Source organism: Diorhabda sublineata, chromosome 9 (assembly GCF_026230105.1).
Source record: "Diorhabda sublineata isolate icDioSubl1.1 chromosome 9, icDioSubl1.1, whole genome shotgun sequence".
Taxonomy (NCBI): Eukaryota; Metazoa; Arthropoda; class Insecta; order Coleoptera; family Chrysomelidae; genus Diorhabda; species Diorhabda sublineata.
The window spans coordinates 22,242,126-22,818,841 of record NC_079482.1 but is presented as its reverse complement, the minus strand read 5'-3'; the positions used below and the strand labels follow the sequence as shown (position 1 = coordinate 22,818,841).

The window sequence follows — 576,716 nt, the reverse complement described above, 5'->3', positions numbered from 1 at the left end:
ATAATTTTTGCATTTATTTGTTGTATAATAACATCGAGTAAATATAATATTTTTTCATCAACTCACCGGTCGGCATAGCAATTCCAAATGATCTTGAATCCAAGTATCCTCCCACTTGCTTAAGCTCGCAGTTTCTGTGAATTTCATACTCGATTTGAGTGGATTCCATCAAAAAGGCATATAAACCGTTCTGAGATTCTAATACTCTTTGTGTACCTATGAAGAGGGATGAGAAATTACGATATAAACAGTATAAAATGACTAACAATACATAGTGGTTCTAATAATTTGGATGATAACGAGGCTTACCAGATATTCTTTTCTATAAGCATTATCATACCTCCTTTTTTTCGAATCAACAGAATCTCACGATAACATGAATAAAACTACTTCATGATTGGTTATGTTAATAATAATCAGACTAAAATAAATAGGGTTGTGTTTAAATTTCAAACTTAACTGGAAATAACATATCATATATGTAATACTCCTATATGGACAGTTGGTACGGTAAAAAACGTCCCTACGTTACGGTACCGACAATATTCATTTTCCTTCTCGTTCGAGACACTTCATCTATACTGCGCATGATTTGGAATGCCCAGAACAGAGCTGGAACTTCGGAGGATAGAGAAATCGTTGCTGTTCTGTCTTCCTTAGTTGGAACAGGTCTGGTTGAAAATGCGTTTTCACCCTATTTTGGCATTTATAAGGAAGAAGAAGTTTTTATACGTATATATATTATGATTATGAAAGTTTCCTGACTTCATTTTTTATTAAAATAAAAAGATAAGTGACAAAGCACATGCCATAGAACTGCCAATAATTACAATGATTTTTCAAATAAACTGTCGTGTTTTTTTTTCACACTAAAGGATTATTGAATTATATTAAAATCATTTGGGTAATAGTAATAAAGATAATAACAAACGGATTTTAGTAACTTAAAAAATAATACTAGCATTTTTTCCAAAAATCTTGCGTTCACAAGGTTGCTATACTGGAAGGGATCTGAGGGCTTAACTGACATGGTCCCCAGACCTAAAGTAACAGCTTTTCTGTAAGCAACTCACCTGCTGAAGCTACATCATCTATTGTATTATTATCTAAATCATGAATTAAACCCTTTTCAAAGTTAATAAAGAGCACATCAGACACAACTTTGTGATTTTTATCTATTGTGAGCTTAGAAAAAATTGGTCCTCATGTGGCTTGGATACAAGGCATTATAGAAACCATATTATGAGCAACATACAGTTAGTAAAGAATCCAGACTTAGTAGGTTCATATAGAACACAAAAATAACGTGTAAAAAATTGGAAACATTTATTTTCAGAGTAGTAAATATCAGCATTTTTTCCACTTTTTCAGTTAAATTGAAATCTTGTTCGTCACCAAGCTGTCGCAGTTCTATAAATAGCCGACTTTTTGCAATTCTAGACAGTTCATAAATACTTTACTATCTTTGGGATATGCTTTGAGTTTCAAGATAGAGCAAAACTAAAAGCAATCTTTGTTCGCGTAGAATATTTCTTCAGTACTTATCATTGCATACATACACGGTTCAAAACATCAAAATATAGCTACAAACATTCTTTCTATGCTCTCATTCATTTCTTATCCTGGCCTGCCAATCCTGAACTTCCCTCTTCATTAAATCTTCTTATCCCTTCGCATACCATCTTTTTTTGGTTCATCATACCTAACTAGTGCAAGTTATAAAGCACAAAGCATCAGCCATGAGCAAAAAACTCCAGTCTATTGCATGTATCGTACAGCAAAATCGCTGTAAAACACTTAATAGTTCAAAAGTATAGCTTTCAACACTAATACAAGGCAAAAACTGTGATACTCAGAATATTTAAATGAAATTAACTAACAAAACTATGTCAATTTTATAATATTGTCGTTAATTATCCCAGTGATAGAAGCGAACTGCTTAGAAAGAAAAAAATGAATTTCCTCATTCGTTTTGTACAAAACTTCTTGTTAAATATAATTTTTTCATACCTTCTTGGTTGTTGGCTGCAAAAAGACTCGGTGACTGTTCAAGTGTTGTCCACATTTTTTGATATATTGTGGAGTTTGCAGATTCCAAAAAGTTTGCTGTTGCCCCGTTCTCAACACAACCATATTTAATCTTCGTCTGCGTAGCTAGATCTTCAACGGATTGTATAGTTTCTTCCAAATTAGCTTGATTTACCATTAGCGCCAGATTAGCGACGTAGCTGCATGATATAAATAAGCAAAACATCCACCATACGCTGATGGCTAATCGTGCGGATCCACCTCTGAGCATGGAAAGTAAAAATGAATTATAAATTTAATACAAAACTTTACTACGTTTACAATAACTTGGTCCGCGATATACAGGGTGCGGCAGCATAACTTCCTTTTTTCAAAAGTTAATAAAACTTATTGTATGAATCAGAAAATTTTTATTCGTTTTTTATAATGCAGGCACATACATAAAGTTTTGTTTTACTGAGTTTTGAAGATCAAATCAGTTAGGTGACGTCCCCCATTCTCCATACACTGAGTAAACCGATTTCTGGCGTTTGTCATGACTCTTGCCAGCATAGCAGGCGTTATGTTGGCAATTTCTTCCTGGATGTTCGTCTTCAAATCTTGTAGGGTCCTTGGACGGTTCACATACACACGGGATTTCAAAAAACCCCATAGGAAATAATCACAAGGGGTCAAATCGGGAGAGCGGGCTGGCCACTCCAAATCGCCCCTAATTGAGATAAGGCGCTCTGGGAAGTGTTCCCTCAAAACAGCCATCGATGTTCTTGAAGTGTGTGCCGTTGCTCCGTCTTGTTGGAACCAAGTGTCCCCTAAGTCCAACTCATCTAGCCGTGGGAAAAAAAATTCCTGTAACATGTTTACATACCGGTGCGAATTCACTGTCACTGTGACTTCATTTTCCTCAAAGAACCAGGGACCAATAATTCCACGTGAGTAAATTGCACACCACACTGTGACTTTAGGTGAATGCAAAGGCCGTTGATGCAATTGTCGAGGATTGGTATCAGCCCAGTAGCGCATGTTTTGTTTGTTTACGGATCCACACAAATGAAAATGGGCTTCATCACTAAAAAAAACAATAGCGTCCTCAGGAACGACTTCCAGAAAAACCTCACACGCGTTCCTCCGAGAATTGAAGTCACGTTCAGAAAGTTCCTGCACAATTGCCATCTTGTATGGATGAAAATGAAGATCATCATGAAGTATTCTCCTCACAGAACGATCGGAAAGTCCAAGGGCAGACGCATGTTTGCGCGCAGAACGCCGTGGTGATCGCAACACTGAAGTTCTAACTAACTCAATGTTCTCCGGTGATCTAATGGGCCGAGGGACTCCAGTTCTTCGTCTTGTCACACTTGCAGTTTGTCTGAACGTAGTGACCCAGGTAACAATTGATTTCCGGTCCGGGACAGGGGCCAAGGGGGCTAAATTAAAGCGATTCCGAAAGGCGCGCTGGGTTGCGATCACAGAACATCCGCTCGAAAAGTAAACCTCAACGGCAAACGCACGCTCCTCACTGTTCCAACGCATGATGGCGACTGAACTGTGCCGGGACAAAACTTTATAGTCCCCCCTCTCGAACGAGACCACTAGCACTCCGTTACGACATCTACCGACTAAATGGCGAACTTTTTAAAAAAGGAAGTTATGCTGCCGCACCCTGTATAGTTGTGACTCCTAGTCATTTGTTTGTGATAGTTTCAATTTATGATGATTGGGGTGATAAATTTAGAGTTTCACGAAAATCTTTCAGCAGATTTTTGTTATGAAGTTTTTCACAGTAGTTTTATCGGCTAAATCCACGAGGTTTTGGAAGTTTTGGATAGAATGAATGTTTAATAGCCATACGGAGGCACTTATTTTGTACCACCTGCAGGAAGTGGAAATTGTATTTGGTTTCTGTGTGACATGTGTGATGTTAAAATTTGTCTTATGATTTGTTTGTATAGTAGAAGTTTGTTTTGCGTGGAAGGTTTACTGTTTACTGAGCGATATGAAGAGATGTGAAGCTGCAATTGCAATGAGCTGCTTGTCCTAGCTATACATCTGAGTTTTTGATATCGATTCATAGATAGATTTTCGCTCCAGTCTATTATCCATGTCTTAACTATAATTTGATACATATATAGTAGAATGAAGCATAGTCTTATATCAACTAAAGTAAGAATAAAATTAAAAAAGAAAAATGAGAAACTGTCTAGTTTCGACTTACTAATTTTCATAATATTGATATCTGATAAATAACTTCAAGTAATAATCCTAGCATTCTTTTTTTTTAATGAGAAACCCTACCTTTTTTGAAGCGTGGATTTGCAAGTAGAAAAGTATAGTATACACATCCGATCAGAAGTTTCGATGTTAATATCGATGCAGATAGTTATTTCTACTACAATTTCCAACTGTATTGGTATCTCCAAGATAATATTCATATAATGAGTGTAATAATTTGGAAATAAAACTGGGTGAGAGTGAATTGAAACGTTTCATTCTGACAGTTTTTTATTCATTTACCTTAAGCCATCAGTATTGAAAGTTGATTTAGAGCATATCATTACTTTGAACTAATATTTTGATATACTTTTATTTATTAAGAATAAAATTAAAAAAAAAACAAATAATTAATTTTTCTACATATTCTAATTGTCTCTATTCTTCTACAGGGTCTCTCATAAGTATGCCAAATTCAAATTTCAAATTAGATTGCAAACAGTACCATTGGTATTTCAAAATTCAGTTACCATAGTTAATAGCAGACCGTACTTTTTGTGTGCTTGAATTTTACCGAACTATTCCAGTGTTCTATCAAATAAGAACTGGGCTCATAAGTTCGACGAAACCGGTACTACATTAAATAATAAACGACCAAGCAGATCACGAAGACAACATCGATGTTGTAGAAGAGTTCTTAAGAATCCTATCCAGTCTATTCATAGACATAGAATTCAGTCAGTACAGCAATTTAAAGATACAGACACTACGAGTATTATAAATTTTGTGAATGAATAACATTCACTTAGTTTAACATCGTGTTATTATCTTATGAGGTTCAGGTCCACATTGACGTCCATATCAATACGAAAATTATCGCTACTGAAGTAGTAGACACCCACAACGCCAACATCAAGAATCTTAACGTAGCCCTAAAGACACAGTTCAAGTGTCCCAATCTCTGTTGAAATTTTTTTTACACGAGAATTGCAAACTTTCCCAGATTGAATATCCGGAACTGGCTTTGGATTTGGGTTTAATAGACTTTTTCTTATAGGGTTATTTCAAGACTTGAAACTATGAAACAAACCTGCAGTCAATTTATGGACCACCGTGATAGAGCTCACTCTCCTCGCAGTTATATTCATTTAGTGACTTTTTATACTCATGGGAAATGATAATATCAGCAGACAATCAGTTTTTCTCGACTGTGGAAGAAAATTCAGTTAGTGACTTCTATCTCTAATCGGATGAAATATACGGGATGTAGAGTTTTGAGTAACAATATATACTTTTAGTGGATATGTACACATTTCTGAGATGCTTTTACAAAAAGTTCACGTCACTTAATGACTTTACTGCATGCTGTATTTCTAAAAAAATCACATGATTTAAAAAAATTGACTATAGAGTAAGACCTTCGAAAACATAATGGTGTTTTGGTACAAGCTTAATATTTTATTCTTATCTCAAAACTTTATGTAGTCGGAATACAAATAGGTTGACTCATATGTTTGAAATAGAGTTAATTTAGAAGCTCTCGACCCTAATGTTATGGCAACTGTTTCAGGAGTACATTAGAGGTTCCGTTTAGGCCTTTTACTTATTAATTTATATACAAATGACATGTCTACCTGCTCCCATTTAGCTAAGTTTATTACAAACAACCTATTAGAGATAATAATCATTCTCGATCGAAATTGAGACAATAATTTTAACCAGTGGTTGTTTTATGAACAAATTTCTGAATGTAGAATCTTCTACTTTCTCTATGTCCTCGCCAATGGCTGGGACTGAAGCAATGCGACGGTAGTTGTCGGGGAGCGTCTCCTTTTTTGGTATGGGTTATACCCAAGCGAATTTCAAATCTGCAGGGAAAAGACCTGTTTTAAATGCAAAAGAAAAGGGCGGACTTCTTAGTTCAATAAAATTTGTGGTATTTCATCGGTGCAAGAACCAAGTTTTGATGTAATAATAATTGAAGGTAATTCTTGATAGGTTGATAGGATGAACGTTCAATAAGTAACAAATTATTACCACCAAAGGGTCGTTAGTTGATTTACAACTAGTCGTCAAGGGCAATCAATACCTTTCTAATAATTGTAACTTACGTTCTTCAAAATAATGTCAAAAATATGTTGTTCACAATATAAGGAGTAGACAAATGTAATTTTCCACTCACTTCGGTAAGACATCATTGCTTTGAGCTGTCAATCCTTTGAAGGCGACGGTTAGACAGGTTTTCAAATTCCAATAATTCTTCATGGTGTCATTCGTTTCATCGCATGGGTATTTAACTTCCCAATCATCAGGAGACAATCTAAATAGAAATCAAAATTTATTATAACTTAATTCGATATGAAAACATCTGCAAATTAAATCAATGATAATTTATTATAGCTGCAAGATTGTTGGAAAATCCGGAAATATATGTTAGTTGTTCAAGTTATTAGTATAATAATTGTATGATGGAAAAATTGAAGGATCACGTCAGTAAATATTGTAAGGGTAGAATTAAATGAACACGTCAAACTTAAGAGTTATTTGTAGAACAAAAGTGATTAGAAGATCTTTAATATACAAGTTTATTGTATAACAAGAAATGGAATATTTCACACGAGTTTGCATAATTGAGCAGAATTGATTGTAGTTAGTATTAATTTTTCTCATTGAAGTTATTACAGTTTTGGAAATAAATTGATGTTTACAGACGGTTATTGACCATTTTATGTACCTCAGTTGACTCAAAATTTTGAATTTCTTGTGAATCAGACTGAAAATTATTTTCTAGCGCTGAAAGTATAGTTTCACCAAATGGCGGCGGTTGGTTTGGGGAAGATAAATGAGAGCTTCCAAAATATGTTTAGAGATTCTCATCGTACAGATAACCTTCAGCATTTACGCTGGATTGCCATCCACCATGTCATTTCACAGCGAGAAGATCATCAGTAATATTGGCCACAATTACTGCTGATATCCTTCTCTACGAAAGCCATGTGTTAGTTTCTTGGTTCTTTGTGCATTTTCCTTTTTTATAGTTGACTTGACAAAAAATCTTTCTGTCGGTCATTCCTTTAGATTAATATATTTTTTGCAAATCATATAAAAAATGTTAGTAATAACAAATTTTCGATGTCTTTGGTTTTGTTGTTGTTGATGTCTAAAATATCTTGTGATGAGCCTTAGTTCTTCTGGAAAAGACAACTTTTTGGGGTTGTATTAACTTTTTAAGTATGCCTTCTCTTCAGGAGTTACAGAAAGAGAAATAACATAGAGTTCACAAACGACTATTTGTGCAAAATCGCGTTGGTACATTCCGATAAAAAGAACCCTTTATTAACATGGTTTTTTCTTGGTTAATCTACAGTTTTGAATTTCATTACACTATCATACTGAGTTAGCTGAAATCAGGTTGTAACCATCTTTATAGATCGTTCCACAGCTTATGATCACTTCGACCTATGAAATTTTCTCACTATGCTATTCAACATTGGTTTAACTATTTTATCTACCAATTTGTTAATGTCATACCGGATAGAAAGTTAATAATTATGGTAGAAATTGAAGCAACTTCTGGTGTGCCCCGGGGTTCCCTTCTCGAGCCGTTATTATTATAAATATTTATAAATGGCATCGTTTTTGGATCAAATTCAAATGCTGTCGATTTGAGAGATATATAATTGCATATTGGTGACTGTAACATTATTCAATCTGGTGTATAAACAATTTGTGGATTGGGTAATCAAACTGCTCTTAATTTCAACATTTCAAAATGGTATACCATATCTTTCACTAGGAAACTTCCATTTATTTTAGTTATTATTAATACTATGCTCCAAAGGTCTGCAAAATTCAAACATCTTGTTCTATTTAAGTAAAAGAAATTTTGTTGGGCATACTAATATTATCTTTATTTGAACCTTCAGAAACCTTCTGAGAAATTTTAGGTAGTCTACTGAAGCCAAGACCATATCTTTATTTTTTAACGCATTCGTTCTTCCAGAACTAGAATATCACTCTCTGATATGGAATTCAAGCTACCAAACTCTTATCAACAATAATATAGTACGTCAAATATATGTGGTTTAAATTTGATAAGATTTTTACAAGTCTATATCACCTGTCGTAAAGCTTTAACTTGGTATTCCTTCAAAAAATAGTGGCGAAAATTACTAGAATTACTACTGATATTCTCAAGTTATACAATATGACTGTAATATGCAGAGCCCTTTGGATATTCTCTGCAGTGCTATTTCTAAGATAAATTTTTTTTTATCGTTCTACACCTTCCTCATTATTCGTATTTGGCAGAATCAAAATGGAATTCTAGAACTGTCAAGTTTCTTTCTGTATATAATATTTACAGCAGTCGCCATGTGTAGAAGTGCGTCTGAGCTGCTAGACGATGGTCCTGCAGAGTCTTGAAAAGTCGTGTAAGTATCGAACGGATTATCATTTTATTGAGGGAATTTGTTCGGAGAAAAGTCTACCTGCATCAAGTATTCTCAAATGTAAGATCACATGGCGTGGTAGCCACATAATCCTCTTTACAGTGATGAAAATAACGGTCAAGTTCTTGTTGCTGGTACTGTATACAAACAGAATTACGTGACTTTACCATTGGATGGGCGGTTCGGAGAAATTCCCACCTTTTAAATGTGGGGTTGTGTAACTGAATAAATATTTTTCCTAACATAATTCTTGTATATTTTGAAAAATTATATTACAAAGATACTTCATACCTGAGAATAATATATAGAACTAATGATATGCAAATGTATGCGTATACAATCGACATCCACACAGAATGAGAAAATGGATTGAGTACAGCAAATGTTTCCGTTTCTCCATAATTTGGTGTCCTATATAATACACTTATTCCTATAACCAATAAAAATGTTAGTTCAGCGGTTGAAATTGGGCAAATCACTTATTTACCTAACGTCATGAAGGGAAAGCTGAAGTCTACAACCTCCTCCCGCTCCTGGGTTATTGTTAAATCAGCAATTGCTAAGTGGGCTTTCTACAACAAAAGGACGTTATGAAAAAATGCCTCAACGGTAGAAGATGATTGAAATTTTTGTTACTAGTGTATCGAACACTTATAGAAAACTCACTCCAAATTATACGAAATGTAGTCATATGAAACTGTGATAATCTTGTTAATTCAAGGTATACATTAGTGAAAAATAAATTGAAGATCGGTATTTAACACAAATCGAAAATGACACCCTGGTTTCTTCAAACCAAAAGTGGCTCAATAATAAATTGATGATTATTGATACAAAATAAACGCAATCATAATTGAGATGCAAGTAAATCATAAATAGAAAATGTTGTGAAAATTCGACTCAGAACTTAACATCCAAAAACCTTGAATGCAGTTGGACATATTTTTATTTCCAATCTATTTGAAATAGGAGAGAATGACGAAATTTAGTTTGTGATCAATAACTAGTTTTGAAATTATAAAATAATCACTACATTTAAAACATACCTTCGATAATATGTCTCCTATAAGTCCAGTCCATTTCTCCTCTTCTTCGTTATAACTTCCATACATACCGTCTTCAACTAAGCTAATCTCAAATTCAAATCCTACTATTTTTGCAATACCAGCTATGAGGTCCAATGAGAATCCTTCATATCTGGCGTTTCCAGTTAGTTCTGATCCATCTTCCGGTTCCCTCAACATTAAAAAAGGCTTACCAAGCCTAAATGAATTATAAGAAGAAATTATGAATTAATTTTCATCATAATTCCGTCTTGAAAAAAAAATGTAGAAACGAAATTGAAGTAAGCAGATAGCTTACAAGTAACAAAAAGTGGTTTAAAATATGGAGAGTTCCATGGATACGCATGTTTATGAGTATCAATTAAAATTGAATGACGAATTTCTACAAGAATATTTCAAATAACTTGATAATCACGCTAAGAAAGAAAAAAAAAATTAACTCAAAGTTTTAAAACTTATTCCAAAATTCTACATACTTGCTTTCTGAATATCTTGTAGAGGCATATTTGTAAATGAGTATCAACATTCAACAAGACACAAATATTCGTAAGAATTTCTCATTTAAGAGCGTTTATTTATGATCAATGACGATAATGATATGTATAAATTAATTGCCAAGTTTTAATACTGTCTGTATACCTTGTAGAGATACATTTGTGTATGTCATGCTATTTTCAATTATACATATATTGATTTACCTGGAGGCTACGGTAATTTTAGTATTCTGCAAATTTGTAACGACAGCCACAGTTTCCTCGGTTAGTGAATGAACGGTTAAACTTTGATTAGTTTCATACCACGTTGCTATACATTTATCATGTAACACATCAATCACATAAATATTGAAGTCTATTCGATTGCCTTTGTCATCGAATTGGATGGGTCCAGTGAGTCCGGAAGTAGGAAGTCTCTAAAGAATTATAAGATATAAAAACGTTAACCAACGAAACAGCCATGATATTAACTCACATTTTTCATAGATAAAGATAATTCCATACCTCTTCTAAACTTTTGAGTACCATTACAACTAATTGGGGTTGTGAATATTGATACACCCATCAATTTTATTGTGTCGTGGAGATACCATAAAGCATCGTAGAACAAAGCTGTTTCAGTCTGAAAAGTACACAGTATAAACAATCGTAGGAAGTTATGAAGAAATTATCAAGAAATGTTTATGTGTAGAAAAATGGGATTCCAAAAAAGCTCATTCATAACTGTAGTAAATTTAGAAATAATCAAACTAAAATCAAGGATAACAACTAAATTGATACGTTCTACAAAAAAATAATTTCACATTAAAAGTATCTACACTCTATATCGTCCTGTTAAGAAAGATTTCGGGATGAAAAAGTACTGTAACATGCTAAAAAGTTATAAAAACTTTCTTACAAAGTTGTGTTTAGATGAAAAAAATGTTTACCAATGAAGAGGTAGAAAAAAACCATGAAAATTTTGATTATAAAATAAAAAAATTCATTTTTTCATTTGACTGTGAATTATTTAATACTTAAGCAGAATTTCCTACAACATTTGATCTAGGAGGAAAGTCCCAGAAATACCTGGATACATTGGTCAGGACATATTATTCATGTCAGCAATGCAGCCTTAATGCATAAGTTTTATGTTCTTAGTTATTCACTCTCAAAAAAAAAATAAATTCTGCTCCATAATTCTTAATGAACCATCAATACTTCCAATTAATAAAAGACACAACACAGAATATCATCTTAAAAATAATACTAATAAAAAAAGGATATTCTCAACTAAAAAATTATCGATGAGACCTGAAAATGAATTAACAGCTAGTTTCATGGTCATAACAAAACACTTGGCTATTTATTTGCAAATTTTAGTCTTCTAAAATGGATCATCTCTGTTCTCGTCCACTTTACTTACCAGATTCAGCATCACTGCTCTTTCAGGAAATAAAAAATGTGATGAAATGGAAATGTTAAGACTATTGGACATTGGGACACTACTATTGAGCAGATGGAAGCCTTCTAGAAATGATTTCAGCCATGGATTCAATGTTGAGATAAGTGCATTGCCAGTTAAGGAAAGTACTTTGAAGAAGATTAATCCTAGTTTTATATCATTTTAGTTGTTTCGTCAAAATTTTATTCACCTTAATCCTTGGAGATAACACATAGTATTCAAATTTGATAAAATTCAGGTAGGATCAAGACTATGTCCTATATATTACTGTGAACATTCTGCCGAGAACTATTCAACTTTCAACTATTCCATTCAATAATCTACTGAAAACTTCTTATCATACCTTCAATTTCCTATAATGGATCAATTCTGCCAATCCCGTTTTTCTCACAGATTGTTTAAAATATTCATCATTATCGTTAAATAATCTTATAGTTGTTATATTTGCAGTGCTGTTCAAATCCGTATAATCCAACGTATGAGCATCCTAAAAATAGAAATAATAAAACCAGTATTTGTTATCATCTATTTTCATATTTTGTTTCTAAATACTACACAAAAATCTTGACCTCAAATTATGCTAGGAAAGACCCACAACTAAGATGATTTACCGAGAAAAATAAATATGTAAAGAGAAGATTAAATCATCAAGTTAAATGTTTGTAACATCGAAGACCACGTTCGTCGATGCATTTGATGAATTCAGCAAGAGGAATTACTGGATTTTGGCTGACTTTAATACTTCACCACATTCCCGTCCTTCTACAAGTTTTTGATGATTATGATGTTAATTTCTTCATTGAGTCATTTACTCTCCTCAGAGTAGAGAAATATTGGATTGATCTAAAATGAGAATATGTATGTCTATAAGTGGATGATAGACATCCACTTATAGTGTTTGCATAGACAAATCTCAGAGTGATCCAGGTTAATCTGTTTATCAGTTACCTTGATACCTTCAAATCTTATTAAAATCTGGTATAGTGGTCACAACTGATTGTATACTTTGTCTTGCTTCCATTAATTCCAACCCCTAGGTGTCACCATTATTTGTACGCTTTTGTTGAAATTCACCAGAATCTTCAACTGCATACAGCATACAAGCAAGTAAGTCTTCTTGTCTCAACCAAAGGGTGGACCTAAACTTTTGCCTTGCTATCTTATGCAACAGCATATGCCCTACAGTTTTACTAAGTGTATTGAATTCGTCAAAATTCTAAAACTCTTATTGCTAGATAAACGTTCTCGTGAAAAACTTTGCTACATACTGTCCTGGAATCAATAAAGAGCAAATATCTTTGGACATTGGATCGGTTCATTGCTTGTACTCTTGTCCTACAATAATCTTTTGTAAGTATTTGTTACTTTGTTTTGATGTTTAATGTTTGCTCGTTCATAATTGATTTGAGCTTAAGTCTAGCTGATCTAGCTTAGGAGTTTGGAGCTATACAACAATATGGTTATATGAACTGTTACTTGGCTATCTAAAAGAAAATGGACTGGTGAATAGTTTGAAGTATGTCGGATCAGAAATAAAAGAAGATGGAAGAATCAAGAATAAAATGGTGTAAAGAACAGGAGTAGCAGGAAGACAAAAATTCGTTTCTCTTAAAGAAAGATGTACCGAAGATGAAACAAACCTACAGATACTAAAAGCGCAAAAGCGGTTGGGACATATTACAAAAATAGATAAAACAAAGACCAAGAAAAGCGGCAAAAGAAGAAACTTTGAGATTAAACAGAAAGTAATAGATGAAGAAGAAACAATACTTTCTAGGAGTGATACCACATCGTAACTCAACTCCAGACACAGCTAATACCCTTGGAATTAAGTAAATGAGTATGGAGGCTTACCAAGTTCGTAAGAAAATAACTATCATATACATTGAGCATGTTGGCTTCCTTAGCTTGTTCCAGTATATTCAGTATCAAATCAACTTGGCAATCAAGGATGATATTTGTAGTACCCAATGTTTGAATTTTTTCAAATGTAGATCTGGAAATCAGACATTTTATGAAAATATGAACAAAATCCAATCTTTCAGCATATCACTCACGTGTAGTTTGGACCAGGCCCAAGTTTCTCGAAGTTTATCTTATTCTTCTTATTATGCTCACTGTACTTTTGAAATTTCATGATATCTTTGAGTTTAAGTAGAGCGTCATCCGTTTCATAGACAACTACGAAGCTCCTCCATCCAAAACTTTGAATTATTTGACTTAATGCCTTAGCGAAGTAATCCGTTTCAGGAAAGAAGTTCATGAAAAACCCGTAATCTTTTACTGGTATTGGCCGAAACGAAGTTGATATATATGGAATTGCATATTCGAGACATATTGATTCAAGAATTGTTGTTGCTGGGGTGTATTTTGGACCGAAAATTGCAGCGACACCTAATCCGGAACGTAAAACGTTACATACTGAAATAAAAAGGAAAAATTTGAAAAAATTTCCAAATTGCCAAAGTGAATTCTAAATGGGCAATTTAGAGAAAGATATGGATGTTCCAGGTTATTGATAACTCAAAAAAGCAGCTGAAAGATAACTGCCCAAAATTGATCTCTAGAAATTGAAAAAAAAGTTAATTCCAAAAGCTTTGAAATTGGTTTTGAAGAATTTTCTTTTCATAATATTGTCTGTCTTGATATACAAATTTATAATAAGGTTGCTTGCAAAAGATTGATGTTTTAAACAATAAGTTACATACTGAAATGAAAGGGGAATCTGGAAATTTTTATACAATTTATAGAATATCAGGAACAAATATTCAATTCTGAATCCCAAATTTGGGATAGGAGATTATACATTATGAAAAAGTAAGGATTTAAAGGAATACAAATGTAAGGTTGTGAAATTTTACCTTTGTCGAGTATCGCAAAATACTCTTAGCTACTGAAACACATGGGAAAACACTCAAAAAATTAGTATACTCACATGTTAGACTTGCACCATAGCTATCTATTACTGAAACATGCTGCACGTTTGCAGAAAATGCTAATTCTCCTTTGGAATATTTTCGAGAAATTGTATTATTTAAAAATCGTTGTTCTTGCGAAGGATAATCACCTAGAAGTACACCTAAAACAAATATTATCAAGTTCTAGTCAACCAAATTCAATTATATACACTAAATGATCCTGAATAATTAAGATGTTGAATATAAGAATTTGATGATAACCATCATCGTCAAGTACCTTTAAAACTATTTGACGCATGCTTCTTTTACTTGGTGAAAAATTAGAGAACTCTAAATCCTTCTGTATATAAAAGTTTATAGTTGCAACCGAAGAATTACGAAAGGAATAGGTTGATCTTGAAATAATTCATGTCAAGTGTCAATCTGTATATTGTTTTCTGAATCTAATGAATTTGATAATTTTATTTGAAGGAAGAAATTTCGTGACACGAAAATTTTCGTTGAACTGAAGCAGCGTGGGCAAGGTAAACCTTACAAACCCCATGAATACAGGTCAAATATCACTAATGAGCCTGGGGCTGGTACTCTTCGGGGTCTAGCCAGAAAAGCGAGTAGTAAGTATCAACACAGTGGCTATCTCGATCCTTATATACCTTTTAGAGGTACTAAAATATGCAGATGTCGAGGAACTTGACAGATTGACGCCTAAAATACTTATAAACTTCAACATGTACTTAACATCTCAGTTCAGAGGCGGAAAGGCTTTGCTTTTGAACAACAAAATAGCGCAGAGGACTGGTCAACATGTTCAAGCTTTGCTGTAATTTCAAAAATGCTGGATTCGATCAAGAAAGACGATAACATACTGATCTTACAGTCACATACAGGAAAAAGTCCTGTATGGCAAATAATATCTTTCAGACGTACGGAAATATTCAACTGATGAAAAGGGTGTGGCTGATGAAAGGTTGGTGCTTTCATGAATCTAAGGGGTACAGAATATCTATTCAGGGTGAATTTATTCGTGCCAGAAAATATGAAAGGGTCATTTTTGAATAGGACATAAACGATTTATGATGGAACCTTGAGAAACTATATCGCAGCCGAGTGTTCTACTCTTACTGAAAATGCTTACTTGTCCCAGCATAACCAAAAGGGCTGCCTCATTACAAACGCTAACAGTAGTTTTGGAATTGGTATTCAATGAAATATGAAAATGAATGAAAATTGGAAATCGCATTTGAACGTATTTGGTACCCAGAAAAAGTGGAAAATATACCGATTTAGACAAATAAATACTTAAAGCCAAACATCAGTCGACTGGTCTCTACGGTTCACCTGAAGAAGGCGATACAAAAAAACTGCAGTTCTTCAAACGTGCCATTTGACGAGGAATTTCTTAAATGATGTGGAATGAGCTGAATTTCTGTCGCATTTGCAGAAAATATATTAGGAAATCAGTGAAATTGAAACATAATAATAATGATAAAAGATAAATCTCTATTCAGAGCCCGAAGGCTTCTGTTGGCTATCTAGGATCAAGTTATTAACATGGATAACTACAAGAAAAATGTTATCAATGATCCGAATACCCAATCCGACAAATGTAGAAATTTTTAATAAACACCAGAGACACTTTAGCATATAACATCTGCTTGTTTCGGTCTTCTCCAGCCGCGGAAAGTGCTCGAAAATGACAATTTTAGACTCTACTACTATAGGTCCATTATCATCGATAACCAAGTGACGAATAACAGACCTGACATCGTGGTGGTTGATAGAAGAGTAAATTCAGTTCTTTTCGTCTATGTAGCCATACCGAACACTCATAATGTTCTCAACAAACACTAGGAGAAACTGGCCAAATACGCGGATCTCGCAATTGCGATTGAATAGATATGGCATAGCGAAAATGTGGAAATAGTGTCAGTTATTATCTCAGCAACTGGCATCGTGCCTAAGACGATAGCATCGCCAAGCTGGGATTATCAAAAAACATCATCTTCGACATCCAGAAGACTGTAATGTTGATCATTTGCTACCCAGTGCCCAAGTTTATTACGTGAGCCGATTCGTTGATACTTTGTATTCGGGATAAATTAATAATACTGAGTCTATACTGAGTAGTGGTGTGAAAGTTTTCCGTAAAATAATAATTATGATAATATTGATAATATAGCAAATATGTTATTATCAAAAAAGATGACAATAAACAAATAAAAAAGAGAGATAAGTTGTTGCAAATCTTATAATCCATATTTATACATTATGTATATTACAAAATTTCTCGTTAAAAACTTCAATGCAAAATGAAAAAAAAATTAAAAAGAAGTTGATACTCGGTTAGAGCTCGAATTGAGACACCATATTACATTGGTTATACTTATTCAATTCGAAACGAGCGATAACATCTCGAATGACTTTAATATGTTTTGAAAACCGCAATTTTCTCAATTTGACCATCTCTCGCGATTTTTCATATAACAATGACATCCATTCCAATTTAATCTACTTCTATTACAGTGAAGTATCTTATCGAAATTTAACTTACCCACACTAAGACCCTCAGCAAAATGTATCAGATAAATTAAAGCAAAGATACAACCCGATATTCCAATAATATTTGACATCACAACCATTGCTTTGGAATTACATAAATAATGTACTCACAAGTGCCGAAACGATCTCGATGGTATTAAAAGTACTACTAAATTCATTCGGTGAATAATCCTACCGTAATAATAGAATTTGTAATAATAATAATTATTCTAATTAACAATGTAAATACAAATTGAAGTTAATTATTAATTAGGCTAAATATTTGTCATAGTACATACACTTTTTCATATTGCAGCTATTTAAAGCCCAATAATATAATCCACATCCAAAACAGCATAATTATGTTAATTGCAATAATGCTCAAGGTAAATAGTTAACTAACTGTAATAACTGAATATTTGCTGTTCAAATATAATACCGTACTAATACTATTTACTTGCAAGCTTATATTTTCTAATTATTCTATGAAATTAATGTATACCAATATTATAATATTTTACAACTAGTTAATTGGAAATTTGATTCGAAACTTGATATTTGTTTTGGAAATTTCTGAATCAACAGAGTGCATCTTTGAATTTCAAACGATATTCATAATATTCTGGACAATGCACAAATTAGTTTTAGTTTCAGTAAGTTGGACTTGAAAATTATGAACTTCTCCATTGCGGTTCGTAGAGTTTACCAAAATTTCTCCTGAGAAGTTTTGTTGTATTTGTGGAGGATTTATAGTAAGGTCACAAACTAAACCATTTTTTAAAAATATGATAAAAGCTCTTATCATGTATTTCGATAATTCAATCGGATATTGAAGTAAACAGTGGGCTTCTCATATGTGCAATGTCAACTGTAACCGTGTCATTAGAAGTATGCTTTTTGCAGTTTTAATGATATGGGGAGAACCCATTAGCAATTTCAATGATTGCTATTTTTGTACGACAAAGAATGAAAATTATTCCAAAAAAAAAGAGAAACGTGAGATTGAATAATCAAACTTGCAATCATAATCCATATTTATTAATAGCGACGGTCCCTCTAGATCGGCAAGATATTGTTCTGTCTCTAGTTTTTGTGAGCCACATTTGATGGTTCAATTAGTATAAGATTTATTACTTGATTTGATATTTTTCAAGCAACGGTCAGAACTTCTTGGTTCTCGTCTTGAAGAGTGTAATTTACTTGGCATGGCAACTAAACTTACATCTTTCAGAACAAAAACTTATTTCACTACCACTGGCAAATATGTAGTGGTAAGAAAGTTAAGGATGAGTAGGGAAAGAATAATAAGAAGATATTCAACACCGGAACAAGAATCTGAATCAGAGGAGATCCAAGGAAGACCTGGATGGACAAAATTAACAAAGCTACGCGGTTTATACCAAAAGCAAGGTATCCAATAAGATACAACCTTGAGAGAAGATGATAAGCTAAATCAACAACAGGGCCATACTGGTGGTTCTCAAACTCTCAAGTACATCCATCCGCAGTTCGCTATGTCGCTTAGTTTAAGATGCGATTGTCCAGAAGATCAACAGTGAGCTGCTCAAATATTGGAGGGTCAGTTGTTACTTTCCGTGAATTTGTTGAACGAATTTCTGAAGCTTCACATGGATCAATTCAAGAAGCTGCAACAAAAATATTTGGGTATCGTGATGTGACTGCTCATTGGATCTCTCAGATGCTAACTGACAGACAGAAAAGTGGCGCCTAGGCTGTGCTAACAAGTTTCTTTAACAATGTGAGGGATTAGGCCATAAAGGGTGAAAGAGTGAAAGATGGTCACAGGAAACAGTGAAATAGTGAAATAGTTCCCAAAACAAACAACAATCTCATTAGTTGCGTCACTTTAGACTTTAGTTCACTGCCACAAAAAAAGACAAACAAACTCATAGGGTAGGAAATATTATGGCGAATGTATTTTGAAATCGTAATGGGATACTTCTCACCTATTTCCTGCAAACTAGGATGACAATAAACTCAAATAGATATTGTAAAATATTTACCAAACTCTAGTGCTTTTTCACGACAACGTTCGTCTCCACGTCGCTTGTCAAACACAGAGATTTTGATGAAATTTGGGTAGACTGTTATGCCCTACTCCCCGTACAGCCAGATTTAGCCCCCAGCGATTATCATTTCTTCTCGAGGCTAAGGTAAAACTTGAGTGGCAAACGCGAGAATGAAGTCCGAATAGTTGTCACACGAATCCTGAATGGATTGGCAGGAGACTTCATTGTAAATTGAATATATTCATAATATTAAGTTTTATATTTGTATAAACATGGAAACCTTACTTTTTCTACGACCCTCTTATTGAGAATGGAAAGATGAATCTACACGTGGTGCTTCCACATTCCACATTCCACATTGTATTCTATTTTTTTTTTTTCTATTTCTATTCTATTTATGATGGTCTGTGATGCTACTTTTCTTGTGCTTGGTAATTGATTCTACTTTTCACTTTTACATAAAACCTCCTTTGTAGAATATCTTAATCTTCTATCATTCATGTATTGATTCAATACAAATACACATTGAAACAAAAATGAAACCTACCGGTTCTATTTCATTTTCATTATCTACTAATAAGGCTCATTATTATATATTTGGATTAACTTTTATATTTTGGTTTGATTTAGTTCACTTATCACTGAAAATTTTTATAAAAGGACATCGATGACGATGTCCAGATTTGCGAAACATCACTGTGTCCTTATTTCATATGCTGAAGATATGCCGAGATGTCGGATGATTAATAATAACGCGGTTATGATGTGATTTTTAGTAAGTAATATAAATTACAGACCATCTTTGAATATTCTAATAATGAGATTGGTTGAAAATATAACAATAAAGTAAAAAAATATAACTGAGTTTCCTTTAATTAATGGTCCCATTTTACATATTAAACCGAAGTTTGGAGCGCGTTAATCTGTTTTTTTTTTCGTATTTTTCGCTTGTAACTTCATTACGAAATAACTCATTTACTAAAATTATACAAACCATCTCACACCGAAAATCTCCACTATAATTCAATGAGTGAATAGAGATATAAAAACTTGCGGCTATAAATTAGGAAGAATTTAAATTAGTAAACTGTACAACGTCAGATATAAAAGAGATTAAAAACATGGTTCCGGAGGCGCAAGCGACTCAGAAAATAACTACCATAGTTTTGGTGGTTGGTCTAGATTGCTTATTAAAAAGTTTTCAAGGGTTTAGACTGTTTTATTGCAACAATAAATGTTCGTAAACTTCTTGGGACGGCTGCGAATCTTTGAATAATAGCTAACGAGTCAAAAATTGAGGCTAATGGCTTAAAGATACAAATTGGCGCAATTCAAATGGCAATCTTTTATTCTGTAGAGAATTTCCAGCAAATTTATGTGATTTGGCATTGGAAATGTTGCTTCTCAGATTTCTCACTCTTCTCATTTTGTAATAAGAAAAACAATTTCTGGAATACTTTCATGAACGAGACAAAGATTAGAAATGATCAAAAATCACACTAGCTGCTACACCCCAGTAGATAAATGCTTTTCATTTGCGCAATAGTTAATAAGAGAGGTAGTTTTCTTTGTTTTTTTGATGCGAAACTATACAGTAGAGCGTCGATTATCCGTCTATAACAGAAGCTATAATTATTTTTTACAAACTGCTTCGTTACCTATCTGTATCCAGTTCATAAGTCTGTGACTGTTCAATGAAATTAGACGTTGGTTTACTTAGAACTGTATATCTAATTTTTTCATTGCATTTGTTTCTTTGAAACCCTTTCTGTTCATTTGACTGATTCTGGATAGTTTTCTTTCGGTTTAAAATCGTGGTTTTTTTCATCAAAATTGAGTTCGGTATTGGTAAATCAATAATAATAGGAACGAAAAAGTAGCTTACATTTTATTGACAGTCAATACATAAATCAGAATTATCAATAGACAAATTTTTCAACCAGTTCAGTTCACAGTAGTGGATGCTCATTATAATTTTTCATTCATTCGCTGGTATATTAAACTTCATTTTCTCCGTTTCATCTTCAATTCTTTGATTATTATTTAGTGCTTTTCTATCAACCAATCGTGCTGATCAACACCTGCCATATGATTTACTGTATCAAAGTTGTAAGCTACTGACACATATATATTATCATTCCCCTTCAAAATGAGTACCTAGTTTTTAGTATCATTCTTTTAAAGTTTCAATGGGACACTTAAGAGTTCTGTTCTCTCGAATAGTTCCAGTTGATCGGAAACCTATTTGGTTCAGTTTTAAACATAACCAGTGACTGAAGAAGTTGTCGAAATAGACAGTGTGAATTTCGGAGTTTCTACAACGGATATCATCTTAGAAACGACCCTAGTTCTTACAAGGGCACATAGCCCAAAGTTTGTAGCCAAATCTTATGGATTTGGTTTGTAAGTTGCTTCAACAATCATTTCATCTATTGTTAAATCACGATGGAGAATCCCCCACAAAATTTACATTCACATTTTCTAGGAGTGGACGAATTCTGAAACTTCTGTCTGTTTTGTATCCGCAGTTTTTTTATCTTGGACATGAGGCACCGGTTTCAATTCAAGATAAGTATTTCTACTAAAAATTTTGCGTACTATAAGTATAGTATGATATCCGGTGGAAAAAAGAAATCTAATAAATATGTTTAGATCTCTTTTAAGGGAAAAATTGTGCTTATTTTCCTCAGCGGTTGGGTAGCGAACTGTTTCTTCAATGATAATGTTGTCAGTGTTGTCAAAAGTTTCTTCAAAAATTTGAACTGAAGATAAGTTGGCAAGTTTCGTTTTCACAATTTTCTAAATTTTCCCTACACTTATTTATTACCGGACTAGGACTTTTGTAGACGAAATTATTTTTCTTTTCTTTGCACTTGGCGAGGAAGTTTCGATGTCGAGTCAAAATGATGTAGCATGTCCAATTCCAAATGCCCAGCGATATCAACGATATTGAGAACTCGCCATCATAGACCTCCTCTTCGTCGGTGAGATTGTCTACCTCGGGAAGTAAAGCGATATGTCGGCCTCGATATATTCCAACTATAAATAATACACGGCTTCTTCAACGTCTTGAAAGGTGTTGAAGACATTTTACTGTCAAAAATTTATCAATTGAAAAGGAGCCGAAAGGTCGAAAAAAATTGTTAGAAAACTGCCCTCAAAAGACGTCGCTGAGCGCTGATGGGCTAATGTATGTGTTGTCAATTTTGTCAATGTCTTGGTTAGAAAAAAGGAAAACCAGAGGTCTGTTTATATTATATCCTTCTCATCTGGGTAAGAGTAATAATTTCACCCCCGTATTCCTCAGTATTAGTGAGCTACATCTACGAATCCTTTTTCTAATTTCAACTAATTCTATGAAACCCATGATACTCATTATACAAGCATTTTTTTTCATTTTACTACCAATTATACCTCTGGAATATATTTAGACCTTTGAACAAATATCCTTCCTAACATTTTTGCTTTTTTACTATTGTTATCGCATCTAATACATTTTTTGTAATTAAAATTTTCGTATTTCACATTTTTTCTTTTGAAACATGAAAATATTCATCAAACTTATTCATTTCATTGGAATGATTATGAATTTCGTTTCCATTTTTCCATATTCCAGTAACCCGGTTAACAATTATTGAGTTCATCTAATTAAGATAAAAATAACGAACGTTGTCTCTTCTCTATTGAAAAGGAATCAAAAGCCGATACTGTTCACAGTATTATAGGTGAATATAAATTGGAGTCGATAATTAGTGATTAACACAGAAAATACAACAGCAATATCTCAACAGCAAACCTGACTTGGAAGTGGAATCCTTCAACAAAAGAGTAGAAAGATAATGGCGTCACAAAACTACCTTCGATTGTTGTACGTTCTATCCAATTAGCAATGCTTTGGTGTAACTCTAGCGTTAACTAATTAAACGGCCTTTCTGTTTTCCAATTATTACGTTATGCATCATAAAATTAATTGTTGATTAACATTTATTTGTTCTGATTTGCTCAGACGTGTCTGCGTTGTGTTTTGCTTTTGATATTGCTTTGCAAGGTTCTAAAATGGAAGGATAAAACAATAAAAACTAGTTGGATGGTTAAGAAAGTGAACAGATCCTTTATAAAGTTCATAGAACTGTGGTATAGAAATACACAAAATATGACGATATTACCGGAGATAAACACATAAATAATATTTTGACCAACATCAACGTTAATATTTGATAAAATAGGGCACTGTTCTAATTGAAAACAACAAAATATGGCGAAAATTACACGGTTTGGATCTAACAGTATAAACGGGAGCCATGGGAACATCGTATAGGATGAAGATCCTCAACGAATTGTAAGCAGAAGCAACTGGCCATGAAACAATCTGAATGCTTGTCAATAATAACGGTTTGACATCACAACAGAGAACCATGAATGAGGGAATCTTAGCTCAAAATACCAAATAATGGAACCACGTGGTACAAGGATAGCTTCAGGATAAACGGCTTTATTGGAGCGGACTCTCCAAAATAAGCGAATTTTTCTTGCTTACGGAATATGGTACCAAACCAAATTCTTCGCTGTTATAGAATGTGATCGGATCATTCTTAATCGATGCTTTAGAAACACATTTCAATCTGTGGAGTCAGCAGAGTAGCCATAAATACCAGAACGGCTGAAACGGTGTCTTCTAGGCTTCTGAATGAGTCTTAAAAAGTTACATAAGAACTGGTGAGTGATGGCTCCCAAGCTTTTGTACGCGAAAATTCACGAAACTGGGAATGCCACATAGCTGAGTCATTCGCCAGATCAGGTAAACCATCTATCAGCCAAGAACCCATATCTTTGAGTAGTCTGCTACAAAGCATAAGACAAGACACAGATGGTTCTCCCTTATTTCATTCTTCGAGGGAATGTCGCTAGAGGTTTCGTCCTCTGAGCAAGAGAATCTGTAGGCTGCATTATCTGTGTTTTCAAATATCCATCGTTCTTCTTACTTACTTCTTACTATACATTCAGCAGATCTTCTCTGGTTATGGTTTCTCAGGAAAATCTTTGCCTGTGTCAGCTCTTGTAAAGTGTTCCACTAACTATACTTAGACTCCTTAGTATTAGTATAAATTCTACCCCAGATCTAAACTTTTTGTATTTCATCTTTAGTATGTCCCAGGTTTAGTAATTATTTGAGGACGATCTTTTCTTGGTGATTCCGTTTCTGAACACCGGTTTCTGGACACCATCCAGACTTTTGTGGCTTTAGGTTTATTTCTTTTTCATGTTTGTTACCAAAAAAGTTCACAATCTAGTGTGACTCCCAGATATTAACTCTCTATTTGCCACTCAATCACTTGTCCGTTGAGCTTGATGGGCTTGAGACTGAGTTTTTTCCTAGTGAAGATAATTAGGTGGATTTTATACTTGTTGACATCTATTTCCTAGAAATTGGAGTAAGTTGGATATTCAATTTTTGCTTATTTCTATAATATTCATATTAATTCATATCAGAGGTTTCCAAAATATTTTCTTATAGACTTTTACTGGTTTCGATGGAGTTCCTACTGCTACATTACCACTCTAAATTAGATTAGAAAGGTGAGGATCACATAAAACCAGGTTAATGTGCTTAGATCCCTGTTGTCGAGCCTCCAATGTACGGCTGGGGTAAGGGGCAACACTGATTTATATTGAATGTTAATTTCAACTGTATATTTATATTATTACAACGTCTTTGAGTGCTAGATTATCAGAAACTATGAAATTTGGAACGTCGAAATACATAACTGGAAATTGTAAATCATTTTAATTGTTTTTATATATATTTTCATATTGTACTTCACCATAATTTCAGTCCCATACAATGAATACATGAGTATTCGAAAGCTCGGAAATATATTAGAGTTAGTACACTTTGGTGTTCAATTCTGCCACATTTCCACTATGAACACTTATAGGAATATATATTATAATTAGAAAATAATTTTCCACGTTCAGGAATTTGAGAAAGAACGACGATTAGGGTTGAAAAAAAATCTCAATATAATCTTATTCGGTGATTGAATCACTGGACATAAAAACAAGTGTATGAATTATATAAGCTTCATTCACGCCCTTTATCAAGACCAAAACTAATTGGGTAGCGGTGACTAGTTTATTCAAAGAATGACATTTATGAGAATAAATATATTTATTTCAAACTCAACATTAGATTTGAAAATGCTTTCTTGGTGTATTATCCAAGTTAGTTACATATTTAGCATTCGTCAATAAATTCCCGCTCTCTAACAAATAACCCATTCGCCGAGGTTCAACTACAATAAAACTAAGATATAAGCATCCCAGTGAAAGGACGAAGTAATAGACGATAATAGTCTAAGAGGGATATAAATGTAGGGAGATTCAAAAGAAAGAGAAGTCAGAGGTCAGCCATAAAGAAAGGGCAAAATCCTTCGGATAACGAGAAGAAAGAAGGATATCTGTGCTTAGGAAAGAAATGACGTGTCAAATACTGTTTTTGCTCAAAAAAGGTAACTTCTCGTTAAGTAAGCAATTTATCTGATTCTATTCTCAGAAGGTATATAAATTATCGTCCAATTTGGATGATGTTTGTAACGAAAGATCAATTTTTCAATCCTTCAGAATCCAAATCGAATTTGATCATAATCAAGTGCTGGTCTCAAAGAAACAAGTACGTTAAAAATATTTGTTACACATGTTAAACTCAGATTAGTACTGGCACCGAGACTCTCGTTTCATGTTTCTTCTCGAGCTCAGATATTTTTTTCAAATAAAACTTTCATACGAGAGTGAATTGAACAGTTAAGGCGTTATTCATATTTTTCTCATGTAGTAGATTTGGCAAAAGAGTATCGTTTCATTGATTTTAAGGTTGATGTTATGTAAGGAGGTTCCACAGAAATGGAATATTGTCGCAATTTTTTCACTGACAGTGGCGGGATTTGTAAAAGAGACTCTTTCAGCATTTTTTCTTTTTGTGCCTGTTTCTGGAAATAATTTTTTGCTTATTTTATCCGATGCAGCATCGTAGATGAAAAAAGTAGAAAAACATTTTTAATGCTTAAACTTAAAACATGTAACATGCTTTGAAATAGATCGTAAATAATACAATTTCTGATATGAAAAAAATTCTTGAAACGCCTATGAGAAATCAGTTCTGTGGAGAAAAATTACCTCTTCCACCCCAACTTATTATTACAAGATGCCGCACTTCAATGGAAGCCTCTTTTTATTGTGAAAATTTTTGTCAATCAAAAGATTCAATTTCAGAATCTTCCCAATTATTTACCGATGCTAAGCAATTATTCAAAAACACAAAAATAGATATTAAAACAAAATTCAATTATATCTTTGTTTTTAGAACAATGAATCTAACAGAAAAATCTAATTTGCCATTAACCTGAAGTGAAAAACTGATAAAATAATCTGAGGCAGCTTTTTTAAACGTCACAGGCAAAACGGAAAGCAAAATTTTCCAATAATTCAAAAATTTCATTGAAACAAATTATAGAATTCAATCTCTTAGCTAAGTAGCTAATATTTGAGATGAAGACGTTACTGAATCCGATTGATTTTGATCCTGAATAATAAGCAATTTCAAAAAGTTTTTCAATCAAGAACTTCAAATAACATTTAGTTGTTCATTGTGATTCATTTATTTCAAAGTGAATCAATGATCAATCAAATTGATACATGAGAATGTTTTTTACCTATTTTGAACATTTCCGTGAATATTTTGATTTGATTATTTTGACTTTCTTTTCAACACCCCCATATTTCTCTAGAAATAGGGTTATTAAGTTATGAAGGGTATTCTCTTCAAATACGTGAGTTGAAATGTAGAATTATCCAGTTATAATGGGTATATGAGAGTGCCCAGTTACCCCAACTATTAAATATAGTTGTTATGACTCAGAATTATATAAAGCTTGAAGGGAAAACTTCAATTCCTCAAGAGTACGATAACATTTTTATAAAAATAATTAAATAAATTAGAGATTGTAAAAATGGAAGAAGAGTATTTTCATATATAACAAATTAATACTAATTTTAATCTTTCCATTCGTTATTTTCTCAAAAGCTTCAAATTACCAACTACTGTAGTTATAAATTTTCTGGAACGTTAGTTATTTGTGAGTATTTTAATCGGTCGACGTAGCCTGTCGAGTTAAATGCTATAAACTTGTAACACCAAACAAAACATACTTTTACCATTAAACCAAAGTGGTTCTTCCGATTCTCCTCAAGCGGAAATTACGTTGTTATGAAAACACTCAATTTAATGGAAGCACATTGCTAAACGCCTACTGTAGATATCGTCTCCACTCGATAAATCGAGTATTTAACTTTTCTGACGAAGACAATGTGGAAATTTCAATGAATAATGCACTACATCTGACAATTGCGTCTATTTGATTTGGCATGAAATCATTTTGAGGATTGAAAATATGCATGACTACAATAATAAGTGGTAAACTCACCAAGTGTGTTTGATTATATCAAAATTTGTACTGATAAATAAATGATAATATACTTATTGTACAATTGTCGTAGTGTGGAACAAGTTTTTGTAGTTCCTTCTTTATCGTCATCATCGTTGGAGTGTTTATTAAGGAAAGATTCTACCTAGAAAAAAGATGAAAGTCGCTATGAGGATGATCAAACAAATACTATTCAAATTTTTGTGTTTTTTTTTTGTCATTTTCGTAGTGTGAAGTCTTGCAGTGAACGTGCACATTAATTATTGTTGTTAGACCTCGTGGTAACAAATCAATACCTTCTTTGTCTAAAAAAAAGGTGACATAAGTTTTCTAGATGCAAAGATTTTCTAACTTGAAGACGAAGTATGCTTTAATTCAATTGATTGCCGTTCAATTTCTAGTTTAATCCCCCGTGACTTGTAACGTGCGTAAAAACTGTGCACTGACCTAACCTGAAACCTAACCATCCGTTGTTTTTATGTTCAATAAGAATGTTACAGCAAGTGCAATAATTATAAACGTTTGATCAAGCCCCTTATCGAACTGTCTGATATTTATATGTCTGTGAACAACTCAGATAAAATTCACTGTCTCTGCATTTAGCAAACTAATCATAGATTTGAGTTAAAATTTGGCGACATTTTTAATTAAGGCTAGCACCATGAGAGGCACTACGAAAAACACGTCGGCAGCAGCGAACAGAAATAAAACTTGCATTATGAAAACACCTCGTAATATGGATTTTTTCAACTGTCGAATTCCCAAACATTCTCTGTGCGTTTTTCTTTACAAGAGCGGGAGCTTGATAGAGTTGAGATAGATATAATCAAAATATATCACCAAAGGTACCAAAGGTCCATAAGATAAGAGTTAGAGATATGAAAAAAGCTTCTGCTTTATACTTACCATAGAATTATACATGTGCGAGGTATTCGACAGTTTGATGTCGCTCACATTGGACTAAAAATCCATTCGAATCAACATTTTCCAGGCTTATGTTTATGCCAAATGAAACCTAGATCCCCCACCGCAATCTTGAAACGAATAAAACGGTCACGACAGTGGATTGCAAATGATTAACTATTCCGAAGTAGAAAACAATGATGGTTAGGTTACGTTCCATCAGCGAAAAAAGTTATGGGAACGTTTTTTCGGAATTGTTTCCATTGACTTTCTTTAAAAAGGTGGAGGAATATTACGCATCATTGTTTGATAGTATAAAGAGATAAATTGAAAGAAAACCACCGAATTTAAAGTGCTTTTCCATCAGGGTATCTTACTGTCTCACCTCGGTGATAGCAATGGCTAATCTACACAATTGCACTTTGAATTTGATTCTGATCTGATTCTCAATGATTTTTTCCTGTTTCCTCACCTTTAAGTTTCATAAGATTTTCATTAGACCAGGATGTTATCGTTCACGTAAACGCCCATTTTAAATAGAAAGACGACAACTGTTCTTTAAAGGGTTGAAAAGGTTGAAGCAGTTATAGAATAGGTGTATAAGAGGAAACTACGTGAAAAATAAAAAATATTGGAATGAATGAGATGGAAGAAAACTGTTTTGTTTCTTAGTTAGACTGGAAACTATCCAGACGAACTTGATAGGAAGTATTATTAAGGTATTATGTTGATAGTCGTTTTGGAATAACTGTGCACACTGTATATTTCTGATCTTGATTGATTGATTCTTCAACACTTTTAGGTGAATCTAACAGAAAGTGGAATAGCAGCAAGCAAACATGAATATCGTTATTGTCGAAAAACATCAGTTTGTGAATTATTTATTGAAGAAAAAAGTCCAAAATAAAATTTTGGTATTAGCTACATATCTCAGAAGTTAAAGTTTCTATCAGCACCATTTACATTAAGAAAAATTTAAATCCACGATTGTTGAAGTATTTGAATAAGGCCTATGAAGATATGATAAATAAATGCTGAAAGTTGGTTTAAAAAGTTTGGGTTATAAATTAAAAAGGTATGGATGGGAAGTGAAGATAAAAACTTGTTTGAGTTACTCGGCCGTAGAAAGTTTTCCCCTCATTTCATTTCGACTTCACACACTTTTCGTGTGCGTAATGTTCACAAACAACATTATCGTCGAACAGAATGAAACTTTCGTAACCGCTAGCCACGAGGTAACTTTTTTTATTTCATTTTTTGTATAAGCGAAATTTGATGTACGCATAAAAGATATTTCTGTAACAACGAAGCCGCATATTTTTCTGAAATGTATATTTTATATCTATTCATGTGTAATAATTATAACAATGAACAATTTATTTTATATTTTCCAATTATTTTCTGTGATCTCTTTAACCACGTGATGTTGATTTTACTAAAATGAATAATTAATTTGAGAACGCCAATTGATTTATTCAATGTTCAGAGAAGGAATGAATTTGTGGTATCATACCCTTACATTTATCAGAAGTAGTATATATTTTGTTACTCAACATATTCTCCTCTTAATTGGATACATTTATTACAGCGAACCTGCAAAGTCTCTAGACCTGTTTCTTCTTGCAAACCAGACCTCAACAGCTTTTATTACCTCCTCGTTGGAAGAAAATTTAAGACCTTTTAAAGTTTTTTTCAGTTAAGGAAAGAGATGATAGTCGGACGGAACCAAATCTGGTGAATAAGGGGGTGTTTTAGTAATTCAAATCCTAATTTGTGTACAGAGGCGTTGTCCTGCAAAAACAAAATACCTTTGGATAGCTTTCCGCGTCTTTTTTCCTCATTTTTTTCCCGTAAAGTGGTCAGTAATGTCGAATAGTAATCTCCAGTTATTGTTCTACCCTTATTCAAAAAATCAATCATGATTAGTCCGTGGCAATCCCAAAAATCTGAAGCAAGAACTTTTCCAGCAGATTTTTGGACACGAAACTTCTTTCTGGAGAACCAGAGTGTCGCCATTCCATCGATTGTTGTTCTGTTTCTGGATCGTAGAATCGTACCCAAGTCTCATCCATAGTAACAATTCGGTTTAAGAAGTCTACGTCATTTTCAAATCGAACACAGATCGAACGCGATGCTTCTAACATTACACGCTTTAGGTCAACATTTAAACTTTTGTATGTACATCCTCGTATTTTCAGTACTATAGACCATTAAGACACACTACTGAGTTTTCTTTTCTTATCAGCCTTCAACTGATTTTATATTTTTTCTCCACTGGTTACTATTCTGTACTTTTGAGCTCTAACATCCTTAAAAACTGCATCCAACCATCCGTACTCTGGTCTTCCCTTTCTTTTTGTTCCTCTTTTTCCATCATCAATGACAATGATACTTGTGCAAATCCTTTAGCTCTTCGTTAGTTGTTTTTCGCCAAAGTCCTCCATTTGTTTCTATATCTCCAAAAATTTCCTCATATAATCAGTTTTGTTGTTCAAACAAGAAACTCATTTTAAATGAGTATTTACTACAAGTATATTTGATTGGCTTTTAAATAAACAAAAAATTCTCCGCGCTGTAATTTCTTGGTGTTATTTAAAGCAATCTCCAACAGACACAGCCATTAACGGAGAATTTAGTGCACCGATGACCATTGCAACGCATTAACCATTCAGTTGTTAATGCAAATTACACGCTAGCTCTTGTGGTGAGACGTATTTTTCAGTAAGTCCCACAGCAGTAGCCACCGACATTCGGTTGACAGACTCATGAAACTGGGCTGTCATAAACAGTGAGAATGGTGCCATTAACAGTCTATTGAGTTAATTGCTCGGAAACCGTTCGTCCTCTCAATAAAATCATGGCCGTAGGAAAGCAATTAGATGTCCGAGCAAATGCGTATAGCACTTTCCGATATTGCTATCAATTAAATAATCTTATTTAAATTCATTAAAAACATTATCAGTAATATAAATGGAAGAGGTTGTCGAAGTACCTTATAGTATAGTCAAAATAAACATTCATATAAAGCTTATCAAGTTTTAATAGTTTATTGAGTGAATATGCTTTCGTAACTATAATATTAAATCATCGGAAGTTCCAAGGATCAAGAGAAGACTTGAATTTGAAAATGATCTTATATATATTGAAGGAAGAAATTCTAGGTTACTGACATCAACGACTTTGAATTATTGAAATGTCGAATTTGTTATAAAAACTATTATCACATTATTATCAGGGAGTCATCGGCTCACTTTCTGACTTTCCAATTTTCTCGATTAACTCAAGCTAGTGGGGCTCTGAAGCCTTTTAACTTGAGCAGCCAAATTGCTGTAACTTAATGATCCCTCTGGCTACTAACCACAATATATTTTCAAGTTTAAGGTATAGAATGGTTTGTGGTAACTAATATTTGCTTGGCTTGAATTACATATTACCTTAAGACTGAAAACATTTCATAAGTTGTGACATTTTAGTCAATATTTTCTACTGGCAAATGAATTAAAAAAGTTCCTTACAGCAACGAGGTTCCAATTGAATCGAAAGTATTATACTAGAAAGCTATAGCGCTTTTCTGATATTGCAAACCTAAAAAGATTTTATTAACTTACTATGAAACTCCTCCAAAATCTAGCACACCCAAATCTGCTTTAATTTATGTTTGATCAGTTTGCTGCCTCATGAATTCATTTATACTTTCGTATGAGATGTTATATCTAAACATTTTATGTAAAAAAGAAGTCAAAAATTTATTTCCGATCTCTCATTTCTTGCGTTTTCTTCTACGAATTTTAGTCATTTTATAGGGATATTGTTTGGATGATCTTTGGACTCATTAGGAAGATTTTTCCCCATCTTTATATGGAAAAATTATTGGCATTTCTGTCTCGGCAGTAGTATAGTAAACAACTATAGAGATTATATGTTTCGAGTTCGATTTTCATCTCAACTTCCACCATTTTAATAATAATCATACTGAGAAGGAATAACCAGGATTCAGTGGACTCTACAGGTGTTTCAAAAAAGATGATACCTTCTGTAGGATAGATAGAAAACTGAAAAATATTTTGGGTTTGGGTTTGGTCTCATTTACGCGACAGAAAATTTTCAATTCTAATAACAGTTACTAACGAATGCTAATAATAATTAATAACTTCACATTACCAGCATCGATTATTTCTTCAAAATTTTCAAATCAAAATATTTCGAAAACGGTACATAGTATCGAGTTTTATCAAGACTACCTTTTTGGTGTAAAATTAAATGATGCTTGAGTTCACTTAAAATTTTGCATAGTAAATCTAATATTGAAAAAGTTATGTTGGTAAGAACAATGTAACTAGTGCCCCCTATGAGAGTCCGACATAAAAACAAATTCATTGGATGTATCAGCTTCCAAAATATATTCGCATGAAATTGTTGTGGCAAAATTGTGGAAAATGTGTATGAAATGGAAATTTTTTACAAAGCAAACCCCAAATCAGTTTTATATGTATCCTAGATACGGGATTACCATCTTAAGAAACACCCTGTATATGGAATTTTGATCATGTATTAAAAATAATCATACCAATCAATAATTGATGAACATCTTGTGGTTCCAAAATCGTTTTTTAGAAAATAATAGGAAAACTCCGAACATAATTTCCATTATTCAGTTTTCTTTTGTTCATGTATTCAGTTTATGATTTCCCTCAATTTGGTTTGCTGGATCTATTATAGTGTTCATTGCTTTTTGTTTGAATTGACCATTCACAAAGTATCAATAAATCCAGATCGTATTTTACCACTATTCACAAACCAATTGAATAGCATCGCCTCTGATTGTAGACAGCAAAATCGAATTGTTTAATTACTAGAAATTCACAATGACTATTTTACTGCATGAAGAGGTCTATTATCACGATCAAACGCGTTAGGAATAATTAAAATGGAGAACTACGGAAATACAAAGGAAAGTTGTTTTGTTCAAGACAATTCATGTAGTAGGATAATGACTACTTGTTTTTCCCTGTTAATTCCAATTGCTTGTACTACAATGTTAGCATTTGGTAATAAAAAGAGCTCAATCGTTTGAACTTAAACTGTTTCTTCGAAAATAACACCCTAATTTTTATAAGCAACACATTTACTGACACCTAGGACTTTGGGAAGCAATTGCATCTTTTATTTTAGTTTATTTTTAAGTTGAACACGATGCGTTTAAATAAACACTGAAGGGATAATTTTGAGAATCTTGGGTTAATAAATTCATCTTATTCATTGGAGTGTACCTAATTGTTATCAAAATTACATCCAAAAACGTTTTGGTGTTTTGTATATAGTCTCTTGTTATTTTGACACGGAAAAAATTTGATTTAAGAAATTGGGATTCTCCTTTTGTGAACAAAAATGTTCTTTTTCGGGGATGTAGACCGCTCTAAACATGTTCAGCTTCTATAATGACAATATTCAACAGGAGCTCCAATCAGTGAGGTCTATTGGGTATTCAAAGAATAGATCAAACTGTTAGGATTTTCCAGTCGAAGTAATAACTTTTGTAAAAAGTTTTTTAAGAATGAAAACCAACACTGGACAATATTATAATCGAAACTAACAACGATAATCAAATACTGAAACTATTTTAATGTGGTTATAGATTAGGTAGTTTTTGGAATTATTTATTGGGGGTAAATGAAAGTTGGCACCCTCTTTCCCTCTTTGGGTACATTAGCACAACAAATACAGTTTATAGATTTGATGTTAGGTAACACCAGAGGCTATGGTGTCCAGCCAATCACAGAACAACATTGACATAATATGGTGGATGCCTCTCAACTACAACTTGTTTTGTTATCAGACCACCAGAACGTAAGGATGGATAACCCGGGCCGGTTTTATGGGTAACATAACAGGAAATTTGAGAATATGAAAATAATCTAGCCCTCTGTGTTTAAAATAAGATAACAGAGGTTTGGGGTTAGCAAAAGTTGCGGTATCAGGTAAATGAAGGTAACTGTACTTTAAATCAGTCGTGCAATCAATCTTGTACTATTAATCATTTATTCCTTCTGGATTCTTGAAGTTTAAAAGCAACTTATGGAAGTTGTTAATGATATTGACTATGAATAGGAGCTCTTCTTGTCAATCATATATTTAACTCATCATTTGACAGCGCCTCGCTTAAGTACACTATGACTCTTTCATCACAATCTTAAACTTGCAATAAAATTCCTCCTAATGTTCCTAACTTCAGTGTATATTATGTTATCAAACGCTTTCTGGTATTTTTTCTACCCACTGAAAAGTTTGGTTCTCAGTTAACCGATAAAATGGTGTCTAACCACATTAGCAGGTGTTGCGCTCCCAATACTGTGAACTTCGTGTTTATTTTTCATTGTTAGCCAGAACATAACGTCTTGGAATTTCTCTTGATATCATCATCAATGCACATACCACACGTTCAAGGTATTTGAATTCTTTTTCTTAAATAGATTTATTCGGGCAAAGTTCACACTCACAGAAGAGAGTCTCTCCAGGACGTCTCAAATATCCTTTAAATGTTCGATGAAGGTCCTGCAGAAGATTATGACAGACAGTTATCAGTTGTGAAGGTGACCTTCTCTTTGTCTTTGAGATATATTCTATAATGTGAGCATTAAAACTTAATGACAAGAGCTGAAAATCATCGTGCGTCTGAATGACATCCTATGACAGTATGATAGGAAGTGCCAACGGACAATTCGATTTGCTGGATCTTGTTTGGTACACGGAATTTATCTTAGTACCTATTTCATTGATAAATTATTTCCAGTAACTATCTAGTATTGTCTATTTGAAGATTCCACAATACCTCTTGTTTCCATAAGAGATATTCCAGATACTTTACCAAAAGTCTTCATTGAAGTTATTCATAATCGATAATTGGAATTGAAAATTCCGAGAGTTTGTTAATAGCCAGAAGTATTCAGACATAGATAATTATTTCTAATGAAGCCTCTTGAATAAAATAATAATGTCAGATTATGTATATATTCATGCAAATTTGAAGAGAAAGTTATAGAGCGTTACGTTTTCAATGTTCTCAAAAAATTAAATTTGGGCCGGCCAACCTAAATTCTATTAATTTCCAAACCCTATTACTGGTTAACAAACATTGACAAACACTGTGCATAAACGGACCGCCATTTGTAATCACCAATATCAGGTAACTTCGGATGGACCTTCTCAGTTGCATGTAACATTTACGATATTAGAATGTAAATCAGCGTTTGCTGCGCATACAGAATAATATTCGGAGACTCTATTCACCACAGCAAATTATTAATTTCCGGGCTTCTCCAGCAAATAGATAGTGTATAAGATAAGTTTATTCAGCTCCTTTGTACCTGTCCGAATGGATGGCCCACGGCTACTCCCTGTTTCATCTAAATTAACAGCTATTTATCCGTTAATATTAAACTCTGTGTTGAAAGGTTTCAAAATGCTTACGGTCTTATATTAATACAGATGAAAATGTGTATATACGTGAGTTAATGACACGTGAAAAAGATTTTTGTTATCAAATTTTCCAAAACTTTTTTGTTCTAATAAAAAGTTTATTTAAAAATGAGAATTTTCGAGTATTTCGCCATTTAGCTTCCGTTTTATTTTATTTTAGTAAATTTTCTTAGTGAATCGAGTTAGTTATAAACTATAACTACCTTATATATAAAAGGTTTTACTTGAACATTTTTTCATACGCTATAGTTATATTTATAAATTAATTCGTACAGGCCCTTTTTTTAATTCATTGCTATCAAATATTGGAAACTTAGTTTTTCCTAGCTAATACAAAAATAAAAACAGTTAGTCAGTGAATTTTCGTCATATATAGTTGAAAAACTAAGACACAACCCTCATATATCGAAATTTAGCTGTCGTATATGAGGTTTATCAAAAAATATGATTTCTGCTGAAGAACTTTTTATAATAGATACTAGTAAACATAAGACATAACAAAATTTCTAACCATATGTAGGGAAACCAAAACAAGTGAAAAAGTAGTCGCACTAGGTTTTTGCGAACTAGATTATCATCGTTTCCGTAGAGAGATTGTGGCAAAGCTTTCGGAGACGATGAATACATAAGCATTCGAAAGCTTGGGAATATATGAGAGTTCGTACACTTTGGTATTCAATTTACCTCAATCACACTAGCAACTACTTCAATTTATTTTTGAGAAATAACAACTGAAAAAAATATTATTGTGGTTGAAAGTTGTCTACATCAAGTAAAACTTTGATAAAGATCACAACAGGTCGAAACGTCAAATTTTCACCTGTCCTTAAAAAACGCATTTTTTCCCAATAATGCCCAAAACTTCTTTTGTTTTGACACATCTACAGCTATACAGCCTCCTGTGAGGAGATCTTGCTGCTGCAGCCGGATGGGCTGACAAAACGCGAGTAATTTTACAGATCTTTCAACTGTAAAACACTATGAGGGATGAAAATTCAGCAATATTGTTATTCTCTATACGATAAATTTATGGTTCGTGAAATGAAAATGTCAAAAAATGTAGTAGAATTGATTTAACACCTAGCGATACTAGAACTTGCTGCGGAAACTCAGCACCTTTCTTCATAAACTCCGACCTCGGCAAATATTTCAATTAAAGAAACGACCTATCCGGAATTACTTTCCAAAAAATAAATAATACATGTCAATCATTGAAAGGACTAAGTTGATATATTTAATATCTTATTAAGTAGATAATGTCATCAATTTTACTTACGGCCAAGATATATTTTTATAGAAATTGTTGGGTTTGAGCAGGAATTGAAAATTCCAATGGTTTTGGGGCATAATTTTCCAAGCTTGTTCCAAAATAAGCATAATATTTCATTAAACAACAACACTGAACGAATCTAGGTGGCATAAATTATTGTAACTTCGGATAGTTCAATTTTTAACAGTCACAAATTTTTTTTTTTTGAAAATTGAGGATTATTTCAAGGAAAAAATGAATATTCTCCCAAATTGATGTTTTATTTCATTCATCGTATATATCGAACTGCAGCCATTGAGGTTTCAAATGCTTTCTGTCGAATTTCAACTCAAAAACTCAGAATTACCTCACCATTTGCTTAGTATAATCAAATCAACGCGGTATTGGTACAATACGTGATATTTGGTCTGAGCAAATTCACATGCCGCTTCTACGTGATATTTGACTAAACCTTCGAAGAGAATCGGCATAAACGACTTGTACTTGTAGTCCAGGCAAAGATTTATTTTGATAAGAGGCTTCTAATCGCAAAAATTGTGAATAAACGGAAAACAATTAGAAAACAACATATTTCGGCAGTTAACTCTAAAATCTCATCAATATACATACAAAATTTATATCAATGGAATATAAACTAAATGTTTTTCCTAATAACGGGTTGAATAAGTAGACATTTTGCAATTCAAAAATTGAAATACTGCTGCACTTTTTGAAGATTTGACCTATTTATATACGATATATTGGAGATTATTACAACTCATCGTCCTGAATTTCAACTCCAACATTCTGGGAAGGATTTTCAATTGCAAATATTCCTGAAAACATAGCCGAAATACAGTTTTTTCCAATAAGTTCAGCAACTTTACGTTTGATGTACTTAAAAAAAGCCTTTGTACATGCTTTTAGGTGATATATTAGTCTTGATTCATAAAACTTTCATTCGTAAATTGTTTTGATCTCCACCTATATCTATTTGGCAAAGATTTAAAATTAGTTAATAAAACATATTTTGCTTTATGTCGCTTAAAACATGTCTGGAATACTGTTCTCAATAAGTTCACACTCACACTCCACAGTTGAGTGTCAAGGATACTTTCATTTGTACAAATTTTCAAGCAAAGCTTTTGTTTTCTTTCTAACTCTTTCAATTTGAAAATTGTCCCGCACAGCACTTTCAAGTTTTATGGAAGGATTCTCAATCAATCCAAACAACAAACTTTGCTGTATGTTGCTGAAAATATTTCTGAAATACAGTTTTCCCCAACAGTTGCTGAATCTAAAAAGGATTCCTCTGCATACAAGTTTCAAGGTAATATTAGTTTGAATTTCTATTAATTCTGTTCGAAAATTGTCCTGAACATCACTTCCATCTATCTGGTAAAAATTTACAATTAATTGTTAGCACATACTTTGTTTTGTCGTTCGAAACATGTCAAATTTCTAGAAATGATTTTCAATTAATCCAAACAACCTGCTTTTCTATATGTTGCTGAGGACATATCTAGAATAAAGTTTTCCAGCAGAAACTTTACAGTTGATGAATCTGAAAAGGACTTCTCTTCGTACGAGTAATATATCAGTTCCAATTTATAATACTCCCATCGGAAAATTGTCCTGACCTTTACCTTCATCTACCAGGATAATATTTTATGATGATTCTTAATTTAAAAATTGTCGCATCTTCATCTTTCTGGAAAAATCTACAATACTAACTAGATCCAACGGTTAACAATTGATGAATCTGGAAAGCTTCTAAGCATTTTTTGGACATTAAAATGACCAATAGATCCAAATGCAAATTTCTGTACAGTCTATGCAGTTTGAACTATGATTTATCTTTTCACAAAACCCCGTATTTTCTAATCGAAATAGTTGAATTAATGTCATAGATCGCTCTATAAAACTCTATTTGAGCCGTTCAGACCCACATTATTATTTTAAGCAATAAAATAACATTGTCATGTGTAGTTTGTTTTCAATTCATATTATTATTTTCAGACTCTATGTACACGAATTGTAATCACATCATTTATTTATTTTGATGTTTTTGCCTTCACGTTCCGTATTTTCGAACGTATGAGTTACGTTCATAAACTTCATAACTGATTTTACAAAATAAACATGTTATCAGTGATTACAATGTTAGTAACGATCATATTAAATCGAAACCGTGTGCATTATTTTCATCAGCGTCCCTATTTATCAATTAACTAATTGCTATTATTAAGAATTTTCCAAAAATATTATCAGATCTCAAAATTTTTATACGTTTTTATATTTATTTGGGTCTCGGTCAACGAGAGAGTTAATAATAGAGTGTTCTAATTAAATGATTATTTTTATAATTGCTACATCATATTTAGTGCGATAAGGAAAGTAGGAAGTGAGTAATTTTTATTGTGTTCACTCGTACAAGGTGTCTCTTTATCGAATATATGAATTAGATACATATTTCACCAAGTACTACTTTCTATTCCTTTGATTTATAGTGTGATTCTAAAGTGATTCATAGTGAAAAATTGATAAAAGTACCGGTATAATTTACACTGTTCCGTACTTACTCGACACAACCATCTACGAGGCAGCTCACTTTGCAAAACTTAGGGTCTTCCACTTGTTGTTGTTTATTTCTCAATACTATTCAAATTCTCAACAAATTAACTGGGAAATATGGATGGAAAATGACATAAGAAGTAATGTAGTCCATGACTCACGCTGATGAAGTGATCTATAACCATCACAACAAGTAGAAATGTCATTCTTCTTCTGTGGGACCACATTCTGCTGCAGACCTTCACCTAAATTTTCTCACAAATCGTTTTTTGCAGCTCTGCTTTCTTCCAATAGCGTATCTTTAGAAGACAGGTTGCGTCCTTGGCTAATTCTTCTTGTCGCATTTTCCGATGTCTTCCAATTAGCCTACTACTTTCAAAGTTTGATTGATTAATTGATGAATAGCCTACTCATCTCAATCTCTATACTCTGACTTATTTTGCTATCTATAGTTACATATATATTATAACATTTCGTTAATATCTTATTTTGAAAAGTACCTATTCATGTTATGGTAGGACTGCTAGTCCTACCTCCTCAGCTTTATCGTTCAGCTCTATATAATCGTGTGATAATCATAATATTTTCATTAAAAAATTGTAGTGCTACGGTTTCAGAAGAACACCTCGCGCATAGTTTAAGTCAATAAAACGTGGAGTGCTTCAAGGCTCAGTACTGGGCCATATTTTGTTTCTCCTGTTTATCAACGATTTTGCAGAAGATACTAGTTTCTCTTGGAGTAACCCTGATTTGAAGGCACTTCATAGTATCATATCAAGTGAACTAATAACTATCCTAGAATTCTTAGAGTTTGCTGTAGACAATTCTTTGAAATGGAAACTGCCAGTTTCCAAAGAAGTAAAATTGTTCATCTCTATAACAGTAGTTTATTATTTCTTTATTGAGACGCACCTCCGACATGCAATTCCCTTCTGTGTGGTGCAACTCAATTTTAGTTAATCTCCAAACTACAAAAAAGAGCTGTTAAGATATTCACCCAGAGTAAACAGCAAGGCTCACTACCGGAACTTCTTCAAAATATTCAAAATATTAACCCGTCCTTCTTTATTCATCTTCTGTTTGCCTAATTCGTACGCACGCTTGTCCAGTTTTATAAAGATCAAACTGCAGAGCTATCTACTTAGAAACGCGAAGCATGACCTTCATCTACCTTCCTCACGTTCAGAATTAATAAAGGGCTCAATACTTTACAATGAAAAAAATGCACAATCATTTGCAAATTGATATTAAATCTTTAATATTTCGCAATAACTTGATAAATATACTACGCACTGGTTTAATATATTTAACAAATAGTTTATTTCTGTTAATGAAATCATAGGCCTCGACGAAATCCACGAATATTTGGTTCTCACGCCTGTCTCAAATTTCCTTTGGTCGATAGTTGATCCACCAGTTCTTTTTTATATGAAATGAATCTTCTACTTAAGATATATTCGGTGCATACAAGACATATACCACAATAACTTGTGCTGTTGATGCCGCTCTCCCAATCTTGTGAGGTTGCTCTTTCTACCAGATGTCGTTGAGTCCGTTGAGGTGTTCGGTGAGTTATGTATTCACGCAAACAGCTAGTAGCTTGTACCACAATTGAGTAGATTATAAAAATGATTGGATTATTATAAGATCCACTACCTTTGTCGCCTTTCATTGGAAAATTTTGTTTGTTAGCACTGAAGTGATGGACATTCCAGCACGTGAAATATCTCTATACTTTTTCATATTCCAAGTGTTTTTTTGTAGCTATTCAAAATTTTGATTATTGATAAGAGGAACTTCCACCCAGCTTATTCACTATCAACTCTATTGAGGTCATCTAACGATTGATAGGTTTATCATTCATGAGATGTTGTGTGTAAATTATTGGAGAAACCTCCATAACATTTTCCACTATTCCAAATGTTTTTTTCACCTATATTTTTCCTTTGAATTAGTCATGAATTTCAATGCCTAGAACTTAAAATTAATGCTACGGAGACTTCAATTTTGTATTTGTGGTAATGTACTTGATCAATTTTTTCGAAAAGTACACTACAACATTTGAATAATAATAAATTGGTTCGCAATAACCTGGATTTATAATTAAATTGATACATACGGCTCGTATGAAACACTAATTAATAATTCTGCCAAAGGCAAGTGATTATTTTGACAATAGAAACGTTGTCCATACAGAGTTTTGATCAGATCAATCCCTATAATTCAATTTAAATGTTATGAACTATTGAACGCCGATAGAACTAAACATCGAGATCGATAAAATCCTCTACGTACATAACTGGAGCCCTTGCGATAATGTAAATATTCGCTGATATTCCAATTTGATGTTGACAAAAGAAAAGTAACATGGAAATAATTGAAATAGTTTCAAAATGTTTTCGAATACATTTTATTCGTTCGGACGTCATTTCAAGCAGCATCAGCTGATAATATGAAGAGCTCATATTTTAGATTCAATCGGTTTCCTATATATATATATATATATATATATATATATATATATATATATATATATATATATATATATATATATATATATATATATATATATAGAAGCTATCTTAATATGTGATATTTCATTTTAAATACATGTAGACCAATGTCGATAATTTTTTAAATTGAGAACGGGGAAAATATGGAAAAAATGTAAGGAAAAATAATTTACGGGCGATCTGACGTGGGTTAGCCCGTGAGTTTTTTATAGTAAAAAACAGTTTATCTCGACTTTAGACAAATCTACCAACTGATAAAGTTATAGGTAATATAAAGTTCTACAGCTTTTGTATTTTCTCACACAACCTCAACATGTTAAAAATTCACAAAATAAGTTTTTGGTTTCTCATTTTGATCTTTTTTTGAGCCTTCTATCCTGGTCTAATAATTGAAAATGAGAATAAAAACAAGTTTCATGAATTAGTTAAACGTTTTGTGATCATAAATTGTTTATGACTTCTTGGTGTTCAATAATGAAAATTAAGCCGAAACCAATTCCAAGTGACTGTAAAAGTCACGTTTCCTTGAAGAAAAAAAAAACAGAATAATTTGTATTCAATCCTCATGATCAATAATACGGATCGGATCGGATTGTAAAAATAGATATAAAAGATGAAATCCAAGACGATAAGATCAGGCCTTATTTGGTATGAATTGTACTGGAGTGAAATATTTTAGGAAAAGATTATTTTGTACCAAACTGAATTCGTTGTAGTTTGTTGCCAGAGAAACCACAGAGATTAAAAATCTGATTCATGCTGTTATACATTATGAAAGGTCTGAAGGATTTTGTACCTAAAGGAATATTTCAAAAATTAATGTCGATCTTGATAAAACTAGCTTTGTCGAATTTGGATTCACATTTTTTTCTCTGTTTTATTCTTTTTGATAAGTTGATCTCATTTGTTACTATATAACTGTAATCTTTAGATTTGTTGCTTCAATATTCATCCTGCCGAATCTCTCTCTATTCTAGGTGAAATTTTCTTTTGAGGGAAAACAGCCCAGCTACCAAGGGTAAGGTAGGTACGGGCAAAGCAAAAACCTCATCAAGGAACCAGAGAGCACCTCGACTAGGCGTCTGTAAGCCCTGGCGAACCATTGCGTTTTCTTAGGAGTAACTCTCTAACGATTCCACTTCTGCTCAGGCCAACGGACCTCTATACAGGTCCAATTATCCCAATATTGTCAAATTTTCAAGAAAACTTAATAAGTTCAATAAAAATCGTCATTGATTTTTGTCGATAAATTATTAGTTACATTGGATATCCTTAGTAATCACGATAATATGTTAACTATAAGTAATAATCAGATGAATCTGATTTTTGTGAAGATTGAACTTATCTCATGATGATAAATAATAGAACCATTATACGAAAATCGATGATTTGTGCAAAATAGTGCATCGAAAACCTACACATTACAAGTTGATACAGCATATACGATATCTGCAATGGGACATTATGTAAATCGGATATAACCTATAATTGTGATATGTGGTTCTCTCTGAATCCTTAATTGCCATTTACCGTATATTACACGCGTGATTCGATAAACCTATTAGGATTTAGCAACATTGATAAATGATTAAAACACTGAATAGTCCACATTACTTATAATAAGTTATTGATTGTTTGGTTTTTCGTCATCTATTTGGTCCAGTCCACGGTAAAGGAATGTTGGATATTATTGGAATAGCCAGTGCTAGAAAAAAAGTCACTATCATATGGAACAAATAGCTTATAGAGAAGTTATAGATCTTATATATTCAAAAAATTGATGATTTCCATTCCGAGTCTGTTCAGGCGTTCTACCCAACCGATTTGCTTAATTTTTTTTTTCTATGAAAGGTATTAATGCACAGATCAGCCGTCAACCATTGAATTTCATCTAATTTTCACCATTCTCAAGTTATACTCAAATGCGATTTCCCCCTGTACATTACTTATGGGAGTTTTTCACATACACACGTTCTATCCTCAATATCTCAAGTTCTATTCAAGATAGAAACTTCGTTTTGGTTTAAGAACACTCGCTAAAACACCTTATTTCTTTTGAGTTTTTGAACACTTAAATCGGTTGAGTTGGAGAGGAGCTAGGCGCGGACATTCAATGTGGAGTTATGGATTTTTGTAGGTTTTTGGCAATTTTTCTACATTTAAAGATCTATATCTCAGGTTCTAATATAGCTACAGAGTTCGTTCTTTTCTATTATAATGATTTCTGATACTTATTTAATGGATTCGATGCGAGCGAAGCCGCGGGTAAAAGCTAATCATAATTGAAAATAATTCTGTAAATGGTGAGTGCAATCTTATTTCATCAAGTTTAAATCAGGAGATTCTGACACGTTTTTAGAGATTCGAAAATATTCCGTGAAAAGTGATTAGAAACAGAAGGAATATGAATTTGAATCTTCTTTCTGAAATAGTCCCATAGATAACCTGTCTAGCCACATGGGGACGAGGATTTTATTACAAAAATTAAGCGGATTAAACGGAACAAAAGGCATTACATGTGCGAAAATAATGTTGTCTAAGTGATATTGGGCATTCATACACTTAGTACGTATAGGGACCCATTCTCTATGATCATCGAAGAAATTTCTTGTCCAAAACATTTTGGAGCCACCACCAAAAGGCACTCTAGGAGATATATTATAGCTAGCAAACATTTCTCCTTGCTTTTGCCAGATATGATCACGTCTACGTGGAGCTTTAAGGCTAACTCTAGTTTCATCGGACAACAGAACCCGTTTCCAATCATTTATGGTCCAAATGTGATGTAGTCTTACAAAATTTCATCTCGAAGCTTTGTGTTCTCTGGTAAGTAAGAGTTTTTTGCCTAGTCTTCTGTTGCTTAACCCTACTTTATGTGAAGTCTTCTAATTTTCTGCTGGAATGTTGTCTTTCTAGCAAACCAGCAATATGTCGCATTGAATACCCTCCATTCAGGAAAGTCGATGCTCGAACTGCCTCCTCCATTGACAAATTTCTTTGGCGGTTAATTTTTCACTTGATATACTCCCAAATGAACTTCCAAAGATGCAGGTAATGAAACTAATTCCAATCAACAACTTGATTCTCCTAGAAGCTTTGCTTAATCTGCACTTCATATATATATTTATATATCACAAAAGAATTCTAGAAGTTCTGGAAAATAGAGGAACAAAACAAATAAATAAATATACTCCCCTAGAAATTATTCAAAATAAACTGCTTGATATAAAAAGTTATATAAAAACAAACATCAAATTAATTCCGGGTATTCCAACAAAGGCGGTGCCTTCGCTGTGTTTTGGAATTCTACTATTTTCAAGCAGGACCGGCTCCAGAGCGGAGATGATTTCGTAAAAATACGAATTACTGTGAAAACAAGATAATGTGACGATGTAGTTAACTAAAATAAAAACGGTCACTGTCAAATAAGGATTTTATAAACGTAATAATTTCCCTCTTCTCCTGAGATAAGAAAAACGAACGATATAGCAAAACTAATATATAAAAACAAAAACCTTGACAACAATTCTTAGTTATTTCATCTCGATCGAGATTTTGATAAAAAACTTTACCGATTAGAGTCCAACGAAACTTGTTAACAACTGATAAAGGGAACATGTTGTTTTCATGATAAAACATATTGCCTAAATGTCCGGCTATATCGTTCGACATTGGGAGATTTCAATTTTAGATCTGTTGGTCTAATGGTTCTATTATTCGATGGATATCTGTCATATAATTCTTTCAATAAAAATGGATGGAACAGCTGTTAAACGTATTTTTATAAGGTCAAAAATGTCCGATAGGAGAACAGCAGTTACTTCGAGATAAGACTTGAAATACCGTTCGTAAAAAGTATTAGAGTAATTCACAGTGAATTGGAGACAATTCTCTGGATTACCGTGGACAAATTGTTTTCTCTCAATTTAGTCTTACTGAAATTATCGTTAGTTCTTGATATTTGAGGAAGGAAATGTGATTATTAAATTAGGTAACAGGATGAAAATAATACAGAGGAGACGTATTGGATTTAAGAGGGAATATATTTGGTTGAAATTAATAAAAACCGTAATTTTGGGTAAAAGGATGCTTAAAATAGCAGAAGAACTTCAGCACGGTAATCAAAGGAAATAAATATCTATCGTATTAATTACTACACTGTTTCTTTTTCAAGTAAGATGTCTTAAAATGATGTGTTAAAAGCGGCCATGGAAGGTGTGAAAGATGCCCTCGATGCACCTACACCTGTAAGCTGAATTTTCGGCTCAAATTTGACACTACTCACGCATGACGTTAAGCTGGAGCCAGAATGTTTCCATGGCAATTAAGATTAGATTGGGGTTGAACGTATTCAAAAAAATAAAACTAAATGACTTCAATATTCAATTTCAAATCGATCGATTCAGTTCCGAATCCAAGAAGTTATAGCATTGAAATGCTTTGATGTTGTGATTTTTTCGTATTTACTACAAACATAATGGAAAATTAATGATGACATAATTTGGTTCATTTGCTGAGCATGTGGTATCATTTGTTTTTTTTCTGAATAATGTCAAATCTCACGAGCTTTATTGTCGTGTTTGTTACAATTTGTAGACAAGAGCTTGTACAAACAAAAAAAAACATAAAAATGAATAAATTAAGGTACTAGTACAATACACTTTGAATATACAGGAGGATTCCACAATGAGTAACAAAATTATAGGTAATAGTAATAGGTAATAATTGGAATATAGTCTAAATTAAAACAGCATGCAGGAATAGGAAACTAACTAACTAAATTGGTGTTTTCATGCAAAACTGCGGAAAAAATTGTAAATTAATTCATTAAGTGGTGACAAATGATAACTATAAGAGATTATGCGGTTCATGAGATTATACAAAACAAAAAAAATGACTAGTATTAGGGTGGTCAAATTATTCGTACTTCATCAAAATATGTACTTTACATTCTATTCTAATGCCTCTACTGTTTTTTTTTAAATTCTTGGCTTGCTAAGAAGCAATTGAGTTTTTATTTTATCTCTCTATAATAAGTGAAAATTTCAGTACCAAAAAATGTTCATATGATTACAAAAAATTTTTCATTCGGGAATGTAGCGTATTTTGGACGAATTGAAACAAATTATACTATATTGGTCAAATATTATATCTCAACCATCGATTGAATAAAAACAACTATCTTCATCTTGAATGCGGCGTTCAAATATATTGGAAAGCAGACGAAAGATAGGTGACATTGATTCATTTATTTTTGTGTATGTGAAGTTTTCTAGAGTCGATATTCGAATAAAAAAAATAGAGTACCTGGAAGGATGACAACAAGTTACTTCAGTTTCTATTGATCCAATGTTCTCTTTCAAAAAGTTAAAACATGGAATCAAAAAAACTTCACGATTGGATTATTGATGTTGTCGAACAGAACTGTTGTTTACTTGTTCAAAATAAATATTTCTAGGTGTAGTTTTGATAAGAGTTAGGTGGAATAAGTTTTTTAATGAGTATCTTAACTGCAGGATTCAATATATGTTCAATATGTATTCAATACATTTAAATAACCAAATTACCAAATCACTTTTTTGATTGTTTCGCTATTAAATCTTAATTAATCATTTTCATCGACTAAATTTGAAACTGTTAGGAAGTCAAGTCATGTATCGAAGAATTTTCCATTCCATAAAAACGAGCAGTAAATTTTTTAATGGAGAGCTGAATAAGTAGCTGAAATGCATAAAAACTTTCATTATACAATGTACATTAATCCGCTCCAAATGCATTTTGGTTATAACTTTTAACGAGCGATAAAAAAACACATTGTTTGGCTGTCGGCCTATCTGGCAAATCGGCCAGATTCTCATTTCAGATCTGGCATCGCGAGACGAGATTCAGGCTTTAACGTTGATTTGAATCTACGAATTTGATGAGATTTATTTATCAGATCTTTTATGTACGTTCCGGCGAAATCGTGGTCGACTAGTCTGGGATAATTTCACAAAATGGAGAGGGAAATTAAGAATACCAATTACGTTAGTGCATATTATAGAGGGTACGCTGATAATAGAAATGCCGGTTTCTTTAAAACTCTCCTGTCTTTTTTCATTGAATGTGAAAATTGCGCGACACCAATCTTTGGACATTTTATCCGATTCCAACGGAGTAATTGAACGCTATACGAGGGTTGCCTTAGGAAGTACCGATATATGAAGCAACTTAGAAATAATAATAGGTAATAGGTTTAATAAGAATACAAAGAAATAAAAACAATATCAATTATCTAGCAAACTACAAGAAAAAAATGAAGTAAATGTATTATGGGGCACCTAAATGGTAATGTGGGTGAACATAACGAAGAATTAGAAGGATACGTTGGTACGTGAGGTGAGGAAATGAAAAATAATAGTAAAAGTTGTAATAGTTGCAAGAACAGCAAAATAAATGTTATTCGAAAGACCAAACTAACTACAAAGCAATACTAAACAATAACTAACTAAATGAAATGGGGGATATTGAAAAATATGATTTTGAAAGCTGCCACATGTGGGTGGGGTATCAAAAATATCTAACAAAACCATAAAGAGGACAAAGAGGTGAACAAATTGGATAAGATAATTGGGTAAAGTTAACGCAAAATGACAAAGAAATATGGATGTAAAATCTTGATCTATGAGCAAAATAATTATCAATTGAAGTGGAAGAAACTAACGGAAAATCATAAATAAATTTTGGACACAAAATAACAGAAGACTATGGGGACAATCTAAAATTATTCTATAAAATACTGGAACAAAAATAATCATGGCGAGGGGGAAATTTATAGATAAAGATTAACAGCAACATAGACTGTAAATTTCGAAATACGGAACTGAGGCAAAAGTGATAAAATAGAAGAGAATAAGTGATCAAACAGAATATAGAGAGGGATGGAAGGAAAACTATATGTAATAACCTAAATTGAAACCACAAAGTGATTGAATAAAAATATTTTTTAGGTATATTATACTTTCGAACCAAAACATTAACTTGTGCAAATATTCCAATTAACAATAATCGTTTCTGTAAAATAGGCGTTTACTTTTGTTTCCCTCCTATACACTGGGTGTCATTTCTGGACAATGCAGTGCGTGATCACTCGAATGCGTGCATCGAGCGCGGGTGAGTCGAGCGCACGGCGATTCGAGCGCACAGATTATATAGGAGGGTGCATCGAGCGCACATTTTCAGGTTTAAAGACGGTATCTTCAATTCTTGAATTCAGCTTGTAATGTTTAATACCGTAAATAAAAGGAAAAAATATTAAAACAGTTAACAGCAGAGTAGCAAATAGTTAATACTTGCTCATCAATGCGATTATAGTCATAGTCTTCTAGCGTAACCTAGCCTAACCTAACCTCACCTAACCTCATCTAATCTAACCTAACCTAACCTCACCTAATCTAACCTAAACTAACTCTAAATCAAAAGACTTTTTTGTGTAAAATTCAAAATATTAGTATTAGTTAATAATATTAACTAATAACTAATTTTAATATTAGTTGTTTTGAACCTAATATCAAAAATTCACTCATTCTTAGAAAAAATTATTTTTTCTATCAATTTTTGTTCAATATTTTATATAATATTGAACTCATTTTGCAAAATCTCAGATGTTGCTGATGGTTATTCGTTTTGTGTTAATGATAATAATTATTGAAAAATTGGTTTGTTTGCCCATCTCTAGGACTCACTTCGGCAGATCCAATTTTCTTGTTCAAAGCAATTATGATATATTAATTGATCATCCGTACCAAAACATGTTTTATTTAATTATAAATAATCGTTCTCTGAACACCAACAACAAGTTTTCGTGGAGTTTATCATTCTATTAATATTATCTTCATTCTGTTAACAAAAGCGGATCGAAACAATCAAATACACGCAGGAATCAAAATAATAAATGAATCAATGTATTCAACATTGATGGTATACGTTTCCTTTACATCGGCGTTAACGAGCAATGAGTGTGGAAATGACGTCAGCTGTTCCAGGGTGTAAAGTATTTTTATCGTTATAACAGACTATAAACTGTGCATGGACTTTGGCGACAAAATAAATTTCATATTGAATTGGCATTCATAAAGGTAGGTTACTATCTACAGCCAATATACGAAGCCGTTACAGTATACTCATAAACAAAACGGAAATAAAGGACTGGTTTAGCTATAGTTTCAGTTTTAAAGCCTTCAGTAGTATCCACGTTATGGATTTTCAAATATACTCAAATTTATATAATGTTCAAGAATTAATAAACAGTAATATTTTCTTTTATTAGCAGTTTTGACGCAGGTTTAGTACAGGAGATGCTTCTTGAATAAATGCAGCTCTTTTCAATGGGAACATTGTGCTACGTTTTTCTTCAAATATTTTAATATTCCTTAGTTCACTTATTTAGGCACAGTAGTCACTTCTGATTTATTGATGCTAGAGTCTTTCAAGTAATTAATTTGTTATCGACCTCTCACTCCATTCGAATTCTATACTATCTATCTAAAATCTACAACTGTTTTTTGTTTAAAATCAAAACAAATCTAAAATATTTTTTGTGATCCTATTCCTAATATTAGCTGGTAACTTCTTACCTTTTAAACTTTTGTTTTTATATAAAGTTCTCACACATCCTTTTTTCTTTCGAGAGTCGCACGGAGTTAGTACCAGTGAATGATGAAAGTCTAAATGCTGACGGGTACATAGCCAATATCCTAGAACCCCATTTAGTGCTCTATATACCTCATATTGGTGACAACTCTGTGCTACTGCACGATAATGCTCGTCCACACGCTGCTAGGGTGGTTCGGCAGTGGCCTGCACGTAGCCCGGACCTTAACTCAATAGAGCATGTCTGGGACCATCTAGGATGCCAAATTCAGCAACATCCGGCACTAATAAGAACAACAGATGATCTTCAAAATGTTCTTAACTTCTGAGAAAACATGCAGCAAGGATACGTCCAGAACCTGTTTAGAAGCCTTCCAAGATGATTGGAAGCTGTAATTGTAGCGAGAGGTGGCAACATACGCTATTAGAAATTCATTGGCTGGTTTTAGTTTAAGCACCGTTAATTTTTTTGTACAATTTGTTTGATATTTCCTTTGTTTTGTTGAATCAAACTTATTATCCTCTGTAGATTAAACTGATATGAAATAAATGTTACAAAAGGCGTATCTATTGGTGTTTTAATTCGTGATAATAATAATGAAATTCGAAAAACTCATTTAAAATATTTAAAAAATAATGAGTGAAACGATAATTTTTGTGGGGTGTTATGTTTATCCATCCATTTCATTACTTATTATAGTTTTCATACATTGTAGTTTGAACTTTTAGAAAAAAATTATTTTCAGCAGTAGAACGTTTTTACCATTGAAAAGATCTATTACCGATTTATTTTCCGCACACATTGCGCCCTTTGGAATCGATGGCTGAGTAATCACCGGATATAATTCAGTGCATCGTGCAATTGTATATGTCGCAAGGGAGGCACTCGTCACCCACCAACGTTAATTTACGCTGCTGCGGCAACGTTAACCTGTGTTGTGGGAGTAACTTGTGGACTTTTCAAGGGTTGCGGCTTCACGTTTACGATTTACCGATTCACATACTGGTTTCAGTCCGCTAATGTTGTACCTTATGTAGGTATATGAGAGAAATGTTCAAACTTTGTAGAGATAAAATAGTTAGTCATTTGGATGGAGAGATTTCTAAGTAAAAACATTATCATGTTGTAGCTGTATTCACAATAGGCATGAGATTTTATCCTGTAGGATGTTCATGTTTAAGACTCTGAGACATATATACAGAGTTGTGCGGAAGTTCAGACTAAAATTATTACAACCCATTTAATAATTTAGAAAACCAAAGTGTGAGTTGATTCTAGATAAGACTTATTTATGGTCAATATTTATGATCAACATATTAGATTTCAACTTCAATCGTACCAACTTAATGATGTGATTTTCATATTATAATCTAAACAAACTCATACCAACACGATTTATGATGTTACAGAATTCTAATTACTTGAGAAAATTATAAAATAGAAGTGAATCGAAACATGTAAAGTTAAATCGTAAATCAAGATGTCAGTATTGAATGTCACAATAAGGGCCACCAACAAACTCCACAAACAGCCGTAGAGTCGGCTATTTTGCATAACTGAAACTGTTTCAAAGTAGACTCAAATTTTCTCATGGAACATGAAGTTGTATGGGCTTTACAGCTAGCATCTCTTTCATAAAGAGTCGTCTAAGAGTTAATAAAGGCTGGTTTACCTTGATGTTGCCATTACTTTGGATAATATCAAGCACAAGAAACAGGAACTTCTCTTGCAACAATCTCAAATTGAGAGCGCAGTTGTCTCATAAGCTTGTTGCAGCTACTAACCCATTATAAACGTACGGCAAAATAATAATATAACCAGCATCAGTATGTGAAATACACACAAGTATTTTTGCGACTATGCTGGATAGGTTAGGTTAGGTTAATCTTGACCTTTTGGTTAGAATTATAGATTCATGAGTTTAAGGTTCAAAGTCTTATTACAGGAGCGTAGAGTCTACTTAAGACCAAATAAAGTTTCAGTCGGCAAAACGTCTTGTTCCATCTGCATACGCCTCAGGTTGCTTCATGAAACATGAATCATAGTATAAGAATCACTCAAGACATCAAACTGTATCAAAACCATCCTCTCAACAGCTGCAATTGACAATATTGTATTGACAACAGTGATCGAATCACTTCCAGCCGAGCATATTCAGTGCTGAGTCGTCGCGCACAACCTTTTATAACCAGTTTTTAATGATACTTAACAATACTACCGTCAAGATTACACTTGACTCTCTTTCCCGGGGTAAGTTCAGTCAATTCCTGTGCATCGTTTTTGTACATAAATTTGATCTAAGTATCCATTGCGATTCGCTACTCTCTACTATCTTCTGACTGGATAACTTCATCAAATGTCTTCGGCTCAGCTTCTGTTAGAAGAACTGCAAAGTGTGAAGTCATATGGTCTTTCAGTAAAGCAGGAGCTTTTCTCTCCCGAAGCGCCGATCTCGGTGATTTGAGCGAGCCTTTGGCGTTAGTGAATACGTCTAAGTCGTTACTTGACTCATCACTAGAATTATCTGATTTTGGGTCCAAAGGGCCAGGATCTTCAACATCCATATCACTCTTATCCTTTTCATTTTTAATAGTACCGTTTTCCTTATTAGACGAGTCTAATTTTTATCACAATTATCAACTTTCTCATCGAATATAACGTAACGTGTGACAACGACATCTTCTCTTTTCGGAAACATAAATTCGAGATCGTTCATTTCCAACAATCGCCTTTGCACCTCTTCTGTGCAAGAAGATGGACGTAGCATTTGGAACTCACAATATTTGATCAAACCAGAGTACCAATCACGATTTGTCGGAAACTGGCGATTTTCCCACTTGGTTCAGTACATTACCAGTGGTACAAACTTGTTGCGTTCAGATAGCTGCGGCAAATTTAATGTCAGAATTTGCATACTTCATAATGGTTTTGGCCATTTCTACGATATTTCTATTCTCACTTTTTGACTTATGTTATCTTTAGACTTTTCGTCTTCACCTTTTAGTTTGTATCTATTGGAATCATGAGTTTGATTCGACATCTATTTTTATCTAGGTGCCCTCTTAGACATCTTCATAAATATAAACACGACAACTATAATTTGGAGGGGGTTATTAGGGTCAAATATTTCATCTTCAGGAAACTCTCAAGACAACCCTCGCTTCGAGTTTTATTCCAAATTCCAAAAATATTTGAGGATATTTGAGTTTGTGGAAGCTTTTTAACAAGATCTATTGTAAAATGTTTTATATGACAATAACATTAACCCTGGAACTTTCCAAGTATGCGATATTTCTTATGTATTGATCTCCACAAATCATTCAGATTCATGTAGTTTCATTTTGATATAATTTTATATATAATATCAAAACTCAAGGTTTAAATATCTCATTTTCCATAAGTCAACATAAACTTGTGGTGTATGAATACGTTTTTCGCCATTTTGTTGTAAGCTATCAATCGCAACCAACTTCATTTCCTCAACTTCCTTTTCAGATTTATGTTGACCACTTTTCGAGGACGGGTGGAGATTTGGACAAATATATAACATGCAAAAAATGCGAGTTAATAGTCGAGATTGTAGAATGTGGAAACGCATTGCGACAATAACTTTCGAAAGATATGTCGACTTTAGTGTTGAATCTGCCAACATTGGGATAATAAAAATACAACGAAACAAATTACAACTAACATAAATGGCTTTTTCATGTTTTATTCCAACCAATAATTTTAAAATTCACTACAAAAAAAATTAATTGAGGAATGGAATTTGAACTGTATTATTGTCTGGAATTTCGTTACTGTACATAAAGAATCAAAGACAGAAAAATGCGAAAAGCGAGATCAGTAGTGTATTTACGAGGGCTGATTCCTATTATCGACCTATATAATAAGAAATAGGTAAACACATTATATTTATTTTTTGATATACTCTTGATAAGATTGCATTGAAAGGCGTCTGTGTATGCGTTTTCGAGATAATTTGTGTGTAAACATTCATGTTTCCCAAGTAAAGTTTGATTAGTATTATCCTTTATTTCCCAAAATTTAAGAAATCGTCATTATCCAATTGTTTCACATGTTTAGCTCATTTCTAGATTAGAGTTTGACACTTTTCTCATTTTCTCTTGTGTACATTGGACCGAATCGTGCATATCGTGCAATAATTTCGTTTTCAGTATACATCCTTATATTTTGCATATCCAAGTCAATTTTGCAATTCAACAGTACTAGCAATCTCATTAGCTCACTAACTTTAGAGTTTTTTTTCACTTCGTAAAGTCGACGTATCCAACAGAGGTTCACTTTAGTCTCACAATTCCGATTGATTAGTACCACTTTAGATTGTGGTACCTATCATGCAGACAATTTTCTCACGTTCAGTTACTATCTTCTACTATTGCTCTTATAGTTGCACATCAACTTTGCAGCATAAGATCGTGGAGTTTTCCAATATTTTTGTGTTTAGTGGTAGTTGTGGATACCTCAGTAAAATTTTCGTCTCTACACGGCACCTTACTACAATTCAAACTACATCATTTGATACAGCAGATTGGAAAACGAGTAGGATAAGAGTGGATGTAGAAAGGGATAATGAGAGAGCTGGAAATGATTGATAAGAGGGCTGCTACTTAAGTTTTCAGTAGATAAATAAAAACCAATATTCATAATTGGATATGGATTCATTGTTTTCCGAAATATTTTCAACTAAAATCAATGAAAAATGAGTTTGAACCAATAGTCTTCAAACCATGTGATTTGAATGCATCAGCAGCTTCTTCGGGTGTAAAGAGACGTTGACCTCGTCATCTATTGTTGATATGCGTAAAAAAGAATAAATAATTGAGTGCTATGATGGAGACACATTAATCCGATGTGTCGACTGTTGAAAAACTTTTTTTATACTTGTATAAAATTTCAATGCAATGTTGTTAATAGTTGCTGCAAAATGTGTATATGGCATTTACCAAGCAAACCCCAAATGTTTTTCAGTTTTCTATCTATCTTAGAGACGGGATCACCTTTTTTTTAACTCCTGTATGTTTTATTGATAGTTTCGTTTGAAAATAACTGGTTAGTGTGAATGGTGAATGAGAGATAGCTAGCGTGACCAGAGACCAGAGAAGTCGTTTTCACCACAAGTAAACAACTCAGATATTTGACTGAAGAAGCTGCATTGAATTGGTATCACCAATCATCTAAATCACAAGAATGACAATAAGAATATAATAATCTGATTAATTTCTAAGAAAGAGAAAAGTTATTTAATATGTTTGTAAATATAAAATGTTAGTTTTAAGTGAAAATAATAGCAGATTATTGCTAATTGAAGCGAAAATCAGTCACATGAACCAGTTCCGTTCGCCAATTTTCGACCAACCCATTTCTTAATTAACTTGTCACATAAATCATACTTTCACAGATGAATTGAGCAAAAGGCGAACCTAACAAACATCAATAGAAAACCAATTAACGAGGAGATTTGCTGTGCTAGTAAAAATATTAGTTAACCCTTAGAAGCAAGAATTGACCTCAAGCGGCTATAAATTATGCTAACAAACGATCTGCACTGCTTGCAATGGCTTTCACCTTATCGCTCGAAACGACCTGCTTGGCACAAGAGTGTTCCTTTCCATTTTCCGAGTTTGGAGTCTTTTGTAGAATTCTCAGGATTTCTGGTTCGTGCTTAATTAATGGAAAATCGATTTGAAGAGCTTCTTACATTTTTTAAAAATTAACGGTTAAGTTTTTCTCTATCTATTTCAATATTTCTGTGAGCATAGTCTAAGCTTTCTAAATACAAAAGTGCCGTGAAATGTTATTTTTTATTTATGTACATAACTATGGAAAACTTATGATGATTTGAATGAAGTTTAATATCTACATAATATATGGTATGATCTGAACATGTCACACAGTTCTCAAATTTTCACAGATTCAGTATAAGAAACATAAATTTTTGTATTACTATTGACGTTTTTCTTCATTAGTTAACGTTAATTTTTTATTTATTAGACCTCTTTTATATGGATTTGTTGATCAATTATCTTGATTTTAGGCCTCTATCAATAAGAATTTCGATTAAAAGCATATAATATCGACGTTTTGACTACTTTCAGTCTACATCAAAAAATGATTTGGCACTGGCAATTTCCCTATTTATATTAATCAATAGATCACCTACAATATGAATTGAGCTGAAATTTCCGTTGCTGATATTCATACTGAACACACTGTATACACTACCGCTACACCAACACACACAATTACATTGCTTGACGCGCGTTTCGATAACCAAGTTATCGTCTTGGTAAACAGTTTAACTTCAACCTCTGAAGACGACAACTTCGTTAGATTAATATAAATACGCAAATTATAAGTGTCAATATCATATTTTGATGAAGACTTAAAGAAAAATCGAAACGTCAATATTATATGCTTTTAAACGAAATTCTAATTGTTAGAAACATAAAATCAAGATAATTTATGAACAAAACCAAATAAAAGTGGTCTGAGAAATAAGAAAATGAGGAAATTAACGTTTTGTTTGGTATCTCAACTGTATAATTCCAAGCTGGACATATGTTATTTCTATTGCAAATAATTATTTCAAACTAATTTTTGAGAGATAGCAGATGGTGCGATTTAAGGAATTAGTTTACTAAATCGCACTCTATGTTAAGGCGATACATATTTTAAATCAAAAAGTATACCACTCATAAACTATGAAAAGTGAACAAAAATTTATAGAACAAAATATGGAAATAGATCTTATACTCTTAAATGGGTAGATATAGATAGTTTGAGATAATAAAACGAATCAAGGACAAAAATCAAGAATAAAATTTTTTTTGGATGTGCTGTGGTCACATCCTACATACATTTCATGTCCCAATTGATTTCACACAAGATATCGTATCGTACTATATCTTCAAAATTTGCTTCGTTACCAAGAAAGCAAAACCATTCTTCGTTATCAAATGAAACGTAAACATTTTTAGTTTCTGTTAATATTTTCGACTTCCTAGTCTTCACTTTACTGGGGTCCTGCCTGCCCTAACATCCCAGCATTTTTTTGTGCTTCATCTCATTCATTATTGTTGTCTTCACATTCTTGCTAATTTCTCCTGTTTCCATTCTTCCACTTCTTTTTTGTAGTGGCTGGAAGTCAATTTCTTTGCTTCCTGAACTCCCCAGTCTTTGGCTGGTCTTATTTTCTTGTTACCTTCGGTAATGGGCTTAATTTATCAATAGGAACTTGCACTTGGAGAAACTGTTATTGAAAACAGTACCAGACACGTCTGAATCATTTAAAGACACTTGTTTGGGCGTCCCAAACAGTGCTTAGGGTTGCTACCATCGTATCAGTATTAGTATAAGGTGTTTCAGTGTTGTTTTTGTTGATGTCTTTACCACTGTTATTCTTATTTGAACCGTTATTTTCTGCATCCTCTTTTTCAGCTTCAAGGGGAGAGTTTGAAGGATTTAAATTTTCACTTACTATGAAGTTAGCTCAAAAACCACTGCTCAAAGTTGCAGCTTCCTTATAAACTTCAGATAGTAGTCCTGTGTAACCTGTCGTCTTCAATTACAGCGCATGCATGGTTTAAAGATGACGATATCCAGAGGTTGAAGCCTATGACTGGTATGGATAGGTAGTTGAAGCATAAGTACCCCATTTTCATTTGCGGAATTGATGGAAGTTTTTATAATAGGTCGTGTGATCGTCAAAAACTTTAGAATCTTCACTTGGTTTCACGTATTATATAAAGTGTTTTTTCAGTGTATCCCGACATTGTGTAAATATTTTTGTTAATAATATGCATTGACGTGTTTGATAATTTCTGGTAACATAATATCAACAACAGGAACACGTTTTATTGTTGCGACTGATTAAATGAAAAGTTTGTTTCACTATTTTGGCGTCTGTCTTAGAATCTGTCTAACTTCCAAGAAATCTGAGTAAGCGATAGTTGTTCAATAAGGAGTGCTACGACTGTAATTCTCTGTTCGTACACATAGTAAATGAAATCCTTCGAGACGTGAATCGATTATCATAAATACATTAAATACAGAAGCATTACAAAACTGATTGAATTCTAGATAAAGCTGTAAACCCTATCCAATATGTCAAATTCAATACTTCGACTTGTCATATGACTTTCTTTAGCTGTAAAATCTTTTGATTCTGCGTTTTTTATTCTTACATAGTTACTCATCCATTCATAACTCCTTCTTACAATTTCTTCAAGCTCTTAATTATGTTTCTTCTTTTCTGACTATTCCATGAATTTGTTTTTCATTATAATCTCGAAATCTTTTTGCGAAACGATAAATTCTATGGGAATGTTTTTCTTTCGACACATTTCTATCTTTTGCTTCATGAAGTTGATGTGATATTTCTTTTCCAATGACACATTGTGATTTATACGACTCTTAATTTGTTAGATTTCTAGTCTATCGTTCAGTGTTTGTTCACATAGTGTTTTATAGAACAATTTTTGATTTCCATATCGGTTCTTCTCCATATTCACATCTTTTGTGCTTTCCGTGACTTCGCAGATTGGTATTTGTTATTTAAATAGTTTTGCTTAAGATTTGTTTTCATGCAGTTTATTCTCATTGGGTTCAGTTCTATTTTTATAGACCTACATGCCACGTTAAATGCAGTAGTTTCATGAAATGTCTAATTGGTTTCTTGCAATTTATTCAAAATATATTTCATTGTTAACTCCTTACCATGTTAGCCATCGTGTTGTAGTATTTTCATTTTCTTTATATTCTTTCCAACAAATTGTGTTTGTTTATTATGAGTCTAAGACTTCTAAAATATTTTGTGAAATCTTTTCAGCCTCCGTCCGTAAGGTGGTACCATTAGAGTCCATGCCAAAATATTAAATGGTTGCTAGACTTTACAGCGAATTTTTGGGATAGATTGAATATTTTTTCTTTCACACTTTCCATTTGGGGGTTCTGACCAACTGCTTCATCTATTATTAATTCACTATTGTGATTGGCGTCGTCCTATTATCCAATATAGCTCAATAAGTACCAATCCCAATTGTTTATGCTTCGTGAATACGTTTGTTCTCAAGCTAAGTTTGAGATCCTGACGTATCCCTATGTATTTAAAGTACTTTTATTGACAGAAATGCCTGTTGAATATGACACTTGCCCTTTCTTTGTGTGATGGACTTATCTTCATGCAGTTTAATGCGCCATTATTTATGTCCAACGGAGATGGCATCAAGGTTAATTTGCACTGCCCGAAGTGCTGTAGCTGTGATTGGTGAGAAGATAGGATAGCAGATACAATAGATACAGATTTTTGAGATGAGTATTTAGTGACGTATGTAAACTGCTATTGACTTTATTCATGATAACATAATCTATAATAGAAATTTCGTTCCTAATAATGAATTCTTCCCTGTAAGTTTTATTACAAGGTTGTTTATTTGTTGTTGTTGTTCATGATAATAAGACTTATTCTGTTGGATTTTTCTATATTTTCTCCATTTTTTCACCTCTCTTTTCCTCTTGTTAGTGTTTCCAGATTCATTAATAACGTTTATATTTAAAATAAAAAGGAATCCAACCAGCATGATTCATTTGAATGATCGAATAACCGAGAAAGAAAAAATAATGAACTAATTTATATTCTAACTAAATTTCCGAGTCGTTGGCATGTAAATAATCTTCAAAAGAACGAAATATGTTTTTTAATTATAAAAGTAATCATCGAGATCATGTTAATTATGAAATTTGCTTCAAACGCTACTGTAAAAGTGCATACAGATTCACTTATAATTCATTGTACTTTTCTGTTTCCCACGTCATTTTTTTAGTATGATACAACTTTATTCGCACAAATCGATGTATAAATCATAAGATTTTTTTGGAAACTATCAACTGTTATTCTACATACTATGTGCATATAGTATGGAGCAGCTAAATGGAATAATTTCGTTAATAAATGAATTAGGACATGTTGGGAAATCGCTCGGATACGTCCATTTCCTTTTTTGAATCGCATTTTCTTCCAAGAATAATTATAAAGGTTACGTCGTGTGACTCTGCCCGATACTAACTTTTTTATATCAAATGCAACGCCCTGTATATTATTCGCTTCAATGTCCTATACTCATCTTCAATTGTTTCGGAAGTTCTTGACTACTTGACCAAGATCGCGAATCTGTTTTTCTGTTTTGCCTTGGGAATGTTTCGTCAAATTATCGAGTTATATCCATAACCAATCATTTGTAATATGAACATTTTATGAATTTTTGTTGAATGAACCATTTTCCTGATATTATTCTTAACGAAATTCAAACTACAATAGCCCTGACACCGATCATTTCTGCCATACAGGCAGACAAAAATTGTCTAAGACTAAGGAAACCAAAATAAACAAAAAGTTTTTGAATTTTTGAATTCATATCAGTAAAAAGTGACACTAGAATGGATTTTGCTTACTTATTTCAATATCAAGAGCTAATTTGTATTAATTTTTGACCCGTTTTTAAACGTGTATGTGTGATTTTTATACTAGTGAGGCAAATATCCTATTTTTTCGTGGAGAATAAATCCGCAATATTTTCACCTATTTATTGTCGTTTTCAGAATCTTTAGAATAAAAAACGTGAGAGACTTGCTATTAAGAGATATAGAATGCAGTCAGAGATTTTATACATCATGTGTAAGATTTCTAGCTGCAATCAATATCATAATATTGCGTTGAACGCTATGTTACGGTGTAGTGCAGAAAGTTTGGAAAGATTCAATTTTGTTTTTACCTCAAAAATGTAGCTTCTGCTAGTAGGACAAATAAGGTTGATAAATTTTATGATCCAACATTAAAATCAATACGAAAAATAGCCTACGAATTAACAGCACTGACTAACGTTATTCACTTATTCATCAACAAAATTTTTTGGCATGGGCCCAATTTTAGAATTCCAGTAGATATTTTCTTCAAAAAACGTACATAAACAGTACAAATTTCCTCCAAGTTCAACTTATAATATGGATGAAAGTGAAATTTGCACAGTCCTTAATAATATTAACACTAAAGGGAAAAATTAGTGGAAAAATATCTCCTGCAAAGCGTAATCAGCTAGTCATCGATTTATATCCAATGAGTGCCTCTGACTATAGTTTTTTGTGAGTTCCCGTAAAGGACCTTATCAAGTAATATAGCTCAAAATAACCTAACAAGAACCTAATGAGGATGTAGCCCACATACCTAATGAGGTCCTGATCAGGTTAACCTCATATATTCCTGGATTGAATGATCCCGATCAGGATTGCCGCATGAGATCAGGATTACCATATATGATTCTGATCAGGATTACTTCACATGGTCCTGACCAGGATTACCTTGTACGGATCTAATCACAATTATCATACATATTACTGATTAGATTATTCTTATATATGCAGGGTCTCATTATAGTTTCTATTTATAAGGATTCTTTAATGATCATAAAAACTCATCAAGTCATCCTGAGAGACTACTCGTAATCAGGAAAACCTGGTGAAAAATTAATGTGTTGGAAATAGGGCTATCCTCATAATATTTTATTGTATACCTCGCCAGGATATCCTAATTAGAAATATTATTTTTTTCAGTGAGGTGATTCTGAGAAGTTCTTCGTTTGGGGGTGATCAGGAAAACCTAATTAAAAATCAATTCATTTTAGATAGGGTTATCCTGATACAATCCCAGCGTGAACCTCTTTAGAATTGCCCTAATAAGCTTAGCTTTGTTTCAAACTGATAAGATCCTTTTGCAAGGTCGTTGTCTCAACCATTATTTTCTCCCGGAAACGGAAGAAAAGGGAGTTGATGGATGGCTCCAAGGGTCCTTCAATGTGCTCTGATTCAGGTTTAACAAGTTCGAGCAAATAAGATAAGTATTGACAGTGTTACCAATATTGGAGTGCGTGAGATTATAACAAATCAAGTAACTCCAGAAAAACATTAATCTGATGAAAACTCACCTGAAAGCAATTGATTTATTACTTCTATATTTGACTATCCTGAAGTCAAGATACTTAGTCCAAAAAATATTCTACCGTTTGCTATAAGGTCGGAAGACTAGAATTCGAAAAGACAAGGTCAAAAATCAGAAATTCGTTCCGAGCACTTCATTCAAATGCTGAAATGGATCATGAATTGTTCGAATCGAAGGAGCAAATCAAGAAAAAATATTGATAATATCTTTCAGGATAATGATTCTAAAACATTAAATGAATACAAAGATGTAAAGAACCAAATACTAGAAAAAATGAAGAAATCATTACCTGTCTTGCTTGTGAGGAGGAAAGCATAGATCCACTAATACAAGACGCAATTCTTCGTGGTGCAATGTTTAGCTTATGAAAATGAAGGGGATGAAAGTCGCGGTGTTTATTTGCTCCACTAGAGGTAAAATTCCATACTACTTCACTTCAAAGTTTCGGTTCCTCTTGTTATGGATTTCGAGGAATGAATTTTGAGCAAGCAAGTATCTTTTTATTGCTACAAATACTTGCTTTTGTATTTATAGAATGAGTGTGCTCATCATTTGTATTTAAGTTCTAGCTTCGTATTTCAGCATTAAGCTATTATAAAATTCCGAAATTTAAGAATATTCTAGGAAGAAAAATATTTCAATTTAGCTCTTTATAATCAATTATAAACAATACAATCACTCAGGATAATAGTAATTCCAAATGTATCCTATTTCGTCAGAATCTGCGTTTAAATAAACTTCCAGTACGATGTAAATATTACAAAATAAACAATATCTCATCTCATTTAAAATTGAATCACGAATTTCTCGTTTCCAACAGCGAGATACAATTTCTCACAGCACTTCCAAGGATTCCCAGACAGTAAACATTTATCCAGAAAAAACAACAATTTTCCACTGTGTACATTTACTAAGATCCGACACAAACTCATGGAGGGATGGTAACATTATTACTCCGTGAAATTGTTAATTTTATATCGTGATTTAAGACGCTTAATAGGAATTTGCCCGATACCCTTCCAAGACTACACACAAAACTAATTATCCTTATCGCCCTCTAAGTACATAATAACGTCGGCAGGCATGCATAATGGGATGGCCTCTGCGTCTTTGTCTTTCTAATATCCTGTCTGCGACTTCTCCGCTACCTCTTTACTGACTCCTGGGGTTCTGCCAAAATCTATTATTCGAAATTGAATAACATGGCAATGCTTTATAACAAACTATCTCATAGTTTGGTTACTTCGTCAAATTTGTTATACAAATAACCATATTTAAACTTGCATACGAACTTTGAATATTTAGAGTGGAATTTATCAACAAGCAGTTGCATAGAAGCAAATTCTGGAACATTTAATACTATCTCCGTTCATTTTGCTCAAAATATGGAGTTTCTTCTTTCATATCTTAATGTTGTTCGAATGTATCTGTTTTCCAAATACATAGATTAGGACTTGCAACGTACTTAAAAGATATGTGGGATTCTAAGGAATTATTTGAATAATAGATACTGATGATGAGAAACTATATTTTAAACATAAAGGTACATAAGTGTATAGGAATATTTTCACATAGGTACTATTACTTCTCAATGTTTGTAATGTGTCAAAAAATTGTTAAAAAGTGAATTAAGATAGTAATACCACTAATACCAAAGTTGAAACGTCAATACTATTAAACTTTACTCAACAGAGGAATGTTCAGCTAATTATTAGATTAGTAATTGTTCCTACATGACCAATTTTTTGCTAAGTATTGATCGTTTTTGATTATTTTTATGAAGATGTTGAATAATCTTGTAATAAACTTTTCGTACAACCAACTCACGGCCGGTGACAATTTCAGCGTAATGAATTAAAGAACGTGCAGTCAGGTTTAAGACACTGAATAACGCGGTTTCAATTTATCATTCGCCTTTGTCATGTCATATCACTTGAAACATTGAAATTTTCGAAGACCAAAATTAATCAAGTCTTTAGACGGAAACAAGTTGCAAAGTGGGAATCTCTTGAGACCTGTACCATTCAATGACTTCTCAAAATGATATATTAGACTTAAAATAAAATAGTTCCACTGCAAAAGCATGGTAGATATGAATATTTTGGAAAAATTATATGTATTTGTATCATTTCGAGAAAAAAAATGATAATTTTGAGAACAATATTTAAAATGAGAATCAAGTCACAAATAATATTTGTATATAGCTACATTATTATGCTGCTCTCTTCTCTAGAATTTCTAATTCGACTGTTCGTTCCATTCTCATCCATATTTTCTCTTGTATACGAAGTTGGTTGAAATATACTAAACTTGAATTTTGTCATAAGAAATTTTAGCAACAAGTAACAGAGCTGGAGCTTTCGAATGCCTTTTTCGTAAAAATCCCTTGGCGTAACCATTCGCGCATGAAGGATTCTACTTGCTTTCCAATAGCAATACGCCAAGTCCTTTTTTCAATGGACCAAATAAATAATAGTCACATGGGGACAAATCGGGAATCTAAGAAACTTGTTTCGGTTTTTCCCAGCCCAATTGTTGTAGCAATATCAAACTACGGTTTGGAATATCGCGTCGTTTTGATTTGTAGACAGGTTACAACGTATAACACTGTTTGCTTACAGTTCCTTTAACTGGCGCGTGTTAACTTTCCGGAATATAGTGATTTACCCAAGTCTCGTCTGTGGTGAATATTGTTCACAATAAATTTTCTCCTTCCTATTCATACCACTGCGAAGGACAAGTGCAATCTTCGCAGCATGTGAATTTATGCTTAAAATTCAGAAGTCTTTGCACCCATCTGGTTGACATGTTGTGGTAACTAAGCCGTTCAATGATTATCTGCTCAATAAAACTTTCGCGAATACCCAAATTCTCAGCCATATCTGTACAATATTGTTTTCAAAAATGAGTTTTTCTATAGCGCTGACGCTCTCATCGGTAACATTTGTAGTAACATCATTCATATACTTCCTGGAGTGGTACTCATCTTAGAATTTCCAGAGTAATTTCCGCGGATTTTAAATTATCTTTGATCAAAAAACTAATGTTGCGTTGCGTAACAAATACTGCTACATCTTTCTCGCTCAAGGCTATAAGTACACTAAGAAACAAGTACCGGAAATTAGCAATTTGGGCTCTAATAAGAACCAGGATGAACTAAAATTGTATAAATAAAACTTGTGGGTTCATCTTTTTTAGATTGTATACTTTAATCGCTTCTCAGCTTAGCCTGTCTCCATATCATTTTTCTTTTTTTTCTCTAGTTAGTTTGTTATTTCCGTACTCCACCTCCTTCTGGGTCTGTCCCTTCTCTTCTTTTTGTTTATTCTAATATTCTATATCACCTAAACTGATCTGTCCTATTCAATTCTTCACTCTATAAATCCAAACTAACTCAACTGTTGTTGTTCCATTTTTTAGACCGCACTCACTACGCTTCTTCTTAGAACTCCTTCCAAAACTCAGCATCAGCTTTTATTAGGTTATTTACTTTGTACGTTCCATCATCTTCATAATTTATATTAATAAGTTACCTCCCTTTCTCTTACTTACATATATATTCCTTCATTCCATCAATGTGCAGGTTTGTTGTTCAGCAAACCTAACTTGATACAATTCCAATTATAGTTTTGAACGCATTCAAGAACTTTTCAAGATCCATTCCATGAAGTTTATTATCTGATTCTCCTTATTCATACATAAATCTTTTGTCTTCTTCAGTGTGCTTCTTTTAACCACGCAAAGATTAATAATAGATTTTTCGTTTCCACTGATCCCCTCGACTATATATTTATGAATGTCTTCATGCTTATCGTTGTTGTATTCTCTCTTGTTTGGACCATATAGTATCAATATTGTCTGCCTTTATTAATTTCTAGCTTTATCAGTTTCCCGAATTGCCTCTTCAATTTGTTTTTTCGTTTTAATTATTGTTTATTGATACTGTATGCTTCTACTGCATTTTACTGCACTTTACTTATAATTTAGATATTCTATTTCCAGTCCCGTGTTTCCTTCAATTTTCTTTTTCGTTGCGGCGAGCAATTTCTGTTTCCTTTCTGCTTATTTCTTTCGAATTTAGTTTAACCAAGTGGAAGGTTTTACTTCTTATCTTTTCGTATGTTATCTTATTTTTGTTTCTAGTTACTATTTTCCCTTCTATTTGTTTTCGTTATCTTTTTCTGCTTTCATTTCGATACTTGTATTATTTTTTCCCATGGCCATCGTCTTCATCCTTATTCTCCAATCTCTTCACCACTTGTTTGGATAATTTTGTCTTTAGTTTTATGGCCTGTCATCAGTAGATACCATTCCAAATGCTTCTTATAGAGAAAATTCTACAAAAAAAGTCACAGTTACGGTGGTCTGGAACAGTGTCATAACTCATACATCCAAATTTTGAAACGTTATTTATCTAACTACATATTGATAAAATGGTATTTGGGTACGAACCAATATCTTAGTTGTACTTACTGAAAATCTAGGCTCCATCGAACTTTATATAGAAAAAAATATTAGCAAAAATAAAACCATGGTATTGATGCAATATGAAACAAAGAAATAATTTGATGACTAAAATTAGACGTGCTTAATCATTTGTAAATAATCTTCAGCGCCATCTATGAAAATAATGCTGGAGTCATGAAATATTCTACTTTAGTTTAATACCATATGGTTAAGATACACGGTTAAGTGTTCAGTAAACAACAATATTCCATTTTCTAAATAATCTTATGAGCATTAACGTAATGTTTGTTAAAAATATGAACAAATTTAATTTTATTCGTTAAAGTCTTGTTATAAAGCGGCAGGACAACCAAGAAATCTTGAATTGAGAAATTTTCTATCACAACTTAATGAAAAAATACAGACATGTCTTAAGCTCAGTGAGCTCGAAGGAAACCAAAAGGAGTGGTAATGAGATAATTAACGGATGTCTCGAGTATCATCACCCTCAACACCACCAAGAGATGAATAATGCTAAGCTTCACCGGAAAGTAGATGATAAAAGTTTCCGGAAAAATTAAAATTTCTTCTTGGCAACTTAGCATGGACATCCGCAATGGCTTAAGTATCCAGATTTATTAGGTAGACTTTTTTTGTCTTATATCCTACCGGTTAACTGTAAGTTTGGAAAGTTTAATGAGTTTGGAACAGGGAAAATTTCCTTTAAAAATGTACTTAATATACAGGATAACTCGATAGTGGTTAATGTTTTTGATAAAAATATAATATAACAAATGAAGTATATAAATATATGGGTAACAGTTTATTTCGAGGTAGTAGGTAGAGATCTTTTTTCATTTCTATTGACTTCTTGTTTCAGGAAAAATATTAATTTAAAGAATATGATATCTTTATTCTCCTCAACACTGAGGACTTATCATAGCATGTTTTATCTACTAAAAATATACCAGGATCACATTGAAAATGCCATATTCTTTTTTTCAACTCTTTCAACTTTGATTTCCCAGAAAGATCTTTTGATATATAATTGAATGAGCCCAAAACTATGTATTTTTGAGATTCATGACAATCAGATATTTGTCACTTGGCTTACGGACAAACAGAGCAATGAAAAATAGCTAATTCGTCATAAATAATACCAATAATCATCAAGTATGACCTACTCAATTATTCACTTGTCGTTTACAGAAGTTTTACAAATTTATTGATAAGTTTAGTGGAAAAAACTATCACATAACATGAGAGAAAATTTGCATAGGATATCCAACTATTCACGGAAGAAAGCACATTTCCTGTAAATACGAGGGTGGTTATTTAAGTTTTGAGATATGGTACTGCTGACGGATATCTGTCATTACCATGGTAAACGTACTCATAAGGTAATGTCATACGAGTGCTACTTGAGTCAGATACTTGAAACGTTCATGCTGATCAAAAATGCAATTAAATCGCGAACCTTTTGGTGATAAAGCACCGCTAAACTCAATAACAATCGACGCACGAAGTACTTCGAAGGAAATGGTCTCCTGTATTTTCAGAATAACTGGACGTTTTGCCACCGTTCCACTAGAGCAAAGTAAAATGTTTAATCTCCACCACAACATCGATAATCCGAGATATCATACATCAGTTTCAGCAAAAATGTTTCTGAAAAGCCAAAACAGCGAATTGCTGATTCATCCGCCATACAGTCCGTTAACGTTTTTCTACACATAAAGAAGCAGTTAAAATTACATGATTTGGAGGCACCTCAATGAGAATGGAAAAATTCTTCGATGATTGGTTCAAACGCATGCAAAATGGTATTGATATTAGTGGAGAATATTTTGAAAAACAATAAAGCCATATTCAATTATTCCAATTATAAATATCTGGTTTCATTTGTGTATCTCAGCCCTCGGAACTATTTCACTTCAAAATAACGCTTAGCACGTTACCAAAGTTTAAGAATTGACTTGGAGCTTCAAGAAAGATTTTGAGCACTATTCACTTTCAGAAAAATGATCAAAGAGTGGAGAAAATATTGAAAATTTCTTTAGAGAGAAATTTACATAGACTTCAGGTATACCTGTATTATATACACCCTCAAGACTATCAAAAACAACTACTACGATAAGAAAGTACGTATATCCTCCATAAACCAAAAACATCAATCACTGTTTGATAGACTTATATCTAAAAGTATCAAATTACCTATTGAAAATTATGATATGGAGATTTAACTTATCTACGAGAAAAAAAAAGCACCATTCAGCAAACTTGCACGCTGTAAATTTGGAGTAACCCTTCCTCGAGGCGCAGTAATATAGAAGCGTCGGAGTGGGATCGGCGTCGGTGGTGAAACGTCGAGTAATGAGAATGAATACGTCACGTCAGAACATGAACCAAAAGCAGTAAATAGCGTCTCCCAACTTGCTTGAATACAGCACATCAGCAGAGTCGTTGCTTAGGGTTTGTTGGTTTTTCTTCGAACTTGATATGAACTAAAAAGTGGGAACATCACAATGTTTATAGAAGTTACTACTACTACTAGATACATGGAAGATAGTATGTAACAGAAGTTTTCGGAAAAAATTTGTAGTGGAATTTTGAAACAAGAAGTAATGTTAACAATTTATTTATCCGGCACTTTTCAGTTAACAAGAAATTTAATTCAAATTATAAATATAGTAATTTTTGCTTAACTCATTTCATTATGTGCTGGACAATGTGATTTTCAATGTCGCTAAGTATTCTACATCAGATTTCTTGCTTATTTTTTATTTCCCAACTCTTATCATGAAATTTTCCATGCAATATCGCCCAAAACTCACCGATAGGGCGAGCCTAGAGAATATCTTCTTTCGGTACAAATGGTTTGTCGTAAACTTCCAACCAATCTCTGATAATTCTGGTATAGTGACAAGTGACAAAATGTTTCGTTATTGAAATGATATGTTTTAATAATATCAACTCTCTCTATTATTGATAAGATCATGAGGGCCGTAAGGACGTAAAATGCTTGCTTCGAATATGGCACACCAGACCAAAACTTCATCTTCAAATTTCTTTTTGGATTTACATTATTTGTCATTGGGATCATTTTCTATGTCATACGTATGAAATCCAACATTGTCACATGACTGATGGTCATATGAAAAACTCGAAATCGTCGAGTTAACCTTCGAGTTGATGTTCCTAATTTGTCTTTTGCACACTCCACCAATCTATTTATCTGGGAATTAGTCAGAACTTTAGGTAGTCCACTTTTTGAGAGGTTCAAACATGGTATTACTTGTCGTCAAAGTGCAATATTTTGCTCTGTAAATATGTTCACAAATTCAGTTTTCGAAAACCGTCCAACTAAACTGTATATATTTTTTGGATATCTTGCTTGTACGCGATAACTATCTAAAAATTTGCAACATTTCCTAGGTCTACTAGATTCTTAGTTATTTGGAATTGAAGGCAACAAATTTTTCATTAAAATTTTTCTACATACATCATTATAAATCAGTAGAATGTTTAAATCATTATTATACATGTCATTACTGGACTGAGTTCCGTAAAATCTGCTGAATTCACACAATATATCTTTTGACTTTGAATCTACAAATATAAATATTTCAAAACACACAAACTATACTTTTAGAATTCTATTGAAACCTTGAAAGCTTTTTATTTTTTTTATATATTCCATTTCTTGTTAGAAGGTACCTTGTAAATAATTTTATGATGATGATACTTTATCATTACTCTAAGATCTATACAAAATTTTTTTGAAAACAGAAAGCTATAACAGAAGAGCTTCCAGGATTGCAAATAGAGCTACTGCGAATGAATCTGAGTAGAAATATTTTCGATATTCCTTTGCACCAATATATACGATACTCTCTCTGTATATTATAGGATTCCAAGAAAATAGAGCTATTGGAGATTTCAAAATTTGAAAACCACCATTCTCTAAGTACGAACACAAGCAACTATATTTCAATGGTATCGTAAATTTAAAAGAGAACACGTATGATCGAAGAAGAGCTAGCGCACTGATGGTTATTCTTTAAATCACGGATGAGATATATGAATAAATTTCAGAAGATGATTTTGTGTTGTGGAAACATCGGTTCTAAAATTGTATCGATAACTTTGATCATAAATAAAATCATTTTCTTGGAAATACTAAACTAAACAAACTATACTTAGGTGTCCAAATAATATAAATATCATTTTTATGATTACTGAAATGGTTTATTTGTTTTAATAGAGTTTTATCTTCAAAAATTGCTTCTCCATCCAATTTTTCTTCAATGTATTATTTTGAACCACTCAATTTCTACCAGGATCTTTATTATGTTGACCTTGTTGGTGGTAAGTAACCAATTATTGAACTAAATTTGTGCCGCTACTGACTGCAAGGTATTCAGGAACGGAGAGAAAATATATTGCTACAGATTGTCGGGTAAATTACATTGCACCTTTTGCTGAAACTCTAGTTAATTCGTCTAACTTTATCAACTTTTTACCCAACTTGTTAATGGATTATCCTCAGCTAGGGTAAGGAACTTGTAGGTTGATTATTGAGACCGAGTAAGATTTCGTTTACATTCATTCAATATTATCGTTTTGAATTCAGTTTGATTCCCAAAATATTGTAAGCAGTTTTTTTAAAGAGATAACCATCATAACTTCCAAATGATTGGATTCTAAATAAGTTTCTACTCATTGGAAAATATGTAAGAATAAAAAAGTGGAAAATAGAAGTAGAAAACACGAAAATATGTCAGAAGATTCATGAGAAATCACATACATGTGTTTTGTGTGAGTTCATTAACAATAAAACTGTTAAAATATTGTAAATTGTCAATAAGACTAAGACGCTTTACTTTGGTGAGAATCTACTAGCTGCTTCGTTATGGTTTTCTTGGTTCATTGAATATAAAGCGGAGCTCACTTGAATTTGGATAATTTTCATGAGGCCTAAGAACAGTCCGACAGAAGTAACCGACAGCTTATAAACTCTTCCGAAGATCAATATTATAATCAATCGCAGACTAATAACAAAAATGGTTTGAATTAATCAAAATATCTCGAAGAACATCTAAGCTGAACCAAACACTGCCAACAAGAAAGAATACTTGAAGAATATTGTGAAGACACACTAAGAACAAGAAGAACGAAGTTAAAGATCTCCAGGACTCTAATTAGACCTATTGCAACTTATGTACATTGAATGTTGGGTGATGACACAAAAAGACAGAAACAGATAAAGAATATTCAACGGAAAAATTATCAGAAGTATTTATGGGAAAATAAGAATCAACGCTCATAATGGAAAATCTGAAATAACATAGAAATCGATGAAGTTCTAGTTATTGAAAACATCGCCCAGAGATGGTTTGGTTACATTTAAAGAAAGGAGGATTGGCAGATGATGAATTCCAAAATATAGAGATATAGAAAAAGATACGGACCCCGATTAGGTTAGGTTAGGTTAGGTTAGAACAGACCAGACTAATTCACTGATAAAAACCGAGAAGCCGGTCCTGTTCTGATATGCTAACCCAATACAAAGATTAACGGATCTCGTATACACTGCAAACCAAAGAATTTATTGTGTCCCCCTTTTTCGCTGCGTGAACGAGAACCACTGACTAGTTTCGAGGTTGTTGCGTATCTTCAGAATGGCGTAACGACGTTCGCCGTTGAAAGTGAAGATATATATTGAGGAATGTTTAACTACATTAGTGGTTTCGAACGAGCGGTCGTTACGACCATTCTGAAGAGACGCAACAACGTTGAAACTAGTCAGTGGTTACGAACCTCTACTTGTAATTGCGAGCCATTATGGATGCATGTTTCCGTAGATTGTCGATGATATCACGTTCTTCGTAGGATATGTAATTCAAAATTCTTCCCGGTATTAGCCTGAAAAGTAGTTGTTTTCTCCTTTGAAGAACGGCATGCCAACATTTGAAATCATGAAATTCGGAATAATATGTGTAAATATATATATTATACGCAAATTTTGTTGCACAGAGGCCGAAACCTCTTTCCAACCAAGCTCCAGAGCACTACACCTGGAAGCATAGGCAAGAAGGAAGACGAAGAATGCAACTACAATATCGCAGCAATAAAGAACACAATAGATCGTTTGAATTGAGTGTATATGATACCCCAATATCCACATTCATACATAAACCTGCTGGATTGCGCGGCCTTTGTTAATTAGTTCATGTGGGACTTGTTTCACTTGAGAACTAGCATAGGACACACCAATTATGATCTGATCGGATTCGAATTATTGTGGTATCGATTCAGTATAGCCTATTACAGCTATAATTCAGGCCAGGAAGACGATAAGAAAGATCTTTTCATCATAGAATGTCTCCTGTTTCGACCAAGTTATTACTTCTGTAGCAATTTGTGATCCAAATATCTATATTATTCACTATAGCGATCTATTCACTGACATCTATCAGTAATATATGTTATATGAAAATTCGAGAATAAATAACTATATCTATTGTTAATGTTTATAATGATAAGAAGGATAAATATCCTACCCTTGATATAAATGATGGCTTAAGCCTAGGGAAAAGGTTGTTTGTAGGTAGTTAATTATGAACCCATTGAAATTCTAAGAGTAGAAAATCCAAATTGAATCACAGTATCTCATTCACCCATATCATTTACATGTGAACTTGATATAATTTAGTAACATAATTTTAGCAGGAGATTAATTTCAAGCAGACGTATTCCAAAGTAAATCTTTATACACAAAGTCAACATTGAATTCATCCAAATGATCCACATAATACATTCCTGACAATCTTGCTGCTTAAAACTGAACATGAATCACTGTTCTAGTTTCAAAACAATAGCCACAAAGAGATCTTCAGTTCGTATACACCGCAAGACGTTTGAATGTTCCGTACCGAGAGAACTTTGGATGAATAATATCGTCTTGTTAATATTTACACGATGAAATTTGTGAAGTGGCTAGAAGGGGGTTGTTTTGTCTGTTCGTAGCATCAATATGTAATTATTCAAGTAGCGTCGGCCTCCGGTTTAGATACGAACATGTCCGATACATACGTGACTAATTTCAATGGGTTGATGGAATATATCGATTAGAATCTATTGAAAATCATAAAGTTACGTTTTTTTAAATATTTTCTCAGAACAAAACTACAAAAATAAGTATGGGGTATATCATGATTCATTCGTATTCATCTCTAACGAAAACGAAATTTTTCTGCAATGGATACGATATTTTTCGATATCAAACTTTTTTTCTGAATATTGGATCAAAATTTAGCCCAAGAAATATCGAAACACGGTGGATATGACTAAAAAAACTTATGATATGCAAATAGGAAAATGCCCGTATATCAATATGTTCATTAACTTGGAAATTAACAGGCATTTCAAATTGGTTTGAATATATAAGCCTCAAGTTTTGCCTGTGATATTGAAAAACAGCCTCAGATTGTTTTATCAGTTCAAGCCTTCGAGTTATTGGTATAATCAATCCAGTAGAACATTCTCTCGGCATTGTTTCCGTTTCCCATACTTTTTCTATGATCTTGAATATTTTGTACCCTAGATTATATCCCCTATATTTTATATATATTAAATCAACTAATAGAAAAAGGTGGAAACAAAATAGTTCTACGTGATTGGATTGATTGGAAACATTTCAACATGCAGAAAGGAAAAATGGAATTCAAAATGATTCCACGTCCACAGTATTGTCAGGATCTGAAAAATATGGAATTAAGAGAAGGTAATCTTTAGAAAATTTGTCTGAAAATATTGTTTTTGGTGTATCAGAATCGTGACTTATTGATTCATGTTTATCTATGTTTTTATCGAGTTTTGTCAGATACTTTATTGAATTTTCCCTGTAAAATGTGTCAGTATCGAATTTTAGGTCATGGAAAACTAAGAGAAAATTTATTATATGTTGATAATTGAGCCGAAAACAAGAAAACATATTACTATAGCAATAAATCGGATGAGACACTCTAACAGGCCTTCCCGATAAATCTATTTTCTGAAAATAAAATGAAGACGTGTAAAATATTGGATTGGATCCTCAAGTAGAGGACAATAGATCGTCAAACGCAAACGGTTTTCGACAATTGCCTTATTCCTCGACATATTGAGAATCACAGACAAAGGTACGCTTTCAATTTCATAGTTCCAATTCGGAATTTGATTTGATTTGTTGGCAATCGAATCCGCTCCAATTGCCTGATTTTTTATTTCCACTCATCTCGCAACTTCTCATTTCCGATAACGGTCTCATATCTCTTTTCCTTATTTTTGGTAAAACCAGATGTGGAAAGACGTACCGAGATTAAAAATATATATTCTCTTGACTCTGGCGTCGAATAAATCAATTGGAAAAGCGACGTTTTGTTTTCCCAATTTTCAGATCTTTTGATAGGAGGTAAATAGAAAAATGACTTGATATTAAATCCGAGGAAGGTACAGAATTATTTGTATGAATGTTTTGATAACAGCTCCTGAAACTCAACAAACAAAACGGGGTCGAATGAATGTTATATACAAGGTATATTTGAGAATTCGTCAAGAGCCGACGATTGAGAACTTGGATATGAGAGAAGGTACAAAACCTGTACAGCTACATTTTACTAAGTGTCAGGTACGAGGGCTGTTTCTCAAGGTTTGAGATAACTATTCTTTAGTATTCCGAAAAAATAAACGCGACCATTTGCTTTTGTTGGATTTGGCTCGTCGATGATTGTTATGTAGTGATGGACTCTACATAAAATCATCATTCGTTGCTTGTCACGATTTTAAAGACGCCTTCTGAAGTACTGGGATTAAATTGTTTCAGTATTTTTCTTCACTAATCGATACGAGATTTTTCTAGCAATTTATGAGTTATGCGGTATCCAACGCGAAAAAATCTTTTGGACAGTCAAGTGTTCAATCAATATTGAATATACGCATGCGGAACTATGCTCAAACATAGCTCCATCTCAAGGTATGTGAGTTTATGCTCAGTATCAATGTTTTATAGAACAACAGCCGATTTTGGACGATCATTAGCCACTGCTGTTGATTTAATCCACATCGAAATTCATGGAAAATAATCTCTCGAAAATGTTCGCGATTGTGAGAATTTGGTAAAAATGAAAAAAGCTGGCCTACGTGCACTATTATTTACGATGGTAACATTTTGAGCAGCTGAATTTAACCGTGGCCGTATCTGTTTGACAGAGGACGGCCAAATACTGCGGCAATCAGCAATATCATTAGAAAAGTTCACAAAATGGTACTAGATAACCGTGGACAAAAAATTCATTCTAATGATCATTTTCCATGTCTTATTGACGCGGTATGAGCAAAATAAGTTGGATTTTAACATCGACTAAACTGTTTTTTTGGTCGGTGTGTCTTTATAAAAATTTCACAATTATTTAATGTTGTATCAAATATGGTTTGCTTCTAGATCTTCAAAAGTGTGTAATATCTTATATCACTATCTGTTCAATTTGTATGTTTCTGTATTGATCTATCTATGTATCATACACATCTACTTTAAATATTTCTATCAAATGGAGTTTCCTGAATGTCCTGGTTGGTTATCATGAGTTTCAAGCGACTTATGGAGATTTATATATCTTGACTTGACTTGAGGGTAATGAAGTTTTGTGTAACCTTTTCAGATGCTGTTGGCCCCTTCTTCTGGAAGTTATCGATAAGAAATACTTCCCTGGAACCAAATATTGATATTTTTACACGTTGGCTGCATCAGAACTGATCAAAAAAATTTCATGCTTAATCAGAATATGCCGTAGAGAGTTCATTGGCGATTTTGGGCTACTACGACATCTGTGAATCTTCAGCATTACAACTTGAAATACGTAAATTGTTTCTGATAACCTGAAATTGTATTAAAGGACATTACATCGTTTGATGAAATCATAAAAAGCGGTCATGAGTATGAATGAATATAGTTCAGTAAAATTTATATTTTCAAAATTTCTCTATAACGAGTTATAAAAAAAGTATAGTCTCTTACTTTTCGCTTCATCTTCGAGGCAAACATTAAACTGAATAATGAAACATTGCTAGAATTCATAAGGAAATATTATGGAATATATGTCCTAAGTAGGTAAGGCAGTTAAATTGAAAAAAAAACTGTCATATCGTCCAAACAAATAAAATTGTGAACACTGCAATTTAACATCCTCTCTAAGTCATTGGAGTGAAATTTACAAATTCTGTTTAAATGTTTCAGTCATTTTAAACAAAAATTCGTATTTCGTTTCGTCCAAAGTTACTAAATTGGTGAAGTTGCCTGAGAATTCACCATTATTTCAACAAAATAAATCGTTATATTACATCACTCAATAAATCGTGTGACTGACTCACAGATGGCGCTGCCATTGTCAAATCCATATGACGTTTAAGAAGTACCAAATTTAAGTCATAAAAAAGTGACAGCCGCTTAAGTCAAGCTATCTTGTTATTTTCAAAACAACAAAAATTTCATGTGTTAATTTATTATTGCTTCTTGATGAAAAAAATACTGTACTAGCTCGGCAATGGCTTCAAAAGTATTATCCGAACTATGCTCCATCTATTTAAACGTGGTCGTTGAGACACCGATGTCGGTGAACGTTCTGGTCGTACATTTGAGATAATTATTCCAGAAAATATTAAAAAAGTCCACAAATTGATTATATCTAATATTGAAATGAGATATCTGAGGCCGTGAAGATATTAGAAGGCAGTGTGGTCATCTATATCTGTGAACATCAGAACGAGTTATCTTGTACAATACACAGAAGTGTTTCACGGCAATGTATTCGACTTTCTGCATTGTGAATAGTACGCAGACAGTCTTCTGGAGCGCGAAAACCCTTTGTACTCTGTTGGAGTTGCTCCATAGAGAGATACCATTAGCCAGATGACTGTGTAAAGTAAATCGTGCAAGTAACACGATTACTGCGCATTGTCTCATTAAAAAAGCTGTTTTGTTTTGATTTTGTCCCAACAACTTCACAAATTCTTCTCCAATACCTCATTTTGCAGAGCTAAATGTTATTTTTTCAGATTCTATTTCGTTTAGTCTTGAGTTGGAATCCAACCAAGATTTAGCAGCGTTCATATTCAGGATGCCGACGTTTTCATCCCCTTTCGTGAGCAATGAAGCAACGAATAAAACACATGATATTCATAATTAAATTTTCCCATATTCGACATGAGATCAACTAACCTTTGAAATATATCTCAATACAGTTTTTATATGTAGAGGAACTCAGTGGATAACTTATGTCAACATTTTTTCCCGTAATAATTTACATGACCTCGGAGTGATCTCTTAAAAAATCTAGAAGATAAAACAGACGTAACTGAAAGGAGGCACAAACTGTGTAAAACACTTTCTCAAACTACGAAAGAACGCCTCGAGCGGATGGAATCTTTGTGTTTTATGACTCCGTCCACTCACAACCTTATAGGATTGCATTTGACTTGAGTCATAACTACCAAGGGAATGATTACCGGGATTTTATAGCCCACGGCAACTCAACACGAGAACTATATGAAATGGGAGAACTGGAAACGGATTAGGGTATGAAAATGATAGGCTGTAATCATTTTAATGGGGTTACAAAACGTATAAGGTAAAAACTACGGACACGAGGATTGCTAATAAAGTTCTTCTATGAATTTGGAATTTTTAAGATCATCTGAACCTCGTTATAATTCAAGATGATGTTATTTTATATATTAAATTTGTATAATAACTTTTTGCTTAATTATTATTAATTATAATTAATTTCCCTCGTTAGATACGTCATTATTCATAACAGTATGTTATTCAATTAACAAATTTAAATTAACAGAAGCAGAATATTCTATTTTATCGACGACTAAAATAATAGCAATATAACTTCATTCATAAATTAGGAAATTTCAGTTATTATCACTGATATGGTTTCAACAATAGGCAAATTTCATGGATCTAGCATCAAAGATAAATACCAAATATATTTCCAACAAGAAATTTCCCAAACGATAAGTTTGAAATCGTTGCTAGTAAGATTTCGAGCTACCACCGACTATGACCCAACGTATTCTTGGTATTAGGATCAGTACCAGAAAAGTTGCAAGACATACAGGTATCCAGTCAATGCGGTATTCCTAGGATTCTTAGGAAGAACAAATATTATCCAAATATTCTTCAGCTGCGTTAGTATTTATGAGGTGATGACTTTAACCACAGAATAGCCCTTGATAATGACACAGAGAAAGCATATTTATTACTGTTATGTTGAAATATAACACGAAATGTTCAAATGAACAACAGATATCTTTGGATGCATAATTATACGGGAAAGACGTGAGAGATGTGGTTGAATTTATTAGATGTCAATCAACAATCTCACAATGTATCCAATCTAATTAAAACGGCCCGATCTATCGACAATTGGCGTACCTATTATCTTTGCAAAAGAAATCCGAATGAATTGGTTCGAATTCATCCGAAGAACAACCACTCAGTACAATATTATCAAACATATCAAAAGCATGGAAAGCATTTATGGACTCTTGGGCAATGATAGACATTATCAATTTGATGGAAATCGCACAGTGGAAGAATTGGCGTTGATTTTTAAGAATTGTGCTGTGAATATAAGAAAAAGTGATGGTACAAAGTTCAAAGAAACCACGGTCAAAACCATATATCCACATCAACATATTATTCCTAAGAATAAATCATCACTGGAAATCCGAAAATGATCATAGGTATGATAATGTACCCAAAACGATCCAGAATTGGTCAAAATCGTCTGTCGCAGCGATTTGCTTGAATACCAAAGAAAAAAATTACTAATCACTCCAATAGATCGACCACGATTGGACGATTTGCCAAGATTAGTGTACAAGAGCAAGAGCTTACAAAAATTGAGGGTGACAACAATGCCAACTCAATAAAAATCTACTTGAACATTGACGAAAAACATCAAAATGAAATTATTAACAGCATGTGTATTGGAAATAGCATGCGTATTGGAAATTCATCTTCATGAGTTCTGAACCTTCACTTAACGTTTCTAAGTGTTATTACTACTGATAATTTGCGTACTCAGAAATCTTCTTGGGAACAACTCGTTGCCACATGCCAAAACAACTTTGCTAAATATCATGACCTGATCAAATGCATAGCTCACGATTCTATGAATGACATACAGAGAAACATTCTTTTATATGTATATATAAAATTGTATGAAACATGTTTCTAGCAAAAAATGGGTACAAATAACTGACACGAACAAGCTTGCGAAATGGGTCTTTTGGCCGGTTCTGTCCAGCTATAATGGAATTTAAAAATTCGGCGAATTTCACGCAGCGACTTTTATCAGTTTTTTAAATGCTCTTTGAAGTTTCCGTTAAGAAGAATTTTAGAAGGCCGTTTTTCGAATAATTTCAAGTCTATTTATTTATTTTCTTTCTAAAACTTTGTAGAATTTCATTTAGATACATAAAAGATTTGTTTAAACGCGATGTGTGATATTTATGAGTAAATTATTTTAAATTGAGTGTATTTTAGGTATAGTGTGTAAATAAATTGAGAACGGAAGAGACAGTGTTTATAAATTCACCCCACGATTAGAAAGAGTGTAAATAAATAGGAAAAACAATACAATAACATCCAACTATCAGATCCATTAGTTACCAATTGCATAAATAAAATTTACAGTTGAGTAGAATCGAGTGCAATTTTTTTGTCTGACAAGATCTCTCAAGATTTCATTTCCTTATATTGAGTCTAGAGTGTCTTAATTTTTTCTCTCAATAATTGGAGAACTATTTATGAAATGAGCTTAGCAAACTGATACTTTAGCAACGAATTCTTATACCAAATTTCTTCATTGACTCGCTTCCTTTATGAACTTTTTGAACCATTTACTCATTATTCCAAGTGAATATACAAACATAATCATTTTAATTTACCGTATTCTCTGTAAGCGAATGCGAAAATTAGGCTACAGTACTATATGTAGCGTCATTATGATTCCCAGGGTTCCTTTCATAAGTATTCTGTGAGTTTGTTATGAAACTAAGTAATTTCATAGCTTTTTGTTTGAAGAGAGACAGACAACAAGTTAATTAACTTTGTCTTGTTTTGTATACGATCGTTAGACGGTTTTCTTCTGCGGTGCTGAAATATTTTTTTTATTTAATTAACAAAACAATCGCAAAATGTTCAACAATACCTCCGCAATTAATATGAAGGATATAATTTATATTAAAATACGAAGGAGCTCTCGACGAGATTTCAATATATTTTTATCTAACAACGTAAATTGATTATTTGGAGTGAGATACATATTTTATGTTCGATATGGAATTAGATAATACATTACAACGGACGAAAATTAAACTTTCATCCCCTGTAGTCTATACGATTTTCCCTCATAGCCGGTCAATAGTACTTGTTAATTCCACTATTCCAAATGTTGATAAGCATGTTTTTGAATGCCTCCCCTGACAAAAGAAATGACATCAGTTAAACATTTGTGTTTTCTCCCGCGTGTACTTCTTATTGGGAGAAAATGTTGAACTTTCGTGCTTGCTACTAAGGACGCAAGTACGAACTATCTTCCTAGGTATGAAGAAAAATATAATACATTCTACTTATCTCAAAACACCTCATTTCTATCTTTTGATTCAAGATTTAAATGCGGAATTACCATAACAGCGCGAGAAAAATTTTTTTTAAACTTCTAAATCGAAATTATTAGAAAAATATAAAAATAAAAATTATGTGTGTCAGCTCCGACGCACGACTGGAGTTTACTCCTTAAGTTCGATAGTCTAATCAGACTCAAAAAGAGTTTATTTAACTTAAAAAAGATTGGTTGATTGCCAGAATATTTTGGGCTTCCTTCATTTATTTTTTTTTAATCTGTAAGCTCGCTGTCTCTCGGCAGGAGTTTTTGGAAGTTTAGATTTTTTCCTAGTCAAAAAATATAAAAAAAAAAAATAGAAAATTCATAAATGCATAAATTTTAACCGACTTTAAGAATATTGATAAAAAAAGGTTTTTATAAACATTTTTTTAAATTATTATAATTAATTTTTTATTTAAAATATAATATTATCTTAATAATTAACAAAAATGGTTATAAAAAGATAATTATGTCTCTAAATCTTTTACATACAATAATAAATAGTACATGAAAATTATTTAAATAAGCTAAAAAATAACTTTTCCAAAGAAAATTATATAAAAACATTATTATAATGAAAAAATATTGTCGATTTTTCTGATAATATTATCGAATTATTGACTACAGTTGTTAATATTTAAAAATTATTTATAAAATAAATCATAATAACGTGGAAGAATTTATAGACATCGACAAAAAAATTAATTTTTGATTAGGCTAGAAATTTTCTATTTTATGTGGATGCGCTCGATAATTCATATTGGTTTGATTATCTAATTTTATGTGTTGGCTTCAAATATATATTTATATGAACTTCATCGATAATTATTAAAATATTTAATAAATACAAATTGCACATGCTCATACATATAATACATGAATTATAACGTACCTTGCAACCACGTGTTTGTTAGATGTTCCCGCAATATCATCTACACCTCTTTATGTCATAGTTATTTGAAAATACTTTCAGTTCACTTTAGCGGAACACAATGATAAAAATTAAAACTTCACAATAACAATATTAATTATTTATATTTATAATAAAAACAGCACTATAAGTAAGTTGACACTGACAAATTAGAAAGTTGCGCATCATAGGGTGCGCACCAAAAAGTAACGAGGTCATTCATCGATAGATTTTACTCCTCACATTTTTCTCATACCGGGCCCCTTATATATGCAAATCGATTCTTAAGGACTAAACTCCGGTTCGTAGATATTTTGATTTTCCTTATGGAATTTTGCGAGTGAGAAGGTCTAAACTATTTTTCTTTATATAGTTTCTCTTGTATATCCTTCGTCCACGTCGGAAGAGCACAATCCTCTGTGTATTGTCAGAGTGAGCTAATCAGCAGCAACCAACATGGTTGCCGGAGAACATTTAAGCTCATGTTCGGTATATTTGTGATTTTTCTGTTCCAGGTATTAGGAGTGATACCTACGATTTAGATTTGTAACAAATAATCTTCTATTGTTCATCACTGAATAGAAGTATGTGATAGTTATCCGTAAGGTGGGTGCCACGATTGCTTAATGCTGGGCAAGAGTCGAAATAAAAGCCTTTATCCGAAAAACTTACTGTCAAACATACCTCCATGAGAATAAAAACCGTGAGAAAAAGTGAAAGCGACAATTCATCAGGATAATATGCCAGGGCGTTTGTCTACTACATTAGTCGAACTTATTTGGGATTAATTGTTCATCTTATCTGGGCCCCGATTACTTTCTGTTATTATTTTAAAGATGATTGGCAACTAGGTACACTAAGAAGTTCATAGATTGTGAAGGATGTTGAAGAATAACAAATTTTTCACTGTTTTTTTATTCGAATCTGCCTTTTTGAGAAAAAGAAAGTAGGAAGTATACATGAAAATCGTGAAAATCGCGACATAGAGGTAAAAGAAAGGTCAAGATTATAAATGAATGAACTTGAAATAGAGATAAGAATCGAAAAACGTAGATAGTTTGAAACTGCATAGAAAAACAAACTAAGGTAGAGGAACTTCAAAGAGGAACTTAAATATATGTGCAAAGAACAAATAAAGAGACAGAAGGTGATAGGAGGAGAGTAATTAGGAAACATCATGAGCAGCGTACCAAAATATTAGAAAATAATTTTGAAGCTAATGGAATTTTGGAATTAGAACTTGAAGAAATACAGATATTCTCAAACATTACAAATAACTACAGAAAAGAATTGAATGTAGAGTTACCAAGAAGAAAATATATAAAAAAAATGCCAGATGAACTTATAAATAAATGTTAAGGACAAGTTGATGAAAAGATACAGAACCCTACAATACACCTAAATATATTTGATCCACTGACGGGATGATAAGTATATGCGTGCGAAGAACTGTTAAAATCGTTTAGCTTACAGAGAACTGAGACCGAACTAAAATTCTTATAAATACTCAAACTGGAGTATTCACTCTTTGAGATTGGCAACATAAACAGTGGTTGAATTATTGCAAGGCACATTTAGATATAGTTTTAACATAATGTTAGGAAGTTACACACTTTCACAATCCTTGTAGCCGCCTCTGTCTAACAGAACACTATGGAATGTTTAAATTTTGGCGACTGCGCGAAGTTTATGAGAAATTTCAACATTCCACTGTGCTTTGAGAGACAGGGGAAAATTACTAAAATGGTGATTTCGCGATGAAATGGAAATTTGAAACATTTGACCAATTTTTTAGAGCTCTTTAAGACAAGGCTATTATAGCCCATATACATTTTTATAATACATCTTTTTCTTTCACAGATAAAAGGTTAAATATACCACAGGTTCACTATTACCAGTTACGTTTTTGCAAATTAAAAGTATAAAACTAAAGAATCGAATGTTAGGCGGTACGAAGTCAGAGAGTCAGAGAGTTATTAATAACGTTGAAAACAAAAATGGTATCTCCAGATAAATATCACGATTCATTCCTGTTTTTTTATTTTTTGTTGAAGCTATTGACGTGTATATGAGCAACGTGATTTATTTTTTGATAACTCCGCAATTCTGCTACACATACAACAAAAAAAGTAGGCTAATGTAGCAGAGCGTGAACGTAATAAGCTATTCTGCATTCTATACCATTATGAACACAACTATGCGAGCATTTTGATCGATTTCACAACAAAGAACTACTACCACAAAAGAAAAGGCAATATTACCTATTCAAAAGAGCTTTGCTGTCGTCATTTGCTCCTAACAAGGGAGTTTAACAATGAAAACATATTTTTCGCTTCAACGTTAGCTCATTATATGTTTTATGAATGGAATTATGTCGACTCATCGGCCGTACATAAATTTAAATATTGTTAAGAGATTTTCCATCAATACAGTTACTTTCATATATGTTTGAGGAAAACAGTTTTTTAAAAAATACTTATCAAATTGCCAACAAATCATGTGTAAGGAAGTTAATATACGTTCCTTTGTACCAAAAAATCGATTCCGCGATATTTTTCGGCAAAAATTCACACTAATCACTACGTGAAGCTATTTCGCACTTGTTAGGTATCATTAGAATTAGAAAAGTTTTTCGATTCAATCTATCACTACAACGATTGAAAAAAAAATCAGTTACTATGGAATATCGAACGGTTTGTTGAGGTCAAAATGCGGTTCACGAGCCTTAGTGTCGTCGCGAAATCTCAACGACTTACTGATTAAAATATTCCACAAGTGATTTAAAGGAAATTAAAGGAACTAGGGAACCGCATAGAGAAAATAGGAAAGATTGAGACAACGAGGTATAGGACCTTGTTCAAGCGGGCAAAGAGAGAAAGAACATCAGTATATCACTATATTTCTCATTCTACTCTAATCTAATCGAAATTACGTCGAAGTTAAAGTAGTAGGAATGGCAAAATCTTTGCTTCCTCTCTCGTCCAATAATACAATTTCAATTATATGCCTCTACCTCTATCTTATATTTTCTCTATGTGAAATCATCACTAATATACACTCACATTTATATCACGAAGATTTTAGAACAAAAAGATCGATTAGAATTAGTTGAGGCTGTGTCCGAAGTTATTAAGAATGTAAAATGTTGCTGTGAAGATATTTTCAACGAAATATTTCAAAGACAAATGCATAAATCGTAACCAAAATCGATTAAAATAAAATTTACACAATCTGGTGGAACATAAAATATAACACAAAACAAAATCGTTATTTTTAGATGTACTTTTTGGAACGAATGAGAAAACAAAATCAAATATAACCTCAAAAATTCTGTCGTAACGCAAAGCTATCACGATATTTTAAAAGATCGTGCGCCAAACGTTGCAAGACCCATTTCAATTCAATTTACATATTCTGCTGGAGCTAGAGAAATCAGACTAAAGATCGCTATTTCTAGGTTTGCTTCGTGGAACGACCAAAAGACAAAAGTAAGTAAGAAGAGATAGGGTCAATTGGGCCAGATGCTCAAAGGTCGTGGTTGGATCGTTATCACGTCTAATCGCAGACTTGCGGTAACTTGTGCTATGATTGATATTATACAATGCCGAAAAAAACAATTTCAAGTATTAAAATTGAATATTACTGATAAAAAAGTTTAATATCTATGCAAAACTTAAATTATGATGATAATCATCTATAACGCGAGGTATTTTTCACTTTTTCAAGGAAACAACCAAATTTTCTATTCTCTTCGTAGTCCTCAACTAAAATATTTCTGTCCAATTATATTATATCCGTTGGAAAACTCTACCAACTAACAATTAATTTTTTTTTTGGGAGGAAATAATATACTTTTTCCATTCTCACTACTTGAGATATCTCAAATCTTAGATTAGTGTAATATCAGGTCTACTGATAAGGTTAGGTTAGGTTGTGTTAGGTTTTGTTAACATATTGTTATTTTATTCCAATTACTGTTGAAGAAATTCCAAATTCACAGGCTCGCTTACTGGATAGTTGCACTACTAGTTTGGATACTCTTAAATGGAGATTTGTCTCTGCTCTCGTTGCTTTTGGAGGTACAAGAATTGATAAATTCATGGATTTTCCATCAGTCAATTCTACATAAGGGATCGGGTCTTAGAAGGAAAGTACTCCAGTGTATCCGGGAACACATTTGAGAGTAACTTTAATCTTCTTACCCAATTCATTCAACTTGTCCAGTTGGCTAGCTTGGATCTTATGTTATACTGGATACATACTAGGTACTGGGCGTACCGGAGACATCAGTGAATCAATTGATGGAATATCTATTTATTTCTAAAGAGAACTTTAAATTTGAAATTTATTCTTGACATGGCAACAAATAGAAATTTCAAACTTTGAATTGTTCATGTGGGGACAAAATTGTAATTGTACTTGGTTTAGAGGATAAAATACTGTCTTATTTAGTTCCCCAGAATTAAATACAATGGAATATTTTTTTGGGGATAACTTAGAAGCTTGGTACATGCCACTTGGTTAATTACAAGGAACGAAATGATCGGTAGAATAAACTTCCATTGTGATGCTATACGGCAGAATCTTGGAAAATCCTTCCAAGTTCAAAGAAATATACTCCGTAGACTCAGCAAATGTTTAGAAGTGCAAGGTGCCCACTTCGAACATTTATTATAGTATTTATTTGATGAGTTGTAGGCTAACCAATTGAATTTTCCTACATTCTAATTTCTTTCTTATGTAAATAACACTATGTTCGACAGTGTGCAATTCAATTAGAAATGTTTGATTGTGACTCAAAATCTTCCGTAAGTATTTCAATTTATGATAATTTTATTCAGAATGTCTCTTTATGGCGAACTACATATCTCGTAAGCCATAAATTTTATCGATTTAAACATATAGGTAGTACCTTTTGTCAATAAAATTAATTGATAAATAAATTTTTGCTATCTTCAGATTGTACACGTTGTCCCTGTAAAAGTTACGGATATTTAACCATTGGGAATATGTAGCCCCTAGCCTTTAAATAGTAGTCTAGAATTATTTATCCATTCACTTCTGAATTTTATAATCCAGAATACCGTTTTATTGACACCATTACTAAATTAGTATATTTTTTGCTATTTCTATTTTTTTATAATTACTTAACTAACATTCATCCAAAAGTCTAGCAAATAGATTGTAGCAGTTCATTGTATGATTGTGTTTGTTCAGTATAAACACTAAAATGAACCGAAAGGCATTATCTCCAGGCCACAGGCAGTATAATACCGTATGGTACATATATCAGGGGATGTCAATTGTTTCGTTTCAAACTGACATACCCACATCGATATTTGTCTCTGTGGATTTCAGAATATACATTTGATGGAGTCTGCCTCTCGATAATGCACTGTATTGTCTCTCTTATACAGGAACGTAATTTTCAACGTTTGCGGAACTTTATATTCTGGTTTAATTAGTTAAGTCATCACAATGAATTTCTATTAATCAAAAATGGATTATTATCTAGGGTTTCCTATAATATTTTTTATCTTAAATATAATATTCTTTCTCGTGTCAAATATTTCAATTGTTTAGTTAGGTTAGGTTAATAGGTTAATAGGTAATAATTATACTTGATAATTAAAGTGAGGCTATCATTGTTTGCTAATGAACGAAAAATTTTTTTTCTACGTTTGTTTTCATGAACTTAATGACACGAATGTTAAGAAAACATCTGGATTTAACATCGATGTTTCACTGTTGGTGATTATAATCACCAAATTTTGTCTATAGCTGGTCATTCTTCTTAGCTATTGAAAAAAAAAACAAACAAGAGGTTCGTAGTTGGTAATGATGATTTATAGCCCGGTTTCTTACAAAAGTTTTCTATTCCGTTTTTACCATTTTGGTTCCAACCAACCGATTCGACCCCACATTTTTCATTTGGAATTTCTCAAGTATGAGAACTATTGTTTAAAAGTAGGGGTATAACTACGTGGATTTGTAAGCTTTTTTTCGTGCAAAAATAACATACATTTTCTTTGAGAAAGCCGCCTCAAAACTAGTCTGGTGCCAAAGTCGTCGCGCTAAACAGGGTGTGTCAAAATAGCTTTACCACAAAAATAACAGGGTGAATATAGTCTATTTCTATTGACGAGAGAGTAATAAAACCCAGTTTCTAATCGAATACTCAGTACGATATTTTTAAATATCATAACAGAATAATCTAAATAGTTAATTACTAGAATTTTTATAAACTGGTACCTAAGTTAATACAAGTTTTAGGTTTTTATTGGTCTTTCATAATCTTTATATAGAATAATAGAAAAAAATTTAAGACTGGTCAAAAGCCCTGTGTAGACCATACACCATACCTTACTTCATAGATTTTGTGGATATATATCAAGATTTCTTAGGAATTCTAGAATTGATTCAATTATTTCATCAGTTTTATAGTTAGAATTTGGCACAGAATTGGAAGGAATAAAATAATTGGCAACTGAAGTTATTTGGTCGATATGTGAAATGTCCAGAGTGGAGTCTACCATATCGAAAAATGAAACTTTAATTTTGTTATGAGATTAATAAGTATTTTGAAACATAGGATGTACTTTCGAAAGATTCGAATCTTACTATTCGATTTTTGTCATAGTAATTCAATGGTTACTTATATATCTATATTTTATTGATTTGAGGTTGATACAGTCCTGTTTGAGAAAATGTTATCATTGGAAAGTGTCAGGCTAAAAGAGTTGACCTTGTTATGTGAATTCAATTACTTTACTATACCATGTGATATCATAATAGCAAATTGACACGCCATATCATGCTATCTGTAAACTTGTTTGCTCTAGAAGCAGACTGTTAATTGAACGTTTCTCTCGTTGAATGTCGTTCGGAAAAATAAACCACTTCTGGGAAATTTCATATCATAAAAAAAGGAAATGAGATTGGGGTTAAAGACTGAAATATGTCGTTCGTCGTTTTCGCAGATATCGTTAGGAAAATACACAGGATCGGATTTCATCCCTCGAAGCTTCCATAATCAGATATTTTCTTCCATTTATTTTTGTATTTAGTGAAATATTGAGTTAGTATCGTATTCGATTTCGCAGTAGAGCCAATAAAAATTGAATTATTGTTTGGATACAACGAAAAAAACATTCAAGATTATATTCCACTCAAAAATATTATCAATGGGGAGTAATATTTCACTTATATTTCTAATTGTAAGTTAACAAGATTTACTAAAAAAATTTGGAACGTAAATTCCATTTATAAATGTAATTTATATATTTTAACAAATAATAACCATTTTGAACAAAGAAGGTAGAAAAGTTTTAACACGAATTTAAAATTTAGGATATATTCTGACGTATTTAGCTTCTGGATAATCCTTTGTTTTCTGTTGAGGTTTAAATTACTCAAATGAATAAAATCTGTAATGAAATAGGCCTAGAACTAGAAATTTTCTAAATTATCCCGTGTTTGGTGAACCAAAAGGATTTACTTAAGAAACTTGTGTTTTACCTATATAAGAAAAGATTGTGAAACCTTTCTGATGTGTATCCATTAATAGTCCTCTGCGATTGCTCTGGTCACGACTTAGGTCAGGAGATATACGAAAGATGTATTGATAGTTTAAGACATTCTCCATGACCTTGGCAACGGCTGGAACTGAAGCCATCGGACTGTAGTTGTTGGGAACCGTCTCTTTCATATTTTTTGATATGGGCTGAGCCCAAGCAAGTTTTCAATCTGCAGAGAAGACACCTCCTTTGTATGATAGAGTAAAGAGTTTGCATAGCGCACTTTTGGTGGTATTCCATCGGAGCCAGTTGCTTCATTGATGTCGATGTCATTGTGAAAAACTTTTACAACATCGTCATAATTTTACCAACCCACTTTAGGTAGGTAAAATTTGTCACATATGTAGTTACTTATATATATTATATAAAAAAATATCATACGGGGTGCAATATTCAATACGAAGCCCTAATTTCATTTTTCCAGAATCGATCCTGGAATATCTACGAGTAGTTAAGACCAGTTCAATAATTGATAGTAGTATACTGCATCATGTAGAAATTGTAAATGTAAATTGATAAAGAAAAAGAGTTGACACTTTAAAGTGGCACAGATGGACTCTACACATGGTAGAAGTATGTAAAGTTCCAAATCACTCACGTGTATTGAATTTCCAATACGATATTATGAGTCAAAAATATATTTTGCAAAATATTCATTCTCACGTCTTTTGTAATAAGAATATTAGGAGCAGAAAATACATCGATTTCAAGTACATGTTTGAACTTCGAAAAGAATATTGAGGTTTCTAAAAATCAAAATTGCGTCGGGAGATTTAAGATTCATTCACAAACCAACAAACAACGAAGCAAAGTTAATGAAAGAATGTAATAATAATCACTAATATTTTTTTGTCCTTTCGAATTACGTGTGGACACAAAAACGTAGCTGTTTTAATTCGAAAGTCGTCAGTCACATGAACAGTTATTAGAACAAACATCCAGATGAGAAATATCTACTACAATCGAAATGGTTTGACGAGTTCCAATATTTCATTGACATGCCACTAGCTCTAGTAGAGCCCTATTGGAATGTCCCAAATGACACATTAAACATTCATTTGCGAATGGCGCACGAAACATGGTATTTAGTTTGCTTCAAGTGCGTGCTTATTAGATGAATTAACATAAATTTAATATATGTTAGCTTATTCATTATAATACTATCAAAAGTAATAAATAAATAGTTGCTTTTTAATTACCATCATAAATAATAAGCGTTAATTGTAATTCAAAGTTTACCTAAAGCCAGATAAGGCTACAAATATACCATTCACATGGTTAACATGCATTTTTCAAAACGCAAATATACAAGTTGTAGTCAAAAAATACGCATAATGAATTTTTATTAGTCACAATGCAACTATTTTATTGATAAATGGACACATTTATGCATGAGTAAGTCAAGTCCGTTTATTTATCCCAGAATTTCAAAAACAGAATCATATTTTTGAGAAAAGTTATTTCAAAAAAACACAAAATACACAAAAATTTTCTGCAAATCAAAATATAATATACCAGGTGAATATTCTCAGAAAAGATGAAATTGTTAAACTCAAAATTTCAATAGTTCCTTGTTCCATAGCTTCGTATTGGAAGCGGTTCCATCTATTGGGTGATCATTCAACTATTTTTCTAGATGTTTCGAGAAGAAGCTGTAACTAAGCAACATTTTTATAAATCGAAAAACTTATTTCAACATCTACCAAGGTAACTGGAGGATATTTGAAGTGCGTTTAATGTGAAAATTCTATACCCACAACAATTTTTAAATGTCCGTCCAAAATTTTGTGTATTTTCTTTAGGATTATGAAACTGCTCTTATTTTTTAATGTCAAAACATTTTTCATTCTGTGGTTTCAACCAAGAGGTAAAAGTACTTTGGGCAATCTTTCCCTGTAGAGCTGAGTCCGCGAAGGACTTTTGACGAATATTTTTTGGATGAATTATTTTAAGTTGAAAATTAGTAAGACCCACTTTTGGCATGCTATTAAATAATAATAAATGTATAGATTTTCTATCTGTTTTTTTTAGACTATCAATTCCTAAAGTTGTTGCAGCATTTGAGAAAGAAGACTGTCCGGTTCAAAGATTATTTAAGAATGGACTGTAAACCTTGCGGCCATGGTAATGGACCAGCTTGTCTCAATGCTGTACCTTTTCAAACCGATATTAATCATGATAGAACTTTTGACCCAGAAATCATTAATGACATAGAGAAGAATGTCGTTGAAAACGGTAATGAAGGGGAACTTGAAATTCTGAACAAAAGGGACGATGATGAAGAAGGAGAAGGAGGAAAAGACGAAGAAGAAGAGGATCGAAATTAGAACATGTTCTCGAGATTTTTATTAATTCTGACAATAATAAATATATAAAATTGAACGTTTATTTCTTCTTTATTGGTCTTTAAGTCATTGGTATAAATTAGATTAGAATTAAAATACAATTTAGTTATTTCACAATTTCTTAATTACATCAGCAGGTAAGTGAATTGACAATTAAAAATAGATAACTAACAAAAAAAATGAATTTGAGAAATTAAAGAGAAAATAATAATCATGTTTTTACAAATAAATTAAAACCTAAATATTAAGAGTTTTTGATGAAAACTACCAGTTGACCTCAGATAATTCACTGACGCTTTCTATCTCGAAAACAGTACAAGGTATAAGGTACAAAAAAGTTGTGAAGAATTCTCTACAATATTGATAATAAATATAATTAGCGGAAAACCCATAGAAAACGAGATATTTGCAAAAAAGGTGAGAAAAATCGATTTTTGGGACCTCTGACTCCTGACTTTAAAACTTTCTACCCTCCTATTATATATTAATTTCGATAATAGTTTTAGGATGCCAAGATACAAGTTTTTACGTGGTAATATACTGGGTTTGTTTATTTTCCATGATATTTTCCTAATTTTGCCCAATATTTTGACGTGTTAGTTGACATAATCACAAAATATTTTTAGTAATTGTATATTTCATTTGCATGGTAAAAGAAAATTTTTATCTCTACAGCTTTCAAAATAACCTTAACTTGTTATTATGTTATCATAATATAAATTCATATATAATATATGATAAAATATTTTATTATATGATTTCAACTTCGAGAGATTCAACATGTCTTTGATTCCTTCTCTCTCTTCTTATCACTAAAAGTCGATATAGTACAACTACAAGATAAATCTCAAGCCTTATCAACTATTATACGATTGTGAATTCCACCAACCTTATCTTTTACAACCACATTCAGCACGAATTTTTTTTATACCATTGCTAAAAATATAGTTCAGGAAATAAATTTTCTAGCTTCGTCGGAATATTATTAACTTGATCACTATCATTATGATTAATTTGACCGACCAACTTTCTTTGAAAAAGCACTTTGAATAGAGTGCGAAATGTAGAATCAACAACTCAAGTCTTTTATCTGAATTTTTTCCTGATTAGGATAATTCAAATTATGTTTTTGTGTGACAATAACGGTAAATTTACTAGTGCAATTGAACAGAGCATTGGAAAATGCTTGCAATAAAAGCTTTCGTCTTTATTTTGGCACATCAACTGTAAAATTCAGGCATTGAGTTATTCAGAAGTTGTTTCAGTGAAATTTTGTTCTGTTTCAAATTGGTCGGCAGTTAATTTGATGTGGATGTCGTGAAAATAGTTGTGATATAATTTGTAAAGTTTTTATGTTTTCCTCTATAAAATAAATATTTAATGAGCTGCATGCTACTTAACTATATAACGGAGAATTTCCCTTCCTCTCGGGAGCAATTAACAGATAATAGTAAAAACACGTTCACCGTATTTTTAATCGTTTTTTTTTTGTTAAATGCTTAATTGTTAAGGAAAAACATGCAATTGTGGACAGGAATATATACTTCCAGTTATGAATTGATGTCGAGTTTTCATAGTTGCTGATCACGCACTTTAGACATCCACATAACACATTAAACTGATGGAAGTGATAATCCTATTGGTTATTCTAAATGAAAATGATAATTTGATTGGGCTTGGTCTAGCTGGGTATTATGGTGTGGTTAGTATACAACGTTTATAAAATATGGGCTATAATGTATAAATGATACCCATAATTTTTGCTACTAACCTGCTCATATGTTTTCTGCATATTTACTTCATGAAAACGAGAAATATATCAAAATTATATTAGTTATATGATTCAGATAATATGTGTGTCTTGACTACGAAAGAATTATAGTCTATTCTTATTAATAAGAGAGTAATAAACTTATGAAGTATTTGACATTCATAGGCGTATCACTTCTTTCAATAGACAGTTGAAATATTTTATCGAAGACATCAATCATCATGAAATGATAATAGACCTGACTCAACTTTAAAGGATTTTTACTCGATAAGATCTGACAAAAGTAGACGCCACTTGTCCTGAATATACATGAATTGATGTGAATCGACCTCAACCAATGCCAATAAACATCAAAAGTCATCAATCATGTTGATTGATGACGATGTCGATGACCACAAACTGCTTCAACGGATTATTAATCAAAGTAGACCATAATTGACCTAAAATGACATGTGTTGACGTGAATCGACGTCAATAGACATCAGCAGACATCAATCAACATGAAGTGACATTCGACGTCAATCGGCTTCAATGGATTGTTAATCGACAAGATCTGACAAAAGTAGACGCCACTTGTCCTGAATATACATGAATTGATGTGAATCGACCTCAATCAATGCCAATAAACATCAAAAGTCATCAATCAACATGTGGGACAATCGACCACAAACTGCTTCAACGGATTTTTAATCAAAGTAGACTATAATTGACCTAAAATGACATGTATTGACGTGAATCGACCCATGGAGCCATATTAACCAACATTTGTATCAAACGGCAATAGTAAGTAGTAGAAGATGGCCATATAATTTTTTCGTCTTTTTCCCTTCTCCTTTCCCCTTACTTCGACATTCCTTGTCTTCATTCTTTTCCTGTACCTTTTTTTCAAATATTTTCAAACGGAGTACAATTTTCATGAATCCATATAAGATAGTGAGTACACTGAATCCAATCTTAAATTTTTTCAGTTTTATAATCATTCAGTTGATAACCGGTTTGATCCATATTAAATATCCTAGAGGCCGAGGGAAAAATCCGTGATCTTCCAAAATGGTCTCCAAAAGGTTCAAATATGATTCTACATCATTCCGATCCATACTTTTTAAAAGAGCAATAGATATTCCCTCCAATTTACCAATTTCAATATTTTTATTTTTTCCTAAAAACCCTGTCACAAAATTATATCCAGTTTCCTGCTTTTCTGTATAGAAATTATCTTTTAAATTCAACTATTGTGCAAATTTGAATACGAGTGTCCGCAGATCGCTCCTGGTTAAGGAAAATCATTTTCTGTATACGACGTCAGAGGCTCCTTTCATTTTCAAAGCCGAATGTTATACCTGAGCCCAAATTTCCATTTATATTTATGATTATTTTCCTTCAACCGCTGTTCCAAAGTTTTCCTTGGAATTTTAAAAGTTATTGCAGTCCTAAAGACTGACATGTTCTCGTTTTTAATAGCTTACTGTATTTCATAGCTGTTATTGTGTCCACTGCTCGATATTCTTATGCTTTTTTGCATCTGCAAAGGAAAAATAAATTGGCTAACAAATAAAAATATTGTGGTCATACATATAAGCCTATGAAAATAGAGCCATGTAAATCATACCTTTAGTATAAATTAGCCATACAAACCAAAGTAATGAAACAGTAAAATGATTTTGACGATTTTGAAACAAACAACAAAACTCCAAGATAAATGTGAAATTAATAGAAAGTCGATTTTAAAATCACGTCCACAACGTAGAAATGAACATGTGATAACTATTTTTTAGGTTCAACATAAAACCTTTTGCCTTTTTACTTTTTTACGGCACAACAAATCCCATTCATCTCCAACCGTTACAAGAGCTTTGTCGACTGTCTTTTCTAAAGAAAAACGCATGTACTTTCCTTCGAAGTCCGATATTTCGATATTTACGGGGCTCTTTGAAATTTTCTATAATCACACTAGGAACCACAATGGTTTGCACACTGCACCCTGCAAGTTGGTGTCAAACTAAACTGTTTGTCGGGAAGAGACTCTTGGACTTCAAATAAAAAAAATTTCCAATTACTAGGTACTTATAGATTTGATGTCATCTTGAGTACACTGTGCTTTTGACCATCTCAAACATTCTCCTATTGTTTTCCATAGCTTATGGTTATATTAGGTCAATATTTTTCAATCAATCAAACGTCTAGCTTATGCGTAGTTTTTCAATAACGAAGTCGACATTTATGATGAATTCAACATGATAGTTAAGGTGAAACGAACAATATAAAGATAAGTGTCTAGAAAGTCTATTAGAGAATATATTGAACGAAGGAACACCAAATATCCATACGAAGAAATTTCTCTTGAATTTGACGAAGATGCGAACTGTGAATGGACAAATGGAAATAGTTAACCAATCATTCAAGTAGCATCTTCATTCTACAGCCGAGTATCTCAAACCAATAGTTATTTTACCCAAAATATCTCTGGGGATTCAAAAGTATAAATGAAAACTACCTATTGTCATGAGATATTTTGGTTTTGTTCACATGCATTCCCACATTTTTAATACGTCGAAATTCATGCTGAATTATGCTGTAATTAACGCACATATCGACAGATTGTTTCCGAAACAACATATCGAGAAAAATTCCGATAATTTTCTTGAGAAGCTTTGTCGGCGACAGGCAAACACTAAGCGGCTTATCTTCAACTGTAGGTGGAAGCGACCGGGAGGCGGCTTTCAGAAATGCAACCGTCCCTCAAATCCGACATTGGCAGGGATTATTAGTCTCTTGTTCTTCTCGTGTAATCTCGAAACAATGATCTGCTTGCCTACTTTTACTGGATCATCTCGGAAGCCCGTTAAGTCTTATTGAAATCACGTCTACTGTAAATTTTCTCCCTCTCTGTTTTATGTTTCTCTTTAGGTTTCATGTTAATTATGGAAACAAATGAAGGAGAACGACTAGAGCGAATGTATATTTGTCTTGTGTTATAGGGAAATCGTCAAAGATTTGATTCTCATTCGAAACATCGGTTGTGTTTTGGAGAGGACTATAATCACAAGACATGATTACAGATTTAAGTGATAGTCCAATATTGCAAATCACACAATGACGAATTCATGAAATAGTGGTAAATCTGACACATGAATTAGTTGTAATTCTCGTATAAATAGGAAGCATTATTTAAAAAAATGCGTAACAATTTGAGAATCCGAGGAGAAATTACGGAGATATCTTGGAATTGCACCGGTCCATGAATTGATTTAGGATAAGAAGAACCACAAAAAGCTAGTTGATGAAATTTCTTCCCTAAAAGATCTCTGGATATTTCATTAAAAATCCTTTCATATTCATGAGTTTTTCATCAGGATTTGAAAGCTGCTAGCGACAAGCAGAGCGAAATGTTCTAGCAAGATATCAGTATTCGCTACCAAGGTAGTTTTCTGGCCATTTTCGTATTTAGATAGGTTCAATCCAGCTATCACAGATATTATTAATAATTATAAGTACTCAGAAAATTATCTCTTCTCAAACAACTTCACGCATCTTCACTTCAGAGCTGCAAACAATGTTTCAAAGACCGATTGCCAAGGTAAAAGCTGTGTTCACGGTCTGATTCTGAATCAGTTTAGGGACCGATCACTTGCGCACTTCCAGAATTGTCGATTTAACGACTATGAATTTATTTGTGTTCGAACAACAATATTATAAAAAATGAAACGCTTTGAAGCGTCAATAGGCAGACAACCCCCGTAAGTATGTTGAGAATATCGTTTTTTACACTTTCTAGTACCTGGTCACTGAAGAGCAATTTCAATAGAAGCATGTTTTATTCAAATTACAACGATATTGACCGATCAAATTTCAATAACGTTTAAATAAAATACTTAACCGGATATTTAAATATATCTGTTAACAAATCCCGGTTTTTTCATTCCATATATCTACTCATTAGTGATATACAGATGTTTACAATCATCGAGACGGAAAACTAATTAGAAAATGTCGAAATAATTGGAACGGATCCGGAACATCTGATTGGTTATTTATTCTGTCCTTGCCAATGTCTGGAACTGAGCAGACTCAGATATACTGTAGAGTAGTAATTACCTCGCGAGACCGTATTAATTAGAGTCAGTGACTGAAATTCTACCCTACATGTATTGAGGTGAATTTCACGCCCCACTTACACGTTGTCATGCACAAAACACGAAGAAATATTATTAAAAACTCTTTGTGTACGTAAACAAGACGTGAACAATGAAAAATTATGGGACTTCGTTTAACGAGAAAATATGAGTTCCTGCAGATTATTTTCAAGCAATAAAGCTCAGCAAACTTCTCGATTATTATCTTGATAGATGTTTCAATTTACTGTTTGTAATAATTTCATCGTTGCTTATACAGAATGTTTCATGTGTCATTGCAATTGTTCCACAAAATCATAAAATATGTCATATTGAATCTATTTAGGCAGTTTCACATTAATTTTTTACTATGATGGTACTCCGATGATATTTTCGCTCTCTAAAGAAACTAATCAACATCTTTGAACAAGAACATATATAAGAGTGATATTTTGGGATCTATCTGGTCAAATTATGAGTCCAAATATACTAATCCTGTTATCTAGAAATACAGAATCTCTTACTAGTCAACTGTCATGAAAAATAATTTGCTGCGTTCTTTCTAGAATTCATACACGTATTGAACTAGTACAGAGGTCATTTTATACAAACTTTTGGCCATTATAAGTAATTTTTTAGAAAATTGGGCCTTCAAATAACCCCTACTCACAGATTCAAAGAAAGTGTAGTCGTTTCCGTGAAATGCTGGTTTTTTAATGGGAAAAATTGAGTATCATGCTGTCTATTTTCGAAAGACAATACAATTCAAAAAGGAGCTAGACACTGTTTATGCAATTTTGCACAAGCATTTACGTTCGTAGAATTTTTGGCAACTTGATTCAAACGTGGTTGTGTTAGCTCTACTGACGACGAGCGTTTGAGTTAGCCAAAAATTGTGAGTCATGGAAGAGGCTATCAGCATATCAAAAAAGTACATTTACCATATACTGACAGATGAATTATGCATGTGCAAAGTATCTGTACGTTGAGTGCCGCTTTTCTGTCGATTAATAGCTGTAGATAAAACCTGGATCCACCACAAGATTCCTAATATGAAAAAATAATAATAAGGTAAATAGGAGAAAGTGAGAAAAGCGACTGCATTTCCAAAAAAGTGCTTTTCTATCAGGAGAACGCATCTTCTAACTTCTCTCTTCGCTGTTTGTCATAGCTTGAACTTACCCTTATTTCCAAACCTTTCAGCTCCACTTGTAGGAGAGATATTATTATACTTAATTATATAAAATAGAAATAATCATGGGAAAAAATGTCTCGTTTCTTAGTTAGGTCGGATTCTTTTCAAACAACCGTCGTAGCCATTTTCCGATGAAACCCTCGAAAAATCACATTAACAATTTTATTTAAATAATAATCCCAAACACAACATGTGTTTTGTGAAGAATGACAAAATATTTATCTGAAAATATAAGGTTTCATACAGAGGTGACTGGGTCTAATTAGATTAAAAATAATATCCTGAAAGATTTAGCTCGACCCACAAATCACAGTATATAATCTAATATAATAGATCCGAAATATCGGAATTCAAATGTTGATCATAAACTGAACAACTAATTTCACGTGTCACGAATATATGTATACAAAATGGATTTGATAATATGTTTTTTTTTCAAGTTATCATTTTTGATAATTATTATCAGTATTTATTCATCATCAATTATTCTTTATTTGATATTTGACACTTTTTTTAACATAAACTCATGTTTAGCATAAATTATTTTATTCTTTTAGTTTCTTCGACACATTTTAATAAATTTACGGTCTCAATATTTACCTGATCTCAGTTTTAGTAGAAAACATGATTGTTGATAAAATGATAATTACGTTTGAATTGAACTCATGGCGAGTAAAAATCACTACTGTTGAAATAGCATTTGAAATGTTTTTTGAGGGCTGGAATATCTTCGAAATGAAGAAAGTTAGAGTCGATAAACGCATCGTTTTTTGAGGTGATTGTGAAACATACAAAACAATTAATAAAAGTTACATCTAACTCACCCAAAATATAATTCGTCAATCATTCACTTGCTTTTAAATTTGCAATATACATTGAAGATTTACGCTTTTGGTGAGTCAGATTTTTATTCTTTCTTTTGTATGTTTCACAATATAATTACTTCTAGTTTTAAAAGAGGTCTGAAGAAAATAACGAAACGTGATTGAAAGATCTAAATAACCATTTTAACATAATACGAATCGACTTATACCCAAGAAAGGACTCAATAAAAACATACAATAAGTCAAAGAAATTGGAAACCCATAAAGAAAATACTCGAAGTATTATTATATGAGTCTTCTTTAAAAATACAGGGTTTTGTGATCTCTTATTTGGAAACTAGAATGTGAAAAATAAATTTAACCAACACTAGTCGTTTCCTGATAGCTAGAAATGTAATGGTGGAACAAGCAATTTTAGATTAAATTCATGTACACCTGGACACAAGCATTAGTAAAATTGCCCAATCTCTAAATATCAGCCATTCATCTATGTGGCGAGTTTTAAAAGAGAAGTAGTTATATTTTGACCACATCTATTTGTTTCAAGCTACTCTGCCTAGAAATTTTCCTCAACGAGTTAGATTTTGACAATGGTTAACGCAAGAAATGCGAAAAAACCCTCAATTGTCCACAAACGAAGCACATTTTTCAAAAGTATTTATCATCAATTTTCACAATACTAACGTAGGGGCAGACGAGATTCCCCATGACATTATAGAGAACCATTTTCAATGTTTTTTCAGTGGCTTGGTTTTGTAGAGGATAACTTAATTTCACCACATTTTCTACCTCAGCCATTAAATGGTATTCATTACACCCGTTTTCTCTAAAATGATTAATTGAAGAGATCGCAATCAATATCAGACAAAACATGTGTTTAATGCGCGTTGGTAATCCAGTACACTCCAGTTGGACTCTTAGGTAACATTTAAATTGTTCGAGGAAGGCCTCAACCTTGGCCTCCTCGATCTCCAGAGGTATTACTTTAAAACATTAGTCTAGACTACACCCATAGTTGAAATCAACGTTGTGGAGAATCGCTTAAAACACCATAAGAAATCCACCTCAAATCCTTGAAAGTGTACGGCAATCGATGACACGGCGGCTACGTTCATTTATTTTGGCTAGAGGTGGCATTTATTATGAATCGTATCACATTTTACATCTTCACTGTTTTCCACTCAATTTATTATAAAAATTATAAATTATGGTGTTTATTATTTTTTCTGCATCTATTGGTTTTGGAAAAAAAATTTAACAATAAAAAATATTTTCAAATGAAACAAGGATTAAACATCATGTTGGACAAATGTTTTGATTTGAAGTGAGTAAGGGCTGGTGATTTCACCCCCGTATAATGTAACAAAAGTATTGGAACATATTCTTGTTAGTCCTTTGCGAAAGAACGAGAATTACAGAATATCAAGTTTATACTGATTTCGAGAAAAAAAAATGAAAATTTAATTTTAGTCACTACATTTTAAAAGTGATATTTCAGGAAGGGGTGGGCTGAGAAAATTTTATTATGAGAAATACCTATCTCAATTAATTACGAGCCATCACCTGCTAGATTTTGTCGCATTAATTGAGAAACATTCTATATTTCGGATCAAGTATATTTCCAAAATGAAAAGAGCGAATATGAGGTACTATTTTCTAAGTATATTCTGAAAATGTAGTGGAAAGTCCATTTTTCAATATTCTATTATATGAAATATGGTAGATCCATCTCTTAAGACCAAGTTGAACATTAAATAACTTTTCATAAAGAGGAATCAGATATGCTTAATTCCAAATCGCAAAAACTTGCTTGATCATTCCCTATTTTTGCCGTGATAACTTGACTTAAATATTTAAGCTTTGAAATTGATCCTCTGATAACTTTTAGTTCATTCTAACCAGTATGTAGACATTAGTATACGGTTCTATCACACTAATACTCTAATCACACGTATCACACGATGAAAGGTGTAATGTCTTAGTTCCTTCCAATCCTCATACAGTTTGTGATGGACTATTAACTAATTTAGATTTCAGGCACTCCTGGTAATCTCTTAATACACTATTTTTACTACCATACACCAACAGTCACAATTACACTGTTTGATGCGCGTTTCGATAACTAAATTATCGTCCTCAGATACTGAGGATGAATTAACTGACTTCATCAAACAGTATAATTGTGAGTGTTGGTGTACTGGTATTGCAAACAGTGTGTCCAGATTGTCATGTATATGTAATTTGGCTTTGCTCACCAGCAATTTTTTCTATTTTTTTTTTCACAACTTTGTATACAGAATGTAAAACAAGCTTAATTTGAGCTTCTCATACAAATGACGTCCGAAAATTATTGCGAGGTAACAACCTACTTTTAGCTTTGGTGGCTGTACTATAAGGTCAAAGCATTATGTAACAATAGATGGGTCGTCTCCAACTTTCGGTCTTAGATGACCCCAGGTTTTGGCCTCAAACACTATTACGATGTCGTCAATATATATCACACACCCTATACTGATACAAATAATTCATTCAGTGCATATGATGGATATGAAGTTCATCAACGCAAAGTGTAAATGATTAGATTGTATCACGAAAATATGAATCAAATAAAATGTTAATTTACCGAAATCCGTTCAACCAAAAGAGTAAATAGAAATGACGTAGATACATCATCTAAATTCGATTACTAGTAAGCAAATTCTCTCGTAGCTAATTATTGGAGAGAGCTAACCTTTCATCTCCGCATGCCAACAGTCTTAAAAGAGTTAATTCAGTTAGATGTTGTCGAAAAGTGCCACAAAATGTGAGTAATTCACTTAAAAACTTCATAGACGTGTTGTAAGCTGAGTAATTATTTCGTTACGAGTTTGATTGACAGAAAATTAAGCAACACAGAAATTTAATAATCAAGGATAATGTTGGTACAGGATACCGAAAATTTCCAGTATGGCAGAAGCGAAAAAAATTGAGGACGACATTACAATGTCGCGTTAAATTATATCTTTATCACAGCAGAGAATATTATTTCTATAAGAAGTAATAGGAGGATAATGACAATATTTTTTGCAGCACGTGATTAACAAACGTATTAAAAAATCTAGATATCAAAAAAGGGATATCCAAAGAAGTAGAGAATTTATTCGGCGGATTTCTAAATGTTACTTTCGATTTGTCTTAAATTTTTCTAATAGAATATGTATTAAACAGTTCTAATTTGCCAAGAAATGGAACTAGCAACTAATGTGATTTGATCGGTATGAACAAGCAACAATATCTATTATTGAACTTTTTGTGCCTCATCATTAGTAATCATATGATAATTCTCACAAATCGCAATATCAAAAAGTCATTTACATGAAACTAAATATATTGAATAAACAATAATGAAACCCGTTGACGTGAAATTATGTGAGAGATATCAACAAAACTTTGAACAGTTTCAAAGGCTCCAAAAATATCGGCAAATTAAAAAAATCTGATTTGCAACAAATTGATTCTCCAACATGGATTATGCAGCCAATGTTAGTGGATTTGTGTGATACATCGAATATGCAATATAATGAAGAATTAGTAGGATTGTTCAATGATTAGTAATTTAAAATTTTATCTGATATATGACTTTGTGCGGAAACATAAATCAAATACTCATATTTAATCAAATGTGCAAGTAGTATTGGTACCGTTCCCATTTCTATATTTGGTAAATTTGGCATTTTGAATTAATTGCTTGTGAAAAATGATATCATCTGTCTTATGTAAGTAAGCGTCACACACAAGGATCTCAATATTAAATTATTCCAGAAAAACCTTTCTTGAAATCATCCGGAATTGGAATTTAAGTTTGCATTACATGTTTTGGAAATTTACATACTGTTTTTCCTACAGTAATTCTTTTCTAAAATCATTGAATAATTTCAGTTCCTTTCCAATAATATCAATTTTTATTATCATTTACTAATAAGCTATTTCCCACGTCCACTAAAGTAATTTTGACTAATATTACTAACAATACTTGGCAACAATATACTAAGAGCAGAAGTGGAAGCAAATTTATGTCTAGCAATATAGAAATTATCAAACACCCTATTCACAGATTGGAAAAATAGTCTGTTAGAACACACCACAAGGTGCAGTTTTGCTTCAAAGGCACCAATCAGGCCCCTTTTTTGATCGCTTGATCACTAGTGAAGAGAAATGGGTCGTATATGATAATCCAAAACTAGGAGGTGGTGGTTCTCTTCGAAGAAGTCCTGCGATTCCTGGTACCCATCCCAACATGGTATGTTTGATGCCATATACGCGGAATTGTCTATTTTGAAGTATTGAAACCTTGAAAAACTTTTGATGCAGATCTTTATTATGACAATTGGATAGTGTAACTGATTTTTAATAGAAAAGTACTGCAAGTACTACTTTTTCATCCACCATAGTCACTCGGTATCGCACGAATGTTTCTCATTTATTCCAATTGCCACAATATTTTCTTGGTTCAGAAAATTTGTCATCTCAAGATATTTTGTACAGAAACCATCCAATTTTTTAGGTCCGGCGTCATAAATTTGATTATTAATTAAAAGTAATTCGATGGAATTTAATTTAAGAAAGCGATATTACCTTTCCACTTTAAAAGTCCGTTTCCCGGAATTGTCAAATACCATTTCATCGTTTACGTTTAAATTGTTTTCATTATTGTCAAGTAATTTTTTAATCCACTACTCTTCATTGGTATTTATAGAATCCAATACCAGTATAGAATAATTTTCTTTAGATCTCGATTTTTATCGCAAGTAATCCAATTCAAACACCATATATTTATTACAATCATCAATTATTTTATTTTATTGCTTTAGTTTGTCACTTACTGTCAACTATTTTCGTAAAAATAGCATACATCAAGAGAAAAAAGCCAAAAAAATATCTATGAGTGATTTACAACACATAAAAACGTCACCTCTTTCCATCAATAATATATTCGACTAACACACACACAACAGACGTGGAGGTAAAATGTGACAATAGCTGCCTAATGGATAACATCATTAAGACCAAAAATGTTCGTGACTAACTGAGGCGTTGACGCGATCAGAACTCTACGTCGAAATTAGAAAACATTCTCATGAGTCATAAAAATGCAAATGATATTAATAGAAGAAGATAAAAAATGAGAAACTTGATTAGAAGTAACCTTCGATGTCGATGTAAACGAAACTTATCTTCTATTTTCTCATAGTTTTTATTGTAATACCTTATTGAATGAAGGATAGAGTGATAGTTAACCCCAATCCTTATCACTCATTCAATTATGTTTCACCTTAATTATAATTAAGGATAAACGAGTTTGAAGTACAGAGCTGGAATCCTGGAACATGTAATTTTACTTACCCAGCAGGAGACTATTCCTCAGGAAGTAGTTTTCTCAGTTAAAGTATATAAATAACTAGTACTAGGATAGGCTGAACAATTGATTTTAACCACCACCAGCTTTCTAAGGAACGACGTTATAAGTGAATAAAAAATGTGGAGAAACTGGAAATACTTCGCAGATGAAATTATGAAAATATTTTAATAAAGACTGGAAGTAATCAAAACGTCAAAATTTTTATCTATCTTTTTTATCTTTTTATAATAGAAGAGACCTGAAATCTATGGAAATACGGGATGGCTGGAGACCTCAATTGGTTGGAGTGGTATTTGATGGTTTGTTGTGGTGAATCATTTGTCGAACTCCCAACCAGGCAGCTGTAGAACAACGAATATAGAGAATAATGTCACCACAAACTTTGATTCTAGCTCGTTTAAACTTCAAATAGGTAGAGGATGATTTAGAATATAATCCGAGGTATCATTGAATGGAGTGAATGGTCGATAACAAATCAATTTCTAGCTCGAATGTTGATATAAATAAATCAGAAGAGACATATTTCATCAAAATTATTCCGCTCTTCGATGGTAACTATTTCCAAACGTTTCCAAAGGTGATAGAAATTTTGAAATCTGCCAAATATTATTTAGGATTCTCCAATAAACAAACATGAATCCATAAAATTTTTCTCCTTATAATATTCTTATAGATACAGAAATTGAAATAGGTCTACAGAGAGCCGAAGAAATTTTAATGAAAAAGGACGTACGAATTAATAATGAGAAGCCAGCAAAAGTTTTATAAGATTCTTTCTAAAAATTGAAAACGTAACAAGAACACAGATGCTGTAAAAATTTTTCTAATTCATAATTACCCACAAACAATTACTCGGTATTCTTAGATCCATCTCTGGTTTCTATAACTTGACGAATGACAAGTTTTGTTCTAGAGTATACTGTTGTAGTGTCAGGGTAAAATTCAATACTATACATCTGGCTACATGGGGAAATGACACATGTGTGTATGCGTAATGGAATAGGGGTAACTTTCAGTTTAATTGCACGTTCAAATTCGTTTCGAGCGTTCAACGGTCTGATACTGGCGTGATATTTGATTTTTATTAGTTGGTAGAAAATCGGGGGTCTTTAATAGTGTAGGATGTCCCTATTAGAATTAATCCCGCCAGATCAGTTAAACAATGATCGTACAGTTGTCATGTAGGGACCGTGTGAATATTTTTGACTCATTTTTTGAAATTGTTGTATATATTATTCCCATTTTTCAATTTAAGGATAATATTAACAAAAAAATATATATAAATATATCATTCGCACTCGATTGGTTAGTGTTGCCTCACCCTTTCAATATACCGGCTGAGAGCTAAAAGCCATTGAGACTGTCCGACTTTTGAGGCTACATCTCTCTGTAGATTCTATTTCAAGATCCACAAAGACTCATAGTCCGTCGTTTTAGAGTCTTCTAGAATAGCAGACACTTATCAACATACAAATAGATTATGTAGAAAAATTAACGTAAAAAATAAATGGGATCCTACCGTGAAGATAGGAGAAAGATTAGCCAAAGCGGTAGGACGTCTTGCAAAACTCAAAAAAATCTTTGAAGTCGTGATCTCAACCTTGATCTAAGTATAAAAATGGGTCGAAGTTATGTTTTTCCTTTGCTTTTGAATGGCGAAAAAGCATGGACTATCACAGAAAATCTGCATTTTAGACGAGGGTTTATCTTAAAGATGAATTACAATAGATAGAGTTACAAACACTAAGGTTGCTGAGCGCATGTACAAAATGCTATAAATAGTTAACACTATAAAGAGACGTAATTAAAAATAATTTGGTCCTATGATGCGCAACTAAAATACGATCTTCTTCACTTACTTTTATGAGATGATATTTGACGTCTAGTTATAATAATTCTCATAATCCAATTTGCTTCTACTAAAATGGAATCACCAATCAATAAATTGACTAATATAGTTCTTGAAATTACTTGTTAAAATTGTGATTAAAAATACAATGGTAAGTCTAAGGGACTACTCCCTAATCAGAATATCTCTCACAAAAGTGAGAGCAAATTACCTGACCAAATTACCAAACCCTGACAGATATTCGTTTCCAAACACGTTTTCTATAAAGGTAATTCTATGGATTTTAATTTTGCAAAGTCTTGACAATTGAAAATAACTACAGAAGTCGCATGGTTCTAGTAACACCATATATTATTGGAAATAATGATTTTATTAATAAAAAAATGGATTCAAATTACCTTAGTGTAAGCTGCTTATCAAAAGATTTCGAAAAATCTAATTCTATAAAATTTTAATAATATTCGTAACGACATAACCTATGAAAGTCATTTGATACGACCTAAATTGTCAATTGGATGGATTCCAAAGCTTTTTTGAACAAAATAACTTCAAAATTTTAAGAGAAATGTATTTTACCGCAATTTCTGTTCAATCAATGTAAGTAATTTTGAATCACGACCATACTTTCAGTCCCTAATGATGAATACATAGTTTTACATTCCGTAGCTTCGGAATTAAATATGAAAAAGTACATTCTAGGGATTGATTGCCACAGTCCCATAACAAAATTATGAATATCAAGTCATATTTTGATGAAGACCGAAATAGATCGGAACGTCAGATCCAAAATTGAAACTTTTTGTCAAGGTAAACATATGAAAAGATCTTGTGTGTATAAAAGAAGCTGAAGAAGCTTAATATTAGTTGTAGATGTAGTCATTTAGTTAAACATTCACTTAACTCACACTACTTCTACTCAGACATTAGATATACAGTATAACTATAAACATACTTGAGCTACAGTTAAGTTTCAACTAATTGAACGCTCAACTACTTGGAACTCACCGCATACACATTAGTAGGACTGAATAATATCCAAGAGGTACACACCTCTCGTGGTAGCCAATTATAATAATAAATGACAAGAGTTACAGCGCAATCGACCTCCCAACAAGTGTTGCTAAAATATTGACATCAATGACTTTGTTAATAATTGATATCCTTCCAAAGAGATGTTTGCATGCAGATAGAAAGTGAATTAATTATAGATATATTAGCGAGTTCTGACTGCCTGACTGAGGGATCTACAAATAAACAGGGATGTCTTAAGGGTTATATGAGTAATTCCTGATTGAAAGGAGGAAATATTATTACCGATTAACAAGCCTTTTCGTTAAGTGTATATGTATAATAATAACCCTCTTGTAAATCTCGGAGTTTCTAGTTGCTCTCATCATACCTCATTTCAAAATTCATCTCAACTAAACATTTGCAATGAACTCCGGATCTGCATGGAAGCGATCTTTCAATTCTTGTACTTGTACAACGGTTGCGTAATGATTAAGTAATGAGTTTCCTAGAGAAAAAGAAGAGGAGGAATGATATTAAGCAATTAATAAACATTATAGAATATAGAATACAATAGAAACAATGATTTTACGAAAAATAGATTCTATTCATCGATTTAATCTCATTCAGAAGCAATACAATCATCCCAACGCTTTTCTAATATCTCGATGCCGTGCTTTTAGAAGGATTTGACTTTTACCTCAAAATAGGCTTCAGATTCAGCAATTGCCTCTCCATTTCAGCACAATTTCTTATCGGAGAGCATTCTTTTTGAGATAGTAGTCTCTGGGGATCAGATCTGGACTATACGGTGGATGAGCAAACAGTTCGGAATGAAATTCGTTCAATTTAACCATCTTTGGCATAGACTTGTGAATCGGTCCATTGTTTTGGTGAAACATTGGTCTTCTTCGACATATGCGACAATAACTATTCGTATTATTCGCTATTGAGTCTCTTCCTTTTGGAAGTAGTCTATGAATAATATTCCATGCGTATCCCAAAATAATGAAGCTATAATGTTCCCAGTTGCCTATTGTACCTTTGGACCCTTCGGACGTGGTTCGTCGGCTGCAATCCATTCAGATGATGATCGTTTTGACTTCGGAATGAAGTGATGCATTCATGCTTGATCCATTGTCACATATCGACGTGAAAAATCTGATTTATTAAGTGTAAAAATGACCAAACATTGCATAATTGTAAACACACTGCCTCCCGATATCTTTGTAGTCTCAGTTGTCTCACGCAATTCCAATTTACGATAAGATATAAGGAGTAACCACTTGAATTGGACGACCAGCTCGTTCACTATCATCCTTGCCTGTATTACCCTGTTTAAATTCAGCAAACCAATAACAAATGGTTCTTTTCGATGGAGCAGAGTCCGTATAGCACTTTTGAAGCCATTGCTGAGCTTAAACATTTTATTCATCCAGAAACAAAGATAAATCAACAAACGAAATTCTCCTGAATCCTTTGTTTTGACAAATGACAAATGACAAAAGTAGCTTCACTTAAATAGCTGTCACTTTTGAAAGCTGGCACTCCATAAATGTCATATGGATTTGGAAATGGCTGCGCCATCTGTGTGTCAGTCACACGACTTATTCAGTGATGTTAAGTACCAGGATAGGTTTGAACTATATTATGAACTTTCTTTAAGCTAGTTGTTGCACCATACTTATTTACCGAAAATGTTCATGGTACGGTTGATACAAATATATATCTCATCATCTCACTACCACATTCGAAAAGAGATGGATCGGAAGAAGGGGTTCAGCTGCTTGGAAACTCGCTTTCCGAATTTAACAAAAGTTGAAAAGTACACACTTTCAAGTGAGTGAATCTTTACTTCACGCACTAGTGCCTGAAGAAACATACTTTAAATACTAGTGCGTAGAAAGAGTTATCATTAAGGTCTCCGTAGCGTAGTGGCTAGAGTACGAGGCTCATAAAACTGCAACGAATTGATGACACGGTTTGTAGTCATTTAGACAAATTGAATAGTATTTTTTGCACCAGCATGTGACCACGAATGAATCTTGTATCTACCACTACATTCCCAGATCAAAACGGCTATTATTTAAGATTATCCGATAAGAGGCGTCCAAAGCGAACAAAAACACAAAAGTCAGCTAGGAATGTTAAGACCTCTGTAAAAAGTGACAAGCAATCGATAATAACTACTAATAACGACTGAAGACAAAAACAGACTACATATGCAGAAGAAACATCATTATAGTCCACCAAAACAACAATTGTGTGAAAAATCGATAAAAACAATGATCAAAAGCATTGAACTGAATTTCAACTAAATCAGAAAATTCATTTTCGACACTTAACCTCATTTTCAGTCTAAACGAAAACAGTTGGATGAAAATGTGATAGAAAGTTTGGAGAAACAACGATTGGAGAGTCCTGATAAATAGAATGAAGTTTTCGTGAGAAACTTTTCATTAGTTAGATCGTAAACTTAAGTATTGATTGACGTGTCAAGATATGCTATACAGTTAGATCGATTGATATATTCTGACAGCGTCATCACCAATTAAACAGTTGAACTGGCAGCTGGTAGTGGCACGTGGACAATTTGTGTCAAGGATAACGTCAAACACAATACCCTAATTAGGCACCACTGTCGGATAACTAGTTTGATTGGAATCATGGGATTGTGTTGAGCTTGAAGTCAAGAACACGTACATAAAATATGGTTGAATCAATTCCCTCACTATCCTTCGATGTATTTAAAACTGAATAAATGGAAATATTACTTCTTCATTCAACATAAAGTTAAGTTGTGGACGTTTTTATAAAGGTCTGAAGTCACCAATTTCCAGGAGGTAGCAGATGTTTCTATCTGAAAAATGTAGCGAAACAGACACAGACATGTAGACATGTTGATGTATCGGCGTGGTAGGGAAATTTATTACTCAGCTAGGGCATGTGTCTTTTACGGAACTAAAGAGTATTGGATTGTTTTAAGTTTACAAATTAAAAGTTTTCTCGATTTTCTCCTAGTACTTGAATAATGTTGATAAATGGATAATCAATAAATTTTTAAAATTAATTTATGTTGTGTTCTGGACTGCTTTTAACTTGGAAAATTATGAAAGTCCGAGCTGACCAAATTTAAATTAAAATATAAGGGATAATTGGAACGTGTTTGGTATAAACGGTGAACTCAACATACGTCTGCAGTCCCATTATTATTTACAACAAGAAGTCAATGATAATTAGATGAAAGGAGAAGATATATAAGACGGAATTAGAAGAATCAAATATAAAAGTAGGTCAAAAACTTCAAATACCCTCGAAACTAACGAAAGATGGAAGGATGGAACAAAAGATAACCTAGAGAACCGGAGCAGATGACAAATTCTTCAATGCAACGAAGACACACTTTTTAGCCAAAAAAGAACAGAAGTATAGGGAAAAGCAGCTATACCCATATTAACATTTGGATATGTTGGAACCCACATGAAATTTCTGAATAAAATGGAATATCAAGATACGCAAAAAAATAAAGAATAACACTATAAGTGAAAATTTGAATTTGAGACCAATGTAAAACAAAATAGAAGAGAGACAATTGAGATGGTTTGTCAATGTTATGAGAATGGGGGAGGAAAAATTTATACGGAGGATATATGAAGCACGAACTTGCAAAAAAAAGAAAGGAAGACCGAGAAGGACATAAGAAATAGATATAGCAGGGGAAAATAGACGAATAAGATAGAAGGAAGTTATACAAAAGACACAAGATAAGAAAGAATCAGAAAAAGGAGTCCACGTAATGACGCAACTCCAACATGCCTTTCAGCAGAAAAGGCAGAAAGTCCGCAGGATTAAGTAGGTATTAATACCTAGAGTGTTTCTCGGGGCTACTTTTCTCATAAAATTAGAGATGTTAGAGGAAAATTACGGCTAGTTGAGAATCTCGGGCCTCTCTATTCATTATAACTTATTAACTTTCTTAGTTACCAAGCCGTAAATGACAAAGAAGAAAAGTTTCATTAAAGATGCTTAATTTGAATAGTTATTTGTGTGCCAAGGACCGCAAGTGCTTGTTGGACGAGTCCAACAAAGTAGTATTTCAGCCGTGGCGTACACAACATTTTTTAGACAACGCATAAGATCCAAAACTTTTTCAACTACACTGAGAAAAGAAAATGAATAATAGAGAATTATAAACATTTTTTTCTATTAAACAGTATAATGTACTTAATAACATTTGCAATGTCGATATTAATTTATTAATTATTTGCAAAAAGTAGTGTGGATTGTACCTCCAGGACAATTATTAATATTTACTGGATTGGATGCAGATGGAATACGTATATCTCTACTAGATGTTGATGGAATTTCTGTTTATGTGATTTCGATACAATTTGTAGATGTGTTTGTGTCATCGAAGTGAAACTGTCAACTGTCACATTTAATGAAGTTAAAGTTGTCTACTCCAGAGCGTTCCTAAAGTGTTTTGCAGTACGGACCTGTCACTTTCACTACATGGAACACTCAAATCGCAACTTTCGTATGTAAATGAATACAGAACGAACAACTTTTAGATGGCGTCATCTAAAAAATAGATCGTTATATATGTTACACATTACAGGAAAGTTAATTGGGGTCGTGTAATATTTTATATAGAACCCAGAGTTTCTACTCGAGACAAATTTGAAAATGTAGCAAAGATACTCATATACTCCATTATGGATTTATATTGACCAAGATGAATATTTAAGTATCTGTAAACCACTCAAAAAACATTCGTTTGACAACACGTTCTGAGTATATGTCAGATTTGACATATTCACACCAGTGTTGCCACATCTCAAAACTCAAGTAGCTAGACAACTTCTATTGAAATTTAGGATTTGTGAAACGAATAATGTTTGAATTGCCAAAAAACCATTCCAATCCAAACCTTTTCGATGTTGTTTCTGATGAAATAAGAGAGGTGGTTATTTATTTTTTCATGAAAAGTCAGTGCACTAAATCAAAATACAGTCAGCCGTATTTTAAAAAATTATCTTGAGAAGAATTATCACTCAGAATAGGCGGTTTTAAAACATCAAAACTTCAAGGTCTCCCAAAATCAATGGTTTAGGATGAAAAATAAAACAAAACAAAAAGAACCTCATGAAATATCAGCACTAGAAATAACCGAAATCGTGAGTCCTACAGAATAGTTCACAAAAGTGGAGTTTTAAAAATTACTTACCAAATAAGAGATAACAACCTTTGAAGAATTGTGAATATTTTCTCCTTAGATTATAAAGTTTACGGATTGGTTTCAGTGGAGGTTTCCAACTATTCTCAGGTCCTCACTTTTAATTCCTTTCTAAATAACTTCATAATTTTTCCATGTTTCATTCGATCGATTTTTTGGAAGGACCTAGGCATGTATTATCTCCTCCCAATCGATATAGACATTTTAACCCGCCACAGGTCTCTGGAAATAGTACCGAAATAGATCTATCCTTCATAAATAAACTTAAAAATTTCAATGAACATTAGGAACCAATTTATCATCTTGATAATTGTTTCTGTAGGTCTAGTTTAATGAAAAAAAAATGTTTTTTATAGCAACGTCGGACCTCTCATTTATGTGTTATAATTGACTTGATATCGAAAAAACCTGCAAAAATAAATTGGAATATGTAATTTCGTAACCGAATGTGTTTCACCGGCACGGTGTTGGGAGACAAAACCGTAATGTATTTTTTCGCTCGGATGACGTTTTTCACAATTTGTGTTTGGAACATTCTCCATTATAGTATGGAAATACAACTGGACGTTGTAGAATGCACGTGTATGGACTCGACTCATTTTATTAATATGTAAAGTAGTAGGCAAACAAAAATGGCGTCATTATCGTAGCCAGTGGAACGTACAGTAACATTATTTTTGATAGGATATTGATTGCTATAATTTCCAACAAACAACATGAATTTTAGAGCCAAACTGTGATTTGGAGTTGCATCTCGAATCGTTTTGATCATTTTCAGCCCAAACATCATAGAACAACAAATATTTGAATGAAACTAGAGCTGGAATTGAGTCCAGTTTTATGAAGGATGTAAATTATCATCAAGTGTATTTATAAATCTACGAAATATACCAATATTTGGATTTCTATCAAAAATTGATCAATAACAATTTATGATACAAGTGTATTTCATTTTTCATGGAATGGCTCAACCAGTTTTACTCTTTTCGAAAACTTGTTGACTCAAAAACGAAATTTTCGTTGAATACAGATATTGATAACAGTAACAGTTACAAACAAACCATATTGATTACCATTTACACTTTTTCAGAGTTTTTGCTGGTGGAGATTGTTAAGTGAATGTCCAAATTTTCTCTTTTAGTGGGGTAACTACGAATAGGTCTCTCAGTTAAGTTGTGAAAGTGTTTGCGAACCAACAGATTCCAAAATGAAAGCGGAAAAAGTTAAAATTTCGTATTTTTCAAATAGAAATCGCAATTCGTTCACCTACTTAAGTCAAAAATGTGACGAATAGCATTTTTTGTAATTTTAAGATAGATTAGAAGGCCCCCAAAAAGGTAAACTACAGCGAAGATGCGATTCGAACAACGAGTAAGTTGTTAAAGAAGTAAAAGAATATAGATGCTTAGACAAAACAAGTTGTCTACATGTATAAACCATTTTGAAAGTCACGGTCAATATGTAGACCAAGAAAGTTGATCGAATTTGAGGATCTATTAAGTCATTGTTAAGTTTTAGAGTCTGTGAAACTCCTTTGTAAGATAAAAATAAAATTTCATTATCAGCACAATCTAAGGTGGTAGCGAAATCACAAAAAAGCCGAAACCGTATGAAATTTATTATTAAGTAAAGTGAAAATTTCATTAAGAAGAGAAAACATCATTGATGCATGTATTAGGTAGACGCGCCCAGTTTTGCCCGGGATGTTCACGTGATGATCATACATTGTTTTGGTTCACTATTTTCCTTCGATTAATAGACTTCAGTTTATTGAATATGGTAGTTATTTATCGTACAGTTGTTAATATTCCCTCTTGCGAATTCAAAATTCATTTGTTATTTGTCTAATTTCTGGTGCCGTTAAAGAAAAGTCACTTTCATTTTTTATATCCATTTTTATTTGATGCTTCAGCATGATTTGATATAAAATATTAAGGCACTGAAAAATCTAAACATACTATAATGTTGACAGGTTTGAGTCAAATTTATATGGTTTCATATACATTAAATGTCTCTGATAGTGTTAATGCTTCGTGCATTAAAACTGCATGTCCCGGGTTCGAAATTGGTTTAGCAAAATTTACTTTTTTTAATTTTTTCATGTATACAGACTTATGTACACTTTTATCACTGTTGACATTACGAGTGGTACTTTTAGAGTTATATAAAAATTGTTGTTTTATATAAGAGCCCACAGACTTATTCATATGCCCTCGTATATAAACTATGTTGCCTTGTGAGAATTAAAATAAAACGAGAAACCTATTATTTAATACAAAATATTCAATTCAAATGTATTCTTTAATGGATCATAAAATTTCTAATTATACTGTATGAATTGAAAAGAAATTCCTTTGATATTCTTGGGGTAACCAAATTGTCAGAAACTCTGCGAGTGGACGGGCTGCTTTTTGACTTTGTTGTGTCCAGAAAATACTAAATGGGGTGTAAGAAAAGCTCTCTTGAATGGTCGCTGGCTAGCATTGTGACTTGTACCACCTGTAGTAAGGGTCGGAAAACGACGGAACTGCGCGCGCATATGCGGGGCGTGTGGAAAATCCAAAGGGTCGATCACAGATTCTAGTCAGTCTTAGCGCAATGTTACTCTCGCGTATATAACCGCACGATTGCGGTTGCCGATCGCATTGTATCGCCCCCATCGCGTCATTCAAAGACGATAAAGATCGTGCTAAAAGTTCAACAGGTTAAGACGCCGATACTCGAAATCATCAATCAAACTTATCTTTCGTTTGAAAAAATTGATAAGGTTATAATTAGTCGATGCAAGAACGTGATAATGCGTTGAAAACAATAGAGGAAATAAAACTGTTTCAATTAATCTCGCTTCGAATGATAAAACCTTTGTCAGCACGAATTTCTCCCAGTTTATCTCTTCCTTTTTCGCGTCATTCTAACTCAAAACATTATGTGTGAAACTTATCTGTGTGGCTCTATTTAACGCAACAAGTAACTGTTTTTTGTATAAATGCACTGCTGTTAATTGCAGAAAAATGTTTTGAATTGAATTTTCGACATGGATTATGTTAGCACCGTATGCTGTATTTTGGCGTTTCTGCTTTATTACAACACTTTGGATGCTGGATTTGTTTACGACGACCGGTGAGTTTTTTAATTATGAAACTCGTTATATTTTCTCTATCAACATATCGCGAAATTGTGTGAAACTTATGGAGAAGTATGCATCGGATATAATTCTTTCCGGGAACAAATATTCAAATTTCATATGAATCAACTGCGTTTCTGAAATTATGAGCTCCCTCACGTATTGAATTGATAATGAATTTTTTTTAAATGGATTGTTCGTTTCATAATATTGAATTTGTTGCTATTTTTATATTATTTTCTACACCTTACCTACGTTGTTTGTTTATTTGTGAGTGAATCCGTAATCTCGCGACACAATTTTGATTGATTTCAATCCTTTCCAAACTCAAAACATTCATTTACAATGTGTTTTGGTTCCTAATATTCCATTTGGATTGAAAACCTCAATTCAATTTATTATAATCTTTTCACAAAGAAAAACCTAGCCTAAAATTTGTATACATAAATTGTTTTGATTTCTTATAAACATTATAAAAAGAACTGTTTGATTGAAATATTAACATGAAGAAAAAATGTAATAATTTATAGCTCGGGTAATAACAATATGAATGTTCATTCAACAAAATCATTGTTACTTACTACGAGATAATTTCGAAATTTTTATTTAATATAAATATTAATTCGCTCGGGAATTGACCATATGGATCATATTATCTTAAAGAAATGGAAGAATACATATATTCATGTACGACTAGATTATTTTGAAATGTCGATTCAAATATTTATGAAAAATCTTCTAGTTTGGAGTAGAAATAATCATTCGATTCCATATATCTATATAACACCGCTTTTGTTATGTTCAGAGATAAAAATAAAAATTTTCTATGCCCTATCTTCAAAGTACCTTATATTTCACAGGTTTGTAGCATTTAAAGCGGTTGTTTATGATTTTTAAAGCGCCATAACTCTATTCAGAGGCGGCGTAAGGCGTGGGCGGTGTGGGCCACCACACTCGGCCTCGTGGTGCTAAGGGCCTCGCGCCTCACAGCCGAAAATAAATTAAAAAAAGTATGGAAAATCTAAAAGTACATGTCACAAGGTTTTTCTTATTCTAGAGTATCTTGTGTGTCGTCATTAGAAAATATTTGGATCCCAATATCTCTGTAAGTACTGTATATTATGCGTTCATATTTTACAGGTAATCAATATCGAAAATAAGCTTTCGATTGACCGAAAAAAAATTCAATGCAGTATTAGCAAAGATGCTAATTACTATCTTAAGGATTTCAGTAAAATCAAAAGTAGAAAATTTATGCTTCTTTTATTATTTTTTTTCATTTTTGTTTAATGTTCCAAGTTTTGTCTTTAATGAATAATAAACTGTTCAATTTCAAGTGATTCGTTATTTTATATTCCCACTTTCTTGCACCATCTGAGGACCTCGCGAAATGTATCATGTCCCCATTAAATTTAAGTCTTGTACCGCCACTAACTCTCATCATCTCATCACGAATCCAAATTCAAAAAACCAACAAGTCGACGTCTTACAGATATTGAAGAAACTATTTCAAACATGAATTTAACACATATATGTAGAAAATATGTTAATCTGAGATCAAAAAACGCAACCACTTCTTCTTATCATATAGGAATTCAGAATGTACAGAACAAGTTATTGGTATAAATAGTTTTTCGAAAATTCCATCATTAATTGCGCAATATTTATGTTTACTGCATCCAGAAGAATATACAGGTCGACGTACTTCTGCATCGTTTCTAGTTTATTCGGGTGGAGATACTCTTCAGTTAAAACAACATGAAGGATCAAGATCCACTGATATTTTGCTTAACGAATTCTACTGAGAAGTAATAACAGCAATTTTTTAAACCAACCTTCCAAATCATATGAGAATTGATAGACCAATTTGACTGTTCCAAATATTCACCATTTAATGAAGCTTCATCGGGTGATAAAACAGACACAAGCGTGACTGGATCGAAAATTCACATAAGTAAAATCAAAATTGTATTTTCAATGTTTACATTATGAACTGAAACAAAAGAATATCATTTAGATCTTAGTTTTTCTTAATATCGTTGTCTACAATTACCTTTCAATTCAATAAATATGAGTTCGTTCTTAATTCTAATTTATTGAAGGAGGTAAATTGAGATATTTGAAATTTCTATTTGTCTTTTATTTTTTTATACGTCTGTGAAAAAAATAATGTATGCAACATGTGCCTTGAGTGTCTTTTTTTGCACTATTGCTGAGAAATTGGGCCCACTTGGTGTTCAAGTTAAACACGAGCTAAGCGAGCAAGCAAGCAAGCTAAGCGAGTAGTTGTTAGACAGCGAGAAGAAGATATTAGGCAACTAACCTCACCTTGAGCCAAACAGGCCAGCAACTGGCCCCAAATTAACCCTAGTCCACCGAGTAGACCTCTAAGATTTGCCAGAGAACACGTTTTTGGATTGCCGAACAATGGGGATCCGTTCCCTTCGTGTACCTGCATGGTAGCTTTAGAAAATGACGAGTCTACAGGAAACCTGGAAAAAGGTTCGAGTGGTGTTGCAAAAAAGAAAACGTGGCTTTTGGAAAAGGTTCTTGAATGTTTTGAACGAGCATTTCATTAGAAGCAAAAACCGAGTTGGTTCTTATTGAAACTAACTTAACCTAACCTAACCGATACATAGAAGACATTTTAAGTTATCACGTCATTCCCTCTGGTAATTTCATCCTAATTGAAGACAATGCCGACATACTGTAGGTTCCATACTGTAGTATTTACAGGATATCAGTATTGCCGCAACGAATTGGCCAGCACATAGCCCGGACTTAAATCGTATCGAGAATTTAAAAATTAACATAAGAAAAAAGTTCAGGCTACAAATTCTGCACCAGCCAAGCAAAAAATTTCCTCAAAACGACGCTCACTGAAGAATGGGATAGCATCGAACAAAATCGAGTGAAAAAAACTTTGAAATTTGTTATTAGGGCCAAAGAACAATAAATATTGATTGGTTAATCTCAAATAAATGATTATTTTGACGAATTCATGTTTATATTTTTTGTATTGTCTATTATAACCCTTTTTCATTGATTAAGATTTCTTTTAGTTTCATATTTATTCTTTACTAAAAAAATAATTCAACAAAACATACTCCACTCACTATAAAGCTAAAAGTTATGGCTTTGAGATGTTAAAATCTTGAAGATAAAAGAAACTACAAATTTTTTGCTGAAGCTTTTGACCGCAAACTTGCGAATTGATTCGATTTTCTTATTTGTGATTGTACATTCCACCAAAACTACAACAACTTCTCTTCTTCTGAACGTGCGATCAATAGTTTCGAATATCAAAATACTATACTGTCAAATTTTTGGGAATATATTGATTTTCTTCCAAAATTTTCAAATCAAATAAATGTTCTATCTCAATTTGAATTAGTGTAATAATATCTCTAATTCACCAATGAAATTTTTCGCTGAAAGAATAAATTTCAAGCCCACTTGCAGAGCTGATTCCAAAGTTTATCAATTTATACGTACCCCTGAGGTCGAAGGGGTCATTTCATTAATGCCTCTTTATTAATTGCCACAACTTTGGACCCGTTTTCGATGATACACTTGCTACGCGCAATCGTCCCACGATTGATGTTTGTCTCGTCGCATCTATTTATTCGTTTCTGCAATACGTGATAAATTAGTTATCAAACACAATCATTTATCATCCACCATTTTCCGACTTATACTCTGTAACATATGATTACAAAAATTATGAAGTGAAATTAGAATTTCTGCGCTGTAAATTGAACAAATAGTCCAGTCAACAATGGAAATATGATATTAACTCGCAGTTTTTCGGACAATATCGATTTGTATGAAGATTTGGAATTAATTTTGTCTCACCCTCTTCATCTTATTGATGTAGGATGTGCTTCCTGTTCTTTAGGGCTAAAAACCACTCCCTCTAATAAAAACGAAGGAATTAACATTTCGTTAGCTAAATATTGCTTGATTAAATAAATTAATATTAAATAGTACACGTTGATTGATATATACATATATATAAGTGGACCCAAAAATTGAAATGGTACACTTCTTTGATTTTTAATAGTTCTTTTTCCGAAACTTTTTTCCAATACCCAACTAATGAACACCCATTACTTTTAACTTTTCTTACGTTTTCATACCATCTAATTTAGCTTCAACCATTAGAAAATTAAGGTGTAAGGAGAATCAAATTACTAAATGTGTTATTAATTCCTTTAGTAAAACTGGAAAATCAACTTGAGGATTGTACCGTTTTTTTTGGACATCTCTTTGATCTTAATTTGACTGACGACACTTGAATACTGATAGAAAGTTATTCAATAAAACCTCTATGATCACTTCCATACTAGCTTTCTATATTGCGGGTCTTGCATTGTAATGTTGGTAAGTCTAGTGCCGCGTTGCAAAATCAAATACAAAGTTTCCTCTGCCTAAAAGTCTAAAATCGCATCGGATGACTCAGAGAACCGCATGCGGCTTTCGACCAGGATATGTCCACCCCTGATTTGTATATGCAAGCGCAAATCCGTTACCTTGGAATACGACATCTTTCGATTTGATAAATTTCAATTGCGACGTCATCAGATCATTTTGCGACGCCGCCGTTGCAGCGTTATTTAAGATAATGATGGTATGCCCTAAGGTAACGCTGGAACACACACTTTTTGTGATCGGGTTCAAACAAAGGTTAAATGTAAGGAGCCATTTGCGATAACACAAAAACAGTGTACGACGCACAGAAAACGCGTCAAATTAATAGTCAAAAGTATGCTCCAAGGTAACACTGGAGTAGATACTTTTTGTGATCGGGTTAAAGTAAAAGTTAAATGACTTAATATTTTTTATCTTTATACAGGTTGGATATGTTAGTTTAGGTTTACCGAGTGGTACTAACTCTTGATCTAGTCGCATTCTGTCGTGAAATGTTTTTCCTTTTACCTTTGAATCCGTCTGCCCCAGCGTGACCTTGGAGTAACCTTGAGTAACCCTGCAACGTTGGTGTCGCCAAAGGATTGCAATTAAAATTTTGGATATCGGAAGATGTCGCTCTACAAGGTAGCGCTGTGTAAGTGGACATAGAAGCCGAGCACGTTAAAGATAAAGGAAATAAAAAAATATCTCATACATAATTCCTCAAATTTGCTCTTGAACTATAAAATATTCAGCTGCGGCATGTAGAGCTTCTAATGCTCATTAAATAATTCTACTAAAACTATGTGCTGATGAAAATGGATGCTACATTACATCCGATGAATGCGTGGATATATGGACTATATTTTCCAATATTCACATGTTAGATAAACATTGTTTTCTGTCGGTTTGTCACAAAAAAATATTTTATCGAACAATTTATTTTACTATATCCTAAACAAATATTAAAAATTTTCAAACGAATAGTCTATGCCGCCTTTTGGTGTATCGATTTGTAATATATAATGTAGATAAAGTGTTACGAAGAAGCTTGGATTTTTTGGTAAAAGAAGTTATGAAAATATCATAGATATTTTTCAAACAATTCGTTTCTGATTCAGAAAATTTTTGATTAGGAATATTATAAAAAAATCTAAAAAATAGATCATCGAAAGTGGTTTCCTAGAAATTCAGATATAATTTATTCATTTTACTTATACTGTATATCACAGTATTAACACTACCACTTCATTTATATTTACACTATCTGACGCGCGTTTCGATAAACAAGTTCTCGTCTTCAGAGTCTGAAAGTAAACTAAAATCTGTTAACTTTCCCATTAAACCCTCATTGTGGTAGTGTTGTAGTCAAAATTGATGAAAACATTTAAGGAATAATAAATTGTTTGATGCATTTGAAAGTATTGAAATAGTTAAATATAAGAACTGCTTAAATAGAGATCATTTAATTTATCCTCAATGAAATAGGGACCAATTCTTCTGCCGCCTATTATTCCAGCTCATACATTGAATTTGTCGGGATGTTGGGTGTGGGATTCACGCTTTTAACGAGGATTGTTACGTGATCAGTATTTACAATAATAGCGATTTACGTTTCCATCACTACAACTACTACTGACCGCATCGCAAAACATAACACTACTTACATAACAAGTTCCCTAGATATTTGTACAGTACTCAAGTGTAAATCGTCTTCTAACAGGGTACAAATATCTAAAGTTTTCAGTTGAAGCAATCTTCCCCTGAACATTTCGTCAAATTTTTTTACTAATTATGTATGTAGATCTTGTTATGGTATTTCGGTTAGGATATAAATTATTAAGGTTACTACACGTTTCTTTTTGACCTAATTTAATTAAAATATCAATTCGTTCTTCAAATTCAACAACAATAATTGATTGAAAGTATTTCTTAAGGTTTTCGAACAGCGAAAAATATACTGAAAACGGAAAGATCTGACAAGCCGTTTCTGAGAAAATTGAGAAGTTCCATACATGAAACTCACTCTGTATTCAGGACTCATTTGAGGTCACTAGTTCATCGACCTTACCTATATAAAATCGAAGCGTTTCTTTTCTATTCGCATCATAATAAAAATACTTCCGTTTATATTACTGTCGTCATGAAACTCAACCACTAGATATTATACTCCCGGTATACAATGCGAAGGGATATAAATCACATTTGATCTCAACCAAAGACCGGAAGTTATTCAAATCAAACCAATTTGTCTCAATTTAACCGTAATCGCTTCACCATCGTCATATTACAATCAATAATATGTTGGAGATTATATCACTGTATGTTTTAGGCTATTTTTTATGATATGATCAATTTTTGTAATTTTTTCGGTTATAAAATAATAAAATAAATAAAAAAAATAAAATAATTATATTGGTACAAATGAGAATTATTTCAGTAATTTAATATCTAGTATTCTAAATTTGAAATCCACATGAATAAATCAAATTTCTTTATTAATACGAACCTTAATGAAATGATATAGATTTGTAGAATTATGAAATATGATCCTTTTTTCGAGGGTTCCTCAGGGATATCGCTACAAATCTCTAGAGGTGGATAAATCTAATCGGTTTTAACTGATTCATAACGAATCAATAATTTTGGTTAGGTTAGATGATAAAAAACGTGCATATCTCATAAAATGTTTTGAATAAAATACTCAAAGGGTATTAACAAAGAAATTTGTGTCAAAAAGCTGGAACATAATGTACTACTTCAATAATCAAATCATAAGTGGGGATTCCAGAACAAGATCTTTAACAAAAAAAATTCAGTGGAAGCACTTTTGGTATTTGATTATGATGGGCACATTTTTTAAATCAGGCCTTCTGATTTTCAAATTTATGTATTCAAATATTTCACACCGTTATATATTTCAAAAATTCACACCAATCGTTTATTTAAACTCATGCTGAAAAATTTAGTCATTGGGTTATAAAAATTTTATTCTACTGATCAACATAAATATGTTTAAGACGTGGCAAGGTACGAAACATATTGTTGTCTTAATAAACAGAGTATGAGTCGTAATTCTTCATTTGAGGAATTATCAATTATAGGAATCCCTCATTGTATGTGAAAATATATTTCCCAAATTATATTGATAAGTACTGACATCTATAGATTGAGCTCCGAAACTTTTCAGACAACTCTCATAGTGGGATGAATTAGTTCCATTTATTGAGTTTAGGCTTTTAATATTCGATTCAACAGGACGTAAAGGGCATTAATAAATACCTCATTACATACTTATACCATTATTAACTCTTTTTCCGAAGAATTATTTTTTATCATTCCCAGTTGAGCTTTTTAATTTCTATTTCAATTATCTATGGTTGTAGTTCGGTACCGACAGCTTATTCCAGCTCGTCATTATTCATTCCTATTTTATGAGGCTTCTCTTTGTATTTTATATGATATTGTTTTATATTATTGAGCTTTTTTTTCAAGTTTTCAAATCAATGATTCGACTTGAACTCAAATATTGCCACCGTCCATTTAAAAAATGATTAGTGGCTGGATTCCTATTTTATGTTTTGTTAAGTTTACTGTATAAGTTGAAGATGTCACCAGGTAACAAATCGATGAATACCACTAACAAATTGTGACTAAACAATGAGTTTTTTTAAGAATTTTCACCAGAAAATGCTACTGACTACATTACCGATGAAGACTCTGGGGTCGAGAACGAAATTTTAGTGATTATTTTACTTGAAAGCCACCTGCTTGCGAAAGTTGAGGATCTGGATAGTGTGGACATGTATGAACTGTCTCAAAAGAATTTATTCAGTCTGATGGAAGAGGGAATGTACAGTGATATTCTACCAGAAGCAAGTAGGAGCCGAAGTACAAGCAATGGATCTAATATTGATAACGTTTAAAATGACGGATTATTTTCTGTTCCCAAACTTGAAAAATGTCTCGGTGGTCAAAGATTTTCCAACAATGAAAATGTCGGCAGTTAATGGTTATTTTGAGGAGTTTGACGATTCTTATTATAAAAAGGGTATAGAATTTATTGCACATCTCTTAGAGAAGTTTATGGAGATGACGTTGAAAAAGAAATATATATTTTTTCTTCAATTTTTTTTTCATTTCTTATTGGGCCAAGAACTTCCGGGACCATTCTCGTGAGGGGCAAAAAATGATATTTTCCTCTAATTTTCCAATGTTTGAGTATAGCTGTTCACAAATCTTGGCAATTGTATCGAATTGGAAGTGGATTAAAAGATTAGTTTGAGACAATCTATAGCGAGTGCGTTTTGGATCCATATGAAAAATAACAAAAAGAGTTCTGAGTACGCAAATAGACCAATATAGAAACAATTATTTTGTAACCATTGGGAATTAGAATTGCATCTCTAAAGTTGTTTTATCAATTTCCACATCAGGGAATGAGAAAAATTAACCTTTGTGATAAATGTAGTTCTATCTTTCCTCTAAGCATTCACTTTTGATGTACTTCACATTGTACCGTACTGGGTTTTGTCACCGATTTTTCAAAAAGACATAATGTTTTTCATACCCAACATTATCAATAAATTAATTCTTTACATTCCTGATGATTTTTAATACAAAAAAATATATTTCTATTGTTTTTTATTTATCATTTTACGTTTTCTAACCTTGTGCACGTCATTTATTACTGCCTCAATTTGTCATGTGACTAACGAAATAAGTAGAATTTTTATTACTCTCTCATATAATACTTCTAAATTCTTTACTTTTAGAAGACCCCTCGTATTCCATTGACTTTTGAAAGTAGTTATACACAGTGTGTTTTCTTGTTGAAGCCATATGGAAAACTTTTATATTAATGGTTTTATGAAAAAAGTTATAGCTGATAAAAAAATTCTGCATGGTCCAAAATTTGAAATGCAACCATCAGATATAATTTTTTCAAAGCAGTATACGAGGTTTGTCAAAAAAATTGAATTTTGTGCAAGAGTAAATTATTTTTTTCAATTGTTGTTTTGAATTAAAAGTTATATTGAATTATTTAATTACAGCCATTTATTATGAAAATTCGGGTTTTGTGATTATTCATTAATCATTCCGTATAATTATTCTGGCGGAATAAATTTAACGCAATCTACGATGCCCTGACATGAAGTATGTGACAATGAATGTCTGTGTGAGTTGTTGTTTATAACATTACAATAAAAATGACAAATTCACTAAATCGTGAAGAAAAAATTGGAGACTTGGAGACAATAACAAAATACATAGAGAGGCCGGAAATATTTTTAATAATAAACATCCGCATGTAATTATTAGGCATTCAACAAAAATTTTAAATAAATTTAGAGCTAGGGGAAGTATAGAAAATAAATTTAAAAATAAACGTCGAAAACGTGTTGCGAATGAAGACACTGAATTTGAAGTGATACAAAAAACGTCATTAAGAAAAAGGTCCTTTACAATCCAAACTACTTCAGTAAGTAAAGTTACACTGGCAAATATTTTGAAAGGTAATAAATATCAAGCATACAAACCGCAATTTGTATACACGTTACTACCAAGGGATTACCATATTCGTTTTGAACTCTGCCCTCCCATCCAGGGAAAGTTGGGTGAAGACCCGTTTTTTACAAAAACTATAATATTTTCCGATGAGGCAATATTTTCTTCAAACGGACCCGTATCATCACAAAATTGTCGCTGGTGGTCTAACAGTAATAAAAACTCGGAACAAATATTCTTTTAAAACGAACGTAAGGTGTGGTGTGTACAAAAATAAATTCCTTAAATGCCGCAGTGATTTTTTGCACGACCTACCGTTACGAGAACGTTTGACAATTGGGTTCCAACAAAACTGTACTTCCATCCATAGTACATTAAACGTTAGAGTACTCCTTGAAAATATTTTTGATAGGAAGGTGATTTACAGGTATTAAGATATTTTTTGGCATCATAGGGCTGCTGATTCGACTCCCATTGACTTTTTTATGGGGTTACTTATAGATTTATCAGCGAGGAACATTTGATGATGTAGACCATTTGGAGAGAATTATTTCTGAAGAATGCCAAAATAATAATCCATAGGAATAATATTTATTAAACAGAAACAAATACAATTAAATTTTAATTCAATGTCCTACAGCTTCGACATATTCACCTTCTCTTTGTAAACATTCAATTGTTTATTATACAATATTTCTACAATAAATTATTATTACACATTCATTACGTATGTAACTTGCAAGGTTGTTCAAAAACAGTAATAAATAGGTCATCGTATTTTTAACAGGCAAGAGATAGAAATTGTATCCAGGCGGAATATATAATAAGGAATGATTAATAAATAATCTCAAAACCTGAAATTTCATAATTTATGGCTGTAATTGCATATTTGAATATAACTTTTAATTCAAAACAACTCTAAAACATTTTTTTGAAATTTATTGACAAACCTCGTATACTGCTTTAAAAAATTGATTTCTGATGATTGCATTCTAATTTTCGGACCATGGAGATTTTTTTATCAAGAATAACTTTTTTTTATAAAACCATTAATAAAAAGTTTTCCATAAGGTTTGAGTATTTAGCATTATGATGTTTCACATTCATCCGTCAAATGGGTTACAATAATTTTTTTTGTGTTGTTTATGTATAACATAAAACAAGTATTAAATTCCATTCACCAACTCCAAAGTTGCCTGTTACTTTACAATTATTTATGATAAGTGAATGCCGGTCATTCCAGTTAATAGTCCATTTATTTTTGTTGCGTGGTAAACTCCTATTATTATATCAATATTTTTATTGTTCATAAACAGAGTAGCCTTCGAAATTATTATGGTATTTTTATTTTTCCTCATTTATTATCAATGGAACTAGAAGCTGAAAGCAAACAAACATGAAGAGTTAAACGTCGACTGAATGTTTATTCTATCGTTTTATTGTTGAGAATTTATGAAGATATTACCAGCGAATGGTTGAATTCTAAATTGTAATAAATGTTATAGTGACACTCAAAAGAAATAATTTCTTCACTTTCAAGTTTGGGAATCATCATAAGCATATTTAATTATCAAACTTCCTTTCTTCCCTTTTTTTTTGGTGAATAAACCTGTTTACCAAAACTTTATATCACAAATAATTTTAGTCTACTTGCTAACACTAATAACAATATGACCTTTTGGTAATATTTCAAACAGTATTGAATATTTTGAACAATTAGTTTGCCATGTTAGAAATTTCCAAGTATTTGAAGCAGTTGAATGTAAGGTTTTGCTAAGATCCTTACTGTTGTATCACCCTATATTATATCTTATGAATCTAAAAGTGGGAAGTAAGCAAATTCAGCTGTTTAAATATGAACCCCTTTGAACAAAACAGATTAGTTTTTTACGCATCAATTATTTTTTTATTTCCGATCTATCCATTTGTTGATCTATGATGAAATACGAAACAATTTACCGTTGTTCTTGAAAGTAGAATTGGCGATACATTTCAAAAACAAATTCTTTTTACGACCTGCTACTTAGAATATACATCAAGACATTTTTCCACGCGCATTTCGTGAAAGATAAATGGTTTAGAGGAAATGTTTAGAAATGTATGTTGATTTCAGAAAGTCGGAAAATTTATGCCGATAGTCTGACATTTTATTTGAAAGTCGTTGTATAAATGTTTTTAACGACCTACATTGAGAAATATAGAGGCAATAATTGGGTGGAAGAATTTGATCCACTTCGCACAACTTCATATTTGTTGTTATTTCATTTGACATATCGTTAGATAAAGTCTCTTCTTATCATCACACCAATATGGTGTTTTAGGCATATTTTCATTCTATTCCACATGCCTAATATATAGCTGACTGAAACGTATTTATCTTAGGCAATATATCATTGTTGACGCTTGTGCAAAATTTGAATAGGAAAACCCGAATCGTGTTTTGAAAGTTTGTCAATTTTATACGGGAGCATGTCATGCCGGTGTAATTGATCGATCTATAGAAGTGTAGATTATCATTATCAGTTTCTGTATTGGCAGGGATCAATTATTGTACAGACGGGGAAATAAAACAGCTTAGGATTTGATAAATTGCATATTCCTGACAAAAATCATTTTGTAATTTATGAGACTGGAATTGAAAACAATTCCAGATGGATATCAATTGCAATGAGATATTAATACAGGTTAATTGTACATGAAAAGTTTCACTTTTCAATTATACACGTTTATTCCATGGGTTGAGAATATATGATTGATAGGAAGAGATATTCCAGATTGCGAAATTTCCAGATCAGTTATGTAGGGTGTTAATTTGATATATAGTCCAGGAAATCTAGGCAACCATCATCCATTTTTTCCCAGAAGGAATATTATTTCCGCAATCGAAAACATATCGACCCACGGTCATTATACGAGGGCTACTACTTAAGTTTCGAAATATTCAAATAAAACATATGTTTTTATTGTTTCTCAAATTATTCTTCATGGGGATCAATACATTATTGTATGCGTTTAAAACAATTGTAGATTTTCTCCGTACCTTCAGGTGTAGAAAAACGTTGATATTGCAATTAATTTTTGATCTGCGGTAATAAGAAGTCCTTGGGTGCCAAACGAGGATGGATAACTCGTCAATTCGAATTTTGATTAATCAAAAATGTTTTCTCTGCTTTTTGCGGAGACTTCTCGTAAACAAATGCTGATATACGATTCAGAATTGACTGTTCTACGCGCTGCTTTAGTTGGACCATTTGGCGGTTATTCAACACAGCTGTTTTCACCAGTTCGCTTTGAGTAATGTCTTGATATATTTAGATCTCCTATTTTTTGAGGGACAGTCTTCTACAAGTTCAGACGTTTCTCGAAATGTTTTGCAAATGCATTTTTACTACGTTGGAATAAAGCGGTTCTCCTGCCACAGCCAGGGAAAGCATTCGAGAACAGAGTATGTTGTTTTCATTTTAGTAAAACTGTTTACACTACTCAGAAGTGTAAACTGTTCGTGGTATTTTGATTCTGGCTGGTTTTCGAAAATACATTTTGTTGCTTTACTTTCCCGGCCTATTTTCCTTTGGTGACCATTTGCTTCAAAGTATTTTGTGCGCGAAAAATTTTTGTTGAATTTGACACGTCTTGAAACACCTATGCAATTATTCATGTTCAGGAGTCTATCACGATTTTATAGACGTCTTTTGAAGAGTTTCGATTGAATTTTGTCTGCATTTGTCTGTTTTTTTTTGAGTCAAATTATGCGGCATCTATGCGGAAAAATCTTTTTGATCGCCAATTGCTCATGCAATATTGTGTGCGGGTAAAATTAATTCCCAAGTATGACTCACGGTCTTACAATATCACGTAGAGCATCGATGTTCTTTGGCACAACAGCCGATTTTGGACGATCTTCATAAAATTCATCCTGTAGCGAAGCGCTACCACGATTGAATCAGTGAAGCACGATTGCTCCAGATGGTAATTCATCACCAAAAATCGAAGCTGGTTAATCGACAGAATGCTGTTGGTTTAATCCATGTCGAAAGTTATAATAAAAAATCAGTTCACTGGAATGGAGTGGAAAAAATCGTATTTTGGATCAATAAGCACCAATAGACCACCACCACCACAAATACTATCAACAATTAATTTAGAACTTAAGAGAAATATTGGGATTATTTTGTTTTCATTATATCCTTCACATTAATTCACAAATCCTGTATGGAATTGAAATTATACTGAACATTTAAAAGGTATGCCTACATGTGTATGGTGAATTTATTTGTTATAATTTTATTAAAATGACTTCATGAACTTCATTTTATTGTTTTTTGTAAAAACAGTTTCATGGAGCACAAAATAGAATATATGAAATTTCGGTAATATCCATTCACATTCATTTATAAGTATAGACGAAATGGGATTCCAAATAACTAGAATTACTAAAAAATAAATTTTCAATTTAAATTTTTGCACAAAACAATGTTATTCCGTTTAAAATATTGTTCATTACGAGGATATATTGCAAAATTCTTAGCCTATTATAGAATTAAACAAAATTTCAATATCAAAATATTTTATTACACAACATATTCTCCTCTTAATTGGATATATTTATTACAACGAACCTGCAACGTTTCTAGGCCTGTTTCTTCTTGCAAACCAGACCTCAACAGCTTTTATTACCTCCTCATTGGAAAAAAATTACGACCTCTTGAACTTTTTTTCAGTTGAGGATAGAGATGATAATCGGACGTAACCAAATCTGATGAATAAGGGGGGTATTCTAGTAATTCAAACCACGAATTTTATGCCTGGCGACATGAGATTTGTATGCAGGGGCGTTGTCCTGCAAAAACAAAACAATGGATAGCTTTCCACGTCTTTTTTCTTTAATTTTCTCCCGTAGAGTGGTCAGTAATGTCGAATAGTAATCTCCAATTATTGTTCTACCTTTATTCAAAAAATCAGTCATGATTACACCATGGCAATCCCAAAAAAACTAAAGCAAGAACTTTTCCAGCAGATTTTTGAACATGAAACTTGTAAGGTCTTTGAGAGCTGAAGTGTCGTCATTCCATCGATTTTTGCTTTGTTTCTGGATCGTAGAAAAGTACCCAAGTCTCATCTATAGTAACAATTCAGTTTAAGAAGTCTACATCGTTCTCTAATCGAGCACAGATCGAACGCGATGCTTCTACCCTTGCACGCTTTTGGTTAACATTCAAACATTTGGGGATTCATTTTGCAGAAGTTTTTCTCATGTCCAAATTGACATGAACTATATGATGAACGCGTTCATATGAAATGTTCAATGCTTCACATATCCGATTTGGCCCAATTGGACGCTGTGATAAAATCATGTCTTGAACTGCATCGAGAACTGAATCAGAAACTGGCCTTACCGATGGATCATCATCGTCAACGGAAAATTTACCTCTTTTGAAGCTTGCAGTCCAATTTTTCACGGTCGCATATGAAGGACATTGATCACCAAGGGTATTAAGCATATCTTCGTAAATCTGCTTACCTCTTAACCTTTTTAAATACAGGTACTTGATGATGGCTCGATACTCCAATTTTTCTATGTTCACAATTTGGGTGGACATATTTTTTCTTTTAATTCATTACGTAACTCTAGTTTACTTTTTTGACCTCAAACTTTACACTGACACTTCTAATAATTTATTGTTCGTTGCTATGGTAACGCAATATTTTGTTTATGCATGGAACTGGTCTAGGCTAACTGGATATCAATACATCCTCGTATAATTAATACTTTTGTCGATGTTTAAGATGACCAGATTTTTCTACTCATCTATAGAAATATTTTTAAAAGAACAAGTCACATGTTTATATCATGTTAAGTCCTTTCAATTGTCAATTGGATCGTTTGAAACAAAAAAAACATTGCTATACCACCCCGCATTAGATTAGCTGACCCGTTGTATTTTGAATCACATTCTATTGATATCCTGTTAGCTGCAGGGATATTTTATGATTGAAATTGTAACATTCTAACCAAATACATTCATATTATCAAAAATTATTGCTTGTCAAATAATCCTTCATTGGTTCCAAGCGTAGAGTCTCTGGTAATGGATTGGAAATGTAATAACATAACATTCTACTATGAATATACTCACGCAATTTAGTTGATTGTGATAGAGTTACGCAAATATTTGCTCAAACCTCCAAATGTTTAGCTTGGCGATAGAATTTTTAGCTTGTCATTTTCTCTACAGTTCAACTGTATATTAGAAATTATTTCGATGAAATTACGAAAATACAAACTCATGATAATCTTTAACGAAGTTCACAAAAAGAAAAAAAAACAGCAAATATATTTATGAATCGATAGAAAGCAAAATCAAGGCAATAGAAATAGCATAGATATTAAATAGATTATGAAGAGTCTTCTATCAGAAATATGGAAATCCTTGAAAGAAACGGTGACACTAACAAGATTATCAAAAATATTGAAATTTAAAATGAATACAGATGTGTGAAAAAAAAAAGAAAAAGCTTAAGCATGTACAGTAGTTAGAAGAGAAAGTGTATTAAAGATTTTAAAATCGATCAGACTCATTAAGCTGTTAAGTGTTGAATTATTGAAGCTGAGTTATACGTTTAAATTGACACCTTGTATAGCGTAGAACGGATTGATGGAAGAGTGGTTTATGAATAAATTATATCACTATGAATAACTCTTTCAGCTCAATTTTTAGAAACAAACTATATATAAACAATTTTCCTCCTCAATTGTTTGTTTACGAAATAGGCGAAGGGATTCGAGTCAAAGGAATAAAGTGGAAAAGGCAAGCAATCTTAATGCAGTCTCAATCAAAAGTTTATCAGTAATATCCAGTGAAAAATACAGAAAATGCAGTTAAGGAAATTTCAATCTTCATCAACTTAACTTAATTATTTCCTAACCTGCATTCACTATTTATTATAAACTGAACTAAACTGTGCTACATAAAATCGTTATATATAAAAAAATGATTCTCCGAAGATCTGAAAAAATAGAGGAATAAAACAAATAAATAAATAGCCCTTCCTAAAAATTAATCAGAAGAAACAAATGTAAATAAACCGACTGTTATAGAAACTTATGTAAAAATAAAGATCGAACGAATTTCGGGTATTTCATAGAATGTAGCGCCTTCACCAAATTTGAGAATTCCACTATATCTAAGCAGGACAGGCTCCAGGGCGGAGATGAGTTCGTAACAATATTATACAAACATAGCTTGGTACCACTTTGGACTTTTTTCTTGAATCAAAATGCTGCATAAAGGGTAATGGTTTAATGACAAAGATAGGGCTGGAAATTATTGTAACGAGCTGGGAAGTGACGACGTATTTTCAATAAACTACTTTGTAGGTTATCAATAACAGCATAATATGAATACGGAAATATATATTTGGGCGTTTGGAACAAATATTGTATAACAATCAACATTTTAAGTGCTTTTTGTTACTCAATAAATTGACATTTAGTCAAATTCCAACTTTTAGGGATCATTATTGTTATATAAACTCAACTAGTTGTTACATCAGCAACCAAATTTCATAGCTGCATTTATCCATCAGTAGGAGATAATGGCTACCATTATTTTAGCAGTTAAATCAATTTCAGTCCAGAATTATACAACAGAAGCGATTAGATAAAATAATGTGCCGTAATTTGATCCGGAATATTTAATTAAATTCCGAATCGGAGTGTGTTTATATTCCCAGTATAATCCCATAAATTCAATTATGATTCACTCCAGACGAATTGCCATTAAGAAAATTATTGAATCTTCTTTGTTAATATTCATTCTATCTTCGGGAGCGACAGGAATTGATAATATGGAATTATTTTCCTTCTACTCATTATGAATGAAGTTTTGGGAAATATTGTTCAAAAATATAATGAGGTATATTCACAGATTCTCATCACAATTTATTGTTTTTCTGAAAGAACACAGTGGTAGCTCATATTTTCATTAATTTACGGCGGATTATATCAACCGACTCAATTTTATAAATATTAGACGGCTGGAGAATCGTACAGGTTAGAATTCAAACAAATGCGGAAAACTAAAACTTGAATCGCTAATGAAGGAAATGGATTAATAGTATAAGCAACAATATAATTGTAAGATACGGCAGTATATTGGAAGTGTCCGTAATTGATCTGTAGTACAATTTGGGTATTTCGTCCTTTTCCGATGTCCTTCTCTCCTTTTTATCAGTCCTCGACCTGATAGTCACGTGGAAGACTCGAAATAGGCAATTCATCCTTCGAGTTTATGTTCCTGTCAAACTTCCATTGCGCATCAGTCAAAGTTTTATACTGCCTGATTTTTTTGGAACTAAGATAAAATTAGACAAAAATTGTAATGACATATGGAACTTGAAAGCTTATAAAATCTGTGTTCTCTATAGTAACTAACTTCTAAATTATCTAGTATTGAATTGAAGGTAACTAACTTTTTTGGAAAACTTTTGATACATACGTTTCAAGATCCCTTCTATAATTGAGTTATATCAATTTAGAACAACAGTATACAATCAGATTTTGCTTCAGTTTTGAGAACAGTGCAACAGAACCTTCTGCAATATAACATTCCTACGAAAAAAAGTATTTTTACAAAAGCCCAGGTGTTCCGTTGACATTGTCGAAATGACCAAAGTCGATGTAAGGTAAACCACGTAATGAAAGGACTACAGAATCGATGGAAATGTTTACAGAATCCGTAAATTTGATCATTAAGACAATAAAATTAATCGAGGATAGTTGAATTTGAGTAGAAGTCAGATTTTTAATAATGAATTGTAGGTGAGAAATATCAATAAACGAGTTTTGGGCAAATAAAAACTTTCCTGTGATTCCATAAACTCCTAACTCACCTGACTTTAGTGATGCAGACTTTTATTCTTCTTATATTGACAACTTATCTAATTGGAAGTCATTTTGGGTTATTAGAAAACATTCTGACGGTTGTAATCGATCAGCTGAAAGTTATCCGAGCTTCGCTTTCATTGCTACCTGGCTTATCAAAAGAACTTTTCAGAAAACAAACTAAGTAAATAGTTCATTTTCACTTGTGAGGAAACATCGAGTCGTTATATTTGTCTAAATTTTATTTCAGTTTTTATATTCCCTTATATTTTTCATGTATTTAGACTCAAAAAGAATTTATGAAAAATACTGATTCTATTATCCTATATTTGATCAAAGAGTTGATTATTTATTCATATAATAATTCTATTGATCCTTCGCTTTTGTTCGTTTTTTTCTCTCTGGAATATATCGAATTTCCAATGGTTGCCATGGACTTCTCAATTATTCATAAATTAGTAGATGTTTTTACTTTAGCTTTAGATCCTTGAGAACTTAGGTTCAATATTCTTTTTTCTCTTGACTGACTTTAATATAATTCGGGCCAAATCGTTCGTCTCTTTTCAATTCCACGAGTCTTTGAGAACTACCAAACTGTTTTTTTTTTTATAAAAGACAACTGAGATTAATTGATTGAGGAATGAAAATGTCAATAAAATATTCATTAATCATGCTTGGAGTCAAAGTAATAGAGCATTTAAATTTAAATAAAAGTTCCAATAGAAGTATAGAATTGTATATTATCTCGGCATAGCTGGATGTAGGTCAGATGTACTTTTCAAATTATGCAATTTGGGTGTAGGAATCAAAACATTGTGAGAATATCTCAATACCATTCAGTGTTCAAAGAGAATTTCTTTCATTTATTCTTTGAAATTGCAATTAATGATCATTCATAATGCTTCCGATATAGCTAAAGAATATATAACATGACTTAACGACTTTGTTAATATCATATCTCACAAATAACATAATTAGTTGAAAAATTAAAACTTAATTATATTAATCTCAAAACTCAATGTGGAGCACGAGAATTGACATTTATTTCAGTTTCCTCCTTTCGTCGCACTTTCTTAAGATCTAAAGGGTAATAAATTAGTATGTAAATTAAAAACAGTTTGTTTAAGAAAACCTTTTAGGTTGTCTAACGGTTTAACTGTCCCAAGAAAGCCGATTTTCGTGCTATCGCTTACAAAAAAGACCCCTATTAGAATCAGCCCTCCTAAAAGAGGGCCCCCTTGAATATCAAATAACTAATCAATACTAACGAGTTTAAGTTGGGGTTTATGGAAAGAACATCGAACTCGGATCATATCCGGTATAATAGGTAATGCCAATTTAATGGTGGATGATTTATCAGCACATTTTTCTCATTATACTCTTCTACGTCTTTGACTTTCCATTGATTTTATTTACGGGTTTTTGTTTATGCTGTTTTCATTCTCCAAACTACAGAGCTTGCCTTTCAACTTAATTATTTTTTTCTTTATAACTAACTTCGAAAAATATTTTGATTGGATTCTTGTTAAATATAACTCAAAACTCATCTATAGAAAAAGTCTATGAAAAGATTTGAATCGGAATGCTAGGAATAAAAAGTTTGTAAGTCTTTCAGTTTGACAGATATTCTCTTAATCTTAATAGTTATTTTCAGAGTCCTCTTCTCTTGTTTTATCAGCGGGACTAATGTCTAGATCAGCAGATTCTCTAATAGCTCCTCACTGTCTTATTCATCATCAGTGTTGTCATCTTCTGCAGTTCCAGCAGAAATTTTATTTTTTGTTTTATCCTCAACATATGCCATTTTCTGTGCATTAGCAAGTGGGAAGATCCGCATCTGCCATTTTTTTGCCGTAGAATTCCCAGAATTTGCCATTAATTACATTAAATAATAATGGGAGGACCTGCTAACTTGATTCCGAGGCAAAACGGAAAAAATCATTTCTACGTATGAATTCCGAAATAATTAAATAGAGTGAAATAGCTTTTCCCCGTTTTACCCCAGATAACAAGGAGTCCCGTGGTCGGAAATGATATTTTCATCAACCGTAATCTACGTGCTTCATTATATTTGTTGTTTGGAGAAATATAATATTCTAGGGGGTGGCTAGCGACATTGATAGTTAATTTATCTAGCCACTGAATATTGCTTCCATATTGTACGTTTATTCAGACTGAAATCATAGATAGTTGTCTCTTCAATTGCCATTCAAGAAAATACAAACCTCATTCTCAGAGAACGCTGACATATTGGGAGAAACGAGAGAAGCCTTAAGGGTTCTTTTTAAGGAATTGGGTTTGATTATTAATGATTTATTTATTTCTCTCGAATATCCATGGACATGAACTTTGAGAAACACTCCTGTTAATGCTATCCACAATCAACTATTCGTCAATGATCTAAAAATAACTTCCACTAGGAAAAAAATTGCCATTTCCATATCGCTTTTTTGCTATTAATTATTTTTCAGAAAAAAAGTGATATCAAAAAGGATATTTTCAATCTAGATCTAATCTAGAAGGAAGTTTCTTTGGTAAATAGCTGCTTGATGTTTTACATTCCGAAATTCCTTTGCTGCAATGTAGCTCTGGTCAAACACACCTTCAATGCCTTCAAAATAACCCTAACGCCTTTTTCCATTCCTCCCTATATGCTAGAGGGCCGCGATATCAGGGTTCGTATTTTATTAAATGGCAATTGAATTGATACATAGAGAAATAGGGAATGGTCAGCTAACTTAACTATCAATGTAGCCAGCCACCACCGCAATATTTTTCCCCCTAAACAATAAACTGTAAAACGCAAAGAAGACATTTTCTAATATCAAATCCAACCTTCATCATACGTAGAAATGGCTTTCTCTCGTTTTGCGCAGGATGCCGATGTGCCCCGATTCCGGAAATTTTCACCTATTGTAAAAAGGGAAACAATATTCGAGGGGGTAACCGGCCATCTTGATACTCAAGTTAAGGGTTCACCCCATTATTCCTCAAAATAATTAACGACAATTCGGGTAATTCTATGGCATAAATGGGCCGTTTTTGAGCTTGGCTCTCTAATTTGGCAGACCTTCGTACTATAAATAAATTTCTTTTTTTTCAGCTGCAGGTAAAATTACTAATTAGTGCATTTATATCTTCTTGATTTTAGGTATATTTTGATAAAGACTTAAAGAAAAGTAGAAACGTCAAATTTTATCTTCCAAAAATTATTAAAAAAATTTATTTTAGAACAGAAAAGGCATAAAATCAAAAACATTTAGATGCATTAATATATGAAAAAGTCTAAGAAATCAGAAATTAAGGAAATTACTAATTAGTGTATTTAAATGTATTAGTAGTCAGCAAATGTTGAAGATTATAATGTTACGTTCTAGCGCCAAAAAAAATTTTATGTTCGTTTATTTAAGCAAATTTGGTGGAATTAACCATTACGACGAAAGAAAAACCAATTAACGTCAAGACTATAACTTGGGAATGAAAGAAGACAAAACCTTTATGCCATAATCATCATAATCAATTAATATTTCAAAAAGTTTGCACTTGCATCTCTCCGAGTAACATGAACAATCAAAATGTATTCTGATTAAAATAAAATAAACAATAATTGATGGTTTGTGATTAAATGTTGTGTGCGGTTGGGTCGTTTAATTGAAATGACATTTGTTATTAGTTATAACACGCAGAGACACGCAGTGAAATATGCATTGCCATTCTATCGGCACGCTATGGTAATTTTGTAATGTAAAATGTAGACTCGCTAGTAGGTATCGATCAGTTTTATTCGAGATATTATCGGTTAAATTAATTAAGCGACAACTAAATTATCCTCGTAACTCACAAGAGACGACTAGATGCGAGCAAAAGTGTTGACGCTGTTTAAGACGGTACAGATTTTTAATAACTTAATTCAAAACTACGTTTATAAATGGAGTGACTGACTCTGTAAAGTTCAACCATTTAAAATGCTTGTGAAAATTTTGTTTCCCAAATTTCTGATACTCACTTTTTATAATAATGCAAATCAGTTGGATGGACCTTGTGGGGAATTTTATGCTTCCTAAAATGGTACAGGTCCATAGGTTCAGCACGGTCGTCCAGGCTTTTATCACATCAACCTAGCCTGGACCAAACTTCAACTAAACTTCTTTCTTGTCCATATTATGTTTCTAGGTTCACAAACACATACGAGTGAGCAGTTCCGTCCCCGGATATAACAGCGGATGAATGCGAAGAAGAGGCTGCTCAAAACTTGCGTTACTTTTGTTGTTATAAACATTATACTATATAAAACTACCAAATTCTTTTTGTAAAGAATGTACATGCCTCCTGGTTGTTTGGTGTTCGTGGTTAGTTCATTTCTTTCTGTATTCTTCGAGCACCTGTAGTTAGCCGGATGCTCTACTCCACAGCTTTTGCATTTTGGCTTCTCTGTTCTGCTAAGGGTGCAATTCGCCACGCAACTTACACAACACACGTCCATACTGCACGTGCTTTGCATGTGGTGAAAACCTTGGTATCTGTAATATTGTACAGGTCCTTCGTGTTTTTCTCTTCAACCGCATTTATTTTTGTGTGGCATAGGTTTCTCAGTTTTTTGTAGGACCGCTCCTCTGCAGTTTCTATCACTACCACGGATATTCATACCAATTTTATCATCCTATAAATTATTTTAGAGGACTGAATATCTTTATTAGATGACTGGAAAATTCAATATGTTCAGCATATAAATTAGTTATATTATAGTGAAATGGATGTGTGTAATTCCATACTGCCAAAAAAGATTGATTACAAATGAATAAGGAAAATAAAACATCAAAATATTTCCAATACATTACTTTCAAATTATATTTTCGCTTCTGATGAAGACAAAAAGTCATAAAGGCCGGAATATAATTAGCCATTAATTCTCCCAACAATTGGTTGCTCAATTAATGTTGTTTAGTTTATCTGGGGGATAATTTATAAAACCGGAGGGGTCAACTCAACAGTCATGAGTCAACGATCGACGGAATGGAACTGCTGGGTAACATTTGGGCTCTAATTCAGACGAATATAAAGGATGTAGTAATAACACGACAAAAAAAAACATGAAGTAAAGACGAACCCGCATGTAAATATTAACATAACCAGACAAGATAAAAAGGTTGCCGCTAACGTAATTCTGTTGGGGTCAAGGGTGAAAATTTCGTATATAGAAGAAGTTGATGTTCCGAATAAAAAAATTACAATGCCTTTTTCGAGTTAAATAAATTGGTATAGAAGGAACACAGAAAAATCAGAATTCTAAACACGTATACATACACATATATAGGGTGTTTCTAGATTCATGAGACGAAATTCAGGGAGAATAAGCATTGACTTAGCCTTGAGTAAGTTTCGTTTAGTTGATGCAAAGTCTTCGCGCCATGATTTTTGAATGAGGTTTTTGAAGTTTTTTTTTGATAAGACAATGATCTTTTGAGGTATTCTGAAATTACCTCAAAAACAAGTTTGATGCTTATTTTGGGGAAGTCGCATCCTCCTTAGGAGGTTATAAGTTTCTACATAAGTGGTGTGCACGTTGCGACCTACAAAATATCGCAGGAGCAATTTAAATTGAAGTTCCTAGCCCTTTTTATGGGCCTAATTCAATAATTCTGTAGTTCAATAAGCGAACAAAGTAGTTTATATATCAACGATTTTCCTAATTAAGATATTTTTTGTTACAGACGTGCTATACTGAGTAACCCAGACTTGCTCTCCAAGACGCCATGGTCTCGTCTTCTGGAAAACGATTTCTGGGGAACTCCTTTGAGTGACAGTGGCTCTCATGGTTCCTACCGCCCTTTGTGTGTACTAACCTTCCGCATCAACTACGCTCTGGGAGGCTTTCAACCATGGGGTTACCATTTGGTGAACGTTCTTCTCCACTGTTTGGCAACCGTGCTCCTCATCCGCGTAGCAAGAATAATTCTTCCTAAACCGAAATCAAAAATCGGATCGATGGTAACGGGTCTCGTGTTCGCGACGCATCCTATTCATACAGAAGCCGTAGCCGGTGTTGTGGGAAGAGCAGACTTGGCTGCCTGTAATTTTTATTTTTTGTCGTTGTTAGCTTACGTTGCACACGTAAGATATAGAGATACTCAATATTGTCACAGATTCTGTAGAAAAAGTTCTATAATCAAGTCAGATTCCAAACAGTATCAAAAAATTGTTTACGCCTTACAAAAAAATGTCACTAGTTGTAATTGGCCTAAAAGGCATTTAAGAGATATTGAACATACTGAACTATCTTCCGTGAGTGTTTTTATGAAAAAAAAGGATAATCAAAGTTTGTGTTGCTGGAAAAACAATTTGAAATTATGGATTTATTTGGTTCTTTGTTTGTTGCTAGCAGTGGCTGCTATGTTGAGCAAAGAAACGGGAATTACGGTACTAGGAATTTGTTTCATATACGATTGGGTGTACTGCATATCAACTAATAAGGTAAGTTATCGCATCTGTTCAGGAAATTATTTTTTTCTGCATCCAATCGTCTACAGTAGGGTTAATTACGAAAAAGAGTAATCTAGCAATAGTTATTGAGATGGTAGTCACACATTTGCACCTGCGCACTCTGTAAGGTAACTTTTCTGCTATTTTCCGGAACAATTAAATTTGAAATTAACATCTCTCAAAGTGTTATCGAGCTGTTAATGTCGGAATTTACGTATAAATAGACTCTAATCCATAGATGTAATCTTTTCGCGGATTTAATACAATTCTTTGTTGGTTTCAACTCAATTCCAAGCCGGAAGTAGCCAAGCGAGTGTTATAGGTTTCAAAGAATAAATTATAAACCTAATCTTTCTAATCAAAGCTTCAGCAATTTCTTTTTGAGGCGATTGTGAATATATATCATGACTCCCCAATTCTCCGCTATTATTATTCTGACCTTCCTCTATGAATATCTTAGATTCCGACTGAATTATTACCGAAAAGCATATGAAAAACATCGAGTCTAATTACAATAGTCGAATATCATCATAAAACTTTTATATATCCTATTTTCGGTGACAGCTATCGCATGATGAAAAGTTAAACAATGTTTTGAGTGTTTTTTGTAAAGAGCGGATTGGGCTCCAGACTTTAATTAAATTTAATAACCCTATAACATGCCAAGTATTTACAAAAGACGAATTAGCACAGAAATTCATTCAGCTTAAGCGGAGAATTATTTGTTTGTTAATCCTGGGGTTGCTATATTTGTGTTGACAGAAAAAACTTTCACCCCGTAAGGTTAAAAAAAATATGGAAAAATATCTTCTTCTTCTTATTGATTCTTAAGATCTCATAATCTGTTAGTTTTCCAGGTTCCTCTGTTTCAGTTCCTGAGAAGTGGACTACCAGCTGTCCATCCATCTCTTAGGTAGTATCTTTTTCTTTGTCTCCCCCATCTTACGATGTCTTGCACCCCACATTGTTCCTTGATGAAAAAATATGATGATGATGATGATGATGATAAAATCGCACAACGTCCCTCATGGCACTTGATCGCTCTTGAGACGTTTGTGTAGCCCCTTTCAGAGGAAGTCCAGTTCCCATCTTTTTACACCTTTAGCTTTTTTACTATTAATCTCCATTTCTGCTTATCTGTAGCCATTTGTTTCTAGTTTCTTATCTCTATTCTTTCCAAATCCAGCTCCATCCCATCTCGACCTTTGTCTTCCACGTTTTCTCCCACTTGTATCTAATCGTCAATGATTCTTATCCCTGCTTCATGTTCAAGCTTCCAAATATGTTCTAGCCATCTTACTCTTGCTCTTAATCACATTCTTTCCACTTAGCACTTATATTTATTTATTTGCTCTTATTTCGTATACATTTTGTAGTACCATAATAACAAACTCAATTTTTCTATACATTTCATCACTATTTTAGCAAATTTCTTGCAGCACAAGACATCATGAGTCTTTGTTGATGTAATTCGCTTGTTAGCTAGGAATCAAGCCCAGATCTATTGGTAAGAGCTTGAAACTTTACCAGTTGAGCTATTCTAGAAACTAGAGAGCTATTTCGAGCTGGTTTAGAAAACGGGGAAAGAAAAAAATCAAGGAACGAGGAATATTACTGAGTATATCATTTTCAGTGTACAAAAAAGTCATTATTCGGACCAGAAAACAGACTCAGATCTATTGGTTGCAAAATGCAAAGTTATTTTAAAAATTTCATGGGAAGCACCACGGTTTTATAATAGTGACATTGATCGACTAATTTGATTGTTATGGTAAAAATTATTTCCATTTTCTCACATTATAGTTTCATATTTTGCTACGATAGCTATATCACTTGACACCCTCTATTTCTCATTGCTTTCTTTCTATCGATATTTTTTGTTGCATACTCTAAAGCCAAGATAATGTTGCTGATAGTCTATGTCTTGCCCCAGCCCTTCGTTATTATTTATTCATTATAACTGTTAAGTTTTATATGGTCATTTTCTAGACTTGAGTGAGATTCTCATATATTTTGAAGCTTTTCTACGCTTTTTTCTGTGAATTATGTCGAAAGCCCGTTCGAAGTCCTTAAATAAAATTATTTTATCTATGTTGTGTACCTGAATCACTTCTGTCTCCTTATGATAACTGAAATTATGGATTATTTGATACATTTTTCAATAGTTTTAATCGAAACAAATAATTTAAATCATAGAATAATAAGAATTGAATATGTAGTAATGGATCTATTATACCCAGCTTGGCTTGAGACAACTTTGTGAGTATTTTACCAACTAACATCACTTTTCAACGTCACATTAATTAACTACGGTTGATTCAGCAATAATTATATATATTAATTAATTGAGCAGGCATGGTATCAACATCGCGTGAAATTACCAATATTTCAAATGGGTAAATCATCTACGGAGAAAATAATGAATTTTTAAAATTGAATAGATTTCTACAATAGTGAACAATTAAACTATACAATGAAACAAATTTACGAGACCGAAGGAGTTGTTACGGATAGTCTACGGATAATAAACATGAAAATAACTGAATCCAAGAATGATACGATGATAATTAACACAAGGGAGAAGACAAATAAGACAAAAATAGAAGAGGTGGAAGGCAAAAGTCTCAAATACCTTGGCATGATCTTAACACAAAATGGAAGACTTGAACAAGGTTTAAACTATTATAGACTGAAAGAAATGGGATGTCTAAGAAAAATAGGGAATAAAGCAGGATAAATCAAAGTTAGACACGGTTTTAGGAAAATTTGAATTGAAAATGAAACTAAGGAAAGACTACTTAGATGGTATGGCGGCGTATACAAAATAGAAGAAGAGTTATTAATACAAAGATGAATGAATCAAGGAAGGAATATCGAGGAAAAGCTTGTTGAAATTAATAGATGGTGAAGGAAAAACGAGGAATAAGATGACGGAAATACAATAAAAGATACAGGATAAGAAAAAATGGGAACAACTGTGAAAAAACCCACGTAATGACTCAACTCTAACAAGCCTTACATCTGAAAAGGTAGGGATTTATCGGAACTAGGTATATTGACCAATGGAGAAATATTTATACCGATAATTTTATCATCTACAATTTTTGCTTAATTGAATATTTCGATAAAATTCAACGTTTTGCAGAAACATACAAAAATTTAAATGAAAAAATGTCTATTTACGAAATCGATTAAAACTTTTAAGCATTCATTTGAAATGTACGAAGTTTTATAGTTTCTCTTGTATATTTAGGACAAATTTGACCGTACTACATGCTGAAACCGAATTCTCCTCCTATTTTTGGGTCGTATTCATCAATAAATATACAGTTATTAATATTATAGACAGTTGGTATTTTCTTTTGATACTCTTGTTGCCACATGGAAAATATTATCATATTTTTCACTTATGACTATATGTCAAAATACAGCAGCTCCAAGCTTGTTTTAAATGCAAATATTTGTTCGTGTTTCTGTCTTGTCTAAATAATCCAAATCCTAATTCGGAAACGAAAATAATCTGAAGATATGAGGATTAAAATTTAATAACTTAGCAGGTCGTGCAAGAAACTGTTTTATTTTTTGATTTTATAAACATCAGTTATGAAAAACAATTCTATTTTATGAAAAAAGCAAGTTATTCATTCGAATTTCTTCAACTTCTCACTACTCAGACCTTTCTATATGATTTTTTTAGAAAATCGTCTCAATTTAAGGCCTGTTGTTGATAGAAAATAATTTTCAAAATACAGCTTAGAATAGACGTTTGGACCTATTTTGAAAGAGACTAGGATGGCTTGTTGTCGGGGTGTTTTGCAAATTTATTAGACCTTTTAATATGTATATGTTTCTGAATAGTCTTGATTTCACGTTTCTTCTGTTTTAAAATTAGTTTTTTCCCAATAGCAGATGAAAATTTGACGTTTCGATTTGTTACGGTCTGTACAAGAATAAAAAAAACTAATTTTAAATTTTGGAAACGCCAGCATAGTTAAATGAAAAAATTTTGTTCCACCCTGCACTACGATTTATTGTAGCATCCACCATATTCACCTGATCTATGACTAACAAACGCATATTTTATGCGGCTTCTAAATAATTTTAATTTAATAATTTTATTTGCTAAGATCAAAACATTTGTTTGCACTTTTACATTGAAAAGCTGATCATCCGGCAACTTTGTAGCAACTATGTGAGAGATAAATAGAAATACTTTCGATCTGCCTATTAAAGAAGTAACAAATTACAGAGCTTCTGTTTATAATACTACCACTCTGACAAAGCTCACTAAACTAGTATCCCAACAACTTCCAGTTGTCATGAGTGTCGTGGTAATTGAAAATTTAAAAATACGATGATTGCTACTTAAGTTTGAGATAGACTATAGACTTTTGAATGCATTTGAACCAATCGTCGAAGCATTTTTTCCATTGCGATTGATGTACCTTCAAAACATGTTAATTGAATGCATCAGTCGGTGTAGAAAAAGAATTTGGCTGGTCTTGAAAAAACCATACAGTCGATGGTTGTTTAGTTTTGGGTTCATATGTATAGATTAATGATTCGTTGCCTGTCACGATCTTATAGACGTCTTTTGCACCAATCGACACGAGCTTTTTTTGACCGATTGTCAAATTACGAAGTACTCAACCCAATCAATTTTTTACTGTCAAATGTTCATGAAATATTGAATTTACACGAGTGTAACTAATGTCCAAGTATACCTCATTCACTTGGTACACACATCAAGATCTTCCAATATCAGTTTAAGCACAGCATCGATGTTTTCTGGAACAACAGCCAATTTTGGATAACCTGCACGAAATTCAGAGCCAGCGAAACAAGCTCGAGATGTTGCTCCATGATCAAAAGTCGGAGCAAGTTGATCAGCATGCTGCTGTTGTTTCAATCCACGTCGAAAGTCAAAGCTTCAATTCCATTTAAATCCAAATGTGAACAACTCAAATAGCACTCGTATAACAAGTTCTAAGTATGTTCACCATTGAAAATGTCAAATGGCAATGTCGCATTTGATATATTTACATCAATGTTTCCATATCCTACAACTTAAGTCAAAATTGTGAAGTTTCATTTTAAGCTATAATCACAGTTTAGTTTATTGAAGAAAATCGTAATTTTCATAATTATTGTTCGACTCAGATGTGAAGTAAAATTTAGAATATGAATTCTGATTATGAAAATGTAATTTTTCAGGTTCTATATTTCTAAATTGAACAGGCAGAATAGCTGATCAATTAGAAGATTGAAATGTATGCCAATAACTTGAAGTTTAAGAAGTATTGAAAAGTTTAACTTATTTTCAAAGTAAAACCGCTGAAAGTTTAGAATAGCCAGGAAGGAAACCGGAGGTGCTTGGCACTAAACTTCAATTTAAAACCAATCTATTTTCATTGGATCCGAAACTCTATTTTTTCCTCTCTACTTCAAAGAAGTGTATCATTTAATTTTTTTACTATAAATTGATATTTTATGTAGAAGTTATATTTGAAGTTGACGTAAGACACAGTTTGTTTTTAAAAGTTTTATCAAAGTTTTAACGTTAAAGTTGTAGCTGGGAGTTTTCAAATTGACTGATTGATTGATTCAGTTGATGCGCTTTGGCTTTATTTTTCTTTCTGCTTCGCTGCGCAAATTGAGTTTGAAAATGATGCGTAACTTATCTTTTTGACAATATGCTTGTCGATTTATCTAGAAATAAAAGAATCATGCAATTTTTCATCCGAGAATGCACAATTTTTGGATAATATTTAGAATGTGATGGAAAAATACAATATTTGCCAATATGCTTAGAATTGAGTGGTAATAATCCCCTATATAGACTGATTATTCAACTATAAATTGTGCGGCATTGTATTAAAAACGATTTTTCACTCATAAAATTCGAGTTTTGATTTGATTTTTTATAGAGATATTCATATTTTTTCGTCTTGTCTAATTAGTCGAGACTCTATACACTTTAAAATTTGAATAAATTATTATGAACCACTACAATCGACTAGCTTGATATCATAATATTCTTCCTATCTACTTAAACAGTTTGTAAACGGTATCTTACTTACTTATGAAATTTATTCATGAACTTACACTGAATACACTGAACTATTTACTAACACTAAACATACTAATTTATTCAAATATATCGCGGAGTTCACTTTTCTCTATCACTATGAATTCACTATCCCATAAAATTGTTTACCGGCTGACTACGGCTGTTTGAGACTCTCTAATATACACTATCTCATGTTCCAGATTGTAATAATTTTTCATATAAACAGGTTATAAAAGTAAAACGAAGAAATTGCCACCATATAGGTAATAGAAGCATTCACCAAACACAAAAAGATGGTTAGATGATTAATGTGACAGTAAAATGCAACAAAAAAGAAAACTTAGACAAAAATGTTGCAGAATAGAATAGAAAATCATCAGTGAATGTGAAAATCAACGAAAAAAAAAAGGAAAAAAACAAGAAAGGATAGAAAAAAGGGAGTTTTACAAAGATGTTGAACACATGTAAAACAAAATAAGAGTACTATCACGTATATAAGAGACAAAAAAGAAAAACTTGCAGAAAAAATTAGAAGATGGAAAGTATATTTCGAAGAAATCTTTAATGTCAAAAATGACAAAACCAAGAAGAGATAGGAAACCTTGAAACTCAACTTACGGATTTACCGAACGGAAAAGAAGCTCAAGAAGTGATAAATGAGATGAAAAACAACAAAAGTCCCGGAGATAATGGAGTAGCACAAGTTAATTCAAATATTATGAGAATAAGGAATTCCAAACAAACCATTTCAACTAGTAAAGATGACATTGGAGGACACAACCAATACAGTAAAAATCGATAACAAGAAAAGTGAACCTTACAAAACACGGATTGAGACAAAGCGACCCCTTATCAAAGTCATCAATGCTTAGCTTATGCTGATGAAACAGAAGAAAGCTTGAAGAAATCACAAAACAACTAATAACAGCAACAGAAGAGATTGGTCTACAATTCAATAATGACAAAACAAAATTTATTGAAATAAAGGATAAATGTTAAAGTAACACAAGAAACAATTTCATGGTGGGACGTTAATAGAACTCGAGGAAGTAGAAAATTTGATGTATTTGAGTGTACTACTAGTAATACTAGAGAAAATCACTAAGATGACTTTTTGGAGGAAAGCAGACAGTTAGGATAGTAGAGAAGATGAAAATGAAATGGCTGGGTTACTTGGAACGAATGGACGAGGAAAGACAGAAAGATGTAGACCAAAAAAACGGTGAAGGGAAGTAGTGGAAGAAGACTTTAGAGAGCTGGAGAGAAAAAGCAAGGGATCGAAAGAAGTGGAGAGAAATTACAAGGCTATGGATCTAAATTATCTGCATATAAGCTTATTGCGGAATAAATAATTTTGTAGTTGTATTATGCGTTTTAATAAAAAAGGTTCTGGAAAACATCGAGGTTTGACTAGGTTCGGTAATCGCATTCATTTATAATGAAAATATCAAAAAATGGAAAAAAGCCTCATATTGTAACGTACATCAACGCCGCTGCAAATTTGTTAATAGTTTTTAATACAGATCAATTTCTTCATGGAACAATTAATCCACTTCTTCTTCTGAATCTGAAAATGTTTCTTCTTCAGAAATATTCCATTTCCGTTAAATTATAATAAAATTATTTTGAAAGGCCTTATAATAGATAAATTTTGTTGATTCTCATCATATTAATTATGAAACGAGTTAGTTTTTCTCATTAGAAATAAAAATCAATATAATATGTAATATCTAGAAATGTATCACTCCAATGAATTCACAAATTACGAAATGCTTCTACGAGACATATTAAATTCCCTATTCTGCAAAACATGAAATACATTTAAACCTATACCGTAGGTTTTTCGCTTGGATGGTTTCAATCGTACAAGTTATAGTTATCAAAGGAAAAACTAGGCACAGAAATCGCTACGCTTCTATGTTATTACGGATTTGGAAGAAAATTACTTTCCGAAACGTTATATAAAATGATATGAATACGATTTTTCAATAGGATTATTTTTAGATAGAGAAAATTTTATACAATTTTCCTGGTAGTGGTATCTTGAAATAATTCCTGTTTATTTTCGAGAACATTTTTTCCCTCGTTTCAATGATTTCCTCTCTAAAACACGGAAAATCTTGTCATTTTAAATTAAATATATCAAAAATGATATTAATGTGATAATCTTTCTAAAAGATCCTCGACGGTGATTTGATAAGTATTAATCTCACAGAAGAACAAAAATTTTGCAAAAGTAATGCACAATTTTTGAATACATTTTCATATTATTTCTATTCACTTAACGCAGCGATGCTCTGACTTCTTTAGCCCGTCTGAAAAATACGTTCCCTCGGGGTCTGCGAGGGGTCTGATGACCTCCTCAGTCGACTCAAATTTCTGTCCGGCACGTGACTTTTCAAGTTTCAAAACCAAGGAGATGGCACATGGTCAAATCCGGAGAATATAATTGATCAAACAACAATTTATGGTCCAAACCGTGACAAATACAAAGACGTTATTCCAGTGAAATAGCCAACAAATGAGGCCTTTTTTTCTACAATTAGACATACAGTAGGCCAAAAGTTGATGTACTTGCCTCCTGTTCGTCCGATCAAACAGTTGTCGCCTTCTTTGAAGCACGTTCACCGAGTAATTCCACGGTTTTCAATATTCCTTCAACTTTGGTGGATTGCGCTTAAACAGAGTCGAACTCTACTGTGAAATGGTCTTACCGTTGCGGTAGTACTTCGGATTGAGACGCATGGTGCGAAAATTTCATGCGGAATATGATCCACATGAGCTTCTTCAAAGACTATTGTCTCAACTCTCTCGAAGTTATACTTTACGATATCCTTTATCGAGGCACCTGAAAAAATCTCATCAATAACGGACGTTCAACCACATTGAATAGTAGGGAGGTCCACGTCAATATTGTTTGTTTACCACAACAGGGTACCAAATATTAATAGCTACTGCTGTAACTGAGATTCAATACCACACCCTGAGGTGCTTTGAAGCTACTTAATCTATCTGAGGATACTGTCGGCGAAGACCTCCTGGCCGACCTTCCAAGAGATGGCACGAAAGTTGGATATCTACTTCTCAAGATGAAGGGTTATCAGAATTCCCGGAAGATGAACTTTGGTGAGATGTATAATCAGGATATAATTATGCAAAAAACTATTACCAAAGCTGCTCCCTATCCTATAGAGGGAAGAAATTAAAGAAAATTTCCATGGTATAAGACAAAATTAATATCTACTTATTACGCCAAACAAACAAATGAAGCCTTTTTATCTAAAATGTTGTCACATTTCATTTCTATGAAGAAAGTTATTTGATACATGTGAGAATATGAAAAGAGGATGAAGATTATCCATTAAGAAACGAAGAAGCTCATTAGTGAAACCGCGAGTGTATTGAAGATGTTACTGTACAAAGATATGAAACTATTCATATCAAAAGTGCAAACGAGTGGCAAATATAACAACGCGATGTGAAGTAAAAAATTGATTCTTGATAGCATGATAGATAATTACCAAAATGGTAGTTGCAACCGAAAAATATTCCTTATCATTTGCTGTCTCCACTGTCCCATTTGCTATTTCTTTGGCTTCATCCATGTTCAACATATTCCTGAACTCTTTATTGAGACTATTAGTTGCTTTTATTGATAAATTATCATCAAATTTTAATACTATGATAATAAAAAAACTGAAAAATAGTTATGATAGCGTGGAAGTTAGTGAATAATATTTATAAATGTATTTGATATTCTTAGTGAATATTTTATGGACAGATTATATTCTAAGAAGACTAAGGATAGCAGGCGAAGATCAGTATCTACACCAGCGAGGAAATTCAACGAATTGAGATTCATATCAAAACTCAAAACAGTATATTCAAGTTTCGAAGCGTTTCGAGAGTATTATCCATAGATCCCACGTATTTAGTTCGTGAATGGAAAAGGATTATAAGGGACTAATAAGTTTGTAATAATGTGAGAAGTTGTTATGAAATATATGAATATATCTACCCCATTCGTGAGTTTCCTTAGATATATATATATATATATATATATATATATATATATATATATATATATATATATATATATATATATATATATATATATATATATCTACCTTATTCATTGATTAATTTGGGCGTTTACTTGAAAATTGATCCTGGATACGTATGTTAAGCAAATATTCATTGTATAGGTAAGTTTATGTGTATAATATTTGACATTATTTTACGCTACACAAAAGGTTGTGATCGCCGTGTCCCAACGATGTTAACTAGCACACGCTGAATGAGTGGAACGTTGGAGTTTGTTAGTCGTTATAATACTGACAAATAGCATTCTCTAAAATCCAAGTGAAGAAATATATTCTGTAGGATACGCCCAAAACGAAACGATAATCACAACAATGGATGCACACAAATTCTCCAACGAAATCAACAAAATTCATATAAACTTTCATCAGCCGGAAGATTATGGCTAATGTTTGTTTGACAAAAAGGTGTATTGCTTGTGAAGATGATGCTGCCTTGGACATAAATTAATGCGGATTCTGTGCATAATATTTAACATTAGTTTACGCTACAGAAAAGGTTGTGATCGCTGCGTCCCAACGATGTTAACTAGCACACAAAACTCGCTGAATGAGTGGAACTTTCGGGTTTATTGGCCGTTATAATACTGACAAATAGCATTCTCTAAAATCCAAGTGAAGAAATATATTCTGTAGGATACGCCCAAAACGAAACGACAATCACAACAATGGATGCACACAAATTCTCCAACGAAATCAACAAAATTCATATAAACTTTCATCAGCCGGAAGATTATGGCTAATGTTTGTTTGACAAAAAGGTGTATTGCTTGTGAAGATGATGCTGCCTTGGACATAAATTAATGCGAATTCTGTGCATAATATTTAACATTAGTTTACGCTACAGAAAAGGTTGTGATCGCTGCGTCCGAACGATGTTAACTAGCACATAAAACTCGCTGAATGAGTGGAACGTTGGAGTTTGTTGGACGTTACGATACGGATAGATAACATTCTCTAAAATCCAGGTGAAGAGATAGATTCTGTAGGATATGCCCAAAATTAAACGACAATCACAACAATGGATGCACACAAATTCTCCAACGAAATCAACAAAATTCATATGAACTTTCAACAGCCGTAAGATTGTGGCAAATGTTTTTTTGAAGTGTGTTGCTTGTGAAGATGATACAACCTGGGGCAACATCTATGCAGATACCTATTGTGAATTATTGCGGCGTTTACGGAGAGGTATTCAAAACAAAAGAAGGTCATGCTGACTACTGTAATTGTTCTGATGAACAAAATTTCCCGTCCCAACTATTCCTTCAGCATTTTCAATGGGACATTCTCAAACACTCACTATATAGTAGGAGTTGGTATTTTACTCCTGTAATAAAATCTTATTCGTTTTTCCACCAGTTTTTTCTTCGCGTTGGAAAAAAAGCAATCATCTTAATTATAAACAATGCTAATTATTTTCTCTTTTCTTTTCCCATCTTCCAACGGTAGACTAGAAAATTGCTACAAATACTTCTAAATCTTCATTAAATTTATCAAAAATTACCCTGGAAATTACTTTTATTTCTACAACCACGAAACCACATTCATTCCCTTTTTCGCATTCAAATTCTAAATTTAATATGCCAGCATCACATTGAACATATAGAAGTTGAATTTCGGCCGTGAATAATTGAATACTGTGTCACACAGAAAGTAGGAGGAAAGTAGGTATATCTTATAGAAATGGAATTCATGGAGAAGAAATAAGGAGAGACAAATGGATTGATATGAGATACAAAACATTATTAAAAACATGTGAGTTTGGGCATAATATGAATAAACAGATCAATATTGTTCACTGTCGGGGAAAATTTAATTTTTCAAATATAATCTGCTTTCAATTCTACACAATTATTCCAAAAATTTTCTACTTCTTCTACTAATCTTTTGCCTTTCACCTTGGTTATTTTATCACGAACAGGAAATAGTCGAAGGCAACCATGTCAGGTGACTTTGGTGGATGTGTTAATAGATCGTAACGCTCAGTTCAATTTTTCTGCAACAATAGTTGACAAGGTTCACTGCGGTGATAAAACACAGCTATTTTCTCAAATATGCTGTATTTTTTTCGTAAGGTTGATATAGAAACGTATCAGAAAATCAGTTTAAACTTTTTTTTTAAATAATCAATACAGTTTGACTTACTGTGACATATCGAAGAAACAATTTAGTTGCATCACATTTGAAGATGAATTTTTAACGCTATCGAGCTTCTGATTAACATTTAGTACCGTATATTTTCGGCGTAGAGAATTTATTTTCTTGAAAAACGAATTTATTTAATTGTAAGTAGAAAGTTCAATACAAACTAGGGTTTCGATTCTAAAACGATTCCCTTGATATTTTATATGATATACTAGTAATTATAAATAAAAAACTATATATTCTGCATAATGAGCGTCCTTTAAAAAATAAGCTTTTGACTGCAGATCGTAACAATTTAGAAAGAGAGAGAAATACTTTATTGTCAAAAAATTGTTACGATTTGTAAACAAAAGCTTGTAAAAATCCATAGCAAAAATTAACCCAGTATGCAGCTTGTCCGGAATTAAATATTATTATTAGAATAAAAGTCGTTTACAGAGAAAAGGCTTTCCAGTAAATATTTGATTTGATTTCAATTGCCAAGTGATTGTGCATTTTTTTGAATTGTAAAATATTGAGCCCTCAACTAACTCCGAATGTGAGTAGGTGAGTAAAGATCGTGTTCCGCGTTCCTAAGTGGATAGTCGTACAAAAATCTTTCTTATTATGTATGTATGGAGTGAATTTAATGAACTACGCATTAAATGGATGTAATTAAATAATTGTGAATAATAATTAAGTATACGGTTTTTCCATATGTAAATCTTTCTTCAATAGCTATCTAACTCACTGTTCTGTAGTAGGACTATCCCTAAGTACAACGGCATAGATTTTATTAACCATTTCTGTTACAATAAATGGATAGACTACTCCAGAAATACTATTTGCGTGAATTTTCCTCAATTTCTACAATACATTTTCCACATGGGAAAGAGATGTGTAATTGGCAATCTTGTCTCCATTTTTTCCAACAACGAAAACAGTTTTCTTCATATGAGTATTATAACTAAAGTATCTTCAATATTAATGTAAAAACCTCTTCCGCTAAACCTCAAATATTGAAGTAGTTTCTCGGGAACCGTTGCGAATATTTATCCTAAATACACTATTATTTATTATTTCTTGGATATTCGCAAAAATGGCGTTCAGCGTCATCATTATCATCATACAAAGACTTTTGGAAACACATAAACACTTACCAATCATTCTATAGAATGGACCACTTCCAAAATGATCTTCAAGTAACTCCTCAGTTTCTCCCATACGTTTCCCAAGTGAAAAATAATTTTTAGTTGGCATTCGAAATTCCACCATATTTATCCGACAACGTAAATAGATTCTTTTTAATGGGTATTGAAACCCATCACCGTAACGAAAGCACCAACAACGTCTTCCATTAAACCACTTTTCAAATAATGAAACATTTGTGTTTGGATTATTCTGATTTTCTTTTCGATAACCAGAGTCCTTCATCAGATAGCATTTGTGAGTGTTGGTGAAGTAAATAGTATATTCAGTATAGATGCAGTTATTTGCAGAAATTATAAATAATTTCACTAGATGAACTCGGAAAACCGCGCGTTAATATTTAACAACATTCCAGTCAATCAGTTTTCGTATGTTAGTTTCACTATGAATGAAATTTTAATTGTGGAAATACTGTATAAAAATACGGAACAGACTAACTTTGGAAGTTTGGAATTCAGCAATTCAAGAAAATGAATTTTACATTATTATATGGACAACTATATTTCTATAGAGAGTACACAACACAACGGTTTATAGTTGCTGATAGTTTCATTTGGAACCTTATCTAATATTGAAATACAGGATGTTCCAGGATTTGTTGTGAAAAATTCGGTGTGTGATGGAATAAATAATTGTACACTATTATCTGAGTCCGGAACTTTTACAGGGACATTCTATACAATCTAAAAATATTAAAAATGAGTTTTCAATCGATTGTTCAACAAAAAGATACTCTTTGTTTAACTTAATAAAATTAATGCTTCAGGAGGTTTTTAGATCGTTGTACGTGCCAAGGAAACCGTTCGCCATAAAGAAACATTCTGACGAAAATTATCATAAATTGTAATTATTCATCGAAAACACTTACAGAAGGTATTAAAACACAATCAAACATTTCCAATTGAACTGCATACTCGTATTGTCGAACATCGTGTTATAATGTGAAATAATGTAATGTAATAATTTTCGAAATCATTACAATTCAACGTATCAAGACAACTATTCATAGGATTCTCCAGGAACAACTTCTTTACCCCTTTCACATCGATAAGTAGAGGATTATCCATCAATACTGGCCTACGCTCGTTGGTTTCTAGATAAACAACGCGTTGAAAAAGTACTTTACTACTGATGAAGAATGCAACCATAGAATCAACATTGAAAGCAGGAATAGTGGGTAATGATTAAGTAGAGCCATATTTTTGGATAATAACCTCAATAGTCAGCGACACTGAGACATTTTCCAAAATGATTTCCCATCCTTGTTATGTGATATTCCTCAAAACATTCGAAGATATATGTGCATCTTAACAAAATTTTTTTTGAAAGGTGGATTCATCGAGGAAGTCCATTTGCATTCCCACCACGTTCCACTGAATTAAGCAAAATAGCTCAATTTTTTTGGGACCTGCAGCACCGGTAAATACAAGGAACTAAATGATCTACAGAATTAGTTTTCATCGTGATGCTTTAAGGCAGAATCTTGGAATGCTCATCCAAGTTAAAGAAAACCTTAGTACAATCCAGAAAAATGTAGGAGTGGAAGGTACCCACTTCGAACATCCTTAACACGTAACACGATGTTCGACACTACGTATAATTTAGAGTTCTGATTTCTTTAAAGGTCTATAACTCATAAACGAGGAGTAGTATTCCATTCACTCCCGAATTTTCTCATCCCGGAACACCCTGTATAATACCAAATTTTCCACAATGAATTTCCTTCGTTATATTCTATTGACATTTCAATATCTGGGAAAAAGTTGATATTTATACGAAAACAGATACACATACTTTATTTTGATTCCAATACCTTGAGGACTAATCCTTTCCCAAAATATTAGACTCTTCTGGAGATCCTTTGGGAATGTTAATGTACTGAATTCTGAATATTAATTAATACCAACCGGTGTCACAAACACAATCTGAGGACCATATTTCGTAAGTTACATATCGTGTTACTACCTAAAGGTATTAGTCACAAAATAACAAGTTAATTTTCTTACTTGAGGTGCAGAGTTTCAAGTTATTGGATCACATCATGCGGGTGAAATTCTTATCTATGATGAAACTCAAGTATGGAGTCAAGTTTGGTTTAATGACGAAATTTGTTTGAATATTTCTGAAGTATTTCCACTCCGTACTGTTCGAATTGGGAAGCAGGGAATAGAATGGAATCGATCTGTTGAATTTTCATCACAAACTCGAGATAGATACTCTGCTTATCTTCATCAGATTTTCATTAAGATTACTCGCTAAATCCATATCAATACCTGTTGGGCACTTAAGCTGCCTTTGACGTTTATTTTGTGGAATGAACGGTTTGTTGATACTTATTTTCGAATTTACAACAAAAACGACATATTCATCCACTGAATACTATTAAATGGAAGGAGAATATCAAACATCGGAAAAAGGGAATAAATAATTCTAAATGTGATAATGTTTAAATGAAACGGTTTTTTAAACAATAAAACAATTAACCCCAAATTTGATGTAATGAACCTATCGTCGTTGTTCTATCAGAAGTCACAAGTCCAAAAAGACACTTTTGCATTAAAACAGTTTGAAAGTTTAGAGTAAATTAAAAAATCGGAAAGCGGACTTTTGATAGCTTGGAACCCAATATTTATTGGTTATATTTATTATGTTTTTTCTGCTTCCCTAATATCAAACCTAAAATACATTAGTAATAATCAATACAGAAAAATATTTGATTTGTTTCTGGGTCTTCCTCACTCTCAGAGTGTGAGGGAGCTCTCTGACCAGATGGATGGTTCTAGATTTGAGTCATGCGTCACGAGTGTTTGATGAAAGTGAAGGATCGAGGTATCCAAGGAACTCTTCAGTACTGGTTCCTGTACTGGTTGATTTCATTAACTCTTAATATGTTTTAAACTTAATCCAAACTTTTTTATTTATGCTTTTACGGGGACGTCCCTTTACATTAGCATTTATCGTAATAGTTGAGTAGTTGCTGTCATGCTTGTATTTATATTCTGTTTTTATGTTTATGAAACCTTAAAGTTTGAGTTCTAAACCAATTTAGTATATCACCATTACCATCAGTCTTTTTCTATTTCAGAATGTTTTGGAAAAGCTATTAATAATTAAGGAAAATAAGGAAAATTATTGTTTCGTTTCGATCTAATCATTTTAAAGATGTGATCCAATCTTGTTTTTGTTCTACGAGGATGGTCCAAGAAGTACCTGGTCTGACCTAGAGATGTTGGTAGTTGCTGTATTAGAAAATACACAATATATACAGCTTATATTTCAAGTTTGAAGACACCACGTTGTTTAGTATTTGGGTATATCTTTATGTGATATATTACTTTGATTTGAAAGGCTTTAGCTGTACCAATATAAAAGTGGAGCTGGATTCTACTCTGGGTGAGACCGCTTCTTCGCTATCAACAGTGACTCCAGCAATGTTGAAGAAAATACGCAGTGCAGTACGGGATGATCTTCTACTGAACGTGCGTGAGCTAGCAGACAGAGTAGGCATTATAAAATGTGCCGAACATCGCTTATTAACTGAAAATTTGGACATTAGAAAGCTGTGCGCAAGATGCTGAGTTTACTTACAATGGAACAAAAACAGCGTGTTTCACAGAAATAAAGTCAAATTTTCGTGATGTTTCTTATCCATTAAAACTTGGATCCATAACTGCACACAAGAAACAAAAGAACAATCAAAATAATGGACTAAAATTGCAAAGATCGTTCCGTCTGCAGACAAGGTAATGGCATCGGTTTTTTGGGATGCCCATGGAATAATTTTCATTGACTATTTTGAAAAAACTTATGCGAACTTATTGCACTGTTTGAGCGAAGAAATCAAGCCAAAACTTCCTATTTGGCATTTATTCAATTCAAAATGTGCAGGACATCGCATATTAACTGAAAAATTTGGACATGAGAAAGCTGTGGGCAAGATGGGTGCTGAGATTACCCACAATGGATCAAAAACAGCGTGTTTCACAGAAATAAAGTCAAATTTTGGCGATATTTCTTATCCATTAAAAGTTGGATCCATAACTCCACTCAAGAAACAAAAGAACAATTAAAATAATGGACTAAAATTGCAAAGATCGTTCCTTCTGCAGGCAAGGTCATGGCATCGGTTTTTTGGGATGCCCGAGGGAAAATTTTCATTGATTATTTGAAAAAGAATTATGCGAACTTATCGCACTGTTTGAGCGAAGAAATCAAGCAAAAACTTCCTATTTGGCATTTATTCCATCAATAAAATGCACTAGCTCCCCCATCCGTTGCTGCAATTGCAAAAATTAATGAATTGCTACTTCATGCACTCTATTAACCAAATTTAGCCCCTTCGGATTATTTTCTATTCCAAGACTTGAAAAAATGGTTCAATTGACAAAGATTTTCCAACAATCAAGAGGTGATGTCGGCAGTCAATGGCTATTTTGTGGAGCATGACGATTTTTATTATAAAAAAAGTGTGGATCCAAAATTTCTGTGTTTTTTTCGTTGGGCCGGGTACTTCTGGGACCATTGTGGTAAGCAGAAATGGCTAGTTGATTGAATATTTTTTTGACATTGAAAATGATGGAATTTTTTTGATGGGTATTGTTCAGTAGATGTTTAAGTTTTTTCTTCCAGTAAGGCAACTATGAATGGGTCTCCTCAGTTAAGTTGTGAAAATGAAGTGTTTGCAAACCAAACGGATTCTGAAATGAAAATAATGTGTAGATTCGTTGATTAGAAAACATGAAACTAATAACCTATCAATACCGCAGGAAATCTTGTTTTGTATGCTGAGTATGGTTTGCACTCAAATCTATCTACAGGAAGGAAGAGACTGTTACTGATTCTTTTAGAAGGAACAAGGGAAAAAAGATCATCGCGATTTGGAGATATTTAAGAGCTTATATTCTTACTAAAGTTCACAAAATAATTGTTAATTTCGTTTGTCTCGAGGTCAATAGTTTTTGATAAACGCGTTTTTTTCTCAAATCATTGATAACAGTACAAGTTTCTTTCAATAGTAAGTCATAATATACAACACATAACAATCCAAATTAATGATTTGCAAACAAAAAAAAAATGTGCAATGCACTTTTAAATTCAACTGCTCATACTGATTTTAAGTTAGTTAGGTTACTAGAAATTTTGTAATTACACTTGCATTGAATTACGATAATTCATTAAGTAGAGAAACAGAGGAAATTCGATTTGTGGCATTATCAGATACCGACCGGTAAAATACGATTCCATTCCTATTTAAATCGTCTTCGGAGGCACAAGTCGACTCCGATTTGATATTAACTTGGAGCAGGTCAACATGCGAAATCAATTTCTTGGTCGGGGACGGTGTTCCGATTACGTCTTGAACATTATCGAGGGTGGTAGAGCTGATGGAATCGATATACTTGAGATTCTAGATCTAGTTGATCGACGAGTAGGTAGCGCAGGTTATCTCACAAATATGTCATCTATGGTTGATCAAATTTTCATACAAATTATCGAGATTAATCTCAGTATTATAATATTCATAAAAACGACAACTTAAAACTAAAAGGGCCTTCGAATATAAGAGTACATTCATTACTTTGAAATTATATCTTGGTGGATAGAAATATTATATTTAGAAAAATTAATTTATTGATAATTTATGTGTGATTTCATTGTAGTATTCGCTAGATGTGTGTTTATACAACTTCTTTGATTAATTTAATTTTTTCTGGAAGCTATAAGTGGATCCTTCACAAGTTCATTAATTCTAACGGAGAAATGGATTTGTAATTTTTTGACATAACAGATAATGTTCTCAGAAGTATGTTTGGGTAATTTGAGTACTACAGTAGTTATAGAGTAAATACTATTATACAGAACAAAGTCAGTGATAATGTATTATTATATCTAGTAATACTCGATACAGTACAGTTAACTCGATCAGAACTCGTTAACGACCATCTCTACAGTTGCATCTTACCATTATATGGTTGTTTTTTATAAGAAGATGCGGAGTACAAGTAACGGATTCACCAGGAGATCTGATTGATATGTCATCTCCGTCATCTCCGTCCAACCCGGAATTATAGTGATATTACTTCTAGTTGGGGATCAGTCCGTTTGTTCGTTCCTTCATCTGATATCATTAGTCCACACTGCCATTATTTTACCTTAGAATTCTATCTGTGTAAGTGGCAACCAGTTGTCACCATTCTACCTTGATTAGCATCACCTGGACGATATTATCAGGGTTCATACTGCCGACACTATCTAGATGGAAGACAATTCTACCCATATCACAATAGATAACATGTTAAGAATTTTGACGTCTTCGAAGTTGAGGATCTCAGTAAAATTTAACTCAAGTTGAGGAATTTGCATGATAAAGAACATTCGATTTATCATTTATATTAAATTCTAGATAATTTCCAATCTAACAGGGTTTGGAGTCAAAAACACCTCAACAACACCTATGGAATTGTGTTTAAATTAAGATGAAGTTTCTCTATTAGTTTTTTCCTTCAACACGTTGACTGTCAACGCAATTTTCACCATTTTATTTAACCGTATCAAATCAATAAATATATTAATTTAAATACAAACTCACTGGAAGATGTAGAAAATGTAGGTATATTGAAAAAATTTCTATTTCTTAAAAATATCTCATCGGTGGGTAAATTATCATTTATTTCGTAATTGGCAGTGTTAACGTGTTAATTTCAGAGGCGACAATGAAATTTATCCGTAAGAAATTTCATCTAAAGAGATTCTGTTGATATTTCCCGCATATCAATAATAAGTATTTATTCGTTCCATGAATTTTCAATTAACTAACACTGTATGCTTCCACTTTCCATTGCTCAGTACAAGCACCTAATTATCACGAATATATTTCGAGCGTGATACGCGGATGGAAAATATATTTGAGTCGAAAATTTTACATGCTACAATTTTGGGATCGATACCATTCCGAGACTGTACTTTTAACCCATTTGAATACAAAGAGTCTAATTTAGAAAATTATTCATGTAAAAATTCAATTATGAATATCTTATAGTGAAATCCAGAATATCTACTACTTGTTCTGAGAAACTACAAAACTACAAAAAATTGACTTTTGCTATGCTAATTTTTCATTTAACACGTTGACGGACAATTGCGGCTATAGCCGTCAAAGCGAAGTTCACAATGTGGCATGACTGCTATAGCCGTCCAAAACGAAACGGTCGTTTTTAGACACTATGGCTATAGCAGCACAAATGTGCACTTACTGGCGTATACGTAGAAGCATAGTGTCGTGTTTTGAAAACATCTTTTTAGGTTGAAGTTCATATTTCACCTGTTATACGAGTTGCAGATTCAGTATGCACGTGGTTGTGAAGGGAGTAGTGCGATCGTGTTTTCTATTGAATTTATAGTTCTTATTGATACGTTTAACGATATTTATTATTATTTATATAACTATACTGGTATGTATTTGTTTATTATTCATTTTATACTTTAAACAGAAATAAAAAAACAAAATTTAGCATTTTAGGTTAGGTTAACGATACTATAGGTTATACTGTTTACTTTTTTATTTTTTTGGTTTTACATTTGAAATATAAATAAATAATGATAATGTAAATGATAAATATATATTATATACAATAAATAATAATACAAAATAAAATGTTTTATTCAATATTTACAGAAAATGGACAGTTGGGAAAAAGATCAGGCTAGGCTGCTGAAGATTGTTGAGGAAATGAATAGTGGATCAAGCAACAGTGAGTCTGAATCTGATGCTGACAGTGCTGAAAATAACAATTCGGATAGTGAAGATGATGAATCAACTACAGATGAGGAATATGAAGCACCAGAAGAACCAGAAAATGATGAGACATGGCATACCAATACAACATCTATAAGAAACTTTTCTTTTGATGCAGATGCCGCTGGGATTCTTTTGGATATAGAAGAAAATGTTTCTCCAATTCAGGTTTTTGAAAAAATATGGGATGACCAAGTAATGGAAATGATTATAAAATCTACGAATGATTACGGCATAAAACTTTGCAATAAAGCACGGCCACATACAAGGCATAGTAGAAAGGCAAATTTCAAAAATACTGATATGACCGAAATGAGAAAGTTTTTAGGTTTGTGTTTGCTTCAGTCCCAGCTAAAATTCTCCAGCATTAGAAAACTCTTTTCCATTGATGCATTACATTACCACCCAGCATTTCCGTCACAAATGTCTGGAAGGAGGTTTGAGCAAATATTGAGGTGTTTTTGTGTTGAGGAAGAAAATTCAAACGACCCTTTGAGGAAAATAAAAATATTTCTTGATTTGCTCATACAAAAGTTTGCGAATGCATATGCACCAAATGAAGCATTATCATTAGATGAATCGTTGTTATTATTTCGAGGAAGGCTTTATTTTCGCACGTACATGAAAGGCAAAAAGGCAAAATACGGAATTAAATTCTATGAACTTTGTTCAGCCCAAGGTTACGTTTTGAATATAGAAGTATACAAAGGCCATCGAGAAAACGATGAAAACATGACAACTATTGAAAGTCTTGTGATGCGATTGATGCAGTCATACTTAAACAAAGGCCATCATTTGTTCATGGATAATTATTACAACAGTCTACCATTGTCTAACAAATTACTTAGCAAAAAGACACATGTGACAGGAACTCTTCGTGTAAATAGGAAGGGTCTGCCACAAGAAATAACACGTCGTAAGCTTAGAAAAGGAGAACATGTATGGCGACGCCAAAATCAGACTTATGTGTCCAAATGGAAAGATAAACGGGATGTGCTATGTCTAACAACAGCTTACCACCCAAGCATGATAAACACAGCTAACCGGCAACAACAGGAAAAGAGAAAACCAATTGAAATAGTGAATTATAATCAGAATATGTCAGGTGTAGACAGAGCAGATCAGATGATGTCCTATTATTCCTGTCCACGGAAGACAATTAGATGGTATAAAAAGGTAATCTTTCATCTACTGGATGTAGCAGTATGGAATTCTTTCTACATCTTTAAAGAAAAGACAGGTTCTCAAATGAAGTATATAGAGTACAGGGAAGCAATCATACGATAACTGGTATAGATAATAAACGGGATGGAAGAACTTTGGTTCAATTTAAACGTGCACAAATCCAAACCAATGAAATCAACAACAATGGAACACAGCATTTTCCTGAGAAAATTTCACCTCCTGAAAATTATCAACGAAAAACATATTTTCAGCGTTGTACCATGCTTTGAAACATGGCATACCGAAAATAATGTATAATAATTATAAAATTATAATAAATTTTTTTGTCATTTATTTATTTTTGTTTGATTAAGAACTAACATTTCGTGTAAAACTCCCAAAAATACTTTGTTGCATACAAAAATTGCTTGTTTGAACCATTAAACCTGTCATTTACGTTTTTAAATTTTTGCTGTTATAGCCGCCATCGTCCTATCACTTAGTGTATAGAGTCCGCTGGCGCCATGACGGTTATAGGCGCAACCTAATTAAAGGTACTAAATTAATCAAAATTAAGTTTATTTAAGCAGAAAGAGTAAAACTATACTTCTAACATTCTAAAAATCACAAAAACATATAGTGTCAATTTTCGAACTTCGCTTGTTCCTACTGTCCGTCAACGTGTTAATATTGTCACTCTCCAAGCCATATGCGTATTGCTTTTTATTTTTATTATTGCGAGGAATTTTATGTTAACCAAACGTTTTTATATTGAGAGACAATCAGAGCAAAGTCACAAATTGTACCCTTGTTTAATCTGCTTTCATTATTTGCCAAAAGTCCAATCGGTAGAAGATTTTTTCTGAAACTGCGAGAACGAAAGATGGAAATTGGCATATACGGAGTTTTGATTGTTGTGAATATGAAAAAAAATTATCTGTTTAGTCGTGGAAACTACCCTTTCACTTTCAAATAAATTTTTATGAGTTGAGGAGTAGTTTTTTCTAAGAAATGACTATGCTAAATGAAAGAGCGAAAACTTTTGCATGAGAAATGATATCATTGATTTTCAAAATTCCTTTTCTAAGATGCCCGACTTTTCACGTGAAAGCGTGAAACGTGGAAGGTTATTTTAAATTTTAGCCGTCTTTTTCTGTCATGCTTATTCAATGAATAGTTAATTGGTCACTAAAAATGATACAGAATTCTAAGGAACCGCCTAAAATTCTCATTTTTCTCCGCAGTGTAATCCCTTGTGATAGATTCTTCAATTTTCGGTTTTGGGGTGTAAATCACCAACACTATGCAGAATTTCAGGTCCCTTCCTCGATTTCTAGCGTCTAGACTAAACTTAGCCATTCTTTTTGCCGTTCTGCTTCGTGGAAATTTCCATTCATCAGTTAGTGGGGTTCCTTGTTTTATTTCTATTTATTACGCAAGATTTATCATGATTGCGCCAAAAGGACACCCGAGGAACAGCACATTACTTTGAAATTTTTTCCAAATTCAGCAAATGTGGCAACTCCAACCTGGATTGAACTCCGAGTAGCATAAATTTAACCATTTGTTTGGTACATTCATGATAGCTCTTTCGTCACAATAATAGATTCGGTTTGGAGATAAATGACATTTAGAGTAGACATTTTCCAATTAAAAAAAAAACACATCATCAATTGGTGCTATTGCCTTCCGGCTGCCAAAGACTAATTTTCGATTTCTTTTAATAAAAAGATACATCCAGACTTTACCAGCCAACTTTTTTTCAGATTTAAAATTGATATTATTTTTCACTGAAGAATCATAAACAATTTATCTAAAGACCGAAGAAGTAACAACAAGATTTGTTAATTTTATGATGTGCCAATGACAGACTTTTGCCAAAACTGCAACCTAATGATTCCTTTTTCATTTGCCAAGCTTTTGGAATTGATTATTAATATCTTCAATTGCTCATTTAATTGTATTAGGTGTGAATAGTTGTGAAATCCGACTTATGACCAAAATTTCCACCGGACACGGTGATCTAAGATACCATCTCCACACCACGGACGATCCGGTGTCGCTGATGTATGAAGGAGGATGTAACTGCAAACCACGTGTGAGTGCCCAGCGCGGTTCGTGGTGTATGACGGTTTAATGTACTAATTAGAGTTTTAACGGAAAAATATTCAGGTTCAATTAGTCAAAAGCTGGTTGTGTCAAACCAAGACAATGGTAAATCCCCTTCTACAAAATTTACGCGGACTGAGATGAATGAAGTTGATACGGATCTAGCACGGTGGCTGAACTTTGAATATGAAAGCTCTCTTTTCATATGATTATTTAATAAACATTGGAAAGCGACGTTATTCATGAGACGCCTCACATATTTTCAATCAATTTCGCAGTAGCCACGAGATTTATCAAAACTTATCAACGTTACTTGGAAATTCAATTAATTATCCATAGCTTTATACATTTATAAATACCGTTTAGTCTGGAAAATTGTGGACGTAACCAAAAGATTACTCAAACTTCAGTGATTGTTTAATGATAATCACTTTGAAAAAGTCAGTTGTTGTTAAATATAATGTTTTTGAGTTATTACGCATCTCCGCTCCATTTAACTTTCCTTCATTATTATGTATTCATGAATTTATTTCCAAACATAATTGATCTGCTTTATGTTTATATTGACTGAGGAAATGGACGATCAACTATGAAATTGTATTGAATAGCAACTTCCAACCAAATAGAGGTAAATGAATATTGATGAGACGAGCGGAATTTGTTGGACTAATCATACGGCAAGTGGAATAATCATATCAATATTTATGTTGAATGTTGGTTTAAGTATCATCCAAGATTACTACATCGGTTAAACTTATTCTCTAATCACTTATTGTTTCCAATACTTTTAAGTCGTCGATGTGCCTTCAAAATCCGCAATGTGCAAGTTTTGACCAAAATCAAATTTGTGTTTCTATATAAAATTTCAATCAAACTCCGTTGATTAAAAATCGGTTTAATGTGAAAATACTAAGCAATATCTTACAGAAAAACCCTACCCTAGATACGCTACGTAAAGAAAATAATCATTTCCTGTACTATATTTGACTATTAATAAGTAACATAGAAAAATTTCGTATTTCTTTTGTGAGGTCACAAATGTGAAAAAAAATATTCACACAAACAAAAAAACATCTCCGTTCTCTCCTCGAAAAAGTGTTAAAAGTCACAAGGAACCAATAAATAATAATCTCCATAATTTAAACCTGAATATTGAATTAAGACATTTTCAGATTTTTTTGTAAATAGTAACTAAGGGGTCACATTGGTTTGGTAAAACTTTTGAGAAAAGTACTATAAAGGAAATGTTAAAGTCTTTACAGAGTTGAAAGTAGTGAACGACCATCTTTCCAAAAGTACCTAGCCTGACCTAGAAATGGCCGTAGGTGCTTGAAAAAGTACACAATCTATACAGCAAATGTTTCAAATTTGTAGAGACCACGTTCCCTTGAGGGTTTCACAGAAATAAAGCTGATTTTTTGGAACGTTTCATAATCATGGACGAAACGCGAGTCCTTCACTTAACACCCGAAACAAAATAACAAATAAAACAATGGACTGAAAAGGGAGAGCCGGCTCCAAAGAAGGCAAAGACCGTTCCATTTGCAGACAAGGTGACGGCGTCGGGTTTTTGTGTTGCGCGTGCGATAATTTTCATTGACTATCTTAAAAAAGAAATAACTTATCGCAACGTTTGAGTGAAGAAGAAAGTGTTGTTTCATTGAGATAATGCACCAGCTTACACATCCGTTATTGCAATGGCCAAAATTAATGAATTGAAGTTTGAATTGCTATCTCTATTTGCCAGATTTAGCCCCCTCGGATTATTTTCTGTAACCAAAAATGAATAAGGCGTCGGTAGTTAATGTCTATTTTGAGCATCTTGACGATTTTTATTATTATTCAACAAATTCTGAGAAACTAGAAATTTAAATTGTTTTATTTGGAAATTTGTTAATTGATTACTTTGAAGCAATGGCGTAACCTGTATACTTTCCATGAACATATACGTATGACCCAACAAACTATCATTCGACATTTTTTTTTTTTTTGAATTTCATAGAAACCGAAATATTAACTATTTTATCTACACATTTTAAAATTCACTCCATATAACAACTACAGAGAATAAATAAATGCTTTCCATTTCATCAAACTTAATCATACTAACTCTGGTAAAGAAGAGAAGTGTTGATAGTATTAACAACCTCATTGAAACTTTCCCATAAATACTGTCTTTCCACCCAATCGCTCTAATGTGCCCATTCGTTATATTCACCAACACACGTTTCATAGTCAATTTCAAGAACTTCATTCAAATAGAAATAGTACGCGTATATCTAACCAACATCTGATAACAGCACAAATCGAATTTTCTCCCCTCTTTACTTAATGAATTATTGTAATTTGATTCTAACATAAATATGAAGTTGCTCTACACACCCTTTACCAAAGGCGTACGCAAAAGCGTTCAAAAAGAAATTAGAAACACTATACACAATTTCATATATATTCGAGATCAATGTTTTTGTTGCGGGATTGTGGCAAAACATATATCAATTATCAACTCGGAACAGACTACGAGATTTCGTACTTAGAAATAATATTTTTGGATATTTTTAAGTTATGTACAGAATCAATGAAGTTTTCTCTGATGAATTCAAAAGTTTTAAATAACAAAATATGACACATAACTATCACATAAACTCGAAATTCAATTTAGAGATTGACGAATATACGATAAGATCAAATTTAGTAATTTCAAACTCAAAATAAGTTGTTTCAATTCAGAAAAGCATCTCAAAACATAATTCGTTATTAGGAAATAATCGATGTATTTCAATTCAGTTCTCTTTAAGGTCGGGACAAAAATTTTATGTGTATGGGACACAATTAGAAGCGTCTCTAGGACCCCAACAGCTTTGCCAAAACCAGTACTTGTTTTTCTTTTTGGATATAATATCTTGTACTTATTTTTATATTAACAAAGTTTGACTACCTTCTTTATCGTTTTATATTCCTTAATCAGCTTTTTCATTATTATCTTATATTTCCAAGGATTTATTACTGTTTATAGTCGTTATTCCTCTCTAGTTAAAGTTAGTAACTCAGTTCATGATCTGTTGTTATTTTCATATTTGTTTGTACAATTATTCTGTAGTGTTGCAGAAACGAAATAAATTTTTTTCTTCTACATTCTTCCATCCATCTCTCATTTGACTTGTTTGGAAGCTTTTCATGTCTAAACAAATTACAACCTATTTACATGTTTTCAATCTACGTGTTAATCTCTTTCTGCAATAATTTGTTCCTTCCTGAATTTCAATGTTTTTTTCTTACAATAACCAAACCAGTGTATGTAGTAGATTGAGTATTACTGTTAAATATATATTTTTAATCATTTACTAAAATAAACAACATGTTTTTCTTCAAATTCTATATTTGGTAAACATATGATGAGAAAAAAATATAGATGATAAAATAAAAGAAGCAGTCACAGAAGAAAGAATCGGTAGAATAAATTACACCAGCTGGATAAGAGATTTTTTATCGTTTAACCTGGCTTCTCATCATCTGATACTACTAACTTGAATCTAGTACTACTTCATGTATGCTTTCCTTTGAACTCTTTCAAATTTGTACCAAACTTCTCCATATCAATGTTGTTTATGTTCTCCCTAGTTTAATTGAGATTCTTCAACAAATTCCTGATTCGAACTACTTATGATTTAGTTGCAAAATTCATATTAGTCAAAAAATGGAATTAAACCGCAAACATTTCCGTGTGATGATTTTCCATGACTTTCGGAGTGGATTAAACCAACAGCAATGTATCGATCAACTCGTTTTTTGGTGATGAAACACCATCTGGAACCACCGTGTTTAGCCGGTTTTACGAATCGTGGTCCCACTTTGCTATAGAATGAATTCGTGAAGATAACATAGATGCTGTGGGTAAACTAATATTGTAGGATCGTCAGATGACATACCGTGGGATTGTAGCATACTTGGGCATTAGTTCCACTCGCATACATTCAATAATGCACGAAAATTTGTATGTATGAAAAGATGTATTCGCGTTGGACACCACATAATTTCACAATCGGTCCAAAAAAAAGCTCGTATCAATTGGTGCAAAGGAAAGGGCTTCAAGAGACGTCTATAACAACAACAAGAATTAATTATATGGATCTTTCAAGACGAGATAAACCCACCATTTGCTTAGAAGCACTTCGAAGCAAATGGTCGCCTGTTTTTGCGGAATAACTGGACATGTCGTCGTTGAAGACGAATCATTCTCCAGCAATATAATGCGAGCTTCCACACATCAGTTCAAACACAAACGATTTTGAACAGTCAAAGCATCGGATTGATTGGTGATCCGCCTTGCAATCCTTGTTTAGCACTCAATGATTTCTTTTTTTGTCCGCAGTCAAAATAAAATTGCGAGATCAACGTTTTTCTTCATCTGAAGAAGTGGTTGAAGCGTTCAAATCACATATTTTGTAGGTATACGAAAATGGTACGAAAATTGGTTCAAACACATGCAAAAGTATTCAGATATCAATTTTAGAAATTTTTGAAATCAATAAATGCATATACAACTGTAAATATTAGTTTTACAAGAGTAAGGTTTAGTCTCCATATCTTTCATGGTTTCTACGTACTCGTGATTTATCCCAAATATTTTTATTTTGTCCAATTATTCAATTATTAATTTACATACGGTGGAAGTATCCCTTATTCCGTCCCTAACGTGGGACCTAGTTTTCATACTCGCTTGTATTTACATGTTTATCAGACCGGTCGGCGCTGGCTGATCAATTTATTTGGTCCGTTCGTGGGAGAGTAATGGTGCGAATAACCGGATACGAAATCGAAAACGACTTGCAGACTTTATCGTTTATAGCTGTGCAGCAGGATATCTTTAAAGAGGGTTAACAACACTATGGAATAGTTTCGGTAATTCGGTGAGCAGCGTATGTCGGTGTATCAGATAAATTTGCATGTATATTGTGGTGGATTTGTTTATATTACATTATTTTTCGGCATTAAATTATATGCGATGTAATAGGAAATTGAGACTTATAGAAAAATGGGAAATTCCCATCAGGCGACGAAACTTATTTCTTTGAAAGTGGATAATTTCGCATGCAAAATCATGGATTTACTATTTATAGGGGACAGTTCCTCAAAATAAATATGGGAAAGAAAGAAATACATACAAATCTAATACCCCTTTCTCATCCTTGAAATAATTGTAAACTCTAATAAAACAGTAGACTCAATAGAAATTTGAGGTGCTGAGCGTTTGATACGTAGGGTAGTGCAGTAGATAACAATATCGAAGCCATTGCTGAGTGTGTATAGTATTTTTTTCATCAAGAACAACGATAAATTAACAGAAGAAATTGTTTTGAATCCATTGTTCTGAAAAGAACAAAAGGAGCTTCACTTAAATGGGTGTCACTTATTTCTGACTAATCGAAACGTCATCAACTTTTACACATAGTCTTTTGAAAGCAACCAGAAGACTTATTGAGTGATTTGATAGTCGGAGTATTTCCACAAATAGTGTTCTATCCATATATTGGAGAAGCTTTATTCAGGTTATGATATTTGGTTGTGAGGGCTGACTACAATCAGATTTTCTGACTATATAGTCATATTCTCAGGTTTATCGAGGCACAGCAGGAAATAGGTTATGTAAAAGAAGCAGAAAAAAGTAAATTTTCTTGTGATAATACAGTCGTACAAAGGTGGAGCTCGAGCTTTCAAGATTGGCGGCTATATTAGTTACAATATACCTGAAAAAAAAATTATGCCAAAATTAAATGTCGTATAGAAATATCACTCTATTGAAAATGGGCATATATACAGATTGAAGAGCGTATTATAAAATACTGATCAAATAGCCATTACCAGATTTGAGAAACTCGGTGGCCTGTGAATGCAACTAGCTTGTGACAGACGTCTCGTCAATGCCAAATTATTCACCAACAGAAATCGTTATAAATGCAATCGTGATAATCACTAGCAGCAACATCAGAGATGTAGAGTGGATGATCAAACATCTCCCATAAAAATTCCGTCAAAAAAGTTGTTGAGCGTTGTACATTGGAAAAGCACAGTACACAGAAAAACCATTTCACGCCTTTTGTTTTAGATAACGCGCTTTTATTTTTTTTTTCTAAATGGAAAACAAAGATTTTCTGAATTAGCCTCGTAATGGCTAGAACCAGGAGAATACGAAAAGGTACATTAAGTTCTATAATCACGATAATGTCAATCTCACTAAAACTGAAAACAAATTTCTTTTATTTTTTCTTTTTATTTATAATTAACATCTTAGTTTTAACCATATTAGGTATAGTTTTGATTTATTCAAAATCTCAAGCCTTTAAAAATTATATGTTGTATTTTCGTATCGAACCGTTGCTACAATTTTGATCCCATAAAATTATTTTCTTAAAGAAATTTTCGATCTACCTATAAAAATCCAATTATTTTTATTCATTTCATGCTCTCAATTCTAGATATTTTTTCGATTAAAATTGTTGCCTTCGACAAATTAAATTTGTTATTTAAATTCCGATACGGCATTCTGATACCCTTTTAATCAACGAACACACTCTAAAAATAATTCTGGAATTGATTGCAAAAGACCACCCGAGGGTACAAAGTCCTTCTAATGGGATGCTGCTTGATTTGACTATCGAACGTAAAAGCAGAGATCCTTGTGGCATGTCAAACATTCCCAAAGATTCAGGATTCGGTTAGGATAACGAGCTTTTTTGCGCAGCATTTTGCGATTCTGCATGCGCCTAATGCTTTGAGGACGATGGAAGAGACCTTTCTATATAGGGAGAGAACGTCCTTTGTGCATACGAAAAACATCCGACAAATTATTTATACCCTATTTCTTTGTGACCATATCAAATTTGAATGGAGAAAAATAAATTAGGTTATGAATAGGATTGATGTGGAGTTCGGCTGAATGAAATCTGTAGGAAGATAACGAATCGCTCTGTTCTCCGAAATAAATTGGTATAATTTATTTTATTTCTGGAACCGTGTAGTTAGTTTTTATCACCGGTTATAAATAACTAGCATGAAAAATATAAACAGTCCTTATTATGGTCAAAACAACATTTTTTATTAAATATTTGATGAACCCTACTGTTGAGTTCTATATATACTAACAAATAAATGTGAAGTTGATTTATTAAGAAAATTTCTCAAGTAGATATTCCTAATTATACCCGTGAAACATAAAATATTCATCTGTCTTTCAAAAACTATAAAAAAAAACTAATTTGGAATCAGAAGAGACTCAAGATTAAGACAATTTAAAAAAATAAACATATCAAGAGGTCTATGAGATGAAAAATTGAAAATTGGAGCTGAGTAACTGGTAATTACTCAGCGGCTTAATGAAAAACAAACTTCAACCAAACAATATACATTTTAATCCTAAAAATTTTATCATCACACCTCATACAGATTGAAAATATTATCTTTCGCGCTGAAACAACAGATGGACGAATGGAGTACCCATGATATCTTATAAAATTAAAAACAAAATTGATGTTCTTCATAATTATAAAATTTTTTCATGAAACTCTACTACTAGTAAGTTTTACTCTAATTTTTGTAGTCTTGATTATGAAATTCTATTCCTCAACCGATATTTTTGAACTATTCTGCCTGTTTGATGTTGTAAACTCTTTTTTGTTATTGACAATACCATAGGTTCCCAAGGTAATTTTAGTGTAGTTGCAATGAAACAAAAAGATTTATTTAAAACATTAAGTTTTTTCTAGGGCACAATGTACTGCTTTGCTGATCATGTCCTATAAGTCGATAATTCTCAGTAATTTTATTAGTTGTTCGGGCACAACACAAAGTTCTCTGAAACTTCCAGGTGATTACTGTGCGGATTATCAAATAAAAGAAAAAAATTCAAATAAGAATCACATCTAAATGTTAATGACAAAATTGATAACTTCAAAAGTTTTGTAAAAGGCAAATTTCCAAGCTTCTTTTGTTGTATGGAACACTATGAGCTCTACGGATACCCCATCCTCTATTGCCATATCCACCAAACTAAAAATTTATTTGTGGAATACAAAAGACAAAATAACATATTCTCTCTCAGAGATCTAATCTTTACATTTATCAGAAGTTAACAAATTTTGGTTAATATGAGAATACTGAATACACTGTTCACACTACCACTACACCAACACTCACAATCACACTAAACAGTTTACCTTCAGTCTCTGAAGACGATAACTTGGTTATCGAAACGTGCGTCAGACAGTGTAAGTATGAGTTGTAGTGTAAACAGTGTAAACAGCTAGCTACTATGTTTTGAGCTGTCCTAAGTTTCTGGTCAACGCTTATAAGTCGAATTGCTCTTGTTTGGAATGAGTCGAGGATCATGAGGGTATGCTTGAGAGCCAAGATTCAAATGTGATAGTAATACTTCAATCAATTGGAAACCACTCCTTAGCAATATATTGCAAAAATTATTAATTGGATTGTGTCTACAGCTAACACAGTTCATATTTTATACTGAGACTGTACACTTTGTAATAACTCTAACAAATCGATGCCGCGTAAAGTTCAAAATCAATACAAGACTTATGCCGTGACATATGTGCAGACCACAAAATTATATTCGAAAACAAGAATCAACTCTTTGTCTCACAATTGAGATTGAAACATGACGTCCTTTCAAAACTTCACTACCATTCTTTATCAATTTTATCATATTTCTGTCAATCGTTCTCTCATATCACAGTACTGAAAGCAAAGCACTGTAATTATCAATTGACTAGAAAACAACCAATAAAATGAGAGTGAAAAATGCTGAAAACTTATTGAGGAAAAATGCTGAAAACTTATCAAGAATTGTTCTTCTATGAAACTTATTTTATTATATTTAAGAAGTATATTGAAGAGATGTGAATAATACTGCAAACGTCATTTCATATTCTCCCGTCTGCATCTTGAAATATCCGTCAAACCGGGATCTAGTAACTTCAAGTAAATATTGCTTCACCATGTTTTGGAAAATACGAGTATAGCCTTCATAAAGAGGAAGTGCAAATATCTACATATCAAGACGTATTCTGCAACTAGGAATTCATTTCCTTTCAATAGGTACGAAATTCATACACAACCGAACAATTTACGAGAATGATACTAAGAGATTTGAAAAATACGAAACGCTGTAAGCAGTGGCGTCCATGAAATCAGTCAGCTAATGCATAGAGAAACGTCTAATTGTAAAATAGATCAATCAATCGACATTCAGAATATAACAATAATAATAATTTCGTCGAAAGCGAAGATTTCGAAGCTACAGACCCACAATATGTCATTTGATTTTGCCGGACACATATGTATGTTGTGAAACGTGTGTTGGACACTGGAATCAGTTTTTTGAAAATTTGAAGAGAGAAAGTATCGGTGTCAGCTACGGGTATATATTTTTGACATTGTAATGAAGTACCTACTCGAATAAATGAACTGGTTGAATGGGAAGGAGGAAATAATAGCTGCTATTACTATATTTTTTTGCCAACGTAGGCAAGAATTTGGTGAATTTAAGTTCTGTGGCTCGAGATCCACACTGATGACTAAATGTGTACCCTGTATATAAGGATAATCGCGATGAAATTTAACGTACTTTATAATTCGTTAGAAAGGAAATTAAAGAAGCAAAACACATATTTCAGAGAAGCAGCATCATCAGCAGGAATGACTTTCACTAATTAAGGTTATAACAAAATGAAATACTCTATTCTTTGGAAAAACAACAAAAATTATTGAATTTAATCACTAAACGTTGCTAAAATAATATTAAAAATATAAAATAAATGTTGCCAATATAATTTCCAATTCAGTTCAGTTTGTAGTTTGGTAGAAACGGCATGTATTATTTGCGGAATGTATTTATACCCTTATACTTAACTCAATAAATCATGTAAACAGCTTATAAAAACAATACAAAGGAATGCCGCTTAGGAAATGTACCCGATGCATCCAAGTCGTTTTCCTTGATCGCGACAATCTTTATTGGGAAAATTCGTCTTCCGGCAATTGGTCGCTTCTCGATTTTCTACTATTTCGCACCGGAATATAAGAACTAACGCAAAAACACGAGTTGTGACGTGTTTAAGCGTATTTTCGGAATCTGATGACACATTACGTATACAATATATGTATATTTCGGATATTAGTCCGCTAATAAGTAAGACACAAGATGTTAAATTGAAAACAGAAGGATTCTTGTGATTCTTCGACTGTTCTGTGAGGTGATAGCTGGAAAATTGGATACGTATTAGTCGCAATGAGAATAAATAAGAACCGTAGTAACTACAAATCAATTATTAATCAACAGTTTACAACAAACCTTCATAATTCGGAATTCCCAACCAATTCTATAAAGTTTACGCCCTAACAAAAAACAAGCGGTCTTGTAGCATACTTATCCTTTCTTTCGATACAGTCTCCTTTCAGTTCAAAGATCCTTTTTAATCCTTTCAAATAATAGTTACCGTGCTTCTCATTGATATAGTTCTCTACCTATGCGATAACGCATAGGTCTGATGAAAAACTATCTTGCAAGTGAGACTTTATTTTACTTCAAATGTGGTCCCCTTTTGCTTGATATTCCTCTGTCATTATTCTACTTTTTTGAGGATAGTTGATAAACACAATCCTACGTCTATTCCAAAAAACGATAGCCTTTACTTTTCCGGCCGATGAAACCGTCTTTGCCTTTTTTAGAGCAGGGTCGCCATTTTGCAATTTCTGTTTGTTTTTCCAGTGCGGGAGTGTAGTGGTGAATCCAGGTAACATATACAGATGTAAATCAAGTTGAAATTTGACTAATTATGTTTAAACCGCATCAATAATTTGCAGCGATTCGCATACATCGTGGTTGGTGGATCGATCCTGAAATTCGTTTTTGGTGATCAGATAGAAGGTCTACCATGAATTGTGCTTGAATCTCAGTATCGTCCCGGGGTCTAAATACGTTTAAACTGCAATAATGAGTCCTGGGAAATGTTTATTACCCAACGCGTGATCGGTTTACGCATGCATAATTATTTGGTCAGAATATGACAAATGCTTTCTATTAACATACTGTCAAGTACCGTTAAGTCCAACTCCTCTATCCTTTACGTAGGCATATTGCTTTTTAAAAAACAGACATTTAATGACAACCCAACTCACTAATACGAGTGTCAAACGGAAACTAAGCGTCCAAAAGTCTATTGAAAAACTCTCAAAACATAGACATTTCCATTATTTATACGGTTTTATTCCTGAAATACATTTTCTTGAGGCAGACTATGAATTAAGGCAAAGAAACTGTTTCATCATTCAACTAATTTCGTAGTTCGGATTTTGAAAAGGGCCTTCCAACAATAACATAAATGAGTATAGGAAGCACATATCTCAAGACATTTTAGTGTGATTTAGTAATATATTTTCATGTTTAGACTATCATTTGAAAATATTACTATTTCTACTGACTCTTATACTGTCAATATATCGCTTGAACTTTGTGAACGTGGATTAAGTATTGTTGTTTTTATGCATTTCCGTATAGCGCTTCCATGAATTTATTACTGCTTGATAATGAACCGTAATCATGATTTACTCCGGTACATCATTAAATAAGTCAGTCGTCAAGCAAGTGTAATATCTTGATTGTAATTATTTCCAAAAAAATATGAGCGAGTTGAATGTACATATATATCCACCGAAATATAGTCGTCGATGATACTTGAGGTCTTGAAACGTATTCATTGATATTCAAATCGATCGTCATTATTTTTCACTCTACACTTTCATGTATATACGCTCTGTGTTTATTATCTTATCAACATCTATTTCTGGCAACAATTAAATATATCTAAATACCATAAAATCAATGTGAATTATGTAAAAATATGAATTTTCGTAGCTTCCGAGTTTTAGGTCAAATGGACTAAAAATGATGAAATATTCAGACAAGCCATCCAAACCGAAAAGTTTTGAAATAGAGACGTGTGAACTATATTGTCTTTGAACTTTGGAAGTTCCTACATATCATTTGCCTTTAAGATTTCCTGAAAGCAGAATATGTAAGACACTTCAATTCAGTGTGCTCTACTTCTTATACTTTTGCAGGCGCTTCAAGATTTTACATGATTTTATCATTTCTCATGGAACTTTGACGGGTATTCCGTAGAATTATTCACAAGTCTATTTTTCACAAAATAAAATGTGTCGAATATCTGTTGGGAGGAACTGATAGTTATACTACAAATCATCGAAATAAAAAGAGAAAAACATTCGCACATTAAAGAGATTTGAAAATAACATCAAAGTTTGTTTTAATTTGATATATTCATCATTCAAAAGTTAAAAAAATGATATCATTTCGTTTGAGGTGTTTAAAATAACGAGACATTGGTATCAAACCCAGTTTATACAGAAAAATATTCGAAACTAGGGTAGAATAAAATATAAGCGATAGACGATATTAAAGAGGATACTCAATAATAAATCCAGTGCGCTTGTTGGAGAGAAAATATAATTCGCCGGCAGCAGATATTATGTATGTGGATAGAATTACATAAAATTTAAGTAAACAATATATACGGATACTCCTTTGTTGTTGTACGTTGATTTTATGTTTGTATGCACATACAACGAAAATATTTATGACAAAGCGTTTTTGTTTACCTCGGTGATTGTTTACGGTTGATTTCATTAGTTTATCCATAAAACTCATGATTCCATCCACTTTATAACATTCCAAAGAATAAAATATGGTCATTATTGTTTTTATTGAAAACGATATTTCATTATATTTTGAATTGAATATTTCGAAAATTGGTTCGATTTATGAATTCAACGCTAGCCCAAATAATCATAGTTCATTTTTTGGACAGCTGTTCAAAAAATTTTCGACACAGTCCCCTTTTAGTTCATCGATGTTCCAACATTCTTAAGCCTTTCACTGGTCATCATAATTCGCCATTCAAAATTAAATCCAGCCAAAACGTTATTCGAGCTTAAAAAACGAAGTACAGCTATAAAGAAAATTCTAGCTGCAAGCGATGACAGTGACCAATAATATGAGCCGATCTCTTAAGATGAAAATCTATCTGAAACTGAAAATTCGCAAAATCAACATTGGCAAAACGGGAATTATTGTCTTGACTATATTCGAACTTTATATAGCGAAGGGCACAACTTACATGTAGATAACGGGTTTATAAGCCCTAACCTATTTAATGTTTTGTAAAAAGTGAAAACCGACGCCTGTGTAACTGTTGAAATGCATCGTAAAAATGCAAAAAATTATTACCAAACTGTCAAGTGAATATCCTCTAGCTATATGCTTTGAAATATTATTTCAATTTGTGCTAATACTGCTCCAGATAAGTAAACCGCGTGCTGAAAACAATTCCTTGAAATGGGAGTTATATATTGCTGCCTTATCTAAAAAATTAAGTTCTTCCTGTTTTGCGCTGAGATCAGTTTCCAAAAAAATGAACTTATACATTTCCTTAACAGTCTATTATGTCCTTATCGAGTCGCATCTCCGATTTGCCCTTTGAGCAAATCTTCAAACTACAAAAGAGAGCTGGAGGATATGTACTCGGACTAAACAGCAGGGCTCACTGCAGGGATTTATTTGAAATATTAAAGATTATAATTCTTCCTCTCTTATTCATATTTGAATCTGTTTGCCTAATTCGTAAGCAAGCTTCTCCAATTTCAGAAAGATCGTTGCCCGGGTATCCACGTAGGAACGCGGAGCACCACCTTTATCTACGTACTACACTTTAAGAATTAGTTAAGGGCTCAATATTTTACGATGCAAAAAAATGTACAATCACTTGCCAGTTCAAATCAAATCGAATGCCTTCTACTCTGTAAACGACTTCTATTCTATGTTCGTTTTTTAGGTTTTACAAGATTTTCTCTACACATTGTGACAATTTTTTGAAAATAAAGCATTTCTCTTTCTCTCTATGCGAAGTAAAAGGGTTATCCCTTCCAAATGGTATTTGCTGATATTCGCTCCAATAATTTCACAAATTTTTTTCCTTTAATGTATACTTCTATCGTTTGCAGTATAGTTTCATCGAATGTATATTTTGATTTGAAAAATATTGTGAAATAATAAATACACTCGTGTTAAAAATAACGCACCACCCCGATTTCTGAAAATATTTTTTTGTTTAATAAATTTAAATTAATATTGCTAGTGTTCAACTTCTGTTCAATCATTTTGACGCAATAATAAGAAATGTGTAGTAATTTTGAGTGATTTTTAATGAGTAAAAAAATAAGAATAAAAACATTACAATAAAATCAAATTTTCCTAAAAATAAAACTTGCGTTCTAAACAATAATGTTCCTTCTTTTTAAAACGCTAGTAGCGTGTATTTCCACCTCTTAATTTAATTGTTGATAACATTCTTCAAGGCATGATTTGAATTAGTTGTTGTATCACTTCTTGAAGTATGTTCTCCTATTCCTCTAATGCCGTTTGCTCAAGCTCATTCAAATTTTGTGGAAAGGGATTTCGAAGACGAATGCAGCGTTTTAAAATGCCCCAGACATGCTCGATAGGATTCATATCTGGACTTCTTGGTGGCCAGTCCAGGGTATGGATTCCTACTTCGTTTAGGTAATTCAGAATATCTGCCGCAAAGTGTGGACTAACATTATCATGCTTTAAACAAAAAATAATCACCAATAAATGGCCCAAACGGAACGACGTGATTTTCAAGAATGTCAGTTATATATCTTGCTGCGTTAAGGGCGGTTCTAGGAAGAGCCACTAATTCCGTGCGGGTATCAAAACAAATTCCTCCCCGAAACATGACAGACCCTCCTTGGAACGGCTCCCTAGGAATGATACAAGTCTGCGCATATCTTTCTCCTCGCTGTCTTCGAATTTGATTTCGTCCACCTGGACGTAATTTCTAAATTCCATTTTAAATGTTGCCTAGCAGCACGATGCTGCCTGGTTAGAAAAGGTGCCTGGAGAGCAGCATTCTGAAGGTGTCGTCTTATTGATCTATCAGAGATATTCACATTTCGGACTTCTCGTAAGAGGCTGTGGAACCCAACACTTGTCATTGACTGATTTCTTAATGAATTTGAAAAAATTGAAAAAAACTGAGGGGTGTCCTTGTCGAGGCCTTCTAGAATGTGAATCGGTCATTCAAAATCTTTGCATCAATTTGCCAATGATAACTTTTTCCCTGGCCAACTAAGTCGGTTATTCTTTTAACTTCGCGTTCACTCAAATGCCTAACTCTATTCATTTTTTGTTAGACTAGTCTCGATTTTAACACACCTTGATTGACTTAAATTACTGCTGTCCACAAGTTGGTACAATATAATGAAAGAACCATTGAAATATGAATAGAATTAAAATTTTAAAAAACCACAAAAACAGTGTCTTGCTGATAAAAAATTTTGCTACATTCAAAATACTTTAACTTTGAGATAGAAAAAAAAAGAAACCCAAAGATTAATATTTTAGGTTTTGATATTGAAATAGAGGATGGTGTGTTATTTATGGCCAGGAGTTTATGTAATTTTTCCACCATACTATAAATGTAATAGTCCTGGGTCACAAACCGGAAGATAATGATAAGGAAACATTCTATGGCAAGGTAAAAGATAATTATTTCTTTTACTTCAAATGTTGTGTATGTTGTTATGTTGTGTATGTTGTTATGTTGTGTATTTATAAAATTTATAGAAAAACTAGAGCAAATCTTAAAACATTATTGGTAAATTCATGACTTGTTATCATAAATATGTCCAATATTAATCTTCGATTGCATCGTTTGTAAAAAAACAACTATAGCCTAAATTGTTGTATAATAAAGAAAGTAAATTGCTTCATCACGATTACAATAACTTACTTTTAATATACAAAGAATTATTAAATGAGAAAATCCTCAGAAGTTTTCCCTTGTTTCTTTTTCATTAAAAAAAAATACCGCGGAACGAACTACAAAAAGTCCACAAACAATATCACACAAATTGAACACATAAATTTAATCTCGTCTTCATTCAGGGCTGCTACGCTGAATGAACAACTGTACAATGAATTATTGAAGCTTAGTAATTGCAAAAGTTCGCTGGAACGGAATACACTTGTAAAAATTGTGGCCGGAAGGGAATATCGGATCACAATAATTGTTGCTTCCAAATTGCAATCTTTCAGTTTCATTCAGAATCATATACATTCTGCAATCCACATAATGAAAAATTTGAAATAGAACGAAATGGAAAATTTTTACGAGGCAATTCTAGCTGAAATGATGTTTATCCGATATCGAGCAGTTATTTGAAACGCATATATGAAAAATTAAGTATTCAATTTCTATGAGTTACTGTTTTTGGTGATAGTCACATAATTAATATTTTTGTGATAACTACCTTATTCAAATGACGGTATTTGTCTGGTTTAGTCTCGGAATAGTTTTGTAATCATTAATTTTTCTATTCTCTTTCCCTTATTGATTTCAGATCACTCTTATTTTCAGTATATTTATTGAGAGTGAATAAGACTTTCTTCTTGGTGAATATAAAATCCAAGTCACGAGGTGAGTCAAGGGAAAATAATCCGTCAACAACTATGACAGTTAAGAATGATAATACTTTGAAAACCTCGCCGATTTATTGGAAAAGAAACATCCACAAGCAATGTTTTGTAGCTTTGATAACCTATGGGGTGAAAACTTTCCCTGACAAAACTAATTGTGGAAAAAGTGACAGTGGCTACGGAGAATATAATAATTAGGATTACGCCGAGAAATACAATTTCGAATGGAATAAAAAAAAGAAGCAAGCTTAATGAAACCTAAAAATCATGAAAAAAAAAAGGAAATGGGCAAAGCAGACTACATTTCAAAATAATCACTAAAAAGATCGACAAGTTCTTTTCGAAAAAATCTGTCACCAATCAAATCAAAAGGATATTGACGTTGTTTATATTTTCGTTGTTTAGAAAATCTTCAATTCTGATAAAAGGTGTAAGCTGCAGCTACAGTAGATCTAGAATATCCCATTGAAATTGTTAGAGGAACCATTTGGTCGCATTAGCATTTTATTAGCAACATTCCAGAAGTCAGCATCTCACTTTGTTTGCTTAGCAGCCTGTTTACGTCACGGTAGCAAAAGCTAGGCCAAGCCTGTTTAGCTCGATTTATCGATAAAAGATAATACAAGCAAAATGTAATTAATATTCAGATTTGCTACGAGGCGATTACTGGGAAACCATCCACAAAGATAAAGACTGATGGAGTACACTAGATAATCTTGCAGTGAAACAAAGCGGTTGATGAAGTATGATGATGAAATAACGATCTGTAAATTGGGTGATTAGAAGATATGTTAACGTGATTTAAAATTAGATCTATTGAGTTTCGTATGTCTTCTGGAGTTAATTCAATTTGAGTTTTGGATTGGTTTCTATAGTCTTTCAATTTTATTATTTCATTGTATATTTCCATGACTCTATTTTCGATCAATTTTTTTCTAATAATCGATCATCTGTGAAATTAGACAGATCATATTTCCATTAATAAGCGCTTATAGCATGAATTGTTGATAAAGGGTGAACAAAAATAATATCGGAATTAAGATCTAGGAAAAGGTTGAGGAACGTGGATAGAAATCATCAAGGATAAAACGCGATAAATTCCAATGAAGGTCATTTCTGCCATCCGTCAAATAAGTATTCCGTTCCTATAAAAATGGCAACATTGTTTACAGAATTTTTTTATTGTTACACTACTAGAAACTAATAGAAAATGAGGAAAGAGAAATATCGATGAATTCAATTTTCAGGAAAAAAATTTTAAAGAAATATTAATTGGATTTTGTTTTTTATTAGTTTTTGTTTGGCAGAGATCGAGAAGACACCGGTTGTGATTTATGGAGCATTTTTAAATTGATATTGAATATGGAAGAGCGTTAATGAGAAACCTAAATTAGGATTAAATTGCTGCAATAATCGAATGCAGTAAGAAGTTCATAATCAATATATTGGAAATTTATCAGCCAACTGTGGGTAGCGAGACATTTAGAGACTGGACGATATGATAAAAAGCCAGTGCAGGATCGTCTCTAGACAAATATACCTGCAAATAATAATAGATTTTTGAAACTGCATGTAACGGCAATATAGCGTCAACAAGAGTTAGCTGAAGCCGAAAAGTTAATTCACGAGCCGTCAAAAATGTTTAAAGATATGCTGGAGTAGCTGATACTGCTCCTCAACTAACCACGGAACACGGTGCGGTCAGTTTCGGATTCGTTATTATTTTAAAACACGAAAAAGTACCGAATTATTTCACTAAAAACTTCCGCGTATGTTAAACGTTCAAAGAAAATCGCAGTAAAGTTATTATAAAACCGATTTTTGAAAATTCAATCGGATGCCATCGAATGCACATTCATGCTAATAATACCTTAAAAGCTAATTAGCCTGGATATCCCAGCCTTGGCCATTCGTTGACAACCCAAGCTTGGACCAAGTTTGGACTAATCCTGGTTAACCCAGCTTTGGCCTTTCAATGGGGACTGAAGCTTCGGTTGTTCGGTCAAATACGGCATGATTCGAGTTTCGACATTCGACATTCTTTCACCTATTTGGAGAGAACGAGTCTAAATTTTATAGACAACTTACACGTATTTGACTGACTAAAACAGAGAGACTACCACGGAGGATGATCTTATACCACAGTTACTGTTATGACAAAAAGTTTTTGATTGTTAACAAAAATTATATTAAAAAAAATTCTGTTAAACTAATTCGATGCATATATGCTTATATTGGGTATAACTAATTCACAACGGCAGACCTGCTGCTTTTGTGTATATGCCAAAAACTTCTTGGCTGTTCCAAACTAATTAGAAACTTATACTCCAAGGAACCAATTTAAAACTGCCTCGAAACACATCAGACTTTAATTACACTGTATCATTCTTACCAACTTCTCTACTTGGAACAATGCAACCAATTCTTTGGAAATTAACGCGATTGCGGATTAGAAAATTTCAAGAATGTCGAGATACTCGATAGGATTTATTTCAAATGAAGGTTTGAATATAATATTACAGAATATGTAACGAATATTTTCAGATTCTGAAAATAGATGGTAGTATAGAAAATAAGCAGCCTGATTGAGCCAACTTGAGGCACAAGAAATTGAGGTTAAATGTTTATGAAGAGAATGAAAAAAAAAAAAACAAAATTGACCGAGACATATCGTAAACTATAACATTAGTTTCAGATATATCAGCTGAGTGCGTATATTTACCTAGAATTATGGACCGTAGAGGTGAGGAGAACCATCTCGGTGTATCGAAAAGTGTCTGTTGAAAGGGGGCAAATTAAGGTGGCGCTATAGTAGCAAGTGGGAGAATTTTAAAAAGAGCGCCACAAACTATTAGAGTAGGATAGTGAATTGAATAAGTCGTAACTATTTCAAAGAAACTATAAACATATAAATTTTTGGTAATAATTCAAAATTTAAATTATGATTTGAGTATAATTTTGATTTGAGTTAATTCTTTCATGACACTGACTAAGTTGTATAAAATATGATTGTATTGAAAAGTTATCAACGATCTAACCATTCACACAGATTTTGCACTAAAGTTTAATACTAATTAGCTATTTTTATGCTAAATTCCGAAAATTATTCGAACCGTGAACCTCAGTAATCTATTAATAACGCTGCTCATTAGGATCAATAGTAGCCAGCCAAGTTGAAAAAACTTTAAGCAAATGATCAGTTTCAATAACAATGAGCGTGATTTGGGTTAGTTTCCATACATTCAGATCATGATGTTTTAACTCGATTACATTTCTCGAAAAATCCTTGAATAAAATAGAATGTAGTTGAATTGACTTTTATAGCTACCTTGTACAGATTATTTGGTATAGTTCTCATCTCAATTTCTCTTCTTCACCATTTTTAACATCCAAATTCAATAGTTTCCTTATAATTAAGTATACGTCATTTAATTTTATATTTCAAAAGTAATCTAGTGTTGAACTAACCTGTATATTAACATTATTTCTCGAAAAGAAAAATATAATTTACCAACACAAAACAATCATATAGGAAGTCATTGCATACAATGTTGAAATGAAACAAAACAATCTAGAGATCCAATATCTGCTGACTCTCCATTATAAAAATATCAATTTCCAAAAAGAGAAGCTATATATTTCCAATGAGATAAAAATTTCATCCCAATGGATTTCTGACATGGGAATCAAACGAGTTATTTGTATGAGTTTGTAAAAAGTAATTTCCCGATGCTTTGGTGTCTTTCGATCTTAGAGAGACATTTGAACGACCGAAATAAAGTACGGAAGCAATTTGGACAATTCAGAGCGGTCCGGAATTTATTTCCACCAACTGATGCTTTTCTAGAAAATGAGCACATACGGTCTTCATATATTATTTACAAAAAATATTTTAATACGAATGCAGTTTATCGGAAAGTGATTTTGCAATAATGAAGTTCCTCTAAAAGATATTTTCTTTTTTAAAATAGTTTTATTCTCAACTGATTTCACAACTTTTGATCATTTTAACATTGAATAAGTACTTTGAGGTATTATAACATAACGTAATTTTTTATTTGATCAGCTTCAAGCAAAAATATTCAACCATACAAGATACACCAAAGAATGTGGATCGTTTATAAATGATATTTCATACTTTAGGATGTAAATGTAGGGATAATTTCAATTTTAACGACGGAAACCGGTTCATGGGTGATTATAATAAACAAAAAAGAAACATGGTGTTGATGGTAAAAATGTTAAATATTGTAGCACGTCGTAGTTATATTTGTCTAACCATGCAACCTTTATTTTTATGTCTGAATTGGTTAAACTTTCTCATTGAAACATTCTAGATTCATAAATCGATATTTTGATTAATAGAAATTCAGTTGTAAAGTTTTTGCCAACCCTATAGTTTGCGTGATACACAATAAATGAAAACAATACGATAGATTTTGATATCTAAATCTTGAAGATATTATTTTAATTCGTATTTTTGGCATTATTTTGTATTCCAAGTTTCTAATACTCCTTGCATAGCTTGGAGGAATGCTTGTGATCGTTGTCATGCTGGAAGATAAATTTTCTGACAATCAGACACTAACCAAAACGTACTAAATTCTTCCTTGTTATTTTTTATAGTCTCAATACTTTAAATTCCCTTCAATTTTTACCAGATTTCCAGTCGCTCTTCCCCCAAAACCAGCTTTCTTTTCATTGTAGAAGTACTAAAAGACAGATCCCTTTATTCATTGATCTGAGCTTACTATCTCTAGTCCTATGATTTATAGCTACAGCTCAATTTTACTGATCAATACAATACGTTCATACCCATCGGTTGTGGTTTCTCATAGCCACCCTGAACGTATTCTATCCTGGTGGATATTTTTTCACGCTACATTACACCCTAAACTATGAAATGAAAACATAAGGTCAAAGTACTAGGTTCAACAATGGTTTTACTCAGTATGAAACTGAATTGCGAGAGCTCCACGAAAGTATAAATTACAGCACGTTGTTGCATCTTACAGAGCTAACTGTGACTAAACTACAATCATAAACACCAACGAAATAATTCACAGTCATAGAACAATAAACAAATCAGTGGTTACTTGCAAGTTGTAACTTGTTGCACTCATCGACGAAATATAAACATGCGCTCGTATAAAATGAACAAATAATGAAAACAATTATTTTGGTGTGTAACATAATGTTTCGACCTTCACTTAACAATATGAACAAGAAAATTGTTGAAGTGTTTGTTGACTAACTTTTTCTAAATTCGTCACGTAATCAGTAACCTTTATGTCCAATTAATCGTTTTCCTCAATTTTATTGATATTCTTTCCAGACTTCAATTCATTAGCATCCATTATAATTGATTTTTTGGTTGTTTTTATGTTCATTAAATGTTTTAAATTGGCAATTACATAATTTTATTTTGTGAAAAGAATGTAATTTAATTGATTTCAATTACATCAAAGTATTTAATTTTTTTTACGAAGTTCAAATCTCCACTCTGGGCTCCAAATTACATGGAATGTATCGTTAAATTGAAAATTTTCTGCTAGTGCAGTCTACTTCTATGGAGGTATTGAAGAAAACAACCCTTTGACTCAAATTAACTACTTCACTGAATCATTTTCAAAACAATTCCCATGTTTTATGTATTAATTTACATGATATTTCACCAGAATTAGTGAAAACATGTTATATCGTATTTTTTTTGTTCGATAGACAAAAGATTGAAAGTGACCTCGTTCATCTTATCGAAACATTTCGCAACGACTCAATAGAGCGGCTTAAATAGGAAATAATTGAAATTTCAGTTATCAGAAGAATAAAAACAATTTAATAAAAGAACGAAAAGTAATAAACATCCATAAATCTTTGTTCCGTAGTATGTTTCTCGAGTTTCTTGGTGAATTATATCTTTCGTGAACGAGACGAAAGAAATAACAAAAAAACGTAATACTCCAGAGAATCTAAAGCAATACGGATTTATAACTGATTATAAAGCAACGTTTACAATATAAAATATAAAAATATGTGTTCATGATTTTAGAGAACGACGAAATGATGGATCGAATTTCATTTAAACAGTACCAATTTATCTATTCGATTTTTTTCCAAGAAAGAAAATTTATTTTCAAATCAAGCTTTGTGAAACAATTATAGTTCTTTATATCAATTGCAGATTATAAAAAATCTTGCCGACAATTTTGTTTGATCTACCATAGGCGTAGATACCTCACTTTATAAATTTATTATTTTTACAAATCATTTTAAATTAAAGGGAATTATACGCAGTTATTTAGACGGATGCACTCAATTGTAATCCTACTAGGAACTTAGAAACAAATCATTATTATACCTCGTTAACTTGCTACAATTTAATATTAAATTATAAAACGTAAATAGACGAGTAAAATGTACCTACATGTATGGGAGTTTGGTTTAAACAGGGTAACAGGCGTGAACTGAACCCTTTCTGTACTCCATTCGTTCAGAATATTATGATAAAGACTTAAAGAAAAGTCGAAACTTCAATTCAATATATCTTTCAAAAATTATTAAACAAAAACCAATTTGGAAACAGAAGAGACTTGAAATCAAGAAGATTTAGAAACATAAACATATCAAAAGGTCCAAGAAATAAGAAATTAAAGAAATGATTGTTCAATCGAGAGCTCTTTGACATGTGACAAGTCCATCCACGTTCTAAATCATTTTTTTGGCTTCTTTCGCTATTTTTGTCCATTTTTTCCTGTCATGGTTATTACTCCACTTTACATACACTGACTCCTATCTTGTTCAGATCATTTGTTATTTGATTTTCCCATTGGCTTTTTCTTGGCCGATTTCCCACGGGTCCCATTCTGTTATTCTTTCAACTTCATTATTGTTTTTCATTCGTTTTATATGCCCTAGACTTTCTAATCACTGCGATTTTGTAAATCTGGTGATAGTTTCTTCATTTAAGGCTTCTTCAATTTCAGGGTTCATAAGGATTTTAATCCAACTATTTTAGTCCAGATATCTTCATATCATTTTCGAAAGTGTTGAGTTTTTCTTTATCAGCTTTTGTTAAATTCGTCGATTCTTCTCCTTTGGTTACGGTTGACCTTATAGCTTATTAAGTTTGGAGCCATCACGTGATATGGTTTCAATATACATAGAGCAAGAGAATTCGATTCGCAGAACAAAACTGGAAATGGATTCTTGTTGATCTCTATATCCAAGAACCAATCACTAATAATGGACTAAAAAAGTCTGACAATACTTTCATCAATGTTATTAACCGCCACAAATATAGGTAGATGATCAATTTAACATTGGAATTGAATTTACACTTCGCGTGCAAATTTAAATCAACAGCAATAAACCGAAAGTCTGTTAAAATTCTTCTACAATAGTTCGTAATATTTTTCTGCAGCAGCCAAAGTTGCAAATTTCCGAAGTTACTCAAAACACGAATCTAACTGAAATTCGAAGGCGTAAATTATCTCCAACTTTAATTCAATCGTAAAAAAGTTTGAAAAGAGGGTTAGAGTTCCAGCAAACATTATACCCTTCAAACTTTACCAATCAGCATAAAAACACCGCCGTTTGCTTAATAGATTTGAATTTAACTATAACGTTAAAGTTAGACTTTCGAATGATCGTCTTCCCACTACAAAGGGGGTTGAGTGGCTTGTAGGCGTTTGTATGGTTTTATTGTAGCAATAAAGAGAACAAATTTCTAGAATCTTGATAATAAGCTTCGTTGTTTTGCTTGTTGGCCTAAAAAACCGATAAAAATGTAAATGATTGAAACATAAAAACATCTTGAGTTGTTAAAAATAATGTATTTTTAACAGATTTTTGATAAATGAACGGTGTATTATATAAATTTACGAGTCTCTCTTTGTTAATAAATATTTTCAAATGAAATTTCTCACACATTTTCACATAATTCACACTGCAATTCAACTAACAGGAATCATTTTTATTATTTACATCAAAATATTGCATCTGATTATACGGAACGTATACTTTAAACTTTAGTTCTATACTGGAAAATTTATTGATTTAACAAAAGCATTATCATCATCACTAGTTCTATAACCTTACAAAGGGTATGGAGTTTCTCTTGCAAAGACCAATCAGTTTGCTGCATCAATCTTTGTAACATCTTCAAAGACCCCGTATCTCCATCTTAACCTTCACCGAAAATTTTTCTCAGTGTCTTTTTCTCGAATGTCGATAGTAAAGTTTCGTCCGTTTTGTTAGGGTCCAGGTTTCCAATCAACGTCATATAAATGTCATAGTAACACACGACCTCAGTGTCTGTAGCATTTTTTTCTCAAACTATTCTTAAAGCCTCTGACAGGTGCAATATGATTCGTAACCTGAATGGACACAATCCATCTGAGAGATCAAGTACATTTCTTATTATGGTTTCCTTAACCGAAAAAGAGAGGATAGAAGTTTTAATGGAGGTAGGTTACTTGAAGTATAAGTTTGATTTAACGAGACCAGGAATAAGCGACGATGCAAATTTTTATATTTTGCTGTCAATAGAAGACAACGCAACAGAAATTGCCTTGCAATAAAATATTAGTGGTTTGTGGAGTAGTAAAGTTTTTTTAGAAATAAAAACTGTACCCATACCAAGTGGTACAGTAAATCTACAAAATTCCCCCTATTGGGTTTTGGAAAACCCTTTCTGGATTCGATTAAAACACATCCAGCGCCCCGAAAAAATTATATTTGGGTAGGGAAATTTATTGGTCCATATTTCTTTTATGGAAATTTAACAACTGAGCGATATATGGAACAACTGTGTATGGCAGTGCTTCTAATTGCGTCATTTCCAGATCCAAATAATAGAAAATTGTACCTAATTATTCAGAAATGATTGGACCATATGGTGGACTGCCAATTGTTCTTTAGTTTTCTGGTGTTAATATTATTATATCGAGTGTACGTCAGTGTTTCACTCGATATCTAACCTCTCAGTTCTTCCAAGAATTGCCGACCACTCCTAAGTACCTCAGCTAACTTAGTACCTTATCCACATAGAGTAGTCCGACAAATTCCTTGAATTCAGCCACTTATGTAGGTTTTACGTCTGTAACTCTTAGAAAGCGATTGGGGAGATAGCTGGAAGGTCGACTCTCTATTATGAAACACAGAAACTTGGTAGACCAAAATATATTCTACTCATTTTATAGATTAAATGCGCCCGACGAAAGGTTAATATTTTACGCTTGTAAAAAATCTTAGCATCCCAAAAAAGTTTTACGGTAGCAGTTTCCGGCCCTCAGAATGCGTCAAAACGTTCATTCGTCAAAATCACCTCAGAATCTCCACAACCTGATGTCGAAGATAACAAACTGCAAATAGATATTTTTACCAAGTCTACAAAAAAAGAACTTAGTGAAATAATTTCGTGAGATTCACTTTCTATTTTACAATTTATAAAGTAGTATATTGTAACTATGATTATTCAGTTTTTTTCAGATATTTAATCAACGATTTTGCCCAGAAAATATCGTCTGTTAAGTTTCCTTTTTATGAAAATTTCGTGTTAATCTGTGGAGACCTCCTCTAGATTAAATGCCCCATCAGAATATGTCAGTGCTATACTAAAATTTACAATTGTAACACTCTATATATGGAGCGGTTTCTTACTGGGAACCTGGCAATGAAACACCAAAGTGGACTAACTTTAATATATTTTCCGAGCTTTCTAATACTTATGTATTCATCGTCTGGGAGTGAAATTATGGTAAAATACAATATAAGAAATATGTATGAAAATAATGAAATTTCTACTCACAATAATTAATTGAGATTGTCGGATATTTTGAATCGTATTAGTTATTGTAAATTTTTTTAATTTATAAGTTTAAAAATTAAATATTCAAATTGACGTTGATCGAAATATTGATTCTGGTAAGAATTTTATTAATTTTTAATTGGTTAGATTATGACTGACGTTGAATTTTTTTATGTTAGATAAGGATAAGCTGTAGTGAATTATGTTCAATATTGATTTGTTAATTTAGGGATAACATTAAATTTCAATATACTAGGTTGTTATGAATATAGCTGAATATTCATTGGTTAGAATATATATGACAATAAATTCTATGGGTTAGGTCGTTATAAGGTGAATTTGAAATTTATAGGTTAAGTGAGGTTAGTTAGTTGTTTATGATGTGGAATGTTTGTAAAATTTTTTAAAATCTAAAATATATGAATAAATTATACTAAGGTTATTTAAATCAGTTTTCTTATTAATGCATTGATCATTTTGGGCAATATATATTGTTTCTAAAAATCTACCTTTCACGTAGTTTTATTCAGTTATCAAATTTTATTATGTTTATATATATTTTTTATATTTTATTTGATGAAAGGTTAATATGTTACGCTTGTAAAAAATCTTAGCATCCCAAAAAAGTTTTACGGTAGCAGTTTCCGGCTCTCAGAATGCGTCAAAACATTAATTCGTCAAAATCACCACACAATCTCCACAATCTGATGTCGAAGTTAACAAACTGCAAATAGATCCTTCTATGAAGTGACCCGGAACAGTCTACAAAATAGAAGATGCAGCTTATACTTCAGCGTTTATATAACCCATAAAACAGGCTATCGCCGAACATGACCCTACTTTTGGTTTATGGATGCTTCAACCCCATAAGTGAAATTAAAAATAACACCACAGTTTTTACCTTCTTAATACTAATGCCCACGAAAATTTACATATATTTTAAAGACAAATCCATAAAAACTATCTCAAAAATCCAATTAGTAACTTGTCGCAATCTCCTTCTGGCGAACTACCAGATCCACTAGGATGTGATATGTATGATTTAGAAGAGGTTTCAAAATCCATCTGAGACTATAGTTTAAATTAATTTATGTACGAAAGATTATTTGTAGACCTCAATGAGGCGATTGACCCACACGGTCGATGCGTATTATCAAGAAAAAATTCATAACTACCAATTAGATGATAATACCAATAGAGTGCGGGTTTTATGGGGTATCAGTGCCCATCAAACATGTGTGTGCTCTTTCTAGATGAACAATAAAGATATATATTTTCCAAATAGAAACACAAAAGCGGAAAACATCTTCGTAATATTTGTGTTGACTGTGTGTTGACATAGAGATCACGTAGATCTCTGACACATTATTGTAAACAGACCCTACAGCGATGTTATTCCAAGTTTAGCAACGGTTCGCTCTTTGGCAATAAGAGAAATGATACAAGGAATGATTGTAGTTTACTGAACAAACAAAACAATAGAAAGACATGAATGACCGTATCGAGTATTATTGCGTCGTGACTTCAGCATACTGAGATGGAATCGGTATTGCATTCAGAAGAACGAATATTTTTCAATTAAATGTTTCATGCAATATATGGTAGGGGAGCTAACGAACGTCATAGAGACCTATAGAGCCGCAAAGCTCGCATAATAATAATAATAAGAATAAATGTCATATTATTTATTTTTATTCATGTACATATGATAATTAATCTGATCGTTCGCATGATGCGAGTGGTCATACGTAAGGGTTGACAATTATTATAATTTTCAAAAAAGATTCGTCATTTTAAAATACCAAGCGCCTCAGATTGAGATATATATGGTTCATTTTCATAACTTAGACCTGCTGTCTCATAATCCGACGATTACTTAAAGGGATTCTGCTAATCTGACAAAAAAATTCAAAAAAATGGACAAAAGCAGGACATGATCTCATTGGGTAACTTGGCACCACCCCAATTTAAAAAATACAAAAACATGTAGTTCTCGTCAATATGCAACATTGTAAACATTCGGTTATATGAACTTTTCAAACATAAAATCTGATATTTTTGGTTTACATTTTCCAAATTTTTAGAATGATAATTCTTAGTTTTCTAGTAAAAATTATGATTATAGAATTGAAAACTCGCAAAAATATGCAAGGACTGATTCCTTCGAATTAATTAATCAAAAGTTTCACTAGCAATCATCAATTGCATCATCTCATCTTTTGAAATAATTTGACGTCTTTACTTTCCAGATATTCAATTTTAATAATGTTCGGGAAACGGAAAAATCATTTTTTGGTATTGATCAACTAATTCCACATTTCAAATCGCTCAAACTGCTTATCAATAGTCTTCAATGAATCAGAGTTCAATCGATTCGGAAGATTGCCCATGCGGACTTTTATCTCCGTCTATAATACGCTAAATATTCTTAGTTTTCTGGTAAAAATTATGATTATAAGATTTAAAACTTCCAAAAATATGCAAAGACCGATTCCTTTGAATTAATTCATCAAAAGTTTCACTAGCAATCATCAATTGCATCATCGCATCTTTTGAAATAATTCGACTTCTTTCCTTTCCGGATTTTGATCTGTATTCATGTTCGGAAGATGGCAAAATCGTTTTTTGGTATTAATCAACTAATTCCACATTTTAAGTCGCTCATACCGCTTATCAATATTACTAGATCACCATCATAGATCAATTTCAACATTTTCTGAACTTTTTGGAAATTTTTTTGACTTTGAATTATAAGCATATTATTCGAATTGAATATTCTACGACATTACCGCAAATATTTTTAACTACATAGTAGAAAGAAAACAGGACAATCTGTTTATTTGAATTAGAGTATGAGACATAACAGTTGAAATAGATGCAGCGTAAGTAATTGCTGCTATAGAAATTCATTGACCTCGTTCATCCTCCAGCAGTGGAAATTATTGAATATTCATTAGTTAATATGAATTTCTCCCTTCATTTTGTATTCCGTTGCGATTATTTATATTTTCACATTAATTTTAGCATACTTTCTACAGTTTTTTTTCTGTTTGTTTCAGAAACAGATCCGGAGTTTATTAATTCTCGCTTCAGCGCTTTCACTCATCCTTGCCGCCAGACTACAATCACGTACACCTCATTTTTCTAGTGCGGACAATCCAACAGCTAGAGAAACAGAATTTTTCACCAGATTCTTCACATTCTTCTATTTACCGATTTTCAATTTTTGGTTGCTAATTTTTCCCAATACTCTCAGCTTCGATTGGGGCATGGAGGCAATACCCAGAATAACAACGATAAAAGATATCAGAAACATTGTTAGTTTGGTGTTTTATTACGGTATTGCCGTAATTTTGAAAAAATGTATGCTGAAAATTAGGAAAAAAGTGAAGAGAGAAGAAAGGCCCAAAGAGGACAATAAATCATGTACTGTATGTCACATGAACTGCTCAGATATACACTCTTCTTCCTGTAGAACAACCAACAACAATAATACGACCAATTTCTCTTCTTCTTTTTGTGTATGTTACAGCTATTGCAGACCTTTAATCATTCATCGACCAGAGAAACGACAGCACAATTCCAACGCCGCCATTGTGCTTTCTTTCGCCTTTTTAGCTCTTCCTTTTCTTCCAGCAACTAATATGTTGTTCTACGTTGGATTTGTAGTTGCTGAAAGAGTTTTGTATCTTCCAAGTGCCGGATTATGTTTGTTATTGGGATTGGCTAGTGGAACATTGTGGGATAGTTACAAACGACACAGACCAGTTTTAGTGTGCGGGTTAGTGTTAGTATTAGTGGCGTTTAGTGCAAAGACTGTTATCAGGAATAAAGACTGGTATAACGAAGAGGCCTTATATAGGTCCGCCATCCCGATCAACCCACCAAAAGGTAAGTTTCATAGATGATAATAATGATATCACTAGCTAAAGACTTGTAGAGCTCATTAGAGTGTGGAAATTAAGTAGTTTCTATTACTCATGTATATAGAAATAGGTTATAGTACATAGTACAAAGGCATTAATGCGAGGAAGTTCAATCACCTATACTAATTCAAAAATCAAAGTAATAATTAACACACGCCAATGTGCATATTTTGAAAGACATACGGGCAATCAAACATTTATTTACAAAAACAGAATTTACCAAGATATTCACATATATTAAGATTGGATAAAATCATTTCGATTCTGCTTTTAGTTTGATAAACTGATAGATATGAGCATTTACAAAATCAAACAATACTGTAATCACTTGAACCACTTGTCCATTTATTTCAGCTTATGGAAATCTGGGCAGTGTTCTCAGTAGTCAAGGGAGAGTGGACGAAGCTGAAATGGCATTCAGGAAAGCCCTTCACTATAGACCCAACATGGCGGACGTGCATTATAATCTGTGAGTAGTCTTTTGTTATTTAGCAACGCAAATTTCATTATAATTACGGCTGGTTGCTGTACACTACGTTTTATCCGACAAGAGATTAATGGAGACAATTAAAAATATATTACGAACCGCAATGCCACTTGTGCGGGCTTTGAGAAATCTCTATTATTAGCGCGAACGCTATTTATGAAACGTTGGTTGGCCTCGCGAGCTGGTCTTCTCTTCAAATAGGAAAATGATCAATAACATAGGATGACTGAGACAAACTTGTTCAAATTAAGAAAATTGCTTGAAACATAAATGTACTCTAGAATAAATTCAATCAAGACATACTCTTATAACTATCATTTTCGAAACGATTGAAATCACTTAAAATAATGAAGTGAATTGAAGTGAAGCGCTAGGTTCAATTGACCCCTAGCAGATAGTTCAAAAATCTCAGAGAAGTTTCTTTAACTTCCTCAAGTGACATGGATTAGTTTTAGTTTTAATGGTAAATGAAACACAATTAAATATCCCTAAATCACAGATATTCTGCGAAATTTCTAAATGAAAAACCATAAGATATATTGGAGGATTGGACGTTCGTTATGATTCATCTTGGACGGCACTGAATGTGAAGAAAATAAAGTGGAAATAATTTTAATAATTTCTGTTGAACTGAAAATTTTGCAGAAGATTTGTAAAATATCACGAAAGCGCAGCTTGTGACAAAATTGTCACAAGAACTCCAATATCGATACCTTCGTTGTTAACTACTTGTCGTCAATGTTTTCTATTCCTAATTCATAGTTTTCTCATAAACTATTTATTAAGTACGTTGTACAGTGGATTGAGGCAGTATTAAATAGTATTGCTCCGTCTCTTGTAGATTTATTATTTTTGATTCATTAATGGACTTGCTGATGTTGAAAATATAAGGTTTACTAAGCTACTAGTGTCAATATGTCAAAAATAGTGGCAGCTATCTAGTGACTGAAGAGGATCTATCAAATTTATGATTACATGAAATAACTGCCAATAATTCTTGAATTCAAGGATTACTGAATACAATATTCCCTTCAAATATCTGAATTTACTCACCCAAATAAGTTTCCGGGAAGTTGACCTTAAATGTTGTTCGTAAACTTCAGTATATTACATTATTTGATACATCCTCTTTGTTTATGCTCCGGGATATGCATTTTAGTCCATATAATCAGAAGCTATCTAAAGTTATACAATCACCTAACGGGGTGCAAAACTTTGAATTTCTACAGTTTCTCGTATAATAAAACTGTGGCTAGATGATCTGCATACATATCAGCTGGAGTTTGGAAACTTAAAATTGTTTTCTGTATGGAAAATTAAATTTCCCAAACTTCTCAAGGTTTGGATTTCGTGAAATTTCGAGTGTTACCATAAGTGGTATTGTTTCGCTCACTTATTTCTAAATCTATTTATAAGGTACTTTGCCCTTTTTAATACATTCATTAACCGTTTCAATTTTACAAGTTTGGATTTGCATAGTGATTTCATTTGAAAAAAAAATGACTTATATTAATGTTGAATTCAGATTTGAATCAAAAATTTTATAGAAAAACCGTGTTAACCTTATAATAAAAACTGATAGATAGAATTTTTTCCTAAAATGAAATTTCTCCTTATTGATTCGTCAAATATTACGCCAAGTAATGGAAGTTCCTACTCACTTTCAATGGAGCGATTGACCGATTATGTTTAATAGGAATAATCATTCTTTCGAAACAGTTGTTTGTCTCTATCGAGTACATTATCACCTTCACCTTCTTCAATATTTATAAGATTCAACATGGAAACTAAATCTTCAGTTTGTTCAATGTTTGCGACAAATCCTGAAAAATATGCTTATGCCACGGTAATGTATAATTTTTGTAATTCTATTCTACCACATAGGGGCTTGGTCAATAAACAAAACTAATATTAGTGATTCTCTGTAAATCCCCAATGAGAACAATAAAGACTACAGCACTTTCTCATAGTAACGGCAAATGTTTCAATGGACACTTAGGGTTACCTCTGATCAACACAAGAATATGAATTTTGTCGGATACATATTACAATGGAGTCCCAGTGATCAAACCCCCAGAAACAGGGGACGACCCCCGGACGCGAAATTGATGTCTTCCAAAAGGACACAAGATTCCTAAGACCGTTCAAAATGGTTTAGATTGGAAGAGACTTATGTCCAACGGTGGACGAGACATGTGCTAAATGATGGTGATGATATTCCGCGTCACATACTGGGGCGCATTTATGCATTTGGTGGACATAGAACTAGGACGAAATTTCGACATTCCCCATATTTCTAAGTTAAGCTTCAGTTCCTTTCATAATTGTTTATAGTTTGTTTTTTATTAATTAAAAATTCCCACTTAAGATATCTTATTAAAGCGATGATGATGAATTATTAATGAATCATCTTTATTACGCCGATTTAACTTTATTATCATGAGTTCATGCAGATGAAATATGAGAAAATTTAAAACATTCATAACTATAATCGTTCAAAATTGCTCAGAAATCCATCTCCACAGAAATTAACTATTAGGTTTATAGTTTACTTTCCATTAATAATTATCTGCGGGTCCGTGTCGGTCTCTTTAATGTTTGTTTATACTTCATAAACTTTTTATTGTCTTTAATCCTCACGAATTTTAAAAACAAGAAAATGAATGAAGATAGAAAATTCAGTATGAACAAAAATCGTGACGTTTTCAATTTTTTAGAACAAAATAAGATTATATTCGAGCATATGGACAATGGATTCATGATCTTGGACTAAAAAAAGGAGTTGTTTGTTCGCGAAAAATTTATTATGAATGAAAAAATATGGAAGTTTACGTTTAATTTTTTTTTGTACGGTCAACAGACAGGTCAATGATTTGTTGTAGCACTTAAAGGTGACGATTGGTTCTAGCTTGACCTGACATCACTTCGCTCGAGCCAGCTATATATTCAGCTTGTTCATAATGATATAAATTATTTTTTATAGATAAGTATTCTTGAAGTTGAATCTTTATTTATTTCTCAATTTTGGAATATTATACACCAAAATCTAAAAAGTTATGCATATCATTTTAAACTGCCAGTAGTACCAGATCTAGCACTAATACTATAAGTTGTCGAGCCTTGTATAAGAACTTTACTTCATTCCATCGCAAGAATTATATATCGAACGGTTGTATATTCGTATTTAGAATAAGGAATCTGCAATCATATTTTACATAGAAAACTTTTTTAAAAAGCACTAGACCAGAGGTCTCAAACTGAATTTTGCAGAGAGCCATATAATAAATTTTGAATTCGTAGGCGGGCTAGATTGAAAATAGAAAAAATAAAATGAATTATAATTACATTTATTGAATTTAATAATTATATATGGTTGTTAAAAATCATATAAAAGATGGTACGTAATCATGTTGGGCTCGAGGATTCAGATAGCTGACTTGTCTTTTTTTGACAAGCTCATTGATGTCAGGTATAATATTCGTTGTAGTTATTTTGGGAATTTATTGGAGAGGTTCATTCGCAAGTCTTGTGCGATGTTTGTTCTTATTTATTTTCATGACGAAAAATATCTGCTCACATAAATAAGTGCTACCAAACATGAGAATGTGTCCTGCATGCTTTTTTGATTCCAAGTAATTATCCAAACTCTTGAAATATTGTGTATAAAATGTTATGATGAGCGTTAAGATCATTAAATTTTTCTTTCAAAATACTGTCCGATTGAAGATCTATCAACTCCATTTGCAAATGAAGGATTGTTGAAAATGGTGAATTCCATTTCATTCATTTTGTGAAAGTCTTCAAAACGATTGTTGAATTCCGTAATCAAATTTTGCAGAAGCTGAGAATATTCATTTTTGGTTCACTGTGCCAAATGATTTTAAAAACGGAAATGGTTTGATTTTTTACCTGATTTTAAAGCAAAAGAGAAACAAACTCAAGATAATTTAGCAACAAAAACATATAAAATGGTCTAAGAAATAGAAAATGTATTCGAAATATTCAAGAAACGACCAATCTACAAACACCACGCCCCAATATGAATGACGCCATAACGATAGGAAGAGGGAAACACAAATCCGAACAATTTAATTCAATTCTCTTCTCGTTTCAGCTATATTGTGTAGATAATGAAGCCGCAACAGGGTTTGATAGGACAGACGGTAAAGTTTCTGTGGTCGACGAAACCCACAGTATCAAATTTTCATTTCAAATTCCTTCCATTTGTTCAAGCAGCTGAGATTTGATGCGGGAGAACTGAGCAAAACGTTTTATGTTAATTCTATTACTGTACTAAATTTTTAATTCAACAATTCCTTATTTATAAAAGCTTGAAGTTGAGTGAATATCCAAAACAAAAAACTCTAGTTTGGAAATTAGGAAATTTTCCAAATGATATACTATTATAAGTTCATACTTTGGAATGTTCTTTCAAGTTCAGAGAATTATCTTTCCGAAGAATGTAGTAGTACAAGGTTTTTGTTTTTTCACAATTCAATCAATAATTTTTGATTGTGTTCCAATACCTCTTGTAAGTATTTTCAATATATAATTACAATTTATGATAATTTTCTTCAGAATGTTTCTTTACGGCGAACGGTCGGAACGGTAAAAATCTACATATCTCGTAAACCATAAACTTTATCGAGTTAAACAAAGACTACCTTAAAAAATCGATTGAAAAATTCATTTTTCATTTACTACTATTAGATTGTACAGATTGTCCCTATAATAGTTACGTATTGTTAACCTTTAGGTATGAGCCACCTTTGGTCTTCGAATGTATAATTTAGAAAATATACTTAAAGGTCGTATGAGAAAATTTGTTGGTGACAGCATTATTTTCACGTCATCTACTCACTCTCGAATTTTTTGCAAACACATTCGAAGAAAAGTTATTATATAAAACCCCATAGAAAAACATTTATTTTATGTCACTATAAACAGTATTTTTTGCCTGAAAAATCCAAAAACAAATAAGAATCTTGGCGCGACATATGGAGTAAGACTGCGATAGCACTACATATTCCATTTATCTCCTCTTCCTCTTTCCATTATCCTCCAAATGATGAAGTGACCCAATTTATATTCAATTCAACATTTGTTTCCAAGCTTGCAATCTTTTCAGTAAGATGCAGTCTCATATTTACTAAGAGTTTTGTTTGGTCCACCCAGCTAGTCGGGGATCTGCTTCTTGGGCGTTTGTCTTCTACTTTCCCTTCTATAATTAATCGTTCAATTGTTCCTGATCTTCTAGCTGTATGTCCCAGGTACTTCAGATACATGCGATTGATGCTGGTTAGCAGCATACATGCTCTGTCCATGATACTCGAAAGAGTAGTCTATAAACCCACATTTCGAGAGCCTCTATTCGATTTCTATCTGCTTTGTTTAAAGTCTATGTTTCCGCTGCGTAAATTGCAATGAAGTTGATAAGGGAATCATCCATCTGCACCTAAATTTATTTATTTATAATGTTTATATGAAATTATCTATTGAAATTGATTTTGTAATTATTCTGTACCGTTCATATTTTTCTCTTGATTTGTTTCTTTCCACAATTTATGAATTTAATGTTGCTTTAGATGAATTTGCATCAATGACAATTGATTTTATGCAATTGCGTTGGAAAAATCTAAACAAAATGTCAATATTTCATCTTTTCTCAACTCGGATTATCGTCAACCACGATAAAGCGTCAAATGGTTTTAATCGATTTTTTTTTCTGTATATTGGACTTTACATATTGATCTGTTGTATTATTTCAACCAATTTTATAATATCAACACACTCTTTATTAGAATAAAAACCAAAATTGTCCTTCCCTTTAATGTATTCAAAGTCAAAATCGTATTCCACTTAGTCCAGATGCATTCTTATCAACCTGCAGGATATTTAGTGAGTACATGTAAACGATTTTGTAAGAGTTTTAAATGTAAACCTTGTTTCATTTACGTATCTCTTGAAATATTTTATACCCCAGTGGATTGCAACGATATTAACGTCAAAAAATCGTCGATTTCTGACACCAAATTTTAACCCAGTTCCAGATGACATATGCAGTTCAAATTGGGTACGTAGATAGGTAATTAGGTGAATAAAAATCATTTTATTATAATTTTTCAGTTAATTGATTCTATTAAGAACACTTAATTTGTACTGTAACTTCAATACCACCCTCAATTTTATTTTAATCCAAATATTTCTGTTTTAATATTTATTCAAGGGTCGTTTTTTTAATAGACTAGAAATAAAATACAAGTTCATATGAAACTATAATTTATTACCAAAAGATCAGTACACTTACGGATACTTTTCGACATAATTACAAATAATTTATCAAACTCTTTTCTATTGCCACTATTATTCCAAAAAACAGGGAATTAGATTTATATAATTGTGTTTTTTTTTAACTAAAGAAAGTAGTCTGAAATCAGAGATTCCTAATTCCGGTCCTGATAGCGATAATCAAATTTTCTATGCGATTAAATAATTCAGATCGCTGCTGCAGGCATTGAAATCGTACTAATAAATTTCGTTCCTCGGTTATTATATTCAATATGTTTTTGATCCTAGAATTTGGAACAGCACAGCTCTCGACTATTCATAAGCATTTGATTGTACTAAAAATGGAAATGAATGCTACAATCCAAATGGAAGATATTTAAAATGAAAATTTTATATTCGGATTCGACAAAAATTATTCAAGAAATTTTGTGTAGTTCGAAAGCTGGACAATACTTACTTCTTAAGTGTATATGGTAATAAAAACAATTCTTGCACAAAGGAATGTTGCACTATTTGCAAAGATATTTTTGATATGTTTCCCTTCTACATCTTACACATCTTCTTCTGGTTTGTCCTCTAACAAGAAGATTTGAAAGAGTAGCTCCATATAGTTTTCTTTTTTTCGGAATAGTGCCATTTTGGGCGTCAGTGAAGAAGTACTTGTTATGCCTTTGGTGATGAGGTCTTCAACAAGATTTAGCAGACAGAAAAGGATTCTGTTTGTTTCGACGTCTTAAGTCATTATACAAAATCCACGCTTTTACATACTGAGATATATTTTTTTGGTTGATTTTATATCGTCGTCAAATAGCTCAATAATTTGATAAGCTCTATCAACTCCCTCCATTTATTGCTTAGAAAAAGCAATAGTTTCTGGAAAATCAATGACTTCTTGCTGTTAGGTATATCCGATATGAGATATAAGGCATGAGGAAATATTTTCTGCAAAACATCTATTGCACTTATTGTTAGATTTTTATTTATACCTTTGCCAAGTAAAGTAGAGGTTTCTGATCTGTTTCACACTCATTTTCTCAATTTAAATCGGGAACTCTTGCAATAATAGAAATGAATGGTCGAGGCTCACTTTCTTCAGCGTTACTAGGCACATAGTTATAGCTAGATCCCGAAGAAAACGACTTCGACATATCACTTGCAATTTTCTGTTATCCCTTTTCAGATAAGTCTAGGCATCTAATTTTGTTACGAAAATCAATATAAAATAAATTACAATGATTAGAATACTCCTGAATAGATCTGATAATACAATACGCTGAAATCTGCTGGTAAATATGTACCGTCAGAGAATCGATTGGTGTCACAACAAAAAAAAAGACTTAACATGTGATTTGAAAATAAAAAAATGTGATTTTGCATCACATAACACAAAAAACGTTTAACACGTTGAGTCCCAATCAAACTTGATAAACTTTTCTCTAGGCGCAATAATTTTTTTCTATTCTTACACTCCATACGTTGTGTGGATTAAAAAAATGAAAAAGATGAAAAAATTATTCGAATTAAAATGTGAGAAAAAATGATGGCGTGTTCTGGGCCCGAAGTAAAGTTTACCGCTAAAACTTTCCACAGGGCTCAGAACGAGAGGTGTTGATGCTTTCTAAAAAGCATTCTGATGAGACAGTAAGGATGGACCCAAGATTAGTAGTGGTTGTAAAGCCTCAAAGGCGATACATCTATCTGACCAAATGGCAAGTAACACAAACAACAATTTTTTGAAAAGGACGTTGATGTGGTATAAAAAAATTGCTATTGAGCTGTTATTTGTTATAGAAATGATAAATGTCCATATTTTTTAAAAAAGTGTAGCAAATAAGTTACTGAAGAAAGAAACTATTCATGTTGGTGTTGAAACGACGGCAAAACCAAAAAACCATTGTCTAGTGAAAAAAGAAGGTTTAAGTCAAAAGGTGTAGGATGTAGTGAATAAAATTATTGTAAAATTAAAAGTAAAAAAAAAATTCAGATTGTAATAACAATTTTTCAATTTTATATTTATATTATAATAAATTTTTCGTCATGTTTTTTATACTAAATTAAGAATTATGTCGAAGAAAACAAAAAATATGAAAACTAAAACAAAATCAAATGAACCAAGTGTAGGATAATGTTTCAAAGACCCAGGACGGTCCAACCTTACTGTGGAATATATTGAAATACTGTTCCTTCGCCGTGAAATAAAATATGTCGTGCGGTTCATAGGACCACTTTAGTTTGTGGGGAAAGTTCAGTTGCGGGCCTGTGGATCGCATCAGAGCTCAACGTGTTAAACATACAGAAATCGTTTTTAATATCTAACTAAACATGTAGTTAGAACGTGGAATAGGAGCTCCAGGCGTTTAAGAAAATCGCTGGTACATGTACGGGTTAAATCCAAATTGTCACATTTCCATGACGTCTTTTTTTTCCTGTAGTTAATTATAAATATTATCAATATTTTATTGGTTGAAGAATCATCATATTCTTTATAAGACATTATCTTTTCTGTTTAATTGATTTCTTCTAATTTCATTTTAATTTCAAACATCTCGTCGTCCATTTAAATTTTGTTTATAAACTTGTAAAATCAAAGTTGTAGCACTTTTAATAAAAGTAATGATGATACAATTATTCTGCTGTAGGGTCTCTGTAGGGTTAAAAGTATGGGACATCTTCAGCCATGCCATAGGTCTCTCGTTCTGGCATCATCTAAAACAAATTTTTGTGCTATGATTTGATTGATTGAAATGAAAAAATGGGAAAATTAAGCACACAACACGACGTTTTTTAATATGGTGTCATTTTCAGCAATCGATATTCTAATAATTTCCAATCCCATGATTTACTGATGGACCCAGTCAAAATGATAGATTTACTTAACGCCAAAGTCACTTAATATTAAAAGGGGTTTGTCTCAGATGAATTTTCAAATCATGTTACAATTATCAGTAAAAAGTTTTTGACACTACAGATTGCCGTAATCCTTTTCAAGACTTTAATGAGCCAACTTCTCCTCCAAAAATTCTCAACACGACATTACTTATTGGATTTCTTGGTGATTAGGGTCAAAGTTTGAAAGTTACTGCTTGGATATTGGCCTTTGCCGTTGAAAGTACAGCATAAAATTATTGGAAAAGAGTAGATACAGAAGCGAAGTGAATAGTGGATTAGATTTAGCTTTGATCTAGAATTAATTTCAGATCCTCTCACTGTTTAATAATTCATTATGTTTGCTATGGAGGATTACTTGCCAAAAATATGAAATTTATTAAATTTCAACTGTATCAATCTGGCGTTCGCACACAAACTTTCAATCGCTAGATATCTTGAATATCTGGAATGAAAAATATACATGGCGTCTCATAAATATTGTCGGTTTTTAATTTTCACTTTGTTTATTGAATAATTATACAAAAGAAACGGCTGGATATTCAATGTATAGCCTATAGTATTTTATAGTTTTAAACCAACTCCCATCAAGTAGTTTGAGACTTGTAAATCCAGTTTTTTGGGTTAAATGTAGCACTGCATTTTCAGCATTTGATTTTGATGCATTGTATGATTTCAAATCGCGATGTATCTTTAGAAGTTTCACGGCAGTTGGAGAACCGACGAGTGCTGGTACTTGGTTGAGTTTCTACTGTTTCTCTTGTAACCCCGATATCACATGGAGTTGGATGACCTGAGAACAACGACAACAAGCGTCGAATCTCCAATAATAAGATGAAATAACCAACCCTGCTTCGTACGGCCATTAACTGTGTCTTCAATTTTATTTTCACACCTCTTTCCATGCTGTTACGACTGCTTCAAACTATTATTTCATAAAAAGAAAGCAATTGTACTCCACAGAATTAGAAACTACCCTTAACTTATCTTCTCAATCTTAAGTTGCGATATGTTTAAATAAAGGATTATTGACATAAGAAAATCAATCATTTGGTCAGGAAATTTCAGTTTTGATTTAGCTCTGATTGGATCTATATCTTCATCTTCAAGCATTTACTTGTCACCAAGTGCAGCAATCTATTTTGAACATGTAATGACGGATTATCTGTATCATATATTTAAACCATTGTTAAACTGGCGAGATTATTTGTGAAAGTGTTTCAAAAGCTCCCCTTGGAACATCGAAAAATCTTTTTTGGATTTCGATATCGAGGTTATGTAATCTGTAGAATGTGATTGATGGCGAATCGAAATTTCCCGTCAGTAAATAGTTTCGATAACTTGAATGAGCTGGTTTTCATAACTTGCAACGACAATTAAACAAGTTTCAACTATTATTTTCGTTTTTTCATTTGTTTAATTTAGATTTAAAAAGTCCTCATATACTAATAGCTCCCGTACTATCAAAAAAATTCAAATTAAAATACAAAAAGTCATGTTTAAATTATCAATATAAATTTATGAGGTTTCAAAGAGTAGGATGATAAAAGAACGGAATCTAGTTGCCACTTCCAAATTTATATGGAAATAAGCGTTGTAGCACAGAAGCTATAAAATGGAATTTATCGGAAACTGAATAATATTTTCTCCGGAGTTGATGTATTTTCGAAATTATTGTTGACAAAATCTTTATATGATAATGATTTTTTGTGAGATATAATTTTTTCATAACAAACTGTTACCTAATAATCATAAAACAATTTTCTATCTAGTGGAGTCTATGTGGAATAACGCCGTCTATGGGTTCTTAGCGTAAGAGAAAGGTCATAAATAGAAAACCATTTGATTATTTCTCAATATATTCTCCCTTTATTTCCACACACTTTTCAAAACGTCCAACGAAAGATTTTTACTTACTAATCCGTAACTTCTTTTACCATAGGTGGAGAGATAATATTTCTTTACCATTTAATTCTTCTTTTCGCTTCCTGTTTAGCCCGTCTCCAATTCAGTCCTCTTCCCATTCCCATTTTTTTTGCTATTCCTCAACTTCATTTCCTTCTGGGTCTACCTCTTCTCTCTGTATGTTTCAGTTTCCCATATAACCTTAACTGTACTGTCTTTGTTTCTCAACCATCTCACCCTAAAAGGAATTGAGATAATACCTTAGAGTCTAAAAATTATAATAAGGTTTTTTTTGGCGCGTTTAGTGACCTCTCCTTTTTTAACACAAGATCTCTTTTCCACTATTCTACCATTCCATAGAATTTCTTTTGAAAGTCGGATCCTCGCGGCAAAGCTCTAAAAATCGCTAAAATTCTTAGAACACTTGATTCGGAAATGCCGGTTCTTCTGTTTTTAAACACCGGTTACTTGAAACAATTTCTTCTACCTTCTATTGGAACTATTATTATTGTCAGAAGTTGTCTGAATGTGACATATTGTTGATGATGGATTGAATGAAAATGAATTCAAATCCTTCGAACTAAGTGATTAGTTATTCTATTTGAAAATGTCCTAAGAAGTGAGAACTGTCGAGGAAGCAGATAGTAGATTAAAATTTTTAACTGAAACTGCTAAAGTAGCTTTTAAATAGAAAAATTGGGCAGAAAATACATTAAGTAACTTGACATGTCCGAAAAACAGAGGTGGTATCTCGATTTCCGATGAATTTGATAAGGAAGATGTAAAAATTGAAGACATAGTACTATGAGAAAAATATGAAATGTCCTGGTGAAATTGTCTGTTCATATCCAAATTGGGGAGTGAGATAGGTGACAAGATGCATCCCTAGGGATAACCTCAAACCTTTCTGAGGTAGAGAAAACTTCTAAGACAACCGATAAGTGAGGACGCCAAACCGTACGATCTTAATTTATTTAAAAGATTGTTTTGCCAAACTTTGTCAAAAGCCTCCGATATGTGAAGTGCGATCGCCCAATATTTCTTTATAACTTCAATCCATACGTTAGTGACATAAGCCAGGAGGCCCCCCGTTGATCCATATTTATGGAAGCCGCATAGATGGTCGCTAATGATGTTAGCAGACTTAAGATATCTCAAGTTTTGATGGTTTGACGACTAGCCCCATGTCTTGACAATGGCTGGGACTAAAGCAATCGGATGGTAGTTATGGGGTATGGGTTGAACCCGATCAACTTTCCAATCTAGCTACCGAAATTCATTAGACTTATATTTCTGAATAAAAAATGAAAACTGATTGTGAAGCATATTTTTTCATCTGAAAATATTAGTATATTAGGAAAATATCGGAATTATAGATATTTTAGTATAATCCTTGAAAATTTCTCTCCAATAGCTACCTAAAAATTTATTTTTCAATTTATAATACAAACATTTTTAATTTAAAAATTTCTGTATTTGACTTTGACGGATGATTTTTTTATTTATTATCACTTTCCAGGATTATATTTCAATAAGTATTGTCTTCAATATAATTTGCATATTCACAAATAATAGATTCTGCTATTACTCTAATTCTACAGGGTGACTGATTAGTGTGATAGACTTCAAGGCATCCTTTGTCCTTAAAGGAATCAATTCGCAAATTTGGGGATTATAGCCATTAAAAGTCGTTCAATTTACAATATTTCAGGGTGTTCCAGAGCTGTGCCATTTCAAAGTTACGTTTTTTTAATCGAAACGTCTTATATTTTATTGCATATTTGCAATCAGCTTAACTTATTACAATAATATGGGGTTTTGATATGTTTTAAAGGGTATTCAAGTCCATCCATCCATCCATCCATCCGGGTGAAACAAAATATAAAATCATAAGTTATTGAGATATTTCAATTTTTCTGTACTAAACAATAATAATTACGTACCTACATCTAATCATTCAACATTTAACTATGAGTTGGTTTCCACATTAATTAATCACCCTGTATATTAATAATTTTTATATAAAAATCGTTATGATATTTTTCAGTTATTCTGGACTGACGACTTGAATAGTCTTTTGGAATATTATCTATGGAATTCCATTTTGAAACGGCATCCAACTCAATCGAACATTCACAAGTTATGTAAATTATTTTGATATGACTGTGAAAATAATATGCGTCTAATTGAATTTAATTATTTAAACGTGACAAGCACAATCAATTTTATAATGCATTTTCCTTTAAAATTAATTAAATCCTAAAAGTATTTTTCATTCCCAGAGATACGATTACTTTTCTAAATCCCGTAAATTCCTGTTTTCAGTCTCTTCAATCCTAAAAGTCATTACCACATTTTCTTTTTAATTTTATTTGTCACCGAATCTTTTATTTTGTGGCTAGATTCACTCGACTTAGAGTGTTGGTGCTGACTGGAACGCGTAGATAGATGCGTTGTTTTAATAGTAATTCAATTTAATGTTTAATTGCTACTTTGGAAATTTATGCAGTACTCGATCAAACTTATATTTCTTCGAAAGATATATACTGCTATAAGATTATTTGATTTCAAAAATTCCATGCAGAATTCTACATTGAATACTTTAATATTTTATTGCAAATAAACAACTGAAATTATGGGACAATCTCAATGCTAATTGACATTGATCCGCAATAATGTGGTAGGGTAATTAGAGAACAGATGCGCCAAAAAGTGATATGGCGCAATGGTTTTAAAACGCAACCGTTAATGCCACAGACAAGTAACGACACAGTTAATGTTGTGCTAGCCGCCAAATCGTCTGTGTTCACAAGAGACAAGCCTATATCCCTGATGTAGTTCACGATAAACAAAATCCTGCTAGTTGTTTTGAGAAAGGTGATGATGATCTACAACCTTCTTGTAGTTTTCAGACTGTTGGTCTAACTATACCAGAAAAATGAAATGGACAACCCGCGCTTTTAGGAATCCAGCTTCACTAAAATATACCCCTAGAAAAATACTAGAAATCATCCGGTAAATATCAGTTATTTTGGCTGAAATATTCCAAACCAAAGTTCACTCTATTCATAGAGGAAATCCTAAATATTTCCAAATGTTATAAACTTGGAGCATTTCGATAAAGAAGAAAAGACGGATATAAATATGAATAAATTCCAGTTCGAAGCCCCAGATGATATTTACTTAATGATGAAAGTTGTGATGATAATAGGAGTTGCTTTCACTTTTAATACTAACTCTCAAACCAGGATAAAATGTTTGCGCCCCTAATTGACTGAGTTTTGTTGGGCCTTCAATATTTACCTTTGGATGGTTTAGTTTGAGCAGTTGAAGTGATGTTTTTGTAAATTAGAATAGGGATATTCAATTAATTCACCGCATCTAATAACTATGATAATTTACTATTTTCGAAAGGTTTATATCAACTGAGTACTCAAGTACCTAACATTATTTGAGAAAAGCTGCATTTTGGAACTAGCAAATAACTCAAAAACAGATTCCTTCGAAATGTGTGAACAGTATATCAGGTTATTTCCGCAATTTTTGAATAGATGCTTGAAAAATTTAGTGTATTAGAATTTGCTGCACTGGATGTTAGACTTGTCTGTTACTAATTGTAGAGAACAGCTGGAACCACTTAACCTCGATTTTTAGTGTACGTATACCCATGATGTATCAATGTCTGTTGCAAAACGCATCATTATTCGTTTCTTAATCAAAGATAATGTACAATTTTCGGAAATTTATCGAAAATCAGTCATGCAATTCAAGGATAAATGCCTCTTCAAGACTCCATTGTATGAATGGTGTCTTGAAGAGATGCAGCGCCACAGTGATACCAATGAGATCATGAACTCATTTTGGCGACCAATTTGGTTGAAGAAATTGGTATAAGCGTAGGGTGTATTGAGCAAATAATTCACAGTTCGGTTACCGGAAAATTTCAGCAAGATTGGTGCCAAGACATTTGAATTTGTAGCAGAAATTGAAGCGCTGGGAGGTTTACAAGCGTCATCTGCAGCGCTATAAAGAGGAAGAAAAAGAATAGTTACTACTGAAGAGACTTGGGTACACCACAATATTCCGAAGAGTAAACGCGCGTGTGGCCTGTACTGTAGTATTTTTTCATTCTTCTGAGGACTCTATAGAGCCAAATTTCCAATACTTCAATATCTTCGTTCAAGGTTTAGGACTCAACTCCGTAAAACAGAATAGAAGAATGTAAAATCTCAGCAAGAGGTTGTGACTTGAATCACTATAGTTCATTTAAAGTAAACTAGACATATAGTAATTTGAAGAAATTATATTAGAATTTATACTTATAAACTATGAATAGAACGGAATTGGAAAAATTGCATAAGGATAGTTGAATTATGAAACGTAGAAATGGGATTTTTGACTTTTGATGAATTATTATCAAAATGCATGATACTAATTTTCCAATTTCGCAAACTGTTCGTAAGAAAAATGATTCTATTCTACCAATTTGTACGTTTATTTCATGTGGAATTGCTGCATTATCGGAAACAGTCAGCGAATAAGGGCATGACAAAAATTTTAAAGAAGCAGCTTGCAATGCAATATTTGTTGTATATTATGAACTAATGTGATTTTTATACACTTATATACCATTCTATGGATCCTTTAATGATTCGTTTGTTCCCAAATATAGAATGAAATTCATGACATATGTTATTTGAGAGAAATATTTTTTGAAGCTACGTTTGAGAAATTGAATGAATTTATAAAAATAATGTTTTCAATATATCTGTATTTTTAAGTATATCCAGAATATTCCCAAACGATAAAGCGATTGATTATATCCAAAAAAAATCCATAATTACGAAACACTTCTCTACAAAAACCTTGAACGCTGAATCAGTAGAATTCACAAATTTTAAAGTAATGATATTTCAATCAATCTTCTCAGAAACTTTTATTCCCGGTTTTCAGTCTATATGTCAGTTATTTTAAAGTTCTGATACTAAAAAAATAACTTGATAACCTTGAGGAAAGATTATCTAGTAGATGTAATGCAAATTATTACGTGAGAGAAAATCAAGTCCAGATTTTCTATTATTTTGTAGCTCAAATCGAAGACAGAACTTTTCTTAAAAATCTCTAACTTTCCCCAAGTATCTACAAATGATAGTGCCCAAAGCATTCAGTATACCGTATGACATAAAAAAGAACTAAAAGCACTTTTAAGTGATTCTCTCGAAATCATATGATTTATTATGAGTCATTGTTAAGCATTTCCAAAAGTTCTTTGCGAACTTTTCGCAAAGAATCGCTAAGACGAGTATATGTCTCAACAACTGAAATTGTGCGAATTCTCTTAATAGACCCTCACGGCATCTAATGGGACAGAACCGAGAGGATTGCTGACCCGTTATCGCTGCTCTACGGCTTTAATGGGCTTCTGGGTTTGTTCCATCCCCCGTATACTATAAACTGCGTCAGAGTAATTTCGCAAAAGCGAATTTTCACTTCGGAATCCCTGTCTAATCCGTCGACGCTGGGAGATCCACTTGGACAATGGAAAATGTAGAATTTATTCTGATAGAAATTTATTTCCATCAAGAACGTATTTATATGCATATGGGGTTTGTATTGTATACAAATTATTTGGCGTAGAAAATGTGAATAAAATTACAAGGAATTGTAATGAATCCTATGATATTGTAATTTTCAGCTTGATAATTGATTTATAAAATGTGGTTTATGTTTGAATCACTTTCTAAATCAATATATTCTCATCGTATCCACCTGCATTTCGATTTATTTATTTATTTATTTTTTTTTCCACTAATAAAGTAGTTTTACTGCTTGGTTTGAAAAAGTCATTTCGTATTTTGTGTGTCTACAATTTTAAAGAAATTCTTTTATAACTATTTTAGTCATAATGAAAAAAGTACCAAAATCGCACATATTCTAATATAAATGGTTAACAAATATTTAATTTAATCTCTGTAACTAAACTTATATCAAATTTTAAATGCATTAACGCTACCAAACAATAATATGTGAATGAAAAAAATAATTGACTTGTCAATTTTCCTTGTGACATCAGAACATATATTTATATAAAAATCTGCTACGTTTTGAGATATAATTACTTAAAATAAGATGATTACTCATTATTTTCATATATACGAGGTCTGGCTATTAAATAAATAATATAAATATCTTTTCTATGCACGTCCCAAAACACTTTTCCGTCAATATTATAGTATTTGTGCAGTTGAACCGACTGAGTGCTATGAATTGGTCTATGGGGACAATCCTTCATCTTGTGCGCGTTTTTTTGAGTGTTGTAAGATCTTTAGTGAGTGCCGAGACAGACAACTCGTGGATTTTGCACCAGGACAACGCACCTGACCATAACGCGCTATCTGTGAAGTAGTATTTGGCCAGAAGTGTACTCCAGTGCTTTAACACCCACCGTACTCACCAGATTTGACACACTCAGATTTTATTTTGCTTCCGCAGATAGAATCTGCCTTGAAAAGGATTTGAGTCAATGGAAGTGGTAAAACAAAAAATGGTAAAGCTCCTAAAGGCACTCACCAAAGAAGACTTCCAGTACTGCTTCCATCAATGGTAAAAACGTATGGAAAGGTGTGTGACGAGATGAGTAAATTGAAGGGGAGCATACGAATGTAGAATAATTTTTATAATTAAACCCTTTTTCGTTAAACAGTATCGTTATTTAATAACCAGACCTCATATTTCGCTTTTGCTATCATTTTTCTGGACTCCATTTCCCTTGATAGTATTTTCAAGGACATATTGCACCTTAAAGCTTTATATGACATTATAAGAGCACTCATCAGGTTTTTGTAATTTTCCGATTTATGATTTTCTAGAAAATATCGGACGTTCAAAAACATTTCCAGAAGTGTTACTGAACATATAGTATTTTTAAAGTTTCTATCTTATATCAGTTGAATTATAAATATTACTCTATAATTTTGCCCCGCTGAGTTTGGGTTTGTCTTTCTGATATATAAATCCACAGCCAACTTCAGTTATAGCTTTAAAAAAAAAATTAATAACCCCTAGCAACTGCGGTATGATTGGAATGTCACTAGAGCGAATGATTTACGCTTGGGCTTTGTATAGTGACTTTTCTGTCTTTTAACCAAGCTGCAGTACAAACAAAAGTGCAATGACCCCAATATTTCCAACCGTGATTACTGTATTTAATTTTTTCAAGAAGGAATCTCATATTTTCGTCTATTTAGTATCAGAACCATGAGCAACCGGCAGTGAGGTTATGAAAGAGAAGAAAGATTCGTCGGAAAGGGAAATTTTGCTGGAGTTTGCCCTGATAAAGGAGTTGCTTCTCTGCAGAGCTGGGGTTGTGCTGATCTAGCTAAAAGGTTGTGCTGTTCTAGCTAAAAGAGAAAAAGCCGGAAGAGAACGAAAAGAGAACTTTAGAGAGTAAAGCTTTTTTGTTTATTTTTATTTTACTTTTTGCTACCATCAGGGTACCATCATGAATATATTCGATACACTTTGTTGTTATTGTGTGGTATAAACGGTAAATAGTGAAATAACAATAGATGTAATGGTGTAATCAGCAATTAGACATATCGAATATGAATGGGATGGTAATTATGTCAAATATGACACTTTTGTAACCACAGGGTACTCGTGTCAAAAAAAGTATGAGGTTATGCTGCAACAATACTTTAATATAATTTTGGAATCAATGAACAATCGCCAGTGATTTCGATCATAATCAAAATTTAAGAAATTCGTCAAAACAGGAGGGTTATTTCAATAGACAAAAGTTTTATTTTATTGTCACGATGTCAAATATAAGAAATTTTCGTATCAGGAGAAAGTGCATTTCAGTCGTTTAATTTAAACCCTACAATCTCACCCTGCGTTTACCAGTGTATTCATTAAAATTATTTAACCTTAAAAAATTTGGTCAATCAATATACACGTATGTTGTGTAATAGTTTTGTAAAGTATCAGTAATTTAGTTCATAATGGCTGGTGATAAAATTAAACGGTAGAACCGTTTTTCTTCATCAAATTGTATATCACCGGTTGGTAATAACTTTAGTATAGCAAGCATTAGATTTGAATTAATGTACGTTAAAACCGACAAAATATACCTGTTTCGTGCCATATATCGCAGTTTAAAACATAATGCGACAGTCGAAACACACCCTTGGTCAATTTACTTCAATCCTCACAGAAATTTTATGTCGTTTTGCGGTCAGAAAGCAATTTTCCCTCACGGAGTTAACAGAGGGGACAGAAAATCAACTGCAAATTAATCCTAGCTCAGAGAATCACGATTTGAGTTTACTTTCTGGAGGTTCATTATCCCCGACTCTTAATCCTTTCTTAAGTTCCTCTCGATCTTGAGGATTAAACTTTTGTCTGAAAACAAATTTATAAGTTAAATGTGAAAGTATTATTTCCACTAATAAAGCTTCAAATATTTAGCCAAACTTCACTTAACACTGGTTCGTTGATTGAAAAAATATTTCAATTCTAATTGAAAATTCCTTTTGAAAATTTCAAATTTGATAATTTGACATATTTCAGTCTCTATCAATTTATGACTTGATAACAAAAACTTGCACAAGTCACCAATGTCAAGTCATATTTTGATACAGATCAAAATAGTGGACCTGTTTCGAACGTGGAAACTCAAGAAGATTTAGAAACAAAATTTATAAGATGTAAGAAATTGAGGAAATTTTTATATATTTATAGATCTATAATCACTAAAATATTTGTGTTGAAATGAATTTTGTCTACTTTTGATGAATCTATTAACAACAATACTACTATTTTTATATTCTAACTTTCGAGTTTTTGAAGAAATTAATTTGTTATCGACCTTCCACTCAATTCGAAAAATTCAATAGAACCTCGGAATGTATGCTAAATCGTCCTCTACCTATCTACACTTCAAGCAATAGTAAATTATAATACATTTGTGGTGATGTGATTCTTCATATTCGCTGGTAAGTTTTTCTTTACTTTCTTTATTGTGCTCACAAAAATTTCAGTCATCTTTCTGGCTTTTCTTTTGTTTTAAGCAAATTTTGTATGATAGTTTTCATATGAATTCGAATTTTCTATTTATTTGGGAACAGAACGAATATAATAGATTCCTGTTTGGTTATATTCTAAAAAATATACATTCAGTTTTTTTTATATGTTAGATCATAAGCTCCTTTTGTTCAAATCTGTTCTTTCTACTAGTTCCTTCTTCCGTAATTTCCATCTGTGTTCCCGTTTCCTTTCTCATTATATTTCTGTCACACTGTTCTACAGCTGCCAGGTTGGGTGTTTCGACATCAATCACCAGACTACACAACCTCAACTCTAACATCTGGGAATCCAGTTGAGAGCTGCAACTGTAGTTTGTTACTTAGATATTTTTCTTATATATTTTGGTTAGTTCTTGTATCATCTAGTTCCATAATATTATTATTTTTTAAAACTAATGATATACCATGAAATATATCCTCAGTAATATTTATCTTTCCATTACATATTACCATAGACTTGTGAAAAATTTACTCGAGGTAATTTCATTCACCGTTTTGTGAATATTTCCTTTCCAAGGTAATTTCAATATTTAATATAATTCTCGAAACCTACAAAACTGATAACCGCGAAACCACGTAGCTGCTTCAACATGGTTCGAAACCTTCATTTACTGAACGGTTGATCACAGTTTACTGTGTGTTGTTGCTTTGTTGAACTTGTCGGACTCGCTCTTTGTCTCTAGTTCGACTTATCCGAAATAAACAGAACAAATCAAATAGAACCGTTTAATTGGTCGAATTTTACCAAGTGCCAAATACTCAATTACACCGAAATCTGGTTGGGATTTCAGTAGTTTCAGAAACTAGGATGTTCAAAACTATTTATTGATCTCCTTAATCATAGCGAGACTCTAAAGCTCAATGCGGAATAGTTTGGTATAGGTTTAATAAAAATGTGATTAATTATTTTGTATTAATTAATAGCATATCATGCCTCAGTGTATAATGGAGATTATTATTCGCGAGCCCTAGCGAGAGCAATAAACTATCCAGTGAATAAAACCTCATTACACGCGACTAGTATACTATACTTTATCCATGACTATTAAATATTTTTGTTTTTATTACATTATTAGAAATATTATTATTTTATTCTATGAAATTTGTCATTCAATGTATTATTGTTCATTTAAACATCCATTCCAAGTTGATTTTCAACACAATTTTTCACAAAGTATCCAAACAATAAGAAATCTATATACGAAAAACAATAATGTTGACAAGTTTGAGTATAATTTGATTTGGTTCAAAAAGACTGCGATTCGAAACCGATGCACAATCGCTGATGTCTTGAGATCGTCAAACATTGATCTCGACTTAGACGATCTTAACAGTTATTTCGTCAAAGCTAGTAAGAATATTAGCTCTAAAATATCTCCAAGTCATGAGCTCTTTCTCTTGTCGTTCCTTCTAAAAGTATCACTGACAGTCTCTTCCTTAGACCTGAAGCTTGATTTTTGATATCTATTAATGATGCTACAGATTTACGAATTAATGGTAAATTTACTTAATTTTCGAGTGATACCAGTGTAACCTAGAATAGTCTAGATATACAAGCTTTACATTCTACCACGGACAAAGATGTCATTACTATTAAATCCTGATCTGGCGCGGACGAGCTTTGTTCAAAAACCGAGAAAACTCAACAACGAAAAATTCGATCAAGTTTCTTAGTCTACATAATAAAGGCGCCTTTCAACGCTCTGTATATGAAGAAGCTTTGGCATAAAAATTGTCCTCTGCTTATTTTGCCATTAAATTTATGTATAATCAGCTCGATTCTCATATTGCTTTAACAACTTCTTCGTTGTGCTAAGCTTGCATAAAATAATTGATATAATTCAAATGATTAATTGGAGTATGATTTATTACTTTGGTTAATTTTGGAAATTAGTATCAGTCTTCGATTAATCACATATTCATCAGAAGATAAATCAAACAATAAAGTAACAAAGTCGAGGTTTAATCAAGATTCAGCACAACTTCTTTAAGTCTTTTTTATTGCATCTATTTTTGTGTTATCTCTGTGTTTAATCATCTCGTATATATATAAAAACCATTCCATAGAAGAAATTGCGTGTAAATTGACATCGCCTCCGGTTCTTAAAAATAGAATTCTATTTTATCCTAGTTAGGTATTCAGATTACAAACACGTGTTTTGAAAGTAACAAGATCGACATTCGGTATTCCAAAGACACAAATTAGGATGCATTTCAAGTGTTCACTTTATTAAATGTTGTGTACGGCGTGAGTCACAAGCGTAGGGTGAGATACGGTGATGAATGATAAGAAGACACTCTGCATACCACAGCGACTCCCTTATTACGTTTGTTCCTCTTTGGTATGTGACGAAGCTGCCATTCTATAAGTCATTATTGGACTTTATTACTTTCTGTTCTCGGAGCGTTTCATCAAAAATCTATTGATCAATGATAATTTTATATTCAAATTGAGATGGGAGTGGAATAACTTTGTAGTTTTTGATAAAAAACTTTCGTTTGAAAATTCATTTAAAAACTAGTTATATTTAGATGGAATCAGGTATCATTGTTAAATTGAAAAATTCCTATTGGAAAACCTCCTTTTTAGATCATGTTTCTACTTCTTCGAACTGTATTGGAAACGAATGGAATATTTGGATGATAAATATAATTGATATCATAAAAAGTGTCACTTTATTATTTAGAAAATACAACAAAAATATATTTGATGAAATAACCCCTGCGATATGACTTCGACTAATATCTAGTGACATCGAAAGACACCGAGTTATAAATATTTATCTATTCGTAACTTATTTATTGAATAATCATCATCATATATGTTAGTCTGTTTAGAATGACTTTATAATTCAATTCCTCAAACTTTAAATCAACTTTTTGAATAGAAATATGATATAATAGGTGATTCGATGATATCATTGGTTTAAAATTTGATAAAACCGGGTGAATTCATTAATTTAATGTTTAAATCAAACAGATTCTTCTATTTTGCATCTTTGTCAATCTATAATAGTATTTTCATTTCTACTACCTTCAATAATTCATAAAGATTTTCTGCGAAATAAATTATTTCTCTATGCCTTCACTAAAATGAAATTTCAAATGTAAACTATCTTACATACCATATATACCAGTATATAGGCACGATCAGGTTAATTTTTGTGAAACTGAAAGCTTTGGTGGTGGCTCTATCATATTTTGGGGAGGAATTTTTTTCAAAAGTCGCACAGAGTTAGTACCAGTGAATGATGGAAGACTAAATGCTGACAGGTACATAACCAATATCCTAGAACCCCATGTAGTGCCGTATATGCCTCATATCGGTAACAACTCTGTGCTAATGCAGGCAGTGGCCTGCACGTAACCCGAACCTTAACCCAATAGAGCATGTCTGGGACCACTAAGGATGTCGACTTCAGCAACATCCGGCACCAACAAGAACACTAGATGATCTTCAAAATGTTCTTTTCAACTTGTCGGAAAACATGCCGCAAGGATACGTCCAGAACTTGTTTAGAAGCCTTCCAAGATGAATGGAAGCAACACAAGCTATTGGAAATGAATTGGCTGGTTTCAGTTTAAGCACCGTTCATTTTTTGTACAATTTTTTTGATATTTTCTATGTTTTGGTGAATCAAACTTTTTGTCCTTTGTAGATTGAATTGATATAAAATAAATGTTGCAAAAGGCGTATCTATCGGTGTTTTAATTTTTAATAATAATATGATTCGAAAAATAGGTAACACATTTAAAATTTTCAGAAAATAATGATTGATACGATAATTTTTGTGAGTTGTATATATATACTAATTTTAGTAAATAATTTATTCGATCAATTATGATTTCATTTTAGTTGAAGCTATTATTTGAAATCATTTAGGAAAATAACATTTGAATGAAGTGTGAAACTTGTTTTATTCACGCTTTCAGAATAATTCAAATATTTTACAAAATAGAACAAACAAAAAAAAAACTAGATTTAATCACATTAGACTAAGAAATATATTTGTTCAACTCATAAACTTCATAAAGAACTCCGACAGAAACTTGTGCACGGTTTTCAGTAAAGTACAAAAGGTCCTTGATCTCTTAATGGTGACTTCAAGTTGAATATTTGTGTATTTCGGAAGTACACGTACGTATCTAAGTATAATCCAGTTGCGCTATACTACTTATTCTGTATCGATCCGTAGAGAGAAACGTTGAAATGGTTATAGTCTGGTTCCTCGACATCGCGACTCACAATTTATTTCAGTCAAATTGAATATATGATGTTCTTATGACATCATTTTTCAAGTTGCAGTGATTAGGATTAGAATAAACAGTGGGTAACTTTATTCATTTCCGTTTTAGGAATATGAAGCAAATAATTGATTGTCAATTTCACTTTATACTGCGATCTCAAGGTCTAGTTTATCCCTTAAGCAGATATACTTTCATCAAGTATTGCTTTCTCATAGCACGTTATCCAGTTTCAAAGTATTCGAACTCTGATATTTCTCATGGATTCTCAATATTCCTATAAATCTTCGTTCAACTAGAAGATCCGCAGTTTTGTATTCACCCTAATATAAACTGCACTCGCCGATTTTGTGTAAAGGTGTGAGAATCTCCACTGAACAAGATTAGCATGTTCATAAATCTTCGCACTTTATACAGGGGTCTCCTGTTCATACCACCAATACACCAACACTCAGAGTTACACTGTCTAGTGCGCGTTTCTATAACTAAGTTGTCCTCTTCAGACAGCGAGTGTAAAGTGTATAGTTTCACTAGGTGCAAGTACAAAATTATTATTGCAGGGAAATACACTATCCAAGGTTTTTTCTCAGATGTTTTAGTTCTAGGAGAGAAATTTTAAACCCAGAAGTTTCGTATTCTGAATAAATTGACGTGCTCTTGGTCTAAAGTGACCAGTGTATCTTCGATTCGCTGTTGTTGAATTAACGATAGTCCACGCAGAATCTTGTAGCAACGTCCTTTCTGTTGAAAAGCACTAGTGAAGACAGCAATGGACTAGTGGAAGTTTCTATTACCTTCTATTCTTCCATCTCACGATTTATTCTTCCAGCTTTCCGTTTCTTCGCTCTTGGTAGTCTGTGAGATGATTGTCTGATTGGTTTGGATTACCAGTATTGATTTTGTGTGTGACGGTTGATGTTCTACCAGTCTCTTCTCCTTTTGGTACGAATAAGGGTAGAAATTGTGGAGAAATTTCCTCATTCTAATTTTCTTAGCTTATTAAGGTCTGTGTCACTAACTAAGCCATTGGTCGGGACTATTTACAAAAAATTTTAGTAATAACATGAACCGATTAAGTTTTCAAATCAAGAAAACCAAGGATATAGGAAAAGAAGCTTTACTGTGTCCTTGCAAATATTCACATGACTAATTGCAACAATTTCTAATCAAATTCGTTGTTTTTTCCATAAACTTCGTATATTCACAACCAACGAGAAATAATTACTTAATTATTAAAAGCAGTTTGTTGTTAAAAATGATGTTATTGCATATATTATATCCATTAAATTCGATGTCTAGATTTTATATATTTTATCCGCTGTTACTTCTTGTTCGCCATTTGGAGTAGAATTTAATTTTGTAATCTTCGCACCCATTGGACTATCATATTATCAGAGTTGATTGCAGATATCAAAAATAGAATGTACGGTAGTTCGCGAATCGTAAACATAAAAATTTCTCGGTTATTCGGTTAGATTGCATGTGTTAAAGCTCGTTTTACTCGCCGGATAGTGGTCTCTTTCTCTTTTATATCGTCTTTAAAGTAGAATAAAAACCCTCAGCTGTTATCACAACTTCAGTCTTCAATGGTTTTTGGTTCAGACAAGTAACATTTGAATTTTAGAGTTGTTACATTGAATATAATGTATAACTGAATGCCACGGAAATTCTGCTGCCATTTTTGTCATTATATAAACATATTTATACGTTTTCATTCGTATAGATAATCAAGTTATTGCATCAAACCAAACAGAAGTGGATAATGAGATAGAATATGATTATAAGCAAAATTTCTCAGTCATATCTTCCCTTTTCTAAAATCCTTTTGACGTACTTCGGTACATATTGTCTAACAAGCACTTGTTATAGTTTTCCTCTTGACAATATTGTTGCTTTATATTTATCCTACTACAAATATTTTTTGTTCCTGCTTTTTATATATACTTGCATTGTTTCTTTTTCTCTGATAGTTTGTTCTACCAAAACAGCCGTATTGATTCTCAAAGTTCTCAAAACTTCTAGAAATGTTTTATTCTACTTGAAGAAATCTTATCCTTTATCTGTTACCGACGAGTGATAGGTTCTTTCTTTTAATTCCTGATATTTTCCTGGTTAGGAATAAGAACTTGGTTATGAAAAATCTATGAGAAATAGAGTATCAAATAGGGCGCAAATGGAAATTACTCAAAATGAACCTAAGATAATAGTAATGGAGGAAATTGGGCTAATAACAATATTGAATTACCATCGAAATTATGGAATATATAGAGAAATGCTTTATTGTCAAAATAAATCAATAACAAAATTATAGCTAATAATTAGTATATGAGTCCATAGCAAAAATTAAACCAGTATGCAGTGTTAAATATAATCATAAGAATAATCTTTCACAGAGTAGTAAGGCACTTTCCAGTAAATATGCCTTCAAATTATTGCGGAATTCGGGAAAAGATGATATCGATTTGATTTCAATTGGCAAGTGATTGTGCATTTTTTTGCATTGTAAAATATTGAGCCCTCAACTAATTCTGAACGTGGAGACAAAGAAGATTAGAATCGAACCATGATTTAAGGGTGATTAAGTCATTAGATATGGTAGTGACATCTGGGTTCCTCCAATAGAAACTGGTATGGTCTACAAATAGACATATTTTACCACTGATGTCTAGCTGTCTTTTATGAACATAAACAAAATAGGGCCTAGTACTGAGCCTTGGGGCACTCCATATTCTATTAGCTTGCAAGAAGACATCGTTGTATCAACTCTTACAAGTTGACTTCTGTTGGAAAGGTATGACTTAGACCATGAGAGAGTTGTTTCTCTGAAACCGTAGTACTGCAATTTGTTAATTAAAATATGATTCACACAATCGAAAGCCTTGCTACCGTGATGGCTGTTTTGGCTAGAGTACACATTATTAAAGAGTGAAAATAAAGCATCTTTTGTGTATTTGTTACTCAAAAACCCAAATTGATGAGTAGAAAGCAAAATACTAGAAGTAAGACCGAATAGAAATTAGGATATAGACAATAATAGAAAAAAAAATGGTATGGCCAACTTAGTCGAAAAGAGATTGAAAGACAGATTATGAAAGTTTGTGAATCAAGGAGACATGATAAAAAGCTCAAAGGAAGATCACCAACCACAAGTGAAAAATTCTGACAGATGTGAGATAAAATATCCATGAGACAAAGAATTTAATGACTTTTACCTTACATACATAGATTCATGAATTATTTCATATATGAGTGTACTTTTTATCTCATTCTATTTATATTAAGTCGATGATTTTTCATCTGGTTACTTCGGAAACTAGATAATTCCAGTCATTTTATTACTCAAAATGTATAATTATATATTCAATATTTATTTATATGTATAGTATTTATTTCTTGTCTCTTTAAATTTCAATTGATCATATAATACGACGAAACTGTATATTCTAAGAACGAAGATGATTTGAGAAATCTGAATGCTAGGAAATATACACGGTGTGACATTCAAAAAAACGTATCACAGTTTTATTTCCCAATCACAAATCATCTGAAGATATACATAAAGGTATTGTCTGCTGGTGACCCAGCGATCCTTGGATGATTTGTGAGATGTACTGGAGGCTCCTGGCTTTGCAAGGCATTATACAGAAATCTAAAGTACAATTATTTTATTCCCGGTATATAGATGTGGCTTCTAGAAACTTTCGGCTGAGTTATTCCTGAAAAGCAGCTGAAAAACAGAGTTTCAAAAATCAATCGAGATTGTGAGAAGGTTGGCGTTGATTATATTGTGTGTGGGAGTTAATTAATATTGGATTTGGAATTTTTCAACCCGACTAGGTGATTAGCGAATCATGCAGAAGCCTACACCCACTGTGGTGGACATCTCCTGCGCGATTGCCGTCGTTGAGTTTATCACGAAGATATTTTGGCAGACAATAATTATTTGTTGAGACTCTTATTATAAAGTCTTTAACAGTGGTTCTGTCTGTACCATTGGCAAGGAATGGAAATTGTGTTTGGTTAGGTAGGAGTAATTTCTGTTGAGTGAAAAGTTAATTGTGGCTGAAAATTATAAAGTAAATTCTGCTCATTGCAGTATTGTTTGGAAAGATTGTATTCTTGCTTTGCCACGTATCGTCGCTTTACATGATGTGCATAATAAGTTATCGACAGTTGTTATACTAAAAACTCACCCGGTTTATACTGGGGTTGTCTAAAAAGTTTCGACATAACGAAAAACAATTCATTTTTTCAATAATCTATTCCATTTTTTACACTAGTCAATTTTTAATTCTATACATTCAGTCCAGCGATGGTCTAAACCTTCTATGTTATTAAAATATCTCTCCTGTGAAACTCCAAAACATCGTTAGTTTCACCGACAGCTATAAATCGATGCAGAAATGTAAATCATTTTTTTAATACCGCGTCAATAGGACAAGCGTTGGATACGCCATAATAATGGTGCAAAGTTACCGTACAATTTTCAATGAAAGATGCATTCTCAACGTTTCCATTTCCAGAAAAATCTTCAGAAACGTCCAAAATGACTGGATTGTAGTAAGAATCTCTCCGCGCATATTGAGGTTGAGGTCGGATAGTTTTGCTACAATTTTCGTATGTTTATAAACTTTTTGAACCATTAAAGGTCAGTATTTTCTCGTCTTTAGTGATTTCTCCTTAATTTGTTCAATCCTAACTAACATATATCTTTATTTCGAATATCTATAAATATAAGAAGTACGCGTAAATATATTTTCTTAGAAATTTGTATCAAGGCTTTGCTGTGTATATTTGTAAATGTAGTCTTACAGAAGATTACATACTTTAAGAAAATTTATGTTCACCTTGGTTGAAATAGAGCTTTTGTAAAATACCGTAAAAGTAGTAGCCGTATTCATAAAGCTCAAGCGCCTCCACCTTCTACATTGTAGAGTTATGTGTTAAACTATAAATAACAGAGTAGTAACGTATTTGTTAAAATACTTTAACGGGGTAGATTTTTTTCCTTTTGAATTTTATCTCCTCAAAAAATGAAGTTTTAGTAAAAACAGCTGCGAACTAATAATATAAAATGATATTTTCCAATTTTGTTGTTTTTAACTTGAAAGTTATTGTTCTGGTGTTAACTTTTTTTAAACCTTAACTACCGTGGATAAAATTTATTTATACTGTAGCGGGGTTAAATTCCACCATATACTTTTTTAACAGCTTCTGATGTTTTCTCACAGTTATTTTCATTAGGATTACATTTGGGCATCTCCTATTGTTAAAATTCTAAAATCCTAATTGTTAAAATAGTGAATCTTCTGTTTAGGAATTTAACAAAAAAATATCATGTTTTGTTTGTAAGTTTCCTAGTAAACCTGAGGCTTTGTAGTTTTGGTAAAAAACTCACAGGCATGTTTTAGACATTGCCTATGAATGTATGTTTGTATACTTTTTTGTATAGATTTATTACAATGAATTACTCGCATATATGTAATACTTCTACAAGGTGTTTCTACCACCGTAGACCAACCCGCTCTTGGCATGATTAGTTAAATATATAATTCGCAGCGTGTAGCGTCATATATGACCCGGCCGTGGTAGCTAAAGAGGTTAAATTCAATGTTAATAGTCTTTTATTCCAAATTTAAAGTCTGATTTCCATTTGTGAATATGGAATATTTCATAACATGGTCTATGAGCGAAATATATTTTTCCGTGGCCGTTTTTTTCTTCAATTCAAAAATAATGAACGTTTATGCATTTATAAAAATCAGCATATTACTTCTTTAGTTTCAAGTTCTAAAGAGACTCTTCTAACCCTCAGTCTGTTTGAATTCATAACTAATAATAATGAAATATTATAGCGAATAAATAGGTACAGTGGTTTCTAGTATATTAAATTGATCTTTCGGTCTAATGTATTTTATTATCGAACAGGATTCACCTCTAGAGCATACTGCCTTAAATTAATCAGTTTCTCATCTCCTGTGGCATTATCACTACCGAATTTCAGCTGCTAATTACTAAGAACTTTTCAGCTCCAGGCCTTGTCGTCGACTTATGAAGAAAGGCGTTGCTAGATGTTTAATTTCCTTGTTACAATCCATCGCGATAAGGTTTTTAGGTAGTATCAATAATGATATCACATTAATATACAATGAGGTCTTCGTTAAATGTTACTCAGTGACAAAATATTTATTGGAAGATGTAGTGTGATGTAGTAATGTAGTGAAATATTAGGTACTAAGTAACTTTGAAAACCATTGATTTTTGGTCATACTCATTCCTAAAATATGGTTGCTAGTTTGGGATTTTGAATGAATGAAATATCAGCAGCAAAGTATAAAGTAATGTCTATTTCAATTTCAGTCGAAGTAGTTAGCTTGAATCACCAAAATGGAGTAATTTATACTTCACAGTTCAACAATAATAAGGTCTTTAATTGAAACAGTGTTCTGCTTGATTAGTTTTGGTACATTTGAGATCCAATTCAGATATTTTTCTTACCGGTTCCTAATACCTTCTTTTTGGTCCTTACTCAAATCTGCATATTATTATTTGAGTGTATAAAACCTACTAGATATCAATTGATTCAATTTTATTGCTTTATATTATGAGGAAATATCAATAAAAGTATATTATTCCATTTGTTAGTTTTTCAGAAAAAGCTTTCAAGGAATGATTCACTTTGATATAGCTCCATCGATTACATCACAATGAAAACAATATGATTCTCAACAAACACAACGAACACTTTTTTATTTTAAACACAAAAGACAAACGTAACAATCGCGATGAAATTGTTTGTAATGATAGAAAACTAACATTCGACTTTATTGAAGCGAAGGATATATCTGAGAAAAATGTCAAAAGACAAATGAGCATTCGGATGGCAATTGTCTTCTAAAACAATATAAAGATTGTTAGTTTTTTTTCATAAATATAGTTTTCTTGTATAAATATATTTCAAAAATGAAAATTCGTCAATTCATTTACAGTAGCGTATTGAAGCCGCTTAATTTCATAATCTAAAGTATATACCGGCCTTTAAGACCCATGACTTATTTTTCTTTTCTCATCTGTCTTTAACCGATTCTTCTCTACAGATTGCGATTCTGAACTTTCGCACTACAATTCGGTTCTTCCTCTCTAGTATCCTTCAAAACTTCTCCAAATTATCTAATTTGTTTCTTTTCCCAAAAATTTTCCTCAACACTCTCCTTTTCCATTTTGTTCAATCGGCCTTTGTTACAACTCATGTTTCACTTCCGTATGTAACTGTTGCATCGTATTATTCTTCGGAATATCCTAATTTGGGTTGCTGCAGATAACTTTGATCCTATAAACTTACTTAATGATCCCAAGGTTATTATTTCATTTATTTCTGTTGGCTCTTCAAAAAATTTTTCTCTCTTATACCTTTTATTTCTTCCCGATTTTATCTCTATGTTTTCCTTTCAACCAAATATATTCTGTCTTAGCACCATAAACCTTGTTTTTATTGGTTGTTTCTCAATCTAAAGTTTTGTGCAGCCTCTTCTAGTTCAGAGAATGCTTTCTCCATTTCCTTATTTGTGCAAACCTCTCTTTCATATTTTCTTGAATTACACATATTTTCCTTCATTTTGAACGCTTTTGTGTCTATATGACAAGACAACAACTTTTATTATTTATACGATACCAGTATTCAGTTACAACCTTAAACAAGAGATACGTTCAAGTGTGAAATTACTTCCAGTTTAGTCCCAACTAATGACACAATGTATCACTGATCACTGGACTCTACCAACAATAGGCAGAATGACTTTGAAATGTGAGTAATTAACGGCTCTAATGGAAGTGCTTAAATTGAGTGCTGGCTTGTTACTAAGACGCGTGTTTGCAACGTAGCTTGATGTATAGAAGTTGTTAACTGAAACTTACAGTTATTTGCTAACTTAATTTGATCAAACAAAATTGCATGTGTTACTTCAGATATATCGTACTTGGTTTTATGATCTCTATCTACGTTTAAAACTGAAATTAAACATTGGAAAATCCATAAAAATTCTTATAAAACATTAAAATAACACCATAGTAAGGTGGGTTTTTGAAAATACTACAAATAGAATCAAAATTCAAGCAATCTTACCTGAAATATCAGGTAATTAGTAAGCAATTCCATTTATGTAGCGTATTCAACATACAAATTATCAGTCTGCTTGGTATCTATATTCTTTTCTGAATAAAATTAATCGAATCTATTGGTGGTAAAGAAATGTGTATTTGGGCGAAAGAATATTCATTCTTACGTGGAAAGTACAGTGCTTAATTTAATTCATTATTGTAGCTAGAGTGAGATTCGTCATTAGAATATAATATAAAGAATGGATAATGGATTCATTTCATGGTTTCTGGGTTTTAAAATGATTTATCAGCTCTAAGTACTTACAATTCTGTTCATCGAAATACCATACAAATCTTAGGACAGATTTTGTAATTTTTCATCTGTATAAATTTACTTTGTTACCATGTTCACCAATATTAATTGATCAGGTAAGTATTCACAACAAAATACTCATTATACCATAATCATTAATCCTTACCATTCAAACCCATTTGTTGAAATTTACATCTGAAGACCACTAAAGCGTCCATCACTCACTTATACTGAAGAATATCTTTTTGCTTTTTTACTCCATCTTTCTGAATTGTCCTAGAAGAGCTTGAGTTGATATGGACCAGGTCCATAACTGTGTTCCTTGGGAATTGTGATCTACGACGAAACACAGAAGGTAAGAGGATAAAGTCGTCTGATGTTATTATCAAACAGAGCTAAAGAATGGAAACAAATCGTATTGGTTCATACTAGAGCAGCGAATTCGGTTGTTTTCCATTCTTATTTCAGTAAAGACCCCGGCAATTATTTGACGCATAGATCCATTTCAAGTACTGGAAGGATTTGTTAGTAATTAATTACAGCTTCACTCTTTCCAATCAATTTTTCATCTTGGCATTAACTCCGACAAATGCTTCCATTTGAATTAAGGTCTTTCAATGCTGTTTTCATAGCTCTTCTTGATTTTTGGAAAGGAAATTCCTCTTGTAAACTTTTTTCACCAATCACCCCCATTAATTTTTAATGAGATTCATATCAGGACCATTTGCCGGCTATGGTAAAGTCTCAATATTGTTTTGTCGAAACCATAATTGAATTATGCGAGAGGTGTGGACGGGACAATTATCATTTTGGTACATAAAACCGTTTTCATCCTAAGTTTGATTTACCGATGGGAATATAATGTTGTCTAGAATATTGACTCTTGCACCAATTCTTTAAAAAACAACAGGCCCATTGAAACTAATCCAAGCCCAAACATTTACTGGAAATTTGCTCCTCAAATCTTGAAATTGCTATAAACGGGAATACGTTTGTTATTGCACGACTTAAATTTTTTCCATCTGTGACGACAATTTCATTCTCTAAAGTTTAGATCACGATAAATGCAAACAAAACTCTGGATTGCTTGGACTCATTTGAAAGCAATGTTTTCCTAGCAATTGCATATTTTTCCGAATCCGAAGCTTTAATTAGTCTCCAGATTCAGCCTCTTCTTCAGTTTGGCTACGTTAGTTGCATTAAGACATTGATGAGTTGGCAGTTTCCCGAAACACTAGAAATATTCCAATTTGGCGATAATGGCAGCTTCCTGAATTTCAGTTTACTGATGAAGCACTTCTATTTCAACTGATCTAAAATTAATTATTGTCACTAACAATGATAGCGATATTAGGTGGGAGTTCTGATGTACGCAGACAAAATGTATGTAAATGCTTTATCAGAATTGTGTACCAAAATTTTGGACTCACTCACAAACAAACAAACGGAAAACGGAACTAAGTGAAAGCACTAAGGAATGAATATAAAAATAGAAATTTTTCCAAAGTCATTAAATCATTTTTCTTAATGTCTATTCCAAAGGGAGGGATTTTTTTAAACAGATTATAGAAGTTTAAATCATTACTTCTGTTTCTGAAATGTTTATATTAATTTCTTTGTTACAGAACTAAATTTTTAGTTACTACTCCCCAGAAAATTCGGTCAGTGAAAAAAGAAAGTTGGGATTTCGCATGCCGACTCTGTTAATATTTGACATTAAAGGTTATAAGCTTTTTGTTAATAAAAATCCATATTTATAATAACATAAACAAGGAAACCCTCACAAATTTGTTTCCCATTTCTATCAGTAACAGCCGGGGCCAAATAAAAAGGAGAAAGAAGCACAGTAACGAACTGGAACAACATCTCAAATTCAGTTTTGTTTTCCATTAATTGATAGATCTGTATATGCGGACATTGGTAACTCACACTGAATCTAGATCAACGGTTTATCATTCGAAAATTAAATAGAAGAGATGCAATGGATATATCTCTTTCTGTAAGACCTTTTGATATTAGATTCTATAGATATTTGAACTCTACCTCTCATGCCTTTGCCTTGGCCCTTTTGTAGATATTTTCCATTATTACAATCTTATTTTGAATCTAGAACAAGCAATAACTATTATTAATATTTGTTGTTTTTTAATAAGACAAGGATCTATTTCATCTTTTGGTTGAACAGTATGAATTTTTTTGTTTCGAAATATGAATTTATCTTCCTATTCCTTTCCTTCTGTTTTCTTACTTACTCACAGCAACAGTGCGTTCGTTTCCCTACAACACGTTGGTCTTAACAACTTCTTCATCGCTCCATTTTTTCCTCTATATTATCATTTGTATTAATATTAATTGGGCGTTTATATCTTTATTTTCTTTTGTTCCTTTAATAATTCATGCAAGTATTTGTTATTTTCCTCTGTTTCTATTTTTACAGAGGAACGCTCCGAAGCAACTCATATTTCTCATTATCGTAATTATCTGCTACTGTACTTTGTAGAATGCAATCAAATTCCTTTGTAGATCTAATAATTGCTTTTATATTCTATATCTTTCATTTTCTATTGTAAGATATATTGATTATAAGATATATTTGAAACAACATTATTAGAGTGGGTGTCCTACTTTCTAATTTCATACTATTTTCACCATAACCTACTATTTGATTTATATCTTCGTTAATTTTCTGATTAATATGCCTTATAACATTTTGTTCATCTCCGCTTTTATCTTCTTCACATCACTATGTGATATAAAGGTACATTCAAGCAGTTTTTGCTGATTCAATATCATTGTACTTGTCATGAACTTGATTTTTATTCTATGTGTACATAAGTTTCATTGTTTGATGTCTGTATTTCCCAGTTTTTTTTGGTATACTAGATCTTAAATGACTATCCAGTATTTATTAATTTTTCTCGCAGCTTTTGACATTATCTGTTGCTAGGGTACCTTCGTTTCATCTTTCCAACTAAGTATGTTTACATCTAATTATTTCTCCTCCGTGCAAATGTGTATCTCAAGATTTCTGTCTTGAGTTTCTTCATTCCGTTTGTTGCCTCAATTTCGAAAATATACGTACAATTTTTTTGTTTTCATTTGTGGTGATACTAGTTTTCTCGTCAGTTTTCGTTATTACATGAATGCACTATGATTTTCAAATGAAATCCAAGTCCGTTACTGTAAGAAAAAATAAGACGATATTCTGGAGAAGCGAGAGAGCTATCAAAATTACTCACCTGGCGGGTTATCCACCGACAGGGGTCGCTGGCTGCTTCTCTAAGGCGTGATTATTCACCCACCATTGTTCCTTAAAGTTGATGAAAATCCGGAAGGCAGAATCGGCTATTATCTGGCGAGCTTACAAATCACCCCCGTATCGAGAAGTCAATATCGTTTAACTATTAGGATCCGGGCTGGCAGTGGTGGTTGTAATGATTTAGTGTTGCCGCTTTTCATGGACATTCGGGAATTTATTGCGCGCGTTACTGAACGTCCGCTGAGAACAGTTTGTTAGGGAAGAGAACGTGAAGGGGGATATTTTATTATAGACGCCTTGGATAATCATTACACCATTACACAATTATGACATATATTATTGTACTGAATTTTGATCTTTCATTTCAATTTATTAAGGATGATATGAAAGATCAATTCTTGTCAAGTTTTCATAGTCACATTCAGATTAAAATAATATAAATTATTCTTCAAAATAGCTCCGGATTTTGAAATGTGCCGTAGGTAAATTGAAAAAAGGGAAAGTTGCAGTACATAATTTGTAATAAAAAGCTCTTCATTTGAATTATGAATACACATTAGGGTGGGTCTCATAGTACATGAAATATTTAGAGAGTTTGACACTTTGTGGACGCAATCATCAAAGATAAAAAATTACGACAACAATAAACATTACCACAACTGGAAGCCTTCATAATTGTACAAGAGGAGTCTGGTTCTGTGAAGCGTAGTTTGGTAGTAGTCATGAAATTGAAAACAGTCATAAGATAAAGATTCAACAACAAATTGGAGACAGCTATACCAGGTAAGAAGATATAAAAAAGCAGATAACTACATACCATTTCATTGCTTTATTTACAATATTTAAGCTAGCCTAGTTACCGGCGCAAAAGAAAAGGCAGCCGGAAATGCCAAACAAGCTAATGTCGGGCGAAATCTTTCTGCGTCGTTACAAAAAACAACTTAAGCCACATCAAATGGGTCGATAATCCAACGCAATACATTGGTGGGAGGAAGGACGGGTTCAATATTAACGCAGTTAATATTGAAATAATCGCTAAAATGTACGACAAAACTGGTAATTGAGAATAGAAAACGGTCTAAACTATTGTCAGTCTGTATAACAGAACATTGTAAGGTCAAAACAATGAAGAGTGTTTGCATATACTCTGTCAATCGGACTAAAAAACTGCTGAGTACATTAATCAAGAACAATTCACGGTATTTTGAACTTCATCACTAGCTTAATACGGAAAGCTTAATACGGAACTTTGATGATAAGTTTATTGATTGATTACTGTAATCATCTAGAATTATATGAAAATCATATGAATAATTGTGGTATAATGCAAGTTGGTAATCATATTCTACCAGACCTCATTCAAAACTGGCTCCATTTCGTCAAAAAATGGGAAGATTAAACGATGGACATTTGCACTAAACTCATCACGTCCCCCATTAACTTCTTGATGTTCACTAGGATATTAATCTCCTCGAGACTATCGTTGATAAAATTTAGTATTTGCTGAAAAATGACCTTGATACTTTTCCCTCTTCTTATATTTTTTTCCACAGTATCTTATTTTTAGTTATTATTCTAATTACGTTCACTAGTTAAATCCATGTAAGTATTTGTTATGTATCTTGCGTCTTTATTTATTAACACCTCAATACCCATCCTCTGCTTAAACGTCTATTCAGATTAACATTTTCCAGTTTTTTTTTTTCGTATTTTTGCTTACTGTACTTTCTCTATTTTGTGTTCTATAGACTTAATTTATTACCATTTTAGTTTGCCTTGCGAAGCGAAAAAAATAAGAAAAATAAGGTATTCAACTGAAACAATGCCTAATAAAAATGATAAACACCAAGAAGAAGCTTGTTATCTTATTTTCATGGTCAAATCCATGGTTTTCCACGTCCTCCAACGTTTCCAGATGAGACATTTGGATTATCCTAAGAATCGGACATACTTACATCAAAATTAACTTTAATACCGGATTTATGTCTAAGTGGAATAAATACCTTTCCCAATTATTCAATAATTGTTCTCCAAATAATTTCTTCATAATAACTGGATAAAAAACATGGACACTATTCACTAATAGACTTATTATTATTCAGTACAAGGAAGACTATAATGATTTATTTGTCTCTCGGATAATCATCACATATTAAGTTTGATCTGTAACGGAAAATTCTCCAAATACTCTGCTCTCATTTGATAATTTTCGAGTATTATAAAGTTCATTCACAGCTTCTGCTGTTCTGAAATACAACCCCTGCTTCAATGTATCTCATTTGAGTAATAATATCAATATTTTTCATATTGAACATGATGGACTTTTGGTTTTACTTCTCTTATTAACTAACATTTAGTCCCACGTATGGTTTGATAAATATTTATTAACTCAATTGAAAAACATAATTTTGGTGTTAATACTAAAAACAATTGGAAATTACTAACTTTTGCTCTGCTTTTTAAAGCTATTTGAATCAATTTCTCTTATAATAGACCGGCAGTAATCCCCTAACAAGTTTTAATTCCACAATCTTTTATGTCGTTCTTCGAAAACCTTTAAACCTTGGTGAAAACATTTTTCTTGTACGTCACTCAGTTTTTAGGGAAAAAACTCAGACGTGAATGCAGAAAATGAATCTTTAATGACATGTTTACTTCCATCTTATGAAAATTTTCCCATAAATTGGTAATAATTCCTTTGTTATTTTCCAAAAAAACTTCCACAGCCATTTTGGATTTATGTATTTGTGGGTCAACAAATGTCTTTTTGAGTTTTCCCTCTGTAATGCTCGAAAATATTCTCTGTAAATACTTGTCAAGTGTCTTCACAGAATTTTTCATGATCCCCAATTTAATGTGTAAGTGGATGATGTGATATTAGTGGGATCTATCATCAGCTCACTTTAGCCAGAATATACTCAACCCGAATAATCCATTCTTTTCTTACATAATGATGTTGTTTCGCCCTACTGTTCCACAAATAAAGGAAACAACAATATTTTGTATAACTAACTTGCAATCCCAATAATATACCGATGACCAAGAAGCTCTACCATAGATCTTGATAACTGTATATCGCTTATAAAATCATTCAAATCGGTTTGGTTAATCAAATGTGGAGTATTTTCTTGAAGTGGAAACATGTCAGAATCACTAGAAATCGATTTGAATGTGGTAGATCTTTCGAATGTACCTATGGGCACCGAAGAATAAGGTTCCCTTAGTTTATCTTGATTTGCAACAACAAAATTATAAAAATATGCACTTTCCAACGAATCTACAATGTATCTTCTCTCTTTTGAAAATATAACCTGTCCACAAACATAACAAAAAAGAGCAAAACTTTGCTTACACTTTCTACTCGACGTTTTAAATCAATATGAAACAAGATAATTGTCGTTTGAAGCGAACGAAAGAACAATAAATTGTCGTCACCACGTTAGTTCACTCTTACTTTTGAAATCTTCCATTATTCTCAACCTGTATTCTCTATGTTTGTAGCTCATAATAGCGAAGTTGTTAGGCTTAGTTTCTGGAGTTCTTGTGAGTTTTGTAGCGAGAAACTCTACACTTTTATCCTAAATCTATTCGTTTATATCCTTTATAAATTCTACTATACAATAAATATAATCATATCAAGAAAAACTTTAGTTATTTTCCTAATATCTGTATTTGTGATCTTCCCCATTTATTACAAATATATTGCTATCTATTTGTGCTCATTATAAGAATATTTTTAGAATAAAAAAAGTGGAATTAATCATATTAACACCTAGGAATAATGTTACCAAATAATGTTTCCGCATACATATTCTCACTTGATCTGTTTATAGTGAAATAAGTCGATATATTAGCAACTAAAAATAAAAAAAAAACCAAACCACGCACGTCAAAGATAATGGATGTTCTTTGAGAACCACAAATGATTTATGCACTGACTTTTCCACAACACACCAATCTCTCATAAAATCCACACCGTTTAGATATTAGTATCATCTTTTCGCATTCTCCACCTACATTTATCAGCATCGGAAGGCGAAGACGTATGAATTTACTACTCCCGAGAGACGTGAAACCCTCATAAATAATCAATAGAAAGATCCCGAATGTCTGTAGTGGTAGCATAGTCAACTAAATCATTATTACTAACACCAAATACAGGCCGACCGTGTCTCATTCTCTAAGGACACACAAAATGGGGAAATATAGTAAGCTTGCGGCTTTTGGTGGAGCGAATGAAAAATAATGTGCAGGGAGATTTTCTGACGAAACTGACAGAAAAATCCATAAAAAATACGTTTTGGGATTTGAGGTCAATAAAGTTAAACCCGTAGAATGCGAAGGGCATGTAGATTCAAAACCGCACTCTAAATACCAGGGCGTTTATTGGTTATAAAAAAATACTTCAATTCAGTGAATTCAATTTATCCTCATCATAAAAGTATTGAATATTATCATTATTATATATAAAGACCTAGTTCCGCGTATTGAGTCCCGTTGGAATTTTGTAAATTCTCGACGTTTCGGCTCCCACTTTGAAGCCATTAACAAAAAAAGGATGAGGATACGGTGGTCGTTCATGGTCATAATCTGTCTATTCCACGTAACGAATCACCCCTTTTCTTGGTTGATTTCAAGGCATTAATCTGCCTACTCCTTGGATTTTAAACTAGGAAATAAAAAGCCGATGCTGACCATCGAGATCACTTTTGACATTAACACAATCACTACTGGTCTTGAGCTAACTCCATTAGCTCACCACGTGGAGATGACTGGTCCACCACGTCCCAGCCCTACCACACAACCTATGACAAGACCCTTAAAATTTTCTCTCATTTTGTCTCAAAAGTTGGCATTGAAATTTGTGACTCCAACTTTGCTTTTATTGAGCCATATCTTCTGCTAGGTTGACTTGTCAATCACTTTGTCTTGTCAGGAAACTTAATGGTCCTCTGAAGATTATTTTCAACTTACGAAGTGCCGGTTATATATAATTGGGTCAACTTTAGAGAAGTGGTTCCATCAGCTTCATTCCTACTGAATTTACATCAAAATTATGTATTATTTCCTCAATTTTTTGGTAACTTAGGTAATTTTTATAACAAATGAAATAATCTTACTTCGAAATCCTTCTTAAAGTAAAAGTAATATTTGATTGGGACTTGTGAACTTTTTAAGATTAGTTATTATTTTGTGTTTAAAATAGCGAAATGTGATATTTCCACAAAAAACTGTATTAACAGCTCAACTATTTTAATAAATCCCAACTATTTGATTGTTTAAAAGACACCAATATAACTGTAAAATGGATGAAACAAATATATTCCACTTGAAACTTGCATACATAATAGTAAAAGTTTAATGAAAGTTTGTACAAACTAACTATATATCTGGTTTTCCGAAAAATACATAATGCAGTTCAATTTAACTGCAAGTCTGCTGGCAGGCACAAATTGCATTCACATGATGGAACAGAACTTTGTACTATTGTGATCGGTTTGATAACTTTTATAACGCTTCGAGCAGTAATCAATAATAAATTAAAAATGGAAAACGGAACTTCGAGACAATTATTATCTGGTTTTGTACTAAAATTAACCGTCTAATAATTAAAGTGGCCATTGTATTTATGTATACGCGAACTGCTATTTACGTTTTGAAATATGCTAGCACTGATATGAATATATTGATATAAGTTTAACATTTTCAATGGTGGACCTACTCCAACGAGTGCTATTTGTTGTTTACAGATACATTTATCTTGATCAAATAATGTTGATTGAACCAACAGTATGGTGTCTATCTTATCGCTTCGACTTTTGGTGATGCGCTGGTTGAATTGATCGAATTTTAGATCGTGGAGCTCCATTTCGAATTCTTTCATGGTCGCCTTTTTGCAACAGGTTGAACTTCGTGAAGGTCGTCAAAAATCTGCTGTTGTGGCAGAAAACGTCGATGCTGTGCTTTGGATACCGCATTTGACAATCGATTGTGTCGATTGGTACAAAGAAGAGTTAGAGTTGGAAAATTTCGGTCAAAAGATCGTGATAGGCTACGAATTATCGATGTATTCACATGTACACAGAACTTAACAAGAATGGTCGCTTGTTTTTTCAGCATAACTGAAAATATCGCCACCGTTCCATTGGAGCAATGGACATATAATCGACAACGGTCGATTCTGGAGGGTATCCTAGGATTTGTTCACCAGAAATCTTCGAAAAAATCAGGGTAACCAATCGAAGAAGACGAATCATTCTCCACCACTACGATGCGAGCTCTCACACATCAGTTCAAACAAAATACGTTTTTGAACAGACGAAAGATTGAATTAATTGATATATAATACACTTGTTGGTGTATTATAGTAATACACTAATTGGTGTAATACACCTGAAGAAGCGATTGATGCGTTATAATCACATGCTTTGGAGGAATGGAGAAACTTCTTCGACAATTGGTTCAAAAGAATGCATGAGTGTATTGATCTTAATGGAGTATATTTTGAAAAACAATAAAGCCATGATTGTTTTACTCAAAGTAGAGTAGAAACCCCCGTATAATCTGGGCAAAAATTGGATTGATGGTAAATTAATTCTTCTCTCTGCAACCAATGCTTTTAATAGTATTTCTGTACCACCCCATTAAATACGCTCCAAGGTTTGATTTATTTCCATGCCCAAACTTCCATATTATACAGTATTGTAGAGAAAATAAAAAAATGCATCTAAATTTTCTTCATTTTAGATTTCTTCTGTTTCAAAATTAGTTTTTTCAATAATTTTTGAACGAATGATAAAATTTGTCGTTTTGACTTAACTTCAGTCTTCATCATGATGAATATCATTCAAAATTAGGAATTTTAGAGTTATATTAGTAATAATAATCCAATCAAACCATTGATAAATTGAGAAAAAACAGTTTTCTTCTCTCGATAATCCAATTTTTAGAGCAAGGATTCGTTGAAGGACATTTAAAATATGAATACCTCTTCAAAATGGTATTTTAAATTGTACGGATTTCAATAATCACAATCAAATACTCAAAAAGTTGCTCAAAATATTTTACCAACCATCATTGGAGGAAATTGTAGAAATTTCACATGTAAAATCTAATTTATTGAACTATTGAACTAGTGAAAATGTACAATAAGGAATTATCCTTATATTTTCTTAAAACCAGAATACAAACAATTGAAATTTAAAATAAATATCAAACAAAATGTACGGTAGGTAAAATCCCTGGAACGAACGACTATTGCACCCTACAGAATCATCCCATAACTGTTTTTTATTGTGAATATTCAATCATCAGGTACTGTCAGTACAAGTCCCTCAGACATACCGTTTATGTTAAGAAAGATACAACCCAAATTCCTAACCGTCTAAACGACCTACTAATCAAATTAGGCAATAAAATCTTCGTTGACCCTTCCTTCTAAGCCTAAGAGGAAACCCTATCTTCCACTCCGGTTACCAGCAACGGCCTAATAAGTAAATTCCTTATTTTTCATCAGTCAAATGGCCCACTACTGGAAATAATATAGTCACAGCCCTTCCACTTACTCACTACGGTCCAACAGCTTAATTTTATAGATCAACGACCGACGCCTCAAATTAAAATTTACTCAATTCCGTCGAAAAAATTTTTTCCTATTTCAGGTCCATCCTTAAATCAAATCCCAAATAGAAATTCCCCTTTCTACAATCAAAATCTTACTCAGAAATTTAAACTCATTCAATTAAACTAGAATTCAAACCACTTTTGATAACAGATAATAAAAATAATCAATTTCATTTTATTTTTGATGACGAATTGGACAAAAATCAAGTCAAAATATGAAATAAGAAGACAGCAGAATAACCTGCCACAGTCAGGCTTCCTTTTAAAATCATTCTTCTATTTGTTTCTTCACTATGTTCAAGATACTCCTATTCAAATTTATTTGAGACATTAACAGTTATTCAATAAATTCCGAATATTTATAAATGAATAGTGGATATTATTGGTATAATTATTATTATCATGCACCAAACTACTGATATCTGAATAAGTTCCACAATTATCAAAAGTATGAAATAATCTCAATAATTTTTACGTGTTATAAAGTTTCCAAGAATTGTTACAAATAATTATCAGTAATCATTTCCATTTTCCTAGCCCAATGAACCTAAGCGATTCGCATTGTTTGAAAAACCGTTTATATAGCAAGCAAAAAGATTAAAATAATTATTTGAAAATTTTGCGTGAAATTTCTCGCACTGATTCAAGCCTATACAAAGAGTTTTATAGAGGCAATCTAAAATGATGTGTAGTTTAACTGCGCTATTCTCGCAGATCGAGAAAACCGTTGACATCATTGAAACGGTAGTAACCGTTGACTCCTTCTCACATAATCTTGTCGAGTTTATCTCTAAAGATTAGACACCACGACGACCCGCGTTTTTTTCAAACCCGAGCCTTCATTGAATGAAAAAAAAAAACTTTGTAGATGGAATTACGTTTCAACAGACCCATTATTCAGGAAAAAAGAAAAAGGAGCAAATTAACTTTTAGTTCGGGTAATTTGAACTAACTTTGACATATTTGCTCTAATGGAATTCATCCGTTATAGACATTTACGCAGAAGATAAAGTAGCAATTATGTAATAAATCATGGTTGCATAATTATCCGTCCTTTGCAGTCTACACTAAGCGTACACCAAGCATTTGAAAACGTTTGGAAACAACAGCTATTTTATTAGGTAATTAGGTAAACTAGTGATCAAATTTAATCAACACTCCCCAATATCAACATTGCTTGAATGTGATTAAGAGTACAACAAACAACCAACTTGCTAATTCCAGTCCTCTACGTTGAAAATGAGGCGTGCATCCCATCGTACTCTACTCTCTGATATCCATCTATTTTGCCAAACTAGTAGCATGCGCTGGCCTTCATATTTCATCAATACTCCTAGAGTATTCCACCTTCTTTGCTCGTGAATACGACATCCTTTCTGCATTGTCTCAATACTCCTTATCTCTGTACTGCCTAAATCACTGCCTATAGTGCTAGTACATCAGAGCATCTGGTCTAACTTTGCACCATATAGCAAGATAGCTTCTGCATCCCGCATTAGCAATTATTTCCTCTTGGCGGGGCATGGTATCTTAATGTTAGCCCACTACCATGGCTGCTTTATTCGCCGCTCTCCCGATATAGGTCTACAAAGTTAGCTTGGTATCCAACATCACTCCCAGGTACCAAATGGTCCCAGTTGTTTCTATTTATTAGTCTCCTACTATTATGGTGTTGACTAATTGGAGATTCACTCAATGGTAAGTAGAAAAACCTCGATCTTCTGAACTGCTAATGACAGATATCTTGAGTCCATCCAATCCAGCATACGTCTCATCTCCATGGTCCATGGTCCTACAGAATTAAATCGTAGTAGATGTAACACAAATAAGCTCCCAAGACCTTTCACTGTTCTCGAATTTTTCACCTGGTCCTATAGTCAGTGTCGCATACTAGCCATCTGTTGGACAAACATTGTAAATTCCAATATTTCAGATTGACTTACTGACTGTTTGTCTACATATTTTTGAATATCAGCTTATTATAATCTCGCTCACACCAAACTTGAATATTGAATATATTGAATAGTGCACACTGTATTTTTGAATTTTTCTAGAAAAATACGAAGATTAGTAGTAATGAGAGCTTTCAAGTGTTATGTTAATTATATTCGTCTGCAATTCATTTCGCAATTACTGTAATTAACAAAGTTTATAAAAGTGAACTCGATAATTCATTAATCAAGAAGAGGAGTAAAGTAATAGAGTTCAGGACTTCGAATAGAAGTTTGTTGGTTCGAGATAATGTTGAGAAATGCTCAATGTTCGAAATAAAAACAAAAAACAACGTGATTCCATAATCAAATTCAGAAGTTAGATAAAAGCAGCCTGGAACAATAACAAAAATCACTTTACATTCGATGGCGTTCACAATTCAATCGATGAGGAGGCATTCCTAAAATATACATTTATAAGATTTTTTTCTGTTGCTAGTTATCAAACGATTGAGTCTGTCCACTCAATTGGTATCAGAATTTATAAAAAAAAAGAGATTCCAACGATAATAAGATTGATTAATTAATTAATTTTTGTTTGAACCGATGTGTGAGAGTTTGCTTTGTCGTGGTGGAAAATGATTCGTTCTCTGCAAATGGTGTCCTGATTTTTTCGAAAACTTCTGGTCAACACATTCTGTCGTATCATTCAGAATTGACCGTGTCGAGATGTCCAGGTCTTGAAAGACCCATACAGTTGATTGTTGTATAGTTTCGGGTTCATATGTATAGATCCATGATCCATCATCTGTCACGTCTTTTGAAACATAGCGATTGAATTTTTCAGCATTTCCAACGCGAATAAATCTTTTTGTCAGCCAAATGTTCATGAAATATTGAATGTATACGAATGAAACTAATGCCCAAGTAGCTTCAATCTCAAAATATGAGATATGACGATCGGGCGGTATCAGTTTATACACAGCATCGATATTTTCTGGCACAATAGCCGATTTTTGACGAAATTCATTCTATAGCAAAGTGATTGATTTAGGAAAATCAGCGAAATTCAGATGAATGTCCCAAGTATCTGTAAACAACTCAAATAGCGCACTCGTACGACAACATATTCTGAGTACGTTCGCCATTGAAAATGTCAAACTTCATGATGGAAATGTCAGATTTGACATATTCATATCAGTGTTGCAATATTTCAAAGTTTAGTAGCAAACCTCGTATACCAGAATCTCACTATCCAATTCTACACTATTTCTTCGAATGCATGTACTCAAGTCACCGAATGTTTTAGTACAAAGTACATTTCATAAACAAGCTATTATACAAATTTCCATATTTCGGTTTATGCAACAACCTAGTTATACACTTTTAGCTACAAATTTGGATATAAATTCACTTTTGCTCTCAGAAACTTGGTAAATATTGATTTTAATGTATAGCGAGAAAGCCGGAGGAACGGAATGAAACTCATTAAGATTCCCAAAGACGTTGAGGATTTTCTGCAAACGAAACCTTTCTGGTGTTACCCAATATCGTCAAAGAGTTTGTCTGCGAATAAACACAAAAGAAGTCACGCATTTACGCTGGAAGTGAACTGTTTAAAAGATAATCCCTAAACTCAAACTGGATTCATAAATGTATACGGAAAATTCGAATGTTTGATTGAGTTATGAAAAAACAAAACAGAAATAATCAGCTCCTCCCATTATATCTATATTGAGTTGTGTTAGTCTATAGTAGACGAAAAAGAGAACATTAAATTTTCATATACGAGGGACAATTACAAAACACTATGACATCAAAAGTTTTGCAATTTTATGCGAAGTTCTTCTAGAATTAGAATGTTATAATAGAATGATAAGACTAATTACGTCTCACAATAGAATACATTTTTTACATGATTTTGCGATAACTTTCCAGTGAGATGGCAGTACGAATGGATATCAGACTTTCCAAATAAGGATATTAACCCAAATCCCAGCGGCGGTTGTAGAGAAAACATAGTTCAAAATGGGTTCTTATTTACTTAGAAATTTTGGAATGAAACTTCCCTTCCAATGTGGTTCCTCCTAAGTTCACTTACATGTATATTCTGAAACGAGTTGTGCATGTGTATCTTTATATTAGATCCTGATTAATTGACCTCGAAACTCACAAATTGAAAAAACGATATAGATTTAATACTAACTGTTATATATTAAAAATAGGTACATACACATATAAATATATATTTAGAATTAGATAATTATCTAACCCTCACGCTGAGGGTTAGGTTAAAAAAAGGAGTCACGCGGAAACGCAGGAGGCCTGAGTAATAAATTTTATTATAACAAACACGACCAATCCTGTGGAGTGGAATTTCAGTGATAGGCTTAAATGTTTTATTTTTGAAGCTTTATTTACTACTGTATTCAAAGAAGTTGTTGTACTTTTATAGTGGATAAACATTTCTTAAATTGTTTTTATTCCGCATGAAATACTAAGCTAAAAGATATTAAACTTATTTCAATATTATTTCTAAATATAACTGGCTGTGAATCGATTATTTTCCTGTAGCGATTCTGTATAACTCAAGTTTAGTTAACAAATCTTTATACAAGTTCTCATAAATAGCTACGAACAAAATTTATCTTCTCAATTCGTAGTTACATTTCTATTTAAAACAAAGAAGAAAGTTTCCTGTATAACTTTCGTATTACATTGTAACGTTATGAAACTTATCAGAATGATATGCATGTGCATATTCAGAATTAACTCTACTATTAACTCTACAAAGCAGTCTAAGTTTGTGACATCTAAAAGATGCTGTGAAAGCTTAATTTTGAGCTGAACAATTAAACTTAGATTGCTACTTCTCACCCCTTGTAATGAAATTTTATTTTATTCATATTGCAAGTTCATATAAACGTTAACGAAACAAGCAGAAGTCTTCCAACATATATTTTTGAATATATAACTTCATCACATATGTGTAGGTGAAAAATATGGTTGAATTACGTTGAGGGAAATCAATTGTTATTAGAAAGAATTGAAATCTAACAAACAGAACATGGAATTAATCCAATTCACTATCTGTATATAAAATCAATCAAATTCCAGGATCAGCTACTGAGGAATACAAAGTAATAGTATATATTACAAAAATGTTAAAATTGGGTCCTGCTATGGTTAGGATTTATCGATATTTTGCTTAATTATCCATTGATCCAAATGATTTACTAAATGATACAACTACGTGGCTTTGACTGTGAAAGACAGATTTTCGGAAGCTTATCATTTGATCAATGATTAAATCAAAACTCCAAGTTGCTTATTTTAGAGGTTTCTTAATCACAACCGTCTACGTAAGTTAGAATAAAGCAATAGTATGACGAATTAAACAACGCTAAAAGAAAAAAACATAACAAATAGGTTAATTAAAACAGTCCAATAAGCATACGAAAATAGTATAACAAAAATTAAACCAAACCGGGATTTATCTGGTGGGTTAGCATCCACGAAAGGTTTAAAACATGAGCGTTGTCTCTCCTCAACGCTATTCAAGATCTACTTTGAGCAGGCACTCAAGATGTGGAAGTGGAAATGTAGGGGGGTGGGAAAACCTCCAGTAACATCTCTACACTATACATGCTTTGTTTCTTAGACGATGAAATAGTCATAGTACAGGATCATGACGATTTAAGCTACATGAAATGGGGTGTCGAAGTAAGACATCTGAAGATAAATCCAGAGGGAACAGGATAAGAAATGACAGAATGAGGTAGATAATAGACATGAAATGATGACATCAAAACCAAACATCTTATCTGGTATGATCGAGTACAAAAAAATGACAGACAACAGAATACTTAAACAGGTCCTAGAGTAGACACCACAGGGGTAAAGAGGAAACAGAAGAGGAAGATCACAGAGATGAATGTAATCTATTACATTGCTAGTATGCCAGAAACCGTTAAGATTCTATATCTTCAAGAAGTAGAAAATCCTAATTTTCAACTGGAAAATACCCGCTCTTAGTTCAATGATTATTTGATTAATAAAAATGCAAAAGCCAAATCTTCCATTTCATCAGAATCACTTTTTACTTTCAAAAAGATGAACATGGTCTTTGGACACAATTACTTGTTAAGACGATAAAGTTTGATTTTAGAGCGTCGAAAAAATATGAAGATCGTCCTTTCATGCGTTTAAGTACTCTTATGAGATCAGATTGTAGTTTAATAATAAGGACTCAGAAGCCAAGAGTTCCTTGGAATATGTAAAAAAACAGATCAGTACATGTAATTCCTTCATACAACACTGTCTCTTATGTTCTCAATTTATTTAAACACTATACACTTCACTAATTTATTCAAATTCTTCGATTACTTCCTATTTCGGTATTATACTGTATCCAATCAGGACCGGTGCCAGGGCGGAGATGAGTTCGTAACAATATAGAGAAATTATTTGGAATTTGAATTCTAGTTTTTCGTTATATGTTTTGAAAACACTGCTTCATATTCTATAATTCTATACACATAGTAAAGTTTGTGATAACTTGAGCAACTCAACACAACGTTATGTTTAAAGTCAATACAAGATTTATGCTGTGACCTAAATACCAAAACCGAAAGCCGTCTCTGTTCAGTGTAATGGAATATTTACTGGCAAAATTTTAATAACAAATCTACACAACGTAACGGAAATGAATCGAGCCTGACATTAAATATTTCACTAACGCTATGAGGGTAATGAAAGCTTACGCTTGATAAAATTTTTATACAATTTTCCATAGGTATAATATGTTAACACAAAAATACTGTTAAATTTTTTTATTTTATCCTGCTGTCCATCTGGAGCTGTATAATCGATATTCAAAAACTCGTAAGAGTCACATTTGGTAAAACTGAAAAACTAGTTTGAGATTAAACATTTTTCAAAAATTAGTGTATAGTTTATTCCTAAAAGAACTTTTATCAAAAAATGTGATAATGTAATAAACACTGTGAAGTTTTGATCAATAAAGGGATACGAAAGTGATTCAAAAAATGTTTTTATTCAATTCTAAGCCAAATAACCGTGAAGCGTATGACTGTTCAATGATTTAACTGTTTTCTACGTACCTTTCTATCTTTCGTTTCATCTTATTCCTTCCCAACTTATTTGTTTTGTCTCAGCTGTTATTTTTACATTTTCTTTTATATTTCGTCGATATATCTCTTCAATCCAGTAATTATATTGTCTCTTCCTTGCACTTTCTCTATCTTTTATATTTTAATAACTCAATCTCATTACCATTCCAAATTTATTGTTTAAAAACAGCGTCAAACAAATAATATGTGATGAAGAATTGTATGGTAAACATTGAAAACTAGGTCACACAAATTGTTTTTTAAATCTCTTAGGAGAACGGGATTTCAAAAGCATCGTATTTCTTAATTAGAGATTAAAATAAATTAGTCGAATTTTCAAAAGTAATGTCTATATATGCAGTAGCGCAACTAACAACCTCTAACATCTCTAGATTAATATTCCTGCGAAAATTCGTTAGATTTGAATTGCAGATGAGCTGCTATTTACGACGACAAACAACAAAGATTACACTAGTCTACCACTTAGAGGTGTTTGTTCCGTTTTATGCAACACCAAAAAAAAAATAAACCAATTTAATGAATACATATTTTCATATTTCAAAATGCTGTAATTGGAATACATCAAAATAATGTATAATAATACACACAAAAATCTGAAAGCGGTTGGTTCCGAGAGATGAACAATTATCAATTATAACAAACATGAGTTTTCCTATTTAATTATTGATTGATATTCTGATTTCCAATTTACAGAACGTTCAGTTTTAGATATAGAGTTATTCACATACAAACAAAAAACATAAAGAACAATAGAAGTTGAAAAAGCATAAGTAAATTGTAAGTATTTAGAAGAAAAATGATTACAAACTAAAGACAGATTGGCAAAGATTAAGGTCTAAGCTAAGAAAATTTTCGAGTGTGATTAGAGTAAAAATAAATATAGCTGAAGATAAATAAAATTGGAGGAAGATAGAAATAGGAAATGTTTTAAAATTATGGATGCAAATAAATCGGTGAATAAAAAGATTAATAGTTATGGAAAATTTTTTAAGGAGCATGGGAAACAGCAAAGATACCGAAACAGCAGGAAAAAATTTGTAATACTTATACTTAGGGGAACCACCGAATGACGAAAATTAATTACGCAACCTTTTCTACCATAGCTATATATATATAGCAGGTTTTTTGCTATTTCCATTCCATTCCAAGAGGTCTCCCTCTTTTCTTCCTTTTAGTTGTTTCGGTTTCCCATATTACCTTAATTGTTCTGTTCTCCTCCATTCTCACTATGTGTCTAAACCATTTCAAATATTGTTGTTCGATTTTTTACACTACACTCGCTACATTTAATTCGCGTCTGATTATTTATTATTTTATCATTATTTTCCTAAGTATATTCAAGTCACGCTTCAATTTGTTGGTTAGTATCCAGGATTCGCAACCACAGATCAGTATAAGTAGTCTCGTTTTGTACGTTTTTTTATCTCTTTTCTTTTGAAAAATACCCACTAGTGGACTACATATGTAGATATTGTCTTATTCACCTTATTACCGTATAATTATTTATTCTGGTCTTACGATTGTTCCTAGATACATTAGCCTGTTAAAGCTTTTCTTTTCCAGTTCTTGTATTTACATTTCTGTCTTTTCTATGTTTATCTGCAGTCCATATTGCTTCATTCCATTACTCTTCTTCTGTATTCTGTTCTTTAAATTTTCTTTTGTGATAGCAAATATTAGAAACCAAACAACTTTTACTCAAAGTGTATATATGTACTCAAAAGAAACATTAGTAGGATAGTTCAGGAAAGGGAAACTACAACTCGGTGTAGCTTTTGATACTAAAGATAAAGAAGAAATATGGAAATGCTCAAATACTATGGAGATATTAACAATAGTAGAAGTATCAAAACGCTCATACCAAACAGTAAGATACAGATAGAAGTGAAAACGTTGAATTTTTAGTTCGGCCTCGTTGTAATTAATATACCTGTCGATTTTTCCAGAGCGTTACCTGATTTATGAGTTTTATCATGAAGTAATGAATAGCTTTGTTAAATCTAAGTTTATATTTGGCAGCTACCTACACTTTCCACTTTGCTGATACTAGTGTCCGTACTCTGGAATGCAAATAATTTTCAGTATTTCTAAATTGCAGATGAAACTATTCAGGAAAAGGAAATTTTCCGACTCTAATAAAAACAGGAAAGTATCAATAAAATTTCGATTTCCTTTCAAAGCATGATCCTGAGTAATAAAACACTTAGCTTCAAAATTTAATGTCTTGGAGATAAAACTTTATTGCGCCGAGAGTTACCCAAAGAATAATCAAATATCTAGGGTTTAATATAATTTGCATCAAAACACACGAGCGGGGCTGTAAACTGGTTTTATTACTACAATTATAATATATATTGCGAGATTATAGAAACTCTTTACATATATGCGAAATAGATACAAATATTGAAACTGATTGGGGAAAGAAACAAAAAGTTTGCAAAAGGTAGGTACACATTAATACGAAAGAAGCTAAACCGAAGATCGATGGACGGATGACAACACTTTGGATACAGTCTTCATATTGTTAGTTTATTATGCCACGTTTCAAAATCTTAGATAAATCTGATAGACAAATTAGTTTTAATACCCTTATACAGAAATTGTGTTATTGATTAAATATATTTCAGTGAAAAAACAATTAAAGATAAAAATAACACATTGAATCCTGAAGATAATCAGTTAAAGCGCTTTTTTCAAAAAATATTTGTAATTAAAATCCATAATTACTAGTTATTTAAAATTTTTAATGCTTCTATTCACAAATAAGTAAATAACTACGCCAATATTGGCGTTTTTCCTTGGAAACCTAGTGTTTACATTTGATTTATTAATCTCACTCCTCTTAGAAGGTTTATAATGTGTGATAGCTTTAATTGCCAGAGATCTTCGTCTTCTATGTCATATGCTACCAGGTAAAGTACTATGGAATTCTGTAGTGTTCCATACATCGATGGAATGTGGGTAGAGGTTTCGTCCGTACCGCGACGGAATCTGCACGCTGTATTATCTCCTAAGACTATTGTCCTCAAGTGTCCATTGCGGCAACAATACCCTGACAGGATTCATTAGTAATTGCAGTATATTTTTACTTAAGCTGATATATTAGTCCCAGATTGATCCAGTAAATTGGTTTCACCACTGTCTCCTTTATTTTCCAGTGCTTTCTCTATTGTTCTGTAGCACAGAAGCGTTCGTGTCCTATGAAGGGTTTGTGTGCCCCTATTCGCGCATAAATATATGATCCAGTCATCCCACCCCATAATATAACCATTGTGGTTATATTTCAATGTTTTACAATTATATTAGTATATACATTAAGACATTATCAATTTATAATTGTTCTATGTTTTATGGTAAAGATTCACATCCCTTGGAAATTGAGGAGATTTACTCCAAGTCTTTCAGGATGTATTTGTAATTGGTCTTGAATTATAACTGCAATCTTTGGGGGGCATATTTGTGCCACTCAGTTAATGGGTCTGGCGGTAGAAGACATTAGATAACCATGGGTGAGTCTTGAGTGTCCAATCTTCTTACAATGGTCTGAAGAGGCCTGTGAAGTTACTTGGTTGAATGTGATGTATAACACTGTAGTGTTCAAGTTTTGCTGCCACGTTATTCTGATTTTTCTTTTAAAGTGAGATTTCAAATCCTTACGAATAGTTATGTTGTCGGTGATGGTATGAGTTAAAGCACATTTTGCTTGTTGGTCTGCTACCTACGATTCCAGTGTGGGAAGGTCACCAGATGGTAGTAACTATTAGTTTTAGTGATGTTGGAGTCGTGTATAGATTGGACAATAGATGAAATTGAAGCGAGCGAGTCTGTACATATTGCAATCTGCTTATAAGGAAGGGAGATGAAATTGATGGCTTTTAGAATGCTAAATAGTTCACCTGTATGAACGCTGCAAGTTGGTGGAATTATAAATGATTTGATTGGAAATTGTGACTTTGTAACTGCGCAGCCTACTCCTGTTTCATTCTTGGAGGGATCCGTACATTAAATAAAATCATAGTTGCCACTAATTGTTATTTATTTCAATGTTTAGAAGAAGGAAATAACAATAAAAGATTAATTAGAAAATATTTATTTAAGAAGGACACAAAATCGATCATATTTAACAAAATATGTTTCTGAGTAGACCTTATTTGTATCTGGAACTATATTTTCAGTTACCTTGTAGTTGAACATTTCGTGATTAAGCTTTGTCGATGTACTTTCTCATTATTTCACGTTGTTGCGTGTATAATTCACAGAAACAATAGACACTTGGGGCTTGGACATTCGACGTCCCTTGAATACTATTCGTTTCAAATAATGGCATTTATACACCCTCGTATGCCTCAAGGGAAACGCTTTGATACTGCAAATTCTGGTATATACCCAATTTGCTATTTGTTTCGTAATAAATGGAGAAGTACGAGAATTTTAAAGTTGCTATTATTCATTTCCACAACGCATAACAAGTAACAGATATTTTCAACCGAGAAGTATGATTTTAACATAAAGGTAAAATGTAGGAAATTGAACACGAATGTATTTGGGTTGGAACAATAATTCGGATTTATTTTGAAACCAAAGTATTCAGTTTTATTAAAGGAGAAACATCGTTTTGTTATTCGTTTTACGTATAGAATGATAATAATGATGATGGTTGTAGAAAACGCCGCTTCGTGTTATAATAAAATATATCATTATTTCTATACATTTATCTATAAATCTTAGTATTATGTTGAGGAAATGGTAATGGATTCAAAGGATTACGTATCCACCAACATTACGTTGTTAAGATAATATATGATGGATATTTCCATGAACGTTCCGCTCAATAACTCACCTGTTTTGTAACAGAGCTCAGCAATCGTAATTTTTTTATTGTTGAAGACTGACTGCAACAATTTTCAACTTTTGAGCTTATTTTTTTCGATAACTTGCATATTAAAATATTTTAAAGTGATCATTCTTTTTTTCCAATACGTCAGTTGCACAAAATTGTATTTGCCTTATGACTTGTTAGAAAATTTAGTGATGATTATATATTTAAGTATAGAATAATTGTGGTCCTAGCACAAACAAAATCACTGTTAAGGAATTGAACTTCGTTCTATATTCTATAGTATCCTCAAATATTTCTTTGAAATAGTTATATTTACCACTGTTGAAATTTCATCGTACGAGGATGGTCCCAGAAGTATCTGGCGTGAGCTAGAGATGTCTGTAGCTTGAAACATACCACTGTATTAGAAAGTAGACAATATATACAGCATATGTTTCAAGTTTTAAAACACCACGTTTTTTAGTATTTGCTTGGCAGCCATCAATAGTGAACGTTTTTAATGAATTTGGAAACATAGGTAAAGTTGGGCATCGTTATACTTTTATATGGAAGGCCATAACCTAACCAATATATGAGCTGAACTGGATACTACTCTGGGTGAGACTGTTTCTTCAATATCAACAGTAAAATATTGGATGGATTTTAAACGAAGCCCTTCGACCTGCAAAGACCAGCATCGTAGTGGTCGACCAAATGAGGTGACCACATAAATTTGGAAGAAAATCCACAAAGCGGTACTGGAAGATCGTTGACATAGTAAGCATTTTAAAATATGTATTACATCACATATAAACTGAAAATTTGGACACGAGTAAACTGTGCGCAAGATGGGGCCGTGTTTACTTAGAAGAGAACAACTCCATTGAGTGTTTGGTAATGTTTCACAGAAATAGAGCCGAATTTTTGAGCCGTTTCATAGTCATGGAAGACTTATGCAATGAAACTTTAGAAACAGAAATACCATCCAATGTTTCGGTCCAATTCAGTCATGACATTTTCGAATCAAAACTTCATTGATTATAATCGATATAATAATTATTTAGGAAGTGATCAATATTAGGCTAATTAAATGACATATTTTGATATACAATTATAGAAAGAAATAGCTGGTTTTGTTAATTTTGAACCCAAACAAGAATCCATATAACAAATTTATTTTATGTCTTTGTGGTTCTAAGAATTCTTAAAAAGCAAGATACGAATTCCTTTCCAGCAATCGCCCTATACATTTCATATCTACTTATGCCAGTTTCCTGTAAAATAAAACTTCTTTCTCTAACGTTCAAGTCAATTTAAGTTATTTCCTACTATTATATTTGTTTAAGCATCATTTTTGTCTCTCTTTTTTTGCAGTGCTAATTGCTAAACCAGCTCTTACATAATCAGGAACTTTTTCCATTTTTCCATACTATATACCATCTTACTTAATATTCTCCAGGCTCGTAATGGCTCTAAACTTGCAAAATAATGCTCAAAATGAAGTTGATATTCCCATTCTCATTCATTGTAATAAAACTAGTTTTCCGTGCTTTTGTGACAAATACCCTTTTACGGCTTTTCGTCTATTCAGGTTTCGAAACAAAACCTAATCGAATGAGCCTTTTGTGTTGAGAAATATATGTGTTGTGATACGGTTATTAAGTGAGAGCTTTTTAAATAACCAAAGTTCACATCGCTGTTATTTTAAATTGTATTCTTTTTAATAGTAGGTACATTGTATGAACGTTCGTTCAAAACAAAATGTTTAGAATCAAATGCAGACCGCGATCGAACAATAGAATTATGAAACTGTGAAAATCTCATCACGTTTTTACAATATATGATAATGTTCGTGTACTGAATTCCATAATAAAAACAAAACAAATATTAACTTGGCAAGCAGGAAATTATTTACAAACTTTTATTTCCACTTTATAAGGGACGAAATTAAATGAAAATAATTCCAAGAAAATGGACAATTGAGAGATTGTCGGTTTGCCTGAGAAGATTCCAGCCTTGACTCACGGGAATGGTTCCAGAAGTATCTGGCCTTACCTAGAGATGGCGGTAGTTACTTGAAACACACGTTTTCTAGAAGCTGAACTAGATTCTATTCTGGGTTAGACTGCTCTATCCTTATCAACAGTGAAATATTGAAGGATAATCGTCGATTGAAAATGTGCGATCTATCATACATAGTAGGCATTTTAAAAATTGCGGTACATCGTGTATTAACTGAAAATTTAGACAGTGCGCAAGATGGGCGCGCGTTTGCTTACAATGGAATAAAAACAGCATCGTGAAGATGTTTCCAACAAGTGTTTGGCTCTGTGTCACAGAAATATGAAACGTGGGTCCATCACTTCACACCTGAAATGAAAGAATAATCAAAACAATAGACTGAAAAGGAAGAACCGGCTCCAAAGAAGACAAAGACCGTTCCATCTGCAGGCAATGTCATGACGTTGGTTCTTTGGAATGCGCATGGGATAAATTTCATTGACTATCTTAAAAAAAAAACTATCGACGACACGTATTATGCGAACTTATTGCAACATTTGTGAGAAGTGAATAAGCATAACCGGACGCATTTGGCTTAGAAAAAAGTGTTGTTTCATAAATACAATGCACACATTTATTGCAATTGCTAAAATTAATGAATTTAATTTTAAATGGTCACCCTATTTACCAGATTAAGATTTTTCGTATCATTTTTTGTTTCCAGACTTGAAAAAATGGATCGGTGGTTAAAGATTTTCCAACAACGAAGAGGTGATATCAGTAGTTAATGGCTATTTTGACAAGCTTGACGATTCTCATTATAGAAAGGGTATCGAACTTATTGAACATCCATGGGAAAAGTGAATTGAGCTAAAAAGATATTACATTGTTATATAAATATATTTTTTTCCAGTTTTTTCCTTTGTTAGCCCAGTTGAATTACCATTAGTTTGCGAGTTGAAACTGAACTAATGTATTAAAAGCATACAACCTGGACCATCGTATTTTTAGTGAAGTTTGTTGGAAAGAGATTTTTGGACTTAGAATAATACAAAGTATCTATCTTTTATTAGCAATAAGATACTTATAGATTTCATGATGAGGCTATGTAGTCACACTACTTCACAGGGCTTCTGTCCTCTCCAAACTTTTTTCTATTATTCTGTATAGCTTATGGTTATAAAACACCAATAAAATCATTCTATAATAATATTGGCAATAACCCTGGTTTTGGATTAGTAAGTGAGTTTCATCACTATGGAAATGGAAATAAAAATTGTCGCATTTTAGTTCGTAGCAATTATACAGTTTGCTCCATCAACCACCTGGTTATTATCATCTATAGTAGTAGTAGTAGTAGTCCCAAATCTAATTTTTTTACTCCTTTGGTACCATTAATTCCTTAATACAATCATATATCTCTAATGCTATTGGTCATGATTAAACATCTCTTTGTATAGTTATTTATACGTAGCATCAATCACATTTCAATTGCGTTTCTGAGCAATAATATTTCATACGAAAGTTGTGAAAATGCTTTACTCCAATAATACGTTTATTAGAGTTCATACATCATTTCCATAAGCATTTAAACATGAAACAGCTTGTTTCCTAATGCTTGCCACGTATCCCAGTAGGGAGTGGCCCAGCGCCGAGAAATACAACGTCTTTGGGTATAAAAAAATTTACATTGTCTTCTACTATATATGATAGGACCCATTCAAGGATGAAATCATAAAGTTGCCCTATAAGCTAACGAAAATAATTTTCTCATGCCGTATCAGAACGATGGTGAAATTAAATGAGAAACTTTTGTTATATGGAAAGAAATATATAGAAAAAGTGCCAAAAAAGCTCGTGGAATATGAAAATCAATATAGAGTGATAATGTAAGCGATTCAAAAGATTCAAAAGACTCGATTAAGGAAGAAAAATGGTACTTAGAACTCAAAAATTTTGCAAAAAGTGGATCATTGAAAAACACAAGGATGTTTTCGAAAATGTATTGAAAGAAATATACAAAAAAGTGCTAAAAAAGCTCGCGGAATATGAAAATCTATATAGAGTGATAATGTAAGCGATTCAAAAGACTCGATTAAGGAAGAAAAATGGTACTTAGAACTCAAAAATGTTGCAAAAAGTGAATCATTCAAAAACACAAGGATGTTTTCGAAAATGTATTGGAAGAAATATACAAAAAAGTGCTAAAAAAGCTCGTGGAATATGAAAATCTATATAGAGTGATAATGTAAGCGATTCAAAATTAAAAAAGTCTCGATTAAGCACGAAAAGTGGCCATTAGAACCCAAAAATATGCAAAAAGTGTATCTCTAAAAAACACAGGAATATTTTCAAAAATGTATAGAAAGAAATATACAAAAAAGTGCTAAAAAAGCTCGCGAAATATGAAAATCTATATAGAGTGATAATGTAAGCGATTCAAAAGACTCGATTAAGGAAGAAAAATGGTACTTAGAACTCAAAAATGTTGCAAAAAGTGAATCATTGAAAAACACAAGGATGTTTTCGAAAATGTATTGAAAGAAATATACAAAAAAGTGCTAAAAAAGCTCGTGGAATATGAAAATCTATATAGAGTGATAATGTAAGCGATTCAAAATTAAAAAAGTCTCGATTAAGCACGAAAAGTGGCCATTAGAACCCAAAAATATGCAAAAAGTGTATCTCTAAAAAACACAGGAATATTTTCAAAAATGTATAGAAAGAAATATACAAAAAAGTGCTAAAAAAGCTCGTGGAATATGAAAATCTATATAGAGTGATAATGTAAGCGATTCAAAAGTAAAAAAGTCTCGATTAAGCACGAAAAGTGGCCATTAGAACCCAAAAATATGCAAAAAGTGTATCGCTAAAAAACACAGGAATATTTTCAAAAGTGTATAGAAAGAAATATACAAAAAAAGTGCCAAAAAATCTTGTGGAATATGGAAATCTATATAGAGTGATAATGTAAGCGATTCAAAAGACTCGATTAAGGACGAAAAGTGGTCCTTAGAACTCAAAAATGTGCAAAAAGTAGATCTAAATCTTACGGTCCACCAGTTGTTTCCAGACTTAAAAAACATAGTCATGCAAAAATTACTAATTGAATTAGAAATCTTCGCCCATTTTTGTCACACGAAAATTGTTTTATGAAAATGGTTGAGAAAAACCGACCGATTACATCACTGTTAAGGGATCTATATCGATTAATCAATCGGAAATTGACTTCGGATATGCTCCACGGATCTATTACGCGGGTTGAAACATTCGCACTGCAGCTTCTACTTAATGCAATGTAAATAAAATTCGTGATATTCCATTTTTCGCTGCTGCTACCTCGATGTTTAGTTATTTTGTACAAAAATTTGTTTAACTGATCCATAAATTTTCTGCCTAACTTCATTTTATATTCTACATTCTTTTAAAATGATTTATCACCACGCCCATAAAAATTGTAGAATCCGTAATCTGCCTTACTAATATTCAAAAGTAGCTACCTAGTTATAATTAAATTTGAAAATATATCCATATATCAAACACTTCGCAGCATGAGAAGTAACAGCAACTTCCTTCCCTTCAATTTAGTGCTTCCATGATTTCCCCTTCTACGACACACGAAATAAGAAATTATCTCTAGTCGAAGTTTCCAACTTTTCAACAACCTTTAATTGGAACTCCTTTAATATGTTTCTAGCGCAACAGTTAAGAAGTTATTATTGACTCGATAGATATGGTAAAAGTTCCGCATGTTTCTCATTCTGTAGATTTAGTTCAAGAAAAATTGCTTGTGCAGAAGCATGTAGTATTTAATGGCTTGAGATAATCTTTAGATTTCAATAGTCACCTTTAAATAATCAACTTTAGTAATATCACAAGAACAACAAAGAAGTTATAGAACCTCCTATCGTAAAGTATAATGTCCAAGAATGCAGCAGGTGATTGGTGTGAGTAGTAGGCGACTGCGTATCTTCCCTGCTCAAACGCTCTATCAATTGCGATTCCAATATGTCATTTCCTGTTGAGTCGTAGTCACATGAACATGGTTATCAGTATTAATTATCTCGCTAAGTGTGAATTGCGAACTTCTTTTCTTGCAGCAAAGATGCATGGAAGAATGAATCGAATGTATGGAAACACCTTTGTAAGTAATGTCATCAATTTAGAAATAATCAGCGAGTTTTACAAGCGTTTAAAGAAAATCGGAGGTTCACCATGAGTGAATTATCGTTACAAGATCTCTACTACTCTCTATCGTTACTGAACAGTTGCTCTACAGAAAAGTTTGCGCTCGCTGAGTACCAATGATGTTAACAACCACGAGACTCGCGCAATAAATAGAGCGTTGAAGTTTATTGACCGTTACAGTTGAAGGATATTTTTCGAAATCTATTGTGACAGTCGATGGGCGATGGATTCTGTATGACTCACCCGAAAAGAACCGACGATCAAATTTTCCAACGATACCCACAAAGCTCAAACGAACCTTCAACAGCTGTAAGATTGCGCCAACTGTTTTTTGGAACCAAAAAGGCATGATACTTGTGGCGTTTATAAAACAAGGCAGATTCGTATTATCAAATTTTGCGATGCTTACGGAAAGCTATTTCAAACAAACCAAGAGATGCTGAATTTTGGAATTGTTCTGATCCACGACAATCCTTCATCAATTTTAGTGGGACATTCTCGAGCATCCACTATGCAGTCCAGATCTATCACCGAGTTATTCTCATATTTTCCCTGAACTGAAACAGTGGCTTGGATGGCGGCGTTTACAAACTGACGTGGAGCTCGAAGAAGCCGTCTCAACTCACTTCCAATGATTGGCATCAACATTTTATACAGAGAGTATTACATATTTTGTTAACAGTTATGACAAATGCATCAATCCTCAAGGTAATTATGTAGAGAAATAAGCTGTAATATACCTTACTTTTGGTAATAAAATCTTTTTTATATTCACATCTATTTTCTTAATAGCTCATCAGAGGTTGGAAAAAACCAATCCTCGTATATAGGTCAGAAGTATGGCCACTAACAACAACAATAATAAACAAAATAAGAGTTTTTTTATATGAGAAGGTATCTACCAAAGAATGGAAATAAAGAGCTCAATAATAAGTAAACGAGAAAAACAGCAATGCAATATGATCATGTCTACAGAATATCAGAATACAGGTAGCAAAGCGATTACTGGAATGGGAGCGTCCAGGAAGAAGACGTGGTCTAAGATGAAAAACATATACTGGACTTATAATGATGGATAGAGAGCTGAGAGTAGGAGATTGGAATGCAAGAGGACAAAGTGAAATACTGAAGGAAAATTTATCGAGAAACAACGCTTACTTGGAGAAACATTTTATGTAATAATGGAAGGGTTCAATAAATTATTTAACTATATTAATAATTCTTCAATATTACTGGGTTATGATACAGATTTATTTCTTACTAGTATGGTCTTAATAACCTCATCCTTCTTTCATTGCAACCTCTAGTTCGAAATTCTTGGTTTCTGATTTTCCTCCTTTATTAGTTCAGCTTTCTCATCATTTTTTCAGAGTTGTTTTCATTTCGAATCCTTTCAAGCATTTTTATATGTTCTCTCTGTAGTGTCGAAGACCAGATTTAGATCTCTGAATGTTAAATATAATTCTTCTTTTCTCAATTCTCCTTTTTACCAATCTTCCTCTACATTTATAGAATACTCCAACTAAGAAATCGTGAGATTAAGAAACTATTCAATATCAGATTAGTATGAACTCGTCAAGTGTATAAGTCGAGTTTACTGTCTCTCCCATTATCTAATTATTCAGGAAGGATTAAGTGAAATGGAAGTTGAGATCCTCCTAAATGGCAACCTCGTTTCGTGAGAGAATTAGAAAGACCATTAATGATGTATGCCGTTCGTAATTTAAAATGTTCAAAGGCAACTGCTTGTGTTCTATTTTATTTGCATATGTGCCTGAGTTTGGAAAATAAACGGAGGATTTTGCATATTGTTCCACTTCGTTCATGGTGAGCTATGTAAAAAACGGCGCTTCGGTGCACGTGTGTACCAAAGTTATCAAGCTCAACGTATCGAGTAGAATTATTCACTGACTCAAATTGCTTTTCCTTCTATTCTACTAAAAAATAACGTATCTCTTATACAAAGTATTGACTTTTTTGTGGCAAGGATTAGCTCATATTTAAGCGGTAAGTACTAAATATTTAAATTGATTTCCTTTGGAAATTGGTGCAGGAAAGTTTCAAGTAGTTATTAATTTTTTTATCTCACTTAAACTGAATTTTCAACATCAATAAAATATCTATAATATCTGAATATTTAATAAAATTTAATAGAAACAATGAGTAGTTGTGTGCCTGATGATCACGGGGTTATCGTTGCCGGCAACGTAGCGTCTGCTGTTATAATACAGTATAATACATTTATTAGTTACGTACGAGTATAGATAAAATATTTTTCTATATATAAGAATAAAGTGAATAAACTTCTTATAGGTTGAGTTTTTGCGTTATAACATAATCACGTTAAAAATTAGAAGCATAATTAACTCAATTACTATAAAATATACATCTCGCAGGATCAATGAAACGCCCAAACTATTTTTGTTGTATTTTCGAATTTCTTGGCATCATAAAAAAGTTTATCAGGTGTTTTAGTCGTGGTATTTCTACATCCTGGTACAAAACACGATTTTATACAATTTTTCAGATCAAAATTTGATAATGACGCTTATTTGAGAATAACCAAGAGAATAATTTCATATGTTCAGTGTTTATTTTTTACCTATGACATCACCCAATATGAGGGTCTTACTGAAATGTTTAAACTACTTACAATTTTTTTTATTTGCAATATATTTTTTCTCTATAAATATTGATCAAAGGATAAAAAAAGACATTAGACATTCACATATATATCCAAACTATAGTCTGTTATGTGGAATGTATTCGATCACGTGAATAATACGATAGTAGCAATATTTATACGAATCAATTCAAAATTTCTGTCGAACTTAGTAGAAATAATCGTTATAACTAATATTACAAACATGTCATGTTAATTTTTCGACACAAGAATTCTTAATCAATCTACTTTATAAACTGATTTATATTAGGAGCTTTAGTAGTTTCAGACTTGTGTAACGTAGGGACTGGGACTGGAGAGTTGTAGCAGAAAATTCTTCTTAAAAATTCATCCGATTCGGAATGTGCAGTCATAAGGGTTCAATGGCATCAAATTCCCACTGGTAGGGTGGTAGCTTTAAGATTTCATGACTATGTTTTCGAAACAATTCATAATAGGTATTTCTTTGGTTTATTCTGATTGTAGTAATTCAGATTTGAATAAAATTCTATATTGTCGGTTTCTAACCAAGTGATTTACGATGTTAATCTGAATATTTTCGGTAATAATCCCGTAACTATCTCAAAAAACGATCACAATCACCTTTCCAGTAGATGAAACCTATAACTTTTTGGGGTCAGGTTCTTACCATTTGCAATCCAATGTTTTGCCTGTTCTATCATTTCAGAATTGTTTGCTGGATCTAGGATCAATCAACAGTTATAAATCGACACACTGGATATTCCTTCGAATGTCCTGTTAGTCTGAAGGGAGGAAGCGTGCTACTCAGAGTGAATGTGGTTCCCTCATGCATAATCCTTCAGTCTGTATACATTAATTGCGTCCTTTTGGTATGATAGTTTCTTTCATCTCTCCAATCTCAACCGTAAAGTACCTGTGAAGAACTGTTTTGATGGTATCCACGTTTCAATTCTGCTGCTCTTACTTTCACGATCGTTAATCATGGGGCAGAGTTTTTGTACTTTCTATTACGCATTCACAGGTGGATCGCCTCTCAATTTTCTATTTTTAAAATAATCTTCACTGTGATTCACTTGAAAGATTGTCAAACATTTCAAACAACAACACTCGTAGTTGACACTTGACAAAAAAGTAAACCTTAATGGCGTTAAAAACAGAGAAGAAGAAATATATTTCCGTGAATGAAATATGAATGTTTTAGTCCGAAAAAAAAATGATAAAAAGACTGATACAATCATCTTCCATTCACAAATGCTGAGGAAAAAACGAGGGGAAAAATGTTTTGATGATGTTGAAAAATTCCTCAAACTTGTAAAATATTTTTTGCAGTGACTAGATAACTTTTGTAAAAGATTCTCCATTTATATTCAAAAAACATTGTTCCTATTTCCATATTCCCAGTGTTGAATTTCTCTTTTTCAATTATGAATGTGTCAAAATCTAAATGATTCATTTTCCATTTGAAAAATGACTATATGAATCAATACATACAGATGATTTTGGAAATAATTATTCAAAACGTCTGTGTATCTATACAGCCTCAGTCCATCAATTCAATGAATTCACTCGTCTATATAACTTTTAAGCAGGATTCTATCGAAAGTTCGTCGTCACTGTTAATGGGAAAACAGTATATCAATCGCTATCGCCGGAATACAATTTTATCTGTTTTTCAAAGCTACAAAGTATAGTGTTTCCAAATATAAAACTAAATGTGAAAATGTTCGCGCCTCATAAAAACATTTGCTAGATCTCATACATTAGTAACACTTTAGTCTCATAAACACTACCGTTCACACACCATCACCCAAGCTGACAGCAGGTTATCAGCCCCATATCATCAGTCCCTTCTTCTACCCTCATTCGTGACTTTAAACAGAGACGGCCTCCAATTTTTATTCTATCAACATTTTTATATACTAGAAAATTGTATCAACCAGGTTGAAATAATTTCTCAGCTGTTTACTAATCGTAGTTGGAGTGATGAGAAACGCAGAGAAGAAAATAGATAAAGAGATAACAAACAACAATTGAAGAATAATTGGACGTACGATAGCTTTCTATTTATGTTTAAGTAGCCTCTGTATAATTTTTTGAGAGATAACTGACCAATTTTCTCTTTGGAATGGATTTCTTCGTTATCTTTCTTGAGAATTTTTCTTCTTTGTATGAAAGACTTTTGTCTTGCATAAAAAGTTGAAACTAAATATAGTTTTAAGAAAACTAAAAATCCGCTTTCATTGCACATCAAACTGAAAATTTTAATAGCGAGATAACTTCACAAAACTATATTCTTAGCAGAGAATCGTGATTCGATAAATGAGACGCATATTTAATATTCATAAAATAATTGGTTCTTAGACAGAGATTGAAGGATTTAAGTTGTTTCTTGTTGGCTAGTATTTCAACGAATAGTTTCCCGAAAGATGAGGCAACAACTAATTTTGCTTCAATCATTAGTTTAGAACTTACTTAGGGAGAAGTCTTCCAGAAAAAATAGATGGACTTAGAGGTTGGATTTTTTTCTGTGGAGGTATTTCAGAGTATACGCAATATAATCAACTAGAATTACAGATCTCAAAGGGAAAGAACATAATCCAGGAAATTTGAGCATTATTATCCAGAAATTTTGAATTAGAATTTATAGCAATCATCTGTGAGTGCAAGGAAAAGCACTGTACTTGTTTTTTTATCTACAAAAAATACTTTTGTTGTATTTCTATGTCATAGATGAGGGGTTATATATAATATTACGAAAACAAATTCACGAAAATAGAATTTGAATACGTGGTCTAAAGCTTTGCACAATATCAACGTGTATGAGAAGCATACCAAAAGATATTGAATTCACATAATGAAAATAGAATTACACACGTGCATAATATATTGATGTGACAAAACTGAGGACGAATTTATTTTTCATCGTTGCCACATCTCAAATAACTATACGCTGAAGTGAATATATAACACCAACCCAGTCTTTGATTTTCAGAATAATTATGAATAAACTATTTAGTTGCCCATTAGATGTTTTGTAGTGTCCAGTTATTGTAATAAAAGAAACAGCGTGATAAATTTATCGTAACTAAATATTGTACTGCTATTTTTCGAAGCATTTATACTACTTCTATGATATACAGGGTGTCCCATGACGAGTTAAAACTATCTGTATAAGGCAAAATACTTATAGTAAAATCATGAAAATTCCTACGTTAAGGTTTTCGGATACGATCTTTTTAACTAAAATATTTTCAAAGATGGCCAACATCTGGTTCTACCGGAAGTCGACTGTAACTACATAAAATTTTAGTATAGTTTTGTCTGAAAACTGTTTTCGAAAAATGCATACTGTGTTATTAATTTTTTTGTAAATTTGTTATTATAAATTATTTTTTTACGAGATTACTCTCGAAGATATGGAAATAGTTTCTGTTCGACTTCTTATAGCAAGATCAGACGTATTTAGATATATGTTGAAAAATTTTTTATTTTATACAGGAGGTGTATAAAAAGTGTTGAAATTTCAATTCATAAATATCAAATTTCTTCATTTTTTTAAATAGAACCACCCGGTTTTTCTATTTTAATGCATTCGGGGATGGAAAATAAGGCAAATTCCTATACCAAAACTTTACCATTTTCCACATATTAAATATTTTCTGTAAATTTTTAGAGATGCAGGTGTGGTCAAAATTTTATTTTGACCCGTTGATACAAGCACTGAGAATTAAAAAACTATTTTTCTTTATCTTGTCAAGGTCTGTATAAAAGATCGAATCAAATTGTATTTACTAATCTTATTTCAACTTTTAGTCGTTTCCGAGATATTTGAGGTTTTAAATTATTATTGTATTTTTTAACAAGTTTTAATTTTTTATGTATACTTTTAATAAGCTTTGTAATAAATGACACTTATTTAACTGTCATTAGTCAATACTTTAGAAAATCGTTAAAATGGTTCGTTCTCAATTTAATAACGAAGATTATGTAATAAGCAGCAAATACATGTTCTTGTAACAACTTTGTCACCTTCACACCCTGTATGAAATGAAAAATTTTTCAACATAGATTCAAATACGTCTGACTTTGCTTAAAGCAACCGAAAAGAAAACATCTTCATATCTTCAAAGGTATTCTCGTAAAAAAATAATTTATGCAACAGTCAAATTTTTTACAAAAATATTAATAACTCGAAAAGCATGCATTTTCGAAAAATGTCTTTAGACTAAAATTCCACGTAGATTTCAAAAATGAATCAATATATAGAGTATTTTATTCTAAATAACAATGTTATAGTCGATCTTTGAGAATATTTTAGTTAAAAAGACCGTATCCGAAAACCCAAACGTAGACATTTTCATGATTTTAATATAAGTATTTTGCCATATATACAGATAGTTTTAACTCATCGTGGTACACCCTGTATATGAGATACTGGAAGCATTGATATAGGAACAGATTTATTATTCCTTTTAAAAAAATTAATTATAAATAAAAATAATAAAAATAAAACAAAAAAAATATGTTCAATATTTCTTTTTTTTTTCTACTCAACTTACTCAATTATTCTTCATTAACATCTGCACTCATTATTTGGCTTCCCATTTTAAGAAGTTTCTGACTTCAAGTAATACAAAAGGACAAAACTGAAAAGAAGTAAAATCAAAGCTGCTCTAGTCTACTCTACATTTGATTTTTCTATTTTGCTGTTCGTAACTCGCTTTGTCTATTAAATTTCAAAGTTTTATTTACAAAAAAAATCGGAAATTGAGGTTGGTGGGAGTCGACCATGAATTGATTTCCTATTCTAAAGAGAGAATATCTAATATACGAATTATAAGAGGTTTGTCCGAAAAATACGTATAAAATTTGAGTAATAACTTTATTTGAAACGCCGTCAGGTTGAACAGCTGCTGCAGTTGATGCCATCAACGCTCTGTTCGAGTCAGAGCGCTCTGCGTAGTAGTGAGCAACTGCTTTTTTAGAGTTACCATTTCTTACTTGCCATCGTCATAAAGCTCTCTCTGATCTCCCCAAATCGTACCGAAGATCTTGACTCCAGAACAGAAATCTGTGAAAATTCTTTAGAAGCAGAGTCAGCACAAGTCGAGTCCTGGTTTTACGAATTCGATGAGGAACAAAAATCTCAAATCAAACAAGAGAGTCGAATACAAAAAAGACAATGTCGATTGTTTTCTTTGATTCTAGGGGCATTGCTTACGTTGAAGTCTTGAGATATCTCAGACCTCGTGTGTCCCAAGTATGCCCGCTCATATGTCGCTCATTGCGAGTGAGTTTTTGGCCTGAAGCTCAATCACAGTGATGATACCCGAATAATTATAAAAATAAAGTTACTATTCAACTTTTATATGTATTTTCCGGGCAAACCTCGTGTATCAAATCAATTTCGTTTCATTAATTATTTTCACTAACTTGAACAAAAAGTTAACGCCGGGCCATCGTTTAATAACCTCAAAGCGGCAAGGGGAAGGGATGATCATAGACACACCGCTGGCTGCGAGCAAATAATCGATAGGCCTTCGGTGGCACGTCTTCCGATCTTTGCATCCTGCCGTGTCATTACAGATGGGCTGTTAATCTTATCAAGTTGGCGAGCACGTGTCGAGAGCGCTTTGTCGGACGCCGACTGAATAACCGATGCCGGAAAATATCCGGAAGAATACCGAACGATACTGTAGAGGTGGGATCGAGAAATTGTTTTGATAAATAAATTGAATTCAACTCATGCAGGATAGGTAGGGAAAATAAAAATACTTTCCGAAAAAATAAAACTGGACATGAGTATCACGTAAAGCTTGTTTTTTAAAAAATATCCTGAATTTTAGCGTACGAAGAACAAAATTATTTTTTTAATTGCTTCACTAACAGATGAATAAAAGTTTTTTTTCATACTTAATTCATATATATGCAGAATAACGTCAAATTCTCACGTTCAAATATGAAATCGCTTTTTCATTTTATCCAGACAGTGAGTTGGTTCCTAAATAGTAAAAAACCATTTTTCAGTGAATAAAATAACATGAATATATGAGGTTTACTACTTAAGTTTTGACATAAAAATGTTGACCTCGCAATGTATTTTTGATCTACGGGAATAAGAAGAAATATTTGGTTCTAAACAAGAGCTGTACGGCGGATGACCCATCAATTCAATGGGTTGAATGTTCAAAACGTTTTTTGTCTTCTGCGATTGGTTTCATTCGAAAGTCAATTTTGGATGACATTCACAAACCTCATCCTGCGCGAACAAGATTGAATTCGGAGAACCAGTGAATCACAGACATTCTAGATGGTTCTTCATCACCAAGAATCGAAGCGAGTTGCTCGGAATATTGCTGTAGATTAAAGTCATAGAAAAACATCGCATGACTCAATTCCAGTTTTTCACCAAGATGAATATTTCAAGTATCTAAAAACAAATCAAATATCACTCGCATGACATCACGTTCTGAATACGTTCACCAATAAAAATGTCAAACTTGTTGATGACAAAGCCAGATTTGACACATTCACATCTCAAAACTTAAATATCAACCTTCATATGAGGGAATAAAGTGAATCAATTCAAAGAAATAAAAGAGTGAAAGAAATATTCTGGTTTTCCAACTGCTAATGATGTCAATATTATGAATTTCGTTAACAAAAGCTAATACAATGGTACAAATACATTTGGCAACATTCAGCATGAATATTTATAGCTATAGCTTAGCACAAATAGCTAAGTATATCGAACAATCATAGATCACTCCAATACCTAGATATTTTGTCCATAATATTTTATACTTTAAGCTTTGTATTAATATCTCGACAAATCCAGTCTTGTATCGACTGAACATCATAAACAGTTCTCTTCTTCTAATAAGGCCGCTTTCCCAATATTTCTGTATTCAATGATGATATAAAAACTATAGTTTAACAGATATATATGAACTGATCAGCTGTAGCTACGAATTTTTTGATACACCAACTAATAATTATACAAATATTCGTCGATTCTTTTGAAGGGAAAACTTCTTTATTGTATTAACTGTATATTCCATGGTTGTAACAGTTTTTTCATTCTGTAATAACATTTAGAAGCATGGGCTCTTGTAATCTCAACTCACAACAAGTGTAGGTCCGTTCTATCTGTGGTAAACAGAGATATTAACACAGGTAGAAGTTGGAGTTAAGCCTAAATCGGATCATGGTCATAGCACAAGAAGAAGAATTCATATCAACTTGAATTCGGCAACCATATGAGTGAATTCCTAATAAATCACTATTCATTTGTAGCCAAAATTAATTTCGAACTTTCAATAATTAGAAAACTACACGTTTAACCTAGTTCAGTTCGATTTTCTCTATGTAAAGTGAACTTTCCATTCAACTAGAGCTGCATAATAATTTAGAAAAAATGAGATTTTTTCTCGATCATGTTCGGACCTGTCTTGCTCTACTAAAGAAACATGCATTCTTTGATAGCAGTACAACCTTTTTTATTTTTTCGAAATGTAAGAAATTAAACAGAATTTGACAAAAGCTCACACTCATTTTCCCGAATTGAGGATATAAAGAAACTTATTTCCTTCATTGATGTCTGAATCAATTGTAGTTTTACTTTAACGTCTTCAACTAAAGCGGGCTTATCGGATTTATCACTTTTATGCTTTGTAGATTATCAGCACTGCGAGAAAGTGAATAACTGTTTATTATATTATTCAGTCCCTTGCTGATTAACAATGAAAAAGTTGAGGGAGGGAATAGCGGTAATGGTAAAACTTCATGTTCAACCCAGTTCAGTCTAACTTATTTTTTCAATGTCAATTAGTATACTGTTTAACTAGAGCCGCATAATATTTTAGAATGAAGGAAGTGAGCATTGGTGAAGCTTTTTGCATACAGTTTCTTAGTTCAAAAATGAGCTTTCTTGTCTGTAGCTTTTCCTCATTGATCTCTGGTTTTGTTTTGCTCCAATAAAGAAACATGCATTCTTGTTAGCACAAAAACTTTTTACCTTCTTAAATAAACAAAAATTGACAAAGCTCTTAAGGGATGAGGCTTTTTAAATACGATTTCTTAGTTTAAAAGTGAGACTTCTTGTTTGCAGCTTTTTCTCAGTGATTTCTGGTTTTGTCTTGCTCTACTGAAGAAATATGCATTTTTGTTAGAAAAAAAAACCTTTTTACCTTCTTCAAAAACGTACGAAAGTAAAGAAAAATTGACAAAGCCTTCAAAGGATGAAGCTTTTCAAATACGATTTCTTGGTTCAAAAATGAGACTTCTTGTTTGCAGCTTTTTCTCAGTGATTTTTGGTTTTTTCTTGTTCTACTAAAAAAACATGCATTTTTGTTAGCAAAAAACCTTTTTACCTTCTTAAATAAACAAAATTGACAAAGCTCTCAAGGGATGAGGCTTTTTAAATACGATTTCTTGGTTTAAAAGTGAGACTTCTTGTTTGTAGCTTTTTCTCGGTGATTTCTGGTTTTGTCTTGCTCTACTGAAGAAACATGCATTTTTGTTACCAAAAAAACCTTTTTACCTCCTTTAGAAACGTACGAAAGTAAACAAAAACTGACAAAGCTCTCAATGGATGAGGCTTTTCAAATACAGTTCCTTGATTTAAAAATGAGACTTCTTGTTTGCAGCTTTTTCTCAGTGATTTTTGGTTTTTTCTTGCTCTACTAAAAAAACATGCATTTTTGTTACCAAAAAAACCTTTTTACCTCCTTTAGAAACGTACGAAAATAAACAAAAACTGACAAAGCTCTCAATGGATGAGGCTTTTCAAATACAGTTCCTTGATTTAAAAATGAGACTTCTTGTTTGCAGCTTTTTCTCAGTGATTTTTGGTTTTTTCTTGCTCTACTAAAAAAACATGCATTTTTGTTAGCAAAAAAACCTTTTTACCTTCTTAAATAAACAAAAATTGACAAAGCTCTCAATGGATGAGGCTTTTTAAATACGATTTCTTGGTTCAAAAGTGAGACTTCTTGTTTGTAGCTTTTTCTCGGTGACTTCTGGTTTTGTCTTGCTCTACTGGAGAAACATGCATTTTTGTTACCAAAAAAACCTTTTTACCTCCTTTAGAAACGTACGAAAGTAAACAAAAACTGACAAAGCTCTCAATGGATGAGGCTTTTCAAATACAGTTCCTTGATTTAAAAATGAGACTTCTTGTTTGCAGCTTTTTCTCAGTGATTTTTGGTTTTTTCTTGCTCTACTAAAAAAATATGCATTTTTGTTAGCAAAAAAACCTTTTTACCTTCTTAAATAAACAAAAATTGACAAAGCTCTCCAGGGATGAGGCTTTTTAAATACGATTTCTTGGTTTAACAGTGAGACTTCTTGTTTGTAGCTTTTTCTCGGTGATTTCTGGTTTTGTCTTGCTCTACTGGAGAAACATGCATTTTTGTTACCAAAAAAACCTTTTTACCTCCTTTAGAAACGTACGAAAGTAAACAAAAACTGACAAAGCTCTCAATGGATGAGGCTTTTCAAATACAGTTCCTTGATTTAAAAATGAGACTTCTTGTTTGCAGCTTTTTCTCAGTGATTTTTGGTTTTTTCTTGCTCTACTAAAAAAATATGCATTTTTGTTAGCAAAAAAACCTTTTTACCTTCTTAAATAAACAAAAATTGACAAAGCTCTCAAGGGATGAGGCTTTTTAAATACGATTTCTTGGTTTAAAAGTGAGACTTCTTGTTTGCAGCTTTTTCTCAGTGATTTCTGGTTTTGTCTTGCTCTACTGAAGAAATATGCATTTTTGTTAGAAAAAAAACCTTTTTACGTTCTTTGAAAACGTACGAAAGTAAAAAAAAATTGACAAAACTCTTAATGGATGAAGCTTTCCAAATACGATTTCTTGGTTCAAAGTGAACAAAAATTCACAAAGCTCTCAAAGGATGAAGCTTTTCAAATACGATATAAACATGAGATTTTTTACAATAAAGAATCAATAACTTGGCAATATAATTAAAATTATTGTTCCTGGTCTATCTCATACATCATTGTTAGATATCAGATGATTACTGAATTAGGAAACTCTATTGAATACTAAAAAATTGGACGACAAATAACAGTCAATAAACAAAATATTCAGATACATACGATGTAAGTTCAAACAACGCTAGACAATTGGTATATGTCTGTGTAAAAAAATTGTATCTTCCATAGGAGAAAAGTCGACGGATTTCAGCATTTCCTGCCAAATATGGCCCTTTCTGTGTACTAAATTTACAATTAAGACTTGACTCCGCAGATATTTTCGTAGATTTCTGGTATTGTACCGTAATTGGTGAAAATTTGTACTAAAGAAACATGCATCCTTGATAGCAATACAAACCTTTAATCTTTTTTTTTTAAACATACATAATTTGTTGCAGCCGTCTCTCGTTTTTCCGAAGTCCTTCTTCATTTTAACTGTGTTCTTTATTAATGTCTATATCAATTGTTGTCATGTCAATGTCAACATCATTCTCTGAAGCTAACTCATCAGATTCATCACATTTTTCTTTTATACATCACTACTTAGAGAAAGTGAATCACTAGTTGTTATATTATTATAAATAATGAAAATGTAGAAAAAAGAAAAGTACTCGAGAATAGGCTAAATTGTAATATTAAGTCTGAATAAAGATTGATGGGAACTCTAGGATTTAAAAGAACAAAGATGCAGATCAAAGTGGTTAGAAGAAATAAAGGAATACCTGAGACTAAAAAGAGTGTTGTGTTAGCGATGTATGGAGTGAAAAGTTTATGGTGATTGATCGAATCCTCAAACAGGATCCAGAAAGTATTACGCGGCTCAATTCGAGTCTACAGTAACTACATACACATGGCTTCCTAAAATTACACATATTCCCAAACACAATCTTCGCTTTTAAGGGAGATATAATTGGAATACAGCAGTGAATGATCGAACTAATACAGATGGATGCTGAATTCTATTTCTATGTGAAAAAAAGTGTTTGTTTGCAGATAGGTTACTCTGAACCAATTTCTTAATAGGTAATTATATATTTTCTACAAACGCTACGAAATAACTATAACAGTATTCTGCAAAAGAACCGTTAATAGTACAAAGGCTAATTCCATCTTCAACTAATTGTCGAGATCGAAGGCAGGGGCTAATTGCGCTTGTGTATTTAATCTACCGATGTTCCGCCTATTTCGAGGTACCATTGTCGTTTCTGTTTAACTGTCGAGTTAATTGAAATTACACAGGGATTTTTACGGTTCGTTTCTGCTTTTCGACTATATTCGGATCAGAAATGGGATTTCGTCTTGTTTTTTAGATTAAAGGAACTTTTACTAATTTGCTGTTATTTGTTCGCATTTTGCTCGACGGAATAATAAACATTTGAGAAGGGGTTTCATCAATTAACATTTGATTATATATAAAACAAAATAATGAAAAATTGGAAATATAAATTTGAATGATTTCAACTGTTCCTATATATTCATCACTTACTTGATATACAAACAAGTTTTACTAATCACGATAATAAATTGAGAAAAATTCTTGAAATTATTCACGAACCAAATGTGTAGATAGTTCTCTCTAAGACAACTGACCAAAAAGGAATACTTCATCTTTGTTATTGAATAATTTTGACGTTTCCAAATCAAATACCTAATTATTGTGAATTTTTTGCTAAATAACACGAATTCAGTTAGTTGAAATCAATTATTATGTTGTTTATCAGAAATAAGACAAGTCGCTATATTATTGTATGTTTTTTTCATCTCTAATATATTTAAATTGTTTTTTACAGTGTGGTAACTTATACACACGTTTCTTACTTATTTACTTTATTAATAAACCAACACTAAGTATTCTAAAACAGTCACTATTCACTAAACTATACTTTAAATCTCAGTACAGCACTAATTAATTTATTTAAACGCACCCTTCATTTGTCTATCCCCATTTCTTCGAGATGACATCAGATTTGCGGTTTCTCACTGTTAAAGAAGCTCTTATTTATATCAGAAAGGAATTTTCAAATAATTCTAGAAAGTAAACAATCAAACAAATAAATAGAGAAGCTTTGATTTTAAAACTTCTACGAATTCAACAACTGGCGCATTTGCCAAACTTCAGATTCTTTCATCATAACCGAATAGGACCAGCTTCATGGTCCATATCGCAGAGGATTTCGTAACATATAAGCCTCTCTCTACCCAACGGTATAGAACTTTCTATTTTTCATTTTCATGAATAAAATTAGTCAAAATTAGCTTGGTTCAAGATTTTTCCACTTTTGCCAATATTTATTAATTACAAATTTTTTAAGGTCTACCTCTTTTCTCTTTCTCTTTTTTGCCATTCTAACTAAGTTTCTGAACCATTTCAGTTGGTTCTTTTCTATCGTTTCATCTGCAGTACTTATTTCTTCTTTTGCTGCACTAATTTCTTCGATTGCAACTGAAGATGCAGAATCACTTTATACAACATCTACTCTTCTTCTATTCAAGTAGACGTATTACCTTTAAAAAGCAAATATTTAATGAAATTATTCCATTTAGTGTTGCCATATTTATGTTTCAGACAACTCGTATTATATTATTTTCATATTGTTTGGCACTGTACCAATAGCCAGAGCCGTCAAATAACGACGGAATGAAATAAAAACTAATTGAAAACTTTTTTCAATCATTTACAAGCATGAACAAAATCTAAAGTTGGAACACTGACAGCTTATGAAATTTGTGTCGAGAAAATTAATTAACTGTTCATTTTATACGAGGTTTGCTACGAGATAGAAAAATCAAAACAATGTCGTTTTTGACATATTCACATCAGCTTTGCTATATCCCAAAAATTGAGTAGCAGCCCTCGTAAAAAATGTAATATATAAGTAATGTACTTCACTTTTCAGTATGATTTATAGGTTCATTCTTATATGCAGTTTTTATGAAAAATAATTTTTTTTAATAATAATAAAGTTTCCAATATTATGTTACAAACTTCTACGAGGGTTGCCTTCTAAATTTTCACGAAAAGTAAAACAGAAAATCGCAAGTGTAAAACAAAGTGTTTTACTGCTTTTCGAAAAATTCGTCCTTTGTGGCTATACATTTTTTCATACGCTAAAATCAATTCTGGAAACATTCTGGATCTAATATCGTTTAAAGATGGCTTTTTGCGATTCTTGTTGGCTATTGGTGGACAAGAAAAAATCACTATCAAATTAATGAACTACTTCAAAATTAAGAAACTGTTCAGAATTGCATAAGTTAGCAACTATGAATGTTACAACCAATACAAGTTGACAAAGCCTCGATTATACGTATCTCGGAGGTGTGTAAAGTTCGCTTCTTCGAGATATCGCTAATTGCCAAACATTAATCAGGAAGTATCCTTTTTATCGGTCTAGTATTACTTTATTGATCCTTTATCCAGGTCGGATGTAGCTTTAATGCCGCCGAAATGAGCTACTGTTATCTAGTGTTTCCACTCACTGTGTTGAAAGGATCAACAACATCTACAGGGAGATAAAAGAGATCCAAAACTTTGAGTTGGACGTAGGAAATTTATTTATGAAATTCGAGCTACGTACGAGTATCAATTTTGTTTTTTGTGTTGATAATAAAAGCTTCCAACAAAAGAGACAAAGCTGTGTATTAAAAATAGATTAATTGTTTGTCCAACTTTGATGTCTCTTCCGAAATAATAGAATTAGGATAATCTCTACTCGTCAAAAGCTTTTTCAGTACTCGACCATTATCTTTTATACCTTTTGTAAAATTTTTTTTTTATTTATTCACACTCTATTCATGGGGTAAATTTATGAACACTGTCTCTTACTTATTTGATTAATTAAAACACTTTACACTTAACTAACTAACATAATAATTTCTAGGTCACAATGGTGTTTCACCGGTTGACCCATTAATAGCAGATCGATAAGCCATTGTAAATAGGGATCAGTATCCCAATCTCTCTGATGGCTGGAAACTACTTTGGAGAGATATCTGCCAATTGTCCTGTTCATTCCTTCTACCATTTCGTTCTGGTCTTCTTCATTCCAAGATGGTCTTAGCTTTTTCTGAACATATAGCTTTCAAAGTTTCTTCCTCGAGCATACCTTATCGGCTGATAAATTCTTTCACAGTTATGACCTATTGATTCGGAATGTAATAAATTTCCAACCACTGTAAAATAGTCCATTACAACTAGGATGATCTTGCAGTCGAAATATCGTCCTTCATATTGACAGAAATAACGTTTTTGATTATTGATATACTCTCGACAATATTAGACGAAATTAACGATATTAAAGTGGAAGACTCATCTTTAAATGAATAAGTTTCTGGATCAAATCCGAAGCCAGAGCAACTTTGTGTCTTTCTACTTCCCAACAGACGTTTCCAGCTCGCGCTTTCAGTTCCTTCACTTTCAGGTCACCAAGTCTCTTTGCAATGTTTATGTCACTATTTATTTACAATACACCACACCTGACACTTTTTGTATTCATTTACACTCTTTCCATTCGTGGGGTGAATTAATAAACACTGTTTTTCACGTTCTTAACTTATTTACACACTATAACTTATAATAATTTACTTATAATATCATTTAAATAATTTCGGCGATTATTTTTACTAATTCGTTCTTTTCACTACGACTATTTATTTAAAACTATTATTTATATACTACAAATGGAATTCTGTACAGTTCTAGAACGAAACAAAAACAAGAAATAAATAATTAGACTTCCCTAGAAATTATTTAAAACAAATACTGTGATAAACCGCCTCCAATAATAAAAAATTCGTTAAAGGCGCGTCCGCCACTTATAAAAACAGATGAAAGGCGCCGCGAATTGGCCGAATTTTAAACTTCCATTGTAGCTGAACAGGGCCGGTCTAAGGACTCATTTCGCGAGCTTGTTCGTAACAATACGAGGGTTATCTGAAAAGTATCTGACTTCATATTGAATATATGTTTATATTTGAGAGAATCTCATTAGAATTTCAGCCGTTTTAGACGATTATTCTCTCTTTGGCATTCCTATGTAAGTCGTCGTGAAGATATTATTGAAAATATTGATATGTCATAAATATTTGTTTCGAAAAGCAAAAAAAATAGCTATTCCCACATTTGCTGACTTTTGAACAATAGCTCATTCGAATTTATATTTTCTAAGCTTCATTGAAGACGTCGGAGTTTCTGTGTTAATTTGTAACTGTAGATGAAACTACACTACTATTTATGGTGACCGTTTTCTTTTAATTGTCATAGTATTGGAAGAAATTGCAACCAAGCAAGCGCATTTGAAGAAACAGAAAGTACTTCAACTGTGGATCTTCTCACACTTCCGTGATCGCTATGGTGAACAATTGGTTGTATCTAATAAATCTGAAACCCAGTTCTTCCTGATTCCTTACCTTGAAGTGTATATCCAGGAAGAAGACAGCAACTGTTATTTGAAAGTACTAGAAAAGGCTAGAGCTTAGCTGGACTAAGTTTATAGACCGTGTTGAGAAATGTCGTGGTTCTTTGTTCGGAAACTTTTTAGACAATTCTGGTAAATTTATTTGCCAAAATATACAAATTTCAGACGGTATTCAGAAAATTAAATCCATAAGATCGTTTCGTTTCTTCTGATTCTAATGATACTAGAAATGCTGTTTGCAACTAGTACCCTGAATTATAAAAAAATGAATAACACAATATCTCTGTTTTCCCTCTCCCTCTCTCATCTTTTGTAATTAAGCAGATCAACCAACAATTTAAGCTGAAATTGAAATCAGCATTCCTCTACTTCGAATCTCATTAAGGCAAGTTGAGACGTTATGAACCCTTTTTATGTTTAATCAAATATTTCCGCCAATTCCGTCTGTCTTCAAGAATCTTATTAATAATGAGAGCTATGGAATAATAAGGATTTCATCGAAATAACTGCAGAATATTCAATATTTCCGGTACGAGCTGATAAATCTTGAAGTCAGTCTCATTTGATTGCTTTTCAAAATAAAATTCCCAATTTCATTATTCTCTACACAACGCGAAAGTTTTATATTGCTTTTTAACTCTTTTTGTTCAGTAAAGTATATACGAGAGCAATGAGATATTTCTTCCTTCGAAAGGACTAAATGTGCAGGGATTTCAGAATTATTACTCCTTATACATTGTAGTTGGCATAATTTATACTGTTTATATAGTATGGCCACTTTCTTTAAACGACTAACTTGTAGTTAGATGGATTCTAATACTACCTCTGTTATAACATATATTTACTGGGATGATTTGCCGAAAAAAATTCAAATTCAATTGAATCAAATCAAAATTTCTAACAAATGATTAATTTGTAATTATGAAATAAAATTTTCAAATTGTTTGTACTTTATACAGAAAGTATTCCGAGACTGGACGTGAAAAAATTTCTCATATAACCTCTCGTTTTTGAGTTATAGGCATTTAAAGTTGAACTTACACTTCATGGTTATAACTCGAAACAAAAACTTCACGTTCTTCTTATTCGAAACCAAAACATTAATCTGTCAAATCGGTTAATTCTAATACGTGTATTTTAGGTTACGGATTTTACAAAAGATTGATTAAGTAGCAATTGTAGTCCATTATCCAAACAAGGAAACCACTTCGACCCATCCCCATTATCCAAATAACACGTAACAAAATGAAAATCAATCATGTCTGTTCTAATTCTGTATACAAAGTTCTACTTGCGTCCGCCACTTGAGTTGTGAATTTCTTACTAAAATCGCGTGCAAATTTTAGAGCACGAAATCAATCTTACTCAATCAGTGATTGATTTTAAACATAAATCCCCACATCCATCAAGACCACGTTGTATCGCATTTTATATTGTTAAACAAAACTCTTATTTCATTACAAGTGGCTCTTTGAGAGAAGATACAACTTTGAAAAAGAAATGAGAGATAAATGAAAAAAAAACTGTATCTCAATTGTATATAAGTTAATTGGAGTTTATGAAAATTTCAATAACAGAAGAATGAATTTATTTGTCACTGTATTTGTCTGGACAACTATCGATGAAATGTGAGATGATTTGAGCCATTTTGAAGCGGATGAATCACGATTTGTAGGGTCTTTCATAAAAGAGAGAGAGAAATGCTTTATTTCCAAAAAATTGCTACAATTTGTAGACAAAAGCTTGTAAAAACTAAAAAACAAACAAACAAAACTAATATACAGAAACGATGATATCGAGTTGATTTCAATTGGCAAGTGATTGTGCATTTTTTTGCATTGTAAAATATTGAGCCCTTAACTCATTCTGAATGTAGAGTAGATAGATGAAGGTCGTGCTCCGTGCTCCTGAGTGGATAGTGGTGCATAGATCTTTTTAAAATTGGAGAAGCATGTTAACGAATTATGGAAACGCATTCAAAAATGAATAAGGAAGGAATAGTCAGAATTTTTAATCTTTTGAAGAAGTACCTGCAGTGAGTCCTGCTGTTTAGTTCGAGTACATATCTTTTGTAGTTCGCTCAAATTCAGTCACACCACATGTACCTCAGAAAGAATGGGCATATCAGCGCTGCCACTTATCGTAATTTTCCAAAAAACTAATATTTGATTTGCAAACCTAAATAGCACCTAAAAGCCACTTATTTTCGATAAATTTTAGTCCATTTTTTTTACTTGTGCCAGCCAATTTTGTAGAGGTGCGCAGAATCATTTCGGACATCTGCCTGTGCAGGAAGATTTTCAAATTTCAATTCTTACACGAGTTGAGGTTCAAACTAAGGATTGCAATTTTTTATATCTTGCAATACTCTTTCCACTGGCTTAAACCATTATAGGATTATTCATTCATAAATTCGGAGAGAAAATTGAATACTTTTCTTATGTCAACCACGTTTTCCTCTTTTTCTATGAAATTATTTTTTCCGACTTCGTATCTTTTCCTTCTAATGGACATTTTCTCGTGAAACATTTAATTCATTGCGTGTCCGCTTGGTTTCGTTGGAACAATTTCTACACATTAATGTGGAAATTTATTCAAACTGTTAAATCATCAGGAGTACAAACACTTCTACGCGTTATGATAATATCGAAGCGTTTATCAAAGCATGTATTCCATTGTGGAAACAATTACATTTTCGATATCAAAATATAATGTTAAATTCATGAGTTGTAAAAAGTTCCATGGTCGGAAAGGATAAAGCACCGAATACGTGAGAAAAAAATTGGTTGTATTTTTGTTTGATCTATAAGCTATGTTTAACTGATCTGTTTTTTATAACATATAACTAGCATCAATTATGGTATAGGTGGTCTTAAAATGTAAGAAAACTGATAACCAAAATAAAGGTTGAAAAAATCAAGTTCAAATTTCTTATATGAAATGTTTCGCGTGATGTATAAACTATGGTTACCTTATCGGTTTAGATTTGTTGCATATAATCAAATTGTTTTCGAGAAACGACAGTCAATATGTTTTCCTGATGGAATTCACAAAACATATTTACTTGTAATTTGTAGGAATCATTATTACAATGCTTGTCGTTACTATTTGAACATTAAAGAGCTATTCGTTTTGTGACAGTACGTTTATCGCCACTCACACCATCTACAGTAAAAATCTAAAAATACTTTTATATAACTCATCATAAATGTCGAGAGTTGTAGAGTCTAGAGATCTGGAGTTCTGGATACGATGGAACTGACCCAACTAGAAACTATTAGAAAATATCTTGATAAAAATAATAATAGAAAAATTTTCATCAGCGAATTAAAAATATCAATTTCCATTTACTTTTAATACGTTTTATTATATGTAAGGAGCAAGTAGAAGACGGTGTTTCGAGTGGTGCCTGCCGTGGATATTGATCTTGAACTTCTGTATGTTGTAGTATATGAGAAAGACGTTCCTTGGTAGCTGATACACCTCTCTAAAGAAATAAGTTCCGATAAATTGAAGCTCTGACCGTCATACCTGCCTGTTTAGTAGGTCTTACAAAAACTGCTCTAGGCGTGATTATGTTGGACAGCTCAAAAGATCTTCTTCTTCTTCCTCTTGTTCCTTCTCCATTTTAGGAAGATTGCCTATTCATTCTTCGCAGCATGCCTATTGCCTCAATTGATGGTAAAATTATCAAATCATCTTTTTCGTAGCCTTCCCATACTTATTCTCCCCAGTGGTGAGTTGTCTCGTGCTATCCTTACTATTCTTTCCTCGCTCATTCTACTTATATGTTCGTCCCTTTCGCGCTTTCTGCTCAGTACCCATTCGTTAATATTTTCCACTCCTCATTTTTGCCTTATGTCGTCGCTAAGTTCCCTGTCTAGGAGTGTTTTTCCAGTAATTTTTCGTAGCTCAAAATATATGCTCAACCTCGCTTGCGTATTTCCGTTGTGGTTCTACTATAATAATACTAAAAGCAGTTTTGGGTAACCTCAACTACAACATACTGAATATACGGTTTACACCACAACTACACCAACGCTAACAATCATACTGTCTGACGCGCGTTTCTATAACCAAATTATCGTCTTCAGAGACTGAAGGTAAACTGTTTACCTTCAGTCTTTCAATATCGCCAACGGTTCTAGCAATTCCAACTCAACTACAACATACTGAATATACGGTTTACACCACAACTACACCAACGCTAACAATCATACTGTCTGACGCGCGTTTCTATAACCAAATTATCGTCTTCAGAGACTGAAGGTAAACTGTTTACCTTCAGTCTTTCAATATCGCCAACGGTTCTAGCAATTCCAACTCAACTACAACGTTAAACCTGCATCTTTGCATGGTCTTGAAAATAAATATTGAGAGGTGGTGACATCTAGAAATGTGAAGGAATCAAACCAGCTCTGCGAATCCAATTTCAAAACAGCTTCTCAATTTTTTTTATTTCAAGCTGCATATGCCGTTTTATTGGTTCTTCTTCAAATATCACTTATTGCATTGGAAAAAATATTATCCAAGGTGCAATGTTTGCCATTTTGGAATTTCTAAGTCGAATTTTTGATAATTCTGATCATAAAAAAAGTCAAAATAATTGTAGCCAATAAAAATTTATTATCATTTTCAAATATCACCCTTTAAATTCATGGAGAATGAGTGAAGAAGAGGACTCTACACATGGTAGAAGTATGTAAAGTTCCTCATAACTCACCCTTCGCTTATTTCTCTTTCAAATTATTTTTATCAAGAATTGCTCATATTTCTAGCTATTTCTATTATATCTCTTTATTACATTCTCTTCTATTAGTCTGACAAAGTCCTCTTTTTTTCTTTCTATGCCTTTTTTTCTTGTCACAATGCATTGTGCATATTTTCTCATTATAACGGTTTGGTCTGTTTTTCACTTTTGTTTCATAATTTGCGATCTGTTTCACCTTTTGTTTGACACTGCAGCTTCTCTAGTTCTAAATGTCATTTTCCTCCCATCACTAGCTGTTTGCCTGATCTTTACTCCTGGATAGTTCAATTATGCCATTTGTATTATTTTAAGAAGCCTTTATGTTTCGTTGGCTTCACCTTACATCTTCATATACTTCTTATTTTTCTATTATCAAGTTTAATGTGTTCTATTACTGTCACTAGCTGTATAACTCTCAACATGTTGAAGTTGAGATGAAAATTTAAGTTAATATAGTTGGAAAAAATATATTATGGAGATCATTTTTTAGTCTGAGAATTTATGAGAATGAATAATCAAATAAATAACTTCCCATACTTAAATAAATTGATACTATTTCATCATAAAAAGATGCGTGTTAGGTAATCCATTTTTTTTTTCATATAGATTATTTGTTTCCGGTAAAAGGTAATAGATTCGATTGTTTCGCCACACCTAGTATGAATTTATATTCAATTTCTATATCCACGCAATACACTCAACGCGTTAGCTGTCCTACTATTAAATTTATGTGGATATTATACAAGCACTTTACTTTGATTGGAAAATTCCGTTTTGAATTATATGGCAAGTTCCAGATATTTCTCGGAATGCTCCAGTAATTATCTAATTAAATTATCCTTAAAATTAATTTTAATGATTCGTTTAATGCCCACAATATTCATAAAAATAGTATACTGAGTATACAACGTCTCCAATTTTATTTATTATTCAATTCCATATTGTTTCGTGTTCATAGCATGGAAAATAAGAAACAAAAGATATTACCAAAATCTGATAATGATAAATCTTCCCTACCAAAAGTCCCACTTTTTAGAACTTATCAAGCAAAAGGTAAAAATCACTATCTATGTTTACAAATTATTCCAAATATGACAGCAGAATTCAATCTGCTAGTCAATGACTGATTTATTTCTGCAAAACTTCTTGTTTGATGGGAAGCTTTCAAATACGTCTTTAAAACAGTTTTTCTCTCTTTTCAATAGCTTTAGATTGTTTAAATGTCCCACAATATACCTAAACATTCATATTTAATTATTATTTTAGTGCCTCCCAAATATAATTTATTTATTATACAAAAGTTTCTAATAGTTTCTGTCAGGTGAAAAAAAATAGTGGAGCATCCATGAAGTGAAAATACCTTAGACTCGTTAGAAAAGGACTTGATTTATTTAAAAACGTGATGATAGAATAGATGGTTCTGATTACTGTGATATACTTATCAGGTCTCTTTTGTATTTTTATCTTTTGTCTATAAATTATTCGTCATTCGTTTTGTGATATTTTTTTCTTCTAAACGCATTTATTCCATAGAATACTGCACTTTTGGGGAAGCATCAATTAGATTCGTATTTATGAATATCAAAAAACTGCCTCAGAAGATATTCGCTAAACCACATTCAGATACATTTGTTTTACAATGAACTATAGTTATTTTGTGGAAGAATTGGTAACTACTGTAAGAAAATACTGAAACTGGTAATGCTTCTCCATGACCTCCCAGGATAAACATCTCAGTTATAAATGTAAATTCACCAAAGCAGTTCAGAAAATTCTATTTGATCAATTAACCAACGTATTTTCACCTACTTATTTTTTCTTTATAATACCGTGCTCAGTTTCGTACACCTAGTTTCAGTTTTGAACCATATATTGCTTTTTGAGCCTCGTTACATTTTTGTATGAGTTACGCTTAGAGCAAATCTCAATAGAGTTCACATAATACCAGATGTTGCCGGCTTACTCGTTGTGTATAAGCCTTATAGAGTATCCTATCGTACCACTTCTTGAAAGTAGTTTTGAATACTTCGAAAATATCAATAGTAGTTTCGGCTATGCGACGTTGTATTAGTCAGTCAGAACATGTTCTTCTATATATCGAGGTACGGAGCTACTCCAGTTGTTCCCCTTAAGAAACATAATAATAGTAATTTGTACTATCACGAATTCGTCCACTGATATGGACTGTGAAGCCGGTCCTGTTCTGTTATAATAACTGAAGCTAATAGTTTGGCAAAACTGTTCTTATGAAAACATTTTCTCTTTATAATTTTTATTCCGGCATTCTAGTTAACTTGAGAACCCGAATTGTCTAGGAAACCGTTGGATATGAGTAAGCGCTAGTTTAGTCCGGGAATAATTGGATGTTATAGTGATAACAGCGAGATATGGAAAAGTATTCATATAAATTAGTGAATAGTGAAAAGTTTAGTGGATTTAGTGTTGGTTTATAAATAAATTACGTAAGTAAAAGTGTATAACTCCATCCCACTGATCAAAAACTATTTAAATGAATATGAAAAATGTTCTTAAAGCAGATTAAACGATTTCATTAAGTGAGGAGTGAATAACCTAGTATTATTAATATTCCCATTCATATACGCAGTCTAATAAGCTATTGTTTCCTCAACTGTTGATAAAGGCCTTTCCAAACAGATATAACCACAGTAGCTGAGCTGTTCGAGTGCATATCAAACAGCTCAAACTTACAATTGCATTCAGAGAATTTCAGTAGCTCTTAATCTCCAGACAAAATATCATGTTTGTCCGTCCTTCCGTGAAGTATTTTCAATTGAGCTGTAATAACAATCTCCCCGAAAATTTCCACAGAGTCGGAATCTATTTCCATTTTCTACTCACTGGGTGAGTTCTACTTTTGCTCAAAAATTTTCAAATATGAAAATGTTTTATATAAACAATGACCCTTCCATTATATTGTTTCATATTTTGTGATTGAAATAACGTGTGTAACAGAAGTTTTCGGAAAAAATTGCAGTTTTGAAACATTACATTATATTCGACTTCTCACTTTTCTACTCAATATCACCCAAAAGTTTCAATAGTCTGGGGAACATATGGAGACTATCTTTTTTTGGTACAAATAAAATATCGTGAGTCTCTAATTGATGAATTATTCCGTTATTCAATCAATTTGGTAAGACATCTATCTGTATATATACATGTGCATCCAACGCCTCACTCCTCACATTTCTGACTTGAGGACGTGAAAATCCTGCTTCGGATATGGTGCATCAATTTTCTTTTTGATTATATTTCCCGTTATGGGGTAATTTTCTATGTTATCCATGTTAAATCCATCATTGCCTTCATTTTCTGAAAGTGTTAAAATAATAGTATATTAGATAACGATAAATTTCGCACTAGTTACTGAAACGTAACACTTTTCAACCAGTTGTGGACACTATTTTTCCTACGACCACGTAAAAAATTCTTCAAAAAACGTATTTCTTAAATAAGAAAGTCAAGTAAACAATACCATACATGCGCTGGAAGGTATATAAACACGTGTGGTGAAAAGTTAAGAAATCCTGCAGAGTTCTTTATTTTGTAATAGTAATTTTCATTCAACTACTTTATACATTACCCAGTAATAGTAATAACACTTGATTTCAACGTTCAAATTACCTTGCAGACTCTAGTATGTATTTGAACACAAATCACAACAAACTTTTTATTGTAAACGTTAAAAAAAACTCAAAAAATCATATTGTCTAATTCTTCATTCTTCTTAAATTTGGCATTTTGCCTTTCAGCACCCAGTCAGATTCATATTTTACCGCGGATTCCCTTTATCGTTTGAGACCATATATAACATAAGAGAAAGAAGCATTTCAATGCATGTATGTTTTGTTATTTTTTAGTACATATGTGGAATAAGCTACTTTCTTAGATGAAAAATCATTTTCATAAGTAGGAAAAATATTTGGGATTTGGGACTTTTGTTGCTTTCTTTTTAGTTCTCGACTGAGAGTCACGCGGGAAAACCGAACCAACTCGAACGTTGGCTTACCATTCCATTCTGTCTTTTGTACATATCACCAAGTTATTTGACTGGGCATTAGTCAGAGCTTTAGGCCGCTTACTTTTGGGAAGATTCAAATATGGTATTCCTTGCTCACATTCACTTATTATTCACTGTATATACCTTTCCGGATATCCGATTTGAACGCCGTAACTGAGTTAAAATTTGACAAAAATTGAGATGACATATGAAAATTGAAACATGCAGCAACCAGATTCTAAGTTATTTTGAATTGAATTCAAGGCAATAAATTTTTTCCCAATCTACATTTTTCTTACACAGAGAATGAAAACAATCCAGGTCTCTGCGATACGGAGACGGTATATTTTCTCAACTAATTTATTTGAACCATCCAAAACTATTTCATTTTTCAAATCTATCATTTATTACACTGATACCCCTATATTAATTTATTTTCACTGTTCTGCGAATTTTCATTTTTTTAGCCAGTTTCAATAACAATACTTTTACTGATTAGAGCTTTTTAGATTAGAGATGTAACCTAGAAGATTCAATTCTAAGATAAACATATTCCGTTGGCTCTAATTATAAAACTCATGGTTCCACCACCGAACACCAAATATAAAAGATAATTGAAATCTATGTTTAGTAAAATCATGTGTACACAAATTGAACTGTTACGTTTATTTTTTAAATTTGTATCTAGTCTATGAAATCATTTCAGTATCGTGATTTGAAGAAAATGAAATTTTTAACTACTCCTAATTTCGAAGCTGGTAAATTATCACGCTGTTTTGAAGATGATTGAAGTTGGTATAGTTATAATCGATATCCAAACTATGTACAAAAGAACTTGTATTCGTGGCATGTACTAAATTAAGTTCCAAACTAATCCATCGGGATATGTTGGGAAAGTGTAAGGTATGATCTGATAATTTAGATGCGTAAAATTGTAATTATTGATTTTAGTTCAACATATTTTGTGGCATATTCATCTGATCTCACTTCATACTACGGACTAAACAAAGTATCAAAGCATTTCAGAAAAACTGATATACTTGTGAAAATTTGAGAAAATTTTCCACGTAAAGAATTCTACTAGTTGATAATCAGGACAAGAAATAATAAAGAAATAAGAGAACCCGGATAATTTTCTTATAAATATATATTTTAGTGTCTTGTTTCTGAATGAATTGGAAGTGATGGCTTCTTGTCCAACAGGTAGACAACACAGAATTTATACCCAAAGATTTAGTTCCATGTCCAAAGTCAAAGATTTGAAGATTTTTGCGTGCCTAAAACGTGGAGATAAGTCAAATGCTATTATACAATAGCTTGAATAATTAACTTTGATTCCATGTTCTATAATTTATTTCGTTTTGGAAGTGGGGGATGTTACATATCATACAATAAAACGAAAGAATGTTAACTAAAAATTAATGAAATTTGAGGATGCAACCAAATATGTTATTCGACAAATATTGGACGACAAACACGTCAAATGCTTTATCTATTTCTTAACATTCCGTGAATCATCCTGAGAAAATTGTTGTATTATTATGTTATTTTTTCAGTGAATCAAAATTGATTGAGTTGAAGTTTTTCTATATAACGTTAAATTTTTTAAAGTATTGCCCAACAAAATCCAAATTAATGAAAAAATAAACAATCGTCAATTTTAAATAGAACAAAAATATTAATCCATTATTCACGCATCCATTATCATCTATACGTATCGATAATTTTTCTAGTCCTGCTTGAAAATCGATCAAATATTTCAATCGAAAACTGAATATTGTTTGAAATCATTTCTGAACCACCAAAAGTTCAGAACCAACATTCAAGAGAAATCGTGGTAATAAACAACTGACTGTTAGATGTTTGTGACAGTATGGGAAAATAAATGATATTGAGGGGTGAAATAATATAAATTGGGACATTTGCGCTTGGTCAGATATCTCGCCGGTTTGTCCTTGATGGTTGACAAAGTATCGGCTGCCAGAACCGTTGTTCTCTAATCAGTTTCAAAGTCAATATGAACCTACGGAGTGGGATATATATATAATTCTATAAAACAGAATTATTAGAAATATACCATCTACATTTTGACATCAATATTAAAACAAATTTTGATATTTTCGTGTTTACAATACTAATTTAAAATTTGTTATTCATCTGAACGCAAAGTAGTTCAATGTACGAATAGTGTCATGACATATTCATTATATCCAAACCTGATATTGAATATTTCCTCACGTACATACTGTTATGTAAAAGCTATTATTTATAAATTCCATATCAACAAGCGCAATTAACCCCAAATAAGTGATATAATTTGAATACAAACCTGACATATTTTCACATCCATCAGGTTACAGCATCCCATGGTAGAACAACGACCAATGCCGAGTCAGCTACACGCCAGCTGCACACTAATTCATTTTAATATTATACACATCTGAACTAGATTCGCTTTCCATTAACTCACAATTGGACGAATTATCGATCCCTCGTATTATAATAAATATCCAACACAGTATTTTAGATTCTGTTGTTTATAAATTTTTGGTAAAATGATCACAATTGTTTTGTTTTTATTCAATTTGGTGAATAAATGTTGATTGAAACTGACCAAATTAAATCCTTTATACGTGAAAAGGTGACATTAACAAAGAGATCGGCAACAGTCACGAGTAAATACATTGTGAAACTTAGAATAACAAAACAAATATACAAATTTGAAAATTGAATAAGTTCCAAATCGAATCACCAATTTATTCTCCAATAATATCAAGAATTCATATCGACAGGATGGAATAGTAAAAAAACCTTATGTTATGTGTTCCAAACACAAATTGGGGCCTATTAAGAAAAATTTACAAAAACATAAACCTCAACATTCCACTAAAAACGCCTGATGATGTAGAATTTGCGTTACAAAATTATCCACAAAGCAGCTTGGGAATCAACGCCAACAGCACGAAATAGATGGAAAGGTAACGAAAATCCTGTAGTAGTTAACAACAAAACAGCTGAATAAAGAAGAATACGGAAGAAATGGTAATAGACAGAATCACAAACAAACAAGCGAGAAATTTAGTTAGTTAATCACAAAAATGAATCAGCCTAGTGCAGCCTAATCCAACTATGAAAGACAAAGTCGGAAAATGGGTAAAAAATCACAAAGAGGAAGCTGATACGCGTGCTGAACATTAATCAAAAAACATTCAAGCCGATTGATATTGAAACCAACAAAGAGGACATGAAGGAAGTTAATAATTACTTAGGAGTATAGCACCAGGATATGATTCCAATACTGGAGGATCCTACAGAAGCTAACACGAAAATGATAAAAGCAATTCAATAAATATTCATCGCAGTTATGCAACTCAATATTTCTCCCCAGCAATGAAAGTTCCTGAGATGATAATGCTCCCGATGCCTGGAAAAAATACAACAGAACTAAGTTAGCATAGGCCCATAAACATTACACCAATATTACTCATATTAAAACAAATGGAACCTATACTGCTCAACAAAAGCATTATTCCCTATCAACAATTCGGATTTGATAAAAAGCATGACACAGTGGAGTAAATTCATCCAGTAGTGATGCAGGTGATGTCCTGGAAAAAAGGTAAATCTAGGTAAGAGACTAATGTGAAAACACATATATTCAATGAAAGGTAACAAATGGAACCTAAACTTTAAAATCTTTACTAGATAATTGGTAGAAAATCGCAGCTGTCATTACAAGATAAAATTCTAGTATATAGAACCATTATGGGACATACGGAATATAGCTGTGGGGATCTGCTTCCCAGTAAAATCTAGAAAGATTCTGCCCAATTTCGTCTTAGAAAGTAAAGTACAACGCTGCAATGAGAGAAATACAGAAAGGATTAAATCCCATACAAACGTGCTCGAGGGTGATTTATTTAACACGCCTAAAACGTTTCCATGTAGTCAAAACAGAAGAATGTAGCTTAAGAATTTTGTAAATTCATACTATTTATATTTACTTATTGTTTACATAAATTAAACCAATTGCAAATTCAGTCGAGTTAAAAAAAACACTTTATAAAGGTTCAAAAGTGAGCTAGAAACTAAAAGAATGCAAAAAATGACACTAACACAATAACTGATGGTCTTGAGTTAACTGTTAACTTTTTGGCTCCGGCTTTGGAGCCTTTATCAAGATAATCGTGGGGATAGGTCGATGGTAATCATGTTATTTTCCATTTTTAAGGCAAATTGAGGCCTTGAAATCAACCAAAAAAGGGCTTCCTACCAAATAATAAGAAACGAATTACCTCCTCTTGATAATGGCTCCAAAGTGGGACTCGAAACGTCCAAACGTCAAAATTCCAACGCGGCTTAACCCGTGAATCGGAGGATGATCTTCTACCAACGAAACACTTTATTCTCATCGATATTCTACTGATAGGCCCCGAAAGAAAAGTTGTTAACAGTCTGCGAAAATAATCGTTTAGCACGCTAATGTTATTATAGTTGGTTAATTTGTGATCGTTAGCATCTAAATCTGAAGATTATGGTGGATGATCGACTAATTCAAAGCCTGCCTGAGCTAATGCAGTTGTTGTAATTGTCGACATGTGACTGATAGCTTTATTTTGATAGATGGGAACACATTTGCGCAATTCCCACGACGTTTCTTTTCGATCGCCTCGCGTAATTTGAGTATATTCTAATAATTCATTGTCATTACTATATTTAAATGAGTATTTTGAAAATGCATATCAGTGATTCAACCATTATTTCATATTATATTGTTCTTTTCATTGCGTTCGTTATTTGATTTGATAATTTGATTTAATAATCAAATTGAGTACAAGGTAATTAACACTTTATTGTCAATTATTTAACAATTAAGCGTAACGAAGTTAATTTAATTCATTTTGAAGGTATCTAAGTTAACTTAATTTGTTATTGACAGTGAAATCTAATGAACGTTTCTATTTGGAGAATTACCGTAATGAAATAAACGTTCACCATATAATTGAAAATGAAAGGCACATTTCATGCATATTCTGTTTAATTTTCAGTTTCTACCCAAAGAAGGATATTAGAATGAACAGAACGCAGATATATATGAAACTAAATATTGTTGATGACGCACAACGCGGTCACATTCCTTGGAAAGCAGGTTCAAATCTTATAATCCTGATAGCAACAATGAGTACTTTAATTATTGTCCTTATAACTTGCAAAATTTTGAGTGCGAAGTAGGTGAGAATTTAATACAAAAAAATGAATCCATTTCAACCTGATTAGATTGGTAATTAAGGAAGTAATTTATGAAATTATTTTATCGTTAACGGTCCTAGATATGTGTGCAAAATTTTATAGTATACAGGATTGAATATTATTGCAAATGTAAGAGATTGAAAATTACGTTTCAAACTGATGAGGATTATACAAATAGAAAATATGATTTATTATTTTTAATTTATACATAGCTAAGAAGCTTATCTATTGTTTATGTTTTAACATAATTTCCATTTTTTTCGACATACATTTAAAGACGACACTTCAGTTTTTGTATTCGCCAATCCGTTGGAGAACCGTATGACTTCTGTTCTGTTTCGTTTTTCTTGAAGCATTTCCTCATAATTGAAAACTAGCCTAAAATCTCCCCCCATAATAATAAGTGAAGCGTACCTTCCCATTCTAAATTGATACCTTGGATAGGATATTCATCTAGTTAGGTTTAATTTTATCTAAAATGCAATCCGATAATTCCCTTATTTGATAAATTTTTCACATCATGAATCGAAGATACGTGGTAGTGATAAAATGATTCATACAGTTCTACAAGAAAAATTAAAAATATTTGAATACAACCCATGGCTCAAGAATTATAGTTTCTCACTGTCCTAATAACTTTTCTGATGTTGAAATTACAGCAGTTTTTTAATGATATAATGATAAACAAAGCATTATTTTACATAGATCCTAAAATAATAAACCAAGACAGATAATGTTTTCAGTTTCCTGAAGAAGAAAATAAAAATGTAATAGATATGATTGAATAAAACAATATATCGAAACATTTTGAACTTTCTATCAATTTTTCAAGTTTAAAAATACGATCAGGTTGTTTTGTAATTAATATTAATTTTTTAATTATAACTTAGCCTATAGAAGCCTTGGCAACCTATCTACTCAATGTTTTATCGTAGAAAATTTCAGCTATGGCAGTGGATCTGTTATGGCATATATTGAAGTTACTTTTGAGGTTCATACAATTGTAATTGTGATTCGGGAGTCTTGCACAGTAAATAATAATTCTTAATAAACAATTAAGAACCTCTCGCAATGTCATATGCTCCATTTAAGAGGAACAAATGATTAATGCATGATAATGCACGCCAAAACGTAGATAGGACGGTGCAAAATTATCTCCAAGGAGTAGATGTCCTGATATTAACAATTTGAGTCAGTAGGCTGGAGCTCTATAGCATATATCTAGAGGTCTAGATGTAGTGTCATTCAGATTAACTAGCATTAGGATCAAATGGATCAAGTTGCGATTAGAAACTTCTCCTAAATCATCTTAAGAATGAATATACCAATAATCCAAGCTTCATTTATATGCTTCATTTTTTTTATTTATTTAAAAATTGTGTGATTAGATTTTCGGTTATTTTTTCGTCCATCCAGTCATCATTTCAGATTATAAACCAGCTTTTATTCTCATATTACTTTTTGCGACGCAGTGCATACCATCATCAAAACAAGATTCCTAATTTTTGTTTTAACGAATTCACAGGTAGTTAAGAAATTTTTCAATGTCATTTCAAGTTACTTCTATATGTATTCCGATGTGTTATTTTCCAAAATGACAAAAATTATTCAATATTTCGTTTTTGTATACAAAACTCGTACTCATGAAAGCACCGAAACGAATTTATTCATTTCATCTCACGTAATGTAATAAGAAAACTACTTTGCAATAAAGATTAAAATCTCTATTGCTTTTTCTAGCTATTAGGTTGATTACGTCATCGTTGACTGCTCATTAAATAGTGAAAGGAAATACTTATCGGCAATGCAAATAAAAACTGTTTTCAAAGTAATTAATTAGTCGAGAGAACACAAACCTTCTTGTTTTTCCTTCCACCTTTATATCCTCACTCATTGTTTACATAGAATAGAGCCGTACTGAGTTAAATTGTACTTGACAGGAAAATAAAAATGAGCATTTCAATTATATTAAACTACTCCATGTTTTAGCAAAAAACTGTAATATTTTTATATATCATTCAATCATTAAAGTTGAATAAACTTATTCCGCTTTTTTATTTATCGGTTCATCGCCTGATTCAGGATAGTTTCTACAATGAAAAATTTAGGTTTAAGTTGCCTGCACGTGAGTATTTAACAATTATCTTGGAATTGGAGGATCATTGGATCATTGGATCAACTCAAACGCGAGTTAACATATATGCTTTTTTCCCATAGAAGGGGAAATCCTCATGGACACTCGGCGTCCTTGTAGGGAAGTGACTAAACTGTCTAAGCCCTCCTTCTGGCTTCACCAGTTTGCAACTCTCTTTCTCTCTTTAGTTTCCATTACATCGCTTCCTAAGTGTACTTCCAGGACTCCTTCGATTCTAGCAAGCATTCCATCATGTTGGAAATCATGAAACTCAGTCAACGTTTCTGGGTATATAAGTTTCTGGCTTCTTCCTATCTGGAATAGTGGAAGATCGTATGCTCAGCATCGTTTTCCTCACTGCAATAGGGGCATATAAGAGGTCTGATCTCACCTGGTGTAAAGATACCGGAGGAAAGGATCCGTGGCCATAAAAACCGATAGTCTAGCATACGTAAGTCGGTGAGAATAATGGCAATTAAACTAAAAAGTGTATTTCAATAAATTAGTGGAAGAGAGGAGCATAACAATTCCCACTTTTGAGGACAGAAAATGCATGCAAAATATTATCGAGGAATAACACTGCTTGAAAGCACTATTGAAGCATTTACAAAAACTATACTTGAACAAATCACAGAAAACATAAGTGTACAGGAAGAACAGATTCACCTTCGACGAAATATTTATTATCAAACAGATATAAACGCATACATCTGGTTTGTCGATATGATAAAGGCCTTCGAAAGAGTGAGATTGAATGATTTCTTCGAAACATTGAAATGAAACAACAGAAGATATAAATTTAAGCACAAGATTTAGAAAAGGAGACTCACTCAGTCACTTAATATTAAATTTGATAATGGGAAATACATTCCTCCACGTCTTCTGCTATGCTGACGATTCTGCTCTTATACTTAATATGATCTCCAAAGGCTAATACATTTCTGATGATCTCTAAAGGCTACTAAATTTGTTTAACACTGAAGCGAACCAAGTGCTCATCGCCACCGAGAAGACCAAATGGATAGTGACGTCCAAAAATATGATCGGAGTCATGCAAACCTTTTTCAAAGTAAGATAACAAACAAGTAAGCGGCTCGAATTTTGGGATGCCTGCAAGATATAGTTATAAATATCTGAATATCGAATATGACATCAAGCTAAATAAAACGATGTTAAGACTATATGCAGCAGAACCAAGACCAGATACAAGTAGGATACTACAGAAAATGACAACAGTTGAAACGATAATACGAAGAAGTATACAAGGTAAAACTCTACACGATAGAATACAGAATGAAGCTATTAAACAATAAAGTGGAATACAGGACATAGGAAGGTGGGTGGGGACGAGACTAGACTTTGTGTTCCAGGGAAAACTTGTTGACGATGAACAGGCAGCTACTAATATGATCATTCATGTTAGAAAGAAGAAAAAATAAATTATAGGTTGAATGTGTGCTTGAATATTAGTGATTATTTGAACGTTCAAGTTAATGAACAGCTAGTATTTAAATACATTACGTAAGTAAGATACAGCGTGGGTATAAATTCTTCATACCCGTTTTGTGAATAAAAACTGCTTACATAGATAAGAAGTATTCAATATTGATAATTCAGTATATTTTTCGTGTTCTTTAACATTAAGTTATATAATTATATTAACCTTTGAGGTTTTCATAATTACAGTTTATGCTAAATTCGAGATTCAAATCTAGTGAAGATGATAAGACTATTGACTTCTTTTCTGCGTCACAATTCGGTATATAGGCCTTAGAAATGAAACTTTTAATCACTATTTACCATATATATGAAGACAAAGCGTCGCGGAAAGTATTTATTTATCTCAAAAGTTGCTCTAATAGATATAATCAGAGTTTCAAAAAACTCATAAATTTGGAATTACAAACTTACATCTTTCCTTTGAAATTCCGTCCGCTGAATTCCTTGTACTATATTTTGTGTACGTTAACCAGATTATAAGCAAACTTCTTAGAACTAAATGTACCCATCATGAAGAAACTTCTAATAAGATATAACTCATATCTGAAATAGCTTCTTTACACCAGAAATGGAGTTTGTTTGTTAAATAGCTTACAAGTCGAAACAAGTCATGTTCCACCTAAATTGATACACTTGTAGCTTGATACTGAAGTGGCGTGTGCAGATGAAATTTAACTTGAACTAGAATTCAGCTTAAATTCAAATCAAGTGCAACAAGGACAGGCTTCAATAAAAACAAACTTTTGTTCCCATACCAACGTATGATACTGTTTGTTTCAAATGAAATTGAATCCATATAAAACTCACTATAGTTTCATCTTCTTTATTCTTGAGAAATATATTTAGAAGAAAATTGAATTTAGAACATTTGACTTTCAGAGTTATCATAATAGAAACAAATATGATTATCATTTCCACGATATATTTAATATTAGTATCGTTTTACTTTCCGTCAGTTTAATTCATGTTAGTTTAAAAAAAATATTCTCGGAAGAAAATCCAGATATTATGGAATGGCGAGATTTCAAAAAAATTGAAACTAGTGATTAGATTCTACTGAATTATTTTATCAAGAAAGCCAAGAATATGAAATTTTCGATGCTATGGATATGAGGTCTCACTGCTAGTTGTTTAGCTATAAAAGAAATTGCTGGCTAAACAGAGTATCCAATAACTGATGGTTTTTTAAACATCAGGATATGAGCTATAAACTAAAAATGTCCAGGGTATAAACGGCAGAACAAGTTACCACATTTTCTTCTTCAGATGAACAATATTTGCAAAATTGTTGAATATCGAAATCACTCGTTTTATGCTTAACATGATGGATACTATAGCATCAGCGAGGTCAGGAAACTTGTTTAACACCACCTGAAACTGAAAAATTCTGAATAATATACGGATCATGAGCTAAGGCGGTTTTCGGCAATCAATACATAGAAGAATCCATATAAATAAAAATAGAGATGCCACAAAAATGCGACCTGAATGTCTTTGTGGAAACTGATGAAAAAACATGTTTCCTGATAAGTATAACAAAAAACTAATGAGTGATAATATCCCTAAATAGATGGCAGTCACCTGCGAATGTCAAAGATAGCAGAGACATCTGAGATAAGAAGACACATGTTGTTCACTGGTAACATCAATTAAAAATTTCAAATGTTTTTGAAATTCGGTTGCTATTTCTTTTTGGGTTTCCTAACTAAATAACTATGCTTTATAAAATGAAAGTAATTCTTCGATATTAGTTTGTTCTTTTCAACATTTATGGTTGAAAAAAGAAATAATTACAATAGGAGTATTACTCATACTTTTGGATAAATATTCTTGCTCGGGATTGCTCCATAAAATGGCCAAAAATGGTTTCCATATTGTTGATTTCTTTCTATTGGACAGTACCCCAACTTTCAGTTCCTCCAAACGACCTTTTCCAAAACGCGACATTTTTTTATATAAAATTGTTAAAACTTATCAACAAAGACTCAATAAAAACGGTCAAGTCATAGCCACTTTAAATTATTAAGTCACCAAACATTAAACAGAAATAAACGCTGCTTAATATGTCAAAATCCAATTTAATTTATTATTTTCAGTATAAAATTTTTGTACCGAATCTGCCAAGAATTTGAATTGATCACAGTAAATTTATTCTAGGTTGCGATTTTTTCACGAAAATTCGCTCCTCAAAATAGTTTTGAAAATAACTTAAGGTCTAAGAAGTTTATAAGCGAAAATATTCTCATTTATCCCAAATTGCAATCAATTACATAAAACACGACTCCTCAGGGTAAAATATAATAACAAACTTGAAATTATGAAAAAAACATTTTGTTGCATGTCTACAATTACCGCTAATAATATGTAATTGACTTATAATTAGAATATTTTTAGGAACAAAATGACGAAACCATTGCAGATATTTTCTGGAATGAGATCCTCCAAATTTTATTTTGTAAACTTTTGGGCTGTGCGTTTCTTTTATGAAATGAAATCTTCTTATCAAAAACCTCTCTTCATTATGTTACAGCAACTTAGCAGAAGATTAAAGGGACAAAATTTTTCTCCTCATTATTCAACAACCGAACGAGAACTTCTGGATATCTCAATAATATAGGACTTTGAAGTCGTTAATGTAACTTTTTCTGATTAATTTTTTGTCGTTCAGATATAATCTGAAGTTTCCATTCTCAAAAGATTCTTTTTAATAAAATGTTTCATGCTATTGTACTCAATCAGCTCTGTTGTCTACAATAAATTGATTATCATGGTTAACTGGTCTATTTCTTACGAACTATAACTAATGTTTATCATTATTGTCTCATAACTTTACATTTCATTTGCTTGCTCACAATATTGGCATTCTTTATAACAATTTCGACAAATAATCGTGGTCTACTTCGTTTTTTAGGATATTCCAAAGATGTAAAATGTAAGTAGTATTAACTTTCCTGTCCAATTTATCCCATAACAACTCAATCGGGCTGAGATAGGGCTACTGCGAAGGCTAAATCCTTAATTTCAGTACATTCTTCCTTTTCAATTCTTCCAAATACTAGTTGCAAAGTTTAGAGGAATGATTGGGATCGTTTTCAAACCTGAAGATAAATTTTCTGCCGATCAGACGCTGGCCAGAACGTACTACATTTTCTTTCAAGATTATTAGAGTCTCTTTTTTCAAAGTTCTCCAATTTTTACCAGGTTTTCAGTTGGTGTTTCTCCAAAAGCATCCCCAAATCATTACCAAGCCTTGGCCATGTTTTACAGTCGGTAGTTCACATAAATCTAATATCAAATTTTTACTGGTCACTTCGTAAAACTGTCTCCAATTTTCAAGTTCTTTAACCCACTGCAACCTTATAATTTTTGATGTCCTAAAGAGGTTTCTTCACCGCCACCATTTTAAAAAAACCATTTTCTCTCGACTTCCTTTTCAATGTAAAAGTACTCAAAGTCAGATGTTTAGATTCATTGCTCTGAGCTACTATTTCTGGGCCCGTTAGTAGTCGATTACTTTTACTGATCAATATATTTACTTGTGCTATTTCGAGGCCACTCCATGCTGGTAGAAGCATACTTTTTCAAGTTGTTGCCTAGACTATGGAACTTGCGATCAATGGACTAGTTTCGGCCGATAGTTCCTTGGTTTTACCCATTTTGAAGCTTACAAGTTTGAATTAGCATACGAATTCCATAAAATGAGGTATCGGTCTAAAAAGTAGAAATCATAGCACGGTCTTACATCTCACAGGAGTAATTGGGGCCAAAATACAATCATAAACACCGAAGAGATAATTCACAGTTAAAGAATAATGAACAAATAGGTACTTGCACTCACCTAAGATACCATTGTGACCTTTGCTTGACAATATGAAAGAGAAATTGATTAAATTGTATCGAGTGGGCAGAAATTCTTATTGGAAATTATTAACAATCAATTGAATAACTTCATTCATTCATTCTGAATTCAGTGCGTACTTGCAGCGGAAGGAAGCAATTGAATATTGTATTTTTCAACTGATTAAATTAATCTCTAATACTAACTGAAATGGATCAAACACTGTGATATACAATGAATTGCATTGTACAAATTTCATTTGAAATAACTCATATTTTTGTTCACTAGAAATTTAATTGCGGAGTCTGTAGTAATTAATCGCATTTCTGGGCTTAATTTTACTCCGCTATTTCGTTTTCTTATAATTAAGTTGTCTTCCTTAGAGGACTTCGTTAGGCAGAAATCAAATTGAATACGAGAAAGATATGTCGCAGAACTTAATTACTTAGTAAATACTGTAAATTATTAGTATAGCCTCAAATAATCGTCATAGATGGAACGCAGGAACGAGAGAAGAGAAAACAATTTCAAGGTTCAGTTAACGTTTTCATGTTATACGAATGTTCCAGTGGTTTTACGAACTTTAAGACATGAGAATTTTCATTCATCATTCATCCAAGCATACTTTTACAAATTTGAGATTGTCTTTCCATATTCGTAGGAAAAATCATGTTCATAAAACGATTTTAACTGATCACTTATCCGTTTTTTAATCATTCCAACAAATTTAATTGGTTGTGTTTTACATTTTACCCAGTTTTCAATCTCTGGGATTGAGTTTTTTCTCTAGCTTGCTTTACATGTACCATCTTGTCATTTTCCTGCCATGTTTCCAATGTTGTTTTCTTTTGAGCTGCTTTGTTAATGTACAAGGAAACTTGCTTCTTCAATACCAAATCTATTGGAGCTATGGTTTGTAATGCTTCACTCGTCACTGATCGATTTGAACTCTTATTACTGTCTGTGTTAGATTGATAGGCCTTAGATTTTAGAAATCAACCTTTGTGGTTACCACTAAGTAGTGTACTATTTTTTGTAGCATGATGATGGTGTCATTAAGAGACAAAACTGTCTGTTCTGGGATTTTAGTATGACTGCTCCTGTTTTTTCTGGTCATTGCTAGGTCATCTGTTTTCTTTTAATCATTTGTTATTTTGAGAGGAATATCACTTTATCGAAGATACTAAGGACTATCTATAGGTACTATTTTTTCTGGATATACAAATTGCAAGGATTGCCGTCGTATGAATGGAAAATGAATCAATATATTAATTTGGAAGAATTTAAATTTGAAATAATTTTCATTGACATCTTCATTTACTGCATGTTTTGTATAATTGTCGACTCGAGATCTGGGTGGCTAAATAAATAATCTTACACGTACCATCCAGTTATCAGGGTATGTTTGATCGAAAAAATTCCGCACATAATGTGTCAGGCAACTATCATGTTGTAAGAATATCTTACGGCGAATGACTAAGGATATAATATCTCCATCTATTGACTATCTCTTAAAAAAATGTCCTAGAATCCTGCACCACACATTTATAGATCAACGACGCCGATGCTGGATGTCCTGCATCCAACGAGGATTCCTTTCTGACCAGCAGTGTGTATTATAGCGATTTATTGTGAAACATGGCCTCATATGTTCACAAAATTCGTATTTCAGGATTACTGTGTATCATATTAAATAGCTAGTTAGAATAATCCAGCCTCATATCAAAATCTCCAATATTCAGACTTTGGTGTAGTACACATTTCTAAGTTATCTCGAGAAAATATCGACCGTCGGTTTTCGTTATTTTAATGTTCTCAAGAAATATGGAAATATAATATATTAATTAATAAGAAATATTTAGATAATTTTTCAGAAATTCTCATTTATTTATACAAATGGTAATAGACCAGTTTGAGTTATTCGTAATGTTAGAGCTGGTTGACGTGAAATCAACTGCTGTTTAGCATGAAGCGGATGACAGTTCAGTTACTTCAGCCGATTTCTATCGATTAATCGGTATTAATATTTCAATTTATTGCCTATTTTGGAAATAACGTATAATAGAATTTGTATGATTCAAAAACTCAGTGTCCATTGATGCGATAAAATGAAATATGCATATCATATTAAAATAACAAAATAATTCAATCATGCACGGAATATTTTAATCATGAAACGAACCGTCATTAGAAAAAACATACCAATATTTCACTAGACACTTACCGAAATTGTAACTTTCGTCATGATATCCATCCATAAAATTCTGACAACATAACTTAACAAAAAATTCTGTTCCAGGGGGATTCTACTCCAAGGCAAAAACAAGTTGGATGAGGCCATTCTGAGCTACCAGAGGGCAATTCATTTCAGACCGTCATTAGCTCGTAAGTATAAAAGTAAAGTACATTAATTTTGACGACTTTTATACTGGAAGCGCTAGTTGGTTCATTATTCTGGTGGTCTTTTAAAAAATTAATTCGGCGACAAACCTTTATGATATATAGTTGAAATAACGTTGTGATGGTGCAAATTTTTCTTTTTCAACGCTGTACGAATAAATTGTATTTTTCATATTTAGTAGATTGATATTAATCAGATACATCTAATTTTCGTTGAAATTCTTTGGTTCAAATAATTGTGAAGCGAAATATGACGAAAAACTTCACCAGTAGAATAAAATTGATATTTTGTACTAAAAACAAGGCGTTGATTTGATTTGATTTCCATCACTATTTTTATATTCATTCTAATGTAAAATGGGAATTGCGAGATGAAAGATGTGCGTTTATAATAATTTATCAAATATTATTTACAAAGAACAACGGAAATATTGTAAAATTAATTGAATTATTAATATATGTAGCAAATTGGGTCATAAATTTGCTGGTTCTATTACTATCAATAACAAAAGAAATAATGAAAGAATGAACGAAGTAATCCAAATTAGAATTTTAAACACCTTGACTACAATAAAAGAAAATTTAATTCATTCATAAGTCCTTTTGATAATATGTTCACAATATTACTTGATTAGCATGTTAACATATTTTTTACTACCGAAATTATGGAAATAAGTGATTTTTCAGGAAATGAACTACACAAAGAAAGGCAACGGCGTGAAAAACACCACAAATTTGAAACCTCTCAAGTGTTAAAGTGATTTTAAGAAGCCTTTTCCTTGAGAAAACAATTCATTAGAACGAAATAAATAAAGTATTTGAAAATAATTGCTGAAGACGTTTTACATTTCTTTAAGTATGATGGTGTGGCATGGACTTGGATTGCAGAAATTTGAAACACAAATTCAATTCGACATAACTTAAAGAGGTACAGAGGGAAAGTGACAGCATTTAATCACAGATAAAAAGTAACTTCAATGCTCTATAGGAAGCGGGGTTAATTCAACAATTAGCAGTTTAATATCGCGCACTGGAATTAGCTCTAAAATACGAGATTAAGGCCAGTTCGATGATGGTCTATTCTCAGTTAAGACTAGAACTAAATCGCCTGCTGACAATTCTTTTTCAATATTTTTCCATTTAGATTATGTTGCAATCGATGAAGATACTGACCGATTCACGTTTCAAAAATTCCGTTGAATTTTATAACGCGCTCAGAAAATCAATCTATGATAGAGGCTTCACTAACATCTAGGACGCCAGGAGAAGCTGAATAGTCCATCAATTAAAAAATGGCCATGGTTTGATGCCTAGAAAAAGTGAATATTTGGGTTGGTATTCTTGCAATTAGCCCCACTGAATTTGATGTGAGATAATGTCTTAATAATAAAATTCTTGATAGTTGGATTAATTTAAGAAAAGCTCGACTAAGTCTTTTCTCTTGACTCATCCAAATTCGATTTAAATAATATCTACAACTTCAAGATTTGGAAGATTTCGTATGGTTTTGTTCAAATTAAATTTTATGAGCACAAATACTTATTCTTAAAAATAAATATTTGTTTATTTTTGTATAGGAATCAAAATATTTTGAATTGCTAAACATATATTCCAAATTACAGTATAGTTCACGTATGTTGTACATTCTATTATCATATTTAAGTGACCTGCTTTCCAACATTTTCAAATGAGACCCAATATTTATTATTCTAAGGAGAATTTTCTGGCTTCCCTCAATCTTAAGATGTCAGCACTTCTCTATATTAGTTGGGAAATATCTTTTGCCATTCGCTTTTTGATCTCGTGACAGTTTTTTAAGGTGGTCATTGGATTGTGTTCATAGACTATCAGTAAATATTGTTTAAAAAGTAAAAAACTAAAAAGGTAAAAATAAAAGTACTAGAATTGTTGTGAAAAAAGCGTTGGGCGTTCGATAACTCCGCGGATGGATGCGAAGAAGAACATTCCATCACCCCCTGTCACTTTGACAGGTCCTCATCCTTATTCGCGTCGCAGTTGCGCACGTAGAATCCTTCCTCTGTCCTGTGTTCTATGGGAGATTCTGGAAAGTCTTATCTTTTTGTTGAATTTTAACCTGTTGACTATACACTCTTGTCTTCTTGGTCTGGACGTCTTAATGTCTGTATGTGTTTTCGCTGCCTCCGGTAAACTCATTATAACCTTCTTCGGTAAGGAAAGATCTAATTCGAGTGGTCCTTCGCTTTCTCCCCTGTTGGTTCACTCGGTTAACCTAGGATCTTTGAAATTTTTCTAACCGACTTATGATTATGCATTTTGTTAATATTTGGTGGTTGCTGCAAACTATCAGCGGTGTCCGGGTTGTTTTTTTATGAAATTATCAAAACTTTCTCAATTTTAAATTTCCTGACAATATAATTGTTTTAACTATTTTATTTTTTTCATAAATTATTTTGTACTATTATAGTATTAATATTAAATTATGTATAGCTTTTTCTCGGTTTGAAAGACTCGTATGTTTCCTTTATGGTTCAAAGGGTAGACATTTTTCTCTATAACTGTGTTTTATAAGTCTACATATATTTTAATCATCTTCTAATGTCACTACAATTTTCTAAAATCTAGAGGAGAATTTCTAATTTTTCACTATAGATGAATGTAAGATATAGAAGTGTAAATTGAAGATTGAAAAATTATTTTTTGATTATCACACGTTATTTATGCCTCTCGTTTATTAACAAAAAAGCAAGGTGCCTACTGTAATATTACAGGCAATGATTAATGACTGTTTGTGCTTTTAAATCGATTCTTGATGTGGAGTAATTTTGTGAACCCATTTGAGTCAATTTTTTATACATCATGATGTGTTTGTAGAAGTTATTGGTAATTGAGTAATAATATCATGAAGTTGATGTAGTTGTACGGACAAACTTTCCTAGTTGTTTGTTTCTAGTGAATAATAATAGGTTTTATCAACATTTCGTGTCCATTACAAATGCATACTATCCGTATGATGAGACCTGAATGTAATAACTACTTTAATGATATTTTTTATTGAATTATTTTTATTTAACTACTTCTGTTGACTCATATATTAATTAATCAATGTGAAAAACATCATAAGTCACAATAACTTGATACTATCACCTACTAAAATTGATAAGAAAATATTTTTGGAATAACTTGTGAACCGAAATCAAAATCACTCTACATTTTCACCAATGGATCGGTCAAAAAAGACGTTTTATCTTATGCAGAGACTCTCAGGTCTCATGGTATTACAAAATAAGCATCCGAAAGCTTCCAGAGATATATGAGAAGTATGTAGAGAATGACGGAGGCTATCTAGAAAACCTGTAGAAATTTCAGCTCAATAACTCATGTGAAATATAGCATAATTGTGGTTTATCTTTGAACCACACTTGTATTCATGAAAAATGAATGAAATGGTCCAAGTATCGTCAATAATTCGTTTGGTTATAGAATTTTGACGCATGTTAAGTTTGTGTAAGGTTAGGTTAGGCTAACAATTTGATATCTAAGTTGCAATATGGTCGCAGTAAACCAGGAGGGTTGTCTGAAAATTTTCCGACCAAACAAAGAAATGAAATAATTTTTTCATCATTTTTGTTTCTCACTAGTCTATTCTAAGACGACACACGTTTCTAGAGATACCCTAAAGGTTTTAATGCTTCCAAATGCTTACTGCAATTGAATTTCAGTCCCTAGAGATAGTCGAATGACTGAATGACAATAAAACCGTCTTTGACTTTTTCCGAATTGGTTCATCCTTGCAGTCTCTGTCTTGAATAGTTTTGTTTATTTTGGAAGTATAATGATGTATCCAGATTTCATCTACAATTATAAATCGAAGAAATCCGACTCATTTTGCTTGAACCGTGTCAATAAGGCCTGAAAAAGATTCATTCGTATGCATTTCTACTCCATAATGAGCAAACGCGGTACCCAATGCGCGGATAGCTTTTGCATGTATGTGGCTAATGCATCCTTCTGATATATCGATGGCTTCTTTCATCTCTCTAATCTCAACTTAATGGTCATCCAGTACTATTTGGCTGGAACGGCTACGTTTGAATTCCAGATACCTAAACTTTTACGGTCGTAAATGATGGTGCGAAGTCTTCGTACAAATTGTCTAAATATTTAATTTTAGCTCGATGCTGAATTTTTTCCATTTTCAGAAAAGTGCACATTGACCCATTTATACGTTCCTTAAACGGAATCTAAGCATCCAAAATGGCTGAGATCTAAGCGAAACATGCCCAAATATAACCCCAGGTTACTTTAAGTTGGAAACTTCTTAAACAACCCTCGTAAACTCAAGGATTATTTTCATTCAATCTCATACTCCACTAACTTACCGGAAATCTTCTATACCTCGCAGTTTTTCCTTCTCTTCTCCCCATTGTTTCCCCATAGATATAAATATATGCCAGTGAACTAGTAACTTCACACCGTTAGAAGTGGTTTAGAGCTGATTGAGAAGCTCATAATTCTGGATTTGATCAAAGAATATGAGGTACAAAAGATTATTTCTTCCAAGAATTGGAAAATTTGGGTGCATTGTAGTAGCAAGATCAAAGGAAATATCAAATATTACTATGTAAATAGTTATCATCTAACCTTTGTAACATCTCTAAGTTGAGTCATTAAAAATTCATGAAACAATAATCGGTGATATACTAACTGCAAAAGACCTCGAAAATTGTTCGATAATAACTTCAAAAGTTAGCAGGCACTTCATGCGAAATTAAATGTCGGCTGTTCACGTTGACTTTTTAGTTATTAACAGGAACGTAAAGAGAAAGCGAGCGGCTTCACTCTCATGAATATATAATCTACCAGCGGCTTCGAAACTTCTTGTAATTAACACTTCTTATGGAAATCCAGTAAAATTAGTCGAAACCCCAACTGGAAAATATATTCCTCAAATAGAACTAATCTGCATTTGGTATTTTATATTTTCGTTGTGAAAAGAAGGTTCAACGGAATCAGACTTACCACTTGAAGTTGGAAACTTTTCCTTGGAATAATCCTTGGAATCTTCTTTGTTGAATTTAAACTTTTTGGTGGTTATCTGATTTTGACGGTTCTTTGGGTAAAAAAGGAATTAATTATATCAGTTCATTATATTATGTTTCAATTATGAAAAGTCTTACAATGCAAACGATTCCATTGAATTTTCTTAGTATTGTCAAATTCTTATTAGGATTTGATAACTGCAAAAACATTTTATTGTATATTTTTCCAAATATTCTCATTCTCTATTGAAGGTACATCGTCACACGTTTTTTCCATTGATCGAAATAGTGCTAGAAGTCTTCTTAGGTGTGGGCCTTTAGGAGCTCTGCCATTTTTTTCTTTACCGCTTCCATCGACTCAAATCGAGTCCCTTCCAAAGCAGATCTTTTTCTAACCTTTCTAACCTTTCAAGAAAATCTGAGCAGACCCGTCGACGCAAGATCTTTTAGTTTGGAGTCAGATTTGTTGGCACCAACTTCGCACAGACTTTTGTCATGTGTAATTACTCGTGTAAAAATTTTTTAATTGTTTATAGCCTCGGGAATAATCCGGATGCTAATTCGACGATCTGCACGCACAATTTGGTTGCTTTTGGTTACTGTTTCCGGAGTTGAAACAGTCACAGGGTGACCTCGGCGCTGGTCATATTCAGTGCTCTTTCGGCCCTCACTAAAGCACTTGCAACACTCAAAAACACTCGCACGAGATAGAGAATTGTCCCCATGGGCTTCTTAAAACAATTTATAGCACTCAGCCAGAGTTTTTATCAGTTTAACGAGAAATTTGAGATTGATACCTTTCTCCTGTTTTACGTCACACATGTTTTGGGACATGCATTGACATGATATCTAGATACTCAACGCACTACTCGTTTTTTACCGCGTTTAGGACGCCCTCTAGGCGCGCAATCTCGTTATTTAATAGCCAGACCTCGTAGTACTGCTGTAGAATAAATACTCTAATTAACACTTGCAAACAGTGTGTCTTTAATGAGATGATGAACCATGGAAGTAATGCATAGGTAGACAGTTGGAATATTTTTTGTATTTATTGGAATCTATGGTAGAAACGTGGTTTAAAAAATTTCCCCTACCGGCAAAAAATTGAACTAAAGTCATAGGGTCACTTCACATTACGCATATAAACAAATAGTATCTACAAATATTTTTATGAAATTATAATATCTGTTTCTCATTAGATTCAGCTCTTTAGTGTCATAAATTGTTAGTATTTTTTTTAATTGATCGTCTACGTCTCTTTCTTTCAGAGAAGGTATTAAAGGACAAGCAAATTCTTCAGATCAACCTATACAATCATATTTTATTTCTCTCCAAATTTGTTTATTCTATAAACAAAATGTTTATTGGAAGGTGGAAAATGGGAAAACTTTTCATAACGACAAGCTTTGCTTTTAAAATCAAATACACAACAACGCACTTTACTTTTATTTTTTTTTTGCTGGGAATTCGTAAACAAAAAAGTTTTTGAAATCAATTCTGTACTTTTTGGATACTAAATTTTATCCGTATGTGTAGAGCTACTTGTTTCAAATCAAAATTATAATCGGAATTAAAATATGAACTATTGCAACCAATATTTACAATGGTGAAATTTCCAAACCATTCAAAACATAATCATTATCACCTCTTTATTTTTTTTTTTTATAAAATTATGGAGGCCAGTTAGATCAGGTGAATATGGCCAATGAGGCATTAAATCATGACCCAGTTCGGACGAATGAGCAGGCGCAATGTCTGCAATGAATACAGTCGTTTCTGCTTCTTAAATTTGTCAATAAAACGTCTCAGCAAATGGGACTTGTGACATATCGATAGGATTTCATTTGAGAATATCCAGAAGGTCTGTCAAGTGAGTTTTTAATCAGCACTAAGCATTTATGACACCCATCTTGCAGATACGTATAATCTTTCGTGCAAAATATTCAAAATCCATTTATTTAAAATGTTCACATTAGCCACTCTACGTATAATTCCACGTTTACTAAGTTCAAGACAACGGATATTATTAACCATTTCTGAGGTAGTTATAGTGGATGGGTTCCTTAGATGTTCAACATCATATGTTTTCGAAAGTCCACTGTGTATATTTACCCAAATTACGTTGCTAAACTTCGAGAAGGCGTTTTTAAAACGAATTACACGTCGAGTAACGTTCATTCAATACATTAACAAAACGGAATCTGAATTTATTACAGGTTTACAATATTTATATGTTTTACAAAGTGCCTCGTCGGCGTTATACAATAAAGCTTAATAAACAATTATACAACTCTACGGTGACATAATAACAAGCCAATCCACAGAACAGAAACAAGAAAATATATTTGAGGAAGGAGAAGACATCCAACAACAATTAATATCAAAAGACAAAATTGAAGCAACAATGCACAAGATGAAAAATAGGAAATCACCAGGGCTGGATAACATTAATAACGAGCTTCTTAAATATGGTGGCAATGAATTAATAGACCAAATGCATGTCATGTTCAACAAGATATACGACCAGAGAAAAGTACCAGAGGAATGGAAAGTAAGCATAACGATCCCCGTCTTTAAAAAAGGGGAAAAGAAAGATCCAAATAATTATAGAGGGATCAGCCTCCTAAGCACGACATCAAAATTACTAACAAAAATTATTGCAGAAGAAATCTCAAGTAGCGGCATGAGCGAAGAACAACAGGGATTTAGAAAAAAATAGATCAACCATAGAGGCTATATTCATCTTAAGACAGATTGCCGATAGTCCGATTGCCCATATAGTACAATAAAACCGCGTTTATGTGCTTCATAGACTTAACAAAAGCATTTGACAGAGTGAGATTACATGACGTCATTGAGCTACTAAAAAAACGAGGCGTAAACCAAAGGACAATAGACATCATTCGGGACATGAACAACGGAAATAGCACATATGTAAGAGTAAACAACGAACTCTCCAGTAAAATGCCAGTATCAACAGGGATCAGACAAGGAGATAGTCTCAGCCCAATACTCTTCAACATTATAATGGACGAAATCATAAAAGAAGTCAAAACGGCAGGCAGAGGATACAGAATGGGAAAACATGAGTTTAAGATAGTTTGCTACGCTGATGACGCGGTTGTGATATCTGAAGATGAGGATAATCTGCAAAAACTGCTACACAGATTTGAAACAGTTGCAGGAGAATTCAATATGATCATATCGAAAGAAAAGACACAATCCTTGACAATAGCGAGAGAACCAAGAAGATGTAAACTGGCAATTTATAATAAAAGTGTAGAACAGGTTATGTCTTTTAAATATTTAGGGGTTAACATCACGAGCAATAGGAACTTGAAACAAGAAGTCAAAACGCAAACAACAGCAGCATCTAGGATATCAGGATTCCTTCGAACCGTGATATGGAGGAATAAATTTTTAAGTTTCCAAAGCAAAACACGGATATATATAAAACTTGTGTCAGACCAGTAATGACATACGCCATAGAAACTAGGGGGGAGACTGCAACTACTAAACGGATTCTTAGAACAACCGAGATGAAGACATTACGCTCAATCACAGGGAAAACACTAAGAGACAGAATAAGGAGCAATGAAATCAGAAGAATGTGTGACGTTCCGGATATAGTGAGATGGGCCAAAACTAGAAGAAAAGCATGGAGAGATCATGTCAATAGAATGAACAACGATCGACTGGCGGAAATCGCAAAGGAAGAGAGACCCAATACAAGTAGACCAACTGGAAGACCACCAAAGCGCTGGTATGAGAGCTGGTCCTCGCAGTCACAACTTAGGCTGCCTCTTTGAAAACACAAGACACAGTCTTAAAATAAGAAGAAGAAGAAGAAGAAGAAGAAGAAACAATGTTCATTGACGTATTTCCCAACAACTAACACTGTTTTTTTCACATGAATATTAAAATTGATCTGTCAGATTCATGCAAAATTTGGCAATTCTGCATAAGACAGAGCTCATTTCGGTATTTGGTATATTTGAAAGAATTTATGTCCAGCCTTGACTCCATGATCCAGCGGTAGAAGGCACTTTGTGTACTAACAAGACGTTTAATTGTGGTTAACTGCATTGTGTATCGTATATGATACATCGCATATATAATACTGCTACTGACATCTGTTGGCTTGTATAAGAATTTCATTGTGTTGTTGTACGGCTGAAATAACATGTATTAGAAGATAATATAAAATTCTGCTGTCCTAGACCAACAACAGTTGTTCGTACTGATGGATTTGAGCATTGCACACAATTTGAAAAAAAAAAAAAAAAGAAATTGATGGAAATATGATGGCTGTAAAGCATGGATCAATTCATCTGAAGGAAATGTAGAAAGAATTTTTTTATAAACAGAAAGATTATTTCACATTGTTGTTTGAAAAAAATAAATTTTGAATGGTACTTGTTGAGTTTACTCCCATATTTATTTTCCCTCGAAACATACTGTATCATATTTAATAACATTATTTTTTTATTTTAATTATGACAAAAGTGTAATCAGAATTTTTTAAATAATTTTCCCTGTTTAGGAAGGGGTAAGATACTATGAGTTTTTTCATTTTTTTGCGATTTTTTAAAATTCATGCAGTTAAGGGTTAAAAAACTTGGGATGAAAATCTTTTTTTCACACATTGTACGACATATAAGATCAAATTTGAAATAGATGCATGTTGAGAGAAAATGAATCCATTTTGCATGATTATGATTCATGGTATTCTAATTTACGAAAATGAGAACTTTCGGTCTATAATATTCTAGGTTATATCAATAGTTTTATAGTCATCTGTAAAGTTGTTTGATACACGTAAATTATTTACGATAATTCAGAATATTAAAGATCCACGCAAGTGTTTGTCTTATTCTCTACGTTCATCCCAATAAACAATCAAATGGTATCCATATGGAATGAAATCCATATACTATTCTATTATCTTTTTCGAACGAGAGAAAATGTTAAGAAATGTGGAAGACAAATTGGAAAGAAAAACGGTGCAAAATCACAGACGCCATTTTTTTAAACAAGGCCAACAGAAGGTGACAATTTAATTCAATTTAAGAGGACACACTAAGTCGACAGACATGCGCCAGCACGAAAGAAGATTAATGAATATAAATGAATAATAGGAGATACGTGGTGAGATGAGAGAGACATTAATTTTTAATTTATTTTCCTTGTCACATTATTAAAAGATTTTGCGTGATTTATCTAAATCTATATCCTATTGACACATCTACTACTACGATTAAATAAGAATTCGTTTATTGAGATCAAATGCTAGAAGGCAGGAATTGATTAGTATAGAAATCGATGTTATTTAATTGGAATTTTCGATACTACATTATGCCGCCCATTTTAGTTTTCTTATGAGAGAGGATGACCTTCTGTAGGAACATACTAAATTGTTTATTCAAGAGCGTACATTCTCGATTCCACGATCAAAAGAATTTTTATTCTCTCGTCAGTTTTTCGAAGACGGATTGACGTAGGAGCTTCTTGGATGAATTTGAAAGTAGATTTTATCCTACCTTGGCGTTGGATTCGTTGGATGCGATCAACATACATGCGTACATTATCGAAGTGGAAAATCTTATATTATGAGTTATTTTTTTAGTTTATACGTTTCTCATTATTATCTTCATCATTCATATGAATATATCTTGTGCAACGTATCAATACCTCCTCATTTGGTAAGGAAAAAAGCGTTGTTTCATCAAAATTAGGCACCAGCTTACACATCTGCTATTGCAATTACCAAAATTAAAGAATTAAAGTTTAAATTGCTACCTCATGTACATTATTTACCAGATTTAGATCCGTCGGATTGTATTCTGTTCCCAGACTTAAAAAAATGGTTCGATGGTCAAAGATTTTCCAACAATGTTGATGTGTTGTTGGCAGTTAATGGAGCTTGACGATTCTTATTATAAAAAGGGTATCGAACTTATTGAACATCGCTGGGAAAATTATATGGATTTAGAAAAAAGGTTTGCCTAGTATTTCATGGAAAACGTGACTTCAAGGAGGATCCTGGGTGGTTTGATTGGGCATTTCCATGGAAGCAAACACCAAGTTAGTTTTTAGTGAACTGGCGGTGGAGCTGGGGATTTAAGGCGAACCGATACATAGACGACATTTCAAAGGATAACGTCGTTAGATCGTTGAATTCTATCGAGCATTTATGGGATGGAATGATTATGTAGACGAATTTAAACATAGACTACTCATTATGAAGCTCAGTATAATAGATTTTAGGTGCTAAAAAACTTTTTTGGTAGAGAATTTTGACCGCGAGCGTGCGACTTGAGTTGAGCTTCAAGAAAATATTGTTACTTGAAGGATTCGTTAGCTCTAGGTATATAAATGGGCACCACAGACTGCACTAACGTCAATAAGGAAGTGATAGATTTGTTTTTGGGAAATACCAATACGTACTCACATAAATACATAAACATATTGAGTCGAAATGTTTTTCCTTCCACCGCCTCATATATAAGTAACAAGGCATGTGCCACAAAGGTATAAACCTTTTGAAATATCATTTCTCATCCAAACTTAATCTCTTTGCCTTTTTTTCGTGAGCTTCGTACTTATTTTATATAAAATATTCATTCAGATATTTTCAATGTAGTATTTTTGTTCACGGTGTTAGAATAAAACATAAATCGCCGCCTTTATATATACGGCCTGTTAATTTTTAAAAGATATTTGTTAAAGCAAGCAAAAAAAATCCATATCTCAGATTAAATTTCCTCGACATTTCTATTTTTTATCTCGATTTTATTGTACATAATACGTATACTTTTATTGCTGGCGCGTTCGTTTCAGCGGTAAATTCGTTCAAAGAGAAAATGCTACGAGAAGAATATTGATGAACAGCATCTAAAATGTCAAATTATCTTGCAATCAAAATCCTTTTTGGAATCTTTTCATATTTTCGCGGAACAAACTCTCATAAGCCGTCCGCCCCTATATTCTTTGGGAGGGCCTCCCAAGAGGATCTAGTCTTTCTTTTGCTTTTGGAGCAATAAAACTCCACCACCGGAACACGTTTTGCATAAAAATATGTCTCGGATGAAGAAGAGATTCAGTCCAGAGATATGAATTGGCGTTATTAAGGAATCCGAATGTTAAATATCTCCCCGAGTATTGCCATAGCAACTTTATGAACGCCACGACGGGGTTCTTAGTTATTGACGATATTCCTGCCGTTTTATCTACATCCCAATGATTATTCTCGTAATTAGATTTCGAAAATATTCCTGGAATATACGTCTTTGAATTTTATACCTTTTATTCATACATTTGAGGTTATGGATTTATACAATATGTTTTCATATTTTTAATCATCCGATATTTTGAATTATCATTTACTATCCATCATTTTGACTTTATATGGGGTCAAGATAGAATAGAAGCAACAACTCATAAAACAGACATCGTTCATTTTTAAGGAAATGCAAAAACACGTCATATATTAATTATTCAGTTTATGTGTGAATTGACTTGGTTAACAATTGATATTTATATTAGTAAAATGAGTAAGGCAGGCTTGTAGGCACATGCTTATGCTGATGATTTGGTTATCCTTTTCTTGGGAAAGGACGCCGCCGCTTCTCGGGGTCCAATGACAAGGGCTCTACGGATAGTGGATATGTGGTGCCAGTCCGAAGTGCTGAGGATTAACCCAAGGAAAACTGAGCTGCTTCTCTTCACGAGGAGACGTCCAAACATAACGTTGGGCGGTATAACTCTAACGTACTCTAGAGCTGTAGAATATCTGGTACTAAATCTGGATACAAGGCTACTCTGGCACGAACACGTGGACAATAAAATAAAAAAGGCCACCAGCGATCTCTAGGCATACAGCCTTTGTCTGTACATGGGGTCTTACACCTAAGACCCTCCACTGGATTTATACCTCAATGGTATCTTACAATAAAAATGGATTCGAAGCCATGAGGACAGCCTACAGGCTGAACATCCACAAAAAAGTGCGGGCTGGATCAATTGGCCGTGTAAAAATCTGGTCGCAGGCCATAGGCGAATGTCCAATCATTTCGATAAGCAGTGACCAAATAACATCTTCGAACGTTGATAATAAGGCTTTGGTAGCACACATTACTGATCGTGAGCAGTGCAATGGTGATTCCAAGCCCGCTATATTGAATAATGGAGCCACCTGGTACGCAGACGGCTCTAGGAGGAATGCCTTGGCCGGTGAAGGTTTATGTAGGGGACACCCCAAAATAAGCGAATCTTTTGGAATGCGGAGGTGCAATACTCAATCGACGCCACAGGAACAGAATAATTCCGATCTGCTCAGATAGGAGAGTTGTTATACAAGCTATAACGGCTAAAAAGGTATGCTCTAGGCTAGAGCTGGAGTTTAAGAGAGTGATGGCTACAAGATCCAGCTCGTTTGGGTACCTGGTCACCCGGGAAACGAAGCGGACTCATTCATCAGACTAGAATGGCCATTGTTGTGGCCAAAAGCGCTGTCATCACGTCTCTCGACAGCTTTCTCGCAAGGCAGACTCGGTAAAAATGAATAGAGACGCCTGACAAGCGAAAGCTCATATAGATGGACCCCGTTCGTATCAGGAGGAAATTTTTCAAATGTAAGAAGAATTTGTTACCGCTCCATAAACAATTTTGCATAGGTTTGAGGTTGTAACTCTCTCTAGAACGACGCATTTTACTAATCAATGTATCAATGACGCACATTTTTCAAGTTCTAACCTAGTTTTTGGTTGGTGTTTTGTCAAGCATTGATCATAAAAGAGTAAAGTATGGAATAGCTGTATATAAACAATCAAGACTCAATTAACTTATCGTTATAATCACTAGAGGTTAATACTCTCTACCGCAGCTAAAATTTGAGAGACTTTTGATGATATTTTCGAACATTAATGTTTCGAATAATTGAAAATAACTCGACAAGTTATTACTGTCCTAACAGAACAGCTTGAAATCACACAAGAACCTCTTTCCGCCCTTACCCTTCCATCAATTTAATTCAAATGCTGCCATCTTAATGAAACCTAATTCAATCGGAAGCAGAGAAATTCCCACAACAATCAGTGTGGTGGTAGAAGCAGTAGCCGGCACACTAGTTGATAAATGGAAACTGTTTTTAGTCGAATGATAATGGACAGTTCGCGCTGGTTTGCAAGGCGGCTCTGAATCCATTTACGAATGCGGTTAATTAAAAGGACTGCAAAGGATCAAAGGGTCTAGATCTGGCTCTCCTAGGGCTTTTGTGGATATTAAAAAGATTAACTGATACATTATATTCGATTTCATACAACCAAAATGTAATGTGGAGTTTTGTTCATTAATCAATATTATTTAAATAATATGAATTCATAATTGTCCTTGCATACGTTATCCTAAAATCATAAAATTAGTGAATTAGCAAAAATGAAGTTGATAGTTATCGATTCAAACCAATTATTTGATCTTTTTCATTTATTTGATGAGTGGCAAATCTTACAAGAGGTAATGAGATGTTATCGAGCTGCTATAGGCTTCAATAGATTTTAGAGCATACTGATATTTGGTTTGATCATGAAAATATATGCAAATTAGGTAAAAAAGGTAAGACAAAATCGATTTGTGATTTACGGACAATTTTGTATGCTAATAAAGTACTTGAGTCAATGAAGTAGCCTTATCAACAATATTCAATCAAAGCATCTAATTAAACCATGATAATATGCAACGCTAAAGGTTCATATCCATTGGAAGGTCCAAATTTGAACTGAAAATGATTGCAGTTCAGTATCATTGGGTATACGATCCTGGTGTTTTCGTTTGCAGATATCTTTCAGAATTAAAACTGTTAACTTTCTTGAGACTATATTTTTTCAGTAGTCACAACAAATATGTGTGCGTTACAGCTCGTGACGATTTGTAATCCGTTCAGTTAATGAATCGCCGGACAAGGATATTTCAGGTAAACGAGAAGGTAGTCCGAGTATCATAATACAACTGGCGACAAATGCATCGAGAATATTACCTGGAATTTAGAAACAAATCCACTTGTAGAGTTGAAAAATCCAAAAATTAAAACCTAGAGTTTCTTAATCCATTTGGTTAGGTTAAATTAGGCTAGGAGAGGTTATATATCAGCCATACATTGTGTGGACTATGCAGATGATATGGTATTATTAATAGAGAACAAGGATAAATTCAAATAGTGCTACCAGGAAGGAATCAACATAACAGAAAAATGATGCAAATCTGTTGGACTGAGGATAAACTTTGATGAAAGCTTATTTACATGGGAAGGAATTCTCTGGAATGTGCCCACTAAGAATATTTCGAAGAAAGCTATAACAATCATATCATAATGTACAAAAGAATAACAAAAAATTATTGAAGATGTAGCCTCCGCATACTGTAATTGATTGCAAGGTTAATAATAACCTGTGGAGAAATCCACCGGCAGAGAAATCTGAAGCAGCAATAGACATTGTGGTTAAAAATCGTTAAGAATAGTATGGTTATGTAATAAAAGATTTATAAAGACGAGGTAGTTAAGTTGCATACTCCGAATCAAGAGAAACGAATCTCAGCACCTAGCGGAAACGTTGGCCATGGAAAGGTGTGATTATTTCAGTTTGGACATAGTATTTTGTAAAAATCGTAATGTCAAAATATCTACCATACTAAATACCTAATAACTGACCTATTTGCTATCATATATATCATTAAAAGAATTTAGTAGATATTCATTTCATGAAAAACGATAAAAAATTTCTAAATAATTATGTAGTGTGTTGTATCAGACTATATTCGATATTATTAGGTTGTTTATTTGGATAATTCAGTTATTATGTTCGCCTGGAAATTGTTCGCAATCAAAATCCTCTTGAAGCTCACTTTAATAAATTTATAGACCAATCTCTGTATAATTTCGAAGAATATAACCCATTACTAACGCATACTCAAAAAGTCGATAGTATCGCTGAACATTTATTAGCATGAGAATCGCATAATGATAAAGAACCCACAATCAAAATCCGAAAAAATATGCAAATCGGCATATTCAAATGCTCCAATCGACCATCCACGGACAAGCCGGCATGAATTCGATTCCTTTTTTGCGAGTAGAGGCATTATATTATACAAAATGGAAACCGTTTATCGGAAAGGGCTACTTCCGCCAATGGTCCTGCGATATGAGAACGGTGTATGCCATTTACGTGTATTCATATTTCACAACTGGTTTGCGGAAGGAGAAAAAATTCATACCAGATCCGAACTTATATTTATATTTCGACCAAAATGCATAACAATTGCTCTGTGAAATAATAACAGAAAAATATAATAAATGAGCTGATGAATTTAATGAAGACGACGATACTTGTGGAATAAAAATTGATAATTTTTGTTTATATACTCATTATGATACTAGTGAACGGGGCAATTGAGGACAAAGCAGCTGATGATTGGAAGTCATTACCTCCCTCTACGAAAAGGGAATAACAAAAAATATCGAAATTACTCGGCAATCACTTTGACTAGTACAGAATCCAAAGTGGAGACCAAAACAAAAGAAATTGATCAAATTATTAATAAATAAACATTTGTGAGGAAAAAGAAACTACAGAAACAGATGAAATTCAAAATACAACAATTAAATGAAAACTTAGTTTAGCATTAATAGAGAAAATTGGAGAGGAGAAACAATTATTTAAAGCAAGAAAAGAAGGGAGTGACGAAGAAAATAGTTAGAGTTAGTAATAAAATATTAAAATAAAAAGAAACGTGAAGGCTAAGACATGACCAGAATTGGTGAGAAGAAAGCTAAAGAAGAATAATGAAGTCACAAAAAAAATTCACACCTGTGAGGTACGTTGGGCTTGCTTTTTTTTTAAAAAAAGACAGGTATAAGGATTAGGTAAGACCAGAATTATATGATCTAGGGGAAAAGCTTTATAAAGTGAGCTACCTGTCTGGGGTTACCTTTCCTGGCCTTAACTAGCTTGAATTTTAGAACCGGAGCCTTGTCTCTAGACAGCCTTGCAGCCACATAGGGATTGTTCAGTGGTTTCTTCTGGTTCCTTACATAAATGACAAGAGCTATCGAGAGTTTCTTCGATATTCTTCAGTTGATAGTTGATAGTGCCTATCTTCACTTGATAAAAGGTTATTTTGAGATCAGTTCTAGGAATATCTCTTCGATTGTTTTTTACTTAGGGTATTTTCCCATGTTTCTAACTGCCCTTTCTTCCACTTTTTTATGACCATGACTTAATGACATTTTGGGAAAAGAGATTAAAAGGCTAAGGTATGACAAAAATTAGTGGGAAATTAGCTGTGATAATTATTAACTTCATTGAACATTTCCATCGGTGAGATAAAAGTACAAGGATTAAGTAAGAAACTCTCACAGTAAATAAACATTTTTCTATGGAGGTTTGTGAATATCAAGAATTTTTCGATTATATCTGCTCGTATATATGGGAGAATCTAACATTTACTAAAACGTCAAGATCAATAATAGAAGCAGCGCGTATAAGAATGAATTTGAATAGAATCATTTCAAGGATCAACAGATTTCTTACATCATTGCACGATTATAGCGATATCAAATGAGAACTCAAATTATATACAAATCATATTACGGTTGGGTAGATTCATATAGAATCAATGAAGATGATATTGGATAGAATTCATCAGTTAAAAATTGACATAGAGAATATTACAAAAGGATTCTTTTCTCGTTAGGTTAAATTAGGTAATAAAGTCATAATTAATATAATTTGTTCAGTTTCTAATTGAAAGTTTTTTGATAATGATAGTATGTGATAGTGAATTGGTTTTAATTTTTTTTTCCATTTTCTCTGAAATTTGTTACCTCACAAGGTGTTAATCATCGATAAAACGAAAAAAAAAACCACTCTTTAAGTAGCTAAGTTTAGTCTTTAATGATTGTCGAAGGAAAAATTTTTTGTCTATTGTTCGCGATTGGTTATAACGAGTGTTTAGTCCAAACAATTTTGCAAATGTTACGAAGAGATCATAAAAATACAAAAACTTTAGCTGCTCCTTCAGCATACACTTGAGCGATGAATCTCAGTAAGAGTTTTTCACACCCGGTAATCATATTTCGATCTCTTTTGAACGACATGCGTCTTTGTATCTTATCTAATATTACCGTAGCTCCTGCATATAAAAATACTGTGATTAAACTGATTGACATAACACGCTCAAACACTGCGTGATTATAAATAATAGTTTTGTGAAAAATGTCTGTCTTTTCAGGATTGTTTTGAAGGACGTGAATAACAATTACCAAAAAAATATCGATTGTACTTGACGAAGTAATGTGAATCAATTTATCTTCATTGTGTTGTAAGTCAACTAACAAGTTTTGATTGGTAATAATCAATGTCATATTAAATGTCTATCTTATGATCTATAATTTTTTATTCCATCAACAACGTTGGAAATATCCATGTTTCTATCTACGAAAGAAGTCTACAGCACGATTTATGAAACTGCAGCTTTCTGGTAGCAGCAACAAACAAGCAATATTGGTTACACAAATAATTGACTGGAGTTTCACTCATTTTTGATTAAATTCTGAGCTTAACTTAAGTGTCCTAATTTAACTTGACTGTCCATATTTTTAAGCGAAAAATATCGAATTAACTAATTGAAATTTCACTAGATAGTCTCTATCCATTGTACCATAAACTCTTGACAATACATTAGGCTTCAAGAATGCTTCCGATACTACCTAGTATCTGAATATATCAATGAATTTCAATCTAAAGAGATATTGAATTACTGCATCTTTCACGAGATATCATCAATTGTACAAGGTCATTCTACCTACATCTTTTGATATAAAACAGAACAATGTATGGATTTTTCTTCAGCTACAAAAGTTGCTATTAATGAACCTTCATATTTAAAGAAGTGACGGAGAGTCACAATGATTTAAGGAAGTATCACACAGTATACTACAATTACTCGAGTAGTAAATTTTTTGACAAAGTTAGTAAAAACCACGGAAATTTTAATGAATTATTATCAATGAGGAAGTTGCCTTGATCGATTTATCATATCTATTTTCTCCCGGAGACGCCGGAAATGGCCATTATCTCAGGAAGGCTAACAGATACCGAACCATGGATAACTTTTTTCGATAGATCTTATCAAGATCTATCTGTGTGTGAAAAGTCATGATAATTGATGCATGCACAGAAGAGTTTCTGCAGAACAAGTATACAATTGCATTATTTCAATAATTATATTCCAAATCATTATATAAAATGAAAATTTAGTTTTTGTAAGGTTAGGTTCAGTTAGGTTAGGTTAGGATGTGTTAGAGACTGAAATAAAGCTAAACAAAAATAATTTTCTTCAATAAAATATTTTAATTAGATTAAATCTATAACTTATAACATTTTTTTTAATTTCTTCTATTAATTAAATGAATTTTTAGTCCGGATTAACGAAATTCTCGTCGCCATGTATATTATATGAATCTGTTCTTCTGAGGGTACATGCCTATCGCGGAAGAATGTTCTCAGAGGTCTCCATCTGGCCTCAATTCTTTGGGTATGAATCCCGCTATCTGAAACAAATATTTTCTTTGTGATTGACCCACTCATGGTGTAGCCTTCATTGCTGATGCATCATCATGACTTCTCATACACAGATAGATCTTGATAAGATCTATCGAACAAAATTATCCATGGTTCGATATCTGATATGCCTTAGATATATGATAAATCGATTTCTGGTATCATCAAAAGTCTATGTATAGAGTTTCATGATGATCGTCGTGGGGTGGCTTATCATACTCTTAACGAGAAAGGTATATGTAGAAGAAAATACATTTAAATGTAGGAATTACTACTATCTAGCACTAATATTTAGGTTAAATGAATATAGGTTTGAAACAGAATTAAAATAGGATGGGGAAATGAATTCATAGAAAAAGAACAAATAGAAGAAATTGAGTAATTATTGGTGACTAAGGTAAATAAAGTGTCAAATATCATATTTAACATGAAATATCCACCAACAACTGATTTATCGTTACCTCTTGAAGGGAGTATTCTGGTCTAATAACCTATTGTTTTGCACATTTTCAAAGTTTCGACCCTTAAGAATATGTCCTTGAACGGATTTTTGAAAATTCGCATTATTTTCGAAGATACGGTGTATTTTGTGACGTAGTGTTTAACCGGCCGAGTGGAACGAGTTATTATTTTGGAATTGTTTCTTAAACTTTGAACGCGTTTTACTTTTTTTGAAGTAGTTGACATGATATCTCAAGTTCTACGCGACCGGGTCCTTTGAAGTTTGGTGGGAACCTTTTCCATATATCTCTCCGTCTGCCTTAGATTCCAAAAAATTCGAAAAGTTCAGAAAAAAAGGGAAAAAAATTGATATTTCGTTTTGAGAATTTTTTTTTAGCTAAGGTCAATGCGATAGATTAAGAATTTTCAGAGGAATTTTTTTTCTGAATTATTACAAGTGCTGGATTCATGGCAACCAGGGTGCACCGTTTTTTTGGATCCTCCCTTTTATAAGCCTATAACTTATTGAAATTCAATTTTTTTCATAATTTTTCAAATTGCTGAATATCATATAAAAATGGATAAATAAATCATTTTTTCACTTAAGTTTCTAGACCAGAATACCATGTAACAGTAATATGAGGTTTGATTATTAAATAACGAGACTGCGTGCCTAGAGTGTGCCCTAGTGCGTTGGGTCTCTAGATATCTTGTCTATGCAAGTACCAAAACACGTTACCATCACTATTATAGAGGGTAAGACTGTCGACCAGACTTACTGTTTGTCAGGACAACGCACCTACCCATAACTCACTATCTGTGAAGCAGTGTTTGGCCAATAAGCGCACTCCAATGCTCAAATACCCGCCGTACTTACCAGATTTAGCACCGTGCGAATTTTTTTGTTTCCTAAGATAGAATCTGGTTTGAAAGAGACCCGATTTCAGTCTATGGAAGCGGTAAAGCAAAAAACGGCAGAGCTCTTAAAGGCACTCACCAAAGAAGACTTCCAGCACTGATTTGATCAATGGAATAAACGTATGGAAAAGTGTGTGGCGAGGGAAGGGAAGTATATTGAAGTAGAGCATTCGAATTTTTACAATAAAACCCCTTTTCGTAACCAGTCTCGTTATTTAATAGCCAGACCTCGTATCTTTTGTTTCGGTCTATTTAAATTGTTTGTTGTTACCTGAGTTCGATACTGTGAATTGAAAAATGTATGTCTGTATCTGTATGTGCAAAGAATATACTACTATTTCGCAGATATTGTTTTAGATCCGAAACTGAGTAATGGTAAACTTATACATTCAAATTCTACCGAACAGAGATATATCGGGGATGTGAATAATTTTGACGTATTTTATAGAGAAATATTTTCACGAACCGATTCCCCCAAAATATCGAATGTTGAATATTTAAAACTTCTCCCATTTTAGATTGTTATCCAGATTTGGAATATCATCGAGAAGTAATACCAGAAGAAATATCACTAGATGTGTGAATTAATAGATTTTTTTATAGAATGTCAATACTTTGATCAAATCGTTGAAATATATAAGTGCATTTGGAAGAGGACATTAGGAAAAATAATATTTGAGTACCTATAGGAAATTAGTAGTTTGTGCAAGTAGTGTGGATATGATGGCCATAACGCACGGGGACCAAGTTCGAACAAGACGCCGATATTTACTTCTTGACTTTAGAGGTAGTAATGTGTTATACATTTCCTTTGTGGCTAAGCGAATATCTGATGGAGTATTGAGTATTTATTGATTCATCACTGGAATCACTCATTTTTCACTAATATATAACAAATCGGAACGGACTAAGTAAATATTCGTTATATGAAGTAATTCGTTGAACTGAGTTTGTTCTTATCGACCAATCTCATCACGAGAAACCACCTCTAATACCAGTAAGTACAAGTAGCTATCAAACTGGTTTTAGAAGATTTATCGAAAGACGAATTCGTTGTTTAGGAGCAGAGACACAAAACTATAACGAATCTTTGAATTCGTTGATTTGGACTTTTGCTCCTAATCATCTTCATTCTGCCCCCAAGATTGTTGAATTTGCTAGCTACTTATCAGTTATCATGTTTAATGAAGGTTTTGGAGATGTTTTAAAAGTTTTGGTCGCGAAGACTATACGTATGTTGAGAAACGTGATGAAAAGCGAATATCACGTTCTGAGCGGCGCGTAAGTGATGTCGTTAAACAAGCCAAGATTGACTCAATAGCTGAATAATCTGTTTTAAAAGAGTTTCAAGAGGAAGGGGTAGGATTACTCTTTGGACCACGTATCGCCGATTGAGGGTAAGTTGAGATTTTCATAGTTTTAAATGGACTTGAAACTTTAAACGCGTTTTCTCAAAACTGCGTTTTTCAAACTTCATCGTATTTCAAAAACGGCTTGATCGAATGACTTGAAATTTATAGGACACACTCAAAATATGTAAACGCATAGAATGAACTATTATCAATCGAAAATTTCCAAAATTTCGATTTTTTTATAGCAAAAAAACAGAGAAAAAACGAAAAATTCGCAACTTTTATTTCAAATGTCTACCAAAAGTCCAATTTTTTGTATATTCATTTGATAATAGTCCATTCCGTCCATTTAGGCTTACAGATTAGAACAGTTTTTTTTGTTTCAGATAAGCCAATCAGCCGAAATCGTGGAGGGAGTGCGAGCTCAAGTAACTCAAGCTCTACACAATATTTTTAGCTTGAAATTTATATTTATACTGTCGAAATATATTGTAATAAATGATAATAAACTTCAATTTCCATCTATTTCTTGGTCGTATAAAAAGAATCCTAAAAAATCGCTAAAAAACAAGCCGTCACATGAGATGACCCTTAAGGTTACGTTGGTCTAAAATTCGTTAGAAAAGAGGTAAACAAATCAAACAACAATGATTGTTTTATGAATAAAATCTCGTCGAAACTTGTCCCGACATGAACCACATACTATGAGATGAAGAGTCTTTCATTGATGGAAACTTATCTAATGGTTTTGATTTGGCAAAATTCATGAATTAGAGGTATTTATACTTTTTCTTGATAGTTCAATAGTCGTTATAAAATGATTGGACAATTTGAGGGGATTATGGAAAGTTTGTTAATTCGAGGGACTCGTTACATTGAGGTATGTTATATTAAGGTTGTATTTCCGTAAATATCCGTAAATTTAACCTAAATGGCCTACATTTCCATTCTGTAAATTGTGAGTGAGCCATTATTCTCAATATAATCTGTTTAAAGAACAAAATCAGGAATATTCTGATCTTTACATTCTAATTTTTTATTATATCAATATTTATATTGTTATGAAGAAGCTCGCGAAATGGGCCCTGTCTAGCTACAATGGAATTTGAAAAGCTGGCGAATTCGCGTGACGCCTTCAATATCTTTTTTATAAATGACGAACGCGCCTTTGATGTTTCCTTTTAGAGCTTTTTATTATGAAAGGCGGTTTGTTGTTTAGTAGTTCTTTTAAATAATTTCTAGCAAAGTCTATTTATTTGTTTGTTACTTTTTTATTCCAGACCTTTGTAGTAAATGATTTCTGTAAACGTAGTTAGTAAGTTTCAAATAGTCGTTGTGAAAGTATCAAATTAGTAAAACGTATTGCAGAAATTTTAATTAAATTATTATGAGTTAAGAGTAAGAGTGTAAGAAACAGTGTTCATTAATCCACTCCACGAAGAGAAAAAATGTAAATAAATACGAAAAACGTTACAATATCGAAATTATACAATCCATTATATTATGTGGTATTAATTTATTTGAAATATTTGGTATACTTAAATACTTGTTGTCAGAACTTTAAGATGAATTATCCGAATCATGTTGATTATTTTAATGAGATAAATGTATCATGATCTCGACGATTTTAATTTAGTTTGTAAGTGAATTCTCTATATACCCTTCAGCGACACTGATTAACTACCAGTCACAACGTCTCTTTAAATTTGTGACTTTTCCACCATTATTAGCAAATAACTTTGATGAAGTTCGACAAAGGCAATGATCTGTATAATTTTTAGGATTTGGTAGCTTTGAAGTTTCGTAATATTTGACTCCAATTTTCATTGACTTTAAGGAATCAAATACAACCGTCAGTGCGGCAAATCAATCTGTCTCTATCTAGGTATCTAATGTAGTTGTATTAGAAAATTTTCGAAACTAAGCGAGGCAAAATCAGTCGAGGTACTTCAGACCAAAATGCTGCGCTTACAAAGGCCACCGTATACGAATGTGGCTTCACGAAGATTCAATACCCACAATATAGCCCTGGTCTTGTCCCGTCCTACTATTTTCTGTTTGCGAAGCTAAAGGTCGAATTAAGTGGTGAAAAATTTAACCACAATGATGAAATTAAAAAGGGGTTATACGAATATTTTGTTGTGAATATTCTGGATGGTGTGAGGAAAATATTGAAAAATGATCAGTTTTCTTCATTTATCTCTTTGTTATCATAGGCTAGGAACCGCAGAACGTAATATGAAAGGTATGGCTTATAAATTACGGGTAACACAGACATAAAGAAGTTCAAGGTTCACAATATAATGGAAATATCATTTGATTCATCCTATTAAAATTGGTTAGAAGCAATTTCTTAATTAATCTCCACATTAATAGGGATATTACTGACAAATAAATGGAAAATGACTCTCTAAAAACACTGATGATTCTGAATAACGTGAAATAAATCTAATTTATACTAACCGTGATAAGTTTGATAAAAAGATAAAATCTAGAAATAAAGTTTGGAATTTCTGACTGGCAATTAATAATTCGCGGATTCCAACAAAGAACTAAATAATACATTCAAGTTCCGTATCGTTACAATAACGCGAAAAACGTAGTAAAAACATTCGAATTTCGTTGGTATAACGCTTATCCTCGCCGCCGCGATGGGAACTCTTAATGCAGAAAGACGATATAGAGGTGACAAAACCAGCAAGAAAGCGATATGGAATATTAAGCGAGCTGAGGAGGATATACAGTCGCCGAGACAGAAAGGCACGAAGGAATTGTACATAAATAATGCGGAAGTTTTGCGTTTGAGTTCGTTTTTACGCCCCCGGAAAAACCGGAATAACAATAAAATATTTAGAAAGAGGAAAGCGTCAAAGGCCAAGTCACGTGTCTCGTTTTTTTTGGAACTAAATATAGACTACATGAGCAATAGAATAGTAGATGGAGTGCTGAAACTATGCCAGAAGGGATGTATCTCAACTTGATGGATGTGGATAACGTCTAAAAGTTCACAATATACGAGTAAAGTACTCGAATATTGGTTTGATATATTTTTGAAGGGACCCAGAATGTATTGCGAACGAAATGCAGAGTTGAATCGTAGTAAAATTATTTCTGGTGTACCAAAATCTTTTTATACTGACAATAATTATGGTCCGTATACAGTATGGTATGAATAAATATAATAACTTCGTTATTTTGTAATCCGATGGCTTTAAATTCACTTTGAGAAGTTTAGAACAAATTATTAATATCGAGGATCTATTAGGGTTTCTTCGGATAAGTATGGTCTTATGATCTTACATCTTGTGTGGGTTTTCCGTTGCCCAGTACCGATCAGCTTAACGATTGACATGACTATGTAGTAGAAATGTAGAAGAAAGAACTTTATTTGACGATTCTTGGTTAGGGTATTTATTATTGAATAACGTACATACTTCTTTATGTGTAGTTGTTTCATGTTCATAACCAATGAAGATTAAAAGTTCAAATCTTTACGTTTCAGTGTTGATAAATACAAAGACTTTTTGAATACATGTACTACAAATGTTAATGCTGATAAGGTAATTGGATTTTCAGAAAAGGTAGAAAGCAAGTAGGCAAGACATTCCATTACCAGTGATGACCTTCACAAAATTCATTCTTGGATGCGGCAAAACCCAGCTCTATCTCAAATACGCAAATCATTATTAATTTTTTATCTGACCTTGATATTTTTCTTTTATTCCCCTACCCAACTGAAATGATTCCATATTGAAATTTTACGTTAAATTTTTAAATTTTCATATTACCTCCTCTGTAGTTGGGGTCGCGCCCGCTTAGCAAGAACCGGTACTTCCGATGATGTCTCATCCATGCCCTTGAAACCCATTGCACCTCAACATCAATTAGGAATTCAGAATGAGTTTTTATTAAATTTAAGGTTGTAAAATTTTAATCTCCTTTGAAGTAAAATCATTAATTACTATTTTGCCGATGCTGCAGACCCAGGTATATCTTGATATTGGAATCTTATAATTTTGGGGCTGATATAACAGCTGAGTATCTACGCTGAACAGAAATATGTATGGACCATAACTATTTGCATTGGAAATATAAATTTTATCTACAACATGTACGAACAGCAACGTTGATGGCTGATCTTTTCATTTTCAAAAGTTTCAGTATTTTTCCAAGATATGGTACATGTATAAGAAAAATATTTACGCTATATTTGATACCAAAAAAGCAAATTATATCATAAAACTCAATTCAAACTGTTTATATTCTGAATTTATTGAAGAAATTATGAACAATTACTATATTTAAATAATCCTTTTGATTATCTTTGAAATGTTTTCATAGACTTTCAATCATAATTTGATTCGGGTGGATAGTTTGGTTGTTTAATGAAAGAAAATCGAGTCGTTCTTTGAAGTTACATCTTGAAACTGATTCAGATTTTCCGTCAAAGGTCACTGCAGGCGATGATTCATGGTGTTATCTTTAGAACAAGAGCGTAGTTCATGACATACCGACAATCCAAACTTTTATTTGGGAGTATTTAAAAATTGTGAATAATCGACATCTACTATGTCATGCACCTGCACACAGTGACTTTTTTCGTTTCTACGCATGGAAAGTATCATGGAAGAAGACCTATGTTTCAACATTGTTAAGGTCCAGGAAAAATCAAGTGAGGAGTTGTTAGTCATTTCTATAGATGAGTACAAGAAATGTATTTTGAAAAAAGTAACGTTGTTTTGTGATACATTTGAAATCAGTTATATTTCAAATGATTTTAGTTATTTTTTGTCCTCACTCGTATCATAATATAAGTATTACACTCTAACTTGGAATTGGTTCATATTTATTTTTCCAATTCATAAATTCTCGGTACACTAGAAATAGCTAATTTATTCCTTAGGTCGACAGACCATTATAATCATATCACCCGAGATTTCTTGAAAACATCCAACATTGGAAACCTTTATTCACTTTATCATTGTGACAGCAGCAATTCACTTGACGTTTGTATGGTCTATGACCGGGATATCAACCGACAACAAAGGTTATTTTCGAGAGATAAGTGAAATTGTATAAAAGGCTAGAGACTTTGGCTTCTATTTTAATGTTTTGGTATCTTTTTATATTAAATCATCATTTTATGACTATATTCAATAGCCGCGAAATAATACAAAATAAACAAGTGACTTGACAATATCGTGTGAAATTTTTAATAATTTGTTGATGTAACTCTTCGAATTAAAAAAAAGAAAATGAACAAGCTGGAAGTTAGATTGATTATGACCTATACAATATAAAATTTCAATCCTCAAAAGCACATTACAACTCTTAAAACTTTGTAGTTCATTTAAACTCATATTGGAATCATAATATGTCTTATCCAGCATATGTTGTCATATTTCGATGACAAATCGCAAATATTCTAGGTTTATAAAGTGACTATTTCGAAATAAAACTAGTAAAAGATTATAGAGCGACATTAAAGCGATATTTCCCAGTTTTCTTATATGATTTATCAGTAAAATCATATATGACGAGAATATGAATTATTTTATTCACCGTTACCGCATTACTCATCCTGTTGATTTTGAACAATCAGGTTTCTCTATCCGCTCCTCTATTTGCATTCATCTAATGCGGCTAAGTGCTACTATATAAGCAACTCTAGGAGTGAACAGCTGAATAAAAGGAAATGGAAATAGGAATGTAGTAACTGGTATGAGCAACACGATAGAAAACATGTGGAAAGTACTAAGAGTGCATTGCATATGTGTAGTCGTTGCCCCACACTAGAAGTCTTTCAAGATCTTTCATCTCTTCATATAATAATAGAAAGGCAGCGGAATGTTCAGATCGAATCAACAAGAATCAACCTTTCTCATAAAAAGATCGAATCCGGGATTTAGCTCAGGATAAAAGGCTGGAAAAGATTAGTTTTGAGGTAAAATTTAGATTCAAAGAAGAAAGTGATGATGAAAATGAACGAAAATGCCATTAAATGGTATACGGATGGCTCCAAAAGAGCAGACACACCTGAAACTACTTATTTTTGAAGCAGAAATATATACAATTGAGAAATGTGTTTAGTTCAATTTACGAAGGAATTAAGGCAAACTGGAGATCATCATCTAACCAAGCAGTCATTAGAGCCGCAAGCTCTAATGTAATAGTTTGATTTGGGAATGATTTGACGAGATAAATGAGCAAACTAGGAAGAAGAAAATTACTCTCCAATCGATTTCGGAACACATTATAGTTGAGGGTAACCAAATAGCTGAAAGATTTGCAAAATTAGGGACGAACAAATCCTTCATAGTATTTGAAATCTTTTGTGATATCACCTACAGAATAATAAAGAACACATCTAGAATGTAAGAGACCCCGGATTTCCTGAGCATTTCACTATGAAATGTATGAAATATTTTGAACCTTCTAAGAGGAGTGGGATTAAGAAATCAACTGAGGATTCTTCAGTTTCACACACTTATCAGATCCATATTACCAAAATGAAAATGAATTATCCAACTTTTTTGTTTAAACAATTTTGTGTTTATAGTTTGCTAACTAAACCACAATCAATTAATCTAAATGTAGTTATGATGGAATTATTTCCAAATTCTTCCAGGAATGTGCGACGTTAATGCTGGTCGTTAATTATAAATACATTAATTGAAATATTTGCTTTGAGGTGAGTACGGAATTTGCTCCTGCGAACCGGACGATAGTTTCAAAGTTTCGCTAGTTTGGATAACTAACTGTATTGCATATTTCCTGCTATTAACGGCAAAGCTTTGTACTAGCGCAACTTAAAATACACAGCAATACCTCGCCAAAAACCGCAATTAAACCAGTCCAGATATTTTCTAAGGTTAATGTTTGCTCTCATTTGGCAAATTTCTGTAGTGTAACGTTCATACGCTTTCTCCCTCTGTTTGATTTTGATGTTTAATATAGCTTAATTAGCGCAGCTAAAACAGAGGGGTATTATCAAATAGGAATGATGATGGTTTGGATAATGGAGCAATTACCGATGGCAAATATTAATTTCAAGAACATCCCTATTGCGATAGACGTCGGAGAAACAATCTCCGTGACAAAACGAAATAAGGAAATATAATGGAACGGATAAAACCCACTGACTACGACGAAATTCATTGAGAATATATATGATTACGGTTTAAATACATTTGAATACATACAAAAAGAAGTTTATCTACAAAATAATTTTTGTATTCATAGGAGAACTTTGACAAATAATGAAAACTGTCACTATTATCAAAAAAGGACGTTTACGAAATGATTCCTTGTCATACAAGTTGTTACATTACAATAGATCAAATTACTGTTGAACATAATACTCGTAAAAAAATTTATAGTATTTTTATAGAAATAATTTCTGGCTTTTTCAACATTTTGTAATAATTATCGGATCGGAGTATTTGCATGAAAAATTCTACGACTGAAATCTTGCAAAAGATGGTGAACCGTATTGGATATGTAAAATGAATAGCTTTGATGTATCTCATCTGATATGACTATCTCAAGATTTTCCATTCTTGAATTAGTTTTTCTCTGGAAAATGTCTCCGGGGAACAAGTCCATTTGTCACTGCTACTGCAGTGTTTTCAGCGAGATTTCTGAATTTTCTTTTTACTATTTTCAACAGATACTTCTTTGTCTTGTATTATTTTCATTGTTGGAAAGAATGTCACGGACTGCTGCTTATTTAACTCTAAGAATATTACACGTTCTGACTTTTTTTTGGAATGTTTAAGGGTTGACACATAAAATTAAGTTTAAATTTTGAGGTCACACATAGAAATGAGTTTAAAAAAGAATTCCATTATGATCATAAATTCGATGATATTATTTTTGTCACGGTAATTGAAAACACATTCCGTAGAATCCGTGTGGCTAGAAAATAACCTACTTTAACTCGTCATACGATTCGGAACAGTGAATTCAGATCAAGATCAAACTACCACGGTTAACACTTCAGTCAGTGCATGGTAAACCATTCTTGTGATTTGCCTTTTTCATATCTCTCTTTCTCTCAACGCATGCGCAAATATGATGCCCATTTGATGTATTAAAAGTCTTGACATCCGTAGAATGGAGTCATAAACTTTTGAGACAATCCGATATCTAACTTTGTACATTTTTTTTTTTTTCGCCACCGATAATCCTCAACAAATTCTCTCATATAATGGAAACTTTCCAGACATTTTTGACAAGAATTCGTCATACGATCAAACTGCAACAAATAATGTCGGTTAACACTTACTATGCCAGCTGCGTAAGGGTTTTGGAATATAACCATTATTATTTATACTTTACTCATTTTGTATAATTCCTAGTCGAATGAGCTCTTGGACCAAAATAAAAAACATACAATCCAACGCGGGAATAACTTACACAAGCATAAATATTCAGTTAGTTCATTGGAATACCATTCTTTTGATATGTCGCTGGCCTCTTTCAACGCATGTATTGACATCCATAGGATGAAGTCGTAACTTTTGAGACAATCCGATACCTAACTATGTAAATAATTTTTCTACCGCCAACGATAATCCTCCATAAATTCTCTCGTATACAAAAAACTTTCTAGGTATTTTTGACAAGACTGTTTTAAAAATCCAAATAAGAATTATTTCTAGATTTTAGATTCACAACAAGATCGAAACAAGACAAATTTTCCTTGATACTGGGAAATATTAATTACAACGAGATCGTCTCGAAGTAACTGAAAGAAAACTTTATACTCATTAACCAACTTCGCCTTTTGAACTTCATCGTTCGCAGTGCGAACGAATTCACCTAGAAAAGAAATGAGAAAAAGTTGCTGTAACTTCAATCGATATTTTTGTTGCAGCAACCTAATCTGAGTTAAAAGTAACTCAATTCCAATTGTTATATTTTATTTATAAATAAATAGGTGTTTTGTATTATTTTTTTTATATTTTTCATATTGATTATGGCAAGTGTTTCTTCGTATCTTTATGCTATCGAGTTTTTTACATTAAACTAAACAGCGCACGCCACATTATAGTAACAGTGATTCTAAATAATAATTGAAACTTTAATTAGACTATTATAACATGTTCAGAATGTTTAAAAAAAGGTGAATAATATTTGGGGTTTGCTCAGTAAAAAAGTATACACATTTTTCATGATTTTTCCGCAACTATTCAAATCAAAATATTCCGAAAACGGTTCAGAGTATCGAGTTTGATCAACTGTACATTTTTGGTGAAATATTAAATAATGTTTAAGTTCACTTAAAATTTTGCTTAATAAATCTAATTTCAAAAAGTTATGGTCAATACTACTTGGTACGAACCGTATAACTAGCGTCCTCTGTGAGAGTCAGGCTTATAAACAAATTTATTCGATCCATCAGCTTCCAAAACATATTCGTAGAAAATTTCAATACAGTGTTGCCAGTAGTTGTCGCAAAATCGTAAAAAATGTGTATATACGAAAATTGTTTACTGAACAAACCCCAAATATTTTTCAGTTTTCTATATATTCTAGAGACGGGATCATCTTTTTTAAAACTCTACTCTATATCAGGTAAATATCAAACGGACTATGAAGTCCAATAGACAATTGTCGTAATCATCTCAAAACATCAGAATAAATTCTTCTAAACATAATCTGATATGGACTGGAAAATGCAACGTTAACGACAGTGAAAGATCAAGCACGGCTCCACTTTAGTTAGAACTATATGAGAAGAGTGATACGACTGACTGGCGAAGATACTTTTATGGTTATTAGTATCTTTTACGGATCTACTAAATGGCAACTGCCTTGATAAAAGTAAATTGTCGCTCTTAGTGTTTTCAGAAGTTTAATGAAGCTACAAAAAAAATAAGATAATCTTTATAGGACCAACAAACTGATTTATTAGAGAAGTTTATATTAGGAAGATACATTCTCGAAAAAAAAAACAGTCATTTATAACAAATTTAGGTACATAAGATTAGATAATTGTGGAATGAGTGACGATAGTAATAACCAGAACTATATTGTGAGGTTTTTCTTATCTACTCAACCTGTTTTTTTGGTAGCGTGAATTAATACACACGGTTTTTTATGTATCTACAGACTGGTACTTCTTCAACGAAAGAAGTCCCGATAAATTGACGTTCTAGGCGTCTTCAGACGAACTCGATTTTCACGAGACACGTCTATTTATCGAGTAGATCTTGCAGATACTGCTCTAAGTGATATTATGTGGGCCAACTTGGAATAGAATCTACCCATAGAACCTTTCTTCTATGCTCTGAGCTATCCACAATTCTGGTCAACTCTGGATCGCCTATAAGTCGAACCGAGCTCCAATTGTGCGGGCAATACTCCAAAGATAGACAAATCTGGGAATTACAGAGGATGAGAAGCTGTTGCGAGCTAATTTGGCTTAGAAATACAAGTGATATTACTCCTAGCCTTCTTCACTGCATTGAAATCAATCTTCCATCCCACTCCAGAATAAAAATAGTTTCTTTTTGTGTTTATTTATTTATCGACAAAGCTAGATCTCTCGCACAATGACAAATGCATTTGATGGAACCGGAAAATAACCCGAAACATTAATTTCGTTAATGTTACAGTTTATTATTTTTATCAATTTGTGTTTGAATCGACCACACCGACGACAAACTTAACGGAACTCTCTATTACACCAGTTGTATTTGGTCCATAATGATTTATTTTTTTAAAAACACGTTAAGTGCTTCGTGTGCAAACTACTTCACTCTGGAAAGACAGTCGATTTTTGTTGAATTTCGGGTTCATATTCATAAATTTATGATTTGTCGCCTGTAACGATCTTACAAACGTCTGTTGAAGCACCGCTACAGAATTTTCTCAGCATTTCTTTGCACCATTAGATACGAGCGACAGACTGGTAAAGATAGCAAGGGATAAATCTCCAATTGAAACAGGAAGTGGAGGTCGACCATGAAAAATGTGGATCTAGAGCTAGGATGAGAAAAGACATCGAAGAAGAAACATGCGCTAGATCTATTATGGTATAACCGGAGGTGCCTCATTAAGGACAAAATTTTATTATAGCCTATCGTCATCCGAAACCTGAAAATTCGTTATTTCAGATTTTCACCATAGCTGTATCCGCCATTTTTTTTACAAATCTTTTTGCTTGTATTTCGAACGGAATAAATTCATTTCAGTAACTGTAAATATTTATGAAAAATCTCTAAACACGTCAAATTTAAATTATAAATTGACTTTTTCAATGTGAAAATTCGATCCCTACATTTAATCCCCTTACGATTGACAGGTACAACTCCTAATTTTTAAAATGGAGAGTACAGTTTTGTGATATATAGATGAAGAGTTCTCGAGTGCCGCAAAGGATAATATGAAACAATATTATCACAGAAATTAACCCTTAGATTTATATTTGGTATTCATTAACGACAACTTTAGTTTGTTCAACACGTCTTAGCAAATTTCTTAATTATGAGTTGAGAAGTTGTCAGTATCAAAATTTTACTTGGAAAATGGAAATAGGTTAGATTACGAGGAATGCATAGTTTTGCGAATGATTGTTTACAGAGATGAAACCCGAACACAACAAATGGCAAAATGATGTGTAAGAAAACCCGATAAATTAAATCTGGTTCTGTGAATTATTAGAAGAATCCTTATTGAATAATAAAAAATCTTGTAGATTGCGAAAAGACACACATTGAAGTTGATTAAAAGTATCTACTAAACAAACAACATCGATAACTTGCTTTCAAACATACAGAAAAATTGTTTCAAAGAATATTTCCATGGTTGGACCTTTTGGGTAATTCCTGAATATTTTTTGAAAATTTAGTTATTTCCAAGAAGGATAAAGGAGTGTTATTAGCCTTCAGAGAGACCGAGAAACTGACGAAGCAGAAATATTCTCATTTCATATCTCCATTATAAGCGGAGCAGGAACTTTTGATCATTAAAATAGTTCTTCAAAAACGAAATGGCGTTCATTTGTATTTTGAGGTATTTTAGAAGCAACTGGAATAAACACATTTGTCTCATAAGCGTTTTATAAGAAAAAATCCTGAGCAGATCTCTAAGAATCTCGGTATATTTGTTAGTAAACAAGAGTTCCAGATGAGATAAAACCAATGATCTCATGGAATATGATTTTGATGTGATAATTTCATTCATCACTGATTGAAATTTTTTCGCAGCTGTCCGAATTATTTCTAGATAAGGAATCAATCAATAGGGGCAGACAACTTTCTAAATTGAGGGTGTGTTAGATAAAACTTTGTGTTCCTTGTGCTTTGTTAGCATTCTACTTCTACAATATGTCCAATATCTAATATTCAATAATACATTTTATAGTATAAAAAGACGATCCAGATGAATTTTGCTTATAAAAAAATGATTTCTTTCATGCTCAATCGACGATTAGTTCTGGAAAAATTTTTTAGGACAATAAGTTAATCAAATTAACCGTAATTGTCCGTAGCAGATCCCGATTCATAATTACTACATTCAAGCACACTTCATTTTTCAAACTGGGAGATGTTCTCTCTTATTATAACATTAAATAAATATATTTCTTGTAACCGAGGTTATAGTATATATGTGGGTAATAAAAACGTCTAAAAGTTAAAAAAGCATCACGTACAGTGGACAGTTGTGGTGAAATACGACTAAGGAAATAAATGACGTTTGTGTCTGTGGTCCCATTTGTCTCCTAGCATTGCGTATTTTGTTCGCGTTTGAGCTAGAGACCAAGAAATAATATGTGAAATTGAGAATTTCATTCTGTTTTCCACATGTAGCTTTTAATGAAAGGAAATCTCTCGGAGCAAAAGTTATCTAATTCATGATATTGTTGGGTTTTTCGTTTAGAAATAAGATATTTAACGAAGAACTTGAATTAATAACTCTCTGATTTGATAGGGATAGACTTACGCTTTATTGTCATGGCGAAATTTCATGATTTAATGGACAAAACCAATATATTACAGTTTGCAACAAATTTTGGAAAGTGATAATTCTTTATCAAACTATAAATCCAAGCTTTCGGGAAGTGTTTTTCACAACACCAGGTGAACTTTAATTTGAGGATGAATTTCTAGATGTTTCCATAACGAAGTCGAAATTACTTCAATGTCAGACAGAGGTACTTCCAGATTTTCTCAACCCTAAAGTTCCACCGTTTGATTTTTCAACACCAAAAGACGCGTGATGCTCAATTATAATTCATTAATGTTTTAATACTAAAAATGTTATTACAACCGTTATTGTCGTTATAAGAAAACAATATTTACATAAAAAACATGATTGTTTATATAATTAGAAAACCTTTCAGTTATTGCCAAAACAAATGTTGGAGATTTAAACAAAGAACAAACTCAATTAACTGAAGCTTAGTTTTGTTCTTATAATTATCTTCATTGCTATGCATATACACAAAACTTGTTGGTAAATTTATATTCACATCAAAGCATATTAGATTGTTTTTCAATCTGAGTATTTCTTTTTTTGGTCTGATGATTAATTTAAAAAAAAACTAAACTTCTAATCACGAAAGTTTGTATTTTCTGGAAATGAGAATATTCCACCGGAAGTTTTATTTCATTCTTATATATTCATATAAATTCTTCGAAAAAATTGTTGAGGCAGAGCCGTTTCTTTCAAGAAATATCGTCAATTGAAAATTTTCGAATTATTCAATATTCTATTCAAGATAAAAAATACTCACAAGTGTACGAGAAAGCGAAAGAGAACAAAACGTTTTTAGGGCACAAAATCATCGAGAATTAAGTCACGCGTTCACACAAAAATATGAGAAAGGAAACGAGCTAAAGTGTTTGATAATATTTCGACTTATTCGCATTTATCAAAATAACCGCTCAACTCAATACCAAAAAGCGGGAAAAGATATCGATTCCGATATAGTACAGCGGCCAATGAAATATTTCGTGTATTTGTGAATGATCACTAGTAACAAACATCTTACTCTTTTATTACCAAATTGTTTTATAGATATTATATAACTGCTGTCTGAGAATCATTAAACATTTACGAGGAAGACGTGTTCGAGTACACGCCGTACTCCAAGATGGAAAAGTAGTCATCATCATAAGAGATCTGAATGCCAAGTCGGATGAGTGGGGAACAAAACAAAGGATCAGACAAGGAAGAAACCTGGAGAAGATAATAGAGGATCACCCATCCTATCAAGCGATAGGACACGCTACTTAGCGCAAGGAGACGAAATTGTATAACCAACAAGCTAACTTAATAAAAAGATGAGACCTCGAGAATCTCCCATAGATATCAAGGGAGAGAAAGGAGTTTACGCGCGAAACTGCGACACGAACGAGGATGAGGATTTGTCGAGATGACAGGGAATAGTGGTATGTCCTTGCATATATCCATATATTTATCCGGGGGTGGATGATTAGAGGAATGGGCGTTCTCACGCGCGCTTATTTGTGTGTGAGATAGGAATGTTATGGGTTCTTAAAGTGGTATGTCCCCGCAAAAGTTATGATAATTTGCAGTACGTATTAGCTTATTGTACTTTTCAGTGATCCATGGATGTTTTATAAACGTTTATTCCACCTGATTCATAAGCATTCGTGAAACAGCTTCATAGTTGCTTTTGTACCTTTGTACCAAGCAGACGCTTTTTACTTTTGCATTTAATGCAAAAGGTCCTCTATGTCACCAGTTCCATCCATTACACTGAATGTATATACAAAATATACGTACTAAGTTGTTTCACGTGATGAAATGAATTAAAAGTATGTTTATAATTTATAACAATATATATATAAAGTGTGGCTATCACGCAATGTGACCTTGCATTAAAAAATACTTAGTACAGGTATACATTTTTTCGAATAAACTCCTTCAGTAAGTCTATAATCCGTCCTTACCTGACAGACCCAATACCTGACGCAGGAAATTCCAAGTAATATATAAATAGCATACAATTAAATCATTCCCTCCTCGATATACCTGACTTAGGAAAAACCAAAACCTTCTACACGCTCGTTGTTTCATACTTACACGAACCCAGGCGAGGCGTTTGTCTCGAGACAGCGAAGCGATCGATTTTTGAGCACCGGGTCTCAGCTGCGCGGTTTCCAGAGATTTAGCTCGCGATATAGTTTAATCTCTCGTGTTGTATATATTTGTCTATTCATTTTGATTGTGTATGTGTAACGCGAATGGTTCAAGTGAAGTGCAGCGATAGCGTTTCGCGAGAGGAAAGTCGCGAATAATGCGATAGTCCGACAATTACGATTACCAGAAGTTTTACGTACGAAGCCGGCGTATACGCTGAACGATATTGGCGTGACTATCTACCTACGAAGTCAACAGGTACCAACAGCAGCTCAAAATCCGGAACAGCAGCCGACAAGAACAAACCACAGCCTCGGCATTCAAAGCGATAAGTTCGCTTCGTACAAGGTTATCGAGGCCGGTTTTCGAGAACACAATTTTTAGATTTTTCTCCGAACAAAATCTTGCTTGAACCCAGGCGCTGGGAATGGAGACAGCGAAGCGATAGGATCTACAACGCCAAGATCTCAGCGTTGATGCGTCGTTTCTAGAGACCAAGCTCGCGCGACGTTGTTTGTTTTTTGGTTAATTACTACTTACGTCAAAAAAAACGTGTCAAGGTGCGTTGTTCACGATACAAGTGGAAGAAAAATTACATTTTGCGCTTCCTGTTATACAAAAATAGGAAAAAATAGGTCTATTACTTGAGTTAGTGAGTTATAACTTGAGTCAATTTTATCAATCTTTCAAAAATTATTACAAAAACTCATTTTGAAACAGAAGAGACCTAAAGTCAAGAAGATTCAGAAACATAAATAAATTTTGTTTCATAATTTTACTTAACACCATATTGAAACTTATTGTTGTGAATGAAAACTCTGTCAATTTCACCTGAATATGTAATCAAAATGTCTTCCAATCTGTATGAAAAATTAAATTGATAATAGAAATATATATATAAACGATATGTTTCAAAGATTACTGAAGCGGGGGTAGAATCTATTATCTCCATCTGATAATATCTTCTGCGGGAATTAATTCTATCCACGCTTTCCACTTGGAAACAGTTTGCATAACAAAGTATATAACCCCATTTTCCCTTTAACCGTTGCCGGGATTGCTCTTTAAGGTAACTCACCTATGCTGGTAACCGAAAATAATCTCCAAACCTCGGGAATTCTCATTTTAAACGAATCGACACCTTTTCCGTCGTGATAAGGGTCAGAGATTAAACGAGGACATCCGAAAATATTGTTCCGCTACCAGGAAAATGTAAAACCGAGTGCAGAATAAAAAATTCATGGAGTTAAAGCGTTCGACCGCAATGTAATGGGAGAACCTTGGAAGGTGTAATAGAGTCGAGGGAGGTGAAAACGTTGAATTAAGTCCTCCATTTGATAAAGTTTCATGTTAACAACGTTGTACGGTGATAACTTGCACGTCAAATATAAAAAAGACTAAGAAATTATATTTAGTTGTAAGGCATAAGTGGCAAAGTTTATAAAATATAAAAATAAAAATTATAATTATATAAAAATATAATCTACTATGTGAATGATTTGATACTCCACTGAAAAAATTGAAATTTTTAATTGCTAAAAATGCAATTATCAATCTAAATTTTTTCCTAGTTACATTGAACTTCATAATATACAATAATAAATTCACTTTCTCCCAGGTAGCTTTTTGCACGTATTTAATTTGTAGTTTACAATGAATTATTATAAAATATTCATAAATACTCTATAGGGGTCTATCAACATCGATTTATAAGCACACATAAAACATAGAGTAGTAGTAAGTCAAATGCCCTATCGATTATTATTTGAGGTACTCAGGTGAGAAATATATATGTCCAGGAATAATAAATAATTAAGCTTATAGAGAATATTATTTGATATACGATTACAATGAACACACTGTTCACACTATCAGTACACCACCACTCATAATTACACTGTGTGACGCATGTTTTGATAATCAAGTTATCGTCTTCAGAGAATGGAAGTAAACTAAAACCTTTTAACTTGACTTACCTATCTTACACTTAATTTTCCCACCAATGAATCATTTCTCGAGAAAAATAATTTATTTCTCAACTACTAAACTATCAATTGGGCTACTTACTCATGATTACTGTTGTGGAACTAAAAGTTTCTTCTTTTTTCCATCATTAGATACGGAGCAATCGATTTCTAACTTGAAACTGTTGCATCTTGGGAAGAAAGAGTTTTTAAGAGTTGTCGGTTTACTTTTATTTCAGTTAGCTTTCTCTTCATATAGTTGTGTTTGCTGGGAACTGTTGTTTTTTGTACCTTTCCTTGGTTTTTCTCAGTTTTTCCTGCTTTATATGGAGTGTAACTATATTACTAAGACATAAAATGACACATGCCAATCCTGAAAGTACACTCTCACCTATTTATACACCTTTACCACAGATAAAGTTTTCGGTAAGTTTTACACTCTCGTGAGCCTTTTTTGTTCAAAATTCGTCCGGCACATTATGGCCTAGCATTGTCGTGCTGCAAATGCGTTTTTCATGGAGAAACCACTTAAAAGCAGTGTTGAAGAGATTGATAACTGCTTTTGAACACTTCAATGGATGTCTATATCTCGTTCTAAATAGTATTCCTAGCAAACTATGACCATGAAATGTATAAGTACATTGACCTAAGTAGAAACAACAGTGAAACAGCGGAACGTAATTTCCACATGCATCGACTTCCAATATCATCATATCATCACGACACAGAGATCAATTTGTTGTCAAAAGTTTGGAAAATATTGCATTAAACACTAGTCGGTTATCTGCAGATGCTAAAATACAAGATCTACTTGATTCTTAGGTTTGTGTCTGCTTCCAATTGATGGTTTATGACGACATTATGAATAAACAAGACTAAATGTAAATTTAAGGTACCTCAAATTCCATAGGAAATAATCGGCAATAGCAAACCATCTGTAACTAAATGGATGTGTACGAAGAGGTCAACGAGAGGTACAATAATAAGTAACAAATTCATACGACGACATTTATCATAACACTTACGTTCTTCAAATTGTCCCCCTTGTATTCCATCAAAGATTGTTGATATTGGAAATATTTTTGCCTTCTAAACATGTAATTCAAATTTGACTCATCATATATAAATTTATGTTAAATAGAAACAAACACTCCGAATAAAAAGATGATATTTGTTACAGTGGCATACGTAAACTTGGGTACAGCATTAATATCAACGGGAAGATGCCAAGAAGCTGCATCTATCCTGCGGCAAGGATCCAGATTGAACGGCACAGGACTGAAGGATCGAAAAGAACATGAGACTGCAAAAGTATCGGCTTTACTTCAACTGGGAGCTCTTTACTCAGACCAAGGAAGGCTGCAAAGGGCTTTGGCGGCATATAGGGAAGCAGCACATTCATTGCCTGATCACTATCCGCCGCAGGTAAGTTTTACGACCCGATATTCCTGGTAGATCTTTTAAAATATATTTTTATATCTTCGATTTGTGATGACTCTACAATTTTGTACTTATTTTTAACAATCTCAATAATTGAATTGTTTTGGACAATTTCGCCGTTATTGGTTAAGCAAGTGCTAGAAATGAGGGTTATTAGAGATTAGTGCTCAGTTATGTTATATCTTGATTATACTCTTAAAGTTTTTTCTTTTAACATTCAATTAACCTCTTCCATTGATTAGCAATAGGCTATAAATTAAGGTCTCTCATTGGTTGTTGCTAAACGCTGGTACGTTTTGTACAAACTTTGCTAATCGCTGGTACGTTTTGTACAAACATTGCTAATCGCTAGTACGTTTTGTACAAACATTGCTAATCGCTGGTACGTTTTGTACAAACATTGCTAATCGCTGGTACGTTTTGTACAAACATTGCTAATCGCTGGTACGTTTTGTACAAACATTGCTAATCAGCGGTATGTTTTATCTAAACATGTGCACGTTCATTCATGAACTTGCTGATAGAAAAGGAAAGATATGGTAAAATGAATGATACAGACATTTTAAATTATTACAGTAACACTTTTATGTTTAGTGCGACTTCGTATTCGCTACATTTTATTTACATTGAAAACGTGATTTTTTTTCCTTTTTGAGTGTGTTTTTTCACCAGTTGCTGGTCGACCTGCAGGTCGACGCTTACTGTCTCTAGTTACACCTGGTTTCCTTTTGGAGATGGATCCTTCTTGGATCTGCGTAATATCCAAGAAGTATTAGTTTCGGCAGAAAATTCTGATATCCACTGAATAAATTCTTTACTAGACTCATTACACTGTTTCTTGTTTCGATTGATTTACCACTTCCTGACGAAAATTTGCCGGAAATTTCAAATCAGTATTCATATTGGAATGTATAATAATAATCAAGAGACACTGACTACATCACATAAAAAATAAAACAGAAATGAACGACTCACAAAAGAAGATTATGGCAATAAAACGTGTGTAGACAAAACATTCCGCTGATTAGCAACGTCAAGGCAAATTCTACCTCCTATTGGCAATAGTGCGCATAGTATTCCCAGGGAGACAAAATCTACCCGCGATTAGCAATGTTTGTACAAAACGTACCAGCGATTAGCAACAACCATAATTTATGGCCTATTGCTAATTAATGGTAGATTCTGCCTAAATGACTCCCGGTTACGCTGACCACAAGCGTTCTTCAAATTCTGGCCTAGTAATTTTGTCTTCGGCGCTACCTATCATCGATAAAGCAGACGTGCTTTACTGAATATCAAATATCTGTCGAGTTAGAAATCACCGGATCGGTTGCTGAAGGAATGATCTGACAGTTTAATTTGAGAGAAAAAGTATTAGGAAGCTATAATACGAAAGTTTTATCTTTTTATTTCTATATTTCATACTTTTCTACAGTTTTTGACTACAGCTATTTTTCTAGAACAATTCGTAAAATTCATTGATAATAAAATAACTATGCTACCATAACAATGTTTTTGATAGAAGGAAAGAAGCTTATCCGGGTGTGTCCGACTGTGACTTGTTTTCTTTTGTAGATTAACCCATGGCTTTCGTATTTTGGTAGCTCTAGTAGAAGTTAATTTCAATGCTTCAGGTATTAAGTGTGTAGCATTATTGTGCCTATCACAACGTGATTTCATTTCTCCTTATTCTTCTTTTAGTGTTAAAACTTCTATCTACAAATGCAACTTAGGGTGTTCCTCGTCCGTTTACACTTGCATTCAAAATACGTGACTTTGTTGAAAAGTTAAGAAAGTTGGCTAGTCAGTCTTTATTCTAATTAAAAATGTCCTCACAAATCGGTTACCAGCACCTCTTTTGTTAAAATAATTTTCACGGAAATTAGAAAATAAAGCGTCATCGTATCATATGGAGCGTAATTCTGAATTTAATGTTCAATTAAATCATTAAGTTTGTGAACTGATTTGACATTAAAAGTGAATTTTCAGCTTTAAGCATCGTGATAACACCTGTCAAATCGATTATCACATCACAGTAAATTTTTACAGCTTACTTAGATGTGAAATGTAAAAAAAGCACTCGCTGGAATATCTATGATGAATTTATGTAGAATATAATGCCTGAAATTTTTTTTATGAATACAACGCATTGGATGTGATATTTCAAATCAACTTTTCTCTGAAGGCGGCAAAAAGAGCCAGCTGAAATTTTTCACACCGTTAATAATACTATAAGATATTTTTTTATTATAAATGCTAGACGTTGTACAACGCTGTAAAAAACATGCACCCGCTTTATGATAACGATTAAATGGAGCAATTTATGATATATTCTAGTTAGAGATTCGGCATACGACCACGTAATATTTGATATTCATTGATGATTACTTTCCGTAATCATTTACCTTGTTATTAGTCAAACAACTCATAATTTCAATCACATCACATAATTTTACACAGATCGCTGACCATCACTTTTAGCCTTGAAAGTAAGGAAGAGGCCCGAAGTATGATAAACAGAGCGTATTGCTTAAGTTTTCGAACATATCATAATAGATTTTAACTTTCGGAGATCGCCCGTGGACTCTCACGGTATTCTTTCTTGAAATAATTGGTCAATTTTCTTCCAGGATGTCTTCATGGGAGAAGCAACAGAGTTTATTGAAAAAATGAAGCTGAAGATGGAAGAGATTTTGGATGATTTTGATTCGGATGAGTCAAAAGATAATGTAGATCCCAGAAATTGTTAGCGGGACATTTCGAAATAAGAGGACAATAATGAAACTCAACCTAATACCGGCCTGGGATTCATTTGGTCTAGATATAAAATTCCCAGACGTGGAAAAATACGGAATAAAATCTTATCAAATATTTTCCCGTCGTGAAACCGCCAGTAAAAACTTTAACAGAAGAATTCAATATTAGAGCTCAAGTTTTTTCAGATACTCTTCTAAATATTATTATTACAGAAAGCAAGCAACACGTAGAAGCGACACAGGAAAATTATCACCACGAATTAACTCGAAATTGAAGCATGAATTGTTCTTCTGTATTTACTATGATCTAAAATCGTATCTTGAGGAACTTTATGAAAAAAAATTGTACTGGTGTAGAACTATTTCGACTAACTATGTCGTAAGAAAGATTTCGTGTCTAGAAGCGTTTCGGGGAAATCTAGTTTTCGATAATATTTCCCTAGCAAACCTGGTGATAAGGTATAAAGGTATTTGAGTTGGTGGGCGCAAACAATGGCCCTTTCTTAGTAATCAACTCACCAAACGACGTCTTTAACAGACTAATACTTCTGGAAAAAACATTATGGTTGATTATTGATTTATTAGTATGCACCTACATGAAAATCTGAAAGAATATTTGAACATAACCCTTCTAGGTTTGATAAAAAAAATACTTCTTCAATTTTCTCGACCATCAAATCGACCTGCATGGTCTAGCATCTTTACTTTCCAACAAAGTGCTACATTAGGATCATTTATACCAAAGAAAGGCAGGAATTTTTACTAGTATCATCAATTCATCAACATTACATCAACACTTTATTGTCAATCCGCCAAAGAATCCACTTCACACTCCACAATATTCGAAGAAGGATATTTTTACTGACTTTGGCTTGTCAATTAATTTAAGGTTATCTTCAACGTTGGATTAATGAGAATATACCAAATATTATGAACCAACAAATTAGGCAAGTCTTGGGACTAGAAGCACCTCCTCTTTTTTCGCTAGAGGATTTCTTGTATGAATTGTGAAAATATGGTCAGTTTTCAACATTCATTACATTTTTTTCGAGACTTTTCTATTATTGAAGACTGTTTTTTTCACTAAACAGTGACGCTTCCGACCTATCATCTCCTAGAAGTAAACGCGACATGCGAAAGCTGAAAATTTTTAATTTTTCGAATTTTGTATGTTCCAGTGATGTTGCAATAATAAATAAAGCTTTTTCATTTGTAACCTTTCATAGGTGAATTATAAAGAAGTTACAAGAATTGTATGACCCATAGGGGTTGTTCTTAGGTGAAATTATAAACGCAATAACTACGTTAAATCAACTTGTTCCATCCAGCAAATATCTAATTCCAATATGCGGAGTAATACGCTTACACTACGACGGAAAGACAAAAAAAAACGCATGCATCAGCCGCGTATTTTACCCGATCGATCTGAAAACGAAATCCCATTTTGAAATTTCGACGTAAAAGGTTTTTAATTTTAATGGCGACGATACCTGTTTTGATGTTCATGCTAATTGAAGTCTGATATGAGCTACGCGAAGCCCTCGATGTAACTGGCTTGTAAAATAATACCTTCAGCGTTATCTCTAATTTTGTTTTTTAGGCCAACATATTTCGACTAATTACAGAGCAAGAGAGAAAGTATTTAACAAAAAAAGCGGAGCGAAACGAACGCAATTTTTAAAAAACGAGGACTCTTTTTAATTAAATTATCTGTGGAATTAAACAGTTTTTGCATGAATAGAGAGGAATTAGTGAAAAACATGAGGATTGGGAAAAAACATTTATTATGTAGTAAAAATACGCTTCCTTGCCCTGAGATTGTCACCTCTCAATAAATTATTGTCCAAAAGATACAGTGTCTTTATGAAGAACAGTAAATTGCTAATATTTTTTTTCATATAAAGTTCAGCTTTAGTTAATGTTTTTCATTATTCCTCTCCACTTTGTAAGGATTTTGTCTTCTTCTTCATTCCTCTAGTAAATTTTCCATCTAAGTACAACCCTAAGTATTTTGATAACTGGTTTTATTGAATTAAGAATATTATTGATTAGCTGTTGCGGACAAACAGATTTTCTTTTTTTTTTCTGCAAAAGTTGCTATGAAGGTATCGTATGTAGTTGGAATTTTGCTGTGAACAGCAGATACAGAAATGGGCCCAGAACGCTGCCTTGAGGTATTCCAGATTCTATCGTATGGTAATATGAGTAGGTATCCTCAATTTTGACTTGAAAGTAGCGGTCGGAGCTAGAAAATTTCAAAATAAAGTTCCCTTAATTGTGGTTTCAGTTTGTATAGGAGACCATAATGCCAGACTTCTTTTCTTCGAGTGTCATTGTTGAATTGTGGAGTGTTCGCATCTGAAATCGAATTAGTGAAGTGGTACGAGCCCGTTCATGGGAAAAACTGTTTGGATTTCATCTAAAAGTAGTCTTTCCACGACTTTTGACATTATTGGGAGTAGCCTTATAGGCGATATGATCTAACTTCTGTTGCGGGTTTGCTGGGCTTTTGAATCATATTAACACACTTCCATTGTACAAATTACTGTTAACAGCACCACTGCTTTTCTTGGTAGCTTCTGCAGAAGTTTCCCAGTTATTAGATCATACTCAAGAGTTTGCTTGGGATTAAGAAGTTTTATTTGTTGTCGAACTTCTAACGGGGTAAATTTTATCAAAGGGAAAGATAAGGTAAAGGTTTATATTTATTAAATTTTGATAAACATTCCAGTTTGTTTCTTTAGTTGTTAGCTTGGTGGTGTCGGTGTCTGTAGTACTTATAGTTATTATTATTGGGCTATGGCCTGACGTTAAATCAAAGTTTGAATCTATTGTACTGTGGATGTTACCTATTCCTCTTGTTATAACAAAGTCTACAAGATCTGGAATCTTGTTGACGTCCGTAGGCCAGTGTGTTGTCTAACCTGCTGGTAAACTGTTCAGGTTATTTTATGGCCTTTGGGTGTGACTAGTCTGGAACCCCATGTGGTGTGTTTCGCTTTACAATCTTCTGCAACTAGGAATTTTGAATCAAGAGTTTGTAGAAAATATCTTGGAGGGCTGTAAATTGCTGCTACTTCAAGAGAAGAAGTATTTGTTTCGAGTTTAACGGTTATTGCGACGTGAAAAGGAAAAAATTAAATTTCAGTTAGTTTAATATGAGTGAAATTACTTTAATTTCCAAACTACAAGATTTTCACCAATTTAAACTTGAAAATATTGAAGAAATTTATGTGAAATACCGCCTCCGGTTCTTGCACCAACCAAACAAGCGTTTCTACTTTCGTGATGACAAATAAATTGAATTAGGCGAATATAAAGCATAACGAGTGGTACAATAATGGTTATTACATTTTGTTGAGATATGAGAGTATTTAGATTTGAGCGGAACTTCCGTGCACTTAGTATGATTATCGGTGAGCTCTTCATTTTTTAAAGAGGCTCATTTAGCGAAATGCGACGACCAGATGGCTCTGGCTTCCAAAACTTACACTCACGATTAACGTTTATTTTCTTTGTTCTGACGCCGGTTTGTCGTTTTGGTGTGAGATGATTTATACTTATAGAGCAGGTAATGGCGGAAAACGTTGGGAAAAAGCAATTGAGAATAAATTGCAACGCAGTTACATGCTTTTATACTGTTAGTAGTCGTGTTCAGTTTTTTTTATTGCATATAATACAGAAAGAAATAGTTGATATAGAAAAAAGGCGAAAAAATTTTTTGTCAGCTTAATTTATGATTCAATACTTGTTTCCGATTTATCTGGATACAAGTTGACATGAATTGGTCATAATAAAGAAATTCAGGAAAAATTTACTCATCTCTTGGGAGTTACATGAAGAAAATTCCAGAACATTCTTTAAAATAAAACACAATAAGATTAAATTTCAAAGACATTTATTTTATTATAAATAAGATTATTGTAAATAACTTTTCAATGAATATTGTTAGTTCGCTCGTGATATTAATTGTATTCATTCGATAAAATAAAAATTGTAATTTTTTGTGTTAATAAAACTTTCAACTGATTTTTTAATGGTCATAGCGAATGCAAGACGGATCGGAAATTACCTGATAATGTCAGTTGACTATATCTTCGTGGAAAATTCGTCAGATGAGACTTTGGAGTTATTACGTAGAATTTAGGCGGAATCATCTATTTTCTATTCACGCATCAACTGTCCAGTTTTCACTCGACTTACTTTCAACTGATTTTTTTTATTTAGCAAAGCAGCGTATTGACAATCCGTTTACAAATTTTCATTTCAGAGAAAATAAAGTATATTGAATTTTTCGTGTTATTTATAAAAATTAAAGCAACACACGTGAGTACATATGATCGAGAAACCACAGCGAATAAAGTGCGTTTAGAATAGACGTAGTCAGAAAGTATTTACAAGTATTATCATATTGACCATTAAAAATCGGTGAGATTTTCTAGTATAATACCTTTTCACGTTTCCTGCAAAAAGACTCATTTAAAAAACTATCTGCACACGAAACTTTTGCCCTTAGACCAGAGATTCACATGAATGTACTTATAAATTCAAATTTCAAGTACACTTTAATATCATTATTTTAGTTTCGTGCGTGAATTTATATCTTTTTCTGAGTTTATAGATCTCAATTCAGTTCAGGTTCATCAAAAACTCCATGAAACACGCTTTAGTCTCTAACTACTTGTTCTAGGTTAAGATTCACCACTTACTGATAAGTGATCTGAAACTATGATCAGTTTAACCCGGATCACGTTCATGTTGTTCAAAAACTGATCTAGTTAATCGGGTCGTAATAATTTTTTGGAATCCTTTTCACCCTGTTTGAGTGGATAATATACAATAAAATTCACCAAACATTTCAAAAAATAGAATGAGAAATCAACTTTGAAAATGGTAATTAAAAACTAGAGATTTTCGTAGATTATACGAAACGTTCTGGGTTGGGATCTGATACGTAATCTTATCCAGAGTCATAGTTTCCGAGAAACCCTCGATCCTTTCTCAAATCGCTATAGTTATATAATGCTTATCGTATATCATTATCATACACCAATACAAATTCAGAAGAAATGAAGAATCTCCCAAAAATAAAGTGCAGTTTTTCGTTTGAATGTGACCATTGACTGCAATACATGTTTTTTAGACGTAGAATCTTTTTCACGTATATCTGAATGTAGTTTATAGGTCCTATAACTTAGGTCGTTCATCATAAACTTTTATTCATAGTGACAAACATTGTTGTTGCTTTAAAGGAATGTGTTCGAAATAGGAAAATCGTTAAAACGAAGACAAAAAGGTGCAAAGTGGAGTCAGACGAGAATTGAAAGCGTAGCGTTACAAATGGATGTTTTCCATTCCTGCATAATGCGAAGGCTTTGTATATTGTCTCTGATATTGCCTGCTCGTAAAATGTAACTTCCGTTCGGATTCGTCAATTCTTTAAATGCATTTAAGCTATTTCGCACTCTTTTCATACTGTTTTATTAAACGGGACCGGTACTTACGTTTATTAGAAACGTTTTCCCTTCTGTAGATTTAATAGGATTGATGCATCATAAAACATTTCTAGGAATATTTTCTAATTCCTTTTGACCAGTATCGTTGCATCTTACCTTCAAAAGATGAAAATAAACTGTGAGATGATTAAAGCGAATGAGAAATCATCTTCAAATAAAGATTTCTGAAATAAAGTAAAATTTGAAGAAACTACTAAGTAGGATGAGGTACAAAATACTATCTCTAATGGATAAGAGAAGAAAAGTGGATAAAACTCCAACACATGCAAAACAATGTGAAGAAATAGAGCATAATGGAAACAATTACAACTCTTCCAACTCAAAAAGATGCTCAAGTTTATTGATAATAGATTAGATTACAGAAGTATAAGGGCAACAACTGGTCCTAGTATCTCCAAAGATGTAATATCTAGAGCAGTGAACTGGGCAATAGATTGAGAATTAGGAACAGTTGTAGCAGGAGCAGTGCACTCAGAAACACATGGTTCCTTTTTAGCTTAGATAATATAATGATAATTTTATGAAGGTCTCCCTTATTTTATCTGTTCTTAGGAGTAGAACTACAGAGTTCTATGAAGATACAGGCTGTTTTCTACGTTTCGTAACAGATCAGTCTAACATCCATACAGTAATTTTCATGACGCTATCTGTATTCAAAGATTACGATTAATATTTGAAACACCCACGTAATATTGCCGCACGCCAATGACTTGTCGATTTCCTTTATGTTGGAAATATCAGTCACTCTATACATTTGTTATATCTTTCTATTGGCATATATATGGGTATATAGAACGGGTTTTCCAGGACTTGATGCAAAAAATTTGGATGTGAGTAGATTAAGTGAAAATAATACTGTATCATATGAAAAATTTCATCATACGACTCTTTGTTTTTGAGTTATAGACCTTCAAAGCTGCGAAATCGGAACTTATATTTAAGTAAGTTTTCTAAATTATTCAGTCGAACGTTTTGAACTTTCAATGGATGTATGTCCATAAAATATGAAAGTGCGACGAAATAAATAATTCTACACTACTATTTAAGAGCCCTCTATAATCTAAAAATAGCAAAAATGGATTTTTCTATCAATTTCTTAACAAAAAATTACTCTTTGTTTAACTCGATGAAATTTATGTTTTAGAAGATGTGTAGATTTTTATATCGTTGTACATTCCAAGGAAACCGTTCGACATAAAAATATTTTCAATAATTAATTAAAATTTATAATAATTTTCTTGAGAATGTCTTTTTATGGCGAACGGTTTCCATGACATGTACAACGATCTACAAATCTACATATCTCCTAAACCATGAATTTCATCGAGTCAAACAGAAAGTACCGTTTTGTTCAAAAATCGATCAAAAAATTCATTCTTGCTATCTTTAGATTGTACAGGTTGTCCATATGAAAGTAACGGTGAACCATTGGGCATGAGCCGCCCTCATGAAGCTTGAATTTATACTTTCGGATATCGCAACTTTAAAGGGCTAGAACTCAGAAACTAGGGGTGGTATGAGAAAATTTTTTCATGATTCAGCGTTATTTCCACGTCACCCACTTACTTCCTACCGAGATTTTGCATCCTGTCCATGTACACACTTTATACAATATAAAGCGTGTAAAATAATAATATCTCAAGGTTTTCTCATATTCTCAATTATCAAGTTATAACTACTGCAATAATCACATCGATTCTCTATTCATACTCGAAAAGTTTCTTGATACTGTCGTTAAAGTGAGATTGAGCTTTAGAACCGACTTTCTCTTGACTTTGTGGGAGTATTGCTATCAAGATTTGAGGAAACTCAGAGGTATGGTTCGTCTTAATCGAACAGCTGTTAATCGTCGTCCCTTAATCAGTACAGAAACTGTCAGAGACATAAGTGTGTGGTCGGTCCTTACTTCAATTTGTGATATTCATCAGCTATTTTTAACTAATCTGCACAAAGATAAAGGGTTAATTATAACGGTACATTAATTATCATTTGTTCGACGAAGAGGGTATCAGGTCTCCCAATGAGAATAACTTTCATCAGCCACAGAATTCTCAATGATACTACTTAGATATTAATTTTAATATCTTTGATAAAATTTACTAATAGATCTAAAGTTTGTCGCTTATCTATGCTTAAAAGGTGTGTGAAGTTCAGAGGTAGGGAGTAGTTTTGTTCAACAAGTAACTGCAACAAATTGTTTGTTATATAAATGTTGTGTATTTGAAAATATAGTTCGGGGGTGAGGGTAAAGTAGGATAAATTTGAAAATTGATATTATTTGAGGATCATGAGGCAGTATCCTATTTCTTCTACCAGGATACGTACATTTTATCTTTTATTGAATTGATCTCATCTCTGTATATACGTTACAAAAATCTCCATTTAGTACTGAATCTTTTGCTAATCGATCAGCTGTTTTATTTACATGTAATCCAACATATCCTTTAATCCAAATTTACTTACTTACTCAAATCAAAGTGCATTTTAATTTTAAATATGTCATTTTGGATGAAGTAAAACGAAAGTCTAAAATTTTCTCCATTCTGCTTTGAAATTTTTTTTAATTTAGTACCCCAACAACTCATTGTTTGATTTCCAAACAATGTAAATAAGCTTGTCGCTTAACTTCCATGTTTTCAGTGTCAACATGAGTATTACAAACTTTTATCAAACCCCAACCCAGGAAGAGGTGTATTGTTTGAATGAGCAAAAGCCCAACATTTCAATTGGTCCTTCTCGGACTTTGAAGAGTTTTTTAAAACAGAAAAAGTTTAAAGAGCATAATTTTCAAATCAGATCAATATTCCGCAGATTACAAAATATATTATTATTCAAAACACCTATTAACAAGTTGCAAACTAGATACAGGGTGAAATTCGGGAGGTGGCGAGTTAAATTGAGTTTTTCTGACCATACTTTCAATCCACCTATTACATACTTTCTTATTTTTCATGACAATATATGATTCAATAAAAAAATTGGTGGAAGATTTGATTATATTGCGTGAAGTGATTGACTTACTTATATGGTCACATGAACCAAAATTATCTATATCGTTTGATACTTTTTCTAAATAAACTTGATTTTGAAAATTTTATGACGTTTTTTTCTCACCAGAAATCATTTTTATGAGTATTTAGCCACATGATGTTGCAAATTAAAAATAGCTCAATAGATCATGGGGGACTTGAATGACCAAGTGGAGTTTTCTTAAAAAAGGAGAAAGGAGAAATCAATACAAATCATCACGAAATCATTGTTTATTCTTTAGCAAATGATATATGACGTATCGAGAATGGATATTAATGCTTCATCTGCAAATTTCTCATTATAGTTGCAACTATAAAAGAAACATCATTAGTTTTAAGAAATTTGATTCAACGATTGGCCGCAACAAATTTTTGGTATAGTGCCTGCTATCATACAGAATTTTTTATTTGCAATCGAACTGTGACAGTTATTAGACGTTATATTGATGTCGTTCTTAAATATTTTTCTCCATGTTTATCATCTTATACGTCACTAGGAAATCGGTTCCTAAATTTTTTTTTTTGGAATTTTAAAGTTTGTTTACGATATTTAGCATTTTCAAGTGTTGGTACACTTAATTTGTTTGTCTAAACGTTGTTGATGAATGCTATAATTTTGACTATACATATTTCTTCCTTGCTTTGCTACCGTGACCGCGTTTTCTTCTTCTTTCCAATGATAAATTTTTTTGAAGCTTTTGCAACATTTTTCAAACGTTGTTTCTTTTGTAAAATCGTTTTAAACATATTTGTAGATAAGCAAAATGGTGAGTTAATATGAGAATTTCTCGTAAAAATCTCTAACTGGCTCCATAAAATCCTTCTTATTCAAAAATTGTTGAATATTTCTGTAATTTGGAGGAATATTGTTTGTTTTGTAATTCGAATAATCAATTGATCATGAAATATTTCACAGATTCAATCAATTTTATGATCTTTGCTTCACCTAAGTTTTTGTTTACAGAACGGAGTATAACAATTATGTAAAACATAAATGCGACAGATTCACAAAATTTAAACTCTCGAAAGCCAACATTCGACATTGAATAATTCCTTCAACAAATTACTTGTGAGAGAACGCAGAATGTCAAATTGGTAGGTAGCAGAAGTAATTTTTGGAACCGTATAGTACTAAAGTCTAGAGTGGGCTGTAAGGAATTGGCCCTTGGTCCCTAGTTGAGCGGTTCTCACATTTAGCAATTTCAATAGATATATTTATAATCAATTTTACATTATTAATATTTATGTCATGATTATGACTGGTAGCTTGATCAGTAATACTCGATTGTTCGGTCCGATCATATTTTAAATAAGCTGTGTGCTCTTTAAACCGGACGTTAACAGATCTCTTAGTCTGCCCAATATACTTTCTGTCATAATTACTACAGCTGATTCGATTTATACCAAATTGGACTCTTCTGCGCTTGGACCACAATGGTGGAATATCATATTTTGAGATTTCGAATGACGCCGACATTTTCAGAAGGTTTAAAAGAAACATCTCTTAAATCTTTATTCCATTATCATATTATTCTCATTCTCAATTATATCATCTAAGTTATACAGGGTTAGACATATATATTTGCAGTTTGGAATGGCCTTGAAGAAAAGTGATCACGATTTATTCAAGCTATTTAATATAAAGAATGATGTCGTTCAAGTGTCCGCCATCTCGTCGTTGACTATCCTGAAACTTCGCTCTTTTTTCGAAAACCCTTCGTGACATAGCGCCTAGTACGTTATCCATTCCTCGAAGAATGTTTCCCTTTAATTAGAGTTTAATTTTTAGCTCATTTTCGTAGTAGTCCACTTTCAAAAAACCGCTAAAAAATATCAGCAGGTGATAGATTTCTCTGCGTGAAATCATTTTGTTGGAAAATATTTCTTTAACCACAGATAAACTTTCATTGGACAAATGACAGCTTGTGCTATTTTGTGCATGTTCTAAAATAATTCAATCTAACCTAACCTAACCTAACTTAACCTAATCTAACCTAATGTTCAAAATTATGTAACCGGGACTGAAAAAAATCCCCTTGCGTATCTAAAAACTCACGGGCTAATTAAGCTCTTCGAAGATATTGATACCCAAAAGCGTCAGTTTTAGTGAATATAAAAGTCTTTAATGCTTTATTTCACGATTTTTCTTACACAAAAATCCGTTATATTGTTTATTGACAGACTCATTGGAGTGAAAGTGGGCGAAAAGAAAATGTTATTTGAGTTGTCAAAAGCTCGTACATTCGTACCGTCAGATTTTCCGTAAAATTGGACTATTTTCTTCAATTTCTTGTACTCATTGTATCTTGAAAGACGCAATTTCATCATCAATATCTGTCTCTTTGCTTCTTCTGTTCCGTAGCAATTTGCTCAGAAATTATTTTTTCATTCAAAAATAGGTTGAAAGTTTACCTTTACTGATTAATATTATTAATTAAATTGATGTAGATTATTAATATGTGTGTTCGGTATTATAAACAATTTTACCTTCTTCAATCGATTAATTATTTTGATTAATAATTAATTAAGACTGTACATAATTATTGGTCAAAAATCTCACACACTCAAAATGTTATTCATCATCTAAGTTTAACACGCTGAAATTTTTTCCTGGACAGCCACTGAACCTGAAATGTGAAAAACCATTAAAACAATGTCTGAAAATAATTAAATGGAAGTGGCGATCACTAGCGTGAAAGTAATTTGGGAATTAAATAACTAGTTTTAATATCAATTCAAAAAGATCATATTTTTGTGAGATTAACATCGAGTCTCTTGAGATATGATATTAAATAAGGTCTTCAACTTTATGGGAACAGCGATTGGGGAAGTTTTATTGAAGATGTTCCAATTAAGGACTCCTTAATAAAACTTCTTTTTTACTTAACTTCAAATTAATTTTTAATTGGCTGAAAGTATTATAAGTACTTTTTGTATATTTTTCTTTGAAAACAAAACACAATTTGCATAGTAAGTAGAGACTACCAGCTTCGGCATGGTCATGAATATTCTTTGAAATTATTTTGATCGTAAAAGATATTCCAGAATCTACCTAGAATCTGAGGTAAATGATTAAAAAAATCCATAAAGTTCCCGCTCTTAGCATTTTAATATTAATAGCATCTCAAGTGAATGATACTAAACTTTTATATCACGTTAAATAAGGTGAGCTCAAGTAATTGGTGAGGTGAGTACTGTTTTGATTGTCTGAGAAAATGAACAAATTATGGGTTGGAATAAGAGAAGAAATCAGCAAATACCAAGTGGTAGTATTTAATCAAAAGAGATTCCATCACAAATATCAGATTCTCATTTTTTCACTCAAATTTTGAACGTCCATCAATATCAATATTACGTAAGAGGGCAAAACCATCATTAATTATGATTTCACATTCACTCAGATGATGATCGTTTTGATTTGGAAGTAAAATGATTGATCCATGTTTTATCTAATATCAAAAAAAATTATGATTTATTACGTGCAAACATGTCCAGACTCTGCTCTAAATCATCAACATTGTTGTTTTTGATCGACTGTGAGTAATCGCGGCACTCGCTTTAAAAAAATCTGCGCAAAGCAAGGTAGAGTATTGCAGCACCTCGCAGCGCAATGCAGTGTCTTGTAGCACATCTTAGCGCATTTCACCGCGCTTACCTAGGATTATGTTATATGGATAATTTTAGTATATAAACTGACGATTCTACTCCTGATATTGGTCGAGAATAATGATAATATTAGATATCCAAGCAGTCATCAAAGCTTGAAACTGAAGAGATACCATTATAACTTTATTTACCTGTTGTTGCTACTAGCAAAAATTGGATATAATGAGATGTCCAATATACTAGTCAAAAAAGGTATCCAAATACAAGATGTAGAAAAAGACGACCGCATATTTTGTGAATAAGAAGCGGACAGCAAATATAGTTAAGGGACTTCAACAGAGTTGAAACTGAGGAATGTCCTGCAAGTTATGGGATAATCAGAAGAAAAGATCCACTAGTGTCACAGGCAATCGTAATAATAATAGAATCCATCATCCGTCAAGCATACATACATCTAAAGAGCTTATTAATCCGCAATTATACTTACAATTCTCTATCTGTTACTACTTCAAATAATCACACATATTTGTACTGTTTAGGATATTTGCGGCATTGCAAAATCAATAGCTGAAGCAACTAAATCAAATTTTAATACAACAAGTGAGAGACAAACCAATCAGTTTATATAAGTACAATAAACTCATGGCATACCATAAGTGAGGTATCAAGAAAATAGTCACAACTGTGTTAGTTTTGTAAGCTATCTAGGACTATCTAGTGATGATAAAAAAAGCTGAGGGGTACATGTCCCTTAAGAAATGTGCGGCTCTGGCTTCGCTTGAAAGATTCAGTTCCTAAGCTTCCCTAGTCTCAAGACCAGCACAAGAAAACTATATTCAGAGGGTGAAGACAGTAGAATAAGACACAAACCATCTCGCTGATATGTATTAGGTATCTAAAAAAAGATGATACTTATATTCTTAACACATTTGTTGCTATTTAACCAAAATTCATACAATAACTTTGATATGTGCACAATTAACTCCTTTCTGTATACTTCCATCAAAAATTATAAGAATAATAAGTACTCAAAATGCTGTATGAGCCATTTTTTGTACATCTAATCATACACACTATGCTAAATTCTGTTCGATTACTTTTTTTGCCTCAAATTTTCCACTTCCACTCGAAGGACTTTCATTTTTCGACTGATTTGAAAAGAACCCTCCATTCTATGAACCACGTTATAAAACCCTCCATTATTATTTTTCATTTTCAACTCTACACGATAAGAAGCCTAATATTCTTTAAAATCAACATGCCCCCAACTATTCAAACAATTCATCCCATGAAGTATTCCAAAGAATAAATATTTTACGTGAAACCTCAACAGAGGGTATGTGAAGGATACTTATCTACCCTTCGCATCGATACAATTAGTGAGTCTTCGCTTCCCAAGAGACTACAACAGGCCCTCGATGTTTCAAATATTAATATAATTATGATGATACGATCCATTTATCATATCCCAGTGGTGGGTTCATTACTACATTACTAATTGGTATTTCCAGAAAAAAAAATGAAATTGTATATACCTATATCAATTTGATCAAGTTATAATATCAGTTTAGGTTATAAGATAATGGAAACATCTGAGAATTTGGAAAGTTTACTTTTTATTTTATGCTTCAGAATATTTTCGTGCTCCCCTGTTGTTTCCAAATTTAAGTTAATAAGTATAAGTATATTGCATTGTTTCAATAAAATCCTGCAACCAATTATTCTGTAGAATATCTTCAGACAGCTTTTCCTAGTCATCGGTTTTGGTATATCCAAGAAGATTGAACAGGTTATGAGTACGATTCAACAGATTAGGACATTCTTCATCAGCATAAGTTTCTAGAATTTATGAGCCAACAGATAGCTTCAGCTTTGTCTTCTAATAACTTTGAGAAAATTATCCAAAGTACCCCGATTTTCCCGATTTTATAAAAAGACGGATTCAAAACTTTTTCGCTTGAACAATTCACTTAATTTTTTCTCTAGTTCTCATCATTCGCAGTACTATCTCATAAGCACAGTTAATAGGGTTTATCTGATTATCTACCATATAGTTCCATTGAAAATACTACATTTTGAAATCTTCTGCAGCAAGTTAACTAGTGATAATTCACAGTAAAATATTAATATTGTGATATTTGTCTTATTTATTCACACTTTCTCCAACAGTGAGTGAATTTATACACACTGGCTTTTACTTACTCAACTCATTTACACACATACATTAGACACTATAATAATTAACTTATCACTATTTATATAATTAAATATTCACCACTTTAATTAATTTATTTAAATTCATTGGTTACTTTCACTATTCCGTTCCGTTTAATATGAATTACATATGGACTGCTAAAAAAGTACGAATTTATACTAAAAAGGAATTTCTCGAATAATTCTAGAACGTGAACGAATAAACACGTATATAAAAAGGCCGTCTTAAAAACTGATTTTAAAAAACAATACAAACAAATCCCCACTGGGATAAAAACAAGTAAAAAATATGTCAAAGACGCCACATTAGCCAGATTTTAGACTCTTCCATCATAACCAAGCAAGACCTTCTTCACAGTGCAGGTCGTGGACGAGTTAGAATCTATACTTTCATGTAGTAAGTGTCGATTGAAAAATATGGAAACAAGGAACGTTTGATGTGCACTGCTTATCCCTGATGTTGACATGAATAAAGGAGTTCCATTTGGGGTAGGAGGAGAAAGTACAAAACCTTCCAGAAATGACAACTACCATAGTATACTAATATGTAAACATTAAATACAGATGAAAACAAATTTAATAACAAAATGTCAGCTTACATTGAAAAAAATGGTAAATACCCTTTTAAACTCAATTACTTATTAGGAAATCGAAAGAAACGCGGTTGACAAAATTTTCTATATATTGCAAACACAGGTGGACTGTTTCTGTGTTCAATTCCTGTGCGTTATTCAAGATAATGCGAGAGGAATAATCAAAATGTTAATCTCCATGAAACCAGATAAGAGTGTGGAAATTTGAAATAATTGAAACATATGCCGCGGACACCACTGGTTTTCCGTACGAAAATTGTGGTATTGCTGACGTGGAAATTAGACATTGGGGAATGAAAACATACAATTGTTCGAGAACAAGTTTTAACAACTTTCCCTTTTGTTGAAACAGAAATTGTTGGATGAGACTGCTAACTCCAAAGCAGCAATACACAAACAAGTTTGGGGTGGTTATTAGCCTTGCTGACATGTCGTATCATAATTAATACAATATATGATTTTACTCATTGTGATCTCTGGGATTTGAACCTTTTATATAAAAAAAAGTTAATTTTTTGCTTTGAATATTCCTATTATCATTTGGTACGAGCAAAAGTTTGAAATGGAAAATCCTATCTATTGTTTTTATTGAATCCCTTTTGTAGTGCTGAAATGAGAAAATTTTCGGTTCATCTGAGAAATATGTCAACTAACAACTGCACTACGAGTACTTTTTAGGAATATATTAATTTCAGAGTTAATAGTGGAAATTATACGAGGGTCATTTTTCATAAAATGTAGTGTAAGATAAAAATTTAGTACAAACTAAAATACTAATATTTTTTCAAATTCTAGTTTTCTAAGCGCTCTTCACCAAGACATTTCTCAAGTATTGAGAAGAGATCAAAATTATGTCTCTTCGAATTTCTTTATAGACTATTTTTTTCTACTAGATCGTTTATATCCTTCTTTATCACGAAAATTTCACCTTCTTTTATCAAAAACTTACAAGTCAATTATGATGTACTTAACAAAACACAAAACTAAATGTTTTTGTTGATAGATTATCTTGATTTTACGTCTCTTTTAATTTAAATTTCCTTTGAAAGCATAAAATCTCGACTTTTCGATCTCTTTGGCTCAATTCGGATTTAGAAAATGTCTCGATACAAAAGAGACACTAGTTGCACTTGTTTAGAACTGCTACGACCAGAGGAAGGATGTAGTTCTGTGTTTTAAGCTTTTTATAGAGCGCATCACCATAAACTTGTTCAAATACATAGACCAGAAAGATATACGCTGTATTGAAAACTTGTTTTGGAACCAATCAGCCGCAAGTGTTGGACAGGGATGTGTGTGAATGATACATGGATCAACAATATACGATATGCCAATGACACAGTTCCGATAGCAGATAACATAAATGACCTCCAAAGGCTCCTGGACATAATTGGAAGACAAAGTCAGTTCATCAAGATAAACAAAGTTTACTAGCTGGGAATTTGGTTATTTGAAGAATGGTCATTAGACGTAGAGATCAAGTGCCGGATAGAAAAAGCGAGCAGCTCATTCATGGAATCCACTCTAACTCAACCTCAGAATGAGATTTACAAAATGTTGTTGTGTATAGTCCATGTTATTTTACTATGTGGAAGGCTAAACACTGAAATTTAACACTAATAACTAATTAGAGGCATTTCAGATGTGGATACACCGAAGAATTTTCAGAATAACATAGATGGGGAAAAAACCAACGAATAAATTCTGAGGAGAATAGGAAAAGAACGTGAAGCGCAGGGCCCGATAAAACTTAGGAAAACAGTATACCGGAGACTTGTGATACTCTTGATAGAAGGAAAGATAGAGGGAAAAAGGGAATTGGGTAGGAAGAGTGTATCGTGGTTGCATAATATCAAAAATTAGGCAGGATTAAGAACCACAGGACAATCCATTCATACCACCACAGACAAGATAAAATGTTCAGAAGTGATTGCACACATCCATTAATGGATAACAAAAGAAGAATAAGTATTAAACTATTGGATAAACCTCAATTTCTCAATTTGAATTAATTTTAGAATTGATATTTTAAGATAAAGTTTAATATCAATGAAGGTTGGAACTATATTCAACCTATTCTGTGGTTATGAATTTACTTTATGTTTAAATGGATTCGGGAATTGTAATGGATTATTTCTCTTTTAATTATACATGAACCAAATCACTAGTCTACCTTTGTCCGCTTTTGTTTGTCTTCCTATACATACAGCGATTTAATGTGAAGTCGTGGAATTCGAATGAGTATTTTATCATTGTTAGTCTGGAGCGGATTTAGACCCCTTTCATACTATCGAATTAAAGCTATCCGGTTCAGAATCGAATGAAAATAGAGTTTGGAATTACTTAATGGAGTTTGTAGAGACGTAAAAGTTGAAAATTTCATGATTAGCTACTTAAAATACAAAGAAAAGTATAAATAAGTTGAATAGAATAGCTAAACACATATTTTATACAAAATAATTCAAATTTCCAACCTACAATCCCTAATCATTTTATTCCGTCTGAGTTTATCGTTGTCAATACTTAGATAAATCAATAAACACTTAATTCCAACGTTATTATTATAAACTTAACTTATCTTGACAGAAGGCGTTTTATTGAACATTTTCCAAATAGAGAATTGTTTTAATGTTTGAAGGTATGGTTTTGAGGTTATGAGGAACAAGTATGGACATGTTGATATAACTTATCATGATTAAAACAAAATTCGAGAATGGATTTACTAAAATATGACGTAATCTTCCACCAGACCGTCCATCTCAAATTCTTTCAATGCTAGATCATCTGCAATCAACTTGCCAAGCTTAGAGCTCTGAGCTTAAATATCATAAGGTCCAAGCTGCTTTAGGATAAAGGATAAAACAACCTGAGCTAGAGACACATACATAAAATGTTAATACTGACTCATTATAAATGTAAGACTTGAACCTTTCGGAATTTCAACATATGATTAATTTTGAAACTAAAAAAATTATAGAATCAACTGAAAAATATTGAAAACCATAAACTCATAAATTGTAGCAGCTGTACAAAGAAACATATTCATATACCACACATTAGATTAAATCAAAAGTATGTAGCAAATACAAGAAATTTCAGATCTGATGTAATAAGACTATTTAATTAGCTCCCAAATTATTTAGGTATAATAACTTGGAATATTTCATCCTAGCGGAATGTCGGGAGCCCTTAATCCGCTCATTAAACAACTCGGAAATTCAACGGAATAGGGACGTAACAATTGTATTCGAATATCAATAATACAGACGTCAATAATAGCTTCAAGTACCTATTATCGATATCCGTTCTTTGTAACAACGTCTAGTTAGGGAGACAAGCGAGCACATGCCAGTGGCATCACATATAGAAAGGGGGTCCGGAAATTAATGTCTTTCCTCTTTCATTGCCAACGTTGGCCATTCTTATCTTGTTCACTACGTTGACTCTCCACACCACTGGTGTAGGTTGAGCAATCATTTATGCCGTTTTCTTCCTGGTCACCTTTTACTATCCATTTCAACGTAGGTAATCAACTGCGAAAGATGGTACATCACCAAGACATAACAAGTCTTGGTGATGTGCTCCGTCTAGGATATTTTCGAAATACGCTGATATATCTACATTTCTAAAGATTCCAGTGATTTCAAAGTAGCCTTCGTTGTGGTCCAAGCTTCTACACCATAGAACAAAACCGAGGTCTCAATAGTTTTACTTTTAGTTGTAACGACATATCTTTGCTGGTATATAGTTTCTTCATATCTTCAAACGTAGCTCGAGCTTTTTCTATTTAACGTTAGTCGCACTGGATGATGTTAAATTTTGCTGAAAATCAAATGTTTCGTTTTTAATATATTCAAGGAGAATCCATATTCTTCACTTGCATAATATTTTGTGACTCTTCATTGTTATTTGCTATCAATACTGTGTCGTCTGGATATCTAATGTCGTTGATTGCTTCTTCGTAGATTTTGATGCTATCTGATAATTCTGCCAGTGCTTTTCTAAACATTACTTCGGAGTGAATATTGAATAGAAGAGGTGACAGAATGCAGCACTTTCGCACTTCGCACAAACAATGAAAATAGCTTGACGCTTAAGCGTCAGCTTTTTTTGGTCGCTCCAGACAACCGACAATTAAAAACCACGAAGATTTTAGTTTTTTCAAGTTTCTACAAAAACCGTTAATTCGAGATATGAATTTAATAACGGAGTCCTCTTAATTTGAAGCGTAAAATCCAATGGTAGAGAGAAAAATGGGGGTTGCCAATTGACAAAATTAAGCTAGCGAATTTCGGCACCATTTTTTGAACACCCCCTATAATTTTCTGTTAAGGTTTCCACAGATTTTGAAAGCTGTAAGGGTTATTTGTCTAAATCCCGAAAATATCAGACCTGACTCACTTAAACAAATAGAAATATCATTTTTTTAGTGTATCCAAAAATTTCCGAAATCTTAAATAATTAAAAAATGATGGATGCCTTTTATATTATTTTTTATATAATTTCGCGTAGATTTCAAAAATTTAATAGAATCTATAGCATTCCGTTAAAAATAACGAAGTTTGGGTCCCCTTCCGGTATAACCGGGAGTTTTAAAAAATTTATATTATTTTAGCTGAAATGAGTATTTCGGATAACCCATGCGAGCAAATTTTCAGAACACTAGTCGCAGTACTTTCCCATATACCTATCGATTCAACTCGGTCGTTAGGGACCCTATACATATTAGCGATAATTCTGCCAAGGTCACTGTTTCTAAAAACCTCTATAAGTTTTTCATGTTTGCCTTATCAAAAGCCTTGGATAAATCGATGAAGTTCACGTCTTTGATCATATCTCTGCATCTCTGGATGATAACCTGTAGGCTGAAGATTGCTTCCCTTGTCACTAATGCGCTACGTAAACGTTCAGATATATTTGTTCCACATTTTACGTAAATTCACTTTATATGAGTATAATTTTGGTAAAAGCCTTTGCTGTGTGCTGATGAAGCTTATTAGGTGATATTGTTCATGGTGCTTAGCATCTGGTTTTTTAGGGACACGGATAAAAGGCAATTTTCAGAAATCTCTCCTCTACCATTGATGGTGTTAAAAAGGGCGTTGAAAATATCAACAAACTGATTCCTCATTTCGCACATTAATTTTAATGTATGTTGTCACGACCCCGTTTTTTGTCGTGCTTTACCTCGGGTCTTAGAATTGAAGACCCAAAGATTTGACAGTCGTGTGTGTATTTACTTATTTTTTCATCACCAAAAAGTTCCACATCTTCCACACGTTTATGATCTCTGAGCTTTTGGATATTAGGTTTCCATCTTTTTTAAATTAGAATAAAAAGAATGAATTTTGAAAAAGTTCTTATTTCCAATTTATAATGTAATCACTGTAAAAATTCTTATTAGCAAAGCAATAATAAGACGGAATTTTCAAATTTTCTGCAGCTAAAAAAATGTTGTAGCGATCGGAATAAATGGCAATCCGATATTTTGATATCAAAGATATATTATGGTGAGTTGGGCAGTACATACAGCTTCACACAGTCACGGATATTTTTGATTAAAAATTGGTTAATCCAATCCCATTGTTCCCAATAGAGAACTGTCGAGGTTTCAGCACTGTAAAATGCATAATTCCCTGTATATTCAACCAAAAACGAGAAAGTGAAATGTAAATCCGGATTCGTATTACTTTATGGTGATACATTTGGACTTTTCACATTATTCAAATCTGCTTCAAATCTTCTTAGATGGTTAATCAAAGTTGGTTGAGGGCGTATGAGAAATCCCCTATTTTCTGAGTTGGATTAACGATATTACTGATTATAATTACTTGATCCTCATTTAGAGAATCTTTCGCATCTACGAACAATGCATTTGGATAAATATCGCGAAAGAAAATTGGGAAAGTCAAAGAGCATACAATGCCAAATATGCTTTTCTTGTATTCAATTTTTCCCCAAATAAAATTGTCTATAATATGTATATAATACTATCAGTCATCTATGTGTCCTTCCTATCCTATTGAAGTAGAAATCAATCGAATTAATTCATGGTTTTATTGAATTAACACGCTCCACCACATCTGTATGGAATCAATCGAATTATATATCCCAGTGTATCTGAAATATTAAATAATTTATTGATACCCAAACAAACATTGATCAAATTACACATCGAAGTAGCTACATATTCATTATTTCAATTAACTTGTTGACTGATTATCATCTCACTTCCTCGTGTTCTTATTGCCAGTATTCCATTAGAACAATCTAATTAGGTTAAACTTGTAACTAACATCCATTATCTTATGAAACCAAAGTTAGTCTCATACGTGAATTAAAACTTATATTCTCAGGTCTAGAGATAGAGCGAATACTAGTATAATATTGTGATGATTAATAAACTAATGTAGGTTTCATACAGTGTCTACCGAAAGTTCAGTAGCAGTTAATAACCAAAGCTAACAAGTATTCATAGAAATATGTCAACCCCACATAATTATTTTCATTATTCATGATTCCGATTGTTAATAAAAACTTGTAATAAAAAAAACTATCTATGACTCAAAGTTATTGTTGATAGTCTCGGCTTGAAGTTCTATATAATTGTGTAAAGCTTTTTATGACGATTAAGGTCAATTACATAGCGAATTACATGCTTGGGGCCTTCTATATCCTGAGTCAGTGTTTAAGCTACTCACGAGGTAAATATATGTTGAGTTTGATACGCGTTGAGTACAAAATATTACCATACGTATTAATATTTCCTTCAAAACCCCCAACGAGTTTATTGGGTTCAGGAATATTCTGATGAAACTACACTAGTCTCAAATTATTCTGCAGCAAATGTCTTCTAGATACTCCACAAAGTTGATGGTAGTTTTATTCAAATGTTCAAAGCAGTTCCTATAATGATTTTCGGTTATTTACTGTGAAATTCATATATTATATCTGGAAAATATATACAGTGCTTTTCAGATAAAAGTATCCACCTTTAATAACTTTTGTAATACTGGTATTTAGAAAAAATCCAAAAACACGTCAATTTATGTTGGAAGGGGCAGGCATTATGGCTTATTTAAACTTACTGGAAAAGCCACCCCTTCACCCCTAGCAGCATCCCCTTTATTTTTTTAAATTACTTTTCATATTTTTTAAGTAAAATTTGGATACTCCTCTTTGAGCTGATTTCAAAAATGTATAATACTTGTAATGAGATAAACAATTTTTCTTTTAAGAGCACAAATTTTACTTATTATTTACTTTCACCTTATTTGCCTGTACTAAAATGGGTTGTACAACAGTTCAAACAGTTTGACATTGTCAACTAGAATTTATAGTCACTATTGATAGTGTAATTTGATACATTATTTATTTTGTTTTTCTGAAATGGTTTACTCTTTGCAAGAAAGAATTGAAATTGTAGGTTTATACTACCAAAATAATAATTGTGCAAGAGCTGCTGCTAGAATATTTAACGAATTACATGACGGAAGACATGCAACTCATAAGTATGTAATTCAACTAATGGAGAAATTTACCACAACAGGGTCTGTTTGCAATAAAGTGCATAAGCGAGAGGGACTCGTAAATAACGAAGCAATCCAAGTGGCAATTTTAGGGCAAGTCAGCTTAGAGGCTCAACAACCCCAATCGTTGTCAACAATAAGTAGAGCGATCGGTGTTTCATCTTCTACAGTTTTCCGAGTTCTACATAAATTCAAGTACCACCCATACAAAGTTAAGTTGGTGCACGAGTTGAATGAAGATGATTTTGATCGTCGTCTAGAGTTTTGCGAATCAATGACGCAAATTATCAATAACAATCCACAATTGTTAAACAATATTTGCTTTTCTGATGAATGCTCATGGTCATTAAATGGCTTAGTAAGTAGGCATAATTGTAGATATTGGGCTGAAAGTGATCCACATATTATGCACGAATTCCATACACAACATCCCCAAAAGTTAAACGTTTGGTGTGGTATCCTAGGTGACCACATTGTCGGACCTTTCTTCATCAACGGAAATTTAAATAGTGAATCATATCTTGAGTTACTCAGGGAAGGGGTTGACCCACGTATTACAACAATAATAGAAAATGATGATAACCTTTCCGAAGATTTACTGGTATTTCAACAAGACGGAGGGAGCTCCCCCACACTATGCTATGCCTGTCCCACAATTTTTAAACGAAACATTCCCCGCTCGTTGGATAGGTAGAAGGGGGCAGATGATGGAGTGGCCACCTAGGTCACCGGATTTAACACCCCTAGACTTCTAGAGAGGATAGAAAATGAATGTCGACAATTAAATCCAGCCGTATTAAGCAATGTCAGAGAGGCATTTCAAAATAGATTATACCATTGTATGGAAGTGAATGGTATTCATTTTGAACACTTATTGTAACTTCATAATAAATAGCACAGTTAAAAAGATTAAAGAGTTTGAACTGTTGTACAACCCATTTTAGTACAGGCAAATAAGGTGAAAGTAAATAATAAGTAAAATTTGTGCTCTTAAAAGAAAAATTGTTTATCTCATAAACTAAACCACTACAAGTATTATAAATTTTTGAAATCAGCTCAAAGAGGAGTATCCAAATTTTACATAAAAAATATGAAAAGTAATTTAAAAAAATAAAGGGGATGTTGCTAGGGGTGAGGGGGTGGCTTTTCCAGTAAGTTTAAATAAGCCCCTTCCAACATAAATTGACGTGTTTTTGGATTTTTTCTAAATACCAGTATTACAAACGTTATTAAAGGTGGATACTTTTATCTGAAAAGCACTGTATAATAAGTATAATTGTGAATCCTATAATTGAAAAAAAAATCGCAGAGAAAAAAAATTTAGTACTCGAATCATTTATATAACACTTTGTCGACATGATGGGCAGCGACAAATAATAATAATAAAGGTTTGGAGGTACACATCATTGAGCGGGAGCAGTGGAATTGTGACTCCAAGTCCATAATGGAGTCACTTGGTACACAGACAGCTCCAGGAGGAATGAATTAGCCGGAGCAGGCTTTTGCGGATGACAAATCAAAATAAGCATATCTTTGAGAACACGTTACCGTCTTCCAAACTGAGGTCTTCGCTGTGTTGGAATGCGGACGCGCAATACTCAATCGACGCCACAAAAACACAGTTGCCATGCAAGCCATGACGACTGAAAAGGTGTGCTCTAGGCTAGTGCTAGAGTGCAAGAGGGTCCTAGAGAAACTGGTGAGAGATGGTTGCAAGATGGGTGCCCATTCACTCGGGCAACAAAGGCAGCGACTTGGCGGGCTCACGCGGCAGACTAAGAATTGGGCCAGAGCCAATCATTGGTGTGGTTGAAAGCGTTGATATTGCGTCTCTTAACGGTCTACTCCCAAGGCGGGCTAGACAGGTAGATAGAGACATCTGGCAACAACCGAAGGCACCTTGTGCGTCTTAAATAAAAGAACTGCTCCATTTAAACAGGTGCGAAATCAGACTAGGGACCGGACACTGCCATCTAAGAAGCCATTTCCACACCATAGGCATCACGGACGATCTGGAGTGCCCTTGGTACATGGAGGAGGACCACATCATCTGAGAGTATCTCATACGAGCACTCATACGAGCGCGGTTTAAATACTTGGGAAAATCAAGTGGGGCCTATCTGAAAGCATATGTGCTCTACTGCCCCTTGGCCGCCCACAATGTAACTATGAACTCGACAAATTTTTTAACGTCTTTAAAAGAAATGTTAACAAAATAATTTGAAATAGAAAACCCAATTGAAGAAGTATGCATAGTTAGTCGCTTGTTTAAATAACGCAAGAAAATGCTTGACCCAAACATGAGATAATAAATCTGAAACCAAATAATTATAACTATATCATATTTATATAGTTTCCACTCTTTTTAAACAAATTATTCTCGAGATAGGTTATGGTCGATTTAAAGAAGTTCTGAACGAAGGCAAGGGCAGTCGTTTTTTTTTCCGCGGCTTTAGTTAGTTAAGCCAGGTAATTTGGCTGATTATCTTCGAATAAGTGAACCTCTTCACTGATGTTTTGTGGTTATTCAACTGTATTGAATCCATATTTTGGATCTATCGTTTCTTGATATACCTACAGACACCTCCATATTTTAACATTCTGCTATCTTAGTTCAAAAATTGTATATTTATTTCATCGTATCTGGTAGGCTCGTCTGTAATTCATTTGTTTTTTTTTTTCTAATATAATGGTTACTGTTGAAACCACCATTTCATTGTCTATCTCCTGAATTTCTTTGGAATCTTATGTGAACTTCAAGTACAGACAAAACCGCTTAGATTATAAGTGGGGTAGACGAAGAAAAATACTTGGAACATACAAACATCTTGTCCAGATGTTTTTATGCCCTGACGAACCACACGTGTGAAGTTATAATCCTTAACGATTCATTTTCCGTTCTAACCGAACGGAAAATGAATTACTTACCCTTCCTTAACGAAAGTTTGATAACAGCAGCTACTTCTTCATTTTTAAGAAGGAATCTCAAATCATTCTATTCATCACATCCTGTCGACATAATACCACAGGAGTGATTTGCAGTAAAGTGGTAACATACGAATATTCCACTATTATATTTAGTAACAAATTGTAGATTTCATCAATTACTACACCATTCAAAGCATGGTGCTTATTATTTCCTGATTGATACAACTATCATAAAAATATAAATGAAGCTGAAATTTTAAACCCTATTCATCTTAAATATACAGTCCAATCAACTCTTTCTCATTTTGTACGCTGTTCATTGGACTTGGTCAAAGAAGTTTGGTGGAAGATTTGATAAAAAGTAAGTAAGACAGCATCAAAATTATGGCATTTATCTCGGGAAAATATACATAGTTATAAAACCCATTTAGTTAAGGAATTCTGAACATTTACTGTTTCACAAATCACAAGGCTACTATGAGAAGGGTTTAAGCCGACGGGGTTCTCCTGTGACGAGCGCTGTAATGGTATTACACGTGATTATACAGTAACGATGTTTATACTTATTCTGACCCATCCCAAAGCGTGGAAAGCATGATACAGATGAATTAGAGAATCGAAATGGATGGAAGGTTTAACAAATAAATTAATCTTGGCTATGAAAAAATAAGTGGTATTAGTTTATTAAGCAAAGAGGTTTGAATATATTTTGCGTTAAGAAGTTTGAATCAAATAAATAGTCAAAAATGTGAATATTGACATAAATAGAGAATGTAAGAGATAAAACATATTGCAGATATTTACATGGATTGAAGAGGATATTAAAAATTCTCTGATTTTCGTATACAGGGTGAATTAACACAACGACAAAGTTCGGTACATATGTTAAAAAATGATTCTGTATTTATCTGCTATTCAAACTCAAATATCATGTGATAAGTATACAATTATATGAAAAATTATCAGTCTAATTCGTTATCGACGCCTGTCGAAGAATCTAGTCAAAATAATTCAGTACATCAAATGTTGGTTATAAAACTTTTTCACAATTGCACATTTAAAGGGAAGAATTCATCGATTATGGTTCATCCGAAAATATGATAAATTTTCAGTATAGCGCCCTGAGGACATTTGAATTGACACCAATAACTGACAGCATTTGTGACAGTCATATATAAGAGAGCTTCATTGTATTCATTTATTGTTTATTCTGAGATATATCCTCGCAGTCAAAAATTTGATGAATATGAAGTAAGTAAAATAAATCCTCAACATACAAGGATGATCCCAGAAGAACCTGGTTGACCTAGAGCTGGGTATTTTCTTGAAAAATACCACTGTATTAGAAAGTAGACTATCTATACATGTTTCAAGTTTGAAGACGTTGTTTGGTATTTGTTTGGCAACTATAAATAGTTTAAGTTTAAACGAGGCCGTAAAACATGCGAAGACCAGCATCGCAGTGGTGACGACACCAGAAATGTTGAAAAAAAATCCTGGATAATCGTCGACTGACGAAGACATAGTAGGCATTTCAAAAAATAACTCAAAATTTGAACACGAGGAAGCTGTGCGCAAGATGGCTTCCTTAGAATAGAACATAGAACAAAAAAGCGTCGTGAAGATATTCCCTATTCGCCAGATTTCGTCCCCTCGGATTATTTACTGTTACCAGACTTAAAAAAATGGCTCGGTGGTCAAAGATTTTCCAACAATGAAGGAGTGATATCGGTTAATGGCTATTTTGAGGAGCTTGACGATTCTTGTCGAACTTATCGAAGGGTATCGAACTTATTGAACATTGTGAGAAGTAAAAGGAAATTACTTTGAAAATAAATATATTTTTCCCAAAATTGTCATGTTTCCTTTTCTCTACAGTAATTTCTAAAAGATAATTTCTTTCAAATTTTGTCTGCGACAATAGTTAACAAAGCTCAGATAAAGTCCCAACTTTTAATTACTGGAGTATTTCGAATGGTATGTATTTGGCCAATGACTCGAATAATTTTGGCCCCCAATGCCTCAGTCGTAGTCGGTTTATTCATGTAGACTTCGAATTTTACATAACCCCAAAGTTGAAAGGCGTTATGATCTAGTTGACCAATTTACAGGTCTAAAGCACGAAGTAATCTGTTCGCTAAATTGCTTTCTCAATGAAACTATGATTTCATGTACTGTATTGCAAATGACGCCATCTTGATTGAACTAAATATAATCGAGACCATGGGCTTCAATTTCAGGCTGGCCCTAGGCTGGTTTTCTACTGCTTTTCTTGTAACCTCAACATCCTATACAAGTGCACAACCAGAACGAGAATGATCTTCAAATAACGATTCAACCAAAGCTGTGCCGTTTGGTCATTAATTGTGTCTACCCTTCCAATTTTCCATGCTGCCACGGTTGCTTCAAATAGCAAGAAATAATCATTAAACGAAAGTTGAGCTACTGTACACTTCATATAATTAGAGACTAGTCTTAACAAGTTAAGACATGTTCAAATTGGGGAATTTTCACATACAACAATCGCCAATACATATAAGACACCCTCTGTAAAATTCTTTGCATTTCGTATTTGCGTACACTCGACGAAATTATTCACCCTTAGATTCAGTGATATAACAATTTGAGTTATTGACATTAAAGACATTCATTGAAGTTTTCCTGAAGCGTATCATATTGAAATTCTGCTTGAACGCTAGAACGCATGGGAATTAAGATCCACTTTTTTACTTTACGATGAAATTCTAGCTATGAATAAATTTCAAAATTAGTTTTCCTTTTAGTTTTATTTTCAAATTATTGCAGCGGAAATCTACAAAGCTATTCTGTGATGTTAGAGCAGAGAGCATCTATTTAGTTCGTTGACTTTTTATTTTGGGTTTTATTAAAAATCATCATACTCTCATAATTTCGCTATGAAATGTAAATTGCTGCGTTGCCAGATTCAGTTCCTTATTTTTTTTATGAATGTATTCAATATATTCAGTGTATATGGTGAGTTGTATTATTTTGTGATGTTGTAAGTATTGTTTGATTAGGAATAATTCTCAAATATCCAAGTATGTACCTTTCATATGGTGCTTCAAATAAACTTTTCCTTAAGCTGAAGATATTTCCAACAGTCACGGACTAAATCAGAGATGGTGACTTTTAGAACAGTTTCTAGCAATATACCCTGAACTATACAACGTGACCGTACAGGCAACACTCGGATTAAGAAATCCAAACTCAGGTTTTACCTAGATCACGTGAAGTTTGGCATTATAGATGGGCCAAATGGAGGAATAACCTCCTCATATTTCCTTGGAATTATATTTACTTCAATTCCAATGACCCTTCAGTGTATGCAAACGAGTTTTTGGATGTAGTACCTAGTACCTGAATAGTATCTGGGTCTATTTTCAAATTAGTCCTGACAAGAACTGTTTTAATATTCTAGTTAAACAAAAACAAGAACGTAAAAAAGAACGAAATCGTCACTATTTGTTCACAAGTTGCGATTTGATCCATCAGGAATGTACAGAATTGCCAACTTAAATTCAAATCAGATCGATTATTATTGTTAATACTAATGTATGGATATGCATTAATCATTTCTCAACAGTTTGTTCCTAAAATAAAACTAAAAGTTTTTACTCCAATTATTCTTGGGAGAGGCAATTTCCATTTTACTATTATCAATCATGTATTCTCATCGGTAGGGGTAGGCCCATTTAAAATTTATATTCTAATCCAATTATTTCTTATCCATGACAATATATAGCTGCTAACTTGATTTCCCCAAGGAAATTCGTTTGTAATTAGTTTACTCCCAGCATGCATACCTCCACATACTATACGTTAAAATGAAGAAAAAATTTGTTTGTTTGCGATGTAGATTATAACGAAACACTCCCTTTCCATACGTAAATCATCATTTTATTACTCATCAATCGATAAGTTTTCGGTCTAGTAAACAATTTTATTCAACAAAACAATTTGTTTCGAGAGGGATTCGATCGCTTCAATGCTTTTTGGACCATTATATACAATTCTTATAGAGCTACTTAGAATCAAAACTTGGTTTTTTCCCTGCGATGACTTTTTTTTATTGTTTTTTCTCTTTAGTGAGTTTCTGTTCAATTGGAATCGTTGGAGGTGCAATCTGTATCCCCTTGTAATTCGTTGCGATGTCTTAGTGTTAGACAATGTTGATTTTTGCATATGAAGGCGTCTTTTATGTGGTTTTCTCTTTAATTGAACCAGTAATATGCGATTTCTAGCATGCTATTGATTCCATTTCCGTTTTATAGCTCGATGTGTCGACAACAATAATTTTAGAAGTAATTTTAACAAATTTATGTTGATAATTTTTCTATGCATGATGATGAGTTAGTTTCTAAATATATCTAGAAAATTATTCTGCTAAATTCACTAAAAAAGGAGAAAAACAAAAAAAAAACAATGGAGTTAATGAAAAACTGTAAGTTGTTGATATCTATAATGTATTTAAATTGAGAGAAGCTGGAGTGATTCCTAGATAGAATGTTTTCGGGAGATGGAATAACATGTTTCTTGATGAAAATATGTCGAGATCCAATAATTTTCCTCATTTTCCCAATGGATTACATTGTAGTTGCGACGTAGCTCAAGGCATACAGAATTTGAGTATTTTACGATGATACCCTCTTCAATTTTGGCTCGTAGAAAAAATTGTACAACCATTAACTTCTCTAAATTTCACCGAAAAGTTGAAAATTTGTTTATGTGACAATAATAGTGGAAATAACAAAGATAAGTTCTGGTTTTATGAAAATAAAAACGAAATAGGAATTTAAGATGGGTTTTTTCTATAACAAAATTTCCTCGGCCTACCCCTTTCCGTGATATCACCCTTAAAAGGTGTAACTAAAATTCAATTTTTTTTCTTCCTATAATTTCATTAATGCAAGAAACTTAAATTATGTAATTTTCGTGTACTCGCAAGGGATGAATTAAGGGTATTTTTCAAATATTTATATTACATTATACGGGTGTGGAATAAGCAGCTCTTATTTACAATCATTTATTATGAATCGTATCACATTTTACATATCTCAATTTATGCAAAAAATTATTAGTTATAGCTTGATTTTGGTTCTCGGAAAAAATTCTTTTTATGTAAGACAAGGATTTTGAGTTTTATGTCATGAAACTTCACCTTTGTCGCTCATTTCACCCCCGATTGGAATATTAAAAAAATACCCATGGTTAGTCCCTTGCTAGTGCCTGAAAACTAGAAAATTTTGAGTCATAATGAAAGAGATTAGATTGAACCTAACAAATGATTCAAAAACCCAAAAATACCTCATTGTATGTTATTAGTACCAAACGGATTTTGACTTTCATTATCTTGACGTTTTATCATAGTGGGTATTCGAAAATTTTTCTCGAAATGTTCAATTTTCAAAATTATCTGTTATAAAGACCAGAATAACATTGCATCTTCGGACTTGTCAAGGGCTCGATTCAATCTATAGCTACTCAGAAGATATAAATAGGAAGGCTTTAGAAAATAGGAGATCACAGTATTTGTATCAAAATAAAGTAGTAAAAAATATAGTTTATGTTAATTTGTATAGGTGTATTTTTTGTAATTCAAATAGAAGTTAGAATTAATTTATCAACGACTAATTTAGAAAAACCTGAAAAAAAATAGTACAAGTTAGAGAAAAATATGTAAATCTATTGTTGACAATTTTGTTGTTATTGTATTTCAAGCTACAATCTTTCTCCATGAATTGAGGAAACAGTATATTGAAATTGTTGATAACAGCGATTGAAAAAATTGAGTTTCGTAGCCCGAATTCAAAAATTTGAAAACACCAAATCTTTTAGAAACACGTTTTCTATATTTCCATGAAATATGATATTTGTCGGATCAATAAAAAGGTTTCCAAATTTTCAAAATTTATTTTAGAAATTTGGCTTCATGATCTTATGCTCAAATTTCAAATGCCCTAAGCTGTGCTTGCAATTTAATGCGTAAGATTCAGTGGATTTTTTCGAAAAGGTTCATTTTTCGACTACAATTTCTCGAATTGAGAAGCGTATCTTATATTAAAGGTACATGGAATGTTTACCAAATACTTAACCAACAGAGCTTATCGAGAAAAAAAATTCTTTTAAATTTAAAAGTAAACGAAACAAATATTGGAACAAAAACAATTTTAGAAGTTGTTATAATTGATTTACCCTTTTTCTAATAGTGGAAAAGTATGTCGTGTGTATCCCAAAATACAGAAGGCAGCTTTTTATTGCGTTTTTGCTCTCTCAGGACGGATTTGGCCGGATTCAAATTTTACAAATCCAGCTTCATCATATTATGGGGCATAAGACTAAAATTTCAATTGCCTTGAGCTGTGCGTGCAATCTGTATCGTAAGATTCAATGGAATTCTCTAAAAAAACTGATGCGAGGTTCATTTTTCGACCCTAAATTCCTGAATTAAGGAGCGTATTTCATATTAAGGTTACTTGAAAAATTACCAATAAAGTTTTTTTTTTAAAATATATTGTTATAAATTGAAAAGTGAAATAAACAAAAACAATGCTAGTAGTTGTTATAATTTTCCCTTCCTCTCATATTGGATAATTCTGTAGTGTGTATCCCAAAATACAAAAGGTAGCTGGTTTTTGTGTTTTTCCTTTCTTAGGGCGGATTTGACCGGATTCAGACCACAGACATGACTGCAGGTTCAGTTCATCTGACCTGTAGTGAACGCAGTTTTCACTCATATATCATTCAATATATACCGATTCAAAAATCATTATTATTTTCCTCGCACAGCTTAAAACAATGCTTTGCATAATCTATTCGTTGTTGTTTTTTTTCCATTGTCAAAGAACAAGCCACTCATTTAGAAAAAAGCGTTTTCATAGACAGATATTACGATCATCTGGACTTTTAAAATGTTTTCTAGTGTAACTCTCGATCTTAAGAAAAGATAGTACTTTTTCCAGTGGAAAAACAATAATAAATTTATTATTTCTTTTATTCCAATCTTTAAAAGAGTTTATTCCATTCAAAAACTGTAACTGAATCTATGAAAATATGTTGACTAATTCTAAATTTCATCAAGTGGAATCATGTTTCTCGATATTTTTTATTTGGAAAGTCCAAAAAAGGAGCTCAAGAAAATGTTATAAGAATTTATGTGATTTTATGAGATGCTAGAAACCACTAGAGGCGTAATTTAGATTATATCCAGCTTGAAAATGAGTGTAATGGAATTTTTTAGAAGCTGTAATGTAAAGAATGATGAAATTTTAGATTGAATCTTTGTATATCAACTATATTCGAGCTTTTCTGAATTATATAAATGAATAATTCATTCTTTCTCGATTTTTAAATGCTCATTTTGAACCACAAAAATGATGTGCCCTAAAATGTTGTTTGTTTTATGCTACACATACAACATGAAAAGTTGAAAAAAGAACATACGACCGTAGGCATCCGCTTACATATCCCTGTTTTGAAATGAAAAGTTCAGAAAAAAAGTTGGAAAATTATTTATGCAATTCATCTTTTTCACTCGCTTTGTACGGAAAGGAAAGCCGTAATTCTGTTTCGTTCATATATTTTCACGTAACATCATACAGTTTTTTGGCGGATAAAATGTTCAGTGGATAAACAATTTATTGTTTAAATAACACGAGTACACTGGAAATAGTGTGTGAAAACATGTTCCTATGACTTCTTGAAATAGATCGATGTAGTTTTTATCCTTTGCTTGTTTTGCTATTAAATCTAAACAGCTTGATTCTCTTATTGCTTTCACGCTATATTTGACTTTCTAGGTGGTAGTTTTCACCTCTTCGAATCTATCTTCAAATTACAAAAAAGAGCTATTTATAGTTTAAGTAGTAAAACGCATTCGAAATCTATTTCAAAAATACAAAATCTTAACTCTCCTCGCTGTTCCATTTGCTCCAATGAGAGACCAATTCATAGTTACCCAATTAGAAAACAAAATTTGGACATTTACCCACGTCGGATCTGGTGAAAATTTCATCTTCTTCTATGCCAAAAAATTATTTAATCAGTTATCTTCGGAACTAAAAGTAGTAGATACATTTAATAAGTTTCGGCATTTCTGCTTAAAAGACTTTAGTATTCTGTAGCAGAATTCCATTATCTACCATAGACATAGTTCAATTTAGTATGAAGTAAGATATTGATATCTTATTTTAATTATTATCAACCCAAATTGTTATTTTATGTTATATAATACAATATAATAAAATTTTGTCGCTTTGTGCATCAAATTGTCAAACTTTCTCATGACAAGTAAGTAAGAAAATTCTTGAAATTGACAATCACATCGTCCATTATATGATGATAAACGTTAAGCAAAAAGTACGGGCAATTGAAAAGTAATGAGTTATGTTTTTGTTAACTATATATAGAGAAAAATTAATAAATAAATGAATTGTTAACATTGTTCTGTTGTTTGACATTTGCACTACAAGTTTTTTCCGAAAACTTTTGTAACATACCTGAATATATATAATGAATTTAATTATCCATTATATCCTTCTACTTTTCACAAGAAAGAATTTTTTGATTCCAGAAGTACCTTGCCTAACAAAGATAGTAAATGAAAATTATTTCCAAAAAATCCCAAACAAACTAACGCCGTGACCTTGCCTGCAGATGGAACGGTCTTTGTCTTCTTTGGAGCCGATTCTCCTTTTTCAGTCATTGTTTGTTTGAGGCACTCGCATGTCCAAATTTTCAGTTAATATGCCATGTACCGCACTTTTTGAAATAGCCACTATATTTGCTAGCTCCCGCACTTTTAGTCGACAATCATTTAGTACCGTTTTGTAGATTTTCTTCAAAATTTCTGAAGTCGTCACCTAATTTGCGATGCTGGTTTTCGGAGGTCGTACTGCCTCGTTTGAACTCTACTATCCTATTATTTCACTTTTGATAACGAAGGAGCCGTATCACTTAGAGTATAATCTAGTTCTGTGTTTATATTGGTTGGTTTAATGCCTTTCAAATAAAATTTCCATATTCACATACTTACTAAAAACGTTCATTATTGGTGGATGGCGAACAAACAATAAACAACGTAGCATCTTCAATTTTGAAACATATGCTATATATGATTGTGTACTTTCTAATACTTGAGTATTTTCCAAACAACTACCGTCATCTCTAGGTCAGGCTAGGTACTTCTGACCATCCTCGTACACAACGGATAATAGACTACGTTTTTGTGATATTTTGAATAGATGATATTTCTATAATACTTTCTCTTATTAATAATGAATATACATTGATTTCTTTTTTACCTTTCTCCCTTTCTCTAGTTATAAATTTTTGATGTAGGAAGTTCCGAAATATTCAAAATATCATCATGAATTATTAGAATTGTTTCAGCCTCGAAAATACCGTTGATAATGATACGGTTTGCTCTAATTGACGCTCTACTTCCTCTTTTAATAAATATTAATGCTTAAATTGGAGTTAATTTTTTTTTTCATAAATTGAACAGTTTTTGTGATTTTTTGCTGACAATTTCTTATCATATGTCATACGATAAATGTGTAACTAATCTAATTATGATTTATAATACCATAAAAAAATTATTGGTACGCGGCATCAATTTGAAAAAATGATTTTGGGCTGGTATTGACATGCATTCTAGGATAATCTCTCTAGCACTGTTGATTGATAACTTTAACGTCAAATCAAATAGAACACTTAATCTAAAATCAAAACACTTTTAAAATTTGGAACAGTTGATTTAGAAGTACGAATTTCTGTGTAAAATGGACAGATATAAACTTTATTTGAGGATATCGCAATAAAAACTTTGATAAATCAGTTTCCAAATGATGGTTACTGTTTACACAAGTCTCTTGTACCTGGATCTAGCACATCTACACTTTCTCTCAACTGTTTGGATGTCATTTTTTGTATTAGAATTAATAAAATTATATTTATTATTAACTTCAGCGAGTAGAAATCCTTCTATTTCTACTCTATTTGCTAACTTTTACAACTGCCAGAATAAATTTTGCTACCTTATGCAATGTTTCAAATAATATTATCTGGAAGGCTAGATTCAGTGCCAGAAACATTCTGGTGCTAAGAGAAGCACACATAATTCAAAAATTACCCCGACTGCTGCGGATTCCATTAGGAGACATATCAACCAATAAAAAGGAAAAGAAACTAATAGTGAAAAATAGCTCAAGTAGTATATTAGACTATAAATATAAAGTTAGAGTTACAATACTCAAATTATAATAAATTTTATTTGAGAAATCAATTTTTATGGTTACATTTTATTTGAATAAAATATTTAAAATTCAAAAACTAAAACTTTTATTTTCACGAAGCTTGAAACATATCCTGATCCCTTCTCCACTATTATATGTTTAATAGAAATACATATCTAAGTTTAATTGCTCAAAGAATGATAATAAAAAAAATTTTCCCCACTTCGTTTGATTCATAGTAAAGTTTTTTCATTTTTGTCGCGAATGAGGTGCTAAAATTTCTCAATGACCATGAGCACCCCTGAGCACCCCTAATATAACATCTTCTAGCGCTGCCAATTCATAAAAAAATTCTCATACATTTTGGTCAATATATGAAAATTTATTAACACAAACGCCCGCACTGTCGTCCCAGTTCGCCCCGAGTTCGCGTTGGAATATGGTCAATTTTTATATTCGATTCTCCCGTTTCTTCAGCGCCTAATCAATGTAAACAGGTATCCAGGCCGTAAGACCACGTATTCGCAGGCATCAGCATTAACCAAATTCAAACATCTTCTATTTTCCTGGTGTGGTGTACCTTGGTGTTATCTGTGTTTATACCCCTCATAGGCTCGATACTACTGCCAAAAGAACTGTACTAAATGACTTTTTGTAATTGGAATATATATATCCGCTTTTTGTAGAAGCTTGGATGTTAACATTTGTCCCATCAAGGGCAGTCAAACTATGTGGAAGGTCCCATTGAAATATCCCTGTTGACTTCCTGAAGCTTCCAAATATATTGGACTAAAATATATCATATGGCTTGGTAAGTCGTTAACTGTGGCAGTTGCATTTTATTAACTTTTGCATACTATTTCCTCAAGACAAAAATCTTTAGCAACATAAAGATATTCAAAGCAAAATTGTTATTTTGGATAAACTAAGTAATTGACCAGCCTATTTTTGGCTCATATTCCATCAGATCGCTTTTGTTTAGAAATTTTTTGTCTTATATAATCCAACAGTTTCTCAAACATTGGATATTCATCCTAGTAAACGTTGCTGGGTGTATTAGGATTTCATTTTATAATATTATAGACTTTTCCTTTGCTTTCGTACTCTATTTATTAAATGCATTGTGATGTAGTTTCCTTTCTAATTTTACAAAAGTATAGAGGCTTTCTGGAAGAATAAACAACATTTTGAAGAAAAAGTACGAGAATAACTAGGTTAGAAACAACATTATAAAATCTAAAAAATGCTGAAACTTGAAACTATTGAAACAGACGTGCAAATAAATATCTAAATACGAAAATTATCTCGAATTTTTGTGAAATCGGGTCTCAGATTGGTCGAGCTCAATAATTGACCAGCGACTAAAGAAAATTAGAAACTTTATAAACAGTTTCCAACGCGGATCAAACTTAAACGAACGAGAGCGTCAGCGCGAGCTCGGACGTGAGAGTTAATGAACGAACTTTAGTCATAAAGCACACAAAAATGGCCCTTAATACTCCATCAAACGTAGCTCATTGAATCCTTCTGTTTCAATAAGTATCCCTGCCTAATAAAATGATAATTGTATGTAAAAGTAATTTTATTCCATTATTTTATTATACATTCTTTTTTTTGGTCTCATATATTATACTCAGAGAGAATAGTGACGGTATGATTTATGGATCGCCTCCTATTGTTTCAGAGCGTGTTCAACGTGTTGGGGGAAACTCTGGCCCGGCTAGAACAGGATGAGGAGGCTGAGAGGTGGTACATTGCCGCTCTACATGCACAACCCGACCACGTTCCAGCCCATATCACCTACGGGAAGTTACTCGCCAAAAATGTAAGCATTTAACGTGTAAATAAAATATATGTGTCTATGATACTGTACATTGGGTTGTGGTGTATGTGAATGGAGATTTATTTCTATTGTGAACTGGTATCCTGGTGCATGAATCGTGTTTATTAAGCTGATGTAATAACCATGACGCATATTTTTGCGAAATTTACAGTTGCATGATTAGATATTTCGCTGTTGAAATTTAGGGAGTTTAAAATTACTATGCACGGGATTAATAACGTTTAAGTCAAGGGTAGGTTATTTGGAACAAAATTTTGCTGTAGGATCAAATATATTTTTGAGGTATGGAACAGCCAAGTGAAAAAAAAATCGTTAATAAGTAAATTAGAGCGTGCTGACAAAAGCGGTTGAGAACGTCGATGTATATTGTTTATTTCTTTGGTTCTTCAGAAAATTAGAGGCATAATTTATGTACAATCTTCTATAGATATTTTTTTTTCGATACATTTATCCTTAATAACTGTCAATGCCATTGTCGTTTAAATTTCGTTAGCTGTACATGATAATATCAGAAAACTGTTTCATTAAACAACTGACATTGACATAAACGCTTAAGACGCGAAAAATTTTCAAGGAACAAGGAGCAAACGAAAAAGCAGTTTCGCAAGCTTGATCATGTTAAGCAGCGTCCCCACTGGACAAACATTGTTTGCCAAACATTTGTCGAAAATTTCGACAAACTTTTTTGTTTGACAAACAATGCTCGCCGATGTTTTTGGGGTGGACGCTATGCCAACAAACATTTCATGTATGGAAGGAAAAGGGGCTGCCATTTTTGTTTGTCCAGAATGTTCCCGTCTTAGATCGAACATTGTTTGTCAGTGACTTCCCTACCACCTGTATAGTGTATTTTGAAGTGGTTTTGAGGCGTAATTTTTGGATTTAAACATTATTATTTCTATTTTTTCATTGAAAATATTCAGTGGAAAAGTATGTTAATGGTTTTTCCGCAAAATGAATAAAGAGTTTTGGAGCCAGGAGAATTAGATAAAGTTAATTATCATTTACGAAGCTAAACCTTTATTAGATGACATTACAAAAGATTTAGGCGTAAATAATGTCGCCGAGATTAAAAGAGAGATCGAAACTCTTCTAGTGCAATATAGCGAGTTACTAGTAACAAATTGTAAGTCCGGAATGGGGGCCACAGAAAAAAAGAAGCCTTTTAGGATTTACCTTATTTTAATTGAGGAAAAGCCAAAAACCTGAGTGTTATAGCCAGACGATCTTGAACGCTGATTGCTTGGCGAAAATTAGTATTTTGTTTACTTATTACTGGTCCTATCATCGATATTAACAATTCAAAATCACCATTAGACATTCTCGTAAAATTTGTAAACAAACACCCGGCTGTCAAATAATTTCGAAAATCATCACCACTATATTCATAACGCCAAAAAAACAATTGTCTCTGCAACCATCGATAAGAATGAGGTTTAAATCACCCATTCTTCGACAAAACCTAACTGACTATTGTTTCATGCCGAATTGCCGCAATTGTTTGGTAAAAATGTTTGATGAAAATGTTTGTCAAACAATTGTTTGTTGAAATAAGAAATTTTTGTTAAAAATGCACTTTAATCAACGTGTGACAAACTTGTTTCCCCATTGTTCGTTCAATGGAGACGCACCTTAAGAAATATGAAGAAACATAATTGCCAGTGAAATAAGTGATGATAAGAAATTAGATATTATGTTCAAGTTTAAAAAAATCCCACATAATTCTGCTTGAAAAGCAGCCCCATTGTTTAACGTTAGCCCCACATTATTTTTTCGAATATTAAAGAAAACAAAATGCATTCTTATAAAATGATACCAACGCGAGTGCCCATAGAAGTCGATTGGAGAACATATTTCTGTGAACAAATAATGATATTGATAGATAAGAATGTGATCCAAAAAGATAATGATCTGTTATCTGACGAGAGCACATTTACACTTCATGGTTATTCGTCAAAATAGCTGCTATTGGTCAAATGAGAATACTCTTTAGATGAGAAAAGAAGATACGCAAATCCTGAAGAAATTGATGATTTGGCAGGAATTGGTGGAGATCATAGCAACTTGTATGGCGAGAAATGATTAGAACTGCTCCAAAATATTGCCGTTCCAGCTTCGAAAAACTTATATCCTGAACCATCTAATCCAAAATTTCCTGTTAATATATTATGGTTTCAGCAAAATGCAGCACCGTCCCATTACTAAATCAAAGTCCGGTACTACCCGAACCAAATTCTTCCAAATCTTTTTATTTTCTATTTGCCTTAGAAACATTTGACTCAGGAATTGGAGGGAAATTAATAACGTCGATGTAGCTTTTACCTTATGTTGAAGTGCTACCATCTGTAGATGGATGGGGTAAAAAGAAATCTAGATTCTTAATCTAAATTCTGATTCTAAAACTAAGCAAAGTTTGTAGAAGAAGAAGTTTTTATCAAATTGTAATTTACAATTTGTTCCATACACCTCACATAATGTAAATCAAACTTTGGTTCCAACATTTCCACATACCGTATTCATGATCGATAGATAATTTAATCTGTTACAATAGCCATATTTATGAATTGATCCTATCTACAAAATCAATATTCGAGTATTTCATCATGGAAATGAAAACAGCGTTTTATTCGCCATTCAATTTTCTTGATGACGACCTGGCACTATGTTGACAAAAGGGGTGAATTTGCATTCAAGAAGAATATAATGGATTAGATAAACAGTAACGAGATGGATTCTAATAAAACTGAATGTGAGTTGTAACCGCTTTGTGTGATGAATATTTTAAAATCATATTACCAGTTTTGTAAACAACCTTTGAAGTTATATCATTTCTTTAAGCATTCATAAACATTTCATTCCATTGAGTATTATTCCTACTATTAGAATCGAAATTATGAAATGCAATAATCATTTACGCAAACTCTTCGTGTTAGTTTGCTATAATTTTTTTTTCTATCCTATCATCTAGTAATTTGGAAACATCATTATACTTAGTTCAGAATATTCCAAGATACTTTTAACCGGTTGAAATATAGCTTTTCATTAAGGTATTAGTTGGACTAAATAGTTCGTAGTTTGACATATAGATAGCACCCCCAGTATTAAATCCAAATTATTTTCAGTTATCCCTTACATATAAGGAAACGTATATAGATTTCACGGCTATTAATATCAGTCTGGGACTCAAAGCATTTTAATTATCAATTATTTTCACAATTTGACAATTTTTATTACTTATTCATCGTTCTCAACGTTTGCATTATGATGTAACATATATTTTTAGCCTTGATAAAGATCTAATCAAGAATCGGAACGTTACCATTTCAAAAAAACCTTTTAGACACTTTTATTTTGAGTCCTCAATCCACAGCATTATTCGAAATTTCATACTATATACCTGTGTTGACACAGTACTGCTTACTAGCAAAAAAATTATGTTGAAGCCAAGTTTCGGCTTGATGAAAATTATTCGGACTTTGTCCCGAAGAAATCAGCAGTTGAGATTGTTGAGAAGTGGTTTGCTAGGTTTATATGATATGAAATGAGTTATGGAAGCACGCAATTAACGTTCCAAAGAGGCTGCCATCTACGACAACAAAAGTTTATATAATAATTTCGGATAAATATAAAGCCAAAGCTGATTAAGATAGCTGCGACTCTAAAGATATCAAAATAACGTGTTGGACATATCGTGAATGAATAGTCGGGGGAAGGAAAGCTTTGCTCAAAGTAGGTGTCACGTGGGTGTACATTCCACCAACAACAAAAGCGAAGTGAGTTATAGAATCAAATTTCGCATTGATATGCAATAATGGAAGAAACACGGCTTAATTATTTCTCATTGGAGTTCAATCGATAGTGAGCCGAGTGAACTATACGTGATGAACCGACTTTGAAAGAAGAAAAAGTCGACTGACATCGGTATCTTAGGATACGCATAGACTATCTTAAAAATCATGTAGCAGGTAGCAGTATTGGAATGTTTAGAAGACGAGCTTTCAAAGAAGAAAGTGCTGTTACATCAAAATAATGTACTGTGTTACAAATCAATAAAAATTGTATGAATTGGGCTTCAAATTCTACAATTTTCCCCAGATGTGCCTCCCAGATACTTTTTCCGGTTGTCAGACCTCAAAAGCATACTTGGAGGACAGTAATTTTGCGCTGATGAAGAGGTTGTCACATAAACTGAAGCAGATATATCGTACTATTAAAATGGTTTATAATTGATGATAAACTGGTTCCGTTGAACTTTATTTATCTTTTCGATTGTGGTAGCATTGAAACTATGAGATTGAATCTACGTTTTCTTTACAGTTTTTATTTCGGTTCAGATCCTCATAGATTCTTTCCTTATTATTAGTCGCAATAATGTTTAATCTACTCGTAAAAGCTTGAAATCCATGAGAATTTGAAAATTCCAGGAACGTGGCATTCACCATAAATATAAATGATGTTTCTCTCTTTATCTGAAAACTTTTTACCTTGCAAAATATGCACTGGTTTGAGTAACTAAATTGTAACATTAATAAACCTGGGCTCAGAAACTAATTGAAACTTTTTATTTCTAGATGAGTCGGGTTGCGGAAGCCGAGCAGTGGTTTAGGAAAGCCCAGAAGATCGCTCCAAAAGATCCTAGCGTTTTCCATCATTATGGTATGTTATCAAGTAATGGTACCAGATTTATATAAGCTTTTATTAGTTGGGTTCATAAACCTTTTCAGTTTCTCGCTTCAAATTACACAACTATTCAATTTCAAAAATTGATTCTGTGCGATATGCCATTTAAATTAATAATAAATTAAAATTATTGTAAGAAAAACTACTTATTTAAACTAGAGTGAGTATCTTCCGCTAGATTCGTATGCTCATGTCTTTAAATTTGGATATTTCTCGGTGTAAATCAATGTTGAAAAATGAAGACCTGAAGATGACTTTTGAAAATTTGTCACGGCACCTAATAATAATTTTGTTTTGAAGTATCATGCTGTCCATTTGAAATTTATCTGCAAATTTTGTTGCTAGTTGATAGAAATGACTGTGATCAATGGAATTATCCAACAGATTACTGATAAATTCCACCAATTGCTCAATTTTTTTAAATCGCCAAAGTTAATGCCGTAGTCTAATACCACTGCTTTAGGTTTCAAGCAGTATGTTTTTCCATCATCCTTGATGTTTACAAATTGTTGAGATTTTTATATTCCTTGCTAACATTTTTCATTACCATATGTACAAGGACCTCCTCAACAACTAACGAATTACTTCAATAAATGATATTAGTCAGAAATGATATAATACACTCATACACTCACAAACAAAAGAAGTAATATTATATATCAAGTACCTTGTAATGATTGTGATGCTGTCTACATAGGACAGACATCTCATCATTTAGAAAATAGACTAAAAGGTCATCAATACGATGAAATTGATAAATCTGCCTTTGCGATCCACGAAATATCAAAAAATAATATGAATTCAATTATAAAGAGTAAAAAATTTTTAAAACAGATCCGAATACACAGAAAAGAGAATTTTGATAATTGGTTTACATACATAAGTGAAATTTTTAGCTCTATTCTGTAAATTTCATTACAACTACGAATAATGAATAATTTTTCTTGTTAAAACAGATTTATATTCTGATCAAATTTCAATTTTTAACATAAATACTCAACTCAACTCAGTGTTGAATCATATTTTGATAAATGCCACAACAGGTCGAAACGTCAAATTTTTCTCAGTCTTTCAAAAATAGAATAAAAACTAATTGTGAATCAGAAGAGCCCTAAAATCAAGACGATTTAGAAGTATAAATATATCAAAAGGTCTAAGAAATTAATTTTGTCTTATAGATTGTTATATTCCATATTTTCATACTTGTTTTCTTCATTACACTTTGGTTCATTTTTACTTTTTGTAGCCATCTCTATTCACGACGAAATACTGTTACCGAAAATATTTATTCAAATGAAATTGGTGGAGGTCATTACGACGAGAATTCCATTCAGCTTTTCAACGTCATTATAAAATTATATTCGAATGTAGTCAAATTTGATTCGATGTATAAATAGTACAGCAATCTTTTTCTTCAATTAAACACCAGCTTTTCCAATTTAGTTGGAAAAATATAAATTAGAATTAAAAAATGTTTTTGTTTCATTAGGAGGGTTTGAATTTAAAATTATACAATTCTAAATATAACTTCATTGTTTCAAAATTAAAAGATTCAGAATTTGGTAGAGTAATATCGGATTTATTATACAAAAGGAAATATTCGAGTTTTCTTTTATGCGAATATCAATTTGATAAAATACGAATGTACTTAAATTCTAATTTCCTAAATTGGATTTGGAAAAAATTTTGTTTGTCAACTTTTCAAGAGAAATAAATTTGGTAATGTGAAGAAGGTTTCTTATGAAAATAAATTGATAATTTCAATGTCCAATTAGAAAACAAAGATAATACTGGTAAACAGAATTTTCTTGCTGAAACATAAAACTGATGTAGTAGAAGGAACCCATCTTAAAACGAAAATGTTCAGAAAAGTTATATATACAGCACATATAAAATATTTTGAAAATTTTCTTATTTATCCATACTATTTCTATCGGTGAGGTTAATTTATATACATTGTCTTTCTATTTAAACACATAACTAACTTGTATAATAATTAATCCCTCTCTAATACTCAACTTATGATTTCATGCCCAAAAGCAAGAATCTCATTACCAAAAGATATTGCTCTTTTTCCGTTTTGCGAACTTGCGAATAAAATAAAACTTTCTACTCGGGGAGACATTTCAGCAGTAGCTGTCTACGAGAATACACCAAAGGATAGTAACCTAGTCTTTGAATACTGACTTCATTGTTCTGTTTGATCTGAATGCTCTCGTAGTATTAATAAAACACGGATTATTCGTTGTGTTCAAGATGTTATCAAAATAAAAATGCATAGCAGAAATTCGAATTAATATTGATTAGTCACAAAACTGAAATAAAGACAAATTACAATTAAGAATAATGATATTGAAATCTGTATATATCTTATATTAACAATCAAATCAAAGCAATCCTCATTATTCATAACGACAACTTGAATAGTTGCAACAAGAGAATCCAATATTTCCACTGAATCTAAAAATACGAACTCTATTCACATATTTTTCGAGTTAGATAGTTTTCGGTTTTCAGCACATCATTCTCCCGCCGAACAGCCGGAAACCGAATTCGCAGAGAAAATATAGAGTATGTCATGGACGGTCCTTCAAATTCTCGCGATGTAACATGGCGCAGTCGTTTTTTACAAAGATGAAAGCCACCAATTTGCATGAATTTGCAAGTGTAGCACGTGAGGAATCTTCAATTTCTCTTCGGAGATGTTGTAACGTCTCCGAGGGAATGTAGAAGCCGCTTAACAAGAGAATCTGGAGGCCGCAGTCTAGGGACCGTTATTCGTAGGCCATCGAGGATATATATATATATATATATATATATATATATATAAACGTTATTTGCAAATAGAAAGGGAGAGAGGAAAGCAGAATATTTATCTTGTGATTATAACATTTGATATATTTCATAATCTAGAATCACAATGAAGTGAAAATGAATATTTTTGTAGTAGTTCATTCCAATCATTATCAGTAAAGAGTAATACGAGGGCTGCTGGGTATTAGGAACGTGTTGTCATACGAGTGTTATTTGAGTTGTTTAGAGATACTTAAAACATTCATCTTGGTCAAAAAATGGTATCAAATCGCAAACATGTTCTTGTGATGATTTTCTATAACTTTCGACGTGGATTAAACCAACAGAAGTGTGCTGTTTCGACTTTTGGTGATGGTTATCCGAATTCAAACGGGGTCGCTCTTCGTAACAGGATGAATGACTGCTGTTGTACCAGAAAACATAGAGCTGTGCGTAAACTGATATTGCAAGATCGTGATGTTATATACCGTGAGATTGAGGGATACTTGGGCATTAATTTCACTCGCATACATCCAATATTGCATAAACATTTGGCTCTCAAAAAGATTTGTTCGCGTTGATTGCCGCATAATATGAAAATACGTCTATAAGATCGTGACAGGTGAAGAATCATGGATCTATGCATATGAACAAGCGACTGCATGGATCTTTCAAGACACAAATACAACAAAAGCACAAAGCACTTCGAAGCAAATGGTAGCCCGGTTTTTTCGGAATAACTGAACATGCCGCCACCGTTCCATTAGAGCAACGTGGAACGCTCAATTCTGAATTTTTTATCTGTATTTGTTTGCAAAAGGTGTTGAAGAGAATCAGGGAAATCCATCGTAGAATTCGAATCATTCTCCATAACGACCAAGCGCTTACATATCAGCTCAAATGAAGATGTTTTTGAACCGTTCTTGATAAGCACCCAATGATTTTTTCTTATTTCCGTAGATCAATTGCTAAGTAAAGGTTTTCCTGCACCTTTCGAAGCGGTTGACGCGTTCAAATCACATGTTTTTGAGGTACCTCAAAACATAAGTAGCAATCCTTGTTCTAAAGAGTTCTAACAGAACTATTTAATTGTTCACAAATTGACAAGAACCTGTTTCTTTTATTCATTCTGCAGAGACTATACATTCAAGTAGTTCCATAAACATTGAGAAAATCCCTACTTTCTTTGTACAATTCATTTGTTGATTATTAAAGTCCTAAACAGGTTCTCGGTAATTTGACTGATTCATTTTAAAATGTTGAAACTTCTTCTAAGAGCTGAAGATCCAATGCAGAATGAAATGTTGTCAACATATATGAATCAACTTGAAGATACCAGCATAGATTTGTTTATATCTTTCTCTAGTAAAAGATAATTGACGAAATCAACGATGAAGTCGATAATTGACACTAAGTTATTGACATCAAAGCCACTGATCTGGTAATAGATATGCTAATGCAAATAAAATTTCCACAGAAATTGTAACCATGTAACAATAACACTATTATAGAGAGAATAAATCGGCTAAATAAGGTGGATACTTCGAAAGAAAGTACCTATCATATAAATGAAAATAATAGCTAATTAATTGAAATTATCTGATATAAATAATGTCCTTTCTGCTATATCAACTCCTAGGAAGACAAAGGATTGCTAGCTCAATCCTAGAAATTTCCCAACTAAAAAAAATGTGTGAGTGACAGTTTATTGATAAATTTGTCATTTTGTGCGCGATATTCAGATCAATCAAAAATTTTACTTCAATTTTGAGTTGAAAAAATACTCAAACAAATATCCACTTAGCAGTCGTTTAAATATACTAATATATGAAAACTTCAATATCGACTTTCTAGCTTAAACCCTATATTCATAGAAACGTATTAAGGCCGCAAAATTCCGTGATGTTTGTCAAATTTTGCGCGCTCTTTAGAATTTGAAATCAAACCGAGAAATGAAATAATTGAAATATTTCACGCCACAAGTACAAAACAAGTACGGTCAAAATAGATAACAATCGCTTGAACCAAAACAGGGTTGATTGAATAAGAAATATTTGATAAAAATAATTCATAGTCCAAAATATACTAGATATAAAATTGATTTTGAAAAAACTTAAATGCTGATATGTTTGGGTGTAATGGAAGCCATACTGCAGCTTTAGAGGCACTGCTAAACCTTCCTCTCCATCATCTCAAAGTAAGAAAACATTCATTTAGCGGCCACCAAAGGTTATTCCAGACAGAAAAAAATTAATCAGTTACTCTAGAATGGATGATACTAGAAACCATTGATACGCCAAATGCATAGTATGATCGACACATCAAAGTGGTGATTAATGACCACCAAACATCAATAAAGATCTTCCGCATAATTGAAACGTATAAGGATAGTTTGACCTAACGGAAGTAGCTGGATTGGACCTATTAGGACAAAGTCCAAGCTCTTCAAATTACTACAACAATCACTCATTATTTTTCGGGCAGAGTTGCTAGACATGATTATTTGCTTGAATGTTTGGGCAGCAATTTCGTTGAAAGCACTTTAACATTGTCTTTGAAGACTATTGAAAGTAAACAGGAGTTGGCGTGTTATTATAAGCACACTACCTAGGCCACCAGGGTATAACAGACAACGACGGAGCAAACAGTATTGACAAAAAAGTTGTAGCAATATCACATTTTAGACTAGAATAACAACTCATGAGAAGTCATATCAACAACGAACTGAACGGATGGCTAGAAGATCAGATGGAGATTTACTGTAAAAACACTCCGATCCAAAAGATTCACAACCATATTATATAAAAGTCTGATGAATTTCTTGAGAGGTCCAAAAATGACATTGAATTTGTGATCGATATTGTTACAGGTAATTTCCCAGTCAAATACCACCTTAAGACGATAGATATAGTAGAAGACGACTATTTCAGATTCTGTTAATATTTCGTCAAATATCACTTTAAGACGAAGAGCACGGCAGAGATACAACTGAAGATTCTGATAACAAGTCAAAGAGCAGCAGTTACTTTTCGATCGGGTGAACCTAACCTAACAATTCAATCTATCCTAACCTGATTAATTACTAATCATTTCAGTAATTTCTAGAAGGAGAAGAGAGACAGTAAATGTTAACATAATTTTGTGGAAGTCTTTTGAAAATCGATAGAGCAACACAATAAACAGTCGACGAGATAGTCTACTTGATGATTCGTATACTGTTTCCACAAGAGAAATTCTCTCAATTAGACTTGAGTAAATAATAATGCAAAATAGTGTTCCAAGCGACATTTTCATGAATTTTTCTTATAGTATTCAACGTTTCTTTCTCTGAAAACCAGGCTTCTGGTTACATGTTGAGTATTAAAACATTGAGAATTTACAAGAAATTTTATGGTAAGAAAGATGCTGAAAATAACACCTAATGATTGATATTTGAAATGACCTGTAAGATTTTATTTATGGTTGTGGCATTTGTTTAAAAATTTTTTAATCATTTTCCATTGCCAACGCCAATGTGCCTACATAAAGTTGAGATATTCGCTCTTATACCGAATAGAAAGGACCGAGCTTCATTTCCTCCCATAAGTACAGGGAATGACATCGAATCTCTTTTATGGCCGGAGAAATTGGGGCAAAGCTCGAAAATATACCCAGCAAAAAGGAAGCTGCGAAATCACATACAAAATACAAATCCCGCAATAAAAAGATTGCCTTTGAAATGGTCTACTTAGACGACATTATTTACATATGAAATTTCAACATTCGTATTTCATAAAGCGTTTGAATGGGTTTGTTTGCTAATTCACTCAGTTTTTCCATAATGAAAACAGTAATAGTACGTACCAATAATGAGGAGAGATTATTTTGTATAATCTTCCCTTTGATGGATTCAACATTTTTTTTAATGTACATGGAGCATTAAGGGAATCATTAAAAGCACTGAAAGAGGATTTACGGTGAATTATGTGCAAAATTTATATTGAGGCACTTAAAGGTATTTAGGGAGTAAATTTGCCAATTCAGTGAAAATAATCATTCGGTATTTCCCCTAAACAGGTGAAATGAATTTTGAAATAAACTGACAGAAAATGCAGTACTAAGTAGCTTTAATACTAAATTTTTCAAATGATTTTGGATTATGAATTATTTTATATATAAGGGACAGTTTTGTTTTGTGCTATAATCTCCAGCATATTATTCTTATTATAAATTCCCATGAAAATGTCATTATTCTAAACATATCACAACTTACATCGGATTAATAATATCATAATGAAACCTTCCAAAGAAACACTTGTCCGCTGTTCTTTTGAATAACTACGCAAAGTGAATAATGGCATAGTGTCTGTGGACGAGTTTGTAAAGGCTTTAGTTCTATCCAGGAAATTATATCCATACAAAACCGAAGCATTGTCGTGCTTATCAGTAAATTCATTCTAAACGTCGACGGCGTGTATTCAAAAAAGTATTTCCGTTGCTAGTCACAATGCAGTAGAGAAAAGAGAATAAATGGGCGTTAGCTCTGTTTAATACACTTTACTTCCAGAACTTGTCAGGTATTTTACTAGAAAAAACGTAAATTATAGGGTGTTATACAAATCAGTATACTCTACATAAATTAACATCATTATTTTCGGGTTATTACGATTTATTTTTTACATTTTCATTCAATAGAATGAAGTTATTGTTTACATCATATCACATATTAAGCACTCGGGTAGAGTCAGTCATCTCTTCATATTCTATGTATACTTTTTTTACGAGTTTTCACAATTGAACACAATCTTATATATACTTGTATGGGTTGAAATGACTGGAGTTCCATGTTCGTAGAACTGCACAGGAATATATTTCGATTTGATGATGTAGATTTCCTTACACAATGATTTATTGGAGCTAAAGAAGGAAATGATGTGGATAATGGCGATGAATTTGACTTTTTAGAAAGGCAAGGTGAAATTTGATATGTACATGAAACAAGCTTTGACAGAAATCTTGTACCAAATTATAAAGAAAATTGAGGTGATGATTTGAATCGAAATAATTCTCTATTTCGGTTACCAGACATTCTGTTGGTATACCAAGATATGATATCTTACGACAAAACAAAAAAAAATATAATTCTGAAATTGCTAAGCCTGAAAGACAATGCTTAGAGATCTTGTAATGTAATAAATTTCTTTGTCTTACACCAAGACTCTTGCAAGGTTTGCACTTTTTTAGATGGCAATTTATTGAAGGAAATTTGAAAATAAATGAAGTAAGCGTATAAAGAGATGAGGAATGAAGTGTTGTTGATATGAGTACAAATAAACATTTAATAATTACATAAAATCCCAGTTTTTATAATGATAAAATGATGCCTCCATTTATAAACTTTTGAAGAAAGTGTTAAATACGAGGTCTTGCTATTAAATAGAAAGAATGGATACGAAAAAGGGTTTTATCATGAAAATTATTCTACATTCGAATGTTGCCCTCCCCTGGTGACACACCTTTTACTTCTTTAATCAATGCCTTTAGGATTTCTGCCGTTTTTTCTTTTCTGCTTCCATCTACTCAAATCAGGTCCCTTTCAACGTAGATCTTTCTCTAACCGTTCTAACCTTTCAAGGAAATCTGAGCAGACCCGTTGAAGCGAGAGCTTTTGGTCAACAGTCAAATTTTTTGGCACCAACTTCGCACAGACTTTTGTCATATGTAATTCCTCGTGTAAAATTTCTATAAACCGTTTCTTTATCGATGTTTAGAGCCTCGGCAATCATTTGGATGCACGATCTGCGCATGATCAATTTGGTTGATTTGGGTCATTGTTTCCAGAGTTGAAACAGTCACGGGGCGACCTGAGCGCTGGTCATTTCCAGTGCACTCTCAGCCTTCACTAAAGCACTTACACCGCTCAAAAACACGCGTACGAGATAGAGAATTGTCCCCATAGGTCCTCCGCAACAATTTATAGCACTCAGTCGGAGTTTTTTTCGATTTAACGAGAAATTTGAGATTGATACGTTGCTCCTGCTCCCGCATTACTCGTATTTTACCCCATCCATCTAGGGTGCCCTTAATTACCATACCTTGTATTTCGTCTCTTGGAATGAATTGAAATTCTGCGTACTCGAATTCCCTAATCGGTCATCATCATCATCTAGCAGCCTATTTCGTCCACTGTTAGACATTAGCTTCTCTTGACCTCGACCATTTTACTCATTAGTGGTATCTTGGATCCAGTCGAAAGATATTCTCTTCAAATCGTTCGTCCATCACGTTAGCGGTCGTCTCTTGTTTCTGTATCCTCCAACTAAGGAATGCCATTTTAGTATTCTTTTCGTCCATCTATTATCTGACAATATAGTGACATTGCCAGCCCAGTTTCATCTTAAATCAGTGACTCTTTCAATCACATCCGTAATTTTTGATCTTTCACGCAGAATTAGTATATTCCATTATTTTAGTTTTAATATCAATTATTTCGAAAAAATTGAAATATTTTCGACAAAATTAGGTCATGATATAGTCATACTCCTCAGTCTATTTTATGATTCCCGATAGAATAAATTATTTGAATATTTGTAAATTATAAACATTAAATCGCCTCTGTTTTTGTTTCAGGTGAATTCCTTGCATCCAGACGGCGGTACAAGGAGGCGGCGAACATGTACGAAAAAGCCGCCGAATTACGCCCAGAGGATTACGAGTTAGCTGTGGCTGCTGCGACAGCAATGCGACAAGCTGTCCGGTATCAAGACGCTGAAAGATGGTATAGAAAAGCTGTCTCCATCAACCCAACGGTAAGAGTGGAACGGATTTCACACCTGTTTGACGACAGATTTATAATACTTAAAACTGTAACGTGAAAATAGTATTAGCCACGAACATAAGTATAAATAACTGAAATACTTTCTCAAGGATTCTTAAAATAAATCACATTTTGGTCACGTTATAAGTGATATAGTTAGATACTAGCAATCGTAGCATTTTGAATATAATAATAAGTAATGATAATAAACTTCGATTATAAAATGTTTCTAGGAAAGTTTATAGAAATACAAAACTTTTTAATACGATTTTATTAACGTGTATTTACAAAATATATTTATTTGATTTTTCCGCATTTTAAAACTATGGATTATTGAAATTCCGCAAACGTCTTGCGGACCTATTGCAAAGGTCATCCTACCTATTTAAAAGTTGAATCACCATAATATGTGATTGAGAAATTAAAAGAATTTACTTTGGACTTCGTTGGAATAGAAGGAGCCTTTCAATAACAATAGATTCGTTAATGGATGCACTTTAAAATCTACAAGGGAATTCTACAGTAACAAACTGGATCATAGCAGTGCGAGAAACCAAAATAATAATTGCAGAAATTAGAGGACACAAGACTTGGAGCAGAACTATTAGAGGAATGATACAAAAGAAGTTATGTCACAATAAAAATTTTCTCCAGTATTTGAGAATCAGTAGGCGGGCATAGAAATATTGATTGAATTCCATAATTTGGAAACATTTTCAAAAAAATACATTGATTCCAAATAAAAGATGAGGTATGCTCCATTATGGGATACCAAATAACCATTCCGACTTTGCATGTTTAATTCAAAAATAAATTTCATCGAATGCTAATTGGAAATAAGCCCATCAACACGAAGGGAAATTAATAATGATTCAAAAGTGCTTGTTTTAAGTTTCATTTCCACATGGAGTAATTTGATTTAAACCTTTTAAGTGTAGTTCGAGTATCCTTTTTGTTAAAATAAATACTGATTTCCGTGCTATTTGTCAAAATTGAAATATGAGTACCGTTATTTGGTTTCAAACGAGGATATTGAACGAATCAAATGCACCGCAATTGGAGTATTGTCTGCACGCTAAGGGATGATTAAAATTCACACCACATAACACAGTTCAGTTAATTTGATAGTTAGATGGTTGAATCAAATGTTCATTATTAATATTGAACCTAATATTCCACATTATGTACGGATTAGGGTGACATGATACGAGTTAATCCATTGATTTCGAATATTATATATCTTGGTGTGGAAATCAATCTCTTTTTAATGCCATTTGGTCCATTATCCCATGAACATATTCATAATGATTCCTGAAAAATCTTCATGTCCTCTCAGTTTGTTGTTACTGATTGTTTGTTTGTTTGTTTGTTTGTTTAGATTAAATTTTCTATTCAAATTTTTACTAATGTACAATGAATTTATTGAATTGAAATTTCTTGTACTTTTGCATCCGTTGTAGTAGCTGTCTAAAATTTCTTGGACAGAAGGTCCTAGCTATGATTGAAACGTTTATTAAAGTATTATTTCAGTATGTGTTCAACTGCAAGTACTTTATTGCAGTGCTGACATTTGGGAGAGTCAGAAGCGGCCATTAAATATCCGAAAGTCAGTTTACTATACCCAATATATCTGCGAACAACATATTTCTACTACTTATGGTAGGTCTCTGAAGTCAACAGACCGTTAAATTCCATAAAACGTAGTGTTTCCACAGTGATTTGCTTATCAGTCGCGTATGAATCAACTTATTCCAGTTATTGTCAATCTCCATAGATATTAGCTGTGTAAGCTTTTTTAGCATTTGTAGTTTGAACCGTAAATTGTTTCTCATGTATTCTGGTGTGAGACAATACCCAAATTGAATTGATAGTAATACCATATCTCGCTTGATAGACGGTCAATAGAATCATGAATATCCTGAATCATGTACTTGTACAAATTAGATTGAGTAGACGCTTAAAATAGATGGTTGATGATGTTTCATTATTTGATGGTATTTGGCTACGACTCAACTCACGCCGGTTTCAGATTAAGATGTATTAGTATAGAGAATCTCATTATAATGAGTGAAATTAATGATATCTAGAATTTATTTAGATGAGTTTGGATTTCTGGACGAAGATAGGAATGGGAGTTGTTTTAGATTAGGTTCCTGGTGGCAATAGGATTGATGAAAGTGATTGGCAGAAATACTAAAGTCGAATAAACGGTCTATCAGACTATTTTCAGGCTACAAGACCTTTTTCACCGTGTGGTATAAATAGTAGTTGTCTTCTCAGCTATAGGAGAAGTTCATTTGATTTACGATAGATGTTTAGAGCAGAATTATATCTGAAAACTTCAAGGATATTCCTAGAGCAATATTGTGAATAGAATTGAGAGTTTTTAAAGAGGATTTGCTTGTTAACACGTCTATGAAACTTCCATAATATAGTTTGGAACGAAGAAGAGATTTCATATATCTGTAGTAGAGTTTTTTCATTAGTTCCTTCTTTGAAGGTGAGACATAATCGTTAAAAAGTTCGATAAAATGAGAAAAATAGAAAATTGTCTTGTATCTGAAAACTATATTATCGAGAAACTAATCACTACCAACTAACTCAACATAGCGTCTACGAATCACAACAGGATCTCCAAGTTAACGCTCTCCCTGGTTTGACGCTAAAGTTGAGGTATCGCGGTATGCTCAAGTCTTTTCGAGGAGTATCAGTGAAGAAATACTCGAGGGGTCAAAATGATGATGACTAAAACGCTGAAACCAGTAGAATAGATATCATTGGCCTCCTAGATTGGTAATTAAAAAAAAAGGCAGCTATAATAAACGGGTTTAATTCTACGGGTAGTATTCACTATAAAGAGAGTAGCCAAGTACAACAAAGCTTTCGGAACATCAAAGTTGTACGATCCTCAGATTTAATGTTAGCAAACTATACCGCATATGCATTTATCTTAGTCTTGGGTAAAAATTTTCCAAATCGCTTCCGCACTTGGATAGCTGAAGGTACCAATACAATCACGTGAAAATTCAGCTCCAACTGCAGTTTTAAAGATTCTGCTCCTCTAGTAGCAGTTTCCTTACCTTCAGTAAGATTAGTTTGATGAATTTCAAAACACGACCACTACTGAGACGTGAAAATTCAGATTCCTCAGTAACAGTTTCCTTATTATACAGAATTCACAAGCTCGGCGACTGAGTAGAAAAAATCCATGTATAAAAATTACGAACTCACCATGGATATTTCGTCCGCTACTCTTAGACACAACAACTGACATACCTTTCACTATTCAGTGACTTATATCGGCTTATCCTATCACCAGTCGACATGGACTTGCGCAAACAACTCTTTAATGAAGAACTTGTTCTGGTTTGGATCTTGACTTCGCCATAGGTCATAAGGTGAATTGGCTGGTGGCTCATCAAGAACTGCTTCTGCTCTACGGATTATTAAGACTGGTATTTTCCTGCTTACAATTCGCTTGACCTGAGGAGATTCAGATTTTCTGGAAAAATGAATCTATCATCAACGGTGTTATTCGTTTCTTGGTTACGCTTCTGGCTTCAATGAAGATGACTTTCCTTGTCGGCTCGGTGCCATCTATTTTATGGCTGTAGTTATTTCCCTTCCTCTAGCGTATAATTTTCGTAAAATGGTAAATAATGAAAAAACACTCGATAGAAACGGTCTTTGTAAAACCTGTTTTTGTCTCGATAAAATCTCAATTGATAAGTCACTTGCTCAATTTCGTACCTATGTAAAATCTTGAAGCTCTACTTCATGTTGCTGAACTAAGTCTTCAAGTTCATAATGACGATTTGATCCCCCATTTGTTATTCCCTCTGACTTGTTCCCCAATTTTATTTGAATGACAATTTAATACTATCCCATATAACTTCTCTCAACGATGTTCGTATCGTGCCAATGTCGATTTTCGATAGATTTTAGCTTTTCCTTTCTGCTATCGCTAATATTAGATTCTGTTCGATATCGAAAGGAGTAATAAATCTTCTTAATTAGTTTGAATAACCCAGTACGCCTTTTAGATAGTGCGAATAGTAAATCCTGTTCGAAATCGCAAGGCATCTCTTTGGATTAATAAATTTTCTTAATTAGTTTGAATAATCTCGTACGCTCCGATTTCTTTAAGATTATATCCCCCAAAGTTTTGTGAAAATTCCCTATATAAGAATATTATCTATCAATCGATCGCAAGCTATTATTTCCGTATAATGTTAAGATTCCTCTTCAATTATTATTTAGAAGTTCGTTGTTGAAAAAACTGGTTGATTTGTAAGTTATTAAACAACAAAATTCATCGAGTCCATTGAGAAATGAACAGACAAGGTGAATCATGGGGAATTCCACATTCTTTCACCATATGTAGAGCCGTTCAGGTGGGATTTCATAGGGGTACTAAAAAATGTCAACTTCTTTATTAATTCACAAGGTGATTTGTAGAATTTATTTGCATTCGCTTGAAATCCCATAAACTTTGTAGCTTGGAACTTGGGACCGACTTTGGAAATATATTACACCGTGTATAACTATTGTGACGTATCACAGATATTAATTTGAAGAAATTTTACTATCACTTTGTATTATCTCTAATGTGTGTTGATTGTAAATACTGAACACACTGTTCACTACAACTACACCAACACTCACTGCATTCCAATAACCAAGTTATCATCTTCAGAGACAGAAGGTAAATTAAAACCTATTAAATTTTCCCAACAATAAACCTTTTCCCGCAAAAAAATTCCAGTGGGAAAACCTTGTCGAGAATCTTATTTCAATGCTTTCAAATGCAACCAGCAATTTATTATTGTATACATTTTTTATCAACTTCACATTTGATATCTATGTTTCTTTAAACTGGACATTAACAGATCTCTTAGTCTGTCCAATATATTTTCCGTCACAATCACGATAGCTAATTTTATATACACCACTCTTTTCCAAATTTGGTATTTTGGTTATTCTAAGGATGAATTAATAAAGAAGAAGAGTTGATACTATTCAGTAGCCACATTATATCATTCCCGAGGGGCTCTACATAAGATAAAAGTTTGTAAAGATAAATGTAAAGTTCCTTATGGCTGTTATAATTATTTTTTATTTGATTACCAGCTAACCAACGACATCTAATACTGATACTTCAAGTGAAGTAACACAATCTGTCCTGAACTAAACAACGAAATCGGAATTTCAACAATGGAAGCCGAGAACGGCTTCCGTCGGTTTCAACAACGCCGTGATCACGTTGCCGTCTCTGAATGTTGAGGTTAGCAAAATCTAATCGAATCGATCAATAAACCAACATACAAACACCGTTGGTTTCAGATTGTGAACTATGTCTAGGGGAAACAGTTCTAAAATAACAAATTCTATTTACGAAATTAATTTTCTATATTACTAAAAGTTTAAGGAATGTGAGTCACTAAGGAATCATGGAAATTTTTCACAGCTCGAAATTTCTGTCGCTTCTCCTTCCCATTTTCCTTCGTTTGTCTAATTCGAAACTCCATTTAATTATATTAAATGCTTTTATTATCTGTTTTGCCTTCTTTTTCCTCGATCTTATTTCGGCGCCATCCGTCTCTTTCTTATTATAATTCACGGTCTCTTCACCATTTCAGAGATAATTTTGATTTGAATACTTCATATTCAGTTTTCTCGCCATGTATTCAAGACCCTTCGTTTGCATATATTACGTGATCATCAGCGAATTTTAAAGTGTTAAGCAAGTATCGTCATCCTCTGATTTTTCTGTTCCACTGAGAGAGTGCTTTTGCCACATATGTATTAAAAAGCGTCTCAGGAGAGACTCAGGATGCTTGTTGTAAACCCTTGTCAAATCTGAATGGCTCTGTTAATAGAAGCAGCTTCGGATGAAATGGAGAGCATCTCTATGGAGACTGGAAATTTAAACAATTTAAACGGTCCTAAATGAAGATAATACTGCAAGATACAAGGGATAAGAGAAAAGAGAAAATTAGGAAAGTAGAGGAAGCTAAAAGAGAAATAGAAGATCTAACAGAAGAAATGGAAAAGTCCACTAACCGGGAAGGACATCAAAATATGTCATGATAGGAGGAAAAGGATAGATTGGACATAGCAGAAGTAAGGACATAGAAGAAGTAATGAAAATATAAGTGTCCCTACTGGCAGGAAAGGAGATAGAGCGAAAATAAACACGAAATCTGGAAATAGATAATTGCCGGATTGGAATAGAAAAAGCCTACTAATTAAATTGGAACAAGGGAGGAAATAATCAGAAATATTGAGCGATTGAAAAAGAAAGTTTATCTTAAAGATATAGGTATCAAAGTGAAGAAGGTAGGAATTGGTTAAAAATAGTAACGTACTACTTATGTTTGAAGGGAGAAGAAACAGAACGACCATGCAAAAGGTAAAAATCTCGAAAGAGTTGCCAAAGAGTTCAAACGTCAATAAATAGTGGTAAAATGATTAGAAGCAGCTCTCAGAATCGCTCCGATTCAACCTCCATGGCCCCTATTCTAAACCGAAAATCAAAATTGCTATCTGGCTCACCAGGTTTAGATAAAAGCTAAGTGCTTTGTCCTTTGGCCCACTAGATCACCTCAGAACATTGTGGCAATGTCCTTAACTGCAATTATTGGTACCTGATTCTCTGAGGAAATTGAATGTGAATTTGAGCCGATGCTGGATGAGTTGGACTCACTTCCTCATCTCGAGCAGTGTGGGGATTTACAATAGCCTGCCCTATCTCTCGATTCATTCCCTTGTTCAGGATTCAAAGAACAACATCCAGGAAGATATAACTAAAATATCGTCTACTATGCTTGTAAGACGCATGAAAATTTTGTTAGCACTGCTTCATGATCGGAGAGACCTGAATTATTACAGTACAGTCGGTGGATTCTAAATAATACGATGACGCGATATAGTCTATAGTACTAGAACTGGTCTAAGCTATTCTTAACCAATAAACAGCTGTAATAATCAATATCAAAATTGCCTCAAGGAATTAGTTTGCTTTTTAGAAGTAGTTACTCTAGTCAGGTGTTCTGTAAATACAAACATTTTAGAGGTCATAAGTTTTGTGGTAGACGATAGAAAATTCGAATACTTTCTCAGATATTATATCATTGAAATGTGCTATATCGGAATAGTCGTTGTTAAGGGACATGATCATAGTACCTCCACAAATTACTTATCTATTATCTATTAAATCTAGCAACTGTGGTATTGTTTTTAACAAGAACAGGCTCATTATTATTCAACCAATATTTAGTGACGGCAACAATTTCTGGAAAGTTAAGCTCCTCTTGTTAATTGGGGAATTGAGTATTGATAAGAAACAGGCCGAGCAAAGGACGTCGTCTACATGATTTGCTCATCAAAAGTATTTAAAACTTCAGATATGAACTTGTAAAACGTTGTAAAAACCTAAATATAATTTTCTTTATAAACTGAATCAAAGCGATAACATTTTGTGTAGGTGAGCCAGATTGATTCCAATTCCATAAAATATTATTCTCAAGTTCTTTCTAAACTCTAATTTATTTTCCAGAATATTTTTTTATGTGTTGAAACTCAATTCATTCAAGAAATATGCCGTTAATTGTTTTATGTCAATTTACTCTCCGACTAATCGATATTAATTCTGTTTCAGGACGCAAGGAGCCACACAAATTTGGGGGCGATTTTGCACCTGAACGGCAAATATCGGGAGGCAGCAGATTCCTATAGGGAGTCTCTCCGGTTACAGCCTAACGATGTCACTACTTTAGCCAATCTCCATAAATTGCACACCGTCATGACTTGACATTAATATATTGTTTGATATCGGAAAAGGTAATATAAAAACTATTAAAACTGTTATTAAAGCCGATTTTCATAATGATGGTGTGCCTTTGAATGGATTAACTTACGCAGATATAAGTTGGATATCAAAGAGAAGCTGATAAAAAATTCTAATACATTTTGCCAGAAATTTCCTTACACAAAATATTTCCAATAATATGCACACAATAGAACATATTCGTTGCATTAAATATTATGGTAAATATGAGTTTTATTATACGGTTTACCCCATCTATATTCAACATGTCGTGATTGTAAATATATTGTGAAACATTTTGAATTTAGCGACAATAAGATTCGGAACAAATCATAATTCATTTGACAAAAAGTTTTCTTCTAGATCGTAAGTTATTTCATCAACAAGAAGATGTTATGTCTGTTGTTTTATCAGAAGAATTGAGGAATTAAGACGTAATGTCTAATTTCTTACATTATTAACCTTCTGTTATGAACAAAATGTAAATCTCGAGTTCAATCTGCATTGAAGGCAGTAGTAGATTCACCATGTTTGATTATGTCTAAGAAATAAAAAGTATTTTACTTTGGAATTCGATTTCAATACCGTCACGTCAGCACAGTCGCAGTGTTTGGTATTTGTTCTTGAATACAAAAAAATTTGATTCATGGAAGATTTGAAAGCAAAATGAAATGGTTTCTTTTCATGTATGTTCAGATGATTGTCTTCCAACGACTAAGTCTTATCATGGACTTTTTATTGAGAAAAGTATGAATAGACCAATTCACCAACGTTTCATTGGCGGATTATGCTGTGAATCGAGAAATATAGCTGTGATGTAGATCATATATTAGGTTAATTACGTATGAGAAAGATAATTGAACCATAAAGTTTGTCGGGATAACTGGAAAGTGAGCAAAACGACATTCTTTCACTTATATCGGTACGAAGGTTTACAAAGGGAAAGTTTTGGAAACATTTTTTCCTTACGCAATTGAATTTATCACTATTTTGAAATGGGTATATTACCATGGAACCCCAAATGATAGATTGTAGCCTTTCTATGTTATATTATTGACGTTTGGAGTTCACGAGGTGAAAATAACTGATAAGATGAATAGAAAAATTTCATTTGAGGATTAGGGAAAAATTTATCACAAGGAAATACATAATAGTTGCCAATTTTCCTGACTAAGATGAAAATTACAGATAATCAAACTTAATTCTAACAATTAGTAGAGTAGATTATTCAAGTGCATATAAAGTTAACATCGAAATTAAAATTCCTTCCAGTATGAGTCAGCACGAACGAGATTAATATCATTGGATAGATTTTTTCAGTAATATTGAGAAGAGTAGTCCCTTCGCCACAAAAAATGAAATACGAAACACAGCTGATAAATACTACGTTCCACATATTTTAAAGTTTCTTCATATTCCCTTAAGATATCACATGATTTTGGACAACAGTTCGGACATGTTTACATTTTTTCGTATTAACGCCGCTTGGTATGATACAAGACAACGTGCAAGAGATTTCGCGCAATTTCTTGAAAGATCCAAATATTGCATAGTTAAATATTGTACGTTACTTGACGCAAGTCTCTGGCCAACGCATCATTGTTACCACTAATCCAAATTCCATAAATAATATCCTAACCTCAAATTTTATTCCATATTTTATGGTCGGTTTAAAAATAAAAATAACAAAGCTAGGTAAAGTAATCAAGAAAAAGTAGTCAGCTGCTGCCTAGCGTTTGGAGTGTGATGAACAGCCCTGGTCAGATAGAACAAGGGTTCAGCTACAGAACGAAAAAACATACGAAATTATATTTAAGAATGGGCGAAGAAACATTTGAGGAAAATAAAACACTAAGAAATCCTTGGCGAGAAACAAAGTATTAGCAGATCAGAAACTCATTTCTGCCTACAATAAGAATTACACCAAACCGATAATGTCGCAAGTGCAAGATCTTGCATGAAACAATCAATTGAACTTCATCTGCGCATGCCTTTGATCAGGAAATATTGCGTCCTGAATTGCATTGCACATTGTCCAGCATCATGTCAAGCGGTTTTTATATTCACTCTTCAGTTCTTGCCAAATGGTGAACAAACTCTCGCGGTTCAAAGAACAAGCTGTAAAGTGGTAAAATCGCATCTACATTTCCGTTACATACAAATTACGATATTTTTAAAAGGTCCAGCTAATATTTCAGCAGATTCTCTAGCGTGAGCTATTTTATTCAAACAAAAAATTGAAACGTGACCGAGCGTGACTAATTTTGGAAATTGACAAGATTCGCGGTATTTCCGGATACTCGACAATTTTGATTTTTGGTCAGGTTTTCAGTGCATCGAGTACAATATGCTGCACTAAGTATTCGAGGCACCGAACTAATTTTTGTCATAATCAAATGCTCCTGGAACAATTATCTTGGAAATGCTGGTCTGTGTTGCAATTTCTTTTACTTTCAGGTGCAGGTCACTTAAGACAATTTCTTTTACTAGTTTATTGTTTTCTGGAGTTGTTACCGTTACAGAACCGCACGTGGGTTATTTTCTAATGATTCTCGTCCCCAACGAAACAACTTTTAATTATTAAAAATGATGGAAGTCACCTTAAACGTAACCCAGCATAAACTGTTTTCGATTTTTGTTGGTGTTAATCCTTCTTTATTAGTAATGTTATTTCATAGCAAAACTCAATTTGACATTTTTCAACTTTACTGAGTGATCCTTGACTAGAGCTAGGTGATAATATCTTTGTTATAGTAGCTAGAAATTATACAAGTATACAAACATGAAGGTGAAGCTAATAAAAGCGTGTCGAAAAGTATTTCATTTACACGGGCTGATTCTTGTCCTATGAATTTATATTTCAATCAAACTTAGATGGGAATCTCATCAATTTAACTCCATTTTAATATTCATATTCATGGTTAATAATTGCTGAAATATCATTATTTATTATATATAATGTATCAATTTCACATATTTTAATTACCTGTTGAAATCACGCAATTTGCACCTATTTTGAGGCAGAATGTGCCTCGGGTATTATGGCGCGCAGTGCATAAATCTCAAATTTTCTGCCCTTATAATGTAATGACCTTTTGTTTTTGAATTGTAATGGAATTTCGATATTAAACTCAACGAATAAGAACTCCAACAACTGAATTTTTTCTCAGCTTCTCATTTTTCATTCGATTCTTTCATTTTCAGAATATTGAGAATTCGAATACAATCACACTTATCTCAATGTGAGGAATTTCATGAGAAAATACGGCTACCAATAAAATTGAAATAGATGATCATACTATTTCCAAATTGGATACGTTGCTCATATTTCAAATGATGGCTTAGTTCACAAAAACAAACAAACCACAACAAAATAATTTATCAATATGTTCGAAGAACAAATCCAAATGTATGGTTAACGCTACTTATAAGTACATGCCATGGAAATCAACTTTATTTATCAGCACTGTATATTCTACATGGATATCCAATTACTTTTATGGTTGAGAAATGCCTTGACCCGAAAATATCAATCGAAACGTGAGAACGTAAAATTTTCTTAAGTTATATTCCGGATTCTCAAAAAATGATTAAGCTCATAGTTTTGAAAATATGGGTTTCGAATATTTGACAAGGTAGATAGCTGAAATTTGATTATGTTATTTAAGTTAAAGATTCGATGGGAGCGCGGTAAGCCGTTCTTTGTAGGATAAAACTACTGAGGTCTCACATTCATCTCTTCTGAAGAACGAGACGCCAATCGATATTTCTGTTAATATTGACACCTCTAAAGGCTGGCAATCGCATGGAGAAGGTTGTAATTCGCCGGCCGATTTCAATGCTGTTGAATCTAATCAGAACGGTCCAACAAACTCTCATTCGAAATTGTATTAAACCATGTATATTGTTAATAATGTTTTCACCTAATTGGAAAGTTTCTTCTAAATATGATTTGTTGGTTTGTATGCAAACTTTAATGACATTAGTGGATAGTTCTAAAAATAAGATATTTTTATTTATTCTTACCAGCTTCTTTTAGGATCTGTCGTTCCAGCCATTAGTAAATAATTTTGAACGTCCGACGTTCTCTTTATAATATAATCAGTGGCATTCCAAGTAGTCGCCATTTGAATGAACAACACGTTCCTATTGCATGAAACAGACTTGGATGATGATTTTTGAAATTATCTGTGGTACAATCGTCGCTTTATATTAAACCGTGTTTTTGTTATCGAAATTATGTCCTTTGAGTAACATTTTTTAATCTAGGGAATAACGAATATGAGATGTTACGATTGCTTCTCAACAGTATTCGATGTATGCACTAACACTTTTCGGTGGTGGAACAATCACCCCTGGTCTTGAGATATAACAGCTTCCTTCTTAATTATGTGACCTATCGAAAAATATTCAATACATTCCCATCAACTTTCGCTTTGTCTAGTTTAGTTTTTTATACAACAAATCTCAATTTGATGCAAATTATTTTAAATAGTTTTACCGCAATTTTCTACAACAAAAGATGCCACGCAGAAAAGATGTGAATAAACGCGACAAGTCGGTAACTGCTTACACCAACTAGTTCATCAATAAAATTTTTGGTGATCCCCATGTCTAGGAGAGGTGGTGAAGATATAATATTAAAGTTTCTCGATATTTTGATTCAAACCTCGTATTTTCTAAATTAGTAGGTCATGTATCATTCCCATATTTTCTCGTATTAGTCCAGTCAAAATAGACTTAGGCAAAATTCGCATAGAGCTGAAAATTGACAGAAACGTTAAATACATCATTACAAATGAAATGTCAAAAGTCCCCTTCGATACTACTTCTGCAAAAAAATTTATTCAAGGTCAAAAGTAAAAAAATAAGGTTTTTTCCATTTTTCTCGAAAACACTAAGTATTATCGTGAAAGTAGGTTAGACAAAAGTTGCAGATCATACAATTTTCTACAAAAATGGTCTAGTCACTTTTTCTCTTACGACTCACCATTCGTGAGATATCGCGGTTTTAATCATTAGAAACTTCATATTTTACATAATATGCACATTTCCGCACCACCTATGAAGTAATGTCTCTGTCAATTTTCAGCTCTATACGAATTTTGCCTAAGTTATGACTTATTTTTGTCTATTTTGACTGGATTAGATATATATCTACAGAATAACAGAAATAATGGTGAAATAATGAAGAAAAATCAATGAGTTAAATCACAAACATTGAGTTCATTTCGAAATTTGTTACTTTATTGCCATACATATCCTGCTGGGTAAAAGTTGAACGATCTAGCAAATTTAGACGCTGGGTTTGTTTTGTTTTTGTGAATTTGTGGAAAAAGTATGTCTATAAACCACAAATATTCAAACACTTTTACCACTATGGGAATATTATTGTGAAAATGCCGTCTCACGGGACCATCATGTAGACAGGCAAGAATGTAAGATTTTGACAATATTACAATTAAACTTTTATAGTGATATTTGATTATTGATAAGGATACTATTTTTAAAGTTATATTAGAACATAAAATCATTTAGATATAGATTTTTACTTGTTTGTTATTCATTTTGCACACTGTATTTCATGAATAACTCATTTAATAAGATGAAAAGTTAACCAATTCACAGATATGAATAATTAGAGATAAAATACCAAGGAAGTATCTCTTTTCTTATTTATAAAACTATATGAAAAAAATCGAAATATATGATTAAATCAAATGGAAAACAATATAGAGATATTGTATGAAATTCTCGCAAATTTAATATCTTAGAAACTTTGTATACATGGAAGACCATATTGTGAAAGATAATGGAGGTTTTATTGTTGCATCAATTTATTATTTTAGCGAGGTATAAGGAAGGCACACAAAAGTGGTGAGATGCGAGGAGCGCACAGGTACGTTTAGAAAACATTTCGTGTATCTAGCGCACACCTGAGTCGAATCCGAAGATTGTTCGACGAGCGCACAAGAAAATTTGATCTGTCGAAGTGGATCCTAGAGATGGACAAACATACGAACTTTTCCATAATTATTATCATTAAGACAAAACGAAAAACCATCAGCAACATCTAAGATTTTCCAAAATGAGCAAACGTTCAATATTATACAAAATATTGAACAACAATTGATAGAAAAAATTATTTTTGTTATGAATTAGTGAATTTTGGTATTAGCTTCAAAATAATTTTCCACAAAACACTCTTTTAATTTAAGAATGGTTATGTTAGATTAGAAAACTATGACTATAATCGCATTGATCAGAAAGTATTAACTCTGTTGTTAATTCTTTTATAAATTTTCTTCTTTTATCTAAGGTAATAACTATATCAAGCTAAATACAGGAATTGAAGATTTATACCTGAAAATGTGCGCTCGATGCACCCTCCTTTTTAATCTGTACGCTCGAACCACCGTGCACTGGATTCACGCATTCCACTAAAGTCACTATTATCAAAACAAATATTTCTTGTTACATAAGATACGATAAAGAAGAAATTTGATTTAAATTGTGAAAACTTGTATAAAAAAACAGCAAAATAAATATAATTGTAACAAATGTCAAGGTGGGTCCAATAAGAACCTTTATAGCAGTATCAGATGGTAAATCTAGAAGATACAGGAAGAAATAGGAGATTTGATATGTACAAATTTGTAGAATCTTCACTAAAAAATTATATAGAATAAAATAAGTGAATCGAACAATGAGGGGAAAAAGTTAAATCAACTTTTATATATTTACGAAGTGAATTGTGATCCCTACCAATAAATAAATAACCCTGAGCGGTGGCCTAGCACGAAAAATAAGCACGGACCCAATCTAGGATGAGGTAAAACGTGATCTATTGAAATAACTTTGATTGAAGCAAACTGCGATTCGGACTGAAAAATTAATGCATGAGAATGAAAACTAACCAGAGCGATGATTATTGCGTAGAAAATCAACAGGTCAAATAAATAAAGAAGATATATATATACATGAGATAGTAAAGATGAAAGATTGATATGTAGAAAAATTACAAAAATGATTTTGTTCAATAATTTGATGAATTGGAACAGAAAAAAAAACATTCCAAGGAGAAAAATCGAAATGGGGTGTAAAATTGATAAAAGACCGTAACTCTCACAGAAGTATTTGAAATAAAACACCTACACTCACAACTACAATGTCTTACGCGGCTTTCGATAACAAATTTATCGTCTTCAGAGATTTAAGGTGACACTGGATGAATTGACTTACCTATCTCAACAAAATTTTCACATCAATGATCCCTTCATTGAAAAAAATTATTGTGTGATCCATTTTTTGACAATTTTTCATTATTTCTTTATTATGACTGACAGCGTCTAGGCAATATTCGATTTTTCTGTCCGTTCATATTTTAAACGAGCTAGGTGCTCATAAATCTGGCCATTAACTGACTTCTTAGTTTGTCCCGCATACCATCACTACAGCGAATTTCGTAAATACCCCTAATGTGTTGTTGAATTGATTTATAAATCAATTTCAAACTCATTCTATGCTTTTAATCCTTTTATATGAACATTGAAAGGTATTACAACAAATATTTTATGTTTCAAAAAAATATTTTTCAAACCTACAACACGATTATCTTATCTACAATTTTCTTATTATTATTTTTACCTACAGCCGTATCTTCAAGTCAAGTCCTTTGTTTGCTAAGCAGGAATTGCTTTTCGCAGGAAAAGGTTCATTAATAGGAAAATTCACAATCTATGGGTGAATCGAGCTCAAATTTTGTTATTGAAACTCACTTTCCCAGAATTCTATCATTTTTGAAATTAAAACTGGATTCACTGATAGACAAAATTGTTTCTTGTGATCTGATCTCTTCAAGATGTTAAGAAAAGTATTCATCAGAAGAAAAACTGATTATAAATCAAAAGAACAAGGTTATAAAATGCAATAAAAGATTGGTGTTGTGGGTTGAGGACTTCCATATGCTATTCCATCTAAAAGAAATGGATATTTTTGAATATACTTTGATCATCGCACACGAGTTTCCAAAAACAACTTTGTATTGGAAATTTTCAGTGCTTTTGGAAAAGCTTCGGATTATTTCTTGCTATTCTAGAGGGCGATTTTTAAGTATTGAAGCGATCAAAGACTAAGAAGACATGGAATTCAGATATGTAATCCAATTAGAGATTGTCAAGGATTAGTTGCCTTTGAATCGAAAATAGATAATCCTCCAACGTTCAAAATTACAATTTGAATAATCTGGTTCATTAACAATAAGGTTATGAATAAAATCAAATTATGTGAAAGTATCCATTATTTGAAAAGTATTAAAAAGGCTCAATTGTCTATGAACATTATGAAATTAATGATTACCTGGATTTTTACTTGATTGAGAATATTCAGAATAAAATACAAACATTTGTATAATTTACATGTGGAATATCTATTTTTATATACAGAGCGGGGCTGAATTATGGAAGAAATTCATTATTTTGACAATTATTTTGGTAGAAAATAACTTCAAAAGCAAATAGGGTGTGATTTTATAAAATTTGAAATACATTGTGTGATGTGAAACATATTACTGAGCCAAAAATAACACACAGTATTTTGTACATACGAAAAGTGGTTTCTATTGTAAAGATCCAATTCTCAAAAAGTTGACTATAATTTTTTTTTTCTATATGTGGAAATATTTCTCAACTTTCGTGTACTATATTATGCTTATAGTTAACTTTTTGGAATGAAAGGTAAATTTTTTTAACTAGAACCGAGATTGTATATACTATTTTGTTAACAATTCTATGAATATATGTAAAATGAAATGTTACATACATATCTTTTGAGCAGTGTACGGTATTTCAATCAATGAAATCTATTCTGAACATTTTTTCTTGACTTTTGGAAGCGTAAATTATCAAATTAACAAACATATCAGACTATTTTAAGCATAACTAGGTAACTTGGTCCCCTTAGCACTTTTTTTAAAATGCTTCTCCATTACATAACTATAGTATTAATAAAAGTAATTATATTGATCTGTTCCCAATCAAATAATCCTGTTTTTAAGATGTTAATTTATACGAAGAATTTTAGGAGTTCAATCCTCTTTAAAATAAAAATAACTAATGAAATGTTTTTAATATTCTTGTACACACAAACAATTTTCTCTCTATACTATATTGGAGTGAGAAAAGCCCAATTATATTTAAATTTGTGGAAAATCTCTATGTACTTGAGAAATAAGACAGCAGACCAAGATATTATGGTTGAAATCCATCAATCAATACTCTGAAACTAGCACTAGAATAGTAAATTAATATACAAGTAACAGAAGGCTTCTCATTCCAGCAAGAGTTTCAAATTAGGAACGTATGCTGATAGGACCTTCTGTTACGAGTGTTTCATACTATTTTCAGAATATTGAGAAGATCTGTAGTTACCCAAAAAGTTTTCAGTAGCGTCAAACTAGAAAATTTTTGTATTAAATATTTAGAACCAGTTCCATATTTGTCCAAGGCTTCTACAAAATTTTTGACTAGCTCTTATTTGATGTGCAAATAATGTTCATTTCTTTCTCGGCTATTCTACCCGCATAAAAAGTTTGTAGTCCTAAAATCAGAGCAGCAACTTCCAAATCTGCACATAGGTTTATAGCATCGAATGTAAGCTAAAGGTAATGATGGAAATTTATTTCCATTATGGCGCAGTACAGACTCCAATCTTGACTTGAGAAATCAGGAGTCTCCATTCATCTGACCTATATGTTCATAACCCAGTTTAAATAAGATTTAAAGTTGTGAAAGCCAAAACCAATCTACTGTTTCATATTGACTGATCTAATTCGTCTTCCATGTGCCACCTTACTTTCTGCACTTAGTCCGGTAACGCGGAGACCAGTTCTGGTGGACGCCGATCGTAGTCAACTAATTTGTAGTTAAATTCGCGAATTTTAACCAAGGCGATCATTGAAGTGTGAGTTGTCCTGATGGAAAAGCAATAATAGAACGGTCTCTGCTTTTTTCAGAGCAAGTTCTCCTTTTATTTCATTAATAGCTATGAATAGACGTAAAAAACTAAGTTATTTCGGTTAAATCGTGTCAATGAAGCCTAGGAAATGTTCATTCGAATACACTTTTGATCCAATACCCAGATACCAACCAACAAATTCTTTTGATATGCTGATAGCCTTTTGAGTCTTTCTAACCTTAATTCGATGGCCACCCAATACCATTTGGTGAACTTTGTCAATTATATCATTGTTTAGAGCAGTTATTGGCTGACATGTTCACGTTTGAGTTCATTTGCTCAAAATTTTACAGTGGTAAATGATGTTGCTGGTTCTTCTTACAGTATCTAGCTCCTCATCCATTTTCATAGGCGTATTGCCTTTCAAAATGAAATATTTAATAATAGATAATCAATTTTCTCTATTTTCAGAAAAATCTTTACAACAATTGATTTGAACTGAAACTAAGTTTTAATGATAGCTTAAATTATAGGAAGAATCCCTCAACGCATCACGAAATATATTCCCTAACTGATTCCATTTCCACATTTTGAATCTCTAGTTCCTCATTTTTATAATGTAGTTCATTATAAAATAAAACATTAAATTTGTCTCAAAACAAACAGGCAACAGGTATCAATAATAGTTAACTTAACTGCGAAAATATTTCATATCAGCTAGAGTTGGAGCTAATTCGACCCCCTTATAGTGTAACACGAATGTTAAATGAATCCAGGTTATAAATTTTCAAAGTTACATGGAAATTATGAGATTTCGAGCTCCTGGCTTCACTTTCAATTTAAAAACTTATTTTGATATACTATATTTTAGAGAAAGAATATGCGTCATAATTTCATATGGGAGATGTCTGATATGAATTAAAAAACATTATATATATGTAAACCTACTTTTTGGATACTTTACTAGTAGGAATGTTTCATCCAAAATGTTGAAAAATGTTTCAGAATGAATTTTGAACGGCTTTTTACCAATGCTCCATTTGTAAGCTTTCCAACTGTAATGTTAAAAATTATATTGGCTTCTCATGGGTGGTAAACTGTATTAACATAATGTATTTACCTATATTGTAAAATAAAGCTTAACTTATTTTGTGTAAATGTCTTTTATTTCCAAAAGTTTATCTTGTTATACCCACATCAAAACACAGCATATAGTCCAAAGAGATATTCGTGGCTTTTTCCATTATGAAAATATTTGAATTAAAATCTTGTGCATAAAAATTAGTGAAGCATATTTATACAAATAGTTGCTTCATAATCTGCAACCAAGGAAGATGTATTCCGCATTTTTATTAGCTGGGAACATTGAATTGGAGATTTTTACGTGACATACGTCAGCACAAAATTTGGAAAGAATATTGATATACTGGGTGTAGAAGTTACAAGATCCGAAATTAATATTAGTCAAGCTGGCTTATCACTCGAGAGCTGATTTTTCTGCAAGATAACGTAGGTTTGTTCTTCGCACAAGTGACGTTGTCTTCTTAACTGAATTGAAATTACACATTGGAAACTGATTCATATTAGAACGTTTATGTTTGGGATGAGCTATAGGTTTAATGCGTTAATCGCATAAATTAATAGTCTACGCAAAAGGAAATGTATTATTACCATCGAATCATAAATATCTAAACGCACTGTACACTACAACGTGAAAAAATATGAATCTACCGGGAGCTTCAATGACAAAAAACGTTCCGAATAGCTGAAGATAAACTTATCAACAAATGAATTAATCTTGCGATCTGCTTTTGGGTACTTCTATAGCGGAAAGTAAATTGAGAGAAGCTGACACTTATGGAAGAATGGAAGTGGAGAAAAATCATCAAAATAGAATTGCAGTGGGCTTTATAACATAAAAATTGGACGCATAAAGAGAAAGAGGGAGTGATCAGTCAAAGTTTGAGGTCTTTGAGTCTAAGAAAAAAGTGTTTTTGTGTTGGTCAAAGGGAGAACGGATGTTAGATCCATGTGTAATCCTCACTATGAAACACTATGTGACCTGGTTAAACTGGAACTGGTTTTGAGAAAAGAATAAAAATATATTGTACATTCTGACCAGCGCCTAATCGTCAGAAAATTCATCTTCCAACATTATAACGATCCCAAGTATCCCTTGAATTTATTCAAATAGTATTTGTAAGAATTGGAAACGAAGAATGTACTGGAAGTAATGGTTTGTCCGTCACAGTCGCCCGACCTCAACCCAATTGAGTTGTTGTGGAACAAATTACACAAGGAAGTCAGAAAGCAGTATCGAGGGCTGTTACTTAAATTTTGAGATATGGCAACACTGATGTGAATATGTCAAATCTGACACTTCAAGTTGTTGGAATCAAATCAAGAACATTTCTTGCGATTATTTTCTATGACTTTCGACGTAGATTAAACCAACATCAGTGTGCCGATTAATTCGCTTCGACTTTTGGTGATGAAGCACCATCTGGAGGTACCAGGTTTCGATGGAGTTCACATACCGTGAGATTGAGGCACACCTGGGCATTAGTTCCACTTGCATACATTCAATATTGCACTAACATTTAGCTGCGAATAAAAAAATAGGTTTGTTTTTGTTGGATACCGCATAATTTGACAATTGCTCAAAAAATTATATCGCGGTACTTCACTAGATCGTGACAGGTAGTGAACCATGGATCTATTCCATTAGAGTAACGTGGAACGGTTAATTTGTTCACCAAAAATGTTGGAAAAAATCAGGGAAACCAATTGCAGAACACGAATCAATCTTCTCTATAACAATGCGAGCTAGTTCAAAAACGTTTTTGAATAGTCAAAATTCTTTTCTAATCTTCGTGATTTATTTGGAACAAATTTTGGAGTACGATAATGGAGAGAAGATCCTGGAGCTGATGACATTAAATAGAAGAGCCCGTCAAATCCGGAACGTTATTTCTTATAAGTAACATCTGTTTGCTCTCATATCTACTTTTTATTTAAATTAACACGTTCTGTGGATATTGAAAACATTCATAAATATCTCACAGCCATTTTTAATTACCATAATTCTTAGCAAAAGTTAGTAGGTTTCAGAAATACAGCCCCCAGGTATGAAATGTGTTCCCTCACTATCTGAAATTACCTGGTTCTGATTACATACAATTAATCAATAAATATGTATTTCGTTACGAATTTATTAATAGAGAATGCCGATGAAAAATTTGAATAATGTTAAAATACTTCTCAGAACAAAATTATAAACTGAGGCCAAAGGCAATAACAGTTCGAGCATTATTAAAAACTTCGAAAACGGTAGGAATTCCTGGAAGCAATTCAGAGAAGATTTGTTGGAAAGTATTACGAAAATTCTCAGCGAACGTTCTAGTCCAAATTTAAAATAGTAATTTTTCTCAAAGCAGACCTCAACCATTTGTTTCGGAAGTTATTGAAGTTGGAAGATTACACTGGGAAAAGCTGGAAATGTGCCCAACCTTTATATGATTAGAAATTTATTTACTATATTTTATACGAATAAATTTCCAGCAGTTCCTATCGGCAGACAACTAAAATAGAAACGAGGTTGCAAAATATGGCAATGCTTAGTTTATACTCTGATTCATATGTCTTCGAATAAGCGGTTCAGTTTTTGAAGATTTTAGGAACATAAAAGGATAAAGGATTTGCGTATAATTGAAATATCCTAAATGAATAACATCATCAATTAGGTTAGTTAATCTAGTCAAAGAAAGAAATATGCACTGGGTGGCCAAATGAGAATGCAAAAAATAACAAACGGTTAAATAAAGTAGCACACGTGAGTATGAGATAAAATTATCATTGTTCAACCATTAAATAATTAATTAATTAAGCTCTATACTTCCTTAACCAGGTCAGTTGGTAGTAGATCTTTATATTTTATTCCTTCAAAAAAACCCTCAGCCTAGTTATTGAATTACATCTGGTTTATACAGTAATATTATGTCAGCTTCATTTTAATGCATAAACAAAATTGTTGTTCTCACCAATTAATAACTGGGAATAGAAAAATAGATGATAATAATATACGAGGATGGTCCAAGAAGTACCAAGCCTGCTAAGACCAGCATCGTAGTAGTCGACCAAATGAGGTGACGACTACAGAAATACTGAAGAAAATTTACTAGCGGTACTGAATGACGTTTTCATCATCACTTTACACTCGAAACACTTTACACTCAAAGCAATCGAATAGAAGAACCGGCTTCAATGGGGGCGCGTGGGATAATTTTCATTAACTATGTTGAAAAAGGAAAAACTATTAATGGCGAATATTATTGGAGCTTATAGCAACGGCAAGCAAAAACGGCCGCATTTGCCTAAAAATAATGTTATTTCATCATTAAAACAATGCATCAATTCACACATCAGTTATTGCGATGGCCAAAATTAATGAATTAAAGTTTGAATTACTTTTCATACTTGAAAAAATGGGTTCGTGGTCGACAGTGAATGGCTGAACATCGCTGGGAAAAGTGTATGTAACTAAAAGGAAATCCCATTGAAATATTAATATATTTTTCCCGAACATTTTTCCATTGTTGAGTCAGGTACTTCTGGGACTATAAGTTAGCTAAGTCAATACACTTGTAAGTTGCTGGTACGGACGAGGTAAATTCAAAATTATTAAACATGCATCAATTCCAGTACCACTAGCAGTGTTAGTGATTCTAAAGCTTAGGAGTAACTTAATGCATGAACTTAAATAATTTGTACGAGTTTCATTTTATTTAAATATTTAAATGTTAAATTTAGCTTTAAGCACGAAACTTTTTTTTTCTATTCTCAATTTTCGTTATAAATTTGAACACACAAAATATTTCCGAAACAGTTGAAATAGTTATAGGATATTGCACATGAATTGTTTCTAGAATTTTCTGGAGAATAAGAGAAGTAAATAATATAAAGGTGGCTGCATTTAAAATGAGAAAGTTGGTATTGGCCACAGTCTGTATACTTTTTTTGAACAAATTCGCATTTAAAAATACAAATCGAAGTATCTAAGTGTTTTTGCCAGCATTTTTTCATTAACGAATTTTGTGTGTTTGACACATTGTTAGTGAATTTAAAAAATTGATTCGTGTTTCGCCTCCCAGAATCTTATAAACGCAAGAAGTTATGATGAACTAGTAAACCCAACACAAAAACATTGGAGGACCATGTCTTAACTACATGCTGCTATCTTAACAGTACATGACATTATGTTGTTTCAAATTTATCAGTACTAATAGAAAGTGAACTAATCCAATGAATAATTCCAAATATATACAGTGTGTTCCTAAATTAATACGACAAAATTGTCTCAGTCAATCTTTTTCCGATATATCACCCTTAAAATGTGGTGACTAACATTGAGTTTATATATTTTTTTAAAATATCAGTGAAGCTGGAAACTTTAAATTCTGCAATTTTCGTACTTACAAAGGACTAACTACGGGTATTTTTTGAATAATCCTTTTACATTATACCGGAGTGAAATTAGCAAACCTCTATTCCATATATTTTTTTAAAAGTTTTATGAAAGAAAATTATTTTTTTATATTTTTGTCTTAAATTGAGTGAACAATAACTTTGTAAAATAAAATAAAAATGCTTGAAACTAAAGATTGTTAACTTCGCCCCCGTATAATGTGACAGGAATATTGACAAAATACCCGTAGCTAGTACTTTGTAAATACGAAAATTACAGAATTTCAAGATTTTATTATTACTGAAATAGTGGAAAAAAATTATAACTCAATTTTCGTACCACCTTTTGAGGGTGATATCTTGAAGAAGAGCGGGCTGAGATAATTTTGTTATAGGAAAGACTTACACGAGCAATCACCTCCTGAATTTTGTCGCATGAATTTATAAACACCCTATATATTTATGTAAAATGCTCTACAGCAAACAGATCGTATTAAAAAATGTTATCTCATCTAATTCTTTATACAAAAGAGAAAAAGTATTTTTGTAGGATCTAATAATTCATGAAATGAAGTACAGCTTCTTTTTTAGAAACGCGAAATTGTTAATAAAATTATTCAGAGTTCGTAATTAACTTTCAGGAACATTAGAAAGTAATGAAGATTTAATGAAGAAGATATTACGGAAAAAACACCTGTTTCCAGACAGGGGCGTAATTTTTAATGATCGATGAGAACAATTTTGCTACAAATTTATGAATAAATTATTAATTTAATAAAAGCAATTGGATGAATCGTTTCAATGTGTAATTTAACTACATGGTACTCGCGCTCGGCCTGTTAGACCGATGCTGCAATTAATCGGATGCAAAGTACGTCTTTTTCGGATAATTTCGACCCACCACGTAAACCTTCCCAACTTTTGGTGATGCCTTTCATTCTTCATTTGTTACCTCACTACGAAGATGCTAAGCCAAAGAATAAGATAGAAATTATAAAAATATTTACATATACAAGACTTCTCATTATATTTAGGACTAAGGTCGCTTAAATTGGGCTCTTTCGACTCAATATTTTGTGGAAGGTCCTACACTTTTCATATACTGTACAATGCTATGTTCTTAACTACTTTTTGGTTTTCCTCGTTAGGTATCCATCCTATTGTTTTCTTTAACTCTTATCGTTATTTAAATTTGTCCAAAGTAACAAAATCTTTTTATTTTATTGTGTTCGCTATATTCTCATTTTCTAGCACACTCTTATACTCTATTTGGAAAGAAAGGAGAGTAATAAATGCTCATCATAAATGCAAAACCTTGAAATTTTTAGTACGGTACTTTACGTCCGATATTTGGAATATTCAAATATGCCAATGATAAATAAGTAACTGAACAGAGATATATTTTCCCCATAATTGACCGTAATAAAATGTAAGCGGTTACCTAGATACTCCGAATGGCCATCCTTTTCTTTACAAAATTGAAGGATATCTTTATTTCTCTCTCTATTTGAATACTTTCACACCAACCTCTGAATCTCCCCAAAAGTAAGAAGACTCTTACCATCATAGCCGTTGGGTTTTTCGTAATTAAAAAAATATTATTATTGATTTTAAATATATACAGTTATTTTTATTTAATTATTTACAAATACGTTAACAGACAGTGCATGCGTCTTCACTTTATGTATTGGAATATAGTTTTCAAAGGTCGACATATTGAATATTCATTAAAGTTTTGTAAACGTTTCTGTGACAAATACTGCGCTAGAAATGAGGTTGCGTATTGGGAATTTTCTTGTATAGGACTTTTTCTTAAACTGAAACTTGTCAATAACCATTTAAGTATACCTCATATTTTAATCTTTTATTACCATCTGGCAAAATGTACCTGATTATCATTTTTCCCAAACAACATTTCACAAATCCTTTTTAAATTAACCTGTCTGGTATAGGTATCTCTTCTCTATATCTATAAAAGATGTCCTGACTGACTGACTGATTCATTCACTCATCAACGCCCAGCCAAGGTTATTAAAGATAATTTTGAGGGATTTGAGGATTTTAAAGAGGTAAAACGGGTATGTTTGCAAATTTGATTTTTTCTCGGCCGCTAATTGAAATATCGACATCGTTTTTGCACTAAAAAATTCTCCGTACAAATACCTAAAAACTAATTTCTGGGATTTTCGAAATTCTATTCGAAAAGGGTTCAAAGAGTTGGACAAAAATTTTTACTACGGAACCATATATTTAGCAATTCTTCATGACAAAATGAGATATCAAAGCGATTCTTTTTGGAAATTTCTTTTTGATTTCTTTAAAAAGGGTTAAATTCATTTGATGTAGAATGCATGGAGTATCGATCTACAGATTCTGTGTTACAAGTTGATAATGTTGTGCAATACCCATTAGAGTTCCTAAACACGCTCAATCCTCCAGGTTTCCCGGCACATAGACTTATTATAAAGGTTGGAACACCGATAATGTTGTTACGAAATCTCAATCCTCCTAAAAAGTGCAACGGTACGAGACTACGTGTGAACGCTCTTCAGAAAAACGTAATCGAGGCAATTATAACCGGATCTACCAGAGAGGGAACAGTCTTTATACCACGCTTACCCCTTATACCTTCAGACTACCCTTTTCAATTTAAAAGAATGTTATTCCCTAGTAAAGGTCTGTTTTTCTATGACAATCAATAAATCACAAGTTCAATCTTTGAAAGTGACAGGAATCAATTTGAGAGAGAACTGTTTCTCCCATGATCAATTGTATGTACCCTGTTCACGAGTTTAGTTTTAGTCAAGTTTAGTTATTTTAGCAAAAGATGACAAAACAACTAATGTGGTTTACAGAGTATTGACATAAATTATATATGATACAATATTTTGTTTTGCGTTTTTGTAATCATTGTTACTTTAATAATAAATCATTTATTTAATATCTTCATGATAATGAAATGTAAGTTTGTATTTGTTATATTATTTATCCTATAAATAATAAATGAGTTCAATTTTTAAATGATAATGTGTCTTTTATTTATAACACGTCATCCCTTTCTTAAAATACCCCAAAGGAGTTGTTTTGGCCGGCAAGTAAACATAGTTGGAAATTTGAACTCGATGCAATAAATAGAAAATAAGTGTTGGATTCATTTGCTAAAGTTTAATAAAATAAAATGATAAATTGGTCTTAAATGTGACTACGGCTATGGTGGCCAGGAGAGTGATTGATTTATTACTCTACACTCTTTCCGAATGGAGTATAATTTTATAGTTCGATACTCATTAACTCCTACTCTCACTGCTCCAAGAAGTTTCTCAATTATTCTGATATCATATATTCCCAGTTGTTTCTCGTCTATATTTGTGAGTCTCGTAGTTTCCACCGCGAATTAAACTACTGGTTTTAACTAGTAGACTTTAAATTTGGGTGCTCGGCTTATACTCCTACTCTACATCTACTCTACCCTATATCCTGCATGAACTCTTTGTCTAATCTCGTGATTTGTGTTATTTCTGTTGCTTATCATTATTTATAAGTATTTAAGAGTGTGGATTACTCCCAAGCTTGTTCCATATATTTACTTTCCTGATTTATTTTCAATCCTCTATTTCTTATTATTTGTTTTGATATATTAATAATACTCACTCCATCAATCATTTCAAATTCCTCAATGGTTCTTTAGAGAACGAAAGGTACTATGCTGTACAGTATCGTTATGCCATCGAATAACCTTTTGTCAACTAGATTTTTGTGGTGTGAGCAGCCGCTCGCTTCTCCCAGAGGTTTGAAAATTATATATAATACCAAAGAATCTTTTCTATACTTTAAATAGATCCAGAAAGTCATTTTATTATAAGACAGAGTTTTAACAAACTAGTGTTCTCATGAATGAAACTTTCCCATTCCGTAAAAAAGATAAAGATAAAGAAAAAATAACAAAAACAACTCATGGAATTGACAGAGACTTAATTATCAAGTAGATATACATTTTATTTTTACAAGAATCTTTGTAAACGTATTTCGTTTTATTTTGTTGATATCTCATTTCCGTGATTCCATTAAATGCCAAAATGTAATCTAATAATAATAACTGCATATGTCTGACAACAGAAAAAATATTTATAATTAGGAAAATATTTACTTATAGATGCACTTGTTTCACCTTGACGTTGACTTATTTATGCATCGCGCTCATCTCAGAGCCGCACTAGAAATTTGGAGCATGAAATCCATATATGTATCAATTTATTCACCATAAACCAGCAAGAATTGATTGATGTGCACTGGTGATTTGTAATAAGAAACTGATCATAGTATAAAATCGACTAGCACATTTAGCTAGCGGTACAACAGATTATTAGGTTGGATAATTGAAATAAATGATAACTATTTGTTGATCTAGCGGAATAATTTCCAAAATACTTTTTGAAATTATATCGAGGGATAAACTGATTAACTAAACATAAGCTAAAAAAAGTGACTAACAATATTACTTCCGCTCTAGCCAATGAAGGATTTTCCTTCGAGTGTTGATAAGAGATGGAGAGTTGGAAAGATGTGTCTCATAGACTAAACTGGAGTATTCATCCCTCATTGTGAGAGGTTTTGAGCAGCTACAATTAAATCACCAAGACCATGGCTTCCCTTTTTTTGCACAGCCTAGTGATTAAGTCATTCCCACTGTAAGTTCAGATCCTGTAAGCGCTTTAACGGTTGTAAATTCAACAAGATCCCCTGCAATTTCACGATTTGTGAGTACTTTATGTTCAAAGATCCAGTCATTTGAATTGTACTATAACAGAGTCAGCTTATCATCATATCATATAACAGAAGCTCATATTTCCAGGAAAAGGTAACATCCTTCACACACTTCTTCTTCTTCCAGTGACCGCTTCATTCTAATGAAGGTATTAGATTTAGGGCATCACGTAAATGGAACCAATCCCGAAGGTTTTTCAACCATGAAAATCTTTTTCTACCCAGACCGTGCCTGCCTTCTATCTTCCCTTCCATGATCAGCTGTAACAAGGCATATTTTTGATTTCTAAAAATGTTTCTCTGTTCATTCGTCTTAGCACCTCGTCGTTGATCACCCGATCCGTCCACGGTATTTTTAGGATCCGTCTAAAGAGCTACACCAAAAGCTTCCCACCTTATGCATGCTGGAGACTTTACAAGTCCAGCTCTCAACAACATAAAGTAGGGTAGTCAAAACTCCACAAACTAGGCACTATATTGCTTGTTTCATTCTTTGGATCCATCCGTGTAGTGAATATCATCAGCTGTATTAATCTAGGTACGAATACTAATAGGAAACCTGTAGGCGTGCAGATTCTGTTACGCAAAGAACGAAATCCCTATCCACATTATCTCAAAGTGTGTGACTCTAGAGACTTCATAGCACCACACCTGGAAACCTATGAAATTGAACACGGAATCTCTAGCAGCTACAGCTATCCCACATTCTGAAATTTCTAAGAGGAGAGGGATTAAGAGATTAGATGTAAAAACTGGGTTCTCCGGTAATGCAGCAAGACAGTGGGACACAATAAATCCCTAAGGTTGTGGTACCTAATATACACATACATATAAACATTACCAGCAAGGTAACCTCATTATGGTCCCATTTCCACTGTTAGGATAGTTGAGCTAGAATTTCTTGTCAAGTATACAGATCCATCGGAACATACTAGAGGGAATCATGAATTCCTCTGATCCGTTGTGTATATTATATAAAGTAGAACGCCTTGGCAGTCTGTACGCTAATGATGATCTGTAAATTTCGACGCCCAGTAGAGCAGTTAGAGATATGCACCTTAATCTGCGTGTCTCGTTAATAATTTCACTCTTCAATAGTCACTTCACTTATTGAATAATTATATAAAGAGAAAGCATTCACATTGAAGTATAACCCATCGTATATCACGGCTCTCATCTAAGGATCTTTGAGACCTTGGTAAAACAATTCTTTGAGCATGATGAATTTTTTCTTCTCTACCCAAGAGTTTCACCATGGAACTGAATAACTGAATAAATAGTTATCTGACGATGCAAGGTCCGGAATAAATCCCGAATGTTCTAGGATTTCCCAGTTCTTTGGTTTAGCATTGTTTTGTTGTAAGAGAACTCGCTTACCATTAATCAGCATTGCATTATCGATTTCATAATCCTTTCTTATTCTATTATTTTGTGTATTTTTCCTTTTTTTATCATTGCTTCCACTTCTACTTCTATTTTATTTTTGTTTTCTCTCCTTCAAATCAAAAGTCGTTTATGTTAGAATTGCTGAGTCCGGTCTCGATAAAAATTTAGAGTGTTCGAACCAACAAACATCACATCGACCTATTCGGCGTTGCAAATTCTCAACAGATAGCAACAACCATTTTTTTACGGGATGCCGTTACATTAGTCATTGTGGTAGTGTCTTAAGTTACCGCAAATCTAAGATTAGTTCAGTGTAGTTAGTTCATAGACGTAGCGTTACAATGTGGAAATTCAAATTTCTTGTTTTATTTTCATTATTAGGTTCAGTTCGGTGTTACAATTTTTTGGGAATATTTCCGTTTTCAAGTAAAAGCCATATGCAAATGTTTTCTAGTTTAGTGAAGGAACTGGCCGCTAAAGGACATAATGTAACTGTCGTAAGTGTGTTTCCGGAGAATGGTAAAGTTCCAAACTACACTGATATAGATATTAGTAATGAGATTCCCTCTATAATGGATTCTATCGATATGTCGTCTTTGAAAACAAATTCTAGATTATCTAAATATCTTACCATGTTGTTTTTATCAAAAATGGCCGATATGACTTGCCAAGGATTATCTTCGGAATTATTGCGAAATTTTTTGAATACCTCAGGAAGTTTTGACGCTATTATAACAGAAGACTTCAATTCTGAATGTTATTTTAGCGTGTTTAACAAAATTAACGTTCCGGTGATAGGAATGAGTTCTTCTGGTATTTTACCATGGGTATATACCCACTTTGGAATACCCTGTAATCCAGCAATCGTCCCCAACATATTATTACCTTACACAAACAAGATGTCGTTTTTTCAACGATTGGAAAATACTTTGGTTACATTTATGTACAACATGTGGTTCAAATTTCACAGACGAGAAAAGGAAAAACAAATTGTCAGATCGTATATGGGAGAAGAAGCGTCAAACTTGGAAAGTTATACTCAAAATCTAAGACTTTTATTAGTAAATACACATTATTCACTAACTTTGACCAAACCAACGGTTCCAAACGTCATTGAGGTTGGCGGTATTCACATTACACAACCAAAAGTTTTACCTAAGGTAAGCGAAATATCTTTAACTTTTTACTTCTTCGACCTTTTTATATATTTTACATTATTGACTATATTTAGATCATCAAATATGACTCTAGCTCCGAAAATTCCAATTCATTGAAATAATATCGCAAATTTTTTTCGACTTAAGACTTGTTAATAGTTAAGTAACTGACACTGACAACCTTTTACAACTACAAGCTTTTATATAGTTTCACCTGTCCTGTTGTTTGTAATCAAATTTTGCAAGATTGATCCACTTCCTGGTTTCCGATTGAGCTGAAATTTTGCATGCATGTATAAATCGGATGACAGTTCAATATTATTATGACATAGAGCTAATCTGATGATGGTGCTAGAAGATGACCATAGAAATTCCATAATTATACTACGAAACCTCGTCGAGTTTGGGCTCATTTGATTCATCTTCGTCATCGTCTTGACGAGTATTATGATACTAGATGGTAACCAGGGTCTGATAATGGAGCTGGAAGGGGACCACAGGAACTCCATAATTATACGACGCAACCTCATCGAGTTTGGGCTCATTTTATTCGTCTTGACGAGTATTATGATACTAGATGGTAACCAGGGTCTGATAATGGAGTTGGAAGGTGACTACAGGAACTCCATAATTATACGACGCAACCTCATCGAGTTTGGGCTCATTTTATTCGTCTTGACAAATACTTTGATTCTAAATAGTAACCAGGGTCTGATAATGGAGCTGGAAGGGGACCACAGGAACTCCATAATTATACGACGCAACCTCATCGAGTTTGGGCTCATTTTATTCGTCTTGACAAATACTTTGATTCTAAATAGTAACCAGGTTCTGATAATGGAGTTGGAAGGTGACCACGTTCGTCTTGACGAGTCTCTTGGTTGGTGAACAAATTTCGCAAAAAAAGTTTGTCCTATTTGTTATGAATGTGAATTTTGTCTTATTGATTGGATGGATGACCCAATACCGAAATGAGCACGTGCCGATGACGAAATTGTATGAGAGTTTATGAACATTTCATGTAGCTAACGTCGCGCAGGGCGAACTCTCTTGTACTGAAGCCTTTATCGCTCTACAATGAACCTCTGGGGGAGAGTGGACTGTTTTTGTCAAATACTCGTGGAAACAACATGAACAAATTAAATTAAAGTAGAAAAACCTTTTTTAAAAAGCAAACTTTTAGTATTTGTTAATAAAATGAACTGAAAAGTTAAATATAAACTAAGTCTAATAAGTTACTAAATACTAATACACCTCAATTATTAAATCTTCCCCTTTTTATCATAGTCCCAATTTTTTAAATAAAAGCATGTTACATTTTGAAGGTATGATTAAGAACATTTAGTACTTTTTTTCCTCTTGCCATCACAGTGTAAAATGATAAAAAAGATTTAATAAATAACGTAAGCCTGATTGTTACCGCCCTATATCGCTAATCAACGTCCGAGGTGAAGTTTTTGAACGTCTGATCGAGGACAGAATCTAAGACTTCTGTAACGAGCAGAATATTCGGATTAAGGCCCGAACACTTCCAGCACAACGCCATCACCAAGCTTCAAACTATCATAACCCAAGCAATGAGCCTCTGCCATCTTCAGGGATTGCATTGATCCAAAATCATTTGAAATCGGACATATTTTGAGCAATCCATATCATAACAGGAATTGTATTTCTCTTATTCTTGCCTCTATCCGACAACCGACAACCAGCAATTCAAATTTTTGGGAAGGTAAAGTTTGATGTTACGAATACAATTATAAATCTAAAATATCTACTTTGGAAATAAAATGAAACGTATTTCACAACTTCTATAGAAAGTTTTCAACAACTCAGTTATTTAGAATGGGCCACAGTGTATCCGTAAATTTCTGCACAATATACCGTTACTTAAAATAAGAACATAGAATCTAGAAATATGATTAAGAGATTGAATGCTGATTTAATAAGTATTGAAATTAGATCTTGTAACGCACTGATAACTTTGTTTACATTAAGCAAGAATACTAAGGATTAATAATGACAAATGAAATCATCCAAATGTATGTAATTCATCCGCAATAATTAGTAGGAAGAATAAATAACTTTTTCATATTTCTTATTAGAAATAACGTTTTTAAAAACCATTTAGTTCAATTTATCAAGTAAAACTACAACTAGTGAAGCAAAAGAATAAAAATAATACAATACACAGTTATTGTATAGAAAGATAATAAACATATTTTGATTATATTGCAAATTTGTAGATAACTCATGAGTAGTTTTTATTAATAAATATTTTCCAAAGTAATTAGTAGTTTACAGAATGAAGAAACATTTTTGGTAATTTTATACTTTCGCGGTTCCATCGTTTTTTGGCTCTAGAAGATCGAAAAATCATCCGATTTCGATGAATTTTTTTTTTAAATCTTCGTTATTACGGCGGATTTGCGAGAAAAATTATTAGAATGAAAAAATGCTTATGGAAATCCACTCATTTACGTATAATTGTTGATAACTTTTTTCTAAATAATCAAATATTTTTTTTTCATAATCTACACAAAAAAAACAAACAAATTGTAAGAAAAATTTATACAAAAATGTTAATTTATCATGTTTTTAGAATTAAAAATATAACAATTTTCCTTAAAATGGACCTTTTCTCACATATAATCGTTTGTACCTTCCTTGTATTGTACATCGGGAAGTTGTTGACTGGAAAAGCAGAAATAAATCAGGGATAACAACACGAGTTAACGTACTACGGCAGCTGGCAAGGTATAACAACAAACAATTTTTTTACAATTGTCTCTCTTGCAAATAACTTGTTGAGGAAATAATTTTGAACACACACACACCGTAGTTTAGTGTAACTTCCAGGCCTCCAGAATCTTCCAATGTTTGCGTTCACCAAAGACCTAACGATTGTTTCATACATTCCTACAAAAAGAATGGTCGGAAATTTGTCCCAAAACTGAAGAGAAATCACAAATAATTTTAGATTATGACAAAACCAAGGGCGCAGTTGATAAATCATTTGAGTTACACATGTAAAAAGAGCTTTACCAGATTGTAGCGTATTATCTTCCCAAGATGGAAGTGAGGCAGGTGTTGTGCAAGGTATTACCAGTGTCCACGTAACCGTGGAAAAAAAATCAACACTAGATGTGGCATTTGCGAAAAGTTTATGCGGATTATGTAGTTTAGAATAGGAAATCACTTGTTAAACTTAAGAATATCAAGCTTATTATTAAGTCAAAATAAAAAGAAAAAAATCAATATTCCAAATCAAATAAATTACAGTGTGTTTGGGACATGAGGAAGTAATTTTTTATGAAATTTTCTATAAGAAAAACGTTTTTGATGAAAGATAAAAATAAAAAACCGAAAACAAAAGCTGTAGATCTTCCTACTACCTACACCGCTTCCAACCCCAGATCCCCCCTTAAATTATTCTCACTTCCATGTTCATCATATTCTCCTCCTTGTCCAATGAGTTCCATCCTACTGTTATTTTGTCTGGTTTCAACCCTAGTCTAATAGTTACTGATGTATTTCAACATCCTTGTCACCTATTTCATCAATTATCTCTCGAAATTCTTCAATTTATCATTGTTATGTTAAGTATTCTTTCGTAAAATCCATTCTAATATCTATAAGGAATCCATTTATGTCTTCCCTTTTGGTTCCATTGGTATAAAATGTCAGTTTCGAATTCTTTACTGATTTGACTTCCTGGGGAGTCAACAAATTAATTTCTTTTTGATACTCGAAGTGGTTATACAAAACAGAAGTGATTACGGCGACGTAATTATTTATTGATTTAATTTGGAAAAATATTTAACAAAAAACGTGAAATCTATATTGGTATGTTAAAATTCGTTGATTTCTAAGGATGCAATTAGTGATGATTCTGGTTTTAAAGATTTGTGGTTAATTTTTTGTTATTTTTTTTCATTTTTTTCCCGAACAAATAGAAATATGATTTTTGACATTCATTTGAACTATACTTTTACTGAAAAAATACAAACAAAAATTAGAATGTTTTTAAATAAAGTAAACAAACGATTCCACCGCCATTTTTGATATTATTTATTTCTTTTTTTATATTTTTGAAGTACGCCAATGATTATCACTAATTGCTACTTTAATTGTAAAATTATTATCAAAAAAATATATTTGATTGGAGTTAGTCTGACATGTAAGGTGAACAATTGCAAATTTTGATTTATGATTCAAATAGATCACATATACGACCTTTTACTTTTTAATAACGTGAACAAGGTAATTATCAAGTGATACATGATAAATTTATTAATACAATAATTTCAACATCGAGCGTTTATATTAATCTATAATATTCCAATAATATAAATTAGATCTATTTCTTATAATAACTGGAATTCATTATCTTGAAAATCATGATTGTTAACATGCTGTTGACACAATTAAACTCAGTTTGTTTATTTATATTATATGAAATTTCACTTATAACAAAAGTACATTTTAGTTACATCCTGAAATGAATATTAACATACCAGGTAACTCATTTAAATTGGAAGAATATTGGAACGATTTTCTTACAGTCAAATAATTCAACTTCGGGATGAAATTTTTTATGATAAGTACAAGAAGAAATTATTTTGTAGTCGAAAATAAACAGTGTCCAATACCAATTTTTTAATATTGCATCTATTCTTATGTATATTATTCATTTTTTGGCTTCATCAGAAAATTCTAAACACAATTCATCTACCGGGTAAGCAACTAAGAACAGCTGTCGACCATATCTCAGGATCAGATTATATCACAGCTTCAGGGAGAAAAAATTATAACAAAAGTGTCCGCGAAAAACACATGAGTTTATTTAACTCAGTTTACAACTTTGAAAAAATACAATTTATTGAGTAAAAATAAATAAATAATAATAATAATAAATGATTTCAATAATCTGACTAGCGTACTCGACGAATTTCAAACTATTAAGAACTCAGTATCAGTGTACAAACAGCCTCAAATACTAAATCTTATCGTACACAATACCAACCATAAACAGTTATAAAATCAGTTGATGAGAATATTTTTGGACGTTCAGAGTCGCATCATTATAAGATAAAAATTAGTAAATGGAGACGATACGTTAATGGGCTTCGAGTTCGTAGTTATTAATAAGGGACACTTTGAATCGCTCAACTATGACGTTGGTTGCAATTAGGATCGTATATAATAAATACTATAAATAATTATAAGATCAGTAGATGAAGATATTTATGGTCGTTTACTGTCTCATCAATTTGAGATAAAAATAAGTTATTGAAGACAAAACGTTAATGGGGTTCGAACGTCTAGTCATGAATAGGGAACACTTAACTATATAATTAACAGATCCTAATGGTTCCCATAAGGAGTGGTGAAGTAAATCGTGGAAATTATTTATAGAATCTCAGGTCTACTCAATTAAATGACACTTTATATACGACAATAAAATTCTTCAGCAAATTCTGAGCTTATTTTTGTTATTTGTACCAGATTTTGTCCAGCAATACAAAATATATAAACTCTAATCAATTCAATTACCAACGTGAATGCTAGAGGAAGTTGTTTTGTGCTATTTTGTTAAATGTTATGTGTAATGCTGAATTTCATAGTTCACAGTTCATAATAGGATAGGGAAATGCAAAATACCCTTAAGCGCATAGGTCTGATAAGTTTCTCTATTCAAATTACTCATTTTTCCTTCAAGAAGCCGATCAAAGACTTTGGCTTGAATCTTTTGACGTCGCTAGGCAAATTGCAAAAGTGATTCGCGCTCGTTTAAGTGCTATGCACTCACAATTATGTGATCTATTCTTCCTTCTCCATGCACCAGCGGCACTCCATGTGTAGTTCTTAATGTCCATGGCTTCTTAGATGAACGAATCCACTTAAAAGTCCAGTTACCAGTCGATTTTCGCGCTTATTTGAGTCGAACTGTTATTTGGTTAAAGAGACAGAAGGCTGTCTACGTCTCACTTAGATTGTCTCATGCCAGGGGTCTGTACCCATCTCCGCAGAACCTTCCTTGCAAGCAGACTGTTGAGAGATGTAGTAGTCATACTGTCAGCTACATTAAGAATAGGTAAGGGGCCTATTGAAGGATGAACCGATCCCAATTTGGCAGACGAGTTAGCTTCGTTGTTGTACGAATGACATGACATCCAAGCAAGTTGGATCTTGCAGCAATTATTCACCAATTGTAATACTCCAGCTCAAACCTAGAGCACGCCATTCAATCTTTTATGGTTTATTGGCACGCGCCTTGATACCTTCATATTAAAGTGCTTACAGTTTTCGAGATATTTGATGAGAATTCACAAAAGTCTGGAAGATATATTGTTTTAATACCAATATGAATAAAATTGTTTTTGAGTAAATTTGTAGGAAAAAGAACTTTGAATGTCTCTTAAACCTTTTTTGTTTCTGAATCCTGAAAATTCTCCTTTCCATGGAATTATCTGCGAGTCGTAATCTGCTTCTAAAGTAACCTAATGAACACGAATGATACTGAACATCCAGGACCATCATTTACTGTAACTACTAAAAAAATGATTGATAAAATATAAAACAGTTTCCATTAATTAATATATATGAAAATGTTCTGTACAAGGTGGGTGCCGCGATTGCTTGATGCTGATCAAAAATTAACGAGTACTAGAGAAATTAGAACGATTATTTCAATATTTTCAAATGTCACACAATTTAATTTTTTTTTTCAATATGAATTTATTTTACAGCATTAAATAGCAGAAATAAAAATACAGTCAAAACAATGAAATGAGTTACTGAGCTAGCGATTTCGTCCATTTCTTGGTCATGGCTGCAGCATTTTGGGAATCCAAATGTAATTTTTTTATTAATTATGTATTTGGAAAAGAGAAAACGATAACTTAATTTTAATTTATTGCTTCATTAGTCATATTCCCCTGATTTGCTTTGTTCTGATTACTTTCCGAAATTAGGAAAATAGCTTGAAGAAATGCGGTTTCAGAAAAATTTATATTCATTATAGGTAAAATAAACAGAAATATCAGAAATGCGCTTTTTTTCAGAAGATAATTCTGTGATTAGATATAAGGGAATAGATTCCGTTCATTTGGACAATATTTTAATTGTACGTTAGTTTATGACCACTCTGTACATGTCACTTGTATGCTTTCAAATGATAAACGACATAAAAATCTCACCCACCCAACTTAAGAAAGTAAACTAAAGGTCAACATCTTGATATTTAAATTTAAATAAAAACATATTATTGTTTGTGCGTTATTATTATATCGCCATTTTGATAACATAACAACAAACATTATTAGAACAATTTACGATAATATCATGAACTCCTGACATGAGTTCTCCAGGGAAAAAATGTGTAATGTAAGCAAAATTATGAATTTTCGAATACAGGATTATAATGAAATAGTATAATAAAAAAACATCTAGATTGGAAAAATAAATCACGTATCATGTCAGAACCAAATTGAGTAGATATAGTTTAAAAAAACTAAAAAACACGCTTACTAATCACATCAAACTTTAAAATTTTAATTAATTTTTAAAATGAAGTTAAAATAATATTACTAGAATTTTCCATTCATTATTGTTTTGTGTGTCGGTGCTTTAGAAGCGTGTTTCTTGGTTTCTTTAAACTATATTTATTCAATTGATTCCACACTTTTATCATTGTTTTGCTGCTAATATACCTACATCTCGTCGAAACTTGTATCAAGTTGTAACAGTGTAGTTGGTAAGGTAGTCGAAGTGCATAAATTCTAGCAGGGAGTTCGGAGGTTAGAATCCTCTGTAGACCGATATTATTTTTATTAAAAAAGCCACTTGCTCTTTGTCCAAAAGAGGGTTACCAACAAACTATCTCACAAACAAACAAATAAACCCACGTACGGGTGAAGCTGATATAAACGTGTTAAAAAGAAATTCTTCTTGGTTATCGAACAAAATTTTTAGTGATATATTTGATGACTTTATGAGGTTAATTATTATAATCAGTTTTTTTGATGAGATGTTTGTTATATTACCAAAATAATGTACAATGTTTCTGTCTCATGACTATTGAGGCATTTCGGAAGCGCTACAATCAAAGTTAATGCTCCAGCTTGTGGAAAAATTACTGAAGTTTGGTTGAAACACCAATCATATAATGTTACAGAATATCCCAATAAGCTACACAGCTATACAGGAATCAAACTCAAGCTCACTATTTGCTTCCTCTGAGGAGATATCGCTGTTTGATAGTTATTGGGAAAAAAAGACCATAGAATGAATGAGTTTGCAAAATCCTTGTTTTTCTCTCAATCTTTCTGGGAAGTTCACTTGTCAGCTAGATATACATATAAAAAATAGCTGCTTATTTCCTAAATATCTTATCTCCACATCATAAATTTCATATCAAAATCTTCTGCTAATCGTATTTGTTTCCAGGATTTAAAAGATTGGATCGAGGGATCAACAGATGGCGTTATATATTTTTCCATGGGATCTTTATTGAGAGGTTATACTTTTCCTATTCAAAAGCGCGAGGCTTTCATTAAAGCATTCAACTCACTCCCTTATAGAGTTTTATGGAAATTTGAGAACGAAACAATGGAAGGTGCCTCAGACAAAATATTAGTGCGAGATTGGTTGCCTCAACTGGATATATTATGTAAGTGAGAGTGTTCATATTAATTCCGTTGTGCGGCAAAGGATTTCAGCTCCACAAGTCCTTCTTTCTAAGATAAATCCGTACTCACATACAGAGAAACTGCCACAATATTAATAGAGTCACTATAAATAAACATCATAAAAATCATATCTTATCATACATACATCAAATTATGGTTTATATTCACTTTATTGGAAAACAAATTTCAATCTTATTATATAGTCGTCTTTTTATTTCTTGGAAATTGGTGTGTCCTGCAATAACAAGAAATCTTATATTCATACACTTTTCAGAAAGAGAGACTCTCAATTTTTTCTAGAATCTGATACAGATTGTTTGATATTTTATCTATACTTGCGTGCTTGGAAATCGGCCCGCTGTAAACTTTTGACTTTAACTTTATTTTTTCTAAATTATTCATCAAAAACAGCTGATTGGAAGGCAATATAATATGCTTCAATGTGACTCATATCAGCAAGACTTATCATTTATACGCAGTAAACAAATCTAAAATGTTTATGTGGTAATTGTAATGAAATTAACAAAAGAAGGCGACTTACAACCGCTTTATTAGTTCAACAACATTAAGAAATCACCTTAATGTCGTTTAAATGCAACGACAACTCCGTGAGGTACGTGTGGTGACTATTAGTCAGTGGACAGTAAGACGAAAACTGCTGGAAAATAATCTGACCTCTAAAACACCTACGATTGGATCTAATCTTACTCCAGATTATCGGCAAGCACGCTTACATTTTGCACAAGATCATCTGAATTGAACATTGGAGCAATGGGGATTTGTTCTGTTCTCAGATGAAACCATGGTAGAGGCCCTAAGAACGATTTGCAGATTGAATGATCTGAGTACAATTTCTATAGGAGCACGAACCTGCCCTGTGTTCATTCGTAGAGGCGACCGTCCTCACGGAAGAAGAGATTTAACGGATGAAAGATATATCGAGGAGATTTCAAAAATTCATTTGGTACGTTACGTCGCACAACATTGAAGACGAATTTATCTTCATGCATAACAACGCCAGAATCATGCAAGATTACATTTCAGAAGTCGGTTTTCGAGTTATGGAGTGGCCAGCATACAGTCCTGACCTAAATCTGATAAAACATTTATGGGATGAGCTAAAAAAGAATTCGAGCCAGACTTCCTACTCCAAACTCGATCCTAGAGCTTATTATTGGACTAGAATAAGAGTGGTTTAACGTCCCACAAATAACAATGATTAGATCTATGCCTAATCATATGAGAAATGCTATTAAGGCAAGAGGAGGTCATACCTATCATTAAGTGGGTCGATTTCTATGCACGCAAGAATATAACGGACTTATCTGTCACATGCGAAAAAGGATTTCCTTCTATGTTTAATAATGTTATTTTAAGCGAAGAAAGTATTTATTTTCCAATAAGTACGATTGTTTTGCCAGAGGTATTAAGGATTAAGGATTAAGGATATACAACTTCAAAATCTCTTGTCATTTTCCCTTCAGTTTTCCAACAGTTATGCTTATCCTATTTGAAGTAGATAAAAACGATAGATAACTATTATATCATCAATTGTACTAGCTGCATTCTGGTTCTTCATTTCCCTCTGCCTTTGCGAATGACCTATTTTTCGTGAACATGCCAAGTATGAAGCGACTCTCCGATATTGAAAATTCACATTTAAACCTTTCCCATATTGAATATTACGGCGGTAAAAGTAGGAAAGGTGAGGCTAATCTAACTTTTTTTATTTTCGTAGGCACAGCCAAATAAATTTAACATTAACTAAAAATAGTAATTTGATTAGTATCGCGTCTTCAATCAATTTCTGTTGACCCTCAAATATATTCAAAAAACATAAATCTGGACAATTGCTAAATAACAGTTCTTTCAAGTGAAGCCCAGTCCAATAACCTTGTAGCTGCACTGAAAATAACGTGAAAAACGATCTTTTTTAAAGCCTTGAAAACAAATATTGAAGGGAAGGTGTTCACGCATATTGGGTTACAAAAATCGCACTTAATTTTGTTAACATTTAAGACCCGAAAGAAATATGGGATTAAGATATAATTAGTCATACTTTTGATGGTATATTAGCATTTTTACTTGGAATATATTTATTGGAAATTTATGTCAAAAATAATTACCTTGATGTGGTAAAATTAAAGTTTATCAAATAATACATCTTCAAATTTTATGAGTATAACAAAGGATATTATGCATAAAATTGAAGTAAATTGCATGAAATAATTGAAAAATGTTTAATCCTTGAGTACGAACCTCAAAAACCAACAGTTATAAATGTTTTTGGGATCTATAGGGATTTGATCAAGATACGATCTGTTATATCTTACTATCAAATAACCATACTCCAGACTTCTCTACTGTAGAAATGCTCGTTTCCTATTTTCCTACTTTCAAGATGGTACGCTTTTCAAATATTTGAAAATTCCAACTAATGAATTGTGGAATTGCAGATGGTATTTATTCATAGCTATTTCAAAATATACATACAAGTGTAGCAATTCCGGTTTAATATGTTTTCCGAAAAACAGTAAAATCGGAATTTGTTAGATTATAAACAGACATTTCATACGCGTAATTATTGTAATTTTATTCGTTTTGTTACATTCCATTTTAGATCAAGTTAGATGGAATGTAATTCTGCATCTCATGTTAAATTAATCAAATAAATATGAATATGAACTACATATTCGTGTACGAAAATTGAGAACGTCATGGAAATAATGTACATTGTCTATAATCCAACAAATATTTCAATGCCGTTTAAGAAAGCGATTACATTTCTGTCAACAATTAATCTCGTTGGGTTTAGTTTTTGGTAGATACGGAAACTTTATGTGGAGTATAGCTTTCTTTGGCTTTGGTAGGCTAGAGTCGAAAACTGGGAGTGAAATTAGCAATTTAATGAAAAAAAAACCTCACTGAAAGAAAGCACTGTTATGTGAATGTTTGTGTAAACAGAAGGGCGGTTGTATGATTTAACCATCAAATATTTTAATAATGAGTTGTTGAAAAAACGTAATTTTCTAACACAGGTGTATATACAAGGTGTCCAGAAAGAGTATCGGGTATTTGTTTTCGTGCCACATTCGAAACGAATTTTTATCCATCCGAAAGCGAAGCCAAGCTTCAAACATCAAAAAATTGTCCTCACATTTGATTTTAGAAGAAAGATTTGCATTTAAAAGCCTATAAAATTCAATTGATTCAAGAATTGAAGGTTACGGACTATGCTTATCGACTGAATTTTGCGAACAAAATGATGCATTGATTTACTAACTTTGAAAACATACTGTTCAGCGACGAACCAAATTTTCACCTGAATGGTCATGTTAATAAGCAGAATTGTCGGTACTGGGCAGTCGAGAATCCAAGACGAAAGCATGAACGACCCCTGCACACCCCAAAGGTCGTTGTTTGGGCCGCTATGTCTGATAAAGGAATTATTGGTCCTTATTTTCATGAAGATCAACGAGGCCGAGCAATCAATGTGAATAGTGACCGTTACTGCGATATGCTGCGAAATTTTTTGGTCCCAGAGTTGCAGGAGTTTGGGGCCACTTGCCATACCTCGAATGACTCTATGGAAGTTGTGAATGAATTATTCCCTAATAAAGTCATTTCGCAAAGGGGTAACATTAACTGACCTCCCAGAAGCCCCGACCTTAGCCCTCTTGACTATTTTGTTTATTTTGTCTATATTTGTCTATATTTAAAGCTATAGATCGATGTTCAGGCCCGATTCCTGTCTGGTAGTAATAAAATAAGACGTTCCATTGATAGGTTTTCAAAAGTAACAACCCAATTTTACCTTAATGTCGGAAATTGTGATGGTGTAAGTTTTACTACTTTGAATTAAGAATCAACAAGATATTTCCACATGAATTTGGTTGTAATTCAGTATTAACTATATCTGGAAAAATCCTATCAAATTGTGGACTTATTAGTAATACAAATCTAACCAATAAAGTATAAATTATAGTATTTACTTTGTAGCCAACATTCTTTGAATAAATTAATTAAATAATCTATAATTAAATCAAATATAATTTTTTCATGTTAAAGGTCACCCCAATGTTAAGCTATTTATTTCACATGGTGGTTTGCTTGGTATGCTTGAATCAGTATATTGTGGTGTTCCAATGATTATAATACCTCATTTTGGTGATCAGTTCAACAATGCTGCTGCTTTGGAAGCGAATGAAGGAGGAATTATACTGAATGTTCCTGATATTACAGAAGCCACTGCCTTACGAACTATCAAGGATGCAATAAATTTGTCGTAAGTTTGTCCAATTTCTAACAAATCGTTTGTAAATCTCTATAGAATAATATTACATACATGGCGATTTAGTTTAAAAAGAACATGCCGGGGGATTAGTAGATTTTTTCAATGATATAATCCTCTCACATATGTTTGCTGTGAAGAGTACAACTTCACCCAATAATAAAAAAATTAATGCACTAAAAATGGGTTTGAATAAATGTTTTCGTTCTGCGTTTGTGCGAACGAACATCAGTAATCATGCAGCCTCTAAACGTTTTGTATTATTGAACGTGTCAGTCGTAGTCCTCATAATCTTTTGAAATTTGTTTATTCCTTTTTTTTTCTCTTATTTCAACATTCCTAGTCTAATTAACGTCCCGCAAAAAAGAACAACGATGGTCTGATTCTTATCCATCGCAATTATTCATTTTTCTTCAACATTCTTACTTTATTTGTTCTCATCTGTTTCCATATCTATGAATGAAAGTAAGTAATATAAATTTAAAACTTTGATGTTTTTAGGAGAAATGCGAAAATCTTATCAGAAAGATTTAAAGATCGACCTCTACCACCACTGGAAACCGCCGTCTACTGGACTGAATACGTTGTGAGGCACAAAGGAGCCTCTTTTATGAAATCTGCAGCTGTTGATATGCCTTTTTATCAGTATTATTTACTAGACGTACTTACATTTTTGGCTTGTATACTAACAATCACATTATGTCTTATTATTTATATTTGTAAATTGATATTAAGAAAAGTAGGATACAGTCTCAATAGAATGAAAGCTAAACTAGATTGAGTAGAAGCTAGAGGAATAATGATTCCTAATCCATTATCATTTATTCACAAGCTTGTTGAAAGTTTTTAGGATCCAGAAAAATTCATATCTCTCCAAAACTAGCTACATAATTACTTTTTGATTAATAATAATATCAGAAGATGATGAATAATAGGAATTTCTTTAGAAAAATGTTTGATAATATTCGTTATTATGGAATTTTATCCAGATTTTCAGTCACTTGCTTGCCCTCTGTATTCCTTTTAGCAATTATATTTCAACTCAATAAATGATTAATCAAGTTATTTGTTTTGTATTTTTACTTTTCGTATATGTATAGTATGATTTTGTTAAGTAGGTATCTGTTGATTTTCTAGTACAAATAATTTTTTGTGATATTTTTGTACGTGGGCAACTTGTCCGAAAACTGTTTTTTCAATGAAGTTTTTTACTGCACTTTCACTTTCGACGAGCCTAATTTTTCTAGCCATCCAAAAAATAATCTCTAATTTATCTTTGCAAAATTAGTTTATTTCGCTGGAATCAATTCTCAGTACATCATTTTTTTCTCTGAATGTGTTTTTGCTAGAAAAGGAATTCTAGTAAATTATGAAAACATGGGAGCAGGTATTAACAAGAAATGTGAATATAAATAATGAAAAATACGAATTAATGGAAGTGCAAATAAATTAAAGTTGGAAGAGAATAATGTAGTTAGAACAAGTTCAGAGCTTTAAATATTTGTATAGAAATACGAAGCAATGAAAAACAAGAAATAGATGTGAATTTAGTACAACAATTGGACTATATAATGGTTTATAAACTCAAAATAGTTTTTACATCTATGTATGAAGATCGATAAAAATAATTTGGTATCTTGAAGTTAACAAAGGACACATGGTAAAAGAAAGTTGCTGAAATTTTTTGAGAAAAATGTATTACATTGACAGATGCTACGATAAAAACTAGGAAACAAAAATAATAGAGGAAAGTCATCTAAGAATATAGAGATGAACCTGCCACCCGCATAAACGACATTAGAGGGTAGATAAGAGTTGGTAACCCGATGTTTTGCTAACTACTATAAGCAGCTTTGGTTAAAATTGCAGTGAATCTATACACAATCAATTTTCAGTACCCCCAAAACTAGCTTCCTATGACTTCCTATGACCATTCACTGGTCCTAAAAGACTAATTCATCATTAGAAAATATTAACGTTAACTTTTACTGTTACCACGGCCAGACTTCCGAAAACGGAACACTCTAAATGGTTCTATCTAAAAGGATTTTTGGCTCCTTGCAAAGGAATGGGATGAAGCAAAATTTTTCCTAACCTAATTTAACCTAACCACGAATTTTCAGCTACTGATATTTTGTCCCTATATTTAGATTTCCTTTGATGAAGATATTGCAAAAAGCAAAGAAAGAATATGACGATGCAGGATGAAAAAATCTGTGGAGGTTTTTCCTGTCATAAAAGATTAACAATCTTTCTTAACCCCTTGCCTTACGAGACGCCAAAAATCCCTTAAGATACCACATCTGGTGTGTGATATACCAATCGGTGGGTTCCCATTTTCGGAATTCGTACATACACAGCGTTCAATACGTAGAATGACTTAAAGTCGGAAATTTATCTTTTCGAAGCACGTATTAATTTCAATATTTATCTCACACTGTAGGATTTATCGATTCAAATGTGCTCTTAACTGTATAAAGTTCCATAAAATTCCATGTCTAACTAAATGAAAAATAGATTTTATGTGACACTGTAGATAACTGGAAGAAAATCATTAATTGTATATCAAGTATTTAAAAACCGATAAGGCATGATAGTTCTGTTTATCTTGAAGAAATTCATAAAGAAGTTGAAGCCTGGCTAATGACCCGTATGCTATATACATGCAGCATTAAAATTTTTAGTTTATATCGAAATGTATTGCTTGAAAGTGATAATTATCATTCTATCTATTTTAAGTGTTTGTAATTGTTTGAATATATTATTTATGATTACATTTTTTGGCAAAAGTCACTATTTGGCTTTCGAGTCACTCATCAAACAAATGTCAAAGAAAGGACACAATGTTACGGTGATAATAAATACAAAAATTAATGAAATTGGTGATTATCGTGTAATTAATATAATGGATGACTCTGTGAATAAAACGGAAGTTTTATCAATGAACATTGCTACAGAACTGAGAACGGACCTTTATAAAAGAGTTCTTAATCAAAGAGAGTATTCAAATCAGTGTTGTTCCAAAATGAAAAGTAAAAATTTCCTGAATTTTTACAATGAAAATGTTACTTTCGATATTATAGTCGCCGAAGTGTTCAATACAAATTGTTTTTTTGGACTACAAGCTAAATTTAATGCTCCAATTGTAGGTAAGTGAATAACGGTTGAAATATTAGGCATTAAAATAATTATTTACTTAGGTATAAATATTTCTGATAATGTAGATGAAACATGATCTACGTAACTTCCAAATCTCCAATTCAATTCCAAGCCTCGTTTAACAAAAAGATCATAGAATTAATATATTGCTGTCCATCTGCATGACAACACTCTTTATCTCGGGAATACTTGAAGAAGTTATCGCATTGAAACAAGTACAGCTCTTTAAGCTATGACCTACTCTTAAAATTCAAGGATTCCAAGCGAGCAATACAAGTTTTTACAGAAGACGCTACAAAATAATCATAATAAGTTTCGCTGACATAAAATGTGAAGAGGTGATATCTGATAGACGACATAGTCATTTCAAATTCAAACTTCAGAACACACCAACAGTTTGCTCTAGGCTTGGACTGCAGTGACATAAAGTCCTACATCAACTGTTGTGGCAGAATGATCCAGCTCGTTTGAGTGATTGATCATTCTGGCAATGACGAGGTTGATTAATTCGTCAGTATTGGATCAGCGAAACCGCTAGTGGATTGGCTGATCTCTTTTTAATATCCTACCACATGGCATGGTCTTGATTAGTTTATGTCCATCAAACCAAGTATATAATATTTCGTTGTGTCTACGTCCTAGTTATTGTTTAGTAGTGAAAACATTGATGAAACAAAATAAAGCTGACACGATATCACGAGATAATGTGAAATTCGACTGGTGTATGCAGTTTCAACAACACCGTCATTTAAGACGACACCTCCATTCTGTTGTCAACACGGACTATCTAGAATGTACTGATGTATGAAGAAGATAGAAACTGCTGACTACGTTTTCGGTGATTGCCCAGCAGTCGCACGCGCGAGGTTCCAAATATGGGCAAGCCTTACATTTCAATATTTAGTGACATCTGTGTCTAATTACCTTTTCAAAGGACATCGGCTTTTGATAGTTTGACCCTGACTCATCCACTTACCTAACCACATATTACAAAACTCTTAAGGGAATCAAAATTTATATTCATAATGATTAAAAACATATAAATATATGATCTCCATTGTAATTATTTAATTATCGAGATTAAGTGCGGAATAATTTAGTTAATATAAATATATTATCATCTAGGTCACCTCTATTTTTCATCACAAACATTATGATATGAGGACCAATTACTATTTTTATGCCTGTTTGATCATAATGGTTTTAAAAATTAAAAATAATTGTAAATTTTTAATGATTGATTGATTTTTACTGACTAAGTGACATATTTCACTCTAGTTATCATTCCCAGCGGTGTTTTCAATTCCAAAAAAAGTTGGCTTTCATTACAATCACCGTAACTGCCTTTGTCTCATGGTACTTGTACCCTTCAAACTGCATTTTCAATCTGGTCTCATGTCAAAAGTCATAGAGATTTGGGTGGAGTGGCTGGTATGACCTGTACGACTTGGTGCTGTTTTAACTGTTGGATTACTACGCGAAAGTAGTGACCTTTTGGAGTGTATTCGTGGTGCTTAGCAGCTTCATACTGTATGAAAAAATCTGTCATCTTCTCCTTCCACGTGACATTTCTCGTCCAGATCATCACTTTGTATCTGTGCCATATAGCCCATGATTATCCCTCACTAATAATTTTAAGTTCCAAATGGCTATTAACTGAACCAATTTTTTCTGCTTTATTGCTAATAATTTCGCACAATTGCGCATCATCAAATCTTGGTAAAACTAGTTAAATTGGCATTCTAAAATAACTTTTCAATTAGACTACAGCCAAACAACGATTCAATTTTAAGTGGCACGTGCTCGATAATTCCTGGCATTATTTCATTCTGAGATGGTTCAGGTCGATAATCAATATCAATTGAAGTTTGATCAAGTTCGAACCGCTTGTACCCCTCATAAAACAAATTAGAGCAAAACAAAGTTATTTGTACAAAATATCAAAATAGGACGAAGGATAAAATGACACTGGACATAATCGCCGGCCATTCACGAGTTAACACGTTCATTGGATTCATTGGATCATTTGGGATGAACCTTGAATATTCCAAATGATTCATATTGATAATTTGTACATTTTCGATTGCTATTAATACTAGAATAAATTTCTTTTGTTAGGTATTTCAACCACAGATTTTCTTCCATGGATGTACCAATGGTTCGGTTGTCCAGAAAACCCATCGTATATTCCAGTTCTTTTTATGGATTACTCGGATAGGATGAACTTTTTGCAACGACTAGAAAACACTTTGATGCTCGTCTATAGTAAATTTATCCATTTTTATTATATTGGACCATCGGGAAACGAATATTCAAAAAAATATCTTGGAGTTGATCTGTATCAAGGAGGAGACATCCTGTATAATATAAGTTTGTTGTTGATTAATAGACATTATTCGTTCCAAACACCGAAACCTTTGACTCCAAATGTTATCGAGGTAGGAGGTATTCATATAGAACCACCGAAGAAGCTGCCGAAGGTAACAATAATTTTAAATATATTCAATATGAATCCAATTTTCAATATATTTGAACACTTGAAATAATATATTTTACAACGGAAGTCTCGTATATCCCGTATTTCGAGTTTCAGTTTAAACTTACGATGAAAAAATTGTCAATTCTAATTATTTTATTCCAGAATTTAGAACGGATAGTGAGTAATTCTAAGGAAGGCGTTATATTGATGAGCATGGGATCGACTCTCAAAGGAAGTACTTTTCCAGAAAAACAGAGAAAGTTATTTCTAAAAGTATTTTCACAGTTAAATCACACGATTCTTTGGAAATGGGAAAATGATACAATGGAAGGTCTTCCAGCAAATGTGAAAATCCAAAAATGGCTGCCGCAACTGGATTTACTTTGTAAGTAAATACGAGGATTGCTACTTAAGTTTTGAGATAAACAAATATTTATAATTGGATATGTATTGGTTTTCGAAATATTCTCCATTGACATCAATACACTTTATGGCAATGTTAGATTTGACACCGTTGCCATATCTTAAAACTTAAGTAGTAAGACTCGTATTGAAAATTTTTGTTCCGAATTAAGCGTTATAATTTAGTCAGTTATATGTTGTTTCAGCTACTTATTTTATTATTTTTTTCATTGAGAAGTCATCAAATTGTATTCTGAAATTTTATATTATGTGAAAATCATCGTATTAAACTTAAACTGTGTATAAAAATGAACGTCAAAACCAACTAAAAATTGTTAGAAATCATTTTCAGGACACTCAACGAACTAGTTAGAATCTTGTTCAGTTTCTACAAGAAGTTACAGCAAGACATTCCTATTTTAAGAAATGAATATTCCAAATAGTACCAAAGATAGAAGGAATAATGAATGACCAATGCAAAACTGTAAGATGCAAACTGCAAATTCACATTTCGATTGGCAGTCTAATTACGCCAGAAAGTCCACGTGTTAATTTTCAATGATATTGTGACAAGTACGTAACCGCACGCCATCTACTTGCGTCAGCTATAACTCAATGTAGTGGAAACTATAACGTATACAAAGGTGCACGCCATCTAACACAGCACATGACTAGATAGAAGTTTATAGACACATAAGTTTCTACAATGCTTCAGAATTATTGCAGGATCAGATATAAAGCAGGAGATTACAGTAGAGCAGTTGTTTGAATATTGAAAATATGCAGTAAGTAATCCGGACGGTTTAAAATTGATATCTCAAGTGTTGGTTATAAAGAGTTCATAGTGTTGTAATGGGTGGTGTGCTGAAATTTCGAATGTGGCAATTTTAACCACCAGCCTCCAGCGCAGAAACGTTACAATATAAAACATTATACAAATCAAAATAACTCTTAATAATAAAAATTTTATAATAAAAATTAATTGAAAATTATGAAGGAATTGTGTGCTGATAGTATCAACGAAAACTTCAAATGAATGAATAAGAACTTTATCAAAAAAGTATTTTTGCTATACTTTGGATACTTAAAATGGTTGAGGTCACAGTACTTTTTGTAACTCATATAAAATACAGGGTGATTTATTTGAAAAAAAAAACCAAAAAAATTATGTATTAATATTTTGATTCACCCTGTATCATATTCAATGAATATAAGAGAAATAAGTAATTTTCCAAAATGTTCACTTCTATTTGAATACTTTTGCCGCAACAGATTTTCATTCTTGATTGATTTTGTTTTTTGGAAAATTGGTTATAACTTCTTCGATACACATCACAACCACACATCATTGTGGTAGGGAATTCAAACTGATTTCAAATAAAATATGGTGTTTTATTTAAAAAAATGTAACATTGAAATGGAACAGAATTCTAGAAAATCCTGTAGAATTGTCAATAATTTCAAATTCATATCTCAAACGACAAAAGAGGCACTAAACTCTATCACACTAATCAATCACCCTATATATATATATATATATATATATATATATATATATATATATATATATATATATATATATATATATATATATATATATATCGATAATGATAGTTCCATATAAAGAGGATAAGAACGGATTTAGAGATTCATATTCTTGATTTTAGGTCTCTACTTTAAAAAAAAAACTAATTTCAAATCAGAGGTGATCTAAACGTAAATATTAAAGGATTTAATGATTTGTCATTAGATAGAAAAGATACAAGAGCAAGAACATACAAAATATTACTTTGAGCACCCTGAGTACAGAATATTAATATAATCTTTCAGACAATGTTCAAGATATGAGTCCTTCCTTCCAAATCAATTGGCCAATTCTGATATCATGCTTTGAAAAAATTTGTTCATTCTTTTCACAAATCCCTAGCTTCTAGCTTTCACTGGAAAGGAACTGGGTCGTATTAATAATTCATGTTTTGAATTTTACACTGTCTATATCGATTCGTTAATATCACATTATCAATATTTTTGTTATTACTCCATTTTTGTAAAACTGTGAGTTGTCTAATTCAATTGTGAATTGAATTAACTATTTAAAAATGTTTAGTATAATATTCTTTGTATATAATATTTTATTTTGCATTTTCATATGACATACGATTATTAAACTTCGACTAGGTATTTGTACAATTTTAGGTCATCCAAATGTCAAGCTGTTCATCACACACGGTGGATTGTTAGGAACGCAAGAAGCAGTGTATTGCGCTGTACCAATGTTGATATTACCACAATTTGCTGATCAACATTACAACGCAGCACTGTTGAAAAAATCCGGAGCTACTCTAAATCTCAAGTTGAGGACTACAACAGAAGAAGAACTTATTGAAGCCATAAATAAACTATTTAGTCCAGAGTAAGTGAAAATAGCCAAATTTATTTAAAATCTTGCTTCCAAAAATTCGTAACAAAAAAAAACAAATAAATTGAGGTATTATACAATCATTCCCTTGATTTCTTGATAAGAGAGTTGTAGATAGGTTAGTTAACCGTCAGTTTTAAGACATCTCTATATGAAACCACCTTTTTCTAAATTCGAAATGAAAAACTTACTCTTTTACATTTGAATCCTGTTTATACGAAAGTACTAGAAAGATTTTTCAACAAAGTGGGTTTATAATTGGTTTATACAACCAGCAATACATTAAAACAATTGATTAATAATCAGCTGTAATGATTGTGACAGAAAGTATGTGGGAAGACCTAGAGATCCGTTAATGTCCGGTTTAAAGAGCACATACCTTATTTAAAATATGGACGGACCAATAAATCGAGTAATCGAGTATTGCTGATCACGCTGCCAGTCACACTCATGGAATAAATATAAATAACGTTAAATTGTATCCAATAGTAAATTTTTGAATGCAGTTAGGTTAAAGTGCTTATTTCTTACTGCCCTTTATGTAGATTATCAGTTAGGAATGAATGTGAATTTTCCCGCTCGAAGAGGTTTACTCGCTGGAATTGTTTTTCACGGCAGGAAATTCAGTGGAGCGAAAATGTATATATATAAAAAAGAATTTTTATCTGTATGTCCCTCATAGAATCGTGAACCACTCATTTAGCAAAGTTGCCGTACATGAGCCAAAGAAAGTTTTCCGTTCGCTGTTTGCACGGCAATATATGGAATTATTTGGGATGACTGTGATGCCATCTGTCGTAAATTGTCGAAACATAAAACCACCAACAAAGGAATCAGAATCTCAGTCAAGAAAATGTTGAACGATGTAATCGAAGTAACAATTTTGACTGGAAAAATCAAAGGTGAAGACGTATTGTTGCCATCAGCATGAAAGTAAATTCAGTTATTTTCAACCCAAATCAATTATTCCCAAGTGATTTCGAAAATTACCCTTAATTTCCCGTTGATTATTACCTGAATTTTTCGTTACAATACAGACAATTTGTCTTTCAAATGATCGTTTTCCTTTTCTGTGCTTTCAGTTCAAATTGTAAGTTTTTCAACATCGATGAATTGCTTTTCGAATATATCCATTTCTTTAAATAGCACGTCATCATCATCACAGATATCATGTGATGAACTTTAACAAAGCTTTTGTGCATAAGCTAACGACCGTTTAAGTGGTGGATTTATATTTCGAAAAAGAATGAAGGGTACGCCAATTTTCTATAGATGGCACTACTATCAATAGATGAATTCCTGCTCCTGCCTCCAAATATACATGTTCTTTATTTGAAAGTTTCGTGTTAGGTATAAAATCTTTAACAGATTTTCATGAAAAAAGTTATAAATAATCTAATAATAATAAACAGGAACATATCGTGGACGAAGCTACGACGGAAGGTGCAAGTTTAGTATAAATATGTAGGTCAAGGTAATAGGTTTCATTTGAAGACATCTTGTTATCAAAACGCGCGTCCGACAGTGTAATTTGTGTTGATGTGGTGTAGTAACATCAACGGTTCTAGAAATTCCAACTTTCCATTGTCCTAGCAAAATTAAAGCTCTCAATTATTGTTTCAAATAAATTGTTAACTACTGACTCAGTGAAGTTTCCTCATAGAAGAATAACCAACACCAACACACCAAATAATTGATCTAACTGATAAAGATAACGTATACGAAATAGATAACTCAGTTATAAAACAACTACTTGACATAACTTTTCATATTGTTTGACATAAAAGTTGATAATTAGGAAATATATTCTAAAATAATAAGAATTTTTCAGACAATATAAGTGGTACGTTAATTTTAAACAAGAGTTTTCTAACACAAGATCTTGACTTTCATTATATTCAGAATGATACTTAAAAAATACTAGAGTAAAAATAGATAAACCAACTCATTTTCCTGAAATAACTGAAATCCCAAATTCAGGTATTTAGAAATATTTTCCTTTGTGTTCATAATATAACCACCAAATAAAAAAATCTCTCCTTACAAAAGCGAATATTGAAACCGATTTCCACAATTTTCGTCCTTTGAAATGTTATCTTATTCGTCACATTCGACATTTTCAACATTCTTTATATTCACCTAAAATGTATTTATTTCAGATTTTCTAAAAACGCCAAAGCTTTGTCAGATCGTTTCAAAGACAGACCGATGTCTCCAATGGATACAGCAATTTATTGGATTGAATATGTAGCCAGGCATAAAGGGGCTCCTTTTATGAAGTCGGCTGTTACGGACTTGCCGTTTTACCAATCATTACTTCTTGATGTGATTGCGTTCCTCATTTTAGTTATGTTGATTTCAATAAATATCATATATTTATTTATAAAATATACAGTGAGTGTATTCAGATTCAAAACTGAACCAAAAATTAAAATACAATAATATAGCAGCATATTTTATCCTTGTCTCATTTATTTATCCTGAATCAAAGCAGAAGGTCGCTAAAAAATAATCGGGTTAATTGTAAGACAAGATTGATCAAAAACGTGTGATTTGAGTCGAATAAAAGACACGTCTTGTTAGAAACGCGACGCCAATAAATATCAAACTTTGTAACTATAACATTCGATTAAGTAATGTCAATTATATTTTGTATATATCCGAGTCGGCAAAAATTACACAGACATTTGTTATCATTGTTGATCAACATATTGACGGAAGTAAATACTCCCATGAATTGACGGCCCCTCACTTTCAATCAACAAATAAGAAAAAGTTTCAAAACGTGAATATTCATATTTTCTTTTTCTAACTTTTGGAATAATTAACCGAAAGTTTGACAGATCTAATCTAGCTTTTGTTAACTGTATAGTTCTCCTTACTGAATGCGTTAGGATTTCATAATACAACGTGAATGTCTGGAAAAAGAAACGATCAGAAGGAATATAGTTATGAGTATACATTTTTCTGAAAAACCTCCACTGATGGTTTTTATAAAAATCAAGAAAACACAAATAAATATTCACGTTCAAGTAACTTGGCGTCATCATTTGTCAGGATAAAAAAAATGGACGCCAATATCTACCACAGAGTTAGCGTTAACTTATTCAAATCTTGAAAAGTGTTGTTACAATAAGAAAACATTTCGGTAACGTAAATCTTTTGAAATAATAAACTGGAAATTTAAATCAATTCGTAGATAGAAACTAACTTTTGTTGACGTGAATTTTCTTTCTCTTTTAATCTCGTTAAATAACAAACTGGAACGTAAAATACCAAACACAGATCAGAACACGCAATCAAAACGCCTACCTATATTTGGCTTTATCCGGACGCCTGGCAACGCCGCCCATATAAGGTCTGGCTATTAAATAATGAGAATGATTACGAAAAAGGGTTTCAATTATAAGAATTAGTCTACATTCGAATGCTTCCCTTCAATATACTCCCCTCGCCACATACCTTTCCATACGTTTTTTCCTTTGATCGAAGATCGAAGCAGTGCTGGAAGTTTTCTTTGGTGAGTGCCTTTGGGAGGAGCTGTGCCGTTTTTTGCTTTACCGTTTCTATAGACTCAAATCGGGTCCATTTGGGAGTAGATCTTTTTCTAACCTTTCAAGGAAATCTGATAGGACACTTTGAAGCAAGAGCTTTTGGTCAGGAGACAGATGTTTTGGCACCAACTTCGCACAGACTCTTGTCATGAGTAATTCCTCGTGTAAAATTTTTCTAACTGTTTCTTTATCGGCGTTTATAGCTTCGGAAATCATCCGGATGCTGATTCAACGTCCGTACGCACAATTTGGTTGATTTTGGTCACTGTTGCCGGAGTTGAAACAGTCCCAATGCGACCTGGGCGCTGGTCATCTTCAGTGCTCTCTCGGCACTTACTAAAGCCCTTACTTCCCTCAAAAACACGCGCATGAGATAGAAAATTATTCGCATAGGTCTCTTGCGACAATTTATAGCACTCAATCGGAGTTTTTTCCAATTTAACAAGAAATTTGGGATTGATACGTTGCTCTTGTTTTTCGTCAAACATGGTTTTCGGAACGAGAAAAAAACCGCTACTGCACAAATACTATAATAATGACGGAAACGTGTTTTGGAACGTGCATAGACATAGATATCTAGATACCCAACGCACTACTTGTTTTTTACTTCACCCTTCTATAGCGCCCTTTATGCGTGCAGTCTCGATATTTAATAGCCAAATTTCCTATTTCCTGAATTCACCGACATATCTCTCTCAAAGCCAAGTCTATAAACATTTTGTTTCATCTAATACACAAAAAAGTACTAAAACGCAAATCCGGAAAATAAGAACTACACTTTATCGCCTACGACACTTAAGGAAATGTTTTAAAAAGTATAATTGACAACAATAGTATTGCAAGAATCGAAGTTAATGGGGAATGATGGATATAATGTGTTTATGAAGACGTTTCAAATTCCCATTTGAACGTAAAGTCTGTGATCGCTTTCTCGAGGCAATATCTTATATTTGACGTATTATATTCAACAGGAAATTTCATGTTTCCGTTTCCATTTTTTCCATTTGTACTTTCGATTCAGCTAACGAGGCACTTTTTTCCGCTCTTGTTTTGATGCTGATATATTTCATTCCTAATAAATAGGTTAGATTAGGTACTATAATATATCATGATCTTTTACTGGAACAGACAATTCGGGACTGAGTTATATATATAAAGCTTCTTAAAAATTTTTCAGCAGAACTAAAATTTCATTCATGGTAACGAATCGTCTGTTAATTTTTCATTTGAATCTACGTATTTTTGTCAAAATTTTCAATTTTCATTCCCGTCTATTATTTAAGTTTTGTTTTGATCATATGAGCAAAGATTTCGACCAACTCAATTTTATTTTGTAGAACCTATCCTTTGTGTGAAGAAAGCGCTCGTTCTCAAATAAATTTAATTATATAGGGATTTGCGCACTAAGAAATAGGGTCGATTCAGTCTTCAAGAACACTTTGAGGTATTATTTTGGACCTAAGTTGCTTCTTGGAAAATAAATGGGAACGTTGACCGAAATTAATGGGCTTCAACATATTAACTAGTTTTCTGGAGAAAATGTTTTTTTACGGAATTCTTATCGTTATACTACTCAGTAGGATGTATTGTGCAGTTATTGCTCATTTCTGAGTATTGTTTGTAATCATATAAACTTGGCATCTAGATCACAGAAAACAGAAAAGGATGTGCATTATTTTGAATAATTGAATATTTATGTTGGGATCATCAGAACAAAAACGTGAGTGCTATTTATTCAACTATATTTATTTAATCACATTCTTTCGTATACGAGGATGTTCCCAGAAATACCAGGCCTGTGCTGTAGATTAGGGTAGTTGTTGGGAAAATACCACTGTACTAGAAAGTACTCGCATATGTTTCAAGTTTGAATACGCCAAAAATAGTGAACATTTTCAGTGAACTAGATTTTACTCTGGGTGATATTGCTCCTCTACAATAAAATATTGGGTAGCAGAGTGTAAACGAGGCCGTAGGCGAAGACCAGCATCGCAGTGGTTGACCAAATGAGGTAACGACTCCAGATATGTACTGGACGACTGAAAGTACGCGAGCTCGCAGATATAGTAAGCATTTCAAAAAGTGCGCTACATCGCATATCCACTGAAAATTTGGACAAGAGAAATCACACTGGATCAAAAATAGAGTCGTGGAGATATTTCCATCGAGTGTATGGTAATGTTTCACAGAAATAGAGCCGAATTTTTGTGCCGTTTCATAACCAAGGATAAAACATGGAAAGAAGGCAATGACCTTTACATCTGCAGACAAGGTCATGAGGTCGTCTAGCTTATTGCACTGTTTGAGCGAAGAAATCAAACAAAAATTGCCGAATTTAGCTAAGAAGAATGTGGCAATGCACCAATTCACACATCCATTATTGCAACGGCCAATATTAATAAATTTAAGTTTGAATTGCTACCTCATGTACCCTAAGAGGTGATGTCAGCAGTTAATGGTTATTTTGAAGGACATAGACGATTCTTATTATAAAAAGAGTATAGAACTCATTTTACATTGCTTAGAAAAGTGTATGGATCTAAAAGTAGATTAACTGAATATATTTTTTCAAAAACTTTTGTGTTTTCTTTGTTGGGCCAGGTACTTCTTGTATTTTGCTCATATTTCCTTCCTAACATAGGTTAGTTAATATAAATATTAACATACTACTGAACAAAGAACCAAGAAAAAAATCTTATATAACCACATTTCTACAATTCAGTACGAAAATTTATGTGATATGTCTTCTTAACTAGTACTGCGTTCTACTTTATTATCTGAGTCTTCCCTGTAGAAATTATGAGACAAATAGTCATCTACATAATCAGGAATACGATCATTGTATGCAGGAGGTAGAAGATTTTTTGACAGTCAGTGCACAGAGTATTTTTGAAAAGATTCCACATTAAACTTTTCGTATTCCGTATTCTTTTTTGATTTTTCATGCGCCTTTTGTTTTTTGTATTCATATTTCCTTCTCCTTCCATACTAAGTGAAAAGACCTAACAGAAGTTAATTTCAATATTAATTATTCATTTTGATTTATGAACCCCATTCTGAACACATAAACAGGCATTCATAGAAAAAGTGTATGATACTATAGTGAATGACATACATCTCCCTGACTTTGTTATATTTGTATGGCCACAGAAAATATTCTCTCCGCCTTTTATAAAACAGACGAAATGAATTTGTAAAAATAAAGGACGACATATTCAATATAGAACTCTAGTTTTCTATTAAACTTTGTCGAAGACTATATCCAACATTTTCTCTCAATTTTTAGGGCTTAAATCAGAAAGATACGACGTTTGGCAGCTAAAACCGTTCGTATTCCCTGAGGCTGAGCTGCGATTGCTTGGTACTCCGCTATCGAAGTTGACCTCTGTTCCTTGTCACTTTCAATACTTATTTCGACATTTTCCGAGAAAATCTCTTCTTCAGACAGTATCTGTGTGACCGAGGAATGGAATTCACATGCACTGTATTCCCTCAAGACGTTAAACCCATTTGCTCTTCATTTACTTCAATCAGGGTAACGGGAAGTTTATGCCCCAGAGATATTACGTTGACGTGCACGACGTACCTGTGCTTGAGTGAAAAATTACATTGAATATGTTTCAGGAAAGTTTTTATGTCACAAAATATATAGTAGGAAAAGTAAGAGGTTCAGATGTAGTAATCGCATTTATTAACGTAGTGGAACTTTGAAAAACCTCAAATTCAGCTGGAATTTGTTATTCTAGAACAAGAATAGTTGATGTTTGCAAACTTAATATTATACACTGAGTATTGAAAGCCCTCTACTATTCAGAAAGTTAAGTATAATATAAAAAAAAGTCTGTTATAAAAGTTGAAGCTGTCAAAAACAAATACCGTCTAAATTGAATCGGCTGGTCCAAAAAAAAACCCAATTAATTTTGGATGGAATTTTCGTATCTGAATTTCCTTATTCCTCTATATATTTTTGACGAAAATCATGACTGATATAAAAAGTTAGTCAACTGTATTTGACCATCAATTACGGTTACTATCTTAAAGTATTTCCAATCATATAGGATATGCAAAAAGTAGTTAAATTAACAAAACATACGATTTTTCAAATGCCTTCTATTGTATCACATTTTTAAATTCTAGGCGCTTCAAACTGTACCTAGATTCTTGAAATATTCCAATTTTTGATGAAAAACTATTAGCTTGATATAATTTTATGCGAAATGTATAAAGTGAATTAATGAAAATCCCATAATATATCCCATGAAAAGGATAATATGTAGTTATTCATGTGATAAGTGTGTAAAGTAGCTTTTGTCGAATGTGAATGACCTACAGGCGGATGGGACAATCACGTCCAGTTAGTACGTGTTCTGTAGAGCTGTGAATATTATTTTGGCTCCGTCCTTTCATAAAGTGTAATAATAGTTTTCTTTGGATTTTCCGGCAATAAATTTCATGTTGCCACATATGCAAATCTCATGCGAGAAAACACAAAGCATGGTAATATCCAAAGACCCAATAAGATGCAAGTTGGTAGTAAATGAGCGCATTATAGAGCAAGTAATGAATTTCAACTACTTGGGCGTAGAAACAACGAGCAGCAGAAACATAACGGACGAGGTAGATAAGCAGATCAAGAAAGCAACTAGAATATCGGGATATTTATTACGAACAATAAAGGGTACCACACTCCACGATAAAATACTCAACACAGATACCTTAAGAGAACTGGGAGTACAAGATGTCGTTAGATGGGTAAGAGCAAGACGCCGACAATGGAGAGACCATGTAGAACGAATGGCTCCAGAACGGATTGCCAAATGGGCCAAAACACAGAAACCAGACACAAGACGCCCAATCGGTAGGCCCCCAAAACGCTGGTACGATAGCTGGACATCGGCGTCACAAGAGGGCAGATGACAGACCTGACAGGACCTCGTCCTACTACAAGAAGAAGAAGAAGAAGAAGACATATGTTTTTCTTTTAATTTTTTCGGGAATACATACTTCAAATTTGGAATATTCACTTTTTGAAGAAATGTGTAGAAGAATTGCACTAATTATCTATGTTAGCTTATGGAAAGCGTGAAATAAAGTTACGTGTCTTTAACGCTTTTTTCTTTTTTTATACCTTAACCATTAACATCCACTTCAAGCGCTACAAACCTGTAAAATACTTCTTCTTCTTTATAGTACGTTAGAACTAGTCCTTTGTTTGCATCAATGGATGACTACCTGCAGATGGGATAATGAAGACCTGCTTTCATATCATCTTGTAGGTGGTCGTCCTGGTGGTCGGGATGTATCTTTGCCAACCTGTCATCTGATATTCGGTCCACGTGGTCTCTCCATTCCCTCCGCCGATTTCTTGCCCATCTCACTACATTCTGGATACCACATTTCATAATTTTTCTTTTGTTAAAATACTGTGTGTTCTTATTGGTATTAGCGTTCGCATTTCAGTAGTTCTTAGAAGCCGCTTGTTTATAGTGTTTTCTGCTCTGGTATCTATGTCATTACTGGTCTCACACAGGTCTTGTTTATTCTGACTTTGCTTATGGTAGTCATATATTCATTCCGCCAAATTACATCTCTCAGGTGCCCTAATATTAATAACGCATTTGTCGTTTGAGCTTTGACTTCATTCTTTAGATTTCTATTATTCTAGTTCTACACTCTGATCGTATATTGCAAGTTTACATCTTCTCGGTTCTCTGGATTACAATACGAGCAGTATACACTCGGGTGCACTGCGCTTGACTTGACTATAATATAAGAGGGTTGTTCAAATATAAACCGGAATTTTGTTATAAAAAATTGTATTATCAAGACACAAAGCGGAAATATTTTACCCTACATACTTTTTCGCTATCTCCGAAAGCTTTCGGAAGCCTTTTTCGTGAAAATCAAAATTGGGTTTATCAGTATTTCACAACCTAATTCGATCAACGTTTCCATCGTTAGCCGTTGAATAGTGCCTTATTTTTATCTCTAGATAGGTTTCACTATGATTTTTAGGAAATTACTATAATTCGGTACGTTCACTGTTCATTATTCAGTGAGAAAATCAACTCATCTCGTATCCCTTCGCTTTAAATGGCGCATCATTATTCATCCACTCCATAGAATCTGGATTATAGTGATGTACCCAAGAATCGTCTGTTTTCTCTATCCTCTTCATATCGCAGAAGAAGAAGCAAAATCGCTTCATTTTCTAACTACTAATAGCCATAACTAATGTTCATATTTTGGAAATTTCCCTGTATGAGACAGTATAAATACAAGTGGTACAATATGTAAATAATATGATATCCACATTTCAAATTTTCACATATACATACTCAACAGTGTTCATCAGTGGACGGGAGCGTATAACTTTTGAATCCAAGTACCATAAGAAAATCTACAGTTGTGAGAATAGTTAGTTGATTTAGGAAAACTGGGTGTTTTACCGATAAAATTCGCTTACGAAAACCGCCCCTAGAAACTACAACTTATCCGGGTATAAACAGAATATGATTCGATCATTAATTGCGATTTGTTTTTTGGTTATATTATAAAAAATTCGTCTATAAATATTATTGTAAGTGAATTACGATTATAGTTTTGTAATAACAGTGCGTGAATTATATACTAAATATACAATAATTTTCAGCGGAATTCAATATTTCAATTTCAGAGAAGAATCAATATTTAGGTCATATGAAAGCTTCTATACTATATTCTACACTTAAAATGATCGTCAGAAAATAAACAAACATTACTCCCGTTCAAAAAGAAAATAAATTTCCTCTTTGCGTTTGACGAAGCGAAAACTTAACTCCAATTTCTGACAACTTCTCTTGAAAGAAACATTAATCACCTTTCTTTCTGAGGGAGAAATTTGAAGGAAATTATTTTAAATTCATAAGTCCGATTAAGACGACTATCGCTTTCAATCAATTCTATGACAACAGAAAATGAACTACAAATATAAAATGTAAGTTTTTATCGTAACAATATCCCGTTATTGAAAGAATTATCTGAAAATAAAATGATAAAAATTATACACAATGGCTTGCTTCTTATCTATGCTTAAATTTACTGCTTGCCATAACTGCGTGACAAAAAAACTTCTAATATTCGCGTTTGTATGAGTTGTTCATTCATATAAGTTTCAAATTCTAGATCACTTTCAGTTGTATTTCATCCACTGTTCTATAATTTCTTTATCTTGTACTGATCCCACTCTTTATACTACCTCTACACCGACTCTTACAATTACACTATCTGTGTGCGTTTCAATAACCAAGTTATCGTTTTCAGAGTCTGAAAGTAATCTACGAAGACTTTCATTGCTGTTCCTAGTATTATCTACTCAAATTCACTATCCATCTCTCCTATCGATACACTTTGTCATCGATCTTGTCATATTTCTATCTTATACAACATTCTTCATGTTTTGTTTACCCAATGTGGTTTTAAACATATTTTCGATTCCTTTTGTTCATAAGAACATAATTAATTATCGATCTTCCATATCTGTATTTGCTTCAGGAGCTCTTTCCTGTACTTTTTTTCTTATTTTCCACCTTGTTGTTGTACTTACATCTACAGATATAAAATTAATCCATTGTATTCGACGTGTGGTGTATGATTACGTTGAAGGACAACGCTGTAGGTTTTTTTCTAACTCCGTTAGTTAATGTAAATAAATATTCACCCCAATCGGGAATATAGAATGAAAAATGAACGACACTGGGTTTATTATTATATTAAATAACAATCTACGGTCAAGTTAAATACGTTACATACATACATTTATATGACTAATAGTAGTTTGTTCAGCGAATTCTTAAATATACCATAACTAAGTTTTAAATGTTTAACCTTATTATCAACATAATTTTTATTTCTATCAACCATATCCTCGCGTCAGTCCAACTCAGTTTATATTGACCTTTTTGACCTTGGGGGCTCATAGCCACAACAGACATATATTTCACCACCATTATCTCTGGCTATCTTTAATTGTGGGTACAATAGCTTCATTTCTTCGACTTTTTCTTTCGTGTAAACTACTTAGATCTATATATTTTTGCTACTTGACCTTGATACAACAATCAACTCATTAATTGCTAGTAACAATATCATCTCCATCATTTCTATAATTTGTTAAGAATGTTGAACATACTTTCTATTTTTTTATACTCCTCCATTTTCATTATGAGATTATTATTATTATGCGAAATACTTATGCACTACTCAGCTTAGAGCCGGTATTATTTATCTATACCGGATACAAAGTATCAAAAGGATTAAGCTCTGCCTTACAGCCTTCTGGATGTAGGCGAAGGTGTTTTTAATCCCAGTAATTCCAGTGCTATCGTGAAGGGTCTTAGGCACGATGCCAGTTGCTGGCATAATAACTGGGACTATTTCCACATTTTCGTCGTGCCACATCTGTTTAATCTCAATTGCGAGGTCCGCGTATTTGTCTAGTGTATCCTGGTGTTTTTTGAGAACGTTATGACTGTTTGATACAGCTACATCCACAAGAAGGACTAAATTGACTCTTCTATCAACCCCCACGATTTCAGGTTTGTTATTTGTCACCTTTCTACCGGTGATAATGGCCCTATCGTAGTAGAGTCTGGAATTGTCATTTTCGAGCACCTTCTGCGGCTGGTACTTGTAATACGGTGTATACGTATTGAGAAGACCGAACTTGTTGGCCAGTTTCTGGTGGAAGATGTTGCATACTTGGTTATGCCAGTGTAGATAGTCGGTATTAGCTAACACACTACAAGCTGATGGTCTCTGATGTATGTTGGCACTTTCTGAATTTATCAGATTGAATGTTTGGTCCCTTAATCATATTTTTCTTGTAGTTATTCGTGTTAATAACTTAATCCTCGATAGCCATCAAGAAGCCTTCGGTCTCTGGAAACAGATTGCCTCTAGTAAGCCATCTGTTTGAAGCTTTTTTGTCAACATGCGGTTAATTCAGGTCATGATGATGTCTACCATATGTTGGATGGTCTCTGATGTATGTTGACACTTTCCGCATTTGTCAGATTGAATGTTCGGTCCCTTAATAGTATCTTTCTTGTAGTTATTCGTGTTAATAACTTGATCCTGGATAGCCATCATGAAGCTTTCAGTATCTTTGAAAAGAAATTGCAGCTAGTAAGCCATCTGTTTGAAGCTTCTTTGTTGGTTGGGGTCGTGATGATTTCTACCGGGTATTGTCTTTCGTGACCACTGTTCCAGCTATCCTGTATTTTTTGCCAATATCGTTTCTATTTTTAGAAGATATGAAATGTGTATTATTTGATTTTTGAATATTTCTGTTAATTTGATCTTGGATTTTTGTTGGTTGTGGCCTTAGGACCACCTCAGAGTAGCTTGCCAGAGCTGTTTTTTAACTCTTGTTTTAGTATGTTGTTATTATTATTATTATTACTAGCATAAAAAGTGTATGCAACGGTTGATAAAATTAACTTTCATCTATTATTTATCACTATTACTTTTTATTCTTCTTATATTATTTATCAACTAATTTATTGCCCGATCCACATTCCCTATGAGGCTACACGAGACACCGCGATTGAGAGAGTGCGAATGGTCGCTCGCCTCCTTTCGTCTTTACTCGCCTCGCCTCCTTTATTTTGACGGTATGAATATAGAATAAATTGAGAGTGTGAGTAGCTATCACTCTGGGAAGGGCCTGGCGATCTTCTGAATTTTTTCTTCACTGCAGGAAATGTGAATAAAACCTTTGTACGTAATCATTTTAAATGCAGTTTTCAATGCATAACATTGTGATCAATAATATCGACAGCATCAGTTTCACTATTCAATTGTGAGTAAACAGAAGTGAAATTTCAATTTAAAAACTTCCATTTAGAGAAATAAAACCAGCACAAACCGTCTTTTCACATTACTTTCAAACTCGCTCTAATTTGACATCACAAACAAAAGCTTGTTTTACCGTTGGTGGTTAACCCCTTGTGAAATCCGGTGTATTTAATAAACAAAAACATTTTTCTTCTCATAACAGCGCACCGTTACAGACCTGACAAAAGTAATTTTATTTAGGAAGCCAGGATATTGGAAATTTCATCTTAATCTTTTCATTCCAGCTTGTCTGCATTCACAGGGGGATCTACGTACCTTCGCAGCATAAACAATATCTTCTTGTTAGATTAAAAACGAAATGCCAGCTATAGGACGCAGAATAACACGTGACAGGTGTCGGCGAGGAATTACCTTACCATTGTGTAGGGTCTTTTGTTAGAGAAATTTTAATAAGAAACCATTCATTGGGGTTGTATTTGAATACAAGACATAGCAGAAGACGAAGGGATTTGTGAAAAGTCGGAGGCTTTTTTAAATGAATATTAAAGTAGAGGAAACTATACAAGGTTATCTAGACATAAAAATTGAGGACAAATCAACAAAATATTATGAACCATCCTCATTATAAGAGACGATTACTATGATTACTTTTATTCGGGTAAAGTGTCCTTCTTGAAGGTTATAAAATATCTCTTGACCATGATCTACGTCAGGGATTTCCAAGCCATTTTAGCTAAGAGATGCCTTTTCCCAAATGAACTGATATCTCAAACCCCACACAATTAATTAAAAATTTCTGTCTCTATTTTTTTTTCTATTGATACAAAATTCTTAACTGTGTGAATTGATTGAACTTAACATTCTTTATTCATCAAAATTTATCAAAATGAATACAATGAAACTCAGTAAATATCCAGTGTAATTAATAATTATTAATAAAAGTTCCGTAAAAATACTTATTAGGAATTATTTTTTGAAAAAACATTTAAATCTCAAAGTAAAGATAGAAAAATAATAAATTCAGTGCGATGGATGAATCTGGTGACTTTCTATCAATCTAGATAAATTCGGTTCAATATTGGTGAGTTGCAGCCTTAAATCGCCAAGTTCTTTGATTTTTAAACGGTACCTTTGTTTTGTCAAAATGTTTGTAACCACACTGAAACCTTTTTCGAGTTCGGGTTAGTTAATACGGGCCGATTTTTAGACGTCGTCGACCCCTTGGAAACCGATATCGACAAAGGGGTCAATATCGACGCCAAGGGGTCAATATCGACCACTTTGAGAATATCTGCTCTAGGTCATCAAATGGGAAACAAAGCTTACATTTCATCAAAGTAAGCTGAGTTCCGTGAAAACCGTCTTAGAGTACAAAAACAATGTTTTCACAACCACAAATTGAGACCTATAACACCAGTTTCGATTTGTGGAAACTACACCACCTAGAAATGTTGTGTACTTTCTCGGAAAAACCTCATAAACCGAAAACATCTCCAGCAGATTGAGAGTAGCATAATCAATTCTGATTTCAAGTTCAAATATATTTGATTATCTAATTTTTTTCGATAAAAAAATTACTACAGTTTCTTCTACTTCAAATATTATGATCTGTGGTTGTTCGAAGGAAATAACTATATTCGTGGTTAGCGTCGATTCCTCCAAAGAACGAGAAACCGATTGATCCTTTACTCTATAGTTACATCTCTAATGATTAGGACTTGCAAGGAGACTGATATAATCCGCTGACAGATTTCGACGTTTTTGCATCTTATCAGACCTATCCAACATCAACTCTAAAATATGAACTGAAGGCAATAATCAGGTTTTTATTTGGTTTATGGAATTAAATGAAGCATTAGCTATCTGGAGCTATCCTTATCTTACCAATCACGATCCATCACTCAGGTAATATGAGCTGTATTCGTCCTTGATGTAGGATGAAGTTTCAAGTATTTTACGAGATGCGTCCAATATATCGAAATATCAAAATGGATTCAAGACTTTTGAACGAAATCTTTTGTTAATATTTATATAGACGTTGAGCCCTTCATTGGGTTTTAGTAAAGTTTATTCACGATGAGTATTTGTAATTAACCTCCAATGATCCAATATTGTTGACCAAATTGTCTTATGGGAGAATTTTCGTGATGTATTTGAAGCTTCCATCAACAGTTTTTTATTAAAGCGTTTATAGAAAAGATGAAAACCATATTTTAAACGACTAAAATGTTAGTTTTGTTTGTTATGAATCATATCAGTGTGATGCAAAGACACTCGAACTTTTTTCCTTACACCATCCTAAAATAGTTCGCGATACATGTCGTCATAGTCCTCGGATTGGTGTTGGCACTGTATTGAGCAATGAATAAATTTATTCGAATAACGACGACTGATTAAGCGGTTCCATCAATATTTTCGTTTATTACAATTAGAGAAAATTATTGTATTTAGATGATAAAAACGTTGAAACCAATACCACTTACTGGATACACCTTGTATGGTGAAGCAGGTTAACAGCTGGCTCATTTCATGGGTGGCACGTGTCAATTCAACCCCAAAACGTGATCTATTAGACCGTGTGCGGCGTGGCAAGACTAAAGCCATTTTCACACATTGTGTGCTAAATTCACAATAAATTGTTTGATTTATTAAACTTTCAAAGCAACACCTTTTACTATGGAACGTGACTGGCGAGCTTAAAATCAGATATTGACTGTTGGTACGCTTCATGGATTAAAATAATACGAGACATAGTAAAATGGCTGAAAGTATCCAAACAATACCGTTCATTGATCGCCTTCCTTTACCATACTGTATTTAGCTTACTCTGCGAGTTTATTTTTTTTATTTGCCTCCTTAGATATATATCTAATGAACTTCGACTTGTATTTCGATTATTATGATATTCATACATACCGGAAGAGCCGTGGGTAGATTAACTAAGATTCACTCACACTCAAACCCACAGCGTAGATACTATGGTACTGCCGTTTAGGCATATCTTCGATGGCATCCTGTCTTATTTATTGTATCCGTGGTATTCAAACCTCCTTTTCCATCAAAGATAATCAGGAATTCGGGATCTGTAAGGGATTTTCTCGGATATGATGTTTCTTACCATCGTTTCCAGTTTTTTTTTAAGCTGTCAATCATTGTCTCTCTAAAGTTACCGCAAGCTGCGTTCCTTTTCCCATGTACTGACCAAAATTGGCTTTGGAAGTAGTCATTTGTGCTAGTCTACTCATTCACGGATAGTACCTACTAGACGTTTTGGCCACGGTTGTCTGTTTTCTCATTTCTCTTGTAATGTACTTAGAGCTCATTCTTCGGCTCAGCTTTTTCTTATGGTTTGTTCGTTCTTCGTATTCTCATGTATGTAGATTGTTTCGGTATTAATGTTATGCCTATTATTAACTGCAGTACCACTCCTGAGATTGTTCTGATGGCTGAATATACCAACAAAAGTATGTTTTGGATCGACTTTTCACACTAGTGATTCGTACAAAAGCTGTTTATTCTACCCACGTTCCGGAGAACTGTTATTGGTTCTGATATCTTGTATGCTATATACTCAATATGTTTTTGCAAGCTTAGTTGGTTGCCTACTAGGATTCATACGTATTTAATGATATTAATGGGGACTATGGTAACTTCTTCTAGCGTGAATTTACTTCTAGCTGTGTTTTGGCTTCCTATTACCAGCGTTGCCTCAGTTTTGTATGGAACTAGGTTGAGCCCATTCTCCTTTTTCCATATATTGGTGCATTGACGTTCACTACCAGCTCTTTTTGTCACATCATATAGATAGGACCCTGTATATTGGAAACAACTCTGAATTCACACAATCACACAATCATGCGTTGATTTCAATATGCCATACATTTTGATAACGAAAACGGGATAAAAATGAGTTTCTGTCTATTCCTTAATTAATTTGTTGTGCAAAAATAAAACAACTCACCAAAAGCACCCAAAAACAACTCTTATGTAGAGAAAATCCTTTGTTGTTAAATGTTTACTACTAAATAAAATTACTACGAAAGATAACACAATGATTGATGGTACACGTATACAAGATAAATCAATTAAGTTGATGTATTATCCCATTTTTTTACTCAAGTCATAAGATTCATCACTCATATTCTTTGCTAAATTGCCGAAATATTGAAGAATAAAACGATAAAATCTATTATCTAGCTCCTTCATTCCATCGGTCCATAACGTGATAGTTTTTGTTAGTTATTTTGACCCTCACATGATATATAAATATAGAGGATAGTCGCTGATAGAGAATTTGCTATGAAGTAAGCTCTATAGAATATATTATATATATTATTTCATCAAAAAATATAATTCTATCTTCAATATTAACGGCGATGAATGAGATGTCAAAATATAATGAATCACCCTATACATTTTAGGACTAGACTAATTATCTCGTGCTGTATTGTAACTTTTATAATGTATCAACTAATTCATATTGATTTTACTGACACATTGTTTCAAAACATTTGACTGTTAGGCACTAAACCACTCAAACAAATATTTACCCGCTCCAACTAAAAAGTATTGAACCACCATACCATAAGTTTTAATGACAATATTTGCATTAAACGTGTCCAAATTGTAAACTATACTTCAATCTCAAGTTAGGTTCCACATTACAAAGAATTCTCAAGAGATAAGAAAGTTTCTGTGCTTATGTAATATGCACCGCTTTCTAACAAATATATTTCCTACGAAGCAGAACCTCCCTTAAAAGTGCCACCCTCTAGATATATAAAGAAAGCAGCTCTGGTTACTCTGAACTCCCGTAGGAAATAGCAAAACTTCAGAAAGCAACTTCTTTACTTAGTTGTTAATGAAGTTTCTACAAGAAAGAACGATAAACTGACCTCGAAAGCTATGGTATTTTATAGTGGAAAATATCAGCAGGAATTCGAAATTGAGAAAATAGAATATGAGCGTTAGGATGATGTGTTTCAGACTAATGAAATATGTGTACAAGGTGTGGCTATTGAATAACGAAAAGAAGAGAAAGTATTCTAATTTTATATTATGTACACAAACATATACATCGCTTCTATTGTTGGAAAAAGTGTAGAAAGCCTTTTTCTGCCAGTTCCTTCAGGATGCGTGCTGCTCATTCTTCGATAGCTTCAGCAGATTCAAATCTTGGTCCTTTTAATGCAGATTTGACCTTCGGATGCTGGTATGCTGTACTTGGCTAGAAACTTTTTAACTTCTCCTTTCACAATCGGATAATTTTTTCTTATTCTTTAACAAAGTTCAGTAAGAACGTGAAGATAATAATATTGATCAATAGTTTTACCTCCATGAACCTATTGAAGGTAAATAATTCAATGAATATCGGAAAAAAAACACTTCTCGTTTTTTTGGCTCGTGGTGAAGTTAGACTCTTCTAATATATGGATTGGGGATTCCTTTCAGGATCATAAGTAGAAATCAATATTCATCACACGTTATTACTGTTTCTAATAAGTTTGAGTAATTCTCAGTAGTATTCAAAGCCAATACAAATATTTTTGTGAGCTTCTTATGGTTTAAATATGAGGATTTTAGACATCAGTTTTTCACATACTTTTCACATGTTAAACTTTTCATGTGAAGTTTGTCACACACATTCTTTGTCAATTTCTTTAGATGTAGGGGCGACCCTAACGTAAATCATCTTCAGCATCTTCTCGGCTACTTTGAAAACGCGTGGAAGCGACAAACATTCATTGCCATACATTTCTTTTAATAAATTGAAAGTTTCAGTTGCAGTTTTTTAGAGTTTCATGCAAGTATCATAACAATCCGTTGCTTTATTTTCAAGCAAAACAAACCTCTCTACAAACGAATCCTACAGCTATACCGGTGCTTTGTTGGTAGATGTCGCGTTCGAAAGAGTAGGCTTCACGCTACACAGCTGAACCAACCTTTGGCGCTTGTCTACTTTTCTGTAGCAATGCTAGTCTCGTTACCTGAAATGTTTACCTTGTACGATAAGATTTCAACATTTCAACGTCTAGGCTTAATGGTAGCGGTGATGAAAGTTTTTAATTCAATAACATTTAACAGTTTCCAACCGATGTATATTTCTCACATACCAAGTTAAGTAAAATCGTAAATTGTAGAAGTCAATATAGAAATTATTCAATATAATTTGTTTGACAAAGTTTAGAAGCTTCTTTCAAAAAAGTAACCCTTCTCATAGTCCACTCATCAACGGTGTTTGATTAGCACTGTGAATCATTAGTACCTCAGAGAGTTAAACCACGATTAGGATCAATCATTCGCTATTAGTATCAACATAAACAATATGCTTCCTTCCAACCTCAAGGATACATTGAAGAGGTTCAGAAAGCAACTTCAGATTTATAGCTTCAGGAATCGAAAAAAAAATTAGTACAAATAATTGGAAAGAAAAAATGATCTAGGAAAAGAAATTAGTCCCGTCATAAATAGTTTCTGACTAGCAATTCTGGAGAACAGAAATGTGGCATAGATCTATTGGACGTAGATCAAGTTGCTCCTCCATTTGGTCACTTTGGGTGAATATGAAGGTTCTGAAGTTTGTATTTTGGATTGATTGCATTCCACCAACTACAATTTTCCTTGTTGACGTGTCCATTAAGATGAAAATAAGATTCATCCGAAAACAATTTGTTGGTAAACATTGGAAAGCACTGGTTTACGAAGTCATGATTTTGGCCAGTATTTTTGCATCAAAAGAATTTCGTTAAGGTACAGCCCCGAATTTTTGCGTAAAATAGAAACTAATGATGATAAACATTCTGGTTATTAACTAACGAGACTGGGCGCCTAGAGGGCACTCTAGACGGGTGGAGTGAAAAGCGAGTAGTGCGTTGGCTGTAAACGCCGATAAAGAAACAATTAGAAAAATTTTACACGAGATGTTACACACGAGAAAAGTCTGTGCAACGCTGATGCTGAAAAATCTGACTCCTGACCAAAAGTTCTTGCGTCAACGGGTCTGCCTGAAGTTAAGGAGAGGATTAAGAGGAGGATATCTTCGTTGCTCTTCAAGTTTTATAGATGCTGATTAAGGTGTTTTGGTTAATGGAAAACATGTCAATAATAGATATTACGTTGATGATTTTTTTCCAACATAGAGGCTCATATACAGTCTTTGTTATATTCTGTCAGAATTACGGATTGAAGCTTTATGAAAACATAACTAAATATAAGATCACAACTAAAAAACCAAATGTACCAGAAAGGTTCACAAGGTACAAATAATCAAGTAAAAAATTGGGTTGATATTATTACAAATACCGAGGTTCCTGCTCGCATGAACAAAACTTGGGAAATAGTCTATAAATTGACACAAATTTGAAAACTTTGGCCACGTGATGCGCTGTACTGTGAACTACGAACTTTTTCACTTGGTGAAGCAAGGAATAATAGAGTAGCAGGATTATATGTTGGAGCATAACATCGTGGTTGAGAAATCTCGTCAATGGTTCCGGAAATCAACTACTGAGTTAATTTGCGGAGCTATGAATAAAGCAATGATATCAATGGGATAGCCAAGAGTTCACAGTGAAGTAAAATAAATCAAGGGAACACTTTCACGAGGATGGATAGTAATATAAGAAGAGAAATTATATTTTTCACATTATGTGAAGTAATGAAAAACCAAATTATTGTATAAGAAAATTAAAACTCAAAATAACAAATACGTAACCAATAAATATGTGATGATACGGATTTGGTGGTTTACCAATGAAAAATAAAATTATTTTATTGCTTGAAATTCTTCTTTGCCCTGTAAAATTGTTGGTTTATAACTGTTCAATGTAAGTGATATGATACCACTCTAAATTCACATTATTCCATTCTGTTTCATTCCAACTTTCTTTAGTATTTGAGCAGCATTGTTTATGTTTGTTTTCAAGATTGAATTTTCCGCCGAGTTTCTCTTGCCGAGTGATTGTGCAAATATCTCTTTCATGTATTCCCCTATGAAAAATGCAAACAATTTGCTCAACGAATTTGATACCGATATTGAAATGTTGATAATGAATTCATTAGGTCGGTTATCCTAATTTTTACGTTCATAAATTACCTAAACATAAGGAAAGTGTTTCATTTATTTATGTTTGAATAAAAAATCAAACCATATATTTGAACGCGCTTCACTTAGAACAACTGAGATATGTTATACTTACAGCACACGATAACGAAGAATTTTCTTACTATTGAAACGTGCTTTGATTCTAATTGACTTTATATTAGTGATGACAAAACTCTCACTACTATGTAGTATTATGTAGTATTTAGAAACAATGGCACTCTGTTACCTTTGGTTTTTTAGATGTTATAAGCAGGTTAATTCTTTCAATTCCCATTTATTTGATCTTTTTCTCATTTATTTCCAATCCTGTTTTTCCTGCTTCTCTGTGTCTTCAAGACTTTTTCGGTTTCTTGCAATAAGAATTAAATTATCAGCATATTCTATAGCTCGTTTTGATTCATTCATGACACTTTCATCGATATTACATTCCCATATTTTGCTTCCAGCTCCAATATTAACTGAAAGTCCATCAACTCACCTTACTCAGTCATTTTCAACAATCATATCACTTTTTGGGGTATTTGTGGTTCTTACATGTCCTTTATAATAAACCTCCTTTTTAGTCTGTCGAATGCTTATTTGAAATCAATAAATAGCATTTGCATACTAATGTTGTTCTCATAGTTTTTTCCGATCAATTGTTTTATAGTATTATATGTACAGCTTCTACTGTTGATTTTCCTTGTCTATTTCTTTTTCCAATACGGTCCAATCAGTTTTTCATTCATTATTGTTGTTAGTATTTTGTATACGTTATCAAGCAAACTAATAACTCCATGATTTCCACATACGTTGAGATTTCCTATCTTCTTTATTAGTATAATCAATCCAGTTGCCCACTCTCTAGGTATTATTTCTATTTCTCATACTTTTTCCATGATTTTGAATATTTTATGCGTTATAAATATTCTTTATTAGCTCTTTCACTATTTTTTCTGAGCCTTTTGCTTAATAGTGTTTCAGTTTGTTGATTATGTCATTACATTCCTCTATTGTATTACCACTTATATCATCTTCGTACTCACTGTCTTCTTCCGTTAATAATTGTGTTGTAGTTCGTTCTCTATTTTGTTTCTTCATATGTTGATATAATTTCACATCATTTTCCAAGTTGTCCATACTGTCAATTAGCCGTTTTAGTCTCATCATTTTGATTAAATTATCGCCCTTGTTTCTTATTTTTCTATATAGTTAGTAGCCATTTCAACCTAGCTTCTTAATTCTCTTCCATTTTTATTGTAAATTTTCTTCTTTGCATTTATAACAATTTTCCTAATCCCTTCACATTGCTCATCAATAGTATCTTTTCCTTTGCTCTTTAGTAGTTGCTTTCTTATTTCTTTTCTTCATTCGTCCTCATTTGTTTTCGGTTTCTGCACCTCCCGTTTTCTCTTTTTATCGTACTGTAAACTAAACGAATATTTACAATTATAATATACCCGATTTATTAATTATATTCATAATATTTATACAAAGTTATTCTATACCAAAATGCTCAAAGTATAACTTATGTATGCCTTATAATTTTATTACACTCTTATTTATAAAACTACACTATGATGTCAAACTATTGATAAGCTCAAATGATAAAATAAAAATTTGTGTTGCACAAAAAATATTGCCCATCAAAACTTTATGAAATCCACTACCAAAACTATCGATTCCTTCACTTGTTATGTTAATTTGAACATCACTTGCATACTAAATATGAAAGTCTTAGAAAAATCTTTATATATAAGAAATTGTGTTGAGACATCCTAGCATGATAAATTATCAAAACATTTGGAAAAAAAAACAGTGGAAAAAACATTTTATCTACCCATAAACTTTCTAAATTATATCTGTTAGCCTTCATTCGCCTGAGAAATATTTCCTGAGTGTTAGCTCTAGAACTGGTTCCATGATTTACAACAGTTATTCTCATAGTTGCTTTCAGGAAGCATGTATCTTAGATACGGCACTCACAAATCATTTCGGTATTGAGATACATATCAAGAACTTCGCGAATATTTAGTAGAGAACTCTATTTCGTATGTTTCGAATGTATTCCGCAGCCTCAGTATAAATGAATAATATTTATTATAGCGAAGAAGAAATTTATGTTAGCAATATACTGCCAATGTTGAGACATTCCCAAAGAATCGCTTCCAAATTACAAAAATCGAACAATACACCAGCTAAATTATTACCCTATTACAGGAAAGTTACAATCGCTCTATTTATAACTTCTATGGCTAGAATCTACTTAAATTATTGTTTTAATGAGTTGAACAACAGTCTGAGTCGGTACACAAACATTTTCGTCTTACCCAGCCCATCCCTGGTGTGACTTGGTAGGTATATTATAAGATTGGGAACTTAGTACTTTCGCTTTTCGGTGATAGAGAGCCTCGTTTTATTTTTTGAATAACGTATGTTAGTGTTGTACTTTGTCGTTTGTTTTTAGAAGCCAATGAAATATGTTTATAGTGCTGATTGCTTACCAGAGCGTGTCAGAATTGGTATAAAAAATTCCGGTCCGGAGATTTTCCCCTCAAAGATGAGCAAAGTTCTAGTCGGCCTACTGAAGTTGATGATGACCAAATCAAAGTTATAATTGAAGAGGATGGTCACACAACTATTAGAGAGAATGTAAAAGGCTACATGTATCGAACATAACAATTGAAAATACTTAAAATGTCTTAGGCTAGTTAAGAAGCTTGATATTTGGGTAGCTCACCCATTTAAAACAAAGAATCAACATGAAGCAAACACTATAAACCAGCACAAACCACAGAAAGCTGAAAAACAGAAGAGAAAGCTCATGCTGTCAGTTTGGTGGGATTACAAAGAAACCAAACGATCAATTTTAATGTTTACATGAATCAAACTGGATGAAGCAATCAAAGAAAAGCGACCAGAATTGTCAAATCGGAAAAGTTTTATGTTATACCATGATAATGCAAGGTCTCTCACATCTTTGGCAACTGATTGGAAAATATTGGAGATTGATCTATTTCGAATTCTTTGAATAGTCTTTGACAAATGACGATGACCTCCAATCGCACCTGGTTAAGTTTTTTGTCGGTAAGGACTAGAAACTTTATGAGCATGATGCTGAAAGAAATATGACAAATGGTCATTGACCAGAATGGAAAATATATAATTGATTAAAAAAATTAACATTAAATAGTTTTTTAGTTTTATTTTATACCACAAATAAAAAAACATTAATTAACCGAGAATTGTGATATTTCAATCTCAGACCCTTCCTATCTGTGAGTCTACATCGTCTTAATCGTTAAGTTTCCAGCGTTCTCGTTTATGGACAGTAAGACTTTTGCAATTTTACTTTATTTATTTACATTTTTATTCAAAATTTAGCTGATATGTCGCTAGATGACACTACCATTTAACAAATAACTTTCATTTCTTTGTTATTATGAATATGATTAAATTTGTTTTAATTATGAATTTGACAGATGCTGAATTTGATACCTATCCAAACATTATTATATTGAATAATACTTCGCGGTTACAAAATAATGGTTTTTGATGAAAAATATTTCCATTTCTTTTGTCAAAGTTTTTCCGTAAACTTAGCGTCCTCAAATGAAGACACTGGGATTACCTCACATATAATGTCGGATAAAAAAACAACTATTCCACTCTATTGATGGACGAAGAAAACTTTGACGATGGAGAATTATATTTACCGATTGTATTGACAAAATAAAAGACGCTAAAATCACTAAATATCCAAGTAAGCAGACGAGAACATAAAAGGAATGATTTTTTAGAGCAAGTGAAGTCAAGAAAGATTCAAGTCCGGTTGACATATTTGAGAAAAATATTTTTGGACAAATTATGAATGAAACAAATCACTACGCAAAGGAAGTTAACATAAAACACGTCTACTCAGTTTCAATTGACGAAATCAAAATATTTTTTTGTTTTCCAAATTTTCTCAAGTTATCATACATTTATTTCTGTGTGAACGAGATTATTGGTCAGATGCAACTGATCCAGGAATGCAATTGATGAAGTATGCTACAAGCAGAAATAAGAATCTTGAACTAAAATCTGTTATACATTTCCGAAATAAGTTGTCCAATTTTTTTCTTCTAGTAGGGTAGCTATGAATGGGTCGCTCAGTTCAGTTTTCAGGGATATAAAGATAGCAAAAACGAATTTCTCGATAGACTTTCTAACAAGAAGGTAGTTTTTGTTCAACTCGATGAAATTTATGGTTTAGTAAATGCCAAGGAAACCGTTTGCCATAAAGAGACATTCTGAAGGAACTTATCATAAATTGTAATTATTTATTGATGATACTAACAGGAGGTATTAAAACACAATCAAACATTTCTATAATTGAGCTCGACTTATATAGCATCCACTCTCTGAATGTGAAAGGGGTAAAGAAGCTGTTCCTGGAAAATCCTATGAATAGTTGTCGTTGATACGTGAAATTGTAGTGACATTTTGCGAACGCTGCTTGTTGTATCTGCTTTAACTGCATCCAATGCATTTTTCTCCAGTCCTGTTTCTCGTAAGCTTCGATCAACCCTAACTAAAAATCTAAAGGGTATAATCCAGGCTTCTGGTGACTTACCAGAAGCCAAACCATTCACTAAAAGTAAATATTGAAATTTTACATAAGATGAAGTAATTATTGATGATAGGTTTTGAAAAAATTAACAGCAAACTGACATTATCAAATTAAGTAGCTTGCACTTTTCAATTGTATATTATGTAGTAGCTTATTTGAGAGTAGCCTACTAGATGAAAATAATTATTAATCCTTTTCAAGTTTTTCCTTCTGCCAGTATAATGATCTCCAATAGTATATAGTACAAATGTTTATCCATTCATTTGATTGTATTCCAGTACCTCCTGTAAGTATTTTCAATTGATAATCACAATTTATGATCATTTCCGCATGGCGAACAGTTGGTATGTACAACGATCTAAAAATTGGCATATCTCCTAAACCATAAATTCTATCAAGTTAAACAAAGAACAGCTTTTTATTAAAAAAACGATTGAAACATTCATTTTCGCTATCTTTGTGTTGTACAGGTTTTTCCTGTGAAAGTTATGGATTGTTAACCATTGGGCATGAGCCGCCCCTGGCCTTAAGATGTGGAATTATTTATTCTGTCAAACACACTATATGAAAATACTCAAACATATCATATCGTATGAGAAAATTTTTTCCATATCACAACATTATTTTCACGTCAGATACTCTGTATAGAGGATTTGACATTTCTTTGAGCAAAACATTGAGCATTGATTTGAAGACCTTCATTCTTAAACTGAGATAACACATGTTAGGGGATTTAGTCATTTGATTGATTTATTATCTCACAGCATTTTTGAATAAATTATAATAAACTTTCCCATCACTTACCAGAGGCGTCAAGATCATTTCTCAAAAAATGATTGACGAAATTGCATAGTGTCCAAAACACTCATTTGAAACTACACATTTCAGTATTTGAATACATTTGAAGATACCTAAAATAACACCATTATTGGATTGAATATTTAGTTAACGAATTTAATTCAAATTTTCGAGTTTGCTTAATCAAAATGTAAATGTTTGACCTGTATGAATAATATCTGAATATTTGTTCAATTTTATTATTTCAACTCCATTTAAATAAAAGCAATTCCATTGAAAACAAATACTGCATACAATTTATCCAATGATTTTATGGTAGTATGACTTATGGTGTAAATTATATATCGGTTACAAATTGTTTATTGTATTAGTGCAATTACAACAGATTTGTATTAACCAGAGATAGGAAATTGTGCTATGAGAATTTTTACTGAATGCCAATCCATAAATTGATAAGATGATGTCTAAAAAATAATAACTAATCTAATCAATCTACTCTTCAGCGACCGTTGAGGACCTTCAGCCTACGTGTCGTTTGATTGTCGTCAGATCCGCTCTTAAATTTGCAAGTAAAGACGCTGGCGAGCTTCGAAAGCATTGACCGGAGCTTCGAATGGGATAATTTTAAATACCGAGCAATTTCGGCATCTTACCAAATGTGTTTATTCCAATTGGTTGGATAGTGCATTTATTGTTAACGAACTTTACGAAAAATCGTCGATGAGAAATTCCAGGAGAGCGTAATGCGGCATATTTGCTATAATAACTGACTAAATATGTACTAGCAACGAATATTCTAGCTGGTCTATTTCCTCCAACTTCAAGCTGTTCTTCTCGGCGACATGCACTATATGTACCAACTATTATGGCCACTTCATCTCCAATAATTGATATCTTGCGACAATTTTCGATTTCTTTGGACAATACTTTGCATTTTGTCGCTTCAGAAATGCAAGTTCAAATTAATTGCTTTTTCTCCACAGTAAAAATTCCTTACATTGTGAAATGCCAGACAAATGGGGAGCCGGCTAATTCCAAGTGGATATATTTGCTAGATACAGCATTGACCTCATTACAAAAATTATTACCAAGAAAATTAACTCGATCGCAACACTAGAAGGCCGGTACCAAGGATTCAGATCAGGAAGATCCAGCGTAGATACCGTATTCATCCTGAGAAATCTATTTAGGGCCATTGATCTTTCTGAAGATATTGACTCTAAGCTTCCGACCTTCTTCGATAAAATCAGCAGGTGATCTAATACACCATTTCCAATTTGCCCTCGTGAAACTAATCATCATAAATCATGGACTACGAAAAGAACACGTACTTCATATAGGAACATGGGATCAGACAATCCTTACATACTCAAAAGAAGCTTGGTCTGTTATCAATGATTCGGCGAACAGAATCATCGAACAATATTGATCTCGAACTTAACAATTATTCCGTGCACCTTAGTAAGAATCTTAATTCTAAAATGTCTCCAAGTTGTGATTCTTTTTCTTACTTCGTTACTTTGAAAAAGAATCACTGACAGTCTCTTCCTTAGACCTGTAGATAGATTTGAGTTAGAGCAAACCATACTCAGCATTCAAAATAAAACTCCCTGCGACATCGATGAGTTATAAGCTAAGTAATTTCCAAATTTTCCAGAAGTGATGATTAACTTTTTTAAATTTCATACGGCTTCGGTTTTTCGCTAAGGCTTTCGATTGTGTTGATTATGAAATTCTGATTAACAAACTGGACTATTATGCCATCTGAGATGTTCCTTTAGAATGGTTTTTATCTTACCTTGTATGTGGAAAACAAGTAGGCAGTGGTGTACTTCAGGGTTCAGTTCCAGGCCCAATTCTTTTTTTGGTTTACATTAACGATCTCACAGACTTAAGAATTAATGGTAGATTCAGTTTCAGATATACAAGCTTTACATTCTACCATTGGCGAAGATCTCATTACTATTAAATTTTCGATGCACGTACTGCTACACCAACTCACCACTCGTGGTTTAAATCGCATCTTCGCTTTGGTTTGCCTTTCTGGGAGTTTCGTAGTTTGCACCTCTTCGAAACTATACTCAAATCACAAAAAAGAGTTATTCATTACATTTATAGCTTGAGAAGTAGAGCGCATTGCGAATTTTATTTTAAAAATCCATAGAATCCTTTTGTTTGGTTCGCAAACACTTTCACAACTCAGCTGAGAGATCCAATCGAAATAACCCTACTAGAAGAAAGAATTTGGACATCCCCTTAACAATAACTATCTTAGATCTGCTTAAAAATTCCATCGTTGTCAATTCCAAACAATTGTTCAATTAGCTACCTTGAGACCTTATATAGGTGACAGAGAAATCAAGATCCTGTGCTATGCCGATGGCGCCATGATGTGTGTCGAAGATGTAAAACTAAACAACTCATGGAAACCATGGAAATGGAAATTTTTAGGCGGATCTCGGGACAAACAGACCGTGATAGAAGCGAAAACATTAGACGATTAGATAAGCTGAGTGATAGCCTGGTAAAACCAACAAGGCATAAATCTCCAATTGTAATACGAAGTGGAGGTCGACCACGAAAGAGGTGGAATGATAATTTAGAGCCAGGATGTTGGAAATTCATCAATGATAATGTTATTCTGCTAATCCAAAACAGTCAGGTTATTAGAACAAAAAATGTAAATAGTAAGTCGCGTTTACATCATTTCAGAGAATGGCTTTATTAATATTATTAATATTGGAAGACTCTCTCGCTTTGGACAACGTGGTAGAGAAGCTCCATAAATTCGATTCTTGAATTTTTAATAAAAACTACTCCAAACTCTCTTTTGATCATAATTAGCTCGAGTGAGTTTATCCAACTCCATTAATGTAATAATATAATCTGTAAAAACTGGCCCGTTCTGCATTTGAGTAAAGTAGAGCAAAGTAGACGTGCATATAATTTGCTATAATAAACACTCATTCTAGAAGTGGATGTTCCATCATTATTTTTTAAATGGTTCGTGAATATTTTAGAGGCAGTATTTCAAAAACTTACAGAACATTATTACATATCTTTCATATTTTGCAAAAATAAGTAGCGAGTATCGTTCATTCGAAACACTACTTGAATTTTCCAGAAAATACCAAACATTCTTAAATTTTTGCATGAATTCAAATATGTGTTTTCGGGGAATTGAAGATTACAGTTTATGATTTTCGCAGTATCTTTTATTCAAAAAAGTAATAAAACTAGCTTTTGATTGATTTATTTCCTCAATCACACTGAGAAAAATCACACCATATAAAATGAATTAAATTTGTTTAAATATAGGTGAATAGAATAATTGAAATTTCCATTTTAAATTATTGGAAAATTCATTAATGACTCTGTATTACAGAATAGAAAAATTTCTCATCAAATAGAAATAAGAGACACCCGACTGCAAAATGAATAGTAAACAGCTTGTGGAAGTCCGATATTTAAAATCAGTGAATCAGTTGAAAGTATAGATAAACAACATTACACAAAAAATTAATCTGAGAAAATAGGGTATTAGACATAGTTCCAAATATTTGTTTCTGATTGACAATCAGTGATTGTGTGTAAGTGTACAGCTTATTAAAAATCAAATTATTCTCAAAGTTTAGTAAACAATAAAGTATTTGGCAGCCGTAACTTCAATATCAATCACCTACTAGCCGATTTGCAGATTCCGAAACCGTCCTACTAAAGCCTAACACAGAGAGGCCCATTTATGGTTAGATAGAAAGCAGTGATTAAAATGGCAAACAGCAATGGAAAGTAATCGTTTGATAAAGCGGAGAAACGAAAATATAACAAAAATTCGGGAGTATCGTAATGAAGGAAGTCAAATCGATCACTTGGTTAAAGCATGGTTTGACAGCCACGATCCTGCTTGTGAAACCTAGACAAATGATAATTGGCTATGGAAAACGAAAAACCCCATTCCAGAGGTGAGTGCATATGTATATAACATTGCTGTGGAGAGAAAGGTTGGATGAATGATGTATTATTATTAAGTTGGGAGTATGTTAAGGATATCTCCTCAAATTAGCACCAGGATATTGAAGGGATTCTTCTCGAGCCTGCAGACTAAACTGCTACCAGCTATACCAGATGTAACGCCTCGCTTCATTCAAGTCCATTTCGTAAAATTCTAGCTAAATATTCTTACAAAGCAGACATATAGGAGATTCTACTTGAAACAGTTTCATATTTTGAAGAGCGTCATATATAGAAATAACTCATAGAAGTTTCAGAAATAAAAGTAAATATAAAAGAATATAATGTAGATGGAATGGCCAAGAAGAATTTTGGCAATGTTTTAAGAATACCTTCGTACTCCTGTGTTTTAAATCCAATCGAAATAATAGGGTCCCAGCTTTAAAGTTATACAAAAACTATTAACACTGGAACTGATAATGAAAGAATGTTCACACATTAGCACCGAGAATAGGAGTCACTTAATAAAAATGAGTCACTTGTGTGACGTCAAAAAGTGCTATGTACAAACAGAATTACTCTTTAAGGAATCAATGTCCTAACCAAACCAAAATACATTAAACTAATTGGTTAGTTGTGCTAGAGCAAACGGAAGTTTGTTGCTAAAACATTTGGATTCAATAACCATTAAGGAATATTTTTATTGATTGTCAAAATTGACAGCATTTTGACAGAAGCTTCATTGCATGCTATTAATGTTTGTCATGAAATATACTTCCGTAGTCAAAATAAAATTAATTAATTTGGAGGAAAAGGAAAGATCGAAGTAAAATTCTTCCCAAACATTTAATCCAAAACTATATATTCTTCGTCATTTCTTTTAATCTCTTGATCTTTGTACGTTTCAGAAGAGAACAAAAGCCTGTATCGTTCTTTCCTTCCAATTAATGAAAACTTTGTTTTCAGAGTGAACATTTTTTACAAATTTTCGAAAAAATTGTGTAACTCTCGAAAAGTTGCCAAAATCTTGCGGTAAGGACTGGCCCACTAATATAGACTGTAAAGCCGATTCTGTTTCAATATGTCATCGAAGCAAAAATTTGGTGGACGCGCCGGATATTTTTGTCTCCAAGTTACATTACCGTTTCGTGGCTTGTCTTCCTGTTTGCTTACGACAAAAAAGATTTCCAAATGTCGATGATTCTAGAATGCTGCTTTAATAAACAAAGTCGTATATCAGAATTTCGATACCTGAACTAAATATTGTATTTAAATAAATTAGATGTTAAGTGCGAGCATAAATTAAATATTAGTGAATAGTTAATTGTGTCAATGATGGCGTATAAATGAATTAAATAAGTGTGCATAAATCTATCTCACCCTGTGATTAAAAACGGTATCATCAAATTTCAAGAGCAAGTCGATAGTATACAGAATAATAAAACAGGAATTCCAGTTGATTCACCAAGAAAATTCCTTCGAGAATGACAAAATCAGTCCCAACATTCTACTTAATATTTTTATTAATCAGCTTTGGCCACAAATAGGCTTCGATTCAAGTTTATCTTTATTTATTCTATTTTATTGATACTTATTCCCTGGTAGCCCTTTTCCAGACTTGGAAACAGCCAGTTCTCACTGAGTGCCATATCTGGATAATATAGTAGATACTTTAACAACAAACTATTGAAGGTAATGAGCAAAAAATTTGCCAAATGACGTTTGTATGATGAAACTTAAAGAGCAAAATATAGAAATAATATCTATAGTGACCTATATTTGTCGGACTGAACCTATATTTTTGATTGATTAATTTAAAAAATCGATTCATTAATAAGATGGATTTTAGTGAGAAACTGATATTCAATACTGATTTAGACATGGTAATTAATGTTGCATACTGACAACAATTCATATTCTTGCTCAATTTTTAATTATCTCTGTTAAACACATCGAGTACATTTCCTTGTCCCGGAGAAGATGTTGGCGTGCAGTTCGCCTTTTAGCAGCTCAACTGAGATTAATAACTATCAAGTGAAAGATTTACTGCATCAGAAAAATGAACAGAAAAGAGTTCATATGAACGCTAGAAAAATATGTGTTAGATAGATGTTAGGTGTTGAGAGAAACTTCAATTTTTAAATTTTTTGCTTTCCTGCTGTAGATTTTGATACAGTTATTTCTATAAAAATTGATGACTGATGCAATAAGGATTTTTTATGGTGAATATGACTATGGGAACCAATATAGTCACAATCACATAAAGAGATAAACTAAAAAAAAAAAAAGAAAAATCGACAGAAGTGCAATACCAAACTAAATAACCATCACTAATCTGAAATCATTACCTTAATAAAGAAGTAGAGGTTTGGAAAAAGTATCCTTGGAGTAATTAAAGACATATGTGGAGTATCTAAGCTACCTAAAAGATTTTTAAAAATTTGAATCAATACGAATAGAAGTATGAATTAAAGTGAATGAAATCAAATAAAAAACAAGGAAAAATTTGGGACACAAATGACAAAATCTATAGGAAAAATGGAAAATTTTTTTATGGGAACTCAAACCATTAAGAAAGAAGAAGGAATATAATATAATGGATATTGAACAGGAGCAAGGAAACATACTCACGGACAAAAATAGAGTAATAAAGATATTGAGAGAACATTCCGAGGAGCTCGCAAATGCAGATATTGAGAATGAAAAGAAAGAAATAGAAAGTAATAAAGCTTTTGGAAAAATAAGCTAAGAGAGCTAAGAGTTCTAGAAGCATAATTGATATGGTTTGGACACGTATGTCGGATGCTTTATACTAAAATACCAAACAAAAACGTACAAATTCAAAAAATCAAGTGAAAGCTGTAAAGAACCAAGAAAAACATTGATTGGAAAATTTGAAAGAAACTACAGAAACAAAGGCAATAAAGTGGGAAGGAATTGAGGATCAAACGAAAGGTATGAAGAACAAAGTATATCATGTCATAACCCCCTATCAAACAGCCATATATCTCATGGTAATCTGGCTTAAGATTAACTAAAAAGAGTAATGTTTGGAAGCTTTTCTTTTAAAGAACATCTCCACAATTTATGTGGCTAAAACTTCAACAAAAACGTATGAACTAAAATATAATTTCAAAATTTCAAAAAATAAAAGAAAGCTTCTTTTCTAAATTACTTATTTGCAGAACAAGATAACGTTCATGGTATGGTCTAATTGTATAAAATTTGAGAAAGCTCTTCTCATCCCAATTCAGTTAATTGGAAACAACTGGTATCAATTCTCCAAACACGCTGTAATCAGAAAAAATTAAAAGTATATTTATACATATTTTCCAATGGAAAATATTGTTTAGTTTTCCAGAGCAATTTCCAAATTGTACATACATAAGATTGAACTGCTGACATTTTCATATATTTAAAGTGAACTCTTGTATTGAAAACCAACCGTAAAACATTTTCCCAATTTCAATGTCTATAAATAAGAGTAACGAATGTGTTTGCGAACAACAAAATTCACCCATTAAATTTCCAAATATGTCAAAGTGTACCGTGTATTTCCAATAAAGTTAATGGGCAAGACGAGATGTCTGTTATTCTGGTTCGCGAAGAGAAACTTGGTGAGTCATTTATTTAACAAATCTAAACTACCGGCAAAACCTGCTCCATTTTCGAGATATCTACCTACACGTACGGATGTCAAATCCCTTGGCGTCTCCTTGTTATACCAGGAACAATTATTTGAAAATTTCACTTATTAATATTTTATGAGGGACATTTTCAGTAAACACAAGATTTTATTTTGTTATTTTCAATATATATATGAGAAACTCGGAAACGATAAAATATACTTGTGACTTTTTTGATAAGAAATTAATTCAAAACTTTGGTAGTGCTAGATTCGGAAGCAATTATAATATTAACAATAATAATATACATCTTCATCACATGGCACTGATCCTCATAAAGAAAGTAATGAGAATAGGTCTAGTAGAAATTACCATGTGCAAATCCTGTAGGTAACGTCCATGGCTCGCTATTCTAAGTTTGAGTTGGTGGAAACCTCGTTGAACAGATACTAAAGCTCTGAAATGAAAAGGAAAGCTTTGGATATTGAAAAAAGCTCTGATTGGGAGGTTTAATAGCCATAAAGATTAGTAGTACTAAAATTTGTATTATAAAAAAATTTAACAACAATATAAGACGAGAATTTTGTAACAAATTAGTTTGGTGGTACATATGGTTGATGTACTTAATGAATAATTTTCTGATATTATAGTGAAAATACCGAGAAGTAGATGATTCGCTGCTCAAGCATTGTGATCGACAAAATGGTCACTGAATTCATGAAAACAACATTTTAAAAATATACGAGAGAACGATTGAAAGCAAGTCATTACTGGACACTTACAACAAACATGATGATTCACTAGTTGGTAGAATTTTAACTGGTAACGGGACATGGTTGAGCCGTACGAAATTAAGAATTTTTTTTTAATATTTCCACTATGAAATATTATCTGCTTTCCATTTACATTCAAGTGACCTGGGACACTCATTTATGTTAGTATCTTGCACTCAGATACTGACGTCACTGCTCAGTAAATAAAAGGAACGCATGATGTGGGTTAATATTCTCAATAACCCCATAAAATTCACCATTATCAACCGTATGTTGCAGCGAAACAAAGAAATAACTAAAATAATATTATTTATAAGATAATGTACTTGACTATTGCTTATTTTGAATACAAGATCTGACATCGTGATGTCCTTAACCTCACTTTTAATCTGAGTTCACAAAACTCACTAAAACACACTGTGTCAAGCTTGTGCAGATTGCTGGCAAAAACTTGGTCTCACTTGTGAGATTGAAAAGGAACGTACATTGAACTAAGTTATGAGGTCAAAAGTAAGCATAATTTGAGTTCTGATGTAAATGGAAAGCAGCTATTATGCTGATCGTATTTTGACATGGGTAAAGTGTGTCTCTGATTTTCTTGTATTACAATAAACTCTGATCAGATCAAAACGAGCGGTGAGAAAAATGTGAAATTGGCAAATTTAGCACGGCAAAAAATACTTAATAATTACACGGTACGCAATATGTAAACAAATATGTGGAAAATGTGATAAATTTCTATAATGAAATATTAGATTCAATTAATAATTTGTTATATCGAAATTTTTCAATTATCAGTTTTGTAAATAATTGCAGTATGGACAGTAATTGAAATGTACCTGCTGATTGATTTGATAATTGAAGTTTGTTTAAATTCAGTTGAATATGAAATATTCATTAATTGGGCCTAGACATAATTAAATTAAAAACCTACGATTTGTCCAAAATATTCCTCCTAAAAATAATATAAACATAAGCCGAAAATATTGGAAATGGATTTAAAAAAAAAAACTTTCCACTTCTTAGACCTTTTCATATGTTTTTCGTGATGATTTATTTCGATTTCAGGTCTATTTAAAATCATCAGCTTCAAATAGCTTGTTAAAATTTGACATTTCGACCTACTTCGGTCTTTATGAAAATGACTTTACATTGACAATTTTCATAATAGTTATTTGTATGCCAAGGACTGAAAATTCTACTTTATTGGACGAGTCTGAAAATTGCGAAACGAGCGAATCGAGGCGAGCAGCAGAGTCCAGCAAAGTAGTATTTCAACCGCGGCGTACACAACATTTTTTAGACGACGCTTAAGAATTTAACAAAAATTCTATTATATTTTGTATCGTTAAAGTTTTTGATTTTTTTGCAGTGTACCCTTTGTTTTGTTTCTTCAGGAAATTGATGAGTTTTCAATATTTGTTGGGATGAACATCTTGTTTTATTGCGAAAGTACTTTTAATCATCGAGAATGTAGACCAGATTATAGATTTTTCTGAAAAATAAGTGAGCACTACTTGTTCTGATGACACAACTTCATAACGAGCTCGTACTGTTTTTCGTAGCTTGCACCAGATTTATCCCGCAACGAATTAAGAGCGGCCGCGTTGATTTCTTCGGTGAGATCATAGCTGATATTTTCTTTTTCGTCAACATTCATTGTTATTCTTTAATTCAGAAAAAACTTCGAGGAAAACAAATAATTTCAGAAAATTAAAAATTTAAGGTTATGCTAAATCATTGAAGTGAAACTGTCAACTGTCAACATTGTTGACAGTTGCAAGTGGCTAGAGTTACATTTAAGGAAGTTGAAGTTGTCTACTCCAGAACGTCCCGAAAGAGTTTTGCTGTCACTTTCACTACATGGAACACTCAAAACGCAACTTTCGGTATGTAAATGAATACAGAACGAACAACACTCAGATGTCGTTGTGAAAAAAATATATCAATCAGATCAAAATTAATACAAAATCCAAATAGAAGTGTAAAAAATTTGTAGCAGTCATCTTTCTAGTAATGAGACCTAAAATCAAGACAAATCATCTCGAAAAAAATTATAATTTACTTCTCTATGTTTAAATACTTACATTACATTCTAAATCTTATATGATACCACAAGAAATTTAAAATGGGAACTAGCTGAATAATCCTTTTTAGCTTCTAACTTAAAATTGTGCTATGAAAGATAATAATTAGTTAAATAATAGTGTATCTCAATAATTGGTGGTGGGATTCAACTAATTTAAGTTAATCATTTTTCTATACCTCTGCGACATTATGATTTACTACTTCATTTACTTCTTTAACTACAGCTTCTGTAACAGTAGAAATTCAGTCACGTCACCATAATAACTCATAATTATCTTCAATGGCTAAATCATATACCTCTTTCAATTTTTCTCTATTTTAGAAGTAGACAGAAATAAATCTATGTAGTAGATTTCCATATTTACTAATCTCTGGCGCCCGATTTCATAATAGAATTAAGTCGCGCGTTTCATAGTTGCCTTTAAGAATAAATGTTTTTTAGTTTGAACCTCAAAGTCGAAAATATTCCACTTTAGCACATTAGAGTCTCTTCTTAGCGTCCAACGTCAAACACATGTTATGTTTGAATTGTAAGCTAACTAAGATTTATTTTGTAGTGTCAAAAAACAAAAGGATTTTGACACAATGATTAGATATCGTGCTAAATTAAGTCCAAACTCAAGGTCGACATAGAGAAGACTATTCGGAAAAATACATCTTGGATTTGTTTGAACCATTTCGAATTACTAAGCCCACATTTACAACAATATATCGAATCAAATTTGGTACTAAATAGAAATACCTACAAATAGGTAAAACACCAAAATACCATCCCCACAATTGATAAACAGTTTTAGGGGTGGATGTATTAACCAAATCCAATAAAAGTTGTTCGCGCATGAAGCGTAGACTGAATATGCCGCCTCCTTTCCAGAGTAACGCAGAACGGTCAGTTCTGGATACTACATCAGCATTTATTTGACAGAAATGTTCTACAAAATCGATTCGAACAAAAACGTCGGATTGATGGGTCATCCGCTGTATAATCCTTGTTTGGCACGCATTGATTTCTTCAAAATCGCGCAGATATAAAATAAATTGCAAGATCAACGTTTTTCTACACCCGAAGAAGCGGTTGATGTGTTCAAATCACATGTTTTGGAGGTACTCCAATCGGAATCGACAATTGATTCAAACGCATACAGAAGTGTATTGAGCTTGATGGAGAATATTTTGGAAAACAATAAAATTATATTTACCAATAAATATTTGTTATTATTTGTCTCTCTCCAAACTTAAGTAGCGACCCTAGTACTGCAGTTTTTATATATGTGACTATACTTTCTATTAATGTCAAGCTGTATTGATTTGAAAATACAAAGTTAAATAGTTCTTGGTATAAATTTCCGTTAATAATATGATAACTTTTTGTACTTGAACTGTATGGATTTCTATACGTTTAATAAGACTGTCATGATAGATTGATGTAAGAATTAAAATAAATTATTGAAGAATAATATAAATAATAGACAAACAGATTAAAAAGATCAAATAATTGCAAATTTTAGTAAATTCAAAGATTATAAACATGTTAAAGCATATATTTATTTTATATATATTCAAATTCCAATCATTCAACTAAATGTGGCAACATCTACTGCCAACAAAGTTTATAGTGGTAAAGTAAAGCAATTTCTTACGCGTCATTAGCACCGGATAAAGACTTGATGTCAGTGTGCAAAGAATACACGGTTATTTTCCTAATGCATGGTAAATTGAATTTATATATCGTACTTCCTCTCTAGCAAAACATCACAGGATAATGTAATTGCTTTTCTCATCAAGGAGAGAGCATGGCAAGACAAAATTGTGAACAGGAAGACAGGTATAATATATATAGATCGAGTTGAGTTCATAAATTCAAGTGGGTATGTCACGAAAACATCAACACAATAGATGAAATATCGATTCCATCTTGATGAGAAATTTCGAATGATCAATATTGATAACAGCATATGTAGTTTTACTACACTTGGAAGTTTAATTATTTTTGTAGCAATATAATATTGAAACTTTGCGAAGCTAAATGAAGTTGGTAGTGGTATAAAACAAATTATATTGTTCTGGTATTTATTGCAGTTTCCATAAAACCTGAGGATTATTTGCCAATGTATATTCAGCCATACCCGCCTCTTAGGAATGGATATAATTTTTTAAATAAAATATTTCCGCGTTTAGACTCACCAAAATACGATACGCACGTTGAGTTACTCAGAAGCAGAGTGGCCCAACTGAAGATTTTACATATTTGACTTAGGACCAACAATAAGTACAATGCTGCGTGAACAGTGAACCAAACAACCTTTCTCTACTACGTACTAGATGGCATAGCAAACACACGCCGCATCGGGATTTTAATACTCTTTGATAGGGAAACATGGCCCAAGTGGTAGTTGGGCCAGTTTGATGTTTTATTTTCGGAAACGTTGTCGTATCTACGTCCTATTTTCATTTTTTTTTTCAATTGTTTTTAAGTGCTTTTTATTATATCTAGATATTTACAGATTTATGTAAGTATAAGTAGATAAGTATTTTATACACAAAATGTTTCATATTATTTTAATAAGGGTTTGAATTGAAAGTATTCATCTTTGAAAATTATAACCTGAAATTCATTTTATGAAGAAAGTACGAGAGTCATGTCTGTCAAAATGCTCCATATTCCTAAAAACGTCGACTGAAAATGATAATGATAATTGCTCAATTAATTAATTTATTTATTTCAGCTTGAAAATGTCATTTTTTAATCTACTTGCGTAGCATATTATAAACGACAACTGTGGACGTATTGTTTGGTCATCCATAATCTAAGGCATGAAGGTATGGCCTCAAGAGGTCCGCCAGAAATTGGCTCTTGCATTTTACGCTATGGAAGAACCTATGTAAAACACAAGTAGAAACGATTTGATCAAGATATTTTTTTGTCAGATGACTGGCTAAAAATTTATTTCCAGTGCTAAGAAATCCAATAAATTTCAGGTAATAAAAATGAGACCTGAAGACTTTAAAAGTACCACTAGGCTAGAGGCGCTACTCACCAATAGAAAAAAGGGAGAACAACACATCAAAGTAGAATGGATGAAAATACAGAGGCTTATGTTTAAAGCTGAAGAGCCGTTCAATATTTATTTTAAATGCACAAGTAATGAGAATGTTCTTTTCTATTGTGATAATGTTTCTAAATAAAGAACAGACCTCTTGTAGATGAAAACCGAGGACTTTCAGTTAAATATGCTTTTTCCAACAGGAAGACCTGTGGACAAATTGGAATATAAGAATCTTCAAAGTCTTCATATATTCCGCCAGTTTGCCACGATTTGTATACCAGTTTAAAAACCAATGATCAAGCAGAAGATGATGATTTTGGACCAGAAGCAGATGAATAAGGGCCCAAGTGGACTGAGTTTGTTTTTTTACATCTTTCTATTTTTCCCAACTGACTTTTTTTATTTTTTTTTGCATTTTTTATGGTCATACTTAATTATGGTGTATGTATCTCTAACCAAATGTTTTCTTTTGAATAAATTGATATTATTAAATCGAAAAACTGACTAATTTTGCACAATTTTCGATTTGGCGATGATCATGGCAATTTTCGTTCTGTCAGCTTCGATGCAAAGAAGTTGAGAAAAGATTTTATTGAATTAAGTTTTTAAATTCTTAAGGCAGGATATTACTTTTTTATTGGACCTCTTTTTCAAAATATTTTGCCTTCCAGGATGGCCTGGAGCAATGCATTTATGGATTTGTTTCACATTGTTACCCGTATGGTCCAGGGGATCTTGAGTATTCGTCTATGAAGCCACCTAGTGCTTCTAATTTTTAGCTCCTATCTTCTTAAGGTCCAGATACATAAAACAGGACATAAAAAATGTGGCAACACAGCATTTTTATTTGATTAGAGAAATTGTGACTCTTGGATAAGGCAATCATCCGACTAGAAGTGGATCTTGCCTTTTAGATCCAGGGCCCTTATGCCCTTGTTGTTGGTCCAATCCTCGTTCGTAATAGAATCAAATCATTTATATTTTGACTCTTTCTATTGGAACTCAATAAATATAGTTATGGCTTCCTATGATTTCAATTTTACTTATAATAATGAGTTTCATCTCATTGATTTTGATAATCAGGTGTATTGCTAACTGTAACGGGTGATATTATCCATCAGGTTTTGTAAATCTTCTTTTTCGTCAGCAAATACAATGGTTCCATCTGCATACCTACTAATTAACGTATATAATTCAACTAGATATTCCTTCTCTCTGATATAGAGCTTCGCTGAATATCGGCTCTAGTAGAAGTTGAATCCTAAATCATAGAAGGAGCGCGTAGAGCTCATTCGTATATCCCAGGAGAATATAATAATACATCAGTGTTAATCGGGGGGTAGGTGGATTATTCAACTTGTCCACTTTACTGAACGTCTTCTCCTGTAATTTAGGAGAATCACCTACTTTTTAGCGAATGATTACTATAAGTGCTTTTATGAAATTCGTCCCGGAATATAGAATTTTACAGAAGAAACTTTTAAATACTTTGATAGTCCCTAAGTAGGAATAGATGAAGAATAAAATGGGCGTTAGGTAGGTTTCATAATGATTGTCAAAAATACGTGAGTGAAATATGAAATATTGAAGACTTAGGAAGATGTAAGATAACACAAATGGAAAAGATTTGAAAAAATTGAATATCTGAAAACGAAGCCAACCACATCAGACAATGGAATGGAATAACATCATAAGAAGACAATTTGTGGATAGAACCTTCCACGCCTAAAAAGGAATTCAACATCACGGACTAGATTTTTTTCTTTTAGGCTTGGCTAACAAAGTGTGTTATTTGTAACTATACTAGAAATTCAGTTGAAATACAGTCTGCATTGTTGAACTAACATGTTTAATTGAGTGTAATAAACTTTTAATGACTAGTTTATTTTTGTCGAGTAATAAAGCATAACTAGAAATCTTGATATAGTCTTGAGGTTGGCAGTAGCTACTGTAAATTTTCCGTAGACTGCCAACGTATAATTATTTTGTTTATACGAGTACTCTGCAATTTCGGAAGAAATAATAAATCAAGTCTATGCTAGAAACCACTGGATGGTGTTTATAAAACAGTAGCGTCGTTGATTAGTAAAATCAATATCAAAAACGAGATTATTAACGCAGAAAAAAGGAAGCTCATACATTCATGAAGTAAGTTCTATTGTAAATTGCACGAGAATTTGAGAAATTCAATTGGAGTAACCGTTAAAAGCAAAAACGAAGACTTCGAATCTACTCTAATTGACAATTTGCTTTATAGATTTCGACGCATTACTGACTGTTTAGATGCATATTTGTCATAACCCACTCCAATCCGACTCTATACAATGGATCTAAAGGGGTGAGCAAACATGTCCTATAGGCTTTCGAGTTTTTCTTGATTTGTAGCTCCAGCTCGATACATTAGCCTCTCTCGATTCAATTAAAATAGAAAAAGGTCCTGTACGCAAAATGTTAAGAAATTTCAACAACTCCAATTTGGGTGGGACTTTGTTTAGAAGTAGTAAATGGAGAAAACCGGAGATATACTTCCTATTCAATAAAATTGTTCATCTCCCGTTCAATTGATTGTGTTTATGCATCTATTTTGTATGTAAAAAGTAAGGATAATACTTTAATCAGTAGTGTACTTTTGGCATTTAATTCCTTCGCAACTTTTTTCCAGATTATGTCTTTGTAGTCGACGTTTTGGTACTGCTCCTTGGTCTTGTCAAACAGTACTGGATACTTCCTCATTTCTTCAATAACCTCTTCTGGTTTTATACCCGACATTATTACCAATTTAGTAAAAAAACACTGCAAATACTCAAAAATATAATTACAGCGATACGCGTCCTGCAGCCGTTAAACGAATAGACTGCACGTTCTGATGTCGTATAGAATTGGGATCGGACACGTGTCACACGTGTTAACTATACTGATCAATCTCCAGTATCATTTTCCTCACAGACACGCGACCTGCTGTATCTGATCGTAATCGGATCGGGAGGATGCATGATAGGTGTTGTCCCGGCCTTTAAGCTGTAACTTAATCGAGCAGATAGCTAAGAGGTAAAAACCTTCAATGGAAATTTATAAATTTGAACTTGTTAACGTTCTATGAGTATGTCTAGATTCAAATGGCAATATACAGAATCTCCTTCAGTTATCTAGTTTTTGTAACGCTGAAACTCATGAAAAGGTATCTAATAAGACAGTTTTGGAAGGAAAATGAACGTGTATAAGTCAATAGTGGAAAGGACCATCCTCATCTATAGTAGTGAAAGCTGGGTACTCACAAACTCATTTAAAAGACGCAAAGAGACCTTTGTAAACTGGAGAGTTATAGTCTGCCAAAAAGGATTTGGCAAACAATACACAATATAAAAATTTTAAGAGAAAGAAGAATAACATGGATAGAAGCTATGAAAAAAGCTAGAAATGGAAAAAAGTGAGGGAAATTTCTTAATGAAGGAAAAGTCACGTAGAGATATTCAAATTCGAAAAAACAAATAACTTTATCACAACATTTTGTTGTTATATATTAACCAATTCACCTCCAAATTTGACCAAACTCTTGTGGTGAACTGTGGTATCACTTATACCAATCTTCAGATATTTATCAGAGAGAAGTCAGTTCCTTGAATTAGTTACACTAGAATCTGTTCTTCTGATTTCTATTCACAGTTCAGCAGCGGACATTTTTCATATTTTCCATGACTCCTAGTAATTAACTATTCTGATGGTTTTTGGTGAAAAGATTGTTACCCCCTTCAGGCCTTTTTGTTGTCAGCAGCATTTCAAAAATTGTTTTTTTTATACAAATTATATTATACTAACCTTGACCCTATCCTTACCTAAGACTATTTGTTTTCATATACAGTCAAACTTGCTTCAATTTGTAATCTTAAGAATTGTTAAGGATCGAGCAACAACCAGACGATTGTTTAGCTAGAGTTTTGTTAATCAAAACAAGCTTGTCCAACGATTCAGAAGGTACCTTTTGAAACTCTGTTCAATAAACTGACTATTTTGTCAACTTTGGACTTAACGATTTTTTAACAAAGAACCCAAACCCACTGAACATAACAACTGCAGTGATTCAGGTGCTACCTGCAACGAGATTTATTGCTTTTAAGCCTTTTAAAAATTCTATTCAACAAACTTAAAGCAATAGGTTTGGTTTTTTGACATACTTGCTTCTAGCATACAGAATTTGAAGTTTGCCCAATTTTATTTTACGAAAAATGTGCGTTTTTTATTTTGATATCACCTTTAGTACAAACTGAATTCTATGATGGCTCGACATCCGATATGTTGCTGAGTGATATTTATTTTCTTGAATTGATGAAAAAAGTGAGCTGGTATAGAAATTTCGAGTATAAAAATCAAAAGATCGCCACTGACTGCGAATTAATAATTATCATAAGGAACACGGTTTCACCCTCATAAAAAATAACGAACTACCTTTCATCAGGCGCGCTATACACACTTACTTCCGGAACAGCAATAAAGAGGGAGGGCGTTACTTCCGGTCGACGCTTATCAGCTCTTATCAACACAAGTGGATATTCAGACCTCTGCAATCATATGCTAATGCGTCTCCACCGTTCCATCGTCCCGGTTAAAACTGATTTATTTATAAGGCCAACTTTGTTTGCGTTGTGTCTGATCGCTTAAAATGAGATGGTCTGATTGGAGGTTGCGAGAGTGCGGAAAAGATCGATTTCATTATAATTTTTCCTAATTTAATCAAAAATACCCCCAAGTTCCTAAATAAATTCGTGATTCCGGACAAACTTATTCTAGTAGTAATATCATTCCGAGCAATTATAAAATTAACTTTATAATATCTCAAGAACATCGAAAATGGTCGATCATTTCACGAAAAATCACGAGAACGAAACTCACTTCAGTGGTTTTTTGAGGACTACGTCAAGTTTCGATTAAATATAATGGATTGCTCGAATGGTATTTGTTATGATCATATAATGTATCTTTGTTCTTCACATAATGTCGAAGACTGCTTCCAAACGCATTTCTACGTTTACATAGTGTTCAGAAGTAAATATCCGAACTTGAAGCTATTCCATAGAAATTCATCAATTCATTAAATAAGTTTTCTGACTTTTGTAAAAACTTAAGTGATTAAACCACATCATAAATTATATAATCATAACTCAATACATTCATGAGTAATTGGGTGATCAATTCATGTTGAAAAGCATCGATGTTTATTCTCATATACATGTTTTTAACAACCTATTTAGAAAGTTTTGAAGGTTTCCGACCTCAACCTCAAGGAAACTGTACTCAATATAAGTTGAGAAATATATTTGCACATACAATGAAATGTCAGCCATTTTAGACGCTTTGTTTTTGTTTGACAATCGTTCAAGTAAGTCGTTGTGAAGATTTTTCTGAAAATAGAAGAAATTCAGTATCCAGCGGTCATTAAATCCTTATTTTAGAAAGGCAAAACGAATACTAAAATATAAGAGGAACTGGAAACTGTGTGAAGAGACTCTGCTCAATTATTTATCACTGTAAAATTTTGAACAAATTAATTCAAACTTAGCCTTATCTTGACTAAAGGCGAGCGTTTACGTTGGTCAAAAACACAAAAAAGTGATTTTCCATCAAGACAACACACTCTTCCACATTCCGTGATCGCACCGTGATCACCACCCACCCTATTTACCATATTTGACCCCAAGGAGTTTTATTGGACAAAGACGTTATCGTAAAAGTAAACGTTTTAGGAATAGACGTCACCTTTTATTTGGAAAGATTAAAATGGGAATATATTTCTAATGAGAAATAATGATAGAAAAAATGTCTTGTTCCTTTGGTAAGCTAGAAAATATTCATTTATTTTTGTATCATATATATAATATATTCTTTTGTCACCTCATAGGGTGTAGGGGTGATAATTCTACTATTTATTTAATTCCTTTTTCTTTTCTACCTTGCATCAAATTTTTCTCTTCGACCTATTTGAACTTTCCTTATTGCTTAAGATTTTTCTTATCGTTTTATCCCATGTTGCTCATGGTCTTCCTTTTCCTCCTTTTCCCCTGGTATTTATTTTCTCAAATTTTCTCAACTGACACTGTGTTACCCACCTTGTGTAGATGGTCCCACCGTCCTAGTTGTCTCCCTTATATACATTCTTGTTTGAGTTTAACTTTTAAACCTTTTTTATATGCTAGTTTCAAGTTCTATATATAAGATGCACAGCCATATGTGAGAATCGGATTATGAATTGCTTGGAACACTTTCATTTTTATTTCTTTGGAGATTTCGTTTTTGTTTATGAGCTTCTTACTCAATAAATCGTATACCTTGTTCCCTCTTTTATTCTATTGTGTAATTCTAAATCCTGTGTTGTTCTATAAGTTCCTCCTAAACCTTGATTTCCATTTTTTCTTTTAGATTCGCCACTACCAAAACTTTGTTTTGCTCTTTGTCCACTTTCATTTCGTTTTCTATCAATATTTGGTTCCAGTTCTTAATATCATCTTCTCAAAGGTACATTGTGATCAATGCGCTCTAATTATTTGTTTCCCATATAAAATGGTTCAGATTCCTCTCCTACACTATCTTGTTTACAGGCATTTAGTGATTCATCAATATACTACTAACATTCATTTTCTCTCGGTTCTCCCATTGTACATTATAAAAAGCTTTTTTCATGTCAAGGAATGCAATATATACTGGTTTGGATCTTTCATGTTTCTACAAATGATTTCTCTTTCTGTGGCTACATGATTTTGTGTGGATCTGATTCTTCAAAATCCTTTTTGCGTCTCTTTTATCTCGCTTCAGATTAATTGTTCAAAAAGCTTTATCGGTTAACATAACAGGGATATTCCTCTATAATTATTGCAGTCTCTGCTGTTTCCTTTTTTGTGCACTAGTAGTATCAAACCCATTTTCCAATAGATCTTTTTAGTTATAAGCTCTTGAGTCTTTCGATCTTTCTTTTGTGTTCACGTCTCGTTCCGTCGTGTCTTTCATTTTCATTGGTAAGTAATCTCTCAAAATGTTCTCTTCGGCGTTCTGTTATATCTACTTTATTCATTCTCCTGCCTAGTTCATGAAAGTTTCTGGTTTGTTTTACTGCCGCCACATTCCTTTTATTTTTTCTGTCTAAAGTGTAAGACTAACTGATTTTTTATTGTTCGTAACTTCTCTCTGATTTGAATATTTATTAAAATGTTCTGTCGTATTGATAACTACAATAAAAGAAATAAAAAACTTATTTATATAGTGTGAGTAAGATGAATGCAACTATATGATATCGTAGTTCCATTATCAATCACAAGCCTCATTTTTTTAACAAGAAATCAAATACACACTTCGCTAAAGTTGGCACGATACCATGTTGTGAATTGGCTCAATTGTTTGCCCAAACGTTTTAATCAAATCGATTTGATACTTGATGATGCGGTAAATTGATCTACTACATAGCGCGGCAAATGTTTAATTCAAATTAGTTTGGTCAGGTTGAATCAAAATAATCTTCCTGATGTGTAGTGGTCTATCTTTTCAGTTATAAAAATATTTATCTATTCTAACAAAGAAATAATCTCTGTCTAGGGTTAAGGAAACATGATGTTCGATGTATAATAAAGCTCAGTGCTTCTTTTGTCCTTTGAGAAATCAATTTGGAAATTTGAAGGATTATAGACATCTTTAGTCTCAACATATTGAGCGAGTGCCCAGGGTTAATCAGAGGTAACTAAAAAAGACAAAAGCGTATAGCCACCGGAGCCAACTGTTAACAAGACACGAAGACCTTCAGTAATCTCTTATAGACCAGAGTGTAGGATGACTACGTGCGAAACCACAACGGAAATTACGATGATGGCCTGTCAAAATGACGGGAGGTAGTGGAATGTCCTGTTTAGCATCTATTTGTTGACTTTGAGGTGGGAGAGAAGGGCATTGTCACGCGCACGTGTGGGTATCAATTGATTTTTCGGTGAATCTAAAATAGATATACTGTATATTATATATATATTACATTTCGATGTTATATGATATGAGATGTGTCAAATATATCGAGAGAAATTATTTCTATTCTGAAAATTTCGAAAATGTGGTCTGTCGTTCTTAAAATGAGAAACAACTACTTTCCTGGCTAACGCTAATGCTGATACATCTCCTCTGAAAAACGTGATTTTCGTCGACCTGTTTGTCGAAATCAATATCCGCACTGGCTCGTATGATTCGATAACCGTCACGCTCTTCAGAGAAGATGTAATTCAATATTTGTCGAGGCATTAACAAGAAAAGTAGTTGTTTTCGTCCTTGGTAAGATATATCACTATATTATTTACCTCTGAAACTGTTGTCTGCCGTTGTTATCTGGTTTCTGTTCCTATACTTCGTTGAGAACCCAAGTTTCGCATCTGAAATTGTTGTTGGTATTATTATTGCTTTGTGGAACTAATTTTCCCTTCAATCATTCAGTGCTCCCAATTGTTTATTTCCAATCATTATCCCTGCTTCTAGATTTCTTCCCTCATCACCGTCGTCCTTGATAACCATCCAAAGATATTCATAGACTTGAATTTGTTGTAGGCTCATCACTTTTTCTTGATTCTATTGTATTTCCTTTGTGGTGTTGTCATTACCATAAAGTTTGATTTATCCCGGTTGAGTCTGCTGGCCGTTTCTCTAAATCGTCTCTGTATGTAAGTACTATATTGAACAGCGTACTGGGAAAACCAATTTCCTTGTTTTAATCCTTTGTTGGTCTTGAATAATTTTGATATTTTTCAGGTTTGCCTCTATCTTCGTTTTTGTATGTAATTTTGGTAAAGTTTATTAGCTCTTTTGAAATGTTAAGCTCGCTCATAATGCGGTATAAATTATTTCTATTGACAGTATCGTAATCTTTCTGTGAATCTATGAAAACTAAGTAAATTGGTAGATCACATTCAAACACCATTCCTAACGTTTGGTTCTGAAGGAAAATCTTCTAGATCTAAACCTGCGCTGTTAGTCTCTTTCTTTCTATGGTCTTAGCTATAATTTTATAGACTGTATCTTCTGTAGTTTCTTTTTTTTCCTTTTCTTCTGTATTATTACCACTATTACCATATTGAATGATAGATCAATGATATAAACTCGTTTTTAGTGCAGTTCCACTGTATCGAATTGTTTCTGATTCTATTCAGTCTATTATCGAGGATTTACCTTTCTATTGCACCAGTATTCTTTCTAGTATTTCCTCTTTCGATGGTGGCAATATATTTCTGTTATTATCCAAATCTTGGGTTGTGTGTTCGTCCGATTGTCCTTAATCGTTTTCTCCATTAATATGTCCTTTCCATCTTCGGATCATTTCCATCTCATCCATTATTATTTCTCCGTTATTTTTTATATAAATAGTCCTCTGATGAGCTCGCCTTTATAGTATTTTATTTCTCCATAGTAACTCCTGATTTCTTTATTCACAAAGTTTTTTTCTATGCGCCTTAATCTATTTTCATGCCCTTTTAAACCCTACATTTCTTCGTTATTCTTCTTTGCTTTTCATACTATGTTTTATGGACGGTAATTATGCTGAATTTTCTACCGCAAGGATAACGGTGGAAGTATTTGACTTCCTAGACTATGACAAGAAGTCCTTGATTAGATTAGGAAATCTCAGATTAAATCGATAGTACGCTATAAGTGAATAATGGTAAGAAATATAACATACTACGAAAACATCAGGAAAAAAAGGTTTTTCCTGTAACAGGAAAGAATAAAAAAACGCAGTAATGTAATTCATTATAATATCTGGCTGTTAGTCTAAGAGTACGGTCATGTTAAAGATTGAATGATTGCACATGTCACCGTATTAAATGATAGAAGAGTTACTGGATCCAATATTTCGAAATTAATAGAGTTGAAAGGGTAAATCCAATTAATACTTTTATCATTGCTGTTTATGTAGATTTGGGGATCGTGTCTTTAATTTAGATTGATTTTAACAGTCAATTTCTTCGATTTGACTTTAACCTTCGTTAGCAGAACTTGGAGTAATCCCCCATTTAGATCTTTTCAATTTTTTTTCTTTCACATAATTAACAAAGCATAATCAACAGTCTTGAAAGTTCTCGGTGCTTTTTCAATTTACGTCTCATTGTTTAACTTGAAAGTTTGGTCAACATTTCACGTAAATGCCCCAAGAAAATGTCACTACCCGCAAAGTTTTTTAATTACAACTTTTATACTGGCAAAAACAGTACAAGGCTAGCACGAGGATAATGGTTTTTCTTACTGATGGAGTAAAAATGTCTTTTGATGAGCCAAGTAATTTTTTATTACTTCAACCTTGCAGATGTTCTTTTTTGAACATTTACACTGTAAAAATTTTAAGTAATAGTAATTACCAAACTTATGAGATGACATTCCATTTCTTGATGGAGAATATTGCCCCTTGTGTAATGTTTTACAGTGATAGAAAATTAAAAACTCATAACTTGACATTCCATTGCTTGAGATGGGGCTCCGGTGAAAAAAGTACTTCTATTCCAGCGACTGTATTTTTACACATTTTTAGCACATTTTTAGAAACACACACAGTAACCATCAATGCAAAAAACATACAAAAACTTGGAACAAAATTTCGGAATGTAGAAAATTAGCTTAACAGTTGTTGATTTTTGACAATAAAAATAATAAATAACTTATGAATATACCTCGTATTATGAATGAAAATACTTCTAATCGGTGTATTGTCAACAACGACTAACATAAATTAAGAAATAATATATGAAAAAGTTTTCTATTTTTTGTTTGAATGTCTGCACTAATTTATGATTGATCATTTTAATCTCAAATTAATATAAGATATATAATTTGAATCATAAAATTTTTTAAGTTAGCAAGAACAAAAATAAAAAAAAGTAGACGACGAGGATGGGATTCGAACCCACGCGGGCAGAGCCCATTGGATTAGCAGTCCAACGCCTTAACCACTCGGCCACCTCGTCGACGACAACAAAAACTTGATAACAGTATAAATAATGAACGTATCTGCCATAGTTTCTAATAATTTTTAAAAGGAATATTAAATGTTGACATAGGAGAATTAATTTTAATTAATAATTAATACTTACAGAATCATCTACTTAATATATAGCTTTGTAGACTGGAAGTAGTGAAATTATATGCTTTTAAACGAAATTTCAATTGATGAAGACTTAAAATCAAGATAATTTATCAACAAAATAATATAAAAGAGGTCTAAGAAATCAGAAGCAAAAGAACTAATTTAATATTTTAACATTTAATTACTTATTTAAATTAAAATACAAAAAAATAAATTTTAAACCGACGAGGATGGGATTCGAACCCACGCGGGCAGAGCCCATTGGATTAGCAGTCCAACGCCTTAACCACTCGGCCACCTCGTCCTTGGTAAATTACTCGTTAATTTAATACAAATAAAAAAAGTTATAATTGCGTAATCTAAGAATATTATGATTTTTTTAAACTTGAACAAACTTAAACAAAAATTAAAATTCTCTAAATAGTCTCCTACATTTATAATACGTCTCCTAAGTAACATCGTTCAATATACAGTGCTTTTCAGATAAAAGTATCCACCTTTAATAACTTTTGTAATACTGGTATTTAGAAAAAATCCAAAAATACGTCAATTTATGTTGGAAGGGGCAAGCATTATGGCTTATTTAAACTTACTGGAAAAGCCACCCCCTCACCCCTAGCAGCATCCCCTTTATTTTTTTAAATTACTTGTCATATTTTTTATGTAAAATTTGGATACTCCTCTTTGAGCTGATTTCAAAAATGTATAATACTTGTAGGTTAAAGTGGTTAGTTTATGAGATAAGCAACTTTTCTTTTAAGAGCACAAATTTTACTTATTATTTACTTTTACCTTATTTGCCTGTACTAAAATGGGTTGTACAACAGTTCAAACTCTTTAATCTTTTTAACTGTGCTATTTATTCTACTTAAAAAATCCAAACAACAAAAAACTCTACTTTTTATTAAAGTTTGACATTGTCAACTAGAATTTGTAGTCACTATTGATAGTGTAATTTGATACATTATTTATTTTGTTTCTCTGAAATGGTTTACTCTTTGCAAGAAAGAATTGAAATTGTAGGTTTATACTACCAAAATAATAATTGTGCAAGAGCTGCTGCTAGAATATTTAACGAATTACATGACGGAAGACATGCAACTCATAAGTATGTAATTCAACTAATGGAGAAATTTACCACAACAGGGTCTGTTTGCAATAAAGTGCATAAGCGAGAGGGACTCGTAAATAACGAAGCAATCCAAGTGGCAATTTTAGGGCAAGTCAGCTTAGAGGCTCAACAACCCCAATCGTTGTCAACAATAAGTAGAGCGATCGGTGTTTCATCTTCTACAGTTTTCCGAGTTCTACATAAATTCAAGTACCACCCATACAAAGTTAAGTTGGTGCACGAGTTGAATGAAGATGATTTTGATCGTCGTCTAGAGCTTTGCGAATCAATGACGCAAATTATTAATAACAATCCACAATTGTTAAACAATATTTGCTTTTCTGATGAATGCTCATGGTCATTAAATGGCTTAGTAAGTAGGCATAATTGTAGATATTGGGCTGAAAGTGATCCACATATTATGCGTGAATTCCATACACAACATCCCCAAAAGTTAAACGTTTGGTGTGGTATCCTAGGTGACCACATTGTCGGACCTTTCTTCATCAACGGAAATTTAAATGGTGAATCATATCTTGAGTTACTCAGGGAAGGGTTTGACCCACGTATTACAACAATAATAGAAAATGATGATAACCTTTCCGAAGATTTACTGGTATTTCAACAAGATGGAGCTCCCCTACACTATGCTATGCCTGTCCGACAATTTTTAAACGAAACATTCCCCGCTCGTTGGATAGGTAGAAGGGGGCAGATAATGGAGTGGCCACCTAGGTCACCGGATTTAACACCCCTAGACTTCTTTTTATGGGGGTATTTAAAAACAAAAGTTTATGCTACCCAACCAGAATCTCTGGATGATTTACGAGAGAGGACAGAAAATGAACGTCGACAATTAAATCCAGCCGTATTAAGCAATGTCAGAGAGGCATTTCAAAATAGATTATACCATTGTATGGAAGTGAATGGTACTCATTTTGAACACTTATTGTAACTTCATAATAAATAGCACAGTTAAAAAGATTAAAGAGTTTGAACTGTTGTACAACCCATTTTAGTACAGGCAAATAAGGTGAAAGTAAATAATAAGTAAAATTTGTGCTCCTAAAAGAAAAATTGTTTATCTCATAAACTAACCACTTTAACCTACAAGTATCATACATTTTTAAAATCAGCTCAAAGAGGAGTATCCAAAATTTACATAAAAAATATGACAAGTAATTTAAAAAAAAACAAAGGGGATGCTGCTAGGGGTGAGGGGGTGGCTTTTCCAGTAAGTTTAAATAAGCCAAAATGCTTGCCCCTTCCAACATAAATTGACGTGTTTTTGGATTTTTTCTAAATACCAGTATTACAAAAGTTATTAAAGGTGGATACTTTTATCTGAAAAGCACTGTATTTAATCCCCTGACGCAATATCACATCTTATATTTTCTAGCATACAAAAAACTGATTTTTATAATAGTTGTTAACATTATTTAATATTAAAAAACGAAAAAAATTTTTTCATACATATGAGATCCAATAACCTAGAACGCAATAACGAGATTAGGTAAAAATTTTAAATCAACTTTCAAATTAGCAAATGGAAATAACAAAAATCAGTTAATTTTTTATTCCGGTTGAGTTAAAATGACTGGACTAACATAGTCAGTTAGTGACCCTCAGAGCCGGACTTAGAGTCATCGTGGCCCCCGGGCCAAAGTACTGAAGTTTAAGTTTAAGTTTATAACTCGTCGTTGTGATTTTAAAAAATAAATCAGCGATACCATGCATTGGGCGCAACTTCGAGCTTTCATTTTTTTAAATATGATTTTTCGGAACTTTGGCTATGGATGTATTTTTTCGCTCGCATTCATATGTTTAAAAATCAATCATATGGCTCGTCGCGAGGCCCTCCCGCAGCGGGGGCCCCCGGCGCACGCCCGGGTTGGCCCAATGCTTAAGTCCGGTTCTGGTGACCCTTAATCATTTACAAATATTGATCGAAAGCGTAACGGCAAATCTTTTTACCATTTAGAGTGGAAATTTACACATTTCTAAACTGACTATTACATCAAGAAAATATCAATTTCTTTTTATTTTCGCTAAAGAAAAATTGTATAATTCGTTAAAGTACTTGAAACAGTTCAATAAAAATTGTTCATGTAAATCTCTTATAACAATGTGAATTTTGGGATGTGAAGCTTTTTAAATTTTAAACAATACAATTTTGGTTATATAGAGAGAAAAACTCAGTTCCCATAATTACTTTTAAATTACTTTTTCGACATTCGGAATCCAATTCGTTCACGAGACAAATTGAAACAAATTACGCCGATAGCGAGACTGATAAATCATTAATTCACATATTGTGTTGATTTTTTTCGTTTAATTATGTTCTATCACAATTAAAGTCAAGCCAAACCGATCTAATTGTCAATTATGATTAAGTTTTCTTCCTATTAATACCAAACACTAATCTATTTAAAAACTGCGTAAACTAATATAAATTCAACCAAAGAAATAAACTCAAAATTCTGTAGAAACACCAAATATTCACAGAGAGCAAAAATATTGTATAGATGTTTATGATATAACTATAAATGAAAGTCCTCATTAGTCCGATGAAATAAGGACCCATCCAAACCAAACGGTTTCAAAAAATTTTCCCCCTAGAAGACCCAAGGAATGTTTTGAAAACTTTGTTGTTTATAGAGTTGTCTAATTTTTGTTTTATGTGCGTTTGAGTTGTTATAAAGACTAGAAATCTTTTTTTGTTGATAAAAATAACTACACGCTATTGGCATATTACGAACCTATTACCCATAATTCTGTGGGAGCTAAAGCAAATAATTGCTTGAGATAGAGAAGCGAAGAGATTCTTCTACGTCTCTGTCCTCTATAATAATTTATTTTGCCGCAAATAATTAGTTAAAGCAAAATCTCAAATTCTTGGAAACTCTTAATTTCTTCATCGATTTACTTTAAATACTGAACATCTAATTATCTTAATAGAAATGAAGAAATAATTGAACGGTTGGACATTATATCGTATCTAACCTTGCTTCTTTAACACTGTAAATAAATAAGATCCTAAGTAACTGAAATAATTCGTTTTGTTTTTTCGCAGTATCGTTTATCCGTTATCCATCTTACATAATACCAATACCGAAGAAGATCTGTTTATGTAACTCAATTTCAATTCTATCTGACAAAAATTGGTAAACGCGGGTTCGTTCCTGCAAGTCAACAAGTACATTTGAAGCTGTGTCTTCATAATTAACAGGTAGGAAGCGTGCTTCTACTTGCCAACAAGACGATCTTTTATCAAATCGTACGATGTGTTCTGTGTTGTTACTTCGGTTCTCGTTTCTCATGTGAATTCCCCTTTCTCATTTATCCCGTAGCGTAGCGCCGCAGTTTGGGGAATGTGCGAATCCCACAGTATGTTTTCTGATGCGGTAGCCACCGTAAGTTTTTGATAACTTCAGAGGCGTAACGATGTGAAAATTGAAAGAATTCAATTCGATATATGTTTACACTAGAGAAAATGTCTGCTGAAGATAAATTTTCGCAATTATATCCCGGATAATGAATGCCTCCCAGGGTTGATCGTTAAGACAGAAATACATATTACCAAGGCTCGTATATATATGAAAATAGATTACGTGGAATATGTGCATATCTATACAGGATTTTGGCAAAATATGCACTAGAATCTCCAAATATGCAATAATATATGCATATCTCCATAATCCGTTGGCAACAAGTTTTATTGAATCGAATAAAGGTACTTCACCTTTTCATTATTTTGGAAATTGTTTTAATAATTATGAATAATTAATGGGAATTAAGAGAAGATTTAGGGAGATTCCGATTTGCTTTTTAAATACTTATAATATAATTTAAATGAAATTAATCCGCTTCAAGCTATGTACCCTACCGATTCGGAGGCTAGGGAATATCTGGAAGTGCTTCCTTGTAAGATAAATTTCTTAAAGGAGCTTCAATAAAAACTCATTTTATATTTTTAATTACACTAATCATCAGCAGAAAATCATTTCTTATATCCTCTGTTATCCTATTATATTGAGTACACTAGTGTATCGAATCGAATTATTATCATATCATGTCCCTGATTTGTACCAATATCTATAGACATTGACACAAATTTATCAAACGGATTTGATGAAAATATGTTGGTTAAACTTCCATGAATGAATCTGATACCCGAAGAGAATTTTTTGTGAGGAGCTGTAAGGGTATCATCAGGTAATTCCGCAACCTGGTAAGGTAAATCTCAGGATAATCTTAGCCTGATGAGGATGTAACGCAGATCAGTAATGAGGTCCTGACCAGGTTAACCTCATATGGTTCTAATCAGGTTAACCTCATATGGTTCTAATCAGGATAACTTTATATGGTCCTGATGAAGATTGCCTCAAAACAGTTTTTTCGGGATTGCCTTGGACTGCTTTAATTACGATTACCTAACATATTCCTGATTAGATTTTCCTTCTGGTAGGTATGGGAGTAAGAAAATACCATAAATTTTGTTCTAAAAATTTAAATTACAAGAAACTCTTAATAAAAACATTATTAATAATTATAAACATCACTATGATAACAATCTTAGATAAACTAAAAAAGACACAAATCATAAATACCATCTTTCAAAAATAGTAATTTTTACGGCAACTTTGAAAAGTGTATTTCAGAATTTTGTTGTACGAGGTCTGGCTATTAAATAACGAGACTGCGAGCCTGGAGAGAGCCCTAGACGGGTCTATACACATCCCAAAACACGTTTCCATCACTATTATAATATTTGTGCATTAGCGGTTTTTTTCTCGTGCCGAAAATCATGTTTGACGAAAAACAAGAGCAACGTATCAATCTAAAATTTCTTGTTGAATTGGAAAAAACTCCGAGTGAGTGCCATAAATTGTCGCAAGAGGCCTATGAGAAAAATTCTTCATCTCGTGCGCGTTTTTTTGAGGGGTGTAAGGGCTTTTGTGATGTCCGAGAAAGCACTGAAGTTGACCAGCGCTCAGGTCGTGACTGTGTGACTGTTTCAACTCCGGCAACAGAGACCAAAATAAACCAAATTGCAGTGCAGATTGTCAAATGAGCATCCAGATGATTGCCGAGGCTGTAAACGCCGATAAAGAAAAGCTCCTGCGTCAACGGGTTTGCTCAGATTTCTTTGGAAGGTTAGAATAAGGTCTGCTTTGAAATGGACCCGATTTGAGTCCATGGAAGTGATTAAGAAAAAAACGGCAGAACTTCTAAAGACCCTTACCAAAGAAGACTTCCAGCACTGCTTCCATCAATGGGAAAAAAGGTATGGAAAGGTGTGCAGCAAGGAGAGAGGGGTATATTGAAGGGGGGCATTCGAATGTAGACTAATTTTTATAATAAAACCATTTTTCGTAACAGTCTCGTTATTAAATAGCCAGATCTCGCATATTAGTAGTAAACATTTATCGTTCTTGGAGGTGTCTATTTGGTTCTCTTTCAATTTGAGATTTGAAATGAAAATGTAGAAACAATTGATAATGAGTTTATCACAGCTGCAGGGTATTTAGCTATGAATGACACCTTCTAGAATTGCCCATTCTAGGTAATCACAACAGATCATCCTTAATTCTATCTTTAGTAAGTAAGTTACAATGAATCAGAAACTAGTTTCAAGTTACTTGTAAAAAAATGAGTTACTCCTCTTCGATAACATCTAATCTTGAGTTTACTTTTTTGCGATTTGAGTATTTTTCGTATCATTCTTGCCAACTTCTCAATAGCACCAATATTGCCATATTTTGTTCACTACTGGCTTATAAAAAGTTAGTTAATGAATTCATACCATTATAACTTTTGACAGAAATATCAACATAATCGAAAGCTTGGACGCTGCTTTATAAAATTTATCAAACGTAGGTTTCACGTTAAGCAACGGAAATAACAAAGGTAGAAAAAAGAGAAGTAGCAGGGCTGATAGTGAAATAGAAAAAGTATACCATGCCACAAGGGAAATTTTCACTAATGTACGTCCCGCTGTTTCCTAAAGAGTTGGCTATGACGTAGCTCAATATGAGAAATAAAAAGTTGGGAGGTTTCCCTCCAATGTTGCCAAATTCTTTTTTAACATTAGTATCGTTCAAGTTGGAGGAATCATTTGAATTGATCATCAAATTATCAGGTAGCTTCACTCCACTGATGTTAAATTCTTTTCTAACGTTTAAATCATTCTATCAAGCTAAAGAAACCAGTTGAATTGATCATAAAATTATGAGGTAGCTCCACTTAATTGTTGCCAAATTATTTTTTGAAACAAAAATCATTAAATTAGGAAAGTTGACGAAAAGAACTGAATTGATTATCGAATTATCCGGTATATTATTGTGAAGTTATGATAAATCATCATAAAATATTTCTCTTATTAGGGATGGGGATATTTCAGGTAAACGGAAAAGATAGTTCGAGTACATAATACAATTCCTAAGGGATTCATTGAGAGCAATACCTGGAATTTACTATCTAATCCACAATTTTATAAATAATACTGATCTTCTAAAAATTGACCAAGAAGAATCATTTTTAAAGAAATAATTTATAAGGAATAATCTTAATCAGAGGGAAATTATAGATAGCACTCTATCTAGATCAAAAATGAACAAATACAAACAGCTATTGGACAATTCCGAAAAAGTTTTGGAAAATGAGTGGATTTGGAAGATGGATTCATGAAGCTTAGCGTTTGATTGGAGGTTTTTAATTTACTTTTTTTTTCAATTAAATAACTATTGTTAAACCAGCAGTAATAAGCGGTAATTGAAAATTATTTCGAAATTTGATCAAAGTGTTGATTCTAACCAACTTTTCCCAATATTTGCCGCATAAAAGAACACTCTGCACAAGTTTTTCGTAAAATTTGTCATTTTTCAAAAATCAAATAATGTTATGAATTAGTCTTCTGTTAACTAGGGCTCATTTCGAAAAAATAAAAATTGGAATGGAGAATGTTTTATTTGTTTCAATTCCGTTTAACTGTTTAACAAAAATGCAAAATAGAGGTTCAATCAATTTATTGGATATAATCAAAATTTCACCAATTTTGTTAAAAAATTCTCATCAAGAGTGAGAAAGTTCCAGACTGACGATGAGTCAGATCTCTCTATATGGTCCTAAACCCCACTAAGCATGCACTACATTATAATTTTTTTGCTATAAACAAATTTTGAAACCCATTTTGTGGAATATATGAACGTATGTAACTCAAAATAGAAGGACATAATCATTTGGTCGACAGGCGAGGAGAGGAGGATTTATGAATAGTAGAACGGTCAGTTAAGGTGAAAAGCATTAGTTGTAAATGGTCTTACTAAATCATTTTCTTCTGGCAACGTTAAATCCCCATGGATCTTCATTAGAAGTCAGTTTGTGTGTTATCTTTTTGCACGTGGTTGATACGTTGTTTTTTTTTTGTTGGAAGTTTAATTAAGTAATAACCCGGTCTGAGCGGTGAAAACGCTATAAATTTACATTTTCATTAAGTGCGAAATTTCTCTTTATTAAGCATTGTACGAGATTAATTGTGGTAGATGAGGCTCCAAGCTGACATTTGCGAATGGGGCGGCTATTTGTTCCCTGGATTAACAAGCTTTCTGTTGGGTTGTGTATCAGGTAGATCGAAAATACTCGTGAAAAAGACGGCAATTTCGAGAGGGATAAACTTGAATCCTCGTTTAAAATGTTGACAAATTAGGGGAAAGACTATTCAACTTGCATTCTTAACCGTCTATCCTTCGTGTTTGGAGGTTTCGTGGCTCATTGCTTATACATCAATCCACATTGTAAATTTATACCGATTCCAATATTTAGTTAAGACCTTCAATTTCATTACATTGAATAGAATATCTACTGATATTATCTACTAGAGGAGTTTCCAAACTTTTTTCAATTTGAGGAAAGAGATGATAGTCGGACGGAGCCAAATCCGATGAATAAGGGGGTGTTCTAGTAATTCAAACCCTAAACTCAGGAAGTTTTTGCATGGCAACATGAGATTTGTTTACAGGGACGTAGTCTTACAAAAACAAAACACTTTTGGAAAGCTTTCTGCGTCTTTTCTCTTTGATTTTTTCCCGTAGAGTGGTCAGTAATGTCGAATAATAATCTAACGTTATTGATTCAGAAAATTAATCATGATTACACCACGGCAATCCCAAAAAACTGAAGCATAACTTTTCCTGCAGATTTTTGGACAAGAAACTTCGTAGGTTTGAGAGAACCAGAGTGTCGTCATTCCATCGATTGTTTCTTCGTTACTGGTGTACACAAGTCTCATCCATAGTAACAATTCGGCTTAAGAAGTTTACTTTGTTTTCAAATCGAGCACAGATCGAACACGATACTTCTACCCTTGCACGCTTTTGGTCAACATTCACACACTTGGGGATCCATTTTGCAGCAATTTTTCTCATGTTCAAATTGAAGTGAACTGTATGATGAACGCGTTCGTATGAAATATTCAGTGCTCCAGATATCCGTTTTAGCCGCCCAATACGACGGTCTGATAAAAACATGTCATGAACTGCATCGATATTTTCGGGAAGTGACACAAAAACTGGCCTTCCCGATCAGTCATCATCATGGAAAATTTACCTCTTTTGAAGCTTGCAGTCCAATTTTTCACGGTCGCATACGAAGGACATTAATCACCAAGGGCACTCAGCATATCTTCGTAAATCTGCTTACCTCTTAACCCTTTTAATTACAGGTACTTGATGATTGCTCGATACTCCAATTTTTCGATTTTGACAATGTCGGTGGACATCTTTTTTCTTTCAATTCATTGCGTTTATTACTTTTTTGAAATCAAACTTTACACTGACACTTTTAATATTTTGTTGCATGCATGGAACTGGTCTAAGCTAACTAGATATCAATGGTTCAGAAACATATTTTGTCATAAAGGCTACTTTTATTTCTTTACATAAATTTTAGTAGCGTGTACCTCTAGGTGAATATTTACTTTGTTTCTAGGATAATTCACATATTATTTATCTAGTAGACAATTTGTATGTCAAGAATTTATGAGAAGTAACGCTATCTAGCGGACATATTCCTTAATCTTACTTCCATCCTCCGGGGAAGAGGTATCTAAAAAACAGTCTATTCATATATTTATCATTATTTATTACTGTAGGATCTTCACCTGAACCCGGACTCGCCACCACAAACACAATAGTAATAAAACTTTCACGTCCTCCTACAGCTATTACGTCCCGGTTGTACATGTGCTTCCAGAAAATGTCGTATTTGTTTTAAAAATGTATACAGAAACGAGATATTTCGCAGTTCTAGCTGCAGTTTACATAGTAAATTGTAGACGTGCTCATAAATATATGCAGACGAAATGAGAGTGGAGGAGCGGGATATCGAAGGTCGTGGGACGAACAGATCGTTATCTGGAATTATTTTTGTTTCCCGAATCCAAGAACACATGTCGCTTTTATTGTTGGATATTCGGAGAAAATATAAACTTGATTTTCTCCAAATAGGTGTTCTTTTTTTTATTAGACTGTATTTTGCGAGGAACGAAAACAAGTTATTTGAAACAAATAGATAGAACTTTTGAAAGTAACATGAAACGTTTTTGACAGAATAACAAAATTAATTGGATATCAAATTTTGTGTACTATTATCATAAGAAACAATCCTCAAACGGTTTCAGTTTCATATTAGAGTTTTGATTTAAAATAAACGTGAAGAAATCTAAGAGCGGCGTTGTCTAATATATCTTATCTGTTTTGGTATTGGCAGTATTGACTAAATTCTTTTTGGTAATTTTCTTTAGTGAGTTGGAACCCCTGAATAACAATTTAATTTTGACAGCTGACTGGAAATTATTCGGTGATGTGGAGGATGGTGTGAGATAATTTCAATTTTAATATCTTGGCGTACAGCAATGCAGACAAGCAAAAACAACGGTATGGCTGTATTATCTTTCTCGAAAGAGTTCAGGCCATTTTCGACCGCTTACAACTTCATTGTGGATTAAACTAGAAACCTGTCTTTCTAGTAACCAAGTAAGCATTGTATAAACAATATATAATTCAAATTCCATTGAATTTGAATCAGTAGTTTAAGAATTATAACTAGTCAAAGTTCTTAATTTTGTCACTCACTAACTGACCGATCATCAAAACTTTAAGGCACTTTTAGTAGACACAGAAGATTAAAATTTCGAATACAATTGTTGTTCAGTATATAAAACACAAAAACTATAATATTTTGCAGTTTTAGTCCAGAAAATGTATAGATAGATAGGTATGAGGAAATCAATGAGTGCAAGTAACAATGACGCAGCGTGTTAATTTTCTGAATGCAATAACTGCAAAAATAACTTTGTTATCACATATGATATAATATATAAGAGAACAAAATAGATGATTAAATGTTATTGGTTCTATCGGTATAGTGCAAAAAGATTTTGGTACGTTGCCCCGAGACATGTCCCAGGCTTTGTCATTTTAAGAATGATTTTTACTTGTTAATTCCTTTTTTGACGTTTTCACCACGACGCTATCCAATATTATATCGAGAAGTGGGAGATAGCCACTTCTAGTGAAGCTGTTGGGTATAATCTCATGGCTCCGGCTCTACATATGCAAGCCAGTCTTTGTACCTTCGAGAGATTGTTGCTCGTGGTTTTAAGACTAGTTCTAGTGCCCCAAACTCCTACCACATATGTGATAATTGGTCACATGATTGCCGTACGCATCCACGCTAGGATCTTTGGCTACAATACTAATTCCTCCCTGCGAAGTTCCTGCTCACCTTCAGGGCATTCGTGGTTTCAGTGGTTATCTCCTTTTTAAGTTTTTTTTTTACTATCTAGTGTAAGTCCCAAATATTCCCTCTCTGTTTGCCACTCAAAGACTTGTTCGTTTAGCTTGATGGATGATTTGATAGAAAAGTAAATATTCAATGGAAAATTTGGTTTAATGTTGAATATAGTTGTTTGTATGCCACGGACTGAAAGTGTAACAGACGAGTAATTTTGATTGTACCTCTAGGACAATTATTAATATTTATTGGATTGGATGCAGATGTAATATATATATAGATCTCTACTAGATGTTGATGGAATCTCTGTAGATGTGTTTGTGTCTTCGATAGAATTTGTTGATTGATTCCTATTTGTGGTGAAAGAAAGTATTCTGTACAGAACGAAGAACTTTCAGATGGCGTCGTCTAAAAAAGTATTTTTCAGATCAATTTGTTTTCAACTATATAAAATTATCGAGGTGAAAAATGTGGGTGATGCAATAAATAAAGCACTTTGGTTAATTTCTCTACAAAAGTAACGGATATTGGGAAGGTGCATCAAATTGTTGCTTGTATTTAGTTTATATATTGTTTATTGAAAGTATAGTTTCAATAAAAGAATCATAATGGTTATATATTTTCGTCTTCGCAACTACCCTGATTGAGAAAGATCCTCTCTTAAAACTAAACTATATGACTTCCCCAATTGTATCATAATTTTGTACAATATGATTAACTAGAACTCTCCTCTGCAACAAATGCGATTGTTTCTTATTGGGTTAAGCATCAAAATCTTCACACATTGTGGCAATGATCTTATTGGCCTAAAAACGTTTTTGATTTCTAAATACCACGTTCCAAAGTTGAACAAATTAACCACTATTTTTTACCATATTGTAATAAAGGAAATTATGTACGAAAGAGAATGTAAGGATTATAATAGAACAACCAAACATGTTAGGTTATTAATCGAGCTAACAACGGTTTCATATAAACTGCCACTTTATTTCAAAAATATAAAATATTTAGTACCGAAGATTATATATTGAGAAAAATTATGTTATCTACCCTCATTATTCCTAAAAACTCTTTCAAATATTTCCATTGAAATTTCGATAAGTCCTATCCTGGTAAGTTTCGTATTAAGCCTAAGCATTTCAAAGTTATCTTAGTTGGGTTTCGACATCAGTCTGGAACTGATACTCCGTCAGACTGAACAATAAAGGGGGAAACTATGTCGTTTCAAAGTTCAATAACGCAGATGCGGATGATATCAGGTAATACAAAGTTATTTTCATCCTCAATGTGTCGCACGTGCCACACACCCGCATATTGCCTACACCGGATTATGCGAGCCCTAACGACCTATACACCAGTTGTATTGCAGATTTTCTAACTTGGTCATAACAAAAAATAATGAATTTTACTTCGAGCGCATACGAATATCAGTTCGTTTATTTGGAATTGTGAATTATTATATAAATAAATATAACTTAATTCGTCCGGAAATGTACGAAGCTCATTTTCAAAATAAGAACTGATAGCATAAATCTTGTATGGATGTCCGGTAGAATTTTATATATGCAAAAAAAGTTTGTTCTGTTAAAATACATCGGCAGCAACTTGTTATGAAATAATCTTGATGAAGAGCGAACTGAACAAACCAGCGCTTCGCAGTTTTGGAACTTGACCAGAATGTTTTTCAAAAATATATATTCAAGAAGCTGAAAATTTTTGACATTAATTGATGGAATATGTATTGCGTACTACACAAAAAGTAAACGTCAATCTAATGAACGATAATACCCCGAAAGTTCGAAAGAGGAACAATATAAAAAATCACAACCACGATTTTTCTGTTATATTATGCATCAAAAGATTTGACAATAAATTCTGAGAGTTGGAAGCTATGGAAGCTTGGATTTAGAAGCAACTGGAAAATTCCTTCCTATCGGGAAGTACTAGATAATCTAAGGTACAACTCTAATTGATAGCCATCAGACTATAATCTGTTTCCAAAATTTAAATAATCTCTTACTGAAAAGCTCTTGGAAAATGGTGATAAATTGTTAGAAATTATCTATACTCTATTTGGAAAGAGCGTAGAGTAATAAATGCAGAACCCTGAAATTTTTAGTACGGTACTTTACGTCCAAAATTTGGAATATTTCAATATGCCAATGATAAATAAGTAACTGGACAGAGATATATTTTCCCCATAATTGACCATACTAAAATGTAAGCGGTTACCTAGATACTCATAATGGGCATCCTTTTCTTTCCAAAATTGAAGGATATCTTTATTTCTCTCTCTATTTTAATACTTTCACACTAACCTCTGAATCACCCCAAAAGTAAGAAGACCCTTACCATCATAGCCGTTGCAATAGGTTTTTCGTAATTGATAAAATATTATTGCTTTTCAATATAGACAGTTATTTTTATTTAATTGGAGCTCTCAATCCTGTAGATAGTGCCTCCAAGAAAGCTAGTCTAAAATTGTTAACCGTCTTATCTTGCCATATTTTTCCTACAGTGTGCCCCTCGTTAACCCAAGTCTCGTCCAAATAAAACATAGAGTTTTTCCTTCCTCACGGAGTTTCTTAATCGTCCTTAAATAAGACCTTCTCCAGCACACGATTTACTCGGAATCTTTTAAATATGAATTTTTACGTTGTTTCTTCCAACAAAAATTTAGTTCATGTAGAACCTGCAAAGCTTATTCCTGCTGATTGGTGGCCATCCGTCTTCCAAAAAGGACGCCAAAATGAGTGGACTTTCCTGCGGATAGTATATTTGTAATTTTCATCGATTCAAACCTTTTGTCTTCCTGACCGAGACACTTAAACATCCACTTGTTTTCCTTTGTAGTTTGTAGACCGTTGATTTTCCAAGACCTGTCATCTTCGAACACATACTTGTTAGATCATCCACACTCACTGAAGGGTACTGATATTTTAATGCACCATATACATTTGAAGCCATGGCTTTCTCGTTAACAGAGATTGCATACGTCTTCACTTTATGTATTGGAGTATAGTTTTAAAAGGTCGACATATTGAATATTCACTAAAGTTTTGTAAACGTTTGTGTAACAAACACTGCGCTAGAAATGCAGAAATTTTCTTTTATAGGACTTTTTCTTAAACTGAAACTTGTCAATAACCGTTTAAGTATACCTCATATTTCAATAATTTATTACCCTCTTGCAAAATGTACCTAATTATCCTTTTTCCCAGAAAACATTTTAGAAATTAACCTATCTGGAAAAGGTATATACTATGAGAGGCGTGAAATATTTACTTGTCACCATCATTCCTTTCTTAAAATATCCCAAAGGAGTTGTTTTGGCCGGTAAGCAAACATAGTTGAAAATTTAAACTTGATGCAATAAATTTCTTAGAGAATAAATGTTGGATTCATTTGCTAAAGTTTAATAAGATAAAATAATAAATTGTTCTTAAATGTGACTACGGCTATGGTGGCCAGGGGAGTGATTGATTTATTACTCTACACTCTTTCCGAATGGAGTATAATTGGATTGGCGTACAGGTACTATAATTCAATGATTGCATTCAAAATTTAATGCCAAGATTCCACAAATATTCTAATGTTAATGATTATGCTGGAAAGTGTTGTTGATATTTAAGAAATTTCAGTATTCAGTAATTTCGTTCATAATCGTTCTCTTTATTTCCAATACTACATGGTTATTTTTAGAAAATGACCCTATTTTTTATCAAAGCATCCAACAAAAACAAATAAAACAGGGCCACGGCATAGGGGTAATAAAACAATAGAATAATTTGCCGTTGTATCAAGACTATTTTCAAATAACAATAAACTACGTTTACTTTGTATTGTGAATTTCTACTAGATATATTTTATTTGAGAGAAGTAATAAATTTGATACATCAAGATATATGAAATATAAAATTCTTGCTTATTTTTAGAGATATACAATTCCATTTAAAGAGTTCTTTCTGCTCCTATCTTTATCATAATATATATAGTCCACGGGCCCATATGTAAGGGATTTCATTGATTAATAACAGTCCAAAAGTTAATACATAGCTTCGTTATGCCGAGTCACCCAACATTGGGCCAAATTTTTTGATTGATTTGATGAGTAACCCAAATTAAATTATAACAAGCTTATAAAAATCGATATTTTGATAAAATAATATAGGAAACTTGTGGATACAAAGTAAGTGGTAACTTCCGAGTATAATTAGTATAATGAGTTTAATTCTATCACTTTTCTGAGAAATTACCTCAACCTGATTCATATAATTTACATCAGGATCTGAGAATTTTCAAAGAAGTATAGGTCAGTGTTTTCTAATATCTAAAATATTTATCATTTTCACTTTGATTGTAGATATCTTCTATTTAATCAAAATTTTTATTAGAGACTAGTTGAATCTGTTTATTATATATTTCTCTGTGTACTTCACTGAACATACGGGGTCTGGCTATTAAATAACGAGACTGGTTACGAAAAAAGGGTTTTGTTATAAAAATTATTCTACATTCGAATGCTCCCCTTCAATATACTCTCCTCCCCCCGCCACACACCTTTCCATACGTTTTTTTCATCGATCGAAGCAGTGCTGGAAGTCTTCTTTGGTGAGCTCTGCCGTTTTTTGCTTTATCGCTTCCATCGACTCAAATCGGGTCCCTTTTAAAGCAAATCTTTTTCTAACGTTTCTATCCTTCCAAGGAAATTTGATCAGACCCGTTGACGCTAGAGCTTTTGATCAGGAGTCAAATTTTTTGGCACCAACTTCGCACAGACTTTTGTCATATGTAATTCCTCGTGTAAAATTTTTCTAACCGTTTCTTTATTCGCGTTTACAGCCTCGATAATCATCCGAATGCTCATTCGACGATCTGTACGCACAATTTTGTTGATTTTGATCACTATTTCTGGAGTTGAAACACTCATAGGGCCACCTGGGCGCTGGTCATCTTCAGTGCTTTCTCATACCTCACTTAACCGTTCAGACCACTCAAAAACACACGCACGAAATAGAGAATTGTTCTCATAGGCCTCTTGTAACAATTTATAGCACTCGATTTCAATTTAACGAGAAATTTGAGATCGATATGTTACTCCTGTTTTTTGTCACACATGATTTTCGACACTAGAAAAATACACGTTCGTTTCAAACCGCCACTGCACAAATACTATAACAGTGACGGAAATGTGTTTTGGGACGTGCATAGACAAGATATCTAGACACCCAACGCACTACTCGTTTTTTACCCCACCCGTCTAGGGCGCCCTCTAGGCGCGCAGTCTCGTTATTTAATAGCCACACCACGTATTATCATATAGTTCATCATTTCCTTTCAAATTTCCCGTTTTATTATCGGATAAACATTGGAAAAAATTTTGTAACTAAGATAAAATAAACATATGAAATAAAACTTCTACTGTCACCTATTAGATTATTACGTTGAGAAAGTTTCAAACCAACACCTACAAATTCTCAATACAACGTTGTTCCCAATAAAGTTAACGATAAACTAAAACTCACTTGTTTTAACATTATGGTAGTTGCAGGACAATGTGCTCGAAAATCCCGAGTTGTGTGTAACCACTATCCACTAGTGACTTCGTTTCGAACAATACACAAACCTCTCGACTTCATCCCAAGCCTTTATATTAAACTTTCCGGTCATTCCAATGTCTCCATTTATCGCCGTAAATAAGCATAACTGCAGAGGTGGAACTTTAGTGCAGTAAAGTGTATTTCGAATAATGGTATATTTGTGATATGTAGTTATTACTGTTTTATTGTATTCTAAAATATATGGCAACTAGAGACGAATTTATATTTTATAGTAATGGTTGATTATTTGTAATTCACTTACTTTTTAACCTAACATCATGGATTAATTTGAAACACTTGGTATATTTTACTATAATAATTTTACTATAATCCACACCCTTTACATTAATCAACATAATAAGCCTATGCATATAGGGTGTTTCTAAATTCTCTCACTCGGTAATTGATATCAATTATGGGTATCGTGTAGATTAATAATTTGAGGTAACCCCATAAACAAGGAATTAACTCAGAGGTTCAAGGAGGTCCTACTCGACCAATCCAAAGGTTTGGAATATCCAAATGTTGCCTAGCAGTTCGGCTGAAGAGTAATGGTGCACCATCGTACATGAACCACATATTTTTTATGATATTGAGTGTGATGTCTTCAATTTATTCAGTTTCGAACAAACTGGTGCGAGAAATAATATTTAATGACTGACGCAGAAAATTTGGCTCCATTAAGTTATCCCTTCCAATAGCAATCCATACGTTCAATGAAAAAACATTTTGAAAATGGTGCTCTATAATCTCATGAAGATTCTTGTCTGTCAATACGTGATTATTGTCAAAATTTATGAGAAAAACGTTTATTATTATACGTTTATTTCAGAAAAAGTGTATGGAAAGTTGGAGCAAAAAATAATTAGAGAAGTTCTGTTAGAATTTTTATTATGTCTGTTTCTAAAGACAAGGACGTCGTATTGAATAAATTAATTAAATTCATTTTTAGGTGTGATTTTCTACTTAAAACTGTTATCAGTTACAAAATAATAGTGTTTTCAAACATGAAAAATACAAAGTTATATCAATTTGAATATTTTTGTATATTCCTTTTTGTATGTACCGTTACGCCCCTGCTTATCGTCGTTCTATGTAAGAAAGGAGCGCCATTATACTGATTGCCGCGTCACCAGAGTCACCTGTAAGCTTTGATTGATGGTCTTCTTGGCACTATACATGATTGCACAGAGACTGCGATTACAAGTTGTACAAAAGACCCTTTCAGAAGCACGTTAAACGGGGCTCGGCATCCTCAGTTGACTGCTACTCCTGCTGCTTCTTTGCCTTCCTCTCCCCTTTATACTTTGACTTTCTAACGGGTTCATACGTTATTGATTGAAACTGTTGATTTTTTCCTCTCAAAATTGTAGTTTTTGAGATTTTAAAGAAAAAACTGAGTAGTTCTGAAAATATATTTAATTCACATATCATTTAATTACGGAGTGGTTTTGACGAAACGCATTTTGTCACTTTTAAGACGATTATATTAGCTTCACCTGTATGTGTGTTTGTTTGTCCTTTGGACTGAGAGAATGCGGCTTTTTTAATAAAAAAATTGGTTCTACAAAGGACACAAACCTTCGATCTGCGTGTTGGAAGTTAAGCCCTTCGACAACCTTACCAACTACACCAATACAGCTCGATACAAGTTTCGACGAGATGTAGGTATATAAGCAGCGAAACCATTGTACGAGTGTGGTACAGCTGTTTCAAAAAATATCTTCTGCGTATAGTCTCATTTAGAAATTTTTGTGCATATAGCTTAGACTCCACATCAATGTGTTTATGACACTCGTTCATTTCTTTCTCCAAGAAAATTTTATTCCATCTTCTAAAATGGCGTTACAATTTTTATTGTTACAATAAAGATCATAAAATTGAAATTATCTAGATATAGACTAATTCTATGAATGAGAGAGTAATAAAATGATTAAGCATTCATAATATATGAGCGTATTATTTCTTTTCGTAGCGATTAAAATATTTTTTCAATTATACCTCGAGTATTATCAGTCTGCGCTCCTTTTCTATTGGTAGATTTGAACCAGTAGATGAATTATTTGAAAAGAAATCTTGGACTTGTAGCAGTTCATTTGGTGAAAGCCCCTCATTGATCCATGTTTCATTTAAAACCTTTTCACTGCAACGCCCTTCTATAGTCGGGCCCTGCTTTGCTCCATTTTAGAAGGCCCAGACGAATGTTCTGTGCTAGCGGACTATCCATAAAGTCAGGCGCGAGATTTTCAACATCTGACTGCTACAACTGATTAAAATAGTCCCGTAAACCCATTCTAATGGATTTCAGAAACGTTTGATAAAGTTATACTAGCAGTGAAAAGTTAAATAAAATATATTTCTTCTTTGGTTTCTTATTTCTTTTATAGTCTTCAGGAAATTACCTAGAATGTCTTTTCCAACGAAAAGTTCCTGTGCTTCGACGGGGTAATTCTTATAATCTCGGATAGTGGCAAGAACTTCGTCTACTGACGGAAATTCTTCTCTAAAGAAGAACTACTAGTACTTTTATCATTTAATTTTCTGAAAAAGAAAGCTAGATGAAACTACTCGTTTTTTATTGATAATACTCAACTCTCAAATGTTTGTATTACTACGACGTGTCCTCATTGCTATATACGTTCTGTTTCTCATCCATTTTTCATAAAATATTGAAGTATACCTTTCTATTCCCATTCAACAGTTATCTTTAGTTGTGTTGAGTGCCTAGATGGTTTCTGTAAAGCGATTTTTGAACCTGATTCGCTTCTTAAACTTTTTTCCATAGATTTTCGATGAAATTAAGGTCAGGATTTACTGCTGGTATCTCCATCCAACAGTAATTTCTTCCTCATTGAGATATTAGAAAGTTACTTATAGTACTACATTAACGAGGAACGTTCCCTCATAAAACGGGCATATGACATTACATGTTGCTCTAAACTCTAGCACCTCCTGGTGTTTCAGATGAAAAATCAGATTTCATAAACGTGGTCCGGAGATACCGGATACTAGGAAGTTGCTCCACTTCAAAGTGGTCATCTCGCTCTTTCAATGGATCGTTTATTGGATCTTTTAGATACTAAGAAACTTTGGTGAACTTGTGTTCTTACTTAGTTACGTTTAGCCACGATGCGTTGTCTCAACCTGGGTAAGTTGCTAATCCTTGAGCAGACTCTATTTTTTTAAAGTCCATTTTACGGATTTACAATGATCTATAGTTGAGTATATAATTATTAATGCATCTAAATGTTCTTGATTTTAGGTCTCTTCTGTTTTAGTTTTTTTAAAAATTTCAGGAATATGAAATTTGAAGTTTCGACTTTTCTTCGAAATGTTCTATTCTATCTTCCGAAAATTATTAAAAGAAACTAATTTAAAAAACAGAAAAGACCTAAAATCAAGAACATTTAGATGCATTAATATATCAAAAGGTCTGAAAAATCAGAAAATAAAGAAGTTTATATAATTATTTAGTTAATACTGTGAAGTTATAGTTCTGAAATTATTAAAAATATGAAATAAATATTCAAACACATGTGTCGATATCGACTAAAAACGTTTGTTTGGTAAAATAAAGGTATGTGGAAATACAGTAGAGCTAAACGTTGAAATATATTAACAATTTGTTTTGATCTAGCCTTTATCTTTATACATCAAGTGCCGAACTAAAATATTTTAATAACTAAACTTTTCGATGAGTTAAAAATGTTATGGTCTGCTGACGAAAATCTTTCGGCTTCCATCACCATTCAATTCACTTTATTTTTGCAAAATTTATTATTATTTATAAAATACACAGTTATTTGGCATAGGTAAAAGTATAAAATTACAATTTATAGCTTTAAAATAAATTAAATATTTATAGACAGTTTCCATACGTCCAAAATTTGTCAATATAGTTGTTTTATATGTATTTAATTGTCGTAACTTTACCTGATTGAATTCTTGTAGTATATTTTATGTAATGAAGTTAAAATTTCAATATCTACATCAAGACAAATTGCAGACTGCAAAAAGCATGTAAAGGAAAACGATACCTTTTGCGTGAGAACGTGTGAATATTCATGTAGAGTACGGCTTTGTTTTACTAATTTAAATGTTAACAGATAACATACATACAGCGACGAATTACTCCAATTAATTATGCTGAAATGGTATCCATGTGATTTGTTTTCATTTATGTTATTTCAAGAAAGCTTTCAGATATTATGGCAGTAGAGAATGAATTGAATAGTTGGGGTTATACGTGATTCAAATTATGTCAGTCATACACGCATCGCTTCGCGTCTTAATTAATGAAATTTATCGCTAAAAATGTTATTTTGAATAGAATTAATGGAAAAAGTTTCCTCCCTCCTCATTCCTTTTGAACAGTGGTACTTGGACTGATGAAATGAACTATTGAAAGCTTCTGTAACAGGTGACGTTACCAGGTAACCGAAACCAACCTGATTTTTTCTTACACTTTTGGTAAACAAATGCAAATGTAACATTCAGAACTGATAATTTTAATGGAATGGTGGCGTCCAATTATTCAGGAAAAACAGGGGACTATTTGCTTCACTGCACCATTAAAAATGTCAAAATTTATGATGATAATGACAGATTTGACTTATTCACATCAGCGTTCCCATATTTCAAAGCTTGAATAGCACCCCTCGTATAACCTGGATTTTCCTCGAGAAATTATTTCATTTCAATAGTTTTCTCTGTTAAATCGAAACGTGTTGAGATTAAATAAGTTCACAAGGAAGTAAGATAAGACGAAACGGATCATTCTAATGATTCTTTCTGCTGGGAAAGTTTGTTGTTATATATGGGAGAACATATTGAAAAATTTGCCTTCGAATCATGCATAAAATATTTAATACATATAACATGTTTTATCAATTACGTCAAACTTCCTCGTGGTACCATATTATATCAGGATATATTTATTCTTCATGCAAATAAATATAATTGATATTCTTAGTGATTATCCAGCCTGGTCTTGGTCTTGGTCTTGGTCTCAAGATCTTGATTTTGGTCTTGTAAAGAAAGCAAGACTGTTACCAAGACCAGCTTTAGGACTGTAAGATCACGACCGAGCAATAAAATGCCATGTCCGCTTGTGCAAGAGTCGAATTATAGAGAAAACAGTCCCTCCGAACGTTTATTAAATATTTTTTTAGACAGCGTCATTCTCGCCCGGATCTTCACATAGGATATAATGGAGAAGAAAAAGAATTTTGTTATGTAGGATCTTGATAAAGAGCAAAAAGTGGTTAAATGTGGAAAGTTGTATCAATTTGCTAGTTCAACTTTATTTTAATAATGAACTAATCAGAAATAACTGAATTTTTGTTTGTGTTTATGAAATTTAGTGAAGAAATCAAAAGTTGTACACAACCACGCAGCATATTTTAGTTGATTTATTTCAATCAACAAAAAATGTACCTAAAAAGGGTTTTGTACTATACCTTTTCAGATATAGTTGTAAAATTGAGTATTCTAAGAGTAGATGAGCCACAACGAAAGTTAATACTATTTGAGAAATCGACATGAAATCTAAAAAATAATCTTACAAAAAAAGTGATTTAATGTATAATGTCCATTGAAAAGTTGCCTTCTAAAGTTCAAAATTTGCAGTGTAAGACCTATACCATCACCAAGACTGGATCTGCAAGATCAGCATAACATACAAGAGCAATACCAACACCAAGACTAACTTTTTAGTGGATTTGGAAATAGAAATGCTTCATATAACACTTTTTCTACGTCCGTTATAATATTTCCTTTTTTTTTTTTCATTCATTTGCATTTATAAAGAATGTAATTTCTGTATCGGTCAAAAAATACCAATACAATTATAGACCACGATGTTATTTCTTGGAACTCGTTAAATGATGCCAATGCAAGTACAAATAATAATGTAACTTCTTTTTCACTTCAAACTAATAATGCTCACAGTTGTAATTTCAATATTACTATTACAAAATAAAAATTCATAAATGTTCTGCCGAATTTTTTCAAGTCCACGGACTTTTTTTAAGACTACAGAAAAAAATTTGTATGAAACTCGTGAGTAAAGTAACTTTTTTTCACATGTAGGAATTGCCATCCCCTCATGAAAAAAAAAGTATAACTTTACTTACTTGTTGCATAAATAACTATTATAAACTCCTTTTGGAAAGCTTATTGATGATGATCCTTAAATTTTTATTTCTTCCTCTACGATCCTCAACCCGACCAGATCAAATTTTTGATGCTGTTGTGATTAGGTATCTTGAGAGAATTTTTGTTACTATTTGTGTTAACGTAGCTGTAAAAAATACCATAGCTAATGATGTATTCGAATTAAATTCATTTCAGAGTGTCAACATCTATTTCATGTCACAATTTTTGATAGATGTATTGAAATAAAATGTCGTTTCATTTTATAATCATATCAACATGTAGAGATTAAAATTGCAATCAATAACGACATGTACGAACATTTACATTACCTAATACAGAAATGGAAATACCGACGTTAAACAAATTTAATCTGGCTATAAATTGTCGGAGGTTGGCAAAAACGTTATAGATACTATTTATTTTGAAATTTTCAATGCAATGTTTCACTGGTATTGTATCTACAGTCATGTTTTCATACTTTTTACAACCGAACGGTCATCAATTTCGGCACAAATCGGAATACATATAATCAATTCAGCATGTTTAATTCACATATTATAAACTAATTTATTATATATATATATATATATATATATATATATATATATATATATATATATATATAAACAAAAAATCCACAAAGTCGTATTAGAATAATGGATTGTGGCTATTTTTTTTACATGAAAAAACCGCGGAAAGTTTACGTAATTATCACCACAGCAACGCATCATCTAGCATGGCAAACTTTTGGTCAAAAAGTAATTGTATGGACAGCTCGCAATCTTAGTAAACATTTTTTAATCCTCTATCCTTTCGAATAGAGAGCAACCCAATACCATACAAAATAATCTATTTAATCTCGTTTGATGAAGCAGTAGCAGTTTCGTCAGTTTGAACATATGAAGAAGATAGAAGAAAGCTGCTGTAGATCAATATCAACAGGTTATATTCCTGTTTCATTAGCAACTTCATTGCCTTTATTTATCCAATATTTCAGCTTCCACCATATAATCTTTAAATTCAACAAACTTGAGGACGCTTTTCCCTTTGATTACCAAATCAATAACTTCAGGCAACTTTAAGTACCTGAATACTAAGTTTGATCCACAATATGGATACTGTTTGTTTAATGTTGGTTTGTCACTGCTTAGTTGTAGAATTCTTAAGTTAAAAGGGCAAGCAAGTTATCATTGCTTCTTTGATACCAATATGTTGTTTGTTAAGTTTTCGAGTTTTAAACAAGCGCTGCGTATGTGATCATGGGTTCAATAACTGTATATTCAGTATACCATCTTCGGATTAAGTCCTCATGTCTTACCAACTAACTTGAGACAATGCCATCTTATCCTTGAAACTCAAGGTTTAGTTTAGATGGTTTGTTATAGTGAGGACGGCTAGAAATTAATGGATTTTCATGATTAAAATTATTTTTCCTTATAATATTGTGTGAGTAAAGAATGATTTTTCGTTTACATGAATTCATTTTTCAGTATCTACTCCACTGTTGTAAATCACAGGCGCTATTTCATATACGGAAAAATTTAAGTCGGAACTTTCCAGAAAAGTGAAAAGTAAACTTGAGGGAAAATTTAAATTGCGCTATCTTACTTACAACTACTATCTAGCGTGTATAATTACCGAGTTCGTTTCAAGGGGTTTTGAATTACTGGAACATTGTGGAGACTGCCAAGATAGAAGTCGTTTCCAGCAATTGACATGAGTACTTTCAAGGATTCTTTCTTTCTTTTCTGACTTTGTTTTCCAAGGATCCATGTAATATTGATAATCATAGTGAAGTGCCTGATTTTTGAGATTTTTATTAAAATATGGAAATTAAATCATTATTTTGAAGAGGATAGCACGATTCATTCTAATAATCGGTTTTGATAGTTTATAAATTACACAGGGTGTTCCGTTATATTCAAGTACATTTTCCAAATGACACATTCGAACATTATGAATTTTCTAATTACAGGGACAACCTGTACAATCTAATGAGACCAGAAATGAAATCGCCAATCGATTTTTTAATAAAACGGTTTTCTTTGTTTAACTCAAAAAATTTATTATGGCATTTATGAATATTTCTACTGTAATTTGGAAAGTATTAGCTTTATATAACTAATTTTCTTGAATTCGTTAAAATCATGTAGGCCAGTGTAAATATAAAATTTACATCAACATTCGATGATAGTTTTGAATGAAAATTAACCACAAATATTTACTATTTCAGATAATATATTTCCTTCACATTTTATATAGAATCAACCATATACCAAATATCAAACAATCATCATTTCTCTAAACATATCATACTCAAGTTATTTTTCTTTCTTGTCGATATAGAACCATGTCTGTCCATTTTATGAATATAAATGAGAATAGGATCAACAATTCGTTCCCTTCAACATTTTTCTTTGGATGTACCATTTATTCTGAAATTTCAGTCAATTTCTCCTTTTTTTCAGGAATACTCTTACTTTGAATGACGATAATTATATTCCAATAATTTGAATATTCTAGAATGAAATTGTTTTCTTAGAATGAGAAAACAGTATTAGGCAAAACTTTTTTCATATTGAATGAAAAACAATACAGCCGTTATTTTGAAATATCACATTCGTTTGAATGATTCCCCATTAATTGTTTATTCCACTTTCAACACATTTTATTGAGTACAAGGGAAATTATTCAAACACTGTTTGATAGATCTTACTGTACTACTTTTATTTTTTATAAATTTCATAAAAACTTTTGTTAACTTCATGAATAAAGCCTCATTTGTTTCCAAATAATTATTTCGAAATGTAGTTTTATATAATAAAAATATTTCTAAGAATGTCTGTTTGTTTGAAGGTATTATCTGACCCTTGGAGCCAAAATATTTGGAAAACGATACCTAAAACTGCGAAATTTTTATTCTTATATAAATAATTATCTACGTGAGGTGGTTATCAACCCCGAAGGTCATAAAAAACCATTATGATCTAAGTTGAACTGACGCGAGGACAAGGTTAATAGAATCCAAAATTATATTCATAATATTGTTGTACATTTGTGAGTTAGTTTAAGAACTTATGTAAGCAAATAATTTGTATAACTGAAGAATTAATGAATCAGTACTAGTCTCAGATAATCATGAATAGAGACCATGAAACAAATATTTAGATAATCATTATTTGTATACGGTGATATCTGGAATTGTATATATAATAGCCGTATAATTTCATATAGAACTAATAGATATGAATTGTATTTAGTGTAATTAAAAACCCAGGGATTTAGAAAATGTTAATTTTCCATCCTGTATTCCTGATTGGGGTAAGTCTTTATTCCGGAGTCGGTATAAGATGTAAGCGATACCTTTCAACGTAACCATGCACCACATACGTATTAAGAATGGAAAACAATGAAACCAGTGGTAAAAAAAGATAACAGATAAATATACAACATTCCCATTTTGTCAAAATGTGTCTCAAAAAAGTGGGGCCCTTGAAATTGAGAATTATGAAAATAGGCTTTTGTCCACGGAATATGTGAAATTTCATTTTCTGTCTTCACTTGTATTCGAGGCAAAAAATCATTTTGTGGAGCTGATATCCGAGGAAATTTTCCATTGTTAAGTGAAAATAAAGAAATAATTTCAATCGAACATTTACCTTTCATATATTTAGAAATCCTGAATATTGACGTTAACAAATCTGTTTAAAATAAAAATAACTGCAAACATGTAAAATCAAATCAAATATCACAAATCCAATACTGACATGAAATGACATAAAATCCGTTATATTAAAAACTATGATGCGCAACTTTATGTAATGAAAAAGTTATTCCTAATTCGTTTGATGAATAACCCAATTAATTGCGAATTATGTGCATATAATTCTCTGCGAATTCTAGTAGAAGTAGGATAATTTAGACAAAAAAATGTGTAAAATAGTATATAGTAATAATACATATGTATATTTTCAGATACAAGTTTCTTTGGAAACATTATTTTATTTATGTAATGACCATTTACATTTACATCTATGTTTTTTCCACCCGAAGTTTACACAACTCGAAAGATTGAAGCTAGAAATTATTTGAAAGGTTTTCAAAAATTTGAGAAGTTTTTGTAAGGTTTAAAAATAACCAGAAATCAATATTTAGTGGGATAAGAAAGTATAGCCGCTTCATTTTTCTTGCAATCTATAAAAATATGATTATTATCACCGATCGATATTTGCACCAAGGTGCACCAGATAACCATGGTTTAATATTAGTCGCGGAAAAGTTGCTGTATATTTATATACATTTGGATGAAATAGAGACTTTTTAATTTTACTACAAACTTCTGATACTAATAGACTTTATACTCGCTAATCTACAATATTTGAAACTATTATTTTCTCGGTTGTTTTCTGTCCTATCATCAAAATATAATATTTTATATGATTATGAAACTATTTCTCATTTTCAGTGTAGGTTCGAGTAATTAACTATAAGCAATTTTAGCTAGAAAGCATCATTCAAATGCCTCAACAAGATTAATGTTTGTAAATATGAATTTTAATTCATTCTGAAGTTAGTTTTTCTGGAAATCGAATTTTTTTCGCTTCATCTATATGCCCTCTTTTCAAGGCAACAATCTCTTCTCTTCTCTTCTCACAGATTTGCTTAACTTCCTCTGCTTTTACTTTGGATCAAAAATATTCCTATGATCTACACCTCACTCACCATCACCACAACAATTATGAATCTCTCATTTTAATTGTGAATAAGGCATTTTTAAAAATTCTATATAAAAAATTTTTCAACCCAATCTTGCCTCCGAAACTAATTCTGGTATAGAATGCTCTGCAAATCACTATCTTCGGTTACACGCGTAGTTTGTACACTGAAAAACTATTCAGCACCCTTCAGACGATAAATATATAATTTTAACCCCTAAAACGCTATATATATTGGCTTTATTTTGCCCATCTAATCAATTTTAATCATATTCATCGACCACTCGCTTTTTCCTTAACAACGTTTCTATTATTTGACGTCCGTCGTAGATTGGAACGACTGGATATGCTGATAACTACGCCAAGATGCATCTATTGATGTCTTCAGATCTTCAATCTTCCTCTTTGCCACAATTTTTATGCTATTGTAAGCACACTATAACCGATTTTACTACACATCATGAAGCTTTACCTTGAGAAAACACTGAATTTGCTCCCAGAACTCAAAAAATTATGGAGTACCCAAAACTGATAGAGACATCAAGGTACAGCATAAGAAATTTATAACGCCACATACATTTCAGTATTTGGTTACTATATCTTAATATGCAATCTTGAGTTTTATCATCATTGATGAATCAGGATGCTGTTATTCTGTTTTTGAATGATGAACCGATGAAGAAATATGAGAAGACTTATATCAATTTTATAACTTATTGGATACCATACATGGAACCCACATGAAACAAAGCTGGGTATATCGTAATAGGTCAGAAACGATATGCGTGTTACTGACGATGACTTTCAATCATTTCTTCAGTTTGTCTCATATGGATTCGTGTCCTCCTTTGAAAAGAAGATTCCTATTTTGCTATTTCGTCTTTATGCAGAATTTTTTCAACAAAATTGACTGTATAAGATCCGTCTTCAAACTTTTCACATCTACCTGTGTATCTGATATATGACAAAGTGCGCCATCTATTTTTTTCTATGATTCAACCGTGTAGTTTGACAAATAATATGGAGTTTAAATAGGATGATTGTGAAAATTTCATGGAAATCTGGTTGTATTATAAGATAAAATCAAATTACTATATGTTCTCTATTTCTGGAAAACTGAAAGTCGGTGCATTTCTAGTTACTGGTATGGAAATCCAGCGATGTGTTCTACATTTTGAAGAGGCACGAACAAATACAAGAACCAATCTCACATTCTAACGAATTTTAGTTTCAATCTTGTTGAGAGTGAATGGCACAGGAAAATCTGCTGTAAATCCCTACAATTGTTTTGCTGTCATTCTGTAAAATCTACATGGATATATGGAGAATCAATTGATAAACTGTTTCCATTGTTTCCAGGGGTATTGCTCGTTTTGATTCCAGGAAACTCGCTTACGTCGATGCTGAATGGTTGGCAGGACCGTAATTCAAAATTGAGACCAACTGACATTAAATTTTTTCGTTTACTCGATTTAAAATAAGAAACATAAACGAAAAGGATGCGGTATTATCCTATAGTCACACCTTACCGTTTTATTTTAGCTATACTGAAGAAATAACAATAAAAATTCATTTTCAAAGTATCACTTTATTTGTTTACACATCTCGATATCAAAAAATGTCATCTTTAGATATAAATAATACTTATCGTGCTCCATTACTTGTATTCCAATTTAGGTACAATCTATACAGGTAGAAACAGAAAGGGAAAACGACATTTTAGTATTCAAAATTAAAAAATTTGGTAATTTTCGTACACTCGCAAAGGACTAACTCCAGGCATTTTTTCGATATTTCTGTTACCTTATATAGGGGTGAAATTTGTTATTGTTTACTTTTGTTCCAAAACCAATAGCTGCAGGGAAACAAATGAACACCATAATTCATAATTTTTTTAATAAATTGAGTGGAGAACTGTACAGATGTAAAATTATAGTCAATGTACAATATAAAAATATGTATAAAAATATAACAATAGTAAAAATTATATTGGATTATTCAATCGAGAGTTGTGGTGTTCTGAAATCTTATCAAAATTAATATTGTAATTGGCACGTGACATAAATGACAGTGAATTTTGGTAATAAGGCCTTCAAGGCCCTTTTCTTATCGGTTTCAACTGATTTCATAATTCTCCACATATTGCGATTCTGTATATTGCAATATCAATTGATCTCTACCTATCTAATAATCTCCAAAATTTTTTTCTTTGCTCCCTCTCCTTCTTGTATTTCCTCCTTCTTCTACAATGAACCGTTTTGCAAATCTATTTCCCTGCATCCCTAAAGTATGCCTCAACCATGCTTCTCTTTGAACTTTTAGGTATTTTTACAAATTTTTTGGTTTTTATTTCTCCAAAAATTTCCCTTCTGATCCCATATAACCAGTTTTGTTCTTTATGTCTTCTGGCTCTACTTCCTTTGGCTGTTCTTTTATTCCAGTCCATTTTTCATTTTTATTTGACATATATTTGAATTTACACTTCAATATGTGTATAATCTTTTCTACCAACAAGATTCTGTCTCAGCCTAGATTTTGTTTTCTCATGGGATATTCTTGGTACCGAATTAAGTGCTGCCTCTTCTAGTTCACAAAAAGGTTTACCATTTCGTTTTTTGTCCTATTTCTAAAGCTGAACTGTCTATATATGCAATTATTTGTCTTTATCTTGCTATCTTGTTAAATTTTTTCAACACTAGATTAAAAACCTCTGTTGATAGAGATATCTTTTGATCCCTGAATGTATCCGATCAATATATTGTGAGTTATCTAATGTCATTCCTAGTACATTGAAGGCAATATACGTTTTATATCTACCCATTGTGCCATAGCCTGCATTCTTTCAATTAGACTGTTCCTCAGAACTCTAGCCAAAGCTATGAACACCACATCCAAAAATTATATTCAATATCTCGGGCTCTTGTTCTTCTTCCAACCACATATCCCATATTATTCGTCATATTCTTTTTATACCTTCCCCAATGTATTTAGTAATTTCTGCTGGAATCTTCTTATTATTATGAAATATTGATTCTGTCTGTATTAACAAATATTTTCAATTATTATTTTATGGTTGAAGAATTCCAAAACAAAACTTAATACTGTTTAATAAAGTCCGCTCGCTTCCTACTGGAAATTATTTAAACAGATTCAATTATTTTGTATCCTCACACGGTCCTGAATTTGAATATGTATCGTATTTGTAGAAAAGTAGGTCAGGATCAATTCGAATACGGCGTCTAATGGAAAATTCGCGTTTGTTTTCCAGTGTGCGGATTTGTAGTCGGTTTTATATGAACACATTTATTGAAAATAATTTATAATAATATGAAATGTGTATTGAATTACTATGATTTAATTCAATAAATGTTTTACAGAAGAATATCTATGTATTATATACAATTATATTTTGTTTTAAAGCCAAATGTAATACATTCATTATTTCGGTTACTGTACATATTTTGTTTGGAAAATCTCAGGACCTGACAAATGTAAGTTATAAATCGATATTACGAAACCCCCTTGGACTTTCAGGTATAGTCCCAAATCATTCAAATGGAAAATAGAGACTTGTGATACATCAAAAAAGTTTCTCGCAACTTTCAAAATTTTTCCGGAAAAATAAAAGATCTGACAACAATGGAAATACCACGATAATACCGGCCGAATCACAAACATTTATAAAAATCGTACAAGCCGTTTCCGAGTTAATTGAGGTGTTTAAGGGTTGAAAAATAATATTCTTTCTTTTAAGAAAACATAATCGCCATAATAAACGATACCTAGATAACCAATTGTCTGTCCATTACATGGGTACCGAAATTTCAATTCTGGAATTTTTAAAGTTGAGAAAAAAATTTTGATCCTGCCGACTGCGCCGTATCAGTCTCAAATACTCATCTATTAAAATTATCAAAACGTCCAATACAGTTTCATTTTTCAAGTCTCTTTTTTAATGTTCTACTTCACTTAAAGCTTATCGATACTTTTTATTCGGGTACAAAATAATGTGAATCATACTTCAACATTACTTAGTGACATGAAAAACACCCTCTGCCGACGCTCATGATTTAACGATACACCTCTCATGAAATATTACTCACCTTTGTGTCGTCTTAATGCGAATTTTAGGAATAGCGTATACATAAAAGTTGCTGAGGCTGCACTACAAAAGTTTCCAGTTGCTACTGACGGCCAAATATATCATATACCGTGCCTTTTTGTACTCGAGATTGAATATAAAAGGCCACTTTTTCAACGAAACTACTGTCATTTATATTTTATACCACGCTATTAAGGTTTTTGTTTCGTCTGACAAAAATGTGTTTCGCAAAATTACGGTTTTAGCCCGGGAACAACAAGAGAAAGGGTTCTCCTTGCAGGAAGCTTCCTTCCTAAATTTATCAGTCATTTGTTTCTGGATGACGTCCTTTCAAGGAAAGAATTTCCTTTATTCAGCGACTAGAATGTGTAAAAGAGACATCCAAAAATGTAGCAGCAAAAGAGATATTAACGAGCTTCCAGAGAGCTGAATTATTAAAAACTGGGAATATACATAACTCAAATGAACGAAGTTTTATATTCCCATACCAGAAAAATTTTAATTGGACAATATGATATATACAATTTGAAATAATTTCAATCAAATGTGAAGCAGGAAAATGACTGATTATTATAAATGAAAATGATCTGGAAGCTATTGGATAATGGAAAAACACAATGCTTTTCATTCATTATAGAGAATTATACTTCATAATACCAATACACACCCCACTATTAAGTTTAGTTGCCATCTCCATTGCTCAAAATTTGTTAACGCGAAGTCTTTGTGAGTGATATTCTCCATTTTAAAATCCAAATAATAATATCTAATAATTGTAAGATTTTGATACTTTTTCAACTATATCACAGAAATTTCACGTGAATATTGAACTATTCTTTGATTTTTGTTTTTAATACAAGAATAAATATGAAAAATTTCTCCATTCTTTCTTTCCAGTTTATTCCGCGTTCAATCAATATTCTGGTTATAACCTTATCCCACGATGTTTTTGGTCTAACTCTCTTTTTGGTTTTCTCAATTTTCGCTTTTTATATTCTTTTAATAAATCGTTCTTTCTTCATCCATTGTGACTCCACGATTGTAACTGTCTTTCCTCTATACAGTCTAATAGAGACTTTTTATTTCATTTTCTTCACTCTTCTCATCTCCGTCGACCAAATTTTCCTTTTTTATCGTTTTCTCAATACCCAAAGTTCACGTTCAAATATTAGAATTGGTCTGTATTTTAGTTTGAACATTCTTTATTTGGTATTTCTTCTTTATTTATGAATTTTATTATCACGGAGTGATATAGCTTCTTAGTTTATGGAATATATTTATTTCTATTCACATCTTATATCCCATTGTCGTCTATTAAGATAAAGCCCCCCCCCCTCCCAAGGCCATATATTTTTCCATTTAATTCAATTGACTGCCTACAAACTCAGACCACCACACGCCACTTCACGCCACACCACACTATTCAACGTGGAACTGAAAATTCTTAGATGTAACCGACAGGTGTTATGACGTGTAAAGTCCTCTCTCCCGCTTTTGAATACCAATCTATAGAAAAGTTTTATAGCATTGGGTTAACATGAAAAGTACCATATTTTTCTTCTTTTTCTCTTGCTTACAAACCACAATCACTATACAAACTACTAGTGCTTTCCATAACGTAGTGAAAGCTACTAAATTTTTTCTGACGTGTTACAAATGTGTACACAACAATATACCACATGAACCAACGTCCCATGGCGTGGGGTGGCGTGGCGTATTGTTAGTGGGTTTCGACCTTTATTGTTCCTAGGTATTGGTAGTGTTTACTTTGTTTCAGTGTTTCTGTATCTATTCTTATCATCTGATAAAATAAAATTTCCGACAATATCTCCACAAACAAGATGAAAGGAGAAATATCTGGAACTACTAAAACATTATAATTTCCTTTAGGCAGAGCCTCGAGGACTTGAAGATGTTGTCATTTGGAAAAAGTGATTTTCGTGAGTTTTTGATCAATGTTTCAGTCTTACTCCTATATTATAACGCTCAAGATGTGTTCAACCAATGAATATATTCTTAACATTTATTTGTAGCCAAAAAATCACATTCGCTACCCCAATTAGTGTGAAGAAATCGTCCGTGTTCGAGGTTACTTCTTTATAGCCTTTATAGTGGTTTCTGTATATCAAAATTACGGATTTACTAACCCTCGTTTGTGCAAAAAGTATAGATGTGCGAAAAAAACCATTGACATAACTCCTATAGATAATGAACTGATTTTTATTTTCTATCTAAACACATATTCCTCAAATGCCATATTGTCGGAGATATTATTATAGCTTTGGGCATATTTTTCACTCTAAAATATTTAGCTTGCTGGATTATTCGAACTGTATGTTCTGTACTATATGTAATTATAATTTCTTTACTTCGTGAGTTTTTTGAAAGCTCCGCAGCAGCACTGCAGCGCTTGGGCACTTGCTAAATCCGTTAAATAACTAGTATAATATGTATTAATAGGAGTAGATGTTTATCGTCACTAAGTTAGGAATATACATATTTTTTTGTGTAGAATCATATTTAAATGTATTGTTGTGTTTAAGATGACACTGTTATCTTTAAATTCCAAATATTGCCTCCTTTAAAACTTCTTTTTAACTATAAATGGAAATTGATTTCATATGGGACAAGGATATTATCTGTCGTTATTTCTTTGAAGAAATTGCTGTGTTCCAACTATCTCACACACGATAAAGTTAACCTAGTTTATTTCCTCATAAAACTAAATTGAAATTTTCCACCACAATATAGAACCTATTCAACGTATAACATATTGTTGTTTTCCACTACGAAACTCATAAGAAATAAAAAAAATCGTCAAACTATGGAACATAAAAATGTAATATAACCACACAGGATTCGATCCGATTCGCGACAATCCCCACAAAAGTTGAATCCAATTTTCTAGTTGGTTTCACACAAAACTTTCACGGGTTTGTAACGAAAATAAAACAATTTTAGGACATAGCGTCGCTTCCATGTGTGAGAATACGATTTTTCTATATTAGCCAAGTATAAATACGAGATTGGAATATATCCTCTGTTACCTTTTATCATTCAAATTGTTTGCTTCTTTCAGTTTCCGATCGAAATTTCAATCTGATCAAATATGTGCATAAGATGATTCAATTTACTACTTTTGCTCAAATTCGAAAGCGGTTTGAGAAAAAAACTAACTTTTCATTAAGACAGTTGAAATTATTGACGAAAAAATTCTCTCCGTTTACACATTTCTTAAGATATCAGACAGACATTATAATTCATCATCAAGTTTATGAAAATCGGTTAAGCAGAAACAAAACGAGCTTCTTGAAGAATCCAATTATCAAATATATTGTGTCACTCAATTGCGTAAATTTGAAGAAATACGCCCTCCAGTGGTAGACTTAAAGTTCTGAAACTAATTCTCGCGTGTTTCTTGGGGTCACTATTGTCATGATTACTTTGTTGTAAATTGTAATAAAATCCGTTCCTGAGGAATGGCCGACGCGCCGTCCTCCGTTCTTAATTGTCCACCCGGTACTAGATTTCATTAACTATTTCAGGAGTACTTTCAGTAAGTAACACTCCCATGCATTTAGCATCAACTGTGTCATCCGTGTTGTTAAGGCCCCTTTCAATATAAATTATAAGTCCATATGAAAACATTCAAATTAATATTCACCAATATTATATTTCTATTTATCACAATATTATATTAGAAAGTATTAGAATAAATGAAAAAAATTATGCTTTTTTATATATAGGTACCTGTTTTAATAATTTTTTTCTGTTTCAGAGAAAAATATACCATTTGTCAATATTTGTGTATAACAAATTGTTAAACGAACAAACAATTTAATAATTAAGAAAAAAATTGTTTGCCAAACTGTTCAAAAGTTGAAATTATAATTTCTGAAGGCAAAATTATCTTGTTAACTAATCGATTTACAACAATTAATAAAGAAAATCCCCCAAAAACATTTTCGAATCGAAAGAGCTATCGCTCATATTTTTTGAACCTTTATTTATGTTTTTGAACTATGAGATGAATTCAGTGAAGATTTGTTAAATTTTATCCTGCTTTTTGAGTGGTATTAGCTCACAAAGTTTAACAAACTTTAATATACCAAAGTTTTCATCAAGTTAATCTGGAAAAATCACCAGAAATTGCTCTCTTGGGGTTAATATTATGGCCTACTCTATTCCATTTCTTCGTACGTTAAGTCAACTTCTAGAAACATTCTCGTGGGGTTCGATCCAGTTCTAGTACCTCAGGCCACTGCCCCCTGTGTGATGATTTGTCTCATCAAAGATTAAATACTTGATAGATCTGCTAATCTGTATAAAAATTTAACGACAAAGTTCGATCCTAGCGACATCTCTCGGGCTGGCTCCGTACCAAGAAAAAAGATTTCTATAATCAAAGATTTGATCTAAGCTTCATATCCGTGCTTATTTTGCGGGAAATTTGAAAATAACTCGAATAATTTTGAATGCTCGAAGCTAGTTGTCGCATCAAATTGTGAATGAAACAAAATTATTATGCAAAATACTTTCATTTTTCTGACATTTCAAATTCAAATATTGTTGTCTACAAGAAAATAGAAATACCTGAAATTAAAATGCTGTTTAAATGAAGTATTTTGTAAAATAATTTGGTTTCATTTTCAATTTACGTGACAACCAGGTCCGACCATCTAAATTTCAGAATTAGATGGTTTATATAAGATATAGGTAGATGGAATATTTTCCTTCACACTTTAGCAGGCTTAGGACTGTCAACAGTAAGATGTTGGCGTGTTTAAAAAATGTTTCTGCTTGTACATGGTACAAACAATGGTATATAAAAAACTGATTTTATAACCATGATTAATTAATGATTACCGTTGTCCTTCTTGCAGCTTTCCTTATATTTAACATATGCCATATTAATCACAACATCATAGTCTTTATATTGTTGATGTTTGCCCTTCAAAATTTTATTAATAATACCTATGTAATGAAAGATGCATATGTTAAAAATAATATTTACAAACATATTTACATAATCCTTATGATCTCAACAAAATATTGAGGAAATGTCTGTCAAATCCTCCAAACGAAATATTTGTTTCTTTATGCCTAACGAATTGATTAACTGGGGCAATCTTTCGAAGATTTTATCAGAAAAACTTTTAAAAATATCACAGAATTTTGATGAAGGCACACATAAAACATTCTTTTATGTTCCCTAGAATATATTAATGGATTTGCCTTAATTAATTCGTTTGACAATATTATATTTTTACACATTTGAGCTTCTATTGAATGGTTTATAAATTGGGACATTGAATATTGGAGGAAATAGCAATTCTTTTCCTCTGCATAACTTTTCACTAGGATTCATAAGAGGTTTATTGTCACAGTAAATATAAGTATTTACCAGATACATGTAGAGTTAGCAGTGAAAGTTTTTTTAACCTGCCATTGGGGTTTTTACAAATTGATTCAAAATGAATATCACATATTCTATGTGATGATAATACTGTATCTGCAAGCATTAACTTGGGGTTATTTAATCTTTGCAACCAACTTAGTTTCAGAATCCAGATTGACAAACATCACTGTCGTCGTAGATGTGAGCCAGTAACAGAGATGGCGTTGAAAATCGTCCTGAACTTCTCCTATTCCAATGCACAGTGTCTCACTGTCGTCTTGTACATTCACAGCAGTGTATTTGGTTTGAGAAAACATGAAATAATCGTTTTTCAAAATCTCTCGTTTATATATGTTCTCATTTTCTTTTCTATAATGTGAAGTAAACAAATTATTATTTCTGAATCCAACGTATATTTTTCTTTATTTTCAGTCTATGTATTACACCTAACTACAACTTTCTATGTACATTAGAACGTTGCTTAGCGACCTCCGGTACTTAATATATTGTTTTGCGGGAAGTGATGCCACTAATTGTCCTCCGGTGTTTCCCACACACACAGATGGCACAACTTGTAGTTGCTGCTCCACCGCCTCAGTTGACATCGCATCTTTTACGACACTTTCTTGTTTAGCGGTTTTGGAATTAATTTTGTAGATATCCCTCTCGCTAGCAACTATAGAGGGAATGAATATTTTTGTGCTATGAAGGTATGGTAGTGGTTTTCGTTCAGATGAATGACACTACCACGGAACCACACAGTTTTATCAGTTTGGTGATAATGAAAATTTGAAATAGTCGTAGAAAAATTCAGCAATGTTTAAATTGTATCACAAGTCGTACTATTTTTAATAGGGTCTCAAGTTTTTATTTTTGTATTAATACTTGAGTCAACAATAATTTTAATTGTTTCACAAAAAATGAAACAAATATTAATTTTTCAACACATAAGATCCTCAAATTCAAAGAAAGTTAGTCTTGTTGGAAAGGATAGTTTGTTGAAATAGTTGCAGGGAAACCGCAGAAACCTGCAATCGACGATGCCCCTAAACGTGTGTAAGTACTTAAAATCATTCAATTGGGTGATATTATACTTGAGTCTGGGGACACCCCTAAGACTAAATTTTTATTTATAACCAATTGGGACCGATGATCTATTGTGTACTCAATAATCGACGTCTAGTTCTGTCGCCAACGGTAATATGGGGTATTATCTCACAATTTTTTCGGAAAACATCGATGCGTATGAAAATTTGTAATTAAGTTCGTCTTACCTTCATTAAAATTACATATGCTCGACGTGTTTCCTACTATTTAGGGATGGAAACTAACCCTTCTGATGAAAATGAAAAAATAATCATTTCAGCTATATGTCGCTTGAATAAATGAAACGAATATTGAAAAGTAGACTTTAAATATTATTTTATTTCAAAATACAAATTATAGTTCTAGAAAATATACTCTCGAGACTCATTTTTTTCTTCTTCGTCTTCTTTTTTCCATAATAGGTCTAACGACTGTGTCTTCTTTCATTTTTTTCTCATCCTGGCTCTAGATTGTCATATCACCTCTTTTGTTGTCGATCTCTACACTGGAGATTTATAACTTGCTATTTTTACCAGTTCATCGTCTGTAATTCGACTTGTTGTTTTTCATTAGTTTCTACGTTTCATAATTGTCTAACGTTTTCGCTTCTTCCTCGGTTTCTTAGTGTTTTTCCCCAAAAATATTGATCTCCTTGGTCTCCACTACCTTTTTTGAATTGCATTCGGGATAAATCTTAAAATTCAAGTTATGAATTATTTTTTTAGTAGTCTATAATTTAGCCTAGTTCATAAGGCAATAATGAGAACTATTTTTACTTAAAAAAAAAGGATCTCACCTTCTTTTCTAATGAAGGGAACCCATATCTACCTCTTATTAAAGTCAATTAACAATTTTATATTACAAAATTTTTTAAATCGGCGGAAGGCTCCTTTAGGCCGGCAAAATCCCGCTTTTCAAAAATCTTTGGAGAAATATCAACGCTAGCATGGTCGCTGACCAAAATAACAAGGTAACCTTCTCTCCAATTGTCAAATTTTCAGTCGGAAATATCACGACTTCCGCAAATATAAAATTGGAGCCAAATTTAAAAATTTATAACCAAATCCATAATGAAAAATTCCACATCAGTTGACAGTCAAAAGGAAAATATGAATGAAGTTAGCAGCAGACTTCTTGAGCAAAATCGGGTCACACTTCATGGCGACAATCTAGCCAGGTGCAACATTAACTCAATCAAAAACACCAGCTAACAAATCACTCATCAAAACAACCTTTCAGCGGACTGAATAACCAAAAATCAATATCCCCAAAATTTAGAAAATACTCCACGAATTACTTAATTCGTGAACGGTTAACTAGATGTTGCTCGAACCTTCCAAAGGGAAGAAACTTTGCTCTTACACGCAACATAATTTTGCAACCAGTTATACCACGTCTGGCAAATTTCGAATAATGCTTGCGTTCTATAGACCAAGACTTAACCTCAAATAAATATTTCTACTCAAAGATAATTATAAAGAAAATTATTTACAAAAAGAAGTTGGTAAGTTTATATCGTATGATGTTTATAACAACAAAAGTAACGCAAGCTGTGAGCAGTGAAACCGTTACAGTTTTGGTCTTGTTTCTGATGAAAAAGTCTTCATAGGTCTGATTGTCGCTTTGTAAATTCGTGCCTTTGGTTCTTATCTTACGTGTTTGTTCCACCATACAACGTTCTGAAGACACCCCGCGACCTTATTTGCTCTAGTTACTTGTCCTCTAGCATCGTCTCCATAACTGGTTATGTCACTTCCAAGTTACGCATATTTCATATTATATTATATATTTTACCTTCTAGTTGATGATTGGACTGTTCAAAAACTCACTTTCTTTAACCAAGTTTATTCCTTAGTCTCAAATTGTGTCCTGACAACAACGGACATAAAATTTCAAGAGTTTGTCATGACTCTTTTTGTATTTGGTATGTGGTAAACCTTAGGTCAATCGCCGCCGTCACCCTCAATTGCATATCGCTTAAAAAGATTTATTGTGTTTTATTTTGAATAGCTATTATGAACATAGTTTTATTTAAATGAAATTAATAGTTTGGAATTTACAATGTTATCAAAAAAAGATTGTGGTGATTCCATAAGAAAGTGTTTGTTACCTGGAATACATTAAGACTCGGACTCGAAATTTTAGGCTAACATTTGAAATGCCTACATAAAAGCCTTTACAATTTTATAGCTTAGATATTATCTAATGTTTTTTTACTTAAGCGACCGGACTATAGGAATATATAAACTAACATACGAGGAAAGGCAAGAAAATGAAATCACATTACATTATCTATACTCGGTTTCTCCCAGCGCTTGAACTGTTCGATAAAATGTTTTATTTAACAGCTAGCAAAATTGAAGATCGCCTTTCAAACGCAAATAAAAATAATGTGAAATTTGATATAGGCTTTCGAACCGACAGAAGAATCGTGTTACCAAAAACTTAATTCAGCGTACATTTCCAATTTAAATTTTATTCCTTTGATATTGGAAATATAACGACATACAGACATTCTTTCTTCAAACGATCCCTTGAATATGGAGAAAACATCAAAGAGCAGAGTCGTTCACTATGTTCAGATGCAAATATGTCTAAATGTTACGATGTATCTCATCAATGAATACTGGGAACGAAATAATATCATAATTATTCATAGTGTTGGAAAATTATATTAATCTATATATATATATATATATATATACACCAATATAGTAGCCTTTTCCAAGTGGATACCACAAAAAAAGAGATAAAAATGTTAATTAGCCACAAAATGAGTTTTCTCCGTCCAAGAAAAAAATTTTTTTCTACGCCCATTCCTTGTGAATGATATTTAACAATAACTTCTTGGTTCAATTAAATTACAATCAAATGTTTATTTACATAAGTCTTTATTTAGTCTATTTACACAAATTAAGTCAAATCAAAAACTTTTAGCATTAGAGAGATATATTTAAGTTTGAAATAGTGATACCCCTAAATGTAGGAAGCACATTACGCAATTTCTTCAAAAATAGGACACGTTTTTTTAAGTGGCATGCTATGAATTGGCGTCAAAAAAGTATAGTACGTTACACACGAGTTGTAAGCCCATTACACACTCATGAAATTTATACAACCCTTGTTAGGTAATATACTATATTTTTATATATCTATTATCGCATCAACTTCAAAGGTTATTAGCAGCAACATGTCACTTGTTCTTGCTGTACCTTTTAGGCATAGAAAGTGCAAAATAATGTTATGACTTCTAGTAAGATCTTCAGTTGAAGGCTATGTTGACCACTTGTATCTTTTTTCCCATAGACATAGTTTTAGGATCTAGAAATCGTATCAACTTCGTTTGATCTATTCATCGGTTAACATATTTTCATTTTCATAATCTTCATTACCAATGCTTGGTGGTAGGCGCAAAAACGTTCAGAAAGAAGTTTTATACTTCTGTTGATGTATACTATTTAACATCAATAACGTTATCCATTTTGCACCCAAACTCTTGCAAAAAGAACATTTTATTATAAACAAAAATTGCCGAGTCCGCTTTGACCCGAAGAAACACAAAAAGACAGAGGCAATGATTGTTTGATTGTATTGGATTATATTGGACAACTGAGATTTTCAAAAAATTTATATTCAATTAATGATAAAACTTCAATCGTCACTTTATTGCATTTAAAATAAATGATCTGTATCGACAGACTTGAATATGGAACATATCTTGTTAAAAGCAAGATCGATTCAGTTTTATAAAATGTTGTACAGCTCTCTAAATACAATATGAAACGACTCACTAATGAATTACTCATCTGAAGAGGAAATATGAGAGATGTTTCTCTGTAATATTGTATTTCCAAAAGATTCTCTACAAAATAATGAATGTAACAGTAGAAATTTCCTGATATCAACTATTCCACCTCGTTATTTCCTTTCTTGTTACAAATCACTCCAATAAGCTTTTGTGTTTTCATTTTTTCGTGTCGGAAATGGAGAATTCTATGTAGAGACGCTCTCTGAATCCATGATTATTTATGTGGAATACCATGGAATAGGTTAGAGTTTTATATAATTGGAAATGAAAATATTTTTTATCGAATATCACTTTCATCATAATTGTCCATTGTTAGAGATTTTCAATGGAATTTTTTTATAAGATTCTTGTTTGAACACGAAGGATAAAATAAACATTAGAAAATTCTTCAAATACTACAAATTTATTATAAAATTACCTATTATTGTCTAAATTTGTAATAGTATAGTCAACCCAATTATGCACGGTATTTACCATCGTGGAATTTACTACCATGAGTATGACTTCCACCGAATTATTCAACTATAATAATAATAATCTATCCGTTAAGAATTCACAACATTGTGAAGACATACTACCATCAGAAAATTCTCTCAAATTAGCAGAACACTAGCAAGATGGAAAGAGTCAACTCCCTTTGTAACAGCAGGTCTACAGACAAAATTTTATTAGAAGATAATATAAGGAAACAAAAGCTCTGTTATTTCTCAATTATATTTTAACACTTGCAGAAATTACAAAAATACAACATATTTTAAAAACAGGGGGAGAGGTTCGATCGTTCTAAATGAATTTATGGATAGTCCCTTATCTAGAAACGTAAAAGTTTACATGGAAAATCGAAGCAACTGGCAAAATCATTGAAATCTAGTTACTTCAACTCTGCGTGACATACAACTGATAGTTATCTACCAAATTTTTTTATCTATCGAGACTAAATGTGCCTGTTATTATTTGTCCATCACCAAATCACCAGCAATGTCGTAAAAAATTGATATATTGTTTACTTTATTCAAATATCTAAGGGTAGAGTTGAAAGGAGTTTTCAACTTTTGGAGGTTATCAATCAAATTTGAAATAAGTGAACCTATGTTACTTTGAACTACAAGCATATTCCATCTTTCTCCTCCTGAACGATCTCGAAAGTTTGGAGAGAATTTAACAGCCCGAAGAAAACGTTACTTACAGGAAATTATGGAGCTGGGCCGTATTAAACCGACCACGAATATGAAATCACCGCTGAAACTTTACCTATAACAATTAGAGTTAGCGTGCACTTATTGCCACTGACAAAGTTTGTTGCATTCACTGGGAACAACCAGAAAGTTCATTCGGATTACAAGCCTATTCCATTTCGAGAGGAATATCCACAGGACCGCAAAAATGGAACAGTTCAAATGGGGAACAGAGACAAAGTTTCTGCATTGTCTCCTCACGGCCTCAAGTTTTGTTTTCTAGTTTCCGAACTAATAAAATAAACGTGTCTGCGAAAGACATCCATTGTGAATCGTCACAGTGTTCAAGCAAAAACTCAAAGTTTATTTGATGATTTACGAGTTTATTTTCAATTTTAATTTAAAGTTGGTGAGTAGAAAGATAAAAAACTGTCTATTCCTATTATTACGTATAATTCATTCAAATTCTAGTAGTAGAAAGGAAAATTTTATTAAATAAATAAAGCTAAAGTTATTTTAACACTTTGGAATACGAGGTCTGGCTATTAAAAAACGAAACGGCGCGCCTAGACGGCTGGGGTAAAAAACGAGTAATGCGTTGGGTGTGACGAAAAACAGGAGTAACATATCAATCTCAAATTTCTCATTAAGTTAAAAAAAACTCCGACGAGTGCTATAAATTGTTGCAGGATACCTGTGGGGACAATTCTCTATCTCATGCGCGTGTTTTTGAGTGGTGTAAGCGCTTTAGTAGCGGCCGAAAGAGCACTGAAGATGACCAGCGCCCAGGTCGCCCTGTGACTGTTTCAACTCCGCAAACAGTGACCAAAATCAACTAAATTGTGCGGGCAGATCGTCGAATGAGTATCCCGATAATTGCTGAGACTGCAAGCGCCGATAAAGAAACTACACAAAAGTCTGTGCGAAGTTGGTGACAAAAAATCTTACTCCTAACCAGAAGCTCTCACATCAACTGGTCTCCTCAGATTTCCTTGAAAGGTTAGAAAAGAAGATCTACTTTGAAAGGGATGCGATTTGAGTCGATGGAAGCGGTGAAGCAAAATACAACAGAGCTCCTAAAGCCACTCACTAAAGAAGACTTCCAGCTCTGCTTTGATCAATGTATACCAGTCTCGTTATTTAATAGCCAGACCTCGTATTTAGCATTAAAGTTTTTGAGATGAAGGCGAAGTTATTAATTTACCTATATTTTTAGAATTTTGTCAACAATAATGAAACTGGAATGAATAATAAGTTCAAGTACATTTGACAGTTTATAATGTCAAAAAATGGTAAGCCTGGTACTATTGATACTATAGGGATACTTACAAGAAACTGCTTGTTAATTGATTCTGCCTTAAACCCTCATAAGCTAAACTCCAAAGATATTTCATGAAATAATAATATTGATATTAATTATACAGGACTAGTGTTTGATTTTTCATATTTTTCCATGATGCATTAGTACTGAAACACTTCCAAAACAAACCTACTCGAAATTTTTGTGCAAATGGACAGTTCGTGTTTTGTTTTTGCTATTTTCGCTTGGTGGAAACCCAGCATTACAAGGGGGCTCACCAACGTATGGAAAATGATGAAGAATTGTCTTCCTGTTTGTCTACATTTACCTTTCTCTCTAGATTCAACGCATAAAGGTTTCTAGCCAACCTTCTAACCACAAAAATGGAGAAAGTTATTTGTCAATATCGAGAGAGCAGCCAAATAGTCTGAAAGAATAAAAAAATATTTTACATCATAGAGAAAGTCAACCCTATGAAAATTATGCTTCAAGAATATTTGCAGATATTGAACCAAAATTGTAATAAATCCATTGTACTAAAATATTCTCGGTATATTCTGTTGTACAACCAACATCTCATAAAGGAATGTCTTTTATACAATCATAAAATCGGCCATTATCAATAAAGTACAAAAAGAAGCTAATTATTCAGTTAATTATCAAAAATTAAATGAATTTGACTAAAAACTTTCTATTTTCTAAATTTAAATGTAGCTATTAATAATTTCCATTTTCAATTGCTCCTTTATTGATTATCAGCATTTAGATTTCAATAATTATGGTTGAAAAGTCTTTGTATGATTGAAGCAGACTTTTATATCATACACTGATTTATTTATTTACATATGACGGTTTGTCAATAGAAAGAAAATTATGATTATTATGTTCCGATTATCAATTTTGAGGATTCATAAAAATCCGATCGCTACAACTAAATCCCAACAGAATTTATCAACTGTCGATTAAGCACATTCTCTAAACCGTGGAGCAAATATTCCTATGGATAAAAAATATGAACTAAGATGAAAAAACCAATTGACGTGAAACATTTCATATATAAAGAAAGAAAAAACATATTCTTTCAGTCGATTCCAATGTTTTAGCTTTCCTTTCGCACATCTTTCAAGCCAGTGACGGGTATGATCTTTTCAAAACGCTTTTCCATAGAGAGAAAAACAATAAAGAAAAATATTGATGGAAATCAGAAATATGAGGAAGCGAATTGAAAGCAGGAATGGTGTATCAGGAAGAGTTGTTTTCAATTAGAAGAGAATGTAGACCAGTTTGATAGGAATATCTTCAACTCAAATCCAACAATTTCATAAAATTCGACTCATCGTAAGATTTAATAATTATTAGGAAATCCTGTTTATATTTCTGTGGCGTATATTTAGTGTAAATCTATTAGAAAAATATTCGGTAAACCAACGTGTTTTAATCGTTAAAACATTTTATCAAAATCAATAATCGATTACTGTGACGATGAGAAAGTTACGTGAAATTTTTGGGAGGAACAACGTGTCAACAAGATGCACTATTTATCGTGTAGTGAATGATTTCGAAAACAGAGGGATTGTAGCTAATAGGCCCAACAACGTACTGCAAGATCGGCTGCAAAACATTATTCCTGCTGCTCAAGAAAGTGTCCAAAACCTCAATTCGACGCCGTGCTCAGAAGCTTGGTTTTCAATGAAAAACTTTGGCCACAATTTTGCACAAGGATTTAAGAGGTTCTTTCAGAAGATCAGTTATGCCGTCGTACATATACCAATAGGATGTTACACCTCGCCCATAACAACTTCTATGTTCGTGAAAAAATCATAATGAGTGATGGGGCACATTTTCATTTGAATGGATATGTGAATAAACAGAATAGCCGGTTCTGGGCAATGGAAAACCCTCAAATTATTCATCAGTCACCTTTGCATCCATTAAAACTGATATTCTGGTGTGCAATTTGGTCAGGAGGAATCATTGGACCTTACTTCTTTGAAAATTTAAACGGAGTAACGGTAACTGACAATGGGAAGCGATATCGTGATATGATTGAAAACTTTTAACACCACGACTGCATGCTTTGGGCTTTATTAATACGTGGTATAAACAAGACGTTGCCACATCGTATATAGTCAGGATTATAATGGAATTACTGCGAGACCTCTTTCAAGAAATGGTGATGTTGATTGGCCACCACGGTCGCCTGATTTGAATTCCCCCGACTTCTTTTTGTGGGAATATATGGAAAACAAGGTTCATGCAAACAAACCAGAAATGCTGGAGCATCTCAAACAAAATATTCGTGATGAAATACAACGCGAAATGTGTGAGAATGTAATAAAAAATGTGCTCAAAAGGGCTCGCAACAGAGGCGGACATTTATCTGATATTGTACTCCATACATAATTGCCTAAAGTAAATAGAACATTTACCAATATAAGATACATTCTTTTTCATTTAATCAAAAATTATAAACAAACAAAGGAGTATACCTTCCCAGCGGACACCCGTTATTTTGTTTTCCCTTGAAAATTGGACAAAAGTTATACGTTTATATAAGCTGCACCGTTATTCTAAAATAAGATTGAAATATTTCCACATTCTTTTTGTTCTCTTTAAGCATACTAATTCAATGTCCCATCTCTCGAGCTATCGTTTATCAATTTAAATCCCTTGTTTGACTAAAAGTTCGTTACAGAGTAATGTTAGAGTGACTCCACCATCGTTAAAAAGTTCAAGTCTATTCATTCATATAAAGAGTTCTGTTTGACCTGCGTATTGTGTCAGTTTTTCCAATCCAACTATCTTAGAAAAAGTCATTCAAGTAATTTCGAATAGAAATACTGAAATGCAGTGATGCAACATCCTGCTCAAGCCAAATAGCATTGAAATTATTACCAACTGCATATTCTATTCCAAAAGTATCTGCTGCTCAGACATGAACTTTCGGAGTTTTTTGTGTTATTAATTTCCCATATCCATCTAATATTGGTATCATCAATAATAATTGTCCTGTGCCACTGAAGATATGCGATGGTTGCTACTGAAATTTCGAGATATGGCAACACTGATGAGAATATGTCAAATCTAACATTGCCAACATAAGATTTGACATTTTAGGTTGAGGTTATGTTTACAAATACTAGAAACATTCATCTTGATCAAAAATGGAATTAAATCAAGGAAACTTTTGTGCCAAACTAACAGCAGTGTGCTGCGACATCCAAAATTGGGTGTGTCAGAAAACATCGATGCTGGACGTAAACTGATAATGCGAGATCATCATATGACATTCCATATTGCATGAAAATTTGGCTGTCAAAAGTATTTGTTCTCTTTGGATAACGCATAATTTAAAATCGCTCAACAAAAGTTCGTGTTGACTAGTGCAATGAAATGCTGAAAAAATTCAATGGCGGCACTTCAGAAGATGTCAATACTATCGATAAAGGCAACGAATTATGGATCTATGCTTATGAAACCGAAACTAAACAACAACCGTTGATCGTGCACGAAGCACGTCAAAGCAAATGGTCTCTCTCTCTCTCTCTCTGTGTTTTTTCGAAATAACTGGACATCGTTCCATGGGAATAACGTAAAATATGATTTTGATTGGTACATTAGTATTTGTTAACTAGTAGTGTTTGAAACAACTAGGAAACCAAACACAGGAGACGAATCATTCTCAACCAGGACACTGCCAGCTCTCACACATTAGTTCAAACAAAAACGTTTTTAAACAGACGAAACTCTCTCACCGTACACTACTTATTTAACACCCAATGATGTCTTCTTATTTTCGTAATAAATTGAGAGCTCAACGTTTTTCTATACCTGAAGAAGCGTTCAAATGACATGCTTTGGAGGTACTTCAATCGGAATTGAAAAAATGGCTTAAACGCTTGCAAAAGCGTATTGATCTCAATGGAGAATATTTTGAGAAACAACAAAGCCGTATCCAACTATAAATATTTGGTTTTGCTTATGGTTTCACATAATTCCATTATGCCATCATCATTTCAGGTATTTCTTCTATTAGTTATGTTGGGAAAATTGTATTCCCTATACACTCCTAATGTAGATGATTCCCAAAAACTTTTATTCTATATCTTTCCCTAGATAATGAGACGATTGAAAATATTAGTGATTCCCTTACTTTTTCAGAATAGGGTATGAATATATAGTCGTAAAATTTCATGAGAATGTGTGGAAAAAGTGCAAATTCCGACAGTATGATCGAAATAATCAGTTTTTATACGATTTATAATGAACTGTTACAACACTTCTTGCTAAGTAGTATCTTTGAGCACATATAGAGTACTAGGGTAGCTAACTAACTGGTCTTTGTAGCAACCAATCACCCGAACAAATTTTTATCTTGTTCAATAAATTGCAAGGTAAGATTTATTGTACAATACATAACAATAAAATGCATAAAACTGTTGTACTTGATGTTAATTATCAATCACCAACGTATATGATACCAGGAAAACAAGAATGAAGTTTTGGAAAGAAAAGAGGAGCTACTAGTTTTGAGTTGGAAATTATAAGATATACAAGTGAAAAATACAATACTAAGAAAATCGCAAGTCTTGAGATGAATCAAATCGTTTTAATATTTAGGATACGGAATGATGAAATTCCAGCAAAAGTAACGGAGATTCATTAAATATTAAATAATGCTGATCACCTTGATGATCCAAATCCCTTTAAGAACGAGAAATTTTGATTATATTCCACAGTATTAAAGCTTACGGCAAAGTATCGTTGAATTGATCCAAAAAGTAAACAACAGTCGAAAAAAAACTCTTGTCTTTGTATTATCCCAAAATTTATTTGAAATATTAATGAAAAGCACGTGTAATCAGTATATTTCCATTTATTCTCCAATAATGCATTAACCCGCTCATGCTTTGACCTAGTTGTTTTGTCCTTATTCATATATACAACTTGCTTCCTGTAAGATAACATGAATATGATATCAGTTAGAAATATAGTGACACACCTGATTCACGAGAAGAAATTTGTTGGCCTTCTTCCAAGAAACTTAGCGACGTTGTTCATCAAAATGATTTTTATTTCAATTCAATATTCTGTATGCATGTATGTGGTCCATAATGACATGCATCACGAAAATGAATCGACATCTATATAATGATACCTCCATAAAATATTACTAAAACAGTCGTCTTCATTCTCTCCACACCTACTCACACCTGTGTCATTTAGCACTATTCTAAAATTTTCAGAAACTAACATTTCAGAAGGAAGTATCCTGATACTAAGCGTTTTATTAAAAATAACTAACTAGTTTACATCTTATTCAAATATAGTGATAATAACGTTTTTACTTGTTATAAAATATATAAAAAGGTCGAAGGAAGGAAAGGTTGAAGGAAACTGATGGAAAATATATATAAATAAATTTAAGATGAACTATCATAAACAACAACAAAATTATCTAACAATCTTGGCACGTGTATCTATACCATACGTCTCAAAGCCTGGTTTTCAAATCTCTTCCACTTTACTTACTTTTTTATAGATAGGTGATGATAAAAGATGCTTGAAATTTAATTCAACCATGGAATATTGTTGTCCTCAAAGCATTTTAATATTTTTTGACGTATAACATGAAATCACTAAAAATATAAAATGCTAACTCAAATTTTTATATCGCTGGCACAAACATCCCTTTTGGAATTGTTAAATAATTATCGCTATTGACGTAACTTATTAGAAAAATATTTAACAAAACTCTATGTTTGACTACATTTTTGGAATTGAACTTTGGTAAGCTGAGGAAGTTTCCAATAATCAAATATTTATCCCATTAATCTGATAGTTTTTGATCATTTGATTTGATTTATACATCAATTACTATAATCCTTGCCATTTTTCATATCTACACATCTACAGCATATGGTAGTAATATTTACTATCCACTATATAAATTTGGAATTTGGAATAAGTGACATACGCGATGGAGCTACCATAGATGTCATGAAGATCAAGATCCAAGTAATCCCTTATGAAAAACTGTTTCCTTCAGCTGTTGTCTGAAGGAAACAGAACAGATCAGAATCTAATAAACCAGAAAACTTCTCTCTTTTCTATCGAACATTAACATTATAGTAGTTTGAGGAATGTTCCAAGTCAAGATCTGAATAGCAATATATTGTTTTATGTATTTGAATATATTCATCAATCCAATAAAAATTCACCAATATAAGCTGTCACGATCCTCAGACTGATACCTGCTAGACCTGAATATTATGATAAAAACTAAACCCAACGTAAAAAACAGCAAGAAGAAACTTGAGACGCATATTGACAACCTGCAAAACTAAATAAGTATCTAGAACAAGTGCTATCTCTTCCAGATTTAACATATTAGAACATGTTTCATCTTCGACGACTTTCGTAACTTTGATCATGAACAAACAAATACTAGACGTACTAAACGACAATTCCATCAGTCATAATACCAATAGCTTTTTAAAATTTAAGACTGTGAGATGCCATTTAATTTGATTAATATTGATAAATAGTCAATAAAGGTTATGATTATATAGCAGTTTAATTGCTGAACTAAGAATGCTGGTTTATGAACCACCTCACCAATTTGGAAACCAGAAAATAGGAATTTTTACGAGAATCTGTTGTTATTTTTGCTATGCAGGATTTTTCAATAAATAGAATTCCCAATATTTGAAAACAAAGGTGATTTGTGCCAACGGTACATCAAAGTTTTTGCTATTTAGTACAATTTTCAGATTTTGAAGTCCGAACATATCATTTCTTGCAGAATTCTACCTAAAGAGAATCCCAAACTCTCACTTTTAAAGAATAATTGCATGAAAATTCAAATAGATTCTTTAAAATATTAATAAACTATAAAACCAAAACAATATTCACGAAATAATAATTTTTGGCCCGGTTATCATTTGAAGTATTTGTTAGTTGGTGGATTATGTTTTGAACTAATATATTTAATATATATTATTAATTATAAGCATTTTTCTAGAACCTTTTGGATAAAATTTCATGAAGTGTAATGTCGCTCACCAAACCGAATTGTATTTAAAAATACTAGTGACTATGGCCTTTGTAAACTTCTTCCAGACAAAATTTTTTCTACAGTAAATCATCGTCAAACTATGGATGAAAGAATAACCCCTAAATTGAGTTAAAACAGATTTTTATTGTTTATTAATTATTCTCCTACTTGGGTCCAAATGTAAGTTTCATTGGAATATTGACAATCCGATGATTTAATAGAGAATCGTTGCTAATCCTGTCAACCCTCGAAGAAAAATTTTAAACTTTTTTGCTTTTGTATCGAAATTTTGAGAAAAAAAAACGTTCCATAATATTTTCTATGGATATAACGGAAATAATTATTTTTATAATTACCTGAATTGACTTCTTGTTCCCTCGAGTCTTCGCCACTGGCCGACACACGCACCCCGGATTTGGCAGAATTGATATTTGGTTGTCAAGCGATTCGCGTTTTATAAATGTAATCAATTTCCGTGAGACGGGAAAGTCGTCTCTTCCCTTTTGTCTTCGAACATAACAAGTCAATTTCGTGGAAAAATTGCAGATTATCTCAGTGAAATATTCCAAAGGCAACAAATTTGAAATCTTCTGTTTGTCTTTTTTATTTACTCAGTTCATTTGCGTAGACGGAGTGCTTCTTGAATATACCACAAAAATCCGTTTATCAAAAATTGTATCGCGAGGCGAGAAGAAAGGAAGAGCAAATATTTGAATATATCCCGTCAAAGAGATGAGATTCAATAAACGGAATAAAAGCAGATTGGATATAGGTATTCTAGTATTTCAGAGAAAGTATCGATAGTTTCTATATACATAGTACAATAGGTATACTTTTCTATAAACCTATTTGAAATTCAATTCAGTATTCTAATGAAATGTATGCGTCTCTTACATTAATGAATTTCACAGATTCAACCTCTCCAATAATTTATTCTGATCTTGAATTCATAATATACAGGGTGTTTCTAAATTCAAGCTGCAAAATTCAGGAGGTAATTACTCGTATGACATTAAGATGGGTCTTTCCTATAAGAAAATTTCCTTAGCCCATCCCTATCCGAGATATCATCCTTAAAAGTAGGTGACTAAAACTGAGATTTTTTTTCTGCTTGCTAGAAACTCCTAATTCTATAATTTGCGAAGGGCTGGTGACTAAAATTACGATTTTATTTCTTTCAGTAATGCTAGAAACTTGAAATTCTATCATTTTCGAGCAATTGCAAAGAACTATAACCGCTGATATTTTTTCAATAGTCCTTTTACATTATACAGGGGTGCAGCAACCCTCACTTTATTTCATAAAACTACTTTTTTGAGATGAAGTTTTATGAAATAAAATTATAACTCAAAATCTTTGTTCTAATGAAAAATATTTTTTTCCCAATACCGATAACTACAAATGAAAAAACTAGTAAGGACGTGGAATGTAAGACATTCACACAAAAAGTTATCTTAGACAATAAATAAAAACCCCATTTTTTGTCACTACTTTTTAAGGGTTATAATGAGGAAAATGGTGGGCTGAGAAATTTTGTTGTAAAGACCCTTGCTCAGTTTCATACGAGCAATTTTGTCACAAGGACTTAGAAGCACTCTGTATAATAACATTGGTCTGCTTGAAAATCGACCCGGACACTATTATTGACGATTCCTATGTAAAGTGTCTGAATTCGAAAGCAGGTAATAAAATTTATCAATACCTCATGCGCACAGGTTCTCGGAGGAAATTACGACAAACCTAATCTTGCATTGCTTTTCTCGTTATAGTACTACGTTGTTTAGTTCTAAACAAACATTACACCGTACGGAATTGGCCTCTGAGAGAAAATTTCACCCTTGGTCAAGAAAAGGTCGTCCACAATCCTTTGGTCCTGAAAAAAATAATTTACTTGTCACATTTGCACATAATTTGATGTATCAAGTAATTTGGGAAAGCAATGGACAAGATAGGTGACGCGTTTCAGTTTTTGAAAACTGAATTTCCTTGTTTTAGTGAAGCTGAAATCAAGGTAGGAGTTTTTGTGGGTCTCCAAATTACATAATTTCTCCAAGATTCGACGTTTATTGGACACCTTAATCAAAGAGAAAAACGTGCCGCTTGGCTTGCATTCCAAAATGTGAGAACTTTTTTGGTAACCACAAAAGTGATTATTATGTGGCACACGTCGAGGAATTACTGTTAGCATACTTTACTTGTTCTTTGAAAATTTAGGAGCAAACTCCTATGACCTCGAGGAACAGTTCCATCAAGGCATCGCTAATATAGAGGAAATATTTTCGGGGAAGTGGAATGCAAGCATGTTACCGGAGTACTGGTGGTTTTTGGGACGAGACAGCAGTACCTCAGAGTATAAAAAGAAAGCAAGCAACAAATAATGTTATCAATTCTGATTATAGTATAAAACGGTAGTTTTATTTGGATTCAAGACGTTATTTTACATAAGAGTCACCAAGAATAGTGTCTTGGCTTGATTAATTTTTTTGCCAGTGAATTATTTGAGCAAGTGAAATAAAGATTTATTTGATCGCTTCGATTTTTACGATTTGAAAAATCACATTTCTTAATCGTGACTAAACGGAAACTAACAAGAAATGTGAACAAAATCATCTTCATCATATTGTAAATAATGTGGAAAAAAAATTCTCACACTGTAAAAATCCAAACTTAATTGGAAATACCGAAGGTGATATTAATTTAATAACGATGCTGTTTGGTATATGATTATAGACTTTAAGTTATTCAGAACAACAAACAATTCCTCCTATTTCCACTCACCATTCCAATGTTTTCTAAATATTTATTGTCATCGATGGATGATCGAGAACGCTGAGTGAGGAATTGATGCGTGCAAATGGTAACAAGTTATCGTGCAACAGAGCTCACTACCCAGATGTGCCATTATAAGCGTTTCAAAACTTCTTCGTAGAATGGGGTAATCACGTTTTGACCCAGATGAACGAATTTCTGATGTATGATTCCATCATTGTGCAAAAAGTTATCAACATTTTATCGATCCAAAACTTCTGAGTTTTTAGGTTGCGGGAAAGATGGTTAATTCTTTCCATCGATTGCTGCTTGGAAACCGTATTGAACTGGTAAGATCAGGTTTTATCCCGTGACGATAGCTTACAGAGAAGATGGATTCCAATCACTTGATAATAAAATCTTCATCCGTTTTGCTTTATGAGCGTCAGACGGCAGGTGCGGTACAAATCTGGAACGGATTATTCTCTTACCAAAATCTTCGCGGAGAATTGCGCAAACAATTTAGTTGCTAATGATCAATTGTGTGTTATATTTGTCCACGACTGACTCGACCGTGGCTTATTCTCAGTTGTTTCATTGTCGTCGATAAAACGTTTTGAACCAGTCGTAGACACATTTTCTACTAATATTTTCTGTTTCGTACACTATCATAAACATTTCATATGTAGTTGTTTCCAAATTTTTATCAAAACTGGAACGGTGACACTGCCTCTCACTCTTCTCGTAGCGTCTTCCTGGTAACTGGAGCTACTTGTTTTATCTATATAAAGTCCCTGTATTGGAAAGTCTGGACACTATAACGCTTATTTGTAAGATAAATAATTCTGTGTCCTGACCATTTACCAAAGTTTTCAGACACACCCAGTATATCTCAATAGCTTGCGTATTTTCCACTCAAATCATTCAGCATAAATTTCACACAATTAAATCTGTACGTAGTAACAAATTCAGTTCATTATTAATTTATTTATATTATATTGATAGTGATATCAAGTGAATCGAGAATAAAAATAAACATATACCAACTGACATATTGTACAATGAGATTAATATTATTATAAACTAATTAAGCTGCCCTAATCGATGTAGTCTAAACGAATCAACACCATAAGTGAGGCGTACATGTGATTATGGTGATTTTAATTTTTATATTTCTTATACAGAGCGTGTTGTTAATATCGGGAGTGTTGAGTGAATATGAAGTACCTAAAGCACATCTAAGGATATTGAAACCTAAAGGATTTACAGTCAGCATACCTCATGAAGATGGTGTAGAACTGTTCGCGTTTCATGGAAATTTGAATAAGCCTCTAGACAATTTGGAAGCCGGAAGATATTCAAAGGATATTTTGAAACATAATGGTGGAAAATGGGTTTTTGAAGACCGGCAAACTGAACTGAAGAAGGGCGATGTGATTTATTATTGGTTGTTTGTGATTAGAAATCATTTAGGTTATCGGAGTGATTTGCAAGAATTTCATATCAATGATGATGAGGGTATGTATTAATTTGAATTTTATATCTCCAATAGCTATTAATCATGAAAGTGTTACGAAAAACTACAAATTTTGTGAGTACTTAAGTTTTTGGTATGATTGTCCGATTTCTATCTCTTATCAGTTAATTATTTTTTGACATTTTATTAATATAAAACTATCGTAGTATTGTCAAATTCCCATGTTAGATGAATCGCCCAATCTACCAACAAACAATATTGTTTACAGTTGTCGCTTTTCATCTTCTTTTTGCTTGTACTTAATATTCATTTAACGGATTTTCCTGTCAAAATTGGAGAGTCTACAAAAAGAGTTTTATTAGATGTAGCAGCTCAGTAGTATGATGTGACGTAATAATATAACGTTCCACGTGAATTTAATTCTCTAGTGAGGCGAACGGCGCTGATGACGTAGCTTAACGGTCGAGCCGCTATAAGAAATAATAATTAATGGCTCTGAGAACTATTTCGGGTTTAAATTTTCAAATGATCGGGCACTTATAATAGCGCTGATGTAAATTTTTAAAAGTGTTATCTTTTCACTCCATTCTCATTTTTTCTTGCAATGCACCAACAGTTTGCTTACGTCACCAGCGCCGATCGAGTTTGGCCCGACAAGCTACTACTGCAACAAAGTATTTTTAAATAGGAAAAAAGGTGTGTTGCGATGAAAAAGTACAGTAAAATAAATACTGTTTTATCGAGTACAAGTAATCGAATTTGTTGTCAGATTATTTCAATGTATATAGATACAGGGTAGCTAGATGTATTATTGTAACAACAACGTGAAAGTTTTGAGATGTTATTTGTGATTTGGTTTTTTTGTTTTTTTTTTTCATTGGCTTGGCGTCCGGATATTTTCTAATCTGAATATTGTTAAAGGTTAAATAATTTTCATGACGAAATTGTCAAAATGTTGTAAGGACAAATTCTATTTTCATAAAAATTTTTGTAATACTACTTTTTTCATATAAGTTGCTTGACCCTTTTTGCCAATTATCAGTCATTATATTTAGAAAAACATATTTCCCCATCATATTTCACTCATTTTGTGATGAAAATCAAACACCATAGTCCAACAAAATCCAAGTTGAATTTGTTCCAAATCAAATATAATATATTTGTTCAAAATAAGGGATATTCAGGATGTAGTAAGATGGGCAAGGAGCCGCAGAAGAGAATGGAGAGACCATGTTGACAGAATGCCAAATGAACGGTTAGCAAAAATTGCAAAGGAAAAGAAACCAGACACAACTCGACCACCTATGAGGTGGTATGAAAGCTGGTCCTCAGCATCCCAACTACTCCTGGCAAACCTTTGATGAAAATACAGGACCTAGTCCTAACTGAAGAGAAGAAGAAGAAGAAGAAGAAGAAGATATTTGTTCAAACTTTAGCACTTGGTACCTCAAAATTAAGAGAATCCGAAGATATTATCTTCTTGTTATTGCTTAATATGTCTTTCTATCGATTTGTCTGTTTACCTGTTTCATCCCGCGGATTTTGACAGTCCTAAAATCGTTGTTTGTGGCAAAATAACCAGCCATTCCGTAGGAATCTATTTGTGGTAAATTTTTTGAAGAACTACGCGAAAATATCTGCTTTATTTTTATCAACAAATCAACTCTTTGCCTCTACACAATCGGCGCTGATGACGTAGTACATATTTGGAGCGGATGTCGGCAGTATAAAATATATCCAGACATCTAAACTTTTTGAGTTTGTTAATACTAATCTTATCGACTTGAATTATACACCAATATTCTTGTAAAATCAAGTATTTATTCTTGTTAAAGAAGAATTAATTTTTCCAGTCCACTGTAAAGTAACTATAAATGCTAGAGAAACCAGATAAATTGATAAATTTAAGTGCCTCTTTCTGTGAAATAATAATACGAATGTCCTTTCCAAGCTCCATATGACTGTAGGTATGTTGATTGTCCAATCAGAATTTTTTTAAACATTTCCATTTTCCTAAAAGCTTTTAGAATATTTTCCGTCAGTGAGCATATTACTTGTTGTCATCACTGTATTCGACATTCAATAAACAAACTTACCCTCTTCTTATGTGTATGTGAAAATAGTTTTCACGTATTCAAAATTTATATTGTGCTGTCACCTTCGAATGACAAATTTGTGTACGCTTATGATGACACTTCCACTAGTTATTTCTATATAAAATTCAGTTAAGGTTTCTTCATCATTTTTCTATTTCAGAATTCATACCGACGCTTCTATTTTCATCTTTCAATACCTATCAATGTAATAATTAATCTTTATGAATAAAACATTAAATATTATCACATTATCGATTTCAGGTTTCATGAGACCTGTCGTGTCATATTTCTGAAAACATGAAAGCGTGTCCGACCGTTTAAAATGGAATCCCTCAACGTGGCAAAATTTTTTTACGGATATTAATAAACATTGATGCATAGCAGTACTTCTAAAAATCCACGTATATTATGATTATTAGATATAGACATATAATATGAGAATGTTTAGGAGGACGACAATACACATTGAATAATAAATACTATGTATCGCGACTCTGGAATGTATTTATACATGCCTATCACAAATTTTACTGGTACTGAAATAAATTGATTGAGTTGAACGTAAATTAAACTCGCTTGGTCGAGAATTCCAACACAAACAAATTATATCTGTTGTAAAGTTTTTCAATTCAAATCGTTTTTGAGAAAAAAGTTAAGAACAATCTGTGCAAAATGTGTTATAAAGATGCCGCATTATTTTTTACAACGCAAGTCATTGAAACGTTAAATAGTGAACTGCTTGAGTCAACAACTCAGCTTACTTCAATTTATCTACAATTCCTACATAATTTTTTCCGAATAGAGAGAAATGTGTACCACCTGGACCTGCGTTGCATGACTGTTCTTCGCTTGAATTGCGTTTGGTTTGTTCATTTGTTGTTTTGAGGATCATCGACCAAACTGTCCCGTTTCTTTGCCCGTAAAATTGTTTATGTATACACAGTCTCAATTCTATTTTCTGCAATCTTTGCATTGTAAGCTCCAAAGACTGCATATGAAGAATGACCCGCATGTCGGTGGGTTATTCACAACTGATACTAACTAGTTTTCGTTGCTTGAACAGAAAGAATCGGAAGTAACCGTATCCAGACAATATTTGGGTGATGTATATATGAATAATTCACGTTATTTCTCTTTATCCCGCCTTTGATATATGCTAAGTAGCGCGCGATGTATTTACCTCGTTGATCCGTATCATACCTCTACTACTATTGGTTCATGGTCACGATTTATGTCATCCGCTATTCTGGATTTGTCAATAATCCCATTAGCATTATCCTCGTTGCGTATTCTTTTTGTATATTCTCCTGTATTGGCGTGCTATCAGATCTACTGGGATGGCTCCTTCAACGGCTAATACTGCTGCTTCTGATACTGACTGGTCTACACCAGCGCCATTCTGAAAGGTTTTGAACTGTTTCTTATCGTATACAGCTGAACAATTTAGAGATACTCTTCTTATATCTACTTTCCATAACTTATGTGAAGAAAGTAATATTGCTCAAATCTCGACATTAATTTGCAAACCAATTGAAGGAACCGGGGGAAAATGACTTGAATATTATCTTAAGATTATTTATTGTTTAATACCTTCCAATCGTGGTCATACAAACAATGATGATAATTCAATGTAACTACTTCAGGAATGTTTGGTAAAATTTACGCTTTTGTACTGTTTCTAATGAAGACTTGGACAGCAAACATCAAGCGTTCGAGATGTGGATACTGAAGCTTCACCAAGATATGGAGGGAGAAACTCGAGGTGATTTGGTTTTTGGAGGCAGTTGTAGGGGAACTCATAGGGGAATGTCATATATGGTTTGTTTTAGGAATAGCACTGGTATAAGAATTTTTTCTCTGAAGGACGGGGACTGGGATGATTTCTTTCAGCATCCGAGTGTATGTTATGTTGACGAACTAAGAAGCTTTTGGGGTCTACCAACCAAATGGTGTGGGTAAGAGCTGGTACAACTACGAGTGTATCAGTTCCTGTCTTCGGCCATTTGGCTAGTTCACCAAGTTACATAAATGCCGCAGAAAAACAATCATAGTATTTTCCTAAACCTAATGGCGATTGGGAAATTGTCGAGGAAGATTAGGACACAAGTATCAAGTCAGATCTCCGTTATCCAAATAGCTTCTTTGTGGTTTCTAAGACTATCAAGCGGAAATTACTTGGTAGACGTCTTTCGCTCAGGGTGTTGAGGTGGTCAAAGAGACGCTTTGAGTTTTTGAGTAAATGAAATATAGAAATGAAGCTCATATATAGGATATAACAAATCAATACTCAGAACCTTTCTAACAGGTCTAACGTACCAGACATGATCAAAAACTTTCTTGATATTCCTAAAACTGGTAGCTGCGGTATATCTTTATACAAAGGCTTGAAACCAAAATGTCCTCATAATTTAATGAATATAGAGTATTTCACGATAAAAAAGAATAATCAAAAACATATCGGTACACCCTTGTGTTTATCAAAACAATTTGCATTGCAAGATATAGTTAAGTTTATCCGTGAAAATTGAACATAATTCATGTTGTATGGCATACGAATATTGTAAAATCATTATGATGTTTTTCGCATGCGATGTATACATTAAACGTAAATCAGCATTAGTTCTAGATAGGGTAAATCTTATATGAATAATAACTTCGTTAAAATATCATAGTTTGAAGAAGCAACCGTATTATTAAAAACTTCATTGGACTAACAATCAATTTGTATTTCGATGTAGATTGTTTTTTGTTCTCTCCGCATACTTTATTTGTTATTCTAAATATTTTTAACTTCTTCAGACATCTAATGTATATGCACACCAATGTTTACTTTTCTAATGTTATCTCGAAAAAGATTGAGGTATTTATCGTATCTATTGATAACTTTTTTAATGTCCAATTAATTCTTATGGGCATTGACATTATTTATTCGTTGGTTTAGCAGCTCTGTCAGCCTCCAGTCACAACAAGTCACGTTTCTGGAACAAAGCTTAAGTCTACAGGTCAGATAAATCTCTTCTTCTGTTTTATAAGACTCTCCGTTCCCCTCGCAGAGTTTCTTCTGCAATATATCGAAACCCATAATCACGTGATAGTAGTAAAACGTAAACTAACGCCTTCATATCAACAATGGCAAAGTGTTAACTAAGTTGGAATTTCTGGAACCGTTGGTGATATTCGTACTGAACACACTGTTTACACCACTACTACCCCCAACACACACAATTACATTGCCTGACGCGCGTTTCGATAACAAAGTTATCGTCTTCAGAGACGGTGGTGGTGTAAACAGTGTTTTCCGTATGGCAAAGTGTGTAATGTAAGAGCTGCGCAGTCGCATTGCATTGCAGTTCCACTTCCTATTGATTGCGAATGATACTTAAATGATATTTCTGCGCAAATTCCGGCCATGCACAGTGCTAAGTGTCTATAAGACCGTCACAGAAACGGTTGACTAACGAACCCTATGTCGTTTGGCATACAAAACAGAATCCTTCGTATAACGGTAACTATCCTGTTCATAATTGTATTGCGCAGAATCGTCATTGTACCAAGAACTGTTCTTTGAGTTGAAAGAGGCTGAAACAAAAGCTGCACGTAATTGGAACACTTCTTACCTCAATTTCCTTCTCAGTAGCTGAAAACAAAAATTTCAAGAGTTGTGTGCTTTTCAAGTGTTATTATACCAGCTTAGAATTGAAAGTTATATGCACAAAATGAGGGAGTAATGATATGTGCATACATTTCTTTCTTTGAGGACTGGTAGTTGAGCTCATACTCGGATAAATCATCGCGGGACATAGACGAGTCCAGTGCTGCGTGTCCTTACAAAGATTCTCAGGCTTCAATGCCGTTGGATTCTTGTGTTCATTTGAGCATTATGGTTGTAGCTCCAGCACATTTGTTTCTGGGATTTCTTTTCTCGTGACACCACACCTTATATATATTAAATTAGGTGTATGAATCATATTTAGCCAAGACAGCTCTACGAAAACATGAAGCACTGTTGAAGAACAAAAAGCTATATAACACGCAGAAGCTTCTATTTCTCTACAAACCCCAGATTCGTCCATCTTCAGGTATTACTCGCACATTTGGAACTTGCCAAGATGATGAAGATGCTTGACTGAATATAGAATTGAGCAGTTCAACTTGTAAGTGATCCATAGCTTAGAGCATAGAAGAGAGGTGGCCGGGACTGTTTTATCGATACCACCATAGCAGATGAGATGGCCTTTTGAGCATAATACCACCTAGAGCAGTATTTGCAAGACCTACTCGAAAGGCAGACGTGACTCATGATCACCGAGTTCGCTTGCAGACGCCCAGAACTCAGTTGTAGACAATAGATTAAATGGATATTTGTTCTTTGTATGAGTGCTGCAATATTCTACGTCGTTTTATCAATGTTTTGTAAATTGAAAAATAATTAACTAAAGGTATTGTAGCATGGGAAGCCGAAGTTGTACACGAAAATTCAATAACCCAATCGAAAAACACAGTTCATGATTATTTATTATTCAATAGTTTGATAGAGAATCCATATAATTCATGGATTACATTTATTTGTTCAATTACTTTTAGATTATACATTTCCTGGAATAAATGATAAATATAAAAATGATTTGAATATTTAATATTTGAAATTATTTATTACAACTGACAAATATAATGGTGTGATAGAAAAGTATGGGATTTGTAATATTTTTCTCAATGCTGAATAAACTGAAAATAAATTACTGTACTAGAGAACGACATGTCGGATGAAAATTATTCAGATAAAGTTAACCTCCAAAAATGTCGCTTTGCTACACATCAATATCATTCTTGATTAAGGGCACGAAATTTTTTTTATTCAAATATTGGAACCATTGTTATGGAATGCACTGAAATATGTCAAGGAAAATACATTAGCATTATATTTCCATTAGTTATCGAAGCGTATCCTGTCTTCATGTCATCTTTTTATCTTTTTCTTTTTAATAAATAAAATTTTTTCAAAACTGTCTTTGTATTCCTATCTGTTCTTTGTGATCTCATTATGGATATTATAGGGGAATCTGGTACGGTTATCGTGTAGTTAGCTGAGAAAAGTGAAGGAAAAAATGAGGAAAATCCTTTTTTGTAAGGTACCAAGTCAACCAGTAACATATGCAACGGTGCCGATATAGATCACTAACAAATTATTCAAATTTAAATTTGTATTATTTATTATATGAGTTGTTGTTTGTTTTTCAACCTCCGATGGGCTGTGAAAAAAAGAAGGGTGAATATACAAGATTCTATTACCAAAATTCAGATATAATACAGCTTACTTTTCTACAAAGACACCTTAAAGATTAAGGTATTTGTCATATCTTTGAACAAGCTTAGCAAAAATTGGAAGTGACTTGTGACGGTGTCTTTTAGCTTCGCCTCAGTTTGGAAACGCAACCCTCCAAGCCACCGCTTTAGTTCAAAGAAAAGATGGAAATCACTCGGTGCTAGGTCGGGATTTGCTGAAGGAGTAGTTAAGTTACACAAGCGCTGTAGGGACGGGAATTTTCGTAGTTCAGAACAATTCCAGATATTAGCATGCCTCTTCCCATTATGAACCGTTAATTGTTGTTCCAGGAAGCATAAAATCCACAAGCAACAGACCTTTCTGGTTCCAAAATACAGTTAACAAAATCTTAGACTATTGAAGATTCATCAATTGTCACAATTGGTTTCAAGAAATCTTCTCCACCAGTTTTGTAAAGGCCAAAAAACTATAAAGCTGCACCCATTCGGCGAGTTTTTTGGTTGTTAGAATATTGAAGATAGAGATCACATAGTCGTATACATCCAAGTCTTATTACAGTTCATTCTGCTCAAGATATACTAGGTGAATAAAGGCGATACAATGTTTTGATATTACTATTCTTAGGCTTCTTATTTCAAACAGAACAAAAATAGATTTTACTACATGCAATTTTAATAACACTTTGCTTAATTGTGAATAATGATTATTTCGAGATAAATTTGTTAATAAAAAGTTTAGAGTTGTTTGGAAAGTTTAGTTATTGTCTAATTATTTCGTCCTAGGGCACACGCTAACTCAAAAGTTTTGCAGATCCTAAAATCATTGCACTCAGTCCATTTTTATATCGTTAACACCAATTCAGCATTATCAGTAGCGTAACGAGAAAAGTTTGCTTAAAATTTCAATGGAAAAAGCGGGAGCTTATTAAAGAATAGGTGAGAAAAACTGTCATTTTGAAAGTAATTGTGTGAATTAATGTAAATTGTTACGAATAAAATCGAGGCAAAACTACCTGCTGAATCCATAATCGCTTGTGACAATGCATCTTACCTTTCAGTGCAGAATTATCCAGCATCTAGTAGCAATTTAATTTGAAGATAAAATGATTATACAAAATTTTGTTAATTGTGACAACTTAAGACCTGAATTTCACGAAGTAAATACAAAAGAATGGGTAGATAAAATGCGTATTTGATGGACAAAGTATTGAACACTGTATTGATTTTACCCCCATATCATTTGAATTTAAAGTCGATATAATTTATATGGAATACCGTTGAAAACCACATGAAGCAAACAAATGTAGCTTAAAAATTAGAGAATTTAACAAAAATAGTGTGTTTTATTTAGTTTCATTTTATTTCAGAAAGTTGTAGTTGTGAATCGAGTTTATACATACCTAAAGTATTTTAAGTAAATATTTTTTCGTACCTTATAGTGGTCAACACATTGTAGAGCATTTATACAGATTAGAAAACGTGAACGGTAACGAGATGAGAATCTATTCAGTTCAAATTCTGCCCACCCTTTCTGGGAACCATTATTTAATAACTCTTTTACATTGGTTTTTACCAGGTAAAAACATATTTCAGAAGATGGTTATTAGACCTAACTTTGTGTTTTTTTAAGCACCACCCTACACTCTATCTTTTAAAAAGAAATAATAAAGAAAGAGAATAACTCCGAGTCAGTCTTCGACCAACAGTCAGTCAGATAAGATCACATACTGTTCAAATATTCAATACCGTTCAAGTTAAATTTTTCTAATTGACATTCTAACTATAAAACTATTAACTAAAAATTAATTCATTTAGTTTATTTTGTCGACTTCGACGTCCATTGAAATTTGAAATAAGTTGATGATCAGAAATAGAATAAAATACGATTATTTGCAGCATGAAATCCAAACAAACGTTGATCATCAAGTCATTCAACCAATTTATTATTAATTTAAAAAAACGACTTTGATGACAGTAAATTTGAGTCTTCTAAAGATGAAGATTGATTTAAAAGTTTGAAGTACTAATTCAATATAACATTCATCAAATCACAGCTTTCTCACATCATTTTTGGCGTGTGCTGTAGAAGTTAAATAAAATATATAATGGGTCGGATGTTTCTATAACATAATTAGAGACTACTGAATCTCCAAAAAAGTCATGTAACTCTCTCCTGTATATCTTTTGATTGCCCCCAGTTTTTTGCCTCGACTCAGTCCCTTCGAAACACCGATGTAGAAAACAACTGCTTATGTAATTTCGTAGACCATTTTAGTAAGAGATTAAATTTGTTTCAGATATAACGAGCAAGTCGCCAGAAAGTTCCCGTGAGAGCAACTTTTACGCATCATTTGGTCAACAATTTCATTTAGATAACGAGAATGAGTCTGGCTACAAAATAGCCCTCAAAGTTTCAAATATCGCTGTGGAATTATACGAGGAAGTGAAAAAACTTAGAGAAATAAACGATATATTGAAAACAATTATCGGTAGAGATGAAATTTATTCAAAAACTTTACGTTTCGAAGGTATATTGCCTGGTTTTGACGATGCTCTGTATAATGCTCAAATTATTATGAAAGACAAAATAGGAATAACTGTTCCTGTACTGAATGCAACTCGAAATACTGATAAGAGTATAACATTCTTAGTACCTAGTTTAGAAGAAAAAATTTATGTTATACGAACTGCTAAAACGGCTTTGAATGGGTCCAAAATAAAATTGACTTACTGAAAATTGTATATTCGCTCTATCAATATTTTATTAAATAAAATTTCAAGGTTAATGTAGGACTTTGTTCCTCGTTATGTTCAAATTGTTATATTCAATTAAATTACTCATTCTTTGGTGACCAAACGATATCTCCATCCTGACATTTTATTCGAAATTATCTTTTCAGACCTTCTATGAGATATTTTGTTGCAACAATGAATGGAAAAGTACTTTATTTCCATTCTCTAAATTGATATATTATATTATTATATTCCGAAACATCCCTGGTCATCGACAGTGATATCTTGAAGTAACGCAATATTGTACTGTTGAAGTTAGACTTGTGACAAAAGATAATTTTAGATATAAATAAGCCATTTTTCGAATTTTTTTAATTACTCTTTTGTTATTTTCGAAAGAGACAAGCAACATCTCATCAGGATTAGGATCTCTAGATTTTAGTCATTGTGTTTTTGAGTTATTGTTTTGATAATTAACAACTCTTTAGGCTGAATTTCAAATTTCAAATATCCATTATAATAATACCGAGAGCCGATGAAATTTAAATACAAATATTTATGATTGGATATTGCTTTAGTGTTTTTCAAAATATTCTCCATTAAAATCAATATACTTTTGTATGCGTGTGAACCAATTTTCAAAGCAATTTTCCCAATCCGATTGAGGTATACCTCCAAAACATGCATTCTTCAGGTGAAGAAAAACATTGACCTCGCAATATATTTTTATCTGTGTGAATGAAAAGTAATCGTTGGGTGCCAAACAAGGACTATACAGCGGATGACTCATCAATTCGATGTTTTGACTGTTCAAAAGCGTTTTTGTTTAGACTGTTGTGTGAAAGCTCGCATTATTCTGGTGGAAAATGTTACGTCTTCTTCGATTGGTTTCCTGATTATTTCAGAGTTCACCGTTCTAAATTACTCCAATGGAACTGTGACGACATATCGAAATAACCGGCAACCATTTGCTTCTACACGAGCTTTTTTCGAGCGATTGATGCCTCAATCTCTCGTTATGTCACATATAATATCAGTTAACGCACAGCATCGATGGTATCTAGCACAACATCCGATTTTCGGCGACTTTCATTAAATTAATCCTGTAATAAAGTGTGGCCATGTTCGAATTAGGAAAATCAGCAAAACACGGTGGTTGGAGATGGTGTTTCATTACCAAAAAGCGAGTTGGTGTTTGTTTAATCCACCTCGAAAGTCATAGCAAATCATCGCACGAAAATGTTCGCGATTTATTTCAATTTTTGATCAAAATGAATGTTTAAAGTATCTGTAAACAACTCAAATAGCACTCGTATCACAAGACGTTCTTAGTACGCTCACCATTAAAAACGTCGCACTTCATATGATCGCAATGTCATATTCATATCAATGTTGCCATATCTCAAAACTTAAGTAGCAACCCGGATCTGTAGAATTGTTAAAAGATACAAATTAGAACTCATTTCAAAAGAAGAAGTTTGTGGTTATTTCGTGCTGTAGGCTGCTACTATCATATAAGTTCATCTCAAACACTCGCAGAATTTTATTATGTGCAGAGTCTAAAATGTCGTCATCAAATATGAATGTATATGAAATATAGAAAAGATTCGTAGAAATCTTCTTCAGAAAAATGCCTATTTATAAACTGCGATTTCTCTAAGAGAATCAAAAGTGAACAACTTCAACACTTCCAAACTAACTGAAGAATTGCAAACAATACTAAAGAAGCTGAAATGCGAACAGGCTTATCAAAATCATTGATTCCAACAATGAAGAGAACATTTCAGTGTATACGCAGCATACTATAACATCATATTTGGCTTTGACAACAAATGTTTATCAAACATTTTACCTGAAGATTGTAATTATTTCTTCAGATACCTAATTTACAAAGCGGTATATATTTAATCTTATATAAGTGAAGCTCCACTCCAAAATTTGTTTCAAAATCATTAAATTTGTAATTTGTAAAGGAAATGGTTCAAAAAATTTTATTTAATACGCGTGTCTTGTTTACATATACCTAAGACACTAACTATATAATTAATAATGATCTAAAAATGTGAGAAATGGATAAATGTCTCAATAAAAGCCGTTCAAATCAATAAATGTATTATTTACCAATGCGTTTCGATAACCAAGCTAGCACCATCAGGACGTTTTAAGCTTTTTCACTTCATAATTGTTTTGGCTGAGATAAAGAGACAGCCACGTCATTACGTAGTATGAGGGTTGTCTGAGAAGTTAACGACCAAATAAAAAAAAATTTTCCATAATAATTGATATATTCCAACAGTCTCTTTGTAAGTTTACATGTTACCGTGAAAGATCGGAATTGGAAACTGTCAGCAAACAAAAACATCGGTGAAAGATCGAATATTTCATCACAGATATACTCTGGTGGAGGTCGAAAAGGGAGGTGTCAACAAAGAGGCAAATTCTTTTTTCTGCTAGGAGTCAGTCAGCTTTGTCAGGTTTGATGTTGAAAACACGTTTTCTTATTATTTTTTCCGATACCTTGATTAATACAGAATTGAAAATTCAGTGCATATCTATATACAGGAACAGAAAGTAATGGAAGACTAGGACATCATTCTTTGGGAAAGAATGAGTGGGTGCGAGAAAACATTAAAATTAAAATTGTGAAAGAGGTAGTGAAGCTAACTATGCTTTACAAAGCATAGACAAATAGACCAAATAAATGCAATGGAAATGAGATTCCTTAGGAAAATAGAAGATAAAACATAATAAAAGAAGATACTATATGATATATATAAGAAATAAAGAAGATAAAACCTTGAAGCACAATTGAGATGGTCTGGACACATATGTTTCTTCTTCTTATCGTGCCGTCTTCTCACAACATGAAACAATTCTCCGACGCTAAGATTTGTCCATTCTCTTATGTTACGGAGCCAGGATTTCTTTTTCCTACCGATGCCTTTCTTTTCCTCTACTCTGCCCTGTATTATGTTCTGTAACTATAGGTATTTGTCATGGCGTGAGATGTGTCCTATTTAAGATGTTTTTCCTATCTTAATAATTGTCGACAGCTTCTTTTTTTCGACCAATGCGTTTTAGTACTTCGTCGTTGGTGATTGGTGATTCTTTCAGTCCAGAGTATGTTCAGGATGCGTCTATAGAGCCACATCTCAAATGCCTCAAGTTTTTTGATCATTTGATCTGCCAAGGACCAAGTTTCCACTACGTACAGCAGTATTGACCACACATGAATCCTATTCTGTCGTGAAAGTTTAGATTTCCGTTTGCAAACATTGAAGAGTACTTGACAAATGCCTTTCGAGCCAGTTCAATTCTGATCTTGATGAGCTGGTGAACATTTTAGAGGAAAACTACGGAAAACGTGATTGAAAATGTGAAAGATAAAAGGGAAGGATGGAGTAAAAGAAAAAGCGAAAGATAGAAATACATGGGGGGAAAATATATATCAGGTCACCCAATCAAGCAGCCTTACATATACGTCGCACAAATTACCGGCTTAGGATTTATTCATCAACGTTATTACAAATTTTATATAAAATGAAATTGTTAGTTGGTTGAGTAATTTGAGACTGAGTTGTAGAATCCCAAATTGATTCCATTCTTATCTTTCTATCATCTAAGAATTCTCTAGATAATAATAACTAAATACTTAAATAACAGTGATAATTATAGAAATACTTGTACTGAGTGTATCTCAAATCTTAAGCACTCCATTTATTATTTTATTTGGTTATCTCATTATATTACTGGTATTTGCTCGTTTCGTTTCAAAACGGTTGCATGTTTCAACTAAATATTGAAGTTAGAAAGTTTTCAGCTACTATAGGGATAAACTTCAGGGGTGCTAATTAATTCTAAGTCTCTACAAGACACATATTGCGTTACAAGATACCTTCACCGTAAAGCTTGAATTACCCGGCAGTAGTGCAATAACTGCCAAAAACTATTTGCCTTACATATTATGATTCAGATTTACCAGTTACAAAATTATCATTATCTTTATTTTCATGCACCAATTTCAAGAGTTTAATTATTACAAAGATGATATAAAGAAAAATACGTTCAAAGTGAAGAAAGGTCCAGTATACTGTCCGACATTTTGCGTACTTTTCCGCTTATTATACGCATGATTAATTCATAATCATGCGTATTAGTTAAGAGTTTCAAACCATAGACGTAGAAGCTGATTATGATAATGATTTTTGTGAATTATCAGTTTATGTTGAAAACATTATATATTCTCGCGTTCATAGCATATAAATTGATAAAAAAATTAAAGTATGTGCGTGTTTTCCTCTATTATAGGCTGAAGTAACGATTATTTGCAAAGCTTGCGAACTAACTAAATCAAACTGTTTCTGATAAATAAAATATTCAACAATATTGAAATGAAATTTGATAAGGTAGTTATGAACGATAATATTTTGGCAACGGATATTTTGGATAACCATTGACTTAGTTTTTTCCTTGTTTACAAATCCACTGAAAACATTTACTATTAGTGGCTGCCAAACGAATACCAAACAACGTGGCGTCTTCATATTTGAAACATATGATGTACTTTCTAATACAGTGGTATGTTTCAAGCAACTACTGCCATCTCTAGGTTACACCGGGTATTTCTGGATCCTCGTAGTTACTTCTAAAAACAGTTACATACATTCAAAACAAAGTAATTTGAACGCACGACCTCAGCGAATCTACCGATCTGTCGGTTGAAGAAAAAAATTGTTTGTCTTGTAGTTGGTCTTGTGAAGAAGACAATCAATCTTACGTTGTTATGGTTGATACCCTTTGATATAACACGAAATTATGTAGAAAATTAGTGTTCCATAAATCGTTAATTGAGTCATACGTTAGTTCAGTCAACCTCTCAACATTGTTAAGTTTCTAATTTGTGCTGCATTTAAAAACCTCCAAATATATAACTGCGATGTCAATACGAAAATATCGGAAATATTTCATAACTTGACATTTTATTTTATTATTTATAACGAATACTTAATAAACGAAGAATTTCAAAATATTAAATTCGATTAAATTAAAACATGAAATCGTTTCGATAATTCCGCCAATGAATTTGATAAGCAACGTAGGATTAATCCCCCAACTTTATTCATTACATCTACATCATCCTTACTGGGAGACATGAAGAAAATATCCAGCTTATGTTTACTTTGATAGGTATGACGTAAGACGTTGAAAAGAGAAATAGTAATAAGAAAACTGATTTTTGACAAACAGGAAATTGCGAAACAATGTAAATTATTCTACAGACTTTTCGTATTCCATGCCATAACTTCGATCCAAATACAGGTTCAGCTCAATTCTTTCATTTCTAGTTTGATATTTTACTGTAAAAATTAAGTATCTTTAGTATTTAATCAACTTTTATTTAACGTCTAAAACTGAAAATTAACTTCCTTTTCCCTCTCATAATCCCATTACCATCAAGTTTACTAAAAGATAAAAAACTCTCTAGCGAAAATTCATAAATCTCACGTACTCTCAAAAGGTTCTCTCTCCCACACACTCACTCACATACATATACGTATTAGCTCTGCATTCAAATCGCCATATCTTTAACGATATATCATTTTTGTAAACAGATTACAGTAAATCCGTCTACTGTGCCTTCAAACAAAAAATAACAAAAAATGAGATCTTTTTAGATATTGGAAAAGCATACAACATAACTAAATACCAAGCGTCTCCATCGTTTTACGGAGTAAAGATCTGCAAACTGTAATCTAAGGAAAGTTTTTGGGTATTTCAGCACAGTAAGAGTCACTAATTATTACTTATTTTTATTATCAATATTGGAGAAATCTTTGTACTTTACTTTGCGTCTATTAAATAGTTCTTTTACCACTTGTAAAATTTGGTTTTTTGTACCTGGCAGCTTTACAATTTAAGCCGTCGTCAGGTCTTAGTACGTTACCATCCGCTCGTCTATATATAACACCGATCAACTCCAGGAAATATCCTTGTCTGCTATAGCCTTCAGGATGGAAACTTCTCATATAGTTATAGTTATTATAGTTATCGTCTTCAGAAACTGTTTACCTTCAGCATCTTAAAAAAGAAAAATTCTATCAAGAAAACTGTTCAGTACGACATAATTAAAATACATTATGTCATACACTAAAATGCCTACACAATTTCATTATTGGTCTCCCAATAGTTCACTAAGCATAACAATGACCAAACAATCAATTACTAGAAATAGATTTCAACTTCTTTCTCCCGAACCTTACTTCAATTCTTATAAAAAACCAGATGATGCTCAAAAAATTAATTGAATGGAGGAAGTGCTTTCGTGTTTGAAGCACACTTGCAGAAAGAAGAAGAGGGAGTAGTTTTCAAAGAATTGACGAATCTATGTCTAGATTCAGAGGAATATGATTCGAATATATACTCCATAAGAGATAGACATCGTAGTACAACTCTAGGAGAAGATGTTGTCCTAAAGTTTGCAGGAAACCTTCGAGAGACCCCTATCAGCTTATGTTTTGACAGATTTTTTTACACTAAAAAACTTTTATTACATCAATAATCACCAGAAAAAAAACATACTAATATTTGCTATAGACAAAAAAGACAACGAAGTGAATCAGTTTGGTATGTGTGCAGTTTCTTGGAAAAACACTAAAGATATCAAGAGATAGTAGTCAACTAGATATTCATCGGTTAAAGATGGTTTAGTTTTGTTGGACTTAACGATTTGGACAGAAAAACTACCAAGTTGTGGAAAAGGGCATGCATATAGGGGATCAGTTACCTATTAAAGGGCCCACTAGAAGAAGGTGTCATGGTTGTACTAAGAAGAAGCAAGAATTTGAACAATTTATGCGTATTGTAATGTACCAATATAGAAAAACTATTTCAAAGCTTATAGTACTTGGAATAAAAATTACGAAAGAGATGAATATGTCCAATGCCCAGTGGGACAAACATGTTCCAGATTCCCAAAAGACCCTCCTTCGAAAAAATTCAGTAATTTCAGTTTTTTCTTGTCCAATTGAATAGTTTATCATGAAAAAACTTCATATATCAAATAATCGATTTGGTACTGAAAGGGTTGAAGGAAATTATTTCAGTTGCTGATGGGGTAATGTACTATATGAAAATAAATCACACAAACTAAACTTGTTTTATCCCGTAGCTTGGGTGAATGTACCTGTATACTGAGGTTAATTTTTTTGTTTCAGTATCAAATATTGCCATATAAAAACAAAATATTTGCTTCACCGAGGGACACTAAGTGCACAGTGAAATTCTCACAACACACCACGGATGTATGTACACAGCCGGAGGCAAATCTGAAATGACAGTGTTCGTAAATGTAAATTTTCTCTCGACATTTGGTACATACTGAGAGTAGCGATTTGTTTTCATTTGTATCTGAAATTTCTCCGGTATATTCGGTACGTGAACTGATAAAGTACATCTTGGAAATTGAAAATAATAGCCCCAAGCAAAAGTACAGAAATGAGAATGACAAAATTGATTCAAAACAACGAGAGACTCGAAATGGAATACGTTTATTTTGTTTTAAATTGTTAATGAAAAATACACAAGGTTAACCTTCGAAATCTCGATGGCGTACAAAAAGAATAATATAGGCTGAAAATTATATTACTCTGTTACATAAAGGAATATTTCGAAAAGAAATAACCAGAAATAAATTAGTTTTAACACCAACTTCTTATTATTATAAGATTGAAATGGAAAACGACGATAACTTGGTTATCGAAACGTGCGTCAAAGAATGTAATTGCCTATAACGTAGGCTGACAAAAAAGTTTGAATTACTATACCTATTTCAGATGATTTACTATTCATTCTATTTTTTATTGATATTTCGGATGAATCAATTTCATGAAACATTATTTCATGATATCGACAATCTCAACGACACACATTGCCGAATGTGTGTATTCAAATCCCCCAATTTAGTGGTTGACATTTCTCCCTCACTACGTCGTAGCCTATAGGAGAGTATGGGGGTTTTTGTAACAGAAAAAATACAATCACACATTAACGGTTACTAATCACGGTGAATAAGGAAATAAAATTCCATAACAATAAGTGGAATTTGTTGTGCTTTATTGGCAAATCTGTAATGTGACAACAAAGGTGGTACAGCATTCTGGAAAAGTAGAGAAGACTGTAATTTATAGAAATATCACTCTTTCTTTAGGTATAAAGTGAAGTCTCTTTAACTTCGTCCCTTCAACGATTCTGTCTGTCCGTTATAAATTCCTCTTCAGTTCTTACGTCAACGCTTCTCTGAATTTGCACTCAATCAAATATGTTTCTTCGTTGTTTCGAAATCATAACGGAGAAAACAGATTAGTAGCAGATAATTTATTTGTAGTTTGAGTTTGAGGATTTGCCAACGTTGATTGATATTTGAATAAATTTAAAATGATCTGAGTGAAGTAAAATTTAAGCAAGTTCCAGTATTTCACTCGAGCTAGAATTATAACACAATGGCTTTAATCTGAAATAATACATAATATCAAATATCTATTGACAAAAGATTTTGTCGATGACGCTGAAAAAACTAAACTAAGAACTATTGATATTTAGGATTACGGACAACAGAAATACCTACTCTAAATGACCCATTCATTATTAGTTCATTCATGATTGTATTCGAATATTCTTAATGAACATTACCTACAAATCTCAAAACATACATACCATGATTCCTAATAAATCCCTCTTTTTAACGACAGTGTTCTATTTTGAACCCACGACTGGGGCTTCTTTCTGGGATATTCCACCTCCCTCACCATTCCCTTTTTCTGATGATTTTTCTTTGGTTGGTGAAAATTTGGACTGTTCAACCATCAGCCACTTAGTCCGAGTGATCTCTTCTCTTGTGTACTTCGTAAATAAAGATGATTAGATTCCAATCTTGTTTTCACTGAATTCTACTATGAGTAGTAGGAAAAAAGTCCCGAACTTCGTATTCGACAATATACTTTACGCACACCAATCATTCTGTACATGGTGATAATAATTCTCTAAATTAATTTATTGTTTCAATTTATTGATATATTTACGCTTGAGGCCTGCACTTCGAGATTTTATATCAGGTTCCAAATTGATTAGCTTGAGTCTCAAGTCTTCACGTTGTGTAACATTTCTTTTTTTACCAGTAAATCATTCACAGCACTAAATCCACTTTCAGCTAAATGTGAATATGGAAACGGTAGTAGCATTAGTTGAATTACACATTTTTTTGAATCTGGGTATACGATTTCTGTTTTCTCAC

General features: G+C 32.6%; 4 protein-coding genes and 2 non-coding genes across 7 annotated transcripts in view; 3 read left to right on the top strand and 3 right to left on the bottom strand.

Moving 5' to 3' along the window:
• LOC130448569 (glutamate receptor ionotropic, kainate 2-like) overlaps positions 1 to 17,316 on the bottom strand; it is a 20,335-nt gene extending 3,019 nt beyond the window's left edge. The window contains exons 1-13 of one of the 2 annotated variants that reach the window (XM_056785984.1): positions 17,159 to 17,316; positions 14,625 to 14,768; positions 13,747 to 14,110; positions 13,544 to 13,685; positions 12,033 to 12,176; positions 10,721 to 10,867; positions 10,450 to 10,661; positions 9,734 to 9,950; positions 9,175 to 9,259; positions 8,979 to 9,117; positions 6,419 to 6,556; positions 2,011 to 2,291; positions 67 to 216 (exon numbers count right to left, since the gene is read on the bottom strand). In XM_056785984.1, the coding sequence (XP_056641962.1) occupies positions 67 to 216; positions 2,011 to 2,291; positions 6,419 to 6,556; positions 8,979 to 9,117; positions 9,175 to 9,259; positions 9,734 to 9,950; positions 10,450 to 10,661; positions 10,721 to 10,867; positions 12,033 to 12,176; positions 13,544 to 13,685; positions 13,747 to 14,110; positions 14,625 to 14,768; positions 17,159 to 17,246 (2,251 nt within the window). In that variant the 5' untranslated portion in view covers positions 17,247 to 17,316. The remainder of the gene's footprint in view (positions 1 to 66; positions 217 to 2,010; positions 2,292 to 6,418; positions 6,557 to 8,978; positions 9,118 to 9,174; positions 9,260 to 9,733; positions 9,951 to 10,449; positions 10,662 to 10,720; positions 10,868 to 12,032; positions 12,177 to 13,543; positions 13,686 to 13,746; positions 14,111 to 14,624; positions 14,769 to 17,158) is intronic. The other variant, XM_056785985.1, reaches the window with a different exon arrangement.
• Positions 17,317 to 116,992: 99,676 nt separating this feature from the next.
• LOC130448910 (protein O-mannosyl-transferase TMTC2-like) lies at positions 116,993 to 406,682 on the top strand. Its single transcript, XM_056786514.1, has 10 exons — positions 116,993 to 117,526; positions 142,044 to 142,803; positions 196,842 to 197,673; positions 198,063 to 198,177; positions 301,831 to 301,916; positions 342,543 to 342,787; positions 382,911 to 383,051; positions 387,641 to 387,725; positions 397,152 to 397,330; positions 404,999 to 406,682. Exons 1-10 carry the CDS (start codon positions 117,441 to 117,443, stop codon positions 405,149 to 405,151), a joined length of 2,682 nt encoding a protein of 893 aa, XP_056642492.1. The 5' UTR covers positions 116,993 to 117,440; the 3' UTR covers positions 405,152 to 406,682.
• A 20,268-nt stretch (positions 406,683 to 426,950) lies between these two features.
• Positions 426,951 to 451,776, top strand: LOC130448554 (uncharacterized). Its single transcript, XM_056785968.1, has 10 exons — positions 426,951 to 427,893; positions 436,339 to 436,561; positions 440,649 to 440,865; positions 441,373 to 441,637; positions 442,186 to 442,258; positions 443,541 to 444,020; positions 446,149 to 446,510; positions 446,672 to 446,894; positions 449,108 to 449,324; positions 451,490 to 451,776. The coding sequence occupies exons 1-10, from the start codon at positions 427,075 to 427,077 to the stop codon at positions 451,770 to 451,772; spliced, it is 3,162 nt and encodes a 1,053-aa protein (XP_056641946.1). The 5' UTR covers positions 426,951 to 427,074; the 3' UTR covers positions 451,773 to 451,776.
• A 48,811-nt stretch (positions 451,777 to 500,587) lies between these two features.
• On the bottom strand, positions 500,588 to 500,669 carry Trnas-gcu (transfer RNA serine (anticodon GCU)). Its single transcript has one exon. It is a non-coding gene; the product is annotated as a tRNA-Ser (tRNA).
• Positions 500,670 to 501,010: 341 nt separating this feature from the next.
• Trnas-gcu (transfer RNA serine (anticodon GCU)) lies at positions 501,011 to 501,092 on the bottom strand. The gene has a single exon. It is a non-coding gene; the product is annotated as a tRNA-Ser (tRNA).
• Positions 501,093 to 556,913: 55,821 nt separating this feature from the next.
• On the top strand, positions 556,914 to 570,349 carry LOC130448683 (uncharacterized). The gene is made up of 2 exons (XM_056786155.1): positions 556,914 to 557,356; positions 566,992 to 570,349. Exons 1-2 carry the CDS (start codon positions 556,990 to 556,992, stop codon positions 567,426 to 567,428), a joined length of 804 nt encoding a protein of 267 aa, XP_056642133.1. The 5' UTR covers positions 556,914 to 556,989; the 3' UTR covers positions 567,429 to 570,349.
• Positions 570,350 to 576,716: the final 6,367 nt, after the last annotated feature.

Bases quoted from the DNA above. Each gene is read 5' to 3' on its own strand.
- LOC130448910 (XM_056786514.1), top strand. From the start codon at position 117,441: ATGGATTATGTTAGCACCGTATGCTGTATTTTGGCGTTTCTGCTTTAT. The intron at 197,674-198,062 runs GTAAGTTTCATA...CATTTATTTCAG, and splicing joins CCCGATCAACCCACCAAAAG to CTTATGGAAATCTGGGCAGT. The intron at 198,178-301,830 runs GTGAGTAGTCTT...ATTCTGTTCCAG, and splicing joins GCGGACGTGCATTATAATCT to GGGGATTCTACTCCAAGGCA.
- LOC130448554 (XM_056785968.1), top strand. From the start codon at position 427,075: ATGTGGAAATTCAAATTTCTTGTTTTATTTTCATTATTAGGTTCAGTT. The intron at 427,894-436,338 runs GTAAGCGAAATA...ATTTGTTTCCAG, and splicing joins AACCAAAAGTTTTACCTAAG to GATTTAAAAGATTGGATCGA. The intron at 449,325-451,489 runs GTAAGTGAAAAT...TATTTATTTCAG, and splicing joins AATAAACTATTTAGTCCAGA to ATTTTCTAAAAACGCCAAAG.
- LOC130448683 (XM_056786155.1), top strand. From the start codon at position 556,990: ATGGTGATTTTAATTTTTATATTTCTTATACAGAGCGTGTTGTTAATA. The intron at 557,357-566,991 runs GTATGTATTAAT...AATTTGTTTCAG, and splicing joins TCATATCAATGATGATGAGG to ATATAACGAGCAAGTCGCCA.